This window comes from Microtus pennsylvanicus, chromosome 20 (genome assembly GCF_037038515.1).
Source record: "Microtus pennsylvanicus isolate mMicPen1 chromosome 20, mMicPen1.hap1, whole genome shotgun sequence".
NCBI classification, from domain to species: domain Eukaryota; kingdom Metazoa; phylum Chordata; class Mammalia; order Rodentia; family Cricetidae; genus Microtus; species Microtus pennsylvanicus.
The window spans coordinates 14,066,871-14,643,586 of NC_134598.1; the positions used below are offsets into that span (position 1 = coordinate 14,066,871).

At 37.8% G+C, this 576,716-nt stretch overlaps 1 protein-coding gene and 1 pseudogene across 3 annotated transcripts; one reads left to right on the top strand and one right to left on the bottom strand.

The window, feature by feature from the left end:
* Positions 1–113,847: 113,847 nt before the first annotated feature.
* Positions 113,848–475,350, top strand: Trhde (thyrotropin releasing hormone degrading enzyme). 3 transcript variants are annotated; one of them, XM_075954299.1, is made up of 19 exons: positions 113,848–114,758; positions 126,703–126,976; positions 217,349–217,475; positions 306,823–306,977; positions 309,579–309,692; positions 330,228–330,365; positions 362,926–362,991; positions 376,427–376,492; positions 377,698–377,885; positions 381,851–381,939; positions 391,979–392,112; positions 392,224–392,279; positions 428,532–428,679; positions 430,656–430,753; positions 432,144–432,251; positions 460,276–460,443; positions 460,986–461,126; positions 464,942–465,023; positions 472,890–475,350. In XM_075954299.1, exons 1-19 carry the CDS (start codon positions 113,848–113,850, stop codon positions 473,031–473,033), a joined length of 3,207 nt encoding a protein of 1,068 aa, XP_075810414.1. In that variant the 3' UTR covers positions 473,034–475,350. The 3 variants fall into 3 exon arrangements, 2 of the variants coding, with proteins under 2 accessions (XP_075810414.1, XP_075810415.1); XM_075954300.1 differs by lacking the exon at positions 464,942–465,023 and having other exon boundaries at positions 472,890–473,022; XR_012908617.1 differs by lacking the exons at positions 460,986–461,126; positions 464,942–465,023; positions 472,890–475,350 and adding an exon at positions 446,730–446,903 and having other exon boundaries at positions 460,276–460,387.
* On the bottom strand, positions 352,375–352,471 carry LOC142839077 (U2 spliceosomal RNA; annotated as a pseudogene).
* Positions 475,351–576,716: the final 101,366 nt, after the last annotated feature.

Genomic DNA, 576,716 nt, shown 5'->3' on the forward strand with positions numbered 1-576,716 from the left:
CATCTTTCTTTATGTTCTTGCTTCAGTGCTCCCGTTATTTATGTAACCCATATATTAGCTCTATTCTGAACTCAGTGAGACCTGAAAAACATCTGTTTCCATGTCATGGGAGTCTTTCTTAAAGGTCTAAGCAAACTTCTGGTGGTTGACATCCTGTAACACTTTCTGCATTCCCACCACCCTCAACTTGACTTCAAGCACATCTGATATTCTCTATCTTGTCTTTTTGTTCTATGCCAGCTTGTTTCCATCATTTGGCCCCCTCAGAAGCCACTCCTGTGAGAGATTGGATGCTGGGTACCTTTCGTGTATTTTACAGCTATTTTAATATGTTCAGAACTCTTGTATATTCCTTGGCCTAATATTAGATCATGCTGCTTTTTCTATGCAAGTCTAATATGTGGCCTTAATTACAAGCACTGTATCTCTATTAATTTATTCAGCATTTATAGACTGTGTGTGTCAATCATCACGGAAGAGTCAGCAAGGCAAAATGATTCCTCCGAGCATCTTAACCTCTAGTGGGACATTATAGATTGAAGTTACAACAGAATGTGATTTTGACAGTTAAAGAACTTTCGCTTTCATAAAGCAACCACAGTTTCCAGAGGGCAATTAACTGGAATGCAGTGGTGGTGATTCTGAAGGTCTCCAAGCTTTCTCAGAATTTGGCCTCAGACCTGAAAACGGAAGGATGGAAATGACTCATGTGGATGACTTTGACTTCATAGCCATGATTTTGCATTTAGTTGTGCTCATTCTCCCTTTTCTCTCTCGTGTGTGATTTTCCAACTCTGTCCTTCATGTTATTATTTTGGTTTTTCTCTTCTCACGGCTTAAAATATGTGTTAAGTCCTCCAATGATGTTTCATTTCTAACACAACTTGTCTCTCCTTTGACAATCAACCTTTACCTTGTTCAACGATCTCCTTACATACCTTACTTTTTTATTTTTTCAAAGGAAAGCAGTTTTGATTTATGGCGCTTGATTTCTCTAATTTCCACGCACGAATTCCGTTCCGTGGAAAACACTAGAGGAAAAAACTGAGGTCTATAAAAGTTAACCATACCGAAGCACATAAAAAAGAAACATTATGAAAAGAGGTCTAAACACAACAAAACATGAAACCACCATGGCAAAACAACAGGAAATAATACACTTTGTAAATAATCATGCCCAATATTAATTGTCTTTTAATAAATAGGCAAGTTTGAACGGATTAGAAAAGAGGATCCATCTTTCTGTTGCCTCCAATAAACACATCTCACCATCCAGGTCAGCCACCACCTTAGGCAAAAGGATGGGAAAAACAAAACAAAACAAAACACTGAAAGTAAATGAAATGGAAAAATATGCAGGCGTAGCTATTTTAAGATCTGATAAAAAATAGGCTTCAAATCAAAATCAATCAGAAGATATAAGGAAGAATACTAGATGCTCATTAAAGGAAGAATCAGTCAAGAGGATATTGCACAATTCTAAACATTCATTCTCCACATGTAAGGACACCCAACTTAATAGAATAAATCAAAGCCACGACAGTTATTTTCTTAAGTATTTTCTTGTCTGAATTATCTTTTTCTGTGTTCTATTAATTTATATAATACTTAATGTTTTTATTCCTTAAGAGATAATTTTTTTTTACATAAGATTCATGCTTTTGTCCCGTTTGCTTTTCTTTGTTGTTTACTCTGTGATTGAAAGTTCTCCCTGGCTGTATCTCATGTCTAGATTATTAAAAGAAGGCTGGCTGGCTGCTTCCTTCTGCTTTGATGTCTCCCTTTTGAGTGTTCTTTCTCTGGAAGCGTCTGTTTTTCACCGAGATCCACATGTTATCTGGAAACATATTGGAAATGCAATTTCCCACCCCTAACCTGGTTGCTCTACCTAAATATCTTGATTCAAAATCTTGGAGGTGGTCATCAGTGTTCTGTATCTTAAGTTTTCCAGGTAATTCTGAAGCACACGAAGTTTGAGAACCACTGGTTAAATGTGTTCTCTTCCCCAGCAGTTTTCCTGTTTATGTTTATGTCACATTTCTGAACACTAGAGTTCTGGGGCAATGCATTTGATACTTATTGCTCTTGTCCCTATCCCTTGGTAGTGTTTAGTGTTATCATGCTGTCTGAACAGAACTATCTACTGTCCTGGTATCTTTCTCTTATACATAATATAGAAAATATTCTCGTTTGTTTTACTGGACACAAAATCCTTTTTAGTTTCTCTCCCCTCAATTTGCGGTCCCTTTCCCATCTCATTGGCTGCAAATTGCACCTATATTATATGACTTGCTCATCTCAATTGCTGATTGGTATAAACACAAATAGTACGTGTTATCAGTTGTAGCAAATGAAGTTGTTTCATATTGATTTGCATTTTCTGGGACATATGTGGTGTTAGCTATACACGAAGATGCTGTTATACACATTTAAGTGCCAAAGTTTTATACTGTGTGTCTAGTCATATTGATTTTTGTGGTCAGTGGGACGAGAACTACGGGTCTGCACCACCATGAGTGAGACTTTCTAGGTATGGATGACTTGGCGTTTTTGTACTAAATATAAATAAGTTGATAATTTTGGGGGCTGGGGCATAGGAAGAGGGAAGTTTAGTTTGAGAAGGAGTTGCTAATATGAAATGATGTCAAATTAAAAAGAACACCTATTAGGTTTATTGCAAAGGAATTTTGGAAAAATTTCGCTTTTTTTTGTGGATTAGCATGCAAAAAAAGAGCTTCAGTGGGGGCACGTTTAAATTTTACATACCACTATATTTTGTTCTTATTAATTCTCAGCCTCACTGTCCCTCCTGTTCCTTCTTTTCTCAATTTTCCTCAGAGGCTAAGGACTAAGTTTACTATCTTCATGCGAAATTCATTGTTTTGCATATCTCCTTTAAATTTATGCATTCAACAGTGTATCAATATTGTTTCCATGGCAAATTCTTGGGCTTCCTTGCTAAACATCTTGATTTAGACTCTCTGGAGTAATTCTCGTTTCTGTAAGTGTGTCAATGCAGTTTGTTTATGGCAAGATTTGTGGGTATGAATTCATAGTTCCCATGATAGCTTTTTGTAAAGTTGACTGCCTTCCTGCGATCCATAGCACCATGTGGAGGCTTTTCTAGGCCTATCACTTAGAAGTATGTCTCACAAACAAGAAAAGGGGGGCTATGGTTAATGTGGATTCAGTTAATAACCATCTCGGGTAGGCTAATTGTGGAAAACTAAAATACTTTCTTAGACGCGAGATATTTTCAGATATGTTTTAGCCTTCATCAATAGGATATGTTGCATTAGAGTTTGATTACATAAAAGATCCTTGGGGAGAGAGACGAAGTGTCAGTGCACAGGTTTTGGGGCAGGTGTTGTAGGTCTGGAGCCAGTATGTGAAATGCTGAGATTGAAGCATGGTGATGTCTTTCTGATCCACAGCTTCCTGTCTCAGTGAAGGTGGTGCTCTAGATAGGCCAGAGTTTCTATGACTTTGTACTCGGCAGTTACGGCGATACCTGTGTGACTGCTTCTCTTTCTGCCGTAGCGATGGCTGCTTTCTCAGTCACAGCGGTTTGAATGTGTCTGAGGCCTGAGAGTTGGTCTGGTCTGGAAATTTAGCCTGGAGCCTGCTTCTTCAACTTCTGGAATTTATGAAAGAAGATGGTTTTCTACATAAAATCCTTTCTGTTTAAACTAGCTAAAGTGGGTTCTGTTATGTGAAACTGAGCTCTGAGTAATAAAAATAATTAGTACCAGACGTGTTTTCTGTTAATGGAATATAAAAATGATAAAACTATGGTATTTTAGGATTCTTATGACATGGAGGAAGCAATAACTTAAAATTTTGTCTCTGACCACCAGAAATATTACACCTATTGGGACAAGAGTTTGGAAAAGAAAATGACTAAGATAGACCCCTCCTGGAGAAGGAAGAAGAGGATGCCAAATTGGGTTGCACTTTTAGTAAGAAAGAAAAATCAATAATTTTAGTTTCAGTTGTAGGAACTGCCTGAGAACCAATAATTTCTCCTGCAATCCTTGAGGAGTCTCCTCTCTTTTGTAGCTTCAAGAATCATTTTAGATGGAAGTCAGTAGCAAAGTATGATGCTGCAGAATGCTGAATTTATAGTTTTGTCATTTTTTTTTAAAAAAAATCAAAAGTATTGCTTTGCAAAGAGCTAGACCTTCATCATGGACAGTGCTACTAAGCAGGATTCGGATAAAGGTGACATACCATGCACTTCCAAACCTAGCCAAGGCTCCCTCTCCAGCTGAAGCAGTTTCATGTATCTGATGTAGTTGAAGGCACAAAAGCAACTTAGTGTGCCTGAAACATATACTTGCAAATGTGCTCCTCTTACTGCTCCCATACCATAGTCCTTGGTCCTTGCATATGTCAGGAAGCTTTCATAATGTCAAAGCTCGGAGGAGAAGGTCTCTAATGAAAGGAGCTAAAGATGCCTTTGTTAACAAATTTATCATAGGAGAAAGTGGGAAATTAAACATGAGAAATGAGTTCGAAGATACTAGAACAAAGGTAGGGCCGGAGTCACAGAGATAGCAATGATTTGGCAGCCCAAGTACAGTTTTAACACCCGAGTTTGGTTTGCTGGCTGGTTGGTTGCCAGACATAATGTTGGCTTGAGCTAGAAGAAGTTGGTATACTAGAAATTCTGTAGTGTTTTGCAAAATGAGAATCACCAGTTTTAGGGAATTAAAAATGCCAGAAAGAGGTTTGGCATGCAGATCCACTCAGCTGTCCTTTATTTATGTCTCACGAGAGCACTCAAAGCCTTTGGTGAGCACATTGGCTAAGGTGCTTATTTTGGCGGGCATGCATGGGTGTCTGGTCCAGACTGGAAGAGAAAGCAGAATGTGATGCTCTCAAGGTAACACTAAAGCTTCCGTGGGAATGATGAAACTATGTAGTAAGGCCAAGGGGGGGGCACTAATATCAGCACAAAGACTGCACAGTTGTTTCTGGGGAAAAACAACAGCAAGAATGCTTAGTGGCGGCTTATGGATCATGAGGCTCGTGGGGTGGCACAGATGAACCTTTACTAACACCCCAAGGCCTACAGATCATCCTGACTTTACTACCAGCTCCAAGCTTACAGCGATGCACAGCTCAGGGCCTCTAAGAATCGTTGCTCCCTCTCTCCGTGATAATGAGTTCTTTCTTCATTACACCCATTAACTTTTCATTCAATTAGTGATTCTTGAAGAAAGACTCCACCAAATATCACACATGCGGACTGCGCTTGCATTTCTAACAAGAAGAGAATGCATGGGGTTACAAAACATATTTAGGCTTCTTCATTAATTACTGATAATGGTTCTGAAGTTAACACTAATCCATGGAGACTGAGTTGCTACTGTGGTCTAGCCTATATTTGTGTGTGTGTGTGTGTGTGTGTGTGTGTGTGTGTGTGTGTGTGTGTTATTAGAGCTATGGTGATACATGCGGTTTAGGACCTTGAATATCTACTATATATTTGATTTTATTGAGCTATACATTTTTCTCTGCTCCTCTGCTTTCCCCTCCCCTCCCCTTCAAACCTTTCCCATGGTCCCCATGGTCCCAATTTACTCAGGAGATCTTGTCTTTTTCTACTTCCCATGTAAATTAGATCCATGTATGTCTCTCTTAGTGTCCTCATTGTTGCCTAGGTTCTCTGAGATTGTGATTTGTTGGCTGGTTTTCTTTGTTTTATGTTTAAAAACCACTTATGGGTGAGTACTCTCAGTATCTTTTTAAGGACACACACACACACACACACACACCTTACAATTCCTGCAATTCTTGAGTATCAGGGACTAACAGAATGTACACATGCCTTGTTCTGTCATCTATAATGATATAATGATTTTCCCTTTGAAATCCTGCTTTGAGTGGGCTGCTCTAGACCCTGGAAGACACATAAGTAGTTCTAGACCCTTGAAGACACTAAGTAGTACTAAGTAGTTAATAACAGAACCCCCAGCAATCTGACCTATTTCACATGGAGCAGGTGGTGTCTGTTTCATCGGGACATATATTCAGGGATTTCCATAGCACTTCATTCTTAAGTAGAACTAGAGCACACATCATAAGGCTCATTATGTTCCAGTGCGCTGAACTCGTTCCTTAGCTTACCCCAGGAAAAGATGGGAAGTTGCATATAACATGAAAAACAAACAAATAAAATACATATCTATGTATTGATGGCTCTGCTTGATACATGATGCAAACTGGAGGTGTATCTGCCGCCAACGCTTTGTAGGTCCGCTCAAGGGTATTGGTTAAAAGGGAAAAGGAAAAGCCCCTTGTTGAGTAGAACAAACAATACTGTGCTTAATAGCCTCCTTTTAATAGACTCAAAGACAGATTAGTACATACACACATATACATATATATTTCACATGCATATATCTATATATACATAGATACCAGCAACAGCTGGTAGTTAGTGGGTTGGAATATATGAATTCTGAGGAATGACGACAGACAGGTTTGAGGACGAGGCTTTTTGATGGGTTCTGAGGCTGAGTCATGTATCTTTTCCCACTGTTACTCAAAAAGTCCTATTCTGAGATGGGTGTCTCAAAATCCAATGAACATAACTTGGTGGACAAAGAAGAAAACTGACTCTGTATGTCTTTTCATTGTTAATGGACACAGTGCATACCATAGAACACCGTGCATGCAGTAGAACACCATGCATGTGGTAGAACACCACACACGTGGTGTAACACCGAGTATGGAGTAGAACACCATGTATCTGGGAGGATAACATGCATGCAGTATAACACCATGCATGTGGCGTAACATCATGCATGCAGTAGAATACCATGCATGCAGCAAAACACCATGCATGCAGTAGAACACCATGCATGTGGTAGAACACCACGCACGTGGTGTAACACCGAGTATGGAGTAGAACACCATGTATCTGGGAGGATAACATCATGTGTGCGGTAGACCACCAGGGGTACGGTAGAACACCATGCATACAGTAGAACATCTTGCATGCGGTGGACACCGTGCATGTAGTATAACACCTTGCATGTGGAGGACAACATGCATGCAGTAGAACACCATGCATATGGTAGAACACACATGTGGTATGACACTATTCATTTGGTAGAACAGGTGGAGAGTTTAGGCTGATTTAATAACGTGGATTTTTCTCCTATCGTATTCAATATAGTCACATATCAGTCTGAAATGATACGAAATGGCTGAGTGGCAGATAGAGTTTATGAACTCACTTCTATCATGGAGAATACAGCCATCTTCCTTACTAGAAATGGCTCACCCGATCTAGTTTTGGATTTGCTTACCCTGCATGCAGTGCCTTTGCCAGAGAACATCTGAGGACTTCTAAAACAGTATCCCACACAATACTTTTTTTTTGACCAGAGAAGCTGATTTTATAGCAGAAGAAACGAGGCATTAGGTTGGTACTTACGGGATTCACTGGTAATATCTTTCTAGAAGCAATTGCCCATGCCCAATGATGGAACGGCCTATTGAAGACTCAGACAGAGCAGCACATAAGAAACACCTTGTGCGACTGGGGTCCTGGCTTGCAGATATGGTATTTACTCGGAACCATTTTCCAACATATTTTTCCCATAGCTGGAATTCATGGAGCCTGAAACCAAAGTGAGCGGCTTGGGAGTGGCATCTCATTATCATGGCAAATAGTCTACTTACAAAATCTTGCCTCCTCTTGCTGAAATTACAGGCTCTGCTGCTTCCAGGGTTTAAGATTCTAAGAGAAGATTCCATTCTCCAGGGGATAAAAACTTTAGTAGGAAGGAGAGCAATACAGTACTTGCTAACACAAGTGAGGTCCAGACTCAGTATCACATATTCATACAACACCAATATAAGACTACCCGATGGTCATGTTAGGCAAAGAAGATCAGTCCTGTATTGATGGGAAAATTAATCCTAAATATGACAAGAAAATGAAATAAGGATGCTCTTGAGCCACTGTTAACTCTGGATGTTTCAGACTGCCTGCCAGTAGAGGAATGAAACAGATTTGTTCATCTTGGAGACTGTTTTGTTTCGTGGAAAACTGTGGATGGATTTCAATAGATAGAAGAGAATTTTTTTTTTATCTTTTCTAGAATGAAAGGCTGAAACAAACAAACAAAAACCAGTTTAGACCACAGCTTCCAGATTCCCCTGTAGCTAGGGGTCTGGACATGGTGGAGAGTACACCAATTGGAAAGGTTTTGTTATTCTTTGATTAGTAATTAAGTCACACGGGTAGTTTTAAGGGAGTGAGCCAACCAGCAAGCTTATCAAGGCTGTGTGGTGCTGGGTGTATCTGCTGTGTGTTTAGAATGTGGCTCCACAGTTCAGCAGATGCATGTAGAACTGGCTTCCCTAGTGCTAGAAAAGGCTATGGGTCTCCCGGCGCTTTTCAGCTTCTATTCTGCCCTTTGTGGCTTAGAAGAGGCTACGCGTCTCCGGGAGCTGTTCCGATTCTATCCTGCCCTTCCTAGCCTTCCGCAATTTTGTGAGCACGTAATTTCCTACATTAGATCTTGTTCTGCTTTGACTAACACCTGGGTGGATCTTATTTTCTGCAATTGATCCCTGTCCAATACACCTTTCATCCAATTTGGGGATATTAGTGGCATGCTTTCTCCACAAAATTCCCACTTACTTCTAACTACTCTGCGCTTTTTCCTTGAGATGCTGAATTACACAGCCCATTTCCAACTCCTTTTAATTTTGCCTAAATTTAGACATAATATCTCAAATGTACTCTAAGGTTTGGACTTTGTCTTATTTTATAATCATAGGACTGATAATACTTTCTTCAATAGCATTGTTTCTTTCTTAGAAAGTTACTTTTTTTTCACAGAAAAATAAAGAGGTCTTTAATAAAGCATTACCTTAAAATGTGGAACTGATTTATCCTTGGGTTATTTTAATTTAAAGTGCAGTTTATATTCTGTTGCTCAAGTTGGCAAGCCATAATCATGTCTTCTTTATCTATTTGGGGATTCCTTGGAATAGGAAAATAGATTGGTCTAAATTTAAAGATTCTCTCTGAAGATATACCAGCGAATAGAAAGCAGGTCTAAGGACTGAATCTTCCAAATCAGAAACAGTTGCCCAGCTTCCAACCCTTGGCTCCACACAGATTAATCCAAAGAGCTTCGGTTAAGTGTTAATGGAAGAGCCATACCTCAGGCGAAGTGAATCATCCGAGAGGCTGGTATTTTTAAAAAAAGCTTCCCTAAGGATTCCGGGTCAAAAGGATGCAGCAGTCTTTTCAGGTTGCCGTGACAAAATGTCACAGATGGGGTGTCCTAAGGAACCGTGAATCACCACTGCTCACAGTTCTAGAGGGAGAAATCTAAGCCCACCGTGCTGTGGGGGTTGGCTTCAACTTCTCATCAGGGCTTGTCAATTGTTCCCCTCACCTGACTCTATTCTCATGAGGCCTTCCTTCTGCGGTAGTGTAGACAGAAAGAACGTTTGGGTAACTCTTCTTTCTTTGTGAATTCTGTCCAGGTCCAAATAGGTCTTCCTCTAATGGCCTAATTTAACCTCAATTATTTATTAGAAGGCACTATATGAGGTTTTCTTGGGTGGAGGCACCATTAATTCCGTAATAATGGTTCTTGATAATCTTTGCTTTAATAGACTTCTATTTGGATTTGTATCTGGATTTTTAGAAAGGCAGACCAGTCGCCACATTTAGAGTATGTGGCAACCTGCCAGGTGGAATGGAGTGAACTGATATTAAATAGGGGGAGGGTATGCAGTGGGGGAAGGGGAGGAGAGCGGGATGCAGTCAGAGAGAGTACCGCATCTGGGTAGAATTCAGACCCAATTCATTTCAAGCTGGCATACCATGTTGGAGGCATCATGTTAAAGCCTGGCACTCTTAAAGCCACATACCCCGAAGTACATAATGGGAGTATAAGATTCAAGGTCAAACTTCAGAGCCAGGCCCAGCAGGAAATGGATGTGATGTGTGCCCTGAAATATCTTTTAGGAAACCATTGTTGACTTTATGTGCAAACCAAAAACGTCGGTCTTGAGGTTTCAAGAGCATACTGAGCCATTCACGGAGATTTCGAGACTGAGCAGAACCTGAAAATTATCTCCATAGGTCATGAAAGTGGTACTATCTGACTGCCCAGTCTCATCAGAGCTGGAGGGGAGGATTAGTTTTTACTTGGCTTACCCTGGTCTACAATTTAGAATTACCATTTTATCTCTAATGAATGTCAGGGTCACCTAGAGTCACTCAGCAGGAATTGATTGTTTGACCCTTCTTCAAACATTCCTGACTGCAGAGTGGTTCAAGTGTTTATACCAGCAACAGGTTTACCCATAATGCTGCTGGTGACTATAATTGTGAATCCTCTGCACCGACAGTAGCCAGTTTATGTGTGGATGCCTTACAATGGAAGATTGAGGACTGTGTGTGTGTGTGTGTTTCTGTAACTTTCTCTCTCAACAAGAATTTCAGTAAAAAAACTAACAAAGGGTGGGAAAACACCTTAGCAAATGGAAGTATAGGGTGCTATGCAGCCACCCCAGAAGCTAATCTACTCTGAAGTCCTCTGGGAAAAGTGAACGCAATAATCCTTCCTATAACACTTAACTGAGAAGTTATTACTTCTCCCTGAAGCTAGAGAGGGCAAAAGAAGCCTGTCTGCCACAACAGCGCAGCCTTTGGGAGAGTTCACAGGCACTTCTCAGAGTGCATGCTAGCAGGATTGTTTAGTGGAAATTAATGTATGACTGCTCCCATCTCCCTGTCTACTTCTAAATCACCAAGGACAGATTCTTTTTTAAAGAAAAGACCAGGTATCAAAGGGAGGAATCTTGAGGTGAGAAAAAAGACCCAAGTGTCCATTAATATATACATCGATATATACACATTGATAAATGTTTACACACATATATACATTGATATATATGCATATTGATATATATATGTATTAATATATACACACATCTATCTATCTATCTATCTATCTATCTATCTATCTATCTATCTATCTATCTATCATCTATCATCAATGGAATGAGGGCTATTTGACATTAATGAAGGGATAAAGCCTAAGGCATTGTCTTGTAAATGTATCAGTTCAGCTTTGTACAAAAGCAAATGGATACACTTTTTTCTTTCATTTTTTTCTTTATTGTACATTCCAACCACAATTCTATCTCCCACCCTTCCTCCTGGCCCCTCCCCTTCCCCCCAGCCCACCCCACCTTTTTTTCCCTAACAGGCAAGGGCTCCCATGGGGCGTCAACAATGTCTGACACATTAAGTTGGGGCAGGACCACGCCCTTCCTCCCTGCATTAAGGTTGAGCATGACATCCCACCACAGGGAATAGACTCCAACAAGCTAAGTCACACACCAGGGACAGATCCTGGTCCTACTGCCAGGGGCCCCTCAGATAGTCCAGGCTTCACCACTGTCTCCCATATATGGAAAGCCTAGTTTGGTCCCATGGAGGCTCCACAGTTGTCAGTCTAGAGTTCATGAGTTTCCACAAGCTTGGTTCAGCTGGCTTCGTAGATTTCTCCATCATGATTTTGACCTCCCTTGCTTATATATTCTCTCCTCTCTCTCTTCGATTGGATTCCTGGAGCTTCTATGCCTTGATTTCGGCTAATTCTGTTGCATGGTATTTTGTAGTTTTCTCCCGGTGTAGTTAGCTTGTTTTATTTAGCATGACATTCTCAGGTTCATCCATGTTGTCTCATATTTCAGGATTTCCTTTGCTCAGTGGGAAAGTTTTTCGTATAATGTTTGCCAAAGTTTTCGTATAGCGCATGCAGTAGCCAGTGACTCTCTGGGTTATGCATGAATCTGTTAGCCGAGATATCAGTGAGAGCATGTAGCGAAACTGCTGGACAGACCACTCTCCTCGGGACGGCAGTCAGCAGTGAGGAAGGACAGAACCACTGTGTCTTTAAGTCTCAGCTCATTCCTGCCCTTCCTGCCGTGAGCTCTCAGTTATGCTATAGGGATGGGTTTCTGTTATTTATTTAGAAAAGAATTCAAATTCTATTCCCAGTACACAACCTATAGTTGACAAGAAGACACATATCACCATATCAACCTAATTATCACTAATGTGTACTATTATGGAATATTATTTTAAGATATGTTACATTTGTTTATGCTGTGGAATACTTGTTTAATGATGCAACGATGTGTTGCATTCTTTTATGTTGCATTTGTTTAACTCTGTGAAGCTGTGTTACTTTGCCTGTCTAAAACACCTGGTTGGTCTAATAAAGAGCTGAACGGCCAACAGAAAGGCAGGGGAAAGGAAGGCACGGCTGGCAGGCAGAAAAAATAAATAAGAGGAGAAATATGGGAGGAAAAATAGAGGAGCAAGAAAAAAAGAAGAGGTTGATATTACAGACAGCCACCTCGCTGCACAGCAAGCCATGGAGTAAGAAACAAACAAAGGGATACAGAGCTAGAGAAAGATAAAAGCCCAGATGCAAAAGATGGATGTGATAATTTAAGAAAAGCTGGCTAGAAATAATTCAAGCTAAGGCCGGGTTTCATCAATAAGAAAAAGACTCTGTGTATGTATTTATCCGGGAGCTGGGTGGCGGGCCTCTCAAAGAGCCAAGAGAGTAAAAAACCAAAACCAAAACCACAACAGTGTGCAAGATTATGAATGGTTTGCAATGACGAGGATGAGCATGGCATGCTCATTTGATATTGTAAACAGCTTCAACCTGAACAAGCAATTGTAGAGTCTTAATATGATGAAGGACCACTTTGGGTCTGAAGGCAGAGTTTTATTTATTTAACTATTTATTTGTTTTTGTATGTATGTATTTATTTATTTTATGTGCATTAGTGATTTGCCTGCATGCATGTCTGTGTGAAGGTGTCAGATCCCCCGGAACTGGAGTTACAGACAGTTGTGAGCTTCCATGTGGGTGCTGGGAATTGAACCGTGGTCCTCTGGAAAAGCAGCCAGTGCTGTTAACTGCTGAGCCATCTCTTTAGCCCCAAAGGCAGAGCTTTTTAGAAGCAAGTGGTGATTTTAAGTTTGGAGTTCCAGATGGATGCTTAGTAGGGATTAATGCCTATGAGAGGAAAAGAGAAGAATCGAGCCGAGGGAAAAATCTGAAGCAGGCCTACCAAAGCCACCTTGCCAGGCAGTGTCTTGTGTCCAGATAGGTAATCTGCTCAGTCTAGAGATGTTTGGTTTGCGATCAGTTTGGGTTGTGACATTTCGTTTGTGTTCTGACAAAGTTTGCTGGGGGATCAGAGGGTGGAGCTAGCCAATAGTTAACCATAGAAGTCTGGAGGTCTATACAGACAGAGAAGAAGGGGCAAGGTGGGGCGGAGACAGGAGCTCAGCCCTCCTCGTTCTGAGAAGTCAGAGAGGTAAGAGGTGATTGTGGCTGGCTCCTTTACTTCTCCGATCTTTCAGATTTTAGCCCAATATCTGACTCTGGGTTTTAATTTTTCAGACCAACTAGAATCACGCTTCAGGTGTGAGACCAGACAAAGTGGCTCTCTGCCTCTGAGGCAGATCCCTGGTGTAGCTGACAGCAAATTGAAGTCTGTTGATGCTCTCTGTGTCTCGGCGGTCCGTGTTTGTGTCCACCAATATGCCCAGTGTAAGTGATAAATATATATTTCTGTGAGCAAACCTGCTTAGTGAATTCTGTTCTCCATTAGCTAAAACAAAGTGTGTGTGTGTGTGTGTGGTGTATATAGTGGTCTTTTCAAAAAAAGCTGTTATTGCATTTATGATGCTTGTATAGCTGATGGATGTCATTTTAAGACAAAAAGAAGCAAGGGAGAGTGAGTTGTTAAACAAAAGTGGTCCTTAACTTGCATGAAAATTCCTTTCTCCTTGCATCACTTCCTGGGTTAACAAGTTACTTATTGAAGTTTCAGACTTCTGAAAGAGTTAGCTGTTTAATATAAATACTCGTACTAAACCCGCAATGGTCACTTTGATATTTTGATTCTAAGGTTGTATGGACTTACCTGGAAGAATGGGCTGGATAATATCTTATAGCAAGGCAGGATGCGTGCAAGAAGAATAAGATAAATAACGGGAAATAAAAAGATTTCTCCCCCCAATGGTAAGGGAGCTGGGGTGGCCTAATAGATCACAGCGACAAGTGAGTGGTAGTAACTATAAAAGATATTCTTGGAATGGCTATGCCCACAATTCAAACGACTGGCCTGAGTCCAGGTCTTTATTTCTAGGTCTTAAAAATGATATGTGCCCGAGCATCACCAGAGGTTTTTTTTTTATTTGAAATTGCTATAACTAAGGACAGATATGATTGGAATTTGGAAGGCAGCATTTATCATTGCTAAATTGGATTGCTTATATTTATAGTTCTTTCAAAAGTACCGAACACGGAAGGCTTCCGTTTGCAACAGATCTACAATATTGTGTGTTAGCTCAAAAAATAGGAGAATGAGGTGCTTTTCAGAGTTGATTTTATAAATAGAGTTTGGCAAATGTACATTATACTTTGAAAACTTATCCCCCAAAGCCTAATCAATTCAGGCCACTCAGTAGTATTTATCTAGGAATGTACACGAAGCACATCCCGAGGTGGAAATAAATAGGTATATTGAGAACACCCCAAAGCAGAGTCTAGGACAAGATGGCCAATAAGCTCCAAATTACAAACCTTTATGGATAGCACCTTCTGTGTGCATTATTTACACGACAAATTCTGCACATGGTATTTTACCCCAGGAAAACTGGGTTTACAGGATGTTATGTGATGTGGACAATAGTTTTTTTCTTGCTCAAAAAAAATAATTCTAAACTTTAGATAGTGACTGAACTGTCCCAAAAGGGTATAAAATGAGATTCTGTCATAAGAGCCTATATATTGATATTAGCCAACAATATTACTTACAAATGTAATGATCCAGCCTAGGAAGAAGATAAAATAAATCTGAGTGCTTGCAACCATGTTCTCACCTAAGTTTATATTATATTTCACTATAGGGAACTAAAGTATGTCCCATATTGCTTCAGGGGAGTGTGGTCCCGCAGCCTTGTTTTGAGAGGACAGCGCAAAGATGCCATTGACAGACAAATCTGGGGCTATAATTGAGAAACACATAAATGAAAGGGGATTGAAAGTATTTCTTTTGCAGATCATTTTTAGAAAATGAGCGATTTGTATGATGTCAAGCACCATTAATTGAAATTGTGGGTCCTTTTGCTTTGATAAATTTCCCTCACTGCCTTGATCCACAAGCTCTTCTGATTAAACCAGCTCTGTTTCTAAGTTGACAAGCACATAGGTGGGCGTGTGTGCTCTGACTTAGTTTATCAGCATGGTGCTGCAAGTACCATATTGTGCTGGGGATTAGGAAAATCGGGTCCAGCTACTGAATCAACAGACACTACATCACAGCCATAAATAATGATACTCATAATAACAATGATGATAACAGCATCAGCAATATTAGGACTAAAATTTAAAATTCTTATAGAAAGAATGGCGATAAATAGAATGGTTTAGAACTATAAAATCAGATTAAAAATTTTGCCTCATAGACCAGACGTTTTATTCCCAAACTATTAAGATAAAGGAGCAGAAGCCGGTAAGTATCCCACTAAATAGAAATATCTCAATAACAGAGGGGAACAAAATTAGTGTAGCCCGTGGGTTTGATATAAACTTGATGAGAGATGGAAGTGGAGGAATATCAAAGTAGGAGTCATTCCAGAGCTGAATAAAGTAGTTTCAGAATGGCTAATGGGGATGTTACAGAGTCGGAGAATCCATCACACTTGACATCAGTTAAAAAGTTACTGCCTTCTGCTGCTTCCCATACATCAGGACGTTTCTAACTCTGATGAAAACTGTAATGTCTCTGGCCGGCACTGTTAAATTGACTCGAGAACAAATTTATCTGAACTTGTGAAAACAAATAAAAATTAAAGTCCCTGGCAAGAGATATCAAAATATTTATGTAAAGTCAACAAAGAAATAATTGTGGGACTGCGTCTCCTAAGAAATTGGCTGCAGAAGTAAATTCTGTCGTTGAAGGAGTAAGGAAGCAACAATTCCAAAGGTTCTCAAATGTCACTGCAGCAATATGGTCTTACGAAGAGACAAATCAGACAGATGGCACCAGGCATATGTCATCTAGCGGAAGTCTGAACAGGAGGTGACTGATGTAATAGAGGCGGCCTGCAGCCAGGAAGCTTAGACTCCGACTTACTCAGACCTGGTGACTGCAGGACCGCTTGCAATAAATCAGAAGGCTAGCCAACCTAATAGCACGTGAAAACAAGTAGCAACCCTAATTAACAATATTTTGAAGTCACTAAATTTTGTACCGGTCACATTTTACCCACGGTCTATAAACTGTTGGCAACATTATTAGAAGATTTGCGCTACAAAATATCTCCACTAAATATTTGCCAGGGTTTTTCAAGTTACTGAAGGAAGCAGGTTGTTCTTACTTCCATCGGCCTTCTCTGTTCTCCAGGAAGCTGTTTCTGACCATCTCATTCGGAGAGCATCTTTTGCTTTGCTGATCTCTGTGGTAGTAACTCACTGTGGCCCTTTTGTGTTGCTCTCCCCTGCCCCAACTTACTATGTACTTACATTTTTTGGTAATAAAATAATTTTCTCAAGGGAAAGATTTAATCAAAGTCAAACAACTAACACAGTCTTGTACATACAGTAAGCATTGGCTAAAGGAGTCAAAGAATTGCAGCTTCATTTCCAAATAGTTAATAAACTAGGAAATATGATTGAGATTACTTCAAGATTCCTTTAGTTATTCACAGGGTGTAAAAAGACATAATCAGTCCCTGACCTTTGTAGCTTTATCACAGTTGTGAGTTCCACGTATCACATGGTAGCTAATGAGTACAACTCAGTTATTAATTGCTATTATGCTTAATTAGGTAATATTAATAAAAGATGCTAATTAATACCCATGCTTCTAGTCTGAAGTTTATCTCTCTATTAGCTCAGTCTTTGTACATGAGTATTTGGGCACTAAGCTGTGTCCTTTAAAATATAAACTAATTGTGTTTTTAGTGCCTAGTTAAGGTTTTAAAGCACTCCGTACTTTAAATAATTTGAGCCAAATGAAGCCTGAAGAAATATTTGTCTGGCCTGTGTGTTGTTGTTTTAAAATATTAAACAATTAGTAGCACTTTAATATTGAGAATATTCAGAGTAAAAACAAAACTTGGTTTCTCGATTCTCTTAAAAATCAGATCTGATAATGACCATATTTTTCTTTCTCAGAATGACTATCTGTCGTCTTGGAATAGCACGGGGTCCTTAAAACATAGCTTTCTCTGGATTTGAATGGTCCTACTAGGCCCTTTCCATTCATTTGCATTCTTTAGCTGGTCATTTTAAGCTGTTAAAATTATCCGTATTTTAAAGCTCTCTCTGAAATGAGATGTGGCAGCAACTCAGCCCATTCATTAAGCTCATTTACTTTGTCCTGAGTATAGAATGTGACTGTTATTTCTCGCCTTTCCAAGAAGCAGAGAGTAGCTGATCCTGAGTACATTGGAAGTAATATGTACTTCTTAGTTTCTCCTCTGCCCACGCTATCCGTATAGCCCTTCTCTGTTGTCTTCTCCTCCTTGGGACCTGCGGATAAGCCTCACAGCCACAAAGCAGAAGGGAACATTGTGAGTCCTTAGAGGATCCCGATTTTCTGAGAGCTGCTTTGCCAACTGTTGTCTCCCAGGAATTGTTGTGTGAACTAGAAACTCATAGCTGTGGTAGAACTCTCTATTTGAGTTTACTTATTGTGACAGTTATCTAACCCTTATTAAATAGGAGTGTCCATGACCTGGCAAATATTAGGGACAGTCCCACATGAAGGGACATGAAGGAACATGTGACATTGTTAACAAATGCCAAGCAGGCAGAGGAAGGGCAGGAATGAATGGCTTCTCTCCTGGTGGTCCTGCACAATGTGCTTCCTCTCAGGATCTGAATTCAGTGAAGTGCATAATTATAGTTTGTGGCATGCAGGTCCTTCTTATTAAAGGGCAGAGGAGAAAGGGGTGGAGGAGAGAGATGTTGGGTCACCGACTATAAAAAAAGGGCTCTATTGAGAGAAGTCCAGTCATTGGCAGCAACAATGATGCCTTAAAAAGCACCAGCTTGCCGGGTGGTGGTGGCGTTCACCTTTAGTCCCAGCACTCGGGAGGCAGAGGCAGGCAGATCTCTGTGAGTTCGAGGCCAGCCTGGTCTAGAAGAACTAGTTCTAGAACAGGAACCAAAAAAGAGCTACGGAGAAACCCTGTCTCCAAAATAAAAAAAAAAAAAAGGCACCAGCTTTAAGACTTTGAGTTCATCTCTTAGGTCAGTGGAAAGATGATGAATCCCTCCTCTCGTTTTATTGACATTTGTTGATTTGTTGAGAGAAAAAGCAAACCTAATCTATGTGTGTAGAAACACGAACATAGAGGGCTTTGGATATTGTGTGCATTTAGCAGAAATAATAGTAGGCTAGGCCCCTGGGACCTGTGTGCATCCCGACTATGGGTTCTTGGCTAGACTGACAGTAATGGGTATGCATTTTCTCCTGTGGGGTGAGCCTTAAATCTGAAAGCGGTTGGTTACTCCCATAGCAGGAGTGGTACTATTGCACGCATGGGCGTTTCTTGGCCTATCAGTCACTGTTATAATTTACAGGGTTCACAGCTGGGTGAGACTGTTGGTGTCACGGTGCCTTTCAGTGCTAGGGATGTCAGTTAGCAGGGGGCAAGTTCTCTAGTCAGTACCAAGTTGATTTCTCCAAGTCCTATGACCAAGTGTTTGCCGCCTGCGGCAAAACCTGTGAAGTTTTGGTGACAACCAAGAGCAGTGGCAATCATGTAGGTGACTTTTCTTAAGTTCCTTCCTTTTCAAGTAGGACTTCCTACCCCAAATCCTTGGTGTGCCATGAGGGTCTCATGGTTAAATCCAATCTGGAGCTACCCAGGCTGGATGGTTTATCCTGTGCACAGGGGAGAAAGTAAGATTTTCCCTTTCTGGTCTGGTTTACTCAAATCTAGCAGGTGTTGTAGTAGATCTACTTATTAATTTTATCTAAGAACTGAGGTAAGAATTAAAATTTTACAAGCAGTGAGTATTTATCTCCAATGAGTAAAAGATTTTACTTGACCTTGGCCATTGTAACAATAGCAAAATTAGGGGAAGAATTATTTCACTAAAAATATGTTGGCTGTTCTCCGGCTTCTGAAAGTATACATATCACTATTGAGGTGATAAGTGACTGTCCTTTCCACCCAGAACCAGCTCCAATTAGATCCCACTAGATTCTAAATCTTCTGGCAGATAGAAGTAGGCTAGAGAGTGGTGTTTTCAGTTTATCTGACCAATTAAGTGGCAGAAACGGTACTAGGCATGGTGATAAAAAAGAGAAACAAGGCATAGGACCAACTCTCAGAAAGCTCAGTATCTTGGTGGATTAATCCCTTTCCAGATGTCTGTGCTGTCTGCCATAAGTCACCCACTAGCTGGAAAACAGAATTCTCTTATTCAGTATGAGACGTTTTAAAAGTCACGTAGGACTAATTCATAATGCTTTGCAATGTGTTTTGCTTTTTGTTATCTTCCTTGACTTTTGTGCTCACAGTGTGAGGCAGACGCTGTTATGCCCATGTGCAGACAATTAGAGCTTAGAAATAAGTTGGTCGAGTCACACAATTAGTGTGGAGTCTTCAGAGGGACAGCAGAAACAACAGAATAGAACTCCTTTCTGTCTCCCCCTTCCCTTCCCCACCCCTGCAGGTTCTCTCTACCTCGCAATATGTTCTAGGAATTGGCTTATGAGATGGTAAATTGAAGAAGCAAGAAAGCCAATGGTGTGATTCACTCTAAGGGAAGCTTGAGAAGGTGAGGAGTATGTGTAAGAGTGTAAACAGCTACCTACATTTGGACCCCAAGAATTAGGGTGCAAAAAGATGAGGAGAGGACAAGGTGGTGGCGCACGCCTTTAATACCAGCACTCGGGAGGCAGAGGCAGGCGGATCTCTGTGAGTTCGAGACCAGCCTGGTCTACAAGAGCTAGTGCCAGGACAGGCTCCAAAACCACAGAGAAACCCTGTCTCAAACCCCCCCCCCCCCAAAAAAAAGATGGACAAAATCTAGTAAAGAGATAGTGGGAGGGAAGCAGGGGTGAGAAACAGCAGAAGGGAAGAATGAGTAAGATTTCCCCTTCCGCTGTCCATTTCTTCCTGGTTTACTGTATTAAATACTAATATCTTCTGGAAACATCTTCACAGATACAAACAGAAATGATATTTCCCAAGCTATCCCTTAGTTCAGACAATGGCTCCACAAACTAGCCATCACAGGCAGCTTATGAAATGTGGAACTAGCATTTATGTCAAAATTAACTGTGTAAAATGCTCCTATCTGCTATGGACTGTTTTACTATTCGAAATGTAGTTAATATTGTCTATAAGAACTTATTCTCAAATTTGAATAGTACAACTTAAAATATTAAAAGGTAAAAATATAGGGATATACCATCCATAGAAAATTAAGGAAATTAAGGTTGTAATAGAAAGTAAATAATACAAAACGGAGGGATAATGAAGACCAACAGAATGAAACTGTGGCAAAAGGAACAGATGTCCTAAATTATGTTTGACAAACTTGATTAACAGTGATGCCTCCTGACACTGCTCTTCCAGAAAGCAAGAATATGAAGAAATTAGGCAGCGACGACTTACATTGTTGCATATGGGAGTCAGAAGAACTGCCAGAACAAATGCGGAGATTGTGCAAATTAGAGCTATTATGATTTGGAGAAAAAGGGTTCAGTAGTTGGTAGTTCACTGTCTAGAGCAAATGGACCCATTATAGTTGCATATAAACTCATTCTGTTGTACTGACATTTAAATAAAACTGGACGGCTTTCAACTCTTAAGAATCCAAAACCATAGTGAGAATGGATCCCTAAAACTACTGGTACCAAATTGGAAAGATGGGATTTCTTCATCTCAGCCCCACAAAATGTCTTAGAATGAACTACTTATCCCCTATTCTCTTCTTTCCCCCATTGTAAGCTAAGTAGAGCTGGGGTAATAATAGTAACTTCATATGATTTCAAGAGCACTGTAGACTCCTTAAGTGGGGAAGATGGGCCAGAAATAGTGACTGCTAGGCACTGTGGAGTTAGAGTGAACCCATGCAAACTAGCAGCTGGTGACGTTATCCTGTGACGTTGTCCTGTGACAATGTGGGCTCAGCGCTGCAGCATCATTTGATATCTCAAGAATTAGAAAGAATATCAAATCTTTACTTAAATTTTTTAAGAAAGATGTATTTATTATTTATTATGTAGACAGTGTTCTGTCTGTGTGTTTGTCTGCATGCCAGAAGAGGGCATTGGATCTCATTATAGATGGTTATGAGCTGGCAATTGAACTCAGGACCTCTGGAAGGGCAGTCAATGCTCTTAACTTCTGAGCTAGTCTAGACCCCGGATCTTTGCTTCTTAAACTGGAGAAAAATAATTTGGGAGGAGGATGCTCGCGGATGACTTTAGCTTACAAACTGACAGTTGGAGCTAGCGAACTTCATCCTCTTTCCCCATATCCTTGGTATCAATCCATCCAACTCACACAGAGTCAGCTTCCTTTGGCTGTGCCACTAGCTGCAGAGTTCTTCTCTATTTAGACGCTCATCCCATGAAGGTCAAGAAAAAGACCTACTCACAACAGCAGTTGTATTGCTACTCATTTCCTCTCTTCAATGTTATGAGGGCTATGAAACCTTAACTTTGTTAAAACTCAGTATGTAGAGATAAAGGATACGTATATATAAATATACGTATCCTTTATATATATATAATCTGTATGTATATATATTATCTATTATCTATCTATCATCTATCTATCTATCTATCTATCTATCTATCTATCTATCTATCTATCTATCTATCTATAATCTGTATGTGTATGGAATATCAAGGAAATTCTTTACTTCAGTGCAGTGATTCTTCTTTAGTGCAAATGATTTCCAATAACTACTATAAAGAGATGTAACCAGCTGCATTATACATAGGTATAAATAGCCCCTTAATGCTATACTCATTTCTAGGCTAGCCAACAATCACATTCAAGTATGCACTTGAGTTTTAAGAGTATTTTGCATTTTAAAAGAAAATACATATTTTTTTATGTTCCAACTAAAGTTTCTCCTTCCTCCCCTCTGCCCAGCATCCTTTCACCCCACCCGCTCCTCCTTCACTGTGTCCCTTCGGATACTGGTAGTCTTTTCATGGATTTAAATCAGCCATGGTATATCAAGTTGCCATGAAACTAGGAACCTCCTCTATTAAGGCTGGTTGAGGCAATTTGGTAGGAAGAATGGGTCCCTAAAGCAGGCAACACAGTCAGAGACGGTCTCTATCCTCACTGTTAGGAATCTCAAGTGAAGACCAAGTTACACAACTATAACATATATGCAGAGGACCTAGGTCAGTCCCATGTAGGCTGCCTGAGTGTTGGTTCATTCTCTCTGGGCCAGGTTAGTTGATTCTGTGGAGTTGCTTTTATTGCCCCTGACCCTACTGGGTCCTACCGTCCTTCCTGCCCCTCTTCAGCAGGATTCTCCATGCTCCGCCCAATGTTTGGCTGCAAGTTTCTGCTTCTGTTTCCATCAGTTGTTGGGTGAAGACTCTCTGATGACAGGTGGGTGAGGCATCAATCTATGAGTATAGCAGAATAATTTCATTGACATTTTTTCCTCATTCATATTTGATTCTATCATCCACCCAGGCACAGCCCCTTCAGCCTACAATTGTTCTTCCTCCAAAATGTCCTGGGGTAAAGATGACATAGCAATTGTGGGAGTGACCAACTAGTGACTGGCCTAGTTGGAGACTCATACTCTGAGAGGGAGCTCATTCCTGAGGGTCAGGACCCAGAGGTGGGATATCCCAGAGACCTAGAAGATGTCTATCGTGAATGAAGAATGGTTGAAAATGAATCTTTTCTATTCTAAGACAGCTTCCTCAGTGTGACGGTATAGTAACATGATACAGGATCTCCAGCGTGTTCACAGTCCGAGTTACTCACCATTCCAGAGGAAAATGTGATCACCAATTTCAGCGTATGGCAGGATTTGGTAAACAGGTGGTGCAGATATCTGAGATACTCTGCTAAAAAAACAAAATAAAGGGATGGAGAGATGGCTCAGAGGTTAAGAGCATTGACTGCTCCTCCAGAGGTCCTGAGTTCAATTCCCAGCAACCACATGGTGGCTCACAACCATCTGTAATGAGATCTGGCACCCTATTCTGGCCTGCAGGTGTACATGCAAGCAGAACACTGTATATGTAATACATAAATAAATAAATCTTAAAAAAACAATACAAAACAAAAAAACAAAAACAAAAAACCCACATTGATTTAAGAATAGAAGAAAAAAAAATCTCATATAAGTCCAGGGCTAGCCACTCTGCTAAAGTTTCTAGAAGACCAGTAAATACAGAATGAAAGGATTATCTTCCCAAATTGTTCATTGGGGGGGGGGGCACACTGTGGAGAGGGTCTTTTGGGGGAATCTGCTCTGAGTCATTTACTGAGGGAAGTCATGGAGTTTCTAGGGCTTAGCAGGACCAAGTATAAAGGAAGGCACGGTGACTCTTCCACAATGTATGGAGGGCTTTGGAATTTTGTCCCTGTGACTCAACAGGCCCACTTGTGCTGGAGACAGTCACTTCAATTTATGATGATGTAAGTAGCCTCCAGAAGACTTCTGTAGAAAACACACACATGCATGCACACACACGCTTGCACAGAACAAAGAAAACTGTGAGGAGCATCAGAACAAGGTTGTGCACTTTGGAATTAAGAAACATACTATTGGAAAATGGCTCTTAAATTGCTACTGTGCCCTGTTAGACATTGAGTGTCTGACATGTGAACCCAGACTTCCATGATGACCTGGAAATTTTCTGCCCCACTAGGCAATGATGTCATTTTATTTTCATGCTGTTCAACAACTAATATAGTTGCTGAATTATTTGGCAGTCCATCATATAGGAATGGCATGTATGAGATCAGGCCTAAGTAGGTGTCATGTGTAACAATAAGTTATAAGAATGGGTGATTCATATTTCCCAGATATTTACTCCTGCTCTAGTACTGCCTTACCATTGCCCTGGGTGTGGCCCTGATATAATGATTCTCTGGCCAGCTGGAGAAGAAAAATGCCCCAGTTTAGTTTGCCTGACTCTAGCCAGGAGCACGACGTTATACAAGTTCCATGCTGGAGCATTTTGACTCCATTGAGAGGTGGACCAGGAGGCCAATAGCAAAGGAGACTTCCAGTGGGCATAAGTTTGAATGGTATAAATGGGTTTTCTGTTTCTAAGTTTCTAGGAAAGATAGTGGCAAATGTGGATTTGTATAAATTTGTAGTAGAAGCTAATGGCTTGGCGATATTGATCCAGGAATTTGGGGAAAGTCATGATTCGGGGGTTGGTGTTGATTTTGTGTGGAGAGTCTGCTAAGGAAAAGGCTGGACTGCAGAACTGTTTAAGTTCTATGTGAATCTGAAAACCACCCCCTTTACAGGAGATTTTCAACAACTATGAGAACAAAATTACTGTCCCTGGAGCCGCTGTCACTTATACCTTTTTCTCTAGCCAGACTAAGAGCTTAACGTACAACAGACCATGGTGTCAGGGATGGAAATGACGTGTGGACTCTGTTTCCCTCCGGCCAGCGTGCTGACAGTTGATCAACCTGTATTTTCCTTAATTGAATTCTGAAAGTCACCTAGCGGCAGGTTCATTAGATAGGTCCTTCTCGCGACAGAGAAGCAGCACAACCTGTTCCTACTGGAATATTTACTTGGTCTGAATTTCACTTTGCTTCCCCAGTTGGCCATATTTCTCAAAGCATTGTAACCTATGGGCTGTTTGCACGCCTTCACTTTTGCTGCGCTATCTGCATTCATCAGTAGAATCAGAGTCAGTAGTTTATTTTGTGGTATAAAAAGTCAGTGATTGGGATTGCATAGAACACACTGTTAGTCCAAGAAAGGTACGTGGCTTAATGGGATACTTGCTGAGACTGGTTGATGACTGACTTGTGTGAATCTCAGTAGGCCTGTCGTCGGGATTCATGTGGCTGTAGTCGTAGGGCTTCTGGCTCAAGCGCTTCTTCACTCAATAGTTTCCTGACTGCCTTGTGTCTACCTTGTATATAAGTTCTGGGATGTGGCCTTGGGAGACATTTCATGCTTCTCTTCCCTCCTAAAGAAGTCATCTATTGCCTGATTGTGATTTCCAAGCTGTGTCAGTCAGAGACTGGAAAAAAAAATCTATGTTAAATTTCTAAAATGATAGTAGTGATTGTTTACTTCACAAATGGATAAAGGGAATTCAAATCTGTGCCTTTAAAGGATTTATCATTGAAATATGTTTCTGTATGTATGTATGTATGTGTGTGTGTGTGTGTGGTGGGGTTATGCACATGAGTGCAGATGTTCACAATGCCAGAGGGGCTATCACATCCTATCTCACGATTTCTCTTCGTATCTCCATGACATTGTTCACTCTCCTTCTTCTTCCCTTTGACACTCACACAACGTCCTGTGGATGGCTGGACAGATGTGGTCGTCCGTCTGGTAGTTACATATGAGTTGGTGTTTCGGTCCACTTACAGGAAGGAGAGGGCAAAGTACGTGGACTGCATTACAGCCATGGGCTCCCCTTTACCAGCTGGAGTTACAGGTGGTTGTAAGCTCCTAGACCCGAGCTGTGGAAACTGAACTCAGTTCCTTTGCAGCGTGGCCTTAACCACTGAGCAGCTTTCCCAGCACAGATTCTGTGCCTTCTCACATGCAGACATTTAAAAACACTTGGGAAGTCTCTGGTTCTACCCTGAAATATTTCTTTGTTGTATTAATATTGAGAGACGTGAAAGGAGAACTATAAAAATATTTGCTGATTATGTAACGATGTAGACACGTCATTGAATAGTTTGTGAACTTAGAATAACAATCTGTTCTCTAAAACGTGTTAATAAAAGTATTGAAAATATCTATGTAGTGTTTGGTGACTCATGAAAGTGTTCTGCTGAAGTATACATGTTTCTTAAATAGGATGTCAAAATCATATCTTTTTATTATCTTTCTCTAATCAGTGACTGAAATACTCTCTAAGAACAGTGTCCTCCCACTGAAGTGGGAAGCTAGTATAAACAGTAGTAAAGTTCTTGGCTGCACAGTCTCTAAATCAAAGCTTTTCTGGATTTTTCTTTAAAAGTATGTTTTTAATTGAAAAAGAATTACATCATTTTCACCCTCCCTTTCTTCCCTTCAGCCCCTCCCAGCTACTCTTTCTTGAACCACCTTCTACGCCTCTCATAAATTGATAGCCTATTTTTCTTTGATATAAGTGACATACATACTTGCAATCCATTGAGTTTATTTATGTTGTTTGTGGGTCTATGTCTTCAGGGATGACCACTCTGAACTGGACAACTGGGAGAAGCTAATTGTCATCTTACAACAGTTATTCGTTGCCTGAAGTTCTCTGTCTAGGAGTGGGACCCCATGAAATCGTCCCCCTTGCATGTTAACTTAGATATTTGGGATGAACAAAGTCAATACTTTCTAGCTCTCATATTTTTTCTCTTCTGAATATCACAGACTTGGCTGCTGTGAAGTTAACAGGGACAATAAGGATCAAGGGTTTGTTAAAGCCCTGGTGCTTTGTAGTGTCATATTCTACCTTTCTTATTGGTCATTAACTTCAACAAGCAAATGTATATAGATCTATTGGATTGTGACTCTTATTAGTCTAAGAAGCTAATTATTAGCCATAACAATTTAATAACGTGGCTTTGTGCAAATGACTCTGACACCAACTCTTTCATTATACCATTATTAATTAAGAAACTAATAATTGAATGTTCAAAGTACCTTGCCTGAAAAATTGAGAATATCAAAATCGAGTAAATTTTGTTTTCAGGTGCTTAAAATTGAGAACCACCTCATTTGAAACTTGTTTTTAGTATGAATATACTTATTTTGGCATTTTTAGGGATATGTAGAAAATACAGTGTACATTTTGACTTTGTGGATATTTTGTGGTACAGTTTCTCAACAGCCTTGCAATAAATTCCATGACCATTCAGATTAATATACAATGCACCAAAGTTCTGTATTTATCCAGCCTGTTAGACACTTCCATTTCAACCACAGATTTTTTTTTTAATTGAGGAAGCTTTTGTTCACATCTGTAAAATCCCTAACACTGTATTTATGTAAAATTACACTTCAGTATAATTGCCTATGTAATTAACATTCAGGAAGAAATTATTTATTCAGGAGCACATTTTACAATTCAATTTCAGTCTGTGACAAAGAGGCTTTTAAATGTTAATCTTATAAAAGAAAATTGAGCAAATAGTAAAGGCTGTGGATTAATAAAGGAGACAGCTATTTACTGCATAGCATTTTCCCTCAGTGGGAATTACCTATTTTCTACCAAAGAGCCTAGCTGTGTTTCAAATCTCACCAGGGAGTGTGGGGCTGAATTCTGTATTGTGTGTATATTAGATTTTTACATCCGGTGACCAAATAAAAAAGCAAAATGCTACCAATACGTTTGCTGTTGAAGCTCTGAAGCATAAATGCATACTATGGCCCAGTGAAAAAAAATGTTTAATACATACGAGGTATATTTTCCAGGTTTCAACTGTATGGAAATTATCTATTTTGTATAACTTATTTTAAGACTTGTGAATAGGTTCCGTAATTCTCTCATCAATTAACTAGCTATTTTAGCAACACACAGTCAGAGCTCTTGAGAAGCACAGGAACTATTTATACCCCAATCCAATTATTGTGGAGATTGACGAACAAATGAGAGAAGAAAATGAGAAATCGTGTCCCCTACACTGTATTTTTTTATGATTTCAGAATATTGTTTTGAAATCTGTTAAGTTGCTAAACCCTAAAGAATATAAAAGCTATTTTCTAGTTACATATCTGATAGAAACAAAATTTACTTCATAACTATTCCAAGACATACATTCAAAATCCATGATGAAAGTTCATAGGTATTGCTGCACACATGGGACACTAACATAGATGCTTTTTATTTGCCTTTATCACCATCTTGATCTGGGACACCAGGACCACTCACCCGCACCATTGTTACTGGGGTATTGTGTTCCTTCTGCCTTCCTTTCTCCTTCCTTCCTTCCTTCCTTCCTTCCTTCCTTCCTTCCTTCCCTTTTCTTTCTTTCTTTCTTTCTTTCTTTCTTTCTTTCTTTCTTTCTTTCTTTCTTTCTTTCTTCCTTTCTTCCTTTCTTCCTTTCTTCCTTTCTTCCTTTCTTCCTTTCTTCCTTTCTTCCTTTCTTCCTTTCTTTCTTGCTGGTTGACCTTGAAACTGACAGAAATAACCCCTTAATTCTATTCTAGCACTAAGGTTAGCTGCTCTATAGTGGGTGATGGGCCATCTCCTGCTTCCCAATGGATACCACACTCTAGGCATTATTTTGCACTTTTTGGAAGCATCATTTTGTCTCCCTCTCCATTAAATTTTGTGCCCAAACCTTCCCCTGATACCACCCCTTTTTTCCCCCCTCTCACAGAAATTTGATACAAATAGCATTTTTAACAGTGTTATTCGGGTCTCCTATTCTGGACCAACCTCAGTCAGGCCATGAGCCACTTCCTATTTTATCAAAGTTGGCCAGTGACCTCCACATTGCAAAATTCAATGACCAGTTCTTTTCCCTCCTTAATACTGAGCTGCTGCTAGCACTGGTACAACGAAGGAGTCTATGTTTCTGGAATGCTCTCTTTAGCTCTCTTTAGGAGGCTTCTGGGCCATAACGACTTCCTGGGTTTCCACACTGGCAGCCCTGCCAGGATTTCCTCATTGTCACTCATGCCTTGCCTCCTCACTTCTTCCCAGTTTTTGCTCAAATGCATAATTCAAGGAATTATAGTTCCTTGAAGTTTTCTATTCTATCATACTTAAAATGGCCACGAACAGTGGCACACCATTTATTTATTTATTTATTTATTTATTTATTTATTTATTTATTTATTTCTCCACACCACCCAAAACTGTCCTTTCTATTGGAATAACAGCTGAAGATGTTTGTGGTCGTGTCTTTTATTCTAGGGCAGTGACTGGGACATAGGACTATAAACAAATTCATATCTGGTCACTCATTTCTTGGAACATTTTAGTGACTCACCAGTGAATTTACGACAATAAAAAATGCTCACCAGAGTCTGTAAATCCTGTGGGAACAGCTCATTCTTTTCTCTTTAATGTCTTGTACTCTTTTCTTTTTTGTTTCCTCTAGTTTTGCCCTAGTCCAGGAACACTGTTCCCACTCCTTGCATATCTAGATCACACTCATATATTAAGTATAGAATTTACTATTTCCTGAGTCTCAGTGAAACATCTTTTTAACCTCTGTATTTTTCTTTATTTCTGTTATTCTGTGTCACTGTGCCTCATTGCTCATTTATGTCTATGGGTTCTTATTATATTTTGTTCTTTTAAAAGTCAAATGTGGCTCACAAAACCACAAATTCATGTTTTTAAAGAATCCAACCTTGAGCTAAATATACGTATTTATATATAAATATACATTCATACAAATAGTCAGTGGTTGCTAATGTCCACGAAGTTGTGCAATCTTCCCCACTAATTCTAAAATATTTTAAGTCCCCTAAAGAAGCTCCTTATCTGTTACCATTTCATATAAATGGAATCCAATATATAACATTTCCTGTCTGACTGTTTCTAAAGGGAAAGGATATGGTCATGGAATATTATATACCTCTAGCCGTACTGTTAGTTATATATTCCTGGAGATTCCTTTGATATCTCCAGATGATCAGAGAGGAAACAGGGAAGACTAGAAATAAATATTGTTGGAACTTAGATTGGAAACACATTGTGAGGCTGTCATAAAGCATATTGAAAGGTTTGCTGGTTTTGTCACTGAAATGGCAATAACTAAAGAGAAGAAAGAAGTGATATATCTCAAGACAACAACACAAAATAGTTGAAAATCCAAATCAGTTTAACCGCTTGTACTCATAAGTTAAGTGCTTTTAGAAAACAGTTCTATGCGGCCAGTAGGCAGCTGGTTCATCAGGTAAAGATGATTGACACCAAGTTCTATGCCAGGATCCCCATGACAGAAAGAATTGAGCCCCCCTACAAGGTCCCTGCTACATGTGTGCTGAAGCATTCCTTTATAGAGATAGAGGGAGAGTGGAAGGGAGCAGGAGAGAGACTGGGCCAGGGCGGTGTGTGTTTAAAGTAAACAGTTTTAAGGTAAGAGGGAAGGATAAAAACGATAGTCGGTCTTGGGCTAAAATGTTGAAGCTACATTTCCTCCTAATGAGATAGACTCTGCTAGACTTACAACTAATTCCATGCACTACTTCTAATGGTAGAAGACTTGGAGACACAAGAAAAGCTCTAGGATCCCCAAAGGCTCGCCAGCCCTTTGAGATGCGTTCCAGACAGATTACAGCTTGTGAGAGGGAGGGAGGTAGCTTTGTTGGTGCAGTGAAGCATGCTGGGGAAGGAGCAAAGCATGCTGGGAGGGCAGTGATACAAGCAAGCTGTGCGGAGATGAAACATATTGATGCTCCCTTAGGGGAGGCAGCAACTTCGCAGCTCTGGCTGGGCTTTGTCAGGCAACCTTGCCTTGGTCTATCAAATCTGCCTTTTCAAATACTGGAAACTGGTGAGCATTTCCTCTGGTCTTGACTTTTGCTGATATCGTAGCTACCTCCTCTTATTTATAGAATTGGAGTCATAAAACTATGAAAGCTATTATCAATTTCTCACTAAAATAATAACCACTAGTTTATAAAGATTCCATTTTTAACAACTCCAGAATATTATCTTACTAATTTTCAGTGAGAATGGAAAATGCTAATTGCACCAGATATTTTCCCTGACTTCAGCAGTATGTTCTCTTTCCATAAGTCGCTAATCTATATAGGAAGCTGTTTATTCGTGATGGCTTGGTGGAATGCCTGAAATCGGATGTTTATTTTATTTTGCTTCTTACTTCATGGTAAACCTAGGTCTTGGGTGTAGCTATGTTCTTCTTGGTTGGGTACAATGACTCTCCTGTTCTCTTAATGTGATGATCCGTCTTCTGGTTTTCTGATTCCAGTCTAGAGAGCCAAGAGTCCTGAGACAAGGGGGGAAGATCGTGCCATTTATTCAATGGATTCCTCAGGGATTCTAATCAGGGAATTATTCGGATGTCTGAATACTAAAACTTTAGCACAGTCTTGGCATATGTAAGTTCTCAACAAATTCTCTTTTGATTTTTTTGTTTGTTTTTAGGAAAATAATTCACACAGTTTATGAGGTTAAATAGTATTTCCCCATGTTACTATGAAAGGCTGGTTTTGCCATGTGGATAAATTTGATTTTAGCTTCCCTGCTTCTAGTTAGAAGTTTTTACATCTTCGTCTACTTGTCTCCGAGTCACTGTGTCCACTCTAATTGTTAAAAAGATTTCCTCTGTGAACAGTCTTAGAATTGTTCTGCTGTAGACATGCCATCTGCTTCCTTGAGGCTATTCGATACTTGAAACCAATGGCATCTGTTTTTGAACTGCTGTTGTTTGAACCTGTACGTGCAGTTCTTTTTTTTTTTTAAGATTTATTATTAATTGTGTGTGTGTGAATGTGTGTGTGCATTCATGCTCACACATGAATTCAGGTGCTCATAGAGTCCAGAAGAAGGCGCTACAGCCATATGAACTGAGTTTACAGACAGTTTTGAGTCACTCAGTATTAGCACTGGAAACTGATCTTGGGTCCTCTGCAAGAGCAGTGTGTGCCCTTACCTGCTGGGCCATTTCTCCAGCTCTGTGTTCAGTTTGCTTACAGTTTGTGTGAGTCTATTAGATTGGATTTACCAGTTTGATCTTCTAGAAAATATTATTATGATAAAATAATAATATTTATACACTATTTCTGTAACTGAATTCTGTAACTGAATTTCTGAATTGCTATGCCATTTGTTTCTTTTTGATGTTTCTGTTTTTTACAGTGTTCAACCTTTTATCTTGAATTTCTTTCTTTAATAACTTAAACAAGGTGGGTATGCTTTCATAGTTAACTTCTTTTAAAGTTCTTAAAAGTCTTTTAAAGTTCTAATGATACAGTTTAAAATACTTCTATACCTTAACCATTTTATTGTCACATAATGTTTTGTTATGAGTTCATCTTTAATTGTGTGAGAGAACGAAAGAGAGAGAAGGGAAGGGAGCTAGAAAGAGAGGAGTCCTGTGAAAACTGCAGGAGAATCTCTGTAGTCATATATTTCAGGAGTTGAGGAAAATGTTGATTTGGAGATAACTTGATGCTGACTTGTAGCATTTGAGACTATATGCAGTCTGTTTTAATATTTCTAAAGGCTGACCAGGCATTTTACTTCGTGTTCCGCTGCAGTCAAACAAATTATCACCTCATGCCTGTGTTGGTGGGTGGAATTTATCTAGTCCACCGTGTGGTTAGTAGGGTTTGAAGCTACTGGAGGGCTCAGCAGAGGATCTGTTACAACTTCCATCTTTAACAAGCTAGACACATTTCTCTTCTGTCTCCTGCTCTTTCCCTCCTCTCCCCTTCTCGTTCCTCCTCTCCCTTCCTCTCCTTCTTTCTCTACTTCCCCTCCTCTCATCCAAAACTACTTTAAAAATATTCACTGTTCTCATTCTCAACCCCTCCTTCTCAATCAAAGCAAACATTGTTGTGATTACATGAGGGTTTGGAAATGTCACATTTGTCATTTTACTGGAATGTTTAATATTTTACTGGAAACTTTTTTATGTTTCACAATGCATCTGAAGAAAGGTAAATCATAGCCATTTATTTATTTACTTATTTATTCTACAATTTGTGGTGGGAGGATTTCAGGTTATATATGTGTGTGTAGATATGCATATATAAGTATAAATATAATTATATTATACATATCATTATACGTTTAGAACCATTGCTCACTCTGGAATCTATTATCCCTTGTGCTCAAACTTGTCCGGTAGATTAACCACATCATAGTCATGTTTTAATTTTTCTTCTGCCTATTCTACCTAGCTTGCTGTGGCATTTAGTACTCTATTATGGTTATCATCATTATTATTATTAATTAGCTTAGACCCTACCTCTGCTTTGTCTCTCACTCTGGATTCGGTTTAGCCTCACACGTTCTTTGTATCTTCTATCTAATTCCCAATTGCTGTGCTTCCCAGAACCATTTTTCTCTCTTCCTTTACATAATCTCCTTGGGTGATTACATCAGCCCATGATGCCTCCCAGCCACCGTAAGTTAACTTTCCTGAGTTCCACTATTCTAATTGAATGCTCACCATTCCCTGCTGACAGCTTGTAGGCACCTCAAGTATGTCCAAGTCTAAATTCATTACTTTGCTCCCAGCTCCTCCTCATTCTGAAAACTTTATTCTCAGAAGCGTCATTGTCAAGTTAGACAGGAATAAGATTTGGCCTTTAATGTTGGAAGCTGTCTTAGAAAATAAAAGACCTTGACAACACCAGAATGTACCCTTTGATGCATCAGAATTATCAACAGAATAATGAGCTTGTGTATCTGTGTGTTTCCCACCCCCACCCCCATCAGCATTTTCAATGCTTGCCTTTCTTGAGCGTAGTTGAATTGCCTGGATCCATGTCAGATCATGAAAAAGACTTGTTTAAAATTTAAAGGTAAAAAACGGTAGCACCAAGTGCAATCCCAAGCTGCATTCATCTCGTACATTTTAGGTGGGAGGCTGCATAAGCGGATGGCCAGAAGTTTACAATGAAACCATGAAATAACATTTGATCCTGGCGAAATGGCTACAAACTGTTACAGGTAATAGAGGGAACGCTATTGTCCTTTAAAGGGACTGGCTTGATAAATGATCTGAGCCAGCACCTCTCTAGTTTCAGCTACCCAGTTTGTTTGGGCCTTTCACTCCCACTTTTGACTCCTTTGGGTTTTGGTTCATGCTTTTTCATAACCTGTTGTATACCAAAATTTTACTCACATTCAAAACTCAGGTCAAATGCTGCCACCCTTCTGAAGCTATCATCCTGAATTATAATTAATTACCCTTTTTGTACTACGAAAGCATTGTCTTTTCACTTAGGATTATTTTCTGTTACGGTAAAAAAATATATAACATAATTTGCTATTTTTAATGTTCTCCAGTGCACCCTACAGTGTTAAGATAGTCACACAAGGAAAGATTCCTCATGTTTGACTTGCATGTCTGAACCTCTCCATCCACTAGACAGCAACTCTTCATTTCTTTTTCCTCTTGGGCCCTGACAGGCGCTGTTCTACTGTCTGCTTTGATTAGTGTCGTTGCCTTAGCTACCGTACAAAGATGAAATTGAACAGTGTTTGTCATTGTGTGGTTGGCTTATATATTATTTCATTTAGAGGGAGGTCTCAAATTCCTTATGTGTGATGGGAAAGCATGATGGGCTTTCCTTTTCAAAAGGCTGGGTGCTTCGTGGAATTAAACATAGTAAAGCCATCCATCCCCCCCCCCCCCCAGTGGGATGTTCTATAACCTTCACAACTTAACCTCTGAGAGTTGTACTGTGGTACACATGGTGGGTAAATATCTCTTCCGGGCTATTTTCAAGGGTTTGGAACTATATTTAGAAAAGAAGTTGCTGAGTCAATCATGGGGTCATTCTAATTTTTGGAGTAAATCTTTTTTGTTAGTTTTTAATAGTGGCTGCATTATCTATAATTCTACCAATAATACATGGTTTCTTATTTTCCCATATCTTTGCTAGAAACTATAACTTCCTAATTATTGATATGAGTATGACTTATCTATCAATATGCCAAAAATGTTAACTCTGACTTGCATTTTAGCTAGTTGTTTGTGTCTCTGGTTTTTATTTTCTTTCTTTTGCTAAATAACTATGGTACAGGAACTGTCCAGTACCTAGTTTGTAGTAGGAGCCCCTATAGTTCTTTGTGATGTGTGATGGCTATTCTCGGTTGTCAACTTGACTGTATCTAGAATGAACTACAATTCTGAACTGGAGGGCATACCTGTGAGAGGTTTTCTGCTTGAAGTGAGTGAATTCACTTTTAGTCTGAACCTTTGAGGTAGGTAGCCTTTGATCCGGTTCTTGAAGCTGGAAGACACACCTTTAATCTGGGGCACACCTGCTGGAAGTCTGGATAAGGAAGGAAGCTTTCTCTCTTTGCTGCTTGTCCTCACCTTGCTAGCACATTGGTTCCTTCACTGTCATTGGAGCCTACTTCTTTGGGATCCCAGTGTATACCGAAGACCAGCTGAGACATGGACTCTTGTGGAATTGAGCAACTTCTAGAATCTTGGACCTTCTAATTATATTCAGCCATTGAACTGAATATTAGCTGAACTGCAGCCTGTAAGTCAGTCCAATAAAAGCATTCCTTAGGCCCTGGGTTCAATTCCCACAACCACAAAAAGGTATTACAGACTATAACTCAATATGTCAATGTTTACCTAGTATGTTTACATAGAGCAAATATATCTATAAGAAGCTATTTTATATGTGATAGACTGATCTTGATAACGAACAGCTCATGGCAGGTGAGGAAACTTGCTGAAGGCAGTTGGAGCTACTTGATTTATTGAGCACAACGGAATAGAAATAGGACTTCTTCCCCTGTCTCTTTCAGTGATGTACTCTCAGGTTCTCTGCATTTGCTATTACAGCTTGCTAAAGCACGTCAGTACATCTCTGCATTTTACTTGTGGTGATATTTTATCTCTCTCTTGGACATTTGCTTATAGTTGATCCTTTTGAGAATGTCTTAAAGGCTGTCTCCCTCATAAGATTGCCCGTGATAGCCAAAGACCGTGTGCACAGCAGAGAAGAATGGGAAAAGGACAGGCGCATTAGCTCAGATCCAAAGTGCTCATTCTGGTTTTCAGTCCCGTGTCACCTGATACTTGAATATGACTTCAGGCAGACTGAATAAACACAAAGCTCTCACAGGCACGCAAAAGGCTACACTTGGTTAGGACTTGAATTGAACTAGGTCTAGAGGGTCAAGCTTAGAGACCAATTGGCAATACTAGTGGGAGAAATTCATAACAACTTCTAAATGCATGGGGCTGACTTCTGTAGCAAAAAGAACAATCATATCTTTCTATACATATCTACCAATCTATCAATCTACCATGTATAATATAGTATAGTATAGTATAGTATACTATAGTATTTGATAGAAAAGATCCATATTTACTATTTCTTACAAACCCCTTCTCTTATTTTTAAACAGCATTTCCCCCCCAAATTCTCTATCCTATTTTGGAGTAAGAAACTACAATAGGCATACCTGTTCAGTAATAGTTGCCTTCATATACCTGAGTTAGGCCCTGAGTACAAGGAGCTAATTATTCCGTTTATTTCATTAGAGTGGTTTAAGGTAAGTCTACTTTCCTAGGGATGGGTCCTAGGCCAGGAGACTGACCTGTCTCCATTGAAAGATGAGTTCTGCTCCCAGGGCAGAGACTATAATCTCTTATCAGGAGGAGCTTTCATTTCTCTGAACAAGCCCTTATTACTACTCCAACACTTTGCCTTCCTAAAGATTCTAGAATCATTTAGGAACCAGATCAGAGATCTGAGTTCCCAAAGCACTTTTGGAATATTTGGCCTCAAGAAAAGATGGAGATGCTGAGAGTCTCAAGGAATCTCTGACTATTGGTCAAGAAAGAAATTGGTGGTTTTTAATGTTTTTATTATTATTATTATTATTGATCAGTCTTTACCGTAAATTGCCCAGTGAATTTCTGTCTCCTGTTCTTATCATCCTATCTCTCTCTGGAGACATAACCCCCAACTTCCTGAGTGAGTTTGGGGTGATCCCTGGCCTGACTTCTTCTGTCTGGATTTAAGGTATTGAGTGTGGCAATTTGGGGACATTCAATTTAGAGAGTGAGTCAATCCAAGACCCCGACTATAGCTATAGGGATGAAAGGAAGAAGAACAACCATTTTAATAGATAGTAAAGATTCAACATTTCTGAAAGTGATTATGACGGTAAACCACAATATAAAGGTGACAACAGAGACTAATTTATTCTGGTAAAATGTTTACGATACCCTTGTGAACAAAAATTCCTGAAAAGAAGTTATGCCTGGTGTGAACTAAAGCTCCTGGAAGGGGTTTGGGTGCCAGAGTCTGATGCACCGAGTACAATATCAGATTGGAATTCTGCAGTTTCACCTCAATGCCAAAACCCATGTTCTGCTACTTAAAGTGCTCACCTCCACAATAGCAGGGCCTCAACTATCCCTGCTTCCCCTTCAGATCCTATCTGGGGAGGGTCTCCTGAGATCTTGGGACAGCCATTAATTTTTGACTCTTTGCTGTCCGCTCCTCAGGAGGCGTGGAGGACAATCACCTCTCAGCAGGCACTGGTATCGATGCTGGCATGACCCCAAGATCCCTTCTGCTGTCCTTTCTGTTGATCTACATTTTGTCCCATGGGTCACAAATAAGCTTCTCGGCCTAGATACTGCAGCCCTGACCTTGTTTACAACCTCTGCTCTTGTGGTTGTTCTGAGTTTCTGCCGTCTGAATAAAACCCGCCTTCTTGCTTTTCCCAGCCAGCAACCTCTACCTCCCTGACAACCCCAGATTGACCTCTTCATCTGTTCGCTGCTCATAATAAGCTGTCTTCTATAGCGTTCTGTAGAGCAGGCTCACGATCTCAGCCCCACCGAGTCAGTCTTCTGCGCATAAAGCTGTGTTTTGATGCGAAAGGATCAGCTTTCTGCAGATGAGGGATAGATTCCTGGGGGGATGTGACATAACAGTATTCTGCCCTCACTTACCTTGGTAACAGGTGGCCCAGTCAGCTGGGGTCTTCTTGAGGACACTCTCCCAGGCCTCCCTCTGACCATATGCACTCCAGTCCAGATGGCGACATGATTCCCCAGACTCCTGAATCAACTAACAGGAGATGGCAGGACTATGCTAATTTTGCCCAAGGTCTGATACAAGCATGGGATTTTTTTTTTTATTATTTTACGTTCTAATTTTAGAGAAAGGCACAAACCTTATGTGAAAATCATGTTCATAATGTGGCTTTGAATTCTCTCACAGGAAGTCTAAATTTTTGTGATTAAATTAGAATTCATAAATGCCAAGGTGAGAGAGAAAATTAATTTGTCTTTTACTGTTGGAAAAAAAAAAACAAAGATGACTTTGGGTCATCGGATGTATTAGGTTATTCACTTCTATCTGATTTTCCTTTGCATTTTGCTATATTTTTTTAAAGGGCCAAACATATCTATTCTGCTAAGACATATTGGGCAGAGATTCACCTTGGTGAGACAAGGAGGCAAGTTACTTTTTTCAAAGGTTAAAGCAACTACTCTCCACTGTATTTTGAAACTAGCTGACATTCCAATTAATTCTGGATTATAAGGACAGTGCATATTTGCTGAAAATTATCTCACCTTGTACATTGTGATGTCTGGTGCTCTTATACGAGCATGGATGAAATCCTCAGTGTGGCTTGAATGTTCATTGCCACTGAATTGTTGAAGAAATTCAGAAAAGAAAATGTACAAGACCATGGCACAGGCATGGTGAAGTCCTTTCTACTTACTTCCCCTCCCTCCCTCCCTCCCTCCCTCCCTTCCTCCCTCCCTCCCTCCCTTTCTCCCTCCCTCCCCCTTTCTTCTTTTCTCCTCTCTTGAGACAGGGTCTAACTATGCAACCCTTGCTATCCTGGAACTCACTGTATAAACCAGGCAGCCCTGAAATTCACAGAGCTCCATGTCCCAAATGCTTAGATTAAAGGCAGGTAACATCACGCCTAGCAACATGTCTGAATCTTTTAAAACAAAATAATATGAATTTTAAAAAGACATTTATAATGTGTACAAAGGGTGTTTTTTCAATCAATTGAACAATTTTTTAATTATATAAAATTTTAACTAAAAATTTTAATATAAATTCAGTAAAATCTGCAACAATATGGATTATAAATTTGGAGGGTACATGTATCCTTAGTCTCTGGTAAAGATTTTTGAAGCATTCTTCTTATTAATACAGTTTCTGGTAGTTGTGACATAAAATGACCTAATTCTGCAGTGGTCCTCTTTGTTTGTCATGGGTATCAACTCTGCAAAGTGTGTTCTAATGTTTTGTTTTTAACTCTAGAGATTAAGTAGAGTGGAAAGATAAGAAAGAGCAGGGGAGGGAGTGAGAGATAAAAAGAGAAATAATATTGTTCAAATAATATTCAGCATTTGTTTTAAAGGACAATGTTTTTTTGTTTGAGACATGCTTTCACTATATAAATGTGTAGGTCTGGCCTCTAACTCAGAATCCTGATGCCTTCGCCTCCCACTGTGGCGTGGACCATCAGATTTAATTAGGATTTTTTATTTTAGGGTGATTCTGGGAATTGAACCTATAGCCTTGTGCATTCAGGAAAATGCTGTGAAAGTGAGCTATGTACACAGGCCAAGGATAATATTTTTTTAAAGAGGAAAATCATGACCCTTCTATAAATGTAAAGCTAACACATGTCCTTTAACTTAACAGTTAACAGGGGTGCCAGAATGGAATTCTACTTGCTGGAAGAGAGCTAAACTTCCAGAGATTTCCTCACTGGGGGGAGGAACTATTTTTGCTTGTATGCTCAGGTATCATTTGTACCACCGTGGGCAACAAACTTTTCCATTACTGAATGTCTTCTGTCTAGTGTAGAAAAAGACAAAGAAAGGTAGAAATCACTCTAATGGAGGCTTGGGGTCAACTTACTTCCCTCTCCTCCCTCTTTTTTCTTTCCTTTTTTTTTGCCATTTTAAATTCACTCACATTTTTTCTGACCCATATATGCACAATCTGTAAATCCTACTGTGATATGCGTATTACATATATTACAAAATATCCCCCCCTCCTTTTTCATGTCTAGGACATAGTGGTTTCAGTGAATACAATGGATGATGAAATCTTTTCTCTTTCCTGATTGAAGAGACAACTTTGCTTGGCAGCCCAAGATCAGCTTCTTCTATTTTCTTCCGATTTCTCCTTCACCTTCCAGCCTATTGTCCTTCCAAAAGCTTATCCTGTCCCTCTGTGTATTTTATCACAGCAGTCTCTTGTCCTGACTTTTGCTGTAAGAAAAAAAAAAAAAGAAAGGCAGCAATCAGAAGCTTGTTGGTGTCATGCAACTCACCATCCCTTGAAGCCTGAAAATTCACTTCAGAACCAAATCTGAGCTTGGTCTTCTCTCAGGAAACCGTTCATCACAAATCCTGAGAATTTAGTATCAGTATAATCCACAACTCATCTCCTTAACCTGACTTTGGATGTCTGTCCTAAAGCATCAGCATCCTTAGGCATTTGCCTCCAGGTTTTTTCTTTGTCTTTTCAGCTCCTTTCTCTATAAAACAAGGATCCCAGAATTGTATGAGGAAATGTTTTTGAGTTTATAATAATATTTACCCTGAATGCTTTGACTGACACATATTTCAGTAGTTCTTAAAAGAATAATCAGATGGAATAGAAGAGTCGGGAGATGAAGAGACCTAAGATAATTGAACTGTTGAAATTTGTGCTCCCTTATTATGTCCAGTGTCTTGAATCCATACACCCACAAACAACAAAAACAGGCTCAGCACGTTATGTTTATATATAAACATATATGTATGTATAAACAAATACATAGATACATATATGTAATATATAATAATAATCGATAAAGAAGAAGCTATCAACTCTTCTTGAGGAGGGGGCATGGGCGGGGTTTGAGGTAGGGTAGCTGGAAGGGATTGTAGGGAGGAAAGGGAGTGGGGGAAGTGGTACAATTCTATTTCAATTGAAAATGTATTCAAAAAACCAAAACCCTGAAAAACAGCTAGTCCCTAGAAATTGTCCTGAGGACATAACAAATGGAGAAATAAATATTTAAGAAGTGTGAAATGTGTGTGTGTGTGTGTGTGTGTGTGTGTGTGAGAGAGAGAGAGAGAGAGAGAGAGAGAGAGAGAGAGAGGGAGAGAGAGAGAGAGAGAGAGCCAAGAACATGGACACTTCATCTAGATTCAGCAATACTTATTTTCAGAGCATAAGACAATCTACTGCTAAAATATTTAGAGTTTGATGCTAAATATTAATCTTACATGTAGAGAAAATTCTTATGGGCTGGGTTGTGGTCTCCCATGAAATCTGAAAGATACAGATTACTACTTTTGAAGAAAGCTACATATTTCTCTCAAACGTCACAATAATTTTTGTTGCAATTCCATAATAATAGATGTTGCTTTCAACCATTTTATCTTTTTTAGAGATGCAACTGAGGTTCAAAGAGAGACAGAGACTTGCTCAAGGTACACTAGCGAGCTCCTCCGATGGTAATGCCCTTTGAGCTGAAGTCTCATTCACTTTACATTGCCTCTCTTAAACACCTATGTTGTTACACTTGCCTCGTTGATGTGCACTGTGTGTGTGGGTCCCATAAATTCTTAAAAGCCCAAAGTGAGTTGCTTGACATTAGATCCACGCCACAATATGTAATAGAGTTTGTTCAAATTTTGCAAGCCAACTGAAAAAACAAACAAACAAACAAACAAAAAATGGCATGAACTATGTTCCTATGATATAACCTAAACTGCAAGGAATATCTAACTGGGAATTAGGATAAATATGCTTGGTGTAACTAATAGTATAAATTGCCTTTCCTTCTCCATGTTTATAGTATGCTAAAATTCTAAATTCATGTTGTTCTCTGAGCCTTGAGGGACGTTTTAGCTATCCATTTATAGCTAAGCAAGTCATAGTCACTATTGTCTGCACCATCTTATTGCTAGGTTTACAGAACAGTGAGGAAGAGGGATCAGAAAGACTGAAGAGCCAGAGGTTGGGGAGGATTTCTGTCCAACAGTGTCTTCCAGATCTGACATGACCATTATACATTCGAGCTCACAGTAGCTGTAGCTCATTAGACTCAGTGTGTTACAAACAACAAAATAACAGGACATGGAGCTGGGAGGAGGATATGGTGGTAGGGACTGGGAAAGGTTCAAAGAGTAGATAAAGGGTAGAGATGACCAATATATATTGTATACACATGCACATTTTTAAAGAATAGGTAAAGAAAAGCATATTAAAAATTCCAAATTCAAAGAATAACAATGAAAAAGAATGAGAGGAGTAACTGATCTTTAAATTATCAGTCCTTAGTGTATATATCCAGGAATTTGTATTTTTAGATCAAGAACAAACAAACATCCTGAGAGTTTTGTTGGTAGAAGGTGCTGGAGACATAGCGAAGTGTTAATGCGCATATGAATCTGGCGACGGTGTTTTGGAGGGGGCACACAGGCTTCCTCTCTTTATAGAACACTTTATTCTGATCACTGAAACACAGCACTTTCTGGAATGTAAAGTAAAACCATTAGTTCTCTTTGACCCTCTTCCAGGATAATTTGCCTAGAAATTAATAGCTGTCAAGCAGACATATTCTGCCGGCGCCGAGGTGAACGGCTGCTCCGTGCTTTCTCCTTTCTCCTTGTGCTGGCTTTGCACAACCCATTTGCATCTCAAGATTAAGTTACTGGCTGGAGTGAGAAAAAGGATTTTCATTTACAATACAATTATTGCTTTTTTTCCCCCTGAGGTCATGAATTCGGTTTTCTAGATGTTTTGAAGTGCTGTCTTCCTCAATTGCTTAGTAACAAGCAGAGCTAATGATACAGTTTCGGTGACTTCATAATAAAGTACTTTGGGCTTTACTCTTTAGCTGGGTCTTCAGACAGTACTTGACAAGAAATTATCCCACATCTATAATATAGAACAACCTCCCCAAAGAAAACAAACAAAATAAAACAAAAAATGACATAGTATTTGCCTAGTGCCAAACATGATTTTATTACATCTTACTTATTTTTAAATAATTATTTGTATTTTATGTATATTGGTGTTCTGCTTGCATGTATGTATGATGAAGCAGGAGATGGAACTGTCTCCTGGAGTAGGAGACAGTTGTGTGAGGGGCTATGTGGGTGCTGGGAATTGAACCTATGTCCTCTGGAAAGCAGCCAGTGTTCTTAACCACTGAGCAATCTCTCTAGACTTACATCTTAATTATTTTGAGGGAGGGGATGTCTTAGCATACTTGTGGAGGTCAGAGGGCAATTCCTTCCTTCCACTGTGGGGGCACCTAAGTTCCAATGCAGGCTGTCAAGCTCCACAGAAATCACTGGTACCCAGTAAGTCATCTCAGAGGCTTCTGGACTTTTCTTTTCCAAAGAACATTATCTAGGCCTTAAATTTCGTGATTGAGGTTTATATTTAACTGTATGATTTTCTCCTCTTCATCCTAGCCAAGCCCAAAGAGAACACACACACACACACACACACACACACACACACACACACACACACACAGAGAGAGAGAGAGAGAGAGAGAGAGAGAGAGAGAGAGAGAATTTGCAATCTTTTGAGAAAAATGATGTTTTTAATTCCACTCACACAATAACTGAGTACCTTCCCTGTGTGAGGTGTATGTCTAAAAACCACTTATGAGTGAGTAAAAAATGATATTTGTCTTTCTGGGTCTGGGTTACCTCACTCAATATGATGTTTTCTAGCTCCATCCATTTGCCCACAAATTTCAAGATGTCGTTATTTTTCTCTGCTGTGTAGTACTCTATTGTGTAAATGTACCACATCTTCTTTATCCATTCTTTAGTTGAGGGGCATTTAGATTGTTTCCAGGTTCTGACTATGACAAATAATGCTGCCATGAACACAGTTGAACACATGTCCTTGTGGTACAATTGAGCATCCTTTGGGTATATACCCAAAAGTGGTATTGCTAGGTCTTGAGGAAGGTTGTCTCCTAATTTTCTGAGAAATCACCATACTGAAACCTAAAGCAGCTGTAGCACTTTGCACTTCCACCAGCAATGGAGGAGTGTTTCTTTGACCCCACAACCTCTCCAGCATAAGTTGTCATCAGTGTTTTTGACCTTGACCATTCTGACAGATGTATGATGGAATCTCAGAGTTGTTTTGATTTGCATTTCTCTGATGGCCAAGGATGCTGAACATTTCCTTAGGTGTCTTTCAGCCATTTTAGATTCCTCTGTTGAGAGTTCTCTGTTTAGGTTTATATTCCAGTTTTTAATTGGATTATTTGTTCTCTTGATGACCATTTTCTTGAGTTCTCTGATTATTTTGGAGATCAGACGTCTATCTGATGTGGGGTTGGTGAAGATATTTCACCTTTTGTAGAATTCTTAAAAGGTAATAGTATACTAAAAGTATTATTTAGATGATAAATTATTGCATTTGAATATTATTATACAGACAATAAATAATTTTAGAAAATCTGCTAGTGTGATATATGTGTATATATTATATATTATTTTATATATGTATATCTATACATATACGCAAAGCTTCACATATGCATACACACATGGAGCTTTAAAGATACGTTTTAAAAAATGAAGGCTCAGGAAGACATTCATATATACAGCATCTCCACCATTTTCTGCCAGGGAAATCAGGCCTAGCAATGATCTTTGATTGTTGTAGTTAGTTTCAGCTAGAACCATCATATATCAGTTCCTCTCTAACCCCACTGGTACAAAGTAGCTCTCTTTCTAGCCTTTGGTTGTCTAAATTAGTATCTATGCAGAACTTGGCCTGAGACTTTTCCTAACTAAAGGACGGCAGCATTTCCCACTGGCTTCTAACAAAGCCCCAAATCATTTACTCTATTTGGAAAAAGCCAATGGACGTCTGACCAGAAACACAACTTCTTTACGTCTGTCAATCTTTTATTTGGTCATCAATGTGTAAGATGTCAGCAGATGGTCTCTGTAGGAGGAAGAAAACCTCCGTAATCTCTATGAAACCTAGAAATTGCTGCTCCCACCATTCCAACTTGAAAGGCTGAATTTTATGCTAGAAGAACAGAACACATACATTTGAAGTAGTAAGATCTCTGCAGATTCAACAGAATACTAAGTGAGACAGAAATGCTTTCCATGCACAACATAATGAATTAGAAACATGAGAAACATAAAAATTTTTTAAAAGCATAAGCCTAAAATGTCAGATTGCCGAAGAGCAGCAAGCCAACATTTTACTATGTTTGATGGAAAATGTTAAAGCAAAATATTGGGATTTTCTTGTTGAAACTCAAAGTTAGACACACACTTGTTTCCCCCATGCATATTATTAAAATAAACTTTAAAATCAGTTTCAAATTTCAGTTCTTTTCTCTCCAACGAAGAATGTGTGTGTGAGTATGAACCACTAGATGCTCAGCGCATGTAGCAATGGGGGGAAATATGTAGCTACATCAGTATCTCTCAATTTTATTTTCACACATAGGTCATTTAAGTAGATTTATAATGTTATTACAAAGCCCCTCAAATGAACAAACTAACGTGAATTATTGATGATCTAGGGACAGGAAAAACTGGGAGCCATTTTGTATAAGATCATGGTTTTATATCAATAAGATCTGAAAAGCAAGCAATAAACATTTTTATCGCTGAGGCTTTGGGATCAGGGATAAATCTGGTTAAACGAGCTTGATTAAAATATTGCTTATGGCTATATACGATTGCTGGAGCTCAGCTACAGGAAATAGAAGGTTGGAATCATTATAACTGATACTCTTTTAGTACGGAATATATTGTGTCATGGTTTTTCCTCGGAATATAGATTTTTAACTTTTACATTGTTATGCTATTTTGGGGGGAAGGTCAGTTTTTAGGGTGAATACCCCCACCTCTTGAGTAAGTTTCTTGGCAACTGTCATAAAGAAATGTTATTAACTGGATGGATCAATAGAAATGTAACTGCAAAGCAAGGCACAGGCATGGTTGGGCTCCTCTGGATGCTCTTAAGAGGATATTGCATCCGACCCTCTCTTCTGCTTTCTGGCAGCTTTCTGGCAATCTTTGGTGTTCCTTGGCTTATGGCTGCATAACTCTCATCCTGCTTCTGTCCTCTCAGGACCCCTCACTTGTGCAAGCCAGCTTCACAGTGCTGTAACCTAAACACCTCACAGCGGGGAGAGCTTATTTTGGCTTATTGCTTTGCAGGTTCCAGTCCGTGGTAATCTAGCTCCTTTGGTTTTAGGTCCATGGCAAGGCAGAACGTGATGGCAGAAAGCCTTGGTGGAGGAAATCTGCTGAATACATGACAGGCAGGAAACAGGAAGCCAGAGCTAGAAGCCGGGGATAGGAGCTTACGTATAATGAGCAAGTCCTTTTGTACTTCCTACAAATGGGTTCTTCCTCATTAGAGTCCATTTAGCTATGAGTTCATTGATGGAATAATTGCATATATGCACTTTTGAGGGGGGCTCCTCACATCCAAACCAAAACAAATCGCTTCTGTTCCTCAAGAGCTCGTATCTATCCAGCCATGACAGTGCCAGCATTGTTCAAAAGTCCAAGTTCAAAATCTCTGAGACACAACTAGTCCCGTAGCTGTGCCCTTTGAAAGGCAAGGTAGAGACTTTGAGTAGGCTAAGGCACAGGATAAACACTTCAATTCTAAATAGAACAACCAAGGTCTTTAACAGAAGGCTAGGATCAAAACCCAGTAGAGCAAACATTATGTCCTGTGTTTCTATGTTCAGTGACTGGGGATGGGGTATGTTGTGAGCTCTGTAGGGCTTGGGAAATCCTCCCCTTGTTGCTATGCTAGCTGCATTCCACATGGCTCTGCTTGCTGGCTCTAGCTTTTCTGGACAAATATTCCTTGTTCTTGGTATCATTAACTTCCTCTATCTCCTCTGTAACTTCAGCTTCATTCTCCAGGTTCTTGCATTGCCTTGTCAGGACTTCCCACAGGGTCTCTGACTTATCACACACTTTCTGATCTCCCAGATGTGGACAACGCTACGTTCTGCCTGAGTCACTTAAATCATAGCTGTTTTGCCCTTTGCATTTGTATCTTGATGGCTGGCTAAACATCGGGAAGCCATATTACTAGGCATCCCTGGGCAAACAGGGTATCTTAGAGCTCTCTTCTCAAAGGGAAGCTTTTCAAATAAGTTAAGCAATTTACAACCCTGGACTTGCTGTGGGTGAGATCCAGCCAATTCCTGAGATGCCCTCCAGGAACTTTTCCTATTGATTTTGTGTGAAGTATCTGGTATTATGACAGCACCAAATAACGTCAGCAACTCTGTTTTCCTTTGCCCTAATGTTAATCATAAGTTTATGCTCGCAAAAATGCACGTTTGTCCTGCTTTTTTATTTGTGCTTCTCCCAATAAAACAGATGAAAAGTAGTTATTAATTTTGTACTGCAGCTCGGATGCTGGGCTGTCTTGAAATTTTTCCCACTGTATCAATTAGTTTGCTGCTTTGAAACTCAGCCTCACACAGTTTCGGGGCATGGAAGAAGTCCCTGCAAAGGCAAGTTATTTGCTAGACTACAACACGAATTGCCCTGAGTCGAGTTCTCAAGAGAGTGCTCATTCCCATATGAAACTCCCGGAGCCTAGTGTTTAGTGTCCACTTTTCTATCCGCATTCTGTTCTCTGAGCTTGCACCTAAATGTCTATTAAGCTCTGTTTACTGGTCTCTAGGCTCTCTCTACCCTGTTTCTCTAGACTCTTTCCAAATTCCTCCCATACGCCACTTCCAAGGCTTCTGAATCACATGGTTGAGAGGAATAGCAAGTAGAATAACAGTCAAGTAGAATAACAGCAATGATTCTCTAGTAGTAACATCTGTATTCGTCAGGGTTCTATATGCATGTGCATATATTAGGGAAGGGGAGTTATTAATGGGATTACAGTATCTTGGAGGCTATATCCTCACATAATAGATATCTGTAGGCTGAAGAGCCAGGTTAGTCTATAATTCCTCAATTGCTCAGAATAAGAAGATAGAAGCCTCAAAATAAGAGGGACCAATGACCCAAGGGGTCCAATAGAAGGTTGTAGGCTTAGATGTACTCAGGAGAGTTTCTGGTGTTGGTCCACACAGTAAAGCCAAAGAAACTGGAGCCTGACATTGTTTCTGTTCTTGCTTTTTTTGTGCCAAGTTGCTAATGCCATTGCATCTTAGCAAGGAAAAGTTAAGAAAAATTAATCTCAAAAGAGATCATTTCTCTATTATTTAATTCTTCTGACCATACAAAGACTTTCTCTGTTACCCATGAATAACAAAGGTTGGACCTGAAACCGTCCATGCAATTAGATCATGCAGGAGTGGTCCTATGCTGTGGACCCCAAAGCTGAGCATGTGGCAGAAGTCATTGGTGACGATTACCAGAAGATATAAACTCAATCCAAGAGCAGTTGGATGTTAACATGCTGAGGCCTTCACCCTTTGCTTTTGTCCATGAGGACTAGGAGTCTATTGGATAGTGTTTCTTATACTTAGGAATGATTTTTTCCCACCTCAATTGCTGTTCAATATTTTAATAATCTCTGGCAACACCCTCCAGGACATGTGGAAGTGTGCTTTATGAGTCTCATAATTATTTCCTTATCCAGCAAGTTGATAATTAGGTTTCACACTGGTCAAAAAAAAATCTCCCTCTTTATTTTCTTGAATGAATACCTGGTACACCTAAAATATAGATTTTGTTTTGAGATCTTTAGCATAATTATATATGCAATATAATTTTTCCAAGTAAGCTTATGTTCACAAACACTGAGACTGGGGCATATTGTCTTGTGGACCCAGTATTCAACCCAAAACACTGTTGCATGTCCTACTTGCATGAAATATTTCTCATAGGTAGCAAAGGAAGTCTTTGTATAGCCAGAAGAACTAAATATTAGAAAAATGACCTTTTCTTTTTGAGATGAATCCATCTTACTTTTTACCAGTTGAGATCAAATGGCATTAGAAAATGTAGCATTGTTTTTATATGTTTTAATTTTTCTCAGGTTATTTTGGTAAAATCTGTACAAATGTAATGAAGTCTTCAATTAGATTTCCTTATCAATTGATTATATCTCCCATTTACTAGTGACTTAAACCCCAGCTGTAGCTCAAACATAACTACTGAGACCTATGGACATATCTGTATTACAATATTTTTATCAGTTTTTATTTTGCACCCATCATTGTTCCACTATAAATAAAATTATAAATACCTTCGTTTTCTTGAAGCTCAGATATAGTGATTAATTTTTTTTCAACCTTACTACCAAGTGAAACAGAATCTTTTCCATAGCCACAAGGAGAATCATTTTTAGGGAAGGCTTTCTGTGGGCACAGCCTGGGTGACATGTCTTGTGCCCTAGAAAGGACTACCTTTCTAACAGGTCGCATGGCCAGTTATGAGGCCCATACATTATTACTAGACAGACCTATTGCTATGGAGGGGCACAGATAAACAAACCAAACAAAAACAGAAACAAGGCAAACAAGACAAGCTCTGCCAAGACCACCAACCGTAGATGATTTCATGTGGCTGAGCACTGATGGAGGTTGTCTCAGTCAGCGCTGTCTCTCCTTGCGTTTCATGGATTTCAGTCTCAGGGTTTCCCTGTTAGACCATGGTCCTTTTCCCATCTTGATATTGAGCTCATATGTTCATTGTGGGCCTGTTGAGATGCTCTGCCCGATGTTGAAAAGATAAATAGCACACAAGCTCTACCCACAAATATCTTATAAGTTTCAGGAACTAACAACTTTAAACATTTAATTTAAATAGGACACGATAGCTATGCTCATTGAAGTCTGAGAAAAAGTGTTGTTGAGATGAAATAACTAATCAGGCCTGGAATAGGTTAAGATTCATAAACTCTAGAAGTGCTGAGTGACTCTTGTAGGCACCAGTAAAAATGACATAGGAGTTTGAAGGGGCACTATAATTTCCAGATTGCTTTAAGGTAGTTTGATCAATTTAAGATGTGTAATAGGGAGCATATTCCTTGAGGCAGGCAGAAGGCTGCAGTGTGGAAGCCTTACATACCATGGATTATATTTTCCAGCAAGCCTTTCCCAAACTTCTGTAGTTTCTGGGTATTTCTTTCTCAGTTTTGAATGTTGTTATCAAGGTTTTCTTCTTAAAGGTTTTGCTTGAGCATGTCATCTTCCTGTTGAAAATCAGACATAGATTTCCATAACACAAACTTATTGTTTGTGCTTATTGCTGTTATCCCTTGTGAATGCTACAAAAAAGGTCCTGAAGACAGAGTAGGGTATGGGTGTGGTAGTTTGAATGTGTGCTCAAGCCATGCCCAGTGCCTCAACATACTCACTGTTCCCTTTGATCAAGGTATAAAATTCTCAGCTCCTTCTTCAATACCATGTCTGTCTGAATGCCACCGTGTCCTGCCTTGAAGTTAATGGACTGAACCTCTGAACTGGAGGCCACCCCAATTATATGTTTTCTTTTATAAGATTTGATCTGGTTATGGTGTCTCTTCACATCAATAGAAACCTAACTAAGTCAACAGGGAAAGTTCTTTTTCATCCTAATTTCTCTTGTTGTCTGTGCGTAGTACATCATCCATGCTTTTTCCGCTTTCTGCACTGTAACTCAACTTCCTGACTTACAGTATTTCATTGATTGCAATTCTGCCCACACTTCAAACTCTCACTGTAAGGTTACCCCTAGCTCTCCTGAGCTTACTTATGAATTCTTCTCATGACATTTTGCTCAAACTCGTTTGATACTGTCTACTATGGACTCATATACTATAGTTAATTATTGCACGCCACCCCCTAAGTTGTTCTGTCAGCTCTATCATTGATATGCTGGTGGTGGTGCTGAGTACTGAGTACTGAGGGGTGGTGCTGAGTACTGAGTACTGAGGGGTGGTGCTGAGTATTGGACACAGAGCCTTGTAAAGGCTGAGCAAGTATGCTATCACTGAGCTACACGCCACTCTGAGCTTCACACTAACTATCTGCTCTGTGTTGTCTTTTAGTCTGACTTCCTCTCCAGTAAGAGTGCTATTGGATGCTCCTTACACACGAACGCAACAAGGATAGCTTATTACAGCTTGCTAAATATATTAAAACTCTGCTTGAAATGAAAACGCTTATCTTTTTAATCTTTGATGTTTATGACAGTTGTGTTTTCATAAAAAAGTTTATTGGTCTTTGGTATAACATGAGAAAATTAGAAGTAACTGGTAGAGTTGAAATGTAGGTAACATAGATACCAGCAGTAAAATTTTCTAAGTAAGAGGTTTATATATATATATATATATATATATATATATATATATATATATATATATCTTATTGGTAGATTTTGTGGTTTGTAACTGGATGCTCGTTTAATCTACTCTGTTTCAAATTAGTTCTGACTGGCTTGCTTATACAGAACAGGCAGCTATTCCTCACGATTCTGAAGGGTGGGAATCCAAAGTCAGGGTGTTGGCTTCTGGCTCACGGGGGTCTCCTTGTTTGTCCTTCCTCAGCAGAATATTGAAGTCAGTTCCTGAACTCTGTGTGAAAGCCTTTCCCAAGGGTCCCAATAACAAAGAGGGAACCCTGTTGGCCTAATCACTTCTTGAAGTTTTTAGCTTTGTTTTTTGGAAGTTATTAGTGCATATTAGCTATACAAAATAATGACTTTCACTGCGATATCTTAAAACAGAAAAGTAACATGCTTTAGTCAAATTAACCTCCATGGCTCACTTTGCTCCTTGCCCCATTTCCTTTTCCCCAACAGTCCCCATTTTTTATGTCTTTAAAAAAAATCTAAATTCCCTATGTAAGAGAAAAATATGAAATACTTTTATTTCCGAGTAAGGTTTTATTTTGCTTCAAACAATGATCTCTAGTGCTATTCATTTTGCTGGTATATGACATGCTTTCATTTTTTAGTCCTCTTTTGTGTGTACCTTTCCTATATTCTTCATTCATCAGTTGATGGGACTTGGGCTGGTCCTGTAACACGGGTATTGTGAGCAGCGACATTGGGTGTGGGTATGTAGGACTCACCATTGGACACCAGTTTTGGTTCCTTCTTGGTGGATGCTCAGGAGTGAAACAGCTGGATCTCTATCTGTGGGATATTTTTTTGGTGTGGGTCTCCTAGAAACTTTATTGTAAAAGTTGCTGATGGGTAAGGTCATCTCTACAAATGTCTTATAGGAGTATGGCTGCTCCTGTATTTTATTTTTAAAATATAAAACCATGGATTAATTTTTTCTGAAACCTTGAACCAATATAGCGAAACAGGACAGTGAAAGGAAGTATAAATATGGCACAGTGGGCAACAAATTGTAATTATTTGCAGAAGATATTATTGTTTACTTGGAAACAAAAAATCTATCTGTAGTTTATTTGTGAAAACAAACTGAAGAACTATTACAACTGGAGAATCTTCTAAGTTCATGATAAGTAGACAATACTTCTACAATATTTTCTAATATGCCTCTTAGAGAAAGAAAGCAGTGTGTGTGTGTGTGTGTGTGTTTGGGGAAAGGATAATGAAATTTAATAACACTAGCAACAGAAATAGAAAATGCTTGAGAATAAATCTGCCAAGGAATTCCCAGAGTTATATAAAGAAATAAACTAGAAAATTACCTAAAAATTGTGACAGAAAGCTTAAATATGTGGAAAAACATGTATCAAGCCTCCTGAGATAGCTTAATATTTTTAAATATGGTAATTTTAGGAGAACTGCAAATAAAAGTTTGGTGCTTACTTTTCTCATTTTAAACCTTAAAAGCAGATCTGAATTTCCTAGAGGAGACAAGAGGCACACTGATAAAAATATTATTCAGGGTGGGGAAAGCCCTGATCACTGCAGCAATGCATTGCTCGGCCCTCTTTACAATGATGCAGTTAAGGGGTAGGGATAGGGGACCACATCTGTATTGAGGTAGACCAAGTGAAATGAAAGAGGGGAGTGTGGAGAAAGAGACCAGAAAACAGAAAAATTATTTAACAGAGCCTCACGGTTGAAAGGGCAAAGCAAGGGTTGATTATTTCTCAAATGGTAGTAGGATGAGGATTTTTTTTTAAAGATGGTTACCAGAACACCATATGTTTTTGTTGTGTTTTCTACTGTTCACGGCAAAACCTGCAGTTCCCATTTTATTATCTCTCCATCTCTGTGAGGAATTTGTGAGGGGCCCAGATGGTTGGGTCTGGCTCACTCTCCCTCACACAGTTGCAATCAAATGCTGGTGGCTATAGCAGAGAATACAGGACACCAGAGCAGCTGGCTCTGATCTGCGGGATCCCTTGGCATCTTTAGCGGGTTCCACCCATGGCCTCATCAGGGCTCCCTCCTATTGTGGGGTCCTCAGTGTCTCACATTTCTTATATGAAGACTGAGAGCTTTAAAAGCCAGTATTTCAGCCAGCAAAACAGAAGCTAAATTCCTTCCATGCCTCAGCTTTGGGCATAGGATCACTTCTGCCATGTGCAGAAATACATGACTGTCTAGATACAAAGGCAAGGGACACAGACCCATTTTCCTTATGCCCGGTCATCATTAACGTCGTAAGATGAACATGGGATGAGAGAAGCTATTTGGCTTAGTTTGCTTTCTGCCGCTTAACAATAGCAGAGAGTAGGTAACTTACAAAATACTGTGCTTTGACTGATGGTTATGAAAGCTGAAAAGTTCAAGGTTGGGTAGCCACGTCTGACAAAGGCCTAACATGCAGAAAATGGAAGGGCAAAGAGGGATATGCAAATAGTGAGAGGTATAAAGGAGGGTGGGAGCTTTCTAATGGCTCAGACTCAGGAAAGAAGGGCAGAGCCCTCATAACCCAAAAGCTCTTAAAGGACCCACGACCTTTTAATACCTTTACATTGGCAATTAAATCTCCACATACGTTTTGGTAAAAATAAACCACACCTAGACAGATTGCAGCAACATTTCAGCCATCTTTGGTAATGGGTTTACTGACAGTTGAGGTAGATCTTCCCACATGAATGAATGTAATCAAGATATCCAGATTGGCATACTCAAGTCATTTCCAGTATGATTCTAGATTTTGTCAGATTAGACGCCCATTGGCCCCTCTCTCCTGCCATTAATTTCACTCTGTCTACCTCATCACAGATGTAGAACCACTAACATGCTATGTAAGTGTATATCTACTGAGAAAAAGGAGAAACTGGCTCATTTTCTTCATAAAGTGCTCCTATCCATATGAATGGCCTTTGGCTCTGTTATTGTCACCATCCTTGTCTGATGATACATAATTGTATTTGCCTCCTTCTTTAGGAAGTGCAAACACAGAGATAATAAAAAAAATCATACAAGAACCAGTGTTAATCTCCTAATCCACATGATTTTAAAATAAATGTTAGAAGTATAAAAAAAACAATGACTTTCACAATAAAGGGTTACATAATAAACTTGAATATGCATGTGCTCATCAATGATTAATTAGATAACAGAGAAATAGGTGCTTATGGTTACCTAGATTTGGGGTAAGTGAGCTAGACACTCTCCTATACATAGGACAGGAAATTAAAGGCAAGGTACAAATAGACTGTACCTTAAATGAGAGCAATGGTAAATTTTATTTCCTTGGAGTATGTATAGTGATCAGAAGCCTGCATATGTCAGGAAAACATACCACTAACAAACACAAATTGTCAATATGGAAAATTTGATGCATTAGTAAATAAGCTTGTTTCTCCCGTCAGCATAATATGAAAATAGTGTCTGAAGTCACGGGCTGGGCAAGTGATGTAAACATATCTGTTTGGAAATAAAGCATAGAATGTCAAAGCATGGACCCAGTATTTGAAGTCTTGCAAAGGTGTAAGTCACAGGGCTGTAGCAACTCTTCATGAGCAGGACACTTGTGTACCGATGGATAACAGGCTTCTGGGCTCATTTCCACCCAATGCCTATCATACCCAGTGTATGTATTCAGTGTCCACATAGAGAGAAACAATACCCCCCAGAATTTCTAAAACACTATGCGTGGTGGCTCGTCCCTTGTGGACAGCAGCACATTCTAATTTTGACTTTTTTTAAAGTTATTAAGTCAGACTGTGTATTCCAGGGAGAAGAGCTTCTGCTAAATTAGCATATCGTTAGCTTTTCTGGAAACTTAATACTGCCTTTTCTACAAATGTAATATGGAAGACACTGTTCACACATCGTTTAATATAAACTCATAGGATATATTTATTTCAGAGTTGATATTGGAAGCTCTAGTTTCTCCGAGTGCTACCATTAGCCATGTCTCTCCTCATGTTGCCTTCTTTGTGATAGGCTCACAAAGTGTCATTGAAGTTCTGACCTCTGTCCAGCAAGTCGATGAAGTGGCAGAGAAAGCTTTGCATGCATTAACACCATGATCCATAGGTGCTAGCCTTTCTCCTCATTGGTTTTCTATTTGTAAATGTATAAACGCAAAGTGTTTTTTAAAATATTTTTTTCCCTGATGGTACTAAATAGGTTGCTATTTACCAGTTAGATGTTATCACAAAATGCGTGGTATAATTTTCTCTAAAAATGTAAACCTTCCACTGAGTTAATTGAGACTAAAAAGGATCCTTTCGTGAGGCTAGAAACTGTAAAGAGGCAAAGACACTGGCAAGCCCTAAATGTTTTCAGATGGATTTAACCAAGAGTGGATCATGGGAAATGGAACCAAAAATAACAATCATGCTATGATCGGAAGCCTAGCGGGTCAGGTTGATCTCACATGACATGGTATCTCATCCTATGATCATCTCAACTCATCTCTGTAGTACTTTGCTCCACATCACCAACTGGCTGGGTTTTGGTAACTTCAGAATGTTGGTTATTGCATGGAATTTGACCGTGAGAGAATTGCCTATATTATTCTCAATGATGTGAAAAAGATTGCTCTGTGGGTACAGTTAATGTGTGCTAAGTCTTTAGAAAATGGATCCTTATAAAAATATAGTATCTTTCTAATTTTTATAATTTGCTATCATGAGCTTGACAAGATACAAATAATTAATATAAATTATTAATATATAAACAAATAAACAATTAATATAAGTAAAAACTACTTGAATGAATTTATAGGATATGGATTTATACTCAGAGTACTTGAAGTATACGTATACCTATAATTCATCTAAAATATTAGAGTCTTGAACATTATCAGTGGTTTTATTACCTTGTCCCATATTCTAGTAGATTAATCATATATTATGAATTTTAACCATTGTTCTTTCTCTTGAAAATCCTTATCACATTCAACATTTTTTATTTTACTTTCAAGCCTTATAAAATACCTTATTATAATTGTCTTATTTATTATAACTGGTACAAGTAACTTTTGAATGGTGTTGATATGCATAGTACAACTTTGTTTGATCTGAACTGAAGTCACTCTCTTACAGGCAAAGCTCTCGTAAACCCAGTAGCATGTTCTGCAGAGAAACAGCTTCGTGGCAAATTATAGTATAAATAGCATGCTGTCTATCAGACAGAAATGATGCAATTGACCAACTGTCCAGAAACAGTCGCTGGAAATTTTTCTGGTGATCAAGCTGAATTACTCTGTTGACTATCATTAGAGATACAGTTTTGTAGAGTTATTTTTCTCTCTGTGAAGTCAATTGGCCCAGATAAAGAATGCTCTTGCAACATAGCCTCAGAGAGATTAAAATTGAAACGTATTGTTTTCCACAAGGGAGGGGCCACCCTGGAGTGTTTTTTTTTTTTAATAAAATCTGAGAGGTTTTTTTGCTCTTTGTGTGGGGGACTGGACATGGCAGGCATCTGATGGGGCAGAGTCTCTGGAGCAGCATAAGCAAGTGAGTTCTTACATACGAGAGTCTATTGTTCATTCAAAGTCTGATGCCATCTGTTTTCTGCATATCATTAATTCATGTCAACTGTTCTGGAGTTAGACAAAATTGAGAGAAAAGAGAAGACAGGAAAGGAAGAGAAATGGGTAATGAGACAGCTCAACTTTAACACAGACTCTGAAATTCATCCAAAAAGGTTTATTTATTTATTTTTATTTACCTTTTAGGCTAGTTTGGAAAACAAACAGACTTGTGTAAAATGTGAGTTGTTAACAAACTTAACTGTATTGTTTATTTTCTTCTATTTATAACAAATACCATTCTTCATGGAAAATGGAAGATTCTTAAAGAATCCTAGAGAAGGTGAAGTCCCTAAAGAAACAAGAGACTGTTCGAGAGCAATAATGGCACAGAGCTTGTGGAAGTAACCAGCCAATGTCTGGTTTGACTAAAGGCCCCCTCCTCAAGACAGAATCTGTACTTCACTGCTTGGTGGACCAAGAACCAGAGACTAGATAGCCCAGAACTCTAGAGTAAAACCAAACACTGCTGGTCTAAAAAAAAGAAAGTATTGATAAAAATGACTCCTACTGATAGTCTTCTCTCCTCATAGATCAGAGCTTTATTCATTCACTGTCAGAGAAGCTTCCTGTGGCATCTGACAGCAACCACTGCCAGACATTCAAGGAAAGAGAGTCTAAACTCCTTCACACAGAAGAGAAGGTGGAAAGAGTGTAAGAGACAGAGGAGATGGAGGACACCAAGAGAACAAGGCCCTCTGCATCAGCTAAGCAAGATGCATATGAGCTTGCAGAGATGGAAGTATTTTTATGGGACTCCTGAGTGAGAGACCAAGTAGGTCCCTGACTCTTGGGCCTGCTCTTAGGACCCTTTTCCTCCTCTTGGTTTGCAGTGTCCAACTTTGACATGATGGATTTTTTTTGTTATTATATTTTATTTTGTCATGTTTGGTTGTTATCTCTTAGAAACCCTGTGAGTTTTTTTTTTCCTAATGAGAGACAGAAAGGGAGTAAATATGGTGGGGAACAGTAATCAAGATACCTTGTATGAGAGAAGAATTTATTTTCAATAAAGGGAAAAATCATTTTATATTGTGGCCCTGACCACAGATGAAATGACCATGATATGGATCTATGAAGTGGGTGCTGGCTGTGATGAACATCACAACTGTGGTCAGCATCACTCCTTGACGTCTTTAGGATTTTTTGAGCTTCAGGGTCTTCCTAAGCTCTAAGAATAGGAAGGAGCCATTGAAAACACTGACCTGGCTGAACACAGTTAGTGGGAAGTGCAGAGGTGGACTTAATTTGAAGCAATAAGGAAAGGTAGCATTCCTGAGATGGTTTTCTTTCTTTCTTTCTTTCTTTCTTTCTTTCTTTCTTTCTTTCTTTCTTTCTTTCTTTCTTGTGTTCTTTCTTTCTTGTGTTCTTTCTTTCTTTCTTTCTTTCTTTCTTTCTTTCTTTCTTTCTTTCTTTCTTTCTTTCTTCTGAATAGAAACTGAACACAGCAGCAAGCACACCTTCCCAGTTTCCTTCCTGCAGATTCTAAAGGAATTAGTCTCACTGTTTCTCTGCTTACAGCCTCACTCCCTTTCAACTCCTCTAGTTCTAAAAATGAGGACTTAACTCTTTATTTTGTGGAAACTCATTAAAATAGGGCCAATTAATATTAACTGCAGTATACCTGAGTTGACAAATAATTATCTTAGTAAGTATGTTTTATCAATACAACAAAATTTACTTTTGATTAGTCCAAATTCAAGTCATGGTCTTTAGCTCATCATATAAAATAAACAAATTGTGACACTCAGTGCTGACTTGGGAGTTTCCAGAGGTTGACTAGTAATTATTTGACTTCCTGTCATGGGGTGTTCTAAAGTGGCAAACAGAATCATCGCTTAAATATGCTAAAGCTAGCATAATTGAATATGTCCTGGAGTTAATATAAAGTATTTAAAAGTACTCAACAATGGATGACAGACAAACCTAACCTCAGATCGAACTGGCGTGACTCAGAATTGCAGATTTTTCTTATGATTCTATCAGAGAGTAATTAACGGGAAAGATGAGAATAGTACCTAAGATTAATGACAATGTCAATAAACTATTTGAACTTCGGCTAAAAATGAATGCATGGAGCGCAGCAATTAAGCACATTTGGTTTAAATAAAGTACCTTCAGTTACTGGGGAAATTACCCACTGAGTTTATGTTCCTACTGGGAAATATTTCTTGGGATTGGAATAACCAAGGCATCTCAAAAACAATGGGAACAATAAAGTTAAAAATACTTTATAAAGAGGCAGCCCTCCTGCCCATTATCATCTTATGTTCTTAGTCAAATAACAGAGTGGAAAAGAAGAGAAAAGGTATTATGTGTGCATCAAGGGCACAGGAGAGCCTGGCAATGAACCGTGTGAGTTTATAAAGAACAAATCATGTTAGGCACATGCTCTTGCATTCCTCTGACCACAGTACCAAGTGGGTGGAGGGAATCTGGTAGACATAATATATATGGACTTTACAAAATAATTTCCTTTATGCCTTTCGGAAGCTTACTTAATATTTTAATTAAATCGGGCTTAACTATTTACACCAGCACCTAGGCTGAAATAAGCTTAAAAAATTAAAAAAAGGCAAAGACAAGGTTTAGTCACAACGTATGAGCTGAGTGAGTGAAAGGGAAGAGAAAAACTGAGTGGGTGCTGGGGGCATAGCTGTCCTCTGAGGGGGTTACTGCTAAAGGACTGTGTTGAGATATTAGGACACGTTGTAGAATACAATCCACTCTTTAATATTAAGGCTCAGTATTCCTTTTAAGAGCCATGGAAAAGAAATTATATTGCAACATTCTTGTCAATTTGTAGCTGTGCTAACAAAGTCTGGTCTGTAGCCAAAGGCTAACTTTACTGGTTGCAAAAACACTGATAGAGTACCAGAGAAAATCCTTAAGTTATTTGGAGATGTTTTAAAAAAAAAAGGGACTTTGGTATCTGTGAGCTTTATTTAAAAACAGCAGCAATGAACATCAAGTTAAAAATTGTGGAAATAAAATTCTACTTCGGTAGAAAGTATCGTCTAAGATCCTATTTCCATTTTAGTCATTAATACTGATCTTTGTTTTCTCATCGCCATTGACTCTGCCATTAGCCTAGTGCTTTCGTGGCTTCTTCTCATCCTTATTACCTCGGTTATGATAAGGAAAGCAGCTGTTGCAACAGTTGCTTCCATTCATTTCCTACATGAGTGCATTGGCAACTAGACCTGATCCTGATATAACCAATAATCCGTGTTTTGCAAAACATATTTTCTAATTTATCATTCCCATCATATCCAGTTTGCAATATGGAAATTCATGCTGTTAAATAAAAGCCGTAGATGGGACTGAATTGTTTAGCTGCATGCTCAAAATATATCTCATTCAGGGAAAATAGCTACAGAGTCTGTAAATGGTGTGATCTTACGATGCTGTGGCATGTCAATACTAACACAAATCCAGAGCCTCTCTCCTTAGATGTCTAAGAGCCTTTTAGAGTGGCTGCTTGCCATGTATCTCAGGATTTCCTCAAAGGAAGGACGCACCGATACATTTTCTCTTTATTCTCCATATTGTGAAATTCTACATCTTCACTTAACATGCTCATAAAACTTGGCTGTATCTTATAAAATGCCAAATTTTGTAAACCAGAAAATATGGTAGTAGACTAACCACTCTGTAGTCTTTCCCCTCTGGTAGCACAAAATTCTTTTGCTGTTCCTGTGTAACTCTGAGAAGAAAAAAGGGAGGCTATAAATATGATGGGATAAAAGGTAGATTATTAAATCTAATCTGAAAAAAAGGAGGCTATAGATATGATGAGATCAGTTGCATATAGCTTCTTGGATAGGTGTGGGAGCCTGTGCCTCCTTCCCTTTGTCAGTGTTGGCACCCTGTCTGCTTGATTCCATGTAGGCCTCGTACATGCTGCCAGTCTCTGTGAGTTCATGTGTGCATCGTACTGTGTACCTGGAAGACAAGATTTTCTTGGATCATCTGTCACCATTGGCTCTTACCGTCTTTTCATCTCTTCTGAGCAGATGAGCCTCAAGGCTCTCAAGGGGAGAGGTTGGAAGGAGAAATCCCACCTAGGATTGAGCGCTAACTCTCTCCCTCTGCACACTGTACAGCAGAGGGTCTCCGTGTGAATCTCCATCTACTGCAAGAAAAAACTTCTCTGATGAGGGTGAAGCAAGGCAGTGATCTATGTGCCTAGTCACGTGTCATTAAGAGTCAGTTCATTGCTAAGTTCCATTAGCAGAATAATAGTAGCAAATTTCTTGTTGGCCAATAACCTATCTAGTCTCAGGTTCTTGACCAGTTTAGCAGGGTCACATATGAATCCCATATCACAAAGTAAGGCCTTAAATACAGTAAAAAAGTGGTTGGTTACCTGCTTTTCTTGTTGCCTTTCTAACATAATTGGATTGTAAGCACTATGAAGAGAAAGATGCTTATTCTATCTTGTCCACTACTGTATTATTTTGCTCTTGAGCAACTTCTGCACATGGAAAGTGCATCAGGTATCTGTGGAATGCATGAATGAGTAAAGAAGTTGACCTAGGGTTCTATTGCTGCGGAGAGACATCATGACCAGGGCAACTCCCATAAAGGAAACCATTCAACTAGGGCTGGCTTACAGTTGTAGAGGTTGAGTCCATTATCTTCATGGCGGCATGCAGGCAGGCATGATGTTGAAGAAGGAGCGAAGAGTTCTACATTTTGATTCACAGGCAGCAGAAGCAACTATGTCCTGGGGATACCTTGGGCATATATGAGACCTCAAGGCTCGTCCCCACAGTGACACACTCCCCCCAACAAGGCCATGCCTACCCCAATAAGACCATGCCTCTTCATAGTGCCACTTCCTGTTAGGCAAGCATTAATAGGTCCATGGAAACCAGACCTATTAAAACTACCACAGAAGTGATATTCGATTTTCAGCCTAAAGCCACTTTCGGTTTTCCATGACTCTGCTGTTTACAAAACCTTTGACAGCGACTCTTGGTGGCAACGAACCATTTGTGGCGCACAATTGGGAATGAAATGGTGCTGAGAGAAGGTGATAGCTGGAAGGAAAAACTCCTGTTTGGGTTCAAGAATTAGGCCAGAACAGGAAGTCTGAGTAAAACTAAAAAATGAGAGGGCTTCAGGATAGGAGACAACTCTTTACTACTTTTCAAAAGAACATAGAGGGGTTTGGATTTTCCTCTATTATGGGGCGTGGGGAAGCAAATCATTTTGGCTGAGCATTCAAAGAAAAAGTAGCTTGAAATGTTAAGGGACCAGGGCAATATGGGGGTGCAGTGATATTGTAGACTAGCTTCACATAAGTGACAGGATCATTTAAAGAGGAAAATTTGAATAACAAGAACAAAATCTGGCTGTCTATTTCTAAGGTTAAAAGACTTCACAGGAGGAAGGAAACAGGTTCAATTTTGTTGAAGAGCAGAGACAAGGCTACTATTTGGCCCTGTTCTTGGTATTTAATTGATGACTCTGTCTATTTTCCTGATAAATAAGAAACACATAACCTAAGCATAATGCAGTATAGTCTGTGAGTCAGCAGTGCAAAAATATGCATGACAACATACCAGCTTTGCATAAATAAAAGCACTGCTAGAGTTTTAACGTACCAGCAAACTTAACTTATTTTGCACATCTTCAAGATTCTACTTTAGAGGTAGCTTTTATTTTCTTTCTAGTTAATGCAGTATTTGCTTTGTTTGCCACCTGATTTTTTTTCAATAACTTACTTGTAACTGATAATAAAAGAAATGAATAGTATCCTTAGTGTTTGTGTATCCAAGTGTCTGTGTGTTATGAATGGTGAGAACTCCTGGTGCATAATAATGTCGACCATTGCTCTAGAGTGAGGCTAATTCATTGGTTCTGTTTGTGTTGTGACAAGCTTACTGTGGCCCTTTGATGCAAGAAAACACAAATTTTATGTAAAACTTGCTGATTAGATACTATATATTTCAAACACAGTTTAGCAAAACTAGGCAACAGAAATATTTCTTTCTGTAAGTGATACAGAGAAAATAGTTAAATGTTGAGTAAGCCCTGTAATTTTTATGTTCACAGCTTTGTCCAAAGATGTTAATCCCAGCAATATCATGTTATCAGGGATGTGAACCTTAAATCAGCAGCTGCTATACCTCCAGCGAGTTATAATTTTTTTTCTTGATTTATAGCAATCATCCTTTTTATTTCTTTCCTGGTCAAGTAGAGAAATTAAGGGTATTTTTATGTAAGAGATATACACATGGTGGCTTAACAATTCGCATCATCTTTATCTCTTGCCTTTTAAATTAAATTGATGCTGAACATGATCTGAGGGCTCATTCTGATTAATAACAGAAATATTGTTAGTAAATGGAAAGGAGAGGCAAAATCATTTACATAAAATAGAAGTAGAAAACACAGGCATAAGAAGGGAATCATTCGTATGGGTTTTATGACTTGTGTTACAAAGATAAGGTAAGAACAAAAGCTCAAGAGATTCATGAGAACAGAGGAGAGAAATGGTACTAGAAGGTGCCACGCAAGTCCCTCCAAGGGAAGAGGGTAACTCATAGTCCTACCCAACAACAAAATCCAGTATAGTACATTAGCTCTAAGGATGAAGGCACATATAGTGTTGGCTGTAACCCACAGCTCAATAACTGTAGGCTCTTCTCAATACAAGGGAAACCATGCCTGGTACTGGAAACCTAGCCAACTAGCCAGGGCTACTGAAGTCTTGATAACCTACAACTATCACTTTACTAAGCCTGCTTTATTTCTACTGCATTCCAAATACTTTCTTTATGCCAACAGAGAAGTGTAGCTCTCACCCCTTATCAAAGAAATTGCTTTTTGCAACAGATGGAGACTACTGCAGAAAACTACAACTGATAAAAATGCAGAGAACAAGTGATGGAGTGGTACCCAACACCAGCTGATACACATACACACACACACACACACACACACACACACACACACACACACACACACACACACAATTTTACCACAACTGTACTTAAGCTCAGGGAGCATTATAGAAGAAAAGCAGAAAGACTCTAAGAGACCTGGGACCAGGAAGACTGCAGTTTGATTGTATTTTCTAGAAATGTAAGCAGAACTACTCTCATGGAGTCTCATCAACATGGCTGCCTAAACAACGTCTGAACAAAGAAGACAGGACCAATAGACACACTAAGATGGAAGGGGGAATACCAACAGGGCCCCAACTTTAGACAAAGAACTACAGGCAGCTAAGAACTGCTGAGAGAAGGAGAAATAGTCTACCACAGAGAATGGACCCCCAATTTGTTATCCAATAGCAAGTAGTCAGTCCTGAAATTATATATATACAAGTAATATTATTTGTATTCAGCAATCAAACTGCAGTCTTCCTGGTCCCAGGTCTCTTAGAGTCTTTCTGCTTTTCTTCTATAATGCTCCCTGAGCTTAAGTACAGTTGTTGTAAAATTGTGTGTGTATGTGTGTGTGTGTGTATATCAGTTGGTGTTGGGTACCACTCCATCACTTGTTCTCTGCATTTTTATCAGTTGTAGTTTATATATTTAAAAACACAACAATAATAGCATAAATAACAATGAAATAGAGTCAAGAATTTGAAAGAGAGCAAGAAGGTAAGTGGGAGAGGCATTTGGAAGCAAGAAAGGAAAGACATAAATAATGCAATTGTATTTTAATGATAAAAAATAAGAACTACTTAAAAATTTACCTGGATTTGCTCCACGAGAGGAGAAAACAGCAGGAGGCTCCATTTGAAGGCAAAGTCTTAAAGACAATTCTTACATTTTCCTTGAAATAACATATTATAATAAAATCAAGTTAAAGATATATTAAAGTGCTCCTGCAACCTCACAGCTTGCTCCAATAATGAGGGGACTTAAGAGGTGAGTGGACAAGGTATGATGCCCCACTCTCTGGGACCTCCACAGTGGGATAAAACCCCAGGCCTCTTCCCCAGCTCCCTCGGCTTTTCTAGCCAGCCAGCAGGGACTTTTTTGTGACTAGGATCCCCCCCAAACCCAAACCCATCCACTAGACCCTCCAAACTACTAACCACACACTGTCTAAGTGCTGAGAGCTTGCTGTAATACTGAAGGGGTCAAGAGCTTGCAACAACACTAAGGGGATTAAGAGAGAGCCCCAAGAGAGCAAACGAGGAGAGAAGACTAGGAGAGCAGGCTTATAGATACCTCAGAGGCTTTCTGAGACAGACATTGACAGTACAGAGCAGTCAAGAAAAACTTCCAAACACTTAGAAAGCCCCTGCAAAGATTGGACGAAGATGCAAAGATAATGCTGGCCTCATTTGAAGGAAGAGATGTGTAGGTGCCAATTAAAGAATTCCTCTAATGGCCTAAAAAGCAACATGGTAACATCAGAACCCAGTGGTCACACAACAGGATGACTTGATCATCCTAATCCAGAAGAAGTAGAAGAAAACGACTTTAAACGTAACTTTATGAAAATGACAGAGACCTTTAAAAAGGAAATAAAAACTCCCTTAAAGAAATGAAGAAGACAACCAAAAAAATTGGAAGAAATTAATAAACCCCTCAAAGAAACCTAAGAAAAAAACAATCAAATAGTTATAAAACAAATTGGCTCATTAGCTCAGGCTACTTATTAGCTCTTTTGCTTATATTAACCCATTATTTTTAATCTATGTTAGCCACATGGCTTAGTACCTTTCACAGCAGGGTAGGTCACATGTTGCTTCTTTAGTGGTCTGGGCTGGACTGCGGAGCAACTTCCTGCTTCTTAGAATACTCCTGTTCTCATTGCCCTGCCTCTACTTCCTGTCTGGTTGACCCACTTATACTTCCTGCCTGGACAATCAGCATTTATTTAAAGCATGATTCACAGAATACAGACAATTCTCCCACACCAAGCATTTGTTCAACTATGTTCCTAGTAGCATTATTTGTGATAGCCGGAACCTGGAAACAACCTATATGCCCCTCGACCAAAGAATGGATTAAAAAAAAATGTGGCACATTTACACATTAGAATACTATTCAGCAGTAAAAAACAATGACATCTTGAACTTTGCATGTAAATGGATGAAATTAGAAAACACTTTCCTGAGTGAGGTAACCCAGACCCAAAAAGATGAATATGATAGGTACTCACTCATAAGTGGATACTAGCTATAAACAAGGACATTGAACCTACAGTTCATGATCCTAGAGAAGCTAAGTAATAAGGTAAACCCAAAGAAAAACATATACAGACCCACCTGGAAATTGAAAACAGACAAGATCACTTGAAAAAATTGGGAGCAGGGGGGTTGGGGAAGAAGGGAGGGGAAAAGAGGAAAAGGAGGGCAGAAGAGGAGGGTCGAGGAGAACTTGAGGGAATGGGATAGTCGAAATGGAAGAAGGACAGAGATGAAAGCAAGGAAAAAGATATCTTAACTGATGGAGCCACTATAATGTTAGCAGAAACCTGGCTCTAGAGAAATTCCCAGGAATCCACAAAGATGACCCTGCCTAAGACCTAACCAATAGAGGAAAGAGGGTCTGATCTTAACTTGCCCTGTCTGTAATCAGACTAATGATTATCTTCAATATCACCATAGAACCTTCATCCAGCAACTGATGGAAACAGAGGCAGAGACCCACATCAGAGCACTGGACTGAGCTCCCAAAGTCCAGTTGAAGAGTGGAAGGAATGAGAATATGAGCAAAGAGGTCAAGACCCTGATGGGTTCACCCACTGAAACAGTTTACCTGAGCTAATAAAAGCTTACCAACTCCAGCAGGACTGGGAAGGAACAAGCATAGGACCAAACTAGTCCTTCTGAATGGGGTTGACAGTTGCATGGTTGGGACAGACTGAGGGGCCACTGGCAGTGGCACCAGGATTCATTTCTACTGCATGTACTGGCTTTTGGGGATCCTAGTCTCTTTGAATGTATACCTTGCTCAGCCTAGATATTGTAGGGAGGGCCTTGGACCTTCCACAAGGAATGTGCCTTACCCTCTCTGAGGATTAGACGAGGTTGGGGTGGGAGAATGTGTGGAGGGAATGGGAAAAGGGAAGGGAGTGGAAACTTGAATTGGTAATTTTTAAAAAATCTAATAAATTTTTTAAAACAAAATAAAAGGGAAACCAAACTGGGATAAAAAGATATGTTAAACATAGCCCCTTACTACAAGCTAACAACCAAAACTGGTGTTTATTAGTTATCATATTTAGTTAGCCTCAAAAACTCTTCAAAACTACTATGTGATATCTTTCTTCCCTGTACAACCAAAACCAGTTCAACCCATTCAGGTAGTTAGTAGATGATAGATAAGAAGTAGATATTTGAACCCAGGCAGTGTGTGTTTAGAGTCCTCTCTTGACTGTGTCTGCATAGCTATAAAAAACCTTACCTACATATGGGGCCATCGGGGCTGTACTTATTGTTAGAAATGCAATGTAATCAAGTTCAATAAAGATCTCTGCCTTAAAAAAAAGAACTAAACATCAAAACCAAACACAGACGTATAACACTGGCTCTCATTTCACAGGTGATTGTCTCTGGAGTCAAACAATGATGTTCTTAATATAGGCTTTTAAATGACCTACCATTGGACAAAGCAAGCTGGACCCTATATGTTATACGCAGTTGTCCTTAACCTTCTTGCCTTTCAGAGCTTGGTCCTTAGTGTGTTGTTGTTGAGAAGTGAGACTTTTAAGAGGTGGGTCCTGATGAGACGTCCCCCGTGTCCTTTGGAGAGCGACACTGACATCCTATGGGAATGAGTTGCTAGAAGAGTGAGCATGGTCTCTGACTCCTTATGATGAGCTGTGATCTCTCCATTCTTTGTTGGTCTGCTCTTATGATGCTTCATGCTATGAGGTCCTTCCCACAGCTGAGCTGTGCTGGCACATTCTGGAATCTTCAGAAACGCTCATTTGATCTTCAAATGGTTTGTAAAAGAAAACAGACTAATGTACAACATCAGTTGGTATGGTCTCCTCGTGGTTGTAGGAAGAAGTTAGGCAATGTCTCCCGAACAGTCATTCAAACTGTCATTTTTAAATCCCTGGCAATCATCACAAAATAAAATAAAAATAAGATAAAGAAATAAGACAAAGACAAATTATGAGAATTCTCCAAGCAGACAAAACTAGCTAGTTTCCATAAAGGAAAATCACCTAGGTTTGTTTGGAATGCAGGTTTCTTTTATTGGTGTATATTTATTGGACGGAGTACCGAGTCTCAGGGGGCAGTTTCACACAGTACATAATGGACATTGATCCCACCCACTTCCCTTTTTTTACCCCCCCCACTCCCTTAGAGCCCTCGGTCTCCTAGGCAATTTAACTTCTACTTTCATGTTGTACACAGAATTTTATGAAAAAGCTAGGATCTGGAAAGAAGAGAAAACATGCAATATTTGTCTTTCTAAGTGTGACTTATTTTGCTTAATATGATAATCTCTGATCGCATCCATTTTCTTGCAAAGAACACAATTTCGCTCTTCTTTACGGCTGAATAGTGGAATATAAGTGATTTTAGGTGATTTCTTATAAATGCCTCTCATATCCACGAGAAAAAACAATCATAAAATTTAAGCTATTTCTCTGAAATGGCTTAAGACAATCACTTTTAACCAATCTCCTGCTGTTTAGAAACCCCGACTGTAATAGTTAATCATTGCAAAAACAGATATCCTCATTTCTGCTCTACAAACCATGTGCCTATAAACCAAGTGAGTCTCTCATTACTTTCATTTGGAGGTCTCCAATATTGCGATACATAATTTTTTTCAAGTATATTTGTGTATGAGGTACATGCATGTGTATATGCATGTTCATGTGTGTATGTGTGCACGCACATGCTTGAAAAGGCCCAAGGTTAGTATGGGATGCTTCTTTGATGATTCCACCTTTTTCATTAAGACAGAATCTCTCTATTGGACCTGTAACTCACTGACTGGTTAGTCTAGTGAACCTGCTTGATCTCAGCATCCCTTCTCTCTGCCTCCCTAGTGTTGGAATTACAGGCAGTTCACCGCTCATACTTGGGCACTTACATGAGTTCTGGTGATCTAATTCGATCCTGATGTTTGCTGCACTCAGTGAAATCACTTTAAGCAGGGAGCCATCTCTCCATCCCAACTTGTAATTTTTTACATGACAACAAGCTTCATGTTTTTCCCAACTTTATCTGACTTTGGTTTTGACACTATCAAATGAGATTTAGGAGCAGGGAACATGTATTATGGAAGGTAACTCTAGCTGCTGGAGTGGAGAAATCCTCAATTCTCAACAGTTTTGCATGATAAGAATTTATTAGCATTACTTATAGTCATGGAATCTGGGCATCACTTTTATATATCCATTCATGGACTCAACTAGATCCTAGTATCCTTCAACTTACTTTAGGCCTTACTGCTCCATCCTAGCCACAGATGCAAAATGAGGGTGGGAGGTGAAAAAGGAGCGTTCTATGGGCCAAGTCAGGAAATGACATTCATTACTCCTATTGCCTGTCACTCTCACAAGGCCACTTCAAATTAAGAGGGATGGGAAAGATGCAAGCAAGATTCAATGAGAGCATATTGCCTATCCTTAAAATGGGTAGCAGAAGTACTTTAGAAAAAAAGTAAGGCATTCAAATAGATACAAAACAACATGTGTTTTGCTGACAGAAGGATAGCCCAAACTAGGAAGATGATAGTTTTAGTTTATCTCTGAAATGAAGATTAAAATAAAAAAAAAACTAATCTTGGCATGAAGTCACAAGCTTACCGTACTTGACCCTCTAAACCGTTAGCTCTGGAGATGCTTTGAGGTCTGTGGTCAGCCATTGGGTGCAAGAAACCATCCATACGGATTCTGCCACAGATTTCAACCTGCAGAAATAAACTTGGAGTGGGAAAGACCATAATTTGCACTAGAGCCAGGCAGTTAATTGCACAGATAAGAACATGTTAAGTTCCAAATCGAAGGGCATCTTCTGAAAATGATTTTGTGCTGCTTTGGTTTTCTAGGGGTAGTGGTAGTGGTGGTGTTTAGAATAGACATTTCTAATCATTTTGTGTGAAAGTATACTGTTTGTCTTCATGCTTTCAGAAAATTCACATCTTCCAAAATTAGTGTTCACCATTCCCATGGGCCATAACCAGCTAAAATTTTCCACCATCCATTACCTCATGTTCTCTTCCTTTTCTCTTTGTCCATTTAAAATATACAATTACTCATAAAAGACAGAAGATGGAAGAGTAAATCTATTCTCCTCTAGTGTCAAATCGAACCCAATTTAGAGGCAGAGTTGCAGCTATACTAGGAAAATAAGTACTCAAATAAAGGTGTTAATCATGACATGACTCACCAATTACTAATACAATTATTATAAGGTTTGTTGCAGTGAATACAAGTTGAATTACATTACATAAAAATTTCTATTAAATGCAAAATTGATACCTCTTGCCTTTTTATTTGTTGGATCCTGAAGCATCTATATCACACCATGTAGTTGTCAGTTTTCAATCATTATTTATGTCAGATTTTATGACATTATTTATGTCAAATATGTAATTGACTAATGAGAGCCAGGTATTCCTCATTCTCTTTAGAACACTCAGAAGAGCTGCTTTTGTAGCTAGCATTTTGACAAGTAATTTTTGTGTCAAAAGCATATTATATCGCAGCATAAATCACTGCTTCAGGCTTAGCATGCATTTTTTTAAGGGAGATAAAATCTTGGTCCCTTTAAAGTGAAGCACCCACAAAACAGAACAAAACAAAACACCGCCCCCAAACGATTCTATCATCCTCCACCCAAAACATTTTAGTTCAATTTATGTTTTCTTTATGCAAGCTATCCAAATTTGAGAATGTGGGTGAACCATTTTTTTGTGTCAATAACATAATTGTAATGACAATTCCATGAGAATTCTTGCTTTAACTGATGTAATTTCGTGAGAGTGCCCGTGTCTTGCACCTTAACAAAAACCAGCTGTTTTGCAATGGCTTCACACCTAACGTTGTATTCAGGAATTATAGCTCTTTTTTTTATTTGACTTTAATGGCTCTGAGAAATTTATTTATTTATCTTCTACTTTGTTATCTTTTGAGTAAAACTACTGGTTGATGGGGCAGAACGTTGTCTGGAGTTAAAGCAGCTGTGGTCTCAATATTCATATTTTCCAGCTGAGATAGTGTAAGTGACATCACTGTGGGTAGAAAGAAGGGAAGAAATCAGCTTGTGAGACATTATCATTCACCTCCGACGTGCACAACAAATCCAGCTGTTCCAGCCTAACCCTCGCCGTAGATAAAGGGAAGATATAGGGCATTACGTCACATAGCAAAGGAGAAGAGAGTAGCATTTATGGTTAAGGGGTTTATAGTATTTTAGTAATAGGTCTTATTAAAGCAAGGCAAATCGATTACCAGGTGGGAAGATTGCAAAGAGCTTCTCAACGTGTTGAATCAGAGTTTCAACGTGTAGAAAATTGGACATTTGCAGTGAACAGTGTATTGGGGTAAAAATGCTTTCGGTAAATGACAGCATGGTGTAACATTTTATTTATGTTTGCTTTTATATATTTATATATGCATTATATATACATACACTATCTATATTTACAACCATATATATATAGATACATGTATATATATGGTTGGAAATTTTTTCTCCTTTCTTTTTTTCCTAGCACCTCTTATTTTAGGAGAAGAACTTGGCTTATTTTGAAGACTACGTCACTCTTCCCTGTGGTGATATTTTGTTTGATATGCTGTAACAAATGAAGTTTGCCTGAAGATAAAATTTTGTAGCTAGCCACAGTAGTTAGCCATAGAAGCCAGGCAGTGGTGGCAAACACTCAGGAGACAGAAGCAGATGGATCTCTGTGAGTTCAAGGCCATCCTGGGCTACACGAGATTGAATCAATCTAAAAGAAACAGAGCCAAGCAGTGGCGACTCACACCTGTAGTCCCAGGACTAAGGTGGTGGAAATGGGAAATGATATGGCTCTGTGGGGAGAGGAATATAAGGTGGAAGGAGACAGGCACTCAGATTCAGTCTGAGGTTTTGTAGAGAAGGCATTCATTCTGAGGATTCCTAGAGACAGGGTTACCCACTTGGTAGGAGGATTCTGTAGAGGTGAGAACTAGTGGCTGACTTCTCTGCTTCTCTGATCTTTCAGCATTTACTCCTATATCTGCCTTGGGGCTTTCATTATTAAGACCAAGTAGAATTCATGCTATACCTCCTCTCTTCATGTGGGCACGAACCAGAATTCTAACCAGAGTGGTTGCTAGGTACAGGTCAGGAGAGATGGTCTTCCCCATGCTAGGTACTGTTCCAGGTGCTGGGATACAGTACTGAGAACGAAATATGCAAAGCATCTATCTTTGGGGCATTTATGTTTTTGTGACAGACTATGGGAAGTAAAATGCAATGAAAATACAGAAATGGAGCTTAAACGGAGATGGGAAATATGACTTGGACAGAAAATGTGACATGGGGAAGGAAGATGGTGGTGCTGGCTCGGTCTGTTTTTACAACTTTTGGGGATGGTGAGACTGGGCAGACTTGATAGAGACAAGGCAGTGAAACGTGAGTAGGCTGGTCATCTAATAACATCTCACGTGGGGCGCTTAACGGACTGTGCTTGGTATTTGGGGAAAACACATGTATCAGGTAAACGAAGATGTCTTATGGTCAGTCTCGATATGAAGGGTCTGGAAGACCTGCTCTAGGCAGAGGACAGAGAACAGGCCACGGGCAGCAGTGTACCTCACTGGCACAAGCAGGCAAAGCCGCTGTGCTAGAATCAGTGAGCTAGTGTGCCTGGAGACTGAAAAGAATGTCAGACCTCTCATGACCTGAAGGCTGAGCTAAGGACTCTGAGTCTGAAAGAATGAGGGTCATTGGGGGGTTTTTATCAGAGGAGGGACATTATTTGAAAGGATCATGAGGGTGGGTGGCCTAGACAAGAAGCAGGGATTTCCTGCAGAGGCTTTTTGTAGAAAGTCGGATGAGAAAAGCCTGGAGTGGGTTAGAGCAACACCCATGGAAAGAAGGGCCAGATAAAGGGCAACTAGACGTTTGTTGATGGATTCTCACAGGTGTGTGAGAGAGGAGGATGGAGAATGAGTCAGGATGCTTGAGCGGAACAACACAAGGATGCAACTGCCATTTCCTGTGATGATAAAGATACTAGTCTGAGCAGGTCTTTCTCTGAAGCATTGAATTAACTACAGGATGTGCAAAGATGTGTTTATAGGTACAAGGAGTCTATAAAGTAATCAATATATACTTCCAAGTAAAATTGATGTTCTGTGAGCACTGAGAGAGGAGATGTTGAAGATGGGATGTCCGAGAGCACAGCAGCCATGGCTCACAACTCTACAAAAGGAAACGAGGTTTACCAATCAAGACCAATTTTTGGTTTAGACCACCTCTTCTTATCTTGACTATACCAGAAGCCCAAGCTTGGGCCCTAATGCTTCATCTTTCCTGTGCTCTCCAAATGCATTCTTTAAGTAATTAAGCATAGATTTCTGCTATATCTTTCAGCATCTGACTTGATGTCATTTTTGAAGATTGAAGTTGCCGATGCATGTGATCCATCCTCCCAGAGTTTCTTCAGTGCTCTGGGGGCGTATCTAGTTGCAACCCATAAAACTCTAGATGTTCTGCTAAAGTTGCTCCATTTAGACTTTCTTGTTTCTTAACATTTTCTTACCTTTTTCGTCATTTAAAAGTTGACTTATTTGTTCTCTTTTATTTCAAAAATAATATGTGTGAATTGCAGCCTATTCAGGGAGTACATATGTACTGCAAGATGAGAATCTTTCAGCAAAATATAAACTGCTTATATTTTGGGGTATGCGAAGCTCATAGCACATATACACAGTTCTCACTTAAGTGAAATTATGTTGCACATTTTATTTTGGTGACTCACCATTTTCGCTCATTTAAGGTCATCTGGACAGATTAACGGAAGCATAATAACAGTGAGATTGTTCCACGTTCCGTCTGTCGTCTGTTAACCTTATACCATCTGCCCTTAGCAGAGGGCTTATTTCTTCTTTGTGTCTGCTCCAAGTAACTAAAAAAAAAATCCATTTGGGGGGAACATTATTTTTGGTACATCTCAATTCAATCTAGAAGTTCAGCCATTGCCACGATTGCTGGCAGGTCTAAGTGATTCGCTGACCTTCATTTGTACTTTATTTCATGCTCATAGTGGTCATTTCTGGCTGTATACTGTATACCCAGTCTCCCTTCCTCATTGAAGGATTCATTTTTGTTTAATAATTGCTGTCTGCTCCCCATAGACCACCATCCATGTGCCTAAGCAATTCTGCTTATGTTCACTTTTTTCCCCTTCTTTCCTTCCTTTCTTTTAAACTGTGTGGGTAGTATGCGTATATATATGGAAGCACATGCGTTTAGAGTGTGCGTGCATGAAGATGCCCAATGCTGATGGCCAGCAGTTCTCTCTCTCTCTCTCTCTCTCTCTCTCCCTCCCTCCCTCCCTCCCTCCCTCCCTCCCTCCCTCCCTCCCTCCCTCCCTCTCCCTCCCTCCCTCCCTCCCTCTCTATCTCTCCCTCTCTCTCCCTTATTCACTGGGCAAGGTCTCTCAGATGAACCTGTGGTTTGCTAGTAAGTCTAGTCTGACAAGTTCTAGGGATCCCCTTACCTCCTGGGTAAGTTGGCATTATAGACAGGGAGTTGCATCCACCTGGCATTTATGTGGGTTCCGGAGATCAGACTCTAGTTCGTATGCCTGTGTGGTGGGCACTTTGAACACTGACCACTTTCCCAGCCCTAGTGTGCTTTTTACATTTTTTTAAATTTAAAATATAACTGCATTATTTTCTTCCACTCCCTTTCCTTCTTCCAATTCCTCCTATCCCTCCACCCACCTCTTCCTTGGCTCCCCGTTTAAATTTCTAGCCTTCTCTTTCTTGTTTTTGTTGTATCATCTCATCTATCCGTCTGTCTGTAACCTGCCTACCTGTCTATAAATATATAAACACAACCTGATGATTCTATTCACTGTTGCTTGCATGCACATAATTTGGTGCCAACACCTGTTTTGGTATAACCAGTTAGCATTCTCATCCCTGGGAAAGAATCTCCCACTCTGAGCATATTTTGGTAGCCTGAAGGTTTTTTTTTTTTTTGGTTTGTTTAGAGGTGGAGCCATTCCATGATAGCATGTATAATGCTATAATCCTCGTTCAAGTCTTGTTTAGGCAGTCAAATTGTTGTAACCTCATAGTTAAAGTTTCTCAGTCATTTATAGGAGACATTTAAGAATCACCAAGTAGACACTTGAGTTTAGTTTAATAAAGTTTTTCCAAATTTTAATACTGCATCAGGGAGAGAGACAGGACTCCGTGTGCCATTTTGGTATCACCCAATTCTAAGATACCAGATCATGTCTTGCTGATCAGGCTCAGCATTAATCTCTGTTCTGGCCAGTGAGCTAGGAAAGGAGTCCTGTAGGGGGCCATCGCTGAAGAGTTTTCTCACGGGAAGAGGCACAAGCTGTGATGCTTTATTTCTTCTCCTTTGGATTGCTCTGGCATCAAAGTGTGACAGCTGGGACTGCTGCTGCCCAGACGTTCGTCTTGGGATAAAGGCAACAGACAGATGGCAAGAGGGAAAACATGAAAGCAACCTGTTCTTTGATGGCGTGAGTGAGTCTGCTCTATTTCAACGACGGTACCTGCTTGCTCCTTTAAACCTGTTTGCAGTTGGGTGTTTGAGGCTTTCGATGGCTGTGTCTTAAAGTGCAGCCCTCTTCTTTTTACGTTTTCCACAAGTTTTTTTCTTTGACTCTGAACTTCAGAGTGTTCTTTCTATGGGAATCTCTTTACTTTACACCTGTGCTATCCACCCCCAAGTAAGTAGGATGGCTTACTGTACACTTAAAATGTACACTTAAAATGTACACTTAAAATGTACTTAAAATTCAGAACGGAAATGTGTACAATGTGAAAACTGTATACTGGGCTCGGAAGGTTGACTTAAAACAGAGGTAATTTTTTGTTATTATTTTTATATTTATTCCATGCTAAGATGAAATTTTAGAAACATTGGTTAATAATTATTCTATTAAATAAAACTTGTTTCTTATAACTTTAAAATACAGTTGTGAAACTTTCAGTGACATATGAAGCTACCAATGAACTTTCACTGAACAGTGCTGGTTTTTATTACTTGCCCTTTTCATGTTCATTGGAATTGCATTATTGAATTTAGTTCAGTAATTTCTTGATCATCCTCATCTTATGCTCAGCTTTAAAGCTCCGTGATAAAGTTTTCCTTTGGACTTATAGAGATCTCTTTTCTAAGTGCTGGGTGATTTACAACACAGGAGAGTGAATGCTCAACCATGGGGAAAGCCCTGAGAACATACATACAAGTAACATGCAGACAGAGCTGGATGCATTTAGTAATACATATGTATATCACATGCATTCATTTGTGTAGCAACAATTAGGAGAAAAGAGGCCATGGAAATGATAGAGAGCAAGAAGAGGTAGGTAGAGGTTTAGGGGAGGAAAGCAAAGGGAGAAATGATATAATAATAATCTCAAAAGTAAATTAAAAATTAAAAACATGAAAGTCCATAAGTTTGGAATCAGTATGAACGTTTTTCAAGCCCATCCTCAGAGAATCTGACTAGGTAGGTGGTCAGTGGAATGCAGGGGTCTGTGGTTTTATCAGTCACTCTGTGACCAGGTACGTAGGACATGTGTGGCAGATGTCCCTACTCTTCGTTATCTCAAATAGCTCTCTCCATTGAAAGATTCAGCTTTCTGTTATCTCATTTTGTTAGACATGCTGTTCTGTTCAAAGCTATGCAAATCACCTATGATTTTGGATCTGTTGTTATTCATTATGTGCACAATGGTATATAGCTACTAAGGCTATAATCTTACTCACCTCCTTCTCATGATTTACTCATGTGGCCCACTGGACACCCACCGTTGTTTTAGGTCATCCTGGTATTCCATAATAGTGATCTTCAAACTGGGGCACAAATAGCCCTGGAAGCATGGTCCTTTTTAGTTTCAATAAGAAATGAATTCCAAACGAAAATTTTAGTTTTGGCCCCTAATTATAATACTTTTTAACCATATTTATATTTTGATTATTTTAATGACAACTCAGTTCGGAAGGATCTTGCTATACTTAACTGTGTCATATATTAAAAATTAAATTTGTATGCATATTTATTAAAATCAACATGAATACTGATCAATAAACTTCATGAATAAAAATGTATGACATTAAGATCAAATTCTTTGAAGACTGAAAAATAAAGCTATGAGTTTGGATAGGAAAAGGAACTTGTGAAACACCAGCTTCCAATAAGAGCTTATATATGCCTTCTTCGAATTTCTATGGCATTTGGATTCATTTTTCTCACATTAAACACATTAGAATTTTATATAAAAGTATTATTTAAAATATATAAAAACAAGATCACTTGTGACATTAATACTGATATTAAAATATGTATCTGTTAATCCAAGAATATGAAAGAAGTATCAATAATTTTCAAATGTTTTTAGGCGATAGAAAATTATTTGCCTTAGAATAAAAATTGCCTAATTTTATTTTCTATCTAGCACATTTAATTCAATGTAAGTTTTATTTTAAGGAAGCCAGATATGAGCTAGCAGGAGAGCCAGTCCTAGAACCTACAGAACACTGGAAAGAGAGAAACAACCCCACACAAGGTGTCTTGACCTCCGTGATATGCCATGACAAGTGCCCCCTCTATCACACACACACACACACACACATATACCATAATAATAGATGCATATATTTTAAAAAGAAGACAGATTTTTTGCAGGTTAATGGAATAGGTGTGTGATAAAAATACATTCCTACTTTACCACATTCATGGTTTAGAAGTCCAAATTTCATCCATTGGCATCCTCCCCCTCCTTCCCCTTTGCCCTCCTTTCTGTTGTTCCTGTCTTCCTTCTGTTCTCCAACCACCTACTTCATGCATATTACTTTTCTCTTCGAAATGTCAACCATCGCCGTTCAGAGGGAAAACAAATGAACAAATAAATTAAAGCCCTTCACTATCCCGCAGTCCTACAAGGCCCCAGTCTTTCAATTATCTGCCTGCGATTTCACTTCTGCTGGAACTTTCCCAGGTCCCGACTTTAGTCACATTCAAGTCTTTGATTCCAACTAGCTATAACAGTATATTGATTTTTCAAAAGGTCTAATTTGATTCATGGGGATGTCAAACGTGAGTGTATAATTGAATTTTCAAATTTATAAATGTTCTCGATATAGGCACATGTAGAGGGATTGAAGAGGCATGCATATGAATACGTGTATGAATGGATGTATGACTGTACATATTCTATCTCTTAATCCATTTCATCTTCTTCTACTGAAGAAATGATTACAAAATGTTCTCTATGTATTTAAATAGATACACAAAATATCTATTTGGTTGATGTCTTTTTGTATAACTGAGAACAAGGTATATATTCTGTTGTTTCATGCCATTAAAATTAACTGCCACAAAGGACAAAGTACCATGGCATAGTTAACGTTACCTATGTTGGTGGCCACGGCAGAGTTAATCTTACTTATGCCATATTTAACCATTTTAATATCATGGCCACAGAGGTTTCCAGTGTTTTGTGTCATTGTTTTCAGCCATTATAGGTATGGCATACTTGCAATTATATTTTTCTGCTCGTGGTTTATTATTTCTTAAGGATAGATCATGTAGGTGATACCTCTCAATCATCAAATACACACTTCTACTTTTCATTGATAATATCTACCAATATGCATTTTACGTTCCAATAAAGATAGAAGAAATGCATGTTTCCTTGTGCCTCCATAAAGAAAGGCGAATAATTAATTTTGTCTATCAAGTAGGTTGTTTCTTGTGACCTTTGCAGCCTCTGACCTCTGGGACGTTGTGGCACACACGTAGCTGAGTTGTCCCATTGCTATACTACTTTCTTCACCTTTAGGCTATCTTCTATTCTTAGTATTGTTGGGATATGCTTTGATTCCTCTTCGACTCCTATTTTATGTTCCTATTTTCGATTCCATGTTTTCGGTTTTCCTCTGGATCATTCCCCCTTTTCTATTTTTGTCTTTGTATTTCTTGAGAAACTGAAGAGTGAGGTCTCGAGGCTTGCCTCCTCACCTTCAGTTGTTGATCCGTTTAATGTAAGTAGCTGGATATTGCTTCTGGCAAGAACACAAGCTGGAGACACTCCCTGAAGGCTGAAGGAATAATAATCACCTCACCTTCGATTCCACTTGCTTTGGCTGAATTTCTGGCACTCTGTTATCGTGTGTTGAAAAGTTGTTTTCTTCTCTATATGAAGGTTGTCCTTTTAAAACTTTTCTCATCAAATTGCCAAGCAGAGGAGAGTGAATTTGTGAATAATGATCTGTTTTCCCCCTTCCAAACCTTTGAGTAAAATTAAAGGTGCGGGAATATTTGTTTTCTTCAGTCAGGTTCTTTTATTCTCTGGCACAGGGTATCCTGTTGAAGAGCTCTCCCTTGAATTAGATGAAAATGAGATCAGGCTGAACTTAATTCAAGTTTATAAAGCACAAAAGTTCTCGTTTAAAATTCCATCTACAATTATGTGGGAATTGTAAGTTGAGTTTTGTCAATGTACATTCCAGTAACATTTTCAGGGACCTCTGATGATCAATGAACCACACCTTGAAGACTGCTAACTTAGAAATTTGTTTTCATCTGTTTGAACAGAAGAATCATGGGATTCCCCAGTTTCAGAGAGGCTGATTAAACAACTTTGAGGAAGATGGGTCTGTTTTGGGATTGCGCTGAACTGATGTGAAAACAAAGCATTTAAAATGTAATAGAATCATGTTTCATAATATTAGGCTGCACTGTATACATTGGAGTTATTTTTATATGAAAACCGAGCCAGAAAGACCAGTTTCAAGAATTTATTTATCATAATTATAGACGTGAGAATGATGTTTTAGAACTTCATTTTCATTATGTTTAGAACACCATTTAAGCTATTATCTATGTATCTATCTTTCTTTCATGTATTGTCTGTCTATCTACTTATCATCTGTCTGTGTATATAGACATATATACATATATATAGAAATGTCTATATATGTATAGATATATCTGTATGTATATATACACATCTGTGTATCCTATTAATAGAACCAAATATTAAAACCAAACACTAATATACTTATTCATGTGCTTTCACTACATAAAAAATCAACCTCATGCAGCTATCAGATATGAATGTATGAGTCTATACAAATGCGCATACATGGGGGTTCAGAGTAATTTATTAGTTTTTGGTGTGCACACAACCCTTTGATCACATGAGGAAGTAGGAGGTTGATGCGGAATTTGTTCCTGAATTGCTCTCAAACTTAGTTTTGAGACAGAGTCTCTCACAAAGTATTGATTCACTGGCCAGCATGCTGCCATAATCCTTCTTCTTCCACCTCCCAAGGCTGAGAGTTTTTTTAATTTTATTTTTAAAAAGTTTTTATACTGGGTCTTACTGGGTATCCCTGACTGGTATGGAACTTACTATGAGTGTAGACTGGTCTTGAGTTTATAGAGATCAACTTGCCTCCTGAGTGTTTGTCACCATTCCCAGACAGACCCAATTTCTTTTTAGAAAAGATTCTATCTATCTATCTATCTATCTATCTATCTATCTATCTATCTATCATCTATCTATCTCATGTGCATTGGTCTTTTGCCTGCATGTATGTCCATGTGAAGGTGTTGGATCCCCTGGAACTGGAATTTGAGGTAGTTGTGAGCTGCCATGTGGTTGCTGGGAATTGAACCTGGGTCTTCTGGAAGAGCGTCCAGTGTTCTTAATGATGAAGTCATCTCTCCTTTGGGTTTTAAGGATCCAAACTCAGGCCATGGTGATTGTATAGTTAACCACTGAGCCATCTACCACAACCCCCATGGTAGCTTCTTTGATATTTTCAAACTGCCAAATTTATTTAATGAGGTAAAATGGCTTCATAATCTAAATAATGACTAATAAAACTGCATGGATGAATTTAAAAAGCAGTATGCTGAATCAAAGAACCTATACCGCAAAGAATATTCCTTTCATGTTTCCATTAAAATGGAATTATAGAACATTCAGAATCAGCAGTGATAAAAAAAACAAAAAACAACAAACATTGGCTTCCTCAGGCTGGGAGCTAGGGAATTGTGACCCAGGGGAATTTCTTGGCAGTGATAGCGTTCCCCAGTTCCCAGCCTGAGGAAACCAATGTTTGTTTTATATCACTATTGATGATGGCCACACAGAGGTGAATTTATTGTCAACATGTATTAAACTTACCTTTAAAATGAATACTTTTTATTGCATAAGAATGCATCAACTTGAACACATTATTACAGGTTGTAGGGATTTAGAGCCAAGAAAGTGCATTAAAAGCAGGCAGTTGAAAATATACAATGTCAGTTCTGGCAGAATGTTATGAAAAGCAGTTGAGAACGTGTGATGATCCCACTGTTCTGAGAGGTCAGATAATCCAGCTTTGAGAAAACTCGTCTCATTAAAATTTTATTATAGATTGTAAGACACTAAAAGATGTTTCTCTGTCATGCTAAAGGTCAGAGAGTGGTTAGAAATTGGATAAAAAGAGAATTTTCTGCGTGTTATCGGAAAACAACTTATAAAGACAAAAAAATCTTTCTATGAAGCTGCGAAGACTCCAGTGGGTGCTTGAGAAATGTCTGGAAGGGAACTCTATTGAAAAGCCATCAGAGACTCCTCATCTGAAACTCCAGAATGGGTCTGAAGACTATTTTCCTCTTGGTCAGAAAAAGGGCTGGAGGCAGTCTAAAAGATGCATGTTAAAATCCAAAGCAGGAACTAATGCTTGTACTTCTTTGACTTTTGCCAAAAGATGATGTATAGCTCTGATGTGGGATTTCCCTCTATATGCTGCGACTACTATTAATGAATAAAGAAAACTGGCTTGACCTGATAGGGTAGAACAGAGCTAGGCAGGGAAGACTAAACTGAATGTTGGGAGAAAGAAGGGCAGAGTAAAGGAGAAGCCATGGAGCAGCCGCTGGAGATAGGCGCTCTAAAACTTTGCTAGTAGGCCACGGCCTCATGGTGATACACAGATAATGGAGGTGGGTTAAATTAAGATGTAAGAGTTAGCAAATAATAAGCTAGAGCTAATTGGCCAAGCAGTGATTTAAATAATATAGTTTCTGTGTGATTATTTTGGGGCTGAGCAGCCGGGAACCAACAAGTGGCCTCCTTACAACATAGCTCTTAATATAATTCAGATGTTTAATTTTATACAATCACACATTTGAGGTATTATCTGGTTTTTATCCTATAACTTCCATGTTCAAAGCTAGGATTGCTCAAATTATTTGAGATCTCCCACAGGAAAGCACTTGCTTCATTTTTTGCTCTCTCTTAGGTACTCAGCCTTTTATTTGGAGACAATTGAGACTCAGATACAGTTTTAAGAAATAATATAGAAAGGTCTTGTATAAATAATCATAGCTGGGTTTCCCAACAATGTTTTCATTCTACATAAACCGGGAAATGAATTTATTATGTTTATTTAGATTTCTGCAGTTTTGGATGCAGTTATTTGAGTGTATTTGAGTGTTAGCTAGTAATAGATAATTTAATCTTATTACATACATAATTATATGATCAACAACAGGCTCAAGATACAGGTTGTTTCCACAAGGTCTTCTTTTTTTAATTTTTATTTTTTTATTTATTTTATTTTATTTATTTATTTATTTATTTATTTATTTATTAAAGATTTCTGCCTCTTCCCCGCCACCGCCTCCCATTTCCCTCCCCCTCCCCCAATTAAGTCTCCCCCCAGCCCGAAAAGCAATCAGGGTTCCCTGTCCTGTGGGAAGTCCAAGGAACCCCCACCTCCATCCAGGTCTAGTAAGTTGAGCATCCAACCTGCCTAGGCTCCCACAGAGCCAGTGCGTGCAGTAGGATCAGAAACCCATTGCCATTGTTCTTGAGTTCTCAGTAGTCCTCATTGTCCGCTATGTTCAGAGAGTCCGGTTTTATCCCAGGCTTTTCCAGACCCAGGCCAGCTTGTGCAACCACTTTTTTTAATTTTTAAAAATTTTTTAAAAACAATCTTTTTAAAAAAATTTACATACCAATTTCAGTTCCTTCTCCCTTCCCTCTTCCTGCTCTCCTAGTCCCCAACCCCACTCCCCATCCATTCCTCAAAGAGGGTGAGGCCATGACTCCATGGAGAGTCAACAAAGTCTGTCACAACACTTGAGGCAGAACCAAGGTCCTCCTTCCTATATTTAGGCTGAACAAGTTGTCTCTCTATAGGCTCAAAAAACCAGTTCATGCACTAGGGAAAAATATTGGCTACATGGCCAGTGACCCTACGAATTGCCTAATCCACATTTAGAGGACCTACTTCAGTCCTATGAGGTTTTTTAGTTGTCATTCCAGAGTCAGTGAGCTCCTACTAGCTCAGGTCAGCTGTTTCTGTGGGTATCCCCCAACATGATCTTGGCCCCTTTGCTCATATTATTGCTCCACCTTTTCTAGGACTGGACTCCAGGAGCTTGACCCAGTGCTTAGCTGTGGATCTCTATCTCTGTATCTGCTTCCCTCAGTTGTTGAGTGAAGATGCTCTGATGATAATTGGAGTAGTCATCAGTCTACTTATAGATAAAAAATTGTTGTGTTACTGTCTCCACTATGGCTTAGATTCTTAGCTGGAGTCATCTTTGTGGATTTCTGGGAATTTCCCTAGTGCCAGTTTTCTCACTAACCCCATAACACTTTTGATTTTAATTAAAATTTTAGGTTAGCGTACAAACCAATGGCTTTCATCATGGCACTTTCATGAACATCTGTCCCTCTCTATTTTTTATTCATCCCCTTCTTTTATACCACCCTCCCATGTAGCCCTTCCTCTCTTTGATTTCTCAGTCCATTCTTTTGCTTCCTTATCATGTGTGCTGGTACTCCCTCTCTAATGCCCACTCCCTTTATGATTTTTTTCTCCTTTTTGTAATTCCTCTTCAAGTTTCAATACACACATACACACATATATATACACACAGACACATACACACATATATATACACACAGACACATACACACACACACACACACACACACACATATATATATATATATATATACAGACACATGCACACATACACACATATATATACACACAGGCACATACACACATACACACATATATATACACACAGACACATACACACATATATATACACACAGGCACATACACACATACACACATATATATACACACAGACACATACACACATACACACAGACACATACACACACATACACACATATATATACATACAAACACATACACATGCATATATACATATACACACATATATATACACATACATACATACACACAGATACATACACATACACACATATACACAGATGACACACACATTCACACACATACACATATATGCATAGACATATACATGCGTACATACACATATACACATATACATGCATACACACAAATACACACACAGACACATACACACAGATGCATACACATACACACACATACATATACAAACACACATATACACACATAAATACACATATACACGCACATACACACAGTTTTTATACCTAAGTATCTCATTTATGAGAAATTATGCATAATTTGTCTTTGTAAGTTTGATTTATTCTGCTTAACAGTGTGGTTTGATATGAAGTGCAAAAATTCTTTGTTTAGTACTAGATCTAAAGGCATTTTCTAAAAGTCATGCTTTTATGTTTCCATTTATGATTATGACTACTGTAATTTTTTCTATAAAATATTAGATTAATATTTTCTTTGGTTTTCCTTTTGCTTATGAATATCCACCAGTCTATCATTATTTGTTGAAAAAGCTATTCTCTGCTTCATGTAATTAGTTATTCAAAAACTCAACTAGAAAGCAATCAGATGTAAACATTTATGTGGGTCTATTTCTAGGTTTTCTGTTCTATTTGACTGATCTTTGAGTCTCTTCCTCCATCAATATCATTCTACTAAGTGCTGTTGATATAGATATAGATATAGCATATATACTTTAAAGGTATCTTGTCTTCAAAATTTGGGTCTAAGGATATGTTGCTTTGGAAAAGAAGTCCTTCTTTTGTTTTCACAGAGGATTATAACCTGTGGAATCCTTCCACACTAATGTAATTTGATGAACCAAGACCCCTGATAGGTTGTCATGAACACCCAACAAAAATCAGGAAGCAGTTTGGAGAGAATTGTACCCAAATTCCCTAAATGATTGTTTATAAATGTTTGTTTACATTCAAATGGAGATATACTATAGAGATTTGCATTGGTATGACTCTTGGTTTATTGATACAAATTTAAGGTCAATTTTGTTATACTGTGTATTTGTATTTCTGATTTTGATTAATATTGTGTTTGTCTAGCTCATTTAAAATGTAATGTATAATTAATAAATATAGGTCAATAGATAATCATCTATAATAGTTAAGCTTGTAGTTATATTAGTTAGATTTTTTAGAAGTACAGAGATATATTTCAGATGGATAGGCATTCCTCAAACCTTTCAAAGACTACAGAATATGGCATTTAAAATGTTTAGGAACTTAGGATTTTTCATGACAGTGAGACACATCAGCTCCTGGCAGCACCAAGCTACTACAAGAAGATGATGGGCAACAAAGAGTCTCCTTATGGTGTTGGTTAGCTATTTGGGCAAGAAGCTGCTCTAGTCTGGACAGCTTGATGAACTGGACATGCAGTACCCACAGAAAAATGACTGCTGAACTTCTCTAAAGGTGAAAATGTCCTTCGTGGTTCCTGCTTCGTGAAAGAATCTGCCAGATATTCTGCAGGACACAGAAGAAAGTGATCAACAAACTGCCAATATAGGTAGAACTGTCTTTGAAATTACCTGCTTCATGGAAAAGTCTGCCAGATATTATGGGCCAGTAGGCTGAAGATGGGTGCCCCAATAATACAGAAGAACTTTGGGTGACTGTCCAGGCAGTGAGATGGCTCTGTCAATTCTAGAATTTTGGAAGTTGCTTACAATGCACTTTCTGTTTACTTAGGTAGTATTATATCTTTCTGGATTTTTTGATAGAGTTGAAGAATATATAGTTATAGTTTTCCTTAGTTATGATAAAAGATAAAGTTATAAATATTGTAACTATAATTCTTAATATTATATGCTTCTGGATTTTTTGATGGAGTTGAAGAATATATAGTTGTAGTTTTCCTTAGTTATGGTAAAAGATAAAGATATAAATATTGTAACTATAATTCTTACTTGATACCTATTTTGTTATATGTAATTTTGCTATGTGAAAGTTAAAACCTTCCTTTTTATTAAAATAGAAAAGTGGAGGTGATGTGGGATTCCCCTCTGTATGCTATGAATACCATTGGTTAATAAAGAAACTGCCTTGGCCTGTTGACAGGGCAGAGAAGAGCTAGGTGGGGAAAACTAAACTGAATGCTAGGAGAAAGAAGGCCGAGATAGAGAAGCTGTATAACCCCACTGGAGTCAGATGCCAGAACTTTACCCAATAAGCCATAGCCTCGTGGTGATACGCAGATTAATGGGGATAGGTTATTTTAAAATATGAGTTAGCCAGAAATATGCTTATGCTATTGGCCAAAAATATTGCGAATAATATGGTTTCTGTTTGATTATTTTGGGGATGAGCAGCTGGAAACTAACTAGCAGTCCTCCTACAACAACCAGGGACACTGAAAATAACCTTTAATATTAGAGGTCTATGGGACCTGATTGGCCAGTGTGGTAGTATAGATGCAAATGGCTCCCATAAGCTCATAGGAAGTGGCACTATTATGAGGTGTATTCTTGTTAGAGTAGGTGTGGCCTGGTTGAAGGAAGTAATCAATGTGAGGGCATGCTTTGAGGTCTCCTGTGCTCAAGTTACACCCAGTCTTGTCACAGACTCTTTCTGTTGCCTGTGGATCAAGATGTAGAACTCTCAGCTCCTTCTCTAGCACCATGTCTACCTACATGCCGCCAAGTCCCACCATGGTGATAATGGACTGAACCTCTGAACTGTAAGGCACCCTGATTAAATGTTTTGTTTTATAAGCATTGCTGTGGTTGTGGTGTCTCTTCATAGCAATAGAAACTGTAACTAATTCAGCCAACAATTCAACAAAGGATAACATGTTCCTGGTGCTAGGGTTTTGCAAAAGATGCAACATACACACAACTTACATCATAGAATATGAAAAAATTCCCTAGTATCAGATTTCTCCCTAACCCCATAATGGCTTTCTAATACCATAATGTCTCCCTCAATCTTTTTCATAGCTCTCCCAGGAATTCACAAGAATAAGCCCACCTAAAATTCCTAGCAATAATGGAGAAGGTGCCTGAGCTGGTTTTCCCCTGTAATCAGATTAGTGAATACCCCGTCATCACAGAACCTTCATCCAGTAACTGATGGAAGCAGATGCAGAGATCTACAGCCAAGCACCAGGTCGAGCTCCTGAATTCAGTTGAAGAGAGGGAGAAGGGATTCTATGAGTGTGGGGGGCAGGGGGTTTATGTCCAGATCATGATAGTAAAATCCACAGAGATAGCTGACTTGAACTCATGGGAGTTCACAGACTATAGACAGAAAGCTGGGGCACCTACATGAGACCTAACTGGGACCTCTGTAGGTGGGCGACATTTGTATAGCTTGGTCTGTTCCAGGGGACCCTGGCAGTGGGACCAGAATCTATCCCTGGTATATGAGCTGGCATTATGGAGCCAATTCTATATGGTCGACACCTTGCTCAACCTTGATTTGGGGTGGGGGTGGAGTTTGCCTCAACTTAATGTGCCAGGTTTTGTTGACTCCCCATGGGAGACCTTATCCTTTCTGAAGAGTGGCTGAAAGGCTGGGTGGAAGGAGAAGTGGGAGGGAGCGGGAGGGAGGGAGGGAGGAGGAACTGTGATTGGTATGTAAAGCGAATAAAAAAATTTAAAAAATAAAAAGAGAAAAAAAAAGAACATGAAAAAACTAAAGTTGGTACTCACCTGGAAGCTCATTTCTACTGACTAGCTTCCACAGTGCTGAGAGGTGCCATACATTACTAGGAAGAAAAAGGAATCGAAAGTCTCATCCAGCTGTGAACCCCGTGAACTACAGTAAGGACTGGCCTGACAAGACATGCCCAGTGGTACAATGTTGCCATAAACATTACAAGAATAACCAACTACTTTCTGACTGGGTCTAAAGCCAACTCTGTGAACCAGAACCCATACAGACTGTTCAGAGGGACACAGAGCGTAACACTACCGTGCTGCTAAGTGGATACCACACTAACATGACTTCTAATGACTTATTTCTTCACTCATAAATAAGATTATCTCTCTGCTGCTCTCAGAGAAGCTTCTTTGCGGTAAAGAGCAATCAATACAGAGACCCTCTGTTGGTCAAACTGCCAGAAAGACTGTAAAGTGCTCATCCCTAAGTGGGATGTACAGATCACAGTTCTGTGTCAGGCTCAAGGATATGTGGGAGAGGGGTTAGAAAGATCGTCCGAGCCAGAGGTGATGGATAACTTCGAGGACATAGTGTTTTCTGGACAGAGTCGAGTGGATTATGACAGCATCCACAGGTGTAAGCTCCAACCAGACAAAAATCTCAGGATGAAGTTGGGTGTGGGGTGGTAATAAATTTCATAACTAACTAAAGAGCTATTGGCATTAGCAGCTGAGAGAAAGCTATTGGCAAAGCTGCTGTTTTCTTTAGTGGGGGGATCCTGGTAGGTGAATCACACTTGAGTGCAGGCCTCGCTCCCAAGAGCAGCATAAACAGGACTTGTGTTTAAAAATAAAAAGGAGAGAACTCCAAGTTGGACTTGGATAGTGAGATGAAGGTAGAGAGGGTGCATTGGCTCTAGGAGGAATCGGCGAGTTAATATGATCAAACTGTGTTGTATGAAATTCTCCAAGAATTAATACAATATTAATGTTATAAAGTGATTTATGTTAGGACAAAAAATGAGGAGGAATTAATATCACCATAGCAATCTCCCTTACTTTGTATTTCTGTTTGGATTTTCTTAATTGTTCTAGTTTGTGCTTTTGATGTATCTTTGGGACTAAGCTTGCCAATGCTTTAAAAAAAAATCATGCTTCAGCTTTGATAGGAATTGCTTTAAGCCAGTAAATCAATTTGTGGAGAATTGAAATCTTAGCTCCATGGAGTTTTCAAACCTATAAACGTGCTACTTCTGCTTATTTTTTGGTCACCATTGACGTCTTTCAGCAGAATTTGTAATTCTCAGCATTCAGGCGGTGTATAAATAAGCTTTGTAAACACATACCCAAGCACCTTGCTTTCCTTGGATGGATTTTAAATGTGTTTTAATTTTGATTTCTTTGAGTTCAGTGTTAATATATAGAAATGCCATAGTATTTCGAAAGCACTGGATCCAATCCCCAGTACGCAAAAAACTGAGCATGGTATCTTATACCTGTAGTTAACAGCACTAAGGAGGTAGAGTCAAGAGGAGCTGAACTTCAAGGTGACCCTGGGACAGGTCAAAATATCTATCTATCTATCTATCTATCTATCTATCTATCTATCTATCTATCTATCTATCTACCTACCTATCTATCTATCTATCTATCTATCTATCTATCTATCTATCTATCTATCATCTGTCTACCTTCTATGACATTGATTTTTTTGTGCTTATCTTGTATTTTGTGACCTTACTAAAATCACTTTTTAGGTTCTATATATTCAGAATCTGACATTCTCTAATTAGAGTTCTATCACTTAAAAAAGGGGGCAGTTTTTATATTTTCCTCTGGAGCGATATATGTATCAACATATGTATTACTTTTTCTTCCCTTATTTCAGTGGTTAGAAATTTGAGTACAATGTTGGAGTAGGCACGGAGAAGCATATCACTTATTATCTGAGATTCTGAGATTTCTCATTAGTATAATCTCAAAATTATATATTTATATAAAAAGATATATAACCTGTTATACATCTTTTCTTCTAAATTATGTAATATCAAAAGCTAGAACATTATATTCTATAGTAATATGCATATTTCTTAGATGATTAATTTAAAAGCATACACTGTATAAATGTACACAATTACCAAAGAATAAATAAAAAAAACAAAAACAGGGAAAAAGAATGGTAACTGTGGTCTGTTACACAATGGCCTTTGTGGTAGAACAGTTTTAGCCTCACAGAAAAATAAAGTGGAAAACACGTTTTCCCATATAACAGCTTTTCCCACAAATGCATCTTCTCTCCAGCAATCAGCAACTCCTGCCAGAGTGACAGACTTGCTATAAATGATTAATATAATTTGGAGTTTTACGAGTACCATTTATAAAACCGAGATAGTTCTTGCCTATTTCTGACTCGCTGAGAGGCTTAATTATGCATGAGTATTAAACTTTATTAAATGTTTTGTATAGGTTAATTGATATGTCCATTTTCTTTAGCCTGAGAGTCTTCCTTCCTTTGGCTGGAATCTGGGGGTCTAGTATGAGAAAGTCTGCCGTGCAAATAGACCGGGTTCTAGTGGAAAGCCCAGTGTCTGTCATAGAGGATTTTGAGAAAATAAAGTTCAAAGGAGTGGGAGTCGGTAGTATCAAATATGAATTCTTAATTATAAAGACTAGCACAGAAGAGATTACCTGTACACTTAGGTGACAGAACAAAGATTGTTTATGGAGATACAAAAACCTCTGCTTTTTTAGGTCTCACTGTACTTTGTGTGTCCTGATCCCATTTTCAAACTAACAGTAGGCACTGATACTTCATCACCTTTACTAGGACATACAATCAGTTCGTTACTCTTTATTTTCACTGTTTTTTTTTAAATTACTTTTTTTTAAAGGTTATGCTTTAATTACCTTTCTCCCCCTTTGCTCCTTCCGAGCTCTCACATATACCTCTTTGCTCTTTTGAAAGTTTATGATCTCTTTTTAAATTGTTGTTACATGCATATATGTATATGAATACATGCACACATATGTATATCCCTAAACACATATATACCACCTGCTCAGGCCATAAGTTCTTGGGTGTATGTTTTCAGGGCTGACCATTCGGTATTGCACAACCACTTGGTGTACTCTTCCCTGGGGAGACTATTTTTCACACTCATTTTTTTCCTACTCCACTCTTTCACATCCTTATTTGCTTATCTATCATTTTTTTTTACTTTGGTTCAATTAAATAATTGATACCTTCCCCGAATCCTGTATCTCCTTTGCCATATTCTTCTACTCTTACAATTACTTAAATCCCATTAAATCTATTTCCGGTTACTCTAGGCCTACACTCACCCGGGAGATGGTGGTGCCAGAGTAAAGCTAATTCTTAGCTCCTAATATTGAAAGGACACACACCTAGGCTTAATGATCCTATGGTCCAATATTTTTGTTTTCTATCTATTGATCTAATTAGGCCATAATAGCTTGTCTTTCCCCCTTTTCCTCAAATCTTCAAACATTTCCCCAGCTTTTACTCAGTAGATGACCTTGCTTCTTAGTTCACTGAAAAAGTGCAAGAGTATTCACATTACCCACTAACAAGAGTGCTCATGGACAGGTTGTTTGTCTTCAGACCAAGACCCACTTGCCTGTCTTGGCACCCGCTCTTGTAGACCAGGCTGGCCTTGAACTCACAGAGATCACCTGCCTCTATCTCCCAAGTGCTGGGATTAAAGGCGTGTGCCACTACCACCGGGCATCCAAAACCCACTCTTTAGATCCAGTTCCTATCGCCTTCCACCTATTCTAGGCTGAAGCATCACCAGGACTTGAGTGCTATGGCACAAATTATGCTCACGTGTTACAGAAATTGAGTTTATTATTTACTGATAGGCAGCAAAGAACAAAAGAAGCTTAGGATTCATTGTAGCTGGGCTACCAAAGGTCAAGAAAGTAGCCTCGGGCTAATGAAATCTCAGTCACAGGTCTCACTTCTGCCACAGCTGTAGGGCCTGGGAAGGCAGTTTGTGCTGGGTTAGAAACCCAAGTGCAATGTGGCTCCATGGGTGGTCCTTTGAAGGCCATAAGAGACTGGAATGAAGCCCAGGCTATGCTAGGAAGTCTCTCCCCATCGGAAGATGTTACATTCCCTAGAAGGGAAAGGTTCAAAGCTGACCCTCTGCACGCAGCTGCTCCTAAAGCACTGTTGCATTTCCGGTACATACCACAGAAAAGTGTTCAATATTTCATTGATAAGTTGATAGATCAAACAAAATTGTGTTGATTATTTTGATCTAAAATGTTTAAAGAATTATTTTTATTTTAAGTATTCTGTTTACATGTATATCTGTGCACCACAGGCATGCCTGATATTCATGGAGGCCAGAAGAGGGCATCAAATGTCACATCCCCTGATAGTGGAGATAAGGATGGTTTTGAGCCGCATGTGGGTGCTGGGAATCAAATCCAGGTGTTCTGACAGAGCAACCAGTACTCTTAAGTGTTGAGACATCTCTCGTGAACCAAAAGCTTTCTGTTCATAAGATAATAAACAAAATACAGTAAAAGAAAACTTGCATGTCTCTTGCATTTTAAGTGTCTTTGTGACATCCCAAATTATTTAACTCAAAGTCAGTTATTCTTGAAGATGCACGTACTTTTAGAAAACAGCATCCCAGACACTGAATAAATGCCATTTAAAAGGTGAAAGATGATTTCAATAATCCATATAGGAGATTTTTGAAATAACATGGTAGCCAAGGAGGTGATAAGAAGTGATCTTGTTTTGCTGAAGGATTAAACATGGCTATGTTGGAAAAGTCTCAGGATTAATACCAGGATGTTAGCACTGAGTAGCTACAAGGATGGAATTGACATTGGGATAGGGACAATGGATGCTGTGACAGGGGTAGACCAGAAGACAGCTTGCAAGAGCTGAGTCTCACCCTCCACTGTGTGACTCCCTGAGAAGTGAACTGTAGTATCAGCTTTGACAACAGGCTCTTTGACCCACTGAGCCATCGAACGGTCCCTCCCATCCGCCATTTTCTTTCTAGATTTTATCTTTTAATACATCCTCATCAAAATCATCAGAAGACCTGAAACTCAACATATTACAATGTTCCTCAGCCTAAAATGTTCCAATGGCTTTCTACCATGCTAAATAAGTAATTTAAAAAAAGTTTTAGAAAAGCCTATCAAGAGGCTACAAAACTATCCCCCACATTTAGCTACCTATCATTTTTCTACTCCCCTTCATTGTCTCCCTCCCCAGCTTACCCTAGCCACACAGATCTATTTCTGTTTCTCAGACATCATGCACATGTCTAGATCAGGGCTGTTGCTCTGTGCTCTCCTTTTAAGGTATCTACACACTATTCATGCAGTTCTTTGTTCAAATGTGACTCCTTACCATCATCCAGTTATTATGTTTAATATGGTAACCCCTGATCCCTCGCTCAGGACTCCCTGGTTCCGATTTCTTTTCTTTATTTAAATCTGTTATTGGTTCTATTTGACCAATAAGTTCCATAGGTCAGGTGCTTTAATGTTTTGTTCACGATGCCAGTGGCAATATCTTGCACTAGCTGTTGCTTAATGAGTGATAAAATGTTGAGGTGACCACTGCAGGGCACATATCAGGCAGGCCACTGTGTACGCAAATGTTTGCGTTTGTATATCTGCTGGAAAGAGATCATATGAGTTAGGAAACACATCCCAGCTCCTTTTGGGGGAAACTGAGGTCTTTTGAAAGTTATGGAGCAGATTCAGGGGCAGAGCATTTTGGAGCTCTTGTCAACACAGAGGCATGAATTACGGGGAGCAGCTTCACTTCATGAACTGATCTCATCACTCATATCACTGGCGTTTAATACGGTGCCACGTGAAATGATCAATAACTGTGGTGTGCAGTTTAGGCTGCAGCAACTCCTGAACATGGTAGTCTAGAAGGAAACGTCAACCAATGGGGGTTCTCTTGAAACCACATACAGCATTGGCTAGTTGCTTTGTCCCCCTACCGTATCTTTGCCACTGTCATCGTTGTCCTTGTCATGTTCGTCATCTTCATTGGAGTGATATGCAGGAGGTAAGCAAAGACTATTTTGTATATTTACCAAGTTTTAAAGAGCCACATTCAAGCAAAAGGGGGAAACTGCATTTTCAGGTACAAGGCAGGGCCATTACTTCTCAGCCATTTCTATGGGGATTATTTCTGAGGATTTTAGACAATCGTTTGATGTTTTCCCATTTCACTTGTCATTCCTCAGCAAAGGTGGCTATTTTAACTGGAGCAATGGTAATCTGAATTTAGATCTTTTTGAAGCTTCTATTTCTTTAACAATGTCTCACATCCCTGTTTAGAGTGGCAGACTGTTCATCGTCCCGACTTCACGTAGAGGAAGACAGTTTAGAAAATAGAAACATTTTTAAAGTGAGAATCTTACCTCCTGCTTCCCTTACTTTTCATGCGTGAAGTAGGGTTTTCCATCTTGAGATTAGGAGAGGAGGTCCCTTAGACCTTCGTTTCAAGAGCAGGGTTTACATTTCAAGTCCAGAGAACAGAAGACAGGCATGATCAAGAGGAAGAGAGAGGAGAGACTGCTGGATGGATGATAAAGGACGGTAAGCAGGTAATTATTCTCCCTGTCTCTGTCTCATCGGACATTGCTTTAATTACCTGTCATGGGGATAAGCAGAACATTGGGAGATAGTTTATGTTCTGAATAAGTTCTCACGTTAGGGCAGATGGCATTTCCAAAAATGAGCCATGGAAAAGAAGAGAGAAAGAAAAGAAATGTAAATCAAAAATAAATGTGTTTGCTGTATAAAATCTCATTCATTGGTTATAGTCTGTGTAAAATGGGCACATGGGTCTCATGAGAGGCGAAGAGCTAATGGCTACTCGCTGGGTATCGAGTATCAGGAGAGCACAACTATTCTCCACCCCTGCCACCATCATGCATTTTTATTGGTTCTCTGAGAATTTCGTACCAGGTGTTTTGATCACACTCTTTCCTCCCCTCTCCTCCCAGGACTACTCCACCCCATGAATGATTGACATCATTTAATTAGTTCATTTTATCTTCCACTGTTGATGCCGCTATTATTAATTTCAGTGAATGTTCCTTTTCCTGCTTGATTAACCTTGGACATCGGCAGCTTAAAAAAGTAATAACGAGCATAAAATTGATATTTTTTCCAAGTTTCATTTTCACATAATTTCAAACATAGAGAAGAACCGTCTGAGTGGGATGGTGAGCTGCCGAGTGCCCTTCTCCCAGATTCACGATTCAAGTTTTGCCTGTTGTTCTAGTGACATTCCGTATGGCGAAAAGGCCCACGACTGTCCTCAGTGCCATTCTTAGTGATGCAGAACTTACTACAACCTTGAAGAAGTGCAGTGGGAACCACAGCAGGGCTTGGTTCTAAAGTAAAGAACCATTGGCTTGTATCCCATGGCCCTGTTCCGATCCACCGCAAAGGGTGATCTTTCTTCTCAAATACTGTGCAGTCTGGGGAAGTCAGCTGAGTACATATGCTTCTTATTCATCCTATAATTAATTTTTGTAAGGGGAAAAAAAGCTGATTCAGAACCACACATTGCCAAGGTTTCCTATCCTCCTTTACTCTGGTAGAGATCATCATATTTTACTTAGCTTCATAACCTTTATGATCTGGAAGGTCACTCATTTCACTGAAGTTTCCTAAATTTCTGTTACCTGATTCTTTCTCCTAATTGTAATCAAGCTTTAAATTTTAATCTGGCTAATGGAGAACTGATGTGGAATTCTCTTCTCCATCAGGTGGTCTATAATACTGATTGCTCTTCACTCACTAGAAGTGGTATCAGTGATCTTTTGATTCAGATGGTATCCATTAGGTGTCTCCATTATAACTTTAAATTTTCTTTGGCTTCATAATTAATGAAAATATTTGTAGGATAACTTGAGAGTATAAAGTCCTAATCTCTGTCTTCCACTAAGCGAGTGATTTTAGAATCCTTGATGTCTTACCTGAATTTATTGTCATTATTTAAGAATGTACATTTTCTGCTGTCTATTTATCTACTTATTTATCACCAGTAGTTCATAGTAGTTCCTATTTATTAGGTGGTTTATCAACCATTATTCTCATTATTTCTTTTCCATTTTGTGCATATGTGCAGGTGTGCATGTACATTTGGATGTACTGGTGCAGGTTAACAGGTGTGTGCATATATGTGGAGGTCAGAAGACCACTTTAGGTATTGTCTATTTTCAGAACCAGTCACCAGTTTTTTTTGTTTGTTTTTTTGAGACAGGACAGTCCTAGGCTTCGCAAATTAGGTTAGATGCGCTGGCCAGCAACCCACAGGGATCCCCATGTCTGCTTCTTCCCCATGCTGAAATTACAAGCAGGTACCAGCATATGCGGCATTTGCTATGGGTTCTGGGGATTGAACTCAAGTCTTCACACCTGTGCAACAAGTGTTTCCCGGACGAGCCATTTCCCTGACCCCTCACTTGGGAACAGTGATGCTCACACTGCTTCCGGGTTGATTAGCTGGAGGCTTTTCAAGATACTTTCCTGTGCCCTCTTTCAGGTTCTCATTATCTTTTGAGAACGTTCTTATTCTTTTGTCAGATGAATACATTTAAAGCTCATTTTGTCCTTTTCCTGCTCATCTTTGAAATCTTTGTAGGGCTCTGGTTTCTTCTGGTGGGGAGATATACTTAAGTAGAGAACAAGACTTGGACAGTAAATTGGATCATTGCTGCTTATGTATCATCGTTGCTGGTTGTCCCAAATCTACGTATACTTGTACATACCTGCTTACTGATATACTTGTACATACCTTCAGACTTATTCGCATGTTATATATTTGTGTATGCATAGGAAGAAATAAACATACAAATGTGCTACTCAATTTACAGTAGGGGTATTTCTTCAGAAATTTACTGTAAGTGGAAAATAAATTAAAAATGCACTTCCTAAACTTAAACTACCAAAACTCCTTGGTATGACTCTCTGATAGGGTGTCAGTTGTCTTATGAGTGCGTGGTTGACGGGAGCTTCAACTCATTGCTGCTGTTGAGTATCACAAGAGAGTCTTGTAACACATAGTGCTAGTCTGAGAAAAGATCAGAACTAGAAAAACAGTTTCTACTAAATAGATCCTGCTTTTGTAGCATTATAAAATTGAAAAAATCTGATGTTTGATCATAGTAAGTGGGGGCCTATCTGTCACCTATCTACTAATGACATCTATCTATCTATCTATCTATCTATCTATCTATCTATAATCTATCTCCACCATTATCATTTATTTCATATATTATTAATGTCTATCTGCCAATCATCTATCATCTTTTATCTGCTATCCATCATGTCTATACAGCATCTTTCTATTTATCATAGATCTAGCAATAGTTCTATACTTATTCTTCCAATTCCATACAGTTCATATGAACCCATCCCTTCCCATAGTTCTACTTTTTCCAGCACAAAATACTGGGTTCCCCCCCCCCAACTGCCAACTTTCTCAGCTTCTTACTTGATTGGGAGCTCTCCCTCCATCAGCCCTGTCTCCATAGACTATTATAGAGAATAAGGCAGGAATTGCCATCATTTTAAAACTGCACCACGAATGCTGACTGTCTACGTAGGCTTCACAGAGACATAGAAATTCGAGGCAGTGTTATTAAAACAGCCAAGTCATAATGCATGAGGATTTTATTTATTCAACTTCAGCTTAGAATACTGAAAATATTGTCTTTGCTGTACCCACTTTATACCTATGTCGGCATATACACATCGCTGTGTGGAAAGGAATACACAAAGCTGTGACTTACTGCATTCTGTGAGCGCGCTTGGGTATATTTTAGGGCGGATTTGACCATATGTGCTGCTGCTTTTACACGCGCACGTCAGAATCCAACCTTTCTGGGAAATATGGCTCTAAGGAATGTCTAAATTGATTCAACATCTAGTCAAATTATCCTTCCAGAAGAACACGTTATTTTGGTTTCCAGAATTGAAATTGAAAGGATCAGACCCTGATTCTAAAACTTACCGGTGTATTCAAGGACAAATGAGGTAATTAAAAAAAATCTGTATCTTTTACAGGGGCAAACATGCTTTCAGTTAACACTGTGGTGCGAAGTTTTTAGGCCAGGATCCAGAGCGATAAAGCCTGGTTTGGGACACGTAAAAATAAATGTTTTACTAACAATTTGCAGGAGCCAAGGCAACGAATATGCTTACAAGGAATATAGACCCAACATGCTGGGCTGAGAGGAAGATAGGGTCTTAGATCAGAGAAGGGAAAGAGTTGTGGAATATTACCTCAACAATGTAGAGATGTGTTGCATTTGTTTGTGGCAGAATATTACTTCAATTATGTAAAGATGTGTTACATTTGTTTATGCTCCATTTGTTTAACTATGTAAAGATGTATTACATTTGTTTCATCTTATCTGCCTAAGGCATCTGATTGGTCTAATAAAAAGCTGAATGGCTAATAGCTAGGCATAGAGGCATAGGCAGGACTTGCAGGCAGAGAAAGTATGTAGGAGAAGGAATCTACACTTGAGGAGGAATCTAGGCTCGAGAAAGAGGAGAGGAGAGACTAGAGAATGAGGAAGAAATAGAGGAAGATGTCTTGGACCAGCTAGCTAGGCAGCTGCCAGCCATCCAGACATATAGATTAAAAGAAAGGAAGGAAAAATCCCTGATGCAAAAGGTAGATGAAAAGAAACAGGTTAAGTTATAAGAGCGAGTGGGAGAAGCATAAGATAAAGTTGAACATTCATAATTAATAATAAGTCTCTGTGTCATGATTTGGGAGCTGGTTGGTGGCCCAAAAGAAAACCTGCTACAGGAAAGCCAACAAAGCTATTGAATAGAGCATTCATTCATTTCATTCAAAGTATCCTCAGAAAAGACTTGATGCAGACATCCCTGTGTATCTGTGGGGGACTGTTTTCAATTCTAGGACCCACAATATAAACAGTCTACATAAATGTTGACTCAATGCTCCACATAAAAGGATCAAAATATAATGTTTATTTAAAATGTAGTATTTGCATAGAATCTATGAATATCCTTCACATATTTGAAGTCATCTGCAGTTTGCTTATGATTCGTACTGGGATAAGTCCCTATGCAAATAGTTGCCAACACTGTATTTCATAGGAAATAATGACATGAGGAAGCCTATATATATTCAGTATAGACAGATGCATTTTGCTTTGTATCGTTTGAGCCATTGAGGTTGAATCTGTCCATGAGGACCTATGTGTATAGTCAGGACTTGCATCTTCTGCAGACACATAAATGAATCCACATGTTCCTGTTCTAAAGTGGCTTTTATTGTAAACAAAAGAGCCATACCAACAGTGACAGCCCAGACTGACTCAAAAGTCTCCCTATAGCCCGTGCTAACTTACATACTATTAGGTTTATATCAGTTTATAGAATCGAGAAGCATGCTATTTTAAGACTCCCTTCCCAATAATATATTACATATTTGAAAGGCACAATTTAAGAATTATTTATATAAGAATTGGATTTACTTAGGATATTTTTCATCATTTTTGCGCCTCATTTGATTGTTAACTAACAAGGAAGTGGACACTAATTCTTTGAGAAAAATCTAAGTGCCTACTATTTAGATTTTTCTAGATATTGATGCACTCTAAGGGCATGGCAAACAGTGAAGTGTAATTCATTAGCTCTTCTGTTTAGGTCTCATTAATTGTAGAAGTTTGTGAGGCAAATGACAATTCTTTAGAATCATAGACAATCATCTGAACTTCACATAGTCAGACACTCACTTCATAACAAACTTCTCACCATATTACCTGGCTACCAGGAAGATACTTTGAGAATTTGAAAGAAATGATCAATTATTCTCAAGTAGTGAAGTCCCCCCCCCCCCAGCTCAGAAGCTATTGGCAACTGTTAGCCACTGGGAGAAACATCAATTTTCCCTAATTTTGTGAGGGAGCAAGATGGATGTGGTCAGAGCATGCAGTATGACATTTTTAAAGAAGTAATAAAAATATAAAAAACAAGTAAAAAGTTCTGGTAATTGTTTATAATGGGAACGAGATAAGCAATGAAACCTGTAATACTTACATTTTGTAGTATATTGCCTTTGGGGAGAGAGCTGTCTTCTCTTTATATTTAGATACCTTAGTTTTTATTGGTGAGCCCGTAATTAGTAAGGGTCCCATTTCATGGACCTTCATAGCCATTGCCATACTTTTGGTTCTGTACAGTTCTTGGCCAATGAGTGCTAGGAGAACAGGAAGCCCTTCAGATGATCTATATGTTCCCTTCACAAGTAATTCCTTGGTAAGAACTCTAGACTATTAATAAGAACCATGCGATGAATACAGAGTAGTATTCTTTTTCACTGCTGATTACTTGTGTCTTGAAAATGTCAATGTGCGTTTTCCTGGTGCTATTGTTGGGACTACTTTTTTTTTTTTTGTAAATTTTCATTTCTCTTAGACTTGGTATTGTGTGCCTCTTTAACTTGGACTCCTGAGAAAGAAATGATGGAGATGACACTTCTGGAAAAAAATGGACTGAAGTCAGTTCACCACTGGGCACCCAGGCCTGGTCCTCTTTGAAAGTCTGGAAATAGACAGGAGGTGAGGATCAGCAATGCTGAAGCTCCCTTACAGGCAGGCAAAGCAGGCAGAGACTGATGGAGTGTGACTGAGGTCCAGACCACAATTCATTCTCTAGTTTTAATGTAATTTCATTCAACTAGCTGATACATACAAGGTATATCGGCAGCATTAGCGTTTGAGCCTTAGGCAATCAGATCTGAGGGCTCCTTCTCTTCAATTCATAATGTGGATTAGGTTTTATAATATTGCTAAGACTTGATTATTTGTACACCCTGGAAGGCATAGCTCCTGCATGGAACATTTAAAAGAGAATAGCTACAGAACATTGAACATTAAACAGGGAACTACTATAGGTAAATCTCACCAAAATAAAGAAACGATCCTATAATTGCAGTATTAGAGCTATCTATTTGGGTGATTATCATATCAGCAGCATCATTGGACCATCCTGGCAAGCACTGGAAATGAAAGAGCAGCACAAAGAGCTCCGTGTGCATTTTATTACAGTCCAGAGTAGACAGGGACTGGTAAAGCACTTATGTCAAACATAGGAAGTACACATGCCTCCCCCTGTCATCTACTTATGTCTGCATCGTCAATAGATAGATACAGACAGTAAGACACATACATCCCCAAATGTAACATCTTTGCTACCACGTGTTCTACGGTTCTGTAGTGCCCGTATTATGCATACTATGGCACTACGCCTGTAGCGTACTGCCTACACTACAGACTGTTCTCGAGCTGGGCATGGGGCTGTAGATTGAAACATACACACACACACACACACACACACACACACACAGAGAGAGAGAGAGAGAGAGAGAGAGAGAGAGAGAGAGAGAGAGAGAGAGAGAGAGAGACGGGTCATCCTTGAAACAAGAATACTCCCTTTACTGTGTTCCAGGGCAGCTTATATAGGGATCCTTAACTGATAGCGACACCCAAGCCAAACCCACCAGAAACCACCTCCCTGCCATCAGGAACTAAGATCAGCTGCCAACAGGAAAACAAGTTGTTTTGCTCAGAACAGCTGCAACATAAAAAGTTGTTTACAGGAAATTCAGGGTCTGGGGGTCCACAGCCCCCAACCGCTCCCTCTTTTCTATATAATTAGACCAAGGTTCTGGACTTGCATGGGAGTAGCACAAATATGGTAGCAATAAGTTGGAAAATTCCCCAGTGAACATACTTATTCTACATTCCACATGAATGATATTAAATGCTAGTCCCTGCCAGCTACAAGACAGTCACAGCAGCCCTCTGGCTGATCACAATTCCGGCTGGCTGCCGTGAAGGAGGCCACAGCAGGGACAACAGCGGCCACCAATGCTGATCCGGAAGTCCCCGCTGGGATGACTCAGCAGTCTTCCTAGAACTCCAGATCCTCCTGCCTCTGACTCCTTCAGCAAATCCTACCAGCATGTGCCACCACAACCAGCCAGGGCGGTAGGTAGGCTCAGAGACCTTCCGCAGCTATTGCGTGGGTTACTCAGGTAAGCCTGCAGCTCACACCACAAACTCTGGGGTGTGCACAGCCAGAAACAGCCACTGCCTTCTCCTTGCCCAGGCCTCCGCCTTTTCCATATGCTGCACACAGGTGGGCAGGGCAGCCCAGCAGGGTCTGAGCAGCTCCGGTTTGCCTTGGCTACAGCACTTGCTGCCATGGTTGCCAATGCTCCTGGCACTGCGTCCCCATCAGCCTCACAACTTCTAGTAAACAATTTTGGGAATTTGGTGGTCATTCTTGATATTACTTCCTGCTGTTTACTGCCAAAGTTTCTTTGGGGGTATTCACAGTGACATTTCAGGGGGTCTTGGTGCATAAATGTCTCTCTAGTCAAAAAACAAAAAACAAAAACAAAAAAAAAAACCAAAAGAAAACGCAACAGTACACATCTGAACACATTCTATCTTTTCGAGGTCCTCAATTCACCCTCTCACCTCCTTTTATTGCTTTCCTCTTATTACTTTCCTGCTGGCCAGTTTTCCAGAGCGTGCCCCTCAGAGGGCCTCTAGTTTTCCATCTCGGTGATCCTCCTGCTATGGTGCCTGCATCACCGTGAACTACTATCAGGCAAGAATCTGGGGATGAAAAAAACACAGAGACAGATAGATACCCATCTTCAATCCACCCTCATCATACCCGAGGGTGTTCCCTCGGTGAATCCCTGATTACTGATCTCACTGAAGCCTCCACTTGTTGTGTCCACACTACTACGTGTACTATGGTCCTGGAGCGCCTGTACTATGCATACTATGGTACTAAGCCTGTAGCGTACTGGGTCCTTTTGTGAGCTCGGAAAGGGGCTGGAGATTGGAACACACAAATACACATAGAGACAGACAGACAGAGGCATAGGTCATCCTTGAAACAAGAATACCCCCTTTATTGTGTTCCAGGGCAGCTTATATAGGGATCCTTAACTGATACTCATGCCCCAGCCAAAACCACCAGAAACCATTCTGAGATTCTTGTGCTCAGAGCAGCTGCAAACACAGGAAAACAAGTTGTTTTGCTCAGAGAAGCTACAAGCATAACAAATTGTTTACAAGAAATTCAGGTTCTGGGGGTCCACAGCTCCCAACACCCAAACATGACACAATTATCATAAAAAGGGGTTGTCTTCAGCATTCAGTGGACACACACTGACTTAAAACACATCATTTGTTTAAATAGGTTTGATTTTGTGTCTAGAAGACAAAATAGATCATGAATAGCCATCTAAGTTTACCTAGCTGAATGTTAGTACTTCTAAATATGGATCGATATTCATTACTTCCCTACATTGGAAGATTAAAGGAGTAAATGACCCTTCAAAACCAAAAATGGAATCCTCAAGAAATGTCAAGAAAAATATTTGATGCAGTCTCATTTTAAGAAGGACTGAAAGGGGGATCATATGAGCCTTTGACATTAAAGGAAATGGCTGTTGGCGTCTAACATAAGCCAATTAATTTGGATCTGCTTAATCTGGGATCTGTAATGGAGTAAGATGTAATGTAGCTTTGCCTCCTGCAATTTATTTTAAAGGCTTCATGTATAATAAGAACGTTATAAAAGTATAAAGGGGATGAATTTGTTATTGGAATAAGGCAGCATAGTAGATGGAGGTGTCTTATTTGTGTTCACTCTGCCTGTTCTTCCTCCAACAACTGTGCTTAGGACCAAGGAATGTTCTAGAGGTGACTATATGGGAGTTCCTTCAGTTTATGCTGAAGGCAGACATATTTTTATTAGTCATGCTCATGAGAGGAAAATGGGCAGCATTATCTGTATGGCCCCGAGCATCCCTCCGCTGGTGTATTTGTTCAGATAAAACTCCAAGTAAAAGCACAGTGGAAGTCATTCAAAGATTAGGTGTTCAAATGTTAGGTGGAAGACAGATTAGCCGCATTCTAAGGCATCTTTTGAGTTGTTTTTGAACCAAATCCACTGGAAACAAATTTGAGTGGCAGGGATAGATTCGATTATCAAAAGACTTAAAGATTAATAATTGAAACATACCTTTCCCGAGTTGTAAATAACACGACATCACTTACAAAGATGGAACTTGAAAGTTCTCTGTGGTAAAAATAAACAGCGAGTTAAAATCTTAGGGTCTGGCAATATTACTGGTAGAATTTGACTACTCTACTTTGATTATTGGATTTTAGTAAGTCTATAGTAATTCTTAGTTTTTTGTTGTTACTTATGTGTCTCTGGCATATTTTATGACAGTTATAGGTCAAATCTGAGGCCTTATAGTCATATCAAGGGAAAATTACTTTTTGTAAATCACTTTACAATCTTCAACTCTTAGAAAAGGCATGACTTTAAATACAATATTTACTATTTATAGTGGAATTTCACTTGTATTTTGATAAATAAAGCTTACCTGAAAATCAGAGAAGTAAAATAGCCCTACTGGCCAGCCTTACAGACCAGGCAGTAGTGACACACACATTTAATCCCAGTAGCCACAATGACACACATCTATAATTCCAGTAGCCACACTATCTTGCCAAAGAAACCAGGCAGTAGCAGTGCACTCTCTTAATCCCAGAGCTAGAGAGGATTATAAAATGGGAGGAGACAGCTCTCAGTCTCATCTCATTCTGAGGTTTCCTGGAGTCAAAATCGCCATTTTTGTACTGAGGTCGAGATAAGAGTCAGTGACTGGCTGCTTTGCTTATCTGGTTTTCAGGTTGAACCCCAATATCTGTTTCTGAATTTTTATTAATCGTGCTTCACCTATTCAAAGTGTCAAGGTGACTAGATTACATACTAGGCTCCCTTGTTCTGAAATGACTTCATAAAAGGACTTTCAAAATGTGTTTCTCTACCACACTGCACACACACACACACACACACACACACACACACACACACAAATACACACACACGTTGTTAGCAATAAAAGGAGTGTGTTCAGGTGGAACCATACCTGTTTGTCTGGCCAGATAAAAGATTATTATGATATCTCTAATACATAAGGGATGTTAGTGAACATAACACATTCTCCGTGTTTCTCAATTAAAAAAAAAGACATTGCAATGTACTATATAACGCCTTTTTTTCCTTATTCCCTTTATAGCTGCAGCATAATTTTAAAAGAAATTGAGTAGGGTAACTCAATGAAAATTCATCCAGTCTGATGCCAGAAGTAAGTGCATATTGCCTGAGTCAGATATGGGAGGTTTTAAAAAACAGGATTAAGCAGCATTTCAAATCACCTAGAATCAATCCCCATAGGACACCGTTGTAGAAACGATGATACTGGGTTAAGAAAAACATTCTTTTTTCTTACAGGGGAAAAAAAAGCCCACAAGTTAGGTCTTGCCACTTATGCTATCCTAGATAAGTTTGGTGATTATCCTGTAAATGAACATCGATTTTTGTGTAGATTCCAATATTTTCAATCTCTGAGAAATTATTCTGGTGTCCTCAATGGACAATTGCAGAATTATGGAAAATATCTTTTGGTGAAATAGCTGTTTCTTTTAGAAAAAAAAAGAGAAAGAAATTGTTTCACATCATTTACTATGCTATTTTCTAACACCAGCTTTAACGCCTCAAAGAGGAGAGAGAGAGAGAGAGAGAGAGAGAGAGAGAGAGAGAGAGAGAGAGAGAGAGAGAGAGAAAAGCCAACCCCAAACTCACACCTCTATAGTAAATATGTTACTATCTAACCCACAAGGTGGCAGTAAAGAAAAAAGTGACAAAAATGAATATCCCAGGCAAGTTACTAAATCCATTCTATTCTGTTAAGAGAATTAATCCTATTTGATAAAACAATCATCCACATTTTAGTATGGTAGTAACTCTAAGTGTCTATCCTCAGGTGGTTGTCTCTCATAAGGTATCCTCTGAACCTCTGGCTCTTACAGTCTTTTGCCTCCGCTTCGGAGGAGTTCTTCAAGCCCTGAGAAAAAGGATTTGATGGAGACATCCCATAAGGGCTGAGTGTTCTAAGGTCAGAACTTGTCATTTTCAAAAGCAGCAGTTCTCAAACTGTGGGTGGCAATTCCCTTGGCAAATCTCTCTCTCCAAAAATATTTACATTATGATTCATAACCCTAGGGAAATTACAGTTATGAAGTTGAATTGAAAATAAATTTATGGCTGGACTCACCACAAAGTGAGGAACTGTTTTTTAAGGTTGAGAACTCCTGTCAAACACTAATTTGTTTGGTGCTTTGTATATAGTTATTCTGTGGAAATTTTTATTCTATTCACCCCTACCCCAGGCAGAGATTCCAAGTTTCCACAAGTGTTGTTTGGTCCTAAACCATGCCTAGTTCTCCAGCTCTCTTCTCTCTCTCTCTCTCTCTCTCTCTCTCTCTCTCTCTCTCTCTCTCTCTCTCTCTCTCTCTTTCTCTCCCCCCTTCCCAATCTTGTATAGTACCTAGCATTTAATGTTCTTGCTATTAAGTTTTAAAAAATTCAACATGTTAACCTTAAAGAATTTCTAGTAGAATGCTGTATTTGGGCTTTTAAGGTGTTTTTAATTTATGTATATATTGTGTGTGTGTGTGTTGTGTGTGTGCATGGTGTATATATGCCATGGCATGTTCACAAAGGTCAGAGGACAACTTTTACAGAATCAGCCTAAACTTCCACCTCTATAAGAGTCCCAGGGATCACATTCAGATTACCATGCTTTCATGGCAAGCACCTTTACTTAAAAGGCCACACTCTTTGCCCTAAATAACTTCTTTTTAAAGACCAAGAAAAAAGGTATTCTAGTCAAAGTGCAGTTGTTTGAAGTTCAAGAGTAAGTTCTAGACTTAGGATCTATAGGTACAGATACATCCTTCCTTTCACTTCAGGGCACCGTGAGAGCATCCCTGAGCCTCTGTGGGGGTTTAGACTAGGTGCTCTGGGAACAACCTGCACAGAGAGAGAGAGAGAGAGAGAGAGAGAGAGAGAGAGAGAGAGAGAGAGAGAGAGAGAGAGAGAGAGAGAAAGAAGGCATTACACTGGCATAGTCTTCATATGTAATGGTAAAGTTAAAGAATTGAGAATCCATGTAGTGTGATTGCCATCTGTGGGATGGGCAAGACTGGGTGTTTTCTAGCTTGTTATCTTTGAATTCATGGGAAAATATTGGGCCAGGAAAGTGTGCTGTCTTTACTTCATGATAAAAAGATGCACAGGATAACAACCATATATGTCATGATACATCTTTCCTCCTAATTTCAAAGAAGTTCCGGGAGGTTTGAAAATTAAGCGATGTTAATTTTCATCACTATTATATATGTACACACACACACACACACACACACACACACACACACACACGACCTTTGGCCAGAACTTTGATTCAACAAACCTATATACTATAGTTTAGGCTATTTAATGTAGGAAATCACTGTAGTTAAGAGTTAAGAGTTAGCTTAAAAAACTCAAACACAGGTATATGACTCAAATACCAGTGATATTTACATATGGAGATTGCATATGGAGAAAACCATGATCACATTCTGAGTCCTCTTTATCATCTCCTTTACAGTGAAGACTTGCTACTCAGTTTGAAAAGACAAGCTGTTCACCTTGCTTAAAGAGCTATACAGATAAAGAGTTAAATACCCGGTGAGGGTCAGTCTGTGATCAGGGAAGGATTTAAACAGATATATAAGATGTCTGATTAAATTAAAGAAGAGGGAATAAATCATTTAAAGAACTGCATGTGTGACATAGAAGGTGCAGGCGGGAGAGATGAATCAGGCCATTTGATATCTTTATGTGACTTTGCGTTATTACCTATGGAAGCGTGTCTTGTGACTTTGCGTTATTACCTATGGAAGCATGTCTTTAAAGCAGATACTGTGGGTTTGAAAGAAGTTAGACATCATTTAAGTCACACGATTTTGAGCTGGACTGTAAATCTAGGTTAAGCCTATATATATTTGATACATTCAAATGTCAAGATTTCGAAGATATAAACCACTTGCTTGTTGCGAAAACAAATTCTAGTCAACACCTCCACCGCTTTGTCTTCCCGCCCCCATGCCCCTTTCTCTCGTTAAGTCATAAAATGACTAAGTTGGTCAGGGTAACGTTGTATTATAATTTATCTATTTCATTTCATTTAGCAAGCACTCTAATAACATAAGTCATAAGCAGAAACAGTCTGCTTCCATAGGCCTAGAGACCAAGATTGACTGTCCTGTTCTAAGGTCTCTACTATGGGGCCTAACACTGACCTCATAATTTATGTAACAAACTAACAAATATCAGTTATACACCTGGATAGTTTACATTGGCTTACCTTACCGAAACAGAATGCCACCCTGTTAAACGTGCAGGTAATGGTGGAACACTGCTTGGTTTTGAATTCCAACTCTGACATTTACTAATTAAATGCTTCTGTCCTCAGATGTTTAGTCGGTCTGAGCCTCAGTTTCCTTATTTTCCAAATGGAAGAAGCAACAACATTGTCTCTGTGGTGTCTGTTTTCATGATTACATGAGCTAGGATAAAGCGCTTTAACAGGTAACAAGGAACAAAGCTATTAATAGCTATATTACTGTGATTGTTATTATTATTATTACTTTGCCTCCCATATGTACCGAAAAGCAAGCATTTGAGAAACTTATATCCTGAGTGTCTACTGCATTTGTCAATTTGCTAGTCTATTTCTTCATCCACTGGGCAAATTGAGTAGCTCAACGGAAAAAAATCTCTAGAAAGTTAACCAATTTCTATTCTGTTTGTAGACTTGGGTATATATTATCTTTGCAGCTCTCATGAATACACTATAAACATTTCCATGATACATACTTTGGTTTTTATGGAGCTTTCTTATAGAGATCATAAACCAAAAAGCCCGGAGTGAACACTGAAGAGTTTAAACCTAGCAGTAGAAACCCCCAAAGAAAAATAGAACTTCTTTGAATTCTTCGTACTCTCGCCTCTGCATATAACACTGAATTCTGGAACTGGGAATTTCATCATAGATTACAGCCATCCTTTTTCTTATATTTGCCATTGAGAGGGGTTCCTTTTGTGCTGAGAGTTATTCTGTTTTCCCTTCAGCATAAGTGGAAGACTTCCCTAGGACTTATAATGTGTGCTAATATATTGGTACTTTAGGTATTTGTTTTTGTTTTTGTTTTTTTTTTAAGGCTTCAGCAATTCTCAGGTGGTTAAAATACCATATGCAGACTCGGATGCCATTTTCATTCTGGCTAATCCCTTTAAATATCAAAGTCAAACCACTGGCAGTTAAATTAAGGTTTTAATTTTAGTTGGCAAACTGTATGCTTCGTGAAATATCGCTATGTTTTTGAAAAGTTCTAGCTTTTATCTTCAAGATCTTGAGGAATGTTCAATTAGAAAAGGTGACTTTTTTGGTATGAAACTCTCTAGAAAAGACTGAGGTCAGATGTTATGAAAATTTTAAATTGTGTGATGTAAAATTGTGAACAGCTTTGATACAGTATGGATTTGCACACTTTTAATTTTTCATCAAATTATCACATTTTGGATTTCAAAAATGCTGTTTTTCTGTTGCCACATGGAGGCACCACTTCAGCTGATCCGCAGAGATTTCTGACTTCCATTGTCAGCAAGGGTCTTCAACTGTGTAAAGCCTCCAGAAACTTCTTTTGTCCTAAGCCCACCAGTCCTTTTATTTGCCTGAATAACCGTTTGGTTTGTGTACTGTCTCCTACATTTTAGCAAGTACGGTGTTTTTATAAAGTCATTTTACTCCCTAAGGTTTTGGATATAATTTTGTGTTGTTTTCTTGTGTGTGTGTGTGTGTATGTGTGTGTATGTGTGTGTGTATGTGTGTGTGTGTATGTGTGTGTATGTGTGTGTGTTTGTGTGTATGTGTGTGTGTGTATGTGTGTGTGTGTATGTGTGTGTGTGCATGTGTGTGTGTGTATGTGTGTGTGTGTATGTGTGTGTATGTGTGTGTATGTGTGTGTGTATGTGTGTGTGTGTGTATGTGTGTGTGTATGTGTGTGTGTGTATGTGTGTGTGTGTGTATGTGTGTGTATGTGTGTGTGTATGTGTGTGTGTCGACCAGAGGTTAACTTCCGGTGTTGTTCTTCAGACTGAGTTCATCTGTCGGTATGCTCTTTTTTATTTGTTTGCTTTGTTTTGTAAGACAGTGTCTCTCATTACCCCAAAAACTTGCCAAGTAGGCCAGAGACGCCCTGGATGCCCTCATCTCTGCTGTCTGTTTTAGCATTTTAATTACAAGTAGGCACTTCTATATGCCCAGCTAACATAGTCCTGGGAGCCCACCTCAGGTCTTCATAATTGCAAAGTAGGCACTTTATTGACTGAGCTTGTCTCCCCAGCTCAATTTTTTTTTAATGGAGGATACTCAAAACCTCTAGACAGTTTGAGAGCCATGAGATGTCCAAGGCCACCTCCTCACACTCTGTGGTGTTATTAACACATCAAGATACGGAGTTGATGAAGTAAGTGGGCTAGGATAATACAAAGTGGGGAAGGTTGAGTAGGGACTTAGATGTTTCTTCTGAGCCAAGCAGTGTTGGGATATGAAGGCACTAACCACCCTTTCAGGAGCTGAGTGTACAAGGTTATAGCATGTGGGATTCAAACCTTTCTCTAATCAAGGGACTTAAACACTAAGGGCAACTTCTAAACCAAGTATTAGTGGTTGATTCCTTCAATGTTCCTCATAAGTACGCAGCCTGAAACTTGTCCTCTTCCTTTTTGTTTTTGGTGTGAATTAGAAGGAACATTTTCCATGGAAATAATCCAAGAATGTAACCTGTCAATCCTTATTTCTCAGATTCCATAACCTTTCATAAATTACAAAAGAAAAACAATTGCCATTGCTTTAACAAAAGAGGAAGAAGTATTTACTTGTTCGATCTTTGATACCAAGTTTATTGACTAAAAAAAACTGCATTAAACAGGAATCAATGAGCTAATAAGTTGTGCCCACTTTATGTTAATAAACTTGAATTTGCTTCACTTGTATCTCAGAAACAATCCATTTGCTAATTTAATCAGTCAGAAGAAACTTTTTCTAATTGGTAAGCAATTTCTTTTAATTGCAAAGTGTTTGAGAGTTACCTTGCAGTAATTTTTCACAAGTACATAGACATTGATAAGGTACATGAATAGTAATAACCTTTTTGGAGTATTCAAGACTAACATCATATTAGGGAGACCCCTTGGACAGTTGACTCTTTCTGAGGCGGTGGTTCTTAGACTCCCAGGGGACATTCTAGAAACTGCTTGTGATCTCTGTCCCTTAGGCAGGTAATCCTGAGTCACTAGATTAGATTCCCGAAGGGCAGAGGAATATGGTGACCTCTTTGAGGGTCAGGTGCTTTTTTGACTTGCTAAACTGTATTTCCTACTTCTGGGGAAACAATCTAACCCCTAAAGCCCCAACTCCTAAACTGCACAATAGCCAGATACAAATGAAAAAAGCAAGTACAAAGATGCTTAGAAACAGCAGAAAAAAGAAACTGGAACAGAATGTGGCATTTCCCTTGGTCTGTTACTGACGGCCCACATACAACATGCTTAAAAATACCCACCCTGGCACCTATTTCCACCATCAGTTATGATGATGCAAGTGGACACTTAGAATACGGGGGTATTCAGCAAGCACTCCATCTAGGGATAGAGGGAAAAGAGCTTCCTCAAGCAAGGCTGTACTCTCTGTGGCTGCCAGATTAAAGTTCATTGTTGTATAATTGGGCTCCTTTTACTGAATATGTTTTGAAATAGTATTTTAACTTTTTTCCAGTACCCAAAGCCAATAACATTTCTCTCTCTCTCTCTCTCTCTCTCTCTCTCTCTCTCTCTCTCTCTATATATATATATATATATATATATATATATATATATATATATATGTGTGTGTGTGTGTGTGTGTGTGTGTGTGTGTAAAATAATGGGTTTAAAGAGACAAAAGAAACGTTTAAAGAGCTTCATTTTCTATTGACTGAGCCATATACTTTGTTAAAAATCAGAGAGGACTAACTCTGTCACCTTTGAGGTGGCGGTCTTCTGAGCATTGTTCGTGTTACAACTTTTTAGACACATTTTGAAGTTTGCATAGCACACTTCTCCACTATAATGCAGAACTCCAACAAACTCACGAGAGTCTGAAGCCAGTCAGCAAGCTACGAACTTTGACGATAATGCTTGTTGTCAGTACACACCGGGATTCATAACTGCCTTAATGAAGTTTAAACAATTTTCACGATAATACAGGGGAGTTGCATAAAGTAATCGTGGCGAGGTGAAGTGACAAACTGACCCATCATGGAAATACATTTGCCCACTGTTCTAGTAAAATCCAGTCATGGAGCCTCCACCCCCAGTTTTCCTTGCACTTGTTTTTTGAATGTTGTATTGTAGGCATTAATTTTTTAAAAAAAAATCCTTTTCCCAATCTAAAAATAAAATGTATCCCACGGGGACTCTGTATCCTTTCTTTGGTCCTTTACTTAGGTAGGACTTTTCATCGCTAGCGATTATGTCAGTACTTCACACCTGGCCACACTACACCATTATAATATATGCAGCCAGGCTTTGGAGAATTTATTTCAATTTACATACAATCCCCCAAATCCTCTGGCGAGCTTGATGTGTGATCTGACACTGCCTAGTCTCTCCAGCAGGCTCTTGATGCTAATAGCCCAAGGCTCCAGTGGTACCTCTGGGGAGCCACAGTGGGGCTAAGGAGTCGGAAGAGGGGTGACTGCCGGGCTTGTTGCGCTGAAGATTTACAATGTACTCTTGCAGGCAGCTCAGCAGCCCTGTCTGTGGCTGTGGGTGTCTGGTGTGACAGAGCGGAGAAAAGCTCTCTAATCTCCCAGCGCCTGCCTCTGCCGCTCAACCTCTCCCCTCCCTCCCGCTTTCCCAGCCTTCTCGCTTGTTCCCTCAGTCGCTCTCTCCTTTCTCAGGGAGTTTCAGTCCCTGAATGCAGCTGGAGTAGCCTTGGCAATCTAGACCCGGAACCCGTGTACACACACATACACGTACACGCGCGCACACACGCGCGCACACATGCACACGCGCTGGCACACACGCACTTCGGTTCTCCCCCCGGGGACGCAGCCGAGACCTTTATCTACCTGAAGTGGATGCCCCGGCGGGACACTTCTTCACTTGTCTTCTCCAGAGGGCACAGGCATATCGGAACGCGGGAGGCTCTCTGTCCAGTCTGCAACCTCACGCCGTTTACCGCCGCCGCCGCTTAAAGTGTCCAGGGTGGAGAAGGCTTCTCCAGGACGGATGCTCCGCGGCCGTGGGACTTCCTCCAGCTGGCTCACTCCAGTCTTTCCCTCGGTCCTCTATTCCATCCTTTCCTCTCCCACTGCGGGGTGGAAGGCTCAGGCTCCTCCTGGGTTGCAACCGCCGCAACTGTCTTTGCGAGCACATCCCACCCAGAAGACCGAACACTGCCGGAGTGCCCGGAGCTGGGCGAAACCCTAACTTGCCTGCCTGCTCGGCCGCTCTCCCTAAGACTCTCCGTCCTCCGGGCCGAGGACGGGTGCGAGAGCTGCCGCAACCAGCCTGGGAGAGTGCGGCGCCCGGGAGGACGCACGAGCCGCAGGCGCACAGGGGCGGGGGCAGCCTGTGCCCGAGCGCCCAGTGCCAGCCCGACGAGTAGCGCGCACCCTGCGAGCGACAAGCTCCCCAAGTTGGGCGCATCCCAGAGCTGGTTGCCCCGCCGTTCGCAGCTGGTGTCCGGAGAAAGGCGGGGCTGCTGGGGGTCGTCGGCCGTCGCCAGCCACCAGAGCTTGTCTCTAGAGAACCCGGGCTGGCCTCCCTAGGGTCCCAGCCGGCGTTGCGCCCTCCGCCCGCGTGCGCTCTCCGATGACTGCGCTGGCGGTGGCCCGGGTGGCCCGCCCGCTGGGGGTGTCGGAGGGGGCGGGGGAAGAGGAGGAGGCGGTGTGATGATGGCCCTGGACGGCGAGAGGGGGGAGCAAGAGGAGGAGAAGAAAAAGAAGAAGAAGAAAAAGAAGAGGAAGAAGAAGGAGGAGGAGGGGGCCGAGAAGAGCAGCTCACCCTTTGCAGCTACCATGGGAGAAGACGACGCTGCGCTCCGGGCAAGCGGCAGGGGGCTCTCGGACCCGTGGGCTGACTCGGTGGGAGTGAGACCCCGCACCACGGAGCGCCACATCGCGGTACACAAGCGGCTCGTGCTGGCTTTTGCCGTGTCCATCGTGGCACTACTGGCGGTCACCATGCTGGCGGTGCTGCTCAGCCTGCGCTTCGACGAGTGTGGAGCCAGCGCGGCGGTGCCGGGCTCCGACGGTGGCCCCGGGGGCTTCCCAGAGCGCGGCGGCGGCAACGGCAGCCACCCAGGATCCGCCCGGCGCAACCACCACTCTGGTGGGGAATCCTCGCAGCGCGAGACCGGCGAGGTGGACACCCCAGGGACCCCGTCTGCCCTGCCGCCGTCGGAGGAAGAGTCCGAGCAGTGGCAGCCTTGGACACAGTTGCGCCTATCCGGCCACCTCAAACCACTGCACTACAATTTGATGCTCACCGCCTTTATGGAGAACTTCACCTTCTCCGGGGAGGTCAACGTGGAGATCGCGTGCCGGAACGCCACCCGCTACGTGGTGCTGCACGCCTCCCGGGTAGCGGTGGAGAAGGTGCAAGTAGCGGAGGACCGGGCGTTCGGAGCTGTCCCGGTAGCAGGGTTTTTCCTCTACCCACCAACCCAGGTCTTGGTGGTGGTGCTGAATAGAACCCTGGACGCGCAGAGGAATTACAACCTAAAGATTATCTACAATGCCCTGATAGAGAACGAGCTCCTGGGCTTCTTCCGTAGCTCCTACGTGCTCCACGGGGAGAGAAGGTATGGAGGGAGGCGGTGCCCCGCGCTGCCCCACCCCGCCGGGCTGCTCGCACTGCTGAGCGAGCGCAGGCGACCTGGGGTCCCCGTTGGCTTCCAATATCCAAAAACCCCGGGGTTGGGGGAAGGGAGCCAAGGTTAGATGGGATGTTCCTTTGGAACCATAGGGGTCTGTTGCCAAGTTCACAAACTCAGCAATACCGAAAGGTGATGATTGCTGCCCTTTCCTCTAGTTCGGACCTTGCGCCTCCAGACTGGTTATCTAAGTGACAAGCTAACAAAACAAAACAAAAAACCACCACCACTACCACCAAAACAAACAAATAAAACAATGACTTCGAGCAGGTAGCAGCTCAACCCAGCTATCAGGTCAGGGCAGACACGCCCCCTCCCCTTGCGCACCTGCCTTGGTTATGAATAGTACCTCGGTACCCCTGGAAGACTCAGAACATAGCCTAAGTTTTGGCTTTGTAAAGTTTTTCCAAATTGAAAGTTGAGATTTGATCACAAAGAGAAGTTCAAGGGAAAGGCCAGACTGGGGCTGGCCTGTGGGACTGCAGTTGTCATGGTCAAAATCAGAGAGAGTGGGACCTCTAAGGCACTGTGGTGTCCCCAGGGGCTTCTGCCTCCATTTGGTTCCTCAGCTGCTGCCAATGGAAATGACTCCACCCAGAAAGGGAGGGAAAGCCAGCAGCCAGTCTCCAGTGCCTTTGCTGACTTTAGATCTGGATTACATTTTCTTAGTTTTTGTGAGGTGTGTGTGTGTGTGTGTGTGGGGGGGGATTTCGCTAGAACCAACAGCTTCTGTGTCCAGATCTTCATAGTTCTATTAGCTGTGGTGAAAGTCTGGGGAAAGAATCGAAGTTGACGGTGCTTGGCAGTCATTGACAGCTGCACCAAACTCTTCCGGTGAACTGTTTTATGAGATCCTTACCGGGTGCACGCTGCTGTCCCCGCTCTCTGTGTTACAGGTGGGCAAACGGAGGCTCAGCGAAGTGCTAGTGTGACTTAGATCACAAAATGAGACCCAGAGAATTCGGCCCCAGAGCCCCCATTTTAAATCCTAACTTGGTGATAATAATAGTCCCACTCTCCACGACAGGATTGGTCAATATGGCCTTGAAAAGCGCTTCACCCAAGGTCAGGCCTGCCATATATAGGCCTTCAGAGTTCAAATGAGTGTCCTGAGGTAGTCAGCTTTCACATATCCTGTTGCATGAATGTATGAATGGCTCTTGTTTTCATTGTGTTTAAAATAACTTCAATTAGTTAAATGACTATAGGGCAGATGAACAATCAGAGTGAACTAATAAATGAAATCATTACCTCTAGTAGACCCATCATTAGTAAGCAATGAGGCAGAGCTTCCTCTTTCCCCCAGTGAGTCTCCTAACATCGGGACCCCCTGGACTCAGAGCAGCACAGGGCACCAGAGGTCAAACAGGCTGTCATCAGAGAACCCTAACTTGAACTTTGGTTTGCCCAGCCCCGAACTAAGGTGTTTGAGAACTATCAGAAACAGTTAAGGTGGGAGAGGCTGGGAAACTTTCCTTGCAGTGTGGAAGTGCACAAAAGTTTTATCATTTATAGAGTGCTGTGAAGTAAGTCCACATAAAATATTCCACGTGTTAGCAGGCGTGTGATGGTTACAACTTCCGATAAGTCAATACATCATCATTATTGTTAATCAGTTTCTAACACCCAAGATCTGGCATGGGTAGTTCAAACCCTTTCACCACCACGTCCTCTAGAACAGATTCCAGATTAAAAATATGTCTAAGCCCACAATGATATGAAATATGCAATAAAGTCATAGAAGGCAGATGTTCCAAACATACGTTTGGAAACACGCTCATCATGTCACTAGAGTTGCACATCCTCACGAATGCATCTTACTGTGGTGAAAAAAAAATTGCTCCCTCTTAAATTCTGTATTTTTTTTTCTTAAGCCATTCCAAGATGTATTTGGCAGAACTCGGCTTGTTTTGGTCAGTGCTTTCAAATTAAGAGGACTCCCAAAACGACCAGATGTTTCCACTTGCCCTGCACCGGATTTCTTGTACCCACAGTCCATGTTTGTATTCAGACTCCCTCCTTCGGTTTCCCCTGGAGCTGTAAATACTTTGGCTGGAAGTTTAACCTGGTACCACATGTTTTCCAATAGAAATGTGGGATTTAATGTTTGGGAAACCCCAGCATGGATTTATTTCTAGATACGATCTTAGAGAAGGTTTTTGCTTTCCACCTCCAACAGCAAAGTGAATATTATAATTTCCTGGCACTTACGTCTGGAGTAGATAAGGCAAAAGTAATTTAATAATTTCATGAGTATACCGACATTCCATACATTAGTTTTTGTTGTTCTTGTTACTATAGCTACCTAGAGGATTTAAAGCTGACCAATATTAGGAACTCAGCCAAGGTTGGCCTTTTATTGATAATGATTTTGTACTAAAAAAAAGTGATGTAAATTGGTAATTAAAAGCCCAGTTTCTAAAAGGACACAGATGCAAACTTAGAATTTTTATTTGATTAATGATTGTATATCTTGATCTTTAGTTAATCATCATTTTTGCCCATTTAATGATAGGATAATTTCTGTAATGAAAACAAATAGTTAATCTGTCAACAGGAGTTACACTGAGTAACTCGAAATACTTAGGAGAACCACCCCACAGCTTCCTTACTTCGCTTAGCCTGGTGGAAGCAGTAGCCCATAACTATCTGATCAGTCTTACATGTTGCCTCCTTTCTCAGAGACCCAGGAGAAGGAAATTCCTTCTCATTGGTTTTCTTAAGGAAGAGTCTCAAGTCAAAGGCAAGACTGGCTTGCAGCTCCTGGTCCTCCCGCCTTACACTCCTAAGTGATGAGTCTGACCCAGCTGTAAGAAAGATCTTCGGCAGGGAAGGATTAGCCTGTGTGCTGTGCTGTGTACCTTTGACCCAGAAAATTTTATCCTCCACTACATGTTGAAAAGCACTGCAGTCTGTTCTACAGGGAAGACTGAGTTACCCACACAGTAGACAAACTTCTCAATGAAACCCAAGATTCCTTAATCATGGGTATATCTTCCATTCTTACTTATAAAGTCAGCTAGGAGAAAGCCTGTCACTTGTTGAATACTGAAAAATAGCAAGTTACCCTAAAATTAAGGTGTTTTCACACATACAATAAATTATCACCTTTAGTCAGAACATATACTTACTCTTTTCCAAGTAGATTTGCAGCGTGCAGATAAAAAAGGGCGTGTATTTATGTCAGCATCTCCTATAGGAGAACACACTTGCTTAGAATTAGGCGAAATGTTCATTTACCTGAAGTAATTGCCGCTTTTGGGTAGCCAGATGGCGTGCACACCCATGTTCAAAGTAGGGTACCTTAATTTAGATCCAGATGGTCGGATTGAAGGCGGAAATTTACCCAAAGTAAATGAACATTTTATTCACTTTTGAGAAGGAGACTATTTTTCTTTGACAAACTTTGATTGGGTCTGTAACATGCCAAAGTGACAGAAGACGGAATAAAAACAGACATTCTTTTTCCTATAAAGGATTGTTCAGGGAGAAGTCATGATCTCGGAAAAGATGAGGAAACAACTCCAGTGGTAATCAGAGGGAATCGGGGGCCGTTCTTTTTGCCAAAATCTGTGGAATATGATGGGTTTTCTTTCTTGGTGGCATATACTCCTTTGTGGTTGTACTGTACCCGGTTTGATGCTTGGTAGTTTTTGAATTAATAATCAATTATGATAATTAGCAAATGCCAGAAATCCCAGGACATTATTTTGATGTTGAAGAAGCCTTATTTCTCTCTTACGTTAGCGAGTTTCACGTGAATGAATGGAAGTATATATGATCCTTTCTTCCTCTCTAGAAGGCTGTGAGCTAAAAAATCCAGAGAATGTTTATTTATTTGCTGAGAAAACACTTTTATATACTTTCTTAATAGATTTGGCTCAATGTTTTCCTATCAAACACACATAGCTATTTGGTTAAACTGAGCCCAATACTGGATTTTGTTCATCATTCAAAGTACTGCCCATTAGGCAATAACAATAATAACAAAAGTCCTGGTCATTAAATAATGATTCATTCTAGCAGAAAAATTCTCATGATGGGTGCGCATCTTGTGGCATTTACTTTCACTTATTTATTGTCTTATAGTACCATCTCATTTGATCCCCTCGGACAGTGAGAGGTTACCCAGTTCCTTTGAAAAGGTTACATTAATTGGAGTGTGTCTTTATGGATTCAATGCAACTTGGGTCAGATCCTATAGACTATGGATGTCTCTCAAATGAAAAGGAATCTGTTATTGACTTTCCCAGTATAGACTAGGTTTGTACGATGGATTGTTTCCTTAAACTAACTTTTCCTAATGTATATGTGGATGGGCTTGAGGCAATGGTACATGCAATGGTCTAGTTTTACTGAGGATTGCTCAATATGGCTATAAGAACAGGGCTCACCACTTCCAGTATGGTTTCAAAGAATAATGCAAAACAATAATGAACAAATACTCACTTTTAAATGTTAATGCTCCACAGTCTGTAAGGAAGACCATCCCTCCTTGTCCCTGTGTTTATGCCACCCCCAGAAACAATTATCCTCATTGCTATCAATATACCCATTACTGCTATTCTCTTGCCACTACCATATAGTTATTCATCCTTTGATTTCTTATATGTTCTTTAATATTTCCAGATCTACAGCAATGCCCGCTTTTATTTTATTTTATTTTATTTTTGTTAGTTCTTCAGAGCTCTCTGCCATCTTTTCATCTCTGGAGAGTAGATGCTTCCTTCCGCTGACAGAGTTTTGCTAGGCATAAATGGGTGAAAATTACCCTTCTTGCTATTCCAGACAGTCTTAGAAGATTCCTGAACCAGCACAGATAAATGATGGTAGGGTGTTGAAAGGGCCCGGGTGGGGTACAGGGCCCAGGCTTCTTGCTCTCTCCTTCTCCAGGCCTTGGCATGCCTGGGAAGTTCCGACTTACAGGGTGCTCTGTTCTCAGTGTGCAGGAAGGGTGTGAGTGAGTCCTCTCTGTGTATATATATATATATATATATATATATATATATATATCCAGGGTAATGTTTTATTGTAATAGTATAGACCTTTTCTCATGAAAAGTGAATGAGTAAATAAATAAATAAATGAGCACCAATCAGAAGAAGTTAAAAATATCATTAGTTACCTTTTCTTTATATTATTATAGTATTGTTAAATTTTGTTGTTCTGCTGGAGAGAAGTATGTATGTATGTATGTATGTTTGCTCATATGTATATTTAGTGTGGTTATTCTCCTCAGGTAGGGGACTCTTTAACTTGCTTACCTGACTCTGTGTCTTAATTCTGCTACTGACTGCTTTGGTGATCTTGGTCAGTTTCCCACTGTTTCTTGTTTGGGGTCCCCCTCTGGAAAACAGGGATAATGGCACTGTTTTTTTTAGGGTTGTTGTGATGACTTCGTGAACAACGAGAATCATGTCTGATAGTTTGTAAGAACGCCCATGGCTATTAAATGTTCTTGAACCTTTTCATGGTGAGCGATCTGCTGTGCAGGCTGGTACAGGTGATCTACAACTGATGCTTCTGCTTTGGTGGTTTTCCATGCTGTGGGTATTGGGGGAAAGGTCACAGTAAAGGAATAGTCACAGCGTTCCTTCCTCTGGCCGCTGGTTTGTTCTGCTTCCCAAGCAGAGGTCAAGGAAGCAAGAGGAAGGAGAAGCAAAGCCGTGCCACCATGAGAGAAAAGAATCAAGAAAAGCTGTGGTGTTTTCCAACCACAGAAACTCAGGCTGAGATCAAATGTTATGAACTAGAGGAGACTGAGGTGACTCAACAGAAGAAAAGCAAAATGCTTTTATTATGGCACTACAGCCCGCCAGCAGCCACCGAGCATACAAGGCTCCTTACGGTGCCCTTACACCAGGCAGAAAAAAAACGCTGTGTTTCCAAGGAATGGGTCTCACTTCGTTTTACAGATTGCTTCCAACACATCATGTGGATTTTGACAGTAGTAGTTCTCTATGATACTCACATAATGCTTTGCCTGTTTCCAATCTAAAACAAATGAATCTCAGACACTAACTTTATTTATTCTTATAAAAAACGATAATTATGACCTGGGAAAGTAATTTTAGTGCATTATAGTACGCTTTATCAAGGGTGATCCATTACTCAGCACACACTTTTGATAAGAGTATTTAGTGCTACACAAATGAAAAGCAATTATGAGTATTCTGCTTTGTTTTTATAACGCGATTATTCGCATATGCACCACTTCCTACATACATATTGCTGGCATTATTGCATTATGTTTTTAGTTTACTAAAATGGTTATTTAAAAAATAGACTACACACTTGCTTCGAGCGTTGAATATTCAGCAGGAGTGCTTCTCCTCTGAAATGGCAGAGGTTTAATGACTCATTGAAGTACATAAAAACACACAGTCTAAACAAAGACCCATTTTGGCTTAAAATGTTTTGTCATTGAGTAACAATTTGCATTTTGATTAACAACCTAAACTTGAAATGGGATGTGTGTAACTTCTATGACCTTGTCACTTGGTGGACTTTAAAAGTGCATGTGGCTTCTAGGACTTTGTAACAAGCTAACCACCGCAGTTAGAGGTACAGAACCTTCTTTGGGTTGGTGGCACTTAAGACTGACCTTGAGCTATTGTGACACTGAAACAGCCTTAACAGTAGTAAGGCCATAGAATTAAGTTTAAAAGTTACTTTTTTCACTGTGCGCATAGAGGAGGCCCAAAGGAAAGCCTGGTAAATGTGTCCTGCCATGTGTGAGGGTCTTTGTGTTTTGCTGGACTCCAACTGAAAAGGCATGGATCAATCTTCATGCTAAGTGTTATGCAAATGCTTCCTTCCTCTGCATAGTTTACCTTCCTGAAAAGGCAAAACTGAAAATAATGGAGCAGAAATTTTATATCACACACATACTGTAATGTGTTGGCAATATCAGCCAACATTAATGGATTACTTCTGCTAAATGTTAGCATAATGACTTTGACACAAGGAACTTGCCTGGTGAACTTCCGCAGAAATAAGAAGAAATCAATTCTTTGTACCCTTCAGAGGCAACACAGAGATCCGAGCCCTCCCTCTTAGCTCAACCAAAATGTCAAGCAGACAAATTGTTAGGAAAATCAAATAATTTGATTTCGATAGAAGAGAATTAAAATGTATGCATGTTGCTCACATTTTTTTCTAGTTATGCTAAAGTGACATTCTTGGAATGACACTTCCAGAATATCACTATGGAGAGTGGATTTTTTATGCTAATCAGCAGATTCTTTTAAAGATGACATTATTTTTTTTTAAAGAAAGCAGGAGAAGAATAGACAATGAGACACTTGACCCTGTTACCTTCTGTTTTGCATTTCTTTTTGCTGTTTTTCTGCACATGAGCATTTGTGTGTGTGAGTGAGTAGGTGTGTGTATGTATGTGTGTGTGTGACTGTGTGTATGTTTGTGTTTATGTGTGTATTGTGTGTATCTGTGCCTTTGTTTGTGTGTGATGTGTGTATGTGTCTGTGGTGTGTCTTCTATTTATGCTGTACTTTAAACTGGTTTCATCTGTTAATTAATTTCTTGTGATTCTCATACTTGGCATCCTGCCACTACCTCAAACTCACCTCAAATTAACTCAGGCATCGAAATCATTATTTTCTTCTTTAAACTACTCTTTCTAGAAGCTTCTTTGATGTTTTAAATAACAGGAAGCAGGGAAGAAGTCTTTTTTTCTCTCAACTGGAGAAGATCACGAAATATATGCAGTGGTGATTGAATTATGTTTCTAAACTCTTACAGGTACTGCTCTCTGTGGAGGGCATCAGCCTGAAGCTGGTCCTGTCTTTGGAGAATAGAGTTATCAGGGTGAAGGAGGTGAGAGAGAGAGAGAGAGAGACACTGAAACTGGATAGGGCCAGAACCTACAAAACAGCTGCAGTGTAGTAGCTTCACATGTGTGTATAAGCTATTTCCAGAAGGGCTTTTCTGTGTTCCAGAGAGTTGATTCCCACTCTACTCACTTGTGAGCTTTTAACTTTCATCCAAATTCTCAGACCAGTTCTTATGCTTCCTGTTCGGAAAGTCTTTGAGTTATTTGGGCTATAGGTTCCCAGTTGAGCCACCTTGATTCCAGGAGAAAAGTTACAATGTTCAGAGAGAGGTTTGAACTGGGGAGGAAAGATTCTGCTGACTCCATTGGCTAGTCAGACTGCTTCACATCTCACAGGATGGATGAATGATTATCCAGCCTAAAATGCCAATAATGTCAAGGTTGAGAAGCCCCGCCTAAGCAAATTCAGTTTCTTTATACATTTTCCTTGGTTTTTGTGGCTTCTGGAATAATACGTGTTTAAGCTTGTATTTATTGAACTCCTTATAGGAAGGAAGCATATATATATATATATATATATATATATATATATATATATATATATATATATATTCATGTTTTTATCCCAAACTTAGAACACTCAAAACTGAATTGATCAAGAGAAGTAAATATATTGAAGAACACGAGACATTTATTTATTGCTAGAGTAACTTAATGCTTTTTCAAAGGAAATGCACCAGATTGGAGGAAAATTTCATTTTTAATTGTCTAGTTATGAGATCTTGAACTTGGAAAGAGACTTTAAATGTGATCCAGTCTGGCTGTCTTTCTTTACCAAGGGACCTCTTTTGATTTTTTGAAATACTGAATTGAAATTCAATTGCAATCATTCTCAGGTGCCAGACTGTGAAATTGGTATTTCCTCATTTAGACATTATCAGAATATATGGTAGCCCTCTTCGCATAGATATAAACTGTGTGTATGAATTCATTAAGAATGTTAATTGCAGAAGAAGTCACGGGATGATCTTGATAGCTCTTTCCAACCCCGAATTAAACTGCTACCTTTCCTGTCATATTTATTCACCACATAGGGTAAAAAGACACTGCACAGTGTATTTCCTATGTATAAACATTCAGTTTATTAACTTCTCATGGACCCAAACATATTTAGTCTTTACTTCTAATAAATTCCTACCCCTTATTTACTAAATGTCAAAGACACCTTTTATTTTTATACTTAAAAATGAAAACATTTTAATTACAATGCCTTTGATGATAAATGCTTACAGAACTGTTTTTTTTCTGTTTTTAGTTGTTTCTCTCTCTCTCTCTCTCTCTCTCTCTCTCTCTCTCTCTCTCTCTCTCTCTCTCTTTCTCCACACACACACATGCACACATGTGTAATTTGATTATGAAGATTTTAGGAGCAATTGCTGTACCTTTTTAAAAATAATTCAAGTACCTAATACAGTAAGACGCTTCTGTTTGTTCAAAGACTGGAACTGGAGGGCTCAGGTACTTGGATGCTAAGAAGAAATTCTTTTCCTCATATGTACAATTCATGGTATCTTTTAAATAGTCCTGAGAGAGGAATACCAAGCTCTGTAGTTTTTTTTAATTACAAAGTTGAAAGATAAGATTTTCACGCATTATGTGATACAAAGGTGTAGGAAAAGAAAGCAGTAAGTGTAAGTGCATGCATTTTGGCATAAAGGTAGTGACATTTCATTATGCAAAACTGTATTGCTATCAGCAAAAAATAGTCAGAGGAATATCGTGATTCCCATAAAAATGGAAAGACTATTCATTATTACCTAGAGTTGAGTTAAACCATGTTCATGTTTTTACTAAAAATTAATTTTATTGCTTTTGCATTGTATTTATCTTTTATTTGGATCAAGAACATGTGAGTTCTATGCCAAGCTTTGGGCCAAAGGCTTGCGTGTCTATGGACAGACCTTCCTGGGTATACATTTTTATTTTAGAAATTTATAGGAGTGGGATAATTCATTTTTAATACTTCTTATACCTTTATGAAGATTTATTACTAAAACTTCTTTACAAGATATTATTATATTTTATCATCTTGGCAGTTTTGTGAGAAAGGTCAAGTAAACAATATTTTCTTTTTACAAATAAAAAAAAGCAAGTTCAGGCAGCTAAGTGACTTAAACAGGTCTGGTTTGTAAGAGCCTAGAACTGCCTCTAAGATATTCTCCGCCCTGCCTGAACAATCAATTTGTAAAAGCTTTTTTCCCCTTTATTTCAAAAATGAAACTTTAAAATTTACACCCCTAGTGATAAATATAAACTCCATACTTTAAAAAAAGTGGTGTAAATAGTCACACCGCATTTACCTAGAGAGAGCCAATGAGATCCGGTACACACCACAACCTATAGGGATAGGCTAGCAAAGCAAAATTCAAGATGCATGCCTACTTGTTGTGATTGGTAGCATTTTCCTGTGTCCTAGGCTGAAAATAACTATGAAGTCAAGTTGAGGTTCTCTATGGAATTGTATTCTGTGGTATTGGCCACGTATACCCTGAACAATAGAGAGTGGCGTGGAAGAGAGCTGCTCATGGATGAAGCAGCCTTTGAAGCAATGACATGAGAATTTATTAATATCCTTTGAAGGGTCTGATATTGACTTGCCTTACAGAAGATTTTGTAGCTGAAATCTTCAGCTTTTATTATAAACTATTTCTTAATTATAAGAGTGTCCTTAAAGGGCTTGAGTGTCTTCATTTGTAACTATAGACTATGAAGATGTGTAGTAACTTCTGATTAATTTTAACAAAATTTATCAGAAAGTATCTATATGTATCAACTATATATGTATTTTATATATATACATGTTTATTTTATATATTGTACAGATAGTCTGTATATTTATGTGTGTGTATGTGTGCATATGTATGTATGTATGTATGTGTGTGTGTAATCATAGCAGTTCCAATTTTATATGGAAAACACATTTTAGACCTTCAATGAATGTCTGAAGTCATGAGCACTATAAATATACAATATTTGTTCCAGTGTGTACATACAGATGATAAAATTTAATTTATAAGTTAGAAATACCAAGAGGTTAACAGCTAGTAATAAAATAAAACACTCTAATACTATGCTGTAATAAAGCTATATAAATATGGTCTTACCTCACCATACATTTCAAGTTCCATCACACTATAGAAATATTTCTGGACCTCAGCTGACTGTGGGTAACTTAAGCACACACAAAAAATGAAGCCGTGTATAGGGTGAACCATTTTCCTAAAAATCAGGGCTCTTTGGACTGTGCAGTATAAATGTCAATTCTAGTGATAAGAAAAGATAAAGCTCTTATGAACCAGGCATGACTGGTCTTTGCTTGCCTGCTGCAGCTATTCATAATGTTGGGGACTTTATAACCCTCCCTTGCTTTCCTCCATCTGAGCTTTACAATAATTTTGGGATTAGAATTGTGTAGTTTCTCATTTGAGAGAGGTTTTAGAATTATCAAAGTTGCTGTGGCTAAAGGAAGTTTGAGAGGCAGAATTCAGACCAAGATTTAATAGATATTAAAGTCATTTATTTTAACATAAGTAGATTGCATGCTTTCAAATTTGAGGCTATAGATATTTCCCAGTGAAGATCTATGAGTCCCCCCTCCCCCCATTTAATGACCATTTTTGGATTTCCATCTTATTATCTCTATATACTAGATGCCCTAGCTTCAGGAAGAACGTGATATGCACAATAAAAGAGCCATTATTTCCCAGTGTTTGCCAATGTGCCCATGAGTTGTTTCTCTGTAGAGTGTAGTGTTTCATCCAGCAAGCATTGCTCTGGGTTTAGAGAGTTTACTTTAATCGAGACAAAAACTTCCCTGAAGAACTCTTATTGTTGGGGCAGTATGTTATACATGAACTGTACTTTTATGTTATTTATGGATATAAGCATAGTTTAGAAAAAATGTGTATTTTCAGATTTATCGAAATATGCTATCTGAGGTATGCAATGGAGTCATTACTTTAATTGAAGCAATACATGCAATCAGCGTTTCATTTTCTTCTCCTTCTTCTTCTCCCCCAGATTCCTTGGTGTTACTCAGTTCTCACCTACGCATGCCAGGAAGGCGTTCCCATGTTTCGATGAGCCAATCTACAAGGCCACTTTCAAAATCAGTATCAAGCATCAAGCCACCTACTTGTCTCTATCCAATATGCCCCTGGAGACGTCTGTGTTCGAGGAAGATGGATGGGTAACAGACCACTTTTCACAGACCCCTCTCATGTCCACGTATTATTTAGCCTGGGCGATTTGCAACTTCACTTATCGAGAAACTACTACCAAGAGTGGGGTTGTCGTAAGTATTATCAGCCTAATGTTGCTTTGGATACTGTGTAGTCTCTAATGGAATCTGATTTCTAGGTTCACAGGTGTCACTTGTAATGCCTTCACATCTGACACTAAAGCCAAAGTCTTTAGTTATTGGAGGTTAAACATAATCCTTGTTTCAAAGTGAGACAGAAACTTTTCTCCTGCTACACCCAATTTTCTATTCTTTCAACCATCTCCGTCCCCTGTTTTCATGGGCCCTGGCTTTCCTCCTCTCTGCCCCAAGCCTGGGCATGCTTAGAACAACACTTGACTTTTCTGAAAAACTTCTTGGTTCCTGGTGCATCTTTCTATTATGATTTTTTTCAAATGTATAGAAAATGTACCAAATGATACAATGACCTCCACTTACCTACTAGCCAGCTCTGAGAAGTAAACCATATTGCATAGAATCAAAGCTCTCTAGCAGAACTCGCTCCCTGATATCCTCTCCACTGGGAACCGTAACTTCAAATTTGCATTTCTCCTTTCCATGCATTTTATTGTACATTTACAATATATGTTTATATGCACTTATAATACTCAGTATACTCCAAAATCCAAGATACTTTATAGAAGAGATATCACCCTCCATTGTATAATTATTCCATCTACTTTTCGTAGGTAGTGTGAGGTCATGCAGGCATTGTCTGCATTAAATTCATGGTAAAGACCAAGTGGCTTATCTTTGATAGCCCTTCTTAGTGACATTAAGGTGTTCTAGACACTTTTCTATTGCATTGTATCATGCTAGGCTAAGCCATGATGAATGAGCAATTTCTTCATCATTTCAATTTCTTCCACAATAACTAAGCATTTATTTTAGGTTTCATATTAATTATAAAGGCTATTATGGTTCTCCTTTCCCCACATGAGTAATTGGGGTTTAAGTAGATTAAGTAGCCTTCTAAGAGTCAAAAATCACAAGTCAAATCTGTTTGTTTGTCTCCAAGGTTTGGCCTTTCTCTCCTGTGCCCAGGGACTCTCTTTTTGCCACTTCACCTGCATGCTTTTGAGGGAATTTATCTTGTGATCTTTCCCACTACATAGCTCCTATATTCCATTTTCCTTGCTCATAACAGAATAATTGATTAGAAAGTTATGTTTTTAATCGGTTGGGATTCACAGCTCTATAATAACGTGCATTTTGAAAAATAGTGTTGGCAAAAGATCTTTTTCTCACTTAATTTTAATTTTAACCCCTGTGAAACCTGCTTTTTAAAAAACTGCATGCAAGATTAATGCCATTATTGAAAAACTCCAGAGTGAGTTCATCTGTGTAATCATTAAAGTAATACCCTAAATGCTGAGTGTAGAGGGCCAGCAGCTATTTTACCCTTTGAACTTACAATAAGTTGAAATGTTGAATTCCTCATATGCTCGTCGATGTCTTCTGTGGACATTTCAAGTCTGCACTCACTGGACCATACGCAGAAAAGGAACATGAAGATATCTCATTTCCTTTTGTGTCTTCCAAAGTTGATGACTGACTTACAGCGGCTCAGCTAGCATGAAGTATACTGGAAGTGCTTGAGCCTGGTGTATTTTCTTTAAAGGACCGTGAAAGTGTCCTCAGTTCTACATAATTATGCTTGCTGCTAAGACCTGCTTGTAAAACCACTCTAGTTCTTTCGATGTGACTTTTTATTGTTAGAGATCTTTAAGTAATCAGGAAGCATTTTATCATTTATGCTTAGTAATTTTAGTGTAGAAAAGCTAAAAACATAGTAGTAAAAAAATTGAAAGGTCAGCTGAAAGAAAACTTCAGATTGTATAATCTAAAAATCCCCAAGTCAGTTAAAAAAAAAAGCAGATTGGCCATTGGGAGCTCCTGTTTATCAGCTGTGGAAACATAGCTTGAAACTCCACTCTCTTTCTCTGTCACCCCTTTGAGATGTATCTATTTTCTTCTCACTGGCTTTCCCCTTTATTACTGGGGGCACCTGGGAATGACATTTCTCAGTCCTTAGCAGATGGGAGGAGAAGAGAGTCAGCGTCAGAGTCCTGGCTGTGGGATTGTCGTGTGAGGTCCAGGTGGTCATTTTAGAGCCCAAGTTGCAGCAATGGTGTTTGAGCTTTGAGGCAGGAGCTTGAGTAGCATATTAATAATATGGAGCTGAATCTCACAGTGCCCTAGGTGTGAGTACTAGGGCCATCATCATGACCATCGTCATCTGCTTTGCAAACTACCTATACTTTGCAAAACACTCTCCAAAATAATTACAAAGGTGAAGAGTCTAAGATACCCCTGGTACTGGGTTGCAAATGCAAATTAGGTATTTAATCCTAATCTGCAATACATTGAGTTTATCCATCCCTTAAAAAACTTGTCATTTTTTCTTAAATGGTGTTAATATTTACAGATCGACAGATTGCATATAAAACAATTTCTGCCTTCTCCTAAGAAACCCAAAAATGTAAATGGAAGTTTCTCTGTCCTACCCCATCCTGGAGCTGCTTCATGATCACTCAGAGCCTTAACAGTAATTGCAAACAGCTTGACCTATAGTTCATGCTTTTTACTAACTAGCTCTCACATCTAAATTAGCCCATTTCTATTCATCTATATATTGCCATGCGGACAGGCTTTACCGGTCTCCTGGCATCTTTCTTTTGGGGCGGCTGGCTCATCTCTCCATTGACTCCTGTATTTTTCCTCTGTCTTTCTCCCTGTATTGAGCTATCCCACCTAGCTATATTCTGCCTTGCTATAGGCTAAAGGAACTTTTATTATCAACCAATGGCAGCAACATATATTCACGGTTATCCCACAGCAAGGTCTTATATCATATGACTCACATCTGTATTCTGTAATATTTCCTCATTCATTGATTCGTTCAACGGACATTTGTCGATTGGATGCTACCACAGATACTGGATAGACTCTGGGAATATGGCCGCAAACAGCGAAGCTTCGTTTCTTCTGGAGATCTAGTGTTCCAATGAAAGGAAATAATCATTCATGTATGTAACATGCAAGGGTGTGATTTATGCTTTGAAGAAAGCCAGTGGGCTGAAGTTAGGTGGTGACCGGTTTGTTTACATTTGACATCTACTTCTCACGGCAACATTCTCCAGATCCGCTTTATCCTTTTGTGCTCAGTTCATCTCACAGTTATACATTACCTGCTGCAATACTGCATAAAATTAGATTTTAGCCTTATTCTAGGAACACAGCTCAGGAGGACAATTGGGGACTGCACACAAGGAAAACAACAGATTCACCATTTATGAATTAGCATCACTAGTATTCATCAATTGTCCAGTTGGAGGATACAATCCCAAGACCACTAGAAGATGGAGAAATTGCTAACAGTTGCTATGCAGGCATGCATTTCATGGAGGAGAGTGGAGTTAGTTAGACCTTGAATGATGATTTGGTCCCAGGGAAGCAGATGCTGTGTGCACAGTGTGCACAGTGTACTTGGTTGGGGAAATATTATCAGGAAGAGACAGAGCTGTGGGAAAGTCCGCATGGAGACTGGTGTGGAAGGATGTCTACAGATGAGGTTTTGTCATCAGACACATCTGGTTCCGAGTTCGTGCCTTGCTTTTCTGTGACCTTGGTTCATTACTTAGCCTCTTCCTTTTCTAGTTTTCTTGTTTGAAAACCGAAAGTATGACTTCTCTTACTTTTCTCTTCTGGTTCCTGTCCTTGCAAAACAAACTACTCTAAAAAGGATGTGCATGATGCATCCCGTGTATTATGTCTAGAGCCTCTGCGGTATGGAATTGAACCGCGCAGTGGAAATAACTTGTCTCTGCTTGGTATTGTCTGCATCTCAGATGGGGTGATGTGATGACTGGCCTCTTACAAGCAGGGCCAGAATCACCTGGAATATATTTGTTTGGTGGTTTATTTTTAGTGTCCTGAGATATCAGCTGGGGCTGTGTGCCATAGCATTTGTGTGTAGTGTTTGCATGACCCAGGCTTTCTTAAAATATGGTAACACCAGGGAGATTTGCTTTCTTTGGTTTATTACATGGTAGTTTAGAAGAATAGTGTCTTAGTCAGGGTTTCTATCGCTGTGATGAAACACCATGACCAAAGCAACTTGGGGAGGTTTACTTGGCTTATGTATCCTTTATGTTTATTTTGCTTATGTATTAGTTGCAATCCATTGAGGGAAGGCAAGGCAGGAACTCAAATTGGGAAGAAACCCACAGGCAGGAACTGAGGCAGAGGTCATGGTGGCCTATTGCCTACTGACTTACACCTCATATTTGCTCCTCATATCCTGCTTTCTCACAGAACTCTGGATCACCATCCCAGGGATGATAGCATTTGCAATAGGTTGGGCCTTTCCATAACAATCACTAATTAAAATAATGTTCTACGGGCTTGCTTATAGCTTGATCTGATGGAGAGATTTTCTCACCTGGGGTTCCCCTATCTCAGATGACTCTAGCCCGTTTCAAGTTGACATAAAATTAACCAGCATAAACAGCAAAGGTAAGTGCCCTAAAAAGCTATAAGATAGCTCTCTGGGACTGTTTCTGATATCACACTTTATTATTTCTATGACATTGGTTTTTTTTCCCCTTAGTTAGTTACCAACAATAGTCTAGACTCAACAGAAGAATACATCCTCGCCAAATCTTAATAAAAAGATTGCCAAAGAATTTGTGTTCTTGTTTTAAAATTAACAGTCTGTTCTCTGTTCACAAACTACTTACATTCAATCCACATAGAATATATACTCTTTAATGGGAATCAGCCTGTTAATAACATATGCTGACATTTGAGGTCTGCAGTCTTACAAGCCAGAGGAAACCAGGTGTAGACGAGGTGACTCCGTTTTGGTTTGATGGTCATATCTCCTAATCACTCAGAAGACCCGTTATAAGGACCACCAAGCAAATGACTTTCTTCCACAGCCCCACCATGCAGAGGCAATGGCGAAGTTCGAATGTGTTTGTGACAGTCATCTGTATTCCAGAATAGAAAGTAATGTGACGATCCAATAGTCAATGGCCTGTAGCAGTTCTAAAATCCAACTGGTCGGTCTTGCCAGTTCCTTAGCCATGGTCCATTGCTGTTCCCTGTGGGTGGTTTTCTTGGCACTTGAACTCATTCTTCAGCCTTTTAATTTTGCCTCTGAAGAAATTCTTTTCCAAATGCAAAATAGTTTGTGTCTACAAGTGGGTAACTTCAGTTCCATTCTTATATGTGCCAAGTTGGATTCCACAGGCTCTGTAACTTTACAGTTAAACAAGTATACTTAATAAAAATCAAGATTTTTAAGCTATGAGGCTATAGCCACTCTCTCAGACAACACTAGACCCATAGATGTCTTTTGGATAAATCTTTGTCTATGTTGAGGCTTTGTGGAATAAAGGTTCTCATATACTCATTGTTTAACAGAGAGACTTCATGAGACAGCTTTTTAAAATTTTTGGAAAGATACTTCTCTTTTGAAAAAGCCTTGGGGTGCTACTTCAATAGAATCTGAGGGTTTAAAGAACAGGGGCTCTTGCTTTTAGCTTCAGGCTGTGTTTCATGATGGTGATCTGTGCTATTATTATTTTCTTGAAGCTGTTCTTTAATAACCTTCCTCCATCTAATGAGGCTAAAAGGGAGAAAGCATTCATATTTCAAATTCAAAGAATCTTAACTATTTTACACTCCTTGTAAAGTTTGGTTGTGAGTAGAGATTTCATTCTTTAGCTCATATCTTCTCTTTGTAAAAAAATCTACAGTCGATGAGAAGAATCAGCTGTCATTTTCAAATTTTGGCCTAGAAATCTCTTTGGCTACGCAAATTTAGTTCTGTAGTTACATTCCTTATTTTTCTTGGTACCTAAGGTAATCAAGTGGGAACCCTTTGTTATATTATATAACAAAAACTTCCTCTTATTCTGCTTAGTTTTTTCTGTATGCTGTGTGCATGTATGTGTAAGTGGATGTACAGCCTTGCTCATCCACACACGCCAGTGTGGAGGGCAGAGATTGTTGTATGTATTCCTCTAGCGTTCTTCATCTTTTGAGACAAGGACTCTCCCAGCACTTTGAGATTAGCATGTCACCTAGAATGCTTGGCCAGTGAGCCTTTGGGATTTAGTTGTCTCTGCTAACCAGACATGTATGATACATGTAGGTGGTGGCTATTGGGGATGTGAACTAAGGTCTTCATGCTAGAATAGAAAGCATCTTACCCAATGAACTATCTCCCAGCTTCTCACTCAGCTTTTAATAATATTTACAATATTATCTTTCAAGTCCTCACTACCTACCTCTTAAGGCCTTCAAGTTTCTGCTAACTCCTGCTATCCTCATGGCTTTTCCAGTTGTTGCACACAGTCTGGTCCCAAAGCTAAAGCTACACATTGCTAGACTTTCTTTATGACAAGGCTTTACTTCCAACATTTGATTCAAGTTTATACTGCTGAATTAGATGTCATTCTAAGTGTTAGCAGTAAAGCAATTATGCTTATGGATTGTGGACGTCAAGAGTTTGAAAAATGTTGATCCCATAATGACTTAGCGTCACAGTATCTAGGATCTTAGCTTGAGAAGCTGACTTTCTGGGTATAGTTGAATAGATGGGACAAGAATGAGAGCATCTTTACTAAGTGTATCTACTTAATATTGGCTGTTACATGGGATCTCAATTAGCGCTCACATATGAGCCACCAACAATTAGTTTCTCCAAGACACTAGAGCCCCTGTGCAGCAGGTGGTCTCATATTGGTGAACTTGTTAATAGTGATTCCACCTTCCCAAAGAGGTTACATGATCTGTTTGTTCCATTATTAATGATTATATTGATCACATGCACCACTGCCTATTTTTTTTTAAATCTTCCTCCCCTTTTGCAAGACAGGGGCTGAGTGCTCTTTCTGATTCATTCTGAGAATTTGAACAGTGTTGCTTTTGGTGAATTATGTGAGCTATTAATCATTTGTTTTATTTTTTAGGCCCTAGAAATCTGGGAACACTAACACATAAACAGTATCTTTCAATGGGAATGGTGTCATAGAATTTGAAGCTCCCTTTAAAAACTATCACAGTTATTAATATTATAAAAGAATAGGTATATAAAATATAAAATCATAATTTTGAGTGCTTAACATAGTACTCATTCTTGTAATCCCATTTAAGTAGATGACATTCCGATATTCTACAAGGGAGAAGTGATTCTTAAGTTTAAACAGCATATTGCTACTAGATTGCAGAATGATTTGATGCTGGTTAAACTTTAATATTTCACTTAGTCTACAGTAAGAACCATTAGAAAGTTAAAAGTTTGGGACATGATATATATTATTTGATCATCTATTTGTACACAGCATGTAATATATGTAACTAGGAGGAGCTTGCAATTGGAAGTTCATTAAACTAAGACAAATTGGAGTAGAGCAGCAGTTACAGTTGAAATGGATAAGACAATATAGATGTGGAAGACATTTGAAGGGAGAAAATGGTAGGATTTTGGTGAGGTATATGAAATAGCAAAATGAGACCTTGGAGAAGGCATAGATTAAATAATCAAGAATGATTCTAATGATAGGGTAGAAGACCTGTACAGTTCTGTGATGCAGTTTCACTGTGTACTTTTATTTTTGAGATTATAATACAATTATAATATTTTTCCATTTCCTTTCCTTCATACAGACTCTTTAATATTCCTCTTCCTTCTCCCATTCAAAGTAATGGCCTCTTTTTCATTAGTTTTTATTTCATGTACAGGTGTATGTATACATACATATATAATCATAAATGTAACATATTCAGTGTGTATTATGTTGCTTGTTTAGATGTTTTCAGGGGTGACTATTTGGTACTGGAGAACCAATTGGCATGCTCTTCCATTGGGGAAGAGCACCACTGTAGACAATGAGAGTTTTCATTTCCCAAAACTAACCTTTTAGAAGCATGCCATATATGGCTAAAGTGATCCATTTATTGTATTAAAAATGACTATGTAGAAGTTTTGTGTGTGTGTGTGTGTGTGTGTGTTATCAGCAAGCAATAAAACAATTAAGATCAAGTAAGAAGGGAAATATATCAGAAGTAGATTGGAGAATACTCTCTCACTCTATGCACCTGTCTCCCTCTCTCTGTGTGTCTCTGTCTCTGCCTCTGCCTCTCTTGTTTTGAGGTAGGGTGTCAAGTGTTGCCCAGCCTGGACTAGAATATGATATATATCTGAATTTAACCTTGAACTCTCTCTATTCCTGAGAGCTAGGATTACAAGCCTGCACACTCTGACCTGCTATTTTTATCTTTTTCAGGGAATGGGCTCCCTTGAATCTTGAGTTCATTTGCTCCATAATAGTGTGTTTTGCATATTGCTATGTTATTACAGTGACCCTTATCAAGTCTAAAGCTCACGGGAGTACATCACATGCCTTTGCCTGCATCAGATAACCAACTGCAGATGCCAAGCCTAAAGTGCCCATGGGGCAAATAGGAACATTGCTATCCTCTGCTGCAAGAAAGGGATTTTCTGGAGGAGGGGTGTTGGGCAACCAATGTATTATACTTACCCAAAATATAAATTTAATTTTTTTTAGATTGTCAACAGCAGGAAGTATATACAACATGTTTGCATACATGTGTACATCCATAAAGAGATATGCATGTACAAAAATGCACCTTTCTGATACTCATTTTTCTGCAGATGGGATTCAATGTATATACCTCAAATATGGCCTATCATTCTGTGTAGTTTTCTAGTGAAAACAAAATTGGATTTCATGTTCATAAGTGAATTAGAGATATGTAAGTTAATGCAGTGTAAGCATGTATTGTAGTTTACTTAAAATATGATAATAATAGAAGCTCCTCTGTCACTAGACATTTTGGTTATATTGTATTACAAATGTAGCAATGGTCCATAGAGAAAGAGAAGGAAATTGTAACAAAGGAATTGAAATACAACCTATTCAGGAATATAAGGCAAAGCCTTCTGCACACCCCAGGAGAGCTAATCCTCCTCTTCTTCTGTACTCTTAGAATAATTTGTTTGCTCGCGTCTTATAGCCACTGTTCTGACATTCATTGTTTTATCTTGCTTGTTGTGTTGTTTCTCTAGAAGGTATTTCACTCACCTTTGTAGATCAGCAGTTCCTATTATATGTGGAAAACGGCATGTGCTCGGTAGAATTCTACTGGACACCTAAATGATGAATTTCTTGAGAGATGTCACAAGGCCAAGGGGTTCCAAAATCTTTCTATTAGGTTAATGTGTAGGAACTGAAAACGCACAAGGAGTAATTGTTATAAATATTGAAATGTAAAGAGCAAACGATGAGTGGCAGGTGTGTCACCTGCAGGGAACTCTGCAGGGAAATGTCAGCCAAGAGTGTGAGCAGAGACAATTGAGTGGCAAAAAAGGCAGGGAATCAAGTACAGACTCTCGATTCTGAAGAAACTGGTATGAGGCATAAGGAATGAGGCAGATCATAACAAACAGAAAGTCAGAAATCATTGCTGCATTACTGGGGAAGCTAAGTCAAAGTGTTGGTCAGCCGGTGAGAGCTGGGAGGTAACTGAGTGAGCATGGGCTGACTGAGTGGTGCAAGGTCATGTGAGTATTTGTTTTAGGACTAGATGGGAGAGAAGCTTGATCCAGGTTTGGGACACCCAGTCAGTTCTGCAGGGCCATGAGCAGGATTTATAGCTAGTTTAGGATTTTGAACACTTAAGAGGTAAAAAGACTGCACTGGTGAACTTGCAGAAATTTCATCGGTGTGGAAGAAGCACAGCCAGGAGCACCTATTAAGAAATGAACATACAGTGAAAAAAGTGGATGTAGTGTGCACATAGAACACTATCCCACCCTAGTTGAAATGACTGCCAGAAAGAAAACAAGCAAGTAATATTGATAAAGAGAAACCCTATTCACAGTTGGTGGAAATGCACCCTGGACATCAGTATGGAGGTTTCTCCCAAAACTAAAAGTAACTTACTATATGACCCAGCTATACCAATCCTGAGTATGGATCTGAAGGATTCCAGGTCTTGTTACAGAAATACTTGCATATTCTTGGTTATTGCTATACTAGTCACAATACCTCAGAAATTAAACAAGCCTAGATGCCCATCAACATATGAATGGAAAAAGAAAATGTATGTATACATAATGTGAATTAACTTAACTATAAAGAATGAAATCTTGACATTTGCAGGACAACACATAACAGAGAGAATCATCAGGGTAAGCATTGTCAGCTAGGCTCAGAAAGACAGTCACTGTGTTTTCTCTCTATAAGTGTTCTATATTCTGTGTGTGTGTGTGTGTGTGTGTGTGTGTGTGTTGAAACTAGAAGGGAGCCATAGCAAGTGAAGAAGAGACTTAAGGTAGGGGTGGGATAAACACAGAAGGTAATAAGATGTATATGACATAAGAGCAGAAGGAAGAATATTGTGTGGAGGAAGGGTGCCAGCAAGAGAGGTCAAGGGGAACTTAGAGGGGAGATGGAAAAGCGAATGAATAAGAAAAAAAACAAATAGAACAAATTATGTATGAATGCCTCGATGAAATACATTACCTTGTATGATAACTTAAAAAAAATTTAAAACTTTTTCAATATTTCCATGACAGTAAAGGAAATATGGAACAGACCAGAGATTTGCTCAAAGAAATGTGAGCTGTTGAAATATAAGGTAAATTTGCGTGGCAGACAGTATGGCAGGCTGGAGGGATGTATTAGTAAAAGAACAGGAAGACCATACAAGCCAAGTCTAGTTAATGGAGAGGTTTTTAGGACTCTCCAGCCCCAAGGTTTATACTGGATCTCAGCGTAATGGAGTGTGCCTCAGCAAAGCTCCATTCCCTGGTGACTGGCTTGGGCTGATGGTGAATTCAGTGATGGATGTTAATGGGTTTTGTTATACAATCCACTATTTATCAAATGCCCTGAGGCTTAAGAATCTATATATTAAGGAGGCCAGTAGAAGCGAAGGGAAAGCCAAGGAAAGAGCTCACTAACGCTGGCACAGATAATGTGGGTGGGGTTGCAACAGAGTCATGCCTGATAAAGTGTGTGATAGGGCATCTGGTGCTCAACCAGGTCTGTTTCTCTCTCTGTAGAGAGATAGGGGAGGATTCTGGTTGGCGTTCTTCTTCCTGCACTTTTTTCTAGAAAGACTTAGAGTGACTGCACCTGGTTAACACCCACGGGGAAATCTGATAGAGGCAATTCTTCCACCAAGGTTCTCCCTCCCCAGGTGTGTCTAGTTGACAACCACAATGAGCTATTACAGTAACCTTGATCTTTCACAAATGATGAGGAATGCAATCATACTTGAAGGTTGTTGTCAGGCAAATCCAAATGACTCTTATAGGACTTATTGTTAAATTTTAGAAATACCACAATTACTGTTGAGATACATTGATATGTCAGGGACTGAACTTACGGCTAACAAATAGAAACATTCTCCTCTGAAGACTGCTGGGCAGCCCTTGTATTCAGATGGATCATGCTCAATATTCAGAGTGGAAGGAGGCGATATCAAATGTACTATTAGTACTATCTGTCCTTAGCCACCGCCACCTACTAATGTTTGACTTCCTTATCAGACCAGATGGCAGGAGAGAAACTCACTAGGTCTGTTCCATGCTGCTGTTTTCCTGATTAGGTTTAATTTCTGGAGGAACTGGCGAATGTCGGAAACCAATCACCACGCATATGCACAGAAGATTGTCCTGCTATGTCTCTTAAAACTATAGAAAACCACTCTTTTCTTCATTTTAAAGACAACACTGCTCTATTAAATAGGGAAGGGCTACATTTAAAAAAATCTGTCATAATTAAGAAGATCAAAGAGAAATCAACAGTTCATGCAGATGCCTGAGAGGCTTATGCAGATTTAGGGCTTTGAGTGATAGGTCGGGCAGTATCCTTAAATTTTTCTTTTGACTCTGGCCAGGTAGTTAATATGCAGGGTCTTTGGTAGGTAAGGCTTTGCTTTCTTTTTAAAAGAGGTCTAGTATCCCATAGCAGATAAAAAACCCTGCTACGCGCTTGAAGGTACAAGGCAGAATTTCAAAACGGGAAGCCATCTGGTCTGATAAAGAGTCGAGAAACATTGGTAGGTGGCAGTGATTGAGCCCAGACGGTACTGTTAGTACTTCTGATGTACCTTCTTCCCCTGAATGTTCAGCCTGATCCATCTGAATATAAAGGTACACCACAGTGTTGCATAAAGGACAGGAAAATCAGTGGCAAGGGAGATCCTGGAGCAGAACAGGAGAGGATAACAGCAAGAAGATGGATAATAGCTCAGAAAGCATTGAAGGGTGGGAGGTAACAGGCAAATAGAAGGTAATTAAAGAGACTTCTTTGTGAGAGGTGGGGTGCTGGGGGGAAAGGAACAGACTAGGGTTTTCTTTAGAATAAAGTGATTGGTATATAAACTAGTTCATTGCAAATATTTGATAGCAACTTGAGCAAAATTAAGCAGAAGAGAAATTCAGTGGTAGAATCTGGAGAAGCTCACATACATGAAGAATTAGACCATCAAGTCTTAGGGAAGAGTGCTTTGAGAATCCCAAGAGCGGGTACCAATTCATGTCTTCACAGGCAACATCACCAGATGCTTTGAACTGCAATCTTGAGGTTCTAGGGAGGGAGAATGAATGCTTTCATGTAAATATTGAATTTTTTTTATTATCACCTAACAGTGCAGACAGACTTTAGGAGAGATAGCTTCCCTGACAGAAAAATAACAGAATATTATTAAGACAGGGGAAAACATGTCTTGTAAAAAAATATTCTCTAATACACACAGGTATCATTTATTTATCACTCATTAGTTGCAAGGCATCATTCTAAGCATCTCTTTGTTTATTACTTAATTTGACAGTTTGGGGCATCGACTCATTAATCCATGTGATGGCTAATCTTATTAACTTCATTAGTTTAGGAAACACCTAAGAGATAAGTGAAACACACCTATGTTGAATCTATTAATTATTTCTGGATCTGAACAGATTATGAAGGCTCTGACAAAGTGAATGGATTAATCCTTTAATAGGTTCATAATATGATAGGTAAGTAGGAGGAGGGACCCTTTGGAGGAAGTAGGTCCCTGGGAGCCTGTTCTTGGGGGGCCATGTGCTGCTCAAGTTCCTTTTTGTATTCTCTTTCCACTTTTCCTTTCTGAAACCCCAGCTCTACCAGCCCAACCTCTGAGACATTCTCTCCAGGTGTACAGGATCAAGCAACGGTGAACTAAACCCTCCGAAGCTCTGGCACTATGGGCCCGAATCAGTAATCCCTCTTCTATGTTCATCTGTCTAGAATTTTGTCGCAGTACTGATGAGAATGGTAATGACTGTATCTGGATTTCAAATGAGAGGAAAATGAGGTAAAAAATATCTGTCTTTGCCATGGTTCTGTAGCTCACTAGTGGCAGAGCTAGCATTTATCTCTAGGCAAATGCCTGCTCTATTGCTCATCTGCTTAAGCACATGGGACCCAGAAGAAGATGCTGGGTGAAATGGCAAGAAACGAGGCAGATTCAACAGAGAAGGCTTAGATGATAAGTGTAGATAAGAAAGAAAAAGCAATGACCCTAACAGGAAATGAAATAACTAGAGTGAGGTTCACATGTTACAAAGAAGTATGCCAAATAATTTGGAAGAATACTGGGGTCTTGGAACCCCACCAGAGGGTCATGGATGAACATGAAAAGTGAAAATTTCAATCCTGCAATGGCAATTCCATAACTGCCCATTTGACTTTCTCACACATAGCTGTCACAGAAGTCGTGATTAGATTACTGAATTTAAATGTGAAAGAATATTTGTACTACGAGGATGAAATATCCTCTCCTCCAAGCATATTGTTCTTCGAGGCAGTTTTAGGTTTCGTCTTCTCCACCAAACCTTTGTGAATTGTACTAGGCCTTCCGTTGTGATTGTCTAATAAGCTTACGTTGTATTGTGTACATCTGTTCTGTTACTAGACTGCAGGACTTTGAGGGGGAGAACTGTCTCTAGTTAAGTAAACATATATGCACTATATATGTGTATGTAGCTTATGGAATCACACACATACACACATGACACCATGGTACATAGCATAGTTGCTTGCCCATGGCAGTAATTTAGTGAATGTTGAAAGCATGGTGATTTAAGACGTGTTTTGAAGGAAATCAATAGGCATTTATGAGTGCATTGACATAGGACAAAAGAATACAAGGAAGTCAAAGGGAAACTTTCCAGTTCCCGGTTGCTTACCTGAATGATGGTTGTTACCAGCAGTTTGCTCTGACTTCCTCTCTCCCATTCTCCCTTACTGTCCTCTGCAGAGCTCCTGGTCCAGGCGGAAGAAGAGAATGAGCCATTTCACTTCCTTTTTCTTCTGTGCCTTTTTCTTCTGAAACTTAATGCTCCACAATCTTGTCATGCCAGTGAGAGAAAATGAGGAAATAAGGAGCTCTTTTTTTTTAATACAGGAGATTTATTATATGTGTCTCTTGGATGAAATGTAGATTTTTAAAATGGGAAGTCAGGCTGAAGGGTAGGTTATCTCCACACATGCCCGGAATTAATGCAGAAGTGTCTCGCAGCACTTCAGATAAGGGAGAATAATTAAATGAAACATGCTCCCTTTGTCTGAGTGAGAATTTGGGCTTCTCTCTTCTTTTTCAGTACTTCATTACACAGTGAGAAATTCTATCAGAATCGCCTCAGTGGGGTTTTAAGAGGTGATCATCGTGGAGGGAATCCTTTCACTCAAGGCAATGAGAGCATGGAAGAGGGAAAGATCAGCTGAGGGCATAGGGCTCCTATCAAGTGCTTTGTTTTGTCAGGTGCTATAGAGGTGTCAAGCAAAGGCTGGGCAGGGAGCATTAGTAGAAGTGGGATGACTCTTCAGCAGACAGAGCTAGGGCTTTGGATTCCATCTTTTAGTAAGGGTGAGTAAGTCTCTTGACTGGAGCCACGGTCTCGTTTATGAAATGGGGCTAACCATGTGTGTTGCCAAGGACTTAAGAGACAATGAAAGTGAAGTGCCCATCAAAGGGCCAGTCTCATAAGGACTCTCAGTGCTTGGCAGCATACAGATAAAAAGTAGCCAATTTATGTGTTGGAGGTAGGCAGGCAGGACTGAAGAATGGCTGAAGGAGAATGGGCATAGATGCTTAAAATGGGAACATTCATGTGAATGGCTTTACAAAGTTAGTTTGCAGAGAAAGCAAGGAAGCATAGCTTAGGATGAGGAGCCAGGAGCCACTGGCATTTTATCTAACCCTTCCAGCACCGTGTCACCGCGCAGAGCCTTACAGAAATTTGCAGCATTTATTTTTCTTGGGATTACGAACATTGTGCAAACTAATAATGTAATTATTAGAGGAAGTGAGGTATGCTTCTCTATGGTTCTGTGCTATGTGAAAAAATGGAGCGTTTGGATGCTCATGGAAAAACTGCTCCCAGGGAAAAATACCAGGGTAGGTGAGCTCTTTGAAGAACAATAGGGATTAAGCCCGTGACACACAGGTGCCTCTGACAGTTGTTATCTGCGTCCACAGATTAAAAACAGTAGCGCCCTGTCAGCTGTCACAGTGATTAAAAGTGGGGTGAAAGAAAAGGGCTTAACAAGTGAAAATGTGGACAAGAAGAGATCTTTTATAATGGCTGAATGCCATAAAACATTCAACCACTGAATTTTTATAAAAATACCATTATTGCCTTATTAGTTACTTATTATGTATCAGGTTGTGTCCTGCGACTATACGGATTCGCTTCTTTAGTATTTGTAGCTGTATTAGGAATCTCTCTACAACCCTAATCTCTACAGTGTGCAGACAAGGAAACGTCGGTAGAAGTGGCCCAGCCTGCCTGTTGTCAATGCTGAATCAGTGGCTCTGGCTCAAGGAATCTGACTGCAGAGTTCTGTTCCCGCTTCACCGCGCTGGCTCACAGAAGTGAAGGGTGAATGCCTAAAGACAGGTTTAGGAGTAGAATTGAGAAACAGGTACTCTGTCATCAGAGACCTTGTTTTCTGCTAGATGTGAGATGCTTCTTAGAGAATGTATATTTAGGGAACTATCAATAGCTAGGCCTCCTGAGAATTCTCTGGAACCAAGCGACTCAGTTTCTATATGGTCATATTTTGCGCTAGGTGACACTTTTATTGGGGGTCGTCTGCCTTGTATGTTACAGGCTATTTATTAGCAATAGCACACACAGCTATGACTCCTGAAAATATCCAGGCATTCCAGATGTGTATTGACAGAAACATCTCAGAGGAGAAGCACCTCGGTGGAGAACCTCTGCTCAGAGGATTATCTTCAGTCTTTGGTGTCTATGCAATGATGGCATAGAGTTTGCACCATCTGGATATGAGTCACAAATACGGAGATTTCCAAGAAACTACAGCGGTCTTGTTAAGGGTCCTGTTATTTACAGATGCCTTCTTGCTGCTGCTGATAACTGTGGTACTTAGGCAATTAGGAATAATCTAGAATTTACCCAGAGAGAGTTTAAGAATGGGAAACAGAAGAAGAGACAACATATATCTGTGATAATTATTGTAAATGGAAAAATAGCTCATCATGCAGGAAGGAAAGAAAACAGAGATCTTTTTATATTCATCTCATGTCTAACAGAAAATAAGTTCTTTGTGTTATATGGTCAAAGATTGCTTGGGTGTTTTAGGGATAGCCTGAGGGCTGTTCATTTTGCAGTTCTTCCAATGTAGTATTTAATGTTGATTTACCCTTTATATTCTAGATGAATGAGACTTGGTACAGTGGCTCTAAATTATATTGCGTTTTAGAAACACTGAGTATGTGTATGTGTTTTAATAATTCACGTTTAAGATTCTATACTAGACTCATTGCATCTGAACCTTCAGATATGGGCAGAGATCTGAGACAGTACTGACACTCTTTAAGTATATCTCTGGATGTGAAACCTAGGTAGAAGCCATTCATCCCATGCTTCCTAGAAGAGGTGATTTCCTTAATCCTGCCTTCTCCTTTGAAGTCCATGTCTTGGAGGTCACATACAAAGCATTTCGTTTGAGTTTCCATTTGCTATAACTCTCATACATGCTCTACTTCGATGCAAGGGATGTTGGTAAATATAGTCTTTATTTTGTAAGGTCAAGACAGAAGCTAAAGGTGAGGGGAACAGGAGAATGATTTGGATAGTGATTAGTGGCAGTCTTTGTTGGGGGCAGCTTTAAAAACACAATGTCAGTATCAGCTCTGTACTGAACACCAAGTATGTGTCACAGTAGAACATAAGCAAAGCTGTGTTGTTACTGTTCTTATTATTTCTATTTCATAGAAGGAGAATGGAATATTGTCTCATATTTGATGCTAGAATAAAGGGTTGATGGATTTTATACATTGCTACTGTACCTTCCATGAGGCACTCAGTTGAGTACCTTGGTTTCCTCAAGTGGCTTACTAGCTGTAAATATTTTATGAGATTTTAGAATTATATAGAAAATATATGACTCTCTTATTGATAATGGGAATGTCAAGCAGTACTTTACACTTCAGACTTTATTAGAATTTTAATCTTCTGTACTTTAAACTTAAAAGATTCTTTGTTTTCTTAGATTTAAGTGGGTTAAAAAAGAGGCGATCAAAAGCTCAGGCAGTTGGAGAAAGTAATTTTGCCAGCATTTTGAGTTTACAGTGACCAACAATCCAGAGTCTTACACACATACTAAGGAAGTTTTTGAGCTACACTGATCTCGTTAGACCACAATTCACAGAAAATCTGTTTGCCTTTCTGTGAATATACAGGCCTTTCTCCATGGTAGCTCCTTTATGAAACAAGAAGAAATGTATGCAGTTAAACTTATTTATCATCTTGAAATGACAGAGTCAAATGACAGCGTCTCGGAAGTTGTTGAGCCACACATTTCTAATCAAGAGGAATGTTAGTAACAAGATTTTTATGGTTTGGTGCTTCAGAGGGGATCACGCTCATCTAAGTCTTTCTATAAGCTTGACTCCCAGAGTCACTGAGTCAGAGTCTATACAAATGAACAGGAAGTGTGATGGAATCCATTTCTCTAAGGCTTTTCTATAATAAGCAATCAACAGTACACTCATCTCTTTAGGGAGGTATTTTTTTTTCTGAATAGATTGTATGAGATTGAAGATGATAAGCATAAAATCAGTCATATTGTCCCATGTGTCTGTCATTTTGTCTTGTGTTTGGATGACGATTGGGAGAGAAAGGAACAGAGAAGGGAGCGTGGTGGAGAGAGGGAAAGGAGGAGGGAAAGAGAGGTGGGAGTGGATTGACTTTTTGGTTAGAATACTTTGCCTTCAATCTAAAGAATACCACAAAGAGCCACGTAAATTCCAACAACTGTAAACGCTCTTTATTCTGGATAATAGCTACACGAATATTAGATCATTCAGTGTTCATATACACAGACACACACAGATCAGCACACTACTGAATAATATTATTATCATAGCAATGTCAACCAAACAACTATGACAAAGAAGAGGATATGTCATATGCTCAGTAGAAAATAATAAACGCTTAATAAACGCTAGTCTGTAATTGGGTTCAATTGTTTTAATTATTTATCTTTCGTGACCGAATGCCTTCGGAGGTCTCTGGACTGGGTAGTAATGGACAACGAAGACGGAACATTGCTGCTGCTCCTGGTTTGATTTCCACAAATAAACTGTACGGCCATATATCAGCATTAATGACAACTCCAATAACTACTTACCTAATGCTGAGTATGAATCTAGAAGAACTCTTGGCTACAAGAATTATATGCCTACTCTGTGATAGCCCCTCACATATTCAGTGGGATTCAGTGTAATTCTGTGAGGACAGTTGTATCAGGAATTGTCAGTAGCTAGAGAAAGTGCATTTTTCTTTCTATGTAATATATAGGAGAAAGGCATTTTCAAGGCAGCTAAAAAAAAGAAGCCCTAACAGCTACTGCTCAAGATGAAAGATTTATCTAAATAAGTAGGTATAATCAGACAAAAGTAGATCTTTTTTTTCCCAAGTAATTTTATTGATTTCACTTACACTGTGCCTAATGCTCTTTTCTTCTTCCATGCCTGTATTACACGCCTTCCCCAAGGACACTCCAAATCTTAGGGGACTCTCCAGCATTTCTCTCTTTGTAGTCTATCTTCTTATGTCTTTGCTAATATTGGCATTTCATTCATTTGACTTGCACCCCACCTTGTAGGATTTATAATTAGGGACATAAACTAGCTGACAGGCAGGTTTCATATAGCTTGAATTATCTGTCATCTCCCTTTCGCCCTTCTTGCTTCATGGCTGAGATTGTATTCTGTTGGTGGGCATCCAGCTGAGACTTTTTAAGTTTTTTTCCCTTTTAATTTGAAATTAGAAAACTTAATGGACTATTTTATGGGAGAAGGAAAGATTTAAGCTCATCTTATTCTTTGTGAATATTTCCCATATTTGTGGTTTTCAGCGAAAACAAGCTTGAGAATAATGTTCATTAATTTTTCCATCAGTGTTTGATTCCATGTCAAAAAGTAATTACAGACTATGTATAATCTCTCTGTGCATCACAGGCTATTAAGTGCCGTTTGAAAACTTGCATAATATAAATACTGTTAAGTCAAAGATGGCAGGAATAATTTTATGACATACATATCTCACTACCCAACTACTTTGAGCTTTGGTTTAATTTATTGTTTATTTTGTCATTACACTAAACAACTGATCAACAGTACCAAAGGACACATATCTAAATCCTTCACCTGTGTGAGGTGTTTACATATATAGGTGAAAGATAGATGGAAGATACTCATTCTTGTGTGCATTGAAGTCATTTCTCTCTTTTAGTCATGTAATGACGTTCACTCAGCAAATACTTTAACCTTCATGTTCCAGGAACTTTCTCAAAAGTAGCTGTCGAGCCCAGCTGGAATGGAATGGGTGAGTCATGGGATATGTTGAACAAGTAGTTTCCAGGTAGAGGAAACAGGCAGTACCAAGGGTTCCAAGCAGGAGAGTGGAGTATTATAAGCATTACAAGTATATTACAAGGGGAGAGAAGGAGGATGGTAGATGATGCATTCAGATATGTTTACATACATATGTACACGTGCATAGGAGGTCTTAGTGGTGATTAGGAGGTCTTTTGTTTTACATCTGAGACCTATGAGAAGACTTGAAATGGTTCAGATTTGTATTTCAGTGAAGGTAAGGGTGAAGGCAGAGAGACAAGTTAAGAAATTACTACTAACTGTAGACAGGGTGCAGTTTGGAGAAGAAATAGGGTTTGCAATACAATTTGAAGGTAGAGATGCTAGAATCCAGGAAATATATGGTTGTGAGAAAATGAGAAAATTCAAGGAACCCTCTAATTTTGTTTTACGCTAATATGATATCTACAATTTTGAGGTTATATAGGGAATAGCTGAGGTAGTTGCTCCTTGCTGTCAGAGAACAGTTCTAAATTGGCTTAGCTAAAGCTAAAATGGAAATCTTTCTATTGTTTAAATAGGTAATACTAAGTAACTACATTCAGCAAAGAATTGAGCTTTTGAGAGTGTATTTTGCAGCAACACATATTCTGTATACCTATAAAGTTAGTTTTTATTAATTCAGGTAATTTTGGTTAAGAAATGTTGTCATTCATATAATAGAATCTACACTAATGTCTTCTTGTAGTCTTTCTTCTGATTTGGACCATTAGAGATGGGAGCAGAAGAGAATCCAAGTTGCCTACAGAACCTCCTGTGTAGCTCGATATCAAAAGTGGATTTATTTCCCCATAGTATTACAGACTATTGGTTCTCCATGTACACACTGGAGACTGTAAGTACAGATTGCCTGTGACCCAGCATTTGCCAAAGACTTCTTCAGATAATTGGCATCTGTGAGAAATCATTTGATAGGCTTTGAGACAATATGCTCCTCAACATCAGTGGCATAGTGGATAGATGTTAAAGATTGACAGATCCTGGAGCTTGTTCTGGTCCCATTATGTATTAGCTGTGTTAAGTAACCACTTTACACAAGTAATCTCATTTCATCTAAGAAGCTTTTATTATGCATGTTAGACGAAATGAGATTACATAGATAAAGTACCTGGCCTGTGGAAGACCATTTTTCGTTAGCACTAATCTATTCCTGCAGTGTGTTATATTGTCAGAAAGTAATAAGCCCAATCCAGGGTAAAGCAGCGACTGTAGAAATGCTTTTGTTGAGTAATAACCATTACACATTCATTTTAAATAGAAGATGATATATGAAATAGCCAATCAAATACTATTTCTGCATTCTTCAAAGATGCCCATTACCTAAAAATCTTATCTGTAAAGACTAGGTGATACATTCTTTATTGAACTCCTGTACCAAGAAAATTTTTCTCTAATCCACTATGATTTCCCTTTTGACTTGGTTGAGGAGAAACTCACAGTTCACTTCAGCATCCAGAAGTGTAATTAATCATATTTCACCTTTAAATAACTCCAGTGTCCTTTCTTTTACTTACTTTCTTTGTTCTTTTACAACTGTTAGAACTCTTGTCGTATTGACTTTATTTTTTAATCAACTTTATTGAGGTGTAATTTATGTGCAGTAATTGGTGCCCTTTTAAAATGTTCAATTCACTGGGTTTTGACAGATAGGAAATCACCACTATAATTAAGACAGAGACTATTTCCATCACCCCAAAGTTTCCTATGCCCCTCCCTTTATCTTTAGTCCCAGGCAACTACTGCACTGAGTGTAATTTTGCATGCTTTTACAAAGTCTTTTTTTTTTGATAGAAGACAAATGTTTCTGTTTGAAAGGAAGGGGAGACAGTGAACCTCTACTCTGCAAGAATATATGTGCATAATAGAGCTAGTCAAATAAGTTATAGTAGTAGTATTTTGGAAACTGACAGGAGATTTTAGCACGTGCATACGTGTCCAGAAAAGTAGCATAGAAGGAGAATTTAAAGTGGCTAGAAAGAGGATTGGTAATCAATGGTGAAAGGGTATGAGGAGAGGAGGGGCAAAGAAGCACTGCAGGAATACACCGGAAGCAGAAGGACAAACCACAGCACTCGTTCAAGATGATGTGATGACAGGCAGGTTACTGTGCTTGGAGACAGCTAAAGAGTTCCTTTCCGATGGTTCACTTTCCTCACTCAAGTGCAAGAAAAGTTCATCTGTTGAGAGTTATGATTGAGTGCTTAAAGAAAACCAGCAGGCTTTATGATAGCAGCCATGGGGAAATGGGAGCAGGTGTTGAGCTTCTGACAAGAATTATTAAACAGTATTAATGCCTTGATTGATGCTGGGAGTCTAGAATTTGTGAAGGGATCAATGACATGGTGGGTCCCACCCACCCACAAACCTCCCTGCCAGTTGTATCTTTTGTGTCCAGGATATAGTTGCAAAGAAACATAAAGTTGGGTAAAACTTGCAATCCAGAGTATATAATGAAGATCAGAAGAAGTAGGAGTTTGAATGCTTCCTAACATAGGTGGGCACCCTGACATCTAAACTAAGTAAGAGACCAGTTAGACTCAGTGAAGAATGGTGCATTTGCACAACTAAATCTGCAGCCCTATTAGAAAAGGTAAAACAGACCATTCTAAATTGTTAATTATCTACACAGTGATTTCATTCGAAATAGATGAGGGGTATACATTGATTCCAGTCAGTCTTATGCCAGTCAAGGGATAACGGAGGGTACCCTGATGTAGGGAACCTCCTAATTGCCTGCATTGGCTCTCTGGGATTCTTATTTTATTTCCTTGCTATGTGTCCTTGGATAAATCACTCCATTTCTGTTTCCTTACTCAATTTCTGTTAAATGATGACAATAATACTGTTCACCTCATGGTGTGTGGTAGGAATGAAGTACTTTACTAGATGCTCCTAGTTAAGTCTAGCCACAATTTATAATAGTCTTACGGCCTTAATTTGAGACCTAGGCTTGGCCACTCTGCCCAAACTAGTTAGCCTTTACCGATTGCTTTTCATTTACCCTACGTGTAAAACAGGTTTAATGACTTTGGCTGCACATTTTGTAACAGCAATTGAAGGAGACAGTGTACATAAAAGTGCTCTGTCACTCTGAGTGCATGTGTTACCATACACACGATACTGTATTATTACATACTCCTTACACAGATGTTACAGAAAGTCATGAATGTGGATAGAAACACGCCGACATTCGAAATGTTGCCACAAACTGGGATCAGTGCTGAGCCCGGGAAATATTTATTTCTTCTAATGGAATAATTTTGATCACATATTCATATAACTATGTTGTTAACCTGAAGCTGTAAAGGAAAGCATTATTTTCAGGAAGTCTGCAATTTTAAATCATAATTAAAATGAATTTTTTGCTTTCCTTGTGACCCCATTTCCTTTCTTTGCCTTAGCATGCAGGGTTAATATTGGATAGTTTGTAGTCAATACCAATTTCTGACCTCTAATGCTGTTGAGCCCAAGAACAGATTCACGTACAGAATGTTGCAAATTCTTTTTAAAGATTTGTGACAAGTATATATTTTAGCTTCATGAAACATTTTTTGTAGGAATAATTATAGCATTCGTTATTCACAATGAGACTCTCTACTTTCTTTGTACTCTTTCCCAATTACACAGTTTTTTAAAATCAATATCTAACCATAGATATGTAAATTTTATACATGTTATTCATTTTGTGTAGGTGTGTAGTTGCATAGGTGTTGTATGTTGTGGTTTAAATAGGTACGGCCCCCATAGACTCACATGTCTGAATGTTTGACCTATAGGGAGTGGCACTATTAATAGGTGTGACCTTGTTGGAGTAGCAGTGGCCTTATTGGAGAAAGTGTGTCACTGTCGAAGTGGGCTCTGAGGTCTCATATGCTCTAGCTAATGCCCAGTGTGGGGCACAGTTGAAGATGTTGAACTCTTAGCTCCTCCAGCACCATGTCTGCCTGTATGCTGTCATGCTTTCCACAATGGTGGGAAGAAGCATGGTGCATCTCCATGGAAGGTAAGCCAGCCCCAAATAAAAGTTTTTATTATTATAAAAGTTACTGTGGTCATGGTGTCTCTTCTCAGCAATAGAAACCCCAAGTCTAAGACCAAAATTGGTATCAGGGACTATGGTATTGTTATGATAGACCTGACCATGCTTTTTTTTTTTTGGAGGAATTTAGACTTTGGGAATTTGGGTTAGGAAAGCAGTGGAATGATTTGAGTGTTGCTTAATGGGCCATTCTAGAAGGAACATGGAAGACAGCGGTGCTGACGGGGATTTGAACTGTGGGGGCCTGGTTCAAGATGTTTCAGAGAAGAAAAATATTAATGTGTGGCCTGGACCTTGTTCTTGTGATATTTTGGTGAAGAATGTGTCATTAAAAGAGTCTGCCTGCGCCAAGGACATTGGCACGCGGTTTTGATCCTACGCAATGTGCTGGCTTGGTGGGAGCCTAGCCAGTCTGGATGTTCACCTTCCTAGATATGGATGGAGGGGGGAGGACCTAGGACTTACCACAGGGCAGGGAACCCTGACAGCTCTTTGGACTGGAAAGGGAGGGGGAGAGGAGTGGGGGGAAGGGGAGAGGGGTGGGAGGAGGGGGAGAAGAGTGGGAGGAGGGGGAGAAGAGTGGGAGGAGGGGGAGGGAAATGGGAGGCTGGTGGGAGGAGGTGGAAATTTGTTTTTTTTTCTTTTCTTTATCCTCCTTTTATCAATAAAAAAAATTAAAAAAAAAAAGAGTCTGCCTGAAGCTAAAGTGAAAAGATTTTTATTTATTCGTTTGGCAAAGAAAAGCACCAAGCAGCCTAGTATTGACAGTTGTATGGTTAACATTCACTCTTAAGAAGATCTACCATGAAAATGAACAAGCTGAGCAAGGAAAAATATAAAATTGAGCTACTTGAGGAGGAAAGTGACACCAGATAGTGGAATGGAGCTGAGTCCTGTGATCAAGGAGATGAACTGATTAAGAATTGGAATAAAGGGACTGATGGTCTCAGGGTAATACTCCACCAAGCTAAACTTCTATCTTGCGAAAAAGAATTAAAGAACAGTTTAAGTCTAGGTGTGTTAGTGCATGTCTTTAATCCCAGCACTCAGGAAACAGAAGCATGCAGATCTCTGAGTACAAGGGAAGCCTGGTTTACAGAGAAGGTTCCAGTACAGCCAAGTTTAGGCAGTGAAGGAAACCATCCCAAACAGAAAGCGTGTGAAGATATGATTGAACAAAGAGACCATGTTACAGCCCTAGCAAGCAACAGAACTTGACAGCTTAAGTCATGTGGTTCTGGCTTTAGAATCAGGGATAGAAGATAGGGGTTATGGAATCTCCTCTCTCCATGATCAACAATATTCCCTGAGGCCAGGTATGTGGCAGGGATGTCCCTGCATGGAGGTCTAGAGAGGCCATTGTGAAGTTGAAGCTTGGATTTCTTGGAGATCCCAAGATGTTGGAGATGCCAGAGTCATGGAATCTTGGTCATGGAAATCTGCTAACAGGGAGCGGAACCAGCCCCAAAGAAAGAAGTGTGTTGCATTCATCAAAGCTGAAAGAAGTTGGAGATATAAAGAACAATTTGACATCAGACATGGGATGCAGAGTTTGGAGTTTTCCCACCTGGCTTTGGTCTTGCTTTGGTCCTGTATTCCCTTGCTATCCTTCTTTTCCTCCATTTTGGAACAACAGTAATATATCTTGTGCCATTATATGTTAGAAGTATGCAATGTTTTGTTTTTTTTTTTTAAATTTTGATGTTATAGGGATTACAGCTAAGAGACTGCGTGAATCTCAGAAGAGACTATGAACTTTGGACTTTTAAACATTGTTGACACTGTGATAGACTGTGGGGACCTTTGAAGTTGGACTAAATGCATTTTTCATTATGTTATGGCTATAAGCCTATGGGTGTCAATAAGTTGAATGTGGTGGTTTGAATAGGTACAGCCCCCATAGACTCTTGTGTTTGAATGCTTGACCTATAGGGAGTGTCACTATTAGGAGGTGTGACCTTGTTGGAGGAACAGTGTCAGACTCAATTAAATGTTTTCCTTTTTAAGAGTTGCCGTGGTCATGTGTCTCTTCACAACAATAGAGACCCTAACTAATATATAAATATATATATTTACAAACTACTGCAGTTAAGTTAGTGAACATTTTCTTTATTCCCACATGATCCTTCATGCTTTTATTCTCCTTCTGATTCCCAAGCCTGGACAGCTATTAATATATATCCCTTCCTCAAATGCTGTTATTATGCCCAAGAGAGATTTTTCTTAAAAAAAAAGATGTTCTGAAAATTAATTACTTGATCTCATCATTAATGACATTAAATTTATTCATCCATGTGTGAATATGTGAACTCATGAATGCATCTGCACTTGTGGATGGCTTTGGGCCACTAATGAGCTCACAAACGCAGGCTCCATTCATAACTTAAGACACCTAAGGCTAGTGCTGTGGTCTTCCTAGATGGAATCGGCATACGAATATAGTTGAAAATCTGGCAAAAATAAAAGACCATCTTTCTCCATTGCCACTTGGTAAATATTGCTGACTGTCAAAGAGGTGATGCTTTCATGGAGTCGTAACTAAATAGCTTCACCTACAGCCAGAGGGAAGCTCAGTTAGTTCACATGATAAAAATGGCGATAATAAGACTAGCAATCCCATTTCATCCATCACACCGCCCAGTTTGGAGTGCCAAGGATGGGTTAGTATATTCAAGTAGATGTTGAGTAATACAGAAACCAGAGTAAACCAAATTGTCTGCAAATGAGAAATTGAGGAAGAAGGCGAATTCTTCCCACAACTTATGAAAGCAAATGAAACTCATTTCACTATCATCTGTGATCGCTCAATCACATGGCTACTTCCTTTCAGAAAGGTTTCTTTCCCTAAATTATTTTCCCCTTCCTTTCCTATTCAGGGCTTTTTATAGATCTCAATCTTTGGACCTTAGCATTAGCATGGATAAGGGTGCATGTGTGACTCAGTGGACCAACACTTGTTGGGTTTCTGCCATATCTGAGACTCAGATGTTCAGCACATCTGGCTTAATCCTTACAAGCCTTATGAAAAGCAAATATTGCTCTTTCCATTTCAGAGCACCGGCCTGTGCAGGAACATGTAGCTGAGGATAGTCAAAGCTACAGCCACTGTTCCTCACCTGACTTACCATTTATACTGCTGTTTATTTTGCTGAGTGACAAGTTTCCAGGGTCATTATTAATGCTCCATTTGGCTTCTGGGTAAATGTATTGACATGGCTCACGGTATATCAGTGTTGTGATTATGTACAGTTGTCTAGCAAATAACAGGAATTGCTATTCATTTTCTATATTTAGGAGGTTAGAACAATTTATAATAAATATGGTGACCTTTAGGTCAGACATTTCCTGTAAAGTAATGGCCGGCCCTTCTCCAGCCTGCTATTAATTACGGTTCAAGAGCACTCAGCCATTGTTTTAAAAATAATAAAAAATAATAAATAACACAGCAAATGATGCTTTGGTTATTATGTAACGCTGTGGTGGGTGTTAAAAAGGCAATATTGGTGGCCTACAAGGGTTTCCCGTTACTCCACTCACAGAGAAGATGAACACATTTTCCGGTAGGCCGCATTTACCAGATTTCATTATTATTCTTTCAAACACAAACAAAAAAGTCCCGAAGGTCAGGATTCTGTGAACTTTTTAAGGTTATGCCACTTTTTAAAAAATGTGACAAAGATCAGCTTATAGACAATGGAAAAAATAGTTGGTTCAAGATTGTATAAACGATAAAGCATTTAAATCTCCATTCTTCCTCCTCCTCTCTATTTCCTCCTGATCTGTCAGCATGTGGAAGAAACACCATCTGGATTTTGAGGGTCTTAAGCAAAAGTTTTCTTTAGTAGTTTTCATTTGTTATGATCTCTCTGGCCTCTTCTGCCTCCCCCTGAGATCCCATGCCTTTTCATCCATCTCACCCCTTGCTTCCACCGTAATTTGACCTTTCAATATAAGCTCTTAGGCCAGCTGTTTTCAACCTGTGGGTTGCAATTTGGGGTGGAGCCACCCTTTCCCAGGGGTCACCTAAGTCCACCAGAAAACACAGAGATTTACATTATGATTCATGACAGTAGCAAAATTACAGTTATGCAGTAGGAACAAAATATTTTTTTTTTGGTTGGGGTCACCACAGCATGAGGGACTATATTAAAGGGTCACAGCTTTAGGAAGGCTGAGAACCACTGCTTTAGAATATCTATGATTCAGTTAGGAATATGAAAATTTCTTCTAGCTTATTATTCCGTCATTATAGTTTCAAGCAACTGGGATAGAGTTTCTGTGTTCCTTTCTAAAATTTGATACATTTGTCTATGTTTTAATAAAGTATGGCTAGATTTTAATGAAGAATAGAATATACCATACCTTCTATTTACTGTTAACATTTTTCATAGATTTTATTGGCATTATTGAGCTGGGAATGCACCATGTTTTGGCTGATGCTTTGGACTGGAGCCAGAGCCTTGAACATGTTGTGCAAACAGAACATACCAAATACTATCTTTTTTCTGTGTTGTGTGTGCTTAATTGAGCTACATCTTCAGACCCCAATCAATAAAAAAAAACCTTGATAAATCCTCAAGTGAATGTTTATTATTAAAGGCTGTTTTACGAATTTAATGTAATATGCTTATTGTATTTAAAGTAGTTATTTCTTCAAGATTTATTTGTTTGTCAACAGTTTTATTATCGAAAAAGTATCCGCCTTGAACTAGGTATGCCTTTAGTTTTGGTAAAGCATAGACATATTTAGGAGCAATGGTTTGAATGAAATACAAAGGTATGGCGCAAAGCTTTTGTGGGAACCAGTTTCTGTCAGTTCTTTGACAGTATCTGTCCAGGAATATCGACCTACCCAACAGACTGGAAGATGGAAGGAGTTTCTTACTTTGGAGAAGAGGGCAGATTTGTATCCTTAGGTTAGGAGAATTTGTTTCTAGGTCTCTATGAATGTGAGGATTTCCCAGCTTGGGATTTCTCAGCCCCATTCAGTAGCACCCAGTGGGGAGGGCAGCACAAGGGACCCTGTGCACAGCAAGTTCTTACTGCTTCATTGTCCAGGTGGGTAATGTTTTTCTCTAATTGGGACTTTGCTATCTTGCCCCTGGAGGAACTGTGTCAGGCTAAGCTGTCCACTGGAAAGCAAAAAAAAAAAAAAAGTATCCAGGTTCTTTGTAGTTCTTGGCAAAAGCTGTGTTATTACATACATGCTAAAGAGTATTCACCCAAGCACCAGACCTTCCTTTCCTTTTAAAGGAGAAATAAAAACACCTAATTAACTGGATACTTGTACTCTGTTACTCTGTGTTTCTGGCAGATTTTGCCAAATACAATGAAAAATAACCATATGTAATACTTGTCTTATAAACCAGTATCCACTGTAGGAGAATTTACTCCAGATCAGCGATTCTCAACCTGTGGGTTGCAGTCCCTTTGGGAGTGGAATGACCCTTTCACGAGGGTCACATAACAGGTATTCTGCAAATGCTGATTTGTTCGAAGGCCTTGCCATTTTGAAGGCCTTTCATTTGCATGGCTTATATGAGCAAGACAAATGTTTACCTTAGACTTCGGTGATATTAGAAAGTATCTCAAAGTCTAGGTTGAGTTGCTTTCTATTAATTTTTTATTTTTTCGCGGTTAAAAAAAGAACAAACAGGTGTTATGTAAGTTCCTCGAGATGGTGATATTTTATGGAACAAGAAGCTTTAATTTTTGTAAAGTCCGTACCTACTTAAGATTTTTTTCTCCCAAGCAGCCATCTGTGCCATAACTCATGATTTCTTGTGCATTTTAATCAGAACCTAGTTTTGCGTAGCTGCAGCCCCTTCCTGCAGTCTAAACACTGAAGACAGTGAAGTGCTGCGGCAGATTAAAACACCCAAAGTTATGGCGTGCAGTTTCTCCCTGTACCGTGCTGATTCGTAAATCAAAGACGCCCAGTAGCACATCTGTACTGGAAATGCGTGCGGCTGGCACCAGGAGTCCAGGACTACTCTTGGAGCCTGCCAGGGGGCCTCACTTCCTTTTGGTTCAGCCCTGCATCCTCTCCCTAAGGAAGGCAGCTTGCCGCCCCGTCTACCCTACCTTGCTTTGACAGCCCCGGAGTCTGGAGATAAAAAGAGAGTTGGCAGCGTGGCATTATTGCCATGTCGCCTGATTTTTCTGCGGTATTTTAATTGTGTTGCATGGCCCCGGAATGATGGTTACATTAAATGGATATTCAACAATTTTACCCCCTTTATGTGTAATTTCATGGGGAGGGGGGAGACGTGCAACTAAATTTCATTTCAAACAGAAATATGTTGCTCCAGCTGCAGATTGAGGCTTGGCCTTGATTTGCAAATTTTTGCAAATTCAAAGGATGTTCTGCCAACAGCAGTGTAATAGCTGGGATGCGGCCAAAGAGCAGCTTTTCATTGAATATATTCCATTCCGGCTTCCGAGTGCACAAATCCAGGGAACTCTCTTCCTTGAGAAGACACTGATGTATTTACTTGGAATAGCATTATATACACATAGATCAGGAGCTCTGGCACAGAGATCAGCACTTGCAGGTTTTAGTTCTGAGTCATGGATTTGTTATATGACTTTGGGGTAGTTACTTATGCGGCCGCATCCTTCTCATTTTAAAAGTGAGCATATTACCCATGAGCAGATACCACTGGAGCCTAGCAGCTTCTATGCATATGGATAATGTTTGCGGGTGTCATTTTTTTTTGTAATAAGAAATGTTTATACTAAAATATACACCCAGAAAAGTGCTCAACGCATACACTTATTTTCTCAGGGAATTTTTGCAAGGCCGAATTGCCCAAAAAAAAAAGCTGCTACTCAAAACAAACAAACAAAAAACCAACAAAAAACTGAACATCACTGACACCCACCCAAGTCCTCCTCCAGTCACTGAACTCATATCCTTCCCTAAAAGAAATTCTCTCTACCTTTTAACACCTTAAACTTTCCTGTGTTTTTTTATTTGTTGTTGTTTGTTTGTTTTGTTTTTTGAGACAGGGTTTTTCTGTGTAGCTTTGGAGCGTGTTCTGGAACTAGCTCTTGTAGACTAGGTTGACCTCGAACTCACAGAGATCTGCCTGCCTCTGCCTCCCGAGTGGTGGGATTAAAGGTGTGCGCCACCACTGTATTTTGCTCTTGTGCCAATGCTTCTGACATATCTCCCTCACTCACCTGTGTGTAAAGTTCATTCATGTTGGTGGGTGTGAAAGCAATTCCACCTTCTATGATGGTCTCTTGATTTACCTACTTAACTATTTAAGAGTCCTTGTAGTCCAGGGGTTCTCAACCTGTGGGCCACGACCCCTTTGGGCTCATACGATCCTGTCACAGGGGTCACCCGAAGACCATTGGAAATATCTGATGGTTACATTATGATTCGCAACAGTAGCAAAATCACAGTTAGGAAGTAGCACTGAAAATAATTTTGTGGTTGGTGGTCACCAAAACGTGAGGAATTCCATTCAAGGGTTGCAGCCTCAGGAAGGTTAAGAACCACATTTTTGGTCTATTCTTGGCCAGACTGATTAGCGAAACGAGCTTTGATGTATCAGTTACCAATCTTGTGGTAGCTCATGTTTAGTAGCATCTTGAATTATGGAGGAAGTAGGTTGTAGCAGCCTTTTAATATGAAGATGGGTTTCTGAAGGCGCATTGTGTGTACCTTGCCATGCCCTGAAATATCACAGTTATTAAGCATATTCTAAGCAACAGATGCTGTCTTGACCACTTCTAGTTCTCTTGACAACTTGAGGTGCTACAAAAAAAATCACTATTTTTTTCTCAACTGGGGAGACAGAGAAGTAAACTTAGTTGCCTATTTTTATAAAACTTCGAAGTGGTGCAATCAATTAAAATTCAAAGTTTCCCACTTGCTGATGATTAAGTTTCATTGCCGATAATCTGGGGCTTGAAGGCTGGTGGGGTCTGGAGATATGAATAGGCCAAGCAGGCAAATTCAATGAGAATTTTGGGATGGTGAATAGAAGTTTCACTGTGGGCATCTTGCTGTGCTTCTCCCACTGTAACAAGACACTAGACTGGAGAGTTTATAAATGGAAATAATTGCTGTCTCAGGAGTTGCAGGCTTGAAGTCAAAGCTGTAGGTACAGGGCAGATTCAGTGTCTGGTGAGGGCCCACTTTCCTCTTCCAACATGGCAGCTTGCTGCTTTTACCTCACATTGCAGAAAGGCCAAATGCTGTGTTAAATGTGGTGGAAGTGGTAAAAGAGCTAAAGCGACTTTTTCAAACTCTCTTATGAGGTCACTAAACTGATTCATGAGGGCTGCTGCCCTTGCCCCCTGCTAAATGGCTTTTTTCTTAATGCTCTTGCAGTAGTATTAACATTCAATACAAATGCGGGAAGGTTACAGCCAATCAAATGGTAGCAAAATGTAGGAGGATTGAAGGTGTATTATAGAGATGGATATCAGTGCCAGAATACAGAGTATGGAAGAGTACTAACTAGATAGAACAGGTAGAGCAGGCTCAAGGAAGAACAATAGGAAGAATAAGGTGTGTACCAGGGGCACACTGCCAAAGTGAAATATTTGAGGTGGGCGGCATGATGCAGTAGTCGAAGGAAGAAGGTGTCATCACTTAGAGTGAGGTAACCCAGACCCAGAAAGACAATTATCACATGTACTCACATGTTCTTTAAAACACAAAGAAGAGAAAACCAGCCAACAAATCTCAATCTCAGAGAACCTAGACAATAATGAGGACCCTAAGAGAGACATACATAGATCTAATTTACATGAGTACTAGAAAAAGACAAAATCTCCTGAGTAAATTAGATATGGGGACCTTGGGAGAGAGTTGAAGGGGGAGGAGAGAAGCAGGGAGGGGAGAAAAAAAACTGTAAAGGAAAAAAAAAAACCAATGAAGTATTTTTTTTTTCTTTTTTTCTTTTTTTTTTTTAATTTTTTTATTGATAAAAGGAGGATAAAGAAAAGAAAAAAAAAAAAACAAATTTCCACCTCCTCCCACCAGCCTCCCATTTCCCTCCCCCTCCTCCCACTCTTCTCCCCCTCCTCCCACCCCTCTCCCCTTCCCCCCACTCCTCTCCCCCTCCCTTTCCAGTCCAAAGAGCTGTCAGGGTTCCCTGCCCTGTGGTAAGTCCTAGGTCCTCCCCCCTCCGTCCATATCTAGGAAGGTGAACATCCAAACTGGCTAGGCTCCCACCAAGCCAGCAGATTGCGTAGGATCAAAACCGCGTGCCATTGTCCTTGGCGTCTCATCAGCCCTCATTGTTCGCCATGTTCCGAGAGTCCAGTTTTATCCCATGCTTTTTCTGGTAACAGTCCAGCTGGCCTTGGTGAGCTCGCAGTAGATCATCTCCACTGTCTCAGTGGGTGGGTGCACTCCTCGTGGTCCCGACATCTATGCTCATGTTCTCACTCCTTCTGCTCCTCATTGGGACCTTGGGAGCTCAGTCCAGTGCTCCAGTGTGGGTCTCTGCCTCTATCTCCATCCATCGCCAGATGCAAGTTCTAGGATGGTATGCAATATATTCGTCAGTATTGCTCTAGGGTAGGGTCATTTCAGGTTCCCTATCCTCAGCTGCCCAGGGAACTAACTGGGGACCTCAGCTTGGGCACCTGGGAGCCCCTCTAGGGTCAAGTCTCCTGCCCACCCTAAAGTGGGTCCCTTAACTAAGAATTGTGGTTCCGTGCTCCCCTATCCAACCTTCCTTTATCCCGATCCTCCTGTTTCCCCTAGTCCACCCTCCTTCCCTTCTACCTTTTCTCTCCCCATCTCCCCTAACCCCCATCCCACCCCACCCCCAAGATCCCACTTTTCCCCCCGGCAATTTTGTCTACTTCCCTTATCCAAGAGGATAACTATATGTTTTTCCTTGGGTTCACCTTCTTACTTAGCTTCTTTAGATTCGCCTATTGTAGATTCCATGAACCCTATTTATGGCTAGAAACCAATTATGAGTGAGTACATCCCATGTTCGTCTTTTTGGGCCTGGGATACCTCACTCAGGATAGTGTTTTCTATTTCCATCCATTTGCATGCAAAATTCGAGAAGTCATTGTTTTTTACCGCAGCGTAGTACTCTAGTGTGTATATATTCCATACTTTCTTCATCCATTCTTCCATTGAAGGGCATCTAGGTTGTTTCCAGGTTCTGGCTATTACAAATAGTACTGCTATGAACATAGTTGAACAAATGCTTTTGACATGTGATAGAGCATCTCTTGGGTAAATTCCCAAGAGTGGTATTGCTGGGTCCAGGGGTAGGTTGATCCCGAATTTCCGGAGAAACCGAAACACTGACTTCCACAGTGGTTGCACAAGATTGCATTCCCACCAGCAATGGATGAGGGTACCCCTTCCTCCACAGCCTCTCCAGCAAAGGCTATCCTTGGTGTTTTTGACTTTAGCCAATCTTACAGGTGTAAGATGATATCTCAAAGTTGTTTTGATTTGCATTTCCCTGATCGCTAAGGAGGTTGAGCATGACCTTAAGTGTCTTTTGGTCATTTGAACTTCTTCTGTTGAGAATTCTCTGTTCAGTTCAGCGCCCCATTTTTTAATTGGGTTAATTAGCCTTTTAAAGTCTAGTTTCTTGAGTTCTCTATATATTTTGGAGATCAGACCTTTGTCTGTTGTGGGGTTGGTGAAGATCTTCTCCCAGTCGGTAGGTTGCCTTTGTGTCTTAGTGACAGTGTCCTTTGCTTTACAGAAGCTTCTCAGTTTTAGTAGGTCCCATTTATTCAATGTTGCCCTTAATGTCTGTGCTTCTGGGGTTGTACCTAAGAAGCGATCGCCTGTGCCCATCTGTTGTAGGGTATTGCCCACTTTCTCTTCTATCAGGTTCAGTGTTTTCGGGCTGATATTGAGGTCTTTAATCCATTTGGACTTGAGTTTTGTGCACGGTGATAGATATGGGTCTATTTTCATTCTTCTACAGGTTGACATCCAGTTGTGCCAGCACCATTTGTTGAAGATGCTTTCTTTCTTCCAATGTAAACTTTTAGCTCCTTTATCGAAAATGAGGTGTTCATAGGTTTGTGGGATAAAGTCCGGGTCTTCTATACGATTCCATTGGTCGACTTCTCTGTTTTTATGCCAGTACCACCCTGTTTTCATTACTGTAGCTCTGTAATAGAGTTTGAAGTCAGGGATGGTAATGCCTCCAGAAGATCCTTTATTGTATAGGATTGTTTTGGCTATCCTGGGTTTTTTGTTTTTCCATATAAAGTTGATTATTGTCCTCTCCAGATCTGTGAAGAATTTTGATGGGATCTTGATGGGGATTGCATTGAATCTATAAATTGCCTTTGGTAGAATTGCCATTTTTACTATGTTGATCCTCCCAATCCAAGAGCAAGGGATGTCCATCCATTTTTTGGTGAAGAAGACTTGAGAAGGACTCACGGGCAAGAACATCAGAGTTCTTGGCTTTCCAGTCAATGAGTTGGGCACTTTTTAAGTAGATATTTGCAGCAGTCAACATTTTCTTTATGAACAAATTGTGTTGGTGGTAATCCGAAATAGTATTGTGAATATCCTTCAAACAAAAGCCACCAGCCACACATCTTTAATGGCTTGAGTTGGAGCGAGTGCTTGAGTCAATGAAGGAAGTATCCAAAGCTGTGGGCGGTGAGGGGGTATCTTGGTCAGAGGGTAAGAGGAAGGACTTACTATATGGAGGCTTACTCTACATTAAGATGTATCAAGGAATAGGGCTAATTCCATCATCTGAAGATGAGTGAAGATAATTTCATTCCTTGAAGGAAGAAGGACCAAAGCGAATGCTAGCCTTTAACTGTTAAAGTAGAGATGAACAAGGATAAGGGACGGTGAGATATTTGGTATTTCTATCATTTGCATGTTAAGCAATGAATTTGTTTGAATGCTTAGACCAAATGAGGAAGATGTCTTGGTATTGACTTTGCTTTGTCACTGCCTCAGTGACCTTGGATAATGCAGATATTCACTGAGATTGTTTCTCCCAATAAGAGAATAGCACTGCCCAGCCATGTGTGACATTCCAGCTCACTGATATCAGAGGTTGTTGCTCTCTTTGATAGTGGTTAGATGTGCCACGTAGGAGTCTTTCCATAGACTGTTTCCATTATATCATACCTCAGTGGTACTTGAAAATTGTCTTCTGTGCCTTAATTTTCTTATTGGAATTAGGAGTATTCCAAAGGGTTGTGAGGACAATATGAGAAAAAATGAAAGACATACAACAGAATAGAGTTGGTAGATGTTCAATCCATAGGTGCTATTACTATTATTGCCATTCTTTCAGGGTATTTATTAGAATGAAGGAGTAGGTATATAGAAGAAAAGGCAGATCAGTTTTTGGAAGGGTGATTCTGTAAAGCAGACAAGAGGTGGGACCAGGCATGGAGAGAAAGCAGTCTCGGAGAGCTAAGGCAAGGACAGGCAGCAGGATGTTCTGCCTTATGTCCTGGGTAGGACACATCACTGAGGACTGGGAATATAGGAATAGAGAAACGCAGTTAATGACAGATGTGGCCAGATGGAAATGTTGAGCATCCTGCTGATAACACAAGCATGTGGCTCCTGGGAGTGGTCAAGTGTTGTAACCTCGGTCACTTTCCTACTCCTCCGAGAGGGCCCTACTGTCTAGGTGAGGAAGGAATGCCACTGATATTGTCCTCTGGTCCTCTCTTGGACCCACTCTTTAGGACTACACAAGAGCATCCACTCTTTCTTAGGAACTGTCACATCAGGAGAAAAAAGTGAATAATTCAAGTGTTATAATTTGAATATAGGGTTTGGCTAGATTTAAAAATATATCTCATTTAATTTCCCTGTTAATTTATATCTTTTCCTTACCAGCTTTGGGGAAAGTGGGAGGGAAAGAACATAAACAAACATCTTATCATGTATTTTTAAACAAATGATTAAGCAACCAAGCTCATAAAAAAGAAAACCCAAAACAAAAAAACCTAGGTCTACCTCAGCTCACTGTCAGAAGTTAAATTTGCTTTAACGATCAACATAAAAGATTTTCATGCTAAGATATTGTCGGGGATTTTTAACCTTGCAGTCTTTTATATACAGGTATTAATCTGTACTTGGATGGAAAAAATGGTATGTATAAAATGTCTGAAAATTGTGCCGCTTAGAGATTTTCTTAGATGATGATACTACATTTTTATTTATCATCTATCATCAGTCTATTGTGTATCTATGTAGCTATCATCTGTCAATCAAATATTTACACAATGATGATCTATCAGTTGTCTAGTCTACTGATCATCTATCAATCTACTATGTATCCATCATTTATAATTGTCTTTCAGTAACTATCATCTCTATTGATTGGTTATCTGTAATTTCTATAATTTTCTATCTATCTATCTATCTATCTATCTATCTATCTATCATCTATATTAGTCAATTTACCTATCATCTGCTATCTCTGTATCTATGTATTTACCATCTACATTTATATCTGTCTTCTGTTAGTCTATTACTCTCATCTATCAATTTTGCTAATCGCACTATCAGATCTGCTAAGTAGCTGGATTATACTCTGTTGGATTTCAGTAGAATGCTTTTCCTGAGTCATGATCTGACATTATTCTGTCAGTTCTCATTGAGGTATGTAAGAATCATGGTATATTATTTGATTTAATATTTTGATACTATGAAAATCTGTTTTTATATGACACAACGGTTGCTTTATGAGGACACTTAGAATATTTTTTTCTCAGATATTGATGGCTTTTTTTTTTTGGTCTGGACATGCTGAACTGAATGGTTGATATTCTTTTTTTGCACAGATGACTAGGAGGCATGGGAAGTACACATGGCTTTTGTTGAAGCAACTAATGACTGAAGCATACAATTATGGTACAGATGATGTCTCTAGCTTTATATTATCTTCTCTGCTTTTATTTCCCTGTGCATTTAATTCAATCAATTATTTTAGTCTTGTCATTGTTAACTTGTTTCACTTTTTATTGTATGAGAAGTACCTATATATAAACCTGCATGAGGGTGCACACTCACACAGAGGGATCGGAATATCCATTTTATATTATTTAAAAATTCAAATTATATTTACTTAAAATATTTTGATAAATTCTTTGAGAATTTCATACAATGTGCATGGTGGTTTGGATATGCATGATCCCCATAGGGTCATATATTTGCAAGCTTAGTTCTTACTTGACAAACAATTTGGAAAAGATTAGGAAGTGTGTCCTTGTTGGAGGATGTGTGTCATGGAAAATGGCTTTGAAATTTCAAAAGCCTATACCAGGTGCAGTCTCTCTCTCTGCTTGCTTGCAAGTGGATAATGGCATAAACATTCAGCTCCATGCCTGCCTGACTACCACCACCTACCGCCATTATGAACTAATCTTCTGAAACTATAAGCAAGTCTTCGATTAAATTCTTTCATAATAAGAGTTTCCTTGGTCATGGTGTCTCTTTGCAGCAACAGAATAGTAACAAAGATAAGAAATTCATATTTGTTGCTTATTGGAGGAATATGGAAAAGCTTGGAACATTGAACCAGGAAAGTAGTTGAACATTTTAAGTAGGGCTTAATGAACCGTCCTGGTAAGAACAAGGTCGACATTGGTGCTGAGAGCAATTGGATTGTAGGATCCCAGCTGAAGAGGTTTCAGAGAGTAAGAATATTAGCAAGTGTCCTAAAGACAATTATTGTGATATTTTGGCAAAGACTGTGACTCTTTTCTGCCCTTATCCTAAAAAAGTCTGCTGGAGGCTAAACTGAAAAGTTTTGTTATTAATAGTCCTGGCAGAGGAGATTTCAAGATGGCCTAGTATTGACTGTGTCACACTATTAGTAGTGATCAGTCTCATGAAGGTCTTTAATGAAAAAGAGCAAACTGAGCAAAAAGAAACACAAAGCACACAGTTTGAGGCGAAAAGCAGCATCAGCAGGTATAATGTTGAGGACAAGTCCTGTGTTTTATGAGATAAAAACTTTGAGGAAGACCTGTATTGAATGGAATAAAGGACGTGATATTCTCAGAGCAAGATACCGCCCAGCTAAGCTTGCAGCCTGCGAAATGAATAAGACAGAGGTATTTCCTTGGTCTAGAAATTATCAACAAGTTAAAGCCTATGCAATTGCAAGTCATCTAAGGAACCTGGTATCAGCCCAAGCAGATAGCAGAACTTGGCAGCTCTAACCACATGGTTGTAATTTTGGCTTAAGAGTCAAGGACCATAGGAAACAGGTTATAAAATCATCCTCTGTGGTTAAGGAAAACAGCTGAGGCCAAGCATTTGGAAGGGCAATTCCATCATGGAGGCTTGGAGACGCTGTTGTATGATGTTGCATAGGTGAAGTCTGAATTGCCTTGGAGATCCCAAGATGTTGTAGATGCCAGAGCCTTAGGATACCTAGCAAGGAGAGCTGAAGACAGGGTGTGGAACCAGACCAAGAGAACAGTAACAAAGATAGAAATTCATATTGTTGCTTATTGGAGGAATATGGAAAAGCTTGGAACATTGAACCAGGAAAGTAGTTGAACATTTTAAGTAGGGCTTAATGAACCGTCCTGGTAGGAACAAGATCGACATTGGTGCTGAGAGCAATTGGATTGTAGAGTCCCAGCTGAAGAGGTTCCAGAGAGTAAGAATATTAGCAAGTGTCCTAAAGACAATTACTGTGATATTTTGGCAAAGACTGTGACGGTATTGCAATCCACAGAGATGATAGGAGTTGGATGTCTGAAGAACACTTGGATATCAGATGTGGAGATGCAAATTTGGAGTTTTCTCTCCTGGGTTTCTGACTTGCTTTGGCTCAGAATTTCCTCACTATGCTATCTTTCCTCTTGTTTGTGATGATCATAAACATTCTGTGTCATTGTATGTAGGAAACATGTGATCTGCTTTTTTTAAACTTTGATTTTATAGTGGGTATTACCCACTATATTACCTTAAGTTATATTACCTTAAGTATCAGAAAACACTTTGGGCTTTGAACTTTTAAACATAGCATTTAAGTCTTGGAAATACTTTAGGAACTATTGAAGTTGTAAATGCATTTTACATTATGATATGGCTACAAGCTTACGGGGACCAGCGAGTGAAAGGTGATGGTTTAAATGAAAATGGCTTCTCTATTTGTGTGCTTAGTCTTCAGTTGATGAACTATTTGGAAAGGATTAGGAGGCATGGCCTAGTTGGAAGAGGTGTATCCTTGTTGAAGAAGATGAGTATCTGGGAGTGGGCTTCACGGTTTCATAATTCCATGCCAGGCTGCGTATGCCTCTTTCTATGCCTGCCTGTGAATCATGATATAAGCTTTCAGCCTCATGCCCACCTGCCTGCTGCTATTCTTCCTGCCATGATGATAATGGACTTATTCTCCATAATTGTGAGCAAGCCCCCAACTAAATGATATTTTACAAGAGTTGCCTTGCTCATGGTACCTCTTCACAGCAAGAGAACAGTGACTAAGACAATATATTTTGGGCATATTTATCTACCTCAGCCTGTATTACCACACTCTCAACCATTCCATTCCTTTCTACCCAACACTGTAATTGCTTCCTTTTTCCCATCTTTTTTCGATTTGATCCAGTTTGTGTTGCTTAGTTATTACTGGGCCCTGCTCTGTCGTGTCGTCAGCCTATATGAGGTCATATCATCAACACAATCCGACCCTCTTTCTCCCAATAGCTATCCAATGCTAACAGCTCCCCAGCTAGTATCCCTCTGGTTGGGAGTTTGTCTAGCTGGAGATTTTGCAGACTTGTGTATTCTGTCACAATCACTATACGTCCATGTCTGTATCTGTCCCATTAAGTCTGGAAAACATTCTTTCAATGAACCTATCTCCCTCCTCTGGCTCTTAGAGGTTTTCTGTCTCCTCATATGCAAGATGTGTCTTAGTCCTACATTGTATTTATCATTAGTGGAAGCCAAGATATAAAAATGATATACATTTGTGGGTTAGCAAGTGAAAACTTGATACGTGTACCATGGTTGAAACTAACTGAAGTTAGCTGTGGTGCAGTAAATACCCTCTTCCCGTGCCCCTGTTAACTACACTGTAGTAGATAACCCCTGTCCCATACTCTTGCTAACCATGCTGTAGTAGATATAGATATGAGCCCTCCCATGCTTATGTTAGTTATGCTGTAGATAACCTCCTTCCATGTTCATGCTAACCACGCTGCAGTAAACAATCCCCTTCCCATTAAATTCACCAGGTCACATGTAGGAAGGAGACACAAAAGGTGGAGTGGAGCTTGGGTGCGGGAAGTGTGGCAGTGGGAGAAGGAGTAAGACAAAAGGGCAACAGAGACTGACAGTGACTAAAATTTGTACCTTATGTAGGTCAAAGAACTTAAAAAATAGGTTTAAGTTAATTATTATGTGTTGAGCTTCATTCACGCTGTTCTCAGCACATATGACTCATGGGCTTGACGGACATGATAGAGAGTGAGATAAAATTGTTTAGGTTAAGTTGAACAGGATTTTCGACCTATGGTGTCTTTATTCATCCTCTGTTTTCAAAACTCTGTGTTTGATGTAATTTTAGATCTAAGGAAAATGCATTTTAAAGCTGTGTTAGAGTGTAAATGTGCATCTATTTTACCAAGTGTGAGGAAGTCACATTTCTGGGTATCATTAAATGTTTGCATTGTGTTCTAAATAGATTCAGTTTTCTTTAGAAAAGGAACCCTTTACTATGAATGCATTGAGCAAGTATGTCTTTAAAATAATAGGTTAATGTAAGTATAAAGTAAAAAGTATCCAATTTATAAATAAAGATTTGTAAATAATGTACAATTTTACTGACTGTTGCTGTACTCTGCCTGACAGCAGATAACATAATGATATAAAAATCAAAAACAAAAGATAAAATCCTCATAGTTTTTTGGACAGAATTCCACTAAGATCAACGAATGTCTTGAGTGTTCATTTTGTCATTGTGGTTCTTATGGGTAGGAGATCCCCAAATAGGAAAAAATTTAATCATCCAGACTTTATGTTAATCTTCTTTGTTACTAATGAATCTTCATTATTTACAAATTCCCAATTTTTGAAATACTACTGCTTGCTAAAGTTTGTTGGTATTTCCAAAATCAATACTTGCAACATTTTTTGGTCACTTCTAGATACGCATGAAAAAAAAACAATGAAAAACCTGAGTCACCTGATGTGAATGTACCCAGTTTAGGTCATAGAAGAGAAGACTCTGCCTCCTTGCTTGAATGTCTATATTGTAAAGAGTTTCCACTGTGGTATAGTAGGTGCTGCATTTTCTTGTATTTGGGGCTTTCTGTTAAGGATTTCATATTTAGCGTGGCACTTAGTGTAGTACTGAATTTTTGTCTAGTATTTTAAGTGTAAGAAAGCTATCTATTATATGTTTTAGTGTGCATGTGAGTACGTGTGTGTGTGTGTGTGCTTGTAGGTAAACTTTGTTTAGCCATAAGTTGCAATGCTGTTGATTATACTTCAGTGTTCATTCTTGGGTAATATGTCTTAAATTTAGTGGACTCACATAAACAGGGTGAGAGGCTGCCCAGTGTCTTGACTGTAGAAAGGCTTAATAGAGGAATTGAGAGAATGAGAAATCAGGGTTGGGAGTAGTAGATAAAAAATGAAACATGACCTATTATTAAATTTGAAGTAGAGGAATTACTATAAAAAGAATGAGGATTTAGGGTGGGAAACTCAGACAACAGTGGATACAAGAAACCAACTTGGTATCTGTGACATCATTAGATGTCGATAGAAACGGATGAAGAAACACACAGCTAAATATTAGGCAGAGCTTGGGAATCATGCTGAAGAGAAGGATGAAAGCTTACAGGAGCTGAAGGGGTTAAGAGCATCACAAAAAAGCTGACAGAAACAACTAACCTGGCTCAGAGGACCTTACTCATAGGCTGCATGGGACCAACTTGGGCCCTCTACATGTATGTGACAGCTGTATAGCAGGACTCTCCTAACAAAGGGAGTAGCAACTGTCCCTAATGCTTTGTCTGGCTCTTGGGATACTAGTCCTCATCCTGAACTGCTTTGCTCAGTCTAAATACAAGGGGAGGTGCTTAGTCTTCCTGCAACTTGATTTTCCATGCTTTGTTGACATCCACGGGAGGTAGAGAGTCAGTCACCAACTAGATGCAGGGGAAGCAAGATGAGAATGCTTTACTGAGAAAAGGCACTAAGTCCCATGACTAAATATAGTCAAAACTTAACGAGTTAATTTAAATTGTAAGAGTTAGTTAATAATAAGCCTGAGCTAATATGCCAAACAGTTAGTGATTAATGTAGGCCTCTGTGTATTTCTTTGGAACTTAACGAGTATAAGACTGGGTGGGACAGAAACTTCTGTCTACGGAGACTGGAGGATTTATAACAAAAAGAAAGCTTTTACAGTTATGAAGGCTATTAGTTTATGATCAAGGTGTAGATGTTTGGGGAGAGCTTCGTTCCTGTGCTGGATCATGGTGAAAAGTGTAAGTCAATGAAGTAGGAGTTAATAATCCTTTATCTCTTTTTTTTCTAGTAAAACCACTGATTTTATCATGGGGGGGGGCATCCTCATGGCATCTTCTGACCCTAATCATGTCCAAAAGGTACCACCTTCAACTACCATCATGTACGAATTGAGAGACCAAGTTCTAGCTCCTGAGCTCTTACTGAGGCACATTCAAAGTGATAGGTGAATGTTCTTAAATGTTATTCCCTCTTTTGTCACGGAAGTTGCTCTGGTCTTTGAGTACAGTGTTGATAAAAATTGTGACTGTACAGCAAGTTGTATTTCTGAGGAGCTGATTTCCAGTTGGGAGATTTTGAGTTGAATTGTTTCTCTCAAGGATAACACAAGAAATGAACAAATTGGAACAAAATGAAAATTAATTCAAAAAAGAAAACAAAACTCTCAGTGAACTCTTTTGACATAAAACACTGGCTGTAGCTATTTCCTCCATTTTTGAAACCCCAAAACCCTTATGTATTTCATATGTAGATATAGTATTTTTATTTATATATTTCATAGGTAGATGTGGTAATTTTGTCCAAAAAGATTTAATTCTAAATTAAGTCCAATTTTCTTCATTTTAAGCCTGCATTCTCCAGTTTCAATCTGTGTCATGATTCTACATGTTTCATGCATTCTACAATGCTACCCACTATAGAGGTTGTATTCCATTCTTAAATATTTATATATTTTATGTGTACATTCAATCTATGATGGGTAAAAATTCTAGGGAAAGAAATTCAGCAAAACAAATGAACAATGCTGGACACCAAATAGCATCATATGAAGAAAAATTACAGAAGTGATTAATTTGATGCTTTGTAAGTAAGAAAAAAAAGCTGTGCAATTAGGAAAAAATAAGAATAACAATGAAATAAAAGATTGTTTTATTATCTAGAAAAAAGTAGAGTCAGGAAAAACAAGAGCATTGTCTGTGATCAGAAGTATTTTCAAAATATATTCATAATTTTTGTGTACATCAATTATTTTCAGCCTATTGAAAATCTTTTTTAATGTTCTCTTAATCGATACACATTTCAGTGCTGAGTATGATGTCTTTATATATGATACATATATATATGATATATATATATATATATGATTAAACTAGGGTTTTAGCATTTATGCTTCACTTCATTTATCTTTTCTTTCAAATAGCAAAAACATATGCAATACAATCCTGTTCACAGCAATCATTTCACTGTACAACAGAATACTGGACATTGCATCTCCTACGTTAGGATACCTCTGTACTGTTTTCCCTGTCTCTACAACACACCTCACCTTTCTCTCCCTCACCCTAGTCTCTCGTATACTCCCAGACTCTATGTCTGTGAGATCAGCTTCTTTAGAGTCTCCAAGTGAGTGACATCATAAGGGGCTTGTCTTATTTAACTTATTTTGCTGAGCATCACGTTGTTGCAAATGGCAGCATTCCATTCTGTTTAAATTTTTTTTTCTTAGCTGACGAGTATTCTGTGGTCTATGATAGCACATTTTCTTCATAGCTCAACCATGGCTGTACATTTTCCACCCAAAATTATTAGGCACAGTCTATCTATGTGGAGAAACATGGGAAACACCCCCATTACAAGTTTAATTCCTTTAAAATGTGGAACTATTTGGTGAAGTTGACAGAGTAAAGCCGGTTTTCTTGTAAGTAATAGATTTAAGATGTTTGTTGAAATTATCAGCCAGATGTTTATTTGTTCAATTTACTTGTCTATAAAATTTAATTCTTGGTATACGGAATGGTAAAGCAAACCTTTAGTGCATCAAATCCAGTCAAATAACTAGCCAGTTTGTTGGAGGAATGAAATGTAGACCACTCAAAAAGTTGTCAATGTCATTCTTGATGTAGGTGACATTTATTAATAAACTGCATACAGACCACTAGAACAGTCAGACATTGTAGGGGCTGCAATTAACCTCTGGCTGCTCTATGTTCATAAACTACTAGCCTAACATTAATTTTTAAAGAATGCTTATATGAAGCAAACCCAGAATACATTGAGTTGTTAACAATAAAGTAAAAAAAATGTTTAGATTGAATAGAATTTCCAAGTTTCGAAAATTTATACAAAAAAACACAGAATTATTGTAAAACAGATTTGATAACTTAATTTGTTGAGATGAGAAATAATTTCCCTCATCATACCACTACCATCATTGCCTTCACCAAATTCCCCCAAAAAGGTGTACTTTGATAGTAAAAATTAGCAAGTGCATTCTCAGAATGCAGGTAATTCCTCACAGTGACCAAAGTGAGCTCTGCCAGAATTCACTTCTTTGTCCTGAAGTTTCTCATTTTGGTTCAAATGATGAGGACGTTGAGAACCAGTGGCAGCCATCTTCCGATGGCTGTTCAGGAGCTTCGAGGTTGGATGATTATACAACCATTTCTGTATCTATTTATAACTATCTTTTTAAGTTCTAAAGTTCCTAAATTGCAAGATTCTAAGTTTCTCTTCTTGCATTAAGGGACATCTTACGTGGCCGAGAAAGAAATTATATGTATTATTAAAATACTTTAAAAGTCCTTGTGGGGTATTTTTTACTTTTAGGATATCTTTATTTCACAAAAATCACACATTTTCAGAAAATGTTTTGCACTGACATATCCTGAAAGAACAGAGGCACAAAGGTTGGAATCGCAGACTAGGATCTGCAGTCAGTGGGAATGAAGCCCAGTTAAATCAGTCTTCCTTACTTTTCCCTTACTAAACATCAGGACTTCCAAGAAAGGTGGAAGAGAGAGCCCTGAGGTTTGGTTTTTCGAGACAGGATTTCTCCTGAAACTAGTTCTTGTAGACCAGACTGGCCTCGAACTCACAAAGATCCACCTGCCTCTGCCTCTCGAGTGCTGGCATTATATTAGAGTGCCTAGGTTAGATTTGTCACAAACCCATTGCCCTCGAGGGTCATCTAGCAGAACACACTGACTCACCCACATATCCATAGAGATTTCTATTCAGAGGTCAATAGTGTATTCATAATGACCTTACCAATAGATAAAACTGCTCTGAGATCGCAATGAAAAGAGGTCACATGTCATTTCAGGGAAATGTTTTTCTGCTTTAACATTAAAAAAAAAATTCTTTGACACACCTTAAATCCCGGATGAAACTAGTTCTGAGCAGTTGCTCTCTTTTGAGGGATTGCTTCTGAAAGCAGAAAACAGAGATGCGGCGTGAAGTTATCACCTGAGCTGTTTGATTACATATCTGGTTGTCAATGAAAGAGAACACAGCTTTGATGTTCAAAGACCGTTGCGGGGATTTGTTCTTCTCAGGCTTCTTTTGGTCATTGGCCTCTCACACGTTTTATCCTCAATTATCTTGCTAGAAACCTGTTCAGGGCAGGTGGCCCGGTTTTACTAATTGTCCTTTGCTTGGCCCTTGTCTAATCAGCGTCCGTCACTCAGAACTGTGCACATTGGCAGGCTTCGTACAACTCCCCAGTGCGAGAACCCTGGGGTAGGAGGTTTAAGCCATGTTAGGGTATGAATTACATTGACCTAAGTTAAAGCACACAAATCGGAGACCCCAAGAATCCTTTACCAATTTGATACTAGTTTGTTGGGCCTGCCTATTGCTATGTATCGACACATGCTGAAATTATATTCTGCAAAGGTTGTCATGGAGAGGGCAGACTGGGCATTCAAGGTCGGTTAAATTAGATGTCCCAGACACCTTCTAAGTAGTCGCCTAATTTGGACTCCAAATCTTTCTCTAGTGAGTCACTTGACAAAAACTCAGTGGTTCGAATGTGTGAGTTGCACAGGATTTACACAAACAGCATGCACCTTACAATTGTCCTGTTTACACTTGATCTGAGCCAGGAGACAGAGAAGTGTGGTCTGTTGCCCTTTGAGATAGTGTTGCTAAGCCTATGCCAGTGATTCAATTCTCCATGAACCCAGGAAAATAAAATAGGAGAGCAATGAGTGTGTGCAGGGTTTGAGAGCCCAGTGGAAGCACAGGGCATTGTTATTCAAGACAATGTTGATATTCTAGTACATTTCCACAATGGTTTGTTTTAGAGGATAAAAAATACTCTAATGTACATGCATCCCAAGTGGGTTGAGCCCCAAAGTTTTGCTGAGATGCTTTAATTTTTTGTTTTGTGAAGTAATTATGGAGAAGAAAAGTTTCTTTTCTCTTAACTTTCTTGCTGTAGTGTTGGTTTTCAGCTCACACAATTTTGAAGGCAAAATTGGTATAATCAAATTCAAGTAAATAGTTGATTCATTGTTTATACATCTCATCGGCCTTACTTTAGCAGGTAAATCAGACAAACTTCTGTCTAATAGCGCTCCTCTGTGTGGTCTAAGGATAATAATTCACCTGTCTCTGGTTCCTCTGATGTACACATCTGCATAAAAGGCAAGAATAACATTAAAGTTTTATAACGCTGTTATTAATTCTATCACAAAACATTTGCATATAAACAGCTCTATTTATGTCTCTGGCTCTGAATTTGGGGTTTCAGTTAGCGTTTTCCAGCTTCTAGGAGGATGCATGAGAGGAAGGTAAGAAAATGAATGATTCTTGGGTTGGGGATATAGCTCAGTGGATAGTGTGTTTGCCTGATGTGCACCAAGCCCTCATTTCAACCCTCAGCACTGCAGAGGCCTGGTAGGCTAACACATGTACAGGTGATTGAAGCAGGAGGAACAGGAGTTCAAGGCCATCCTTGGCTACCTAGTAAGTTTGAGGCTAACCTGGGCTCTCAAACAAAGAAATCGGTGCTTATTACTTATTTATTTACTATAAAATGGAGGGAATTTATGTCAGAGTTAGAAGTACTTTTACTTTTTAAATACAGAGTAGTTGGTATAGAGTTCATCCCCTTTACTTCAAACAAACCAGTTCTTAAATATTTACATAACCAAAATCCTGTTCAGCAATTAAAAAAAATAGGCTGCAAGAAGATCTCAGTGACTTTTGGAAATCAGAGCAATAATATAATGATATCAAATGAACCAATTCGCCCTTTATGTTAGTAAAGTAATACTTTTTCCTACCAAGTGTATGAAGTTGGTGGTAGGTAGCATTTTAAAAGCCAGAAACAGATCTTATTAAAAACATTGATATCTTTGGTTCAGGGGTGAAATTTATATTTCCAATGTTGTTTGATGACTTCATGGTTGCTTTTGACATAAGGCAGAGTTGTTGTCTGTGTGCCATAAGGAGGCTCAGCACAGAGTGGACTTGCTCTTTGATTGTTTCCTGTTACGTTTGTACGGAAAAAGAAGCTCTCTGGTTTTGGCCATGAATTCACGGCAGAATCATCCTGTACCAGCTCCCCAGAGAAAACATGGAGGTCCTGGCTCCTGAGACCCCAAAGAACCATTTGTCCTGTCTTCCAACAGTTTATTCTATGAATCCAAGCACACTGAGATGACAGGAGGTGGGGAGGGGAGGAGGAGGGACCAAGAGGAACATAAGGGAGGCTGAGAGATGAGAGATGAAAGCTGAATGCCCAGGAAGATAAATGGCTCTGTTGTCAATTCGAAGTAATGAACATGAAACCAGCATAGGTTGTGTCCATTTCCCTCATCATACCCAGACCAAACGCTGCTTTAAATAAAACATATTTCTTGTATTTCCCATTTCTTGCTTGCTAACTTAAAGATAAATTACTTGCTTGCGAGTGCAGTGAAAAGGAAATAAAATCAGTAACAGGCAGTGCCCAAAATGCCCCAGCTGCTTAACGGTCTGGCCTTGAGCAATACACGGTTTTTATGGAAAAGTTTTACTGGTCCTGTCGTTAAGGAAACAAAAGCAACTCTTCCCCACCCCCCACTTTCCAGCCTCAAAAAATAAAAGCGAAGAAAAATCAAAAGCCCAAAATCAAAGCTCAGGAAAGCCAAAGCAATTTGGAATGAGGGTGTGTAGCTGTCTGGAGTGACTGCGGTGGAGTTAACTGTGCTCAGAATAGTCAGTATTGGAGCCCCATAGCTGTGCTCAGTCTAGGATGCTGCTCTCGGGGACAGTGAAGGGCTTCAAGGTCAGGCTTCTGCTGCCAGGGGTCAGTGGCTCATAATTAGACTTCTGGGTTCTTTTAGTTAGGTCATTGGATAAGCAATTAAATACTTTCTGAGACCAGTTTGGGGCATCCTCAGAGGCTGACATTAGGCAGTTTTGTGACTGAAGAAATTAGAATGTTCAATACCCACAGCCAGGGATTTTAGTGTTCAGACCTAGGAAGGAAACACTTTTAGAATAAAAATATATGGCATTTAATTTAAGAACTGCTCAGTAGATGTGCCCTTCTGTGCTGGACACAAAGATCACAGGACTTACATGCGCTGACCCTTTAATAACTAGAACCACACTCTTCAAAGGTTAGCACACATCAGAGTTCATGGGAAGGCGGGTGTAAACATAGATCTTCAGGATACACTGGAGAAGTTTGGGATGAGGCCTGGAATGCAGGTTTCTAGCAAACTTCTAGGTGATGTTGCCGCTGTCACTTCGAAGACAGTAGATTGAGAAGCACAGCTCACCCTGAACTATCTCCAGTAATCCTAGGGATGCAGGCTCTCTGAACATCAGATGCACACCAGGCACTGATAAATAGCTCACATCTCTGATCTCCTTTATTCTTTACACAGTTCTATTGAGAATGTCACGGATTCTCTTTAGGGCAGAGATCTGGGTTCCTGCAAGGTAAATAAATGACCCACCCAAAGCCATAGATAAGACAAGGGATAGAACCAGGGGTAGAACTTAAATGTTAATCTCTCAAAGCCATGTTCTGACCGCAGAACCGCACTGTTTCCCGATGCCAGTGTTTTCATAAAACTTGACTCCTGGGTTTGACCTGTCCTTGTGAAAATATCAAGGAATGAGTGGGTGAAGCTTTGATATAGGTTTGGTTATTTCAGTAGCAAAGAGAGTACAAATACAAGACAATGAACCCTCCCGGTGAATTCTACCTTGACAGAAAGATGTTTCATTATCAAGCCACTGGTGAGCTAATTATCTTCACTAGACAGCTCCTCACTTGTCATTTTCCTTTATTTCAAATACTCAGAAATGAGTGTGAGACCGAGACTTCAAAGAAAAAGTAGTATCAAGGATAGACGATAAAACTAGACAGGACTTCATGGATGAGTTGGGACTTCAACCAAGATGATAGGTAAAATCTTGACCTACGACAGCCAAGGAAGGATCTGTAGGATGTTCTTCTGGGAGTTAGCATATATGCATTGAGGAAAACGGCCCAACCTGAGAGGAAGGGACATGTGGATGAGCAGCGGTATGAGGCTGTTGTCTGGTATATTGATCAGATTGATAGAGTGGGAAGTTAGGGTTAGATATTTCTTGGTTAGGGAGTGAAGGTGAACACATTTCTTCTCTGTGCTTTTTTACTTCTTTGAAAATGACTTCACACCTCTATTGCAGATTTAAAAGTGTGTGTGTACATGTGTGTGTGCATGCATGCATGCGTGTGTGTGTGTGTGCACACAGGCATGTGTGTGTGTAGCTTTGGTGGAGTTGGTTCTATCTATCCGCTTTTACGTGACTTCCACGATCAAACTCAGGTCGGCAAACAGCCAGCCCGTGCCTTCCTCACTAAGCTATCTCGTTGACTCCATTACAAACATTTATTGAACATTTACTACTAACTAAGTAGTGCAGATGCCAACTCCAGTGGCTCAGCACAAGGAAGAAATACAAAAGACCAGAGACTTTACAAACTATTTCTGTTCATTCAGTGGTCAGCAGTATCAGTTTTATGCATTATCTGGAAGCTTGTTAGAAATATAGAAATATAGAATCTCAGGCACACCCAAGACCACCTGCAGTAGGATCTGCATGTAAGCGACATTCCAAAGTAATCTGTAAGTCCACTTACATTTGAGAACCAATAGATAATTCCATTTTTACTATGCTACCCTCTGAAATTATCATTGTCTGTAAAGAATATTCTGAAATAAATTTCTCAAAATTACCAAATAAATCGGAACTTGTGAGGATGAAGTGGAAATAAAAATACATACTGGCTGTCAGGTTCTTGACTGAATACCTCCAGTAATGGGGAGTCTGCTTATTTTTCGATTTCACCTCCTTTCTCTAGCTTCTAAATCATGGCAAGGTATTTCGGTGGTGTTCAGTGAAGACTGATAAGGACAAATTAAATCAGTCAATATAGTTTCTGATAGTTTACTGCAACATGCTGATGTTTTAATATAAGATTTATAGCTTGGTTGGAAGTGCTTAAGGAAACATACTGAGGAGACTTGGAACATGAGGTGTGTTGAAAGATAGGCCTTTGGAGGCGGAGTGGTGCTTTTGGCAAAGATTGACAGAAGTCAAGTTTTACAAAAGAGGGCTTCAAGGAGCTATGAAGGAGGTGGCCATAAGGGGGTTAAGCGAGGCTTCTCTGTGCTTTACACAACTTCTTGTTCTGTGTAATGAAAGTGGATGGATGTGTACTGGAGGGGCGTAGCGGATGTCAGCTCACACATCGCATCGGTTAAGTGGATAGACAGGAATCTGTCTAGTCTGTGCTGGTAGGAAATATGTTTTATCTTATGGAGTCTGAACATGCTCTGAAGGAGCAACAGGAGACAGCATCTCCATACATCCAGACTAAATCAGTGGTCAGCCCTGGCCCTGAGTGGAGGCGTTTCTCCCCACACTTACCAACCTGCTCTTTTGCTTTCTGAATCCCCAGGTATTCAAGGTCAGCTATAGTCTGAAAGTCTAAATGAAAAGCAAACAAAAGAGGCTAGGAATTTTAAATTGCATGCTGTACTAAGGAGTGTGATAAAGTGTTTTGTCCTCGTTCTGTCCTGTTAGACACACAAGTAACCCCTTTATGCACATAATACATGTGATGTATCTTATACCTTCTCAGTGACAGCTATCTGCTCAGTGACCAGATCAACTGCTGCAGAACCATAGAGCTGTGTTTAGTTAACTATTATTTACTAAATATTGACCCCAGAATGCAAGGCAAGAGGTAATTGCAATTCAGATTTACTAAAGAGAATTTGTAGTGGACATTGATCGTACACACCTTTAATCCCAGCACTTGGTAGGCAGAAGCAGGAGGATCTCTGTTAGTTTGAGGCCAGCCTGGTCTACAAGAGCTAGTCCCAGGACAGGGTCCAAAGCCTACAGAGCTCAAAAAATAAACAAAAATTAGAGAGAATTTGTAAAATATCTATGATGAATAAAAACAGAAAAGGAAGAAAATTATTGGCTTTGTAAGGAAAAAAATTCATGTTGAAATTACTAAGATCTATAGTGTGTTACTTTTGTGAATTTCATTTATAAACTAATTTTATCATAGCTGTGACTATAACCATCCACCACAGATATTGAAACAATGTGGGGATAATCAATTTGAGCATTGATCATCTTATAATCAACATCAATACTATTTTCTTTCTAAGGGTATGCAGACATCCCACTGAAAATCGTGCTACTTAAGAAACAGGTTTTTTTTTTTTAAGAAAAGTGTTATTACAATAGATAATTCAAGTTTAAGTGATATTGCATGGAGAGAAATGATGTTTGATGGTTCAATTGTTTGGGAATTAAGTCATCTTTTGACTTTCTCTTCCTTGCAGAATGGGTATCACTTTAGGTTTGCTGAGGATCTTCTGAATGGCCTTCCTAATTACTCTCTTCTTCAAAATCATTTTGAAGTGGAGAGAGAAGCGAAAGTGTGGTTTCCACTACCAGGGCCGCATTTCAAAGGGGACTGCATAAAGTAATAACATAACTGCGCTCACGGAGAGTCCAAATCTCTGTGTAATACATTGTTCAGCAAATCATTCATCATTGTAATTGCCATGGTTGACACTTTACTCATTTGTAGATTTTTCCCTTTCTTGCCAGAATTTTCCTTCAGTAAAAATGATTTAAAGAGTAGCTATGGGGTTCAATTCTATCCTTCACAACAGAACAGGGACAAGAACAGCATTATTTTCCAAATCCTCTCCCACTCTAGGCCTAGCTTATGGTGAGTGCATTTTCCTGACCAGTCATATAGCATTTTCTTTATGTTCTCTTGCAGGGGTGAGTGCTACATTCTAGAGGGACACCTCAGGGTGCATAGCCCATTACACTTTGGAGCCTAAAACTGCCATTTCGTATCTAGTTTAGGACAATTCAGTTTTTGTGCTATAGACATTGAGATCAAATGAGTCGGTGAGCACACATATGTGATATTACAAATTTCTTTAGCATTCAGGCGTCTTGTATTTCTGTTTTCCCTGTCATGGGCTACAGACATATGGAAGATAGGACTTAAAACAAAAGATTTGGCACCCAATACTATAGAGGGTGGTTAAAGACCCTCTCCTAATGTCTACCAATCGCCTCTTTCATCACACATAACCACCTGCTAAAACAAGAGGTCCAGAGAAGGGCAACATCATAGTCATGTGAGCTTGCCCCATGACCAGGGTTTTTAAAAGTAAACAATTGAATTTATTGAGTAAAAGATTTAGCGAAACATCTTTGGCAACTTTGAATGTTCTAATTTATTCCTTGGGTGACCATATTTTTCAGCCAAAGATTGGAGACAGTTGTTTGATGAGTGGGCAGAATATTTGAAATCAGAACTGTCTTGGAAAAGCTCTGGGTGTCTGTTTCCCATCGTCGTGTTTGTTAAGAATAGGTTTGTGAGTCGCTATTTTTAAGATGCTCCGTGAGCAAGTGGGATAATAGTTTTAACACATTATCAGAAGAGAAGCTAAGTTTGTAATTTCATTGTGATTTTCCTTAGACATAAGCACAACGAAGTAGTCAGGGATGGTTGTGGATGCACACAAGAGAAAGAAAAGCATTTACTGTGGGAAGGGAGAGGCACTTGTTTTGGCTCAGGAAAAGACTTGCAATATTTGTCTAAAATGTATATTTTTTGTTCCTACCCCAGTTGTAGCATATATATATATATGTATGTATGTATAAAAATTTATTTTATTTTAAAAGACTATCCTTTCTCATTTTACATGCCAAATCCAGTTTAAAGAATGATATCCCATTACAACTAGAAACTGAAGGAGTTCAGAGGTTCATTTCAAAGTTCATTTTATGCTATTTTGCCCCCCCCCCCATTATTTTGTTGTTGTTATTTGTTGAGTTTTGGTTATTGGTCTGAGGAACGTTTTGTGGCACTGGCTGGCCTAGTACTTGCTTCTTAGGTATCTTTCAAAACAGTTCTGAAACAATAGACCAATTGAAGGAAATCGTTAGAGTGCAGGATCTCATGCACTCTTGAAGTCATCCATATCAAGTGTCTGTAGTGAAAACACTGAAGGAGTATCCCGAGACTTCCTCCTGGTATTCGGTTGTCTTTTTCCAGCTCAAGAACTGGTCTCTTGAAGGAGCTAGCTTTCTCTGTGTCCATCAGCCTGGACAGAGCATGCCAAGGTGGTATAGGCTAGTCATCTTTCCCTTCAACTCTCTCTTCCCAGCACTGCTTCCTTGCTCTTCAAAGTGTGGTCTGAAGGTTGGCATCCTCAGGACCATCTGTGTGCATGTTGAAGCTGTAGAATCTGAGTTTTCCCCCCCTAGTACCTCAAGCTATTGAATCGGAGTCTACGGGTTTAGGAAGTTCTTAGGCGATTTCCATTCACACGCATCAAGAAGCACTGTCCTAACGTGTACTAGCCATGTGCTTGAGGAAAGAGACACAACAGTAAATAAGAGCATGTAGCCCAATTCCCTGTTTGTGTGGTAGAAGCCAGGGGATGCTCTGGCTTCTGGGATTGGCAGAGCCTGGTCATAGGAGAGTCCTTAGACGAGGTCTCACCCTTCTGTCACAGCGATGTTCTATTCAGGCCACTCTGAGCTGCGAGGCTGGGAGGAGAGAGGAGTTTATTATAGTGTTCTCCATTGAGGACAGAGTAACTACAGGAACTACCCATCTGGGGCTCTGGCACAATAGATTCCAAGCAGGAGCAAAGGACTCTCAATACAAACATGCTTTGATGCCAAAACGAAAGGAAGGGAGAAGTAAATCTCAAGCTCCATTTTTACACCTAGTTCAGAGACAGCAAATAGTTCCTTTCCTTAATTATTTATGGTGTTACCTTGGCAGTATTTATAGATTATGATCAGGTTCCCTCCTTGAAGTTCATTCTCCCGACTGTATAAATTTAGTTGCCCTGAGTGTGTCTCATATGTCTTTCCCTCTGAGGCGGCCTGAAATGCATTATATTCCCCTTTGCTGGCTCTGTGATTTATCTGCCTCACTCCTTAACTGCTGGAGTTAGAAGAGCCCCTGCGTTTGGCCTTTGGCTGGTTTAGATTCACTGCTGTTTCCCTGGCCGTACATGCTGTTTCTAATATGCATATCTGAAAGATGCACCGAGATTATATTTATTTGTATTGTCAGTCCAGTGCAAATGTTTAAACTCGGTAGAGTGGATAAATCCTTCGCTTTCCTGCTGTATGAACGTGGCTGTCGTCAGGCATGATCCAGGTGACCCTTTTAGGCAGACCATTTTAGACCTTGGGGGTCTGTGAAAAAACTGACTAACAGAATCCAGCTAATCCTCAAGAAGATCCAGGAAGATAAGTACCTTGCTTTTAAAAAAATAGCTTTTGTAGCAATTTTCTGCTAATCGGAACTTAAAAATATGTTTCGGATGACTTTTTGAGCAAATGTCTTTCTGCCTGTGTTATGTTTTCACACAGAATGTTGGAAAGAGATGAGTTTTCTTCTTCTTGGCTATGTTTATTTATTAGATGGGTGCCAAGAATTTCATGCGAAGCTTTTTATTACCAGATGAGTGCATAATTCTACTATCCTACCTCGGGCAAAAATTCAGTTGTTTTCTAAGGAGGGGATGGTGGTAGTGATTGTTTTTCTCTGGTTGGCAGTTGTTAGGACAATGGTCTGGGTTGGTCACAGCCATGCAGTGTACCCCTTTCATTTGTGTGTTTCCTAATCACAGCACTTACTTGGTAGATATTAAGTAATTCAAGGAAGATGAAGAAACATAATTTAATTGATAGCAATGAAGAGAATGTACTTAGTATTAGCCTGAGAGCTGAAAGGGACTCCTGGTCAGAAGAGCTAGAGTATATAGGTTCTACTTCTCAATCTAAAGTGTTGTTATCTTATGGTCTTTCCTGACACTTGCTAATTCCGGGGGTTTCTCCTCTTTCACAAGGGTAGAGGGAGAGTCCAGGTTGATCTATGTAATGTCCGTGTGTGCAACGATGAGCTGAAAATATATCAAATAGAAGGTGATGATGAAGATGCTAATATTGTTGCTTATGGTGATGTAGCATCTGTCCTATGAGGAAAACATATTCTTTTGAATCCTGCATGCCTACAACGTGTTTTTAGAAAGAGAACTAACAAAAGCTGACTTAATATATGGTACCTTCCCTAAGAATTCCAAGATCTCATGATCCAAGTGGTTTGCTTTTTTTAATTTACTTTATGTAGGATGAAAGGATCATAATAAAGTCAACAAATTTATTGTCTGTATTTTTCCCAATCGTGGATCTTTGTAGTAGCCTCTGTCTCCTGTAAAATGAAGCTTCTTTGATGAGTGTGAGAATTTATTCTTATATGTGGGCATAAGGATAAGTGTTTAGAATACAGTTAAGATGTAAATTTATTAAGGAAAAAAGCTGGTAGTAGTAGTTCTCCTCTAGGGTCTATGACAAGGTTTACAGGACCAGGCTTGAGTTATCTTGTATTGAGTAGTCCTTAAGAACCATTAGACAACTGTTGATTACCCCAAGATATAAATACCAGAAGTACACCACTGGATATCAGGCTGTTTGGTCATTGTGGTTCATTCTGTGGCTTTACAGGAAGTAGGTGTCCTGTTTATTCTATCTATCTATCTATCTATCTATCTATCTATCTATCTATCTATCTATCATTTATTTAATCTACTCTATCATCTATCTATCAATCATCTATCTATCTGTCTGTCTATCTACCTACCTACTTATTCCATCTTTTTTTTCAACCTGTCACAAACTTACATTATCTAAGAGGAAACCAGAGCTGAGTAAATATCTATAATATTGGTTTATAGGCAAGTTTATGGGGCACGTTCTTAGCTAGAATAGAAATTGGTCCATTTTTATTAGGATTATGGGGAATCACTGTGACAGACATGAGTGTTCAGTTTTGGGGGAGGATTGCAGGAGGAAATGAGAACTTTTGGGCTAGAAAAGCCACTGAGTGTCCAGAGCTTGATAGGTTGTGGTGTGAACTTGGAAAATAATGCGGAGAGCAGTGTGAATGGGGGAGGCCTGGACCTCAAAATTTCAGACGGAAGCAAAGACTTTGTGGGGTGTTTATGTGATATAGTGAATTAAGACTTTGTCCTGTTCAAAAAGTCTGAAGAATTGCCTGTGATTATCAAGAGACCAGAGTGACCAAAGTGAAAACTCTGCTTTGATGGCTATCTGGAGCTCAAAATAAGCACTTTCTGATACTCTGCAAATTATACCTCTGGGTGGAGGCTGCCGGGTCAGTTCCATCTAGATTCTTCCAATAGCTGAGTCTGAAGTATATGGTAACTTCAGCCACAGAGTATTACTTTTATTTATTGGAGGAGGGAACAGAGGGTAATTACAATAGCCTATATTATTTGGAGTCTCTTGGACTCTGTTGATCAACAACTTGAAGTGAGGTTTCCCTTGACTGACACTAGAGAATTGGTCAAATGGTCTATGGCTCTTGGGGTGAGCATACTACCCCATGTGGCATTATTCAAATTAATTGCTCCTCTTCTTTGTACACACACACACACACACACACAACACACACACACACATTATTTATGTATTTTAAGTCAGCTTGTAAAACAATTTTTACCTATATCTTTTTAAAGAACCCCTAGTGTTATTTAGTTCTCTTTACTTACTTTCCCTCCTTATTAGTCTTCCTTCCCACCCTCGCTTAAGCAACCCCTCCATCTCCCCTTTTTTCTTTCTCATACCGCTTGTGTATTGCTCCCTTCCTCTCTAGAACTCTTTCTCTCCCACCTCCCACACCTTACCTTTCTACTTTCGTAACTTTTGTGGTTGTTTTCGGTCACATCCTCAAGTTTAAGGATTCCGTTACAGAGATACACAACTGGCCATGGGGTGTCCCGCCCTATCAGTACTTCTAAACATGACCTCTGCCTACAAGGTTCCGGAGACATTGTGGATGAAGTGATGGCAACATCGAAAGAGACAGAGTAGCAGGACATCTGCTACAGGATAGCGTCATCCAGACAAGATAGAGAAGCAAGTCTACACGCAAAATCTCAAAGCATTGTTGTCTAAACAAAGCCTGCACAATGCCAGTCAAATACAAAGGAGGATGGAAGAAAGTTCCCAAAGTCCCACCCCTAGATGAAAACATTTGAGCAGTTGAGGGAGGAAGAAACAGCCTTCCAACTGAAGACATTCCTGTTATTTCACTATAATCCATTATTTTTCAATATATGATCTAATATTGATGTGGGATTCCCGTTTGTATGCTGTGAATATGTTTTATTACTATTGGTTAATAAAAGAAGCTGCTTCAGCCTATAGCAGGGAAGAATATAGCCAGGCTGGAAGAGATATATAGAGAGAGTAGGTGGAGTCAAGGAGACACCATGTAGCCACTGGAGGAGAAAGACATGAGCCGTCAACCAGAACCTTACTGGTAAACCATGAGCCTCGTGGAAAAATATAAAATAATAGAAATAGGTTAATTTAAGATGTAAGAACTAGCTAGAAATATGCTTAAGCTATTGGCCAAACAGTATTGCAATTGATATGGTTTCTGTGTGACTATTTAAGATCTGGGCAGCCAGGAAAGAACAAGGAGCCTCTGTCAACATAATATAATAACAGATTTTGTATATATATTTTCATATATATTCACAGAAGACGTTATGAATCTGAGAGGAAATGAGAAAAGAAGGAGGAGTTGGAGGAGGGGAGAGCAGGAAGGATGGAAGGAATGATAGATAAACAGTATAACTTATATAGGAAGTTCTCCAAAATATATTAAAATGTGAAGTAAATGAGTTTAGTCTATGTTGCTTTGGTACGAGAATAATTTTAAGATGAAAATTCTAGAAGTAAGTTTGTGTTTTAAACTTGGAATTTTGTGACCAAGTGTATGATAAATAACTGTGATTTCCCCTCATCTGAAGTTCTATCATATTTGAGCAATCTAAAAGTCTATATGCTCCTTGCTTCAATTCTTAGAATGTTCCTATTATATTTATATATATTCATGATATAATATGTTTATATATATTACATATATATGCATGCACTACATATTTTACTCTCCAAAAGTTTTAATGCACTTCAGCTTAACTCTTGATAATATTTCTGACTCTTTAAATGTTGACACGTCTATATTCATATCCCTCCTTCTCTTCTCAACATATTTTCCCCTGAATCAACATGAGCATCATTTCATCATCTACAATTGTCTCAACACTTGGTGAGTCATTGCCCCAGGACCATTTTCCTTTGCATGTGTCTCAGCTCTTATATCTACTGACTTACTGGCTGTACTTTTTCTTAATTGGAGTGGACATGTATGATGAAGCTATTTGACCTTTTGGGGATGGTTTTCATTGGCCCATCTCTATGGGATGCTAGTGAAGTGCTGACTTGGTACTTCAGCCTCCCCTTTCTTTTCCTGGTATCACTTTGTTTCTACACCTCTCCTTCCCACGGTTGTTTTCCATTTCTCACCTATGTCTAAAAGCAGATATTGTTATCCATTGGTTTTGTTGTGTTTTATCCCAGTCACTAAGACACAACAGTTTCTTTTTAAAGAGGTATTATATATTTTGAAACGAACAAGATTTTCCCTGTGACTGTCCTGTATATTGTGATACGCCCCACTCCATGCCTCCCCAGTATGCTGGGTGTGTTTGCTATTAAAGGCTCACATTCAAGTCCCGCCTTAGTAACTGTCCTTAGTCACAGGGACATTTCTCGTGATGTAGGAGGTAGAGAAAGAATAAATGGCTGTCTGATACAAAGAGATCCAGGAAAGACAACTCTGATAAAACACTCTACTCCTCCAACAAGCTTTGGATTGGCTGAAGCGTCAGTTGTAGCTTCAAGGAAAGAAGGATTTTTTTTCCCACCTACTCCTCCCTGCCCTGCTCTGAGAGTGCATGCTGGGAGAAATTTTTGTGCAGTTCTCCTGAACGTTGATTTTCAGATGCTGACATGCAGCTTTTCGGGAACTCATGCCTTGCTGTGAGCTATAAGAAAGCAGAATGTTAAACACTTGGTATGGTAGGCCCCTTAGTAGAACCCTTAGGTTATTTGAGAGCCTGAAGAGAGAGAAAGAGAAAAACTCATTTTGGAGCCAGGAGCTCAGAGGGGAGGTTAGGGTCAGGATGAAATGATGGAACTGTGTGAACAGCTAGGTGTCTCTGTTGCAGGGGCTGTCACTTCCCCTTGGATGTTGTTTCGTCAGAGCTGGGTGGAATGGTGACTTTAACCCAGCCACACCTATTTTCTGTTCATGGTATTTGTATATCTTCTTGTGGTTTAAAAGCCGAATGACCCAAACATAGACTTGCTTTGCATTCTGAAATGATCCAATGTATACTCTTATACCTCAAACCTCATTATTTGAACCTATTTCATCTGTCTTAAAAAAAAATCTTATGTCTCTTCATGACTTTTCTCTTAAGTTTAAAGTTTCTATTGCTTGCAAACCATTTCCTGAGTGTGCTATGGTTACCATGTAAGAGGATGTGATATTACTCTGTTCATTGTTATGTGCTAAACAGGAGAAGAATGTTGCAAGCTGCTTGTTTAAGAATTCTTTTATTTATTATTTGGTAATTTCACATATACAATATATTTGAATCATATCCACTTTTTTTGCTAATCCTAATCTTTAAAGTTGAGAACTGGATGAAAGTGATCTTGAAAGTAGTAAGAGTTTTGAAATTATATGTAGTACATAATTAAATTATATAGTAGTGCTAAGAGTAGAAGTGAAGGGCAGTATTTGAAAGATATTTAGGAGAGTCAACAGGTTTAACAATTTGTACATTTATGGACTAATAATATTTAATAAGAAAAACTAAACTGATGTATATAAAGACACATCTAAAAGACTTTGAATTTTTGATACAGCATCTTGTATGTAGCTCAGGCTGGTCTCAGACTCACTATGTAGCTGAGGTTGACCCTCAGCTTCTGATCCTCCTCCTTTCACCAACCAAATGCTGGGACCATAGTTGTGTACCACCATGTCCAGTTTTATGTAGTGTTGAGGATCAAATCCAGAGCTTCAGACATGATGGACAAGAACCCTACCATAAAAGGATTTAAAAAACTGAATGGGGGCACTAGAGAGACAGTCCAGTTTCCAAGGGTACTTGCTGTTCTTATGGAAGACAGGTATTCAGTTCCTGGCACCAACATCAGGCAGTTCATAGCTGTCCACTACTCCATGTCCAGGGGATCGTATATACTTTTCTGATTTCCACAGGCACCCACATGCATGTGTCTGCAAACGCAAAAATAAAAAAAATTACTTGTATGTACATTTTCAGAGGTGACCATTTGGTACTGGTTAAACAATTGGTGTGATCTTCTTTGGGGAAGACTATTGACTATTTCTCCTGCTCTCAGTGTGCCTTAGTTGATTGTAGTTCTTTGTGATTGTAGGCCCGAGGCCTCCTGGGATAGATTGACCAACTTGTAATTTTATATATATATATATATACAACACACATCCATATACATATATACATACGTATATGTTTATGTGTGTAATAATCAAAATAATTAGTGAAAAAAGGGAGACCATGGATTTGAATGATTAAAGAGGAGAAATGGAAAGGTTTGGAGAGAGGAAAGGAAAGGAAGAAATAATGTAATTATGTTATCTCAGAAACAAAATAATTTTTAAAAAGTTAAATTTAAAATGAATGACAATCAATACCTGTTAAAATTTTGGACTGATAAGCTATGGGGATGTATTCAGATGAAGAAGATACGTAAAGAATGATTTTGAAAAAATTTCTACAAAAGCAACATGTTACAAAGGAACAGAAGTGGGTGCTCTATAGGGTAGGAACACAATTCAAGATTTGTGCTAAAAATGCAAATATAAGGACAAAGAAAAGACCTTAAAGCCTCTCAGATTTCTGTGGGGCAATTTGAACTCAACTCACAGCTCATATAGAAAATGAATTGCTTATACAAACATCTCTCTTCTCATATTGTTAATATATATTATTGTTATATTTTGATTCTATTCACTTATTTTATCACTGTATAATAATTTAAAGAAAACTATAGCCACCAGCCTTTTCTTAGATGAACAGGTACCTGGAATGTGTGGTGTACGAAAACCAGCTAGAGCTACCTTATCTAAAGATTTGATTTTATTCTTAACTAATCATTCCTTTTCAGATGCACATAACGTTCAATGTCTTGAACTCTTGAAGTACAAGAGTTCTTGAGAACTCAAGAGGAAGGAGACTCTCTGTATATATTCATTTTCAAATAGTATCTCTGAATATACTTTGTTTCTGAAGGAAAATAACATGATAAAAATGTAGTTAACCTCAGTAACTGAGATGCAAACTTGAATGAATTACTTCTTTAAAAAAATTCACAGACTAATTGGGCAAACAATGAATGCATAAGTAGTAAGCCAGCAGAGAAGAATTTATTTATTTACACACCAGAGTCAACAGCATCTCCAAGGAATAATTATTCCTATTATCCTTTTTTATTTTTTCCTATTATCTTTCTTAATGTTAAAAAAAGGTGAAGTTTGCATATAGGAACTGGAGAGCAGTCATTATTTTCTGCCTTCTTTATGCTACAGGTAATATAAATTTATACACGCAATTCTCAGATAGAGTTTTTGTTTCTTTCAGTTTTTGGACCTTAGCCATTTTAAGTCTAGGCTTTGTAATATTAATGAATTTCCATGACAATGCCAATAATCAGAGCCAATATATAGCATTACTATGGCCAAGTATTATGAATATAATAACTCTAACAACCTGGGGGTAGGATGTTCCAATACCCCATATCAAAGCAAGACTAAGGAAACAAAGATGTTACACAACTTGCCCAAAGTTACTGATCTGTGGAATTAGGATTCCAATCCAGGCAGTTAAACATCAAAGTCTATGCTCTTAATTGTTATGCTTTATAGATTATATGGGAGCTGTCAAGTTGAGGAAGAAGAAACCAGAGAAAGCACTTCTTACAAATATTGAGTTAAAAAGTTAAATGTCAATAAACTTTCATGTTTCCTAGTATGGTCCACAGTGGTCTGCATCAAAAAAAAAAAATCCTGGGTCAGGTGTAATTATTAACCTTATGATCTGCTCCTCTAAGAGTACTTTTATGAATTGCATTCTAATTATGGTGACAAGCTTGATCCACCAGAGATATTTTCTGTTTGTAATAATAATGTGCACTCTTCTTTATGGATATTCTATGTGTTTTACAGGACAAGAAATGATGGCATATGAATATAAAAAAGGTACTGAGAGATATAAAAATATGAAAAATGGGTTGAAAATTCATCATCTTTTAGTACATCGATTGTGAAACGTCGATTCTTGTTGTGGGCATAGGAACTCAGAGCAAGAGTGCCCAGGATTCATGAGATCCTAGTTCAGTCCTTAGTGACAGGAGGTGGAGGAAGAAAGAGAGAGAGGAGCAGGGTGTGGAAAAAGACTTACCTTGTGACTGATATTCTAGTCTGTGAAGATAAGCTTTACAGAACAATCATATTAAAATCCATCTATTTACTTCTAATTATTCTAATAATTGTAAATTAATTATTTATAATTAATTTTTGGGGGGTCACTAATTATTAAGAGACACACAGACAAGCTAGTAATAAGCTGTTTATTTACCTATTAACTAATATTTCAACAGTTACCCTATTAGAATTGATTTTCAAATTACACACAGAGAAAAAGATATTATTTCTGGTCGGGGCAGAGGAAGAATTATTCTTGTTCTCATGCTGGATTTCATGGATGTGCATTTTTAGAGCCTCGGCTTCATCATTCCTGGAATGAACTGAACGGGAGTGACTGTGTTCAAGAGCTAGTGCAGATTAAATGAGATACGATACTCTTCATGAGCAAGCCTAGTGTCCTGCAAGTGAGTGCCTAATAGAGGAAGCTACCATAATGATCACATGTACTACTCATTTCTGCAACGATGATGACACATTTATCCTCATTTATTACCAAATGATAAAAAATGCCGGAGGGCTTAAATTTCTTGTCTAAGGCCATGTTGTTGTCAGTGGACCAATTCCAAAATTCATAAAATCTGTTTGTTTGCAAATGAACTAAAGCTGCCACAACTCGCTGTGTGCCAGCTTCCAGACTGGGTTCTAGGACCAGGGAGATGGAAATACAATGGGATGTCAGGAACATGGGTGACAAGAGCAAGGCATTTTGGGAACAGTGTGGTGTGGAGAGTGGGGAAATTCAACAGGGTCTGGCGCCATTAGTGTGAAAAGGCAAAAGGCGAGGCGAGCAGAGAGAGGTGTAGAGTCTGAAGTGGTCCTCATGCTTGCACGACCATGTGGGAAACAAGAGCAGGGTATTTCTAGCTTCTCATCCCTGAGAGCTAGTTCGCTACCCACACACTTTATCTTCCTATTTTGGCTTGCCCAAGCATCATGTGGCACACTTTGTGGGTAGGTAAATATCTATGGCCATCATCTATCCCATACCAGTAACATTCTGGGTAATATGGTTCACTCTTAGGAAAGGCTTAAAGAAGAGGCCCTTATTGGCCCTAAGAGTGGCCTCGGGGGCTCCTCATATTCTTTGATCAGTACTCGGTCTCTGAGTACAGTGTCTCCACACATAGAGACAAACACTTTCCTTTATATTTTTATTATTTATTTATTTATTTATTTATTTATTTATTTATTTATTTATTTATGCCTCTTCCCTGCCACCGCCTCCCATTTCCCTCCCCCTCCCCCAATCAACTCCCCCTCCCTCATCAGCCCGAAGAGCAGTCAGGGTTCCCTGCCCTGTGGGAAGTCCAAGGACCTCCCACTTCCTTCCAGGTCTAGTAAGGTGAGCATTCAAACAGCCTAGGCTCCCACAAAACCAGTACGTGCAGTAGGATCAAAACCCAGTGCCATTATTCTTGACTTCTCAGCAGTCCTCATTATGACTAAGGGAAACTAAACAGACCTTCACGTGTTTGCCAATGGTGTGAGCATCTTCTTTGCCAAACTATATAATGGTTTCTGAATATTAATGGAATTTATTCTTATTTTTTTGAGTACATGCAATGACTATAGACAGGATGTGTTTCAAAATTTAAGCGGTATTATTAGAATATTTTACCTCATGCTCTCCTTCCTGGGTAGTCAGAAGTTAATGAATAAAGCTTCAACGTATAAAATTGGCTATGAGTAAAGATTATTTCACAGTGGCTATGATAAGGTTACTAACGCAATACCACTGGATATGAGTTGGGCAGAAATGTTTTAGATGATACAGATGTAATCCATGGATGGCAAGCACACAAATTTCAGGGCAATAATTATGCAGTGATTACTGCTGTTTGAATGTAACTTAGTTTATGTAATTGAATTTTAATAAAGACCACGTTTAACCTCCAGCTTCCAAAGTTCCTGGAATACGAATGGTGGACTCTTGCAAGTTAGTAGTGATCCCTCTGTCTGGGCCATTTTCTCATAACATTCAGGCTCCTGGGTGTCGAGAGCAGTGTCTAAGAGGGTGAAAAAAAAAGTATGACCTGCAGGGATATATTTTCTTGGCTATCACTGTTCTTTACTCCTGGGGTTTGGGTGCAGCTGGAGAACGAACCAGAGAAGTACTACAAGGTGCAAGGTCAGGACAGGGTTTCTGGTCTGAGGCCCAATCACAGTGTATCTTTTCAAACATTCGTTAGATGAGAGGATCAATATGACTAATTGGCCCAGTTAGCTTTTATTGTCAGTTTGACACAGCAAAGGTGGTCTTCCCGAACACTCTGGAAAAGTCTGTCATTCTTGCTTGTCACGATGGAGCATTCAGTGGCCATCAAGACTTTCTGTGTGGTCTGCTGGAGCCAATCACTGCCCTTGTCTTTGAACAAAGGGTTCTCAGATTTTCAGCATTTTCAACAAAATGTTAATGGGAGCTGAGGAAGAAATTAAGTGTCAAGGGACCCATGGGGACCTTTCTCAGATCATTATTAGCTTTGTGTGTTGTCTTCCCCCTAAACATCTGTGGTGGAAATACAGGTTTGTTTTCATCAACTTTGCTTGGCCAGAACCATGAGGTTTGCCGGCTCATGTAAGTTGGTTTTTTTTAAAGTTAATTTATTTATTTATTAAAGATTTCTTCCTCCTCCACGCCACCGTCTCCCATTTCCCTCCCCCTCCCCCAGGCAAGTCCCCCTCCCACGTCGGCCTGAAGAGCAATCAGGGTTCCCTGCCCTGTGGGAAGTCCAAGGACCACCCACCTCCATCCAGGTCTAGTAAGGTGAGCATCCAAACTGCCTAGGCTCCCACAAAGCCAGTACGTGCAGTAGGATCAAAACCCAGTGCCATTGTTCCTGAGTTCTCAGTAGTCCTCATTGTCCACTATGTTCAGCGAGTCCGGTTTTATCCCAGGCTTTTTCAGACCCAGGCCAGCTGGCCTTGGTTAGTTCCCGATAGAACATCCCCATTGTCTCAGTGTGTGGGTACACCAGAGACAGAGACCCACATTGGAGCACCGGACTGAATTCCCAAGGTCCAAATCAGGAGCGAGAGCACGAGCAATATAAGTTGGTTTTATGCAATTGTTCCTTTCAGAGGAGTATCTCTTTTGATCATTCATCTCCCACAAGGGGGCGCCATTTTATAATTTGTCTACTTAGAGATGGCCCTCTTAACTCCAGCACAAAGTCATACTATGCGCTGGTGTGCTGTGGCCTTCTGTTGCGTCTCATGTTTTCCGCTGAGTGCCTAGTGCTAAGCTTAGTGTCTGATATGTAAAGGATTTTCATTTGTTGAATTGATATGTACACTGGCAAAAGATTCCTACTTCGACTAGAACTCTTACAGCCAGTAGTAGATGATGTATTGGTTTGCACAGCTGCTGTAACGAAATGCTATCGTCCACGTTTTAAACAGCAGGATCTGATTGTCTAGCAGATTTGAAGGTTAGGAGTTCTAGACCCAGATGTTGGGAACACCGTATACACTGTGAAGATGCCAGGGAAGGATCTGATCCAGATATCCTGCCTGTCTTTTAGTGGTATTTTGGTATATGCTCTTATAACTACAGTCTCAATGGATATTCTTCTTACACATAACCCAGTGCCACAAGGATGTTTTAATAGGGATATCAGTTAAACTGAAAAGGGTCCATCCATTTTCAGGAGGATTTCGTTTTAAAGAATTACCCCTGGGCTGGGGATTAGGACTTGATTGTATAACTTTTCAGCAGACCTATTCCTATCACAAATAGTCTTAGAAGAGGAAAAAGTAGAAGTTAAAGAGCTGAGATAGGAGGCTATGCAATTACATAATTAGTATTGGGATAAAGATAAGGATTTTCTATTTTAAATAATGATATATTTTATTCATGGATGGGATCCTTAACTAGGCTATTTTTTATTGTGTATTGTTATTATTGTAAGTTACTTCAAAATCTAGTGGGTCTAAACAACACTTACTATCTGGCACTTTAATACACATAGGTCAGCTTTCTGAACACTGATTAGCCGGGCCTCGGAGTTGCTTATGGAGCTGTTATTAAGGCATTGATAACGAATGAAGTCATCTCACACTCCGCTGGGAGGTGGGTGATGTTACGAAAACTCCTGAGGCTGTCGGTAGGGATTCATTTTCTCGAGAGCATAGCGCTGAGAACATTAGCTGCTTGCATTAGTGACTCTCCATTCTTTGTCTCCATAGAACAGTTTCCAATAGGACAGCTGGATTCGTGAGGATGAGCAAGCAGGAAGCATATAGAATGCAGGCTAGAAAGTAAACTCTAAGGTATCAGATTGAGAACTGACTTCCCACATTAGCGACGTTCAGTCCATGAAAAGAAGAAGGTCACCTGATGTAGCCAGCATCCAGAGGCAGGAAGCATGAACAACAGCAAGCACAGAACCTTTGGAGTGCTCCTAGAAAAGTGTCTGCAGGTACTTCCAGTGTAGGCAAAACGTTACACTCCTATAGACACTCAGTTTTGAAAAGGGATTTTACTTGACAAATTCAAGCTGTATATGTGCATTGTGTTCTTCGTGTTCTGATAAAAAAAAATTCAGTTATTCAATTGGTGTCTTACCTAATGAACTTTATTGTGGAAACAAATTTACTCTATCAGCAATTGTAAAATACATTTATAGGTGCACGTCAATCATCTTGGGACGTGTTTCATTAATCCTGCTAAGGCAGCAGAAAATCTCAGTGTGCTGGTTTCGTTCTTGGGGTGGTGGGGTTGGATGGAGTCTACACCCCATCTCTTTGTGTCAAGCTGAACCACCAGTGAGTTAATTGCTTTATTCCCTGACAGTGGCATTGAGCTTTCTCATCTTGGAGTCTTGCTATTTGGGGGCTTTCTACTTGACTCAGGTCATAGGACTGTCATCTTTTCCACCCCACAAGTGTGTGTGTGTGTGTGTATCTATGTATGTGCTTATGAAATTTTAAAGGAAGATTATTCTAGTTGTCTGTATAAGTCTTCACATGATTTAAATATGGCAAGGCAGGTCAAATCTCTCTTATCTGCTCTATTTTTTTTTTTTTACCACTACAGGGACTGGGATATCAGGTTAACTGTTGCTAGGATTAATTTCATAGTGGAAACAAAATCTTGGGATGATTCCTACCAAATTTGGAGTAGTTGATATGATGCTGCCTTAAACCCGAAACTAGGATGGATTTTTATATTCTCCAGTCTACAGCATTCTTTTGATATTTGCTCATGGAGTCACTGTGTCTGCGTTTTGATGGCTACATTCAGCCAAAATAACAGCTATGTGAATTATCTGGAATTTTTCTTGACTTTAAGTATATATATATTACACACACACACACATATATGAGAGAGAGAGAGAGAGAGAGAGAGAGAGAGAGAGAGAGAGAGAGAGAGAGAGAGGACATTTTATTTAGAAGTCTTTTTTACTAATAGATTTTTTTCCCAGTAAGATATGGTATATGGAAAGTTTGATTTTTTTGTTTCCCTATTTCATGGTTAATGGATTTTTCTTTCTCGAGCTGAAATGTATGTCTTTCCCCTCTGACATGTTTCTAGCTTCAGGGAACATAGTCCCCTCTGGTCCATTAATATTAGCAATTGCCTGTGATGTAATCCCGTTTCATTTCTGCTATGGATTTTATACCACAGTTATAACTTCTCACATATTAAGCTGGAGTTTAGCTACCATTTTCGCCTATGAATATCTTTACATTTCTAAAAACACGAACTACATCAAAATTTATTTGCTTGTACAAGTATTCTGGAATATAATGGAAATGCATAGTTTGGTTTAAATCTGACTGACTTTTTCATATTGCCAATCTTAGACAAATATGTGTTCTTTACGCTTCTAAAATTTTGAAGCATTGTGTGGCTGACTTAGAAAGGAATATCACCAGCTGTGGTTGGAGTGACTTTGATGCCTGGAAATGGGGAATGCAAACATGTCTCAAATTTTTTTTCTGATTTGCTTTTAATAAGAAAATTTCCTTAAAAGGTAATTGGCAAGCTTTTTAGTCCTGTTGCCTCTTTTTGGCTTATAGAAAAATATGCGCAATTGTTCTGAGAGGCAGATACTACTATGTCTAGCATCTATTAATGCCAGCAATGGCCAGAAGGTCAAGCCTGGGCAAACTTTGGTACAGTAAATGAGCATGAACTTTGAAGTAAGAAAATCTGATTAAATTTTGCTGGATAACTTCGAAAATATATGTCAGTTATTGAGACTAACTTCAGGCTTAAATTTCTCATCTGTGAAATGGGGTTTTCTACCTATGTTTCTCATGCAGGGCTACTAGTTATGATCCAGAACAGGCCCATTCTCACATAACTCTTAAAAAGAGCAAAGAAACTGGAATCAGGTCTGCGGGATCATTCTTGTTCGTCACTGGAGGAATGAATAATTCAGTCTACTGATTTACACATTCCTTCTACCCTTTCCTTTTGAATTCTACCTTCTCCCATTTGGCCCAGTCCCCTGGCAAATATCACTTTATTCCTCCCTATCTTCTTATACTTGCTGAAATTCAATTGTTTAACTTTAGTGTAAATCACTCCAAGATCGATCCAGTCTTGACTATTGCGATACATCAAGAGCCGGAAGACGACTGATACAACCTTCCCTGCTTAGCGTAGCCCTCCCTTTGTGTATGGTTGTGTCTGCGGAATGCTGACAGCAGTGATTGTGGTCATAGCTTCTGCATGTCTCTGTTGCTAACCCTGTATGCACCGCATGGCTCGATGTACGTCATAGAATGTGCTACATTTCAATTTTTCCCATAGAAAACTGAGGTGGGCGTAGGTTACATGACAAGTGCAAAGACATATCTAGCGGGTAAATGGTGAATGAGATCAGATTCAACATTTTGCCTGGTTGTAGTGATGCACAGTCCCAGGATTCCAGAGGGTGTTTTGGATGCCTCCTGCTTCACTAGGCTATAGTCTTCCAAGCGCCGACCTCCTTTACAGGGGATTGCCTTCATGAAATGACGTTTGATGGTGAACAAATGCGAGTGTGACTGTATCGTAAAGAATCCAAGTGGGGATATTTTTTATAATCCATAAATGAATAACAATAAACAAATCTGTTAGTGCCACTGAGCAATAAACATGGCAACAATTCCAACTTTCCCGGTGGTTTTAAATTAAGAGGCAATAAACGTTCTTTGTAAAAACCCCATGAAGATGCGTTGTGGCTGCACCTCAGTGGATAAGTATTACCTTGTGCCAAGTCCCGAGTTCAAATCTGTAATGCCACCCCTCAGAAAAAAATCACACAGAGATGAAATTGTTCTGAAAGTCAGGGTCTCGTGGTCAAGGCAGTTTATTAAAAAGAATCCAACCATCTCTTCTGAAGGGGTTATTCATTTGCGGGTGGTTGACTGTAAACTTGAAGGGGGGACCACCACACGTCCTTGCATCTCGGTCAAGTACACTATGGTCAGCTAGTGGACGATCCAGAGGAAGAAGTTAGTATTTTTCTCTAAATTTCTACAAGTTGTACAGATAAAATGCCTCAAGGAATGTAACAAATCCACAGAATAGGATGAGACCTCGGGAAGCAGGCATCCTGTGTGTGATAATCAGATGTGCTGAAAAAGCAAATGAGGTGAACAATAGAAATAACCCACGTCCCACAGGGCTAACGAGGATCCCACGTTTGTCTTCAAAATTAGTTCTGCTCTTTCCGAAGTGTCCATTACGGAATATCTACAACTAACTACTGGCATTCTTTATTGTAAATTGTCCTAAAGCTATTTCCTTTATAGGTGTATACAAAAATTGAGCCCAAGTGTCCAAACAGTTACAAAGAGAGCAGCTCCTTTTAAACCTGCAGGGATATGACCACCCGGAGGTCTTTATATAGAAAGTGGTACAATACCTAGAAAGCTTCATAGAGAAATTATAAAGAGGCTATTGTGGCATTTTTCTTCTCCTGTTCGGTCCTATTGATTTTGCCTCTTTAGTATCTCTAGAGGCTGCACCTCTCTTGATCCCTGTCTGTCCCACCTCGGTCCAAGCTAGTGTTGGGCATCTCCAGACTGAACTATTGCGGCATCTTTATAATTGGTTTCTATTCTTGCTGCCTTTCCAATTCATTCTCTAAATTGGGCCTTTCCTTCTTAAGTCCATCAATAGCTCTCCATTGCGTGTAAAGAACAAACATCGAAGGCAGCTAAATAGCCAGGCACATCTGGACACCAGTCTTTCTCCGGGGTTTTATCTTGCTTCCTTTTTATTCTTCACTATCCCCATACGTGTGGATTTACTTGCAGTTTTGAGTCCTGAACACACTGTTCTCTTGTTTTATTTGTTTGGTATTTGAGCTCATTCTTTTCCTATAGATACTTGCTCAGGAAGCTTCCTCTGACTGTACTAGGTCAGCACACACACACACACACACACACACACACACACACACACACACACATATGTATTTATGTATGTATGTATTTAACCTTCATAAAGATATTGACCATAAATCTATTCTTTTGAGTAGGTTTACTTCTGCGTGATTTCATTTGTTAACATTGCTAAGTCATAATCACTAACATTGTTATAAAATTTGGCCCACTGTTGTTACTCCAGAATTCAGTAGTTTTCTAACTATACATAGTTGACAGGTTGAATGAATCTGCTTATTAGCTTTAGAATTTGCTGGAAAAGAATCTGTGTATTTTTACCTGTTGTTGCTGCTAGGGACACCTTATTTTTCACCTCGCCATGTTCTCTGCTAATGAAAAGGGTCAAACAACCCCACATATCACAGTCATGTTGGGCATGAGCACTGAGTGAAAGGGGTGGTGGCCATTGATTCATGCCAACCAAACACGAAGTAACAAGTTACATGAGACTAGGCACATTCCCTAATATTAAGGCTGTATGAGGAAACCCACTAGGAGGAAAAGGGTCTCAAGAGCAGGCAAAAGAGTCAGCAACACCCCTCACTCCCACTGTCAGGAGTCCCATAAGAATACCAAGATACACAACCATAAGATATATGCAGAGGATCTAGCTCAGACCCATGTATGCTTTTGATGGTCACTGCAGTCTGTGAGCACCTGTGAGTTCTGCTTTGTTGATTCTGTGGGCCATGTTCTTGGGGGCATCCTTCACCTCTCTGGCTCCTACAGCCTGTCCTTCCCCCTATTGACGGGATACACCAAATTATCTGTGGTGGATTTCCTTCAGTTTTTATGTATTGATTTGCTTCCAAGATAGAGATAATTTCTCCTTTCCTGCATGTGATTAAAATATAATCCAGTAACCATATTCTTCTTAAATAGACTGTGCCAAGAAATTTACACATTCCCGTCTTATCTATTTCTATGTTGGCACTAGGAAACTATTCAGAAGCTCTAGAGTCTTCTATGTAGACTCCCTTTGAAAGAAGTGTATTAAATTTCATCTTTTAATGGTAATAAGTACTTCCTGTGATAATCTTGTGGGGAATTTTATTGTGGGGGCAGCCCATTCCAGGGACTGGTCTAGTTGAACAATGAGCTTAAAATTTAGCCAAATTCCTTGTTTTAGGTTTGATATGATTTATATCTCTGTTTACTAACTTTCTACAATAAAGAATACTTAATAATATTTTAAAATATAATTGTTTATTTTTTTCAGTATGGAGCTAAGATTTATCTCCTATGACTATGGATGTTATAAGTTATTGGCATAGGAAATGGAACATTAATTCAATTTTATTTGACATATATTGGCCACATTAAAAATACATTGAGATTCAACTTTTGTTCATCAGAATGAGCTAGAAAGACAATGAGAAGAACTAGTTAACATTTGATGTCAAATGTTGATGTTGTACTTGATGTCAAAACTGTCATATTTAAACTCAACATTCAATCATTTAAAAACACTGTAAGTGGCTGGTAGCAGGAATATTCAAGAAAGTCATTCTAAATCAAAGAAATGGAAGGACATGTGGAAGGACATGGTTGATATTAAAAAGGAGCAACTTATACAAGAAAGTAATTGATCAAAAGAATAATAGTTATAATAAATGATAGTGGATAGTCTAAAGGAACAAAACCAATAGATATTTTCTCTCTCTCCTTCTCTAAGACTCTAAGAGAGAGAGAAAAGGAGAGAGAAAAATAGTAAAAGAATTAAAATTGGGCATTGAACAGAAAGTAGATTCATTTATCTGACTGGAGATTGGCTATTCCAACTGTAGTCATCTTTGGGCTGAGGAGCCAGAGAACCTGGTGACAAGCTGCCCAGTCCAAGAAGATAAAAGATTTAGAACAAGGAAGACAGAAGATCCAGGCCCAGGCTCAGGCTGAAGGCTGTAAGATCCCTGGAGTGTTGCTGATGAGAATCCATATTTGGAGGCTGAAGAAGCTGGAGCCTGATGCCCGTGGATGATGGCAGCACACACCAAAGCAAATACTAAAAACTAATATTAAATCATTTGCCTGGAATTTAATTAGATAGTGATAATACAAAGATAAATTAATAACCACATTACTAGGAACCTAAAAGTCTTTTTCAACATAACCTACTGGTCAGGTAGAGGGTTATGAAATGGGTAGAAATTAATGAAAGGGTAAGATTAGTCTCTTTAGAATTTGTGAAATGCAACTAAATTAGTACCTAGAACTTATAGCTGTGACATAAGATAAAAATGTAAAGATACAATTGAATTAAAAATGATCATATGATCATTTTATTGAAGAGTTTAGAGAAACAACTGGCTATAATAAGTGAAAAAAGAAGAAAGGCATGATAGTATTAATGAAATAAAAATAAATGATAGACCCAACCAAACCCAAAGAAAGTTCTTTTAAAGGAAGAGCCCACACTGGAAGGTTCAGAGGGAAGAAAGGGAAGAGGAAATGATGCAATTAAATCATAAAAATACAAAAAAGTTTAAAGGCCAAGCAGATTTTTACCATTTTAATAAAAATAAAGGTAAATGGCCAATTAATAATTAATATATATAGGAAGGGAAATGAAAAAGATAGGAATTTATGATCATACTTTTAAGACAACAAGAGGAATAATATTTTTGGATGAAATTATCAATAGCCTTAAAGCTATTAAAAAGTAGTCAAAATTGGAAACCTCTAAACCATCAGGCTCACAGTTTTAGAGTCATGCTTTTCCAAGTCTCTGGAAAGATTAAATTATACCTTAAGCAAAAGAAAAAAAATCTGTATAGATGAGTGGATTCACCACCACTTTGCCCCCAGGTGAATACAGTTAATGATTTATCTCTAGAGAACATTTTATTGTAATTGATTACTTCCTAGATCGCAGGGTAAAAGGGAGACCTATAGTATTTAAATTGTGAAGGATGCTTTAGAGAGGACCAGTGCCATGCATGCTATCCTTCTTGACAGAGTGAGTGGGAAAATGCATTTTACTTTGTGGCAAGAATCCTCAGTGATGGGGACTGGAAAGATGGCTCGCAGTTTAAAAGCACTGGCTGCTCTTCCAGAGGACCCAGGTAAAATCCCCAGCACCCATATGGCTATCCACACCTGTCTGTAATTTCAGTTCCAGGGACCTGACACCCATGGTCGAACACCAATGCACATTTAAAAAGTCATCATTGATTGTGAGACAGTAGCAGCATTGCGGATACAGCCAGAAACAAGACAAGGTGCTTCCCTTCATCTTTCCGTTGTACCATTGCTTAGGACTCCCACGTGAGACAAGTGGGTTCAAGACCACACTGGGAAATGGAATTAAATCAGAAAAAAAATGTACTTGTTTCAAAGTCAGGTACAATAGGTACCTGAGATCAGAAACTGATATCAGACTACAAATATGATTTTTCTTAATCCCATACCCAGGACCAAAACCCCACAAGATATCCGGAAGTAGATCTAATCAAAGATGTCCAAGGCTCCGATGGAAGAAATTGTAAAGCTTAGAAATGGGGCCAAACCTCTGTGCCTTCATACTCACATTAACTGATACTTTGGCTGGGTATAAAATAAAAACCAATGATTAGTTTTCTTCCTAGAACTTTGGTACTATACAAGTAATATTTAGAGCATAAAAGGACAGATAAAATTAAGATAACTTTGCTTTCTTGATACATAGCCATTCACTTCCTGTTTCTTGTCAATATTTTAAGCCCGTCTCTCTGGAATTTTGAAATTCCAAAACTTATATGACAAAGATTTTACTTAATTCATGCATCTTTGTCTTTAAAGATTCATGCCTTTGACTTTTACAATTCTTGCATTAATTTTATGATGGCTTTATTTGTAGTTCCTTTCAGTTTCAGAACTTTTATTATCAGATTTTGTAATTAATAGATAACTTTTTACTTTTGCTTTCTACTTTCATTTCTAATTTTTCCATTTGAATGCTTATTTGAAAATGTATATTATTACCAACTATTTTAGCAATCATATTTATTATCAAAGAATGCTTTCTTAGATTCTAATTTCAAACATTTTGTGGTTTGAGTATTTTCATATATTAGATATTAGTAACGTTTCAAAGACAAAGTTTGGCAAGGATGGAAATAACTGTATGTTCATCAGTGTTAAAATTCAATTATTTTGAAGGTATTGAATTAGAATAAAGAAATCCTAGTGACATTCCAGAAAAATCCACAGTAACATTTCATGTGTAAGTATGGAAAGTAATACTAAAATTTATACAGAAGTTCTAAAGAGCATAAGAAGAAGGTACTGGTATCACTAGTCTTTAGGATTTATTATTTAGTTTTAAAGATTACAGAATGAGTTATTGAAACATTGTCACCTAAAGGACCAAGAGAAATCGCCCAGGATCCAAGCCTAGAGGAGAACCTGGCATGTGAAGAAGGGCATTGAAGGTCATATGGAGGTGAAACTCTATTATAAGCAGTACCATCCCCTATTCAGGGATGAACTAGTAGAACAAGGCCCCTACTCACTCTACATAGTCCATGTTCCAGGTAACAGACTCTTCCTTCAAAAAGAAAAAAATAAGACTTTCAGGGGAAAGAAAATAAGACTTTCAGGGGAAAATATGGAAAATACCTTTGTGAACTCATGGATACTGAAAGAAAAGAATTTCTTCTAAAAAAGAAACAGAAAGCACACACCATAAAAAGAACATTTGGGATTTGACTGCATTCAAAGTAAAGCATTCTATTTGGTCAAGGACATACCATATGAAATCAGCACAGATTGGGAGATTCTTGCCCATTACGCACGGATAAATGTTGCCCTCTGGCATATATGGGAACCATAGCAAATAATGTGAAGACAGTAAGCGATCCAGTGGAAGAGTGGGAAGGGCCAAGGGCGGTTTGCAGAAGGGGAAAAAGTTAAGAGCTAATGACTTAAAGCTGCCACATTCATTTTCACTGTGTGTGAGTAGGAATATACAAATCACCTCTAACAAAGAAGTCAGTTTTAGAGCCACTACGACAGCTAGACATTTCATGGAGCGAGAGTCTAAATGGGAGGTCTCCATAAAATCCCTCCCCCAGAGCTCAGGGAATTAATTGGATATTGTAAGAGCCAGAGGGGATGGAGGATGTCAGGAGAATAAGGACTTCTGCATCATCTAATCAAGAACAGTTGAGCTCACAGAGGCTGAAGCAGCAAGCACAGGGCCCACATAGATCTGCACCATTCCCTCTAGGAATATATTGCAGCTTTTAGGCTGGTATTTTTTATGTGACTCTTGACTGAGAATGAGTGGGTCTCTGACACTTGTATCTGTTGTTGGGACTCTTTTTGTCCTATTGGATTGCTGTGTCCAACTTTGATATGAAAGTGGTTGCTTTCTCTTACATTTTATTTTGTCACTTTTGGATGTTAACGCTTAGAAACCTGTTATTTTCTAATGAGAGACAGAAAGAGAGTAGATCTGGAGGAGAGGGGAAGTGGGAAGGAACTGGCAGTAGTAGACAGAGCAGAAACTGTAACCAGGATATATTTTATGAGACAAGAATCTATTTTCAATAAAAATATAAATATACAAAAATGAGACAGAAATAAAATAAGAAAATTTCTAAACTCAAAATTTGGCAGGGGAAGAATAACTGTCACAGGGTGGTAGTTTGTAGGTTGGACAAGCTGTTGTCTATTATAATGAGTAAAATACTAAGCAATAATGAAGAACAGATATACCATGAATGGAAATATGCAAATCAATCATGTCAATTAATGCTCTAAGGTCAGAACTTGTTTCAGAGCTCAGGAGGTAAGAATCAGGCAAGCGAGAAATGTCACCTCCAAGATCTGTGATGCATTCCACATTCCCTAGAAAACCTGAAAGAAATGTGGCCGATAGCATTTGAAAGAACTACTTGCGTCATAATGACAATATTGTATGTGTCTCTGAGTTTTCTATGTGTTTGGAATCTATATATTTGGAAGTCTTTAATGCTTTATTTTTTTTAAGAGAGAAGAATGGAGAATCATGGGGCTAGAAGTGATGAAAGTTTTTCAGGACTTTGATATGTGACTATCCCTGGAATTCATTGCCCTCAGAATTCATTGTCCACTTGGTTCACTTTTACTTCATGTTCTCTCTCTCTCTCAAAAAAAAATCACTTCCTTAATGTAGCTTGCTCTAGTTTTTGACATTTCTAATCCACTCCCTGAACTGGATTTCTGCTGAGAGCAACTTACCACTGTTTCTGGGTGCCTGCATTATCTTTCTGTGTTATCTATTTTCCCCTATTAGAACACAAACTCTTCATGACAGAAATTCTGTTTGGTTCATCCTGTCTGTGTCCACATCACCTAGAGGAAAGCCTGACACTGAGTAGCCTTTCTGTAAGTATTTGTTTAATACATTAGTGAAATATTTCTGAAGTTAGGATCCTGAGAGGAAAAAGGAGGCCAGCATCTCAAGAAGATGCAGAGGAGATGGTGGAGCAGACAGGGCACACAGTTCTCACTAGATGCAGAGAGCTAGAGGAGAAGACAGTATGCCTAAGAGGCACCAGCAGGAGACTGGGATTGGGGATGAATGGACATATGGACTAGACTAAAGAGAAAATGAAGTCTTACATTCACAAATAGATTTATTTGGCTGTTGTTCCTACTCAAGAAGTTTGAGAAGGTTATAGAACTTAATAAAGAAATTTCCTAAGTCTTTTCTCTCCATGCTTTAAAAACAAAACAAAAGCAAAACATCCAATTCAGTATACGACAAACATACCCTGTCTCAGGGAGGGATTAAACACTTCTGTGCTATCTATGGAATGTGACAGAAGCAAATGACTTTTTCTGATTCCCAGACATTGGATCTAACTCTTGTTGGTGTTTGTTTACTGCTTAGGGGAAAGAAAGACCAGCGCCGCCAAAAGCTAAAAATAAAAACAGTCTAGTTGAATGTATCTTCATTGCAGACTGACGTTGGAAGAGATTTAAGAAATAACTGTATCAATCAGAGATTTTTCTAGTGTCTCAGACTTTTATTACAGTGTTATCACATGATACATAATACATATCAAAATGTGTAAGAACTAGTAGTACTACACATAAACATATATGTGTATCTTTGATACTTTATTTTTATTATATATGTATGCATATATTCATACATACATGCACACACACACGTCTTTCAGAGCCAGAAATAGTGTATATGTGCTTAGAAGGGCTCTAAATTTCAGCAAATATCCCAAACAGTTCTGGGTCATATATGGTGAAACAACACTTCGGGTAAAAGCCGTGCAGATAACATTCTCTTCTCTTCACTTATCTTTCCGTTCATGTGTGTACCCGTTTTTTGGAACAATATGCTTGGAAGCCACAGAGCTGCATAATGCAGGTGTGCCAAAGTTAGCAGATTGAAAGCTGTGAAGAATTATGTCCATGGGACAGAAGCACATAAACATAAAGTGTACTCCCAGAAGATGCAGAAAATTCAATACATGGTGGCGTATTAACTGCCAGGAAGACACAACGTTATAATAGATTAGTGTGCTATTGCAGCTGTCATAAATTGCCACAAATTCAGTGGCTTCCATGTAACACCAATGGATTCTCTCCCTCTTCTGTATGCTAGTGATCCCAAAGTAATCCAAAGGGCTGGTTTCTTTGGAGGTTTTGAGGGTGATCTGATCTCCTGTCTTCCCAGCTGCATTCCTGGCCCACAATGTTCATGACTCTTTTGTCTGTCTTTAAATCTTTACATTTCTTTTCTACTTTGTTGCCTGTTACCTGCTCAGCATCCTTTGACTCCCTCTTAGGAACCTGCATGGGTAACCTAGATCATAATTCATTTTATGGATTCATAAATTAATCACATCTGCAAGGCCTTTCTCGCATAAGGTATTTCTCTAAAGTTCCATAGGATGTTGCTAGCTCTGGGAGTTGTTTTCAGTCTACCACATATATTTAGAAGTGAATGCCAAGAGAAGTATAACTATTAAAAGGAAAACACTGCTCTTTCCTTGAAGTACCCATAAGTGACTTAAGTTCCACAGTCAACTGGAAGATACTATCCTTAGTCGATAAATGCAAAGTGAGTTACAAGCAGAGACTAGAGCTCACCACAGTACAGTGCTAATCTTCTTGCCTGAAGCAAAGTGTAGTTGGGAAGTGCAATGACTTTGTTATAGCTGTGTTTTAGCACAAAAATGGACAAGGACCTGCGGAGCTTTTGGCCATACCGTGTCAATCAGCAATAGGCCTCCACTCCCTACGCGGGGTACAGTATTGTGGCAGACGCAGAAAGGAGTCTTATAAAGCTTAACGTCTGACAGAAGGACAAAGTGACATGCATTATATATAGATAGCCTATTCACCTATATTCACCTACAGTCTATAGGGCCACTGGACCGAAAAGGAGCCCCACGGTGGGTAACGAGCCAGTGTCGGGATTCTCAGCAAGTGTTTTCCTCTCGAATCTTTAATAAAATTCTACAAAAGAGAAAACTAAGAAATATAGGTAGGAATAAGTTACTAGAACCATATGATCAGCTATAATACCCTTGGTTCTTTTTAAAACTACATTTTGTCTGTGGTGCAATTTAGTATGAGGATGCTCTTCAATTTTATCAAAGATGTTTTTGTGATTATTTTTGTACTCTATGACTCTGTGGCATGGATGACAGACACTCATTGAGAGATTCTTGTTTTTTTTTTCTAATTTTCCCTCTCAATTAATAGGCTTAAGGCAGTTGTGATTTTGATGGTAGTATGTATCTCTTTCTAAATATTGTGGTTTTACTCCTTATCAATCCTGATTTCCAAATTCTCCCTGTTCTCAGAATATGTTCCATGCCTAGGGAGGGGACTCAGCGATGGAGGCAGGATGCTTCCAGCTCTGTCCTTCTCACTATAAATGCCGCAGAATAAAATTTCTCCTGTAATATTAAAATCTCTGTTCAATGGCCTCTGCATCTGAGGAACCCGAATTATTCCATCGGTGGAATAATCTCCTCTAGTGGTTTCCCATCACGGTGCCAGCTAAGATTCTAAAGTAACTTTCAGCTTCCCAAAGCAGGCCAGTTCTGACGCTATACTTCATGTCATGGATGGACTCAGTTTTCTATCCTCAGAGCCTCAAGGACCTTCTGCACTCCCGTGGGTTCTTATTCTCTTCTTCACACCCCCAACTTCATGTTTGCTGGCTTTCACATCTTTGCACTGGTTTTCCACTTTTGGCAGAGTTCTGTGTGTATTTTTTCCCTTTCCCTAGAAATAAACATTATCTTTTGAATTTTAAGTAGCACTAAGGTTACAGACATCTAATTTTTTTTGTTCTCTGCATCTCTTTGTATCTATCTATCCATCCATCTATCTATCTATCTATCTATCTATCTATCTATCTATCTATCTATCTATCTATCTATCTATCTATCTTCTTAGAGCCCAATTACTGACATTTCCCTGGGGTTGGCTCTATTTTACTGATTCATAGGAAGAACCACTGTGTGAAACTGAATTCATATACATAAATACATTCAGCTTTATTGGCTAGGAATTTAGCAACAACATATCATTGTTTTGTAATTACTAGTGAAAGGTACTGTTTCTTTAGTTAAGTGAAAGAAAGTAAATTTATTTTTTATTATCATGCTGCTTTAAGGCTGTGAAATAATTGCCAGGCCTTGCAAAATTCCCAGTGTACTCTTGCAGTACACATATGTATTGCAAATAAATGTGGTGAGCCAGAAGCTTTATTTAACTTAAAATACCAAATTACAAATGTCAAATCAGAGAAAATGCTATTTAGTTCTTAAACAGGTGCACTACTATTGAGAATGGGATTTCTTTCTCTTGGCTGTTGGATGTAATGATACAGGCATCTTCCTAATTATACAGCAAGTACCACGATTCAACTTTTTAATACAACAAATAATTAAACAGGCTAAAAAAACAATCCGTAGACAGAGATTTAGTTTCACTGTCTTCTAAAACAACTCAGCAACACAGAACCCTTCCAAATTCTTTACCTGCAAAGTCGGAATTTATTGCTAACACTGTACTCCTTCCACAGGTGAACTTTGTGAAGATAAATTTTAAAAAAGTCAGGAAAGTTTCGTAAATTATCAGGAGACAGTGTCTAAATTTATTTTGTGGAAGATGTCAGAGTGTTTCTGACAACTATGTGTGCTTTCTTACATTTTTTTGCTGTATATTTCTGTTGTGGGCATATATTTACTTTCTTAGGACCTCTCTAATATAATAAAATGTGGAATTTTTATGTAAGTGTCTAAATAATTGATTGCCCATCTTCACTTCTGTGCTACGTAGTCTGGGGTTAACTGAATCACCTGTTCTTTGAAGAGGGTTTCTCTGATGAGACGGTGTAAATCAGAAGCCCATTGTGACCTGATGCCATCAGACCTCATTGCCATATCTCCGCACTGTGACACAAGTTCCCCGAGAGGAGAGGCCTTGTCTTCTTTACTTCCATATTGGCACTCATCACCTGAAGAGTTGCCTGACAGTCAATGGGGGCTTATTAAATATTATTCAAATATTTGAGTAACATTTGAATAGCCCTACCATGATGTCCTTAAGCAGTCTCCATTGCTTATTCCAAACTGCACAGCTAGCAGGGACACGGTTTGAACACTATGTCTGAAGCACTAACCATGTGGTTCTGCTCCAAAGAAGAGCCACCCTCATATTGTTATCTGTCTGTTGCCTGTACCATTCTTAACTAGATAACATTCTTTCCTGTCAAATCCACATGTCACGGCAGCATCCTCCCCAACATGCTTTCTAAGCAGACAATCTAGTTTTCAGGATAGCTGGTATTTCATTACCACTCCTTTTTATATGTTTGTTTGTATGTATGAGATCATAACGCATGAAAGAGATTTAAGAGATTTGCCTATAGATTTTTTGTTGTTTCTGATGATTAAAATATTTAAACTATTATAAAGAGCCCGAAAAAAGACCCCGAACGAGCATTTTAAATACTGATAGTCCATAAACCTATGTGAAGGCCACTGGGTCCATTGGGCATCATGGTTTTATTTTTAATGACAAAATGTATGTTTGCGCATCGCTTCCTTTTTATTCCGGAATATGGTCATAAGGGCGGGGCTATCAGAATAAATTTCTGGAATCAGTGTATTTTTCTTCTTTGTCCTGGTAACCCCAGTGATTTTTGTAAATCACTACTAAGTTCACAGACAGTTTAGAGAGTAATAGAGCAGTGTTCAAGAGTAAATCATAGAGGAACGTTACTGAACAGTTAGGATGTATTTTCCAAGGACAAGAAAAATGTAAAGGAATAAGATTGTACAGAGAAAATCACTCTTTCATTTTTCACAAATTAAATGAGGACTAGATGTGACATATTCAGGCAAATTAATATGACACAACAATCTCTCAGGCATACTATAATAAACAGGTTATGATAAACTGTTCCCTCGGCCAGGTTCTTTGAACAGAGACCCACTGACTCTCCCAAGTTGGCAGAAGTTGACAGTGATAAACCAGAAGCTCTAACTCTCCTGTGTCAATCTTAGCATCATGTCCTTCCTTGGGATCTTAAATTTGTTGTGGGTAGAAGCTCTAGAGTGGACAGATAAAGCCTGGAAAGCAATTTATATTTCCAGAGCCGGACTCTTATCAGAGAATGTCAGAAAATGCAAATATGCAGGTGCAATCAAATCATATTTCATTGCTTTTACGTGATAACTGTGTTTTCATGAAGATTTCGTTTCCATGTCATGGTTAAGTTGAACCTAGTCACTTTTAAAGAGGCAAACAAATATGATCTTCTCTCCCCACCACAAAGGGAATTATCTCCAAATTCACTTCATTAACGACACAGGAATCACTCAGTTTATGAACTACTTTGGCTGTTTCCCCTGATCCCTCAGCTGGATCTCACTGGTTTCTGCAGGGCCCTGGAGTGAGCAACCAGAATACAGATTAGGTGAATAATTGCTTTTAAGTGAGAAAGTGACAACAATTGGCCTTACTTGGTAACTAAAGGACTTGTTCAACGGCATTAGGATCAATTGAATGCATCCATCCATCTCTTTGCACCACCCCTGCCTCTTTTCACTTCTAACTTCTACCGTCTTTCTCCTGGACTGTACAGTACTGTAACATATTTTCTTACACTTCCATTCTCTTCGGATCTATCGCCTTCGCTGATGTCGATGCAGTTACTCTCAAAGCTAATTCTGGTCATGGCATTCCAGAGCTCAAATCTTGAAATGACTGGCCTGCGTCCACAGTATTGCATTCTTAGTTTGCAATATGGCTTACGGGCACTTCTGTAACAAGGCTTGCAATTTCTCTTGTCCAATTTATCCTTGTACATCTCTTCACTTTTTAAATCTGCCTCTCTACACGCAGTTTTAAGTAGTCTGCTATCTTTCTTTAGGTTGGGAAAGTTTTCTTAAGTAGTCTGCTATATGATAACTCAGTCTATTCGCCTTGTGATCTTTTTCAGAACTAGATTTTTCACTTCTTTGCTTCTTTGTGTATCTCCTTGTCTGGTATAACAAAACAACTGTATTTAGAAGTCCCTTTGAGATCACTGTTATTGTCTTATGATGCTTTGGTCTGGTGGGTTCACAAGATGGCCCAGTGGATGAAAGAGGTTGCCCCTAGGTCTGATGACTTGAACTCGGTCCCCAGGACCTGTATAGTGGAAAGAGAGAACAGACTCTCAGAAGAAATCCTCTCAAATCCACACACAAACTGTGACCAGGTGCTGTCCCAACAAATAAGTAAGTAAACAGAAAAATAAGCAATACTTCGGTCTGGGATATTACACACAAACCCATTTTGTAGCTTACTACATCTCGCTTTTTTTTCATCCTCAAATCCATGTGTTAATAAATTACACCTGCAAAGTCAGTTTTGCAGGCAAGGATTAGGACTCAAACACTGTTACCTGGGGAATTATCCTGCCTGCTACAGAAGATCAAATAGAACCAAAGATGATCAAATAGAGGCACACTTATGGAATGATATATCAGCCCCAGGAGAGCATGGTTGCCTGAGCTTGTGTTCATATTCTTAACATGACTCAGTGGGTAAGAGCTCTCACTGCATCTCGTTTTAATGTTTTTTCTTTTTTAAATGAAAGATTTATTTGCTTTACTTTGAGTGTATGAATGTTTATGGATACATGTGTACCATGTCTGTTCCTGATACCTAGGAAGGGCAGAAGAAGGCATTGAATTTCCTGGGAGCGGAGTTATAGATGATTGTAAGTTTCCATATAGATCCTGGAAAACAAACCTGGGTCCTCTGTATGAACAGCATCTGTTTATTCATCTCTCTAATATCTGTCCCAGATTTATGTTTTTAAGATTCAGTTAAAACATTTGCTCTTCTGAGACATAGGTCCTATTTCCTAGAATCTGTATATACCTATAAAATTAAATTCTTTGGTTCACTCATTTATCAAAGCTTACATATCTTACACTTCATATGCAAGATTTTTATCTAAAAACATAACACTTTCACATGATTAGATATAGTAGACCAAATTCTTTGCCCCATTCAAGTTATATTCATAAAAAGAAAGCAGGAAGAGAAGTAAAATGGATAATCCAAACACATGCTCTGTTGAATGGTAGTATCTCAGGATTAATAAATCTTAGAAAGGGTTAGACAGTCCTAGGGCAGCAGGGTTTCTCGGAGAGTGAAATACTGGGGTAGCTATCTGAAGATGGCAAAGGGATGAGTTGTGGCAATAAGAAGGGAGAACTCAAAAGCCTGGAGTTTGGTGTGAGCAGCATCAAAGCAGAAGAAATAAAAGCCAGAGAGCTAAAAAAAAAAAATCAAATGTGTGTAGGGTTTTTAGATCTTAAAAAAGCAAAACAAAACAAAACAAAACAAAGCAAACAAAGGAAAAACCGACCCATTGGGATTACCGTGAATAAGATGGAAAGTTGGTGAAAGGCAGATGGATAACATGATTTGATTATCCAAGAGATTTTGATTATTGTGTGGAGAGCGAGAAGAAAGAAATAACTGGGACCAGTGTGGTAGCAGTGGAGTGGCGAGAACAGCTGGGTTCTGCGCATCCTTTTAAGTCAGGGGCAAGAGGGTGTGCTGGGAGGTGAGCGAGAGGGGAAAACGAGGATGACCCTACATGCCAGGCAGCTGGGTAGAAGTGCGATTAGCCGAGATGAGGAAGGTTTTGGGAGAAGCACCCGTGGGCTTGGATCAGCAGGAGTTTCCTTAGAGAATCTGAAGTCTGAGATTCCAAGTGGAGACGTCAGATGGATAGCTGGTTAATGATTCTGGAAGTCATCGATTTGGAAGTCATACTTAAAACCACACAGCAAAATGTTATAATTGAAAGACTGAGTGTAAACGGAGAAGAAAAGAGCTCTGTGGTTCCAAGAAGGAACCCTTCCACACTGAGAAGTTACTGGTCCATAGGAAGAAACTGTTTGACATTAAATAATCAGTTAAACCTGAATCCTGCTGGTGGGTTGGAGCACTGTGTTGGAGGTTCGACATGCCACCATGTGTTATTACTGATCTTATTGAGATTAGTTCTAGATTAGAAAAAAACATGGACAAAAACTGTTTTTTTCCCCCGTGTGTGAGGAAGAAAAGAAACAGGGAATGTAGAAAGCGAATGCCTTGCTTAAACCCATTGTATCTTGGGCAGCGGTGTGCTCCTTATTCTTGAAAGTGTTATGACTTGGGTGTTAACTCACCTATCCTTTCTATGAGAATTCTATCTGGAAGATATATCCAAAATTCAAAACCAAGCAAGTAAGCATGGTGGCACATATATTCGATCCCACCACTTCGGAGACTTGGGCAGGAGAGACCAGGCGCTAGAGCCTGCCTTTCTCAAATAGAGTCCTTGTCTGAAAAACAATAAAGCCAAACAAATAACAGCCACAAATATCATGAGAAAGACTACAGAGTATTTTGTTTGCACTGTGCAAGCAAAAGTTGATGATATGGAAATAAAAGGGGTATTTGGGAATGATGTCTTTGAAAAGATGAAGGGAGAAGATACAGAGGAGTTAGCTTTGTGTATCTGTGGGGTGGAAAGGCAGAATGTGCAGGGCTCTGTTTCTTGGGTGGTATTTTTGTGGGTGATTTATTTGTTTGTTTTCCACACACTGTGAACCTCTTAAGAGCAGTAAGTATAAATGTCTTGTTCATTTTGTAGTAGGGGTTTTATTGTTCTCTTTCTATTCCCTTGTACAATGTCTGACACACAGCAGGCATGCAATACATGTCTGAACTAGAAAATGAAGACATTGTGTTAAGCATGTGTCCGTTTTGTCATCTCATTCAAGGCGGATTATTGCCATCAAATCTTGACAACCAGATTGATTTAATTGTGTTTTTCTTGCTTGACTCTACAGAATGCTCGAGTAACTGGAAAAGTTGATTGACAGGCATGATTGTGTTCCTACCCAAATCAGCTGTGCTGCCTAAATGTTAAGTCAGTGACCCCTGTTATGTCACATTGCAGTTGCGCTGGTATCAATTTACCACTTACGTGCCAGGGACCTTCTGAAAACCTCATCTTTCCTCGGGGTCCCTCCGCTGTTCGCAGTTTATTGTTCATACAGCACATATCACTAGCTGTCATTCACCTCACCAAATTCCTGAGAAGTTCTTTGAGGATGGTCATTACACATGCATTGCTTTTTATCTTATATTTTATGGCTCTGGGAAGGTAGACAGCATGTGTTCTAAAGTATGAAATGAAAAATGCTCGATCTTAGATCTGGTGCTTAAAAAGTACCAAATAAACAGATCTGTAGTTGAATTATTGCAGGCTATTTGATTACCAGTGGTCTCTGGTGGTCGTGGCCAGTGCGCAGGCTGCATCTTCTTCCTCATTGGGTGTGTTCAGTGCCCACCTCTTTCCTTGCTTCCCTTTTAGCTTCTTATCCTGTCTCCCTTGCATCTCTGCCCATGTGTGCCTTTAAAGTTAGGATGCATTTATTTACTTAGTTTTCAAATTTATTGTTGCCTAGTAGTTTTTGGGAGTTCCTTATAACATATTTTGATTGTATTCACCCAAACTCCTTCCTGAAATTCCCCATGACCTAACCCCATTTCTATATCCCTGCAACTTCATGTCCTCTTTTTTTCTCAATTTAACAACCCATCTGTCCATAGCTCCTCATGAACCCCTTCACATTCCATGCTGGAGTGTTGCTTGGTTTAATCTTGTATAAGCAACCATAACTTCTGCGAAGTCATAAGGACATTGATTCTCTTTAGGAGGAAGGGACTTTATTTCTAAATCAAATGCTTACTCATTCTCTTTGAAGACTTTTTTTTTTTGAGAACTTTATTTAAGGAATTGCTTGGTAAAATTATTGCCTCTCAGAGTGGCTGGTTCTACTGCCACTGTTTGTAGATGGTCTGTCCTGATAGCTTTTGGTTTTATACCATTCAGGTCAAGGCTGTTTATGATGATCAATTAAATTTTTCATTTGATTTTGCTGTCAGCGAGGAAGTAGTTTACAGTTTGGGTAAACAGCTGTTATGGAATTTAGCAGATATCTTATTGAATAACATGTCTTTCTAACATTAAGCCGGGATGTATTTTCTTTGTATCAACCCTATACTTTCTAACTATACATCTCTCTTCCCTCTTAGGCAGGAATAAGAAAGAATTAATTGTCTAATCAATTTTTACACTTTAACCGAATACAGCTTTTTTTGTTTTGTTTTCATGTTGAAAACAAATATCCACTTTGGTATATTGAGTAAACCACTTACTTTTTGTAGTGATTTAAAAGGGACACAGACTCCCTTATTTGTAAAATGGAATTGGGAGTGATGTGTTTTAGAACTGAAAAGCACACCAGGAAGTAGCTGGTGGCCGGCACCATCACTTTCTAAATTAGACCCAAAGAGGTTCAATGATTTGTTCAGTGTCCCCCCAGCTTGGTTAGAGGCAGAGCAACACTAAAATTCACCTCCCCTGCTGCCGTCCTTTCTACTTCCGAATGAAATGCATGCTTCTTATTCACAGAATTGATGTGAGGATTAGGGACCACATCTGTGAGAAATAGATTTAGCCTTTGGAAGGAAAGATGCTGGGGAGCTTTATGAAAACTAACCTCATTTGAACCTTTTCTGTGCGATTGTTAGCTTTGTTCAGTTTTATGTTTCTCACTCTGGGACTCTTTTTTTTTTTTGTTTTGGCCACAGACTAGATAATTTATGATGCTTGTTTTAAGAATCAATAATAAATGCCTAGATAGTCTTAAAACTATGAATCGCATCAGCTAGTTTTGAATCTAGGTGCAGGTGCAGACAGCTTTTCAGAACGGTGGTTGCTTATGTACAAGAAAAGTTTTCCGTTCTTATGCTGTATATTTGGAATAACCAGTTGATTTCAAAAGAACAAAAAATGAGAAAAAGGAAGCATAAGTAAGATATAAGTACACACACACACACACACACACACACACACACTTTTCCAATCTGGTAATTCTTTCAAAGATTGATGCAGCATGTCTTAACAGACCACGAGTTTTCCTTCTTGCTGTGCAAAGGATCCATTATACTAATCCACCATGCCTTCCTATCTCTGGCAGGCACATGTAAGTGATAACTTAGAATATTTATTTTGACACAAGGTGTATAAATCCTCTCTATGTCATCCTGGATAGTGAGGAAATTGTGACTTGCTTAACTTGGCTACTTCATCTGTTTAAATTTGGCTTTCTCTCCACAGTGTGTTTGGATATGTAAACAAGAACCTTTTTTAATTTCTCTACTATCAAAAGTGATTTGTGCAGATTCATATGTGCAGAGAAAATAAAACTCAAGTACCAAAAGGCTAAAGTAACTTTTATATATATTTTTAATTAGGTCCGATTATATGCAAGACCCGATGCTATCAGAAGAGGATCCGGGGACTATGCTCTCCACATTACAAAGAGATTAATAGAATTTTATGAAGACTACTTTAAAGTGCCCTATTCTTTGCCAAAACTAGGTAAGATTTCTTGGTTATTTTATTGGAAGGACTCCTGGAAGATGGAATTTCTTCATCATTAGTTAAAGCATCCAGCAGCATAAGAATTCAATCGTTTATATTTTTAGAGATGGGGAACACAAAAATAATTTCTTTTGAAGAGGTAAAATATGATTAATGTCCTGGAGTCTTGCCAGTAAGTGCACATGGGAATTAGGAAGGCATTATGTGAGTCGGAATCTCAAAAAATCACCGAAATAGCTACAGTTTGTTAAATACATCCTGTGGAAGGTAGCTTGCCAAAATTCAAGCTTAATCACTACAACGATCATACAGATAGATGCAATTTGGGCATCTTCCATATAAGGGAACTGAGGGTGTTTCTTAGTATCGAGCCAGGCAAGTCGTTTTGACTCTCCATAATAGTCAATATTGCACACAGACCTGACATAGATAGCCGCACTCTCTCCAAATTGCTCTATGTCAGATCTTAATGGATTGACTTTCCTCCAGATGATTTTGTAAGACTGTATTTGTAGTACACAGTTAAGCTAATAAAGAAGTGACAGAAGAGAAACTTGGTAATAATGGAAATTGTTATAATAATGGAATGTTCTTGTACGTATTCCTTTTACAGAGCGAATGTGTTCCGTAATTGTGGGTCCTGTGAATAACTGCATTAATGTATTATTCTAATTTGAATGAGGCTGTGCTTTTGGCAGGAAGTGAGCTCGAATATTCCAGGATATTCTAAAGGGCGCATATATGCGTTGGAAATGTAGAAGTTACTTTCCCTTTACAGAGTTGTTGTTTTAGACGCGACATCGCCACAGTCCTTTGTTTCCTGCTCACCCCTCTCTCGTCAATTTTCTTCCTAAGTGTATTTTCCTTTTGTCAGAAGTCACATACGATGCATTTTTTTCGGTTGGGAAGAATAAAGTGTTTATTTGATCAAAAATGTTAGTTTGAACCACAGGTTCACCTCGCTGGAGAACTGGGCCTATTTTATTAACGTACCTGCCCGCTGTGTAGCTTTATTGTTCATACAATGAGTTATTGAGAAAGTAGATAGAATAGCTGACATTGTCATCTATGGGCATGACGTTCCATTTTAATGAATTGTATTCCAAAACCGTAAGGTCTTTTGGAAATATTCACCCAACATTTATAAACAAAATTTTATTTCACATCGGCTCTGTACCCTTCCTTGTTAAATCTACTTCATTTTAAGAGTCCATTTCATTGAAATCTCCCTGGTGGTCACCCAAGGCCGAAAAGACTGCCTGACCTTATTTGCCTGGGTGCCGCTGCTGTTATTTATACCAGGTACCTGGGAACTTCCCAGCTTGACCCGAATGTAAAATTCACAAGTGCTTATGTTGCATGTTCAGCTAGAGAAGTAAAATGTGGATCTTTTTTCCTGTCCCCTTCACACCAGTAATTAGCAGAAGAACTCAATTTCTAACTTCAGGGGGTTCCATGTAACTGTCAGCTTGCAACAGGATTCATTCCCGTTCCTCTGTTTCACTCACAATTGAACCATGCAGGCTTTCATCTGCTGGAAGAAAAGCTTCATTCACTGTTACTATGACTTGTTAAGCTACCTTATGGTGTATATAATTGTATGATTTGACTTCCCCCAGCACACTCCTCTTTCTATATCTAGGGAAGTTACCAGAGCTCAGGGGGCTTTCTGAAATTTCTTGTAAAGGTCTACTTATTCCATATGACTATAGATGTGTATGCTAATGGATTTGTAAGTATGCTCTCTAAATATACCTTGCATAAAAATCCCTAATTGCAGAATCATTTTTTGATAAATCCTCACCTTCCATCATATATTATGAATTACACTTTAAATAAACTTTATATTCAGGAGCTTAGCCTTTGTTAATGATGCCTGTAGATCTAGTCTAGATTTAAACCGAGAAGGCTTTGATCCTTCAGGTTTAACAAAAATTGTTTCCAAGGCTCATTCTACCCTTCTTTTCTTCCCCTATCCATTCTACGAGCATTTATTAAGAGTTTGCCATGTCATTTTTTTTTAATATGAGGAAAAGAGTTTCGTGACCAAAATAGGGAAAAATCCTTTTTTTCCTAGAGATTTCATTCTACCAGGTGAAAACAGACAGTAAGCCAATTAGTAACACGTACAGTTTTATTAGTTGGAGTTCATTATTCAAATAGTTGTGGCAGTGATCCTACCACTAAACAGGTTGAAGAGGAGGATGGCAAGTTTGAGGTCAGCTGGGCTCTGTTGTGAGACCTGATTTAGTTAACCAATCAATCAATATTTACAAGTAACTATAATAGCGGGCTAGGAAGTATGTGAGGGCTAGATGTGGCGTGTGTGAGAGGATGAAACATTTTTTAATTAATTAGTTCATTAATTAGAGTTTTTAACATGGAAGTGTTTATCTGGAAGAGTTTAGATATCAACTCAAGAAAATGAAAAAAGTGAGCCCAGTTGAAAGCATGGGGCGTGAGTTATTACCAAAGAGATCAAAGTGCCTGGAGTTTGAACACAGATCTTCATGGTGTGTTTGAAGAATGGCAAAGAGGCAAACATGCCTGGAAGAGAAGGAGTAAAGGGGTGGGCACTCTGGGATGGGTGTAAGGGGGACAAATATAATATGCAGAACCAGAAGGCCACACCCCCTGCTCTCTGAGCGTCCAAGCAGACCGAGAACACACCATGTCCCCAGGAGAGTAGTCCCCAAACTCATAGCTATCCTCTTCCTCAATATCCCAAGCCCTAGGGATGCAGGCATAGGTCACCACAGCAGGTTTGGATCTTCTTTGATAAGAAGCCATTTTTCTCTGTTTGACTTCCCTGAATATATTACTTCTGAACTTTCCTCTTAAGTTTCATTTTATTTATAGTGATGAACAGCTTAGCTTCAATGACTGTGGCTCGCCTCATGCTAGCTTATAGCTAAGTTTCCACGCCACATAGCTTATGGCAAGAGTTTTTTTGAGAGGAATTCTAGTGATTCTTATTCGGTTAGGTGACAAATTTCCTATCTTTGATCAACACAGCTATTTCTTTATCATTTTAAGTCTACATAAGCTGAAAGCGTACACAGTATGATTTATTTTAAGACCTCTAAGTTGGGTAATAAAACCATTTGTATAATGTGCAGAGTTTCTACTTCTTGGTATTAAACGATACAATAGAGTATGCTGTGATAATACAAGACATTCTATGTCAAAGCATCGTAGTTCCATGAGCGCTTGCAGTACTGTGCTGTATGTTCTATAGAGCACATTGTAGACATATATAAAATTGAGTTACCTTTCATATTAAAAACAAAACACATTAACAGAAGCAAAATGGCAACCATGTTTGTTAATGAAATGTAAGTGATTCTTACAACTTTGTACATCTTTACCCATTTATTCATCACCACAGTCTTTTGAAGTAGGATCCACCACTTTCTAATTTTCCAGATGAAGAATTCTAGGGATTTGGGAAGCAAATAATATGAATAGATCATAGATATATAAATAATGAGTTAGGGATTCAAATTCAGAGTTTTGTTAAAAACCATTTTAAAAATTTTGACAACTCATCTACGAAAGTATGTGTCACTTTAATAAAGATGATTCTCTGACTTAGTGGAATAACAGATTAGCTATTTTTTTGTTAGTTTCTTACTAGTTAAAAGTAATAATACTTTTAGGGCCATTGTAGAACAAGTGGAAAGGAAAGTTACAAAGAAACAAATTTGAGAAATCATAAGGGCATCATTGTGAAAACATACCTAACTCTTGCCCATGTGTTCTCACTATAACTGTTTGTAAGTTAATGAGGTGACAGATAAAATGATGGACACAACACTTCGCTACTCATCCCTTTTAGGTTTCAATTAATTATGGCAGATAGTTTTCAGTTTCTTTTTCCTGCTGCACTGTAATTTGTAAATCGATGTTTTGTAAAAGAGTTTGCTTGATTGCTTCTTTTCAAGACTCAGCGCGTTTGCTTTTATGGGGAATTCATTACCCGCCTGGCATAGTACTGTGATCGTAGAAGGGGCACAGGTGTTATGTCACAGGAATTTCTGTCCTCAAGGAGATTGTGGGTATGTTGAGGAAAGAATACAGTATTTACAGGGATGAATGAATTTGACACCCACAAGCTATAAAAGCCAGATACTTTAGTCTTATAGGGTAATGTTGGATACCACATTAAACGGAGTGTGAGTTCTGCAGTATAGACATGAGACGTACTTTCAGAGAACCCTCATCTTTTCCTGAATCCCAAAAAGAGTGGCAGGAAAGAAGGGGGAGAGCGCATCCTGAGGATTGCATAAGGCAGGAACCCATGCATACCTGGGACTCTATGAACCACATGAACGAGTCTGTATTTTTATAGAGTGGAATAGATAAGTAGAAGGATAAATTTTCATATTAGAAGTTGGGAATAAAAGATGTTGGTCTGGATGATAGATTTTGTTTAAGCAATAACGGACATATCTGGCTTTTCTATGTATGTGTATGAGTATGTATGTGTGCATGTGTGTGCTTGCGTGTGTGTGTGTGTGTGTGTGTGTGCACGCACACTGTGGTAATACACAGAGATCAAGCTCAAATATTATTTCTCAGTAACTGTGCACTTTGATTTTAAGACACAGGGCTAACGTAATTGTTAATTCCTATTAAAACTTTCTTTTTATCAATTTATATCATCCCTAGTGTTTTGTTCACTCAGGAGCTTGAGGCTCACCAGTTCAGCTAGGCCATTCAGTGAGCTCCAGGTATCTCCACCTCTCCAGCACTCTGAGCACAAAGTCATTACCAGAGTTGGCTTTCAAGGCTTCTAGGTTTCTTGTTTAGATCTTGGTGTTTGACAACAGCCGTTATTTTACCCACTGAGTCACCTCTCCAGTCCTGACATATCTTTTTTTATTACAGTGTGGATGAGTGCTTCAATAATGATTTGTTTCTTGCAAGGAATAAAACCTCATGAAATATTTCATGATATACTGAAACACATATATACACTTAGATAATGTGAAATATGTTAACAGTATATGTTATTAAATTTTCATTAGTTGTACAGGCTACCAAGCATTTTACCTCATGTGCCATTTGTAAGTGATGAATATAGTTGTGTTTAATTTGATATTAAAACACTATAATACCATTTCACGCTAACTATAAGTCAAATAGTTAAATAAGATTTATGTTTGATTTTTTTTAAAGCATGACTTTTCTTTCCTTACCTTTTAAGAAAGTAAATAATTAGTAGGACTGTATATTTGGTTGAAGTCCTTATGTAATATTGCTTTTTAAGATGAAACCTTAGGCTTCTTTGTGTGAAACATGAATTTACTCTAAAAAAGCTTCCTTCAGTCACAGTTTCTCAAAGAATTCTGTCAAAAGAGATAGGAGTTTAATTAAAGGTGGGAAAGAGAGATTATTTTGAGAATTGTGTAGGAAAGGAGCTCTACATATACCTAAGTCTCTATGCATTACACTGATGGAATCAATAGATTTTCTACATTGGGATAGATGGTGTATATTAACTGCTCAGTTCTGTTATCTGGGTGGGATCTATTGTGGGTTGTGCCCTCACCCACTAATCACTATGGTGATTAGTGCCCTCTTAGGGACTGTGGTATAACAGAGCCTTGATTTTTACTCTTCCAGCAGCCACCCTCTTTTAAAAATAAGAAATATAGTCTATATTTTATAAAGGTAGTTTATTTTGGAAAAGCCCTTGATCTAATGATTTTTTTCTTATAAACCAAAAGGATAGTTATAACTTCTTTCATTAAGAAATGTTTTATAGGTTCATAAGCCCCTTTCTGACAACCATTTGTGTGAGAGCACACCAAATCCTATTAAAACAGACACAGTTATTCTAACATTTAACAGTTACTTTAGCACAATTTAACAAGGCATTTTATTCCTTCATTAATTATTCTATAATATGGCCGTTTAACTGCTCTTGTTAAGCTATTTTGTAGCTATTACATGCTGTACTTTCAGGGCTACACTAACAAACAGAACTTATATGTGATATTCACTATTTATGATATTTAGCCACCAATAAAAAATAAATGAAATACTGAAGATGAAAGAAATCAATGAATTTCGGTGGGAATGATGCATAAGACCGTTACACTATAAACAAGCAAACCATAATAGTAGTAGGAGGATTTAATGCAATGCAAACTAACTGTAGGACTGGATTAACTAATTAATTCAGCAGGCATTTACTGAGTAGTTACTATAAGCATTGTTCTCCATAATGGTAACAAGTTGGCACATCTTCCACTAAACACAACAAGTCTAGATTTTCAAAGTTCTCAACATTATTTTGCTGAATATACATATTTGCTCGATATCTTCTCCACTTCTTCCTTAGTTTTAAGAATTTCAGACATTCACAACATTGAGATTTTTTTCTAAGCATGTTTTTACTAATTCAACCAGAGTCTAACTTAAGGTGTATCTATGACAAGGCCTCCAACACATTGTTTTACTTATCTGAGCAGAGCTGTTGGGCTCTTAGGTTAGGAGATGACTATCCAGTGGTTACACATTTGATTATTACATGAGACTTCTGCCTTATACTCTACTCTCCCACCCTGATGACCAAGAGTACCAAGCATTGGTCTGGAAGAGATGGGCCCTCCTTTTGTGTATCTGTATCATTCTGTATTCTCAAAGACACCTGCTCAAAGACATCAGTTCTTTGGTTCTTCCTAAAGTTCAGCTGGCCCTCTTTCCTGGTTCCTTATCTATCAGCACTAAAAGTATGTTGCAGTTTTCTCAAGTCCACTAACTACATGTCCACTTACTCCGGCTCAGATCCATTTCTTTCTTTCATTTTACAGCTAAACTGCGTTGAAAGGATTGTCTATGAGCCCAGGCTCCGTTTCTCTTTTTCTTGTCTTTCTTGAATGTTCTCTGCATCAGTTTTTGCCCTCACTCTTGTGCTAACACTTCCCAAGTTCACTAATGTTTCCACACTGTAAATTCCACCATCAGTTTTTATCTTCATCGGATTCTGACACAATTGTTCTTTCCAACTCCTTGAGATGCAACTTCACTTTTTCATTTTTGTCTCACTTTTAGGACAGCACATTTTTCTTTATTCTTTTCTCTTTCTACTCCTTTCCCCTTTAATTTTTTTTAGTTCTTTAATGCTTATGTGCTTCAGGAATCAGTTTTGATATCTCTTTTCTTTATTACTGACACCGGGGGAATATCTTTTGTGCTCCCATCCAGTCTTCTACACACCAAATATGATCTGCTGATGTTGATGACTTGTAGATTTACATCTCAGACTTGCTCTTAAGTTTAACTTTACTTTCTACCTGGCATTTGCACCAAAAGACACAGGGAAGAAACCTGAGCCAAGGTAAAGTCTTGTTCTCCTTCTGCTTTCACAGATGATCAACACAGGTAACTTTGTTCCCACTTCCCCAACCTGTTTGATATTCTTTTTGTTTTATTTTGATTTTTTTATTGATTTTTATTGAGCTCTACATTTTTCTTTGCTCCCCTCCCTTCCTCTCCCATCCCCCCTTCAACCCTCCCCAAAGGTCCTCATGCTCCCAATGTACTCAGGAGATCTTGTCTTTTTCTACTTTCCATGTAGTTTAGATCTATGTAAGTCCCTCTTAATGTCCTCGTTGTTGTCTAAGTTCTCTGGGATTGTAGTTTGTAGGCTGGTTTTCTTTGCTTTATGTTTAAAAATCACCTATGAGAGAGTAAATGTGATAATTGTCTTTCTGTGTCTGTGTTAGTTACCTCACTCAAAATGATATTTTCTAGCTCCATCCATTTCCTTAAAAATCCGAGATGTCGTTATTGTTTGTTTTTTGAGACAAGGTTTCTCTGTGTAACTTTGGAACCTGACCTGGAACTCACTCTGTAGACAAGGCTGGCCTTGAACTCACAGAAATCTGCCTGCCCCTGCCTCCCAAGCAATGATATTAAAGGCATGCACTACCACCCAGTTGATTTGATTTCTTGACTGTCTGGAAAGCAGCTTTGAGACACAGCCCGGTCAGCCGTGTAATCATGAGAGCAAACAGCTGCTGTTCCCATGTTTTGTAGGTTAGCAGTATTAAATGCCCCTTCCACCTATGATAGGCTAACTGGGCTATTTTGCCACCTTAAACAAGAGAGCATCTGTGCAGACTTCCTACAATGAGTGTTAGAGTTTTCTGGTAATGCCACTTGACTGATCAACATCCTAATGACTCGCCTTGCTCAAAGAGTAGAACCCAGGGCTCCTATGGCCTGGAATAGACTCTTTACTCTCGTCCCTCCCTGATGCTCAAGCTTCATCTCCTCTTTCTTTGTAGCTTACTGTCTCTGTTTTTACTACTCTATCCTTGTTTTTTCTCCAACCAAAGGTTTTTGTCCTTGTTCTTCTTTTGGATTTTAAAATCTGTCTTGCAGATATGTTCACAGCTAAAGTACCTTCTCTTGCCATGAGATCTGATCCTCTGCTTAAATATAACCGTGGTGACCCCTTCCCATTTCCTTTCTACTCTTTACTCTTTTCACTAACACATCCTAACTTCACCTAGCATGTATTTTATTTGTGTATAATTTATTTATTTTACTTATTGCATCTAATCTCTTCCTTCCCTTTCTCCTGGAATAAAGTATTTATGAGGACAGACTTTTTTTTAGTGTATTGTTCATTTGCCTAGAACTATACTTTGTTTAAAGTAGGCAACAAATCAAGGCTTATAATTGAATGTGTGGATGCCAACTTCTTTCCATTTTAACCATCCTTCCCATGGAGAACAGGAAGAAAGAAAAGGGAATTCTTTGTCTCATAATGTAAATGTCATTATGACTTTTAGCTTATTAAACAAAAATATAAGTAATATACCCTATAAATATCCCAATTTCATAAATAAAAATAGAAAGGATGCAATATGGCTTAGTTATAGTTGTTGCCATGTTTCCTAAATTAAGGAACTATACTAATAAATTAATTGTTATCCCCAAATGGGCGAGTTCATTCCTGAAGGAGTAATTACCATTTGCTTTTATGATGATATTCTGATGGAGAGATTATTAAAAAGCTGAGCTTTGAGTTGAGAATGTTTTGTCATCTAAAATAGCATAACCATGTATTTATCCATCAACTTTTCCTCATTGTTCTTTCAAATGGAAATAGTACTTATCCATGAATTTGATTGAGTGCCTATTATATCATAAACACCATTCTACTTGGTACAAGAAAGTTACTATTAGTAGTTAATGTGGGAGAGAGCAGTTTTTAATTGGATACATATTAGTGGGATAAAAGCAGATGTGTACACACTTATTTTTATAGTTATGACTAGAATTTAATAACTCACAGAGGAAAAAACAAGAAAAGAAAGTAATGTTTTTGTAGAAGTGTTTTCAGTTTTATGTAAGAGGATGACAAGGGAAATCTTGATGAAATAATAATGCTTGTGTAAGGATATGAAAGAGAGACAACTTAAGAAGAGTGGAGTATGGCTTACTTGAGAAGAAGCAAGAAGATAAGTGTGAGTGAATCACAGTGGCTAAAGCTAACATAGGATGAAATCTTTGAGATAACCATCAAGAAGATGAAGGATCTTGTTGAACGACCATTGGAAGATGTGCACTTTCATGTTGAGCAAATGTATTGTCCTTGGGAGGTCATAACAAAATACCATAGATTAGATGGCTCAATTAGTAGAAACATACTTTCAAGTATTTTTATAAAATGAAAATTTCAAAACAGGTAGCCTGTGTGGTTATGCAGTGCTTGGGGCTTCCTTTCTGACTTACTGATGCGCTGCTTCTTTTTGATGCTTTTACATGGCCAAGAGAAAGCAAATATTCTGACTGTCATTATGTGGGTCCTACTTTCAAGATCTCATCTAAGTGTTATATTCTCCTCAGACCCTCTGCCTAATACCATCACATGTGCCCAGGAATTCAACATTGGGTTGTGATAGGGGCTCATGTACACACACCCAGGATAGGGCAGTCTGTTAGGTATAATCCAGTGTAACATTGCTTGCCAGTTCCCTTGACTTCCCCATGTAGAAAAGACTGTCATAAGAACAACAGAAACCCAGGCCAGAGTGAATCTGATGTATTCAACCAAGAAAAAACCCTGTTTGAATCATACTAGCAGCTATGTAAGTAATAAGAAGGAGCAAATTCTCTATATATTTTGAAAGGAGAACCAACACAAGTTTCTGTATTACAATGGGACTTCTAATGAGATCGTGACATTGGTTCCTCCCAAACTATCGTTCTGTAGACTTTGATAAGCTACTTGAACAACAATGATGTGTAGATATATGTGGATATATAACTTCCATGATGTTACAGGAAGGGCTATGTCTTTTTCTGCTTTACTTTCTCTTCCTTGGCTCTGTAAAATAAGTATAGTGTGATAAATAACTTATATTTTCTTTCAGTTTTTAGAAAGATTGATTTTATCTTTAAAATTATGTGTATGTGAGTGTGGGTGCCTGCAGAGGTGGAGGTGTCAAATCCCTGAGAACTGGAATGCCAGTTGATTGTAGACCACTGGACTAAGGCGCTAGGAATCCCACAGCATCTTCCACGAGAGCAGCACGTGCTCTTAGCTGCTGAGCCATCTCTTCAGCCCCTATAATCTGTATTTTCTAAATAGAAACACTTGGAACAAAATAATGGCTGTAATAATCCTCTTCTTGAAGTGAATTGCTTCCTTCACTGCCCATTGGTCAATCTGGAGTCAATTATAGTCAAACTGGAATGGGAAGCCCTGGAGAAAGGCAGAAGCATTTCATTAAAGTCTCGATGGGGATTATTGCTGACAGTGGCACTGACAGCCAGGCGATTTTCAAAGGAAGTTGACCATTCCCATAAACTTTAGAGCCAAAACAGCTTATATTGAGATCGGGAGGTTTTTCTAATTAGTTTCATTTCAAGGGACTGAGACTGGGAGGTTGTTATGTAAATTAGGGTTAAATGTCAAAAAGTCAATCACAGCAAGATGCTCTGTTAGAGAAACACAGTCAAAATACATTTTTTTTTCCAGTTCCTTTCCTCACTGTTGTTGTGGCAGGACCATAACAACAGATGTTCGCATTGTAAACAAACACAGGGATTGCTGATTTTCCAGGTTTAGGGGCTGCGGGGCTTATCGCAGTCAGGACACCATCCCTTTAGTTTTTGCATTAAGGTCTTATGATCTTATTAAAGGTTGATGGGAAATTAACTAACTAATTTGTTTGTTTCTTTACCTTCTCCTGTTAGGGATCAAATGAGGACATTTTGTGTATTAAAATAATACTGCCTTTATCCCAATCCTCCTTTCTCTCCCCATCTCCCCTTACCCCCATCCCACCCCACCCCCAAGATCCCAATTTTCTCCCCGGCAATTTTGTCTACTTCCCATAGCCAAGAGGATAACTATATGTTTTTCCTTTGGTTCACCTTCTTAGGGTAGGGAACCCTGACTGCTCTTTGGACTGGAGAGGGAGGGGGGAGGGGGGAGAGGAGTGGGAGGAGGGGGAGAAGGTGGAGAAGGGTGGGAGGAGGGGGAGGGAAATGGGAGGCTGGGAGGAGGTGGAAACTTGTTTTTTTTTTTTCCTTTTCTCAATAAAAAAAAAAATACTGTAACTCTATGCTATAAGCCCAGTAAGGTTTTGTTTTATTTTTGTTTGTTTAGTTGTATTTTTTTGTTGCTGTTATTTTTGAGACAGGAGCTCACTATGTAGTTTAAGCTGTCCTGGAACCTACAATCCTCCAGTTTTAGTCATGTGAGGGCCAGGACTACTGATACACACTGCTGTGCCCAGTTTATATGATAGAATTTATGCTTAAAATCATAGAGGGGAGGAACTTTTGTATCCTGAATGACAACTGCTTATATTATCCTTTGTTTACTGAAGAAGATGAATCCTCATCAAACTATGTATATTCAACTTGGCTATAGGTTTGTGACTGCCAGAAATAAGAAGAAAGACCTCATATCTGGAAGAATTCCAGCTGAAAAATGATATCATTTTCTGATATTTTGTGATCATTTGGAGTATGAATTTTTGAAAAAATATAATCTGCTGCTTTTAAAAGTTTTGAACTTGCGACTCAATTCACCATGGCAGCAGAAGATCCATGAGTTCTGCAGAAAGTTTCTGAGAGAGTTCAAGTGGAAATGTCCTAATCTTGATCGATGTTTTAGTAATAAGAAATGTTTATTGCTGTCTTTGGTAACTTTCATGTGTTGCTTACATACTTTTAAATGTAAAACATACCGAAGAATAAAACAAACGTTAGCTTGTCAGAGAAGTTCTAACATACAGGCAGAAGATATCCAACTTGGTGGCTATAAATGAAGCCTTCAGGGCATCCCAGAAGTGTTTCGAAGGGTAATTTTGAGTGCGAGGGAGAGTCCCAAATGCCATTTTTCAGTTGGAAGAATTTTAATGGTTTATTACTGAGATTCACTCTTTATTGCCTTTATTTTTTCTCTTGTAGGTTCTGTCTTCATACAAGGGACTATTCATGAGTGACCTAGAGTGTGTCCTAAATAGTACAGAATGCTTTTTTAGATTTTAAATTGTCTAGTGACTCTTTCTATTTTACAGACTGAAAAGTGTTCACCGAAGTGTGAAATAATTGGTAGTTGGTAATGTTTAGGATCATTTGGCCTAAGATACACCCTGTCAATTTTTATTAATATTAATAAAGCTACCTGGTAACTGGCATGAGACTTGATGAGACAAATTCTGTTAGTGGGCAAAACCAATACTATAGCAAACATATATAATTTCTTATTTCCCACCCAATGTCTCCCACAAAGTTAGTGTTCTGGAGTTCTAACTCTCAGGGCAACCATGGTCAGCACACACAGTGATTAAAGGCAATTGGCTTAATTAGGTTAAATAAGGTAATCTTAGTGTGCTTTCAGTCTGATAGGATTAGTAGATTTGTAAAAACAGTGAGGGAGAGAGGAGCTAATAAGGGGCCATTCTTTCCCTCTCTGACATGTGAAGACGCTAGGGAATGGTCATCATAAACCAGGAAAAGATGTCACCATGCTGTCCACAGCATGGACTTGAAGCTTCCAGAACTGTGAGAAAATACAGTCTGGTTAACCGACCCCATCTTCAGTGCTTTGTTCTCGCAGCTCAAGCCACTGCACACGTATTTGAGCTTGGGTCATTTTTCTGTACTGTTTGTTTGGTTTCAATGAGAACAAGGCCAAAGTACTGGAGCAACCACATGAATTATTCAGGCCTTTGTGACGTAATTCTATTTTATCCCAATTACTTTGATCCTTTAAAGAAAAAAATTGACATACCTTCTTAAGTATAGGTTACTCTGTACCAACCTTCTTCGCAAGTCATTAACATGTAACTAGAGAGGTTTTTAATCATCAAAAGAATACTCCATAGGTAATAGTGTAGCAGTCATCATATGTCCTTTGTAAAGGGTCAGATAGGAAAGAGTCTCAGCTTTGGGGACTGTACTAACTCAGTTCCAGCTCTTGAACTGCTTATTGTAACAAGGAAACTGCCTCAGATAACGCATAAATGAACCAGTGTGGCTGCATTCCAATAAAATTTTATTTACAAAAGCAGACAGCTGGCTGGATCTGGCCCATGGGCTGTAGTTCACTGAACCCTGAATTACTCCATAAGTTCAGTTCAGTACAAAAATTAGAATCCCTCAAAGGCCTCATTATTGACTTATTTTCTATCCGGTTCAGAAGTAAACTGAAGTGGGTGTCATACGTAACTGCTGCATTTTCCTCTTTATTGGAGCTACTCATTTACACATGGCAAACATAGAGTTTGCACAATATGAAATTAATATTTTTAGTAGCAACATATTTTACATACTATGTATGAATATGTCAAGTTATTAATACCTATAGTTTATAATAATGTATTGTATTTTTACATGGAAACATTTGCATATGATAGCACATATTTATTTTTTTATATTACATGCTTACCTCCCGTATTACACAGCCACACGAAGACTTATATTTTGATTGTCTCATATAATTTGTTCTACATTTTCACCTTCCTTGAATAATGTCTGAAACCTTAATTTTTTTTCTGATATAATGAACACATCCATTTTATCTACAGCCTCTAATGGTGTATAAAGCTAAGAAGGAAGGAAGTAGAGAATAATGACTTCTCATAAAGACATTTAATCAGGCAACCGGACTCACTCCTCAGATCAATATCTAGTAATAATAGATATTATTTTTATTTATTCATTGTTCTTCCCCTCCATATTCTGAGTTCCCAAGGCCATGTATAGGCCACATCAGAACTGGGCCCTGGGAAAGTGGTCTATACAACTGATAGCACTCTGAGGAGAAGCTGTGGGGGAGACAGTTTAAGGGAGGGGAGACAAAAATGTAAGCAGTCTCAGAGAACACACAGCTTACGTCAAACCCTGTCATAGTCTTAAGCCTCACAAATGGCAAAATTACAGGGCTGTTTCTACTGTGTCAGATTTTGCGTTTCTTTTGTCAAACATACCAGTCACCCAAGAACTGAGATGAAGAAAACCCACAAATAAATGATCACATGAGAGAAAATCCGCTGACTCTCATTCTTGGATGGAGGTTGATGCTCTTTGATCGATTCAGAGCTGTGTTAGAGTTGACACGTTGTTTTGTACCGAGTGAAGCGAGGGAACTTGAACATGCTGAGCTCAGATGTGAAGTGTGCTAAAAACACCACAAAGTCGTTATTGTGTCTCCTGGTCATGCTAAAGCTTGCCATTAACATGTCTTTTATTCTTTTTGCTGGAATAATGGCTATGTATCTATATAATTATTTGCTTATGAAAATGTCATGTCAAGAGAGAAAAAAATCAATTTATAATTAGCAAGGGTGCAAACCTAGCTCAGGTATTTCTTCCTTCACTGGGCTCAGCAAATAGCTTAAGAAATGTAGTTTAGACAATGAATTGCATTTATTTGTAGACCCTAAAATACATTATCATCAGGATTACTTTAATGTGCTTGATTTAAATCTGATAATAGTCAACAGGGTCTCATAAATTGAACAAGGTGAATTTTCCTGACTTCCCAAATTATAAATGCAGAGAAACGTGATTAGTAGTCTAGATAACAGATTCAGAATATTCCAGTTTCAGTGGGATTTAAAGGAAATACAGAAAACAGCAAGTATTCTTGGCATGGCTTGCACTGTCTTCACCTCCCCACACAGTAAAAAATTGCCTAAGAGATTAGCACAGAGATGAAAGTCATAATTATACTTATTAGTGTTCTCCCAAGAGATGATAAACTTTGTTCAGTTCTATCAGCTCAGCATTGCAACCCCAAGCTTTGAAAGGCATCTCTCATTAACTAAGAGTCTTTTATGCACATGTGAACATAGATGTATTACGTAGATGCACACATACATGTACACACACTCATTTTTACTATATGCAGTAATGTATATATCTACATATAATGAAACGTATACATTTATGTACACACATCATCTTGATGAACGATTAATAAAAACTCAGAGACAGATATTGGGGTACAAACTGCATGCCAGAAAAGCAAAGCAACTTGCTACTGGCTTCTACCTCAACCTCAGTACGAAAGTGGTGATTCTGCCTCCAGAAAACCTCAGAATGAGACATAGATTAAGAGCTGTCTCCTCCCATTTTGTAATTCTCTCTAGTTCTGGGATTAAGAGCGTGCACCACTCTCACCTGGTTTCTATGGCAAGCTAGTGTGGCTACTGGGATTAAAGGTGTGTGTCATTGTGTCTACTTGGATTAAAGGTGTATTTAATTGCTATTTGGTCTATAAGGCTGGCCTGTGTGGCTGTTTTACTTTTCTGATCTTCAGGCAAGCTTTATTTATTAAAATACAAATGAAATGTCACTACATAATCCATAGTCTAATGCAAGCTCATTCATTGATTCTACCTTTTGTGATTCTCTTTGTATTAATAGCAAATACTACGATGCCCTTAGTTTCCTTCCTAAATATTGTGCTTTGTTTTCAACTGTGAGAAAACCTAGATATTCCTTGAAAACACTTCTTTTTGCATAGTTGCCTCAATGGGGCCCCACTCCAGACCCATAAGCCTAGAAGTAGATGGAATGCTATCCTTGTTTAAAACTCTCTCCGTTTCCTCTGAAACCCTCCCTACCTGAGTGGATGCAAATAGATGAGGCTCCTGTTTACTCATTGTGGTTGAATTGATCTGCTATTGCTTCCCAAGTATTACATGCCATCACATAATATTTCAGAAAGGTTTTTTTTTGTTTGTGTATGTATATATGGTATGCACATGTATACACACACATACACAGATGTAAGTGCACAGAGGCATGTGTATATATGACCATGTATTTGGAGGTCAGAGATTAATATTGGGTATCTTGTCTTTCTTGATTGCTTTTCTTTTTCTTTACGGAGGCAATGCATCTTTCTGAATTTTAGAGCTTGCTGATTCACTTAGTCTCACTAGCCAGTATCCTGGAGATCCCATCTCTGCCTCCTGAGGTCTGGATTGCAGGTAGACCACAAGACCTCCCTCACTTTATGTGAATATTGAGGACCTGGAACTCTGGTCTTCACATTGCTTGGCAAGTACATTTCCTCAACCTTTAAAGTTCAGTTGGCAAATGTATATATTAATCATGTACATAACACTATTTTGAAGTATGTATGGAATAACCAAATTGAGCCAATTTACATACATACACTTTTGGCCATGTTCTTAGCTTTTGGGATAAGAGCACAAAACTACTCTCAGTGACTTTCTTTCTTTCTTTCTTTCTTTCTTTCTTTCTTTCTTTCTTTCTTTCTTTCTCTCTCTCTCTCTCTCTCTCTCTCTCTCTCTCTCTCTTTCTTTTAATTATGGCTCATTATTGCTGTTTTTATTGCACTATACATTTTTCTCTGCTCTCTTCCCTTCTCCCTTCTACCCTTTCCTGTGACCCCCATGCTCCCAATTTTCTCAGGAAATCTTGTCTTTATCTCCTTCCTATTTAGATTCATGTATTTCTCTCTTAGAGTCATCTTTGTTGTCTATGTTCTCTGGGGTTGTAGATTGTAGGCTTTTTTTTTTTGCTTTATGTTTAAAATCCACTTATAATTGAGTACATTTATCACATATAAGTGACTATATTTGTCTTGCTGGGTCTCGGTTACCTCACTCAATATGTTTTTTTCTAGATCTATCCATTTGCCTACAAATTTCAAAATATCATTATTTTTAACACTGAGTAGTACTCCATTGCATACATGTACCATATTTTCTTCATCCATTCTTTGGTTGATGGACATCTAGGTTGTTTCCAAGTTCTGGCTGTTACGAATAATGCTGCTATGAACGTAGTTGAGCACATGTCCTTGTGGTATGATTGACCTTCCTTTGGTTATATACCCAAAAGTGGTATTACTGGGTCTTGAGGTAGATTGCTTCCTACTTTTCTGAGAAATTGCCATACTGATTTCCAAAGTGGCTGTGTAAGTTTTCATTCCCATTAACAATGCAGAAGTGTTCTCTTTATCCCACATCCTCTCCAGCATAAGCTGTCATCAGTGTTTTTGATCTTAGCCATTCTGACAAGTATAAGATGGACTCTCAGAATTGTTTTGACTTGCATTTCTCTGATGACTAAGGATGTTGGACATTTCCTTAAGCATCTTTCATGCATTTTAGATGCATCTGTTGGGAGTTCTCTATTTAGGTCTGTACCCCATTTTTATTGGATTATTTGTTTTTTTGATGACCAATTTTTTGAGTTCTTTGTATATTTTTGAGATTAATCCTCTGTCCAATGTGGGTTGGTGAAAATCTTTTCCCATTCTGTAGGCTGTCATTTTTTCTTGTTGACTGTGTCCTTTGATTTACAGAAGCTTGTAAGTTTTAGGGGGTCCCATTTATTAATTGTTGCTCTCAGTGTCTATGCTACTGGGGTTATATTTAGGAAGTAGTCAACTGTACCAATTTGTTCAAGTGTGCTTCCAATTTTCTCTTCTATGATATTCAGTGTGTGAAGAATTTTGCTAGGCATTGCATTGAATCTGTAGACTGTTTTTTGGTGAGATTGCCAGTTTTACTGTTTATTCTACATACCCAAGAGAATGGGATTTCTTTTGATTTTCTGGTATCTTCTTCAATTTCTTTCTTCAAAGACTTAAAGTTCTTGTCATACAAATCTTTTACGTGCTAGAATTAAACCAAGATATTTTATGTTATTTGTGGCTATTGTGAAGGGTGATATCTCTCTTATTTCTTTTTTAGTCAGTTTATTATCTGTGTAAGGGAGGGGTACTGACTTTTTTTTTAGTTAATCTTGTATTCTGCTACATTACTGAAGGTGTTTATGAGTTGTAGGAGTTCCCTGATAGAACTTTTGGGGTCACTTATGTAAACTATCATGTCATCAGCAAATAGTGAAAGTTTGACTTCTTTTTTTTTTTGAATTGTATCCCCTTGATCTCCTTTTGTTGTCTTATTTCTCTTGCTAGAACTTCAAGTACTATTTTAAATAGATATGGAGAGAGTGGACAACCTTGGATTTTTCCTGATTTCAGTGGGATTATTTTGAGTTTCTGTCCGTTTAGTTTGGTGTTGTCTGTGGCTTGCTCTGTATTGCCTTTATTATGTTTTTGTATCCCTGCTGTCTCCAAAACCTTTGTCATAAAGGGATATTGTATTTTGTTGAAAGCTTTTTCAGCATCTAAGGAGATGATCATGTGTTTTTTTTTCTTTCAGTTTGTTTATATGGTGGATTACATATGACACATTTTCGTATGTTGAACCATCCCTGCATCTCTGGAATGAAATCAACTTGATCATGGTGGATGAACATGGTGTTCATTTTACCATTATGACCACACAATTTTGTGAGGTCCTTAATAAGCAATCATTAGACATATCTGTAATCAATCATTTTGCCTTCTCATTCTCCAAAACTGTAATCTCACATCTTTGCTCTTCTCAAACAGTGGATCATTATTGCATATTTATGTGAGCAATACTGAATTTCCTTCTTTCTCTCCCGTGCACTGTACTCACATGCTTCATGCCTCACACTGATACATTGCGTCAGTGTATCAATGATGCACGATAAAGCTTTTGTTCAGCTGTATGAGCCCAGCGCCTCCAGAACTGCTTTTGATCTACTTCCTCTGGCTGCTTTTGGGCTTCATTTGAAAAATTATGCCACGTTGCAAATCACCAGTTTCTTTTTTTTTTCTTTCTTTCTTTCTTTCTTTCTTTCTTTCTTTCTTTCTTTCTTTCTTCTTCTTCTTTTTTTTTTTTTGATTTTTTGAGACAGGGTTTCTCCGTAGCTTTTTGGTTCCTGTCCTGGAACTAGCTCTGTAGACTAGGCTGGCCTCGAACTCACAGAGATCCGCCTGCCTCTGCCTCCTGAGTGCTGGGATTAAAGGCGTGTGCCACCACTGCCCGGCAAATCACCAGTTTCTAATCCCATAAATTACACATTTTAAACAAAGCAGTCTTAACATATTTTATCTCAAGCAGACGATACTTTATAATTTCCATGGGCCCTGTAGTAATTCAGAGTTCTCCATTTCTGTTTATTTTAAATTTCTTTATAGTGTTCTTTACCATTTGATTCATTGCCTTTCACTACATGCTTCATCATCTGGTGTTTCTTTCAGGTGACACACTCATCTTCCACCTTTATTGGGTGTTCTTTTCTCCTGGTCTAGTAATACTACGGTGGTAGGTTCACCTCTCTGGTCCATGAGTTCACTAGTCCACACAAATTTAAATTCACAGCATGCAACATTTTAGCAAGTGGCAACTCCAGAATCCAGGTGTCGCAAGTTAAACTAGAACCAGCTTTGATTATTTCCATCTTTACCCCATTTTTTTATTTTGTAGTGCATGAATAAATCCTAAAGGATCTCCTTCCAAAATGCATTTTTTGGGTACTTTTTTCTATTGCCTATAATTAGCTGTGACAGCTGCAATGAACTATTGTAGACAAGGTTGTTTAAACAGCAGCAATACCTCATAGGTCTGGAGACCAGATTCAATACCACATTTTGGTAGGCTTTGCTCTATCTATCTATCTATCTATCTATCTATCTATCTATCTATCTATCTATCTATTTTGGTGATTGTGAGGGAGAATTTGCTCTATACTTTTTTATGGTTTCTAAAATTTTTGCTGTCTCTTGGGTTGAAGAACACTCTAGTTTCTGCTATTATCTCTATATGATACTCCTTATGCACATGTCTTAATTCAAAGTTGGTGTTGGGCTCCCATTTCCCCTTTTCATAAGCACACATACATATATAATCTAATATGCTTAAATGCTGTGTATGGGAAAAGTCACATTGATAGGTACTAGAGGATAGAACTTCATCATCTGTTTTATAGCCCACAATTCAATTCATAGGAACATTCCATTTTAGTCTCACTGATGCCGTGATGTTTAGATAATAATCTTATAAATATTTTCCACCATGCCTACTTCACAGCATCTGTATCCTGTACATCTTAAGGTAAAAGTTCAGTCATGGTAAGGAAGTGGTTTGACTCTGCCTTCAGGGTGCGGGTGGGATGGTTTAACTCTCTTGCGGATTAGAACCAGTTATAAGCTAAATAAATACTTTGTCACTTATCTCCATATGCCTTATCCAGGTTCGTTAAATAAGCACTTGTCACTCTCTCATTAGGTGGTTTTGTGAAAAGATCATATACCATTCCTCCAGAAACATCTAGTTCATGATAGGCACTGGGGAGACCGAAGTGAATATCATCTAGTGTCCTCCGTCTCACTGTGTACATGCGTGCACACACCAGTCTTTTCAGGAAGCAGGCAGTCTGATGATGTGGAATGTGGCCTGACCAGCCTGTTAGATTGTTGGGAGTGAACAAAGGAAAATTCCAAGAAGAGATGATGATTGAGCATTGTCTCGCAGGATACAGGTGAAATTAAGAATGCAGAGGGCACTGAGGGAGACAAAACATTAGCAGACTGAATTATCCTTTTTTATCTTTTCAGCATCTATAATATCCTGCAGTTTTGTTATGTACCAAGCACTATTTTCTGAATTTTACCCTTATCATTTTATTTTCGTCTCATGGCAACCCATTGAGGCAACTTGTAATGTTTTCCATGTATTTTCAAAGAGGAAACACGATCTGAAAAATTAAAATTTATCCGGGGTTTCTGGTTTACAATCTAGTTGGACTGACCATCAACATACATACATCCCCTGGGTGACAGAGGGACTCCAAAATAAGGGTCTAGAGTTGCTAACCAAGGACCCTGATTAGATACAAGGGTAACCTTAGACCAAAGCAGCAGAATTTGAACCTAAAGGTTAACCCAATATCTGAAATGAAGCTGGCATTAAAATGCAGTTAGGGATCCAGTCAAACTCCTACATGATGAAGAAAGGAAGAAAAGCCAGGTTCATCAGAGTAGAAAATAGTTTTCAGACAGGATCTGAGTGCTTGGTATGGGGCATGTCAGGTAAGTCACAGTTCAATATTATTCCAGCAGGTGTTTCCGATTCCAACTATGGAAAGAAAGGAAAATCCAAAGGAAAGGAATTTGACTTGGATTGATCTTGACTCTTCATAAGTAACCAGAAACCACACAAGATATTTGTGTATGTATGTGTGTTGCTATTCTCTACCCAGCTGGTTATAGTTTGAAGATACTAACTGATTAAAAGTCTTAGGTTTGCCACTTCCTAGTTATGTGACCATCAGAATCTTTGGTTTTCCAATGCCTCTACGTCCTTGTGTTTAAAATGAAAAGTCCAACAGGGCCTACAAATAAAACTACACACTAGCAATCAGTCTGCATCAGTAGCTTTCTTCCTGCTATGAGCATACCTGACAGAAACAATAGAAGGCAGGAGGCATTTATTTCTATCCAGTTATGGAGGGTTTATTTCACAGTAGCAAGGTCATGGCAAAGTGACTCTGGTCATTTCTGGTGAGCCAGGAATCAGACAGGAAGGGGAAGCCAACACTTCCTTTTTTTTTTCTTTCCCCATTTTTATTCATTCCCCAGTGCCAGGCCTTGGGGTGGTACAGTTCACTTTTAAGGTGAATTTCTGCCCTGACAGACACACCTGAGGTGTACCTTAATCTTCTTCAAGGTGATCAGTGATTCTATAATCAGCTAACATCTGATTTTAACCACCATGCTAGTGAATAGGAACTTTTCAATTCAGAGTAGTTAATAGTTTTGATTGGTGATGACAAATTCTTCAAGGAGATTCTAATGAAGGATATAGGTGCAAGTGAAAAATATAGAATAATCATAATAAACATTTAGTACTCATTATGCCTAATACATGTGAAAGGGGCTTTTAGCAGCACGCTCATTTAATCACTACATTAGTACTAGCTCTATTTTCAAAACATAAGAAGGGCTGACAAGATGTTATGCCACACAAGCTTGGTGAAACGAGTCCCATCTCTGAAACCCATATAATAATAGAGAGAGAAACAACCTCACAAGGTTATCTTCAGACCTACACAAGTGATGATGGCCCATACAGCCACACGTATGTCATACATAAACAGTAATAATAAATAGATGTAAGAGTTAGCTAGCAATATGCTTAAGTAATTGGCCAAGCAGTGATTTAATTAATACAGTTTCTGGGTGGTTATTTTGGGAGTCTGGGCAGCTGGGAAATGAACAAGCGGCCTCTTTACTACTGTGATAGGGAAAATGATTTACGTGTATAGCTTGTAAAGAACCATCCAAAGAAAATAAAAACATTTCGTTCCAGTAGGTGTGGTTTAGATTGTAAAAGTCTTCAAGGAGGGGATAATAGTTATATTTATCTATTATGTTATAGAATATTATCCATGTACATCATGATTGTTACCTTACATTGATCTGTCCTTAGAGAACTAGTATAGTGACTACATATGACATGCCTCAAGGCTCTCCAGTGGTTCTACACTGTGATTTGAATAAATTCGTTTGGTGTACTTTACAGTCTCTGGTCTTCAATACTTGGCTAATGCCTAATTATACTTTTTGGCAAAGCTGTCACTTATGTTAAATATATCTCATTGCCAGCCTCTTAACCTCTCCCCTTCTCTCCAAAGCCCCTTTAATGCCTGCTCCCGAAGTGCTTTGATCACAGAAGTGAAATTGGAAACAAATAAATTACCACTTGGATCATTCAAAAATGATTTTTAGGGAGATCAGTTTAACAGCCCACATAAAGTTTTCTGTGATGGTTTGGGAAGGGTGAATGCTTGGTTGGTGTAAAGGAAAACACAGCATTTTGTGTGGATTAGATTCACAAGCAAGCTGGCATCATTACATGTCCAGAGCCGTCCCAGAGCACAAGGTTCCAGGGTGCGAGCATCGACTAGATGGCCAGTGTCTGTTTCAGTTCATGCCACTCTTCCCTGGCTTTGTAGGACTTGTGAATTAAAAGGGCTCTTTCTCTGAGTCACTAATGCCTTTTAATATGAACTAACCCTTTGCCACTGACCTCCTGTACACCCCCAACCAGGCTTCACCGAAAAGCAACAGCTGAAACAGCAGCTTAAATAACTTGGCTGTTATACTAGAACGCGCTCAGGGATGCAGGACCCTGGGGCTTTTATATAAAATAATGTGTTATTACTTCAAATACCGTGTTTACAGAGCTCATACTGCTAAGGATTAAGGGAATGTGCCGTGACAAATCTGATTCTGGGCAGGATTGGGCTTCTCTAAAATAGATCAACTGCACTCAAGTAGAACTTTTGATTTATGAGAATTAGGGTCTCTGCGCATGTTGTATAGCCCTCTGCGTAATATCAGTAGATTATTCTTTCCCTTGAGACTCCCCGTGGCAGTTCAGCAAGGTCTAGTGAGAAATCTTTGGGCTTGATGTATCATTGCTTCTAAAAAGAGGTCAAAGAAGACATTTGGCCTTCTCCCCATGTAAAAGGAGCAAAGCTTTTAGAGGAATAGGGCTTTTCTCGTAGATGGTAGTTACCTGACTAGGGATTGGTTGAAGGTATAATTATATGGTTCTTGGTGAGGGTATTTCCTGTTTCTCATAGAAACCTCTTGTTGCCTCGTTGAGATACATATTAATCTTTGAGGAAGCTTTATAAATCTCCTCCTACCTGCATTTCTTTGCAAGCAACATAATTATTGTCTTTATTTTACTTCTAGAATTTGGATGTTGTAAAGGCTGGCATTTATAACATATAATTTTGCCTGCATCTTTAAATACTTCCTGTTAATGCAATTGTGTAAGAAGGTTAAAACTTTCTTGCCATATACATATTAATTATAAAGGAGAGATTATGGTTTAACAAAACTTTCCTAATTTGTTTAAATATGACAAGTGCCATCAAAGGGTACAGAATAAACTTTTCCTTGAATAAGGCATCTAACAATCAGTCAAAGGGCAGGATAGGACAGATGTGTCTCAGAAGTTACAGAATTCCAAGCTATCCCGTGGCTTTTGGACCCTTCGTCATGATCAAGGCCTTGGGAAGAAGTGGGAGGATAAGTTGCAGGGCAGTTGCTCTTCAGAGAGATTTTGACGAGTTGTGAGTCTTCATTTAAGATTTTTGGGAGAGAGATGTTCTCTTATCTCCCCTCAAATCCAGGTAGAAATGATTTCAGCGAGACATCTTACATTTTAAACTGTGTTTTCTATAGTGGGAAGCCAGAAAGGACTCATGTGTGAGAAAGTCAAGGCAGGCATGAGACTGAAATCTGATGCCTGGCTGGTGATGCTGAAGCTGGGAAAAGCCTAGGGATGGGGAGCCTTTTCCAACTATTGGGCATGGCCTACACAGGCGAGAACAGATGGAGACTCCTCTGGGGATTTGTTGAATCATCACTCTTAGAGATTGCATATTGTTATTCTTACTCAGATCAACTTTCACATTGGAGCAAAGCATCTAGAAATATTACATAACAGGTAAATATACTTTTTAAATTATACTTTTTATTTTTTAAATTATAATGTAATTATATCACTTTCCCTTCTCTCTCTCTCTAAAACCTCTCCTATGTACTCTGTCCTCTCTTAAATTCCTGACCTCTCTATATATTCATTATATACTCTTAGATATATATAAATATATATTTATGTAGTTAAGAAAACACACACATACATATACATACATACTTCCCTCTCCCAAAATGGCAAACACTCACAACTCGTTAAAATGTATGTATGTGTGAATGTATATGTGTATGTATGTATGTATTGTGTGTGTTCCTAACTACATAAATATAGTATTCCAAAGTATATAAATATAATCTGTTCAGTACACATAGCATCATTTTTTTTTTATGATCTCAAGTTCACCCACTCAGTACTGTGTAACCAATCTGAGGAGCCCTTTCTTCCCTCTGAGGTCACATCAATTGCCTGTAGTTCTGTGTCTATTATTGAGGATACATTTACAAAACAACTCACATGCTTAAGGTTTATAAAACACTGTCAAGGAGGAAACAGAATGATTGTAAGAGCCATTGTAAGATCAAGGAGTTTGCTGTGAGATTGTGTTTCCTAGTAGCTTTAGAAGTGACACCCATAAAGTCTCACCTACAAGCCTGCCTAAATACGAACTGAATAACAATAATATTAGACACTGCAAAGTTCATGGAGGAAAGTACAGGAGGCCTCAACCCTAATGTTATTTTTACATGCCTAATTGGAATTTCAAAACAATAAGAGAGAGAAGTTAGGTAAACATTGCAGAACACACCAGGATGAAAAACTTTAGGTTCACGAAGCAAAGCAGTATGGATTCAAGGTGCCCAACAAATCCTGGTTAGAACCAAGAAGCTATCTGAATTTATTATAGTTAAACCACAATGCAAATTATGAAGTTAAAAGATGCTTGCGGATAAAAAAAAATCTTTGTAGTCACAATAGAGTCCAAAGATGATGTCAATATTGTGGTGAAAGAAAAAAAATACCCAGAATACATTAGTTCTTTAAAGCTATGTGGAAATTAATAAGCAGTAAATAGTATGATAATTCCCACATGGAGGAAGACAGTTGAGATGAAGCATTAGAAAGTCCTAGAATTTTAGAGAAAGAGTCTTAAGAACTATATGGCAGCCAAAAATAGCCACAAAGCTGAAAGCTGGTTTTCAGGAAAAAGCAATAAAATTCATCAATATCAGTTGAAATAATAACAAGGAAACAATAACGGATTTTTTAAAAGTCACTGCATTTCCAATGTGAGATGAGTGTGGGAACTTCATCAATATTTTATGCCAGTTCTTTAGACATGTTAGCAGAGTGCACACATTTCTAAAATACAATTGCATAATGTTGACAAAGCCAAAATTATATGAATTTATGAAATTCTCAAATAATAGAGATTATAAGACAACTCACAGATTTATAGAGAAAGAAATTCTTTACCTGGTTTATATCTATCAAAAATTTGAATACATCAGTTATTTTTACAAGGGAAACTATAAATGTAGCTTCATTGTTAATTCTATTATATCTACCAAACTTTGAAGGACATTAGCACACATTTTTGAATGAGAATAAAAAAGAAGGGGAATTTTCCAATTTTTCTACATGTCAGAATAACTTTTAAATTCTTATATGGAAACTAGAAAAGGTGAAAATTCAATAGTCATGAACTTGGATGTGAGGAAACTAATTTTGCAAATGCAGAATTTATAAAATACACTGAAAAATTGTTCATGACAAAGTTGTGAGATTAGTTAGGTATTGAAGATCAGTCAAACCACCACTAATATGCAAACGAGACAAGGGAAAACATCCTTTCAATATGTGTAAGAAATATTTGGTGGAAACTAACATCCAGTTCATATAGATATCTTAATAAATATAAACATCTTTAATAGGAAAAATTATTTCCAGCTGTGCACGAGGACTCCGTCTTAAGGTTAAACATTGAACGATTCTCTTTTGATTGAGAATCCATGATGTAGTGATACTGACTGGTGTCTGCCACAGCCATTCAACATCTCAGACAGCTTAGATAGAGCAATAAAGCAGGCAAGGAGACAAAGTTATGAAAATTGAAAACAAGATGCAATGTTGCTGCTGCTCGGAGGTGACATGATTCTGTCTGGATCATCAAAATCTTTCAAGTTGCTGTAGGTAGACCTGGGGTGGCAGAAAGAAAGTGTGATATTTTTTAAAGTGTTTGGCGCAAAATTCAAAATCCATAGTATAAAATATGTGTATTTGGAACTCAGAAGACAATGATTTTGTTCACGACCTGGTTGAATGGGGCAGCAACCTTTGAAAAAGATAGTGAGAGGTTGTTCAAGCTGTATGACCTGGGGAGGAACTCTGTTCTTTCACATGTGATGTGGGATTCCCTTCTGTATGCTGTGAATACCATTGGTTAATAAAGAAAACTGTCTTGGCCTGTTACAGGGCAAAAGAGTAGAGTTAGAAGGGGAAAACTAAACTGAACGCTGGGCAAAGGAAGGCGAAGTTTAGAGACACCATTTAGTCTCCCCACCTCATGCCAGACAGTCGCTCAGGACAGAACTTTACTGGTTAGCCACAGCCATGTGGCGATACGCAGATTAAAAGAGATGGGCTAGTTTAGGATATAAGAGTTAGCCAGAAATATGCTTAAGCTATTGGTCAAACAGTATTGTAAATAATATAATTTCTGTGTGGTTATTTTGGGGATGAGCATCCGGGAACAAACAAACAATTTATTATAACACACATGATTATGCTGCTTGGTGTGGTAATTTTTACATTGTGGTGTGTTGCTTTACGTGGTTTGTACAGGAAGACATGAATGATGATATAGTTTCTATTAGGATTGTAAAAAATCAGAACTAACACGCAAACTCAGGATTTTCTTTTAATGTAGTTAGTAATAAAACTGGCCAGACGCACTTCTTGATAAGTTTGAAAGACTAATATAGGAAGACAATAGTATCCATGTGCATTAGTAATAATCCAGTATTAGTTATTGGCTACTGATGTGCTCTTTCTGCATAGACCTTGGACTTCCCACAGGGCAGGGAACTCTGACTGCTCTTCGGACTGGAGAGGGAGGGGGAGTGGAGTGGGGGAGGGGGAGGGAAAAGGGAGGCGGGGAGGAGGCGGAAATTTTTAATAAAAAAAAAGAAAAAATGGAAACAAGAATTAGAAGGAAATAGATATAAAGGTTAAAAAGATATACATAGATTTTAGTTTTAAGCAATACATTTTAAAAAGCAAAGAGTTTCTCAATAATCATTCTGTCTTGAAGCCTACAATTAAGAGAGGGGTATGGTAATTTGTTGAGGTCACAAATAAAGTGACTTAATTTGCAGTTATGTAAACAATAGGGACCGGCATCTAGGCAATAAGTCAGTTAATCAGTATGCTAACCTACTAGGAATGGCTAGGTGTTCAACTGCTCTCCCTTGAGCCTTAATATATAGTGGTTCATTTTGGTAGGGAAATAAGAATGTATTTCTTAATCTCCATCTAGCATCTTCTGGGATAAAGGTTGGGGGAGGGAGCACATAATTTATTCATGTACTACTTTCTACTGATCTCTTTACATACATTAAAACACTTAATCATTATAACAGCCTGTGAAGGCAGAATTCATATACATTTGTTTTTAATGTAGAGACAGACTAGTGCAATTCACATCAGTTGTCTGAAGTCACACAATTGGAAAGGTTGTGAATAAAGATTTGAATTTACTTGCGTTTCTCTGGTCTAAGGGTGTGCAGCTGCCTCTGTTGCAGGACTCATGTTGCTTGCTATTTCTGAGCTGTGTTTTAGTATTTTCATGGTGGAGATATTCATTCTTTCGTAGCACAGTATACAAACAAGATCCCTATATGCGATCCGGTCCTGCCTCACCATGCCCATCTTGTTACTTGTGAACACATTGCTATAGCTCATTAACTTACTATGTAGTTGTTAATTTGTTTTAATTTTGCCACTAACCTGTAACTGACAGATGGGGGTAACCACAATGAAGCTGGAAAATGATTTTGATAGTCCTTGAGTTTCAAGTGTGTTTTCTCAACAGTCATGTAGTGGGAATTGGTGGGAGTTCAGCCTTGCTGAAGACAAATGATTTGATTGTATATAATTTCACATTAACTTTGGTATATTCGATCTCTCTGGTTTTCTTTTATGTTCTGTGCATCTAGGACAAATTAAGATATTTCTGAATCTCTGCAAAGAAGCTGTGCCTTGCATGTTGGGGTTATTGTGAGAAACTAATTCTATAAATTTCCTATATAATAATGATTATTTTGTATTGGAGCGGAGGACTTCAGCCATGTTCATCACTGTATTATATTTATATTGGGTTTCTGTGATAGATTTTCATATTTGTTTCCTAAAACGCACTGTGATGTAGCTTCTTTTTAATTTAGCATGTATGGTTTATATGGTTTTCCTGCTTTGATTCCCAAATTCATTAGATAACCCAAATTGTCCGGGCTATAATCACCTAATTTAGGCTGGTATACCTTTAGATCATTGGAAATGGTTAGGTAGACCTAGAGACAGAACCCATAAATATTAATGATATATTTTATTTCTTTTAAGCTTATTGGGGAGGCATTAATAATTTTCAACTCCAAATTCAAATTATATTCATATGTTAATTACTTATCAAATTTAGAAGGAAAGTATGCATTTTATATGTACAAATTGCCTGGAAGTGATGCTGCCTATCACGTGGGCAAAACCTAGGAATTGAATTTTTTAGCTGTGCTCTAGTCAGAGATTCAGGAATCCAAGAAGACAGTAGACATAGCTTCCTAAAGTTTGTCTTACGTATTACTTTTTAGACGGCAGAAAACATATATAGGGAAAGGCAGTCAATCATTTCAAAGTTTAGCCTTATGGTGCTGATGTTTTTATCCCTACATTGTCTTCTCTCTGAACTGGCATCAGCAGGGATAGTGGTGATGGAGGCCTTTATGCACTCAAGGTCACTGATTCTTGCGTTCCTCCTCAGTCAGTCATTTGAATGACATCCAGACTAAAGGCTAACTCAAGAGGACACAGTTAGTATTGTGTGCATATAGATTACTTTCTATCGAACAAAGTACAAAGGTATTCATATATAATATTTACTACCCCTATCAGAGGTAGAAACATAAACTCAACTAGGATGTTATGTCTTCAGATATATTAAGCATTATTATTATAGATATTTCAGGACTTATTCTAAAGCGTAAGTCTCAGATCATTCTTCTTTGAGAGCTGTAGATTACCTAATAACTACTCCAATGTCAGACATAAGAAAAACATTTAGCTGTTTGTAAGAGGAGTCTAATAGACTTCCCAAACAACATAGGCTATTGTGTGTTGACTTGCTTGACTCCAAGAACTTGAAGGTAAGACCCTATTGATGAATATGCCATACACTTCAGACAGAGGACTTGGAGGAAACTTTTTCCTTGAGGAAAAAGTATCTGGAAGTGCTATGCAAGCTGCCAGGGCAGAAATGTAATTAATTGCTCTATCTGGATGTAAAACAGGTGAATTACAAAAGTGGCCAACATGGCAAGATATCCCCAAAGTTACAGTAGTGGAACTTTTATATTGGCAATAATTAACAGTTAATTGTACTTAAGATGTGCTCAATACAAGGTAACTCATGCCCATTACTGTTCACATAACTAAATACCTATGAATGGATTATGGTCAACTACCAATGCATGGCTATGGTTCCTAGACGAGAATCTAGAACTGTTCCATCCTAAACCAGTATAATGTCTAACTGCATTTTCAATACTTGTCCTTATGCAAAGAAGCTTCCTTTCACCTCAGAGAGAGAGAAAAAAAACTGATCAAAACCCAGAGAACAGCAAATATGGAGTAATCAGCTCCAAATGATATATCTACAAAAAGGCACATACAAATTATGTTTGGGAGCATTGTGGGAGAGGGATTGGAAATACTGTAAGAAACAGAGGACCTGGGTGTTGAAATAGCATCTGTCTATGACAGGGAAGCTACATGCATGAAATCTCAACAGTGCAGTTGCTTAAACCAGATTAGTATAGTGACATCAGTAAACATGTCAGCATGGACAGGGAACTCCTATAAGGATTTAACCCCAGATGATTAGCTACAAGTAATTAATAACTGTTGAGAGAAAAAGAAACAGTTTTCTACAGAGATGAGCTTTCTGATGGGGTTATCCATTCTCAAGTGGTCAGTTTTAAACACACAGAGATAAGAACAACCCACAATGGGCTTAGCAGATTATATTTCTATACAAATAGAAGAAGGTATGTATAATAATAACAAAGAAGTCATGGATTAGAAAAGGAGTTGAGGGAGACATAGAAGGAGTTGAATGGAAGAGAGATAAATAGAAATGTAAATCTTGTACCCCTATATAAATTTCTTTAACAAAATATGATAAAATAAAGGGTTGGAACAATGGTTCAGTGGTCAAGAGCACTGGATGCTCTTCTAGAGGACCCGTGTTCCATCCCCAGCACCAGCATGGCAGCTCACTCTGTAATTCCAGTCCCAAGGGACCCCGTGCCCTCTTTCATTCTCTTAAGGCACTGCACAAGAAGCACAGGCATACATGCAGGTAATACTCATGTGCAAATACCACTACTATTATTATTAATAATAATAATAAATATATTTAAATAAAATAATTCTCGTTTGTTCTGAGTCATACTTTCAAAAACGATTCTCAGTATTTTGTTCAATTTTTGAATTATACAAATACAAGTTAGGAATGGTTTTCAGTTGTAATTTTTAATTTCCATATTTATTTGGTCATAACTCAAAGTCTCCATTACTTTAAGGTTTCTCTTTCTAAATTGCATTTTAGTGGCAGAATAGAAGGTAAATATTTTCATGGATCATTGAGGAACACGTGATGCACGGGAGAATAATGCATATTTGCTTTGCAACATAAATGCATGCCTAAAATATTTAGAAGTTACCATTTTTTATACAGATACATTTAATATGATTTCATTTCCGATGACAAAAAACACTATAAAATAACTGAACCTGTTTCCTATATCAATTTCTTTGTCCTCAGTCATAAAAAGTTAGTAAAATGGATTTTCAAAAGACATTCCATTGAGAATGATGAATTGATTTCTCTATCTTTTGAGGCCAAATGAAGGCGGTAATCGAGCAACTTTCATCTCAGGTGCTTCACACGCACCGTCTCATTAATCCTCACACCCATAATTGGAAAACATTATTGTTGCAGTATTTCAGAGGCTTCATTGTTCAAACCCTGTGCTAAGTCAGAGATCAAGTCGATAATAGAACTTTGTCTTTTGTTTTTGCCACTGAAAAGCATTGCTGTGCCCTGTGAATGTTGATGCTAAAGAAGAGAAGCCTATAGAGAAACCTTTTAAAAAGTTATCAAGGAAACTTACAGATAATAATAATAATAATAATAATAATAATAATAGACAGTTCATTTTTGAGAGATAGACCATGTAGAAGTCTTACTATTTTGACAAATCTGACCAGAAATATAGGAGTGGGGGGAGGGGTTGATGTATGGGAGGAGGAGGAGGGAAATGGGAAACGGGAAACGGGGAGGAGACAGAAACCATTGCAGATGCCTAAGTCAATTGTTCTAATAAATTGAATTAATCAGTTAAAAAAAGAAATATGCCAAATCATGAAATGAAAAAAAGGGATATAAACCTAGGACGAAACAGACATGTCACCTAAGAGCTCCTCAGAGAGGATCTGTGTAAGCACATCACAATTCAAATTTCTTAAAGAAAAAATATTGTTTTGGTTTGAGACTAAGGAGGAGTATACAGATACAGAAAAATATAAAATGACTCCTTGTTAGACTTTAACCTTCTAATATATGTTTAAAGAAATCAGGATGTCTCTTTAGGAAGTTCATGTATGAGCCTTTAAAGATGTGAAGGATGTGGACACGAGGGTGGTGAGAGAGATGGAGGGCTTGGGGTGACCATGGAAGCAGCGTATGATATTTGCTAAGAAGTTTGGAGAGTCAAATCATGAGCTATATTCCAGCCCCAGATACTCTTCTTTTTTTCCCATCATGGAGACAAGACAATATAACTTCATATTAGGCAAGCATGCTGCCCAAGGCCATACACTGTTGTAGAAGAGGGTTATTTATCTACTGTATAAACTGGGTTGTAAATACAAGACACAGAATTAGGTGAAGATTATTTTGAAGGATAAAAATGATAGTAATCTATTTTTTACCAGTAAAAGAAAGGGTATAGGTGTATCATTTAAAATAGATAGAAAGGAACTCTTACAGCCACAAAGAGAAATATTTATAAGTAAAAAGAACAGATTCAGGTTTTGGGAGGCGACAGGAGGCAATTACTTATTCCAGATAGAATTAAACTTGATGGCCATTGGTCATGATAGAAAGTACCCGAGCTTTGTAAATAGCCACATGGAGGTTGAAATCTGGGCTTTGGCATTTCTTGCTTTCGACTTTGTGTGAGACATTAAACCTTTCTGTGTCTCTGTGTCCTCACCTGGTGGATTAGGTTTATCTCCAGAGAGATGAGAAACTTGTAATAATTCTGTTTCTGAAAAAAAAATGTATTGACTTATGAGATTGGAGAGCCTGAGAAGTCTTTTTGTCTGCCCCTTGTAAGATGGTGTTGTAGTTGGTCTTCTGCTGCTGTGTTGAGATGCTGTAAAAGGGAACATTTAATTGGGGGCTTGTGTTGAGTTCCAGGGGCTTAGTCCATGACCATTACGGAGGGGAGTGTTGCTGTAGGAAGGCATGGTACTGGCAAAAAGCTGAGAACTTACATCTTACTAGAAAGATGGTGTGACTGGGCCTGGTGTAGATTTTTGAAACCTCAAAGCCCACACCCAGTGATGCATAAAAGATACATCTTAATCCACCTCCTAGTCTACCTGATGGGCACTAAGCATGCCAAAATATGAGCCTATAAGGGGTCATTCTCATTCAGACTTCCATAGATGGCAACTGAGGATGGCTAGGCGTATATTGACAAAGCTTCTTAACTAATGTCGCCAGTACCAGTCTAACAGTGTGAAGGTCTGAAAATTCAGAAGACAGGGTATAAAAGTTTATTTATATGCTAGCTTTTGTGGTCATAGTGGGGTAGAGAAAAAGACAGAAGAGAGGGGGACAGAAAGAGACAGATGATGCCAATTTCCACTATAAATGCTAATACCTTCTAGAAACACCTAAACACACAGAGAAATAATGCTTAGCCAGACCTCTGGACATTCATGAGCACATAAAATTAACCAGTACCCTTAGTGATTAGGAAAAATAAATAAATCTACCTCCTAGAAGTTAGCAGACTAGAGGAGAGAGGTGGCATGTGTTATCTAGTAAACTGTGGCCACTCTAACAAATACATGCTATCTCATGTACCCACCCTATGAACTGTACGTATCTCAGTGAGATGCAAAGGGATCTGTTGAATTTTTATGCGTGATCTTTGAATAATCCTGGAAAATAGGAAAATTGAAAAGTATCTCATTTCTCAATGTCCAAGAAATATATGGGGACAGATACAATTCTACCACACTGTTGTTTCTGAGAGTGACGCCATGAAGTTTATAGGGGGCAATCACCTCTAGTAAGCAGTGCCTTTTCCTCCTCCACCCTCTAGCTGGTACAGCTTGTCCCCATCTCTCGATGCAGACCTCACCTTATATCTCTAGGGTTAGCCCTGACATTAAGTTGAATGTAGTTAACGACTGCTCACTTAGAGCTTTGACAGTCTAGCCTGCTCATGTCTGTGTTCTTGGTCCTGCATCTTGGCAGTGATTCCTGTTTTAATGGGACAAATGCAAGGAACCAAGAAAGCAATCTCGGGGAAAGAAAGACTGCCTCGGTGTTAAGTGTAAGCTGTTTACATCGGCAACTTCAAGGGGATTTAGGGCTTTTCTGATCTGAGTCAGTATCACTCAGTGTGTCTGTATGATAGGATTATAAGATAGCATCCATGATTCTTTGCTCTAGAAGTGATATTAAGTTACATAGATAGAGAAGTGTGGATAACTCCCTGGAAGCTGCACTAATTCTCTTAGGCAAATCTGTAGTGCCATGTTTTTTTTTAAAAAAAAAAACTGGATTCATTTCCTTCAGAGATGAGGACATAGAATCAGTTACTCAGGCTGGCCTCAGAGAAGGTACAGAGGAATCCTGAAGGTCATTTAACACATACTGAGATTTCTATTGCCTTCGTAATATCAAATGTGGCAAATGGACCTCAGTCTTTAGTGGGAAAATCTGCCCTATGCTTATCCTAGGTGATTAAGTTTGATCTAAAGCCTGGCTATGATTCAGAGCCTGTAGGGGATAGAGTTTCAGTTATTCTAGCATGATGCTGCCGTCCAAGAGTAGTTCCTGTGGACTGGATTCATCTTTTTATTAGCTAACATTAGAATTAGACTAGTTGCTGTCAATAAGAACCAAGGTGACTTTCCAGTTATTTGATACAGCATGAGGCATCAACTATGAGTTAATGGTATCATAATCAACTCTCTCTCTCTCTCTCTTTCTCTCTCTCTCTCTCTCTCTCTTTCTCTCTCTCTCTCTCTCTCTCTATCTGTGTGTGTGTGTGTGTGTGTGTGTGTTACATACACATGAATGTATGCCTATGTGAGCCTGTGAGTTCGTGTGGAGACCAATGTCAGTCAGCAATTTCTTCTAACGCTTTGCACCCTATTAGTTTGAGATAGGATCTCTCACTGAACTGGCTGAGTGGGTATCTCTCTGTTTCCACTAGGCTTGCAGACTGACTAGTGGGTTCATGTGACCCCAATATTGGCTGGCTTCCCAATATTAGGGTAACAAGCAAGTGCAGCTATGGCCTAATTTTTACAAGGCTTCATAGGATTCAAACTTAGGTTCCATGCTTGCAGACATGCACACTTCTCTGTTCAGCCATCTTTCTGACCCCCTGAAACTGTTTTTAAAAAATGTTCATTTTTTTTTTGTGAGACTTGTATCTGGTCTGAGGCTTTGGGAAATCTTCAGTGTGGAAATGACTCTCAGATGGACGAGTCATCACTTAAAGGTTCCGTATTCATATAGCCGGAAGCTTGGTCACTAGGAACTGTGACTGATGACGAAGAAGGCCTTGTCATATGCCTCAGACTATGGTGACTGATGATGAGCTGTAGTGGCCTGAGACAGGATTGTGCTAGTTTTTGTCAACTTGACCCAAATCAGAAACTTCTGGAAGAAAGGAACCTTGATTGAGGAATTACCACCATCATATTGGTTTGTGGATGACGAATGATCATTTTCTTGATTGTCCAGTGATGTAGAGGGATTACCTACCATGTGCTGTGCCATCCTTTAGAGGATAGTTCTTGGTTGTATAAGAAAGGAGCTGAACAAGAGCCTTAAAACAAGTTGGTAAGCATCGCTGCTCCATGGTCTCTGCTTCCGTTCCTGCCTTGAGTTCTTGGTTGTGATGCAGAGAAATGTAGGTCAATCCCCACCCCCACAAACAAGTTTTGGTCACTATTTTAGCATAGCACCAGAAAAGCAAACTAAAAAGGTGAAGAGGAAGGATTTTAGATGAGACTAAGGCAGGTCTACATGTTCCTAGCGGATAGGTCTCTGTTGTACACTGCATTAGTTTGACTTCATTCTGCTGGGGACCATGCCTCTGCAGCTAATTCAGGTTTGTGGAGGAGAGAAACAGGAAAATCATGGTGTGCAAGATGTCGGGCAATGAGAAAGATTGCTGTGGGCAGTTTTAGAACATGCAATCTGCCACACTGTGATATTTTTTGGTCACTTAGTTTGATTGATTAACTTCTGCTGTTTCTGGACAATGAGGAAAGTAGAAAAATTTCAGAAAACCTATAAGTTATTTCTTGTTATATACTTGAGTTTTCTTCGACTCATTTATGGCAGTAATGGCACTTCGATTATGAGTTTTAAAATCTCCATTGCTTTAGGATATTTTTGTAAAAGCTGTGATGCGTATACACTGAAGTACTCTATTAAATAGAAATGTTGTGTAAACCAGAATGCCAAATATTTTATGGTCCAGAGGAGATAGATATGTATGTCCACCTTTATTCCCTAATATTGACATAGATTTATTGTTATAAAGAGGCTAGTGTCTTTTTCAGAGCGCCAATGATTCATTGTCTCTCATCCTGAAACAATTGTTTTTAAATTTTCTGAAGCTGTTGTTCATCTCTCATATTATATTAAATTTTATCAGTGGAAATAGTTTCTTTTCAGTGGGGGATTTTCTAGCTCCTAGAAACAGTTACAAGAATATGAAAATTTTCTCAATTTTAGAGTTAACCTTTAAACAACAGTGAGAGCTTAAAGCTTGTTAACTAGTATTTAACATCATGTTGAAAGAAAGGGGCAACATTTATTACAACTCTCCCATTTAATCTTTGCATTCCCCATGCAGTTCTCCAAGTCTATGTTCATTAGCAGTGAGAGAAAAGATACTGTGCTCTAGTTACATTCCATGTCAAGCGACTGAAACATTTTGATTAACAATCTATCTTTTCAGTTCTAGAGAGTGATTTATTCTTGAACAGAAAAAGATTAAGATAGGAATAGCAATTTTTCATGGCCGTATAACTGAGTAATACAAAGTTGTATTATTTCAATATGATATCTTCAAAGACTACAGCACATTTTTTTTTTTTTACTTCTGGCACACATTTCTTTGTGAGAGAAAGTGAGTGTGACTCCATTTCTCTAGTGTGTTTGGTTTCCTGACCTTCTGAGTGATGCTAATTTTATTGAGATTGGGAAACCTTTATAAGGAGCCCACTCCACTCCCAAGGTGATAAAGCCAGTACCACAAGAATGACACTGGCCCCTTCATGATGTCACAGCCCTTATGACCTATTAACCTTTAAACGTCTCTTTTCAGCATGAGTTGGGAGGGACAAGCATATAAACTGTGTCATGAGTATAAAAATGGCTTAACCTGGAGGTTTGTTTTCCTGCACTATGGCTCTTATCCTTTCTCAGCCCCAGATATATGAGCCAATAAACTTTTATTCTTCTCAGCTAACTACATCTTAGGTACTCTAACACCACAACAGAGACGAAGAAGCCCAGTTCTTTGGGATCTGACCCTGCTCTCATGTCCAAATCAATTTATATTTGCAACTCTTCCCAGATGTTAAACTACTTAATTTCCATCGCTATGGTTACATCATTTAGTCCCATTCTACATGTGCATTCTAACTGTTCCTTCTTGTAAAGGTATTCTTCCTTTCGAGAACACCAGTCAAAAATGATCTTCAACTTTTAATAAAATGTGGATTCTCTGTTTAGAACATAGAAAAGTGAGTTCTAGGCATTCAACTTTTAAATTGAGTCAGTAATTCTGATATAAAATCTTTGTCACCCTTATATTGAGATCTTCTCTTTTATAGATGATAGTCCACAGAAGAATGTTCTCCCAAATATTTCCTTTTCCAACCTTATTTTCGAATCTTATGGCTGTGCTGTTTAAGTAGTAAAAAGATGTGATGGTTTCTAGTGATATAAAGTTTGCAATAAATTAACCTATAAATGGTGGAGATTATCCAGCGTCAACTGAGTGTGTCATTTAGAGTCACTAGACTTTTCGAAAGTAAAAACACCAATAAAAATAAAATAGACTAGGCTTCGAGTACCAGGGATGACATTCCTCTTGCTGACTGAGTCTTACGTACAATTAGAAAACAGTTGGTTACTGCCAAGATATTCATGCCACTACTGCACACTTAGGGTATTTTGCCAGGGTGGTTATTGTTGTGGTGCATAAGTATCATAGCATATAAGATGTTGGTTGCTTTTCTCCTTTGGAAATTTTCATGGTATGTTCTGAAACCATGAAAGCTAATCCTCGGGGATACTTTTAGGTCAGTTCTAGCTCAGAGACCTCTGGGCCTTGGAATGTCTGAAATGCATGGTGTCTTCAACAATAGATACTTACCTTGTTCCCTCTGGGAGCAACCAAAGGCAGTAGCAATTACTGTAATGTTTGGGGAGTTGCTGAAGGAAGTCTTACAGTGGTTACCCGCCTACTGGGGTGTGGTCTCTTATACTATATAAACCCATGTAGAGCATGCATCATGCTTTTTCTGGTTGATGGATTTGGTTTCTGTTTTCCATTCAAGCAGAGGATTCTGATTTGTGTGTTTACCCTTAAATAAATAACCATCTATTTCTCAATTCTGAGCTAGTGTGGGATTTCTTCTAAGTGTCCTTCCATATTTGACGTCCATGTGGATTCGGATTCCATGCCTACTGGGTGGATGGCCTAATAGCCTAGCGGTCCACGGCCCAGAGAGTCTCCCAACCCTGCCTGCTTTGCTTGTTTTTACCTAAGTGTTTTTTTTGTAGAATCCCTGGCACAAGTTATATTACATTAAATATTGTATGTATGCATGCTTAAAACATTTTTATATATTGATATATAATTATCATATTGCGATGTACATTTCTACCTCTGATCAAAATAGTTATACATTGTTTGTAGTTTGAGGTTATTGTCCTCACTTGTTACACATTTGTTTATTGCATAATATTCTAATATGAAGTCTTAGTCTTTAAGTTACATAGGTATTAAGAATTATAGAACTATGTTTGTCATACTTATAGTTAGACTAATCAGGTTCTTTTGGTACCTAGATATTGTATTCTGTATTGATAGGTAATCTTCAACCACTTCAAAGAGCTGTAAAATGTGGCATTTAAATAACCTAGGGTTCTGTTGAAGTGAGACACAGTTGCTCCTGGCAGCACCCATCTATCCCCCAGAGAATGTTGAGCACCAAAGACACTCCACTTGGAGCTTGTTTTCTTCTTGGCAAAATTGGCCTTTGGGAAAAGAAATGCCCATGCCTCAACCACTGACAAGATACATAGTATCCAAAAATGGATAAGCAGGACTGTCAAATCTTGCCAAGACAGGGTAAGACCGTTTTAAAAAATTTCCTGGCTCTAAATATGGTCTGTTAGTTATTCTAGGCCTTAGCCAAAGTTCATCACTTCAATGTTGCAAATGAGACTTTGGGTGATTGCCCAGGCAGCCAGTTGTCTCTCATTTATTGCACATTTTTGAAGTTGCTTGATTGCACTTCCTGCTTACTCAAGTAATATTATTTCCCTTCTCGTATCTTCAATGGGGTTGAAGACTAGATAGTTGTAGTTACTTTCCTCTCTTGACTTGGCCAAGTTATTTATTATACTAGTTAGGATAGGATAATTATTAAATATATTTGTTCTTATTGTATATAATTTTGTATTAGGCTTAGAACTCTCTTATTTAAACAAGACGGGGAGGTGCTTTAGGAAGTCTTACAGCCAGTGGTTACCCACCTACTGTGGTGTGGCCTCTTATACTATATACGTGGATGCAAAGCCTGCATCTGGCCCCTTTTCCCCTCCTTTTCGCCGGCTGCTAGTTTGGATTGTTGGATTGCTGGATTTGATCTATGTCCACCATTCAAGTGGAGAATTCTGATTTGTGAGCTTACCCCTAAATAAATAACTATCTATTTCTCATTTCTGAGCTAGTGTGGAATTTCTTTCAAGCGTCCGTTCATCACTTGATTCGATCATCAGATGATAATGGATTAAACCTCTGAAACTGTAAGCTAGCCTCAATTAAATGCTTTCCTTTGCAAGAATTATTGTTGTCATGCTGTCTCTTCATAACAATAGAACACTAAGACAAGTTATTTTAATTTATTTTTTATTAAGTAATTAATATTTTTCTCAGCCTGATCACAGTTTTCCCTCCCTGCCCTCCTTCAAGTTCCTCCCCCCAACTTTCCCTCTTCCCCCCAATCCATTATCCCCCCCCTCTCCTCAGAAAAGGGCAAGCCTCCCATATATACCAGCCAGACATGACACATCAAGTTGCAACAAAACTAGGCACCTACCTCCCCTCCTATCAAGGCTGCACAAGGCAACCTAGCAGGAGAAAATGAACCCAAAAGCAGACAACAGAGTCCGAGACAGCCCCAGTTCCCATGGTCAGGACTCCCACTAGAAGATTAAGCCACACAACTGCAACATACAACATACGAGCAGAGGGCCCACATCAGTCCCACGCAAGCTCTATGGTTGACAGTTCACTCTCTCATAGCCCTCTAAGAGCCCAGGATAGTTGATTATGTGAGTTTTCCCATGGTATCTTTGGCCTCTCTCAGTAGCTGGATAGCTCAAGAACAGACATGGTTTCTATTGACGATGTGGAGGCTATTAGTTAAAAACCCTGACATGGCAAGTATTGCCCTTGCTCTGAGACTCTGCAGAGATTCTGTGTCTGCTTCTACCCAGCTTTGGGTGGTGGCTACAGTCCGTGGTCCTTCATTTGCTAGTGCATCTCTCCAGTTGCTGTGTCTGTAATAGTCTCTCTCCCTGTGTGTGTCTGTCTTTATGTGTCTCATCCCTCTCTAAACACAGTTAAAAATCATATTGAATTAGGTCACACCTTAGTCGCCTCATCTTAAGTAGGTTGTTTCTACAAAGATCACATATGATCTCACTCACAGGTATTATGGGTTCAGACTTTTGTTTTCTTTTTAAAGTACACAGCTCAATTCCCTATACCTCTTCATTCAGCACAGATCACAGTACGTCCAATGCTTGCTTTCAGTCTTAGGAAATCCATGTTGGCTCGAGTCTGTAGAAATTTTGGCATTATTTGTGTTGCTTTAATGCACTAAATTTGGGGTACAATATGCAGGATGGAAGGTTTGTTATAACATTCATAAAAATCAATATATGGCTAGACACAATGGCTGGCTCATCTCTGAAGACTTTTCTACCTTTGCTTAATTCCATTTCTTCTAACATAAATTTTCTTATACTCATTTAATTAAATATTTATCACCAATCATTCCCAGTTATTTTGTTATGTTTGTATACCTAAACACTAAGATTTATCATCCTTGTGTCTTTTCCTTGAGTAAGTAGTACCTAATAGACATTCAATTAGCATTTCTTAGAAGTGTTAGATTCTCATTCTAAAGAGAATTCCTTTATCATGGTGTCAAGTAATCCTCCTAGAATAAATACCTAAAAATTAAAATAAAACATAAGCTGAAGAAAGAAAGAAAAGTCTTTATAAAAATATACTGTGAGATAATTTACCCTGGTAAGAAAAATATAACCAGGATTAGTCATATGTTTTTGTCATTACTTTAGGATATACTGACGGTTGTAGACACTGCATTTTTGTCATTAGAATGGCTTAGAGCCTGTGTGTGATTTGCAATCATAGCAACAACAAAAATCATTTTTTTCTTTTTGTTATTTCAAAAGAAAAGGTCTCTCTGTTTTATAGTTTGCTGTCCTGGAACTAGCTCTTGTAGACCAGGTTGGCCTCAAACTCACAGAGATCACCTGTTCCTGCCTCCCCAGTGCTGGGATTAAAGACATGTGCTACCACTGCCTGGTTTACCAACAAAAATCATAACGCTTTTCTTTAAGAGCTCTAGTGGCTTTGTTTTATTTTTTTTTACTTGATTCAATTTCAACAGCTAATGCAATATGCTTAGTACCAATTAAATATGTCTACAAGATGTAGTTACTACTAATTTTTATTTTTGTTTTATGCTTGGTGACTATTCTGTAGAACATTCAGAGTTTAAAAATTCTTACAAATAGGCGAGTCTGAAAGATACTGCCAGGCAGAGCATCTGGGCCATGTATGCTGGCTCCATTTAGCTTAGCAATTTCATTTCAAGTTATCCAATCAATCGCATTTCCGTAATTTGTCTTCAGTTAAAATCCTCATTTCATGACAACTAACAGAAAACCCTTGAGAGAATTTTTCATTATAAGAAAGATGGGAAATAAATAGAAAAACTATATTTTTCCTTGTTCTAAACCCTAACAATTTCTTTAATAATTTGAAGTTTTTTCCCTTCTTTCTCTTTCCAACATGTGTTCAAAGGAAAACCTTTACTGCCTCATATCACTGATGAAAGGATATCAATCAATAGATTTAATATTTTAGTACTTGCTATTAAATAATATGTCTGTGACAAATATATCATTGTCAGTGCTGTGGTTAAGCTCAGCTGTGGTAGAACAGCAACAATAAAATAGCAAATTTCTGCTGAGGAAAGTAAAGCACCCTTGAACTGTCAGGCCTTCTCACAAGATACGAGATCATAGAACGCAAAGGAAAAACAAGGCGTCAACTGTCCATGCCTGTAAACACTGGGCACCCATGATGAACAGCTCAATGGTGGCAGGGTAATGCTAATTAATTAAAGGCATATGTGCTTGTGTATGCTGTTAGGGACTACACGCTTCAGAATGTCAGTCACTGGGGCTACTCAGTTGGTAGACTTCTTAAGTTACAGTGCACTCAAGTAATTGAATGCTTAGGAACCGAAGGCAGGAAGATCCAGAGTTCGAGGTCATCCTTCACTTCATAATGTATTCAAGTACAGCCTAGGCTACAGGAGTCTTACAGTCTCAAAACAGAAACCAAACCCATATGCATCATAATATACAAGATAAGACAGATTTGTATATGCAAATATTTGTTTATACAAAATAATTTACAAGAATTACAAAATAATACAGAATCTCTCTTATTCAAGGCATATTTTGGCTTTAAAGAACATGAAGACGTTATTAGAAATATCCTAAACAAATATATATTTTCTTAAATGAGAAAGCAATCATTTTGGTGTACATGTTTTACATCATTTGATAGGATAATAAAATTTTATAGGATGGTATTGGGTCAAAATGATTTCCCAAGGATGACTAATATGTCTTGTTATCTAGTCTAAAGGCATATAACTTGTACAGCTTACTCCCTATAAAAACAACCTAAGGTGAAACTTTCAAGATTTCTAATAACATTTAATGTTTTTGTGTGTAGTGTAATTGAAAAATTAAGAAGTAATAACAGTAGATTTTTACATTATTCCAGACACTTCTTGAAACAATCTACAAATACCAACCTAGTTAATTTAACAGTAGCCTTTGGGACAGTAGCTTTACTGTTCTCAATTTCCAGATCTTCAGAATTTGCAGTAAGTGTAGAGATGAGCTCTACAGTTCATCACCCACTTAGTGTCATGATATGGTCAACGGTGTTTTGTTTCAGATGCTGGAAATACAGCAGCAACAAAACAGTAATTTCAAAGGCACATTTCTTATGAATCTTACATTCTTGAGGTTTCTTTTTCCTCAGGAAGGGGATTAACTGTCAGGAGGTAGAAATTTCCCTTTAGTAAACCTCAGAGAAAATTATTGCTAATATCTAAGGTGATGTTTTTGTTTTTACTCCCATATTTTATTACTATCAGATCTCTTTAGCCGCAAAAAGGAAATTAATTCTACTTTGTCTTAATAATTTTCACTTGGTGGCCAGATGCCGTAAGTATATTGTTCCGCTTCTCTGATAGCTCAGAACATGAGAAGCGAGTCTTTAGTCATTCTGGATCATTCTATCATCAAGAACAGTGCTGTTTTAAGGCTTTGAGAACTGAGTGACATCTGTGACAGTGACTCAGGCCTGTTTTTGTAGCTGTTATAGCCACAGACTATCAATGAATGCATGTTGTCAGGTTTACTTCCGAACAGCCTGTAACTTGCCAGCTCCTAAGCTAGAGAATAAAGGTGTCACCTGGAGGAAAGAAACTTTGTCTCTCTCCTAATCTCTGTGTGTCTCTCCATCTCTCTCTCTTTCTCGTGTGTGTGAGGGTGTGTGTGTGTCTGTGTCTGTGTGCCTGTGTGTGCGTGTACTATGGTGCCTTAACTAGAAGTGGCCATGAACAAGAACTCTATGTTCTTCTCTGCTTATGTTATTTCTAGACCCCTCTCCCCCAACATTGCCTTAGACCAAAGCCTAAGCAGCCTGTCCTTTAAGTCTTCTGCATAAGAAGTAAGGCATTCATCGTTTCGTGTCATGCTGTGTAGAATGATTTCCTGTTAGTACAACCCATGGGACATGCCATGCTGAAAGATTACTACCTACCACTCCTCTCAATGCCTGTTCTTTCCATCTGTATATTGGCACATATGTATGATCATGTATTGTTGGTACTGGTGTGTATGTGTGTGTGTGTGTGTGTGTGTTGATAGTAGTAGGAATTATCACAAAAGTGCCTTTCCACAGGATATTTCACACTCTCTCTTACACGCCTCTTTTGGCTCTTAACATTCTTCCTGAGCCCTCTTCCAAATGCTTCTTGAGCCTTGCAGGGGGCAAGCAACATAGAAGACTGACTCTTCTCTTCTATCCCCAGTGGGGTACTAGATCCTGGGGTCTTGCCACTTATTGCCTACTCTCTAGATAACGCTGTGCCCCTTTAATACAGTTCTTCATGTCGCAGTGACCCCAGACCATAAATTATTTTCTTTGCTACTTTATAAGTGTAATCTTGCTGTTGCTATGAAAAAAGTAGTAAGTTCCTATACTACTTTTGTGTTGCAAATAAGTCATTAAGAACACAGAGCTAGCATCAAAGCAATAGCTTTTCATAGATGTGGATAAATAAAGGGAACAGGGTGACAGATGGTACTCCCTAATAATGCCATAGTATATAGTCTGAGCTTGGAGCGCTCCTTCAGTGTCTACTCCTAGGCTGAACTGTCATACATTTGAGATGCTGTGGAGATAATTTTCTAATTAGATCATAAATTATATTTAATAAAATAATAAATACCACAGCTGTGCCAGACTAGCTGTGTCAGAACCACATAGATGACTTGAAAAGAACGAATATTTTTAGATCATAGCTCCAGTAGGTTTAGGGTAGATTGAATGACCTGTTTTATAAAGATCCACCTCATCATTAAACCTCAGATCACATAGAAAGCTTATGGAAAAGTAAATCATAGCTGTGATCTCGATAGTCAGACATAATAAATCCTGTTGATATTTTGTTTATATTATTATCACCCCCTACACTTAGGAAGATTGAATCCATCTGCATTGTGTTGTTCTGTTACATTTTGAGACATGTATGTGTGTGGCAATGTGACCAAACGTCTATTTACTGTAGATAAAGAATAAAGGACAGTCAGCAGTAGGTACTCTACCAAACTCCATCTTGGTGAACCAATGGCTTTTATTGGGGATCCTTGCAGCCTTGCAGGAGTGTGGGAGAGGACCTCTCTCTGTCTCTCTCTCTCTGTCTCTCTCTCTCTGTGTGTCTCTGTCCCTCTCTCTCTGTCCCTCTCTCTCTGTCTCTCTCTGTCTCTCTCTCTCTGTCTCTCTCTCTCTGTCTCTCTCTCTGTCTCTGTCTCTGTCTCTGTCTCTCTCTCTCTCTCTCTCTCTCTCTCTCTCTCTGTCTCTCTCTCTCTCACTCACTCTTTCTCCTTCTTCTTGAGACAGGGTTTCTCTATGTTGCTTTGGAGCTTGTCCTGGAACTAGCTTTTGTAGACCAGGCTGACCTCAAACTCAAAGAGATCCACCTGCCTCTGCTTCCCAAGTGCTGGGATTAAAGGCTTGTGCCAACACTGCCCAGCAGGAGAGGGCCCTTTTACAGAAGCAGAAATGGCTGAAAGACAGAGGTATCACCAAAGCCTACCTCACTATGGTTGAGGCTCCCAAAAGCTTGATACAGTTTCTTTTCCAGGCAGTGTGGCTTAGCATCTTTCAGACAATTTTACCGATCTCTGCTTCCTCTAGGAGAGTTGGTACATTTCTGTCTCTACCAAACAGCTTGTCTCATCTGAGAGTGTTTCTCAGCTGTCCCTACTGCCTATATATGCTGAAAGAGGGAGGGCCCCCATGTATCTTGTCAGTTTTAGGAACTTCCTGAAGCTGTTTACTTCCTAGGCATAAGAACCTTCACCACAGAATGGAACATCTCACCTCTCCTTAGAACATCCTGTGTCTTAAGTGCTTCCCTCCAAAATGAAATTTGGTTCACAAAATTCCACCTCTTCTGGTTCTTAACATTCTTTCTGATCTTCTTCCAAATGCTCCTTGAGCTTTGCAGAGGGCAACATAAAAGTCTGACTCTTCTCTTCTAACCTCAGTGGGATACAAGATCCTGGTATCTTACCACTTCTTACTCACTCTGTAGATTAGTGGTTCTCATCTTCCATAACGCTATGCCCCCTTTAATACAGTTCTTCATGTTGCAGTGACCCCTACCATAAGTTATTTTCTTTGCTACTTTGTAAGTGTAATCTTGCTGTTGCTATGGATCATAATGGAAATATTTTTGGAGATAGAAGTTTGCCGAAGGGGTCATGACCCCGAGGCTGAGAAACACTGGTGACCTTGTATTCAGATACTCCACTTACTAAAGAGGCATTCCACCTCACAGAGGAATATATCCTCATCTGGATTTCTTTATTGAATCTCCATCCAGACTTTCTTTCTGCATAGAGAAATGTTGATCAACATATCTCAACATCCATGCAATCACTGACATACCAAAAATACACACTATGCCCTAATAAAGAAGGTAACCATACTAGGATTCCTCTGATGACTGTTCTGTCCTCAGAATGCCTGGGCTCAGCTGCATGCCTTCTACTCAGAGCCAGGGCCATTAAACCAGTGCTTTCACGTTCACCTTTGCCTCTGTTGATCCTTGCTCAGTGCAATTATGTTGTATGTCACTTTACCTTATGAGAAGTGAGCCAACTATCTATTCAGTCCAGTTAGGAGACCAACGACAGACAAAGAAAGAATGCCACCAAAGTCCAACCCAGGGCACCGATGGCATTATTTGGGTTACCTGCAAGAGTTTGGGTGAGGGGTTATTTACAGGGGTAGAAATGACTCATGGGCAGCGCATCACTAATGCCCAGTGCAGTATGGTTGGCAGTTTATGAAAACTGGCAACCTGCAGTGCACTGCACAACTTTCAGGGAGCTCGATGTTCTGGAGTGTTTGTGTGTGACTGTGTTTCTAGGCAACTAGATTGTCTCTGTTCCTTCCAGACAGCTTGACTTCTCTGACAGTGTCTCTCAGCAGTCCTTACAACTTATGTATGCTTGCAGTGGGAGAGTCTAGTACATATGGTCAGTTTCAGGGACTTTCTGAATTTGTTGAATTGTTTACTTTCTGAGCATAACAAGCTTCCCTGTAAGATGGAATCTTTTATATAGGAATAAATTGCCATACAAATATTTTGTATCTTATATTGTGTATTATATTAGTAGCTCATAAATGAATATAAACCTTCTTTATATGTCTATATATTACACACATATGTAATACAATCACATATTATACATGAATATATATGTACCTTAATAGTGTTTGTTATAGGTAGTGTATTTTATATTATTGCCATGTATATACACTTTTATGAACTCTTTGAAATTAAGGATACATTTTCAATGCTGGGGATTGAGCTCAAGTTGTAGCGTGATATGCAAGTGTTCTACAACTGAAGTATAAGCCAGACCAAGGAGATATTTCCAATTAATACATATGAACACATGTGTTTACTTTGTAGTTTTGATACAAATAAAATATACTTTAGCTTTGAGTATATTCAAATATCTCATGAATTTTATATTTTTTCATCACATAGAAATCATTATGGACATAAGTGTATGTTGTATAAGTATTCTATGTATTCTGTATTTATGTTTATACCATGTATATCTCTCTGTCTACATGTACATGGATGTGTGTGCATTTACATATTTGCTGAAATTCTTTTGTGCTCTAGGATACAGCACTAAAGGGGCTCACGAGTCTAGCATTTTATTGATAAAGCTAAAATTAGTTTTAATAGAATAACCTATATAACTTTAAAATTCAACAGCTCTATTTTTAATTCTTTTCTCTTAGAAGGGAGGAGTAGATGCTACAAGAGACAATTACAAACTTACATATAATACATATATTATGCTGGTCATCCACTTAATGTATACAATGCTTTTTTATTAATTAAATTTATTTATTTATTTTTACATCCCCTCCCTCCTCTCCTCACATTTCCTCCCCCTACTTCTGCTCTAATCTCACTCCAAACCCACTCCTCTATTTCTGTTCAGAAAGGGACAGGCCTCCCATGGGTGTCAACAAAGCATGGAATATCAAGTTGAGGTGGGACTAAGGCTTGGTAAGGCAACCCAATATGTGGAATAGGTCTCCCAAACCTGCTAAAGCATCAGGGACAGGCCCTGCCCCCACTGCTAGGAGTCCCACAAGTAGACCAAGCTATGCATAGTCCACTTAGACCACCGCAACAATTGCCAACACAGTTATTTTCAGAATATTTTTGCAATCTGAAAAATGATATCAGTCTTCCTCAAGTGCCCTGTATATACAGCGAGGCAGTTGTTAATTTACTCTCTGTATGAACTCACCTGTTCTGGCCAGTTGGCATAGAGTACAATACGTGATTTTTGTGCCTTCTACTTACCCTTTGTTTTCAGGGTTCATCCACTTGTTACATGTATCAGTACCTCATTCACTTCTCTTGCTGCATGAAATTCCACTCTATGAATTCACCACATTTGACTTATTCATTCATCGTGTGAGCAACATTTGGGTGCTTCTATTCTTTGACGGTGATGAATAAGTCTCTGCTGAATATTCATGTTTACATTCTTGGTATACATACATTTTCATTCCTCTTGGCGAAGTCTCACCATGGAGTTACTAGGTCATATGCTAACTCAGTATTTAACTTTCTCAAATTTTGCCTGATTTCCAAAGTGGCCTGGCCACTCCACATCCCAACCTGTAGTTTTTAAATGGTCCACATTTCCTGCCACTTTACAAGCACTTGTTACTATCTATTCTCTTGTTTACTGTCTGCTTGCTATGAGGTGGAATGTCTTTGTGGTTTGATTTGCATTTCCCTGATGACTAACTATGCAGAGCATCTTTTCATGTACTCATTGGTTATTTCTATGTTCGGAGAAGTGTCTGCATATCTTTGACCAGTTTTAAATTGAGTTTCTTTTTATTATTGAATCATTAGACTATTTTGTGAAAACTACCTATGGAAAATATCCTTACAAGATTTACAAATACATTCTTGGTTGCTTCCTTGTCTTCTTGTTAGCATGTTTTCAAAAATATCTTATTTTATTTTGGAAAACGCTAATTTACACTTTGTGGGTTTGCCACTTTTTATGTATTCAGTAGGAATATTTTATCTAATCTGAGGGAACTATATCCGCTTTCCAAGAGCTGCCACTTATATTTATAACTATGTCTCGTTTTAGTTTGTTGTAACAAATGGTTGGGAGTATAAGCAATGAATCAATTTCGTTTTTTTCCCATGTGGATGTCATTCATTCCCACATCAATGAACCTGTGGTTGAAAAGACTAGTACACACTGGATAGCCATGGTCGTCTTGTCAAAATGAATTGGCACTGTGATTTCTTTTCTAGCTTTCCTATTTTGTCCAGTTCTTCTGCCAGTTTATTCTTGTTCAAGTCTCAAAACGGACTTGATGTCTTTAACTATGAAGTATTAGGATTCCAAATTTGTTATTTTCAAGGGTTGTTTTGATTAGTTTGGATCTCTTGAATTAACATAGATTTTAAAATGTCCTGTTAATTTCTATTAAAAAAATATCTGAGATTTTGACAAAGAATGCTTTGAATCCTAAGATAAATCAGGAAAACAGTGTCATCTTAATGTTAAATCTTTTGATTAATGCATATGGACCTCCTGTTGATTTATGTCTCTAATGTTCACAACAGTGTTTTGTAGTTCTCTGTGTATATGTCTTTTACCTCTTCTGCTAAATTAATCCATAAACATTTTAACTTATATGCCACTGTAGATACAATGGGTTTCTTAATTTGATGCTTGGGTTATTCATTTCTAATGTATAGACAGGCTTGATTTTTATGTGTTGAATTTATATTGGGTAACCTTGCTTAACTCACTTACTTTTAGTCTTAATTCCTTATTCATGAACTACTTTGATATTTAATTTTGACTGACAGCATGATTGGATTGAGAAGCACCTTGAAAATTGTTACTGCACACTGTTGGGTGTTTTCAGTGGTGTTTCCAGAGGGAATTAAGCCAGGGTTAAAGATCACACTGGAATGTGGGCAACATCATCCTTAGGCTGGGGTGGATGAAATAAAAGGGAGAAAAGGATAATGCTTGAAGCATAGGCATCCACTCCATCTGCTTCTATAATGCTATAGGCAGCAGCTTCTATCACAAGCTCCTACAACCATGATATTCAGCCTTTCACCAGACCCAAAGTAATAGATTGAGATAACCATGGACTGAAGATCCTTAAATCATGAGTCAAAACACACAGGTTTCATTTTGTTTCGTTTTAATTGTTCTGCCAGATATATTAATCATTGCCATAGAAAGCTAACTAAGCAATCTTTAGGGTTTTCCTTTTTGAGTGTTGTTTTTAATGTTGACTGATGATGTTAAAAGTAAACCCATGCACTTGCATGCAGGACTTCTCAGGCGGTTGCCGTGACTGGAAGGCATCTGCTGTGCAGTGAAAGTACTGTTAACAGGGCTGGGATTTTGACTCTGGGCAAGTGTCCAGTGTGTTCAAGGTTTTGGGTCTGAGCCTCAGCATTGCAAGAACACCAAACTAAACCAGACACTACAGGCACCACTTAAGGCTGTCAATAAGAAACTTACCCATCTTGAGCTATCTGATGCCTGGTGTTGTCTAGAGGAAGTTAACAGGCTTATTTCTCAGTGTGAGAAAGATCCACCGCTGAAATACTGTAATTTCAATGACTGCTTATGCCCCACATTAATCCTGAAAATCTACACAAATAAAAATGGTAAAAACCTGATAACAACAATTTTATCCTTTATTTTTCTTCTTGAAGCCATATATTTATGTGTCTTTGGAAACCATGTGAATGACATCTAGTGTTTAGAAATGCTGATTAGAAGGGAGTTTTACAAGGCATGGTGATACAGGTCTGACATCCCAGCGCTCAACAGGCTGAGGCAGAAGGAGCACAAATTCAAGGCCAGCCTTGGTAATGGACACATGTGTCAAGGATACATAATAAGAGCCTTTACAAAAAGGGGCAAAGAAATGTATTATTATTACCATTATTATTATTAATTTAATTTTTGCTATAGTGAGGTTTTTGTGAAGTTTTCTATATACATATCTTTAGGCATCATTTGGTTATCACTTAGGCTAATATCTTTCAAAGGCTAACTATATAAGTCTTCCCTGCCTCCCATAAAGAGCAATAACTCTCATAAGCCCAGAACTAATTTTAAGTCTTGCTAAATCTCTCATATCACACTCTTGAAAGCAAGTTTGTGAAACTAGAACTTTATTGATGATGTAATTATTTGTCTATCTTTCATCTATCTATCTATCTATCTATCTATCTATCTATCTATCTATCTTTCTATATCATCTCTCTATCATTTATATACCTATCTATGGGTCATTTATCTATCTCTCTATCATCTATCTATCTATCTATCTATCTATCTATCATCTATCTATCTATCTATCTATCTATCTATCTATCATCTATCTATCTGTCTGTCTATATCATCTATCTATCATTTATATATCCATCTATGGGTCATCTATCTATCTATCTATCTATCTATCTATCTATCTATCTATCTATCATCTATTAATCATCCATCCATATATCTATCCATCCATCCACCTACCTATCTTTGGGTTTTAAATACAGGATCCTACTCTATAGCCTAGGTTGGCGTGATATGTACCATCTTGCCAAGCCTAGCTTCAATCTTGTGACAATTCTCTAACTTCAAGTTCTGGAATTACTGGTGTGTGCCACCACATTCAGCTGGAAATGGAATGCAGCAAGGGGTAGGTACACTTATTAACATCATCTCTTGATCCATTTTTTCCCCAATCCCATGTTGCCTGGAAATTGCTCTTCATGGAGTAGTTAACAGGTATTTCTTTCAGAGTTCTTTGGGGGAATGCAATGTAAGACTCTCTTCTTACGAACATTACAAGAGAAACATATAACTGTAAACTAATGACCTGGTAGGTAAAGGAATAAATAGCAGCAATATAAAACCAGTTCCCAAGGATATAGTTATGTTATTACTGGCAGACAAGAGTTTCTGGTTCATTAAGTAGGAAAGGCCAAAAAGAGAATAAATAATAAAGGTGAAAACATTTTCCCTACTTACTCACATATTCACTCTCCCATCAATAAAACAAGAGGGAGTTTTCTTATTTTATTTTCACACTAAATGAAAATATAAATGATGAAGGCTTTCTTCAATCCAAGGCCATGCATCTATCCTCAAGTGATCTATTATGTGAAGTCTGACCTTTCTTTAAAGAGCATCTCTGCTCCGTGATAATTGATGGGCTCTGGATGAGAGCTTGGGACACTACCTCCACTTATGAAAATTATTTTCCTTAAGGTGAGGACGCATCTTTTTAACTCTTGTCCTAGCTTAACCTTTGGAAATACCATGCCAGTTTAGTTGCATTTATACATTTAATTAATACATTATGGGCTTTTCTTGGGTCATTAATAAGGATGTGGGGTATGACCAGACTTATTTGTAATCCTGATATTCACTTGCTTGTTTAACTTATTTAATCATACATTTCCTCCATTTTTGTCTTAATAGATTTTAGTCTGGCTTGATGATCATAATTCAAGTATATTACAATTTTAAAGTGTTCTTTGTAGAAAGCTTTACACTAATTAATACACAGGGATTAATTTATAATGCTACTAGAAAATATTATGGTTTCTGTTCAGTTCACTAAATCTTGCCCTTTCTGTTGGCCATCACAAGGTTCTTATGAGGTCAGACCTAAGCAGGGGGGGTGTGGTCCCTTGGGTGCAAGTGTAAATGCTCCCACTAATAATGTTCCAGAAGAATAAGCCCCATATGCCCTCTAGAATTTAGTCTATTGTCAAGTTCAGCTAACTTGAACCTGTGAAGGACGAGGTGTAATTTCCTTTACCTCTCCTCCTCTCTGACTTCAGAAGTCTATTCTCTTTTAAGTGTCATGGCCATGAAATGTTGTGAGTCTCATCTATCTTACAACATTAAGCCAATATTTTAACATGCAACCACCAACCATCTCCATTTTAACTCACTACTAATATTGGACTGAATCAGGGCTGGAGAGATGGCTCAGCAGTTAAGAGCTCTGGTTGCACTTCCAGAGGACCTGGGTTCAATTCCCAGCAACTGCATGGCATTTCATAACCACATATACTAGAACCTGATGCCCTCTTTTGGCATGCAGGCATTCATGTAGGCAGATCCTCCATATACATAAAATAAATAAATGAATAAATCTTTAACAAATTGGGTTGAATAAATACAAGTCAAAAATTTCATTATGACATTTAAATATTTGAAATATCTGTTTAAAAATGACTTAGTCAGTTAACTCACAACATTTTATATTTGACAGATACACTATAGTGTATCTCTTACTTTTCCAGATTGTTCGAATGTGATTCTTTTTTATGCTTCTTACTGGCTATCTATATCACATTATTAATTAACCTCTATATATAACACTGTAGCAGTTTGACAAATTGCCTTCTCATTGGGCTTGTTGTGAGGATTAAATTATTATGAGTCAAGTCCTAGAACACTTCTTGACAGAGGATGCACACTCTACCAAATTGAGTATGGTGTTTCTACCTAACCTCTCATTCTTCCTGTGTCAATTGCTTGTTCACCCAGTTTCTAGCTTCCTAGTTCTCCCCCCTCAGTCACAAGTCTGCTAGTCCAGCTGCTGTGTATGCAGTGTTTTATATGGGTAAGAGTACTGTTGCCTTCTGTCTGTTCTTTTCAAGATCTCTGTAGGCTTTATCTAGGAATTCCAAATGGAATAACTCATTAGAAGCTAGTCCAATAAATGGAAAACTAATATTGTCACTTCCAGTTTGTTACCTGATTTATTATGGAATTGTGTCGTGATAGGAATCTTGGAAGATTCATTTCAATAAATGGTCAGATATTATAAGTATACATATTTTACAATATATCTCTGTTTGATTTTACAAACAAATTACTTTTATACTTGTGCTATTCTAACTAAACAAAAGTTTTTAATTTTTTTGGAAAATGCATGCATATAGCATGTCTTGGTGTATTCATCCTCTACTTCTTCCAATTCCCTTATCCTCTCCTACATATTCTCATTTGCCTCCTGACTTCCTGACTTTTGTTTTGTTTTGATTTGAAATAATCTACTCAGTCCAATGAGTGCTGCCCTAGCACATGTATGTGAGGTTGTCCTCTGGGGCTTGGGCAGCATATCTGTGCCTGCTCTTCCTTCTTTCAGCAGGCTTCAACTGCCCTTTTCCACTCAGTCAGGGTTAGGGCATCTGGAGCTCTTATGGAAGTCCTGTGTATGTGACCACAGTGCTGTGAGTTCATGTATATAATAGCCACATCATGTTCAGAGACAAGACTTAACAATACTCTTTCCCATCTCTGCCTCTTCCCTTCTCTCTGTCTGCTCTTCTGTGATGATCCATGAGCCTTTGGTGTGTGTGTGTGTGTGTGTGTGTGTGTGTGTGTGTGTGTGTGTGTAATTTGGAAAGACATTCCATCTATGGCTCAGTACTCATGATTTCTTATTCTTACCATTTTAACCAGACTAGTGTTTCTGCGTTAACTACTATCTTTTATAATATAACACTTCTCTGACCAAGGTTGGGAATAGCACAAGTCTAACGAATGTAAACATAAGTATTTAGAAATGAGTTTGACAACATGACAATTTAGCAAAGCAACATCAATTAATTTTTTTTATATCCTATGGCTTCCTTAACCATATATTTTTGTATTTTCCATGCAATATATTTTTATCACAGTTTAACTTCTCTCAGATTCTTGCCACCCACCAAACTTCAGACCCTCCCCCCTCTTTTTTTAGAAAACAAGCAAACAAATACATAATAAACCAAAATGAAAATAAACAAAGGAGCTCACGAAACACACACACACACACACACAAATAGAAAATCAAAAAACTGTAATATGCAAGCAAAAGACTAACAAGACAAAATATACCCAAATAAAAGCAACATGAGACAAAACATCTACAAAAATGGTATTCATTTTATGTGGCTATCAACCGCTGGACATGTGGTCTACCCTTAAGTGTGATTAATATACCCAATGAGACTCCACTGGAGAAAACTGATTGTACCTTTGCAGGGAGTTGTCAATTGCAGAGAGCTTTTTGATTAGGGATGGGAACCCATGTTCACTTCCTGTTCCCAGCACTGGAACCCTGTTTGGTTTGAACCTGTGCAGGCCCTATGTGTGTTGTCACAGTCTCTATGAATCCATATGTACATCAGTCCTATTTTGTCTGCAAGACCCTGTTTCCTGGGAGTTATCCATCCCCTCAGTTCTTACAGCTTTTCCTTCTCCTTTTTAATGTAGCACCTCACCTTCTAGGGGAGAGGTACAATGAAGTCATCTCATTCATTGGTTATCATCATAGTTATGGTATTAGACACGAGCTTCTTCCTGTGGAACAGGCCCCAATTCCAATCAAAAGAGCTGTTGGTTACCCTCATAAACGGTATTGCCACTATTGCACCACAGGGCACACCTTGTCTAGCAGGTCAGTAGCATGCAAGGTCCAGTACTGGGTAAGACTCTTGGTGTCTTATTACCTCAACAGCCTGCATAGCACCTTCCACCATTACAAAAGCTAGCCAACAGACAGAGAGATTTCCTGGCCAACTCAAGATTGGATTTTTACATCCTTCAATAAAGTGTGTGATGCATTCAGCAAGAAGATCTTACCGTCTAGTTATGATGGGTGATCCAAAGCTCTGACAGTAGCCTGTATTGTTTGGTTTGCCTCTGGGACCTTTCTGATAAGTAAGTTATATGGAGGTGATCTATGTATTGCACTGAGATTTTCCTTGAAAATCCCATGCCTTTTGGGAGCAGCATTATTCATCCGTGCAAGGTCTCTCTTTTAATACCTTTATAAAATATGCTTTAATTAGGTTACAAATCACTGGGGTTTCCTAAAACTTCTTCATTTTCCCTATAGTCCTGCCCCGACTAAAGCCTTCAGGCTGTAGGTTTTTGTTTGTTATTTTTTATCTTTATTTTTTGCTCTTTTGTTGTTGTTTTTTTGCTTCACACACATTCTATTCCCTTTTATTTTAGTTTTTACTTGGGTTACAAGGTAATTGGCTTTCATGTGTCTTCTTCAAGCACACTTCGTTTTGCTTAGTCATCTTCCTACGTCTTTCCTCATTTCTGCTGTTCTACTGCCCGCGAGACCGTTTCTTACCTGTCTCCACTTTCCTGTCACCTATAGCCTACTATCCCTCAATAAAATGTGTGATGTCTTCCCTTTTATTCTCCCCCCTCCCTAAGTACCAACCAGTCTGATGCTATTTTCCTGATTTCTCTGTGAACGCCAGGCTAAGAACACAAAACTCGAGTGTTGAAGCAATCACCACATATGTTAGATAGTATATAGCATTTGTCTTTTGGGGACTAGGGAACCTCACCAAAAGATGTAGATGTGCAAGCATCTCTAGATAAAAATTTTGGGGTGTATGCTTAGGAGCAGGGTATTTGGGTCATACAATAATTCTATTTTCAGATTTCATTTAGAATCCTTCATACTGATTTCCAAAGTGGCTCTATAAATTTACACCTCAAAAAATGTAACTACAATTAAAACAGGCTATGTTATGATAGGTCTTTGTATTTTGTTTTTATGGTTAATGCTTTTGAAATGACACGTGGCTCTCCTCTGGGACTAAATTCTTCCTGCTTGCAATGAAAGTTGAGTAAGTCATTTTGCAAGGAAAAATGACAACTCACTTAGCTAAACCAAATACATTAGTCTAAGAAAATCTTCAAGTAACCCTTCACTCTTTCTGATTCCTCTCTGCCCCAGGTGACTGACTTGCTCTTTCCACAGAAGCCTGAATAAGTGATCATTCTGGATGAGGCTGCCCATCAGTGTCACAGAAGTCGGGTGTCAGGCTTACGGATAAGAACGGGACAGGGAGAGGATGTGCTCTTACAAGTCTGATTAGAGTACAGCTTCTTCTCAGTTCTCCTGGAGAGGACTCTCAAAATCCCTCTAACTGTCTTACTGAAGCAGGAAGAATCCTATAAGGAATATCAGATGTGAGATTGCTGAGGAGCACTGTTACAGCAAGCATTCTCATTCCTAGAGATCCAGAAGCTTGTCCATTCCTGCTGAGTTTGTTAGATCAAACTTATCACATGCCTGCTCTGTCTTATCCCTAGCAACCTTGAATCCAGGTGATAATGCAGTTAATACTCCAATGAAAAAGAACAGGACAATAATAACTCAGTGGGAGTCCTTGCAATGTATAAAAATAAATAAGTGAATTTGGATGAAAATGGCCACTCCTGTTTTGATATGAAAAGAAGACCCTGTAGCAAAAACAACCTAAGTGATTTCAATTTCTTTTAAGATCATTAATCCCTTCCCCTTCTTCCCCCAAACCCTCCCATACGCCCTTTCTTGCTCTTTTTCAAATTCGTGGCTTTTCTTTTTAATGATTATTGTCACATGTAAATCCTTATGTCTACATACATATATATTTTGAAATACAATCTTCTTAGTCTATTTTTTTTTATTTTATTTTTGGTTTTTCGAGACAGGGTTTCTCTGTGGCTTTGGAGCCTGTCCTGGAACTAGCTCTGTAGACCAGGCTGGTCTTGAACTCACAGAGATCCACCTGCCTCTGCCTCCCAATTGCTGGGATTAAAGGCGTGCGCCACCATTGCCTGGCTAATCTTCTTAGTCTATATAATGCTACTTGTATCTATATTTTGAAGCTGATCATCTTGTCTGGGATAAGCAGTTGGTGTGCTCTTCTTTGACTATTTCTTCTACTCTCTGTATCCTTTGTTGCCTATAGTTCTTTGTATATTGTTGAGACCCTCTGGTCTCCCCTGCTTCCAACCTGTTCACTTTGGCATGTATATTTTTGCTGTCCTTGGTCAGCTCATTCTTAGGCAGTCATATTGCTGAGACTTTATAGATACAGTTTCTTACATTACTAGGAGACATGCTCTCACAGTAAATCTCTGATCCTTTGGCTTTTATGATCTTTCTGTCCCCTCTTCTGCCATGTTCTTAGATATTGGATTTGTTTCTCATAGATGTATCCATTGGAACTGGGCTCCTCAACTCTGAATTTTGATTGGTTGTAGTTTTCTGTCCTTGGAGAGGGATGAAGACTGCACTTCTCTGTGGGTACAAGGGCAGACACTTATAATGTTCTCGGGGATTATGCTGCTTTAGTAGAATGGCAATTGTAAGTTCTTCTGCAAGATCCATGACTTCACTGACCCTCGTAGTTGGCTAGGTTTTTAGTACCAGGCATGGTTTCCCTCTTGTTGAGCAGGTCTAACTAGGGAGCTATTGGTTTCCACCAGGGTATGTATGCTTATAGGGTTATTGTACCATGGTGGTTGTTGTGGTTCATAGGCATCACAGCTGGCAAGGCTTTTCTCCTTTGGAAGCCTGCATGATGCCTTCTGGTACCATGTAGTCCTCAGGGACGAAATTTTCAGGACAGTTTCAGTTCAGAGCCTTTGGATCCTCTGTCTAAAGTGCATGCTGGCTTCAGAAACACAAACTTACCCTTCTTCCCCTGCAGGGCAATTGAAGGCAATAGTAATATTGAGAATCTCTTGAACAACTCCTACTAACAACTCAGAAGAAGGCTTTTTATGCCATCTTGGTTAACCAGTTTTCTTGACACTCTCCCCCTTTGAGTAAGTGTTGGGATAGCACAGAAAACTCCCTAGAACAAAAATTCTCTGAACCTTCTTAATGCTGTGACCCTTTAACACCTCATCTTGTGATGACCCCCAACCATAAAATTATTTTTGTTGCTACTTCATAACTATAATTCTTCTATTGTTATACATTATAAAACAAATATTTATATCCTCCAATGGTCTTAGATGACCCCTGTTAAGAAGGTCATAACTCACAGAACCTCTGTTCAGGACATTCCTTCTAAACACTAAGCAAAAGGTTCTGGTGTTAAATTGAAGTCATAAGTCCCTCTATTGTTTAGAATGCTTGAAGTATATTTAGGATAATATTTTACATTGCATTCTCTAAGTGTTCTCTCCTCATCCTTCCACTCTACGGGGGACATATTAAGGTGCTTGATAGCTATTATTCTCAAAGAGTGCTAAATGTGATTAAGGCTTCCACTCAGTTTGAAGAAAAACGATTCTAATTTTTCAAGACGTCTTAATAGATTTCCTCAGCGATGAGTGATTAAATACAAAGGGGTTTTCTGTTCCATGTAGAGCAAAGATCCTTGGGCAACTCTCACTGTCGTGTGGGCTTGCGATGTCTGGAAAATTTGTTGCAGTCGTTTCTCTCCCGCTTAGACACTGCTCAGCCTGAAGCAGTGTGGCACTCTTCCTTAATAGTCCAGTAAAACTACCTAATGGAGTCACAGTCACCAAATCCAATACTCACTGTTTTGTTATCTACCCAACTGTGTTCCACTGCCGCATATAACATTATTGAACCTTTTTGGGTCTTTATTGCCAACCAAAACGCAGCTTTCCTACATTGCCTGCCAGGCAGCCCAACTCCTCCCGTAGGCCTCCATTTTGGTTGTGCTTAGGCCCCCACCACTTGACAGCCTTCCTGTCACTCTTTGTATATTCTGATTTTAAATATTCTGTCTACTCTCCCATAGACCTTAACCACCCAAGGACTCTATTTCTCTCCCAATTGTTATAATTTCCACCTTAGATTCATCTTTCAAACTTAAAACTGTAAGTCAGGCTGTAATTCTCCTGTAGATTTTATTGGCATCTTATTACTCATCAAATAAAACCCAAGCTCTTTGCATATAGCTTCCTCCACTGTGTAGCCATTGACTATTGTTACTGTTTCAACTTCATTTTTTTCATGTTCTTTTCTCCCATGTCTATACTACAGTATTTTTCTTTACTCCAATAGTATAAGGTATTACTATGGCACGCTACAGTCTGTTTTCCACGCACACAGTGTTATTTATTGTATCCCATTCTCATGCTTCTGGCCTTTTTTGTTGTTGTTGTTTATACTCGTGATTTGCCTTTAGAAGCTTCATTTAAGTGGCACGATTCTAGAACATACATATTGGATACTATGACCGAGTTAGATTTTTCTTTTTTGAGTCTGGGTCTCACCAGGTAGTCTATGCTAGCCCCACACTCAGTATACAGCTTAGTCTGGCCTTGAATTCACAGTTTATATATTATATTTTTGTGTTTTAAAGCAACCTAAGTGTATTTAACTTTCTATTTACATAAACTCCTTGTTTTGTGCTATTTTGAAGTAGAGAAAAAATGGTGTTTGGTTATGTATTTCTTTGTTTTTATTTTATTAGTAAAATATAATAATAATAATAATGATAAAGAAGCCAATGAATAGTAATGGAATTTTCTTTTTCTCGCTCTCTTTCTATCTTTGTTTTAGTATATCATATAAATAAAAATCATCCACTGACTGGAGCAATTTGCATTACACTTACTTTTTACTATATGTATTCAAAATGACAGTATAATATGGTTAACTCTGGGGAGAAAGTTATCTTACTTGGGTCTTCCCACATACCTGTCTATAGTTCTGAGCTTATGGTTAACAAGGAGATAAAGCAGGTGCCCTTTTAAAATATATGAAGCTGATGTCAAAAGAGAATGGATCGTTCAGTCACAATGGCTTGTGTAGGACTTGTGTTCATTATGATTCATGTGTGATGTGCATATCAGCTTACATTAAATATTCTATAGAAATAAGATAAGTTCTCAATGAAATGATCCATAAAATTCAGTAATTCATCATCCTATCTGACCAGGCTTTTGCAAAACACAGAATGTGACAGTTATTAGACAAGTATCTAATAATAAATTTAAGGCTTTCCTTTCTTTTCATATAAGGAAAATAAAATGATGATATCAATTTGAAGTAAAACGCAAAAGTATTTGGCCTTAGATAGTGTAGTTGCTTGCAAACAAAAATGTAAACACATCAATTAATGGTTCCGTGTGACTTATTCATGTTACTGTCATATCTGACAATCTTTAATGGGTTGATCGTAGAATCAAGGAAGGATTAGGAAGCTCAACAGTTTCTTGTTGTCAACAGATTTTTATTCCATGCCATCCCATGCCCTTTATGAAACTTTGCTTGTTTCCTGTCTTCCATCAGAGTAATAAGTAGTTTTCATAACTTTTCTGTTCTCTACTCTCACACTCAGATATATAATTTAACTTTCATGGCTCTTCTCTGACTTTGTCACTGCTTGCTGTGTGTTTTTCTGTTTCACTGTGATTTTCCTGAGATCTTTTCATAACCCAAACAGCTTCTCAAATGTCTTTAACAAGCAATTTTGTGAGGTTTTAAAGAAAACTACCCAGTGGTCAAGAAATCATGAGATGTCATACTTTGCTTACCCAGTATGCCTCAATTAGATTTTTACTTTCAAGTTACTCCTTAAAGAAAATACTGGGACTTGGTGTTATTAAACATAGATGAAGAAAGACCTAATAGAGTTGCCTTTTTACATCTTCCCTAAGTGAAAATAATTCTACATATGTCATACTACTGTTTTATTTTATTCAGAAAAGCTTGTAGCCAGGAATTTTGCAATGTCTACAGGGGTCTCTATCAGAAAATACCATAAAGCCTTATCATTTATTATCTTGAAACTGCTTGTTGGCATATCTCAGGGCCCTCGGAGGCAACCTATGCTATTTCAGCAAGCTTTGTCTGCTAGCTGAATATTAATTTTATCATAACTGGAGTTTCAAGATTTTACTTTTCATTATCTCTGCTGTTTTGTTGAGTTCATCTCAGGTAAGATGTGCTCTATGAAAAATAATTAACTATTACCAAATATATCGTTTAGCCTAAGCTGTTACAGGAAGTATTCTGAGGGGATTTCCAGTGACTTATTTCCATCTCTAACTCAATTAATGACTGATGTTTTGTAGATCAGAGGTCACTTGAGGGCACTCGGTGGTCCAAATATGACACAGAGATGCACAGATACCTTTTATATTTTTAAACTTTAATTTTATATATTTATTTTCTGGCTTTGAACATCTTTGGAAGCCTTTTGAAGTGACTGATGTAATTTTCAGTTGAGAAATTTCAGACAGAAGTCTGGATCACGTGAGGATTCAGGTGCTCTCTTCCTTAATCTCGTTCTTTTGAAACATTAAATTGTCTACTCACATGGGACTTGAATTCCTATGTGGACACTTTTAAGTTGGGTCTTGAGGTTTTAAAATTTACGTTCCCCAATTCTAGTAGTCTCCTCTTCACTATGGTAGACACATGCTAGGAGAGCTGTGAGTATCGTACTCTACACATGTCTCTGAAACATATATACACTATCTTTTGTCATATACAATATCCATATGACAAATATTGATTTATAAATTGCTCACAGTGTTTTATAAAGACACAACAATATTATTTTCTGATAGATACCTCATTACGCAGGACAAAATTTGCAGCCTCAAGCTTCTCTGAAAGGAAAAAAAAATCTTCTCAATTGATTCTATCGTTCAGAGAGCCAGGAATCATGCTCAGGAAAGAAGTTTGTCGGCATATTAATGTTCAATAGCTCTCTTGTTAGAAAAATCTCATACCGAACTCCCAACTTCAGTCCATTTGTTTTGCTGTTATCTGCTGAAATGGTGAGAGCAGCTGGTTCCCCATCGTATTCCTAATGATCACCGAATACTTTGATCAAACACAGTGTTTTGTGAGTCATGTCTTCATTTGTGTATCTGCTCTTTGAAAGCTTGTCTCGCTATCTCATTGCAGGGTGCAGTAGACTTTGGTGCTGTGTGCATTAGGAAATGCCTCTTGTTAACTCTGCTAAAATAACCTGGGAGAGTAAGTTGTACATCACAGAACCCTAGAAGGACACTGCTCACGCCTGTTGCCGGTATAGATTTGCCAAAATTATGAGGCTTAGAATAAGAGGCAACTACTTCTGAATTATATAACAGTTTCATTTGCGCTTCCACTTAGGCTGAATTTAGTTTAATAAAACCACTACACATTTATGACAAAAACAGATTTGTCTCAACTGAAAAACACACGAAGTGTTCAGTTGTTTGGAAAATAAACATTGTTTCTGTTGAGTATCAGAGTCAAGCAGTCAATCGATTTCAGGCAGGTAAATGTAGCTAACTTCTAAATAAGCTCACAGTAATAACGACTGAGGAAATCTGGGTTAAGGCAAGATAATAATAACAAATTTGGTTGACTATTTTAGGAATTTTTTAAAACAAATACTCTCATTTTACACTTTGTTTTGAATTGTTGTATAATTAAGAAATACCATTCCCTGTCTCCAAAGCAGTTTTTGAGTAAGCTACCTGCTATTATAGGTCAGCCCAAAGATTTGAACCACAACATTGCAGAAAGCAATTTGAAAAGGAAAAGAAAAAAAAAAAGGAAAAGAAAGCAAAGAGTCATCTTGTTTGGTCTTGGAGGTAATGGAAATTTCTTCTTTGTTCTCGTATATGTAGAAGAGGTAACAGCACAGCTTAAGCTAAATGCAAATAGAATGGATCCGTTGCCTTTGGGCGGGAAGTGCAAGCGACTGGCTTGGAATGCCACTTTACCCCACGCTGCTCTGCGCTGTCAGAGTGGAAATGAAACATTGGCATTTTGCAGTCAGTGCTGGGCCATATATATTTTCTTAATTTGAGAATGTCAACGGAGCATGCTTTGTGTTTGATCCAGCTTCCTCTTTTCTCTCAAAGGTTTAAAAACTAGCTAGTCCCCACTCCTGCATGTTTCCTGTTGCACAGCTGAAGTTTCTCCATTAACGCCCTGTAATACCCCTTATGAAGAACTCAAACCTTCAGCAGCCAGCTGAAAATGGAGACATTGTTAAAAATTTTGCAAGAACTCATTGGCACTGAAAGGAAGAAACTTAGAGGGAGCTCACTAAGACTCTTGGATTTTCTGTAAGAGGGGATTGGACATTGTGAGAATTACCAGTTAATCCACAATAAATCCCCCAAACACTGTTGGCTTTATGTCTTTGTACACACTTGCAGAAATCCACATGACCTGAAATTTCAACATTTTCCCCCCAGAATGCAGATGCGCTGCATCTCTTATTTTCCTCTCCAGCCTCCCAATTTTGGAAAGCTTTTTAGAGAGTCCAATCAGGTTGCAACGGATAGACAAAGGCAGCCGGGATCTCTTTGGTGTCTTATAGCTCTGATAACTAATCCATGCTATTTTTGACTTATTGTTTGCTTCTTAATTGAGTTCCTTTGTTGTCGGCATAAAAATAGAATGGGATGCACCACAGAATAGAGATTACTAATGCAGACTCCAAAGCTAAGCAGCTGAGGTGGTAACTATTTGAGAGGATTTAAAGACACACATGGTATTAGGGACAGAAACGTGTTATCGCTTTTCCATTGGTAGCAAAAATAGACGTTTTGAAGTTAACAATATGAAATTTTCATTCTAGTTATAACCCAAGGCTTGTTTCCTCTTCTCCTTACCCATCTTTCCTTCTCTCCTTTGTTGATGGAATACCAGTCTTATTCCTTTCCCATTCATTCAACTAAGTAATTGCTATGTATTTCTTTGCTGGAGGTTTTTGTCCTTAGCATTTTATTAATTGACACTAAACTCACTCTCGCTGTCCCGTCATCATCTATGTGTTACTTGTATTTCTATTGTCTTTTACCTGGACCGTCTTGCAGCCGGTCATTCTGCTTCTCTTCTCCCTCCATCTACAACAGTGATTTTTTTCTTTCATTCTTTTTTCTCTCTCCCTCCTTCCATCCTTGCCTTGTATGCATATCCGTGTGTGTGTGTGTGTGTGTGTGCAAGAGACAGAGAGAGTCAGACTGATGGAGACAGACAGAAAGAGAGAGAGAGGTGGAGTCCAAAGGTTGCTATCTGTATCTTCCTTAATTGTTCCCACCTCCATTTATTTTCTTAAGGCAGCACCTTTTCCTGAACCTGGCTCTCATTGGTTCACTTACACTGACAGGTCCTCAGTCTCTAAGATTCCCCATCACTGCTGCTTTGATGTTGCCATTGCAGGCACTTGCTGCTGCCACCATGGCTGGCTTTTACGTGGGAGCAAGAGATCACACCCAGTCTTCATTCTCACGTGGTTAGTAAGTTACCCACTATGCCGTCTTTCCACTGCCCACAGCTGTGATTGTCAGCCCTCGCTGTCCTTCAGACATGGCTAAAGACGGTTACCCAGTTCACATTTTCAAACTAAGACTCTCTGGGGGATAAACACTAAACAAATGAAGTTTTGTTAATTGCTGAATCACATATAGCTTTCCTATTGCAGTTTTCTAGAAGCTTCATCATGCACGTTTTTCTCACAATACCTATATTAATTCACATCACCAGGGATAATAGTCAGATGTTTCCTTTTTTCTATGTCCTTGCCATGGCTTTCAACCTATTGTATTTTAAACAATACCCATTTTAGCAAGTGAAAGCTAATGTCTACCTGTAATTTTAGTTTTCTTAATTGTCATCACAAACATTTTTTCTCAGATATTTGTTGATCACTTGTATATCTTTTTAGAGAAATGTCTATTTAGGCCTTTGCACATTAAATAATTAGATCATGTGCTGTGCAGGCTTTTGGGCTTTCTTTTGTCCCGTGGTCTATTTTTGCTTTTATTGTTTGTGCTTTTGGGATCGTGTCTAAAAATTCCAAACATTTATCACACAGGGCAAAATTATTGAGTGTTCCCATTTTCCTCTAGTATTGCAGACCTCCTGGGTTTTAGGTTAGATCTCTCATATATTTTGGTTTTTGTACGTGTCAGGTGAGAGTTTAGTTTCATTCTTTTTAGGGGTACCCAGGTCTCCCACAGCATTGAAGAAGTAGTTCTTTCTCTGTTGTGTGTTCTTGACAACTGTGTCAAAAAGTCAATTGACAAAAAAAGTATGAATCTCTTGTTTTAACAAAATTTTAAAATTACTATGATATCGTAATAGTTATTCACATAAGTAGTATGATCCTTCCATTGTTATCATCATCATCATCATCATTGTCATTAGCATTTTGAAATACGGCCTTCAATATGTAGCCCTGGCTGGCCTTGAACTCACTTGCCTTTGCCTCCCTTGCCCTGGGATTAAGGGCTAAAAGCACTGTGCTGCCATTCCAGAGCCTATTATTTCTATTCACTTATTTTTCTATTTACATTTTTCATACAGTATATATTAGTATATTTTGACCACATTTTCCCCTTCTTATATGCTCTCTACTTATTCAACTGCACATTCTCTCACTCTTACAAAAAAAAACCAAACTAACAAATGAACAAATCAAGAAAAACAACAACAAAACACCAAATGAAACTCAAAACAATCAAGCAAACTAAAAATAAGAAATCAGTTAGACAAAGATACCCAAACAAAACAATTTTTTTTTAAAAAAATGTATGAAATATAAAGCATGGAGTCTATTTTGACTTGGCCAAGATTCTCCTGGGTATGGCATATTCCCTAGAGTGTGGTTTACATACATAGAAACAGCTCATTAGAGAAAACAGAAACTCCCTTTCCAAACAGACTGTCAATTGCAATAGCCTCTTCGTTAGGGAAGGGACTTTGTATCTATCTCCCTTCTCAGTGCTGAGATTGTTGTTGTTTGAACCTGTGCAAGCTGTGTGCACGTTGTCACAGTCTGTGAGTTGATATATGTATTAGTCCTGTTGTGTCTGGACAGTGCTATCACCATGGATTCATCCACTACCTCTGGCTCTTCTGATTATTCACATCCTCTTCTGCATAGATCCATGGGCCTTGGAGGGAGGGAGTTTGTAAACATTTTATTTAGGGTTGAGTGGCTGGTCTTTCTATCTTTGCCTGTTGTCCAATTACGAGTCTCTGTCTTAGCTTCCATCCACTGCAAGAAGAAATGTATCCCATGTCAGACTCTATTCTCTCTACCTTTTCTTTAATTTTTAGAATTTTCTATATGTGTACCATGAAATATGATTTTATCTATTCCCATTTTCCCCTCCAGTTCCCTTCATGTCTCTCGTCATGGTCACTTGTCACCAGCATGTCCCATCCCAACTTATCTCCCACCCTTTTTGGATGACTTACAAAGTCCAGTTAGTGATGCTCATGTGAGCACCGATGAGGGGTGTCCACTGAAGCAATGGGAAATCTGCCATATGATCAATAGAGATTGATCCTTTCTCTCCCATCAATTGTCTATTGCTCTGGAGAGTTAGACTCTTTTGCCGTGCCGTGTGATTTTAGAATTGTTTTTCCCACGTTTTGGCAGGATCACTAGAATGTTGATAGGTGTTTTCTCAAATCGTTAGATGGCTTTGGAGACTATGGATATTTTAAAAATATTAATTCTTATAATTCATGAATACAATTTATATTCCCATTTATTTTTTCTATTAATTTTCTTCATTTTATTGTGTACCTTTTAAATCACATCTGTTTTTTTTCTTTTTGTGTGTTTTACAAAGTTTTCTTTTTTTCTCTCTCTCTTTTTTTTACTCTTATCTAGCTGTTTTTGGGAGTCTACCACCCAGCTCCCAAGTAAATACACAGAGTCTTATTCTTATTTAATTAGACTTAAATAATGGACTTAGCTTGGCTCGTTTATAGCCAGCTTTTCTTAAAATATCCTGTCTGTCTTTGTCCCTGGGCTTTTACATTTCTATACACCTTTCTTTATCTCTTACTCTTTGAACTTGCTGTGTATTTGTATGGCCCCCAATGTCTTTCTGTTCTCCTCTTAATTGGTCCTTTATCTTCTCTCTCCAGATTTCTCCTTCAATTTTTTCTCTCTGCCTGCTAGTCCTTCTTGTCCTTTCTCTTGTTTTGCTATTGGCTGTTCAGCTCTTTACTAGACCATCCGGTGTTTTAGACAAGCAAAGTAACACAGTTTCACAGAGTTAAACATATTCAACATAAAAGAATGCAACACATCTTTTTATCATTAAACAAATACTTTACAAAATAAACAAATATAACACTTCTTAAGCTAATAGTCTACAACATCCTTGAAAAGATTGGTTCAGATTCTTCAGATAATTCATAAATCTTCATTTCTGTGGGGTTGATTACTGGTTCTGTGTTCTGTTTCTTTGGTGATATTTGGCTTCCAGACTATTCTTTTTTTAATTGTTTTTATTGTGCTATTTCAGATTATTCTTGAGCCAATCTCTGCACTGCTGTCAACAAATTTGTCAAAGTAAGAACTTAATTGCTTTTGCAAACTGGACACTTTGGGGGAAGGTTCTTTCTAAAGATTCTAGACAGCCCATCATGCAGGATGACAGATAGGCTTGAGTTCTCTCATTAGCTGAACTGTTTCCTAGGTCAACACATGTACAGACTTGGTACCCAAGGCTATGGAATTTGCATTGGAGCCGGATTCCTGATAAAGTTCAGAGGGATAAGCTTATATCTGATCCTATGGGGGTGGGGCTTCTGTAGCCAGTATCCACAGACTGGGCTGAAATCGGGCCCACATTGCTGACCTAGAACCTGTTGCTGGCTTTGTTCTCATTTGTAGGTTCGGCCAGGGATTGAGGTAGGTGTACAGTCTGAATCCAGAAGGTCATGTCTAGTTCCAAGTTCTCAGAGGATGCTGGCATGGGCCTTGAAACTGAACATGCCTGCAGCATAGGCCTGAACTCTGAGGCTATGATGGTGAACCTAATAATGGAGAACCCTTAAAACCTGGGGAAACTATAGTTCTTGTTGATGAAGTTAAAGTCTCTCTTTGCACTATGCAGTGAAAATATTTGTTTTTAATCTTATAATGCTATAAAAATAGAGTTTATGACTAAAGTAGTGAAGTCAGATTGCCAAAATTTGGATTCCCATCTCTGTCAGTAATATGGTGGTCTGAGTCATTTATTTAATGCCTCTATTCCTTATTTTAATAGGAAACCCAAGACTAGGCTAATAGAAATCTAAATCAGGGGATGTCTAGTGCCAGGGTGGGGCTTGACAACGATGCTGCAAGGTGGTCACAATATAACTGGGATACAATTCTAATAATTAGAAAATTTCTGGTCCATATATACTTCACAAAGCTGCTTATTCTTACTAAGAATCAATGCACTATCATCTATGCTCTTTTCTTGCCGTGTGTGTGTGTGTGTATGTGTGTGCATGTGTTTGTATATGTGTGGGTATATGTGTATATATGTGTTTGTGTGTGTGCTAATGTCTGTGTATCTTTGTATGGGGGGCTATATTTTGCATTATTACTATTAGCCTCAAACTATTATTTTCCCCAAATAAAACTAAATCCATCTTACTCAGATACGGCCACATGCTCTAGTTTTTTGAAAGTGCACTAATGAGGAAGTCAGTACGGTAATCCCTCTGTAGAGCTGTTGCTCCAGGTTCTAGGTCCCTGCTGCAGACATTAAGAGGAAGTTCTTGTATCAGCTTTTATAGTGAATACTGGAAAAACTTAAATCTATTTCTCACTGGATCACATGAAAGTAGACACCCCCCCACACACACACAACATGCACATATGCACACAGGCATGCAGGCACAGATGCAGAAAGTTCCAGGTAATTTTTCTCTTTCCCTGAGTAGTCCTGGTACCCTAGCGGAAAGCACCCAGCATGAAGCTCTGCACTAGGTCAGCGCCTCTCAGACAGGGATTGCTCAAGGAGGATCTTGTCAAAAAGCAATCTCTGAGTCAGTAGATGTGGAGCTGGTTCTGGGAGTCTGCATTCCTAACAAATCCACCAGTCATGTTGAAGCTGCTGCCTCCTCATCCACACCTGGGGCCAAGGCAACTGCTGTGACAATTTCCTCCCTAAATGCAAATTGTTCCTGGGTTTCCACCACCGGAGTTAAGAACTCCTAAAGAGATGAGGTATCCTTCAATATTTATTCGCTCCCATCCTAATTTGCCTCCTGCTATTTTCCCTCATGCATCTCCAGCTTCAGAATACAGAACTCCTTCTCACTCACTGAACAACTTCCTTTTTTCTACCTCTATCCCACAGCCCACAAAGAGTGAGATGGTTGGAAGAGGCTGAGGGGAGACATGATTGTTTAACAGAGATCTAAAAGATAACATGATCTCAAGTTTAGAAACTTTAGGGTTTTGATAATTGTGTGCTAGCCTTGGTTCTGAAATTGCCTTGTGCTAAATTTTCCCATTAGGTAATTAGAATAGAAAAAGGTATAAAAACTTTCTGGATAATTATGGACATTTGGAAAATGTCTTATGGAATCTTGTATTTTGGTATGTCTTTGTGATGTAATGATAACAATAATGAACATGTATATGATGCAAAATAACTAGATATTTTATATTGTTTAGTAGCTGATACTTTAAAATATTTGTGTTAATCAAGTCTGAAGTTTTTGAAGAATAGATTTTTTTGCAGGTAGTTGTAGATATTACCAATTTTCCTGAAATTCAGTTCCTCAACTTTAATGAATAAATTTGTAATTCTAGTACCAAGTGAAAGCATTTGGGATAGCAATCACAATAGATATTAGAACATACCTAGTCATTAATAACTGATAAAAAATAGGATTATTAGAAATCAGTAGGTCACATGCAAAATCAAATTAGGCTGATATACTAGAAATATCGAAAATAAAAATCAAACATATCTTATTTATATGGCTAATTTGAATGCCATGTGACCTATTTTTAACCTTTCCATATGCATTGAGTTTTATAAAGCTACATATACATACATGAGCTTGGAATTATAGGCTCAAAACTGTACTGTGTTTAAATCTTACATAAATAGCTGTTCTCTCTATGTATAATCTTCATATTCTAGATTTTAATATGCATGTATGTAATAGTATGTATCATGTTTATATACACAAAATATGTTATGTATTATATTATGTAAGCGTGACATACATGGACATATGTGATATATATGACAGATATAGATAGTCATATGCTATTTAACAACAGTTACAGTCTGAGACATAAGGGATTGCTTATCATACATCACCATTGGGACTGTGTGTGTGTGTTTGCATGTATAACACTCAACCACAGAGAGGTGATGCCAACCCAACCTTCTGGGCTATCTCAGCCATTTTGCCGCATTCACTGTCTAGGCTGGAAGGATGCTATTGCTTCCTTTTCTGGGAATTAACTATCCCAAACGCTGATGCAGAATGCAAGCAGATGTCTTTATCTCTCGGACTTCTGCATTTTAGTGCAGTTCTTGTGAAACGAGGACTGATGGAGCTGCTATTAAAAGGAAGAGGAGACTCCTTGATCTGAACAATGAAGGGTAGCGGTTGCAGTGAGAGAGTGGAGACGGTGCCAGTGTGCACGGGATATGAGCACTTTCTGCGGCAGAAAGTTGTTGGGATGGAAGACTCCATCTCCAGACGTCTCTTCCTTTGTAGCCTCAAGATGGTGGGTGTTAATAGATGTTGGTGTGTTGACCTCATCTGAAGCTGCCCAATCTTTTTTTTTTCCTTTTAAAACAATCTTATTTTACATACCAATTCCAGTTCTTTCTCTTTGCAACCTCCCGTTCCCGCAACTTCTCCCCACCTCACCCACCATCCACTTCTCTGAGAGGGTGAGGCCTCCCATGGGGAGTCAGCAAAGTCACTTGAGGCAGGACCAAGGCCCTCCCCCTGTATCTAGACTGAAAACCGCCCATTCTTAACACCCACAGGCATTATGAGGCATTATGGGAAGGCAACTTCTTAGCTCACTTGAGGCCTTTAAGTTTATTAACCTCAGAGCTTCATAGTGAGTTTCACCAGAATACTGGAGTTTATCTAGATAACTATCCTAACGTATTGCTGTGTATAAGTTCCAGCAAAGACTTGCAGAGTGTGTTAGAAAAAGAAAATGTGCGTAATAAGAGGGTTTTCATTTTCCTCCTGCTTGTCTCCCTGCCAAAAGTCCTCTGTGGTCAGTTGCGTGTCGTCCTGAGCTATAGAACCCTCATGCTCTATTAACTGCGGTGTCAGGAAAATGACTGCAAGAGATTTTCCATCGGGTCTGCTCCCTGATGATGAGATGAAAACTTCTCTATTTCTGCCATTTCCCCCTTATGGGTATGAAACATTTTCCTTCTCAGAGAATATGCTTTGAGAGTGGAAGTTGGTATGGCACATTAGATACTGGAACAGAGAGGGTAAAGTGTTCACTTCAATCTCTGACTCTTTCTTAGATATTTCTGTATTTCTTTTCTTTATCTAATGTGAATTTAACTAGGGAATATGTGGCGCTATAATAATGGGTTTTGAAGAATTAAAGCATTGGGCAGATGCTCTTAGAAACTCTTTTGTGGAGAAATTTGGAAAAGGCTAGCTTCTTTATACTTGCGAGAAGATACTTATCACAAAGTAACAGTAACAAAAGATGCTGCTCATATTTTGATCAATACCCCACAGATGTGACACTCATTTTTCCTCATAGCACTGAAAGACATGTACTGTTTCAAAATTTAAATCTACATCTCCGGGTTACAAAAATATCTTTTAGTCTGAGGCAGTGTAAGAACTAAATTGAAAGAACGCTCTATTTTAGCTCATTTCAGGCAAATTATGTTTGCCTTAGTGTCAAGACACTAAAGTAACACTATCAAACAGGCGTTTTCTTCTTATAATTGTATTGTTTTATAAAATAGCATTCCCTGTCCCCTTCAGAGATTTCCCTTGGAAACCTTAAAATTCATAAAGTGTTTCTATATGTTTTTTTTCATGTTACTTGAACTCCAAAAACCCTGTGTATTACTAGATGCCAGTTAATATCAATTTATACTTTGTATTCCAAAAAGAAGTGATAAAAGAAAAATCAACAAGTAGCCACATGATGTCAGTTATTTCTCCCTTGGCACATCAAAAGTATTTGATTTAGGGTAAAACTAATGGTAAACCTCTATAGACTAAAAACTCAACTTTGGTTCCTTTGAATTATGCTCACTCTTTATCGAATGCTGTGTGTACTGCTAGTGTGGTTCATACTGAAAACTGGCCCTCAGGCATCATGAATCCTTGTTTACATTTCCCTAAACCTACATAAATAGTTGCTTTCAGTTATTTCAGTACAAATAACTTTGTACTTTAGCTGAAACACATAGAAATTTGGAAACGTACATGAAAGTAAATTTTAGGAATTAAGAATGCTCCTTTACAAAGTAAACCGTTTTCACAATTTCTTTGGCTGGAAATGTGAATATGTTAACTAAACGCTGTGGATGATCTATCCCATTCTCTCAAACCACTTCCAGTGACCTCAGACTTGAGCATCTGAAGTTCCGCGCTACAGGATAATCCCACTCTGGCAAATGGCACCCTCCAAGGGCCTGAGTAATATCCCTTAATGGATATAATAGTTCAGCCTTTACTTTTTTTTTCACATTCTGAGGTTTCATTGATGTGAAGTCAGTCATGGTTCAAAAATATGAAATGGAGAATGCCAGATAAGAATAATTCACAAATTTTAAATGATAAGCTGTTTTGAGTAGTGGGATGAATTGAGATACGAACAAGAGGTTATCTAGTGAATTCATATTGTATATATCACAACCTCACGTCATACTTGTACCTGACTAGGAAATAAGATCTGCTGCTATAGTATACAGGTGCCTAAGTGACTCTTCCATAATAGCCTATACTATTCAATACGACGCCACAGTGCCCTTTCCATGTTATTCCAATACAGATATTGTTATCATCTCAAGATTCAATATATTATCATCTCAATATAGTATACTTTCACAAGAAGAAGGATAAATCTAATATGAGAAGACAATTTAGATGAGATTACAATCACTTAAATTTATTATGTATTTTAATACTTGCTTTTGGAATGATTTTAATGTTTAATTCATAAATGACATCATATGTATGTACATTCAGGAAAAACACAATGTGTATAGGGCTCAGTCTTATTCTCAGTTTTATACCTCTACTAGGTATCTGGGAACTTCTCTGTAGATAAGGGGACCATTGCATTGCTTTCCCATTTAGGTGACATTAGTTATACACATGGTTACATTGGCATTATATTTGTGAGAATAATTTTAAATAAAATTTAGAAATGAATATGCATGTTGAATCAGTCCTCTTAGGAAGCACTAACTGTAATTCAATCGATTCGTTATATATGGGCAACGATATTTATAGAGTGTCAAGTTTTTCTTCATGTTAGGGTGTATCACTACTCTTGACTGATGGGACTGCATGCTCTGTCATCTCTCTTTTCCTCTCTTGTGACACTTTCATGTCAATATTTTTTGTGGACCTGTCTCATTTACCACATTCCTGGCTGTTTACTCTCAGGACTCCTTGATGTCTGGCTCCCTCTCCACTTACTTTGGGCCATAGTATCTCCTTCATCAAGCTATTTATAATGACTTAAATTTCCTTCTTCATCCAAGCCTGTCCCCTGTGCATCAACCATTTAGCTCTAGTTCATTAAGAAGTTTCTGGAACAACTAAACTTAATTGTCCAAAGAAGTGTTTGTTCTAATATGCTTGGCCCTTTGACCCGAATTCTTCTCGGTGGTGGTACTCTGTTCTCTTGCTGTTTTGTGAGAACTGCCTTCTAAGGGTAAGCACACTTTCCCGAGGTCATGACTAGAGCTCATCACTGACTTTCCCTAGGATGTGTTTCTTTATTCTTTTTTTTTTTTCAGTCTTGGCAGAGTCTATATGTTTCTTTACTCTTACATGAATATAAAGAATTTATTTTATATAGCAATGGCAATAATGATGATAATAATGATGATGGTAACAATGCTTCGATTTCTTTTGATCCTATGACAACTTAGCCCACACTCAGTGGCTTATTTTATTACAATATGTATGTTACAAGTCTGACCCTGATCTCACTGGAGCTCTTAGAGAAGAATCTCCATCCTTTAGACTTCATGTATCCCTTGGCTCATGGTTTTCTTCTTCCTTCAAAGCAAGCAGAGTCTTGTATGACATTTTCCATGTTACATCACACTGACACGAATTCCTCTTTTCTCTTTTCGGCTTTTAATGTTCAAAGCTCTTTCCACTGTTCAGTATATTTAGATCATCCAGTGTATTTCTCCCATCTCAGTGCTATATGGCCTGCAGTTTTAATTTTATTTGCAACCTTAATTATTCTTTGCAAATGACCTTAAAAGAAAGGATATATAGATATATAGATGATAGATAGATTTATAGATAGATAGACAGAAGCTGTGATAATGAAGGTATCAGCATCCCTGAAGGATTATATTTCTGTCTCCCATAGTAGCTGACAACTATTCACAACTAATCACTTACTGGGCACTGAAATGTATATATGAATTCACATAGCAAGGAATTACAGACATTCTGAAATTTTATCACCGTATTTGTATTTGAACAAGGCATCCTGACATTCTTTCTTGCATGGATTCAGAAGACATGAAGCTTATGAACTTGAAATAAATACTTTGTTATTACTCCTGAAATATAAGTCAGAGCCCCCCCCCCTCTCTCTCTCTCTCTCTCTCTCTCTCGTGTGTGTGTGTGTACTCCCGAGTATCAGTTCTTTGAACCTCAACTACCTAGAGTGACCTGAAGAGGGCCAAGAGAGACCTGTGCATAGAGTAGTTTAGTTTATATCATAGATGAGTGGCTCTGACCTTGAGACCTGGTCCTTTAAAATGATGAGGTACGTACCTACCCTTTGCTTTGGAGGGAACTTACATCCAATGCCATATGAACATCTTTATTAAAAAGAGTGTGGAGAAAAAGGCACCATATGTGCTCAAAAAGTATGGAGAAGTGGGCGGGACCTTTGAAAACTGTGTTCTAGCAACTGTTCCAACAGTAATCCTGTGAAGTTATTACAAATGTGTGATCATTATTTTTTGGGTATGGAAACTAAAGGCAGAAAAACATGAGTAATGTCTCATTGGAGTAGCAGAACTGAGATCATATTAATAGTTTCTGCTTGGTGCTGTCCACTTGTTATATCTGTTGCTCAACATAGCTGCTCTGCTACAGTGTAATTGTTTTCATGTGTACTTATAGTATATGTGATTTTTTTACATGACTATTAAACCCATTTGTTTTTAGGCTTTGTGAGAGTTTAAAAAGACTATGACTTTGTTGTTCTAGTTTCTATGTGTAGAGTCCAGACCATGTTGACCTAAAGTAATATATTTATTTATTTATGAAAGAAGGATAGTTTTTCTTTTTATTTTATTTATTTATTATGTATACAATATTCTGTCTGCATATATGCCTGCAGGCCAGAAGAGGGCACCAAACCTCATTACAGATGGTTGTGCTGGGAATTGAACTCAGGACCTTTGGAAGAGCAGGCAATACTCTTAACTGCTGAGCCATCTCTCCAGCCCCAAGTAATTTATTTAGAAAACAGTTGGATACTATGTCAGGTTAACAAAATGGTAGCCATAGGTTCTCCTCCAGGTTTTAGAAACTTTTCAGCAGTGGGGTCTTAGATAGATTTACAGTAGCAGGCATGGCTTTCCTCCTATTGAGCAGACCTTAAATCCAATCAGACAGCTGTAAGACATCAGTAAGACAATACTGACCCTGTTGCTCTGTTGGACATACGTTATTGGCCAGTCATTATTGTAGTTCACAGGATTGAAAACTGGGTATGATTATTTATAAATGCCAATAGCAGCAGCCTGGATGGTAGTGCCCTCCACCATTATGAATGTTATTATTTTAGGAAGGAGGCTTCCAGGTCAGGAGCATCTTGAGTTCTCCAAGACCTGTGATAAAGTGTGTTGTGTTATCAGCAATAGAATCTTACCCTGAAGCTGTGTCAGGTGCTCAAGAACAAGGGCAATTAGCATGTATTGCTTTTGGTGGTTTCACAGAGACCGTCTGCCACATGCACTGACCATGACTACTCAAGAGAAATCCTCCACTCCCGATGTTCTCGTTTCAATCTAGTCTTCGTCAGCTGTATGCTTCCACCCCTTTCTCACTTAACTCCCTCCCCAATTTCTCCTTTCCCCCTCATAGCATGTGCATTCTGCTGACTTCTTCTCTAAAGTCACTTCTTGACCCCTAGCCCCCTGTAGACTTTCATTTTCTTGGCTTTTATAGTCACTCTGGGTTATACTTCAAAACCTAAAGATTCAGACCTAGGATCTATACATGAGAGATCATGTGTTGGTTTGTTTTTGTAGGTGGATTGCCTCTCTCAGTATAGCAGTTTCCAGTTCTACCTATTTACCTGCAAAGGAACTAACTATAGGCAGTTGATGCCTGTGAAGGGAAGAGAGTTCGTTGTTTTTCAGGGACAAGCAGCTGATAGACAACCCATGCTCAAGCGGTCACCACTACATCCAGGTGGATATGTGTAACACTAATTGGACTCAGTAGGTTATATAATTTTATGATAGTATATAAAATTATATACTTTTTATTTTTTTATAAAAATGATTATATGTTTTTATAAAAATGATGATTAGAGAAGAAGACATGAATTTCAGAGGGGAATGCAAAGCCAAGGAAGGAGTCTGGGGTAAGTGGGGTGATTAAATGATTAAAATTCATTATAGTGATGTTTGAAATTCTAAAATATATCACTAAAAATAAATTTAGACATTTTATTAGACTGGGACCTTAGTCAAGTACATAGATCTATTCCAAAATGAGACAGAAAGTCTAGAACAATAACCATTTGATGCAATCTTACAACATCCATGTTTTTATCATTGCTTAGTTAAATGAAATTATGGGCAGTAATTATTGAATAAGAGTAATAAAACTCTTGAAATAGAAAATAGATGTGGAATATTTTCTCAGAGAGAAAGAAGGAAATGATTTTCCCAGAAAATGTGTAAATTCAGCCATTGTTTTGGAGAGCAAGTAGGCTTACAGAAAATGTGATAGGTAATGTTATGTTTCAGAAGAGAAAATATAAAAAAAATAAGAGTCTTTACATTCAATTTGTATTCTCTTGCATAATAGATACTCTTTGTTATATATAAAAGCTATTGTGCTATTGTACTTGGCTTGTCACCAGCTCATACAGATGGGGTCACTTAGTGTATTCTCTATGTTCATGTGTAATCATAGCCCTCAAAGCAAAGACAATGAGTTATGACCGAGCTAGAGGCGCAGCGATGAAAATGCATAATACAACGAGGGAAGATAAAGTCAGAATAATTTTAAAAATTAAATGGTGAGAGGCTGACATGAATGTGGTCTGTGTGTTCAGAAAAAAGTCCTTTGCCATATAAATTCTTTCTCGGGGGTAAAAGAAAATCAAGCAGCAGATGAAAAACTTTGCTCCTTCGCAATTGATACTAATCAGTAAGGGTTGAGGAAAAGTGATTGCAGAAATGGCAAAAACAACAACCCAAAAAATCCCTTAACAACCTTCGCTTGAGCATCTGGCAGGAGGAGCGGCAGAAATATTGACTATGTATTATGGGCTAATGTTAATTCAGGAGACTGCTCACACTTGGGAAGTGGAAAGCAAAGCTTGTGAACACAAGTGGGGTTGATGAAAATTCTGTCCCAGGTCACAATATGGAGCCGAGATTGGTCTGTTGTGCGTGAAGGATATGCAAATAGAAGGTCCGTCAGGAGAAAAGTGGATTTTGCTTCAAAACTCCGAAGGACTGATTCACTTCTAGATTTTGGAGACTGCATCATGGAATAGTTAACTGAAGAATCCCCTTTATAAGCCAAACTGAAACAGCACCTTTGGCAAGTTAGCCTGTTTGTAAAAACTTCTTCAAAATATGTACTTAGCAGAAAGCAAAAGCATGTCTGGTCTTAAGTTATAAATAGCAAGTCGATAGCTCTTATAAGTTTTATTTCATTAATATTACTATTTAAAATTCAATTTTTATCTTTATGAATGCTAACCTTCCAAACAAGGAATTCTGTGTTCATGGATAAAGACACGTATTTCGAGTCTTGCATGCATACATGATGTCTTTTAAAAGTTCCAGTCGTGACATAGACAAAATCCAACTCCTTGGTTTTTGACCTGATATGCGTTTAGGTTTTCCTCTGTGCCCCTAAATGATAATGCCATGTCACAATAGTGCTTTTAGATGTGCCACATACTGATTTAAAATTTCTAAGTTTAATTCAGGAACCAAAATCTCCAATGTGACAGACTGACCAGAAACTTTTCTTTAGATTCTTCTTTATTGTCCAGCTAACATCTGTGTTGCCAATGATTCCCCAAGATGGGAAAAAAATGAAAAACTCACAAATAGTGAATTGTTGATTTAGCATGCATTCTACCTAGAACTAACGCTTTACACGACCTACCAATTAATCTTCACAACTTGAAATTCAGGCACTCTTACCTCCCATTAATCAATGACAAAATGAAAGCTAAAAGAGATTGAGCAATTTGTTCAAGGTCCCATAGCTCATAAATGATAGGTCTGGGTTTGGATCTCAGGCACCGTGAGATCTGAAACTTGAACCTGGTACCATTATGTATACCATCCTTCATCACCAAGGCCTAGGTAGGATAGCTGAAAAAATAAAGGCTTGCCTTGCGAATGAGATGCTGCTAGGATGCAATGTGAAAGAAAGTACTGAAGATAAGGTTTAATGATAAAGTGAGGTGAAAAAATAGAGTAAGAGTTGGAATAATAAAGGTTTGAGAATAACAGAGATTTGAGTTGGAAGGACCAAGGCGAAGAGTTCAGACTCTTTCTGAGACCCTGAAGAGAATACAGCTAAGTGGAAATTTGACGAGGAATAAAGAAATCACTAAGGGCATAAGGGCAGCAGAGCCCTTCCTGTGGCAAAACCCTTCCATGGAACTGATGGTTGGGCCTGGAAAAGTAAAGTCCCTTTCTCAAATGATTGTTTTAATTGTTATATACCTGTGCATCTTGGGAATAAAGACTGAGCCTGTAGCTATCAAAACTGAACATGACTTGTCATCCAAAGAAAAGCCATTTTTCTGTTTGAAGATTATTTTTGTGAACATCAGTCATGGGTAAATTTCTCTCTCTCTCTCTCTCTCTCTCTCTCTCTCTCTCTCTCTCTCTCTCTCTCTCTCTCCTCCCTTCCTTCCATTTTTCATTCATTCATTCACCTTTTCTTCCCATCCCTCTCTCCCTCCTTCCCTCCCTCCCTCCCTTCCTCCCTCCTTTCCTCCCTCGCTCCTTCTCTCTCTGTGTCTCTCTTTTTATTCATTTGGTTTATGTGCAAATGTATATTTGTAGGTGCAAGTGTGTAGTAGCACACCTGAGGTCAGTAACAACTTTTCTGAGTCTCTTCCTTTACTATGTGGGTTCTAAGGAGTGGAACTGAAGTTCATCAGGCATGGTGGCACATGTCTTTACCTACTGAGATGCCTTTCAGGTCCCAATATTTCTTTCTTTGAAATTAAACCTTCTATCTTCTAAGGACTTCATATACTTTTTTTTTTAAAAAAAATAAGACTTATTGCTTTTATTTATATGTATTTATGCGTGCATATGCATGCGTATGTGCACATACATGAGGGCAGATGTCCAAGGAGGCTAGAACCATCTTAGCTTCCCCGTAGTTAGGATAAAAAGTGGTTGTCAATCACATCACATGTGTTCTTGGAACTGAACGTGGGTCCTTGGTACATGTTCTCAATTGCTGATCCATTTCTCCTGCCCCTCTCTCCTTTTCTTCTTAAACGTTGACATCTGGAATAGTGGAAAACTGAATTTGTTAGGGATTATCTTAGTCTCTTAAACCTGCATAAAATTTTGATGCAAAATCACAATGAATTAGTGATTTTGGGGTGTGTCTGACTAGAAGCAGGACATTGGCAGACAAAGAAATAATGACTGTGAATGTCAAGGCTTTGGAGACTATTGCTTAGACAAGAGGGCACCTGTTGTGAAAGAGAAGGATAATTGTTAAATATCTGATGTCATGCATCAGTCAACATCTGTCACCCTTAGACAGAGTGGGGAGTGAGCACCTAAAAACACAACAGAGTTTCTGAAATGTTGGGCCATAGGCTCTTATTCTGGAGTGAGGACTTGAGGAGCTACAGTCTAGGCATCTTATTCTCTACTATTTATTGATGGTAATCTAACAGTTCAGAGTGTAGTTGTGGGAGTGGAGTGGGATCTGATGATGCAAGCATTTCCTTTTGCTATTGCTTATTTAATAACATAGAGAACACTAGAGTCTATTTCTAACTAACATAGTAATGTATCAGAAAGGTACTCAATAATGCTGCCACTAATGCTGGAGACTGATTTGCTATTTATGTTCATTTGGCAGACTTTGTTTTCTAGTTCTGTATGGTTGCAGGCTCCCACCTAGGTGGTCTTCTCAGGCTAAGAGAACAATGTTTCAAGGTCACTGACTTTTTCAGGAGTTTAAAAGAAATATCTAAGCTTTCTTAAAGTTTTAACAAGAGTTTAAAAAGTGGAGTGAGACCATTTAAAAAAACCATAGGTGTGCTTGGGAGCTAACAAGCAACAGCCCATTTAGAACACTTAGACATTTTCATCTAGACATCAGAACAGTTGTTTGTTCATGTGGGTGTTAATGGTAAAGGGTGGATGAGAAGAGTCAAATAAAAAAGTGATTGTTTAAGTGTCTTCCTCTGTGTTGTTGTAGCATAATTCCTGTCTCTCACAGTTCTAAAGGCTAGAATATACAAGTTAAGGTCCTGCTGTGTTTGATGAGGGCTGTGCTCTGATTCTAAGACAATGCCTTGATTCAGCAATCTTCCAGAGCAGGCAAAGTGTCATCGCAGAACAAAAGGCATAGAAAAGAGAACACTTAACCACTCAAGCTCCTTAAAAGAAAGAGCCAGGTCTCCAGGCTGTGGCTCATGGGATGTAGGCACGCTGGGATGGCTATGGATATAGTCTAAGACAGAGTCATATTTAAAACATGAATGTCCGTTTTCAATTTCCTGTTTTAAATTGGTCTGGAGCCTGAACTTTGTAGATGGCAATGCTGTGTGCTGCAATATCAAACAACATGGACACACTTGTGACTAATTTATTCATGAGGGTACAGTCTTCCTGAGTTAATCACTCTTAAATTACTCTCCTCCCAATGCCATGACAGGAGAGATTTTTTTCTCTTTATTTATTCTTCTCTCACATAATATATCCTAATGGCAGTTTCTTCTCCCTCTATTCCTCTAAATTCCATTAAACCTGCCCTCTCATCCAGATCTGCTTCTCTCCCTTCAGAAAATGGTGTAGGAGGCCCTTCTGTATTTGTGTTGCTTTCATTGGTTATTAAAGAAACTGCCTTGGCCTAGTTGATAGGGCGGATCTTAGGTAGGCAGGGAAGACAGAACAGAATGCTGGGAAGAAGAGCAGAGTCAGGCAGACGCCATGAATCTCTGGCCTGAGATGGACGTAGGTTAGAATCTTGCCAGTAAACCACAATCATGTGGTGACACACAGATTTAATAGAAATGGGTTAATCAAGATGTGAGAGTTAGCCAAAAAGAGGATAGAGCTAATGGGCCAGGAAGTAATTTAATTAATACAATTTCTATGTGGTTATTTTGGGTATAAGCTAGCCGGGCGGCTGGACACGGCCTGCTCCTCCTACAACAAGAAAAGAGCAGGTCTTCCAGGTATATCAACTGGACAGAGAATAACAAAATGCATTAAGACCGTGAGCAAACACTGTATCAAGGCTGAACTAGGCAACCTGTTAGGAGGAAAAGAATCCCAAGAGCAGTCAAAAGAATCAAAGATACTCCACCCCCACTGTTAGGAGTCCCACAAGAACTCCAAGCTAAACAATCATAAGTATATGCAACATATGCAGATGTAGCTCAGACCCAGGCAGGCCTGGTGATTGTCTCTCCAATCACTGTGACTCCCTGTGAGCCCTCATTTGTTGACGATGTGAGCCGTTTTCTCCTATATCCTTCTCCCCACTGGCTCCTATAATCCTTCCTCCAATTCTCTCCTGGGGTCCTGGAGTTCCACCTAATGTTTGGCTGTGAGTCTCTATATTGCTTCTGTTAGCTGTGGGAGGAAGTCTCCCTGATAATGATTGGGCTAGGCACCAATCTATAGAAGAGTATCATTAGCAATCATATCATTGACTTTTCTTTGGCCAGTTGTGTTTGCTTCTATCCTAAGTCTCTGATATATACAGCTTCTTGTTTCTGGCCATCGAAGTAGTTTCAGGCATGGGCTACGTCCCTGTAGCCTTGACCTCAAGTTACATCAGTCACTGGCTGGCAGTTCTCATAAATTCTGTACCACCATTGCCCCGGCACATCTTACAGGCAGAATGGGTTATAGGTTGAAGGTTTCGTGGCTAGTTTGGTGTCTCACCCCCACTACTGGAAAACTTGCCTAGTCACTGATGAGTTTTGGATGAAGTATAATGAAATTTAAAATGAGCAGGTTTGAGTGAGGCCACAGTGAAATTCAACCACACAAACATCTTGCATAGGAAACAAGTGGAGATTCTAAGAACTTTGTTTTTCCAAAGCCACAATGACAAGAAAGTATTTTCAGGGTTTCTTTCCTGCCCAGTTCCCACAGTCGTTAAGTCCCAAAGAAATCACACAAAGGTCTACATTCACTATAAACTGATTGTCCCATTAGCTCAGGTTTCTTACTAACTCTTATAACTTATATAGCCCATTATTCTTATCTGTGTTAGCCATATGGCTCAGTACCTTATTCAGCAGGGCACATCTTGTTTCTTCTGTGGTCAGGTCACAACTGCAGACTAGACTTCCTCTTCCCAGAATTCTCCTGTTCTCATTGACCCACCTCTACTTCCTATCTGGCTGTCCCTCCTACACCTCCTGCCTGACTACTGGCTAATCAGCATTTATTTAAAATATAATTGACAGAATAAAAATAATTGTCCCACATCACTGTACACAAACAGACAAAAAACCCAAAGCAAAGTGACAACAAAAAGTCAATCTGAGGATTGAGAGGAAAACATGGACTCCCTGCTATTATCTACAGACCAATCATGCAGGTCTCAGAAATGCCAGAATAAAACAAAAGTTGGGGAGCATGTCTGAGATTTTGCAGCTTCTGTCTGAGCCATTTCAGCCATGTGCGGGGATGGTAGAAGCACTGTAATTTACCAGAGTCAGGAGGAGTGGAATGAGCAGAGATAGACTTTTATGTTAATGTAGGTCATAACATTCATTAGCATTATGTGATTTTTCCCCTTTTGTCTAGCTATAGTTTTCTGAATGATAGTTATGACTTTGAAGAACAAAATGTGTAATTTTATCTAGGGCTTTCTTTAAATTTTTAAGTCAATTATATTCTGAAATTTGAGTTTTCTTGTTTTCAAGGTACATTAAAAAGTTATGAATGCATATTTTAATGGATATAGTCACATTATTTTGCAAAATTAAAAGAACTTAATTCAATGGGTAAGCATTATATGCCTCAAAGAAGCAGAATACTGCTTCAGTTACTCTCACCCTTTACAAAGGAGCTTCACTGAGGTATAACACAGGGTATATTTTGTGTACAACTGATGCTTTAATGTATACATGCCCATCACCATAAAGAACATTCTGATTCCACCATGTTTCCTAGTAATAGGCTGAAGCAGCTCTATATTAGTTCCTAGCAATTCACTGATACAGATATTCTTCAGATATAGGACTATGTTCTGAGATTCCTCAATTTCTGAATGGTTATAACAACCGTCCTTTCCAAAGTTGTTTGACCAATTTGCCAACATGTTGAAACAAAGCTTATTGTATGTGTGGTCAGTACCAAATCTGACCACTTTGACTTTCTGTTTCTTTTACCTCTCCTGTTATCCATAAATGTATTTTCCCATAGTTTATGATTTTCTATGTCTATACTTAAGAAGCTGCCCATTATTGCTAACCCCACCATGTTAAATCCTGTCCATCAGTCACTTTATATGAATTTGCTCTATTTCTTAAGAGTCCTTGTTTGGTAACCCACGATACTGTTGTTCAGATTTCTCTGCCTCCATACTTCTGTTGAAATCATACACCATCAGTGTCTAAAATCTTTGGTACCAGCCAGTAAATGCCCCCTCATCATACCTCCTGTTCATATACTATTTATTTATTTGTGTATGTTTATGTGTGTATGTATGTATAAAAGAACACACATGTTAGTATATGCCAGGGTATGTGGAGGTCAGAGGTTTACTACTTTAGGCATCACTTCTCAGAAATCATTCAGTTTGTTTTCGGAGGTAGTTTCTCGATGGTGATCTGGCAGTCACTTACTGGGTTGGGCTGGCTGGCCAGCAGGCATCAGGAACTCACTTGTCTCTGTTTACCAGTGCTAGGTTAAAAGCACACACCACCGTAAGGGGCGGGAATGGAGTGCAGGTCCTTGTGTTTGCGCGACACGTGCTTTCCCTAGCTGGATCTGTGTTTATACTGCTTATTAGTAATTTGCAAACTATGAACTGTGCTTTCCCTTTGATCACAGACTTCGAGGTGGCATACTTAGATCATATGTTTGCCGTTTTCTCTCCATGTCGTTCGGCCCATCCAGATCAGTGTGATCTGCTCACTCAGCTGTGAGGACCGGCCTGCTCCTCCTCCTCCTTGCTCATGAGGGTCTACAGAATTCAGATTTGGTTCTTCACTGCAACAGGATCTGTCTGGGAAAATTTCATATAGGTCCATGTCTTTCTAGAAGTAAATGATGCTTGGCCAGCTACTACTGTCGCCATGTCCCATTGACAGGCAAAGTTGACACATTGTGAGCCTGATATCGACTTTATTCATACTTAGGCAATGTACTCAATTATGTAAAGTGAGTGAGTTCGTCTGTTAGATACTTTCCCTATGTTCTAGTCCTGTGCTCTATAGCTCCACTTTTTTTGTGCAGACACAAAAACCTTCTTTCTGTTTGTCCAAGGTATTTGGCACTTCCCCACATGAACGCTGCTGTGCTTTCTATCTTCCTTCAGGATACACTTGTACAGGTCTTCAAATAAGCTAGCTTCTAATATTGCTCACATGACAGGCAAAGGTGATTATATCACAGAGACCTGCTTTGTCCATGTCTTCCATACTTATTCACCCTGTAACATTCATACCAGAACATATTTCCTAGCACTTCTTTTTTGTTTTGTTTGTTTTTGTTTGTTTGTTTGAGATAGGGTTTCTCTGTAGCTTTGAAGCCTGTCTTGGAACTAGCACTTGTAGACAAGGCTGGCCTCAAACTCACAGAGATCTGCCTGCCTCTGCCTCCTGAGTGCTGGGATTAAAGGCGTGTGCCACCACCGCCCAAAATCCTAGCACTTCTTAATTACTACATTTCTTTCTTTCAGTTATTAGTCACTAGCTGAACTTCTCCTCCATGCATAAACATCTCTCTGCAGATAGTAAGGGACTTACCAGGACAATAATATAATAAATAATAATAAGATACAATCAATAATAATAAAGCAATACATTCATAAAGGCGATGATCAGTAAGGTTTTCCTGTATACATAGGCGCACAGGTGACTTATTTTTGTTAACTAAAATCCTAGGAATGAACAGGCTATCCTCCATGCCTCCTGAAATCCAAGTCACAGTTTGAAGCCTGATAAACAACACATTTTCCAAGAATCTTCCAAATGGATAATTTTATCTTCTCTCATAGAATTTTAAATGTTCTGTTTGTCTGTGTAATAGTTGTCACACCTTCATTGTGAGTTTAAGATGGAGAAGAATCAGGGCATATATTTGGCTTCCTTTAATACATATTTCAGATTTCAGAGCAGTACCTATACTGAAAAGACGGAAATAAATAAAAATCAATAGTGTGCTAAGACTGTTGACTATTCTATTCAATTATTTGTTGTGAAATATTTAAAGCACACATAAAAGGACGAATACTATTATGCTAATATTGACGTGCTCACCACCAGCTTTAAAACATTGATATGAAGACATTAATTCCTCATGTGGCTGTCCTCTGTTCTTTTTCTTTTCTTCTCAATAGCAATCGTGATTCTGAAGTTAGAGTTGGTGTCTTTTACCATTGCTTACTGTGTTTGTTGGCATAGATATTTTCCATTACTCTCTGCGTGACCTGCATGTGTGAAACACATTTACACTATGCAGTTTTGTTTTAATTATTTCTGATGAGTACAGGGGTCATTTCATAACTTCTTTCTTCGTTATTGTGTTTCTCAGATTGTCTATGCTGGTGCCTTTAGTGGCAGAACCCAGTGGTGAGATCATTTATTTTAATTGCTATGTGCTATTCCTTTATGGAATGCTTTCTTCGCTTCTTTGTGTATTATCTTGGCAGAAAGGCATTTAATTTCCCCTTTTCCCTCTTAGAAACAATATTACAACGAACATTCTCATACAGTTTCTTGATAGCCTTGGAGTACATTACTCCAAGGATTATACTGAGACCGATTTCCATTTTGGAATGAGGGTGTTCATTATGATGAGGAACAAATGCATAGGAGCCAGGGTTCAAACACTAATTGGACCTTACTAGCACTTCCAGGAAGCAGTGGGCATCAGCTATTTTCTGCTCTTCTCCTGAGTGGGCATGCCTTACCTCAGCCCTTGGCATCAAACAGTCAACCTGGCAATGGTATTTTTGGCTCTAGTGTGTCCTGCCAGAGCCAATTCCCAGCTGCTACTGCCTGCTTTTGGAGCCAGAGACCAGCAGGTCCGGAGCTTCATACAATAACCACTTTGCATTTGGGTTCTATTTCAGTTCCACTGAGAGGTTTATTTACTTTCCGAGCCTGGGGATTAGTCCTCGTTCTAAATATTTTATTTACCATTGCTATGAGTCTGGAGCAGGGAGAGTAAGTGAAACATGTATTTCTTTCGCTCGCTATAATCAAAACTTGATAATAGCTGCACCACCTTTTAAAATAAGCACACATTCTTAGACTCATCTAATCATGGGTTTTTCGAGCTGGAAGGCATTTTAAAGAAAAAGCCAATAACCTTACTTTATAGGTGAGGGAATTGTGGTTCTGAGAAACTAAGTGATTTAGTGATGTCACATCTGTATTTGATGGTGGCAAGCCCAGACCGAAGCCCATGGGTCCACTCTATTCTCCCTCTGCCACTGCCTCCGCTGTCATAGTTTTCTCTATAAGCTAAGATTAAATGTATCATTTTATTTTTAACAGGACAAAAAGAATGTACTAGAATTTAAGAAATTAGAAAAAAAATGACAGCACATTTACAAACTAATATGAAGTGTTTTCTCCGAGATAGATTTGAGATAAAAGTGATAATATACTCAGCCCCACAGTGAGCTGAGTAAATTTTCATTAGAAGGCACAAAGCCTTTGACTCTGGCTTCCTGGTGCATTTGGCTTCCTTGACTTTCTGAAACTTATTAGGATGGGCCCATCAATAATGTTGCGGATACTTCCAGCCACCTGGAGTGCTGAGCCCGAAAATGAACCGTGATGAATGAATATGACGAGCACCGGTAGTGACAGCCTATATTTCTACTGTCATGTAGACATGGCTGAGTGTTTAATTAAAAAAAAGTAATAAAGAGCAAGTGTTCCCCCTTATTAGGACTTTTGAACTTGTTAGCTTAAGAAATTTAGAACCTGGTGTCACCGCTGAAACCTTTGCAACTGTTTTATTCTATTTCTAGATCTTTTAGCTGTGCCTAAGCATCCGTACGCTGCTATGGAGAACTGGGGACTAAGTATTTTTGTGGAACAAAGGATACTGCTGGACCCCAGCGTTTCATCTATTTCATATTTGCTGGATGTCACCATGGTCATTGTTCACGAAATATGTCACCAGGTACGAGAAAAGGACCAGGTGTAAGTATAATGGGAAACCGTCTGGCATGTGGGGTGGCTTCGCCCATCCAGATGAGGAGCTTGGTTTGTGTCCCCCGAGCTGTGTTTTATACAAACCACTGTGCAGTTCCTCGGCATGGCATGCCATTTTTTCTCAGACAATAAGGTAAGCACACACACACATTAACTGATGGTATCAGGTAAACAACTGTCACCGTGCTTAGCCAAGGTGTGTGATGGAGTGGCCGCCCTTTCTGAGCCCCTGGGTAGCTGCTGATCAGCCATGCCTCTATTTCTTTGATTATTCGTGTGTACATATGGTAAGTGCAGTGAGAAACTGATTTATTTCCTTGTGGAGAGATGCCGCTGAGTTTTGTGTCTGTGTCAAAATCTGCTTTTGCCAAAATCGGATTGTTATTCTTTCCCTGTCATGCAGACACATAGGAAGTCTCACTAACTCAGCAATAGACGCTTTGTTCTCAAAAGAGTGATTTTTTTTACTTGTAAATTGGACAACTTCATCGTAAAACTAAGATAAAATTAATTTTTTTTGATTTTATAAACTTTCTTAATAGTGGAAGCTTGTTGATTGATACTGTACAACACCTGCTAATTAGGGGTTTTTGTGAAAAAAAAAAGTCACGGAAAACCGACGTTGTTTACAGATAGCAGTGCTGACTCTATTGGCTAGGATATCATTCATGCTTCAAAAACCGGAAGTCTCAGTGTGGTGCTGTATGACTTTATATACTACAAACTCCAAACCCATTTAAAATGTAGAAAACTGAAAAAGAGAGAAAATGCTGATAGTTGAAGAAAGATGAGCAGTTAAATGCTTATGAATGAACTTTTTGATGAGGTCTATGCTGGGTGCCTATTGGCCTGGCTATTTTCTGCCTCTTGCAGGTCTTTCTACCAAGACCGACATGTTTCTGTCCTCAGGTTACAGAGGAGCCACCGTGGGTGTGCCTGGGGTCCTTCAGTGCCTTGACTTACAGTCCTGAGGCAAATTTAATTTTTTTTTTTTTTTTGCGGGAAGGGGATATTCCTGTAAGATGAAAGAGATCTGTGTGTCTGTTGAGACAGGGCACAGCGATAGTACTGTCATTGGTCAGGGCTCTGCCTGTCCCACGTTTCCTGTTGTGCATCAGTTTCCTGTAGTAGCTCAGTGGTAGTTGGCCCCTTACCAATAAGAGAAGGGAGACAGGCGAAGGGAAACACCTGCCATGATTTCATTCTGATTTTCACATTTGATTTCTCTATTATCCTCCTCACCTGCTTGCTGACACAATTCTGAAGACAGGTTGTCAATTGGAAAGAGTATTTTGGATATAGTAAAAAATGCCAAATAAAGGCTGCACAGACAGTACCCTGTTTGGAACTATATTTTTTTTTTATATTTCAATAAGAGATTCCTTAAAGGAAATGATACTTTATTATTAACATTGGAACATGTGGTTAAGTCCCTGAACTATGCCTATGATGACGCTAGAAGTTGTGCATGACCTGATATGTCTTTAATTGTCGAGAATGTTTCAGCCTTCCTTTTACTTGGTCTGCCAGAACCCAGCTTTCCCTATCTTCTGCTTCTAAAAGAACATATTTTCACAGAGACTCTTTAACTGTTGTCTTCCTGGAATGTTCCATGGCTGGCTCCTAACTGTAAAAGTTTCAGCCCAAGTTTCATCTGCTCATAGAAGGATTCTGTTTGTGTCACCACAAGCTGTCCCATCTCCATTCCTCTGTTACTTTGTGAAGATTCAAATTTACGCAGCTTGTTATTATTTTTTAATTATGTACCATACATAATTGTCCCCTGTGTGGGAATAGACACTATCAAGGTTCTCTTCACTGAGTTTTTAATCTTTTTTGAATGTTTGTGACTTGTGATATATTTTTGTTAACAAATTTAGAAAAAGTGAAGGTTTCAGAGTAGTGTATTGTTATTTTCTAATGTTATTTAGTCAAAATATCAGTTAAAACTTTTTCATGAGTCATATCAGATTTTATTGGCTCAGTTGCTCATTCGCAGGAGAATCTAATATGGAGGAGCTTCAAAGCCTTTGGTGGGATTCATTAGTCAATGTGGGCTGTGATTTCCTTCTGCTTCAGAGGGAGATGCTTCATGACCACAATGACTGCTCACTACCACTCTTGTGGCACTTCTGGGCCACCGTTCAGAGTCCTCTGCAAACTTCAGCAGACACTGCTTCTCATTTCCATTCGTTCATCGCAGTCTGTCCTGTAGTGTCAAATAACTAAATATTTTCTTCTATACAATGGGTCTTCCAATCTCTGAAGACAGTTGTCACCAGCTTTGATTCATGGCTCCTTTCTTTGTCAACTTAAGTATTCCTATTGGGATCCATGATTCTGATTTTTGTTCTTCACTGAGCATATTCGTAAAATACTAGTAGTCGTATTAATCACGACAGTCTTGCCACAACATATTTTAAGATTACAACATCAATTTCAGAGTGATTTCCAGTTATGATCATCACAGATTAGCCCATCTGATATCAGGTAAAATCCTTCTGAGAAGGATGCTATTTTTTGTTTTTTGTTTTTTTTTTTTGTATGCTCATTCACTCTGTTCTTGCAGTGGTTCGGCGACCTTGTGACTCCAGTGTGGTGGGAAGATGTCTGGTTGAAGGAAGGCTTTGCCCACTACTTTGAATTTGTGGGCACAGATTACCTTTATCCTGGATGGAACATGGTAAGTGTCCCTCTTCTCCAATAATATGGTATTCCTAGGGGAAGGTTGAGCTGTGTACAGTGAGCTTATGCCACCATGAGAGATATTTGAAAACACCAACCACTGCTTGAAAGTGCCCTGCCAGTGAAGGACAACTAGCCAGAATTCAAATTTTACAATTCCAGAACTTACCATTTATCTTTTTCTCGAGAATTTAAATATAACCAGACTTGTTATATATTGCCTTCAATATGTCACAATTTGTCTAAATGGAAACATTTTAGACTGAAGAGTTTTATAATATGAATTACCATATTAGTAATATTAAAGGAAATATCCTTTGAAATAGAGAGGTTTACTATAATTAATAAGTGATATTTTAGGTATATGAAGTATTTAAAAACAGAAAAATGAGAATGCAATATTGCTTTCAAGAGATGAAGCATACTGAATAAATAATGTATTATGTTGTGCTGTTTCTACCAATAGGAATATTTGAGGATTGGGTGACTTTATAACATGTCAGTAACTTTGCTTATGGCATTGTGCACATTAGGGCCATGCTCTAGTGTTATCCTGAACTATGAGCCCTAAGCAGGCACTATTGGCCACAGCTGTGATGCTTTAAGTCTCTCTGAAATCAAAAGTGCACAATGTTCTTTCTAGGTCTTTTTAAGCAAGTTTTTCATTTTGTATAAACTTCCATTTACCTATACTTGACTATATTAGTATTGGATAGAATCAACAACTTACACTGTTTTAGAGCTCAAAATTAAGATAAAATTGAAATTTATTGTAATCGATTTTAATGCTATAAGTAAAAAATTCAGTATACCAACATTTAAATTTCAGAGGCACAATTTTTGCTTATAATCTATCTGTGTGTCTCTATGTCTGTTTAGTTGCCTATTTATCTATCTATAATCACTGATTGCCTTTCTGATATCTGTACACATTCAATGTGAACAATGCTGTGATTTGGAGTTTATTTAACAGGTAGCTCAGAGGTAGCAAGACCTTCTGTTTGATCTCCACAACTAAAACATAAAGAGTAAATAAAGAAAAAAATGTTCTTACAGAAACTTGAATTAAAGCTACTCTTACTCTACTATATTATTGGAAGTATTCATTAGCACATGTGAAGTTTTAATACTTAAATATTTAAGATTATCAAAACATCTCAAAAGGTATCTTTTGGTTTTTAGAGGACTTTGAGCCAGCTTTAACATTTTCATTATTCTGTGGATTATTGCCGATTTCTAATTTCATTACATCTCAATATTAAACTATGTTCTTATTACAAAAGACATGTCACCCGCATAGGTAAGGCTTTTTTTAAAGCTCATTCAACTGCATGTAATAAAATCCTCTCTATTCATCATTATGAAATGTACATCTTAGATTAAAAAGTAATCAGCAGAATAGTACGTGGGGTGAAAATGGATAGGTTTTGATGATTTTAAGCGTGGCTGGACAGCCTTGGTTTCAGTGCCCTTACATTTTGTCTTGAAATGTTTCGTGTATTTTATTAGCTAAGTTATAAGACTAGGTCTTATGGAGAAGATATTAAGGAGAAGAGGTGTTCAAATTGAACTTAAAGTATAAGTGGCATATCTTTGTACTTTTATAGAATATGTATTGGAAGCATAAAAACCTTGAGGTGTTAAGATATAAGACTTTATTTATTATGAGTCAAAACATAATAATTACTTGAAAATTGATAATGACATAATTATAGTGACTTAGAAAGTTTACCTTATCAAATTAAGAAATGAAAGAAAGCCCCATTAACATTAATTTGCCAAGTAATTGTGAGTAGAAGCAAATGCTCTTCATTTTCAGTTTTAAAATGTGCAAATCCTTTCTGATCTTTGGCAGCCTTTTGTTTTGTGGGAATTGTATTTTTAAATTAATGAAGTACTTCAGTATACTAAATTCACAAACCCCACCATGAGAAACTCTGTGTATAGATTGCCCCCTTCATGAAACATTAATATCTTCCTTGAAAATAAAATTTCAAGAATAAGTTAGCCACATAAATAAGAAAGGTTGTCAAGTGGCTGTTTGGCTGTTGCCAGCGCTATTTTTCATAATGGCATCGGCAGAAGAGTGAGAGAAATACTCGAGGAAACAAGAGTGATGGCCGCATCAGCAGCAGCTCACTGCTGTGGTGTGTGCAGAAGCTCCTCTGTGAGTATCTTAGGCTGCACTGGAGCTGAGCTGAAAATAGAAAAACCAGAAGCCAGACTCATGCCAGGAGTAAAGATATTCAGAAAGTTGACCTCATTTGTGGCTATCCCAACAAAAAGTGCTTTCTTGGGGAAAAAAAAATCATTTTTAGACACCAGCACCCAAACACTGATATAGAGTTCTGATTTGATGGGAATATTACTATAACAATATACCTACAACACTAAAGAAGTCCAGAATTATATGGTATATATGGTTCAGGAGCTCTTGTTCTGATTTGGGCTGATATCCCCGATTAGCTAACAGTTGCTCAGCGGAACTATAGGTTGTGATTCTGTGAGTGGTCATTAAATCTTTTTTTTTTTTCATTTTTTTTATTGAGAAAAGGAAGAAAAAAAAACAAGTTTCCACCTCCTCACAGCCTCCCATTTCCCTCCCCCTCCTCCCACCCTTCTCCCCCTCCTCCCACTCCTCTCCCCCTCCCTCTCCAGTCCAAAGAGCAGTCAGGGTTCCCTGCCCTAATCTTAAGAGTGGTTTGTATCTCCAGTGAGACTCCATTGGAGAAAACTAATGTTTCCTTTGGGAATGGCTCTGTGTCTTTTTGGCCCTGTTCAGAGACAGGACATTTGCATTGAAAGCCTAGAGGAGAACCGGACTGTCTGCTTGAGGGTCTTGGGGTCTTGATCTTGAAAATAGAACTCTTTTGTGTATGTCCGTTACTGTCCCCTCACCTATCTGTAAATGTGTTTCCCAACTAAAAGCAGAAGCCTTAAAAAAAAAATAGAACAATATCTCCTCAAGCCCCTCTATTGTAAGACCTGGGAACCATGTGTCCCTATTTTGAGAGAGTCGGTTTTACCTTTTCCCTAAGCATTTGTGCTAGCAATGTTTGCCATTTGTGGCTAATGGGCTTGTTGCCAAGAGGAGTTGAGAGAGGCTGTGGGAATAGCACCAAATGCACTAGAATCTTGCAGGTGTCATATCAGAATCAGCATTAGTGCAAGAGCAATCCTAAAGTGCACCGACGCACCTGCTGTCCCACAGACTAGATTCTAAACAAGGCTCAAATGAGGATGCTCCAGGAACAATGCCAGTGTTAAGAGCAAATCTGCCACTTGGAGTCTAAGCCACAGTGGATACAGCGAAATTAAGAATTTCTACTGAGTACCGATTAAAATAGCAACTGTGCTCATCACTTTAACCCTTTGAAATAGTGCTCATTGTGACTACTATAATAAGAAGATGTGCTCATATGCCCATTTTAGGCCTACCTCTTTCTTTTTATAGGAACATCGTCTGTTAGTAGACCTCCTTGACATGTCTTACAAGTGTCAGGAAGACCGCTCATCTGTGAATGCTTGAAGTACGCTAACAGCTTTAGCTTTACGGCCTTAACTCATTTTTCAGCTTGAAACTGTAACTCGAGACTAGTTGATAGTTTTTACTTTTGTTTTCAGTTATTTCAGTTGTTTATAGTTTTAAAAATTAAAATCAGAACTTTGACTTTGTTTGGGAGATTGAGGTTTTAGAGGAAATTCAGGGTTACAGCTTTCACTCATTAACACAGTTGTAGAAAGAAGAGCATAAAGAAGCTCAGTTTGTCAGTAAGGCCATATGCACACATACACACACATACACACACACACACACACACACACACACACACACACACACACGCTCACTCACTCACACACAAGCCTGTGTGTTAGAGTGTATTTGAAAAGTCTTTCAAGAGTCGCCTCATGTTTTCTTAAGTGGATGATATAATTTAAGACAAAACTACAAATGAAGAATTTCATGCATGTTCTTAATGGATGATTTTTGTAAAAAGCGAAGGCATTTTTTCCCCTCAGAAAGAAATTGTTTCGGGTTTTTATAATTTAAGCCTCGAGATCAAAGATGAATGAGCATTACCTGGGGAATAACGCGTGTCTTCTGAAGAAGTTGTTCAGATTTGCATGGTGCCGAGGGCTTTGAACCTTTCCTTAGGAATTTCAAAACCAATAAAACTTGTACAGGGTTAGACACGGTGTAGGACGAAACCACCAACTTTGTCTGAACTCTGGTATAAAGAAGCTTGTTCCTCCTTATGCCTGGCAGCATTGCAGAGTTACTTTATTCTTTAAAGGAAGATTCAGCTGTAAGCAGACTATTCCAGCTTGCTTAGAGAAATACCAATGAAAGCATAATGCAAAAACGTATGATGAGATATCCTTTCACGTATTGGTATTCTGAAATGCATGCTACTGACCATAGCAGTATAGCAGCGTATACCGCTATTTTCGCTGCCACTTTCCTTGCTTCTGGCAAAAATTTGTTAACTTTCAATAGCATTAAAATGACATAAGATATGTTGGTATTCATAATTTTCTAGTTAAAAAGCATTTTCTTGTCCCAGCTTTTAGCCTGAACACAGGTAAAGCTGAGGTCTCAGTGGACAGCTAAAGAAGAAACACAACATAGTTCATTTTGGAACAAGGAGAGACTGGACCGACTCCTTACAAGTTTGAGGCTTCTCCCATCTTTCGTCAAGGTTACTCTAAATAGGGTCCAGCTGTTGCTAGACAAGGATTTCAGAAACAACAAAGTAGCACATGCAAGTATTCAAATTTTTTAAAAAAGATGCATAGAAGAGTATTTTGTGAAAGAAAAATATTGAGTAATTGATATCAGTCAATATACTGTCCACCTTGCAATTCTCATGGCTGAAATATATGATTATAACAAGTACTGTATGTACCAAAAATATTTAGTGGTCTATGAGCTAGAGTAAGACATTGTGCAAGACTGAGAGTGTCCATCTTCTCCTATATAAATATTGATGACACTATCACTCTTCCGTCTGGTGGGCAGAGGGCTCTACTAAGTAGGGATAGCAAACAAAATTTGGTAGGACACTATTCTGAGAACCTTTCCTGGTTCTACCATTCATAAATTTAAGTAGTCCCCTTGGAAAAATTGTATGTCCTTACCTTTTTATCTCTTCTGAGGACTAATGATAGAAAATTCTACCAATTAGATGCCTATTTTGGTCAGTTTGTGTCATAATTGTAGAGAACCTGAAGATACTACAGCATGTATCTCTTCCCTTTGCTTCAAGAACACCTGTGTCCAATTAATTCCTTTGATCATTTTATTTTCTTCTCTGCACATTTTGTTTATAGTTCAATGGCTTCTTCAGGATGGCTAATGTAAACTAGCCAATTTCACATGAAATGGTTGGTTGTATTGATACCCGTTCTTCCCTTCCTATCCAGTCAAGCATTTCATTAATTCTGTTTATTTCAGCTTAAGATTTAACAAGTTTTATTTAGCAACCTAAATGGAGCCATCTAACGTGGAAATTCTATGGAGTAAAGCTCATGTGAATGTTAGTTTAGAACTGCCATGTAACAGTATTTTGCATACATGTTCACTGTGTTTATCCTCTGTATGACAGTTTCAGTATGCATAATTTCCCCTCTGTCTGACTGACCACATACCTGTTAGCAGTGCTTTTCTTTGTAGAGTAGCTCTCATTACAGAGTCATAATATTTCTCAGACTACTCAAATTCATACATATCTTCTGAAAATAAAAATATGCTGCATATGCCGCTAAGATTTAACCAAATCACAGAGGACATTTAATTATTCATAATCGTTTTTATTTTTAATGTCTGACGTGTCTTCTTCAATGGTTGACTGCTTCATGGTGATGTTGAATTGCTGTCTGCTCTGATAGATTCTACTTTTGCATCTCGAGTTTCTCTAAAGTTGTCGACTTTGCCTAGAAGAATGGCATATGTTTTAAAATAAATTTCTCTTCAAAAGCAAACAATTGCTTTTGTTTTCTTTTTGTTGTGTGGTAGTTTTGAAGGTGATAAACATTGATTTAAATATTATATATTCTTTCAATTTATATATTTAAAAATTATATATTCTTTTAATTTTCAGATTAAATCCAAATTAAATGTGTTGTCCCTCCTAGCACAATGTTCTCATGCATACTCTCTACTCATCCAGCTTTCAGGGCTTGGGATGCGATGTACTTCAGATAATGATTAATTGAAAATCTAAAACTCTTTCTATGTCAAGTTTATTGCCTTCCCTTCAAAACAATAAGCGATTTTCATGTAAACTTTTGATTTCTTTTGTGAGCTGACAGGCCAAATTAGTTATCATAACTGAAAATAATTGGACTTCACATAAGATAATACATTTTGTTTTCTTGCCAATTATTAAGCTTACCTTGTGTTTACCGAAAGATGAACGATGTCCAAGAATTAGCCTAGAATGCCTTGATCGCCTTTCACTACACTAAAGCTTTATTGGATGATATTTTTTGCTCATTTCTTTGTTAGAGTGAGGGAGTGTTCAAGTGAGGATTAAGTAATGATGTCCTCTTGGCGTTATAAAACTCTTCCAATAGCTAAGCCAGATTATTATTATTGTTTGCCACAGTAATGTTATACTTAGAGTTTTTAAGAATGAGATTGAATGATTTTTCTACCCATTCCCATTTCTTTGCTACTTGTATTTTGTGTGATCATATTTCTCTGTTTTCAAATCACCCATGAAATCCATGCTTAAGTGTGTAAAGATAGTATGAAGAATCAAGGAATTATGATTTATGCTGTCATTCATTTTATCTGTTTTTCTCTTCATAATAGACACTTAAGTAGAATGATATTATTTTAGCATCCAGAACTGGCTTTTTGATGTGATCTGTTGTCAATCACATATCAAAATATTAGCAAAAGTAGGAGATTATTTCATATGCATGTGAATATATACATTCCATTCCTGATTGACTTTGGGACACAAATACTTCAGTATTTTTGCTCATTTAAAATGTATTTCAAATCTAGGTTTCCATTTTGAAGAAGGAAACTTTGCCAACTACAAAATGGGTTTATTGTAAATTGCTTGCAGTAGTCTCAGACTCAGTAATTTATCTGATTTGACTAAGTATATCGGCTTCCAGAACATTGTTTTCTGAAATTGTTTGATACCCCTTATTAAGCTTTTAAATTTAGTAAACTTTTTATCTTTACTGGAAAAAGAATTTTTCCTATTGTCAGAATAGTGTAGTATTTCTGAGGTTAAGTTACTCAACGGACTGACCATGTGTATCCCTAAATACTGGACCCAAAGACAAAAGACTTCCATTTAAAATACATTACTATAATCAGTAAGAAATTTATTACAGACTTAGGATGATTTGGATCATTATTTATTCCACAAATTAAAAGAACAAAACAAATTAGTCACTTGGTAATCATGCTATTAATGTCTGGGAGTTGATTAGTTCTTCTTTAAAGTTACTCCAGACTAGAAACTTTCCATTAGAATTCAAACAGAAATGTAAAAGAAAATAGGTACCATATATATATGGTATAAATATACCTATATTACCTATATTACATTTTGTCAATAAAATATTAAAGCATCTCAATGCACCTGCTATTTACATCTAAAAATATTGGTGGATCTTCATAACAAATCTGAGTAACAGTTATTCTTTTTTTAATTTGATTGACAAATTTCAATTTTATTGACATGTCTTTTCAGCTGGTCAAAAATTAAGCATAAAGGAAAATATTTTTTATGGCCAAAGTACAGACAGGATTGTTAAAACATGATAGAAAAATTACCTTTCAGAGATGTGTAATTTATGTGAAGCGTTCCAAAGGATGTGACACTCTAGAAGACAAGGAATGAGTTGATGCCAACTCGCGAAGGACAGGAAGTAAATCTCCTTTACTAGACGGTATGCTTCTTCAGGGTAGAGATCTTATTTTGTTGTCGTTTTCAGCATTTAAATTTAACTCTAAGTGTCACATACATGAGGTGTTCAATAATAAAAGCATGCCCCAAACTTAACAGGCAACTGTAAACTAAAAGTCCACAGAGAATTAATGAAATACTGTAACAGCTTCTCTAATTGTATTGTGAGCTATTTTATTGAGCTATGAGATGATGCTGAAATTAGAAATGGATTAATTTTGAAAGAGTACACTGCCTTCCTGTCTGACAGAATACAGGGAAAGATGTCAGCATTCATGTTTAGAGAGGGTTAGATTATATCATAAGGCATATGGAGACTATTTACAATGAATCAGACAGACTGTTAGGATAAAAAATATTAGGCAACATGTTCATACTTTGTTACCATGATTGACACTGGAAACATCCTTAGAAATTATCTGTAAGAGTTTGGATTACAATAATTAATGAAAATATGAGTGATGGTAACATATGTTGGGTGAATTAGAAAAGGTTTTTATATAATATGTATTTTTTAACTTTTCAAATACAGTAACGTTATTAAATTTTTAAACTTTAGTTTTGGGATTATAATATCACTACTTTTCGCCCTTCTGTTTTCTCATTCTAAGCCCTCCATCATAGTCCTTCAAGATTATGGCCTCTTCAACACCAACAATACATGCTTGACTCTGGCACATTATCAAAATCAGCTGCCTATATAAGATGTTCAGAGTTGGGTCCTCCTCAGATAAAACTTATTGTTTGATGGCACTGAGAAAACACTTCTCAGAGGTGGACTCAAAAATGGTGGCCTCATCCTTTTCCTCCTCCTCCTCTTCCTCCTCCTCTTCCTCTTCCTCCTCCTCCTCTTTCTCCTCCTCCTCTTCCTCCTTCTCCTCCTCCTCTTTCTCCTTTTCCTCCTCAACCTTTTTATTATTATTGTTATTATTAAGTTTTTACATCTTGACTACAGTTTCCCCTCCCTTCTCTCTTCTAATCCCTCTCTCACCTCCCCTTTGTGTCCCCACCACCTTCCACCTCTACATCTCTATTCAAGAAAGTGCAGGCCTTCCATGGATATCAACCAAACATGGCATATTAAGCTGTGGTCCTCATTAAGGCTGGACAAGGTGACACAGTATGAGAAAAAGAGTCCCAAAAGCAGACAAAAGACTCTGTCCCCACTGTTAGGAATCCACAAGGAGACCAAATATACAACTGTAACATATATGCAGAGGGCTCCCTGGTTGTCCTTTTAGTTTCTGCCAGACCTCTGAGCCCCGGTTAGTTGATTCTGTGGGATTTCTATTTTTTTATTCATTCTTTAAATTATATATACCAACCCCAGTTCCCCCTTCCTCCCTTTCTCCTGCTCCCCTCCTACCCCCATTCCACTTCCTATCCACCCCTCAGAGGGTGTAAGTCCTCCCTTGGGGAGTCAAAAAGTCATGCATGCCAACTTAAAGCAGGACCAAGCTCCTCTCCCCTGCTTAAAGAACGAGCAAGGTGTCCCACCATAGCAAATGGACTCCTAAATGCCAGTTCACACACCCAGGATAAGTTCTGGTCCATTGTCAGGGCCACTCCCAACAGAACAAGCCACATGACTCTAACCCATATTAATAGGGCCTAGTTTGGTCCCATGTAAGTTCCCCAGCTGTCAGCCCAGTCAGTGAGCTTCCACTAGCTTGGGTTAGCTGTCTCTGTGGTTTTCCCTATCATGATCTTGACCCCCTTAATCATATGATCCTTCCTCTCTCTAATTGAACTGCAGGAGCTCATCCCAGTGCTTGGATGTGGATCACTGCATCTGCTTCCATCAGTTACTGAATGTAGATTCTATAATGACAGTTAGGTTAGTCACTAATCTGATCAAGGAAGAAGACCAGCTCAGGGACCCTCTCCACTATTGCTAGGAGTCTTAGCTGGGGTCATCCTTGTAGACTCCTGAGAGTTTTCCTAGTACCACTGATGGAGGAAGGTCATTGGTTAAATAAAGAAACTGCTTGGCTGGCCCTCATAGGTTAAAACATAGGTGGGAGGAGTAAACAGAACAGAATTCTGGGAGGAAGAGGAGGTGAGCTCAGAGACTCGACGGCTCTCCTCTCGGGAGCAGACACCTCAGAGAGACACCATGCTCCCGGCTCCTGGGCAGACACATGCGATGAAGCTCCGACCCAGGATGGACGTAGGCTAGAATCTCCCTGGTAAGCCACCTCATGGGCTACAGCAGATTATTAGAAATGGGCTAGTCCAGGTGCGAGAGTTAGCCTAGAAGAGGCTAGATAGAAATGGGCCAAGCAGTGATTAAAAGAATACAATTTGTGTGTTGTTGTTTCGGGGCATAAGCTAGCCAGGCAGCCCCGCCGCTCTTATTACTACATACCACATTTCTCTCTACTCCACACTGGCTCCCTCTATCAAGATATCTCTTTCATTACTCTCCCTCTCCGTCCCTACCCAACCCGGTCATCTTGATCCCTCAAATTCCCATCCCCACCCCCTGCTTTCTATCCCCCTTGCCAGTTTATCCAGAAAATCTCAACTATTTCCCATTCCTGGGGTCATTCCATGTGGGTTCCTCTTAGTGTCCTTCTTTTTACCCAGATTCCCTCGGGTTGTGGAATACAGCCTGGTTATCCTGTGCTTTAAGCCTAATATCCACTTATGAGTGACTACATACCGTATTTGTCTTCCTGGGTCTGGGATACCTCACTTAGGATGTTTTTTTCTAGTTCCATCCTTTTGCCTGTAAATATCAAATTTCAAGATGTTGGTTTTATATTTTTTGTTTGTTTTGTTCATTTATTTCTTCTGAATATTATTCCATTGTGTAAATGTACCACATTGTCTTTATCCATTCTTTGGTTAAGGGGCATCTAGGTTGTTGCCAGTTTCTGGCTATTAAAAATAATGCTGCTTTGAACATAGTTGAGCAAATGTCCTTGCGATATGGTTACTTATGTATATTATCATATCATCTGCAAAAGTATAAGTTTGAATTCTTTCTTTCCAATTTACATCCTCTTGATCCCCTTTACTTGTCTTATTGCTCTAGCTGGAACTTCGAATACTATATTGAAAAAATATGGAGAGAGTGGATATTTTTTTCTTGTCCTTTATTGTAGTAGAATGACTTTGAGTGTCTCTCTATTTAATGTGATGTTGGCTGTATGCTTGCTGTATATTGCCTTTATTATGTTTAGGTATATCCCTTGTATTCCTGTTCTCTCCAGAACCTTTATTATGAAGGGGTGTTAGATTTTGTTAAAGGCTTCCTCAGCATCTAATTAGATGATCATGTCCTTGATCCCTCTGACTCCTTCAACACCCCCCCCCACTTCAACAGGATTCTGAGAGCTCTGAAAAATGCTTAGCTGTGGGTCTCTGCGTCTGTTTTAGTCATGAACGGTTCCTCGAGAGCAGCTAAGGTTTGACTCTTCTTGCATGGCGGGGACTACAACACATGAAGAGAGGCCAAGGGGAGGCAATTGTTGAAGGTTTAGCCTCAGTTGCAATGGGGAAATCAGGATATCAGAGAAACAACTATCATGAGAAGATCCCCAAGGACAGAGACAGGCATTTGATGGAGCTGACTGGGCTTAGATATAAAATGTGTGTGTTGTGGACAGCAAAGCAGGAGAAATGGAGCTGACTAGACCATTTGGAGACCAGAAGATACTGAATTTCAGATGTTACACTATATGTTATTTATATGATTCTATTTCCGTTTGGTTGGTCTGCTTGTGATGGTGACATTTCTTCCCTTTTGAAGTAAGAATGTAGGTAATTTATTTTTTTTTTAATTTATTGGAGTGAAACTTGAGTGACTCTGACTTATAGTAGGGCATTGGATTTTTAAAAATAACTTAGACTTTTAAACTTAGACTTATAACTCAATGTTATAGTGTTTGTATTGTGAATTAACTATCAACATGAGATGTAGGGGATGAAAGAGAAACGGAAGGTTGTGGTTTATGTTTTAATAAAAATATTTGTGTTTCATATTGAAAAAGAAAAGATCATGGTCTCTAATCCTACTAACTGTTAATCTGTAGTTTTCAACTCACTATGTAGCCTTAAAATCTTGAGCAGTCTGACAGTACTTCCCAAGTGCCTGGATTTCTGAATGTTCTCCGCAATATTGCTATATCTTAGTAGTTCATGGGCACCTCTGCAGATGATTCACGGTTTGGTTATATACAATTCAGCACATTTTTGTGTTACATCTTGCCTTTTTCCCTTTGCCATATCAAGCCTTGGATAATATAAAACATGACACATCAGCCTGGATGTTAAAACAAGATATCAGGCAGTTGAGGATGTGATCTCTGGAGAGTAACTATTTAACTCACTTCCTCTGAGTTAGTGATGTTTGAGAGTATCATAGCTCATAAAGACATGTGCTAACATTTATCTAGGATTTTGAGAGGTTTATAAAATCTTCAAAGGTACTTTTATGGAAAAATAACTTCACTTTTAGTATATTCATTCGTTAAGATTTCTTAGGGAGTGTGTGGTTTCTCAATGGAGAAAATGTGGTTGGTTGATAGTCAAAAATACACTGAACATATAATTTCCATTATTTGTTGAAAGGTTTATGGGAAATCACAGAATAATATTACATCAATAGAGAACTACCTGGGTCCTCGTAAGCATGCAGTGCTTTCCACAGAAGGCTATGTAAACAATTGTGGAACCAAACGTTTTTGCTGAGTGCTTGTATCGTTGTAGGCATTGATGGTGATTAGTTTTTAAATTATTAGTTAATGCCTGCTACCTATGTGTGTGTTTGTGCAAGTTTGACTCTGATGCAAATGAGCTACGTTAACAAGCTGCCCATGGAAATGATCATTAACATCTTGGGTGTGTATTTTAAACAGCAGCCTTTGAAATGTTAATTTTGAAGCACATTACTGCATGAGAGCGACATTTGTTTCCAGTAGTTCTTTATTTCTATTCTGCCTATCAGATGATTGGGCTGTGGGTAAATATTAACTACTCAATACTTAAATGCGATATACTTTTTACAAATAAGTCTAATCTAGGTCTTTCCAACAGAAAGCTTAGAATACTCTTAGATCTATGCAAAACAGAATAACAATATGAAAATATAAAGTTATTTCAATGTTATAAGATCTCAAGTACAAGTAATTTCTAATTTTCACAATGAGTACTTTGTGTTATAAATTTGCAAAATATGACAACTACAATGTTAGCCATTTTATGTACATAAAATGATATTTTCCTCCAGCATATTTATTTTTATCGTTGGAATTACTGATCTTATTCCTCTGCTTTTAACTTCTTGTTGTGATTTGAGGAGGCATGAAAACCAAGAGTAAAATGTTTGACTCTGTAATGCTAGGTATGCTAGTAGTCCTCATTAAATCTTTTTATAAAGTAATGGCTTCAAGTTAATGTTGACTCCTGGGATTTTCTTTAAGCTGTGGAATGTTCGAAGTCTTTATCATCTGGAAGCTCAGATTCCATACTTGTAAAAACATGATTTATCATATTTCTTCTTTTCATGGTAGTTAGAGTTTAGTCAGCATGGTTACAGATATTAAAAGTAGTTTTACTTATCCCTTTCATTCTGTTCTCTATTCTTATAGCACTCTATCCCATGAACACTGTATCATGGTAGGATATCAGCCATTTATACTCATTTCTGTTTTCTGTGCTGTGCACTGCATAGCTGGTAGGTGGGAATTGTGTCTGTGTTGTATTTCCCCAGGGCATAGCACAGAACCTTACATATGGCAGACAGTAAATATATGGAATTTCACTGTTCTGCTTTTATCAAATGAACAGAGATTCTCACTGAGTTGAACTCAAAGGTTAGACAACTGTACCTTTCTTATGAAGATGAGGACTGTGAACATTAAAAACTGGGAAAAGTAACTCTTTATATAAATGCATAAATTAGCATAAAGTGAAATATTTGAACTCACTTGGATATTTTTATTTTATATATGCATCTGTACCCATAGTTTTGTTTATGTCTACAGCTAATTCATATATGGGTTTTCAAAATAAATATTTTATTTTGAAATAAAATATCCTTGCTTGCCAGGGAATGAGGCTAAATTTTATGGAAATGACTGACAATACTATTTTGTGATTAAAAAGACAAGGTCCGTATTGTGCGATCTTTCTCCTCAGTTGTGCAATGCTTTTCTGCTTCTCTTTCTCGTTGTTCATGACTCTAGTCTAGCAACTCGCTACTCTCCAGACTACTTTTCAGAAGGCAGGTCCCACAGAGTCACATAACTGCAGCTTCTAAGAGTCCTTGGAAATTATGATCTTGTGTGTCTCTCTGTTATCACTTGAGATTTGCTCTGTAACCTGCGCCACAAAAACCTCTCTGTGTAGGACCCTCCAAGAATAAAACCATTCCTTGGCTTTTTTCTAATTCCCTTTTGCCCCAAATGTCCTTTCCTGTCACTTATTCCTCGAATACTTAAATAATTTGTAAAAATTCAGTTTAAACTCTTGCTTAGAAGCTTCTCCCGCCTCCCTCAGGCATAACAAGTCACACCCTTCTCACGACTGTCTTTCTGTGGCCTGAGCCCACTTCCATATTCACATAGAACAGGTTGTGTTTTAATATCTGCTTTCATCTTTGCCTCTCTTTCTACTACTGTGAAGTCTTTGAATACAGAATCCATTGCTCTTTCTGTCCTTAGAACCAAGCATGCCATCTGGGATCCGGCAGGTGCTTAACGAATCTATGTCGAGCTAATTCACTTATTTAATCTTCACAGCTGCACATGTGAACGCTAAGGGCTCAAAAGTTTGTGTGGGCTCCCAAGGTTGTATGGCCAGCGAAAGGCAAATGTTCACTTTCACTGTGGGACTCTTGTGTCAACTTTGCACACTCATCAGCCAGCCTTTTCTCCTAAGTATATCAAAAGAATCAATCATGTTCAGATCCAACTTCTAGGGATAATTGAGTCTTTGTGACTGGTTGGACACCACTCATGTCTGCCTTGAGATTTTTTTTTTGCTCTTTTTTATGCCTATGAATATTTCACCACTACTTGATTTGTGTCAGCCTTGTCCCTCGCCTTCCTTGTCTTTGGTTTCATTCTCTGATCTCAGAGATTTCTCTATGTTTTTTTTCCCCCTTTATCTGTTTTCTTCTGGTGACAGATTCAGAGCATGTGACTAATATTTCTCCTTATTACTCTTCCTTAGACTTCCTGTAGAAAGTTGCCGATAGCTTTAACTTTGCTTCTTTTTTGACAGTCACATCCAGTAACTGTGTTTGGAGCATCCATCTTCACATCTAGCCCCTTAGACTTGACATGTCCAGTCAGAAGCCACTTTGGAACACTGAGGACTATAATTTCCTAGATATTTAATGATGTCTTAAGAATTCTTAACTTTCTTCACATACACACAGCCAAAAACCAATCTACGAGCTGCTGGTGTGATTAAAATTGATTTTAGAAGTGAATTTCGGGCTCTGTTCATGTTCTTTAGCAACTACTATGTATTGTCAGAAGATAATTTCCCCCCTTCTCTTAGACCCAGGTCCTTACCTGCAATTGTTTATGAGACTCTCTTGCGTGCTCATAGGCATGTGTAAAACTGATTTTTTAAAGCATATTCTCCAAACCACATATTTCCAACGTTTCTGTCAATTGTCTTCATCTTTTCTTTTGAAGTCCTGTTGATGCTAAAAGCCATATAGTAATTTCAAAGCATGGAAAATACTTAAGATATCTCTCAAATCCACCTCTGCTTCAGCAGCTAACTGCCCTAATCCATTGTTCCTGCTTCTACCCGTAGAATAGTGATTACTTCCTGTCTCTAGGCTCTATTAGCCATCTTGTATACCACAGCTACAGCACTATTTTTATTATGTCATGACACCTATTACTGTCCATGTATTAACATCAAACTCCTCAGCCTGATAATTGAGGATTCGAGTGCTGTGGATTTTTTCTAATTGCATGATTACTCTGGCATGGATTTGTCCCCCTTTAGCTGCTTCCCCTTCCATCTCTCAAGCACCTACTTGGATGCTGTTTCCTCTGTTAAATCTTCCTGAACTAATTCATCATTTTATCCCCTGAGTTTTCCAGCACCCATTCTGTTATAATCATTTTGCTGTGCATTTGTCTATTGCAGTCTATTCTTTTCTCTTCTTGAGTTCAGGAGTAGGAAGTTCAGGATTTAGTCCTTCATTCATTCCACAAATGCAGTATTATATCTGGCATAGAGTGGGAATTCAATAGATATTTATTGAAGAAATCAGTGGGCAAGTGAAATAATGGCTGTGTGGTTTTCATGAACAATTCTGCAGTTACCTAGTTTTTATTTTTCTGAAATGTCTTTATAAATTTCTCAAGTTCATCTCTCTCACACACACACAATCTAATAGTGGAAAAATGACATTTTTTATATTACTGTAACTGTTGCAATAAAGACATGCATGATTCAATTCTGACTAATATCTACGTTAAAGCTGTAGAATTCGTGGTTAATGTTAATACCAAACTTCTTTTTAAAAGATTTTAAAGTGCCCCATCTCCCTTTATGTGCTGCCTTTTAAAAGTGGTAGATTACAAATGATACCAGCCTTAAATATGGGAATAAAATAAAAACGAGGTACTACATATTCACTGAGTATACGATACAGACACCCCAGAACACACACATACACATACATTCTAAATTAAATAATTATAAGGTTTTATTTTCTTACTCTTTAAAGAAAGTCACCAAAGATAAGTAAGCTATTGTATAGCTTTCCTAAAAATCGGTTGGCAGCTTTAATCTATATAATAAAACTATTATTTCATTCCCTATGGCCAACTATTTTATTTTATCTCTTATTGAATATTGTAAAAATGGATACTTTTTCTTCAGTTTTTAACATTCATTGCTCCAGATAAAAGATTTGAAAGTAACTAACACAGGCTAAGATGGCTGTTTTTACTATAGGGGCTATTGGTTTTAATAATATAGGCCTTAGCCAGGTAGTTTCTTACTTTGTAGTGATGTTGGTATTTTAAAAAGGTACAGTTCCCTTTCTCCTGTGAGTTATCTGTAGTACTGTCAAATTGAATTTGCCTCTGGCTAAATTTTCTTTCATTTTTTCCCTCATCAGGTTCACATATGCTGTGTTCTTTGCTTAATATGTGCTCCCCTACTAGGAACACAGGCTCCAATGTATTTTGGGGCTCAAGTCTTTTTTTCTGTTATTTAATATCATTTTGTTTCAACAGGGTAGAAGATAAATCATTGACCAATGACTTACCCATACAGAAGTTAAATAATGGTAATTGAAATGACTTTAAGTGACAAAGATTTAGTTTTACTTTCCTCCGGAAGCATGAAGTAATGTTTATGTATAATTGGTACATACTTCCTTTAATGTTAATAATTCTTTGCAATTAAGTTTAGATTTCAGTCTTAAAGTCTGTTTTAACAGACTTTAACCTTCACAGCTCTAACAAACAAGGACTATTCATTAAATTTTAATGTTGATCAATGCACATTTATTGTTGTTAAAGATTAAAATTATCATTCAGATAAGCATCATTTAAAATTCATTTTAGATGTCTTTCACAGTCAATCCGTCTTTGAAGAATTTAATGTTACTTTGTCTTCTGAATGACATCACATCTTTGATTAAAACTTTTTGAAAAATCAAAGCATTCATTGGTCAAGTTTCAATAGCAATATACATTTTATAATTTTTACTTAGAGTCTAATAACAGATATTGTAACATGTATTTTATTTTATTGATCTCTATATTTTTCTCTGCTCCCCTCTATGCCTCTCCCGTTCCCTTCAACCTTCTCCCATGGTCCCCATGCTCCCAATTCATTCAGGTGAGCTTGTCTTTTTCTACTTCCTGTGTAGATTAGATCCATGTATGTCTCTCTTAGGGTCCTCATTGTTGTCTAGGTTCTCTGGGATTGTGATTTGTAGGCTGGTTTTCTTTGATTTATGTTTAAAAACCTCTTATGAGTGAGTACTTATGATAATTGCCTTTTTGGGTCTGGGTTACCTGACTCAAAATGATGTTTTCTAGATCCATCTATTTGCCTGTAAATTTCAAGATGTCATTTTTTTTGTTGTGTAGTACTCCTTTGTATAAATATACCACATTTTCCTTATTCATTCTTCAGTTGAGGGCCATTGAGGTTGTTTCCAGGTTCTGGGTATGACAAACAATGCTGCTATGAACATAGTTGAGCATATATCTTTCTGGCATGATTGAGCATCCTTTGAATATATACCCAAAAGTGGTATTGCTAGGTCTTGGGGAAGGTTTTTTCCTAATTTTCTGAGAAATTGCCATACTGATATACAAATGGGCGGTACCAGCTTGCACTCCCACCAGCAATGAAGAAGTGTTCCCTTTACCCCACAACTTCTCCAGCATAAGTTGTCATCAGTGTTTTTGATCTTGGTCATTCTTACAGGTGTAAGATGAAATCTTAGAGTTGTTTTGATTTTCATTTCTCTGATGACTAAGGATGTTGAACATTTTTTTTTCAGTATCTTTCAGTCATTTTATATTACTCTGTTTAGGTCTTTACTCCACTTTTTTATTGGATTATTTGTTCTTTTGATCACCAATTTCTTGAGTTTTTTGCATATTTTGGAGCTTAGACTTCTGTCTGATGTTGGATTGGTGAAGATCTTTTCCCATTCTGTAGGCTGTCATTTCATCTTGTCAACCACGTTCTTTGCTTTACAGAAGCTTTTCAGTTTCAGGAGGTCATATTTATTAATTGTTTCTCTCAGTGTCTGTGCAACTGGGGTTATATTTAGGAAGTGGTCTCCTATGCCAATACATTCAAGTAAACTTCCCACTTTCTCTTCTATGAGGTTCAGTGTGCCTGGCTTTATGTTGAAGTCTTTGATCAGTAACATGTATTTTAAATATGAATGACTTAAATCTAAATCTTAATCACAAAATTTATAGTTTTGTTTTAGAACTGCCAAATGAGTTATGAGTTTCTTTGTCTTGGTCATTTCTTTAGGGTGTCATTATTAATTTTAATGGACTATCTTCTGTTCCAACAATAAAACCAACAGGTTCAATGATGTCTATGTTGTGAAGTGGAAGTTAATTTGAAAGAAAATAGGCAATTGATTTATGTCACATTCATCACTTAGTTCATGGGGGAGTTTGATATATCTACCTGTGGTCTTATGGGGCCAGGATCGGCCTTCTGGGACTGAGAACAATGTTATTCTAGTCTTTACTGTGTAATGTTTTTAATGGGTAGTAGGTAATCATTGTGAAAATCTTAAAATACAAGATAACTAAACACACTAGATGTATGAACTATAGACAATTTAAACAACATTAAAAAATTACCTTGTAAATATAGCTTATTAATTAAAGTACTGATTCACCGGACTAAGACTAAATCATTGATTAAGTGGAGATGAACATAACCATTTTTTTTCAAAAATAGATTTTAGTGAACAACATATATATGCCCAGTTAACTTTTCTTCCTAAGGCATATTCCTTCTTTGTTTCCATTTCCTTAATCTGAGGATTGCTGTACTCTCTGCTGGAAAATACAACTCAATCCAAAATGACACAGTGTTTATCTGATTTCTCAAAATGAACAGACTATAGGACCGAGTTCAGAATTAAGCAGGACAATTTAAGCATTGGAGTCTTTAATCTCAGTTATGATACTCCTCAGTTCTTAGCAATCTAGGGGGTTATTTCGGCTTGTTATCTTTTGTGACTTATTTTTCCTTCCCTTCCTCCATCAACTAAGGCAGGTGGCTGAGAGGACTAATAGTTGGCAGCATTTTTGTTGTTGTTAACAGAATCCAAGCTTTTTCTTTAAAACATACTTTCTTAAAAGAAAAAAAAAGAACAAAAAGTACTGTTCTTTATAGTTCATTTTAAAAGCATACAGGTTTGCTTTCATTAGAGAAATACTACATGTAATAAATAGAAGCTTCATGATTCTGATTGTTGACAGTAATTCATGATAACAAATTATTAAGACTGGGTGATCTCTGCTTTATGGCCTTTATTCTAAACTTGTGTATATATCTATATGCACTATAGCTGGATGAAAGCAATGATTTTAGTATGTGTTGTGTCATTTCCTTTTCTTTTTTCTTTCTTTTTTGGAAAAGTAAGTGTGTGGTGGGATGGAGGAGTGAGGATACTGGGGTTAACTTGTTCTAACGAGAGTAGGTATAGTGACTTAAATAGATAGGATTCTTGCATTGACATGACATGAAAATGTTATTTGAGACTGGAACTGAGGTCCGCATCCTGTAGAAGCCACAAACAACCCTGAATCTTATCATTGTCATATGTGTCCACTCTTCAGATTTGCTTCATGCACTGATAAAACAGCCGGCTGTTCTTATTACTTAGGGCTTACAGTAGCCTATTGATTTTGTTTCATGTTATGTTTAAATCAACTGTCTTTATTTGATACCATCCTAAGGGGCTGTTTTATTTACTGAGTTTCCTTTAAATCTGGGTCTCACTCTGTAAGACTGATGAGCACCATCAGTGAAGTGACACCCACGCTGTTCATGTTATCTGGCAGTTTCTGCCATAACCATGAATCACCTGTAATATTGTCCCATCTACTGTATTACAGGAAAAGCAGAGATTTCTGACAGATGTTCTGCATGAAGTGATGCTTCTTGACGGTTTGGCCAGTTCCCATCCAGTGTCACAGGAAGTACTCCGGGCAACAGATATCGACAGAGTGTTCGACTGGATAGCGTACAAAAAGGTGGGATAAAAGAGCGCCACATGCCAATGAGCTGCTTCACTATTGGGATAGCTAGCCTATTTCGTGCTAGGTGTCTTATATTTTTCTATTTTTTCTCGCAAATGAAAATTAATCGCAAGTAGGAAATAGGTTATTAGGTTCACATCATCCCACAAATAGGACTTGGCTTTATAAATGAGTAGAATGGAAATGAATGTTTGCCAAATACTGTATGGAAATATTCAAAGTATTAATGAATAAATGTTTGGGAACTTCGTTTGAAATTGCTGTACAAACAGTGTAGGCAAATGTCAGTTTTTAGTACAAAGAATGGTGACTTAACTAGTGACAAATTCCTTCTGCTAGTGCCCCTTAAATACTTGACTGACTGATACAAATGGGTCTATGTGGTGACAGAACACATGCATGTCATACATAACTTTTTAAGGGAGTTTTGGGGAACTGGGTATGTTTCCTGGATGATATGGCAAAGTAAACAGACATTAGAAGCTTCTGAATGAGAGAAAAACTTTGAATCAGTGACAAGTCATAACTTTAAGGCACATTTCAGGTTTTTTTATTGTTTCAAGGATTATGATTTATCCTTATAGCTCTACCCCTTCATTTAATTTTTACGTGAAGATGTATGTCTTAGCCTTGACATATAGTAGTCATTTAATATGTAGGTGAAAACTCACCTCATTTTTAGTATATAATGAACTACACTTATTGGAATTTCTATGTAGTTTTTATTCAGTTGTCTCATAATGTCATAAGCTTTAAAAAATTACTAAGGTTACCTTGTCTACAAATATATTTATTTTTGATAACTAGAAATGAAAATAATCAGAACTTCTAGGTATGCTGACTATGATAATGTAGATACTTGATTTTGTGCTAAGTATTGTCTCTCTAAGTGATTACTAATTAGGAATGTAGGCAATAGTATTTAAAGATGCTTTGTTAGTAGAAAATGTCATTGCATTTGATCAAGTAGAGATCTTTTGATATTTTTAGGAGTAATATCATTTAGGTTCATTATATATTTATCATGCTCTATTAATTTGTATGTGATGAGTTTTGGCTATGTGTAGTTGCTATGTATTTAATTTATTTAATGATAGTAATATTTTTGATATAATCTTTAAAGCACTTTATTAAGACATTGCAGACTGACAGTAATGTATTTAGTTATTTCCCCCACTCTTGACTCTAAACGGCTGTTTGTAAACATTAGTTCTATGTTAACTTGATGAAAATTATGCCAATATGATTTTGATCAGGTGTAATACCAGTGTCCCTTTAGAGAGAACACCCTATCTGTATTCTATAGAATTGCAGAGTGTCAAGATGATTAAAGTGGCCTAAGAATAGAAACAGTAGTAAGTCTGAATATATGGCCATTTTCATTATATTCACTTTATATTTTGGCAAAGAAGCATGCTAGTTTACCGAGATGAAAAATCAGCCACCTATGTTGAGGTTCTCTGGGCCACCACGGAGAGAGTTTCTGATGAACGTTTTACCAGCTGAATATATAATTATGTTTCAATCATCAGTAATAATGTAGCCTTTGCTCTAATATTTGGAGTGCCATTGCTGTATAATACGCTGTATATATTTAGAAGGTACAGTCCGATAGGTGCTAACAAGTAAAGGCAGTGTGAATACCATCGCAATCAAGTGAAGAATACATACATCACTCTAAGAGCTTCAGAAGTCCATTTTAAATCCTGCCTTCTCCACGCTGATCATCTTTCCCGTGAATTAATTTGCATTTTTGATAGACTTATAGAAACACTACACACACACACACATACACGCACACATACACACACACACACATATACACACATACTTTTTCTTTCTTTCATTCATTATACTTATCTTAAGGAACATACACATTATAGGTATGCAAACAATTTGTTTATTTCTGGGCTTGGCTATTGAAAATATTACTGCCCATGACTTTGGCACAACCTCAGGAATCTTTGCTAGCCGCAGAGTCTCCATGCCCCATCTTCTTGCCGCTTATGTAACTCAGGGTGGGTCTTTGTAAGTGCTGGAACTTTTCTAGTTTCGAGCCTTTGCTAAGTTGTGTGAGTTTCCCCAACCATATAAATTGCATTCGCCTTCCTCCACCCTGCTAGAGAGAATGTTTCAGTTAAGATGAAATGCCTAGTCAGCAAATTCAGTCTTTTCTTCCCTGCGTTGCCTTTGCACAGAGCTGAGGAACCCTGAACCATACACATTAGGATTGGTTTCTGGACCGCTTTGTCTGTTGCTCTCGTATATGCACTTATTTGGCCCCAGCACTGTTCTTTCTTCCTAACTGAATCATGAAATAAGATCACATCAGCCCTTCAGCTTGCTGTATTTTAACGTTCTTCAGTCCTTCACGGTGTTTTGCATTTTACAGAAAGGAGTTTGCTAATTCCTATAAAATTTACACTGGAGTTGTTAGGATTGTGTTGTATTGGTAAAACCATCTGGGAAGTTGACATTTTAACAATACTGCTTTAACAGACCAAGTGTACTCTGATTCAATTCTGTCAGGACACTCAATTCTGTCAGGTCCCTGACCTGGTCTCTCAGCTATGGAGTTTATAATGATCTTTCATACCATTTTACAGGTTTATTCGTAGATATTTCACGTTGTGAGCCATTAGACGTGGTATTTTAAATTTGTGATTCGAGTTAACACTGACCTTGGACAACAATCAGCCCCCATTGCATTTCTGTTTCCTTGCCTTATTTATCATGCTATGTAATTATTCCTTTAACAATATCCTAGTTATTTCTACCTCTACTCTTATTCTTCTTGAATTACAATTTCATTGTACTTCAAATAACTTGCAGAGAATTACATATCAGAAGAAAAGAAAGTTATAGAGACATAAGGGGAATAAATAGTGGGTCACACACAGACTTTTATGGAGTTGGGTTTGAAAACCAAAGACCTTCAAAGAAATACTTAGAGACATTGGCTATGAGTAGTCCCAAGGTTAGGATTCAAAGAAACAAAAAGGCTTCCTAAAAATTACAGTTTTGGGACAGAAAAAGTCTGATAACTACCATGTCATAAAGATATAGATCTAAGGAAATAACAAGTTAGTTTATAATTGGAAAATGAAGACACTTTCATTGAAAAAATGTAATAAAACATTGCGTGATACTGTGCACGGACAAGAAAGGCTATAAAGATGCACCGAGACAGCCTCTTTGCTCCCAAAGCACACAGGGAAATAAGAATCAATGACCCAGTGACCTGGATGATGAAAGTGAGTGAATGCTCATTAAATTTACATATGATACCAAGGTGGAGGGGACTGCCGCAAGCTTCAAGAGAAGAACAAATTGGGCGATGACCTCAGCATTTTAAATAGGATGCTTTAAAAGCAGGAACATTTTTCAGAAACTCATATAAACGGGTTTATTTTAAAGATTAAACATCTACGGCATAGAATAAAAAGAAAGGGATTTGTCCAACAGAGAAAAATCCGCCACAGTCATGATGACCCCAATTTTTGTAAAGGGAACGGTAATAGAAATTCAACTTGGGAGATTTTGCTAGTATATTCTACAGCTAGAATTTGACAAAATATTTTTTTATGGTTCTGGCCACCTCCGACATATAAAAGACCAACCATCCATTTTTTATGCATCGTCTTTTGATATCTAAGAACGTCACCCCCTGTGCCATCTTAGTCAAGCCATGATGAATACACAGAGAGAAAATATAGCCAGGACCAGTTCTGTAAGAGGAAATCTATGCCTTCTTTTAAATCTGTAATTTAGTAGATACAGAGTACAGGAAACTAAGCTAATGGTACTAATAAGCATAATTGCACTGGGAAGTCATGCATGTCCTTTAATGAGCTTCTCCATCCACAAAACTTTTGTGAACTGCTTCCCATGTGCCACATCATTTATATCCAATGAAAATCTTGGAACGCATGCACCTTTACTCATGTTGCCCACTGAACATAGTTAATTGACCACCAAGGGTTAAGCTTCTAGGAAGTGGGTGAGACAATATTTGAAATACCTGTAAGGTCCAATTCTGGGTTCTCATCTACAAGATGCTCTACAAACAACTGCATCTCCATAAGAGCGCTGGTGTGAACAATTTCCACATGATGACAAGTTAAGTCTCTTAGGTCACTCTCCACACTCTTGTTCTGATTATCTGAAGTCTCACTTCTGATGTCAACTCTCTCCAAAAATCTGACTTCCTAGCACATACTTGTCTGATTCATTGTCACATTTAGGCAGACATGTCCTTTGATGGCACTCACAGAGAGATCTTTTTAGAACCAAGTCAGTTTGAGCGGCTTCGTTGCTGGAAATCCTACAAAGACTCAACAAAAATAAGAATGAAAGACAATTTCCTTATAATGGTGCATGAGGTCCTTCCTGTCCCTACTCACTCCATACTCTTTGAGCCCCACAGAACTCTTCTCTTTTGCCTCTGAATGTTCATTTCTGTCCCTACCTTGGTTATGTCCCTGCGCTATTAATCTCCCCCCACAGTGGGGCTCTGAGCTGCTAATTCCTTCTGTAGATAATATTGTTCGTCCTAACAGTGTCCTCATTGCTCTCCTGGGAAGCGTTGCTTACATTTCACTTTCTAAAAGAGACCTCCTCAAAATGCCGCCCTCGTACTTTATTGTAATTCGCTTGTTTTGCCCCATAATGTTGATTATTTTCCAACATATTATACACTTGTCCAAGATTATGTGTTTGTCTCACCCATTTGAACATTAACTTTACAAAGCGAGATATCTATGTCTGAATATTCCCCTAACAGATTTTACTAATTAGTACACTGTTTTCACATAGTAGGCACTGGATAAGTATCTGTTGAGCTGAATTAAAAAAAAATGTCAGAGAAGTCACAGTGAACCATGTCTGCAATCTCAGCCCTGGGGGAAGTGGAGACAGGAGGAATACTGGATCCTACATGGTCTAAATGGCAAGTTTCAGGCCATTTAAAGTTAGACAGTGAGGCCTTTTCTTAAGAATAAAACGAAATTGTAGAAATATTGTGGTATTTCAAAGACAAAGCTATCTTTTTATTGGAATTGAGAAGATGGAAGCCTCTGTTAGAGAATTTCAAGCATAATAGCATATGGATTTCAGAGGAGGAGGGCAGGTTGTGCTGGCCAGCCGTTCTGTTCTCTGGTGGGTTCTGTCTTATGTTGTCTGACTGGACTATGGCTCATGAGACCCCTCTGCCAGCTTGGCTCCTTTTCCTTCTCCTCATTTACAGTCATCCTCCTGTTGAACAGATCTTTCCGCTTCTCACTTTTCCAAATAGATTCTCCCTCCTAACTTTATTTTCTTTATTCATAGTCAACTAATATTACTGCACGTGAACTTATCAAATAAGCCACTCTGTTGACATCTTTGCTCTAAGTAGCTGACTGACTGCAGCTCCTGTGTCATTTGGGGAAAACAGTTGGACCTTTTGTTACACAGAGTTCAATAACAGCTAATGGGGCCATCAGCTCTTCTTTCAGGGACTGACAGGAACCGCCCACTATCTTCCTTGATCTCTCACTCCTGAAGGGAAATGGTATTACCTTTAGCTCACAGAAGAGTAAGCGTAAGCCTAGAGAATTCAGTGGTATGTTCAGGCTCCTGGGTGTCAGGGCGGAAATTCACATTTCAATTCCAATTTGGGCTCTTTTTGTTCTAATAGGGCCCTTTTCTATTGTGATATTGCTTCCTTAGGAAACGCAACTGCTCACAATCTTTTCAGACACTGCAAAGCAGGTAAGAGATCGTCTGTGAATCAAACGCTAATATTTTAACAAAAGCAGCATATTTATTTTTTTAACATACACATAAAATGAGGTTATAAAATCTGAGAAACCATGGTCAGTGGTTAGGATCTCTTTGAAAATGTGAAAAAGTTCAAGAGATGATGAGAATTAAGCGAAGTGGGGCGGGGCGAGAGTGAGAGAGAGGGAACGAGGCAGGGATAGATTGAGTTAGAAGCATTTGAAGATAGAATCTGTCAGCGCAGGCTATAGAGCGTACATATGAATCCCCTGGAGGCTAAGGGGTTAGATGATGACCGTGTAATTTGCTCTAACGTATAAATGGCCATTATAGTTAGCCTGGCCACCACTTCTCTGCCAACATCAAGGTCAAAGTAAGACAAATGGCCTCAAATTACAGGAAGCCATCTCAGTTAATATCAGAAAGAACTTCTTGACATTAAAGGGAATTAAGTATTTCAATATGAGTCATAGGAAATAAACTTCATTCTTTGATAGTATTTAAGGATAAAATAGAAAGTCTGCTCTCAAATTAGCTAACTAAATTGAAGAACTACTCAGAAAATTCCCTCTGATCTCACTTCCTAGTGCATAATAGGCCATGGGATAAAATTCTGTAGTTTTTGAAAATTCATTTTGCATTCACACATTTATGTGGGAAAAAAATCATTTCTCATCTTCCCTTAAACACAGAAGCATGAATGGCCAAGAAAGCAGAATGCCTGCTTCTTAGGTAAGACTAGAAAATCTAAAGCTAATTGCCATCTATCTCTGAAGGGTCTGCTGCTCATCTGCGACAATTCATTGAAAAAATTTCTCCACAGAAGATACTTGATTCTCTCAGGGCCCCATATTTGCCTGTGTGCTCGGCCAGGGATGGTTTTAACACATCTTTCTTTGATGACTTTGGAAAGAAATTGTGCATAATATGAAGGGATACTTTTATTGACTTTTTGGTGATAAAATGCCCTTACCACTCCCCGGTAAATAATTAATTTGTGCATTTGGCTGATGGAAGAGAAGTTTCCTTCACACAGGTGTTTGACTGATTCATCACTGCTTGAATGCATTATTTTCTCTCTCTCTTTTTTTTCTCATAAAATACCCAAATACTTAGGACATACTATTTCTGTATTTCACTTAAAATTCTGCCTATTAGATGTTCCTTTCTTTACAGATGGTTGTGAGCCACCATGTGGTTGCCAGGAATTGAACTCAGGACCTTTGGAAGAGCAGGCAATGCTCTTAACCACTGAGCCATCTCTCCAGCCCCCTAGATGTTCCTTTCTTATGTGTCATTTGAACGATGAAGCTGAAACAAAAAGAACTTGATGAAAGCAGGCAGCAGGTTATGCAATGGTGCCACCATCAGATTAATGCCACTCAGAGGACTCTTACTTCTTACCTTCTGTGTCACTTGGCTTTGTTGTTGCTTAAGATTTCTGTTGCTGCTTTTGAATCCACCTGCTGCACCACTTCTTCACCCTGCTGAAATGATTTGGAAGGGGCACTGTTGGCTTGTGCCTTCGTCTCTGTGAAAGGGGCAAGCTCAGGTTTAAGAAGCTTAGGGTCCGTGCAGGGTGAGTCTTCGCAGATATTCACTGAGTGAGCTAGCTCTGCTGATTTTGGTATCAACTACGGTTCTTCGGTGCGCTGCTTCTGAGAAAAGCCCAGTTTGAATGACTCTTGCAATGGCTCATCGATGCTAGCTTCTACTAGCACTTATAATTAAGGGTAGAAAACATTTCAATTAGTATAAATGGAGCTATAAAAGATTATTTCCTTTCTGTAATGTGCTCACCCTGCGACCATAGGTGGGCTATAATCCCATTAAGCAAGGTGGTGGCTATAGTGCATCTCAGTAAGCAATGGGGCTTCAGGTAAAAGCCCAAGGTTATTCAGTCAGGTGCTTTGTGAATCTCAAGTTTTCTCATAGAGAATATTGTAGTAATAAGGGCGGCGGGGCTGCGTTCCCAGCACCCCGGCCGCCTGCTCGGCTAGCTTATGCCCCGAAATAATTACACGGACACTGTATTCTTTTAATCACTGCTTGGCCCTTTAGCTCTAGCCCTTACAGGCTAATTCTCACTTCCCGGTCAACCCATCTCTAATAATCTGTGAGCACCGGTCTTACAGGGAAAGATTCAGCATGTCTAACCTGGCGGCTTGCTTCATCGCGTGTGTCTGCCTGGGAGTGAGGCATGGTGTCTCTCTCTGAGGCGTCTGCTCCTGAGAGGAGAGCTGTCGAGTATGAGCTCACTTCCTCTTCCTCCCAGTGTTCTGTTCTGTTTACTCCTCCCACCTATCTTCTAACCAATGAGGGCCAAGCAGTTTCTTTTTATTTAACCAATGACCTTCCTCCATCAGAATATTGAGAAAGAAATTCCAAAAGATGAATACTAAAAATAAACAGAAAGAAGACAGTGTGTGTTTATCTAGACTAGAGTTAGAACAGAAAAGGTATTCTTGTGTCTAGATTTTTTTTTTCAGGATGATGAGATTCTAGTATAGTTTGAAAAGGGAAAACAAAGTTTAATGAGTAAAGAAGGTTGGTCCTATGGACTTAAAGTTTTTCTACTACCAAAAGAAACAAAAAGAAAAAAGAGAAAAACAAGGCTGGATAAAGATCCCATATTACAAAAGAGGATTTGCAGAAAATTCAGAATAAAGACCTACACCTAGCTAGCAGTTTGTGGGCTTACAACATGTGAAGAGAATGAGGTTGACCCTATTTTCCTGTGGAATATTTGTGAAGTGATTATGTCTTTGTATTGGTATATTTCTTTGAGATGGGGTCTCAAACTGGCCTTAACTGCCTGTCAAGTCAAAATTGGCCTTGAATTTGAGATTCCCCAAGCCTCTGCCTTTGGAGTCCTGGGATTATAGGCTTATAATACCATATTCACATCAGAAAGATTTTTTTTAGAAATTTAGATTTATTCATTTTACTTTAGGAGTGCTTTGCCTGCATGTATGTAAGTATACTGTGTACATGCCAGATAGAGGATTTTATTCCACAAAGCTACATGTCTGATTTTAATCAACCACACATGACTTACTGATATTATACTGTAGGGCATCTTTAAAGCACCAGATTACCAAATATCTTTGTTAGGGTTTCTATTGCTGTGAAGAGACACCATAAGCACAGAAATTCTTAATAAGGAAAGCATTTTATTGAGACTGTCTTTCAGTGTTAAAGATTCAGTACATTATTATCATGGTGTTAAACATGGCATATGCAGGCAGACATGGTGCTGGAGAAGGAGCCAAGAGTTCTACATCTGGATTGGTAGGCAGTATGGAGAAAGTGAGGCTGGTCCTCGCTTGAACTGCTGAAACCCAAAAGCCTGCCCCCAGTGACACACTTCCTCCAACAAGGCCACATCTACTTCAATTGGGCCATATCTCGTAATAGTACTACTTTATATGGGTATATGGGAGCCATTTACTTTTCTTTTTTTATTAATTAAATTTTTGTTTATTTTAAATATCAACCACAGTTTGTCCTCCCTCCTCCCCTCCCCCTAACCCTTCCAAACTATCCCCCTCCCCATCCACTATCAACTCCCATGGGCTTTGACAAAGCATGACACATCAATTTGAGGCAGTACTAGGCCTCTCCCTTGCATCAAGGCTGGGCCAGGTAACCCAGTATGAGGAATAGGTGCTCCAAACCAGCTCAAGTACCAGAGAGAGGTACTGAGCTCATTGCTAGGAGCCCAACAAAGAGACCAAGCTATACAACTGTCACCCACATGCAGCGGGTCTAGGTTGGTTCCTTGCAGGCTTCCTAGCTATTGGACCAAAGTTTTTGAGCTCCCACAAATTCAGTTCAACTATCCCTGTGGATTCTCCCATCAAGAAATTGACCCCTCCATTATTTTAAGCCCCCTGACTGGTATAATCCATTCTCCAACTCTTTAACAGCACTCCAGGAGCTTGGGCCGGTGCTTGGCTATAGATCTCTTCATCTGCTTCCATCAGTTACTGGAAGAAGGCTCTCTGATGACAATTAGGGTAGTCACCAATCTAAATACAAGAGATAGCCAGTTCAGACACCCTCTGCACTATTGCTGGAAGTCTTAGCTGGGGTCTTCCTTGGGGGCTCCTGGGAGTTTCCCTGGCACTAGGTTTCTTCCTAACCCTAAAATGTCCTATGGCAAGCATTTTCATTCAAACTACCACACCACGTTTATATGTTACATTTAAAATTCAAAAAGGCTAAACACTCCTGTCTTATTACCTGGGGTATCTTTTCTTGGAATCTGTCAAAATGTGAATTGAAAGTTTATCTACTTCTGTTCTTAATAATTGTATACAAAGGACACCCCCCCCCAAAAAAAAAAAACCTCTATAAATAAAGACATAAGACTCAGAGTTGCTTCAAACAGGTACCATGTATCCTGGTATAATAAAATTCGAGTCATGTAGCAACATCACCATCCTTTTACCAAGTACTTATTTGTTGTTGTTTTAATGGAAATACATAATCTCCCTTAAAATGTTCAAAGCAAATCGTGGACACACTTTTGCAGATTCTTTTTCATGGATTTTTTTCAGGAGAGACTGATGGCCATTTGATAACCCACTGAGAATGTTACTTCGGGTCTACATGTTCTCTATCCTGTACTGTTATGACTCTGCTTAGTTCCTGATGGTACAGAATCAACTTGCCTTTTTTTCTGCTTCTAAAACACAGAATATCTAGAATCTTTCTTTTCTCCCCCCAATTCTTCACAGAAGAACTAGAAGGCTTGACTGTGACTTTTATCCATTTTATTTTTGAATTTAAGGAAGAGATATATTGTTTTTTAAGTCACCGAATCTGACTTTTGTCTTAAGGTCATTTTTCTCAAGCAGGAGAATTTGAGAACAGCTTTCAGTGTTTCACATAGGCAGAAAAAGAAGATGAAGCCCAAGGTGAGAAGTTTAACAGGAGGAACTCCTGCAAAGCCAGGGCCTTAAAGACCTGAACCTTAGCACAAGATGACCCAGAAATAAACCTTCATCCTTAAGAGACCTCAAAGAAACTCTGTTGTAAACTTTAGAAGCAGGTAAGGAAGGAAAGAAAAAAATACTTCTGGAAAATTTCAACTCTATAAGCAAGTTTCTTCTGGTGTTGGAGCGCAAATGTAGCCTGCCTTAGTGCATTGCGAACCCCAGGCCAAGATTTAATTTAAAATGCTTGTTATTTCTCAAGATGCCCCTATCTACCATTCCAAACTAATATAAATCCTTTCCAGAAAAACTTACCTTCATACTTCCTATGACATCTCAGGTTTCCAATACTAAACCATGATAAAAAGAAAAAATAAAAAATAAAAAGAAAAAATAAAAAATAAAAAATTAAAAAATAAAAACCCACCCATTGTACAAAGAAACACATTCCTAAATCATTCTCTAGAAATGGTTGACAACAGAATAAATCATACATATGTAAGGAAATGCATATGCTGTGTAGACAGTAGAGATAGAGCACTAATAAGCTGAGAAAATGAGCAATGTGTGAGAAGATTTACAAACCGACTAGGATTCCTAGAAATGAAGTGTAGTACACGCTGTAAAATGAAAATATAATTACTGGTTCTGCCATAGATTCAAAAGCTGTGTTCTAGACACGATTTGTATACATGTGTGAATTGCCAAATGTGTCAGAATTGTCAAAAGCAACTCTAATTGACACAGAAAAGCTAGATAGATAATTATAAACTAGGGGATAGAGTACCATATATTACATGAGTATATTACATGGAGGTAAAGATGAGATCCATTCATATACAGATAGACGTACAGAAGATTGCGTGGGACGGGGCAATATGTAAACTCAAGGCTGAATTTTACTTAATTTTTCCGTTTTTTCTTTCTTTGTTAAATGATTCTGAGCTCCAGAGATGAATGGTTTTCTACACAAAATTGTGGCATCATTAGAAACGGAACTTTGAGTTTGAACTCTTAAGACATTCATCTTAGAGCGAAGAATTTTACCCATAAACAAATACGAGAGAGAGAGAGAGAGAGAGAGAGAGAGAGAGAGAGAGAGAGCGCACATGTTGTGGCCAGAAGAGCATTTTCAGGAAGTTTAGGCTCACAAACCATTGCCTTCACCTGCTGAGCCATCACGGCAGAATCTACTTTATCACTTTTATTCTCTTTTGTTTCATTTTCAAAGGTTGAGTAAGATAAAAACTGTGATAGTAACTTCCAAGGCTGCATTTTTTCATGTTATTAGGTATTATTTATTGGGGTTCCTGGTCCCTGGTATTCTACCCCACACAATCCTTTTGAAGAATTACAACAAGCTAAAGCCTGAGATATATTTTTTGTCGCGTTCATATAGCTTGATAAGCAGTCCAAGCAAGATTTAACCCTGTCGTGCATGATCCATGTTCTACTGTGTGTGTGTGATTACTGGGAGCACAGTCAAATATTACTGACTTTTTGCCATGGAGATTAATCATTTATTCCAAAAGTTTTTTTTTCCCTTCATTCAACCATTTATTTCTTCTTCTTCTTTTTTTTTTTAATGAATCTTGGGCACTTCGTTTTTGCTTAATAAAACCAGTCTTTTCATTGGTAGTTCCAGAAGACTCTGCCTTGATCAGAGAGATATTTTAGGGTGCTGTTTGTCCCCTCTCATCAGTCTTTATATTACCTCTTGCAGCTTTGTCCTCTATGGTCCCTTGAATGGAAATGGACTCCATAGGCTCAATGGAAGTGCCACTATTAGGAAGTGTGAACTTGAAAGCCACATCTCAAAGTAGGTGTGGCTTGGAAGCCAGGCCAGTGGCTGACAGGTTTTTCTTCCTGTTGCCTGCCTCCTATTTGTAGAACACTCAGTTCTCTAGCACCAAGCTTCCTGCCATGATGATAATGTATTAAACCTTTGAAACTTTAAACCAGCCCCAATTTAATGTTTTCCTTTTAAGAGTTGCCACGGTCATGATGATGTCTCTTCACAGAAATAGAAATCCTGACTAAGACACCTGGCTTGCCTTTTCTACGCTTGAAACAAGATCCTGAGGATGCTTAGAGGGAATCTATGCCATGAGTTCTCAAACCCAGATACCCTGAGTAGAGACAATCATTGCCTGAGACTACCTGCATCTGCGTGTGAGAAGCCATGCAGCCTTCTGCAGAAGGGAAAAGGCCGAAGTGCAAGCCTGCCTTGCATTTCTGTTGTGATGGCCTCTGTATTTTATTTTATATGACTGGCCTGAGGTTAAGAATTTTTGGCATGTCTCCCTGTGTACAGCACAATAAACCTAAGCCAAATAATAGCCAAATATGTATTCTCCAAATTGTTTTTCAACCCCTTTATTTTAAGAATAATATGTGAATATTTATTGATACATAATTTTCCTTCTGGAAGGTCATAGAACACAGTAGAAAACAGGACTGATTTAGAGTGGTTGAAATTACTTTTGGCATCCTGTTTGTTTAAGTTTGTGTTGAGGTGGATCAGTATATTTAAATATTGTAACATCTGGAATAATAAGAACAGTTGGTATTTATGATTATCTACCTGGTCTTTTGAATAATTTTTTATATAACTGAATCATTTAACCCTTACAGTGTTCTATGTATGTTATTACCTCCCCCTACTCCCCCACCACTTTATGTTACCTGAATGGAGGCAGGAAATTATACAATGGTTCAGAGTCAGGAAATGGTAAAAGTTAGATTCTGAAGTTGGCAGGTATATCTTCAGTTAACTACAATCTGAGGGTCATCCTTTGAAATTTTTTCTTAAATGTATGGAAAGCACACTATACATTAATATGATTCATCAACGTGATGTAGTCTAGATATCACTTAGAGGGGTGATTCACTGGTAGTTAGCAAACCTGAATGCCTATAGTCAGAAGGGAGTCACTGGAAGTGAAGTCTAGCTCTCCAGTCCTCTGAGACTTTAAGTTAATGTTCAAATTTAATTTTTCGTTGCTTCAGATAGCAACAGCAGTTAATTTAGAGAATTTTAAAAGTTTTTAATCTTAAATCTTTAGCATGAATAATAAAAATAAATAGACATGGATTTTTACTGTTAACCAGTGATACTGTATTAAAGGCTTGCATTTATTTTCTAGTATAGAATCTCAATATATAGACCAGTCAGACCTTGAACTCACAGAGATCCAATTACCTCTGCCACTCAAGTGTTGGGATTAAAGGCATACATCACCAATCCGAGCACTTCCTTCTCTCTCTCTTTCTCTCTGTCTCTGTCTCTCCTTGTCTTTGAATTTCTCAGATCTTTTAAAAGATTATTTAAAATTTTTATTCTTTGACTAAAAATAAAGGTTTTTGTCCCTAAAAAATATAAAACAAGAAGTGTGTGGGACAATTCTCATAAATGGTCTTTTTTTCGGGATAGCATTATAATTATGACAGCATGTCTCCCCTTCCTTTCCTTTCTTTCAAATTCTTCCTTATACCCTTCTTCCTTCCTTTCAGATTCATGGCCTCTCTTTCTTTCAGTTGTTACATGCATGTGTATATCACTTTTAAACAGAGTTCTTTGGTTTGAATTGACAGCTTTCCTGTTGGAAATCATGGACTAAGACCCTCTCCTGTGTGTCCCAAGTTACTCTCTTCAAGCTGATGTGTGTATCCCTTCCTTGGTTCCTGCTTATTCCTTAGACAATACTGATGGAGAGATTAGCAATATTCCAAGAACACTCCTCTTTGAGATGAAAGCCTCATGCATATCTGTCCCTCCACATCCCAGAAAGCCTGTAGTCACAGAACTCACAGTCTAACAGGCCAAGCCTTTGATATGTCCCTTTTTTAACAATTTTGTTCCTAAAGTTACACTTGTGGTAATATATCTCTGATTTTTCACTTTTGTTTTAGAAAGCATTTTTTTCAATCTACTTTATTTTACACTCAGGCTACAGTTTCCTCTCCCTTTTCTCCTCTTGCTCCCCCGGTCCCTTCTTTACTCCTCCACCCTCTTCCCTCTCTATTCAGAAAGGGGTAGGCCTCCCATGGGTGTCAACAAAGTAAGGCATATCAAATTGAAGTAAATATAATCACCTTCCCTTGTATTTAGACTGGTGAAGGCAATCCACTATGAGGAATAGGTTCCCAAGAGCCAACCAAAGCCTTAGAGACAGTCCCTGCCCCCATTGTAGGAGTCCCACAAATAGACCAAGCTACACAACTGTCATATATATATATATATATATATATATATATATATATATATATATATATATATATGAATGACTTGGTCAGTCTCGTGTGGCCTCCCTGGTTGTTGGTTCAGACTCCGTGAGAGTCTATGAGCCAGGTAGGTTCTGTGGGTCTTCTTGTGTTGTCCTTGACTCCTCTGGTTTTTACAATCCTTCCTCTCTCTCTTCAGCAGGGTTCACAGAGCTCAAACCTAATGCTTGACTGTGGGTCTCTGCATCTGTTTCCATCAGTTACTGAATGTAGGCTCTTTGTTGACAATTAGGACAGTCACCAATCTGATCACAGGAGACAGTCAGTTCAGGCTATGCATCCACTATTGCTAGGAGTCTTAGCAAGGGTCATCCTTGTAGATCCATGGAAGTTTTCCCTTGCATTAGGTTTCTATCTGACTTCAAAAAGCATCCCCGACTTTCCTGCTATCTCTCAGTACTCTCTGACTCCTTTCATCCCCTAATCTGACCCCTCACATTCCCATCCCTACCCACCCACAGTCCACTCAGGAGATCTATTTTATTTCCCCTTCCCAGCGAAATCCATGTGTCCTCCTCTATACCCTCCTCGTTACCCAGCCTTCTGTAGCATGGTTATTTTTAACTTTATAGCTAACTTCTACTTATGAGTGAGAACACACCATGTTTGTCTTTCTGAGTCTGGATTACCTCACTCAGGATGATTTATTTTCTAATTCCAGCCATTTGCCTTCAATTTATGATTTCATTGTTTTTAACAGCTGAGTAATACTCCATCGTGTACATTTTCAATATCCATTCTTTGGTTGAGGGGCATCTTGCTTGTTTTCAGGTTCTGGTTATTACAAATAATGCTGCTATGAGCGTGACTGATCAAGTGTCCTTGTGGTATGACTGATTATTCTTTAGGTATGTGCATAAGTGTGGTGTAGCTGTGTCTTGAGGCAGGTTCATTGCCAGTCTTATGAGAAACTGCTGTATTGATTTCCAAAGTTATTACACAAGTGTGCATTCTCACTAGCAATGGAGGAATGTTCCCCTTGCTTCTCACCCTCTCCAGCATAAGCTGTCATTGGTGCTTTTGATCTTACCCATTCTGACAGGTGTATGATTGAATATCAAAGTCATTTTGATTCAAATTTCTCTGATGGCTTATCATGTTCAAAATTTCTTTTTTTCCCATTTTACATATAATCCCCAGTTTCTCCTTACTTCTCTTCTCCTACTCCCCTGCCTACCCTCCTCCTAACCCCTATTCTGTCCTCAGAGGGAGTGAGGTCTTCCTTGGGGAATCAACAGTCTGGCATTTCAAGTTGAGGCAGGACCAAGCCTCATCCCCCTGTATCAAGGCTGAGCAAGGTATTGCACCATAGGGAATAGGTTCCAAAAAGCCAGTTCAAGCACCTGGGATAAGTCCTGGTCCGATTGTCAGGGACTTCCCAACAGATCAAGACACATAACTGTCACCCACATTCTGAGAACCTAGTTTGGTCCCATGCAGTTCAGTCCAGATCTGTGAGCTCTGACTAGTGCATGTTGAACATTTAAGGTTTCTCTGCCATTTGATATCCCTCTGTTGGTAATTTTCTGTTTAGGACTGTACCCCATTTTTTAATTGGATTATTTACTTTTTTTAAAAAAAGATTTATCCATCCATTATGCATACAATGCTCTGTTAACATATATACACCAGAAGAGGGCACCAGATCCCACTATAGATGGCCGTGAGCCACCACGTGGTTGCTGGGAATTGAACTCAGGACCTCTGGAAGAGCAGCCAGTGCTCTTAACCTCTGAGCCATCTCTCCAGCCCGATTATTTACTTTTTTAATTAAAAATTTCCACCTCCTCCCCTCCTCCCATTTTCCTCCTCCTTCCCCTCCTTCTCCAGTCCTCAGAGCAGTCAGGGTTCCCTGCCCTGTGGGAAGTCCAAGGACCTCTCCCCTCCATCCAGGTCTAGGAAGGTGAGCATCCAAACAGACTAGTCTCCCACAAAGCCAGTTCATGCAGTAGAATCAAAATCCAGTGCCATTTTCCTAGGCTTCTCAGTAAGCCCTCATTGTCAGCCACATTCAGAGAGTCCAGTTTGATCATATAAATAAAGGACATTGAGCCTATAATTTGTGATCCTAGAGAAGCTAAATAAGAAGGTGAACCCAAAGAAAAACATATAGTTATCCTCCTGGATATTGGAAGTAGACAAGATTGCCAGGCAAAAGTTGGGAGCATGGGGGTGGGGTGGGGTGAGGGTAAGGGGAGATGGGGAGAGAGAAAGAAGGAGAGGATTGGGGAGAGCTTGGGGGAATGGAATGGTTGAGATGGAGGAAGGGTGGATATTGGAGCAGGGAAGTAGATATTTTAATTAAGGGAGCCATTTTAGGGTTGGCAAGAGACTTGACTCTAGAGGAGTTTCCAGGTGTCCAAGGAGATGTCCCTAGTTTGTTCCTTGGGCAGCAGAGGAGAGGGTGCCTGAACTGGTCTTATCCCATAGGCACACTGACTAATATCTTGCATATCACCATAGAACCTTCATTTGGCGATGGATGGAGATAGAGACAGAGTCCAACATTTGAGCACTGAACTGAGCTCTTAAGGTCCAAATGAAGAGCAGAAGGAGGGAGAACATGAGCAAGGAAGTCAGAACCGCGAGGGGTGTGTCCACCCACGGAGATGGTGGAACTTATCTAATGGGAGCACACCAAGCCCAGCCAGCTGGACAGGGATTATTTATTTTTTGATGCCTTGTTTCTTGAGTTCTTCATATGTTTTGGAAATCGTTGTTGAAGAACTTTTCCCATTTCCAGAGAAAATATTCTTATAGCATTGAGATCCAGTGTTTTCCCCTCCATCTCATTTCAGTGTTGTTTTGTTTTGTTTTGTGATGCTGCTGAAGGCTGGAGCCATGATGTGGATGGAGTGGAAAATTTTGTATGAGTGAAATATAATACTTAATTTTTAATTTCTATAAGAAATAAACACAAAGAGTGACCTGTTTCTTTCCCCTTTATATGTATTATATCACAACAAGGTAATTTTGCCTTGTAGGGTTTCAAAACAAGGGGATGGTTGATTATTTTAGGCTTCTAGAATAACTACAACCAATTTTTCTTCTATTAGCAGCTGGAAATAAAGATAGGGGAAAGACAGATATATTCAAGAAGCCATGGTTTAGAGCAGTGATAAATAGACCCATCACGTGCTTGCTTGCGAGGAGAGTGTTAATAATTCCTTGTGGGTCTCAAGGGGCAAAGACCACAGCATATTTTTATGAATGTGGGGGTGTGTGTTTCACAGAGCTGTTGTTTTCGAACTGATTTGTGGATGCCATTTATATGATGTGTGTTTGGTTTTTGAGAGAGAGCATCACTATGGTAGTTCAGGCGATCCTTCTACCTCAACATCATGAGTACTTAGCTTGCACGGAGCACAACTATAATCATTCCTAGGAGTGATTTTCTCCCCTTTAACTCTGACACAGAAGCTTCAGGTTTCACTGAATTAACTTGACAGCAGTAAGTGTTAAATGCAAAGACTAAACAATGAATTTCTCATATACAATTGCTGAATTTATTCCGGTAAGATTGTCTTGCTATAAAAACTCCAGCATTTTCTTTCTTTTTTGTTCCTGAACCACCTCTTCCAGGAGAATTTACCTTGTGATAAATGGCTGGCTGCTTTGTTCTCCTGGATGATACGTTTTTGAGTTTTGAATGTCTCTAGGGACAGGATACATCTGTGCTTTGCCACACTCAAAACAAAACCCAGAAGCTGGAGGCAAAAGCAGTCCTTCTGTTTTACAAGCAGGGGTGGCTGTGGGATTTTCCTCATTGACTGCCTTCTAGATTTTATCTAACCCACTTGCTATTGTCCTCTGCAGCATAAAAGCACCTGAACTGAACTTATGACTTGTCTTTTTCTGGAGGAAAAGCAAAGGAAGAGATAATCCATTTATCAATGAAATACATGAAGGGGATAATTTATTTTCTTGAAAACAAGTGAAAGAGGTTTGATCAAACTTTAATCTTGGCATTTCGTCCCTTTTGTAAACTTGCCCTCAAGACAGAATAGCAGAGGAAAAGATAAAGAAAACCTTACTCAAGGCATTATTTCTCTTATTTTTAAGCATTAATGCAGTGAGATAATTTCTTTACCTTTTGGAAGATCAGTCATATCATGTATTAAATACAACAGCAAAGATTCAAAAATGCTATCCAGTTTTCTTGTCCTTGCCATAAAGCAATCATGTTTTTTCTTTGCCCTTTTACATACATTCATGGGCGATAAAATGAAGTGCAGACCCTATTGGTTTATGTCCTGTCTGGATTAATTGCAATGATCGAAACATCAGTTTGCTGGTATTCTCTTATAAGGCATGTTTTATTTATTATGGATTGAGTAGGATGGTAAATTCAGTTTTATAGCATAGTGGAGTTAAGAAGCATGGCTTTATTCAATATTGTTCTTGAACTCAATGGTGGTCCTTTCTGTGTAAATAATCTCATCAGCCTTTCGTGTGAGTCCATCCTTGAAGAAGTCCTCATATGGACGCTTAATGAAAAAATATACTACAATTTTGTCCTTGTCAGTAGTGCCAGGACTATGAGAGGACCATAGCAACAGCTAGGTAAAGCTTCACTGCATGGGGCTAGTCTGAGACATTTTGTCTGAATGAGTAAGTGGCTCGCACATCTCCATTTTCATAGGGAAAAAAAATCCCCGCAAATGACAGCCTCAAGTCTACATGAAGGACAGGGTTATTTATGCTTCTGTCTAGTAAACCTCATTCATGTGGAACATATGCCCATGGTTATAGAGCACTGACCTCCAAGTCTCAAGTCTTCTTGACTTGAGCCTTATTTTAAAATTGCTGGACAATGATGCATTTATCCACCAAAGCCAAAACCTATAGTGAAGCCTATTTGATCCTAAAATTCCTTAATTGAACTAATAAGCCATGAATGATTCCACAAAGCATATGAATACAGTGTACGATGCTTCCTCCCCTTAGATGTCATTTTTCTATTCATATGCAACCGTGGGCATTTTCCCAGAATGCTATTGTAGCATGCAGAGATTATGATGGGAAACACTGCTGATAACTTTTCTTGGTCAGCAACCTACATAGCACCTTCTAGCAATATGAAAGATAGCCCGAAAGTAAGAAACTCTCTGATCACTACCGGCTTGACTTCTGAATGTCCTATGTCCATAGCATACTTTTTATTTTCAATCCATATCCTCTGGAAGAACTAACATTCCCTTTATAAGGTTATACCGTTTAAAATCTTTTATAGAGAAAGCTCATGAAATAGTAGATTTCCATTTGGCTTTTTCAAGCATCCTTACTGCTCTTATTCCTCTTCCCACTTTATCGTCTTTCCTCCTCTCCCATCCTCTACCCCACTTAAATCTCCCAATTTTTCTTCACCCCTTCATATCACCTGTGCTTCACTATTTTATACTTAGGATCTTTATTCTGCCTTTGTGAAAATCTCTTTCTTATTTAAATAAAAGCCATAAAATGACATGCATCCAAAAACTCAGATGCCACAAACATTGCCCCCTGGGTGCTCAAGCTAAAACACGGCCAAGTGTAATGCCACTCACAGTGGACTGGAGAAAAGTGAACCATGGCAGAGCAGAGACACATTGATGGAAAACTCAAAGAAATTTGTTTGAAAGTTATATGAGCTTATTTTAAGGTTTTTGAGGAATATCTTTGTGATTGTATTGCTAAATGAGTAATTTTAATTATTAGATATCCTCAATAGAACATCTAAATATAATTGTCCCAACAACACAACATATTACAGGACAGAGAACCCTGATTGCTCTTTGGGCTGACGAGGGAGGGGGACTTGATTGGGGGAGGGGGAGGGAAATGGGAGGCTGTGGTGGGGAAGAGACAGAAATCCTTAATAAATAAATAAATAAATAAATAAAAAAGAAAAAAAATTCTATCCTTAGTGATCAACCAAAAGGAATGTTGAAACTTGAAGTAAATTTTCTACATTTTCTACTAATAAGTAATGAAAGTTAAGAATTGGCCATCGTATGAGCTGCTAAAAAGACAAGTTTTAGAGCACCGATGAGTGGGTATTTTAAAGATCAATCCCATCAGAGCTACAGTGCATGCCTCTACCTGATCTTGAATCTTCAGTGCCTGGGATACTTGCAAAATGGTCACAATGGTATATGACAAGGATAAGGGAAAAGCATTATTTTCATGAATTATAAAGTCATCAGATTCAGAGGTAAAATGTAGAGGAACATCAGAGGAAAAAAACAGGAATTGAATCATCATCATCATAATAATAATATACTCTAGACTTTAACATAATATTCATCAATATCTATCTTTGTATTTCCATTCATGTCTTATAAAACTTAAGAAGGAATCATGTAAATGAATCTTTTGTTCAACTTTGTAATGAATTGGTTTTTATAAAGTTGTTTATGAGTAGTTTTCAAATATTTGACTACCTGACATTTGTCTACCAGTGGAAAAATGAATGTCTGAGTTATTTACAAAATATACACTTCAATAAAAATATTATTCAATGTTAGTGTTCTACTTTTAGATAACTGTCCAACTATAGTTCCTTTTACAGTATAGTTGAGTAATAAACTATATATTATTTCTTGCATATTAAGCTCTTTCATTTACTGTTCAACTCTAGTCCTAATACTTAAAAATAGCCATGCTTTATTTTATATAAAATTAAGATAGCATTTTATATTTGAATGCATCTAAAACCCAATTGGTAATGGTTATATCAAACATTTAATTTGTGACATTTGTTAGTGTATATGTAAGCATGTTTTAATAACAGTATTTCCAGAACAAGTTTGACATGATACATGTTAGATTAATGAACATTAATTCCCTCTGTAATTTCTAAAAATGTACTAAATTTCACATAGATTTCCAGCTGTGATAGTCTAACCATGACAAAGATAAATTATTCCACAATATATAGGGACACTGTCTGTTGGCTGATATTCAAAAGTACAAATGATATTGACATCTTTGAAGATTTTCTCGGTCTGGCATATTTAACCAATGACATTATGACACAAAAGAATTTAGATTTTTCTTTTATTAATTAATATTAATTAATTCAACTGATAAGAACAGATACTACACTTGATCTTAGCCAAGAGGCCAAGAAACAATATAAAAAGCAAATTTAAAAAATTAGCCAGAAATAGGCTTGAGCTGTTGGCCAAACAGTATTGCAAATTACAGCCCAGCTACACAGTTTTCCCTCCCTCCTCTTCACCAAGTTTTTTCCCCATTCCCTTTCTGACCACTCCCAATCCACTCCTCCTCCATTTCTGTTCAGAAAATGACAGGATACCGTGGATATCAACAAGCATTGCATATCAAGTTGCAGTAAGATTAAGTCCTCCCAGTGTATTAAGGCAGACAAGGCAACCTGGTAAGGGGAAAAGAGTCCTAAAAGCTTGCAAAGGAGGCAGAGACAGCACCTGCTCCCATTGTTAGGAGTCCCACAAGAAGATCAAGTTATATAGAACATAGGTAGAGGGCCTATGCCAGTTCTATTCAGATTCGTTAGTTGTCAATTCAGACTCTGTGTGCCCCTGTTAGCCCAGGCTAGTTGATTCTGTGAGTTTTCTTGTGATATCCTTGACCCTTCTGACTCCTACAATCCTTCCTCTCTCTCTTCAGTGGGATTACCCGAGGTCAGCCTAATGTTTGGTTGTGGGTGTCTGTGTCAGTTTTCATCAGTTGCTCGCTGAAGTCTCTTCGATAACAATTGGGCTAGGCACTAATCTATGAGTATAGCGTATTTTCGTTAGGCATCATTATATTGACTTTTTTTCTCCAGTCATGTTTGGCTCTCTCCTAGGTATCTAGCCCGTGGGTCCTGGCACTCCAGGTAGTGTCAGGAGTGGGCTTACTCTCATAACATCCATCTTAAGCTAGATCAGTCATTGGTTGGGTCAGTCATCCCTCAGTCTCTAGGCCATGCTTACCCTAGTACATCACATAGGCAGGGCAGCCTGTAGGTCAAGGCTATGTGGCTGGGTTGTTGTCAAAAACCCTCCATTGGAAGTCTAGCCTGGTCACAGAAGATGGCCAGTTCAGAATCCTCTCCACTATTGCTAGGAGCCATACCTAAGAGCCCTAGCTGGGTTCTTCCTTGTAGAATCTTGGGAGATTCCCTTGTGCCAGGTTTCTACCTGATGTACAAATGTACCCCTGCTTTTCCGGTTGCCTCTTTCAGTACTCTCTCTCTCTACTCCCACAACCTGATCACTCATGTTTACATCCCCACCCGCTCTCAGTCCGCTTAAGGAATCTCCTCTATTTCCTCTTGCCAGGGAGATCCTTGTGTCCCTCTTGAACCCTCCTTGTTACTTAGTCTCTCTTTTTTTGTGACTTGCACATAGTTTTTCCATTATTTACAGCTAATATCCACTTATGAGTGAGTACCACGTTTTAGCAAATTATGTTGCCTTAACTTCTAAAACCAAAATTAAATCTCTTATCCAGTCAACACTGGTTTGTGGCATTTTAGGATTTTAAAAAACGAAACTAAATATTTTATCAGTATTCTGTCGTTAATCCCTTCATATTTTTGCATAAGTTACCATAGATTAACTACTAGGTTGATTTTTGTAATGTTTTTATTAATTCTTTAAGGATTTCATACAATATGTTTAGATCACATCCAGCCCTCTCCCCTTACTTCCATAGCCATGTAATTTTATTCCTTCCTCTGTCCACTCCTCACGTCTTGCTGTGTTGACTAGCTACTCCTGGATGTTGATTCTTCTTTGAAGTGTGATCATTAGCATGTGTCAGTCCACTGACTGATATCTCTATCTCAGCAGTAATCAATTACTGAAGTTCCTCAGCTAGGCATGCGACTGCATGCAAACCTTCCCTGCTCTATGCTGGGATTTGCTCAACTTGAACTACTTGTGTTCACTGCCACAAGCGCTGTGACTTCATATGGGCATCTACCCTGTGGTGTAAGGGCAATACCGTTTCCTTGAAGGCATTCACCTCCTCTTCTGCAAAGATCCTTGAGCCTCGAGGAGAGGTGTGTGGTATGGACCTCATCTACTTCCCATTCTCAGGGCAAATCATGTGTCTTTCTTAGGGTTTTCCTTGTTACCTAGCTTCTCTGGAATTGTGGATTGTGGTCTAGAAATCCTTTGGTTTACATCAAATATCCATGTACAAGTAAGCACATACCGTGTTTGTCTTTCTGAGTATGAGTTACCTCTCTCAGTCATCCATTTCTCATTCTCTTCTCAATCACTCTGGTCTGTACAAACTATTATGATTTTTTCATCTCACTCAGAAAGCTCCTTGACTTATATTTACTCAATATTATGCTCTTTTAGGGGGAAAACAACACTGTAATTTCACAATTCTCTTTCTTTTAAAATTACTGTGAGCTTCTATTCTTGCCAATTGACCAAATCTCTTCCATCAAGTCAAATATTAATTTCACATTGAAAAATTTCAATAGTCTTTATCTCAGTTCACTATCTGAAGGAGATTTTGAATATTCTCCATAGACATACTTTGTAGGTTGTTACCTACTCATTCTACCAAATTTTCCTATGACCTCCACATCCACACTCTGGTCCAACCATGCCTCCAAATATATATTAAAAAACTTTAAAATTTATAAAAAGAAAGTGGAGCTTTTATTGCACTTAGAGTACATATCATGGCAAAAATGTGAGTGTGGAAGATATGGTCACATGAGAAAATGAGTTTAGCTAGAAGGGAGGCTGACTATTTGCTTATATGGGAAGATAAGGCGTATCAAATATTCTTACCATGGCCTTGATTATGACCTGAGGAAGGTGCTTAGAAGTAAAAATTTTGGGAGGCAAGGAAGTTAGATGATCACAATCCCATATAACTTTCCTGAAGCTTGTTATATGGCAAACACTATTCCAACTGTTTTGTGGGTAATTTTAATAAATTGTCAGAAAAATGCAGGTGGACTTTCTTCTTGTTCTTAATTAAAACAGTACAGTTGTCGCTGTCATTACTACTATCTCTTAAGTCTAATAGTAGATATTTAAATGATGTGATGAGCTTGGAGTTGACAGCAGAACTAGAGCGCTTAGCAGACATTAAGTGTCTGTAGTAATTATTAAAATTAGTTTGATGTGGCCCACAGGATGGATTTGGGAGGGTGAGAATGAATCTGGGGCTGCCATTAAGAGGTTGTGAAATAATTCAGCTGCACAGAGGTAGAGGCCTGGCCTCAGGAAGTAATAAGTCAAAGAGGACTCCAAGGTTCTAAGCCTGGGTGATGGAGCAAGTGGGCATTAATTTCGCTTTCATGATTAGAATTGATTGTATTTCCATTTTCATCCTCTGTATACTGTTATTTTTATCTTTTTTATATTATGATATAATTACAGGCAACTAAAGAATGTTGAGAACAGGAGAAAGTTTGTTTTCAGGAAAGATCATACCAATTGATTACCCAATACTAAAGGATCAGCCATGAAAACATATATGAATATTTTATATACTGAGCAGCTTATATTTATGTATTGAGCTATACACAGACATATGTATGTAACAACAAGTGATGGATAAAACAGGATATGAATTTCAAAGACAACAAGGAGGGGAGCTTGGCAGGGAGTTTGATCAGTTTGTGAGCCAAGAACATTCAAGATTAGGTATTTTTCTTCCCCACCCTGTTTTTCAAATGCTAAAGTAGCATATAATACCTTAAAAAGAAGTTAGCGTCTCTCTCTCTCTCTCTCTCTCTCTCTCTCTCTCTCTCTCTCTCTCTCTCTCTCTCTCCTTTTTTTATTTATTTTTTACAAAAGCTCTGGGAATATTCAATATATTCTTTCCCTTCAGACCAAAGACTTTCTATATTAACAGATTTTGGCAGAATGGTGTACTCTCTCTATTTGTCTATGCTTAGTGAACAGACATCTTTCTGAAAGCTGCATCTGAAAAGCACTTTGATTTTGAAGTCAATATGCTAACCCTTTCAACAACACAGACTATAGCAGGGATGTCTCACTGCACAGGTTTCTCTGTTTGTTAAAGAACTATAATTAAAAACAACAGAGTGGATGGAAGCCAATTCAGGGACGTGTTGCAGGTCTGACCATGCTGGCGGATATCGAGCAAATGATCTTTTACTTCAGTTTCTCCCATCTGTAAAGTGGAGGCAGTGATGTGGGGTTACTCCCTTCCTTCCAGCCCAATAATGGAATGAACCACGAAGCACATGCACACACCATAGAAGGTGTAGTAGTTAGAGACTTGAAAAGAAACTTCCAGTTTTGTTGATAGTCTTGTGACTATAGTACACTGATCACCAACTAATGTCTGTGACAAGCCAAAAGTAGATTGTACTTGTGGGGATCTCCATACTGCAAACTGCCCTATCGAATTAATCCTGATATTCTAAAGCATAGACACCACGATACATAGAGCATCACTGGGCAAGGGAACCGGATCGGTTTGGATAATGCACTACAAAGGACAACCCAAGCAAGTGGAGGGTGTTTGAAGCCCTTGGATGGGAAGAACTCCAGGTGGGTAGCTTGTTACAGAAATATCTCCCAGACCAGAGATGTCCTCCAATCATATCCCCACTGGAGGGGCTTCCTGTTTTCCTGGAATAGGTGCCCTGTGGTTTTTCCTACTTAGTCCTTGACTTGGAGTAAGTTGAGGACTGCGGCTTTCATGGGGGAGACTACAGAAGCAGCTGGCAATCGGAGCAGTGTGTTTTCACACACTTTCAACTTCTGTTGCGTTTGGTTTGCACTGAACTTGTGCTAAGGCGGCCTGGTGTTTCTTAGCACGATAAGCACGGCCCACCCTTCCATCCAAATATTTCATTCATTTCCAGCCCGAGAGAACAGGAAAGCCATTTCAATCTTATTAATTTCCTTTCGTCCTCTGCTGCCAGAGTGCCACTGAACAATTAGAACAATTTCCTTTTTTCTTTTCCTTTTCTTTCTCTAGCAGCCTTTTTCTTTTGAACCACCAACCAGCTCCCAAATCATCACACAGACGCATATTAGTTTTGAATACTTGGTTTAGGTTAAGCTCATTTCTGGCTAGCTCTTTTAACTTAAATTAACCTGCTTCCTCTTTATCTACCTTTCTGCCTCTGGGCTTATTTCTTTTCTTTCTTCATGCGTTTCTTACTTTCATTGCTTTTTGTGTCGGACTGACTGGCAGCTTGGCTTGTGCTCCTCCTCCTTCCCTTTCTAGTCTCTCTTCTTCTCCTCATTCTTCCTTAACTTAGATTTCCCCTCCTATGTATTCTCTCTGCCTGGCAGCTCCATCTGTCCTTTATTCTGCCCAGCTATTGACTGTTCAGCAGTGAGGTGCTGCTGGAAGGCAATGTGAAACAAATGCAACACATCTTTCCATAATTAGACAGTTATCCTTACATCGTTAAATAGATGCATAAAGAAAAGGAACACACCTTTACACAGGTAAAGTAATATTTTGCAGTATAAACAAATATAACACATCTTAGCCTAGCTAAGACAATATCCCAGAACATTTTTTCTCTCTAGGTTCTCATTTCTCCAGTGATTTTAAAGGGTGTCTAGGTTCCGTCTTGATTGCAAATCCTAAGACAGTAACCTCCATCAGTTAAAGGGGACGATTTGGAGCTGGATATAAGTGGGTCTCTAATCATAGTTCTTTTACTTAATTTGGGTCAATGTCAGTAAGTTATACAACCTTTTCAGCCTCATACTTGTGATTGGGCAAAATAATGATACCTTCTTTGTAACACTGTGACTGTATCACACCATGAGCCGTTAGTGATTGCTACCTTTCAAGTGATTTCTATTCACAGGACTTTTCTACCACTTCCCGTGTTTCACTCCTTTCTACCCAACATAGTTACTTTGAATCTAGTTCTACTCTCAGGATGATATAATCTAAAGACTGCCTTTGCATTGTGGAAAAGAGAAAGACCAGTTGCTTATCTGAAAATCCTTTGTACTATGAAGTGTTGTGGGTGATGGGTCTACCCTAGTGAGACAGACAGGTCATGCCTCCTTGTGCAGCCCAAGTCTGCTGTGCTGAGACTGATTCCAGCTGTGCTTTGGGCCCTAGAATCTTAGTGACTTATCCCGTCATTTCCCTTTTCAGTTTTGTCTCAGGAAGCCTATGCACATACTCCCTGAGATAACTGAGATTCTCCTCTTCTTCTTCCTGGAAGTTTGTTCTAACACCCATCTCTCAATCTGCATGTCTACAATCACCATCTCCGTTCAATCATTATTTCTTAGAACAACATTTTTTCTCTGTATCTGTATATACTTTTTAAAGGCCAAGGGGTTGGTTGGTGTGCACCCCTTTAGTCCCAGTACTCAGGAAGCAGAGGCAGGTAGATCTCTGTGAGTTCGAGGCCACCCTGGTCTACAGAGTGAGTTCCAGGATAGCTAGGGCTATACAAAGAAACCCTGTCTCAAAAAGCCAAAAATAAGCATAACACGAATGCCTCATGTTCACGTGATTTTGGCTTCATTCATACCCACGGGATAGTAAAATAGTTCCTTCCTAATTGTTACTGACTAAATTCCTCTGTTAAATATTATTTTCCTTGAAACTGGAAGCACAGCTCCCAACCGTGTCTTCCATGACTCTACTCTTACCCACGTTGCTTTCAGCCGTTTGTTATACTCTGGTGTCCACCTTTGCTTTTAATTTAAATTCCTGAGTGTTTATCCTGAGCACTACAGAGAAGACCATGTGATCTTCAGAAAGCCCTATGGGTTCCATTTTCTGTTGCCTTCACTGAAATAAGAGCACATTTCTCTGGTGTTCTTACCTACTCCTAACCATGTTCGTGTCTCCAGCTATGTCTTCTCCTGTAGCTTGTTTCTTTCATTTCCTCTCTAGTCCTGTGCTTCTAGACCTATTTTTAAAACTTCACATTTTCCAAGTGATTTCTGTAGTTTAGTTAACTTTTTCTAAATTTTTTTTTTGACTTTTCGAGACACGGTTTCTCTGCAGCTTGTGGTTCCTGTCCTGGAACTAGCTCTTGTAGACCAGGGTGGCCTTGAACTCACAGAGGTCCTCCTGCCTACGCCTCCCGAATGCTGGGATTAAAGGCGTGTGCCACCACAGCCGGCACCTAAAGCAATTCATCTTCTATCTTAGACTAAAATTCAAATTTACCTCTGTCACATTTGTTAAACTGCCTAGCTACCACTCATTCATCTTGCTTGTTTCTGGGTGTCTTGTATCTGGTTATCTGGGGTATCATCCTTAACCTCTCCCCTTTCCAAATACTTTAGCTCTGCAATCCAAACTTTTAAATTCTGCTTCAAACTTACTTCCCGCTCAATCCCCCAATATGTGGCTTCATGCCTTCCTATCTGTATGACCTCTCCTTCAGGTTTCTCCTCTCCTCGCCTGTCCCACTTTGTAAATATGATTCTTGTTACATTGTGTCGATGGGGGCTGAATATGTTGTCCACCTTTGATGCAGAACCCAGATGGTCACTCTTTAGATCCTTTAGCCCCATAGGGATGAGCTGTACTTACATGGTTCCTATTTGTATTCTGTGGGATATTATAGAAGAAACTACCAACTCACTAAACATATGCTAAGGAAATAATTGAGTCTGGAAGATTACCTTCTCTTAAAAAGTGATTACACATTGTGAAAACATACCAGTGAAACAATAAAGACTATCTCCTTGATGGATAGCTGGTGCTTAAGAACACAACGTAACTGCCGTGTGTGCAGACAATTTCTCTCTTTGTCAACTACTATTGAATTAAGGGAGCTTATCTTAGCTACCTGCAGGAGAGAGATGTGCTAAGTCTGAGGCAAGGAGGAGGTCTTTTTCTCTGTACATAGTCAGTGCCTCTGAAATCATTAGGTACTAGGATTATTACAAGGTAAACCAAAATAAAAAAATAAAGGACAGAAGAAAACCTACTAAATGGTGGTTGAGTTTTTAAACCTCTTACTGTGACATATCGCTTATGATATTCTAAGCAAATCAGTCAGTTTCTATAGTGTCTCTCATGGACCTTGTTTTAGAAAGTTATGCTGACTTTTCCTAAGAAATAGTACGATTCCTTTCCATAAATCTCTTCAAGGTACTTAAGAGTCCAATTCACTTTCTCACGGCTGGAATTTTCAACCACAAGTGATTCTAGGTTGCCACATTATAAATGAGGTTAGCTTGACGAGTGAATATTTTCAAATTCAGGGAAATGTGATTCAGCATTTCCTTTAAATCAGAAGCATGTGGGGTGACTTTTAGTGTGGCCTTTGTTGCACCCATGTGTAGTAAGTGTCCTGTACACTGACTAAAGAACACTTGGTCAACTCACCTGACACCTCTTTGCAAACTTCATTAAAATAGGTGTTTAAAAAAATTAGCAATCTGCAGAAAAGGTCAGTTAAATATAGAAGATTGTAGACTGCTCCAGGCAACATCAAAATATCCAGGCAATAAGTTTTCTGAAATGTAATTGAGTTATAGGATATAACAATAATGAAGAGTTGCGTTATTATGTCTTTTGCATATTGGTTATATTTCTACATCTTATTTCTGAGGCCCCTGCTCCAGCCTCCCTAAGACAGGAAAACAGGCCCATTCTTTATGATTACAGAATACTCTTTTATCACTAGTTCATGCCAACTGATAGTTTTTATAGCCTGACAAGGGACCAAGTCATCATTACCTGGAGGGAACCACTTAAATCATTTGAAGATGGCTCTTCTGCTCCGAAGGGAACCTGGAGCTGACTGTCTCACAGTCTCTCTCTCCCCAGGTGGCAAGGGTTAGTGTTGTTGAAGAACTGACAGATTTTTCCCTCAGGGTGGGTAGACTAGATTGGAAAATACATAGGAGGAGAGTTTGTCAAGAAAATTCAGGGGGCAGAGCTGATGCGTTCTAAAGGGGATTCTCACCTGCTCCCTAGATTGAATCAGGAATGCTTATGTTTTATGGACTTGTACAAGTGTGTGGAAGACAAAGAGCAAGAAGCAAAACAATATACATAGGAAAAGAAAGGAGTGGAAGATGTGAGAGGGAGAGATATCCGGAGGGGCATAAAACTTCATGGTTTGCCAGCTCATTTGTTGAGATGATAATAACATTCTCATTTGAGGAACAAGTTCTTCAGGGAATTGAGATTTTCTTTTTTTAAGGCAGTTCTTTAGGGATGATTGACTAATGGAGTGAGAATATTAGATTGCATCAAGGTTCCAAAATTAAAGGGAATAGTTTTAGTGTTAAAAAGTGGAAAATCACGGATGAGTTGCTGGACTGACTGCTGCAGGATGAGCAAGTTGGATGAGGGCTGTAGGGTTCTCTCCTTGAAGAGGATACCCCTGGTGCATGCTTTGAGACGTCACAGCCAATCTCATCAGCTGTGAGATATACCATTGATGTGCATTAATAAAAGTTAAAGAGACACTTTGGAGAAGGTGCTATTGCAGTATGTGCATTTGTAAGAGTGGCGGAGGTTATGTAGGTGCAAGGGAGTTTCCACTAAACCTAGACTATCATTTATACTTAACCAGTCTCTGCTTGCGAACCCTGGAGCAGCTCAGTGTGAACTGGTGACTTCTAGAAGCTAACTTAAAGTTTCCATACAGGTTTGTGATCATCCTGGCTTACCGCTCATTACTTGGATTGCTTCAGGTTGATTACTTTAGGAACATTTTGCACGGATTGCATCCTATATTTATTATGATGGTAGTTCTCAGGTTTTCTAATTTAATATTTTATTACTCAAAAAATATTAACCACATATCCTTTCTTACATATAGGTACATATAACTACATCTGGTCTCTCTCAGAAATGGATATGACAAAAATATTGAGCCAAACTAAAACAACATTGATGGCTCACAATGTCTTTCAGGCCCATTTTAAACTCTTCTACACACACACACACACACACACACACACACACACACACACCACACTTTTTAAGATATGTAATACGCACACATATATACTACACTTTATGTACACATAAACATACATATGTACACACTAATTATTTCAGTCTCAAAACTGTCTCGTCTCACTGAATGGAATTGTGGGTAACTCTTTGTTGCAAGAGAAGAAAATAAGAAATGAGAGGTCTAAACCTTTGCTCTGGTAAAAGTGTTTAAAAAGTGACAGAGATAAGTTTTGAACCCAGAAAACTCGATGGCTTCACACTTCCTTCTTCACTTTGGCTGTGGAGCATTCTCACTTGATTTAGTTCAGTAACCACCTATGGTACCTGCAGATTCTATTTTTACTTGAATATTTCTTAGCGTGGGTGTCCTTGTGTTACCAGATCATGTTTTTTGAGTATAAGTTTCATGCTTTATTAAGTTTATCGTGTGCCATGTTCGCAAAAGTATTTATTATTCCTAATTACAGACTGTTCTGTTGTGTCTGAGGGATTTGCACCTTGAAGTAGTGGGTTTTGATCCAGAAAACATGTAGATATATAAAACATGGAATTTTCAACTGTTTAAGTGAGATATGATTTTATGTTTTTCTCCTTGAATGTTTTCCAAGAAGAATAGACTGAACAAAGTATTGTCACATGACACTGTGAGAATCACACTTGTTGAAATTCTTCCCTTTTCATTACCTTTCCCACAGGGTGCTGCTTTAATTAGAATGCTGGCTAATTTTATGGGCCATTCGGTTTTTCAGAGGGGTTTGCAAGTAAGTAACATTCTATTTCCTTCGACCAATGTTTTCTTGTCATTATATTTATTTTCTGGTTATGTCACACTTTGGAAAATTACTAATATCAAATTGCTTCTTTGATGAGAAATTTAAGAAATGCTAGGCAGGCTTGGTCCTTCAGTAAGTCACAGGACACTCAGTGTAAGGTCTGTCCATTCTCAAACAGGTAGACAGTTAATTTAGAGGTGTTTAATTGGCATTGGCGCACTGAACTAAGTTTTACCAAACTTCAGAAAACCTTCTATTACTTACTGTCATTGAGATGCTTACGTAATATGAAAACAAATTGTTGGCTTTACATAATTACATAATTGAGAAAACTTTGTGCCTGCTCAGTTACGTACGGTCTGTTTTGTTTTATTATTGGTGTACAGAGTTGCTGTTTGTCTCAGTGAAGATAAAATGCTTTTATTTGAAAGAGATGAGAATCATTTTAAAGGAAAGGAGATAATCATGTGTTTTTCATTTTTTTGTTATCTCTTAGAAGCCCGTTCTTTTCTAATGTGAGCAAGAAATGAAGTGGATCGGAACAGAAGGGGGAAGTGGGAAGGAACTAGGAGGAGTAGAGGGAGGGGGAACTAATCAGGATATATTGCATGAGGAAAAAAAATGTGTTTTCAATCAAAGGGGAAAAAAGAGAAAGAACAGTGGCATATAACTGCATTTAAGGTAATGAGTATGAAAATGTAAGAATGGATTTGATTAAAACAAAATTATTAAAAATGTAGAGCAGATAAAACAATAAAAAAATTAGAACGTTGATTCCATTAAATCTGCTGGAGTAAATCACTCTCTTAGTCACTGTGATTGATGAATTATTTATGATGCATTCTGCTACTTAGAAGTGTCCTTTAAAGTAAATTGATGTTCACCTGAAATACAATTATGCTAAGACAGAGGGAGCAATCAATCTTATCTGTTCTTAGTAAGCTTTTCATTTTGAAATTTAAATAAACCGCAACTGGGATTGGGTCATATTTTCGTAGTAGAATTCTATCTTTATCAGAAATAAACTGAATGATAAAATACAAAGGCGAGAGTAAAATTTGACACGAAAAACTCTAAATTTAATGCAACAAATGAAAGGAGCCTATACATTTGTTGGAAAACAATTTTCCTTATAAACTACTTTTGCAGATTAGTTTTAGCAGGCTTCGAAATTTATTGTAATCAGCCTTTTTCATTACAGACTCCCTCAGAATACCTAAATCCATTGAACGTATTTGCTCAAGTTGTAGGTTCTATTTGCTGAGGGATGAAGACTCCATTCTGATCACATCGTCGAGAAACCCTTTTCTTTTTTTTCTCCCTTCTCTTTTTTCTTTTTGCTTCACCTCAAAGAATGCCCTCCATGAATATAAACCGTCTGGAGAAATGGTTTTCCTTATCCCTACTGCTTTGTTTTCCCCACCGAATTTGTAACAAGACAGTTTCAGAAAATATCTAAGTTTTCATGAGGTCAATATAAATTGAATTTGGACTCCTGTTGGCAAACTGATATGAAATCATTTTCTGCATACAGTTGTTATTATTTCTCTTCAACTATGTACATGTATATGCTCATCAGATTGAGTGACTTTAGTAAGTTATGGGCAGAGTGTTTTTGCAGCCTTTTCCCATATCCTGTCATGTTTTCTATGGTATACAAAACATATTAGTTTGAGTATATCTTAAAATCTGTTTTGCTGACTCTGCCTCTTCAGTGTTATCTGAAATTGCCCAAAAAATTGAAATAAACTTTTATTTGAAGCTAATGATAATACACAATTTTGGACTTCAACACTTGATTTTGTTAATTTTCAAGCAAAGGAGTCTATGTTTGTCAACACTGCATTCCATTTGCCTCGTGACATCTCATTGATCAGGTGGATCTGTATCCTTCAGTGCTTGGTCTGCAGCTTCCTTTATTTATACTTATCACTCAAACTGATTTAGTGTATCATCAGCAGTTTGGATTAGTTGACACTAGATCCTTCTGTCTGGGTGATAAATTATCATCTCTTGTGCATGAAGATGTATGCGGTACATTTTGGAGATGACCTCCTGAACAGACACTTCATGTCATGGTGCTGAGTGTTGGGAGAGTTCATATTAATAAGCCTGCCATTCACAAGGCTCTGGAGAGTTTTACTTTACAAGTTGGGGAAAGGGCTATTCTGGAATGTCAGCATTTACCTCTGAGGAAAATCTATTCATTGTTTTTGCATTAACCATGGCTATTTCTATGTTGACAAATGAAAGTTTATTGTTTGCAAGTAGATTATGTTCATATTTACTGGCTCAGGTAACCCCAAACTGCAAATGAGGTGCGTTTTCATATGCTGTTATTCCTTCTTTCCTTTCTTTCTCTTTCATTCTTTTTGCATTAAATTTTTTCACTGTGTACTCAAGTGATTCCCTTAACTATGTTATGATAGCAAGCTATGATATCAGCTTCTTTTTATTATCTAACAAAATCTGTTTTTTTATGTCTGTATGGGTTATTCTAAGGCAAAAATATTTACAAAAATGCTATGTGTAATTTTTCTGGTAGATTTCTAGGTCAGTTTATATATTCATATTTTCTTAGATAATATTTGAATAGAGTTTCAACAATATTTTACATATCATAGAGTACTTTGTGTGGCAATATGTATTTTAAATTTCAAACTGATGATATAACACAGCAGACAGGGATTCTGAAACTTTTGGAGAAAAAAAACACTTGTTCTGGGATATTTGATTGCACTGTGAAACTCTGAGACTGAGTTAATAAAATGAACCTTGAATCAGGGGGTGGAGCCAGTGAGTAGTTGACAGGAATTAGTCCTAGAGAGGATGGAGGAGCTAGGAATACAGATAGACTCACAGGGAGGAGAGGGACTTAGAGATTCCTGAGCCTTTTTGGCATGGGATGGAAAGAAGAGATGCTCTCTTTCTGAGTCTCTAGTCAAGAAGGAAGGTCACCTGGTTGCTTCTTGCCTGTTCTGGTCTAGGAGGTTTTCATACCCTCATCTGACTGCTGACTCTTTATTGGCAAATAGAATAATAGAGTTTAAGCCTACAGTTGGCATCTGCAGCCAAGCTGCCGTGATGGCTGGTGAAACGCCTGCAGGCCACAGCGGGTCTTTATGTATCAGTAGGTTCGGGAGCAGTTGCTAAGCTGACAGAAAAAGGACAGAAAACTTTTGTTTTTATTCATTATATAACCTATAAATAAGCTATCAGACAGCAAGGAGAAAAAATAACTGAGTAAAAATGTCCAATTGCAAGGAAAGTCCTAATGTTTTTGGACATCTTATTTCTTTTGAGTTTACTTAAATGTTTAAATTGTTTAGTTTTTCATGATTTTTATCAAGAAATGATCTCAAACCTCTTCCTTGTAAACAAATTGTATTCATAAGTTTAGATTAGTTGATAATTTTGCTAATTATGTTTGAATTGAAAGTGGAATATGCCAAATGAACCTAATTTAAACTTTTTTTTGTTTTTGATTATATGTACCATTCATAAATAATATATTTCAAGACACAGAAATGATTATATTTTTGCAAGCTCTACATATCTACTGTTAAATATAATCCATTACACAAAATGATAGCAGGCAGTTTGTGGGAAGCTTGAGGCAATAGAATAAGTGCTGAGAAATAATTCTCATTTCTCTTAATTAATATTCAACCTCCTCCAAGCCATGACATCTCTCTTGGCCTCCCGCCTTATTGCGAAACCGAATTTTCCAGACCTTTTCCATCTTTCATGCTTCCTAAATATAGGATTTATTTAGGACGGTTGATCAGTTAGGCAATTTTATTTGATATTTCGTAATTTGGGGCAGCTTTTTTTAATTTGATGGAAGCATACCATTAACTGCACGTACAAAAATGGCTTTCTGTCCTTGAGCTTCCTGGGGTCTGCTGAATGTTGTACGGTGTGGCCGTCACTGTGTGCAGTAATGCAGCTGTACCAAACCAGATGGGTGCTGCTCTGTTGCAGCTTTTGCTAATAATGTGTTTTAATTTCTGGTATGAAAATCAACCTATGTTTTCTTGGGGTTTAAACCACTTATTTACTTTCCTGCTTTGCTCCAGATATTTAGTATTTTTTGTAATAATCTATGATTGTCTTACACGATATTTGCTAATGACTTTTTGAAACTTGTTGATGATTTCTATAGCGTATGATATGTCAGAATTTCTAGTTGTTCCCCTTTACTGTGGAATTGACTCTATTTACAGTGTCCTGGAGGTAGTCTTTGAGGAGAATTAGCATTTGCCTTGTTGAGTGTTACTATAGGAAATTCAGAGAAGGGAGGGACTTATCTTCTCAAGTAGGGGAGCTGTTTTTAACACTAGGCAGAACTCAGGGGATTTAGAACTTTGAAGCCTGTGTTCTAATCCTGATTGTCATTTGGCTTTCTTTCTGTACTCACACAAATGCAATGAACACATGTATTGCTATCATGCTTCTATCCCTTATCAATGCTGCCTCCTTTAAAAATCTAACAGATAGGCAAACCCTTGTCGATAGCTTTCTTTAAAGAGGTAGATCCATTTCTTAAAGGGCTAGCACGTATCATAGATAAACCAGCTTCAGTTTTAACGTTCATATTGAAAATGGATCATGGAGAAAATCAAATACAAACTTTTCTGTTGTCAGATTATGTCTTTCAGTTACAAATAATAGATGTTGAAGATGTTAAGTTCCCACACCTAGCACTGTTCTACCCTATCAGGCCAAACCAGTTTCTTTATTGACCAATGATATTCACACCACACAGAGGGGAATCCCACATCAACTATCACTTTTTTAAAAAAAACAAAATAATTGTATCCTAAGGATCTGAACCCGAAAGTATCATTCTTCATGTTATTATGAATTGACATCAGGTAATTAAATATATATATATATATATTAAATACACACACACACACACACACACACACACACACGAAAGATCATTGTTATGCCTGATGCAAACTCAAACCCTAAAATCCCTGTCAGAGTGAGTCACCTTCCGGCTCAGCCAGTGAGAATAAATCAATAACTTCTAAAATATGTTTGAATAGAGAAAGATTTCTCTTAATTAGTATTTAACTGCTCTCTTCCATAAGGTAACCTACAACATGTTTGGCTCCAATTATCAGGTTGAAAATTGCTTATGCAAATCAATGTAAGCAATGAGGTGTGGAGAAAAACAAAAAGGAAATGTCATTATTATTGGTTCGTGCTCATAAAATTATGATAGCCCGAGGGTATGACAGGCACAAAACCATGGTGATTATTAGTAGCAACAACACCCTTAATGACATGTTCCCGTGAAGTGTTATATGTAAGTATGTGTATTTGAGATTTTTATTTGAGAATCATGGGCTTATGTATAGGTGTATTTCCTCTCTTGCATGTGGATTTTTAGACAAACTGAAAGTTAACCATCAGAGCTGAGATGGTACACTGAAGTTAACTCCCTCCTAAAGAGACTATATGCATACATATCATGATGAAAGTTGAATTACTCTTAATGTAAAATTACCATTGACACTTCACCCAAATGTGTCTAACTCCACTTACAGGCTTGTAAAGGTTTAGATACTCCGTAAGCATAAAGCTGAATATTTCATAATGATTACTAGTGATCAATCAATATCATATAATACTGATACCATTACAAGTTTTTTAGACATTGGGTCTGCCTTAATCAACATTTAATTTGTCAAATAATTAGCTCCAAAGCTAAAATGAGTAAGTACATTATCAAATATATGTATGTGTATTTGTAATGCATGGAAGTCAGAATTTTGGTTTCTTAAATGAAACAATATAACTTTTAAAAAGAAATGAAAATCACTACTCATATTTCTGAAATAAGAGGAAAAAATGTTGTAGTCATCAATTTCACTTAAAAGAGACAAATCAGTTTACAATAAAAGGTGCCTCCAGCATTTTCTTCTCATTTCCACAATTATACTTATAATCCATAATGCATGGTCACATAACTTCAGTAGAGCTGTAGGAAAATCAGTGTGGTCTACCTCAGGACTGGAGGACCCTGTCCTTTCTGATTGGATGGCCTCTTCTGCCCTCCCCCTCTCCTTTCCTTTTTTGTCTTCTCTTCCCTTTCCCTTAACTTCCTCTCTTTGCTGTCTCCAGACATTTTTCTTACTTAGGTTAGAGCATAGAGTTCTTTTATTTGACTCGAGGACACTTTGACTTCTTTTGGAGGAAGGATCAAAAAAATACATTAACTCTTCGCTTTTTATTTTTTAAAAAAGCATTATATTTATTTGCTATCAATTTTACTATTAAAATAAACAGAATTTCTTTATGTAATAGATATTTTCTAAAATTTTTGTATGTTACATTCTTTATGGACATTTATCAGGTAGTTTGTTATGTATGGTTTTCGGCTGAAGAAATCAATGTTTAGAGAAAATAGATAACTCCTTTGATAATTTCTAAAAGCCACATGTCAGGTAAGGATTAGCATGGATTCTTAACTAGATTTTTCAGTGTATAAACAATGTTTTTCCTAGTTGATTGAATTACATATTCTTCTTTGTTGGTTGCTTGCTAGTGCCATGGATGTGTGACGAAAGAGTTGGAGAGTCAAGACACACTATGCTCATGCCTGCAACCACTAGGCATCTTATGAAGACACAATGCCTACTTTTGTAAACTGTGGGCATCTTGATTTACAAAAGGCAGTGCACTTTTTTATCTGCCAGGATACACTTTATCTATTTTTGTGAGCTAGTGATGGTCAGAACCCTTTATCTGGGCATTTAGAAAAAAAAAAGCATTTTACAAGCTTGAGTTGTGCCAACAGATTCATTTTATGTCTTGGTAATATTTCAAGCTAGCAGCAACAGCGAGAAGTGGGTATATTTTAGTACCTGGAAACACCCCTGTAGACTATTATATTTACACAATTTTTGCTGACAGGCGTAGAATCCCTTCAGGTTGTTCTGCAATGGAGTACAAGTATAGTAATGACAATATTGTAACTCATAGGACTTCTGCTTGTAGGCATTGGTTCTGCGATCCATAATTGCTACATAAGAGATATTTGGAAACCAAAGTGGTGTGGGTATAGCTATTGTCTATAATTTAAAGTGGCGAAACAAACAAAATCCCTTTTCAAATGCTGGCAGGTTGTTTTGATTTAAAATACTCTGTGGCGTACTATATTTGACAACCTATTTAAAAAAAATACTAATTTTTCCAAAATTTGCATTCATTAAACAAGGTGATGGATTTTTAAAATATGTAAAACACATTTTTGGTTCCTGAAAGAAAAATAGCTGAATATGTGTCTAGGCAAGCTGCTTCTGAAGTAAATTTAGGGTAAACACACATTTTAATTTCTGACTCAGAATGGCATGCAAACAATTATACTCAACTATTGTTCTTATATTTCCTCAAATAGCTTTATTTTCTAAACACCTAACTTTTTCCCCTATATTTTAAGCTTTATGTGGATGCTTGAAATTCTTATATGGGACACGATCTGTAATGGTTTCTCTCATTCTAGAATTCAGCAACAGAGAAAATTTGAATTATTTCTTTCCATCCTTGGCTCTTGTCCATAAGAATTAAACTACAGACATTCCTTTTGTTTTTGTATAATACTTTCTCCCTCAATTTTCTGCTACATCTGCTCATTTTGTCTCATAATATCCAGGAAAGTCTGCAAATATTAACTAAAATTAATACCTCAGTCTATAGTGCAGTTTTCTCTGTTTCGTTTGACTGTCTATGATAGTTCTAAAGGTTCTGTTTTTCTCAAGGTCAAGGTTTTGAATATATGTTCTGAAATACATGAGCCAGACTCAAATGAGACTGCCCAGCTCTTGCTGTCATTGCTATGATGGGAACATTTGATCACCTTTGTTGTTCAAGATCACTTGAAAATCACCCTATGGTATCTGCTTAAAGTAGTTAAGTTCATAGGACAGTTGTTCCTAATTTAAAAACCTCCACTCTAGGTGCTTAATTTAAGTCAAAAGCTTTAAAAAAGTTTTGGTTGTCAATTTGTGTACACACCATTTGTGAAACTTTCTGCCTTTTCTTATATTCATTTGTTTATCTTTAGACTACTTGTCCGCCAATTTTTTTAAGTGCACACCTCATTCCCTATATTGCCTATCCAAAACACAGTGAAAACCTACCACATTTACAAAATAGTCTTGCCCTTTGAATAAATTTTAAAATATAGTATTTATTTACTGTTTAGTGATCCCCAAAATGATCATTGAAACTCTGCATTTGCTTTTTGAAATCATCTATATTTGTTGATAAATTAGACATAATTTTAGGTTTCAAACAATATAATAAACTATGGCAGATTTAAGATGACATAAATTTACTAAAAGGACCAAAAGTGATCCATCACATTATGAGAAGGATGGACAAACAAAACTCACCAAAAGGTTATAATGAAACATAGAAATCATGATAACTTCTAGTTGGTGTCATTAGCACGGTGGTTACTCCGTGCTCAGTGCTGGCTTCTCAACACAGGCTATGATCTCTCTGCTTCTCAGGCATTTCACATTGCTTCTTTAGGATTTACAGTTCTGTGCTGAAGCCTCCACTTGTTGGAGGCCAGGACACATGCTTAAACTTTAGGTGCCAGGGGAAGTGAGAGGGAATATTTAGCATTTTGTCCTTTCCATTTCAACACCGAGAGGGAGTTCTTGCCTTCCGCCCACATTCCACATTGAGTTATTGCCCCTATGGAGTTCAAATGAGTTCAAATGCTGAAAAGCTAAAATGTGACAAATGCTTGTGAAATTTTTTTTTTTACTGGTGTAATTTTTTTCTGATAGAAAGTAACAATATCCAAAACTTTTGCTTCGGCATCCTTGTCAAGTCTTCAGAAAAGCCAGGGCTCGAGATTGCCTGACGTTCTAGAGAATATTCTGCCCCTTGTTGTCACCCAGGTCGAAACTTGAGTGGCTTTCTTCATCATAGAAATGTACACAAATGTGCCTGCTCTATCCAGAGATAGCCCACTGTGTTTTCTTATCATCTGCATCCTGCCTTAAGTTCTCATCCCCTTTGCCAGCCATTTGCTTTAGAAGACCATGATTTCCCTGGGCATGAAACCAAATGTTGCTACCTTAAGCTGTATTATCAGTATTTTGCCAAAACCCACAGCACGATTTGGTTAATTGATTAATGTTGGAAATGAGTTTGCTGCAGGGTTTGAGGGGGACACTTTATGAGTTTTGGAAAGAGTCCCATTATGGGATGCTGTCTTTCTCCTTTGTACAAGTTCTGTCTAAAGGTGATGCTTCGGATTGTTGTTGCCATCCAGCTACATAACTGAGGACGAGGCTAAGACATGTATAAAAGCAAGAGGCCTCAGATCTGCTCTATCCATAATACAAAGGAAGGAGTTTCCCTATTTTTAAAAGTCATCATGCTCTGGACAGTTTGCTACTTAAAGCTCCAACCGGAGAAAAGAACCACAAAGATTTTATTGGACCATTATCTATATCCCCAGGAATAAGTCACTTAAAATTGCTAATTCGCCATCCAGTCTTGTAAAGGGACTTACTAAGAGGACAGCAAGTTTTCTGAAATTATTTTCACGTCTTAGATGATAAAAAAAAAGAGTACTTGTGCTTTACTTCCTGAGCTCCATCTCTTTCCTTTAAGTCTTGTCATTTTTGTCTAATTGTCTTTCATATATGACATGCCATGAATCATGTCACATGTTAAAAAAGAAAGTAGAAAGTTGTTTCAGATATAGCAATTCAATATTTTGATGAAGTTAAGCTTATGACATATATTTGAGAAGTATTCACTGAAATAATGAGGCATGCCCCATATCACTATCTTAAGAGAAATAGACCCAATAGATGCAAATTAATAGCTGCATTATCAGTATTAACAGAGGACCATTCTGCACATTGAGTGCTGTATCATAGACATTCATGATGTGGGTACCAGGCTAAGAACAGTTTGTTGGTTAAACAGTAATAAAATGGTTTTGACAAGTTCCTTAAATCTTTGCAATTTGCATAGATAATGTGGGCAGCCAACAGTAAACAATGCAACATGCTATGGAAAATGATCTTAAATAGCACGATGAATATCAATCAAAGAAGGATAGCTCAAAATCAAAAAAGACATTGAAGTGGGCAGGGAAAGATTCCTGGGAGGTATTTATCAAAAGTTAGTTCTGGAGTATAAGCTGAATTTAAGCAGTCAAAAGAGAAGCTAATATATAAGAAACTACATGAACAGAGAAAAAAGATGCATTCGGCATATTCTAAAACATCAAAGTGTCTCAGATGAGGCACTAGAGCAACAAGAAAACAGATGGGTTTGAAGGGGTATATTTTTAAGTTACATAAAGGAGTTTGGATAGTATTTAGAGCATATCAGCAGTTCTTGGTAGAGATTATAACTCAAGGTGAGTGAAAAGAGACCTTGTTAGTGGAATTCTTCCAAGCAACATTCAGGGGAGTGATTGTCAAAGAAGTGAAGAAGTGGAATGGGAGGGTCTTCTACCACAAACCATCATGTGGATGTGGGGGAAAGAGAGGCACCAATCTGACTTTCTAGTTGAGGGGATAGAAAATTGTCATTGGAAAAGGTTACCCAAAAGAGCTGCTGTTGAATGGCTAAAAGCTCCCAGACACATGTGATTCTCATTGTGTCTGCAGCACACCGTGATTGCTGGCTGTCGGTAGGCAGTTGTTTGCATAGCTTGTTTGTGATTTGGGTATGGGTGACAGTCATTGATGTCCAGCCTTTGATTTGTTATATGATGATGTGGGGTTAATCAAATAGGATAAAGTATAAAGAACTCATACTGTGCCAAAATCGTGGTAAACTTATTTTACATGTGTTTCACCCTTCCTTATTACTACTATACTTTTCCTTATTTTGTCCACTTTTCCAACCTACATATAGCCTGAAGATATTTAAAAAATTATAGAAAAATGTACACCTCAATAAAATCAATTTAAAAGGTTATAAGTGATAATACATACAGAATTCTTCAGTACTCTAGCATTGTTTTATAACCACATGTGGTATGCTTTTCATTATCTTTATCTTATACATGTGAAAACAGACAAAAAAAGAACTTAAATATGGTGGCTTGTTCATAACATATATTTTATATAGATAGTGTTGGACCTTAGATTTGATTCCAGACTTGTCAGGTTCCCATTTTACTTTAAACTTCTGTACCACGATGCCTCTCTTCCTCAGTAGATCTATCAAAACTTATGCTTATTGACTACATTTTAGATTTTAATCCATCCACATTATATGCCATTGCTTGTTGTTTCCAATAACTCTATTTCTGAAATAACTAGTGTGCAGTACCCATAATTTTTTAGATGTTAACACTAAACATTCAGTGTTATATAATAATGCCAAATGATTGTCTTACATAGACCTGAAGAAAAACAAAGATTTTGATTTTGGATTCATATGTCTGAGATTTCTATATACATTGCCTTAAAATTATGAAGTAAAATTAAAGTTTTATTAATTACATACATATATTTGAATGTATCTTGCAAAATGATAGTTCTGCCATGACATCTTCAGGGTCATTCATAGAAGTAAGTCCTGTACAAACACAATTTACATCCAGGTTTTGTGAATATTCTTAGTAAACTTTCTCCTGCCAACCTCTCCTCAGCACCTACAAAGCCTCTTGGCATGTCTTGGGCTTTATACTTTTGGTGTTCTATGAGATGAAAAATTAATTGTTGGATCACATAGTATTCTTTGCTTCTCCTTGTAAGTGTTCTAGAAGCATGGCCCACAATCGAACCAAATCTGAGTGAATTTAGCTTAATATGTTCAGTAAGATCTTAAAAATCATATAAGATACTTTTTTAGTTCTTTGAGAGTTTCATGTGTGAGCTCATTATATGTATATTATTTCCACTATTCCCCTCAAGCTCTTGCCTTTCCTGTAAAGTAATAGTAAGTGCTATTATATACCATGACCTATATATCCCCGAGAGCCATTTAATGTTGCTCATATACACATGGATTTAATGTTGACCACCTGGGACTGGATAACTTATCAGACATGCTGCCTGTATCTCTTCATCTAATGGTGTAGTTAATTCTGCATTCTTCCCAAGTTCTTTCATTTAAATGCTGAAAGAAATGAAGAAAAGGAAGAAACTGAAAGCTGAACTCATTGTTTAAAACCTATCTCCCCATACCTCTACCTCCCTTGACCCCCTAAAAGCAAACAAATATATCTCCTGCGTATATGTAGAACCAAATCCTGAAGCTTGGTTAAATCTGCATTGGCATTCACATTGGCTATAATTAATTGTATGTCTGTACTGTGTTTAATAATGTTATTCATAGCACCTGATGATGAAGTTGAATTTGTGGTTGCTAAGTTGGGGGTTGGACATCACCTCTCTGGGCTTATGATTAAGTGAGAACTGTCATTTGTTCTGCTGTGAATTGCCAAGAAAATCTGAATCTGTCACTGGGTCTTCCATTTATACTGAAATTTCCTTCTCTGGTGTTAATTATCTTCAAAGTGCCAAATTTTTCATACATTATTGAAAAGTCAGCAACTTTTTTTCATTTCAAGAACTTTGGTAAAAATATTAGAAATTGTATCTTCTTTCTTACATATTGTTAGGAAAATATAATTTTAAATGTAAGGATTTCTTCATTTTTAAAGTACAAATCAGTCCTTTTTCTTCATTTTTGTAGTTTGAAATCAGAAAAAAAAATCAGATGCTAATTATCTTGATAGCTGTCACCTTGATAATGAGACAGACCACACTTCTTAGAAAGGAGTAAGGTGTGAATCAAAGTGTGTAGATTTAATCACTAAAGGAACATAATGAGAAATGGAAGACCTTAAGCCTGAAGTTGAGAAACAAACTTAGGAGGACATTATTATTATTATTAGCAATGTGTGCTTCCAACTACAGAAATAAGTATCCCTTTTCAATTGTCAGTATTTCCTCTGCATAGAGCAACTAAAGAGAGATTGGAGAGTGGGTAGTTCCCTCTCAGTATCAGCATATGTCACCTAAAGAATTTTTTTTGAAAGAGTATTTCTCTTTGAACAATTGAGTGGGGTGATTTTGTTCTGCATATTTCATTGCAGAGATCATTTTGCCCTAATGAGCTGATGTTGACCAACTCAGTCAGAGTATATCCTTGACCTTGGGAATCCATAACGTGTGATTATAACTGTGACATCATTGTTAAGCAATTAGGATTGTTGGGCGATTTAGGATATATGCCCTAGTTAAACATTTTGAGAATATTTTAAAATGTTATTCTCAATCATTTTGCTTGTCTTCCTCTTTTCCTTAATGCAATTCCACATGATGAAATGGTTAATTGAATTGAGAAATAAATGTGTTTACTGGTAATTGCTTAACCTTTGAGTGGTAATTACAATTTTATATTCTTATAGGATTATTTAACTCTTCACAAGTATGGCAATGCAGCCAGAAATGATCTCTGGGATACATTATCAGAGGTAAAGTAGAAAAAGCAGAAATATCAAAGTGTCTGCTTGAGCAACTGAACTTCATTTATAAGACACTAACTTTTATGGACATGGACATTTTATATTTGCTTTCTATAATTCCTCTTTTTTCATGTTGTGGGGTACTTCATTTTTATATAAGATAAAGAAGAGATTTAACATTATTTGACTTAAAAATATTGGTTAAAACACTTTGTCTGTGCCATTGTCCTTGGTGATATGCAAGATGGACTGGCCTTGTGGGAGCCTAGTCTATTTGGATGTTCACCTTCCTAGACCTGGATGGAGGGGAGAGAACCTTGGACTTCCCACAGGGCAGGAAACCCTGACTGCTCTTAGGACTGGAGAGGGAGTAGGGGGAGTGGGAGGGAAATGGGAGGAGGTGGAAATTTTTAATAAATAAATAAATAAATAAAGCAAAAAAATACCTTGTCTGTTTTGAAAATTGACACTGTTTTTAATGAATTGATAATTTCACAGATGTTCATATTCTAGTTGGATCAGCGAATCTACCTCCATCCTCTCCTCAAATGCCTTCCCTGTTTTCCCCGTCATGATTCCATCCCAAGTTCAAGGGTTCATTTTAACATCTCAGAGTCCACTTACTGCAGTCAGTATGTGACCTGGTGAGGATCATCTCTGTGATGTAGACAGGCTGCATAGCACCCTGGGGGCCACGTACTTTAAAAATATTTGACTCTCCTTCTCTCACTAGTCACCAATTGCCAATAGTGCCTCAGCTAAAAGTGAGGCTTTGTGATCTCCCTCTGCTGGCTACATTGGCTGGCATGATCTTGCACAGCTCTTAAATACTTTTGAATGATGTTTTATTGTGGTATTATAGGTTCATGTTCAAATGAGAGATAGTGAATGTTTTAAAAAAAATTTACTATATGATAGTAGAACCTATCAGGAATGCAAAATGATGTAAAAATACTTGTAATAATAACTTGCATCTTATATTCTCCTATGTAAAAATTTTAATATTAATAAAATTCAGCTGTACATATATATATATATATATGGAACAAAATAATATAAGAAGATTAATTTTACTAGCAAATAATGCTAGTTTTGCTGATTTTAAATGTTTTCATATTGGGGTAAATTGCAATGGTAAAAATAAGAACAGATTAATGTTAATTATGCTTGCAAGAAGTGTTAATAGATTAATTTGTACAATTTTGGTTGCAAAGGCTTTAAAAAGGAATGGCAAATACGTGAACATACAAGAAGTAATGGACCAGTGGACACTCCAGATGGGATACCCTGTTATCACCATCCTGGGAAACATGACAACAGAAAATAGAATAATTATCACCCAACAGCATTTCATTTATGATACCAGTGCTAAAACCAAAGCACTCCAACTTCAGAATAACAGGTACGATACTTTTATCCTCTTAGGAGATTGTGATTTTTAATAATTCCCTTTACATCTTAACATTTACAAATTTTGAAAAATGTTTAATTTACTGTTGAGAAAATTCTGAAGTATAAGTGGAATATAGTTTTAAGCTATTTATTTGCTATTTCATTGTGGTTCTTCTTTTGCTCTTCTTTCCTCAAAATTTTAAAAACTATTTTTAATATATTTAATGAATATGGTGTTTCACCTGTATGTTTGTCTGTGCACCATGTCAGTGCCTGGGGTCCAGTTAGGCCAGAAGGTCATTGGATCCCCTGGAACTGGAATTATAGACAGCTGTTAGATGTCATGCGGACACTGGAATTGAAACCAGGATTGTCTGGAAGAACAGCCAGTGATATTAACCATTGAACTTCCTATCTAGCCCTCCCTCAACATTCTAACTTTTAACATATCAGCATTTATTTCAGAAGGCAGAACTTTTGAATTAGCATGGCGACTTTCAAAGATATTATTTGCATCTTCCCTTCTTTATGACTAGTTCTTGAATTAAATTCAATAGTTAAAACATGTTGCTCTGAATTAAGTAGAATTGAGCCAAATGTGCTTTGCAAGACAAATGAGAACCGAAACTAACAATCCAGAAAAACTCATTAAACCAAAGTTCTGTACTTAATAATGTCTGAGCTAAAGGAACATAATATAGATCTTAAAATAATCCAAGCTTCAGTGGGGCCATGTCGGATCAACATATGTTCTTCTCCTCTGAATTACAGTGCTTGAGCTCATTGACTAGATACAACACATAGAGAATTGTTCCTTGTTTGGTTGAGTTTTTTTTTTTCTTTCAAAACTGGATCTAAGAAAACTAGGGTGTCTGACTTTATCAACCATGGATATCCACGAGATCTGGCACATACATTTTATTGTCATCTAAGAGATCTGGAAACCATTGCCAAGTCAATTTGGTCCAGGCATAGATGTACAGAGCCATGGTTGAGAAATTCACTGGTGCTCTCTGATGAATGCATTTGGCATTTGGTTTAGGAAAGTGGGTTCACTATTTTTTTAGCCTCTGTGTATATATCTTTATGTGCTCATGAGCATATTTTGTGCGCCAAATTGCACATGTGGAGGTTAAAAAACTGCCTCGGGTATCAGGTACCTCACCTTTCATCTTGTTTTAGACAGGATCTCTTGTTCATCATTGTGCATGCCAGGCTGGATTTCTGGATTCCGCGGGCCCGGTTTTGCCTCTCATACCTCCATAGGAACAATGAGATAATATAAGTGTGTACTACAACTTTATGTGGGTGCTGGGTATTTGAAGTCAAGTCTTCTGTTGAGGAAACCTGTTACTTACTGATATTTCCCTCCAGCTATAAAACAGAGCCCTACATCCCTTATTCCACATATACTTTTGCGTCTATCTCAGCCAACTCTTTGAGTTCCTGCAGTACACACCACTCTACCACAGTCACACTGTGGTCAGGGAGAATGTCGGTCCTTCTCTACCATTTCTGATCCGTGCTGTACCAACTGCTTCCTGTTATTTCCTTCCTGTCTGGATCCAGGGTCAACATTATCAAACTTGGCTTTACCAGAAAGCCCTTTACTTTGGCAGAGTTAGAGAGAAATCAGGTCAGATCTCAGAGCACTGTAGTCTGACACAGTGTCACTGACGTAGTAAAAATATCAAGGACACATAAAGGGTTACAGGACAAATTTGCACAAGAATACCTTGTCAGTCTATCACAAACATTGTTATACTAGCTGTGAACCTGATCTTTGGGGTTTTGATCCTACTGCACATACTGGCTTTGGGGGAGCCTAGGCAGTTTGGATGCTCACCTTACTAGACCTGGAGGGAGGTGGGTGGTCCTTGGACTTCCCAGAGGTCAGGGAACCCTGATTGCTCTTCGAGCTGAAGAGGGAGGGGGACTTGATCGGGGGAGGGGGAGGGAAATGGGAGGCGGTGGCGGGGAGGAGGCAGAAATCTTTAATAAATAAATAAATTAAAAAAATAAATTAAAAAAATGTATCGTCTGGGCTATGTGAACTTATGCAATTCGAGCTTCTAGAATTACAGAAACATGTGGAGGATCCCAACCTTCAACACTTGCCACGCACTATATAAAGCTTATGCAAAGCTTCATATTGGTCCCAGGAATGACTTTCTTATTTTAAAAATAATAAAATCTATACTTTGGAATGTAGCATTCTAATTTTATATTATTGATCATCTAATTTCCTGTGACATTTTGGCCAAAGATTCAATACCAATTCTATTTGGTCTTTGCAGAGATCCTTCCTAACTCTAATACACAATGGGTTCCATTGATGTAATAGAACTTGCTCACCTATGCCAAAATTTCTAGTAAGTTGTATGTATTTTCTAAGATGAGTTAATTTTTTGTTTACATTTTCTTCCGAGTACATAGGAATATTACGACAATAGCCCAAAACATTTTAATGGATCTGGTAGTTATATTTTTCATGCATAGCCCTTGTATTATAGCATAGAAAGATCCTTATATAACTAAAATTTCCTGAAGTTAGCTGATGTCTGACATATTGTGACATTTGTGCTAGAATCTTGTTCCTTAGAAAGTTGGACATTTTTGTGGCATTTTTAAGGAAATGAAATCACTGCTTTGCAGTGTTGCATAAAGTCTCCTCATAGCCTTAGTTGTTCTTGAAGGTCTCATCTACACAGAGTCATATGCACCAACCCAGTAAGGCTTTCCTTCTCTTCTGGGTTGGCACCAGAAGTTTATGCTGATCTCTCTTTAGCATTGATACTATTTCTTTATAAGTTCTCTCGTCCCAACTCAAACATTCACACATGTTTTCTGCCTTTCTCTAATAATTAGAATTTAATGTTGATTTGCTGTAAAATGAAACCATTGATGGAAACATGCAGTGGCCGAGGGCTGGGCATGCTTATTATACAGTTTATTACCTCAGGCATTCTCCCCCGAAACTTTTCAATACACTTTTCACTCACACCGTGATAGAGTGTGCACAAAATTTCCGGTTGGATTTCAGGAATTTATCTTTCTATAATGTATTTGTTGGCTACTACTTTTACTAGAGTTACAATGCAAGGTTAAAATAGTTCGTATACCATTCTAGAAAGGTATAGACCACAGTTGATGGATTTATTGTAAAAAGCATTCCACATATGTCTGGCTACTTACTCATTTGAGATGGCATGGACTTACTTCATCTATGAGACTAGACCTCAATTTTTTATCCTCCGAAGAGGTAAATGAAACAGAAAGCTTCTTTTTAATAGCCAAGACTCATGCCTGACCCCTCATGTTTGTGGTTTCATTGTAACATCTACTTAGAAATTCTTCTCAGAAAACAGAGCTCGCAGTGTGCCCACGTTATTCTTTATATAGATCTGAATTTTAATGAAAACTGATTATTTTTGTTCTTACTTTATTATTTGCTGAGTTACTTTGGTGTTCCATATTAATCTCTCTGTAAAATATGTGGTTAGTGTCCCTCACACTTGCTAGCCAATAAATAAGGACAATGTTAACATGCAAATGTAGAAAACTACGGAATTATCTATTAGTTTAATCCAGAAAAAAAGTAGAAGAGAATTATTTTTAGACTTTAATCAATAAACAGCGCAGCTCAGATTTATAGATTTATAGATTTTGGTTGCATTTATTTCTAAAGTACAAATCGATTTTTGCAAAATAAATTGTTTTATAGAAGTTCTTTTGCACAGAGGTTAAAACTATTAGATACCAAGTATATCTTTAATGTCATTGGGAAGGCGTGTTTGCCTTCTACATACATTCTTTAGGCCTGGGACTTCTTTGGTAATTCATTGATTGATTCCTTTATTGATGAATTCATTATTTTTTTCCAAAAATGTAATGAAATTTGCACAGATGGAACATAGGCAATGCTTGCTTTTGTTTTGATGTAACTTTTATTGTTAAAGCTTTCTTATTTTCCAGTTACCTGTGGCAGATTCCATTAACCATTGTGGTAGGAAATAGAAGCCATGTGTCTTCCGAAGCAATTATTTGGGTGTCTAACAAATCAGGTAAAATATAAATTCTCTCCCTGGGAACTGTTGTGCTCAGATAATTGTTTAGATCTTAGCCTTTCTTTTCAGCTGCTTTACAATGTGAATGAAGATAAATTATCATGAGAAAACACAGTAGCGCTAATCATGTCTGCAAAATTAGGCACAATGTAGTTTCTAAATAGCCTAATTTTAGACTGATATGGAAATATTAAGTTTATTTGTTTCTTTTGGAGTCAAGGGAAAGTAATTAAGTAAGTACAGTATCAATCTTCTTAGAGCTGTATGAATTTATAATCCAAAACATAATTGAAGTATGCTCACAATTAGTCACAGAATAGGAAGACTCCTGAAACAGAGACCTCTTTTTTTATTTTTTTTTGTCTTCCTTGATTTTATTTTTACACTTTTAAAAAAATGGTCCTTTCAAAGTTGTAGGGAAGTACAAGAAATGCAGAATAGAATCTTCCTGTAAGTTTATCAGAGAACCCTTCTTCCAGCCTTTTTATTATAAGCATTTTTGTATGTATAGAAAACTGAGAAATAACATTTGTTGAATGCTAGCATACACCTAGGACTTTGCTAATGAGTCAAGTGGGTTATTTCTTTTATCAATCTATCATCTATCTATCTATCTGTCTATCTATCTATCTATCTATCTATCTATCTATCTATCTATCTATCTATCTATCATCTATCTATCCATCCATAATTCCATCCATCCATCCATCCATCCATCCATCCATCCATCCATCCATCTATCCATCTATTCTATCTATTTTATTTATCTATTTATTTTGCATCCTGGACCCAGCCTCCTCCCATCCTCTACCCCCCTCCCCAATCTCCTCCTCTTCTGTTTCCATCCAGGAAAGGGCAGATCTCCCATTAGTATCAATAAAACATGGCATTTCAAGCTGCAGTAAGACTAAGCACCTCCCCATGTATTAAGGCTGGGCAAAGTGACCCAATATGAGAAAGAGGGTCTCAAGAGCCAGTAAAAGAGTCAAAAACTAGCCTTTGCTCTCATTGTTAAAAATGGGACCAAGCTACATATCCGCTACATATATGCAGAGTGCTTAGGATAGTTCTATGCAGAAACCTAATTGTCTTTTCAGTCATTGTAAGCCTCTTTGAGCCTAGGTTAGTTGATTGTGTGATCCTACCTGTCGTGTTGCTGATCCCTCTGGCTCCTACACTTTTTTCTATACCTCTTTGATAGGATTCTCAAACTCCATCTGTTTGACTATGGGTCTCTGCATCTGCTTCCACCAGTTGCTGGATGATGCCTTTCTGAGGACAATTGATCTAGACAGCAATCACAGAGATGGCCAGTTCAGGCTACTTATTTACTATTGCTAGTAGTCTAACTCGGAGTCCTCCCAATAGTCTCCTGGGAGATTCTCCTGTGCCAGGCTTCCACCAGATCCCAAAATGGTCCTCACCATCACTCCCTCATTGCTCTCCTCCTCCTTCCACAACCTGATCTCTCATGTTCCCATCCCTACCAGCCCTCAAAGTCTCTTCTATTGCCCCTTCCTAGGGATAGCTGCATGTCCCCCAATGAACCCTTCTTGTTACCTAGTCTCTCTGGTCCTGTGGATTGTAGCATAGTTATCTTTTTTTTTTCTTTTACAATTGATATTCACTTATGAGTAAGAACACAGCATGTTTGTCTTTCTCTGTCTGGGTTCCCTTACTCAAGATGATTTTTCTAGTTCCATCTATTTGCCTTCAGTTTTTCTGGTGTCCTTTTTTTTTTTTAACAGCTGAATCCATTGTATAAATGCCACTTTTTTTTTGCCCATTTCTCAGTTAAGGGACATCTAGTTTTTCTTTTTTTCATTTCTTGCTATTACAAATAAAGCTGGTATGAACACAGTTAAGCAAATGTCCTTCTGTAATGTTTGAGCCCCCTAAACTAAATTCAAGAACACATCAAGATCATACACGATGAATAGAATTTAAGATCCAGATATAAATCCACACATCTATGGACACCAGATTTTTGATAAGGAAGCCAAAGTCATACATGGAATAAATAAAGCATCTTCAACAAGTGGTGCTGGTCTATTTGAATGTTGGCATGTAGAAGAATGCAAATAGGTCCATATATATTACCTTGCACAAAAATCGATTCCAACATAAACAGAGATGCACTGAACCTGATAGAAAAAAAAAGTAGGAAATAATCTCCAATGCATTGGCACAAAAGACAGCTTCCTGAAAACACCACTAATAGAATAGGCACCAAGGCTGAGATTTAATAAGTGGGACATTATAAAATTGAAATTTCTGTAAGGCAAGGAACAGCATCAATAGGACAAAACAGCATCCTACTGAATGGGAAAAGAACTCCACTAACCCCACATCTGAGAGGGATGATTTCCAAAATGTATAAAGAACTTAAGAAACTAGTCACCGCGAATCAAAGGGAAAAATCTAAAAGCAAAGAGGAGCACTCATTACTAAATAAATTGAACTGGTCCCAGCCATTGTGGGCAGATGAACCTTGTAGCCTGTACTCATCTCATTTGTAAAATTAGGATGAAGCCTGCTTGCTGAGGGGGTAAGAAGCTAGAATAGATTATCTTCAGATTGTTTCTTAATTTATTAAAATTTTTAATGCCTTTTTTTGGATAGAACACTATCTTCTGATTATCAAATACTAAGTTGATTATGTGGAACAGAAGAAAATTGATGAATATGATTAAAACACCTTCCAAGAAAAAAAAAGAAAGTAGATGCCAACAAATCAAATAGTCCAATTTAAAACGGGGTACAGATTTAAACAGAGAATTCTCAACAGAAGAATCTCAAATGGCCAAGAAACTCTTAATGTTCAACAACCTTAGCCACTAGGGAAATGCAAATCAAAATGACACCGAGATGCCATCTTCCACTTGTCAGAATGGCTAAGATACAAAACATAATGGAGATCTGGAGCAAGGGGACCAGTCCTCCATTGCTGGTGGGAGTGCAAACTTGTACAGCCATTTTGGAAGTCAGTGTGGCGGTTTCTCAGAAAACTGGGAACCAGTCTATGACAAGACTTAGCTATATTGTTCTCGGGTGGAGGCCTCATTTTTAATCTCACTCTGTGGCTTCCTTTTCTCTATCAGGATGTCCCTTTGGGTGAGAGAAACACATATTTCTCATGATATTAAGTAATTGTAAAGCCAGTTGGGGGGTACTTAGGCAAGCCATCAAACATCCTTGTAGGAAAAAAAATCAAGCCTCAGGGAGCTAAAAGAGATAAGATTCCATTTTCTTTCTAAATATTTTCAAATAAGATAGTGAACTATTTCAATTCACTGTCAGAAAGAAAACTATTTCTTGAATCAAATCTATATCCTTCATGCCAGAGTGTGAAACTGGTTCTTCCTATTTCTGTGTTTCATTGACTTGTAGAAAAAGAAAAAGACAATTATCCTTTATGTAATATTTCACTTAAATCTAGATGGTCAAGTGTGCTCATATTTTACTTTCTTACTCCTTTCTCCGGAGCTAGTAATTGATAGTATTTTACTAATTTGTAGAAAGCATTTTAATGTCACATATCTTTGGAGTAAAACCAGGTCAAAATACACAAGCATTGATTTTTCTTGTACGTATTGCTATACTATATATATATATATATATATATATATATATATATATATATATATATATATATATATAATTTTAATGTATTCTTATAACATATATACATATGTGTTGTTAAAATTTTTACTTTAACACATTTGATGTTTTTCATTTGAAATAAAATACTTATACTTTCTCAATTCAGTTCCTCAGAATTAACATTTATACCATGGTTCTGAGTCAACACTTATATATCTTTACAAATGTCTTTTCCACTCATAGAGCTGTTTTATTTATTCATATACTTTGTTACAAAATGATGAGAAAGAACACTGAGTTGTCATGATAATGTGATTGTTGGCATTATATATATGACAGAATAATCTCAGATACAAAACAAAGTATCTTTGGATGGTGGTATGGGAATAGGGAAATCAGAAAAATACATGAATTTAAACTATGGTCGGGTGTAGTGATTGGCAAATTCCCATAGTACACATTTCATTCGTCCATTTCTATCAGCTCTTGTTATAATATTCCCTTAATCATATGAGTATGAAAAATAATGCAAAACTCTGCTTGTCCCATTGATGGATATGTCTGATGATTGTCTTTTAAAGATCTGTGCATTGATTTTTTTATTAAAATTAACCATTCTGCTTAAGCCAAGTGTTGACCTAAAATATTGATGATGTTGAATTCCATGTTCATTATATGTAGATGTGCAATTTGCAAACACAAAGTTCTAGGAGGGTACTATATGTACAGACTATTGAGCCTTTGCAACCTATATAGTACAGCGTATGTCATTTCCCATTAAGCCATAGTGAGTTGTGTTTGTTGTATGTGTGGTCAAGTTAAGCTGTTGTGGCTTGCTAGAGATGCTGTATGAAATAAATATGTCTTAAAACCCTATAATGCAGAAACAGGAAAGAAAGAGGGTTATACATAAAGATCAATTTTTTTTGTGCTCCCTCTTCAGTCCCATTCTGAATGTGTTCCACTTTGTTTTGAAGTCTTTCATTCTGATGACTAAAGTAAAATAAAATAGAGTTCAGGGTGAAAGACTGGATTTTATATCCTTTCTTTTACCTGCTATTTTGTCTCATTTAACTCAAAATATAAACAAGTAATAACAAAGACAACATTATAAAACATTAAAAATAATGTTTTTCTCTTATCACTGTAAGTTAAAATAAAATATAATTTTATTATATTGGCCAGACAGTTTTTTTATAATTTTAGTATCAGTACTGCATATTTCATATTATAATGTTAAGGTAAGTCACTAGTATGCAATATCTATCAATCTGATCAAATTAATCATGTGTTTTTTATAGTTCATTTTAAAGACACATTGGCTGGATAATCAACTGACAGATAAAGTACAAATCATTATAGTCTAAAAATAGTATTTATACCAATTTTTATGTTTTTAAAAGCAGGTTGAAATGTTTTTTTCAATTTTTACTATGAAATGCAAATAATTCAAACATTTATGAATATAATAACTTGTGTGCTAAATGACTATTCCTTGATTATGAAAGGAAGGAGATAAATTTAATGCCAAACATCAGGGAAGAAAAGATACAATACTGAAGATAATTTGATCCCCAATATTAAACATGGCAGTATTTATAGCTTTGCTATAAAGTGATTGACTTGCAACCTACAATCCTTGAAAATCAGTATTATCTTTTTTATCCTCATTTTAAAAATGTGAAGATCAAGTCTTGATAAATGTTCGCCCAATGTTCCAAATGTTTGGCTAAGTTAAAAGCTTGTAGGAGCTTCCTTTTGTTTTTTTCTGCAGTTGAACACACACACATGCACATACACACACACACACTTATATTTTTAATAAGTTGGCTTGCAGCTCTGTCAGTTTCTCAAGAGTGTTTTGGAAACTTGTATATTGGTATTTATGGGGTTCACCAGATATTATGTCATTGAATTTTCACAAGTATCCAGTGAAAAAGATCAATATATGCTATAATTTCTGTATGATTTTGCATGCTATTCTAGCTGGGTTTTCTACTTATATTATTTTTAATTATCATTTTCTACAAGTAGCATATTTTGCTAGAAATGCTTAACTATCATTTCCACTGTCATTCCCATAGTTACTATAAAATAAAATAGGTTATAAAATACCAACTCCTCTGTGCCTTGATATAGCCTGAGTCTTGTGCCATTTTGGATATAAATAAGGTTTTCAATTATTATTATGAACATTGGAATTATAACTTCCATACTTTTTGCTACAGAACTCATCAAACATCATACCTCATTAGGCCATCAGAAGAGAACTTTTTAAAATTCATTGCCTGCTATTAGTTAATTTGCAGAACATTTTGAGAATATAATTAACCAGTACTGTGAAGAGATTTTAAAATCTATTACAAAATCTTTCTGGGAATTGTTTCCCAAAGATCTCATTTGTAATAAAGCCGTACAAATATTCATGAATAGTAATAACTTTAGGTTTGGTTATAAGTTTAATAATAGAAAGCTTAAAACAATTGATGCCTGTCTTTCTTATTTTAGTCAGGTAATGGAGAAAATATAGAGATTATTTTCATGTTTTAATATACACACTCACTGGCCTATAATCTAGCTATGAGGTTTTTAATAGAATAAATAAAATAATAACAAATTGGATTGCTTGGGATTTATGCTTTGGTATCCAATTTGTAAATAAGAAACAACTTTAAAAATGAATTTAATACTGTAAGATTATTACAGTATTACATTATCATTTGATGTTTGCAAACTGTATGTCATTTGCTCATATATTAAGATCGATTCTACAGCTTAACCAGAAAAATCACTAATGAAAATTATCTAAATAAATGGGTCTGAAAATGTCTTGGGGGTTAAAAGTACAGAAGATCTAATAAGTCTGGTTTTCAGAACCTATTTTGGGTGGCTCACAACATCCCATAACTGCACATTCATGGGCTCCAATGTCTTCTGGTGTTTAGATGTGCCTGTAATAATGTGAACAAACCTTTGCACGTGCGTGCATGTGCGCGCACACACACACACTGTGTTAAAAATAAACAAACCTTAAAAATAATATTACCCAATTTATTTATTTTAATGTAAGGGTCATTTCTTCATTTAGAATGCATGTTAGAGCACAAAAGATATATATCTATATGTATTCATATATGTAGATATAATATATTCTTATACGTAATAATATATATACTTTTTAATGTAGACACTTAGTGATATAAATTACCTCTTAGAGGTTTTTTCAATGTCTCCCATAAATTTGGGTATGTGTGGTTTCATTTTATTCACAGTAGTTATACACAATATAATATATAATATAATTTTATAATCTATATCTAAGGAAAAATCCATCAAGATGACAATTCAATTTTTAACATCTATGCACCAAACACAAGGGCACCAAAGTTCTTAAAAAAACAAGCCTACAATTCAAATCACACATTGACCCTCACTTAATGATAGTGGGTGAGTTCAGAACCCTTGCCAATAGACAGGTCAGCTAAACAGAGAAATGTTGAAGCTAACTGAAATCATAAACCAAATGGACCTAACATATATTTAATAGAACATTTCATCCCAAAGTCAAAAAATATACCCTTTCTAGCAGTTCATGGAACTTTTTTCCAAAATTGGCCACACACTTTTACAAAAAGCAATTCTCCACAGATACAAGGAAATTGAAAAACTCCCTGCATCCTATCAACCACCAGGGATTAAAGCTGGATATAAACAACAGAAACAAGAAACTTACAAACCTTTGGATCTTGGACAAGTCTCTACTGAATGAAAAATAGGTCAAGACAGAAATTAGGAAAGAAGTAAAGACTTTCTTTAATTGAATGAATATGAAACCACAACATACACAAACTGATGAGAGACAATAAAGCAGGTTCCAAGAGGCAATGTATAACACTAAGTGTCTACATAAATAACAATAACTACCTATTATAAGTAACCTAACATCAAACCTGAATGATGTAGAACAAAAAAGGAAGGAAAAAAATCTAGAAAAAAAAGGAAAGAAATCACACACAAATGGAATATATGGCAAGAAATAATGAAACTCAGAGCTGAAATCAGTAAAATAAAAATAAACAAATAATACAAAGGATTAATGAAACAAAGAATTTGCTCTTTGAGAAAAATCACTAAGCTTGGCAAATCCTTATCCCAGTTAAAAAGCATAGAGAGAAAATCCAAATTATTCAAATTACCAAAATTAGAGATATAAAGAAGGTTATAGCAACAGACAGCGAGGAAATGAAGAAAATCATAAGAACACACTTTAAAATCTATATTTCACCAGTTGGAAAGTCTAAAAGAAATTTGAATAATTTTCTCAATTCACGCCACCTACCAAAATTAAATCAAGATTAGATAAACAGACCTTTACCTCCTAATAAAATAGAAGCATTGATTAAAATCTTCAAAAAAGCAGATGACCAGATGGTTTCAGTGCAGAATTCTACCAGACTTTCAAAGAAGAGTTAATGCTAATAATATTCAAATTATTCCACAAAGCAGAAACAGAAGGAACATAGCCCTATTTCATTTTATGAAGCCACAGTTCCCCTGATACCTAAACCATATAAAGACCCAATAAAGAGAATTACACACCAATTTTCCTATGAATATATATGAAAAATTCTTAATGAAATACTTGTTTGTTAAACTAAATCCAAAAAAAAAAATCAAAAAGATCATTCACCTTGATCAAGTTGGCTTCATCACAGACATGCAGGGAAGGTTCAACATACTTAAACTGGTATATGTAATCTCCCACAAAAAAAGACTGAAAGACAAAGAACATGATCATCTCATTAAATGCAGAAAAGGCCTTTGACAAAAGTCCAGCACCCCTTCGTGATAAAAGTCCTGGAGAGACTAGGGCTGTGAGGAGCAAAGAACCACAGACAACTACAAAATGCTGAGTAGGGGAAATAGTCTTCCTCAGAGAAGAAATCACCAACTATATTTCTATTAACAAATTATCAGCCCTGAAATCATACACAGAAGTGACATTATACAGACTGAGCTGTTTATAACTGTGTATTTCCGAATACGTATGTATGCACATTTGCATGTATGTAACAGCATTTAATATAAAGGAGACATTGGATTTTAAAGATAGCAAAGAGTGATGTGTGAAAGGTTTAAGGTAAAGAAAAAGATGGGGGGAAATTACATAATTGTACTGTAATACCAAAAAATAAAAGAAATAATTGTTAAAAGTTTGGTATATTTGAATGCAATCAGGATTACTTAGGAAAACTTTTATCTTCATCACTTAAGATTTAATCTTTCCCCAATTCAGACACAATTATTTAAGAATTATCTTTATCAAATTACTTCTGTTTGTCAATATCCTCTATTAAAATAAACTTTCTGAAGAAAGGTGAGATCAGAAAAATTCCTGGGCATAAGAATGAGTATTTAGAGGGCTTTTGACAGCATGTTTGTTAGCCAGAAACCTGGAGGTTCTCCTTAGGTCCTGGAACCACAGCAGATTTAGCATGTAAGTACATTATAAAGTATGAATTTGACATTTCATTTTGTGGCTGATTTTTGAAAATTGCTATCCTGTTATATGCATTGCTTTAGTCTACCTCATACAACATTTTCCTATTCATTCTTTACTTGAGAGTATGTCTATGTCCCTTCTCTTAAAGGATGACAAGCGCATTTTGTTTATTATAAGTGATTCTAATTTGAAAAAGCTTGATGCAAATTCTATGCTTTTGAGTCTTAGAAGTTAAAGCACACCTGTTTGTTTTATTTTCTGTTGTTTGTTTTCCATCTGAGGTCACATTGTGTCCATGCAAATTTTAATTCATATTCCCTGTGAAAATTCCATAAAGAATGAGCCTAGAGCTCGACAGAAAAGTTATTACAATTGTGGATGATGATTGCTTCGTGACGTCTATGATGGTTAAGTCAGCACATGTGAAAGTAACTCTGCCGTATTTGAAAGAGCTAAATGTGGAAGAAGTTACAACATTTCTCTTGGCCTTTGTTAATTGAATCACTTGATGAGCACACATTTTACCTAAGTAATTCCTTTAGGAAGGATGTGTTCTCATTGTTTCTAATTCTGTGCGGATCCTTTAGAGTCTTGAACAAATGAGGTTCCCTTGTTCTATCATTATGGGTGGTTTTGGAAAGTCTTATTTATTTGCTCTCCTGGGAAAACATGAAAAAAAACTGCTCTGCCAAGAACAAAAGTGTTAATTATAAAAATAATTAATTGATGTAATACTGAGTAACAAAATGAAAACTTTCTATCCGATTTTAGATGGAAGGGATTAATTAAAGTTGAGATTTCAATTACATTTTAGCGTGACATTTTCTTTAAATTATTGGTATTACTATTTCTGGTATTTAAGAGACTTATTTTGTTCCATTTTAACTCTAAAAATTTAAAAATCGACTTACTCTTGAATGCTACTTTCAGAACATCACAGAATAGCATCCTTGGACAAAGGAAGCTGGATCCTCGGAAACATCAATCAAACGGGCTACTTTAGAGTTAACTATGACCTAAGGAACTGGAGATTACTGATTGATCAATTAATCAGGAACCACGAGGTACATCCATGATCTACATATCCGTGATCTGTTTTGCCGTGTGAATGCCTGTCATTATAATGATCAGAATTACTACCTCCATCTTCTCTTTTTTCCTAACTGGCCTCATAGGTGCTTTCCGTCAGTAACCGTGCGGGCTTGATCGATGATTCCTTCAGCCTGGCCAGGTAGGTTTTACTCTGGATCTCCATAATAAAAATACATGTCAGTAAGATTTTCACATTAATTTAAATTATATATTATATATTTGTATTTATTCATTATTCTTTTCTTATGATATTTTTGTTTGTTTTTGAACTATACTCAGTGCTCCAAACTCTAAATCAATAATAGCCATAGGGTATTTCCTATACAGAAGCTTTCTCAATCACACGGCTAGTTCAATTAACACTCTACAGGTTTGTGTAATCTCTTTATTAATGAACTCGACACTGTGACCATTGTGCCAGTCTAACTTTTGCTAGAAAACACCTTCAAGCATTAGCAACGTTATTCCTCACAAATGCTAGGGTATTTTTAATTTTAAAACTACATTTGAATATTATTCACTATGAAAAGTCTATGCTGCAAGAGAGAAACAAGCATTTTACAACATACCTACCATTTTCCAAAGGTTTTTATTGATTTAATTATAATAATATTCAGTGACTTCCATAATTAGATTTATAGTCTTAAAAAATGAGTTATTTCCCTGTCATCAAATGAAAGAATGTTCATTGACATATTTGCAATATTTGGATAAAGCATGATTGATAAAATAACCCTATCCTCTAATACTTTGTTATATTTATGCAGTTTTTTAATTTAATAATCTTTTTTTGAAAGATTCAGATTGGAATATGGCGATCTGTCATTATTTTAATTTATCATAGTTTGCTACATTTTCCCTAATTGACTGAATCTAGTTACTTCTGCTTGTGCATATGTGAACACAAGACTTGACTTAGTAATAGATATTTATTCATTCATGAGATCAGAAACTGCTTTTATAGTTTATGTGCTCAATCAAATTTCAGTTCTCTTACATATGTTAAAAATAATCCATTCTTGGTGGCATTCTAATCCATCAGATCTGATGATCTTTCAAGTAGAGCATTTGATAATTATAAAATTGAAGGTCTGCAACCAACTTAACTAGATTGTTGCTGCTGCTGCTGTTGTTGTTGTTGGTGTGTGTGTGTGTGTTTGTGTGTGTGTGTGTGTGTAAACAAGCAATGTCCAAAAGGAAGTTTTTACAAGAACAAATAAAAGGCACTGTCCTATTGACACAGAGTACAAAAACCAACCAACTCTGAACTTTGCTTTCATTATTACCTTGAAAAATCATAGGGCCACCGCTAATTCTCCCCCCCCCCCACTTTTTTTGGCATGCCATGAGGGGCCAAACTCTGCTGCAGACACAACTTTGTCTGTCCTTCACTGAGAATATACCCCAAAATGATTGTCTACAGGGAAGTTTCTATAAAGATCATTAAGGCTCATTGGGGAAAAAAAATAAAAAAGCTTACCACGGAAGCCTGGTTACCTGAGTTTGATTCTCAAAACTTACAGTAGAAGAAAGCTGAATCGTCAAATTGTCCTCTGACCTCCACACATGAGTGCCATGATCTGTGTGCACCTGAACTCACCATACACTGCATATCACACATACACACTTAACAATAATGAATAAAAAATTCAAAAACATACTGAATAATCTGAGCCATGAGTTAAGTAAAGATGTATAACAGCCCAGCTATGCTGCTACACCATTTTAGTATGGAAAAACACAGAGCAGCAGAGACGAACAAAGGCATGTCAAGAGACTGATATATGAAGATAATGGTTAAGGTATATAGTTTGCTCTGCAGAAAACCTTGAAGAAAATATGAGGTCTACAAAAATTATTTTTACACAGGTTTAGAGAGTTCAGTAAATCATAAGTTCAGTAAATCATGAGAGTATGCTTATGATTACAGCAATACTTCATTGAGATAGAAGCAGAAAAAGAGGAACATGTTGAACACAAAGAATGAAGGATTAGTAGCAAAAACAACAACGAAAACCCTACTAGCAGCAACTAACTATTAATTATACAATATGTGCAGAAATCTCCCTGTTTTCATAAAGTATAGGCATCTCTCCTTTTAATGTCAGAGTGATTCCAGGACCCTCCCCAGACACCAGAATGGGTAGATGTCCACAGTCTTTTATAAAATGACATACTACTTACATATAACCTGTGCACATCATTAAATGTTCTCTACATTTTTCTTACTACCTAGTCTAATACAAATACTATATAAACTGTTGCGTAGAAAATAATGACCAGAAAGAATATGTATGAAGACCCTAAAGCTTTGATATGTATAATCTTGTTATTATTTATGCAAAAGATGAAAAAACACTTAAGTATCATTGACTTTATATTTACACTCTGTTCTACTGTCCATGAATTGTTTCATTACGAGAATGAAAGTAAATAAATAGAAAATAATATATTTCCGCAAATACATTCTATCTACTTGGACTTAAGTATTACTTATATTTTATGTACTCAAATACATATTCCATTGTTTAAAAATGCTGTTTACATAAATCTCTTTCAAGCACAAGGATAAATCAGGTATTCCTTGGCCTCTGAAAATAACAAGGGGAAAAGACACAAGCAAATTAAAAACAAAGCTGAGGCTTTGGGTTAGTGACCTCTTTGGATCTTAGCAAATGCATCCAAGCAGTGTGCTTGCCATGACTATTCCATAGTAGGGACTTGGGGTTAAGAGGGATTAAGTCACATAGTTGTAGTTATATAGATTCTGAGTGCATGCATATTGGGAAGGTGGGTGCTGGTTACCCAACAATACCACAGCAGAGTTCATCAACTCTGTGAGGTTTTGTGCTTTATGGAATTCTCATCTATAACGTCCTCCTTATCTCTTTGGATTATTATTTACTTAAGCAGAAAACAAACAAGTGGAAATATTTAGTTTCTGCCCTTGAGTATAAGCTTGTATCTCCTTCCATGGAAACTAAAGATGTCTCTTTATTACACAGTATGCTTCTGGCTTCTTGGTAGTTCTTGCATGAATCCAAGGAGAGTGCTGTGTGTCATCTTTGTGGTTGCTGTCACTTCATTTAACGTCTGGTACAAAATTACGCTATTTATGTAATTATAAATTTAGCAAGCTAGAAACTTTCATGTCACTATTTTGGTGAAATTAGCTAAAATCCTTCATTAAGTTTTGCTAGTTTTTAGCTGTTTAAATACAGAGCCAGTGTAGTTGTGTATAGCTGCAATCCCAGAACTTGAGACTTGAGGCAGGAGGATTGCTATGAGTGTGAGATCTGCCTGGAATACACAGTGAGTTCCAGACCAACCTGTGATTCAGAGTAACTATGTCCCCCCAAATAAAACGAGCAACAAACAAAGCAAAAGAGATTTACTTGTACCCTATAGTAGTAAATGGTTTAGAGCAACAACGAGACAGTGCTAAGACTTAATTTCACTATATCTACACCTACCATTGCTTTATCTTCCTCGGAGGTAAGATTTGGAAAATTTAGTATATATTATACTAGACATTTTCCCCCTCCAAACCTTTATACTGCTAAATTTTAAAATCATGAAGAGAGATTTATTCTCTCCTCTGACTCATTTGTAAAAATAAACCTTGGAAGCTTTTCCATCACTTATGAAAGTCTTCTTATGATGCAGCCTATGGCAAGTACCCTGTACTAGTTTTCTGCTGTGGCATCTGAGGATGGAAAAGCATAATATCTTTGAAAACAGTCAAGGAAGTGCATTTTGGGGTGTTTCTCGGTCAGTTTGCCCTGTCAACCACACGGAAGGTCCAATTCCCTCAAATTCTCCATTATAGCAAAAGTATAATTATTTAAAATTTTATATTTTGCTAGCTCAAACTATTGCTTATAAGTCATCAATTCCCAGTCAAAAGATGTTGTGTTTTATCTTGCATGTTTACTATCTGTATCTTTCTTTCTATAAAACATCACTTAGTTAAACACAGAAAGTACAAACTTAATTGAAAGCAAACAGAAGTCTTTTTGCTTCTGTGCTTTGTTTTGTTTGGAGTTATTATTCCATTCAGTTGCATCTGACTGCAATATTTTCTCTGTCATTACACTGAACTTTCATACTTCATGGTATTTCATCATACATCAAGCAAAATATACTGGTTTTCTATAAATTTTATTTTGTTTTCTATTCATCTTTTCTATTCATCTCCCCGGTTCTCTTTCCGTAATCAATTTGTATATATTGGATGAAAGAGGATTCATTTTTTTTTAAAGATTGCTTAATTTGTTACTAATTATTTTATTCATATTTGCTTAAAGATAATTTCTTTTTAATGTTTGAAATATCTTTATCTTCATATAAAAGATCATGTTAGTGAATTAGTTTGATTTTTGTTACATTGTCACTATGCTTTTTTATTTATTGGTAACACAACTTTTTTGTCATTTTAGATTTATAATTATTGTATGTGATAAAATATCTTTTCTTATTCAATTTTTACATTTTATATAAATCATGGCATCATCTTGGTTAAATTCCATAGAGTCCTGCAAGATATATACATTGGGCTATAAGTGAATAGATAGAGAATCATTACATTATGTTATCTTTCTATTGGCAGTGTATTATTAATTGCTATTTGTTCGGGTCTGTTGCTGAAGTACTATGCTTTGAGAAACATAAGTTGCCTTATTTCTTTTTTATTATTAAAGATACATGCTGCTGCAAACAATGACACAATTTCTGTACCCAAACATCTTTGTTTCATTTCTTTCTATTTAAGGGAACTTCTTGCAACATGTTTTTTTTGTTACGGCTTTTACGTCTTCTGCATGACTCATTTGTTCCTTGTTTAAGGGTTCTCTTATAGCACAGGTGTTAGACATTTCTTCATTTAATGCAGAAAATAGTAGCATGATTTGAAAGAGCGTCACTGCTCTAAGAATCCGCAGGATGGGAATGGCTTTCCTGCTTTCATAGATGGTTGTTTAGAAACAACATTCTGCCCTTTCCTAAGGCAATAGGCATAGAATCTGCTGGAAATACCTTGGCTGATAGGCCTTTTGTCATGGCCTTTTTAGTCAGATTTGGAGATGAGAGGATTCCATGGGGTTTGAAAAGACTGATCAAGGGTCTATTGCTTTGTGGATTTTGATTGCATGAGGGTGTTTAAACTTAGAATTCTTTCTTCCAGTCCAGTCCTATCTATTTTTAAAGAGTTGTTGTTTTGTCATAAACATCTTTTTAAATTATGTTAAGAGCTAATTCAGAATAGGATTGAGAGCTACAGCAAAACCCTGTCTTGAAAAACCAAAAAAAAAAAAGTTAATATGTGGTGGTTAGGATTATTTTATTAATTTTAAATTTATTATCTATCTATCATCTATTTTTTCATTTATTTTGGTTTTTGGAGTTGGGGTTTCTCTGTGTAAAAGCCCTCGCTGTCCTGGAACTTCTTTTGTAGACAAGGTTAGCCTCAAGCTCACAAAGATCCACCCGCCTCTACCTCCCAAGGGCTGAAACCAAGGGAATGTGCTACCATGCCCAGCTGGGGTTATTAATAATAACAGAACACTGATTCCTACATGCAGTTTCTTGTACTCGCTGGACACAGAGAGAAGTGTGATTCCCTAGCTATTTCGTTAGATTCTCTTGAAGGAAGTATTCATGTATGTTTATGCTTTTACTTATTTTTGATTAAGCCACTGGATTGCATGTGCAAAAGAATTAAATTTAATATTTATAAATCCTAAAAGTGATAAAATTGTTTATTACAAAAGGAGATTAATTGTTGGCTCTATGCTTCCAGTCCTCTTCCCTGAATAAAAGTCATTATAATGGTTTCCCAGTATCCTCCCAACCTTTCTTCCCAGTGGAGGCGTTTCCATCCTATGTGTCTGTAACTCGGAGTGAATCTTTTCATGAGATTCATGTCCATCCCCAAAAGAGCACACCTCTCACATCCCTAGGCTGTGGGCTCTAATTATCTATTTGTCATCCGCTGCAAATGCACATCTTGAGACACACAAGAGAGTCACCTTGAAGCCTGCTTTGGTTCAGACCTTTCTGCATGCAATTATTTAAAAATCCATATCCAAAGGGTCTCTAAATTGGGCTTAGTTTTTTACAACGCATTGCCACAGATACATGTTAAAAATAGTCTGAGAGCATTTTCAGGACATTTTATTGTAATGAGCTGGGAGTCTTAAGTTTTCTTTCTTTTATAACCTGGTAAAAACTCAGACTTTATTTCTGGATTTCTCTTGCTATGGCTGTTCTATTCCTCTAGGCAATTGTTGGTTTGCTCAAGGTTAGACAATGGGTTAACATATTCCTTTGAGCTGTCTTTAGAAACCTGTTGAGGGCGGAGTCACAGCTGTTGTCCTTGGGAAAGGGATTTAAGTGTGGCTTTGTACCCTCTACTTCTGAGACATAGCCATCTCTTGAGGTATTAAGGTTGGCCCTGTGGCTCTTGAGAATGGCAATTTCCTTAGAGATTTTTAAATCACGCTGCATTAAATCAGAAGCAAATTTGTAACCTTCCCATGCCAAAATTTGTATTTCAGCTCTGTAAGGAGGAAGGTTTTAATATTAATGTCTAATGCCTGCAAGTGCTGAGTGGAAAGCAGAAAAGAGAAATTTTGACATCACTTCATAGGTTTGATCCATTTTCATTGCAAACATCTTGTTCTCTTTAGTTATGAACTTGGGTGGATGTCTGTAGGTTACATGATTTTTTTTTTATTTAAGCAGTTTTTTGTGATAATCGGTAGTTTAGGTTACCAAACTGTAGTACAATTATATTTGAATAAGTATGTGTATTTGTGTTCTTCAGTAGCTCATGAATTAAAAGCTATCTTATAATTTTATATCACATGCTTTCTGCTATATATTCCCAGTGTATTTGTACTCTCTGAACGTACATGACAAAAACTCCCTGATTTCTATTTTCTTTTTGCACCCTCTTCTTTAATCATCCTTGAGCCTTAGGTGCAGGAATTGTGTGGTAGATGTATCACTTGGGACTAGATTTTACAACTCTGCATTTTGGTTGGTTGTGGTTTTCAGTAATGGCCTCTGCCTGGTGCAAAAGGTTTCTTCATGGGAGGTGACGACTACACTTATCTGTGGGTGTCGAGGCAAATATTTGGAATGTAGTTAGGAATTCTGGTTTAGTAAAGTGGTGGTTGTAGGTTCTCTTTCCATGACTTCATGGAAGATCTATGACTTCATGAGCCCTGGGTGCTCCCAATACCAGGAATTATCTTTTCCCTTGTTGAGTTCAATTAAACAACTACTTGTTATTGCCAAGGCATCTGTGCCACTATTGCATGGTTACAATTATTGTGCCATGCTGCTAATTATTTTCGTTCTTGGCTATCATAGTAAGGCTGCTCATAGTTTACCTCCTTTGGAAGACTGAATGAAAGTTTTATAGTTCTATGCCATCTAGTCTGCAGGGAGGAGATTTGCAGTTCAGTTCCAGCTTAGGGGCCTTTGGGCCCTGGGTCAAAGTACATGCTGTCTTCAGGAACAGGGGCTTACCTATAACTTTGGTAATAGCAATAGCAACAACTTAGAAAGTTTTGGAAGTTTGGACAATGCAACTCAAAAGAGGGATTTTCATGTCTGATGCTGGAGATTTTGGTAGATGTTCTATGATATTGTCATCCCAGAAGGAAATATTTTGTTTATACTATGTATGTATATTTCTTTATACAATGAGTTACAAGAATTGTAGGAATTTTAGACAGATAATCTCCTGGTCTTGTTTTGCAGCTTGGGTTGTCTGAGAATCTTCTTTGAAGCATTGCTTCACTTCTCTGGAAAGCACTCTCAATTTTTGTTACATTGCTCTAAGAGGGAGGAGCCTAGTGAATCTGGTCGGTTTCAGGGGCTTCCTGAGCATAAGGAGTTTTACTGCTAGATGGAATGCTTCAGTCTTGGGAAAAACTGTTATACAACATCTCTTTAGGAAACCAGTGCCTCTGCATGGTGCTTGCTTTCCAACCAGCTACAGTCATCTGCACAAACATGGACATAGCCAGTAAACATCCTGGGCTTTAGGGTCTCGATTATTGCTTGTGACTGTTTACTTGGTTAAGATTACAGTGTTTAAAGGTTACTTTCTATTCTTTTCATATAAATACAAACACAGATTTCTCAGTCTATGCATTCTAGAAATTCACTGTTGCCTGTCTTTTTTTTATTTTGTCATATACGTTGAATACTCAGCCTTGTCTTTTAATTTGATTTCTCTTCCTAATTAGTAAGAACTGTGGCTATCAAGATAGACGAAATTGGAATTCTCACTCTATGAATTACTGACAGTTTGATTAAGAGTTTTATGATGATTAAAGTAGATCACATATGTAGTGGCATAGCATAACCAATTAGCAGACCTTAGAAAGGCTATTTCTGTTCTGTGCCCTCCTACCTTCAGGGTGCTCACAGCATTCCAGAATAAGAATGTACCTCGTCTTTCTTTGCTGCATTTCGTCTTCCTTTTCTCATATCCATTGATTTCATTCTTTAAGTTCATTTTCCCCAGAATGTCCCAAACACCGCAGATTCATCCTGCCACTGACTCTGAAAGGAAATAAAACAGGTGAAGGATAGTTGTTTCTCCTTTGGCTGAAGATCGTGGAACCTGTGTACATTCAGAAAAAAAAGTGAGAAGTTAAATAGGAATCCATTCAAAACATGACTCTGGTTTCCCAGAGTAGAAAGTGAAAATATTTTGGTGGACCTCATCTATTCAAAAACTAAGCTCACTCTTTATTTTTGGTGGGGATCATGACAGGGTTTCTCTGTTACAGTTCCAGCTGTCCTGGAATTTGCTTTGTAGACCATGCTAGTATCAAACTCACAAAGAACTGCCTACCTCTGCCTCCCAAATGCTGGGATTAAAGGTGTGTACAACCACCACCCAGTTTAAACTGATTTTTTGATGTTTGACCTAGCAATGTAAGTTTTTACTTCCTTACTGTTTTTTAATTAAAAAATGAATTTCTATACAATATATTTTGATCACGTATTTTTCCTCCCTAAAAATCCATCTCCCTACCCATCGAATTTTACTCTCTCTCTCTCTCTCTCTCTCTCTCTCTCTCTCTCTCTCTCTCTCCCAACAATAAAGCTGACAACTATATACTGGTTTAGCAAAATAGCAGTAGTAAAGTTTCCTTTAAAAACCATGACAATGTGAGCCATGGGTGATTTACAGTACCAGACATATATTCCTTCCCATTGTGTGGGACTTAAATTCAACCTGCAGAATATTAATAACCACAGATATAAGTACCACCACACTACAGATGCTTGCTCAGCCTTGCTCATTGCTTTGCTATTCATAATAGCTAGGAAATAGAAACAGCTTAAACATCCTTCATTTGATGAATGGATAATGGAAATGTACTACATATACATTAGGGGATACCATCCATCTGTACAGAAAAATAAAATCATGAAATTTGCATGTAAGTACTAGAAATAGGAAATATACGATAGAGTAGATAAACCAGACTCAGAGAGACCAATGTAACATGTCCTCTCTTATTTATAGATCCTACCTCTGAATCTTTACATATGGATATATATCATGGATATATATATATATATATATATATATATATATATATATATATATATATATATAAAACTGCAGAATCTAAGGAACTTCAAAAGGGTCACTGGGTGGCAGAGCTCAAGAGAGTGGGCCATAAGGTATATAAATATTTACAAAGGTTATATTTTCTCAGTGAGTTCTTCCCCTTATTAGCACATAATTATCTTCCTTACTTGGAACGATTTCATTTGGCTTACTTAATCAGATAGCAAAATACCCACATCAAGTGGTTAGAGCTTTCATATGTCTGGCATATTGAACTCTCCTTTGATAGCTACTCCCTCTGTGGATGAGTCTTTGCCAGTGAAGTTTGTTTTCTAGAGACAACAGATCTAGGTTTTTACCCGATCAGATAGTCTATCTCTTTTAAATCATTACTCGAGGCTACATTTGCAGTTAAGGTTTTTTTTTAATTTAAATTTTTAAAATCATTTTACATACCTAATACGGTTCCCCTAATCCCTCTCCTCCAACTTCAACTACCCTCCGAACCCAACCTTACCCCCAAACTACCCCCTCATCCCTCCTCAGAAAGGGTGAGGTCTCCAAAGTGGAGTCAACAAAGCCTGGCATTTTAAGTTGAGGCATTTGATACCAAATTTTTCTGCTTGACTGGAATATTGTTGGTTCTTTTTATTTTCTTCTCCCCTATTAGTATTAGAGACTCAGTTTTAGTCTGGTGGACTTGCTGGACCCCTGCCTGTCTCTCATTTGTTTATTTGTGTTTTCAATGAAATTTCTTTACTCATGTGGTCTCATGATTAAGACTCTCTTTCTTCTTACTTTTCTGTCCACAGTATTTCTCTATGATTTTTTCTGTAGTGCCAGCTTGAAGGTCATGAATTCCCTTAGTTCATGCATATCTTGAAAAGGGGTTATTTTCTCCATCAATTTTACAAATGGTTACTATGAGATTAAAATTAAGGTAACCAGACACTGCTCTGAATTGTGTTGTATACTATATCTAGATGTGTATAGAGATCTTTTGTATAATTATCTTTCTTAGGAAGCATGCCAAACTGCAAAAAATAACATCAAAACTGTTTATAGTATTTCTCTATAACTCATCATACCAAATTACCATCAGCTGGATGTTTATCATAATGTAGAAAGGCTTCCATAATAGATAATTAAAAATAAATGTTTCACATTGTCTTTTTTATGAAAAGGTGATAATGGGTGAAGAGGAAAAGGAAAAAAAAACAGTTTCAAGGTTTTGTGGCGTGAAAGACACAGGCACACACCTTTGCATATGGGCCAATTTTCAAATCCCTGGAGGATGTTTTGCAATCCATGATGATCTTCTTTAATTGCGTGTGATTTGAGCTCTTCTGTATGAAATGTTTTGGATGTCTTTACATGAAGTAAAGTACTAGTGAAGAAGCCCTTGTGGATTTGGATGTCAGAAAACATTAGATTAGTCAAACCTAAATCAGGTATGCCAAAGATATTTAGTATACTTTAAGACTATAAGATCAGCCAATCCAGAATTTAAGAACTCGTGCTGAGCTGTTTTGAATTAGAACACTAGGGAGTCACAGACTGCAGTCTTCCTGCACGTCTTATAATGCTTGATCCCTATCAATTCATGTCTCTCAGGATGAGAGCTAGAAGCTTCAGACTGGGCAGCTCTTTGCTTCATTAGGGTCAGAATTAAACAGAAGTTCAGTCTCAACTCCTCAAGTCAACAGGTAGTAGAGTTAACAGGAAAGGGAAAAAAAATAGAATGTACGGTAAGAAAGAAAATTCTAGTCTAGAAATCGACATTTGACAAAGGCCCAAAGAGAGCTACAGTTGACTGTCAGAGAGTTCATCAGCAGATCCTAATGAGCGCACTTCCAATTAGGGCAAAGTTCATTGGGATGGGACACAAATCACAAAGTAGAATTCAAGATGAAAATTGCTTGGTTTTATATTCTCGGTGCTGAAGCATAGTTGTGCAAGCTAATGTGAAGCCATGAATGCTCTCTCCAGCACTCCGCCAAAACTATCCTTTACTGTCTCTCAACAGACAATGCAACTAAAATTAGTATAAATATAATTATAACGCAGAATGTTCTTAGTTACTTGGTTTACTGCACTTTTAATGTTCTGCCTTTTTAGAGTTCTTTTTTTACTTTCCCTATTTCCATTCCTTTATAAATTGTACTCTGTTGAGTATTGGTATTGATGGATTATCATGGATGTTTGGGAGATTGTGAAATCTGTATAAATATTATATTTCATTGCATATGAAAATGATATATAGGGCATTTCGATGAATCTTATGAACACTAATAAGTTGGTTGGCAGGTAGATGGTATCGTTAGATGATGGACAGATGATGCATACATGTGTCTGAAGGTAAGTGGGTGGAGGATATAGAGCTATCATATTCATTTAATGTTAAGATTAAATCACTATATTTGGCCTCATAAAGATTGTTTTGTCATTTTTAAAATATGGAGGATCATAACTTGATATTTCATTGAAATAAATTCAATTTTCTTCCTACAAGGAAGATACTGAGAGGCAAGAATTATACCCTTGAATTATATAAATCACATGTAACAATATACAATTCAAGTGCTCTAAGCATTCTCAACCATTCACTTATTTCAACAATATGTCAAGTTTCAAGTGAGAAAGAGGGAAGTGCATATTTCTTCTTTGTTGGCTTGAATTTTTATCACTGTAACAAAATACAGATCCTAGTGAGACAATCTCTCAATATTATTCACTTGGTTTGTAAATGCTATCATCATGTGGCAACCATTTTTCACCGTCGATAAGCTAATCGGTTTTTAAAGTATGTGCATGATAGTAAAACAAATGGCCCTCTCCTTATCCTCTACAGCTAAGTGATTTGAGAGCATCTTTAACAAATGGGCCCTGGTTAAGTGGTAAGCAGTAAGATGTATGAGGAATACACCTTGGTGTCTTTAATGGGCTGGGGGCTTTTTTAAACTTTGGTACTCATTAGTAAGAATAATTCAGAAATGGCAAATTCTGTAATACAAAATTAGCAGACATCAGCTTTTTGCACATGACAGCTTGGGACAGCTATTGAATGCATAGGCATTCAAATATAAAGTTGTAAAGGACAGAAATCGGCATCTCAAATGACCTAGTCACAAGGACATTTAATCAGAAAGACATTGACTTTGTACCATGTGCTGGTGTGGTCACTAGGATAAGTTGCAATAATATCTCACAGTTTAGTTGGGAGAGTGGTTAAGTAAATTTATCAAGCAAATAAGTACAGGTCAAATGGTGCCATTTGTAGAGAAAAATCATAAAGCCAGAAAAATAAAGATTACATGCAGAACCCCAGCTTATTGCAAATATGACAGTTAAAGGATCTTTCATTTTCTGGTGGATGCTTCGTAGTAGTAGCAAGACAAAATTTTGGACACTGAAATCCTTTTCAAAGCAATTATATGTTCTATCATCCCCTTGTTATTGTATCTTCTCGGCCCATGTGATAGGTATTTATATAATCATTTTATTTTTACTTTTTTTGTTTTCAGAATTTCGTCATTTTAGTAATTATTTTTTTAAAATTGAATTGGGAATTTAACACACATGTGAAGTGGATTCTAGTTACTGCAACTTCCCATTCCCTGGTCCTTTCTACCAATGCTGTCAACCTCAGTTATTTCCCTACAAGTTCACACCGTTTTGCAAACTTCGGAGTTTAACTAGGATTAATGATAATAGCTATGGAACTGTCCCTTGTATCTCAGTGGCCCTCGCAGTGGGTCACAATAGAAGACAACGATGACCTCCTCCTCAAAATACACTCATGGTTCATTAGGGAAGGGTTAGGATCCAGGAACCCTTCCTCAGTCTATGACTCAATAATCACACGCTTGGTCTTGTGGCAGAGAAGGTGCCCTTCTCTGCTATAATATCCTGCTTACAATGACCTAAGTCTTGCCCAGAAAATACTGTTTCACAGCCCTTTGTCCTATCTTCTGACTCTTCCATTCCTTCTGTTCCATTTTCTACCATATTTCTCGAGTCTTGGCCAGGGTGGTATAAATGTGTATGTCCTGAGGAACACTCAACCATCACTTATTCTCAACGGCCATGACTCTCTGTAATCACTGCCATTCCCTGAAAATAGAAGTTTCTCTAATTTAGAATGAGTATAGCACCTATTTAGGGATATAAACATAAATATTAGAAGTCAATTTGGGGTCATTTCTGCTTATCTAGGCAACAATTGTAAATTGCAATTTAGAGTTTAAGACCTTTAGGGCCGTTTTTTTTTTGTTTGTTTGTTTTTGTTGTTGTTGTTTTTCCTGTGTTCCTTTTTTTGGGAGAAGTCTCAAATCTAACTGGAAAGTAGCTTGGGACTCCCATAACTGTCCCGCTGCTCTTGCGCCAGTGGCCACCTCTTGCCTGACAAGCAGATCTTGCAGTGAATAACATTCGCAGATGCTTCTACTTCTCCAGAATTGCCTATCTTCTATGATAGCTAGTCAACAGGGACAGAGCATCCAACTTAGTTCCAGCTTGCTTTTCTTGTCTCAGGCAATCTAGATGTTGCTCCTTCAATAGGTTCTTATCCTAAAGGTTGGGTGGGCAAAGAAGAAGCAGAGCAAGAGCCTGTATTGTTTGAGGAGTCTCTGTATGGCTTGCCTGAACAACATTAGGCATGGATAATGCTGTTCTGGAAACCCAAGAATCATTACATTAAAATGCCAACATTTTTTTTAGTCTTGACAAAATGATTATAATTTAATTATATCACTTCCCTCGTTTTTTTCTTTACTCAACTCCATCTCATGTTCTCCTCTTGTTCTCTCTTATATTCATATCTGTTTTTCTTTATTTGTTGTTACATTTGAAAGCAATCTTTAGAGGCTGGAATGATGGAGAAGGGTGCTTGTTGCTCTTGCAGAGGACATGGATTTGATTCCCAGCACACAATCATCCACAACTCCAGTTCCAGGGATCTGATGTCCTCTTTTAATCTTAATAGGTACTAGGCCTGCATATGGTGCACAGATATATATGCAAGCAAAACACTTATGAACAAAAATAAACCTAAATTTAACTTTAAAACTTTAATTTTTCATTATATATAAGTCAATAGATATAAATAATTGTATATGTATATGTAGTAATGTAATTGATACATATCAATTGTATATAAGCTATACATTGCATATATTATATATATGCAAAAGATATATGCATAACTGTCTCCAAAGTTTAAATATAAAATATTTCCTTTACCCTAACATAGTTTCTGTTTATTCCCATTTTCCAATATTCTTTCTTCATCTAACCTTAGACAATAATTAATTCAATTGCTATTATTGATTTTTTTCTTGCTAGATTCATAGTGCTTATAATAAATAAACTGATGTTTGACTTCTATTCACTATCATATTTGTCAAATTTATCCAAATTGCTACATTATGGACAGTTTGTTTTTTGAAAGGATTACTTTTATTATCTCATGAGTATATCATGGTTTTAATTTTTCACTATCTGGTGCACACCAGTTTGCTTCCGTTCTGTAGTATTGCAAATAACGGTGCTATGAAAATTTGCACATACATTTTGATGTGGATGCATATTTCTTTTCTGTAACCACCTAGGGGATCATATATTACTGAATTTTCTAGTAAATATGTGATCATGCTGCTTTATAAATGATTCAACCTTTTGCATTCCAACATTCAAGCTCAGCAATTCTGGTTGTTTTCTGTCTTTGCCAACACTTCTAACTGTCAATCTTTTCAACAGGCATTATTTTATTGAGTATCAAATATATCTCATGACTGATTAAATTAGCATTCTCTGATGATCATGATGTTGAGACTCTCATAATTTGTTATCCATCTCCTTTTGTAGAGAAAATTTATCTGCTATAATCTTTGGCAATATTATGATACTTTTCAAGCCTAAGATTCCTTTAAATTCATGGAAACATGACCAGTTGTGAGATATATTCTTTGAGAAATTGTTTTCTAGTTTGAAAATGTGTTCTTTTTGTTTTCTTCTTTCTCAATCTCAAATGTGTTCAATGTTGATGATGCCACATTTATGTTTTTGCTTTATGGTTTGTGTTTGTTATATCCTCCTCAAACCCAGGATTGAAAGGTTTCTCATCTGCTTTTCTTCCAGGAGCTTGATTTTACGGTTGCTCCTGTGTAAGACTATGATGCTTATTTAGCTAATTTTGTCTTGGTTATAGGGTAAAAGTTAGGGCTCTTCTTTTCCATGTAAATTTTCTCCATGTAATTTTCAGGAATAAAACTTTCTTTTTCCATTGACTTTCCATGGCAACTTTGTAAAAATCAATGGATCATATAAATTGTGAATCTATTTTTGACTCTATAAACTGCTGTGTTGTATGCATCTATCATTATGCCAATATCACAGAATCTTAAAGTCTTTTAGAATTTTGGTTGAGATTGCTTTGCAACTGTAAATCAATTTGAAAAAATATTGTCATTTTAGTAACTTCCATGATTGTGGAAAATGTATCATTACTTGCTTAAGTGTTTTGACTTACAGTTCCAATTACTGTGCTTATACTTTTATCATAATGTCTTGCCAACCTCTTCTAATTTTGTACCATTAAAAAAAATGAAATAACTTCTTATGAATGTGGTTCCATTTAAATTATTTATGTAGCACTGATGATTGAAACCAGAGCTTTGTAGAGGCTAGTATACGGACCAAGATACTGTCATTGAAATGCATCTCAACCGTTTCTTTTCCTTTGATTCACTTTGCTTTTGAAACACTTTACAGTTTAGCCTAGACTGGTCTTGAAATCATGATCTTCCACTTGTCTCCAAAGTTCTTGGATTACAAATATATATAAATTGGCCCAGTATTCATTTCAAAATAAATAGCTAATTTGTGTAATTTGTGACTAAAATATGAGATTGAAAACAAGGAATATCAATTTTTATAAAGTTGATTTTGGGAAAACACCCATGATCATTAATATCTATATTGGTTCTGATGACATTTATGCAGCAGAGTAGGAAGTGGTTACAATAGGATCCTTTTTTTCTTTAGACCTGAAATAGTCGATGTCCTGTTAGGGTAATATAGGCTCCCATCTATTATATAGAAATTCATGATCTTTAGTCACTTTTCCCAGTTCACTAACTTCTTATTTTATAATCTTTAGGGTGTTCTTTTAACTTCCTAATATTGTCTGAAGTAAGCATAATTTTATTTATTGCTTTCTAACAACAGCCATTTTATTTCATTTTCTTTTCTACTCAACTGAATAGAATCTTTAAGGTAAAATTCGGGAAGTAGGAATTACTGACATTTAACCATAACTGAGATCCTGAATAGAAAATACTAAACTTCCAGCAATTGAGAATGACATTAAATTTATTTGAACACTCTATGATATTAGGGAAATTACTTCCTGTTTTTAATTTGGTGAAATGTTATAACCACAAAAAGATTCTGAGTATTACTAAATTATTTTTATGTATCTATTAAAATAATGATATAATTAACCTGGGAAATTATATTTACTGATCTTTGTGCATTAAGTCAACATTGCATTTCCATTATAATGACATACTAAATTTAGAAGGGTGTGGTATATGCTTACAATGCCAGCGTTTGAAAGATAGAGGCAGTAGAACAGAAAGCTGTAAAGTAAAACTTTAAAAAAATGCGAAATAAATAAGAATAAAGTAATAAATGCAGTTGAATTAGATGTGTTAATATATTTTAATTTCCAGTAGATTATTAAATAATACTGTCTTTTATTTTGTATTTCTTTGTATATTTTGTTGATGTTAAAATGAAACTTCTTAAGATTAAATGACAAATGCTTTCCCTTGAGTTTACAAATGAATTTTTATAACTGGTGTCATATCTTTCCTATGCATTTGATAGATTTAACAGTAAACTCCTTTGAAATTAAAATGTGCTAGATGGTAAACATTTTGTGAAGTAATTGCATTTTGGTCATATACATGAAGCCGCTTATATTTAGTGTTTCTTTTTAGGTCTTTTTTTCTGGTAAGTTATTCAATCTGTTTGTTAATTTTATTCAAAATAATTTTTATACATCATATTTTGATCAAAATTTCATTTCCCTCATCTCCTCCTATATTCTCTCCAACCCTCCATTCAATCCAATAACTTCTTTCTCTGTTTTTAGAAAATAAAGTAATAATGATAAGGATAGTAGTAATAACACTTAGAAAAAAATGATGAGAAAAACACATACACACAGCACTGAAAAATATCAGAAATCAAAATAAAAATGCAAAAAATTAAGGCAAAAAAATTCCATACAAAGAAAAATGAGGCCAAAAAGCCACAATAAGTTACTACTGAGTTTGTTTTGTATTAGTCATATATAGATGAGTATGGAACCTGATTCATGTGTATTTGTATAACCCCAAAGGCATTGCAAAATGGTTGTGTGTGACAATCCATTATTTTCCTTTACATAAGGACTTTAGGTAGTCATTTGAGGTCTATGTTATAGCAATGCTCATAATTATCTTCTATCTATCTATCTATCTATCTATCTATCTATCTATCTATCTATCTATTTATCTATCTATGATCTATCTATCTATCTATCTATCTATCTATCTATCTATCTATCTATCTTCTATTTATTTTGTACCTTCCTGGGAAGTGCCACTTCTAAATTGCATTATGAATAGAGAATGTACTCTATATCTTTCCAAGCCCAAATCTTCACCTTGTTTTTTTGCCTCAAACCCAGCCAGAATCTTTTCATTTGAGAATGTGTGTTCTATTCTTGTTAGATGCATTAAGTTGAGGGAGTTTAAATGTGGCACAATTAATAAAAACCCAGAGACAGAAATTGGGATTCAACCTGAAAACCAGAAAAGCAAGGGAGTCAAACCAGTAGAGAAATCTTCATCAACCAAGGGTGGGCAACCACACACTAATTAGACTAAGAGGACTAAGTTTTGCTCTCTTCCCATTTTATATTTGGTCTAGTGCTAGGATTAAAGGCATGACTTTCTAGGACTGGGATTAAAGATGTGAGCCACTACCACCTGGATTTGTTTCAGTTTTGATCTTGTGTAGCCCAGGTTTGCCTTGAATTCATAGAGAGCCATCTATTTCTATCTCCCAAATCCTTAGATTGAAGGTGTGCACCACCACTACCTGACATCTAGTGATTTAGCTTTGCCCTTCTGATCTTTAGGCAAGCTTTATTTATTAGAACATAAATAAAATACCACTATATTTCCCCTTTTTGTCTAAAATAAAAAAGAAGGCTATAACTAATATAAGAAAAATTTTATACAGTAAGTACAATAATTATATAATTTATATAATTTATATATATAATTTATATATATAATTTATATAGGCCATAAGTATATAAATGATGTCTAGTCTATTTGCATTTTGGTTATTTGTCAAGTCCTGGGAGAGGTAGATGTATCATTTTTTTGTCCTGTTTATCTTTCCTGATTTTGATTAGTGTTTTAATCTCATGAGACAATGGTTATAATTGTTATAAAACTATTCATTTGATTATACCAATTTTTCCTTTAGCCGTTTTAATTTGGAGGCAAATAAAATGTTTACTTGATAGTTCTCCCTAATTAATACATATTATTGTAAGTCATCCATCTTTATCACTGATGCTGTGAACTCTATTTTATTGAACAATTAATATAGCCACTCCAATCTTCTTATTCTTTCCCTATTCATGACACGTCATCTAATTATATCATCTGTGAATATTTCACTGTCCGTATACTAAAACTTCCTCATTTTGTGATATGGAAACTTCATATATTTATTCTGAATAATGTCTGCCTTTTAATTATTATTTAGCCTATTAATATTTAGTGTAATTCTTGCTTCAGATAAATTTAGTTCTACAATTTCTGTTAATGTTTTGTCATTTTATTGATGCTATTTTCCTTTGAGTTTACTTCCTTATTTCTGCCTTATTAATTATTACTTAAAATCTTATTACTACTTTAATTCACCACATAAGTGTTATAGAGAGGGATCAGTCATAGAATATACACTTCACAAAAGGGATGCTACTTCTCTCTTTCCCTTTTGTGTTTATCTTACGCTTCTGTGCATATGGTATCAAAGCTTGGGGTTTGGTTTCCAGGAGAGAAAAAACTGCAGATTTCCCACATGTACGTCTCTGCTACCATACCCGTTATCAGGATGAAGAAAATGCAATTAGCTCCAATCTGAAAGTGCAACATTATCCCCTTTTCAAGATATTATTGTCATTATTAAAGATCATTATTATCATTATTGGTGCAATTAAACTTCTCAGATTACAGGTGTAGAAGCAACCACAAAGAAATATGACCTTTGGAGTCACTTAGCTAGGGATTGGTTTAAATTCATCTCATATTTTATAATTGATGGGCATCATGATATAATTTTATCCCTTCACAAATTTGGTAATATTTAAGAATATGGATAAAAGCATTTCTATGCTCAGTTTTATTATTTTAATTGTTTAATAAGACATTTACTAGAAATTTGATTACTGTACTTATAAATATAAATATGGTTCTAAATTTTGAAGTAAATTGTGAAGTTGATCTTCGAGATAAGTAAATTTATCAGTCAGAATATGTGGTTTCTAGAATAATTAATTTATAGAACTGAAGCCATTCATTTCACTTTTGTGTTATTTTAGACTTCAGATAAAAAGAAGTTTAAGAAGTATATTTTTAAATGTTATTTAATTAATTATTGTTTTTATTATATTTTTAGCTTGAAAAAATATAGCGATTCAGGTCACTCAGTCTGATATTAGATACAAATGTTTAACTACAAAAAATGACCTGAAACAAATTAATAATATCTCTTCTTCTCACCCTAACCATTTACGAAGAGTGATAAAATAGCATTTGCAAAAGGATACCTATTTTAAATAGGAAACAAAATAAAGGAAATTGAAGTCTTCAGGATGACCCCAGGACCAAGGCTTTCCTTATATTTCCTGTTATCATGTGACAGTCATCACAGACCATAGTCTTAGTCATGATATTAAAGACATATAGAACATTGAACTCAGGCCTGGAAAACACACAATAAAATAATTCCCTCTTTACATTAACTTCACTTCATTTTAAAGCAAATGACCGAGGATGGACTTTATTGGAAGTACATAATCAAACTTTAATGTGAGTTCATTTTCATGTCCTAGTTTACTCCCAGGTTTAAACTTTATGCTTATTTCTTTATAACAAGTTCTCTTTAGCTTTCCTTTGATTGGAAATGTCATCATAACCTACTAGTGCTTTAAAATATAACATGAAATCTTAAACATATAAAAGTTACATGCTAACTTTGTGTTTACACCTCCTGGCAAGGGGCTGACAGAGGCGCACATATCTCTGAGGAAAGGCATTTTTTTGTGATTAGAGAGCGGTCTATCCTACCTTCAAATCAAACTGTTACCTTCATGTTTTTTTTTAAATCTTAACTGGAAGAGACATTTGTATTTCATCAAGTTGATGGTTATGTGAATCTTCTATTCGTTTTCTTACTTGTATTAAAAAATTTTATAGAATATACTAAAATATCTTACATCTGAAAAACATAGTTTCACAAGATTTTCTAGTAGAATAGTAGAATATGTTAAATATAGTCTGTATTTTTTTTAATATGAATCTTAGGTGATTCAAAACCAAATGTGTGGGCTGGTGAAATGGCTCAGTAGGTAAAATTGCTTGCTTCAAAGCCTCATGACTTTTGAGTTGTGGCTTGAATGTTTGAATATACAACACACACACACACACACACACACACATACACACACACACACAGAGAGAGAAAGAGAGAGAGAGAGAGAGAGAGAGAGAGAGAGAGAGAGAGAGAGAGAGAGAGAGAAACCAACAAAATGAAGAAAACACGCAAATATTAATAAGGAAGGAGTGTGCATTTTTAACAGAATATTGACAGGTTCCCTGATGACTATGAAAAAGAAGATGGCAAATCAGTCTTTAAGATGGTTGAAAAAAAAATGGTTGTAGGGAAAAATAATATACCTTGTATATGTTGTGGTACCATTCACACCGAGTGTTGGGTCATGTTAATAGTTGCTAAAACAGCTTAGCAGAACTTAGTATCGAGGGAATAATTTTCAAAGATTTCCTAAGATAATGTAGCTATAATAGAGAAGCATAGCAAAGATAAAAACCTCAAAAGAATCAACATGAAAAATTGTTAAATTTACATTATCAGGAATTGTATCTATTTGTTATAAAATTTAAACTAAGATACATAGATGCTCTGATTTTAAATGTGTCGAGCAGTGGTTCTCAACCTTCCTAATGCTGCGATGCCTTAGTACAGTTCCTCGGCTTGTGCCAACCCAAACCATAAAATTATTTCCATGTTACTTCATAACTGATTTTGCTACTATTAAAAATCATTATACAAGTGTCTGATATGCAGGTCATATAATATGTGACCCCCCTCCCCAAAGGGGTTGAGACCCCACACAGGGTCTAGACCCCGCTGGTCTAGATAGAGGGAAAATGTACAGACTCCAGCTTCAGAGTCACTTACCAAAATAGAAAGGCCATTTTCAAAAGTTCTCTTTTCCAACCAACTTCACCTTTCTATGTGATCTTCCTTGAAAACATTTCTCTCTGAATTATTCCACTAATGAGACTGCACCGTAAGAAAGAAATGAGCAGTCCCTCTGAAAATCGTGCCATAGGAAAGAAAAGCTCTGTCCCGCTGAAGACTGTGACCTGCTTTGTGATGAGCTCACAAGCAGTGTGGACATGCAGACATCCTTCCATTAAGACTCCTTTACCTGCAAGTCCTTGGAGTCTTTCAGTGTTGAAGCCAAGCTTAGAATATTGCATCATTTTCTTTTTCCTTGTGAATAACTATTAGCAATTTTATGGAATTTTTGTATTACATTGTTAGTCAAATGCAACTTATAGTTTGCTTAGGAAATGTTAAGATAAAGTTATACATTATATGTCTACATTTATCTTCCAAAATAGAAATAACATGAGACTTTTTAAAATGTCTAAAATAGAAATTTTATGTGGGGCTTCTTCAAAGCCACATATGTTCCAGGATATTTTTCCTTATATAATGCCATAACGGGGGAGGGAAAAGGAAAGGAACCTTGTAATCTCTCCTTTTTTCCCCTTAAGATACAGTGTTCTTAAAAATACTATTTAGCTCAGACAGTTATTAAATAGGTATTTAACCAAATAAAATTTAACTAACCTTAAACACTCTTTCACCGTTATTTATCATATCTAGCATCATAGCAAGAAAGGGAAGACAAAAATAAATATCTTGTCTAATGCTGTATATTTATTAACAATGTTTTTCTTCATGCACACACACACACACACACATACACACACAAATGTGTGTCTAAATATGTCCAAAATTACCTATGACTTTTAAAAGGTTTTCTTAAGACAGGGTCTCACTGTGTGGCCCAGACTAGCCTTAAACTAGCAACCTCCTGTCTCAGCTTTCTGTGTGGTGAGATCACAGATGTGAGCCTTTGTGCCTGAATCCAGACTAGTATTCTGAATATGTAGCCCTTTGGACAAACTGGAATTGTTTCAGTTACAGAAAGACAGAGTTAAGGTATGGGAAAACTTACAAGCAATTTTAATATGCCAGTCTGAAAAAGATTTGCTTCATATCAGCCTACTTTCCTAAGAAGTACATCGCTGACAACAGCGGTGCCTAATTTCAAGGACACACAGAGACAGAAAACATCAACGTGCTGAAGCCTAAGCAGACTAATCTATGGCTAACAACCGAATGTGCCCTGAGCGATGTGATGCAGGAGGGTGCCAGTACCAACAGCCCTCTCAAAATCATGTTAGCAGGACCAATTATTTTTGCTTTGTTCCTTTACAGATATTTATTTGAATAAAGTGGAGCATAAATATTTATTTTCCTCTAATTCCCCAAAATCAACTGTGAATAGCAGCGGCACTCTCCCAGCTCCGTAAAAAAGAAGACAATAGAGAGTAAAAACTAACAACTCGGTATGTGTGTAAATGCAATCTAAAGATAGACACGATGCCAAGTCACAAAAATCACACAATGGCAAATCCAGTCAGTTATGAATCAAAACACAGGCATATTCTGAGAGTAGAGATGAACGCAATTGCAGATCTACTGTAGGGCATAGTACCCTACAATATTTTAAGCCACACCACCAAGGGGACTGCCTCACTTAGAATATTGACATCAGGAGGCATGCTGGGTAACACTGCTGAATCTTTCTCCACGTGGAACATCAAGAAAAAAATTCAAACCTGTTACTGAAGACTTGTAAACCTTCATTATTTTTGTGGGATGCAGAGGGCACGGGTGGTGGGCTGGAAGATACATATGTGGCAATTGGCTTGGCAGCCATAGGTTGAGGCAGCTGGAAGACACAATTAAATGCGAAATCACCGTGATGAGAACCTGCAATACACAGGGTTCAACTGTGAATCACACCACTCCGTTGCCTGGCTGAAATGGGAGTATGGAGAAGAAATATGGCCCTAACCAGATGGAACCACTGATGTGATCAGAGCCACGTCTGAAATGACAACCCGAAATGGAAACTGCTCCTGCTCCAATCTGTCCACCACAATTGCTCTCTAGCCGGGGCTTATAGCACCCCCCCGTTTCAGATATGAATGGTAAAGCAAGCAACCAGGAAGGAAAGCCTTGAGAAAACTGCCACAAGAGAAAAAGGAGTTAGAAGTCACAATTGTGGCAGAGTTTTACGCAATGCAAAAAATTAAAAATTTACCCATCAGGGCAATTTACATGTCAAGGATTTAAAATAAAGAAATGTGGCTCCTATGAAGGACCAATTTGGAGAGAGCATGCAGAAGAACTTGGAATAGAGGAATCCTTAGGAAACAGTCTAAGGACACTCTGATGTAATTGCAATGACCTCTTTTAATGAAGGATTAAGGTATACGTTCTTCAAGCCCATTTAAAGCCGCGTGGAGTACACCCATATTCTTTAGCTTCTTTTGTCAACACTGTCCATCTTAAAGGTACATTTCCGTGATGGAGTTTCGAAGGGCCCAAGCTTGCACAGGTCTGACTATGAGTTCAAGAAAGGGCTTTGCGTGTCCAGAAGATGGTGTTTCACAACACTGTTCCCATCCTCCAGCCCTAGCATTCCTTCTGCCTCCTCTCCGCCATTACTCCCATGCCTTGGCAGAGGTGATGTCAGTGACCGTTTAGAGTTGAGAACTCGATTTTCTCTTCTTCTCAGTACTTTGACACATGGCTAGTTTTGGCACTGACAGCGTAAAAAGGCCGAGGACACCAATGTGCTGGGATTGAGGAACCCCCATGTCCATTGTGGTTAAAGATGCTAGAAAGTCATTTTCTTCAGTGGTGTAGCACTGGTTAGTTTCCCATGCCTCAGTAAATAATCCACATCCAGGGTCCTGAAAGAAACCCTAATTGAATTCAGTGGAATTTAAAAAAAAAACATTTTTTGAAAGTCGTAAAATTAGAAGGTGAAATGACTGAAGGAAATCCAGGAGGAGGAGATGAGAGAGAGTTACAGAATGGAAAGGCTGTACGATTTAACAAATCATCTACACATATGAAGCCATCAAAAAATAACATTAGACATACTTTCTTATTTGGCTATATTTTATTCTAAATTTCTGCTGCCCAGTATGTAATGTTATTTCCTGAAAATGGCTGCTCTACTAGTATTACACATTGAACAGTAACAATGGCTTTATTGGGGTTCTAGAATTGACATATAACTATTGATCTTTTACTGGAGAGAAGTATATGTTTTATATCCATATTAAAATATTATTGAACTTATGTGTGATAATTTTAACATGATATAATTCTTAAGCTAATACAATTTTAATAAAACAGATGAACATGTGGGTTTGGAGCCCTATTTTGGAATAATATGAATATATAGTTTTTTTTTAAAGTTGCCTGCACAGTTTTTTGTTGACTTGTATTTTCATGATTGCTTCAACTTTAGAAAATTACTTCTTTAAGTGGTAATGAGGGGTAAACTTTCAGGCAGTAAAATAGGCTCAACTATGGGGCTGTTATTAAAATTAATGAGTGTCACTGTTGGAGCACAGTAAATCTATACTGTTAATGTCCTCTAATTATTAATCATCATTAAGCAGTTAGGACATCATTATCATTATTTTTTCCTAAGTTTTATGTGAACATTGTCGACATTAAAGAAAATTAAGGAAAAGTTAATGTCTCCTATTTTGAGGCTTAGAGTCCAGGATTAATTAAATATTTCTACACAACTAATATATGTTGGATTGCTAGCCCTGGGAGTTGCTGTTGAAACAGAAAGTTGAGCACTGACTTTCCACATATCCCCCGCTTAGTGAAGTTTCAAGCAAAATATTTTGGAGTGTAGAGAATAAAAATATCAATTATTATAATATTATGCATAAGCCAGCTGCAATTCCAAATAATTTCACAGTATTTTAATTCTATGAACTGGAACTTCTCGAGTCCATCTCAAACTCTATGTATGTGGCAATACTTACATAACTTATCATCATTTTGATGCTAACATTTATCCTACAATACTTGTGGCTCTATTGATATGGTTAGTTATGTCCTTTATTCCTTCAGGTTATTGATTGGTGCTGTTATAAGGACATAGAACTCAAAACATAACTGCAATATCTGCTTATCTCAAGTGGGCGCATGCATCTTATTCCTAGACATATCATTTCCTATATAGTGAATTATAAATTGGAAGTCCCATTTCAGTTTCACTGGTAATCAAATAGTATTTTCCTCCTTTCTACATTTCATCTGTAATGGCTCTGGGTAGCTTTAACCTCTAATTTGGAATAGAGCATAATATTCTGAGAGGTGGGAAAATATCACTTTAAGTCATAAAGCATTAGATTAGCTATTTCATTTTTCTATAAGTACAGAATATTTTACTACGATTAAGAAGGAGAAAATGCATGGCACACACAGGAGGTGGATCCTCTTTTGTCCTTTTTCCATCCTTTTCTCTTGCTTGAAACTGTTTCTTGGATATGCTTTACTATACCTAATGGCAACTATCTAGTTTAAGAGGATTGAGGATGATAGGCCATTAGTTGTTATTAAATGAAAAGCTGCATCATTTTTTATGCAAGTGATAGACTAAAATGTTCAAGACCAAACATAAAATAGTACTTCCTATGTGGCATGCAATGTACATGAGACAGATGATAAAACATTTCAGAATTTTTTGCTTACTGATAACCAAGTACAACTCATTTTCTTTGCTCCCTTAGTGTTGACCAACACATTGCCAGCCTGGCTTCCTGCTCCTGATTTAAACACATGACTCAAAATGACTTTGGAGGGTTGTGATGCTCAGGAATTTATGGGACATTTGTGTGTAGGATTCCTACGGCTGTACAGCAACCCTGTCGTTTTTCTGACAGAGCCTGTTTGACTGGCCTGGGATTTATGAAGGAAATAATTCAGAATAGCGTAATAATTTTCCCCCGGCAATTACACTATCATTTGGTGCTTTGTCTCTACAGGGAAAATGGATGTGCTGGGGTCTGTACAAGGGTTTAGTTGCTGGATGTAAGGAACAAATCAAGGTCAGAATACAGATGTCAGACAAGTGGCTGCTGAATTCCAGCTCTCGGTTTCAGTTCTTAAAGCTGTCCACATTTGTGCAGCTCTTCGCAGTTTACAAAACACTCCCGAATTTCTTGTCCTTGGCTTTCAGATGATTCTGGAAGTTAAAGTTCAAATGCATCAATACTGATACTTCTATAGATGTACTACTGGTGGACTTAATTTTGTGATTTTATTCTGAGAGTTTTCGGTGAGATGGGCGATCCTTGGTATATTTTTCTTAGAGTTTTAGGTAGGATTGGCTATCCTTGGTATATCTTCTGAGAGTTTTAGGTGGGATTGGCTATTTTTGGTATCTCTTCTGAGAGTTTTAGGTAAGATTGGCTATGTTTGTTATCTCTTCTGAGAGTTTTTGGTGAGATGGGCTATCCTTGGTATCTCTTCTGAGAGTTTCAGGTGATAAGGACTACCCTTGGTATCTCTCCAAGATCTGAGCCTTCTTAAAGTAGTGTTAAGGATATCATGGTCTTAGGAAAAGAATATCTTAGGAAAACACTAACACTACATTCATTTAAAATATGGCCCCAGGGCATAAGGAAATCTTTCAGAGACCTTTTTCAATGGTAGATTGGATATACGTATAATGTTTTAGCTTTTAATTACGTAATTCATGTACAGAACTAGTTAGTAAATGAATAAACACAGAATGGTGTATCCACATTGGCCATCACTGATGGTCTGGTGTGTGTGTATGTGTGTTTGTTACTTTTTCCTTTGTTTGGAACAAGTTGTGATTTGACAAAGACTTAAACTTATACTCATAGATTTACAGAGGATACTTGATATTGGCTATATGTTAGCATCTACCTTTTTAATATGAATTTAGGTAATATGTCTATTCAAAACATGCAAAGCATTGTACACAGAGCATTCATGGCCTTTTTATTCAGGACTTAAAAGATGCAGTTACCCAAAATACACTACAATAGTGAATTAAACGTATTTTATTGACATAATAAATAGTATTAGAACAAATCTTGGGACCTTCTGAGAAATTATGATGGCAGGAAAAAATAGAATTTAAATATGTAAATTTTCATGTGCATATACACATATATATATGTGTATATATATATATATATATATATATATATATATATATATATATATTACACAGACATGCACACACAAACATATATTAAAAACTTTTGACAGTTTTTAGGATGAAGGAGATATGTATGGTTATTTTGAAGTTATTAGGGTTGAGGGATGTTTGCTTTCTTTTCTTATTTTCTCTTATTCACACATTACTCTCAAAGCAGTCATATAGGAAGTTAGCAGACTCCTTGATGTATGGGCATTTAGGTAAATGATTTGATATCCTTGTGGAAGTAAACCTTCCTTGTGGAATAAATTCTGCTTTATTATTATTATTATTTTATTCCCAAGTGTATCCTGAGATATTAGAAAACTTCACAACTGAATACACAGAGCTAAAATATCGCTGTAGGAATTCAATTTTCCCTGGAAATCGTAAACTGTCTTGATGAATTTTCTGTATTCAATCAATTTATTTTCTACATTTAAATTTGCTATTAATTTCACTAATTAACCCAGATTTAAATATATAGTATTTTGGATATAAAGGATATTTTATTTTAAAACATACCCACTTGTTGACTAAAGGATGCTTTCTTGGTGTCCCCTCCATTTTTAGAGCTGTTTATACAACTAAACTGTGTGTGGAGAAGATTGAGGAAGCTTTGTTTCTCATACTTTGAAAAGCAAACTTTTGCTTAGCAAATCCCAGAAAGTCAGTGGTTCTGTCTTCACTTCATTCATTTCACTTGCTAAATATAAAATTTCCAAGTATTCATAGAGTGAGAGGATCAACTAGGGAATCATAATTGGCTTCTTTCTTTTCTGGAAAGATCTTGTGACACATTTGAGTTTGTCCTCCACAGATGCCAGAGTCAGGCTTTCAAAGCATAAGTCAGAGTATGCCATTTCTCAGCTCAGAAAATTACAGAGCTTTTCGTCATACATGAGAAATATCCCAGATCCTGCTGTGCAGTGCAAGTGTAGACACACGCATGACAGTGTGCACTCTGGTGGGCCTGGAGTTCTGGAGAGTCTGCCCTAGGGATCCTGCTTCATATCAAAACCCACTGACATAACAGAAGGCTCCTGAAGAAGTAGACACAAGTTCAGGAAGGATGGATTTCACCCTGGCACTATAGGACAGTACTAACAGACATGCAATAGACCATAGCTGCTCTGTTTTGGCCTTTCCGGTATATTCTGGCTCTCAGGTGAAGTAGAAGGTACTTACAAAGGCCAGATGAAAAACACCTGAACAACAAGCTGAACTCTTCCCATATTAATTGCAGACCTGAGTCTAGTTCTCCTGGTAGGATAATAAAATACTTACAGATAAAGCAACTGAAGGAAAACACTGGAGAGAGACTTCAACAGGATGATGTGATTTTAATGGACACTTAAGAAAGGGAAGTCTTTTCTACTTTTCTGTATTCTCAATTCAACTTCTGCTGAACACAAGCATCTTTTTCTGCCAGCCCGTTTTCTCATTTGATGAACCTTCACTTTGAAAGGTCTTTCCATTTAAACAGTATTAACTTGCAATGCTAATAAGACAAAAGGAGAAGAAATTGACTTCTTTCCCCCGTTTATGATTGTCAAGTGAAAGGTGGCAGAATGGAAGCCCGAGCTGTAGAAACTTCTCTGTCATGAATCCTCACATATCTCCTACACATTCAGTGATAAATAGAGTCTGATTACAAGTGTTAGTCTTGTCTCTGTGGCAGAAATACTCATCGTAAATGACTTAAGGGGGAAGGATTCACTTTGACTTCTGGTTTCAGAGGTTGTCTCTCCCTCATGATAGGGGAGTCGTGGTGATAGCATCAGCATCTCAATTGATGGGATAGGAACTGGTGATTGCCTATTCACATGGCTGAGACCAGGAGACAGAAAACAGAGGCTGCCTCCAGAAACATGGAGAGAACATTAAGAGGCCCACCATTCGTGCCTCACCACTCCCATTCTGGAAATACTATGGAAAAATGGCATGACCTCTCAAACAGTGCCACCAATTGATAACCAAGAGTTCAAACACGTGCGCAAGTTGGGGCAGTTTGGACTGAAGCCCCTAACACGAGCCTGCTCATATTCTATGTCACATTTTTATACTAAATCAAACAAGGCATAATTAAGGAGTATTTATCGAGTGCCTGCTTTGTGCCAGTTTTTGCAATGAAGATACGGGCTAAAAAGACACATAAACACACTTTCATTTCTTCAGGACCTGCACCCAGGATATGAAAAGAATATGATAAAGCGATGACAAAATCTATTCTAATTATTTATGGTTATTGTAATAGACATTGGTGTAAGTGCTACAGAAGCCCAGAAAGGAGGTTCCTAAGTGAGACCTGGGATCAACTATCTTGAGGAGTAAGATTAGGAGGAGGAACAGAACTGTTTGCTTTGCCACTTTTCTTCAGAATTCAAGGAAGCTCCACATGTTACTTCCTTTTCCATCTCTGAGGACAGTAACTCAGCAAAGCACAGATTTTATAATTCTTTCTCCTCAAAAACTGTGCAATTGGCTGAATGAAATACTTCCCCCATGATTTCTCTCCTTTATTCTATGCTCCGAGTGCTATTGGGGATTCTATCTGAGCTATAGGATCTTCCTACAAAGAGCATATATAAGTCATTTAATAATGAATAATAAAGGATAGCAAATCAAAGCCAGTAAATCTTTTCAATTAAGCATTTCAGCCATGCTTTAATATTCTGTGCCTAAAGGACATGAGCAGTGTCTTTTGTCTTTTTCATATATTATTAAATATGTAGTAGGCTATTTCTTGGTTTTAAATGATTTTTCAACTAAGCAGTAAGCGTGTGTGTGTGTTGTCTGAATATTCTGAGGATATTGCCTTCCAACACTTAGATTCAAAGCATGAATGAATCAATGATTTTTATAGGAAAATCCACAATGAAAAATAAGGTTTTTTTTTTTCTTATAAAAGCTCCCCATCATTGAAGGCTCAAGAGGTAACAATCCCAGGGACTCAGAATGGTTTGTAAAATCAGGTTCTGTATCCTAAATGAAAATAACTAGTTAAGATCAGAGCATTTTAAGATCAGTTAATATAGTCTGGTTTTAATCTCCTTCTTATAAAAATGCTGTCTTGTATGCCTAAAGAAATATTTCATTGCAAGCTCTAGAAAATTGGAAAAGGAGGAGGGAAATGGGGGGAAAGATGTCGGGCCCATGGAGGGTGGGAGAAGCAGCTCTATGGTGCCTGTGGACAAGCTTTATGGTTAATGTTCCCCATTGCCTTGCCTCTGATTACTCATGTCCACCCTCACCACAGTAGTCGAGGGGCTAGATAGCAGATATGACATTTTCTTAAGACATTAGTGAACACAATTGCTTGTGAAATATTCTAAAAATGTGTGATTCTTCCATATTGCTAGCAACTTTTGTCCTGATAACGTGATTTAAAAAAAAATTGCATTTCAGCATCAGGACCCTTGCACAGGCTAATGTGATGCTCCACTCACTGGAATCCACAATCTTCCCATATTGATTTTATTATCACTACTAGTAATCACCAGCATCATTACCAGCCCATTACCCAAACACATCTAAACTAGGTAACCAACATTATCTCTTAACTATCTGTCATTTTGCAACGAAGCGGATCATCCCCTTGGCCAATTAAGGGTAGCTCCATATTTTGGTCTAGTAGACTTAAATGCAAGTATACTAAATTATGTAGGAGGTAATTACTCACATATGTTGGTAGTGAGGCAGAATGAGGGTAATTTGAGCGTAATCTGTTTTGTATATCCTCTTTGAAAACTGCATTAGAGAAGGTTAACTGTTTAAAACAATGAATCCAGACATGTTTGTGGATTGAATAAAATGGCAGTTACTTTCTACTGGCGTAATAGGTGGGATAGGCTAGCGGATTTGCCGTGCCGTTCTCCAGGTTCCAGGTGGATTATTTTGTATATATAAAATCACATTAACTGGCAGTCACTCACATTCATATTCTGTTGTTAGATCTCAGTCACATGGCTATGCTAACCTGGGGGAATTAGATTTGTGACGTGTCTAAGGAAGAAGCAGAAAGCCCAGGCTTTGGTACGTGGTAGCAGCTTCTGCCACAGGCCTCGAAACAGAGCGTGCTCTATCTCTGTATGTAATGATTGCTTTCCTTGCCTTAGTGTTATGTGGGACTTAAACCACCCTAGCCTCACTTTTCTTCCTCTGTTGCAGAATGCCAGATGTCTTTTAAATACCTAGATCTGAGTCTTGCTTCTTAGACTTGCATATGTTTGCAATTGAAGAATGAAATATGTGAACGTTTTTGAAAACCTTTTTTTTTTCAAGTTTTCAAACTTACAATTGTTTTTAGAAGTTTAAATTGTAGATATATAGATTAGAATTAAATTCTCACACCAAAAATGTTTCTTGGTTTAACGTTTTTATAGACAAAAATATGGGAATTATTTACTTAATTTTACAGGGAGCATTCATAGTAGAATCAGATATAAGCCCTTTCTCCCTTGCATGTTTATTTCTGTAATGTCATTTGTTATAATTTTTATAAGAATCATATTGTTCATAAGACATGTCATGTCTGCGTCATCTATGCAGGAGGCTGGCTCAGTGTAGCAGTACCAGTCATGAGTTACCTCCTACTGAGTGGGATGTCAGTCCAATTAGGCAAATATTGGTTACCCTCCAAGCTAAAAGTATGTCTATTGCACCGTTGTGGATTTTTTGACAGCTCAGTCATTATTTTAGTTCATAGAATTTACAGCTGGATAGACCCACTGGTTACCCCTCTCTATTAAAAACTTGTGTACCTAATTCTGATACTGTGAGGTCAAGTCCTTGGTCAGCTCCAGCTTGAATCCTTTAAATCCTATACCAGAAATGTATGTTGTCTTCACTGAAGACCTTACCTTCAAGTTAAGAAAACCAGGACAATAGTAACATCCTGTATTATTTGGGGGGGGGGGGATGCCTATAGTCCTCTGTCTGAGAACAAGAGAGGAAATTTCTTTTAAAAATGATAATTAATTAATTTATTTTTATAGAAAGTTTCCCCCTGCTCTCCTCTTTTCAAAAATGGATTTTATTGAGCTCCACATTTTTCTCTACTCCCTTCCCTTCCTCTTCCCTCCCCTTCTTCCCTTTCTCATGGTACCCATGCTCCTAATTTACTTAGGAGAGCTTGTCTTTTTCTACTTCCCATGTAGAATAGATCCATGTATGTCTCTCTCAGAGTCCTCATTATTGTCTAGTTTTTCTGGGATTGTGAATTATAGGCTAGTTTTCTTTGCTTTATATAAAAACCACTTATGAGTGAGTACATATGACATTTGTCTTTCTGGGTCTTAATATGATGTTTCCTAGATCCATCCATTTGCCTTCAAGTTTTAAGATGTCATTTTTTCTGCTATGTAGTACTACATTGTGTAAATGTACCACATATTCCTTATCCATTCTTCAGTCAATGGGCATATAAGTTGTTTCCAGGTTCTGGTTATGACAATATTTAATTTAAATCATACAATGTTATTAAAAATAATATTCTTCTTTAATGGTAACAAACTTAGGAAAGCAAAATTTAACTATTATATGAAAGAGAATCCTAGCTAAATAATAAAGTTGCTTATTGATACCATCCCAGGTAAATTGATGTTATTTATATGAGAAAAATATAAATGCGAACAGTGTCATTTATATGTGTTCAAAACCATCATTACTAATAGAAAAAAAAACTGGAAATTAGGGATAGTTACATGAGGTATGACTGATCGTGTATTGTAGCTACATCAAAATCTTTAGAATGACACACAGTGTTTTAATACTTTTTGAGAAAAATTGAAGTGCTATATTCAGGATTAGTTTTTGTTAGCAACAATATAAACACAGCAGTATGACAATATTCACCTATATTTACTTATAACCTAATTTTAGTAAATCTCAGTCAGGACTAAATATTATTTAAACATGTATAAATAAAAATGATAAATTTGTTTCCACCATGACCACTTTCTATTATGCACAAATAAAAAGATTTTTTTTACAACAACAACAACAACAACAAAATAACAAACAAACAGAAAGCAATCAAATACCAAAACAAAAAATAAGAAACCAGAACAATGAGGGGGCTACAAAGATAGCTCAGGGGTAAAAAGCACTGCTTGCTCTTCCACGGGATCCATGTTTAGCCTCCAGCATCCAAATGGCAGCTTACACCATCTGTAACTCCAGTTCCAGGGGATTCAATTCCCTATTCTTTCCTCTGTTAGTACAAAGCTCATAATATGTGGTACACAGACACACATGGAGAGAAAATACACACACACAGACACAAACGCACAAAGTAGCAACATTAAAAAATTTTAAGAACATTGTGAAATTTAAATAAGAGAATGAATAGGACGTGATTTTTCTTACATTTATTTTATTATATTTTAATATTAAAAAGTCTGTATGTATACAGTGTTGTATCCATGTAACCCACGAGAGTTACACTCTCATAAATTACTTAAACACCCCCCACCTTTGAGACCACACATTAAATATTTGTTCCTAACATAAGAACTTGAAAAGACATCAGTATTCAGACCATAATATAATTAAGTTTTTTTTTTTTAAAAAAAGTCTAGTCAAATGAATGGCGCTGCTAATATAGTTGAGACATCGAGGCCAAGATCATCTTCTAATGTACCATAATAGACACTGCTTCAGTTTCTCATTTGTATGTGATCTATGGGAGAGTCAACATACACAAATCTTTTTGGTTCTCCTTTTCCATCGAACACCCTTTAATTATAGATAAAATGTGCTCAGAACTTCTTAATATTTCATTTCAGCATGTACTAAATAATTTTTATATTTGGACTGGTAAGATGGCACATTGAGTAAAGAGTTTGGAATAAAACTGGCAGATCTGAGTTCAGATCCCCAGCCTCTCCCTTTTCAACTAGAAAGCTTGATTGTGCAGCCCGTGTTTATTATCCCATCATGCACCTCTGAGAGGAAAGGAGGCAGAGACATGCTTGCTGCAAACTTGTGTGCCACCTGGCCTGGCATTTGCAGAGATGAGCAAGACAGACCTGGTTGCAAACAAAGAAGATGAGGACGGAGGCTTGAAGATGTCCCCTGGCCCCCACATGTACATTGTGGCATGCAGATACTTGCAGTAACACCCCACATTCCAATATGTACAAACACAGTACATAAGTCCCTGCTTTTGTGTGTCAACTTGACACAAGCTGGGGTCATCAGAGGAAGGAGCCTCAGCTGAGGAAATGCCTCCATGAGATGCAGTTGTAAGGCATTTTTTATTTAGTGATCAATGGAGGAGCACCCAGTCCATGGTGGGGGTGGGTGGTGCCATTCCTGAGCTGGTAGTTCTGGGTTCTATAAGAAGTGGGCCGAGCATACCATGGGAAGCAAGCCAGTAAGCAACACCCCTCCAAAACATGCATCAGCTCCTGCCTCCGGGTTCCTGCCCTGTTTGAGTTCCTGTCCTGGTTTCCTTCAGTGGTGAACAGCAATGTTGATGTGTAAGCCAAATAAACCCTTTCTTCCCCACCTTGCTTTTTGGTCATGGTAGTTCATTGCAGCAATAGAAACCCCCACTAAGACACACACATACACAATGCATCCAATCAAAAATGTTTATATTGTTATATAGCACGCACATTTAAAACATGAATTGATGCTTATTTAGTCATACTTTAGATAACCATGTGAGCTAAAAGTCATTACACAGAACTACAAAAACCACAAGACAGTGTTCAATTACTTTCAATTACTTGTTATTCCTGGAGTTTCTGTCAAAGAAATACCTATTGGCTCAGTTCAAACTTCGTGATTCTCTCCTTTACAAAAACACTTTCTGATGTGTTTGTTTTCTTGTAAAATTTTAACTCTCTGCCTCCGTATATGTTAAGTGGCTCTGGCATCCTTACGAGCGCTGTTTTTAAAAGTGGGTAATTTTATTTTCATATCACCGCGTGTCCATTTTTCAGACTGTGATGAATCTCGCTTTCTGTCTTTTATTTGCATAAATAAAATCTTCATTTTTGCATCATTGTGCAGCTCTTCTGCATCTAATTAACATTAAGTTTCTTTTGACTGTGCAGGGCAGGCTATTTGCCTCAGAATATCCCCCTGGAGATTATCAGATACCTGTCTGAGGAAAAGGATTTTCTTCCTTGGCATGCTGCCAGCCGAGCTCTTTATCCTCTGGATAAATTACTGGACCGCATGGAGAACTACAATGTCTTCAACGTAAAAATTATATAATTTCTTCTTTCTAGTTTTCGGGAGATAAACTATTTTTTCATTAAGCACTCTTTGCAACCGAGTCTGAATTATTTCATTTCCTCCTGCAAGTTTAGGCTGTTATTTTTGTCCTGATTTCCTATGCAATACTGACGGCAGTTATTTGGGAAAAAAAAGAAATTTAACACAAGGTACCTTTTATTCGGCCTAAAAGTGTCAATGAAGCTTAAGTGTTCGAGAATTTAAGGAAGAACGTACATGGCAAATCCATAAAGTTCAAACTTACTTCCTGAGAGTTAAAAGCCTCTGTGTTCGCCAAGGACTTAACCTGAGTAGAGGAATCCCAGAAAACTTAACAGAATATAGATAGTTTCCGTAAAGAATCTTAGTCATTATTTTTATCCAGAAAGGCATGGTGAATCCAATGCACCTCCTTAATTAAAAAGGATAAGAGCAACATCGAGGCCAAAGCCCATATATAATTGGGTCCAAGGGGATGCGGGGCAGCAAACAACAGATAATCCAGGCAGACGTGGAGGCATGACACTCATTCCAAAATGGTACCTGACTAGATTTCTTAAGATCAAATCCCAGGAAACCAAAATTGTACGGCCAACAGCACCTAATCGGATTCCATGATCATTTTGAATAATACCAGGATTAAGTACAGCTAATGATATTTTGATTCCTCCATTTCTTGTCTTGGTTGCTTGCAAGCACAATACGGTTTTCTTTAGCTATTTTAAGAACCTGCACTATGTTTTTATGAAATCATTCTGTGCCTGATGACATAATGACTCTGCAAATTAACATACACAATGGAAGTTATTCAAGGATGGATTGTCGGTGGTTTGATGTTTTTAGAGCCGTCTAGGTTGTCTGATGTTCATCACGGTTGTCTCCTTTTTCCTTACCCCAAGGCTTCCTGAAAGTGACTGTCAATTTACTTTTTTAAAATGAGAATAATCATGGCTTGCCTAGCCATTGTTGTTAGTTTTGCATAAGCCCTTAGCAACAGACAAGCAAGGAAATGTGTCATTTGAGTTAGGGGATAATGTTTGTCTGCTAGAGAAAGTCTTATATTTCCCTTTCTCCCTAACAAAGAGATGCTGAACTATAAAACTCCTAAAAAGGCAAAATACATTCTTGTGTATGTTTATACTTTTGAATAGTATATCACGTTAGATTCCTCTTACCGTGAAAGTTAAGAGACATCCTTGTTGTTGTAATTTTAGCACTTTCATTCCTTAGACAAATATCTAAGATTACGTTAAAGTGGGGAAGCTTATCTTACAGCAGTATTGATATTTAAATGCATCGTTAGCTGAGTACATTTTTGAATTTGTGATACTATATCACAGTGAGGAAGTGTTATGCACATCTTCTCTCCCATGATAGTAGCCTATTGGCTGGGCCAGGATCATACCTTTTCATTGACTATACTCTATTGATGCAAAATGCCCAAATATTAGATATTTCAGTTGAAGAGAATGGCTCAGTAGGAGAGAATGCTTGCTGATCTTCCAGAGGACCCCCCCGTTCAATCACCAGCTTCTGTGTTTGGCAGCTCACAATCAACTATAACTCTAGCTACAGCAGATCAGTTACCCTTTTCTGGCCCATCCAGGTGCCTGTACACATCTGATCACACAGGCATACACACCTATACACAGATGAAAGTAAAACCTTAAAAAGTGCATTAGGTCTTATTAATGTGTAGCTGCATACGGTTACATATATGTATGCATGAATCTCACCCTGAACCATCCCAATATCCTTTACTGTATTAAAATTTGTCATGTGAAATATTTAGCGCTGCAAATTATTCAATTGGAAGGAATGAGTACAGTCTTCTATGTCTTAAACAGGAAACTGAATAAACTCATAAGAGAACACTATTGTGGGTTACCCAGATTTAATTTTCAAGTCACCAAATTTGGGAAGATGAAACTAATATTATCTTCTTTTCTTTCTCCATGTAGGAATATGTTTTAAAACAAGTTGCAACAACGTATATCAAGCTTGGATGGCCAAAAAATAACTTCAATGGATCTCTTGTTCAAGCATCTTACCAGCATGAGTACTGTTTTATTCTCTTGTTCTCTTTCCCCAGAGCTGTGCAAACATGCCCTTCTAGTAACACTCTGCCCACAGCAGCATGGGACTGCCTTTCTCTCTTTCTGCATTCTGCATTTCCCTTTCCTTGGAGGACAGCAGCTGAGCAACAGAGATTTTGCTGCCTGATCTTGAGAACAAAGCAGTTCATGACTGTGTTTTAATTTAAGATCTGGCTGTGTTGTGATCTTGGGATCAGAACCCATGCCCTTGACTAAAGGACTATCTCCAGGAAAGACTTAAGTCTGCATAACTCCCGTTCAGTCTAATTTATTTTCTTTACTCAGCAATGTAGGATTTCTGTATCTAAACCTATTTTGTGTTATATTTTACTTATCTACCATCTTATTTACGTTTCCCAGTGCTTTAACAAAATTCCTGATAAAGAAAATGAAGTTTATTTTCACATATTTTGATCATCTTTTCTCCTCCCCCAATTCCTCCCTGATTCTCCCCCACTTCACTACCCACCCAACTTCAAGTTCTTTCTCTTCTGTCTTTAAAAAGCTGAAATAAAACAAAATGAAAAACAGGCAAACAAAAGCCAATAAGACAAAAAAGAAAAAAAGGAAAGTAAAAAGCTACAAATATAACAACAACAAAAAGCCATAAAACAAAAAAACATGGAATCAGTTTGGTGAAGTCCACTATACCTGGGCATGGGGGCTATCCTGGAGTATGCGGTATATACACAGTGACACTGGACTGTAGATAATTGATTTTTGCTTCCCTTGAGGTAGCAATAATAAAAGCTCTATGGTTGGGGTAAAATTTGGTGTTCACTTTTCCTTCTCAGGGCTGTGATTGCCTATGTGTTGAACCTGTGCAGGTCTTATAAACATTAAAACAGCCCCTGTGAGTTCGCTTGTGTATCAGTTCTCTTCAAAACTAGAGTTTGTTTTGATCCTCGGTTTATCAGGATACATTCCGTATGACACATGTGTGATGGATGAAGAGAAAGGTGGCTGATCATATTGTGTCCACAATCCAGAAGCAAAGAGAGATAGATAAATTCTATGGGCGTCTTCCTTTTCCCTGAATAAGGACTAGAACCCAGCTAATGGGACGGTGCCATGTATAGTCACAAAGGGTCTTGCTTCTTCAGCAAAGTATCTCTGGTGCAGCAGATATATTCACAGCTATATCTCCATGGTAATTCTAAATGCAGTCAGGTTGACAGTGGCGATTACCGATCATATCTAAGATAGCACTCTGTTTATCTGTCTCTCTCTTGTTTCTGTCATCTGTCTGTCTGCAACTATCTAATCACCCGTCCATCTACCCTGATATGAATTTCTCTGACTCTCTTCAGATTGACATTTCCTTTAATCTGTCCCCCTCCCGACAACGTGTAGGGAACTTCGGAGAGAAGTGATCATGCTGGCATGCAGCTTCGGGAACAAACACTGTCACCAGCAGGCGTCCACACTGATTTCCGACTGGATTTCCAGCAACCGGAACAGGTGAGTCAGAGTGCATCCTGTACTTCCTGTTGCATCGAATTCACATCCTGTACTTGCAGGAGCATTCAATGAGGTCTCAGAGCTAGGTGGGCACACTCCTCTCATCATCTTGAGAAAAGCAAGACAAGAGAAATGTACCCTTAGATCTTTGTCTCAGCTTCCCTGTGTGCAAGGTGGCAGCCTGGAAGTCAACCTTCACTCATCCCAGGAAAGGCTAACTTACCTTGTCTAGGTCCTCATTCCTCATTTATGTGAGGTGTTGCCTTGAAATAAGTCTAGTAACTTTCTTATATGAAAAACAATTAAATAAAATTTAAAGTCTTCAAGGTTTTCATAAAGGTTGAAACATTTATTCAAAGTAACTAGCATATGTTATCAACAAAGTCACAGAACCAATTTTCAAATGAAAAACTGAAAACAAAAAGGTTATAAGCAAGTCCTTTGCTCTTTGTGTGCCTCTTGACAGTGACCTTGCACTTGTATCTTATCTTAGAATATTATGATGCATAATTTGAGTATAAAAATGGATAACTAAAATCATTTAATCATTTAAAAAAACAGCATTCTACTAAATGCCGTATTTTAATGAGAGCGACAGATATATCTATATATTTTTTATAGATTACACACACATCTTACAGATGTAAAGACACTTTTTTGTATTTATAGGAGTCTTAATTATTCCGTTTTATACACACACACACACACACACACGGATATATACTTTGACTGGTTTCAATTTTCTCTGCTTTCTGGCTTCCATGATTACCCACAATCTAATGGGAAGAGAAAAGGAGCTACAAGGCAATTTACATATGATGTTTTACATTTACAGAATGTAATTACATCATTTACAGAATGATGTTTTGTGTGTCACTAGAGGCTTGTCTCTGATATAGGTGCTGACCTCACAGATAATCATATAGAACTATGGGCACTATTACTTGCTTTGGGGAAAAAATGATAATCATCCTAATAAAAATTTCACATTTAAATTTGATATCTTGCTGAGTCCAAATCAAAGAATAGCAAATCTATCTGAAGGAAAGGTCTCTGGAAAAAAATTTACACTGTAATGTTTAGTAATTTTTTAATATTTCTCACTTTCTACAACAGTTTCCCATTTGCCCTTTAAAGGATTCTTGCTGTCCTGTTCTGAGTTAAGGAGGGAAGTATTTTATCACTGTCAGCTGTCAACTGATCCATCATGTAGTTAAGTCAATAGTTAAATGTCATCTGTGTTTTCTAGGACTAATGTGTTGTCTTTTTTTTTTTTTGCATTTTACTGATGTTGGGGCAAATTGCCCTTTGTGCTAAGTGTTCTGAAAATGAAAACTATATTATAGAACTGGACACACTGTAAGTCCTCTTCCCTGCTGTCACCAGCTCTCTCAATTCTACCACTTTGCAAATACAACACAAAATTGCCTACCCATAATATAAAATGTAAAGTGAGGACATGTGTATATATATATCCAGAGAGGTGAAAAAACAGTTGTATATATATGAGAAAAAAGATGAACTATAGTAATATTTACAAAGGATAATCTCTTCTCCCTTATCCTTTAATTTTCCATTTTGATACATTTATTTTTTGACTATAAACATATGCCCTTTCTTAGAGCTGCTAATTGTTCTTAGTCATTCAAAGAACTTACTCATGCAAGCATATTTTCTTACTATTTTATTAATATTTGGCTCATAATTTTCCAAAGAGTATACAGACTTAGCATCTACGTTTAAAAAGCATAATTATTAAAAGGCCCTAATTTTAAAATAATTCATTTTCTTCACAAACTTTTATTAGGTAAGTCTTTGTATCAGCTTGTAGCTGGAAAGCAAATAGAAGAGGTGATCCCAAAATTAATAATGCCTAGTTCTTATAACAATATAGTGTGACCGTGGTGTTAAATGAGATTATAGTTTAATTTTTTTTTGAGAAAAAAAAATGTGTCCAGAAGAATCAGGGAGTCCATGGCAAAGAAAGAGATTCCTGTTTGGAAGAAGTTCACTGCTTCCCCCCAGCCCAGCCCTGGGAATGAGTAAGACTATGGTAGACTGGTCTGTACTAGGGGAGTAGTAGGAGGATGGGATTCTAAGAAGCACCCACATGGAGGATGCTAACTAGTTTAATAAATACAGTGTTTTTCACTCACAAGATTTTGTAATCTATTACTCCCATAATTCCCTTATAAATAAAAGTTTACGCATAATTAGCCAGCTCATTTTGGTTTTGATAGTTCTGCTTTTATTCAAGGGCATAAAGTGATTCAATTCATGCCAAACATTTTATGATTCTTTCGTTCCTTTCTTCCTTGCTTTATTGGACTCTGCTTTGCTTAAGGCTGTATTGGGACATGCAGTTTTGCTAAGTAGAACCTACTCTGTTTGCTTGGATTTGCTTAACCAACTCCTTGGTATGCACACCAGTAGTCTACTGAAGAAAGGATTCATGATGCCCACTGAGCTATGTGAAAATCAGAGGTTTCATCTCAGTTTTTCATACGACAGTGTAATAGTAGAACAAGACTACAAAGGATAGTTGGTGCTAAATTTAACTTTCTTAAATTAACAATAAAGGAACTAGCAAGCTTGCTTTGCTTAGTCAGCTTCCTCTGTTCTACCCCCACCCCTCCCTCTGTTTGATTTTCTCACTGAAACCTTAAAAAGAATGATTTACAAGAAATTATCCAAGCTCAAAGCACTGGAAGCCACATAAATAATATGTGAAACACGTTGGAAGATGCATATTTATGCCGAAAACAGGAAGAACAATGAGTCGAGAAGTAGGGGGGTTCACAGATCTTAGGAGCTGCTGCAGCGCTGTTCAGCTTCTTGACACATTGGGCAGATGGGCAAATCAGATACATTAGAATCAGGAAAATGGAACAGATGCGAACGTCAGTGCACGAGGAGGGATAATGGAAACAAAAACTGCAGTCAGGAGCTAGAGATGATGGCAGCAGAGAGAAAAATGCAGGAGTTACAGTGGGTGATAAATTGAATGAGTCGACATCCTGATCCCTTTTAAAATATTCAAATGCTACAATGTGTTGAATTGTAATGGTGATGTCATGCATAAAAATGGATGGAGCTACAGTCAGATCTTGTTAGGTTGCAATTTGCAGGCTAAGTTCAGCTGAGTGCCACAGTTCAGAAAGGAGACAAATTGCCCAGCCTTCAGTAGAGAACAATGCAAATGATAATAAGATCTGGAAAATATGAACTAGGAGAGAGCTTGTGAGACCAGAAATCTCACTCCTAAAAATAAAATAAAGAAAAAAATAGAAAAGATCAGTTTTATATTAATATATAAAAAGCATAACCTGGGGCAGAAAGTAGTTTCTCTTATTTGCTGATAGACAAGAAATAGAAGTTTCACTGAGTCAAGTATAGACCATACCCTGCTACTAAAGGTTAATTTCTATTTGACAATCAAGTCTCTGAAGTGGCACACAGTCAAGTATATACAGTTGGTCACATAGAGATCATAATTTTTTCTAAGTAATAAATTTAAACTGAAATTAAATATGTTTCCACAGTATTGTATTTTTCAAATAGCATTAGAAGACACAGCAGAAACCTTAAGCCCCTAATGACTGTAATGACTGTTAACATTGATATTATGGGCCTGACTACATGGCCTATATAATGTAAGCCAAACTAGTAAAACCTGTCTGTAAGACAAATTCTCTGTGATGTCTCCTTTCCAGTAGAGAATTCTGAGACATCACAGATTAATTTAGTATGTTACGTAATAGATAACTGTATCCTTTTCCAACATATAAACCAAAGACTGACATTTTCACTCTGCTTAAAAGCAAAACGAAACAAACAAACAAAAAAAAAACTATTAAAATGTTGGGAGGTAGCTCAGTTGATAGAAGACTTTCCAGACACATGAATTCCATTTGTAGAACCTTCGTATGTAATGACATGCTCCTATAATCCCTCTCCTATAATCTGGAGAGGCAGAGGCAGGTGACTGGCTAGCACTTGCTAGTCAACCACTCTAGCCTACTTTGCGAACTCCAGGCTTAGTAAAAGAAACCCAGTCTTTAAAAAAAAAAAATGAGATGGAAAATTCCTGACAAAACAACACCTCATATTATCCTGTGATTTTCATCCAAACACACACACACACCACACACTCACACATGTGCATCTATACATACATACATGTACAAACATACTCTCACACACATACAAAACAGAACCCTCTACCTAGTGAAGGTCAATTGAACTTTAATTATTTTAAAATTCCTTTTGAGACCAAAAAGTCAAATAGAAGACCCGATCTGTAGTTTTATAAGTCACAAACTTCCCTGCTCATATAATTATTCGTAATGTCACTAATATGTTATTAATGCCAGTTATAAATCTATACTTACCTTACTTTTAATATTTGTTGAGTTTCAGAGACTGCTAGTTTTGTGTATTATCTTACTATTTTTGCTTTTAATTTTGCCCAAGGAAAATGCAGGTCTTGCGGAGGTCCTGTAAGTTGCCAAGATAATCAGTGGTTGGATAGGGCCACCTATTCCTTCCAGCCTGATGCTTAACCACCCCACATAAATCTGTTTCATTGCAGATCAAATTGACATATATAATTTTTCAGGAATGGCTTTAAATATTGAAAATTAAAGCTGTGTAATGTATATTAAGAACTCTCAATAGACGTTATAAATAACTGAAGAAGTGGTACTCTATGGGCATAAGCCAGTGGCTCTGAAGTTTCAACAAGCATTGGCAACTCCCAGGGACTTCACTTTACTGGGCACCACATCTAAATTTTGGGGTTAAGTTGGTAGAGTGCAGTCTAACAATTTGAATTTGTATCATGATCCCAGTGCTCTGGGAGATACACTTTGGGAAGTGCTGATGTAAAAGAGATAACTCTCTAAAGTAAAGGAGATTCATAAGTAAACTGAGACCATTCATCTAGAAAACCTTGACAAACTTCCTTAGCTTTCTTGTCAGAAAAATGGTGATCATTTATCTGATTAACCATTTCAGTTAGGAAAGATCAATAAAAGAATGTCTATCTGCCTTCAGATACCCAAACTTCAGATGGAAAAACAAACCAATACAAAGCACAGCCTTGATTCCAATGTGTCTCTATGTGATGGTTAATGTGAATTTTAAATGGTGACATTAACATGTATTAAATGCGTTCAACATTAACTTTACATTCTCTACGTTTTGGGTTTGCAAAAGGTGATTGAGAAAAGGACACTACTATTAACGCTATTCTAAATTAGGAATAAGAGGAGATTTATTCTCCCCTTCCTTAAAAAATATTGTCCACCTAGGGTTCCAATCAAATATTATTTTCCTTTATGCTTTTGATTATCCGTTTCCATTTATGGCACATGGACCTTCAGCAGTTTATACCTTACTTCATCTCATACAGTAGACATGGGAATTTATGCCATTTATCCTTGTATTTCATCCTTTTTCATCAATTCTTGCTTTTTATGAGACTATAATATGGAAGGACAAAAGGCTTTCTGCACCAAGGTCTCAATGAATCTGTTTTAAGAGAAGTTTATATTATCTTCCTCTAAAACATAGACTCTAAGTTACAGTTCACACATGTTAGGTATTCTGGTCCTCTTCTTTCAAAAATTTTTTCTATTCTATTTATCATATATTATACCAAACTTTGCATTCATAGACTTGAAGTATTATGCAGCCAGAACTGCCTTTCAGTGTTAACTTAAGAACATTACCGTCCAGCTCTTTTCCATCTTCCTCTCGGAGAGGCAGCTTCGCTTCTGCCTCTTTCCTCACTTCTCCACTTCCCCCCTTCTCTGTCTTTTTCTCCGCCGCCTCCTCTCTCTCTCTGTCCCCCCTTCACCCTTCCTCCTCCATAACCCCCTGAATAAATATTCAACGTTAAAAAACAAGAACATTACCCTCCATAGAGGAGTGAACAGTGCAGGAAGTTTTTATACGGTATGAACAGCACAGGGCTGCCCAGACCACCAGTGAATTGAGTTAAGGAATTACGTTTTCATCCTGATTTTATACTAAACAACTGTGAGTTTTAGAGAACTTCTCAGCATCTCGACTATGCTTCTGTGTGCTTACCCAAAGCCTCCAGTGCTGACGTCAAATTCTCATGCCTGGTGTCTGTGAATATAAAGCAAACACGTTTCTAACACTAGTTCGGTTGTGATACTCTTTTGATCATTTAGTGCAAGAGCAGATGTTGACACATCAGTAAATATAGATCAAGCAGCTTCTATTTGGTGGGTACTGTGTTAAAGACTTGGAATGTAGCACTTTTCATTGGTTTGATGCTAAGCTAAACACTCCCTCACTTAGCATGTTGTCCTATGTTATAAACTATGAAACCTAATAGAATGGTGTCTTACTTTCCAGTTGCTGAAAGCAAACTCTATGACTAAGGAAACTTGCAAAAGAAAGTGTTCAATTCGAGGCTCACTGTTCTAGAGGGTTGGAGTGCATGAACATCACAGTGCATGAAGCACAGTAGGAAGGCAGGCATTGGGGCAGTTGCTGAGAACTTACTTCTTGCATTTTTGAATAGAAGAAATATTCAGGCACTTTCATTAAAATAATTCCATAGCACCAGCTCTGTGCCCATATGTCCTCTAAAATATGTTTAAGATGATGTCTCACAATTTCTTTCGAGCAAACATTTAAATAATTTCAAGCATTAAACTCACAGTATACTGTGATCAGGCATTTAAAATATGATCCAGGCCCTCCAAATGCAACCAGTAGAATCTAAAAAGCATATTGTGGTTGTGCTTAGTATTAAACATTTAACAATATGATTGCTTTATTTTGGCATAATATATTTATTCTTTGGACATTTTACTAAATGTATTTTGATCATACTAAGACTCGCATTCTTCCCAGATCCGTCCCACCCCTCTACATTCCCTCCCCCCACGTCATGTCCTCTTTATTTCCTTTCTAATCAGCACTCTAGATCCAGATTGTGCTTCTCATACACTAATGGGTGGGAGGTCATATTTTTTGTGGTAGTAGACCTAGTAAGGGCCATAACCTTAAATAAAACTGACTCTCTTTCCTTCAGAAATCACCAACAGTCAATAGACCATCAGTTAGTGATGGGGAGTCAAGTACTTTTTTCCCATTCCTTGCTAGAATGTTGACACCCTTGTTTAGGCAACCACAGATACTGTGAGTTCGTGACAAAAATATTCATGTCATGTCCAGGTGACACTGTTTCATTCTCTCTCAGATATCTGGATCTTAAAAATATTTCTGCATCCTTCAAGATTATCCCTGAGTCATCAATCAATCAATAAATTAATAAACCAATCAGTCTCTCTCTTTGTCCCCCATTTAGTGTGTGTATGTGTGTGTGTGTCTGTGTGTGTGCAATAGATGCCTTATTTGTGACTGAGTCATCTCTGCACTTTCACTTAGTTCTGAGTTTCTGTGTTAACCATTGTCCACTGTCCAAATCAATTTCTCTATGAGATTTGAGATAAGCATTAATCTATGGGCATGGAGATACAAATTTAGAGACTAGTTTTATACAATATTTATTTAGCAAAACAATGTGCTGGGGCTTAAGAGTTCCCAATTCATGGGTTCTTTGACAGATTAATAGTACCACATAAGTGTATCCTCCTCTAGAGTTGGCTTGATGTGCTGGTTGCCCCTTAATATTTATGTCACTATGGCACTCATGGGAATATCCCAGTCCAGTAACTACTTTAGTTTTCATATATGGATAAGGCATTTCCCCACAGTAGCCTGTATAACTCCTCCAGATACTATTAAAGCTGGCCAGTGGGGAGAAAGCTTCCTGGTCACTCTTGCTCTCCCCACGTACGATGACCAAAATTTGGGGTGTCTTCAGCAATAGGGTCTTGCTGTCAAGTATTGACAGAGCAATGGCCAGGGTTTGAATTGTTTGGGGAGTCTTCCGGACACCTCTGACCAACAGCTTAACTGATAGGCTGGATATGTACTGGCCTCTTAAGTAGTCAAGGTTTTGATAATTTTTTCATTCACTCCAGGCTTTTGTAATAATATAATACTACTCAGAGATCTCTCTATGAGTTACCCTATTATGCTTTCCTGAATGTATGTGTATATGTTTATATATATATATGAACACATATATTTAATTGCATACACAAAACATTTTAAATAATAAAAATATGAAAATACTGTTTTATTAGGCACTCTAAAGGAATTTTTATTGTATTCTCAGGTGTTATGCCAAATATCATAATAATCAATTATCAAAATTTAATCATCTGATAATGTGGCCATTCCTTTATATGTTATGAACACAAATAATTTAAGATCCTAAAACCATATTTCACAAATACCATCACCAATATTTAAGATTCTCTTTGCCATTGCAGTGCCATGCACCTTTGGAAGATAAAATATAGGTGAGAATTATTTTTTCTTTAGATGGTGGAAGAAATAGAAACACTTTTATGAAAGAAAAATATAGTATTTTAGATCTCGGTTCATGTGACATAATTCACAGGTTCCCTTATTCCTTAGGTATGAGTATATCACTTTGAAGACTGCTGAATTATTGTATAGTAGAGACTCAAAGAATGAGAAATGGAAAATGTCTGAACAGAAAGCACAGAAAACAAAGAGGTGATCAAGAGTAATAATTGGTCTGTCATAACACTGAGTAGCTAGGTTTGACTGTGGTTTAAACATGATTATCAAAACAATGTTCAATGGGCTCTCTAAATTAGCTTTAGTTTTTTTTTACATGTGTCCATGTACTTTTCATGTTATGATTTCATTTCACTAAAAATCTAAAGCCATACCTACTTATTTAACATACCGCTTTATATTAGATAATCATATATATTTATATAGTAACACATAGTCTAAAAGTTGATCCCCCGTAGCTACACATACTGACATCCATGAGATCCCCATATGATTCTTAATTTTGTTTTTATCTATCTCATAGAGAGCTGTGTGCTTGTATACTATGGGACACAACTCATGTGAAGTTGTGTGCTTATATACTATGGGTCACATCTCATGCAGAGCTGCGTGCATGCCTCCTGACTTACCCTGATAATGAAAATTACACTTGAACCATGGTTATTTGCAAATGTCTTGATTCAAATCAAGGAAATATGGGAAATATGCTGAAGAACATACTGACATGTTTGGGATCCAAACTTAAAAACACTTTCCATTCACATTTCCAAAGGAAACCTTTGGTATACATATGTTTTTCCATTTGACTGTATTATTAATGAAAATTAAAGAGTGATTTCTGTTCCCTTGTTCTTCACCCTTCATGCATAGGATTTGCTACCTCCATAGCAGTGGCTAGTTACGCTGTGGAAGGGTGCCTGCAAAATGGAGATAGGATGTCTTAGAATTTGGCCATTGTTGCCATAAGGAAGGATGTGTTAGGAATCCTTCGGCAGTCACAGTCGTAAGAATTCTGCTCTTTATTGATACTTCATTATCAATCCTTCCATTGTTTTAAAGGCTAAGAAGCACAATTATTATCATACTTCATTCTTCTTGGTGACGACTGTGAAATTTTAAAGCAGGGGTTCTCAACCTGTGGGTCATGACCCCTTTGGAAGCAGATCAAGCCTTTCATGGGGGTCACTTAAGACCATCAGAAAACACAGATATTTACAATAAGGTTCATAATAGTACCAAAATTATAGTCATAAAGTAGCAAAAAATAATTTTACAGATGGAGGGGTACCACAACATTAGGAACTGTATCTAAGAGTTAAATGTATTAGGAAAATTGAGAACCAGTATCATAGGACCAGGTTCCCAGGTCTACATTTGTGTAATGGGAATATGGTTAATAGTTTATTCTTAGGTTTTCATTTGTGTTTCTAAAAATATATTTTGTGCTTATTTTCCATAGTTATGGGTATACCCATTTAACAAGGGTTAATTAAAATTATTGTAGTTATTGATTCAGGTATAAAACTGATTCTCTGCCATGTTCTAACCATCATGCTTAAAAGGCACTAGGGATCAAAGGTGAAGAGAGTACCATGGTTCCAACCTTATCATACAAAGGTCTGATGAACATGTTAATCACATGTCACACAAATAATGACTTATTTTTCAAGGGAAGATTTGGAATGAAGAACAAGGGAAGTGTTGGTGAAGGTGACTTCATATCCACAGAAAAGATTCAATGTTAGTGAACCTATGGAGAAAAAGTTAACTGTAAACCACGGAGTTTTTTTTTTTTTAAAGTTTTTCAGCAAGAATCCTTTCTCAAGATTGGATTCTTGGATATCTCTAAAAGTTTAGCTGATTGAGCAGAATCAGCTGGCCTGAGAACATCTTTTAAAAGTTTTACGAGATATTTTTTTTCTCCCCATTTAATCTGCTTGTTTTGGTTTTATTTGCTGAGTGTGCAGAAGTCTTAGGAAGCTGATTATGCACCTTCATCAAGGCTTTAGGGGACCGTGCTCTAAGATCAGAGAACATTACCACATAAGGACTTTGCAGCTATGTAGGTAGAAGAGAAATAATATAGAGAATGTAGCAAGACTGCTGCAATTAACTCTTTTAGTTGGGCTGGGAATCTTTGCCAGTAGCAATAATCATCTTCAGACAGAGCATTTGTAGACACATAGGTCTTCATGTAATGAGAGTTCATAAAACTGGAAAGAGAGATTTGTAAGTCTCCCTTTCTGTGTCTGGCATCACGATGAAATGCCACTTTTGCTTCCAAGATGGGGAATTTAATAAATTTATTAATTATTAATTTATTAATTATTGCTAACTACATTAAGTTCATATTTGTATTCATTTTTATAGCCACTGTTAAATTTATTCTGGATGTGTTAATTACTAGTTTTATATTCTATCTTGAATGTAGAAATAATTATGCATATGTTTTCTTCTAACACTCGGGGCTTTCTCTTGACATTTCACTTTAAAAAATATATTACTAACCATGTATCAAGGCAAATACTGAATACTATTTCTTCAAGGTATTTTAATTTTTACAGAAGTATGCTTTTTGAAGGTGGCTATTTAATTTAATCTTTCCCTTACACTGTAATTGGCTTTTTCCAACATTTCTGCCAATAGTAATTTTCTTATTGTGCTAGTACTGTTTGCCTAATATTATACCGATGTCAGGTACAATACTATTGAATTCTCACGTTATTTATCAAAAAATTTACCTATTGATTAATTATAGAATAGACTTATTTAAGCAGCCTGTTTATAACAGAGCAAATGCAAAATGAATATAGATCTGTACAAACAATAAAGCAAGTATCCTGATTGACCTTATAATAGAAGTCATTATTGTTTACCAAGTCAAACCTGAATAGCCAATGCAAATTTGTATAATTTCCTAAGCATTCTGCCTCACGTAAGTAGATTATACTTATAGGTACAGATAAGGGCATTGATTAGGATCATTGCAATAACTGTCTACCATAATCAAGGTTTCATACATATTTTACAAACAATACAAGCATTTCTATAATCCATTAGGATAGTTCTTCAGTAATACCACTCTTTTGTAACTTTTCACCTTGTGAATAAATCCTGTAACTGATTGAAGATATAATATTCAATGTATATCAAAAGAAATAAATGAAAGTAATTCACATTATCCTCTTAATACAGTGTAGCATTTGTGCGACATCAAAATTATGACCAAATTAGATATTGAAAATTGTTTTAAGCATATCTTGAAATGTGTGAAAAGTACAAAAGAACTTTCATGGCTCCTTGATTCCTGGTAATAACATAAGAATTAAAAGCCAGCACACATACAGCCAGGTATTAATTGAAAAATTACTTCTAAAGAAAGATGGTCTTCCAAATTCCAAACCTTATTTATGCATATATTCTTATTAGAAATAAGGTCTTTGCTGAGACAATAAAGCTAAAGATGGCATAATCCTGGAATCAGAGAGAACCTTAATTTAATGATGAGCATTCTTAAAAGACACAGAGAAGAAGGCATCGGACACAGGGGTTGAGTTGTACAAAACTAGAGTTAGATGCCAATGTAACTCTATACTAAAGGTATATGGGCTTTGGGGTATCATCAAGGCAGGAGGGAAATATAGGGTAGATTTAACCTGAAAATCTTCAGAGAGACCCAGCCATGTTCTTTTAGTCCACCATGAAGCTAATGTACAAAAGTTCCCAGAAAACTAACACACGCACACACTCGGTTTCTAGTTTGTGATTATCATATGCTTTACATCCAGCGTGCTGTAGTGTCTTTTCCTTTGGTAATATACAAAGGAGATATTGTGAATCAAAGTTTTAGCTTTATTTTTATTCTTCTTACAATTTTTGAGAATATGCAGAACAAAATAGAAAAGGCCATCTCTTGGTGTCAGTCACAGAGGCCATGTAACTGTTTGGAATCACCAGCTAGAAGGTCATGTTTTATTGTCTGTATTTAAAAGAAACCACAGGAATGCTGTAGTAGTGAGCATAGAATAATGTGTAGAAATTTCCATAAAATTATTGCAATGTTCCAAGATTCATTTTCAGAATTCTCCAACATGTGTGTGTTTAGATATAAAACCAAGTAGGAAAATGTTGGTTAGTGCTACTTAGGTTTCAAATACCTTTTTATTTTGTCCTGAAATATGGAGCATAACCACACAATATACTCCCTAACTGGCATCTGACAAGGACATCTGTACATGGAGAAATTTATTTTTCAGTTACTCCACAAAACAATGATCTTGTATGTTTTTCTCAGTTATAGAATTCCAAAGTACAGTGTGCTTTTTAACGTGCAGTATTTTTATACATTTATACTGGTCTGCTTTTAACTAAGAATTGTTTGTTTTTGGTTATTTTGGATCCTTTAATTTGAACTAGACTTTATGACTATTTTAAATGAGTACCCTTTATCAGATATGATGACATAAATTATATTCCCTTGAATACACACACATATGAGATTTAACAAAATTATTTCAGATATATATGCATATATGTGTCATTTAATTTAAGATTTAGTTGATAATTTTAGATGTGCTATATATAAAATTATTTTCTAATTTCAAAACATATGTAATTTTCTTGTGTACTACACATATTAGGTAAAATTTTAAAATTATATTAGGGTAAAATACACACACCGCACACAACACACACACAATGCAAGAATACTAGCATTTGTTTGTAGGACGAATAATAGGTGTTATGTGTATATTTTAGCTTTCCAAATTCTACAAAATGGATCACATCTATTTGCCAGATTTTGTTCCTTTGAGTGCCCTTTAGGTTATTTTTTGCAGGTAGTAGTGTCTGTTATATAAATAACAAGTAAGACATTTCCTTATAATTTCCTTGGTTTATTGCCACATGATAGAAAAGTCTTTTTAAGCCTTTGCTATTGACATGATGGTTTTTATGAAATTCTGAGGCCTTCAGCACATTGCCAATCACTAATTGATCAATTTCTGTATTATCTTATGCTAGAAGACCTGGCAGACCCATAGGGGATTGGATCAGATTTGTATTTTGTATATGGGATGATTTCTATTCTTGATTGTATCTTGTTCTGAGTAAATAACAAAGTCAATTCTGTATCTTCTGGTATAAATACAGCAGTTTCAAAATGCAAAATAATCCTTTCTACATATTACAAATTGGTAACTATGTTGAGAAGTTCTTTAAAATCCCATAGTACCATGAGAATAGTATATAATTCTGACTTTAGACAGTCATAAGAGCTTTGAGCCACTTTACTTAAAATTTCTCATCTGTAACCTGCCTTTTCTGATTTATTTGCATCAGTATAGAATGTAGGAGCTCCAGTTATTAGTGTGCCCCATACAATGCAGAGAAGAATCCAGGTAGTTCTCTTTATAAGTTGAATTCTCTTGCTTTGTTAATATTGCCCCCATATTTAGTGGCAGCTCCTTTCCAGTGTTAACTTTCCTCCTATAATTTGTCAATTTTATCATTTTAAAAGGTATTATGATGTCTGTTGGATCTATTCCTTCTAATAGACAAAGTCTCAATTTTCCTTTTAGAATTAACTCAAAGACATTTTCCACATAAGTTTTTAATTTTTTGCTTGTTCATTTGGTAAAAAGATCCCTTTTAGATAATGTCTTCCCTCTGCATTAAAATTCCTGCAGGGGAATGCTTGGAGCATAATATGACTAGAATGCAGTTAAGATTCAGATACACATGATACATATGTGCCTTCTGCAATTTCTCTTTAATCAAAGCCAATTCTCTGTCAGCTTCAGCTGATAATTGCCCGAGACTATTTAAATCATTATCACCATCTATGGTTTTGTTTAAATTAATCAGGTAATCAGGACCTACCACAATAGTACACTGTAGATGGGAAATGTCTCCTAGCAATCTTTGGAAGTCATTAATAGGCCACAATCAGTCTCTCTTAATTTCACATTTTGAGGTCTTATTTTTTGAAAACCTATTTTATATCCTAAATAATTAATAGAATTTCCTCTTTGTATTTTTCAGGAACAATTTGCCATAACCAACAAGACAAAATTTTCTTTACTTCTTCAACCGTTCTTTCTAACGTATCTACATTTGAATCGTTGCAAAATGTCATCCATGTAACAGAAAACTATAGCCTCTGGAAATTGCTGACACATCATTTTTAATGGTTGACTTGCAAAATATTGGCATAGGGTGAGACTGTTTAAAACTCTCTGTGAGAGAATCTTCTGTTGATATCTCTTAGCATGTATCAATTATTATTACAAGTAGGTTCTGTGAAAAAAAATTTTCTCTGTCCTCTTCTTGTAAAGGTATAGTGAAGAAACAATCTTTTAAATCCATAACTCTAAGAGACCACCTATTAGGTAATAGGGAGCCCATTAGCTGAATCACCTTATTAAGAGTTCTTAGATCTGTTACCATTCTCCATTTTCCATTTTTTTAACAACAAATACAGGATAATTCAGAGGTCTGGTCGATTCCTCAATATGCTGAGCATCTAGTTGCTCCAGTACCAGCTGCTCTAAAGCCTGAAGTTTCTGTATTGTTCAAGGACATTGGTTAACCCACACGTGTTTGTCTGTCAGCCATTTAAGGGTAGGGGTGTTGGTGCTTTTTAAATATTAGCAGCTGTTGTGTCCTGCTTTCTACAAACTGGATGGTCAGTGACTGTTCTTTACAATGTCTTGTGATATTTTTTTCACAAACATATCTTAATTTATGGTTTGTTTCTAAGATTATGGGAATGAGAATCTGAGTGTTCCATTGCTTTAACAAATCGCACCACCACAAACTCATTGCTATGTTAGCCATATGTTGTTTTACTATTCCTCTCTATCCTCCTGGCCTTATATATTCAACCTATTCGTTTTTTTTCCAAAGTCAGATCTATTTTGGAAAGGGGACATTTTAAGTGAGAAAAAGGCATTAGTCATCCTCTTCTCAGGACAGCTTTGTTGTTATGCCAAAAAATTAACTTAAGACAGTCAGTTCTTCCCAGGTTGGAAAATCAGCTACTTAACCTCTCTGACATTAGCATGCATTAACAATATGAAGAGAAATGATATTTGCACTGATCACTCCCATTTATAGAAGGTGTACTATGATGGCAATAATAAATCTGTGTAATTTCTCAGCCTTTGTATAACTGCAGAAGGTGATGGCTACTGCTCTAAATTATTCCTAGATAACAAATGCTATTCAGTGAGGAGGAGCTGAATATATTGCTAAGAATTTTCAAAATGTTCATACCTGCATTTGTGATTTGAGCAGCACTGTTCATGTACCTGCTATTGTAATGGAAGTGGGCTTATCATTGAATTCCTACCTTAACAGTTAAGCCAGAGTACTGATCCCTAATTATTGTGATTCAGACAACCTCACTAATAATGTTGATATATTTAGACTTCATGTCATTGAACACAGATAATAGTAACTTGGCAGAGATGACAAAAGCATTCACATGCTTAACTGGGACATGCAGATGAGCAGAATAAGCAGGTGATGCTCAGGAAACACTTTGCCTCATTTTTAATCCAAAATTCTATAAATAAGGTGATTTATCAGCCCCTTCACAACTTCGGCTACAACTGTATAAATGTTATGTTTTAAATTATGCTGTTATTATGCTGTGTTCTTACAGCTATTTATATTAACAGCCTGATGCTCCCTGTTTTGTGAGTCATCAGAGAACACTTAATTTTTCTACTTTTGTTATGGGGCATTTGTGATCTTAAATGGAAGAAAGTTGATTCTGATTGTATGACAAGACAGGCCTAGGGGCTCTAAGATGTGACATGCTAACCTTCATTGCTCTCAGATTTCTGGTGGTGTGGGGTAAGTTTAAGTCCAGTAGAAGGGAAACAGAACATCTTTAAATCCTTGATGACATAAGTCATAAAATAATCCCACACCAGTTCAGAATTATGAATAATAAAAGGGTTATTTATTTAAAGGGGAAACTTACAACAGTCCTCTGAGTGAACAGGAACAGAGCCTAGCAACCAGAAGCAGGAGCCAGAAGCAAAAGCAGGCATAGGTTACCGGTGCTTTTACAGTATAAGAGACAACACCCAAGTGGGTTGGTATCTTAAAGGCTATTGGATGAAGGAGCAAAATGTGTTCCCACAGCACCTTCTTCTTTTGTTTAAATAATAGAGTTCCAAACCCAATATAAAACTATATACACTAGGAACATGTATCAAGTATAATTAGAATTACAACCAGCATAAACAATATTAAACAAGGGACATATGCTAAATGTTTTAATAAACATTCTAGCCTATGGAGTCTAAGTCTCATATAGGAAATAGCTTGGCTAGTTCATAAGAATACAGTCATTATGACTATTTAATCTTCAACCCCATCGAAGGCCTGAGAAGGGAGATAATATTACTTGAGCAGGCAGGAAGTATAATCAAGTAGCTTCCAAAGTGAGCACTATATGCCAGAGACAATTAGCTACATGAGCAATCTTCCAAAGTATCTTTTTGCAATGTCAAAGCAATCAACTTCGGCTAAGGCCTAACATAACTGACAGATCACTTTTAGAGGCCGGAAAGTTTTCCATACTACCTTACCCTGTCTTGGCAAGATTTGACAGTCCTGCTTATCCATTTCTGGACATCATGGAACTTGTCAGTAGTTGAGGCATTGTCAGTTCCTTGTCCAAAGGCCAATTTTGCCAAGAAATCAAACTCCAAGTGGAGTGTGTCTTTGGTGCTCAACATTCTCTCAGGAATAGATTGGTACTGTCAGATGCCATCATGTCTCATGTCAACAGAACCCTAAGTTATTTAAATTCTATCTCCATAGATCTTTGAAGTGGTTGAAGATTACCTATTTAGACATAATATAATCTCTATATAACTAAAGAACCTAATTGATCTGACTGTATGTACAATAAACATGAACAGCTATTGACCTATAACAATTAATACCTGTATAACTTAAAGACTAAAACTTTGTCAGAATATTAAATAATTTGTAAACAAATGTACAAAAAATGAGGACAAAGACCTCAAAATGTAAACAATCTATAAGTATCTTGATTAGAGATGACGTTTTATAAAATGTTAACATACTTAGCTTTCATCACCCTTCTCCCTGCGAGAAAGAGAAAAAAAAATCCCACATTATATATAGCATAAACATTTAAAATATTTTTGTATGTTTTATTTGAACTTAAAGTAAATGACGTTTTCAAAGTAAGCTTTCCTTTAATTTTTAAGTCCTCTCAGAAGGAGTATGGTTATATTAAAGCATGGTCACTCTGTGAAGAATTCAAAACCTTGCCACCAGTCACAACTCTTTTATCTTTTCATCTAGAAAGATCAGCCCAAACCACTTTGAGACATGCAAAATTGAAATTTCAAGAAGTCTTGAACATCAGCTGAGTACACATTCAGATCTCTTAAACATATTTGTTCTCCTCACCCCCAGGATTTCTCACAATTGTTCTTCTGGGTAAAAGGGCACTGCAGACTATTTGTGGACTGATTTGTCTTTGTTCCATTTTTTTTGTATTCCTCTTGTTATACTCATGCTTCACTGGGAATAATCATGTCCTGAACACAGGACATGATTCTAGAGAATTTTCAAGAGCTGTGTCTCTCTGTGTCTGACGTGAAGGTGCTTCACTAATGGTCTTGCTACCTAATGTCCTTTACACTGTCACTGACTGAACATTACAGGCAGGATTTTGTCCCTCTGCTGGGGTCATTTAAGAGATACTTAAATCCAGCACCCTTCTCGGGTGCCAGAGCTCTTACACAAATTCCCAAGGGCATCATAATTGATTAGCTAATGTCCAGAAAGGAGGAGCTCATTATAAAATGCATCTTATGTGACTGCCTTAAACTTGACACTTAAAAAATAAACTATTAACTTTTGCTTTAATCATTTAAAAATATTTATGCTTGCTTTTAAAAAGTCCCATTAATCACTTGGCAAAGATAGGCATATTTGTTGGCTACTAGTTATCCTAAAAATTGGGATTATGTTTAGAAATAAGTAGGTAAAATGCTTGCAGTGTATGACCAAGGACACTAATTTGATCCTCAGTACTTATATTTAAAAAAAGCCTGGCATAGTGGTTCATTTCTTGTCATCTAGTGCTAGGGAGATGGATGAGGCAGATTCCAGACAGAATAACCTAGTTGGTGAGTACAAGGAAAAAAGGCTGCTATCTCCCAAACAAGTCATCAAAGAGCAAGCTGAATGACATCTATTTGAGGTTGTCCTTTGACCTACACATGTATGTGGACACAAGGACACGCACATACACACACACACACACACACACACACACACACACACACACACCAATATTAGAAATAAAGAGGAAGAAGCAAGTCCACATATTTTGTGAGTTTCTTTATTGTTCTCAGTACTGCACCATGCACACCACAGAAATCAAATCCACACCAATATCATACTATGCACTGGTACTGTGCTAAGTACTGGATGGAGAATATTTCACTTCCCCGACATAAGAGCCCTCTCAGGTATCCTTATCTCCATTTCCCAGATGAGTGCATTGACACTTAGGTGCAAATTCACAGATTCCTTCTGAGCAGCTGTAAGATTATTCAGAGTGGATGTTCACAATAGTAGAGAAGAGACTGAGAAATTATGACAGAGAAGGAAGGCATCAGAGGACACCATGCAAAAGGTCAACCTGTACAGAAGCAAGCCGTTTTTTAACAGGGTGCTCTAACTTCATGAACTGGCAGTCCTGGAAAACAAAAGAGAAGACACACTTTCTAAGGCACAAATTTTGGAATATTGACAATGAGGCTTCAACCAAATCTGTTCTTTTGTAGAGTGCATAGACACTCTTTCAAAAGAATGAATTCAATGCTCATTAATTAAAATTAATTAAATGTTGGGTCCCACTCCTTATCGATGGCATGTGAACCTCCGCTGAGAGGCAGTGGTGTTCTCAGATGGGCTCTCTTGAGCGATATTTCTCATTGTCTTTGAAAATAATTAAATCCACATTTCAATGTTAATATGATCACTAATGAAAAGATTCTTGTTCTAACAGAGCCAGAAGAGACTTTAGAACCCTTGGACTTTAGCCCTGTCCAATTAGGATGAAAAACGAAGCCCTAAGCATTGACCTTGACTCACCCCAACTGGAAACAAACAGCCGGCCAAATTAGTTCTAGGAAACCCACGCAAAGATAGATGAATAGCTTTATTAATTATAAAAAGTTTTATTTTTTCAAGTTTTATTTTTTTTCTTCAATCAATATAAGTTTCTTGGTAGATGGCTTAAGTTTTAGCATTTAAAATATTAATATTATGTCTGAATATAGAAGCCTTATGGCATATATTTTATTCTCATAATAAGAGTAGACTTGTCTTTGCAAATGTAGTTAAATGTTTGCTTATTTCCCACATAGCAGCAAAATTATTTAATTACCAGACTTGAAATTATGATTATCAAAAATACTACCTGCCTATGATACTTAGACCTTGAAGAAGAATGTTGTTAATATTTTCCTGTGTATTCCTTCAGTATTTTCCCCCACAGATAAACATGTTGTATTATTTAAAATATTATATTAAATTTCTTCCTTGACAATATCATCCATATACATAACCCATTGTGATTATTCTCATCCCACCTTTGATCTCTTTCCTACCCCTACAATCTGCCATCCTCTCTACAGCTCTTTTCCCCACGTTCTTCATTATTTATGTCTTTATTCTGCTTCATGACCACTGAATTTAACCAGGGTTGTGTGCAATATTTATGTCTCTGTTCTGCTCATGACCACTGAGTTTAGTCAGGGTAGTGTGTATGAGAAAGAATGTGCAAGTGCTCACTGGACTTTTGTGGGCTTACCTGGAATAACCCAACTGAAAACAATAACTTCTATTTCCCCAGTATCCATCAGTGCCAATGTTTGCCAAAGAGAGGAAAGGACCTATGAGGCTGTCTGGCTAGTAAACCTTTGGCCATTTATTTATTTGCACATTTCAATTCTAATAAAATAATTAAAGTATCAAATTACTGTGACTTAATCTCATTATTATTATTATTATGGACTGAATCTTCATATATACTGAACTCTTCACTACCAAAATGACTGTATTAGAAGGTGTGGCCTTTGAAAATTAATTATATAATGAACTAGAGATTACACGGTGTAAACTCTTTAAAGACAAGATCAAAGAGCTCTCCAGCCCCCGTTCTGCCAGGTCAAGATCACAGGAGAAGGCAGCATTGTATGTACTTGAAGAAGGATCTCACCTGAACCTGATGGTTGGTGGTCATAAACTTAAGTATTCAGTGTTATAAGAAAGAAATCTCTTCTTAATAAGCAACCTAGTTTATAATACTTTGTTATGGCAGGTCCATCAAAGTCATACTACCATTATTATTTTTAAACTTAGTTTTAAAAAATTAACCTGAAAGAAATATCTTTATCTCTCTCCTACTTAATTTTTAACGTCTACCTCCAAAGCATTTCAAGCACTTGCCGTTAAGCATATCATGGAAATGTGAAAATAAATGGTCCCATAATGATATTCTGAACTTCCAGGCGTTCACAAACTTTTATCACGCAAATGAACTCTGACATAATCCTATTTAAAATGAGAATGAAATGAAAACCAGAGCACCAGTTACACTAATTAGGCGATCATTTCCATACTGTTTCTACTCTGAGAAAGCTAATAGCATTTTCATTTTGGCTAAGCCTTACCCCATTCATCTTCCATCAGGTAACTAGGTGAGGCTTGCTTGCTGTGCATGCTTGTATACCATAAGAAAGAAAGAAAGAAAGAAAGAAAGAAAGAAAGAAAGAAAGAAAGAAAGAAAAAAAGAAGGAAAAAAAGAAAGAAAAAAAGAAAACCAAACACAGCTTTACTCCCAGCAGATAAAATCCCATTAAAAGATTTACTTCTGATGCAGCAGTTAAAAAGAAATGACTGTGGGGATATTCACATCTTCATAAACAATTTTCATGTTCACTAGGAAGGGCCTCCCGATCCCTGTAATCTTGATATCCACTGTCTCCCAGGACTCACTTCTACCATTCATAACTATGGGTTCTGTGGTCTCTTAGATAATGCTTTACAAACAAAAGAGCGTTTTCATTTATTCCTAATGACTTTGGTTTATACAAAGAGATCTTAAACTGTCCCCAGAGCAATCATTTTGTGAAAATGTTATTAGAACATCTTTACAAATTTAGAAACAAAGGGGGGTTTCATTAACAATAGAAGTCATCGGGAATTGAAGGCCCCCTGGCATAACCAGTTCTTACCAATCTTGTTTTATTCAGTAATGAGTAAGACTGATCTTGTGAACTATACGTTGATTTTTTTTTTTTAATCTGGTGAATGGCTAAAAAAGTGAAAAACTGATGGGTTGGGGAGAGTTGCTAGAAAAATCAGCGTGCTTAGGCTAATTAGCTCTGTCTTTACTCTTGGAGGAGATATATGCAATGATACCTCCTGGTATCTGCTAATTAAACCATTTTCTTCCTGAGACTTGGGGTGTTTGTTCCTGAGACTGAAGATTATTTTTCAGGCTTTTAGATTATCTATTCAAACATACGTGTGTTTCATTTTCTTCTTCATCAAATCTGATATGTGTACTATGTGCAGAGAGACTGGCAACTTGTGACAGGACTGAAGGCAGACCCAAAACCCATCCATATTTTGAGCATTTATCTTGATGTACAGATGCAGTTTTCTACATAGACCCTTCTCTCATTCTATGTAGCTTTTATTTGAAAGGTCTGCCCAGGAAACTTAAGTAATGCCTATCTATCATCTTACCTGAACTTTTATTGCTGGATTTTTCTCAAGGCTTCTTTTCATTGTTCTGTGTATGACATTTTTTTCTATGTGGTAGGTCCTTAGATTTCCTATTCAGACACTGTGAGTGCCCAGATATGACAGTGCTGGTAACCACAAGGTTTATTGTTAGAAATCCAGTCTTGCCAACACTAAGTATTTCTGAAAAATGACATGCTGAACACTGCTTAAAAACAAAATTTCAGAAGACATTAGAGATGACATCCATGCCCACCTGAACACTCAGAGAATTACACGTTTGTCATACTGGCATAGAAATTTCTCTTTGGTTAGGCTTATGGATTCACAATGGTGCACTCTTAAAAGATGCACTGGTCTTGCATGATCTGTTTCACCAGTCTTAAGGGTTCTGATACATCTGAGAGAGGTTAACCACCCACAGAGTTCAGAGCCAGCTGTGGACTAGAAAGCACAGAGTACCTGCACAATCCAAAATGTCATTTTTTTTTTTAACACTGAGTAGTACTCCATTGTGTAAATGTACCACATTTTCTTTATCCATTCTTGGGATCAGGGGCATCTAGGTTTTTCCAGGTTCTGGCTATTACAAATAATGCTGCTATGAACATAGTTGAGCACATGACCTTGTGGTATGATTGAGCATCCTTTGGCTATATACCCAACAGCAGTTTTGCTGGGTCTTGAGGTAGATTGTTTCCTAATTTTCTGAGAAATCGCCATATTGATTTCCAAAGCAGCTATACAAGTTTACACTCCCATCAGCAATGGAGGAGCTTTCCTTTACCCCACATCCTCTCTAGCATAAGCTGCCATCAATTTTTGATCTGATGGATCTAGTAAAAAACATATTAAGGGAGGTAACTCAGACCTAGTAAGTCAAATATAATATGTACACACTCATAAGTGACTTCTAGATATAAAGCAAAGAAAAACCAGCCTCTAGTCCATAACCACATATAACCTAGACAACTAAGGGAACCCTAAGAGAGACATACATGGATCTACATAGGAAGGAGAAAAAGACAAGATCTCCTGAATAAATTGGGAACATGGGGGTTATGGGAGATGGTAGAGGTGGAGGGGAAGGAAGGGAGGAGGGCAAAAAAATGTATAATGTAATAAAAATAACCATAAAAATGAAAGTGCCAAGTACCTTCCCCACTGGTCAATAGAGATCCAAAGTAGGTGGGGATTCCAACCATTAGCTTCCCTCTGGGAGAAGCATTAGTCTGTGCACACAATGCCTCAGATTCTCTGATTCTATCTCCAAAGAGAGCATCAGGCTTTTCAGAAATGGACTCCTGAGGCATTTAACATGATCCAGACACCTACGGGAAAATGGAGACAGTGGATTGGACTGTTAGACATCAGTTTCTCTCCTAGTTCAGCATAGAGTAAGCAGACAAAAGCCACAGCGATCTGCTACTTTCCTGAGAAAGATCTGCCTGGTAGAGACCTTCCAGAATCTCCAGCCAGTTTATATAGGTCTTTTCCTGTATGAAGCTTCTCTAGGGACTCGTGCAATGAGGGGTGGGGTGTGAAAAACCCATATAAATCATGGAGCCAGAAAATGAAGAACTAAGCAGAGACATCTAGAAAAATCCTCCTTAATGAAACAGATCTGATTGTTTACTTGTCAGTGCAAAATCACCGTCATAAATGCGCTTGCTCACTCGAGCTAAGAGAAATTGAAATTAGAGCCAGAATTTCAAGAAAGACTAAAATACTTCAAAGCACCAATAGGGCATGGAAACGAACAGCTGAACTGCAATTCACTTGAAGGCGTCACCGGCAGATGGAGGCAATCAGAAGAATCAGCAAACCAAAGGCAGATCCTGAGAAGTAACTATCGTTGAGAAGATTCACAGGGAAGAGAAAGTGTGAAGAAAGATGAAGGGACATTGAGAAAGCCACCAAGCAGACCAACATGAACTCTGCTCTAGACCAAGAGGGAAAAACAGAGAATAGGGACCAGGACTTTGTCTGAAATATACAGTGGCTGATTTTCCCTTAGTCGGTAGGAGGAAATGAGCATGCAGGCCCAAGGAGTTTAAGGACCAAGAATGCAATGAATCCCAAGGAATTTATACACAGATACATCAAAACTATTACATCATTCATTTCTAAGGTAGAACCGACTCGCATATACAAAGTTAACAAATATCTGTATTTTATTTATTTTTATTAAATGTTTCCATTTAATTTACATGCCAACCACAGTTTACCCAACCTCCTCTCCTCCTGTTATATCTTCCCACCTCCCTTCTATGCCCCTCCATCCACTCCTCCTCTGTAGTCTCCATTCAGAAAGGGGCAGGGCCCCCCATAGATGTCTCCTGGGTAAACTGGGGGTGGGCAGCAGGTGGCGGTCTGGGAACATGAGGGATCAGGTGGGGCAGATTGTGATGGGAATGGACAGAAAGAATAACGCAAGAGATATCTTGACCGGTGTCCATTCTGGGGTTAGGAAGAAACCTGGTGCCAAGGAAACTCCCAGGAATTCAGAAAGATGATCCCAGCTAAGACTTCTAGCAATAGTGGAAAATAACTATACTTTTATGGTAGAAAATATTCCTTCTCTGCCCAGAGTCCTTTCTGCTATAAAAAGTAGTTGATGACACGGATATAATGCAGACATTAGATATTGGCAAAAATAATTCAGACACAGACTACAAAAGGAATAACTCAGAACATGGCATTCCACAAAATGTTATATTTGGCATCTGATGACTCTTTAGAACGTCTGTAAGATGTTGTCATGGTCAAAGCATGTGTTCACTTTGTGTGAGTATGTCTTACACAGTTTCACTGACTTAGCCAGTAGACGCCTCTAGAAGATAATGAAACAGGCTTTGCAAGTGGCTGTAGTGTAATATTCGTGAAATTTCTAGGGAATATAGTTAAACATTTACTGCTTAATTTTATTTCTTTTCTCCAATTTTTGTAGTTTTATTTAGGGAATGCTTAATATTGCTAGTTCTGTAGCAATGGAAATTCCAACTTACTGTGCTCTGTTCTCATCTTATCTTTGGACTTTCAATATCGTAATGAATTTCTCTTGGTAAATAAACTGTTTCTAACATCTAATATTGATTGGTGATTAGTGGTTTCAGTAGACATGCTAGAGGTTTTTTTGGGTTTTACTTGCAAAGTTCTGTACCAATGTCTTGGTCAAAGTCATGCAGTCATACAATGTTAGCTTCTACTTCTCATTGTATTTGGAAAGAAGACCCATCCTGGTTTATAAGAGCTGATTCATTGAAGACATTCAGCTGATCTTAAATTATACCTATTAAGAATAATTACTTTCGCTGGGCAGTGATGATGCATGTCTTTAATCCCAGCACTTGGGAGGCAGAGGCAGGTGGATCTCTGTAAGTTTGAGGCCAGCCTGGTCTACAAGAGCTACTTCCAGGATGGTACCAAAGCTACATAGAAAAAGACTGTCTCAAAAAATCATAAATAGATAGATAAATAAATAGATAGATAATATATGATTTCCCTAAAAAGTAGTACTCTTCTTCATAAATTTAAGTATACATTGTGGCAAGCTGACCATAAACAGAAAGGAAGGAATCTTTTGTCACCAACTCATGACCGGAAAGCTCTGGTTGACAGTTTCTATTTGGGATCCAGACTGAGCTAGAAAGCAAAATTAAGCTGTGAAGCCAACCTCCTCCTCCTTTTCACCTTTTAAAAAATCAGATGAATAAAACTTTGCCTGCAAACACTATGGAGGGAAAGGGTTCTCTTCTTTGAGAAGCCCTTCAGAACCACTGGGAAGAAGTCCTATCCCGTTATTAGTAGATATTCAGACGTTCATCAGCTTTCCCATACTGCTTTAACCATACCAGTGTTTAAACAGAAGTTCTGACTCTTTAAAAAAAATGTTTCTTCTCGTGACTTGGAGAAGACAATCCATGTAGTCACATTCAAATTATTAATGGGAATTGTAACTAATAGACTAATGAATGTTACAGAAAGAGATGCACACTTTTCAGCTTTTAAAAAGTCTTTGAATATTTCTTAGAAGAAATATTTTAAAAAGCCAGGAAATGTGGTGTATCGTGAAGCACCACTGTGAGCAAGCTGACTTCCAAGTTTATAATTCATGAGTTGCCAAGCCTAACTAAATTCATGCTCATTTTTCTTACTCTAAGTTTTTATTTTGTAGTCAATGTTATAGTTTACTATCATTTTATAATAACTACATAAAATAGTGGAAAGGTCTTTGTTAGTTATGCCTTATTGTTTATCATTAAATTTATGATTCTGCATTTATAATGATTGAGGAAATTACTTCTAGATAATAATATAAAAATGTAAGGGCATCCAGTTAGCTCAGTTTAGAGTGTGGTGCTAATAATACCAAGGTCATAGGTTCTAACCCTTCTACTAGTCACATGAAAGTTTCTTAGTGCTGGAGGAACGGTTCCATGGTTAAAAGAACTTTCTGTTCTTTTTGAAGAATTGATTTGGGTTCAATTTTTGGAAATCAGCTCAGGTGACTCTCAACCTGTAATTTCAGTTCCAAGGGACCGGATGTCCTCTTCCTATCTCTCCAGGTTTTTGCACAAGTCTAATGCAGTTATATACACTCATACCCTTACGCATACACATTATTTTTAATAGATATTTTATGACAATTTAAAATTAAATGGTTGTCTTTTATTCCAATAAATTAGCCATCTACTACCTTTTTTTTTTACCTTTTAAAAAACAGATGAACATAAACTTGCCTGTTAACACTGTGGAGGGAAAGGGTTTTCTCCTTTGAGAAGTGCTTCAGAACCACTGGGAAGGAGTCCTATCTCCTCTCTAGTAGACACTCAGACTTTCATCTGCTTTCCCATACTGCTTTAACCGTACTAGTGTTTAACTAACGTTTTGAGTGTATCTATTATGAAAGAAAATTTTCAGATAGGTATTCAATGAATGCCATTTAAAATATAAAGGACTTCATTTTTTGTCAGGAGCCAATTTCCTCCTAAAATCATTGCAGGAACAATCACCCTGGGAAGTCTGCAGGGAACCCCACACCCCTAATTGTGTTAGGAATCGTTCTATTGACAGAGCCTACCCCACACCCAAATTGGCTGTTGATGGAGAGCTATCTGTTAGCGGAACCCACCCCACATTCCAAACTATCTAGGGAACTAGGTGTGTCAACTCATGACTTCTTGGCCTACAGTGACCTGACCGAAGATAACCTCCTGCCTACGTGACCAACTCGGACCATGTGACCAACGTGAACCACACGGCAAGAGCCCAGGCCACTGTGCCCATCCCCCAACTCTTTACCCTATATAAGCTATACCCCATCTCTAATAAACGGAGGCTCTGACAAACCTAGCATGGCCTCCTTCCTCTCTCTTAGCTCATATCTTACAGATAGTGCCTCTCCAGGACCCTGGAATAACTGACTGCCAGGTGGGTTACTAACCCTAGACTAAGTAACCCACCAAAGGCAATCAACAATTTTTGGTTCTTTAACAAGGCTTTTGTTGTTAGTTTGTTTAAATGATGACTTTTTTGGCTGCAAACAAAAATTATATCCAAACCTTCTGTGGAATAAAAGACTTGATTTTATTTTCTAGTCACCAATATATTCAGATATTATTACTCTATAGTATTGCATTGTTTTCGGAGATATGTAATTAGCAAATCATCTTTTAGATAGCTGGTTGTAGGAAAGCAACTTTGGTCTTTATTTTGAAAACCTTGAAGCTTTTGATTAACAGAAAACCACCATGGGTTGCTTCCTCAGAATACCACTGAATGTTCGAGACATCGTTTACTGCACAGGAGTGTCGCTGCTGGATGAGGATGTTTGGGAGTTCATCTGGATGAAATTCCACTCCACCACTGCAGTTTCGGAGAAGAAGATACTACTGGAGGCTCTAACTTGCAGCGATGACAGGAATTTATTAAATAGGCGAGTCCATTCAATTTCTCAGGTTGTATTTGTAATGAACGTTATCATCTACAACTAAAATGCTCTGGAATTGATTTTATTTCTTTGAATATACAGTATTGTAAAAGTCAGTGTTATAGAACACATCTTTCTTGAGAGAAAAAAACCTACATGGTGAAATGACTAAAGTAACTTGACTTGAAAGATAACATGATTTATAACTAATTATTTTATAAAGCATTATATGTGTTTGAAAAAATATTCCACTGTAAAAGAAAATATTTAATGTGATGAATTTGAGAGTGGAGTTGCATCAACAAATAAGCTTTTTGATTTTTCCCATTCCATAGATTTTATTGGAGTTTAATTGGTGTATTTCATGAAAGTGCTATGAATTTTATCGGTGTTTTCTAAACAGAAATTTTTCTGTAATTATTCACTGGGAAAGTTTTAACTCAAGTATTTTTGAAGAATATAACTAAATTGTAAATTTTTAATTTAAGATTATAAAGTGTTTACATTTTTAGACTAAAAGTTTTTTATCCACACTTTTATCGTTATAGGCTTCTAAATCTATCTTTGAATTCTGAGGTGGTGTTGGATCAAGATGCAATTGATGTCATAATCCATGTAGCCAGAAATCCACATGGTCGAGATCTCGCCTGGAAGTTTTTCAGAGACAAATGGAAAATACTAAATACCAGGTAGAGATTATAATCTATTCAAGCCTGAATGAATAAATGAAAGCCTACGTTTGAGGAATAGATACCCAAGGTTTTTGTTAGAGCTGTGAACTAAATGATAAAATTAGACTTTATAATATTCAGCAAAGATAGTTGTTGCCATTCCTTGAAATTTATGATGATTTTATATCATGTCTCTAAAATTTCTCATTTAATAAAGATTGATAACCTTAATTAATGGGAAAGCATGGAAAGACTAAGAATTATTTAGCAGAGCAACTTGACTTGGAAATTCATCAAATTCTATGTAGTTGAAATCCTTTCATAAAACTTGTATATTCTGTATATATTATAGAAAAAACATAAATCACATATAAATGCAATTCCAACAAAGAACTTTACTCTTGTAGAATGGTTTAAATTCTCTTTAAATGTAAATATCATAAAACACCTCAATAAAATAGTGATACGGAGAAGTCTCATTAATCATTTGGATCATTGTATTATTCCAGCTGCTGTAGAATTAATTCTCAGGATATCTTGTTTCGTGGTGAGAATTCTTCAGCTTCAATTTTAGAAAATATTTCATTATACATTTAAATATATTATAATAAATGTTAATTTATGCCTCTGATAATCTCTATGGTATTTTAAAATTAAATCTATTATGGAGCGAGTAAATGCTGCATGTTACTCCTCAACATGAATTTTTTTTTCCCAGATAGTAAGCAGACCTAACATTTGGTCTCTTGAAAGCTGATGTAAAAACTATTGTGTGTTTTTTCAGTCCTTTACCAGTTACCCTTGCATAACAAGTTCATCAGAATGTGCTCTTACAGTTACACACATTGCTGTCTATAGCTGCTTCATTGTCCCGAAACTGCTGGTATACCTACAAGTCACAGTGACATTTTGTGTTTGCAGTTCGTATCGTAGAATGATAGGAAGATTAGAGCTTGCATTGCCACTGTGTGTATAATGTGTCATGTAGCAGGCAGGAAGGTGAAATGAATACATATGAGTTTTCACACACACACACACACACACACACACACACACACACACACACACACACACACACACCAACCTTTCATTGGTTCATAGACCAGAGCTCAGTGTTATCCGCACATCTACTATTTCTTTCCTCTGTTTCTCAGCATGCTTATTTTGTCTCTCAGAACCATGACCATTGTTCAAAAGGTAGAAAGACTGAGAGTTCAGTCCAAATTTATAGTTCTGTTTCTCTTCACAAGGAGTGCTTTTATCAGTTCCGATTTTCCTATTAGTTCTTGAACATCGGAGCGCATGGGAAGGGTTGTCTAGGATATTGTATTCTACTTTACAGGCTCCTTCTGGTTTTAGGTGTCATATGCTCCCTCCCATTGCTTCTCTTGCTCCCAGAATCACTTCTGTTAACTCACACCTTTCACCTGACGTTACCATGTAGTAGAACTATTCACATTGTGGTCCCCTGTGGAGTGTGCTTGAAAACCAAACCTATAATGTTGGAGCCTATAATTTCACACATGTCTTCCTCTTCTTGGTAAGTCAGATAAGTATTCACCAATTGCTCAAGTCACACAACTGGAAGGGTATAGACATCCTCCTTCCTTGGCCATATATAATAACAGATTCAAGGTCCTCTTAAGTATCCTAAATGTTTCTTGAAGACTTCCTTGCTATTTCTGACACCACTTCTTTACCTCTTTACCACATGCTTGTTTGTTTTTCTTTATTTCCCCACCAGCAGTCTTAAAGCAAAGTCTTCCATCTTTCTCAATCTTAGACCACACTTTTCCATCTATCTATCTATCTATCTATCTATCTATCTATCTATCTATCTATCTATCATCTATCTATCATCTATCTATCTATCTATCTATCTTATCTATCTATCATTTATCTATCTATCTATCTTTCATCTATCTATCTATCTATCTATCTATCTATCTATCTATCTATCTATCTTTCATCTATCTATCTTTCATCTATCTATCTATCTATCTATCTATCTATCTATCTATCATCTATCTATCTATCTATCTATCTATCTATCTATCTATCTCTCTCTCTCTCTCTATCTCCCTATCTATCTATCTATCTATCTATCTATCTATCTATCTATCTATCTATCTATCTATCTATCTATCTATCTATCTATCCATGTTCCAGAACCTTCTAAAATATGTTGCTATCTCCCTTCTATGAAATCACCCATGATTCTCTGCCACACTAAGCATAGGAGCTTCATGGGGTGTGTTCCGTTTACCTCTCAAGACTTTACCTCTGACCCAGTCTCACAGCTCAGGCCCTTCTGATGCCCATTGATTTCAGCTGTCTTCACTTACCAGGCAGTTTCACACTCACTTGCCTTTGATTATGCCACGCTTCCACTTGGCATTTCATTCTCAGAACAACGTTGTACTCATGTATATGCAGTTGCTACAATGAAGAGCTCTAGGCCGTCTCTGAATTCTGTGTATCATTTCATCAATGCTATATCTAGTTACATTAAATGAGAATAATCTCTTTCCATGTCTAGGTCTTCAACTACATAAAGTATGAGAGAGAGATTGTGTTCTACTCTTCCTTACCTGGGAGTGTAAAGGCAAACGATTGGATCTCCCTTAGAAGGGAGTGACTTTTCTTCTTGTATGGTCAGCCACTTTTCTGACCATATGACCTTCACAATAATTACTTGTATTAGTATTGAAGCGACTGGTAGCTTACTTCTTTGTGCTGGTATTGCCATGTAATCTTAGTCATCCTGGAACTCACTAAGTAGACCAGTCTATCCTCACACTTGCATCATTCACCTTGCCTCTGTTTCCTGAATGCTGAGACTGAGGGAACGCACCATGGCACCCAGCAGTTTATAATACCAGTTTCCATCTATTTGCTTTGACTAAGATGTCCTTTTCTCATCATGGCAATCCTCCCATTTGATCCCCTCTTTAACTGATAAGACTAAGTCCTTCAGCAACTCAAGTACTGAAGAGCCAGCAAATTGGGGAAGCAAAAGAAAGCATCTAATAGTCATGGCAGCATCTTTGCTTCCAAAAACTCAGTCTTCTTGTTGGTTATTTTTGGTGCTAAGAGCATGAAACCTGTGATAGATGACCTTAACAAAGTAGAGGCAAATTGACAAAGTGAGAACTTGCCATTCACAGATATACATCGTACAGGAATCGTAAGTCAAGAAATTGCATTCATAGTACAAGCATTACAGAATATAATAAATAACTAGATATTTTAATAACTAAATATTTAGGTAACTAGAAAATTTAATAAGTGTAACTGATGCTCTTTTATGAAAGTATTTTTTTTTGTAAACTTTGCCTCAGTTTTTGAAGTTTAATTAGAATTCCAAGATCTTTTATGACTAGCCAGATCACAGAATCCTGGTGACATACTGGTTCTGATTGAATAAGTTTTGCTTTCATTCCTTTCTTGGGAGACTTTCTAACCTACAATGATCTAGGTTGTGGTACACTAGATCATTTATAGATGCCTCTCTCTCCTTTCTTGGCTTGTAAATAGAACAACAATGCCTGAATCCAATTCTAAAGGCCTGGACTTTGACAGACTCAGTGACACTCGGAGGTCTGTGAAACAGTTCAGCAGGCTAGGTGGACGTGGTAGAACCCCACTGCAATGAGTCCTTCCTTGCCCCCCCCCCCCCACGAGAGGAGCAGCCAGTACTTCCCAGAGAGCTGGTGATTACTGATGGTCATGGTAAATGCAACCTTTGAGAACGACTGCAAAAATTATTCTAGCCAGTTTGCTTAAATTACTACCTAGATAGACATTAAGACGATTTTCTTTTATCTTTGTAGGTATGGAGAAGCATTATTTATGAATTCCAAACTTATCAGCGGAGTTACAGAATTTCTTAACACAGAAGGGGAGCTTAAAGAGGTAAAGGTCTTGTTACAATCTTCTTATATAAACACATTAAATTACATATTTATTTCAACTACTTCTAGGCATTAGATTCACTCAAGTTCCTGCCCCTCGTACACTCCCAATACTCACATGCACACATGCACATGAAGATACATGTATGGCATGCATGTGTGTACACATGTGCAAATGCATGACACATACATACACACACACTAATTTTCTTCATCCATTACCTACAAAGAAATATGTAACATATTCAGAATTGAATGACTATGAAAAATTATGTAGATTGCTCAAAGAAAATTAATTTTGTAGTTGGGAACCACATATCCCAGAGCTCTTAGATCCAGCTGCTGCTCTTCAAGTGATTATGTGAACTCAGTTTATAAACCATTCACTAACGACCATGCCAATGACGACATGTCCATTAGGGACTGTGCTTGATGCTGAGGCACACAGTAAAAGTCTGAGTGATTATGTGGGCACAGTAGCCTGCTATCAGCTATCCAGTCTTTTAAGTGAAATAAATTCATATTTGAGGAAGGTACACCACTGCTGATAACACCCACTGAAAGTAACAGTTTGCCTAAGATAGATTGCTTGGCTCCATTACAAATTAATTTTATTAATGAAAATAAGCTTGAGTTTTTAATGAACTTGTGCCCAGATTCTGAAATATCTATTTTATCCATTCCCAATTGTATCTCTCACTATGTAAGCCATCTAGGTGTCTCCCTTTTCCCCCTGTTAACTCCTCTCAGTACTAGAAAAGGACCTGAAGTGAGACTATCAATCACACCGGAAAACAATAACCAAATAAAGCTTCTTTTATTCAGTTATGATAATTGATGCTGCCTTTTTCTCCTCTGCTATCCACAGCATACAGCTTATATTTAGCACAGAAATTCCTAGTTTCATTAGTTTTCACAGGAGACTGGCTGGAAGCTGTGACCCACAGATGATCCCATGGACTGGCATTCCTTTAGAGGCATTGGACCTGGCTCGTCGGTCACATCTTCTAATATTTCTCAGTTTCCTGAGAGCATGTCTTCCACTAACTTAGGATCTGTCATAAGGAATACTGTGCTGAGCTAAAGCTCAGATTCCAGTGATGTGAATGTCAGCCTTTCCCCAGCTATGTGTGTTCTCAACCCTGAAGGATTTAGTTTTGAAATCCCAGAATATTTTTCTTACTTTTCTTTTTTTAATGAAAAAAGCTAAATGAAGAGAATTTTTTTTCTTGGAAAAAAAATTTCCGCCTCCTCCCATCCTCCCATTTCCCTCCCCTTCCTCCCTCTCCACTCCCCCTCCCCACACTCCATTCCCCCTCCCTCTCCAGACAGAAGAGCAGTCAGGTGGAAAGTCCAAGGTCCTCCCCCCTCCATCTAGGTCTAGGAAGGTGAACATCCAAACTGGCTAGGCTCCCACAAAGCCAGAACATGAAGTAGGCTCAAACCTCAGTGCCATTGTCTTTGGCTTCTCATCAGTCCTCATTGTTCAGAGAGTCGGTTTTATCCCATGCTTTTTCAGTTCCAGTCCAGCTGGCCTTGGTGAGCTCCCAATAGATCAGTCCCTCTGTCTCAGTGGGTGGGTGCACCCCTCATGGTCCTGACTTCCTTGCTCATGTTCTCCCTCCGTCTGCTCCTCATTGGGACCTTGAAATTTTATGTGCCCGGAGGAAACAGAAGGCATGGGCAAATCATAATTGCTTTCATTATTTTTTTACATTTAAACCGAGTGCTTTTAATATCTAGATTTAATATTTAATAATCAAAAAATAAAGTATTGATGTAGCCACAACCCCCACAAACATTGAAGGAAGGCCAAAATTTCTCTTTTTTTCACCCTGTTCCTCATGTTTCCCTCTTATCTCCTGGTTTTCTTTCACCTTTATCCCTCCTTTCAATGTCCACCATTTATATAGTTCCTGTTTCGATCATACAAATGTCACAAAAATCGTGTTTTAAGTTGAGATTTAGTTAAATTCATCACATGCAAACCTCTTTCTGCATTTCACTTACACATTTTGTCTTTATCCTTTAATTAATTGCCCTTTTAATGTTGCAAGCTACCCCATCATGAAAGTTGTGATTTCAAAAATGAAGCTAAATTGTGGCTTTTAGTCCATTATCTTCAAAGCGATAACTGAACAATGCAGGCTCTCCATGGAATGAGCAATGAGTCATTTCACTGTGGACTGGCTTGCTCTCACTTTGCAGTTTCGCTGTTCTGCCAGAAGCCTTCTACCACCTAGCCATTTTCTGCAGATGGAGGGAATGCTATTTTACGGTGACATAGGGCTTACTTTCTGTTCTCACTCACTCCTTTCTTAAGCAGAAAGTGTTAAGCAAGATCAACGTCTTCCCTTGGAGGTTATACCTTACGGTTGCTAAGCCTGTAGATCTGAAGGGGCTCAGCACCTTTGTGAATTATGACATTGCTTTTAATATTTTTATTGGTAATTATGCGATTTGTATATGTTAGTATGTGGGTATCTAGTGTGAGTGCAGGAGGCCAGAATAAGCTTTCAGAGGCTCTTAAACCAGAGCTGACTGAGGACGGTGATGGGAACCTCTCTGGAGTCCACTACAAGAACAATAGAGCCATATGCTTTCCATAGCTGAGCCATCTCTCCAGCCCCCTGAAAATAAAACTATTTAATATTTTAATGACCATTATTAGCTTCAATATTTTGGTGACTATTAAGTAGAAAAACAAATTCTCTGTTTTATGGTCCCTTCCCTCAAACCGTCCTGACACCTAAGACTAGATTAATTCTTAATTATAAGGAATTAGCAATTTGACTTATATTCCTGCATGAGGCAATTCATCCTTTCCTTAATTTTTAAGACTAGCAGAAACATAACCTTATAGAACCACAGAGACCTTTGTGATTTTTTCACTAATGTCTATTTCTTTCTTCTATGAACCTAACACAGCCCTGTTGTAAAAGAATATGCATCTTCTTCATCATAGAGACTCCATTTACAACTTAAAGGGTGAAGTCTTTTACTTCATAATAGGCGAATAGCTAATTCTATTTAGTTCTATAACTATCAAGATTATATTGTGCTTCACAATTCTCTCTTAAAGTCCTTTGTGATGCCAGAGTCTAGGATACGTTTAGATAAGATTTTTTTCGATGTTAAACAAATTTTAGAAGATAGATTAATAGACACACCTAGAAATTGTGCTACGAAAATCAGAGGATGTGAAAAACACTAAAATTTTATTAAATTTTATTGTACAAAAGTGTCTACACTTATTCAAAGTAAAAGTATCACAGATAAATATCTCAAAGCCCAATTATGAGAAAACCTAATGGAGGTAGAAAAATAGCAAAGAGCCTGAGAAATAAGCGGAGTGGGAGGCTAAGTGCCTTTGTCGCTGAACCTGCACAGACAAAGAGAAGCTTGGCCAGACACCACAGGGCCCTCAGGGACCCGTGAGAAGGCTGTGAGCACACATTCTCTGTCAGCAGCACTGAGGGATACTGGCCACAAGATCAATTTATGGCAACTGTAAAAAGTGCTACCGATATGCTCTGATGACTGAGCTCCTCTTCTAATGCATAAGTCCCCTCAGGATCCCTGAGCTTACAAGGAAAGTGAGTCCACATCAATCATAATTTATAAAATGAAACTCTGGAGATCCACCTGTCACATTGTCTACAGAGTTCTCTTCCATGACAATCTGACTTTGGATCCAGTCATGGTCAAGCCAATGGGTTGGAGTTTTCTTCAAGCGTTCAGCTTGTTTCAGGAAGAGACCTGAGCATCTTCATGTGTAGGTGGAGACAGCTTGCTTTTTTCCCAGACGCCACACCTGAATAATGCCACTAAAACTATATTAATTACAACACTGTTGGCCAATAGCTTAGGCATATTTTCAGCTAATTCTTACATCTTAAATTAACTTATTTCTATTAATCCATGTATCAACATGAGGCTGTGACCTACTAGTCAGATTCTGGCTGGTGTCTGGTGTCTTTCTCCTTCGGCAGCTACATAGCGTCGCCTTGACTCTGCCGACTCTCTCTTTATATCTCTTCTAGACTGGCTATATTTTGCCCTGCTATAGGCTGAAGCAGCTTCTTTATTAACCCAATAGTAATAAAAACATATTCATAACATACAGAGGGGAATCCCACATTATTTATGTAAGTGAAATTTGCCAAAGAACTATTGATAATTATTGGGAATCTTCAACGAATGCCTAGAAACAATATTGAAAAACACACTTTTAGAAGTGAGTGTATTTTTCCTTGACATGTAATATTAATTTAATGTACTATGGTGTCATATTCTACAATAAACACACAATTTAAAATTGAATAAAATGCATTATTGGTCGCTGAATGGTCATAGAATCTGTCTAAATGAAAATGTACCACTGCATTACTAAATTTCAAACGATAATCCTAATATTTCATGTGCTTGTGTTTGTGCGTACAATCAGTATATGCAGTGTCTTGTACATATTTGTACAGAGCAGTGCCTAAAAGGTTTGAAATTGCAAAAAATACATACTCTCAATCAATTCTTCCTTCCTCTTTTTAAAATTATTATTTATTGAGTTATTTATTTTATCCGTTTCCTCCCTCTCTCCCCTTCTACCTTCTCTCCTGACCCCCACACTCCCAATTTACAGGCAAATAGTTAGATCTAAAAAAAAAAAAAACATATTGAATGAGGCAACCCAGACCCAGAAAGACAAATATAACATGTATTCACTCATAAGTGGCTTTTAGACATAAAACAAAGAAAAAACAGCCTATAGTCCACTACACCAGAGAACCTAGCCAACAAGGAGAAAAAGACAAGACCTCTTTTTCTTAATATCTATAATTTTAGTCAAACAGTACATTAATTTTATGATACTAAAATAATTCTCAGTTATGTATTCAATATCTTATGCTTGCTTTAGCATACAGTGATTTTGATGTCATGTCAAGTATATAATTCCGTGATATGGTTTTCCATTGCCAAAGTTTTCAGATCAACTTTCAGAAAGTCCATGGGTATTGAGTAATCAAGCAACACCATCATAATCAAATCAAGCTGTCCATGAACTAAAATCCAAATTAATTTGGAGATGTAGAATTAACTGCATTTTCGACAGCTCCACACTTCACTTTTCCTGCTTGGATCTTATCTTGAAGCCCTGTGTTTTCCTTCCTGGCAGAGCCTTCATGTGGCACCCCCAGGTGATGAATCACACCCCACACTAATTACATCACATAGTGTTTCCTTGCCACAAAGTTGATTTTTCACGTTTGTCTGTTAGCACTGTAATTGTTGGTTGCTTGCCAGTCTCTTAAGACACACAGAACAAAAAGCGAAACTGCTAATGCTTAATCTTCAAATAATTCCTTGAGTCTTCTCAGAGTGTATGAACTCTCTAAGTAAGAACTTCTATCTGTAATAATGATAACAAAGCACTAAAAAGTTTCAACTCTTCCTTATCTTTTCTAGATCTGTTTGGTTGGTTGCAATGTCATTAATCACCGAGTTTTCATAGCTCAGCTTCTTTGTTCTCTAATCCAGTTACTTTGGTAATCTTTTGACACTGAAGATAATTTTAAGTCCTAGTCTACTTATTTTTAGAACATGACTAAGCATTTTCTCTATTTAAAGAAAAAAAATGAACCTTTAGCATTGCAGTCAGTTTCTGATGCTCTTTGCTGTGTTGAACCTGCCTTGTCACTAGACCTGGTCTTTGAAACCATACCATCAACCTATTTTTAATAGGTAAATTAAATTGATATTTTATTATCTGCTGTGTTCTGTGTGACTTGGTTCCAGGAACTCTAGCCATGGACAGTGAGGTAATGCTGTATAGGGAAGCTGGGATCAGGAGGTGTTCTCTTCTGCTACCTACCACTTCCACCACAAATTGGAATCTCAGCTGGTTTACTAGATACAGCACAGGGGAGGGGTTAGTTGGTCAGTAGAAGGTCTTTACATGCAACCAGTCTCAGATTCTAAATATTCAAGAGGAAAACACTACAGTTCATAGTATTTGCACATACTAATCAATGATTTATAAACATTCACACTCAAACTCCCAATAAAAACTTGTAGCATCTCATTATTCATATGGGTAATGGCTTGGACAATTGACCATGGGACAATTTGTTTCGGGGTCTGCACCCACATCAAATTACACTTCTGCTCAGTACTTTACTCCCTCAGTTCTCTCTACTCTCTACAGCTATCTATCAATATATCAAGAAACTACACTTGGAGTTAATGGAGTTGTAATGCCCACATACTCGTTTTTCTTTGCATTTCGAAGTCATGTCACCCATAGATAAAACCTAGTTTTTAGATGTGTTTTTATCAATTAAATTTGTTCCTCACAAATTTGTTCCTCTTCCTTCTGACCCTCTTCTCTCTTTCCAACCTCTGTCTATCCTTGTTTTCTACAAATCTCTTTCCTACACCCATGACTTTTTTGTTGTATTTGGTGACTCACTAAGTTTAACCAAGGTCATCTGTGTGATCCTAGATTTATAGCTTTTTATTGGAGCTTGGAGTACTTGCTGGGGCAGGGGAGGGGGAGGTTAGCCTAACTAAAGACAGTGCTTATTTCATTTCATAGCTCTAATAGTAGCCAATTAGTTCAGCAGTAAGGTGTAGGGTCTTAGGAGATCCCTTCCACCTCTGAATGACTGATGAAGGGGCCAATATCTCACAGGTCAATTGCCAGTAACTGCAACTCTGTGCGTTCATGATTGAAATGGCTGTGTCTTGTCTGGAGTATACCTCTTTGCAGTCCTACCTTTTAACTCTTGCATACTTTGCACCTCCTGCAGTGTTTATTCTCATTTCAAACACGTTCCACTAGAGTTTATTTATTTTTTCTCATGAATATGTTACCGATCCAATCCATTTCATGAAGGAGTACTATGTCAATCAATGAAATGTAAGCTTTGGTTTTATAAAGAAAACAGAAATCTTTCACATATTGGCCACACGTGGAGAAATGGGTGAACGAGCCTCAAATCTACAAATCTGAGAATAGAGTTTGGAAGTACAAAGGCAGGGTGATTTAAATTAAGAACAGCAATTAGAGGTGATGTGATCAGTGTGTTGTTCATTCAGAATTACTCTTCATTGCTTTCATAGGATCCCCATTCAAATGGGAAGAGATATTGTAGATGGAAATTTCTGTCCTGCCTGGTCCCACTTCCATTCAGCCTCAAATAAACACACAGATGCTTATATTAATTATAAAGTGTATGGCCTATTAGCTCAGGTTTATTATTGACTAGCTCTTACAAAGTATATTAACACATAAATCTTACCTATGTTTAAACACATGCCTTGGTAACTTTTCTCAATGCAGCATTGTGTCTGACTATTGACTACATCTCTGCCTTTCCTCTTCCTAGAATTCTCTTAGTCTGGTTGCTCCACCTATACTTCCTGCCTGGATACTGGCCAATCAACATCTTATTAAACCAATATGAGTGAAAAATCTTTACAGTGTACAAAAGCATTATCCCATAGCATGATATTGGTCCTAAAATATTAAAATGTCATCCTAGAGAACATCTGCTTAGGCTTGAGTTAACCCAGTAGGCTAAGCAAATGTGGCCTTCAAGTGAAAAGTAAGATAGTCAAGTCCTGTCATCACAACCACATGCCAGATATGTTAGCACTACACAGAAAAGGCAGTGGGAGATTTGGAGTGCAGTATTTCCGAGTATGACCTTTAAATATAACTCAGAACAAGTGGAGCTAGAGCGTTCATTCAAGTTTGTCCTAGGTTTCTGTGTAAAACTTCATCCCCAAATACATTTTCATTCGTGTATGTTCCATGTGAGTTCATATTAGTACACACAGATTCACCATGCTCAACTTCCATTTCCAGCTAAAGAACTTCATGAAGACCTACGACGGCGTGGCCTCTGCCTCATTCTCACGAGCTGTGGAAACCGTGGAAGCCAATGTGCGCTGGAAAAGGCTTTATCAAGATGAGCTCTTCCAATGGCTGGGAAAAGCCATGAGGCACTAATATATATCACCTATTAGAACTCAACTCAGAATTTTGAGAGGACCTGCTTTCTGTGGAATGAAGAGGATAGCCAGAATTTCAGTGATAAACATATGGGAGGACGTTTTGTTGTTGTCGTTGGTTTGGGTGGTGGTTCTTTTTCTTTGTCCCATTCTCTCTACATTTGTTTCTCCGGTGGATGTTCCTCTGTATAGAAACTCTTGCAAGCATCAGCTTTCCCTGGCTGTACATTCCTTGCTCTTCAGGACCAAATATGATAGTGGTGCATGTTGATGTTACAGTCCGTTTGGAAAACCAGAATATTTTGTGCATGGATTTATGGTTCCGCCCTGTGTTCCAGCATGCTTATTTATCATGTCCCATGTTGTATGTGAATATATGTATATCCAGGATGGGCATTATGCGAAAGCACAAAGATTATCTATGACAATCAGTGTTGCGATGAAAGTGAAAGCTTCAGAAGGGAATGCTACTCTCAGTCATGGACAACAGAGAGTAAAGCAGCTCTCTAAACAGTCCGTGTCATTTGTTTCAACACTTGGATTGTCTGACAATGATGATTGTGTTGCTAACTCATTTTCTTTGAGTGACAGCTGTGTATACACTTGCAAAGATGTATAGATAGTATGTACATATGCATATGTACATAAGGAAGCTCCATGTGTATATAATATGTTGTACATGCACCTGTGTGAAGAATATCTTCAGATCAAAGGAAATTTAACTCTTTTTTATAAATGTGTGGAAAAGGTTTCATATAATTTATCCCAATACTACCCTTCCTACTTTATAACTCACTTTCTTAACTCCTTTTTCATCTATGTCCTGAAGAATGATCTAGTCAACTACATGAAGATGAATCCTAACAAAATATATATGTCAACTAACCACTCTATAAATTCTCTTAATCGGTGGCAGCCGTTCACCAATTTTTGTCATTATTTTGATCAACATTCCTATTGCATAAGCCAATTTTGTGTAAATTCAGAACGATTGGTACTAAGAAAGTGTTTATTTATAGCTTCCTTGTCTTTCTTATCTTAGGTAGTGCAGAGTTAAATTCTCTCTCTGTGTTGATCTTTTTGTGTATATTGCTCCTATCCTCCATTAAGCAACCATACCTCAACAGGTCTGTTAGCATTAAGGACCTTTTCTGCCAGTTGTGCCCTCCCTGAAGACACAAAGTTGCTTTTATGCTGTGTTAATATACAAATTTGGGGGAATTAATGATCCTGTTCTACCAGGAAATTTTGAAGAGCCATTTCCATGGCTGTGTATAATGCAATTATATTTCAGTGTTTTTCTTACCCAGTAGGCCAGTTACTTGCTTCAAATTTTACATACTTTAAATTGAGCATTGTAAAATACTGTTTACAATCACTATAATTGAGTCAACCATTGTGAAACCACTTTCTACTTTCTTGTGATGTTCAGCTCTTCCAAATATTGAAAATCACTGAAATGATGGTTTCAGAGGCCATCACTCACTGCTGGGGAAAATTATTTATAAAACAGGAGTCCTAGAATTATTTTGTTCATAGAAATGAATAGCAATTTCCCAATCCATAGACTAAATTACAACTAAATTTGAGTCTTATAAAATAAGGAATTAATGGCTAAATCTTACATGTACAATTTTCAACGCTTCATTCAATTAAAATACATGAATTTTAAGTACTATGTGGTGTTAAAGAGTCATGGTCATGCTTAATGTGGAATCTGAAACTTAGGTTACCTCTTGGAAGTGAGCAAGTTCTAAAACATAATGCTCATAAATAGTATACAGTCATGAAGGCCCCAAATATCCCATTATACCACTGATAAATTCATCCATGGAACAGAGCTGACCCAGGTAGGTGTGTACGATATTCTTTGTTTCCCGAAGCAATGAAAATTCAGAGTAATGACATTTTTACTTTAAGTTAATCATCATTTCAAACTTTGAGTTTTGTGGCTTTCTTAATTCGTTTTCCTCCCCACTGTTAGTAGTCATAATCCTCTTTCAGTATTTTAGTGGCCTTGAACACAACTGGTTTAGCTATAATCTAAATCCTCAGTGTATACTTATGTGCAATGTTTATACCTCATACAATACTTGTTCAACAGTATAGTGGTACCAATGGCATTGAGATTGCATTTTTGCTCTACACATTTTTTTCTTCAGTTATTTAACCTTTTCAATGTTGGAATTATATTGGGCTTTAAAGGTTTTTTTAGTTGTTTAAATAAGTAATATTTTCAAAATAATAAAATAACCAATGATATCTCTTGGAATATTATGTAAAATGTAGCTATAAAATTATATTTTCTACTTAGAGTTTTTATCTTTCTCTCTTGTGTGTTTTACAAATCAATTATCTACATGAAATAACAACATATAGAAAATTTTCGTCATCTTGTCTCAAAAATTTCCTGTGCCAATATATGTATAACAGTAAAACTTTGTTTTAATTAGAGAATACTAGGTTATATGCCACTTTGGGTATTCATTATTGCCAAGTAACTTATAAATAAAATGTTTTCCCCAGTTTTACACATTCTTTTTCATAATTTTTCTTGTAGTATTCAAAGTTTAAAAACTGCACAATTTCAAACTCAGAAGACTGATATCTATAACACTGGCTTTACTTCTTAAAATTCAGTAGCATGCACTTCTGCTGGGCTTTGATCCCCTTTGTTTGAAATGATTTAAAGATAAATATATTACATTTGGATTTTCGGGTATTTCATTATATACACACACACACATATATAGTACAAGGCAATTAATGTTATGCCATGAATTTGTAAAACTCATTCCATTACCAATAACTTTAACATATGCTGATTTGATTCTTCCCCAAACACAATGCATGTTTGACTTCTTCTTGAAGATGAAGTGATGTTGTGAACAGCCATTCACACCTCTAAAACCTTAGTTATGATATAACCTAAATCTCTCAACATAGATGGGCTACAACGAACATAACAGCCGTGTCTTTAATTAACTTCTTTCTATCTCATTATCTTGAGACTTAACAAATTCTAGACCAGCATTAGAATATATGATTGAACACATCCACAATGGCTCTATTATATTTAAAATTTATATTCCAAATTTGTCTGATTTCAAACTACTGGATTCACATGTTAATGACCATGTTTTTAGTCAGTGTACATAGTCAAATATCAGGACACAGAATTTAGTCCATTGTTCACACTTCCCATTGCAAATCTGTTATTGAACGTACTTTAAATTAAACCTTAAGACTCTGATACTTTGATTTATTTTCAACACATATTTCTGATAGTGGGAAGAGATAACCATTACAGATGGTCAGAACACACACAGAAGGCTTTCTTGTCTAAATAATTGGAAACAATATTCAGTAATATGTGTGTAAATCTTTGGGAACTAACCTGTGAACAAATAATGTTGCAGAACGGTGGTCCCGAATCAGATGCAACAGTTAAGTTATGACAAAGTATGCAATACCATACTTACTTCAAATTCACTGCTAATTAAATATTTCAAGATTTGTCTTCTAGGGGGTTGAAGAATGTAGCTCAAATATTTTCGTGAATGCTCAGGTTACTTATTCATAAATGTCATATACAGTAATCAAAGCACAGATGATGAGAAGCCAAGACTTCCATAGCATATTTCCCTTCATCAGAAAGCATGGCTGAATTATCATTTGATATTGACAGTTATGTGCTGTTCAGAACTCAACTGAGGCAAAAAAAAAAAAGGTTGATTGAATCGGTTGGGTTTAACTGATCATGTGGTGAGAGAAGATGGTGGAAAATAGGTCTAAATATATCCACATGAAAAAATGTAAAATACTCATGAACCAATTGGAATTAAGGCAACGTGAGACAGAATCCCATGCGACAGAAGAGCGATTTGATCATTTTTAGGTATGAAGGCCAACTATTTTCTGTACTAATCCCCAAACATGTGGATCATTTTCACTGCCTGATTTCACAATACTTGTAATTTTAGAAATATGTACCATTTCAAAATTATAACAATGCCATAAAACATAAACAATAATAGTTAGAATCAAAATCGGGACAGAAACTATCCTTGTAAAAGCTGTTTGTGCAATTTAGTGATTGCTAACCTTCAGAAATGTTGTTTAATCCACTTGTAAAAGTCTCTCAAATTTGCCAAAATAGTGTTAGCTTTATTCGTTGATTTTAAAATCATTTTTTCAATCAGGCTCAGCAATTCCTATTTTAGGCAGTAATTTATTTCTTCAAATTAGTCCATGTGAACCTGAGTACAAAAATATTCTCATGAACGATGCTAAAATTTCAACTTTTTTAATTATATAACATTAGCCCTTAGTCTCACTGCCTTGAACTAATTAGCAGGTTTTAAAATCAAATACTTTATTTCATTTCGGGATGGATTCAATAAAAGTCTAACAAACATGGACTCTACCAGTTTTTATTTTCAATTTCATGCCATGAAATTCTGTTTTAAAGTTTTGATAAGAAACGTTACAACGCTTTAGAAAATTTTGAAAGGAGTCATTAAAAAAGATCTTCAGGTTAGGGTGCTCATATACTTCATTGCATACTTTTATTACTTCAATTTCTTGAAGTTATTCAACTACTCTAATGTGAGTTTTACATATATTTCACAACCCACACTTTAAAGACTTTTTCTGTTGAATACAAAGCTGTTTGAGGAGTTTGTCTTTCGGTTCTTCCTAGTTCATACGCTGATGCAGTAACAAAAAGAAAATAGTGGGTTTCATTTTGTTCAGATTTTTCCTAAACGGAGAATTTATAGAGAAGGATAAAAAATGTGAGCCTGTGCATATCAATTAAACGCCAGGCACTCTGTGTGTATTGTCTCACGTGAAAACCCTGTGAAGTATTATGAGATGCAATTGATCTTCAAGAGGACGGAGGCTAAAAGACGTTGGTTTCTAAAAGGAATTGCTAATATTAGCGGGGCCTCAAAACTGTAAACGTAAGCTTCACATGATGCAAATTCATCACTTCTGTGCATCTGTCAAGCCTGAGACACTATCTGTCCATACAGACTCGGTAGGAGATTCTGACAGCCTTCATGTGTTTCACGTTCTCATTATTACGGAAGTCTTTGAAATAAGTGTTAATTGGTGCCCCTTTGACTTATCACTGATTTATTACCAAGATTACTTCATTTGCTAAAATTATTTTGGTCACAAGAATTCTACATTTTGTTCGTGAAGGCTTTAAACTTTCAAGCAATTGACAGCACTCAGCCAATGTGCCATGAAAAATATCGGGGGACGGGTGGGGGGGGTGGAAAGGATGGCTTGCAAATTGTTTCCCCAATGTCTCACAAAGATGAGGTTAAACTTGCCTCTGCATGTGGAAAAGATCGATTAGGCTACCCAGAACTTTTCTATTGCTTAGCAAAGAGATCCGAAAATTTTCTCTCGTTCTGCATAGGGCAATAGATAGACCGCAGCGCTTAATTGAATTGATGTTATGTTTCCAACGGCCCTGCTGTGTGGAGATGCAGTCTAACCTAACTGCTTTGACTCTCTTCTTCACAGGTCAACTTGCTTCTAATGGCGCCCACTTTTCTCGTGTCATGTAAGTAAATGAAAGAGCCAAGTGTTTTGTAGGAAATATAATAGGGGAATTAAGAACACCTGCGCGCATTTCTTTGACGTTAATCGTCCATGCAAGACTTGAGGGACAGCACTCACTCGTACATACAGACCTGTCCCCACCTTCTCGTAGTGTGTCACCTACTGAGTGGGGAAGTCATTAGAAATTCTTCGTTCCTTGTTTCATCTCAGACAGGTTTTTTTTTTTTAACCGTCGTTTCTCAAGTGCAAACTATTTTTCAAATGAATTGCCTCTCAGATGTTTGGTTCTAGATTTTACAGTATTGTGCAGAGGTAATCTCACCTCCGCTCTTAAGTGAGAGCTGTATATTGGCATATATTAGTATGTGTGCTGTCTTTCATGGCTGCAGTTCATTGTCTTTTTTATAATTTTAATAAACTTTGACAACAGGTAAGTACTATAAATTCAAAACACATTATCATTATGACTTTACACATCTTTTCATTACTTAAACAGTAAAAATAAATGTTACCTTTGTGATTTTATCTTTGGCTGTTTGGCCAAGTCTGAATTTATCAAGTAATTATGGCATTGGGTTTTGATTCTACTGCACGTACTGGCTTTGTGGGTGCCTAGTCTGTTTGGATGCTCACTTTCCTAGACCTGGATGGAGGGGGGGGAGGAGGACCTTGGACTTCCCACAGGGCAGGGAACCCTGACTGCTCTTAGTACTGGAGAGGGAGGGGGAGAAGGGAGTAAGAGGGAAATGGGAGGAGGGGAGGAGGTGGAAAATTTTAATAAATGAATAAATTAATTAAAATTACATTGTAGGACTATTCCTAATAAAGAACCTTGCTCAGTCACAAAACTTACCTAAAACCATCACACCAGACCTACTTAGCATATACCAGACAGAAGCTTATTTTTCTCCTCTCTATTATTTTATGGTTTGAGAATAAAAAAGGTTACTGGTCTTTTAGTAAACACACGTTCTCAAGCATTTTCCAAATAAATAACCTTATGTTAGTTTAGCAGATAAATGTTTTCTATGCTATGATTTTAAGATGATTCAGTAATAATTGAATCTGTGTATTCAACATGAAATTTTTATTCTTTCCTGAACAAATGCTAAAATGAAATGAATTTTTCTAAGTGGGAAAATTGGCCCACTTACCTGAAGCAGAGAAAAATCTGATTTTTCCTCTGATAATAAAGTTTTGTACAGTAATGTGGGATTCATCACTGTCTTAATTGTGTGACTTGTGCAGACAAGGCTAACAGGATTATCACCTTCCATGTCTTTTATTGTGCTTTTGCTTCCTGTGAGAGCCCATTTGGAGAGCTGTGTGTATACAGAGTGCAGAGGTTCATGGAAGGAGAACCACTCTTTCCCACTTGGGTTTTGTTGTTTTTGTTTTGTTTTGTTTTGTTTTTTTGAAGGAAACACACATACTGATGCTAGAATACGGAAGTCTATATTTTTAATATATTGTATAAAGAGAAAAGCCAATTCAGTCTCCGTCCTAATTATATCTTTAGGATAAATGAAGTCATCTGCACTTTGGTAAAAGTGATTTCACCTGAAATGCATTTCAGATTGCTTTTTAATAGGTTTCCCTGCGTTTGTCAGACTGTCAAGCTCCCAGGGTCTCAAGAACAGTTTCCAATAACAACAGAACATAAAATATACATAATCACGGCTCATGAGCAGTACTCCAGCCACACTTTACAATGCCTCTGGATTTTTCTTTTTCTAAGAATTGGTCTGGAATTTTAGAACTGACTCTGCTTGGCCAGTCATTTGAACCTAATGTACAGTGTTTTCTATAGCCATACATCACCCTTTGCGGTCATGACCATGGCATAAGAAAACAAGTAACCAAGGTCTGCAGAGGAGTAGCCTTAGTAGAGATAATCAGTGTTTACATATATTTCCATATTTACAATGTGTTTAATAGCTCATGAATTTTACATGTATGATCAAGTGCATCTCCAGCACCGCATATCCCTAACACACACACACACACACACACACACATGCATACACACATGTATATCTGTTCAACAGCTACTTGTGGTACAGAACTATCCCTCGCTTGTCTGAAAATAGCTAAAATAAAGTATCAGAAATAAAGAATAAGCATGGCTGTATTTGTTTTTCACTCTCTGCTCCTTGATGGCCTGCCATCCCGCTCACAAATGAATACATGAAGAGTTAGTCTTACTTACCAATGCCCAGCCTTAGCTTGGGTTGTTTCTAGTCAGTTTTTCCTAACTCAAATTACCCCATCTACCTTTTGCTTCCAGGATTTTACCTTTCTCTATTCTATATGTCTTTTTTTTTTTTTTAGTTCTAACTTCATTGCTGACTGTGAGGCTAGGCAGCTGGTTCCTGGCGTCTTCCTCTCCTCCTTTCCTTGTCCTCTTTTTTTCTCTTCTTCTCTTATTTATTCTCTCAGCCTGCCAGCCTTGCCTATATCTCTCTCCTGCCTAGCGATTGGCCATTCATTTCTCTATTAGACCTTTCGGGTATTTTAGACAGGCAAAGTAACAGTGTCACGGGGTAAAACAAATGCACCATAATAGAATGCAACACATCTTTGTATCATTAAACAAATGCTCCAAAGCATAAGCAAATGTAACACACCTTAAACTAATATTCCACAACACACGGCTGTTATATTTACTAAAAGGGGTCCCTAGTGGTTTGCCTAAGTGAGTATCCACTTAGATAGTATCATCTGCCTTTTGACAGTCTATAGGGCATTCTGTTCAAATAGACCACATAGAATGCACTTTGCTTTCTATAAGAACAGTGATTACCTTCCTGATTCTCACACATTCATGGGACTGGTTTCCATTACATACCGGTTTCTGGATCATAGATTACACTGCCAACCAGCCGACAAGCCTCTGGTATGAGGTCTGAGCTACAGTATTGGTAAAGCACAGAGCGCATTCCAACATACAGTTAGTGAGTCCCTGGGCCAAAGGCACCTAATACCACTGTGGATTTAGTTATAGAATTTCACCTGCAGCACTGCTTTTTAAAAACGCTAAGCAGTTGTTGTTGTTCAACATTTGCCACCAAATATAGAATAAAAAAAATGTTCTCTCAATTATCACAAGAGTAAAAAGCATGTCATTTGATCAACTGACCTGCCTACCCTGATAGGTCACTACTCTGAAAAACGCTCACAGTAGTTTGGTGACACCCATGTAAATAAGTGTCTTACTTTCCTTGTGTTCTAAGAGCAGTATTCTTACATCTCTATTGTGTTCCATTCACATTTACTATCTCCATTAGAAGGTTTACAACCTTTATTGAGTTATGATATAAATGGTGGGCAATCAGGAAAAGCTTTTCATTCAATGGCATTTGCTCAATGGAACAAAGCGCCTGCTGGACATGGGTGAAGCTCCTATCCAAAGTGTTGGAAATTGGAGATCAGGTATAATGCGTTACCGTAGCTAGATAAGCACTCCCCAAACTATCACACGCATCCATGTTATTGTCACCTCAGATGGCTCTTTTCCCTAGTTCTTCATCTTTTTCCTTGGCGTTCTCCCCCTCCTTTTTGTTTTTTCTTTTACAAGACTTCCCAGCTGGGCATGATCATTCTCTGAAACAGTTACTATATTTTCACTTGATATTATGCAAAGAACAGTGAGGAGTTTGAACTGTTTTGGTGTCAGTGCACACAGTGGAAGATGCCATGGGTTCTTGGAACTGTGAATCAAGACTCAAAGGACACCTGGGCACAGTGAAGATGCTTCCTTGTGCTCTCAAGTCTTCCCGCTCATGCATCAATTCTTTAGTTCTTCCTCCTCCGGATTGTTAAGTTTGCTTTCCTTCCCTAAATTCATTAACTAATCGGAGCTTTCATGACACAAATCAGTCATTTAATTCAGCTCAAAGGTGGTTACAGATACTGTTAATTTCAGAACATTTTGGTGCACTAGAAAAATGCTAATGATCTATTGGATAACTCTTGAGTCGTGTCTAATAACAAGAACTCATATCTCTATCATATGTTTGCTAGTTTCCCATATGTACAACTTCCCCATTTAATTATTTGTCTTCATTGGATTTAGTGCTTTACTTCCTTTCATAAGAGAAAGGGAAGTTTTCTGTATAATAAGACCTCCCTAGCTAACACATTTTATTAAGCTATCACAGTTCTTATGATGACTCAACTTATTGAGACATATATGACCGATTCAGGTCTACCCAAGAATTTGGGTAACTGACAAGCAAAGCATGGAATGGCTTAATGACCCAGATCTGTGAGAAAGCCTAAAATCTAAACCTTAACAGGAATGGGTCCATTGCAACATTAGTATCAAATACACACACTCAGAATTTAGCACAGATAGGCTTTCCATATTTAAGAAGTTGTTGGATTTCTGCCTACAGGATATGCAGAAGTGCTTTGGGAATGACTAAAAGCAATATTTGAAGCAAATCATGAATAAATTTCACAGGCATGCACAAGTTGGGTGTTTGGTTGACCCAGATAGATCCAGTGTCATTTGAATGAAGCAACTGAGTGAAGTAAATGGAGTATTTCCAGTGATAAACACAAACTCTGCTGCAGATACTTATTCCAATCCTGTTCAACTTGTGTGCAATGAGCAAACACAGTGCCTAAAGTATGGGTAATGTCATGTGAGGATGGATTTGTGTGCCCGTGTGTCTGTACTTCTGTTAGAAGCCAGTGGCAGAAAAAAGTACTGGAAAAAGATAACACAGGTTTTAAAAAAGGTTACTTCCACACGGAAAAAAATAAATCTTATGCTACATGTTACAATATTTTCAGTCTCTTCAAATTAACTCCTTTCTCTAGATGGTTTGAAACCTCTTGGTTTTCACGCAGGAATGTGGTAACACAAATAGCTGGTAATTGAAATGGGAACTAGACTGAAGCTATATTTTCATTTTTGTCCAATAAAAAGTGACAAGGGATTCTAGAACTGTCAAAGATTCAGTAGCTATCTCTCTACATAGTACAATAGCAGCATATCAAAAATCTCTTTGAACTAAATCGAAAACAAAAGAACACCCCAATCATCTTTTCTGCTTAGTAGAGGTGATTTTGAGCATCGGCCCGTTCTGTCGCAAACAGTTTGCAATTGAAATCCCTGTGTGTTAAGCTTAGAATCCTTCTCAGTCACTTGGCTTAAGTCAAGGACTTAATATTCCTTTCGTGTAAAATCTTTTTTCATATGGAAATTTATTTTGAAATTTGATTTTGCAGTCCATCATAATAATTGTTCTCTTATTCAAATCTCAATGACTATCCCAACTGTCCTCATTTAAACCACGAGACAAAGTGGAATGGTGGTGGTATGTGTCTTTAATCCCAGCCCTTGGGAGTCAAAGTCAGGTGGATCTCTGTGAGTTCCTAACCATTCTGGTCTATAGAGCAAGTTCCGGGACATCCAGGTTGTTACACAAAGAAACCCTGTCTTGCAAATCAATCAAACAAACAAAACAAAGAAACAAAAACCATGAGACACATTCATTTCTTTTCTAGAAGTGGTCATCTAGTATCTGATGCCTAACAGTGACTTCTCGCTTGGTTAGATAGGTATACGTAGTGGTTAGCTATGCTTGCATGAGATTAATTGAGGAGGTGGTCTCTGTTTAAACTGTGTGCTGTACATTTCATTGCTCAACAGGGGAACTGAAGTAACATGGTGACAAGTACTGAATGTATGTTTCTGATCCCTTCAGTCTAGCTAAGTCAGAAATACAACATACATGTAGTTCCCCAATAAGTCATTGCAATCTAATTTTTACTCTAATATATTCCCTATAATCTTAATGTGAGAATAAAAAGTATCTCCTCTCATGCTTTCAAATTCATTTAAATAAACTTAGGTCTTTAGGAATCATATAATTTATGTTAGATATTAACATAAATTGACATAAATAAAATGACAAACTGCTTCCCTGTCCATTAGATGCACTTTTTAACTGTACCCATTTCCAGTGTGCAGAAATCTTACTTGACATTTGTTTGGTATGTTATATAAATGTACTTTGTCTCCCAGCTAGAATATAAATTTCTCAAGGGTCAAGGTGGAATCTGCTTTCCCCATTGACAGCTCCTTCTCCCTGATTGAGAAGCATTTACCTGCCAGTAGGGAAACCAACAACTTTTCACTGTAAGCAAAACCCACATAGAGCAAGAAGTGTGTTTGAGCTTTAGAGGCATAGCCAGAAGTAAGTGTTAATCATTTTAAAGTATTACAAACCTAAAGCTTTAAAGCTCACTCCATCCCTTTAATTTGTCCAGAAATATGACGGTAAAGCAACACTTATTATCAGCATTGACCTGCTTGGTGAAGAACGTATAAGAGGAAGGGGTGATAAGATGCTATTTCACGACACACCTATTACAGAATTCATTTACAGTGCGGAACCTTTTGCCAGTGATAAATGAGGCCTACTGTGGCCCAATTTGAATGTTCCTTGGCTTTTGTAAAAGCAAACCTGCCAAAAGGTTGTGAAATGCACAAGGGAGAGAGAGATTTGAGTTGAGCCACTAAACTAACTAAGAAGCATAATTTTAGATAAAGTATCTACGGTTTCTGTGAAGGAATTTTTGTTCACAGTGGATGGAGATTCTATCATTAAGGATAAAAAAAAAGAGAGCACACTTTCCATTTAATATTCCACCAGCTTCTCATGTGCTTGATTTTGCCTATGCACCACCTTCTAAAATTATCTCCATATATAAAAACACAGTATCTTTCTTATTGCCTCAAATCTAAATCTGGTAGAGAAATGATGCCATTTGTGCCATTGGAATTTATTGTAAGCTTGTTGGCTGGCTGTAGAAAATTGTGGTTGCTTGTATTCTTTGATGCTTTAATATGAGAAAGCGCTCAGGTGAAAGGATGGCCATCTGGTCCCCATGCCACTACTCTGATTTTCTCAGTATCCATTAAATGTTACAAGTCTTGGCTCCAATCACTGAGGGACTAATGAATAGCAGTGCTTATTGATATTAGCATATGTAAGCCTGCCTAAGACACTTCTGACATTACAAAGGTATCCGGCAGGTAGTTAGCCAGAAAGTTTTTCTGCTTTGGCAAACAAGCAGCCATAAAACAAGGCAGAAAGTCCTCCCATACTTAGTGTGTCCACTGTTGTGAAAAGGCAAATTGTGTGAAGGCTCAATTCCACAGGACGGTTGTAGAGGAAATTGAGCTGTAGAGAATAAGTGTCAGTTCTACAGTTTGGGTGAGAGGCAAAGTGTGAAGTTGAGGCAAGAAAAATAGTAGAATGGGCTCACAGAACTAAACACATAGGAATAAGCTAAGTAAGAGCTTGAGACTCTGGTTCATTTGGTTTACATACTCAAGTTAGAGAAAAGCTTTTGCTAGGTTTATTTAATTCTTTATCATCTTAGAACACTTGGTGAGCTTTTCTTTCTCTTTTCCCTCATTTGTATATGGTTGTATTTATTATTTTTTTTTCCGAAGGCAAAAGCTAGGTTTCGTTTATTAAGTACAGGCTAGCACGGGTCCTCTGCCTCACAGTCTGACACAGAAGATGGAGGGAGAAGGACCCCATCTATTTTTGTAAGGGGTTTATAAAGACAAGAACCACAAAGCAGTCATAAGGTTACAGTCTCAAAATACAAAAGTACTTATCCTATATCACAATTGGCTAAATGTATTTTTTACATAGAATTACATTACTTCCCCTCTTATTTTCCACCCTCCATCCACTCTGTTTCTTTCCTTGAACGTTTCCATGCCCCCCCATCTTACTGGTAGCCTTTTTAATCTTGAATATCATTACGTTATTGTTGTTGTATAACTATATGAGTGTGTATGTATGTATGTCTGTATGTATGCATGTGTATTCATAAGTATATCTATGACAATTTTTCTCTTTCCACATTAATACATCCATAGATATAGCTCTTGTCCTGATCTTGTTAATTCAGAGGGCTATTTTTAGGAAGTAGTAGTTATAGTGGAAAGATGGCATTCATGGAAATATATGTCAGGAAAGAAAAATATAGTTATAATAATTCATGCATGGTGATAGATATGGGTCTATTTTCATTCTTCTACAGGTTGACATCCAGTTATGCTAGCACCATTTGTTGAAGATGCTTTCTTTCTTCCATTGTATACTTTTAGCTCCTTTATCGAAAATGAGGTGTTCATAGGTTTGTGGGTTAAAATCCAGGTCTTCTATACGATTCCGTTGGTCAACTTCTCTGTTTTTATGCCAGTACCACACTGTTTTCATCACTGTAGCTCTGTAATAGAGTTTGAAGTCAGGGATGGTAATGCCTCCAGAAGATCCTTTATTGTATAGGATTGTTTTGGCTATCCTGGGTTTTTTTGTTTTTCCATATAAAGTTGATTATTGTCCTCTCAAGATCTGTGAAGAATTTTGATGGGACCTTGATGGGGATTGCATTGAATCTATAAATTGCCTTTGGTAGAATTGCCATTTTTACTATGTTGATCCTCCCAATCCAAGAGCAAGGGAGGTCTTTCCATTTTCTGGTATCCTCAATTTCATTCTTCAATGTCTTAAAGTTCTTGTCAAATAGATCTTTCACTTCCTTGGTTAGAGTTACCCCAAGATATTTTATGCTGTTTGTGGCTATCGTGAAAGGTGAAGCTTCTCTGATTTCCCTCTCTGCTTCCATATCCTTTGTGTATAAGAGGGCGACTGATTTTTTGGAATTGATCTTGTATCCTGCCACATTACTAAAGCTGTTTATCAGCTGGAAACGTTCTTTGGTGGAGTTTTGGGGGTCGCTTATGTACACTATCATATCATCTGCAAATAATGAAAGTTTAACTTTTTCCTTTCCAATTCGAATCCCCTTGATCCCCTTATGTTGTCTTATTGCTATTGCTAGAACTTCAAGCACTATATTGAAGAGGTATGGCGAGAGTGGACAGCCTTGTCGTGTTCCTGAGTTTAGTGGGATGGCTTTGAGTTTCTCTCTGTTTATTTTGATGTTAGCTGTCGGCTTGCTGTATATAGCTTTTATTATATTTAGGTATGACCCTTGTATCCCTAATTTCTCCAATACTTTTATCATAAAGGAATGCTGAATTTTGTCAAATGCTTTTTCAGCATCTAGTGAAATGATCATATGGTTTTTTACTTTCAGTTTATTTATATGTTGGATTACATTGATAGATTTTCGTATGTTGAACCAGCCCTGCATCTCTGGGATGAAGCCTACTTGATCATAATGGATAATTTTTCTAATGTGTTCTTGGATTCGATTTGCCAGTATTTTGTTGAAGATTTTTGCGTCGATGTTCATGAGTGATATCGGCCTATAATTCTCTTTCATGGTTGAGTCTTTGTGCGGTTTTGGCATCAGAGTAATTGTAGCTTCTTAAAAGGAATTTGGCAATGCCTCTTTTGTTTCTATATTGTGAAATACATTAAGGAGTATAGGTATTAGGTCTTCTTGGAAGTTCTGGTAGAATTCCGCATTGAAACCATCTGGTCCTGGGCTTTTTTGGTAGGGAGGTTTTTGATAACCGCTTCTAATTCTTCACGACTAACAGGTCTATTTAGATTGTTCACCTGGTCCTGGTTTAACTTTGGTATATGGTATTTATCTAAAAAAGTGTCCATTTCCTTTACATTTTCCAGTTTTGTGGCAAGTTTTCATTATTTTACAAGTATTTGTAAAACTTAAGCAGTTAAATTAATATTTATAATAACACCTATGAGAATCTTTGAATATTCACAAAAATTTCTTTAGCATGTTAACATGACATGGCCTAAGGGAAGCACTGTATGAGTAGTCCGTGTCTCCTACTACACAGTTTCTAAGCCTTCCTGCCTTAATCAGGTTCTCTTATTCTTGTAGCCCAGATAGTCTGGGCTCTTGCACCTCATTTTGGATGAGATTTAATGCTACCTTCTGGGCCGTTATGGAATTGTCCTTTGCTGTAGCAGTCAAGATCCTTCACTTTCTGCCTCTGATTCTTGGGTTCATTCTTTGGTTTTCAGCGCCTTCCCTGCACCACACCTTGGCTATAGCATTCTTGCAAGCTTTTTGTGGTGATGGGAATTGACAAATTCTCATTCCTGGAGATGAGCTTTGGTCTGCTGTCCTACTGAGCAACCATACAGAGTTTTCTCCTGCTTCCTACCCCTAGTCAGCTGACTTAGTCATGTGGTGACACAAATGTGCATGGTGAGGTGTCTTTCCTGGATTAAATGCTAAGTCAAGGCAGATACTCTGTAAAGTAGGGATGTAAGGGATAATGCAATATAAATGAGGGGATCTTAGTTTATATCTAATCAAACATTGACTTCGCAGGACACCACCAATTACGTTTAATTGGATATAAGAAACATTGACACCTGTTGTCCGAGAGTAGTGTCTACTGGCTGCAGAAAAGGGAGATGAGATGAACCTTTTTGTCATTAACAAAACAGCAGAACTGAAGGCCCATATATGGCCTTGTACTGCTTGAAACTAGGTGTGCACTTGTCTGTTCTCCTCTGAAGCATAACCGTGAAGATGTTTTCCCTCCTGGAGTACTGCAGCTGTTTAGGAGAGCCAGCAATCTTGAGACCACTTGCTGATACTTAATATAACTTTCATCGATGAGGGGCAATCTTTGGATAGTTTGTGTGTAAGATATACTTGTTCTGTAGCTGAGATCCTAGTCGGAAATCTGTGGAACTACTCACCAGGAAAGCACTGCTATTTAAGTTGGTTGATAGAAAAGGGAGAAGGAAGCCAGGTGGTGGTTGTACACACCTTTAACCCCAGCACTCAGGAGGCAGAGGCGGAGGCAGTCGGATCTCTGTGAGTTCGAGGCCAGCCTGGTCTATAAGAGCTAGTTCCAGGACAGGTACCAAAGCTGCAGAGAAACCTTGTCTCCGGGGAAGAAAAGGGGGTGGGGAGAGAAGATTATGATGACCCACAGATGTCAAAAGAAATTCCTACCTTCCTGTCTTCCTGTTTTGTTCTACCAGTCCTTTCATACAAACACAGATCTGTTTACCACTGTCAGTTCAATGGCATTAATTTGTAAAGGGCTAGCATATAACCTAAAGTGTGACTTAGTTTTTAGAGCACTATCTGTTAGCTGAGATTCTGATTAGATATGATGGTCTTTTAAGTATGAGTCTCTTGAGATGCTCTCGAAATTTCAATTTCAACAAGCTTACCAGGCACCTTTTATGTATACAGAAGGTTGAGAAATACCCTTGTATTCCAATGTCAGTAAGTCTTCCTCGTTTCCTTGAAAAACAACATACTCTAGCTGTCGTTTTAGTCTTTAAAAATATTTACATTTGTCCCTGTTCCTGAAGTATTTATAATATTCCATCTCATGTGATAATGTGATAACACCATGATCGATGTACTTGGTTTTATTCCCTCTATAACAGGCCTGTGCATTGCAGTGCATCCACACAGAACTTGACTTCTAGGGGTTGCTCAATTCTTATCTCCAAGAATGCGTGAAATGTTACCTCCAGGCTTTTCTCCTCCCCTTCTGTCAAAGCCCTAAGAACAGAAGCTACAGTGAAACTCCAAAGCGCTTGTACCATATTAAAATAAATGAACTGCTTAGAAAACCTCTTGCTCGAACTAAGCTTAGTGCACAGAATTTGGTCCCAGATAAATAGTTGACTCAGGAGTTTTTGTTCTCTGTAAATCTCCTTATCAGCAGAAGGTTTATTTTTGAAACTCGTGGCTCAGTGTAGTGAAAAGCAGTCACTTGAATCAAGAACTAAAGCGCTATTCATGGTTCAGGTCATAAAAATTACCTTTATGTCTGTCATTGGTGAATCATTTATGATGTCCTCAGTATGGTGTAAATTTTCAAAAGGTTAACTTTGGATGTGCATTTTTAGAGTGTGGGTGTATTTGCTTATAATATGTCAAGCTACATAAGGGGCATTTTAAAAAAATGACTGTTTAATTTTTACAAAATCAAAGTGGATAGAGGAAGTAAATTAAATCAAAGACCAGAAACATGACTTGAACTTCAATTGTTCAGATTCAATTACATTGAAACATTTCCTTGTTTTTTTTTGTCTTGCTGAAAATCAATATATAAAAACCAACTATTGCAAACATATATGTCTGTGGACTAAATGATTTAAATGACCTCAATGATTTACTTTATTTTCAACCTTGAGCAAACATGATGCTTTTTGATTTAAAAAAGTTAAAAGCTAGTAAACCATAAGCATCTGTGTGTGTGTGTTTGTGTGTGTGTGCGTGCGCATGTGCAGGACCTACACACATGTAATTGAACTAGGGATGAACAAATTACAAAGAGGTGAATTTCTCAAGTATTGCCACAAATATTGAAGGAGCTTTAATTAGCATTCAGTGCTGCATTTAAATAAGACTTTACATACATACTAGTGTAATTATATTAACGAGTTACTCTACAGTTGATAAATAAACAGCATATATCATAGAAAGAATAACATGAACACATGTAGAGATGGGGTAGGTGAAAACATTTGGATATTTTGTAGACATATGTCCTCATCAAGTGAAAGGGGAGAAAAACATTTTGAAAAGAAAGCCTTTTAGTTAAGAAAGCTGTCCAAAGTCTAAGATTCAAAGAAAACATAACCATAAGTTTTTGAGTTCAAAAGTTACCTATTAGGTTCCTATAAATAAAGTGATAAATGCAAAAAAGGGAAAAGAAGTTGTCAGATTTTACCAAGCGCACTGATAGCAATATAAAATCTATCCACAATTAGGTAAAACTGTCACGACACTTGACTCTTTTATAAAGCACCTCAGTTACTTTACTACAAAGAATAATGTTCTTTAGACAGTCTTCCCTAGATCATTTATCATTTTTATCTCATATACCCAAACCAGGTTTGAAGTCCTCCCCTCTCTCATCATGGTTGTACATGTGTGAGTTAATGTATCTGCACACGAGTGCCTGTCCATGTAGATAGATGCCTGTGGAGGCCAGAGGTTGACATTGAGGGTTAAGTGACCTCCAGGAGCTGTTCCACTTGTTTGTCAGCCAGGGCCTCTCAGCTCATCAGTTAGCCAAGATAAGCTGGCAAGTGAGCCCAGGGATCCAACCAAATCTTCACTTCCAATGCTGGGTTTACAAGTCTAAGGCTCCATGCAAGACTTTTAGTATTAGGAATCTAATTCAGGTTTCTTAGCTTCCGTGGCAAATGTTTACTGACTGAACTCTTTCCCTGGAATCCTACGCAATTTTTCTAGATGTATCTTGTTGCCTGTTTTCTTCTAACTTTTCCAACTTTAAGAACTAATCCTACACTTTTCCACTAAAATGATTTTTTTCATTTCTTCCACTGATGAAGAAGGATGCTTAAAAGAATCCCACACTAGCTCAGAATTGAGTATAATAGAGGGTTATTTATTTAAGGGTAGACTCACAGATTATAATCCTCTGCTGAAATGGGGAACAGAAACCAAATCCTACAGCCGGAAAAAAGACTATATGCATGCTTTACATCGGCATATGTACTATAAGCGGCCACGCACAAGTGGGTGGGTAACTTAAAGGTTACTGGTGGTAGGAATTCCTACAGCACCCCCTTTTGTTTAAATAGTAAATTTCTAACCTTAATATAAAGTTATACACAATAACAACAGATATCAGTTATAAAAATTAGAATTGCAGCCAGCATAAACAATATCAAGCAAGAAACATGTAATAAATGTTTCAATAATTATCCCATCCTAATGACTTTAAAGTCTTGTATAACAAATAACTTGACAAAGTCATGAGAGCAAAGTAACTATAACTATCTAGTCTTCAACCCCAAAGAAGAACCAAGAAGGGAAATAATATTACTTGAGTAAGCAGGAAGATCAATGAAGCAACTTACAAAATGTGCAACAAATGACAGAGACAACTGGCTACGAGGGCAATCACCCAAAGTATCAGTTGCAACATTGGAGCAACCAACTTTGGTTAAGGCCTAGAATAACTGACAGACCATTTTCAGAGGCAGGAAAGTTTTCAAAACTGTCTTACCCTGTCTTGGCAATGTTTGACAGTCTTTTTGCTTGTATCCTGCTTGTCCTGTCCGGATATCATGCATTTTGTCAGTGGCCAATGCATGGGAAGTTCCTTGCCCAAAGGCCAGTTTTGCCAAGAAGAAAACAAGCTCCAGGTGGAGTGTCTTTGGTGCTCAACATTCTCTCAGGAATAGATCAATGCTGCCAGAAGCAATCATGTTTAATCACTGTAACAGAACCCTAAGGTATTTAAATGCCATAGTCTACAGTTTTTTTTAAGTGGTTGAATATTACCCATCAATGCAGAATACAATTTCTATGTATCTAAAGAACTTTATTGGTCTAACTCTAAGTATAACGAACATGGATGACTATGACCTATGAATCGTAATACCTATATAACTTAAAGACTAAGACTTCATATTAGAATATTAAACAATCTTTAAACAACTATGCAACAACTGAGGACAATGATCTTAAAATGTAAACAATGCTTAAGTATCTTGATCAGAGGTAGAAATGTATATTGCAGTATGATAAATATATTCTAAAATTATATCAATATACAAAATGTCTTCAGTAGAGGTAGATGCATGCATGCATACAATATGACAAAATAATCTTGCCTAGGTATACAAATATTGTAGATAAAAATAGGAACATAGTCAATATAATTTAAGCTTGTATAAATATACAAGAATATATACTAATGTAAATTGCCTATAAATAATAGCTCATAAGTATCCACTCTAGTACTCACTATTATTATTAGTATGAGTAAGCTCACACTAATCTATTATCCCATCCAATTTCCCTTTTATTTTCAAACAGATCTCTGATCCTATGTAACTTCCCCCACAACTCCCAACCCTATACCAAGGTACTTCAAGAGGGTGATAGGCATTGAAGAGGCTCCTTGTGGAGTTGGTTAACCATTTGCAAAGAAACTGTTCTTGCCTGGACTGCTTGATGAACAGGACATGAAGGACCCACAGAGAAATGACTGCTAAACTTGTCTAAAGGTGAGATGGTCCTTTGGGGTTTTTGCTTCACAAAAGAGCCTGCCAGACATTCTGCTGGACACAGAAGAAAGTGACTGACAAACTGCCAATATAGGTAGAACTGTCTTTGAAATTTCCTGCTTTATGCAAAAGTCTGCTTGATACTATGAGCCTGTAGGTTAAAGATCAATGCCCCAACGGTACAGAAGGACTTTGGGTGACTGTCCAGGCAGTGAGATGTCTCTGTCAGTTCTAGAGTTTTGGAAGTTGCTTACAGTGCACTTCCTGTTTACTTATGTAATATATCCTTCTAGAATCTATGATGGAGTTGAAGAGTCAATAGTAATATGATAAGAGATAAAATAGATATAAATATTATAAATGTAACTCTTGCTTGATACCTGTCTTGCTCTATGTAATTTTACTATGTTAAAGTTAAAACCATCCTTTTTTTTTTTATTTAAACAGAAAAGGGAGAAAATGTGGGATTCCCCTTTATATGCTGTGAATACCATTGGTTAATGAATAAAGAAAACTGATGTGGCCTAATAGGGTAGAACAGAGGTAGGCAGGGAAAACTAAGGTGAATTCTGGGAGAAAGAAGGGTAGAGTCAGGGAGAAGCCATGTAGCCCCACCAGAGCCAGAAGGAATTATTTCGGGGCTAAGCAGCTGGGAACCAACAAGCGGCTCTCTCCTCCTACACACTGTCATTCCGTGAGCATTTACAGTGCTCTTCCACAACTTGTTACATAAATAATTAACTTACCTTTCATTAAATTGACTACCCTTTCATACAGCCAATCATTATTACAAGAAGTATTTTACCCACTAAATCTCATGATTCAAATTTTTAGATTTTCGAAAAAGATTACTGATGCCGATTTTCATGGAATGTTGCATATTCTCGAGAGTGTTTTCCAGGGGTTCGATTATGGTTTGTGCAACTTGAATTGCACTTGGCAGCTGTGCTCTACATCTTTCTAGAGATAGACATTAACTTCTGGAAGGGTGTTAGCAATGCAGATGTTTCCTCCTTCCTCAAAGATGCAAATTGTTGAAATTGTTGCTCTTCCTGGCAGTCTGAAGACCTGAGATGGTCTTGAGAAGATGGGATGATATGTTTTCTTATCTCTTCCTCACTCCCTCATTAGTTAGAAAATTAAAAACTCCTTTTGAGCCATGCTTTTACTCTTCTGAAAATTATAATGAAAAAAATTGAATAGCATCCCTGTAACACCTTCGTTTTCTAAAGCTCCATACTTTCTGTTCATAACTACACTGTGTGTGTGTGTGTGTGTGTGTGTGTGTGTGTGTGTGTGTGTGTTAGGGGGATGGTCTTCAACGTAAAGCAACTAAATGGATAAAATGATGTTTTGGCATGTCTATTGAGAAAATATTAAACCACAGAGAAGATATTGTCACTGAGTAATAATCTGAAAGTAAAGCTGAGTGAAGTGGACTGCTAATTTCTTCTGCAGTATAAGGAACACCAGTCTGCTAAGGGGTATTTAAACATTTAAGAAATAGAGCAAATCATTCATCTGGAGAGGTTACAAGGAACCAGCATCCCACTTTACTGGAACACAGAGTCTAAATGCCCCACGGTGTGCACTTCAGAAAAAGGGGGCTCAGTGTAGGTGAAGCTGAATGAGTCCCTTGGATGTTAGTTCTGAGTTTGGCCCTGGGTGAGTAGAGCATGCTGGCACTGGGAAATCATGATGAATTTTTCATCCTTTTCAGGATTCGATTCTTTTCAAGAGAAATGGAGCATTACTGGAGAGATTGAGTTCCATTATTTCTATTTTACATGGGAAATAATTATATTCTGGTTGGATATTAGGTGAATAACTGATGTGAGAAATTTTAACCTGCCAGGGAGCAAGGCAATGTCTGCCCCCAACTACTTATAAGGCCCCAATAACAAGCCAATGTTAGAGTTCACCAAATTTTATTCTGGGAATGACGAGTTTTAGGATTACTTAGAACAGGTGAGGGATTTCTAACCAAAGCCTGGATGACGCTAAAGCAACCAGTTTGGAAGGTCTGCATCTTGTATGGGTGATGCCTGCTGTGTGAGTGTAGAGGTGGGATGACCTTCCTAGTCTAACCTAGTTTATTCGTTCTATTCCCTCCTCAAGACCAGATCTGTGGCCATATGCAATTAGAGTAGAATTACAGGCAACTGGTCTCTTGGCACTCTCTACGCCCTTGTGTGAGCAAATGGTAACAGTCAACAATCCCAGCTGCGGTAAGCTTTCTCAAATAGGTCAGGCTCAACTTTTGAAGATGGTGCCAGTTTCGCCTGGACGTTTGTCTTATTCAACAATTGTTCACGGAGACACGGTATGAAGTTGTAGAAGTTGAACTGTGTCTTTAAAAACAGAGCAGGAGCAGGGCAGAGGGCAAGAAAGATATGTTGAAATTCTAACTCTCTGAGATTTATGAAAATCACCTAATGTAGAAGTAGAGTCTGCAACAATTAATCTTCAGTGTCAACTTGATTGGATGGAGAGTCACCTAGGAGAAATACCTTTGACATATCTGTGAAGGTATATTGAGAGCACTTTCCAGAAATGAAAGACCCTCCTGCATGTAAGTAGACTTATCCCATGGTCTTGGATCTTAAGCTGATTTTTTTAAAAAAAAAAAAAAAGGAAAAAAGAGAAAACCAACTGATCAATGATATTCTTTATCTCTGCTTCCTGATCAATGCCATGGACCAAGATCATTTGACTGTATGCTTTCCACGATCATAATGGAGTGGGTGTATTTTTATTAAGTGTGAGCCTAAATACATCCTTCCTGAATGTTTTTAATCAACACACCAATACAAAGTCTTTACAGACATGGCCACTATTATTAATTAACATGGTGCCTATGCTAATGATTGATGTCACAGAAGAGCGAGAAGTGGGCAAGACAAGCAGAGTGGGTCTTTCCTCGTCCAAACAGAGACTAACTGAAGCGTGCTGAGAACCACCAGAACCAAAGTATAACCTAAGTGAGCCTTTCCTTAAGGTTCAAAGTGTGCCTTTATGGATAGTTCGAGTTTAGACTTCTGAATTTTTGAATAAAAGAAAATTAATTTATCAATTCTAACCTACCAAATTGTTTTAACCTACCAAATTTATAACTTTGTTTTTCATGGAAAATCAAGCAATCTACCAAATAAAGGCTATTGTGAAAATTTGTTTTAGAGATAAAGATAATGTTGACAGATGGTTACTGGTAGTGGTCATGAGAGAAACGGTATCCACGGCATTTTATATAGGTACAATCGGAGGTTGCAGAGATGGGTCAGTGGGTAAGAGCCTTACTCTGAAAATATTAGATTATGTGTTTGTATCTTTAGGACAAACATAATAAAACAGGCACGAATGCATGTGCCTAGCACCTCAACATTGGGAGCACAGACATTCAGGCTGTTAACCGAAGAAGTGAGTCTCCGGTTTAGTAGATATTGTATCTCAAGATAATAATATAGAAAGCAATAGAGGAAAATATCCAAAGTTCTGTTCTGGCCTCAGTATGTACATACATGGGCTCACACACCTACATACACATATGCATGAAAAGCACATGTAAATGCCCATGTACACATGATAAACAATAGACATTTCTGATACATGAGAGGTATCATAGACAAAAGTTAAGAAAAATTCATGATCAAATGCGATGTTTAAATTCTGGGAAATTTTATATTTAATAATTTTGAACTATAGTGAGTAATATCTAGGTAATTTTTCCTGAAAATTTTCACGATAGATTCAGTCTTGAAGATTCAGTTATCAAGTGTTACTTACTTGACTCTATGTACAAGGTTCTTATTATATAGGCTTCATCTCTTCCCATGACTTTTACAATATGGTAACAATATCTTTATTTTATTCAGAGGAAAGCTTTACCCAACTATGATTTATTTTAACACAAGGAACTTGGAGTAAAGATCAAATCTTGAATTTTTATAACATCTTCAGTGACATTTTTTCAAGAAGTAACTAATTCTTTAGGAAACTGGGGAATATGGATGCCAGAAAAAATGTTTCCTTCAATTTGTTATTTAACTTTATAATGCTTTTAATATAAATATAGAATTATAATTCTTTATGATTTTATCATGTTTATCACATCATACCATATGCTCAGGGAATATACCTGCTTACTAACTATGAATAGCAATGCAATAAATACCCTTTGGATTTAAGTGAATTCAACAACTGGTCCTAGCATTGAATGCATGGATTTCTGAGGTCTTGCACCATCTTGTATATAAACACAGTTTTATATATAATTTATATAGGCTAATTGATATTTCTTTATATTTGTATTTCAATATACTAAGCTCAGTTACACTTGTCTCCATAAGATCAATAAGGCCGGAAAGATTTCTATTGTAAATGGTTATATAATAACCATTTAAAAATTGAAAGACTTAAACTAATGTTTCTTTTATTTCCTTTTCTTTTCTTAATCAGACAGATTTCTCATTCATTCAGTGCTGACTTTGCTCTCGTTATACAATTGAAGGATGACCTTGAATTTCTAACCTTCCTGCCTCCACCTTACTAGTGGTGGAAATATAGTTGAACAGACCGACACCTAGTTTGCATAGTACTGAAATCAAACCTCAAACCATCTGCATGTGCTTTAAGTCAACATATGTAAAGGATTTAAGAATAAAGTTCCATTGTGGAAGATTACTTTAACTGTGTAAAGGTGTGTTACTTTTGTTTATACTGCATTTATTTAATGATGTAAAGATGTCTTGCATCTGTTCCACCTTGCCTGCCTAAGGTACCTGATTGGTCTAATAAAAAGCTTAGCTGCCAATAGCTAGGCAGGAGAGAGAATATAGAGGAGGAGAAAAACCTGGGCTCAAGAGAGGAGAAGAAAAGAATGAGAGAAAATGCAAAGGTGGAGGCGAGAACGAGGGACATGCCTGAAGCAAGAAGCTAGACAACCACTGGCAGCCAGAAAGTAAGTTATACAGAGAGAAAGAATGTAAAAAACCCCGAGGCAAAACATCAATAAAGAGAAACAGGTTAATTTACGTTAAAAGAGCTAGCCAGGCTGAGCATTCAAAACTAATAAGTCTCTGTCATGATTTGGAAGCTGGTTGGAGAGCTCAAAGAAAAAGCCTGGTATAAAGTTCAAATGGGTTGAATTGATATGGTGACGTAAAGAGGGCTCTAGCAAGGGGCTAGAAACCACGCTTCCATTCCTCATTTCAGGGAATCATATCCCAGCCATTCTGCTTTTCCACAATATGAAACAATATGCTTATATCTCTCTCCACCAGAGATGGAAGATGAATTAGTTCACTTTTCTCATAGTTGTGTCTGACAAGGGTTTATGTTGCTTCATTATTTGAGCAGCAGGAATTTGAAGTGAAATGCTACATTGCTTCATCCGTCGGAAAGCAGAGATTCAGAAATACTCTTGGCCAGCTTGCGTTCTCCTTTTCATTCAGTCTGGGACTACAGCCCGTGGCATAGCACTACCCATATTTAAAATTGGTCTTTTCCACTGTTGTTCGTCCAACCTATAAACTCCTTCGTAAGCAGACTACAGTTTGTCTGCTGGGTGATTCCAGATTCTGTCTAGTTGAATATGACTCATTACAAGTGTACCACTTATGAACATTACATCCAATGGTAATATATATATATATATATATATATGTGTGTGTGTGTGTGTGTGTGTGTGTGTGTGTGTGTGTGTGTGTGTGTGTGTGTTTCCAATATAGGGATTCTCTGTACCTTTGGAGCCTGTCCCGGAACTCCCTCTGTAGAACAGGCTGGCCATGAACTCACAGAGATCTGCCTGCCTCTGCCTCCCGAGTGCTGGTTTAAAGCCTTGCACCACCACTGCCCAGCTTAGAAATGATTTATTTTTAAGATTATAATACAGTTATATCTTTTCCCTTTTCATCCCTCCAAATCCTTCCATGTACCACCCTTTCAAATTCATAGCCTTTTTTCATTAGTTGTTGTTATACACATATAACTGTATGAATAAACACATATATTCCTAAATATATAAATAAGGGTGAAGTGAAAGCCCACAAAAGTCAATTTAATAATTTATGAAGGAGTTCAATGGGAAAAAACAAACTCACATACATGTGCAGAGCAATGTAGATACAGCTACCGATCCAGCTGCCGAGGCCCTGTTTTGCCATTCTACCATTGTGCCCAAGGATAAAAAGTATTAACCGCAAGCCACTATTCCAGCTCTGACCACTCAAGAGAAAGAGACCTCCTCTTCTGTATTATCTGGTCACATATTCAGAGGAAACCATGCCCGTAGGGATAGTCACCCCAAATGCCATTGCCTAAATGAACCAGGGCCCACAACATTAACCTGCTAAGTCTGTATGTTACTTGGTTATATGTTTTCAGGGATGACCATTTAGTAGACAACTAAGGCATTGCTTTTAAGTAATTTCCCCCATCCCAGCCCCTATAGGATCATGGACAATGTAAAATGTATTCAGTCTAACTATAAAAGTCCCAAGACTTTAAATGTTCCAACACCTCTCAAGAGTGTATGTCTGATCTCGTATCTCGGCGTCCCTATAACATCAGAGATCAGTGGCCTTGTTCCAATATAGAATGGAACAGAACATTTGTTCTTATTGCAAATGGGAGAAATGGGAGTTAAGCAAGGAACTGTTGACCCAAAGTAAGAATAAAACATAGCAAAGAAAACACAAGATCTTGCAGGTGTCAAAAGATTTTGGTAGCCTGATCCTTTATGCTGTCTGGAGCACACATTCCCCTTCTCTTGAACTGGATCCATTTTCTGCATGCAGTTTTTCCTAACTGGACATATTACTGTCCTGACATTTTCACATGTTTGGGTCTCCACTTCAATTTTAGCTTCATATATAAAGCTTTCACACTGTGATCACCTGTGGCTTTATTTAAGGGGATCTGAACTTGTCTCACAGTAACTGACCCCAGTGGACTTCTGGAACTTCAACACAAGACTCTTTACTCTTCCCATTGTTCCATAATGTTCTACATGGACAATACCGCTAAGTTCTGCAGCCAGTTGAAGATGTGTGTTGCTTGGCTTATGACACAGTTGCTTCAGCCTCTGTGCCTTCCTGTATGACCTCCGGGAAGTACTTCTTAGGCAGCTGCTTTTCAGAAGTAAAATGCTTCAATATATTTAGTTTAGTCTGTTTTTCTAAAGAAATATAAATTTTCATAAGAAGAAGCCTTCTGTGGGGAGCAGCTTTCATTTGTGTGCCTTTTCTATTGTTGCAGTGCAGAGAAAGAGGTTCCTTCTAATGGTGTTAGCCTCTGAGAATTACAGTTTGTTTTCTGGAAGACTTTCTTTTCTACTTTAAAGTGCCTCCTGTCTTTACCAAATAACATGATTTTTATGTTTTTCTGCTGCAGTTTTTCTCTTTCTCTCACTTTAGCCTTGTTTAAGAGCAGGGCATAGTGACCATGTTAAACTCTGAATGCTATCCTGTTTTAAGATTTCCTCCACCAAACAAATTATTGCACTGCTATTGAATTTAGGCTTACATTCTCAGGACATGGGCAGAATGCTGTGTTTTTGTTGTTGCTGCAGCATGAATTGACTTTACATCAGTTCCTGATGAAATTCTTATTCTAGGTGCAACATTCTGGTCTTAGAAACTCCTACCAAACTAACTCAGTAGTCTCTGATTACAGCATGTAAGTGTTTTTCTAGTCCCAAATCCCAAAATCTTCCATAGTCTTCTTGCAAGCCAGTTTCAAACACCTAAGAACTACCGGTTAGTTTTATCATAGCAATGGCCCTATTTATTATTACCACTCCTTTTCTCATTTTTATGGCCCAGTGCCTAGCCAGAAACTGTTTAGAAAGAAACGGTTTCCTTGGCTTACAGCTTTGGGGGATAAGTTTATTGTGGCAGGGAAGTCATTATAGCAAGAGTTGGAGGCAGCTGATCTTATTTTATCTATAGTCAGAAAGGATGGGCGTGGGTACAGGTGCTGGTTCTCGTATATTTGGCTTCTTTTTATTCACTGTAGGACCTCTCACATTGGAAAAGGACGTCCCAGACTTAGAGTGGGCCTTCCACCTGAATTAACTCACTCACCAAGAAACAACCTCACAGACTTGCCTAGACATTTATCTCCTCGATACTTGTAGATCCTCTCAAATTGACAACAGAGAAGACAAGAACTTACTATTGACCCTTAGATGTTAAATAGCTGCATAGAATATCATATGTATTAGGTGTTTAATACAGACATTAGATAACACACATAACACTTAAATTCACTGGGCAGAAACAGAAATTATGGATGGGTGCCCCATTCTGTTGTTTTTGGACTTGTGAGCTTATTATTTTTCCCTGCAAATTTATAAGAAGGGACATGTGAGAGACATTCCCATTGGGGTCATAACCAAATAATTCAATTACTTCCAAGTTGACTTTGATTGACTCATTCACTAGAGCATGAACATTTTCCTTTTCTCTTTAGAACACAGCACTGACTTTCAATTGTTTTTAGAGATACGTTGTCATGTTTAAAACAATCTAGATACTCTAGATTGACCAGGGCTCAATTGTACTTTCACGCCCAAGGGAAAATATCTTGGGTTTTCAATTAATTGTCAAACACAATAAACATGAAAAGCTAAAGTTATGATTCAAATAACAAAGAAAACCAATGAATGATCCTGCTCTACAATTGGTGATTTAAATATATTTTCAAAATTTGTATATTATTTTCATTTATTGTGACGTAGATCACCCCTTGAGACATAGTAAGGTTGTTTGGAATTCTAATGCTTGCTGTCAGTATAGGAAATGATCTTAAAGCAAACTTCAAAATTCCCCAGGATGAGTGGAGTTTTAATGCAAAGGGCTTGTTGATGCACTTCAGTGCGGCCCTTCTTGAAATGGAAGAAAGAGTTCTGCCTTTTGAATATTACATAAGAGAGCCATTAAATGTAGATTATCTTTCAAAGGTGAGTCAGCGATTAATGGGTAAAACTATAGTGATACATTCAATGAGCCTGAAGATACAGTTGACAAACACACCCAGCACTAATATCCACGAAACAAGAATTATTAGAAACTGATTAATGAATGTTCAATTTGAGGGTAAAAAAAGCTTACCTAAGGAAATAGACACTGTAGTGAAGATATATTTTTATCGTACATAAAGCATTGTGTTTCAATATTTTTCTTTGGAATATAAATACTGAAAAATTTTGCATATTATTTTCTTAATAATTTTTGTGTGTGTGTGTTCATCACCTTTACTACGAATGGTAATGTTTTGATCACCGTGGATTAGTTTAGAGAAGAACAGTAGGAATTTATCCGCACTTGTGGTTCTTTTATCAACTCCTTCCCAGCTGACCAAGATTGAAAATATAAGGAAAGCTCCCGCTAAGGAAAGAAAAGTTCTTGCCTTGGTTCAGTGTAGAAATTTTTCTTCTGTAAGTAAATACTTGGATTCTCTAGAGGTTTAAAATCTCTCAAGAAAAATTACTCAACCAGTGAATCAGTTAAAGTTATTAAGAAGAGGGCACTGGCCAGCTGTTCTCGTCCTCAGGGGACGTGACTGACAGAAATAAAGTTACACAGGAAATGGAAAGCTATAAGGAAGAAAGGTCCCTGATGACAAAGCTGATAGAAGCCTAAAGGGTTCAAGCTTCACCAAGTGTTAAGAGTGATCCACTGGACGCGAGCAAGTCTGTAACTAGAGACAGACCCTGACTCAGCACCTCCTTGGCCAAGTTTGTGCCCTTGGAGAATTCCAACATTCCTAGCCTCTCTTGTATCAGTCATCAAATAGAATGCACAATATTTTAAGTTACTATTTAGAGATGTTTTGAAGAGTGCAAATAACCTCTATGAAGTTCGTGACATATAGTTGACATTGCTAATTACTTGTCACGATCATTATCTCTACATCTGCTTTAGGAATATTTGAGTGCTCATCAATTCAGGGATACATTAATGACTAGAATATCACCAGCTTTTACTTGAAAGGAAGAACACATTGGTACTGCAATGTGTAAAGCAGTTCCTAGAAAACATAAAGAGCAATGCTTCTTTCATCTTTAATAATAGGAGCTAGAGAATTTTTAATATTTCCTGGAGAAAGAAATCCATTTTTCTCTCATGGCACTTCATAATGTGCTTCTGCCCATAACTTTGCATCCTAATTTACAATCATAACATGCTAATTTTATGCTTGTAATCTTAGATTAGATTAAGTGTCAGAATTTTAGAAATATAAATGACAAAATATATTTCTTTGGTAGAGTATTTTTATATAGGCGTAAATACTTGCAGTGATCTTAAATTATATTCAGTATGCATATCTAAAACTTAATCACATCTTGCTAAGTTTGGTCTTTTCATAGTAATATGTGAATGTTTCAAAGAGGATTTTTTATTTTTTCATCTTGATATTAATTATAGAATTTGGGAAAGAACTATATTTTCATTCCTTAAAATTCCCATATTTTTGCTTGTTTGTACTAGAATGAGAAATACTTCCACTCTCTGTGTTTTGTTTTGTATGCTTCCCATGCAATTAAATATACAAACTATATCAGCATATATTATGTGTGGAGCCCAGAAGTGTATGCTGAAAATTATGTGGATACAATATGTATTTGCAAGCCACGGAAATACAAAACATGGATTGATCCAGGAAAAGATCTAATGCAACCTGATACTTTTTCCTAAAAGATGAAAACTTCTTTGATTTTTGTATTGTGGATATGTTTATCTTAGATCGAATATTCGGTACATTTCACAATTTGTCTGAGATTGGTTACGCAGTATTTCTGAGGGACAATGAAAAGCAGTGAATCGTCTGTCTAGTGAGTAAACACTGGTTTTTCCATTTCCTTGTACAGTTCTCTTTAGCTTTCCATCAAATTTCAAAGAGTATATCTTTTACATTATGCTTGTTAGTAATGTTGATATCATTATTTCACTGTGCCATGTGCTTTGATAAAAGTCAAGACAATAATAGAAAAGAAAAAGGCACAGTATTAGCAATGATGTAATGTAATACTTCTAGAAAGCATAAGATTTTTATCCACATGAAGTACCTTCTAATCAACCATTTCTTTATATCTTGTTTCATTTCTACCACTGTTCTTCCACCAAAATTTGTCAAGGTTTAACATCATTTCACTTTGAAGAACCTGCTTTTAAAAAAAAAAATGGTCCCAAAATTATCAAATACTTGTGGCCCTCAAAGCAGAGAATCACCTGAGCCATGAGGGGCCTGGACTTGTGCCCCATAGAAAACTTGAGATAGCAAAATGGGATTTGGAGCTACTAAGTGTTTGGTAATTTATTATGGCATTAAAAAATGTGCTACTACACAAGTGACTGTGCCAACCCATTCATTTGTTTTGCGAAGTGACATCTCGGGCTTCAGCTGCATTTTAATGGAATTAATTAAGGTCTCTGGGCCCCAGAGGGCAAGTAAAGCACCAAGAATTCTAGACCTAAGGTTGACTGGGAGACTAAGATAATACAATAAAGAAAGCAAAACAAAACTATGTTTTCTCTCTGTGTACTGACTGTATACTGAATCGGAGGAACATTTGATACATGGCGTTCCTCTCTCTTTACTCATTTCATTTTTTTCAGTTGTCACGGAGTATTTGCTGTTGTTGTTCCCAGATGATGAAAATTTTGGGAGATCGCAAACAAGTTGTATCGCCACATCACTTCAGAGTCGAATCCTAGACTTTTGGATTCTAGGCAAAAACGGGACAGCAATGAAGTTTTCACCTTTGAGACATTAGGAAGCTGAGCTGGAGACAGAGCAGCTTCAGTTCGGATCTGATGCCTTTTGACCACCTGTGTATATAACCCTTTTACTGTTTTCATAAGGAGGTGATCTCACCCAAGTGTCCTTAATTAGATTTCTTACTGTGAATTGAAAATCTGGAGCAAGAGAACAATTGGCTAATTTCTACAGGGAATTTGTTATTTTATTCAGGTTGCTGTAATTCAAAAACCATGTTCTAATCTTATATGGAGTGAAATGTTTTGACATAGTTTCATAAAATATCTATGAGACAAGCGTGTTGAGTTAGCTGAGTGAACTGGTACTGTATTCCCAGTCCCAATTTCTAATATCCCATGTGTCCAAGAAGCAATTGTTGTTACATTTATGTAGGAATAATTACTGATGTGGGATCCTTGGCTTCTTGTGGTATTATAATATTCAGAAAAAGCAAAGATCATACATCCTCCGGATTACCTCCTAGAGCATATACATTTGGAACTAGGTAAATATTTGTAGTAGTAAATGACAAGAGCTCATCATTAAAACAACAGAATAATACATCTAGAAAGGCAATGTGGGAAGAGGAAGGCTGGAGACCGGTCAATAGGCACAGGGCAAATGGAAGCATAGCTTCTAGTTATCCCGAACATCAGGGAATTATGACTGGCAAAAATCAATTTGATATCTCAAAATATCGAGCACAATGTATTTGAATGTTCTCAACACAAAGAACTGACATACGTCTGAGAGAATAGATAAATCAATTTTATTATTACATATTGTTTGTTGGGACTGAAACGCTACACCGTACCCTATAAATATTTATTGCTTCAAGTAGAATCTATTTAAGAAATTTTAAAATACTATAATAACAGCACTTCATTATTTTAGTGGAAGTCTTACTCTGAACATAGCTTAGACAAAGAGAACGAGATTGAGAGACATAAGATAGCACAGTAGAAGTTAGTCTACATAATCCGAATCTAGAGTTCTCTGGTCTATGTGGACTCTTTGTATGAATTAAAAATAAGAACTTCTCTTGTGCAAATGATACTCCTCATACTTTGTCTATCTTTTATATGCACTTTAAAAATTACCCAGACTACACAATGACCCTGAGTGGTTGAATTTAATTATAGATAACACCTTAACACACACTCCGTTCAGCTAAATTAAGTATCATTTGGATTTTAAAAGCTTAGTTTTTGTTGTCTTATATTTACTTCCAAGCCCAGAACTGCTTCTGATCACCACTTTTAGAGTGGGATGGGTATCACATTCACGTTTTTATTTTGGGATATTTCCCTTTGATTTTGGCTCTGTTCTCTTCTTTGGTTCTTATGACCCTGATCTTTAAGAGTACATTTCTTAGTTTGACTTTTAGCTAGCCCTGTAGAATCAACTTGGTCTACTTGCTTAAAGCCCCACATTCACCGCCCACAAAACAAACCATAGGGAAGGATAAAGAATTAAGCCAAGACTGGTACTTTTAAATGACCTAAATAAATGGATCAAAACTCAGTTTGAAATGCATCCAAATCAGAAACATTATGCAAAATCAAATTCACCCTGAATTTTCAAATCACATGAATACAACTGCATAAAATATGGGACAAATTTGATTATTTTTTGAGAAAACATGACAAAACTAACTAAAATATAAAAAATTACACTATTTAAAATTTCATTCTGTGGAATAAAAATTTCTCTTATGCAAAATAAAATACATGAATATACATATATTCATATATAAATCCTGAAATTTCACATTATCAACTATTCTTTCTGAACACAAAGTAGATGAACAGATGGACCATGTCATCTACTACACTTAAGTGCTTTTATTAAAGTAATCTAGGGAATACTTTATTATTTAATTAATATCTCTTATTCCTAGAGGACTAGTATTTCTAAAAAATTAATGTGATAATTAGTTTTAAAAATATAAACGTTTTTTGGGAAGAAAGGCTAAGACTTTGTTACAGTCCTGGCTATAATTACTGTAGTTTATTTCAAGCATATGAATTTCTTTTCCCCAACATTAATGCTTAAGAAATTCTCTTTGCACAATTCACCATTATCATGATATTGTCTTTAGGTGATCCTCATGATTTTTGTTACTGCTTCAGACTTGAAATTCAGAAGATGAACGAACTGAGGGAAGAATGGATGACTGCATGCCAGTTTGGAACTGTGTTCTGAGTGGCCTGAATTCAGTAAGACAGCACTGATGGGGGATATGGGAATGCTGAATGTTCTTTTTTGCCCTTATCAATGGAACTCTGTCAAGTCATGATCTGGTGATTCCACTAGCTGGTGGGAAAGAAGCAGTAGCAATGACCTCCGAGGAAGTTTAGAAAGTTCATGGTTTCACCTGCTCAATTAGACTGTGTAGCTAAGTGTATTTAACTTTTTAGTCCAATGAGCTTATTTTGTCTTTAAATATATTCTTTAGATATACGTGAAAACAGCATAATGAAGTAAAATACTTAAAAAATCCAAATCCTTTTTCTAATCCATACTTTTGACCAGGAGTTTCAGTCTTTGAAGATAATCAGTATTAACAGCCTTTTCTTTTTAAAAATAATTGTAATATAAAATAGCATCTTTGTGTATTATTCTTTTTACTTGCACTGATAGGATTGGATTAAATGCAGTTATGATTTCACATATGAATATATGTTATAAATCATTTCATATTATCAAATCAAGTTCTACAGTATTCTTGGTATTATCAAAATATAACTAAGGAATGGTGAGATCTAAATTTTAATTGTACTCTGCTGATATTTGAAAGTATTTTTGAAGTTACATATCTTAAGTATTATTCACTGTTTCTTTAAAAATGAGTTTTTAGTAGAAATAGATTTATTTCATTCTCCCTATTCCTTCCAGCCACTCCCAGATACTGTCCTCAAATGTTTCTCATACCCTCACTCTCTATCAAACTGATAACCTCTTTCTTTGATTGCTATGTGTTACACACATATACACATATGTTCATATGTACATATATATTATACATACATGTATAATAATCATGAATAAAAACTGTTGAGGTTTTTATTGTCTGTTTATATATGGTTTCAGGGCTTACCACTCTGCTCTGGACCACCAAGAAGGGGCTATTCCTTGGGACAGGCTAATTCTTCTCCCATCAGTCACTGTTTGCCTATAGTTCTTTGTCAGTGGTAAGACCCTAGGAATTGTTCCCCAGGCACATTAACATGCCCATCAATACTGCCATTGGTCTTGTTTATGCAGCCATTTCTAGGAGAAAATGTCTCTCATCAGACTTTCTGGTACCCTGGATCTTCCACTCTTTCCAAGCCCTCTTCTCTGATGTTCCCTGAACAGATATTTTTGTCTAATGTATATTGTTTGTCTTTTTGTCAATTACCAGATTGCTGTAATTATGAGTATTGATGTTTGGGCCTTGTATTTTATTCCATTGGTCTGTTTTTTGCTACAGTGCCACATTGCTTTTAATACTATAACTCTAAAATATACCTTAAAGCTCAGAATAGCTGTCTCTCAATGTTTTTCTTATGGCTCAGTATTGCTTTGGCTATCTGGTGTCTTTTCTTGTTTCATTGGAATTTTATTTTATTCCATTCAAAATTTATAATTCCTCCTCTCTTCCCATTCCCCTCCAGCTCCCCCACTTATCCTCCTCCCTCCACCTTTAGAGAGGGCAGGGAACCTGTCCCTGTGGGAAGTCCAAGGCCCTTCCCCCTACATCCAGGACTAGGAAGCTTTGAATTCAAATAGACTAGGGTCCCAAAAAGCCAGTACATGCAGTAGAAACAAGTCCCAGTACCTTCATCAATGGCTTCTCAGTCAGCCCGCCATTGTCAGCCACATTCAGAGAGTTCCGTTTGATCACATGCTCATTCAGTCCCGGTCCAGCTGGATTTGGTGAGCTCCCATTAGAATAGGCACACTGTCTCAGTGGGTGGACCAACCCCTTGTGGTCCAGACTTCCTTGTTCATCTTCTCCCTCGTTTTGCCATTCAACTGGAATTTTTAGATTGTTCTTCTATGTCTGTGAAGAATTTTTTGAGTGTTTTGATGAGGACTGAACTTGATCTGTAAATTGGTAGGATGATTATTTTCACAATATTAACTCCAGCAATCAATGAACATGAATGTCTTTCTGTTTTCTAGGTCTTTAGCTCTTTCTTCAGAGATTTGAAATTTTCATCCAGAGGTTTTCTCATGTCCTCAATTGGGTTAATTAAAAGCTATTTTTTGTCTTTGATGCCATTAGAGATGGGAGTGGGCTTATGGTCTTTTAATATTTTTTGCTTTTTTCTTTGATACAGTCAACTTTCAGTAATAAGTTGTTTTATTTCTATGACTTTATATACTTTTGTTGTCTATTGATTTTGTTTTATTGCACAATAGTCCGCTATGATACATGGAATTATATCATTTTTCTGTATTTGTTAACATTTAATTTCTTTCCTCATTACACACACACACACACACACACACACACACAAACACACTCGCATGCTTTTGGGTGGAATATACTATAGATATAGGTTTATCTGTTATAAGATGCCATTAGCTTCTGAGTTTTCTCTGTTTATATTCAGACATCTTAATAATGAAGAAAGTGGGACATTGAAATTGCCTATTAATATCTGTTAATCTGTGTCTTTATTTCGATTAGTATGCCTTTATGAAACTGGGTATAGCAGAATTTAGTAGATGCATGTTTAGTATTGTGATATTTTCTTATTTGTTAATCTCTTGCTTAGAATGAACTTTTTTTGTCTCTTCTGCTTATTTTAGCTTGAAGTCCATTTTGTCAGATCCTTGCTTCTTGATCTCATGTGTTTGGAATATTTTTCCATCCTTTTCCTTTAATATTTAGCTCTTTCAAGCTAAGTTTACTGTAGACCACAGATTGGTAGATTATTTTTCTTAATTCATTCAGCCTGTCTGTGTCTTTTGATTGCAGAGTTAAGGAATTAATACTTTGGTATATTGATGACAGTTGTGTGTACAAGGAAGACATGCTGTTTTGACCACTCATATTGTTTTTGTTCTTCAATTTGATATAGGCATGTAGACTTCTTTGTGTGTCTGATATGATCTAGAGCCCCTTAGACTGTACCAGAGATATGTGGCATGTGATAGTCCAGGTAAAACTGGTGGATGGGCTGTTTAATTGGACCAGAAAAAGCCTGTTTCAAGCCGGGAGTCTCAGTCTAACTAAATAGGGTTCACAGATGAAGAAATTCATGGCCACAGGTCTGTAACTAGGCTTTGTGTTTGCAGATGGAGGTAAGAACATACACTAGAGAGAAAAGGAAGAAGTGGCCTAATCAGTGAATGTGGCTTTCACACAAAGAGAGTTTATAGATCTCTAGTATAGAGCGAGGTTTGTAGGTTTGCAGATGTAAGGCTACACAGTTTTGTTTTCAATCACATTGATGGGTAGTTTGATAGTTGCTCAATATCGCTTTAGGGCCGTGGTAGTTACAACCCTTGATTATTGCCTTTTGAGAATCTCTATTGATTATCTTTCATAAGACATCATCATTTGGCTTACTTCTCTTTTTAACTTTTTGATAGTTGTAATGACTAACTTTTCTGTTTTCAGTAGGATGTTTGTAACTGCTTCTTGTCACATGATCTTTTGTATCTAGGAGATCCTAAAGCAGAGCTACACTAAATTCTATCCTACTTTTTAGTTCCAGTGATTGGAGCACAGCTGGTCAGCTGAAGGTGACAGAGCAAAGAGAGTCTTGTGATCACGTGATAAAAAACCTGCTTACATAACAGGATTGTAAACGATGTCTGTTAGCATCAACGTCCTTCATTAAAACAAAATGAGGACCTCAGATTTCTTTCCTTCCACTATGGATAAAAAGCCTGGGACTGGAAGGCCACGTATTGAATGCTGCAGAGTTGCCATAGCCTTGGAGTCTGACAAAGTGTGTGGAAGAGAGACATTTTATGACCAGAAATTTAGGTTTAACCTGACACAAAAATAACCTTCTGATCCCTTTCATCTGTAGTAGTTGTCATAAGCTTTTGATAACTTTCAGTTCTGAAAAATTAAAATATCCTGTAGTTCAGCTTGACTGTTTTCTTATCCTCCATCTGTTCTATCATGCGTGGCATATATGCTTGACATCCTGCCGAGTCCCTCTAGAAAACACAGGCCACAGTGTTCTGGGGCCATTTCCTGCCACTTTCACGTTGAATACTTTCAACTTACATCTCAAACTACAAGGGACTTAATATCTTAGATGTAGCCCGTTGTGAGTGGTGGATTGAAGATAAATACCTTAGCTGTCTTGAAACTCAGCAAAGATAATGGTGCAGTCTGTTTTACAAGGTATCCTAGAGGCCTACAATAATATTGAACTTTCCTTTCCCATGCAGTATTTTCATAGCACACTCTCTTAATTTGACTCCATTTTTAAAATTTTTTAATGTCCTCTCTCTTAACTTCTGCACAATTGTCAGATAGAATAAATATCCTGTATTCTTCCCTTCTCCCTTATTCAGTCCGTTTTTCCTTTTTTCTTCTCCCCCTTTCCTTAATTCCTTCCTTCTTCCTTCCTTGTTGCGCCTCTTCCTTCTCTTTTTTTATTTCTTCTCTCTTTCTTTCTTTGTCCCTTTCTCATTCACTCCTTCCTTTCCTTCACTGATTTCTTTCTTTCTCCATCGCTTTTTTTTCTTCCTTCTCCCTTCTTTGATTTTTGTGTGAAGAGCGATTCAACTGAGATGGGATAAAAAAGGAAGATGATTTGATTTTACATATGAAATCATGGAACCGGAGATCTTTCTGTTTAGACTATAATAAGACACAGTCTCCAACTATCTCTAAGCTCTGTGATATCCTCCTGGGGTAAGCTCTGAGAGGACTGGATGGAGGCAGACCAGGCTCTCCTAGTAGCCTGACGGTAACAAGCCCTTATTTTGGTTCACGACATTGGGACAGAGCTAAATAGACAGTTCTCAGAAAAATCATTATTTAAGAACAACCAATCGGCAGGAGCCCCACAGCCTTTTAATAGCACAGCAGGTACTCCAAGGCCCCTTCTGCTGGCTCAGCTGGCCCCCAAAGCCCTCTTTGTTGGTTCAGCAGATGCTCCCTGTCTCCAGATAACTAAAGATAGTTTTCCCTACCCTGCTACTAGGTCCTCCCATCAATCAACACCCAGACTAATCCTTCCTCCGCCTATCAGCCCCAGGTTAATTCCTGCTCCGTGGAATTCCCATTACTCCTCTAAAAAGAGTGTGAATCCTTCTTAGGTTGTCACCATGTGCCACTCTAACGTTAGAAATAATAAAGTGTTCTCATTGCATACGTGGTTGTTGGTTTTTCCTTGGGGGTTTCTCTCAGACACTAACAATCTCTAAAGGATGTTAATAAACAAGTAAATCAAACCATCCTGCATCATGGAAAGCTTTCATCATATGTTGTTAAAACAACAACAAACAAAAAAACCAGGACAAAAATTTATAATTACCAGAAAACATGGGAGAAAATCCTTATTATTACAGTGATTTTATTCAGTACATCTTGTCATAAACTACATCAAGGAAGAAATTCTCTGAGACCAATAACCCCAGGAGTAGTATATGTAGCCTTTTATATACTTTTGATATTCACAACTTCACAATTGCTATGATACCCTGTGATGGGACAATAGTAAATGGGATACATAGACACACCCTATAGCTCCAGCCCTTGAGAGGTTTGGGGAAATTACTACTGCATGAATTTTAGAGATTAGTGGTTATCATTAACTGCCATGGAAGTCCTAAAGCGAGGACTTTATACACACAAGTTTCAGTCCAGCTACCAATTAATGAAGGGATCACGCAAAATCCATGTTGTTTATGCTGTCATAATAAAGAGAATCACAAACCACATAGGTCATAGTAACTGCTGAAAATAGTAAGTTCTTGATTTCAGGTGCAGTGTGTTTTCACAGGATATTGAAATCATACCTCTTATATAAACACAACACAGTCGATAAGTGATGTCTCCAAAGCTAGTTGAAGATGTTTAGGTGAATGAAATTGAGAAGCCTGAATTCTCACACCTTCCAGGTGTTCTAGGTCAGTACAGATATTCTGCAAAGAGCAGCTTATCTTTCCTTTGTTTGTATGCTTTCCTGCTTAAGGTCTTTCTCTGCATCTCTTTGGTACCTTTAAATCAGAAATAGAATTGTCTCTGTATGCCTCAAGTCCCCACATCCAAAACAGGAGGAAAGTGGTAACTGACCAAAGGAAATATCAGGATTTGGTTAAAATACGACAGCAATAGCTGAGAGAACATCGCCCAGAGTGAATCTTGACGTGCTCTGTGGAGACAGGGAATAAAGAGACCTAGAGAGTGGATAGTATGGTTATAGAGGTAGTTTTCTCTAAGTTAATGTTATAGAAATATGCTCATGAGTGAGTCCTGGCATGACATGACATGACTTCTCCAAGCTTAGAGTGGCAGCTTAATATACTTAAGGGCTTGGTAGAGCTATCTTAGCAGAGCATTATGGGTGAAGCAAAGACTCACAGAAAAGTGCCCAGCTGAATTTCTTGCAGAAGTCTGGTAAAGCTATCATCTTATTGCTGTACAAATAATAAAAACCCAGAGACAGATATTGGGACTCAAGCTGAAGATCAGAAAAGCAAAGCAGTCAAGCCACTAGAGAGTTCTTTCTTCTGCCAAGGCTCAGAAAAACAAAGGGGACACCCTATCCTCACAGTGACTGTAGACTGCAATGCTCTCCACCAAACCTCAGACTGCAGACTTCTGTCTCTTCCCATCCTATATTCCTCTCTAGTGCTGGGATTCAAGGCGTGCACCACCACCACCCAGCCTCTCTGGCTAACTAGTGTGGCCGCTGGGACTAAAGGTGTGTTCCACCACGGTCTGGCCTGTATGGCTGACTAGTGTGCCTAGCTGTGCACTCTGATCTTCAGGCAAGCTTTATTTATTAAAATACAAATAAAATGTCACTATATCATTCTTTGTTAACTAAAGACACTCAGAGGTTGTTTCCTTTTTTTTAAAGCATAAGGAATTCAACAGTAATAAAGGTGTTGGCTAAAGCAGTAGTGGTGGCTGTGTCTGTAGTCCTGGATTGATGAGAGGAGGATGCTCATATGGAACCTGACTTTATGGTGTCAGTATGGATAAAGATGATATATTTACCATCAAGCAGTGATGCCTAAACTCCAGCAGCAATAAGGCTATGACCATTACTAGGGGGGACTTACTTTTGGAGATTTATCTTACTTAATAGGCCATAGAACTGGCCATGAGATAGATTGGCAGATACGAAGTGTCTTAGTTGACATGTACTGGGGTCAGTAAACTATAGTCCATGGGCCAAATGTAATCTTTTGTCTGTGGAACACAGTCAAATCTATTTATTTACCCATTGTTTATGGCTGTTTTGTGCCACTATGATAAAGTTAAGGAAGGGCAACAAAAACTGTATGACCTAAAAAAAAAAAAATGAAGTATTTACTATCTAGACCTTTAGAGAAGTTTGCTGACTCCTAACCCAAATAATCAAGAAAGGTCAAAAACTGTGAGGAGAAGATTGATGTCAGGGTCTATAATAGAAAAACACAATCCTTTTTCTCAAACCTTAGCCTGCTTTAAACTCAGTTATTGATTGAAAAAAAAAAAGAATGTACCCTACAGAAGAAATATAGAAAAACACATGTTCAGAGGCAATCCTGACCCCATTCCTCTATTACTCCATTACTCTTCCGTTAGTAGAATATTATTTGATAGGGAAAGATGAAATATCTGGATCTTTTGAGATCACTTATATATACAGTCTGAACTCACAAACGCCAGAAGAGTTCCTCATCATTGTGCCCTGATTTTCTTGGAGACATACTAAGGTCAGGTAATAAAGGAGATACTAGACCATGCTCACTTCTTAGGGCTGATTTGCCATCCATCTATTGTGTGATCCCTGTGGACATGCACAGGTTGGATACATTCTTTGAGTGGGAGGTACCTTGTAATGGTGCCTTTTGGAAATGTAATCATGAGCTCATCCTGTCCTGTTAGAGGGTTGGCTCCATAAAACTTGGATTGGGTAGTGTGTAGTGATTAAAGTGAGCTTGGGAGCACTGGTTTCGCAGAGCATTACAGAGGGAGATAAAGACGTGGAGAACAGAGCATGTTACAATGAACTTAGCATGCAAGTCTGGAAACAACTGGCATTTGTGTTTCCTTGGAGGACCTAGTGAAAACTGTGCCCTTCTTTAAATGAAGGCGATTTTACTATTAACAAGGCACTCACATGAATGGGAACCACAGTGGTGTTTGTCCCTATAGTGTGGGGTTTATGATATCATGTTATTTGGGATTAGGTTAAAAAAGACATTAGTCCTCAGAACTTGGAAAGGCATAGAAGGTCCATGTAGAATGTTTAAAGTGTTATAAGTGCGATGACGACATGATCGCAATAACTTTTTATAGATTACTATAATTAAGGGGTAGAGAATATATTGGAGACAATCAAGAATTAAATGAAGGTTAATTAAAGTAGTTCAAGAGAAAAGAAGAAAATTGAAACATTTGCACATATTACAATAGTGTTAATATTACCTGGGCTTAATTAATAAATATTATAATTAATAAATAGTATTAATATCAGTTCAAGGGTGCTGGGTTATGAAACTGAGGCCGATACCAAGAAAAACTCCTAGAATTTAATCTATAAACATTGCATGAATACTCAGATGTGGTGGTGCATGCCTATAATTCCATCTTTGGGAACAGAGGAAGGAGAATCAGTGTAGATTTGAGGACAGCCTGGTCCTAAGCATGTTCTAGGTAAGTCACAGACACACAGCAAGACCTTCATTCAAATAAACAAAGGCAACAACAAAAGATACACAAAAGTTGTTGTTAAATAAAATTCAAACTTCATAAAATGCAATATTAATATTATATTTTAACCTCTAGTTTTATTTATTTATTGATTGATTGATTGATATTGAGGCTCAACCATAATTATCTAGTAAAGACGGATGCTTAAAAGAAATCCCACATTTCCTCAGAATTGAGTGTAATAAAGACCTACTTATTTAGGGGTAGACACACATATCCCAATCCTCTGCATTAATGGGGAACAGAACCGAATCTAGCAGCAGGAAGAGAGAGCAAGCAAATGTGGGCTTTACATTGGCATCTATAGTATAAGAGGCCACGCCCAAGTGGGCGGGTAACTTAAAGGCTACTGCTCTAGGATTTTCTACAGCAATCTGGTATTCAGTATAAAATATCAAGAAATTAAAGAGAATAGTGAGAGTAGACAATATCACAAAAACATCTACTGAAGAAACCTGAGAAATATTATGTTGATCAGCAACACCCACAGTATTGACAGTCCCTTGCAAGACGGTCTGGTGTAAGGGGCAGGACAACACCAGAAGAGGTGTTGATACAGAACCCCAGAGAGGAACATGTCAGGCAAGATAAAGAATAGCAGTATCAAATATCTCAGAGAAATTAAATTAGATAACACATGGGCACATTTTAGCTAGTAGAACCTAGAAATTTTAGGAAAGCCATTCATGGCTGGGTGATTGACGTTTGAGTGGTTTGAAATAAAAAAGTGTCTTACAGGCTTTAGTACTGCCTCAGAAGAAAGGCAGAATGTGCTGATGCCAGCAAATCATATAGGAGCTAAGTTGTGTTGCTCTTCCAGAGAGTTTAGTTGCCAGCACCCACTTCAGGCAGCTCACACCCTGCTTCCAACTCCAGATCCAACGGATCCTACATCCTCTTTTGGCCTCTATGACACAAGCTCATATATGCGCAAACACTGACAGCCATACATATTCTGCATATATAAGTAAATATACAATATTGTTTCTTTCCTTTTGGAAAATGTTTTATTTTTTTAGGTGTGTGACTGTTTTGTCATCTACATTCATGTCTGTGTAGCACCTGCACACCTGGTGTATATGAGCTTGTAGGATAGATACCCTGGGATCAGTGTTACCCATAATTTTGAACAGACATACATGTGCTATGAATTTACTCAGGTCCTGGGAAAGAGCAACAAGTGCTCTCAAGCACTGAGCAAGTTCTCCATTCCCCTTTATTTTCAATAAAATGTTAATAATACTCAAAGTCCAAAGAAATAGGCAAATAAATTATTACTTTAAGTTACCTTTTCATTTACATCTTTAATATTATATTGAAACTTATGTATTTGTTAAATTACTTTCTAATTTTTTTGTATTTTTTTGTTTGCATCTTAACACTTGCCAGAGAAAATGTTTGGAAAGAATACATTTGAATGGTTTAAGTGTGCTTTTTTTCAGATGGTCATTGCCTTTAATACATTACACATAGAAAAAATGGTGAAAATGTGGACTTCAAACTGTAGCCTTTTCTAATGCTTCTTAGATTTATGTAGACTGCTTCAATGGAATCTGGTTGGAGAATCCCCACAATCAGCCTGAAAAGTGCAAACTTAGGCAATTCTTTTCTTTTATAAGAGCAATTATAAGGATGAAGAAAACTCCAATGGGTAGTTTATCACTCTATATGGACTTAATATAAAATGATCTGCAGGTTTGTTAAAGCAAAAGTACAAAAAGAAAGTATCTTTTCAGTTCACCATGTGTAGAGGATTTTGTCCATTACTAAAACAAAAAATATCACTACATGCTGCCATATTCTTAGAAGGCTGAGGGCAGAGAGTGAGGCCAGTGCCCTTCCCTTCTCCCAGCAAACAAACAGCAAGCAAAACAAAACATTCTTTTATATGATTTACTATTTTAATTGTTTCTGGTTTTGCTTTAAGACAGGGTCTCAAGTGTCTCAGGCAAACCTCAAACTCTCACGGTACTCTGGAGACAGGATGACTTTGGACTGCATATCCCTGCCTCTCTTTTCAAATACAGGACTTTCAGGCAAGATTTCAACCAGCTAAACTGTGTTTTAACACTAGCATTATATTGAGTATTTAAAAACATAATTAGGAAGATGAACCAGGTTACTATATGTTCTAAAATATTTAAAATTATATTGCCATATTGATAAGTTTTTTCTCTTAACCTCATGCATGCACACACACACGTGCACGTTGTGTGTGTGTGTGTGTGTGTGTGTGTGTGTGTGTGTGTTTGCTTCCTGGATATATAACACATTAAATAGCAGAAAAAGAAAATTTTACCAAGACATACAACTACTGGGAAATACAGTGACTATAAGAACAGGTTGTCATTTAAGTTAGTTATTTTCTTTATTTAGTCTCATTCTTAGCTGTAAAATTCAGACCAAACTTTGATCTTAATTTGATTTTAAATGAGATAACCTTGGAGTTTTGCTCACTCCTAAGTAGGTAATGTTTGTCATGATTAATTTTGAAAGGTACCTTAATGGGGTTTTGAATCATATGAGAGCAAGTTTCTTGTAAGGTCTTTATATAGATTGGTAAATTAAGGTGGGAAGAGCCAACCTAAATGTAGGCAGTACTATTCCGTGTTCTGGCATTCCAGCTGAAGGAGGAAGGTGTAGAGATAAAGAGAGAGGGATAGGGAGGGGAGGAGGAGGGAGAAGGAAATGGAGAAGTGGGTGGAGCCTAATCCACTGTGACTACAGCTCTCTCCTGCCAGGCTGTGGATTATTGCATCTGCCTCCTGGAACTGTACCGTCCCTGATTTGATGATGATCTGCACCCCAGAAACTGTGAGCTAAAACAAAATTGTTCCTCATTAAGTTGCCTTTGTCAGGTGTTTCTTCTCAACGGCCAGAAAAAGTAAATAATGCACACAACTGATGCTAGCAACTGGGGTTGTTGTGATAAACCTGACATGATTGGGGAGCTTGTAAGCCTTTAGAGACAGCCTGTCAGAGGAATGTGGACAATTATAGAACTATGAGCTATAAAACTTAATGCGCCACTCTAGTGAATGCTTAGAAGGCAAGAATGCAGAGAGAAACCGACGGGATAACATTTACAGTATATCATAGTTACTGTTCACTCATCTCATGTAAGTCTTCTAGGAGATAGAACAAAAAATGGGGCAGAAAGAGAAAGCCTAAAATTTATAAAGGAAAAGCATATGAGCAAGTTTAAGGTTTCAGACAAGGAGAGTGCAGAAGACACAGCATCTGTAACTGATAAAGAGATTAGCATCATTGAAGAGAAGCCAGGTGCTTTTGCCTAGGATGACGAACAAGATGCCCTAAAAACAAGACCCATTGAGATATCCCTGAAAGTAAAGACAGAAACTTGACCTCCATAGGGTTCATCACATGTCAAAAAACACTGTGCAACTGTTTCTTCAGGGCTTGCACACCCAAGCTAATTTGACTATGGAACAAGAGATCTGACTCTATTCTGAGCTGGCAGCATTTTCCAAATGGCACCAGCTTGATGGACTTGAAAGATACAAGAGCGAGGGAGCCATGAACTTTTCCATTATATTTCTATAGAGCCACTGAGGTCAGCTACTGTGTAGTATTGGAGTCTCTGAAAGGAGGCTTCAAGGAGGACTCTAAATCTATGAAGAAAAAGCCTAACTTGTCAAGGAGAACACAGTTGTTAGAGATGTCTTAACCATGGCTGGCACATCACCTACTGATGTAACGAAGTCTATCCAATATTTAGGGGATAATACTATTACAAGTTAACCATGAATTTAACATCTGTTTCACAAATGGTGAATGCATGTCATATGATATTGCTGCTTCCTTGAATCTCCTTAAATCTAACATTGGCACAGGAGTCGGATCACCTCTGACAGAGCTTCTATCATTTGGCAGTTCCTGAAAGGTTACTCTATATATTAAGTTTGGTTGTTTGAAAACCTTAGGTTATTCCTTTCTAACCTTATAATGCAATGTTGAAATTGGTTCTCCTTTAAATTCCTCTGTTCAGATTTGAATATCTCTGTGATGTTTTATTAAGTTTTTCTAAGACTTATATCCTGGCATTCATACTAAGTAACTTTTTTAGAGATAACCAAGAATTACCAAAATGGCAACAAAGAATATCAAAATGATAACAGTATGTTGATTCCATTTAAAGTGACTATCTCTTTATTTGATTAATTTTAAAAAAAACTTACTTATTCCAATTTTAAGTCACGCATAATCATACAGAGACCTAACTTCCTCTATCGTAATTGTGTTTCCCATTTTTTTTAATATGGGAAAAACTCTCCCTTTTAACTAATTTCTCCCTTTAAGAATTCCCAATTTTCTTACAAATCTGCCAACAATGATGATGAAAACGTGAGACTGATTGCTGCTGAGTAGAACAGTGAAACCCTGACCGGAATTTAAGACAGCTACCTACTATGGCCTGAGAAGGGGTTCCAGGGAAGGTCATAGCCCACCAGGAGAGAAGAAAGGAAAACCTAGCCCCGGGGCCGTGTGTAGCTCTGGCCTATACCTGTGGCTGGAAAGTCACTGGTAAACAGCTTTTTCATTAATTTGTACCCAAAAAGTTAAGTGTCAAATGTTACATGAATTCTAATTGCTGTTAATAATAAAAGCCCAGAGTCAGATATAGGGGTTAATTCTGAAGATCAGAGAAGGAAAGTGGCCAGCCGCCAGAGAGTTCTTACCTCTACCAATGCTCAGACTAAAAGAGCAATTCTGTCCTCAGGTTATCTTCTCAGACTGCAAATATCTCCACCACACCTCAGACTTTCCTGAGATCCTTTCTCTTTCTGCCTTATATTCCTCTCTACACTCAGCCATATTCCTCCTGTCTCCACTTCCCTAAGGCTGGGATTAAAGGCCTGTGGTTTCAAGTGCTGGGTTCATCATTTTGTGAGCTCTGTTTCTCTTCTAGACACATTCAATTTGTAAAGCTCAGGATGACCTTGAACTAACAGAGATCTCTCTGCTTCTGTCTCTCACGTCCAGGGATTAAAGGTGTGTACCATCACTCCTGGCCTCCAGTGGCTTAGCTTTGCACTCTGATTTTCAGGCAAACTTTATTTGCTAAAACACAAACAAATTATCACTACATAGGGCAACTCAAACCAAAACGTAACTGAAAATAGAAATACCATACAATCTATCTATACCACTTTTGTGTATACACTTAAGTGAACTGAAGTCAGCCAAAGATAGCTTCATATCCATGTTTATTGTGACACCTTATACCAGCCATATATGAAACCAGCCCTGGATATCTATCAACATAATTGTAGATAAAATAAATGTGATACCTATTCACAATCTTCAGCCTCAACATATGAACACAATGTCATTTAGAGAAAAATGGATGAAACTTTACAGGATATGTTACAGAATATGTTAAGAAAGCCAGATTTGAAGGACAATGTCATGTGCTTTCTCTTGATGTAGGTGGGTCTTCGGTTTATGTGTTACTTTCATTGGTTAATAAAGAAACTGCCTTGGCCTTTAGATAGGCCAACCCTTAGGTGGGTGGAGTAGACAGAACAGAATTCTGGGAGAAAGAAAGCAGAGTCAGGCAGATGCCATGCTTCTCCTACCCAAGATGGACAGGCGGACAGTGGTTAGACTCATGCAGGTAAGCCACAGTCAAGTGGCGATACACATTAATAGAAATGAGTTAATCAAGTTGTGAGAGTTCGCCAGTAAGAAGCTAGAGCTAATGGGCCAGGCAGTGTTTAAATGAATACAGTTTGTGTGTTGTTATTTCGGGTGTAAAGCTAGCTGTGCGGAAGCCAGGTGGGATGAAAAGCAGGCCTGCACGCCTCATCACTACATTCTCTCAAATGCAATATTTAGATTTAATTCATAGTTATGCACATTGAACATAAAACTGGAATGGAAATAATGTGAGAGATGCAAATATTCTGTCATGCGGGGAAGGAACAAGAGACAGTCATTGGGGCATGAGTATGATCAGACTAGATTATTGTACTGGCTGGTTTTATACAGCAACTTGTCACAAGCTAGTCTTCAGGGAAGCACCCTCAGTTGAGGAAATACCCCCATGAGATCCAGATGTAAAGCATTTTCTCAATTAGTGATCAATGGAGGATGACCCAGCTTGTGGTGGGTGGTGCCGCCCCTAGGCTGCAGGCCATGGATTCTATAAGAAAGAAGGTAGGCTGAGTAAGTCAGGGGATGGACATCAATAAGCATCTCCTGTTCGTGACCTCTGTATCAGCTCCTGCCTTCCAGGATCCTACCCTGTTTAAGTTCCTCTTCAGACTTCCTTCATTGATGAACAGCAATGCTGAAGTGCAAACCAAATGAACCCTTTCTTCCCCACCTTGCATTTGGTCATGGTGTTTCATTGCAGCAATAGAATCCCTAACTAAGATAGTGACATGTGTCTATGGCAATACCATAATAAAACTCATTTTGATCTCTATAGTGCTTTTCTGTCTGTGAGTTAAAAAAAAAATCTCTCATTAGGGTTAACAGACATCATCACTGTCATGGTTTGACTCTTAAATATGTTTAACCATGTGTTCTCTAGCTGGTGGTACTGTTTTGTAAGTTTGTGTAGACTTCAGAAGTCAGGGTATGTGTAGCAAAAATGACTCAGAGATACTGGGCATTCAGATTTTAAGATTACACATAGTTCTGGCTTCAATGTGTATTCTAAATGTCCTATCCATTGCTTTGTGAAGACTAGAATCATAGATTCTTGTATCCACAGATGGTGCTACATCTGCTTTGAGGGCTCCCTTGCCATAGCAGACTACAGTCTGTCTGAAACTGTGAGCCAAAATCAATCTCTTTACCCTTATGTTATCCTTTGAGACATTTGGTTTTTAAAATGTGATAAATAACTAGTACAAAAAATGATATCACAATTGAGTCTTCTTTCTGGTGATGAACATGAAGATTCAGGATTTAATGTTGGTCCTCCTGGGTTCTGATCTTCTGTCAGTTGTCTCGTTATCCTTTAATCCCTTCTTTTCGGATAATTCTTGCTCTAGGTCATTGTACACTGGAAGCATGCAGCTTGGATCTTATTTAAAAGGCCTCATAGAAAATGGTTTGCCTTGAGTCTCAGAAATGACTTTGACATTAGTACCTTCAAACAGTGTTGAAACTTAGTCCTTTTGAACTCTGACTGAATGGATTCTGCCCTCTGAAATGATCATGGGTCTTTAAGATTGAGAGACGCAATGCTATAGTTTGAGTTTGAAATGTCTCCCACAGGCTTACAGTTTGAATACATTTTCTCAGCTGGTGGCATTATTTGGGGAAGTTGTATAATCTACAACCTGAAACTGGGCTGGCAGAACTAAATCACTCTTTTTAGAATTATTCTTGCTTCTAATTTTGCTCTTTATTTTCTGTGTCCTGACCATTATCACTCTTATTTTGTATTTGTCATGAATTACCATTGCCATGGATATGACCCCATTCTGTCATGCCTTACTTCTGTGATGAACTAAATCCCTCTGACACAATGATCCAAAAGTAAATACTTTCTCTAATAAGTCATTCTCTTAGACATTGGTTATAGGAACAAGAAAGTAAGTTATGCAGCCCTATTGTCATATTTAGTTGCTATTGCTTGTATTAATAGAAATTCATCTGAATTAATTTGATTTGATTACTCCCTGGTAATCATTTGCATTTTCCCGTGTACTACTTTTTTGTTAGCCATCTTCTTTTCAATTCTTTGTTAGTTTCTAACTCATCAGCTGTCAAATGCTGGAATGCTTTAGAGTCAAAATTTAGTGAAAATTTACTGACAGACTTTAAGTCTATTACTGAACTTCAGACTCTTCTGGTAAACTTTATATTTAAAATCTTTAATCAATTTTAATATATCATTCCCTAAACTTCTTGGCTCCGTCAAAACAATCTTTCTTTAATCACTTTCATTATATAGTTTACCCCATTTTTTTCAGTTTCTTAGGTGAAATACTTTCTCATTCTTTTCTACTGCCCAAACAATGATACATTAGTAAATTAACATAGAACTTCTACTTTAATTTATAGGTAGACTCTGTTCACTCTTCATAATGTGCACTAGGCTACTGCACTTGTTGATATACAAGTATTTTCATCCACTCCCTTTTCTCTCTCCCTGTTTCTCTATTAAAGTTCTTTGAAGCATAACTTTCAATCAGGGCTATTTAATAAACTATAAATCAATTCAATGTCAGTGCTCTAAAAGCTCTAAACAAAATCATCCAGTGGCTACATACTTCTATTAGAGGTTTTTTTTTTGTTGTTGTTCTTTTTTTCCATTCTTTATATTTTTTATTTATTTTTTTTATCTTTTTAAAAATTGATTTTTATTGAGCTCTACATTTTTCTCTGCTCCCCTCCCTGCCTCTCCTCTCCCCTTCAACCCTCTCCCAAGGTTCCCATGCTCCCAATTTACTAAGGAGATCGTGTCTGTTTCTACTTCCCATGTAGATTAGATCCATGTATGTCTCTCTTAGGGTCCTCATTGTTGTCTAGGTTCTCTGGGATTGTGGTTTGTAGGCTGATTTTCTTTGCTTTATGTTTAAAAGCCACTTATGAGTGATTACATATGTAATAGCTAGAACCTAGAAATAACCTAAATGCCCCTTGACTGAAGAATGGATAAGGAAAATATGGTATAGTTACACAATGGAGTACTACACAGCAGAAAAAACTTATGACATCTTGAAATTTGCAGGCAAATAGATGGAGCTAGAAAACATCATTTTGAGTGAGGTAACCCAGACCCAGAAAGACAAAACTCTGCCCCAACCCTAGTTCTGGAGAGTTTCCCTTTTTGGTAGGTTATAACTGATCGAATGAAAAGCATTTGCCAGCTTTACAAGTTAGCTTTGGATTAAATGATCAAACTGATCAATGAATTACCATCTCTCCTAATCAAGAGGTTTCTCCTGTTCAAATCTAATCTTTATCAATCTGGATTGTATCCATAATTTTTCTTCTCTTGTGAAAATCAAAGCAAATATTCTTTCCCAAAGTAACATATATCCTGGTTTCCATTCTGAGGTCAACATATCCTTGAAGTACACAGGCCAATTTAATTCAGCAGTTTTTTCTTTTTTTTGTTTTTTTTTTTTCCAATCACCAATTGTGTATTTATTTATTTTTTCTCTGTGGCTTGGAAATTTTATTGCAAATATTTCTTGAGAGAAATATTAACTAAAAATAAAGTCACACATAAAAATAGTCACTGGCCAAACTAGAAACCTATATAAATTTCTATTTTAATTCTTCTCATTCCATCTTCTTGTGAGATCTTAGCATCATTTCTAAAATATTAATACTTTAATTGCTTAATTACTTAATTTAAAAATTTAATTATTAAATTCTTGCTTGCTGACTTTGTATTAGTCTATGTCACTTTGCTCACTTAACCTCCAGACAAATTATATATTTATTTCCATTCCTTATATGAAGTCTATGAAGATGGATAAAACTTTATAATCCTGATGCCCACACCAGTCAATGGTATCTGTGGGACAGAGGCCAACATTATACTTCCTCATTGATTATTCTCAGAGACTTTTAATCCCTTACTTTATGAGTAGTCGAGCGATTTAAAGACAGTGGTAATTTTAACTCCAGAGCCCATGTTTCATTCAGTGTGCTGAATGTTCACAGACACTATTAACCCTCCATCTAGTTCTCTAAAACTATCCACTACAATTTAGTGGTTTGCATTTTTCCTTCATATCTCTGATGATTGTCATTTCACATTAATTTATTTATATAGACACATTCTTGACAACAAGGAGAATAGCGACATACTCTTCTGTTTCTACAACAACTCCAGCCACCTTCAAGCATAATTGCCTTGTCTTTTTGGAAGTCTGACTACTATAACAACAATGAAAAGTTGAAAAATTCCGATCAACAACTGAAACGGTTAATTTTGCACTGTAAAGTATAAAGAGTAATTATATTACTGGAAACAACTATAATGTGTAATAGTATTGGGGCCTTCAGTGAAAATAAATATAATAAAGTGAATGCAAACTCTAAAAACTGATAAAATCCTCTTGACACTGTAGCTACAATTTTCACAAGAAGAAAATGGCTCACAAAAATAGATTCAATTATCTATTTAATTTTCACTGTAATTTTGCTTAGCTAGACTTCTTATTTTTATATAAAAATCATCCCAAAAGGCTACATTCCAAAAATACTTAACACATTTTATGTATCAGCTTTCTTAGAGAATTAAATGGTTGTAAGAAAATGCCAGTGTAATGAACTTTAATAAATAGTAAACAGTAGCTTCTGCATATATATTTCTATATGCAAATAAATTACCAAGGTAAGCATTCCCATAATCTAATCACTATATTCCCTCAAATCAACATTTTTCAAGAAAAAGAAAGTTACTTAAATGCCAGGTCTTTGTTGGTGAAACTGTGGTACTGAAACTAAAGAGTGTTGGATAAAACAACAACAAAAATTGTTGCTTCTGTTAAAATATGGTGACTTACAGATCAACTTTATTTAATTTACGAAAATATTGTATCTTAACATGATGAACATAACAATTCACGATTTTCTAGAGGAACAGAACTGATCATGTGTGTGTGTGTGTGTGTGTGTGTGTGTGCATGTGCGCGCACATGTCTAAAGAATTTGCTAAATCAGGGTATGCAAAAATACTAACAAGAATTGTCTCACATTTGTGATAATTAGAACTCAGTGGTTACTCAGTCCTTGAAGACATCAGGGTGGTGCCATGGTGGCTTCCTTACACTGAAAACATCCAAGAACCTTGGAGATGTTTGGTTTGTAAAGTTGATGGCTCTTTGTAAAGTTGATACGTCCCCAAACATAAGGAGGTCCTGCAAAATAGATGGTCCGTAGTCAACAATGGAAGCCTGAGAATCCTGGTTCTCAAATCAGTGAAGATTTCAGCAGTAGTAATAACAGGGTAAATAAACTCTATCCCAGGAGAGGCCAACAGAGTGAAGGATTAGCAATCTTCGTTGGCCATGATCTTTGATTCAGTCTGTTATCAGAAGATGACACTCATACCCAGGGTAGACCTGTATTTATCAATTAAAGGCATCAGAACAAAACCTCAGTGCAATTCTCTACTCAAGTGATTCTAAATTGTTCCATGTTGACGTTAATACCAACTGCCACACAAAACATATTAATGTAGACTGGAAAAATTTGCAGCTACACTGCTGTATGATGTTCCTTTGTTCCAACATATATTTTGAAGACCTTATTCCTATAAAAATCAAATTAATAATGTCTCTGTAGTGTATATTCCACTCGGAATGCCTTTGACAATTTGCTCGATCATCTAAATAGCAAGCAAAATAAAAAACAAAAGCCTTCCAAACATTTTATTTGTGATCTACTTACTCTCTTCTTTGAATGTAGCTATTTTTCTTGCTTTCAGAAATAAAATAATATGACAAATTGTTTCCAAAAGTAAGTTTGGTTCATAGAGTTTTAGAGTGCTTTAAAAAGGCTCATAGAAAGTGTTTTCATATTTTTATTGACATTCATGAAACAAAGTTATCTTTCATGATTTTTATAGTTAGTTATTAATCTACTTTAAATTATTTGTAAATTATTTGTGAAAAATTTCAATGATTGGCGAAGGAATTTCTTAGAATGAGACTATTCCGCCTCCCTGTTCATCGATATGTGTGCAAACATAAAGATGAAAGTCACAGTAGAAAAGTTCGATTTCAACATGACCACTTCATTCCACTTGTGAATATAGTAGGATCTAAAGAACTATTGTCATCTGGATCAGTAGAATTATCTGTTCGGGTAATATGGAAGCCATGAAATAGAAGGTTCCTGAAAACACCTACTTTCGAAAAGCATTTCTATCTTACTGTATTCAATTCTGTATCCATTAGATTAGCCAGAAAATATATCCTTCCTGCTGCCTAAGAAGCATAAATTGTTCTGCCATCAAATATGCACTATTGAATTATAAGTGAATAAACAAACAAAAAAGACAAAGAAGGCCAATTTTACATGGCAGATTATAGGTAGAAAAAGCAGAAAGTTTCAAGTCATCTGTGAAAAGTGAATCTTAACTTTATCTGTGATTATTCCTTTCAGATAAGTACAAGTGATAGTCAAACTCAAAATCTATACACCAAAAAGTTTTTAAAGAATTTTAATATCAGGATTAAAGAAACATAGTTTTAAAATAATAGATATCTAGTATTTTAATATAAGTTACAACAGTATTACTTAATGAGATAAATTTGGTTTGTCTTAATTTTCTGTAACTATTCCTAAGTCTGTCTTGAAGATCTGAAGGTTGGAATTACATGTCTAATAATAGTTTTACAAACCTTTTTGAATTCTTGAAGATCCTCAGGTTGGAATTACATGTCTAATAATTTTACATACCTTTTTGAATTAAGAATTATGCAATGCCCTTATAAAAGTTCTCTGGCACCTATAAAATAATTATGTTTATATATTGCAAAATTTTCATAGTGTAGTGTAAATAGAGACTCTATGTGTTTGTTTCCCAGCAGCCCAGACCTGAGTAATTGCACAGAAACTATATTAATGACAACAGTCTTTGGCCAATGGTTCAGGTGTATTCCTAACTAACTATTACATCTTGAATTAACCCATTCCTATTATTTTATATTTTACCACTAGGCTTGTTGCTTTGTGGGTGGCTAAATGGTGCTTTTTGCCTTACCTTCTTTCCTCCTCTATCTCTGCTTAGATTTTCCACCTTGCTATGTTCTGCCCTGCCAAAGGCCAAAGCAGCTTTTTTTTAAAAAAATTATTATTAACCAAGGGTAATACAAAATATTCATAACATACAGAGGGGAATTACACATCAGTGTAGTATCCATTTGACTTCTGTTTTACCATCTTTGGACTTCTGACAAGAAAACAAGCTAAGAGAAAATTTATTTAAGCAAAAAGTAAAAAACAAAAACAAAACAAAAAAGCAATAATAAAAGCAAATATAGTTGAGGAAGCTGAATTGGTGCCCTCTGGGAATTTGGCAGCTGTTTGTGTGTGCTGACCTCAGCATGTGATGCCAGAGAAGGAAGGAGTTCCTTCTGGGAGCTGCCCTAGGGTAGTAATGAATGAAGAACACATGTAGTCACAAACCGTCATCTGTACCATTTAACTAAACCTACTTCTTCAATGCAAACCTCATTTAGTTATGTGCTACAACACGTTAGAAAAGTTCTAGTGAATTAGACACTAGTCAAAGGTATGGCCTCATCTAAACATCATTCAGTTGGAATGCCTTGGTGAAAAGACAAATCCACAAAACAGTGATTTCTGTTTAGTTATTCAGCTCTTCAGGTCTATTTCTTCTTTGATAGCTGTTGAAACTATGTTTCCCAGGTTTGCCAGCTTCTCTAAGAAATAGAAATATAAGAGTTAACTACAAAAATAACTCATCAACATGTGTGGAAATATAACAACAACTAGAGTTATATGAATTGCCTTCACATTCCTGAACTGGATAGGGTCAGGAAAAACTAGGTAGCAGCAAAGTAACTAGAATTTGTTCATTTGAAAGCCATATGAATGCAGCTTCCGACATTGGACAATGATGGTTAGATGGTAAAGCATAAATGTAGTGTAGACCACAGTGATAATTTTAAGAAATAAATGAAACCACGTTACCAACTTTCTGTTAAAATTATTCCAAACATTCATCGATCACTGAAAAGGGTGCTACTCTTTACAAAATTCTCAACAGTCTCAAATAAAATGACTCACTTTTCCTTTCTGACATTATCTTTTATAGATTGCTTCATGACTGATTCTATTTAAGCCTTTATATCTCGGTTCTAAATCCACCATGTCCAGATATTATATTCTTGCCAAACATTCCATATCAACTTGGTCTAGGTATCATGCCATAGTATTTTTGAATGTTTTCAGTCACATCTACTGGATTGTTCTTTCCTTTTTATACTAATATACTGCATATTAAATCTCACGCACTGCACCCCCGTGTCTGTGCTCTGTGCGCTGGCACCCAGTTCGTGAGCTTTGGGCAAGGGTGCTGGAGGTTAAAATACACAGACACACACAGACAGAGAGATAGTGTCACAGTCATCCTTGAATTCCCCAAGAATGCCCCCTTTATTGTGTTCAGAGGCAGATTACATAGAGATAGCCACGCCCCAGCCAAACCCACCAGAAACCACTCTCCTGCCATCAGGAACTCCTGAAGGTCTCGTGCTCAGAGCAGCTGTAGGCACTCAGAGCAGGGGATTACAAGAAATTCAGGATCTGGGTTCTCACTGCTCTCAACAATTAAAGATGCCAATAAAGTCAAACCATAGGGTTGTTGCATGGAATAATATACATAAAGTAATATAGCTTAAGGGATTGTCTTCACACTTCACAATGGGACGCATACCTATCGTTTACTTGTGGTACTATTACTGTGTCATCATGAATCCAAGAAGGCAATAAAGCAAAAAGTGGCCTCTGGAAAAAGAACTAGAAAACTCTAGGTATGAAGCAGACATTTCTGTTATAAAGGCTTGCTCATTTTCTTATTGCTATTGTTCAATACCAAAAGTCTTATTTAATTTGATATTCTATTTAATTCTCCTTTTCAGCTCATTGGTAAGCCCAAAGGAAGGCAAATTTTAGTGTTGCATTCCATACCATTCTTACAACTCTTTGAGTCATACTTTAGTTATTCTAGAATGATATAGAACTATTTAAATATGTTGGTGACTGATGGTAGACCAGTCAAAAGGGAACTCTCATAATAATAGAGCAGGTTTCTGTAGCCCTGTTGTTTTAATTATTAGCCCTTCAGTTGTAGAATGCTCATATATCCAAGAACAGTGAGATCCTAGAAATGAACAGAGGTGGCAGGGATGCTTAGCAGCATAGGCTGAAATCTCCAAACTGTAAAAACTGTGTTTTACTCACCACTGCAGCATACTTGTTAGAAATCACTGCAGGGTAGAATTTTGACAACTACTCTTGGATTAGTTGCTTTTCTTGTTGCTGTAACTAGGTACCAGATACAAAGTAATTTAAAGGAAGATTTTCATTTTGCCTGCAGTTTGAAGGGATATAGTCTATCATAGTGTAAAACACAATGACAGAAGCCGGGCGATGGTGGCACACGCCTTTAATCTCAGCACTCGGGAGGCAGAGGTGGGCAGATTTCTGTGAGTTCTAGACCAGCCTGGTCTACAGAGCTAGTTCCAGGACAGGCTCCAAAACCACAGAGAAACCCTGTCTTGAAAAACAAAAACAAACAAACAAACAAAAAAAACCCACAATGACAGGAACATGAGGAAGCTGGTCATATTGTATCTACAGTCATGGAGCAGAGAACAGACAGGAAATGGGGTCACTAGGAAACCAAATGGTCTCTACTCAGTGACCCACTTCCTCCATCAAGACTTCAAAGCTTTCTTTGTGTGATGACTACCTAATTCTAATACATAGGACTAGGTGAGATATTTCACGTTGAATATTGTGACCCTGGTTTAAAAAATGTTTGTGTTGATTCATAGATTCTGAGTTAGTTGTCCATACATATTACAACCTCCAAAGGCTGACATCAAAAGGCCAAGGGAAACCACATTCTGTTCTGGAGATCATTTCCAGCCTCAAATAGGTATTGACAGAATTCAGTTGTTTTGTAGGCAGGGGAACTGAAGTTCATGTTAACTTGATAGCTTTCTTGCAGGGGCAAATCTCAGTCCTCAGCTGTCTCTCACAGGTCTGTAATGTGTGAGTCTCACACATTCTCCTAGAACTGCTAAACCCTTTCAGTGTATGGAATCTCTCTAGTGTATTTAAACTCTCTTTAAAAAAGTTCACCTTCATCAGGCGATGAAAGGAGACAGAGACAGAGGAGCATGGGACAGAAATCTCAAGGTCCAAATCAGGAGCAGAAGGAGACGGAGCACGAGCAAGGAACTCGGGACCGCGAGGGGTGCACCCACACACTGAGACAATGGGGATGTTCTATCGGGAACTCACCAAGGCCAGCTGGCCTGGGTCTGAAAAAACATGGGATAAATCCGGACTAGCTGAACATAGAGGACAATGAGGAATACTGAGAACTCAAGAACAATCGCAGTGGGTTTTTGATCCTACTGCAAGTACTGGCTTTGGGGGAGCCTAGGCAGTTTGGATGCTCACCTTAGGAGACCTGGATAGAGGTGGGCGGTCCTTGGGCTTCCCACAGGTCAGGGAACCCTGATTGCTCTTCGAGCAGATGAGGGAGGGTGACTTGATCGGGGGAGGGGGAGGGAAATGGGAGGCGGTTGCGGGGAGGAGGCAGAAATCCTTAATAAATAAATAAATTTAAAAAAAAAGTTCAGTTCTGTCTACCATAGCTACTGGCAAGACTCTATTGCTGAAGACATCAAACACTTTGTTAGCAAGACATAGATCAATCTCAAACTGACTAGCGAAAGTCCTCCCTGCTGGCCTGTGCCAGAAGGAGCTATGCAGGCTGCTGAGTAGAAAAGAAATGGACCTTGGCTGCTAAAATACCTGCCAGGTAATATAAGTCCATTGGTACAAAAGTGGCATTACTATCATAGGAATAACCAACTGCTTTCTTATTGGATTTTAGACCTTCTCCATGTGAGGGAATTTCATTTTTGATAGTGCAATCCCATCCAAAAGCCCACAGGACCTAAGCAGAGACCTACTATTGTTTATTAAACTGCCATGTTGCTAAACTTCCTCCTAAGAGTTTATGTTTATAGTTATAGATTCATGTTGCTTTCAACTTTGGTCAGAGATGCTTCATTTTGCAATAGGCAGCAGCAGTTGATCGAAGAACTGAGAATCATTACCAATCAAAGAGCTGAGAATTAGTGACAGAATTCTCAGTCCTGAATGGGATATACAAAAACTCTAACGTTCAGGGAACACTGTAGAGGAGGGGTGGAAAAAAAAGCAAGGGAGTATGAAGTAGGACAGTAAAATACCATCTTATGGTCATGACAGCAACGTCATTCTTCTAAACACACAGCAACTGCATGTATCCACGTAAGACCTGCAGAAAATAGAACTAGAAAAAAATTCTGCATACATGTGGGATATATTCATGAGGCCCGTTTTTTAGCCACAGAGCTATAGAACGTTGATGACTACTGCAGAAGAGACTTATTTTCGGTTGGGTTTGTGGCCACTGGTAGGTTGTTCCATTGGAAACCTCCACAGCCCTGTGGATATGGGCACGCCAATAGACTCACTGGTTGGAAAATGAAAAGAAAATTTGAGGACAAAAAGTTGAGATGGAAATATGATGTTAGGGATCTGGGAGAGTTAATAGAAGTCTATAGACATGATAAAAAATATGATGCATATAATTCTGAAATGCTCATAGAATAAATGTACTTATTGAAAAAGGTGAAAAACAAAAATAATAGACAAATCTGATTAGGTCTGGCCCATACGATGTAATTTTTTTATTAACTCAAAATAAAATCAATTACCATTATAATTACATCTAGGTGATTCATTCACCACTTCTTACTCGTGTGAAATATAAAGTAATCTCAGGGGTGACATCAATCATATTTACAAGGCTGAAGTAGCATTCAAGGCAGCAGGCGACACTGGCCACATTCCAGCAGACAGGAGGAATTTGGGAAAACCATTATCTCTATGTTTCTTAGGTACCACAATAGCCTTGGCTACCACAATAGCCTCACTGGAAGGAAATGAGCAAGGCGTCTTCTCACTCAGTAACTTTTTCTCCTAGATTGTCAGGTGAAAATTACAGATACAATGCAATTTTTCTCTTTGAGCCAGAGATTTTGGCAGTTACAGAGACAATAAGAATGGTTTTGAGGTCAAGAAAAGCAAATGTAACAGCATGAAAGAGCCTTTTTAGATGTGCTTAGAGGTTTAATAGCCTCACTGTGAACATTTTACAGTAATTCAATTTGCATTCTTACATTATTTATGTAATTTTGGAATTTGAAAGATAGTTAAAAAGTACACATAAACAGACAAATATTTTTATAAATACTCCATGCACCATCGGCCTAAGCATAATCTCCAAAGTACACATCATGTCTTTGAGAGAAATTCATAAATATTTGTGTGCCATTTCGGTTGATGTTAAGTCACTTCAAGCAATTGACCAGCTGTGTATTTAGGCACTGATGTAGGAAACTTATGTTTTTTGATGAAAACAAGGGGACACTTTACATAAGCACATAAGGATATTGGGAATTCTAATGAGCTCTTTTTTGGCAGTGTACTTTGTGTCTGTGACAAAACTGCCATTTCTAACTGTGTAATATTTTAAGACAGCCACTTCTGTCTCCCTAGCAAAGAATATAGTATTTGACCGATCACTCTAAAGCACACACACACACACACACACACACACATTAAAAACAAAAACAAAACACTGTAGTATAAACAAATTCGAAGCAACGTCCTCAGTTAGCAGGTGACTTGAAGGGGAAGGTGATCACTGAGAACAGGAGAATGTGAAGTGAATCTTTCTCTGGCTTTCTGCCGGGAGCTGATTTCCAGACAGGAATGTACAGATGGAGAGGAGACTCTGATTGAGTCTTGTTTTGTTGAAAGATCAGAAATTCAAGATGTAGAAAAATCTCACATAGCACTATAGATAAGAGCTCCATGGATGAAGAACTGTAGACTGCACTGGGATCCCCCTGAGACTTTGTATGCACACAGGAGTTAACTGAAGTATTATGACAGTAGTCAACTCTGGAATTTCCAACATACCAGGTTTGCTATTGTCAAACAAAACAGAAAAAGCAATAGTAAAAGTAATATACAGGAAAGAAATTTAATTAAAATAGTCATTTTTACAATATGTAAAGTAAGCATTTTAGCCAATAGGCAAGATACTGACAGGTACTTTAAACTTAAACAGAGGAAGAACTGGGGCAAGGGAGGAGAGAGATATGAATAGTTAATGAATCTTAGCTACATGGTCTAGTTAACTAGTATCTCGGTTCTGTGTTTTGCAATATGGCCCTGGAGAAGCTCTTATTACTTGAGATGATTCAATTCCCATGGCCTGTTTGAGGGTCTGTTTCTGTAAGAATCCAAGGTGACTGCTTGTTTAAGACAGTGGACAGTGAGTGACTTGAGACTTTCAGGTACCTTTCTAGGATTCAGGAAAAGGAATGATATAATCTGATAGACATCATAGTTACTTTTACACGTTCATCCATTAGAGGCTTCTTTCCTTCTAGTGCTTGGCAAGTCTTCATGCAGAATAAATCAGATATCTGACCCAAATAAGAGAGATATATAAAACCAAGGCAATGAAGTTAGTCTTTTATTCTTTCCCTTATGTTGTAGACCAAGAGAAAGGGATCCACGGTTCCATGGCAAAAGCAGTTTCTGTTATACGTGGAGAATGGCCATGACTACAGAATGAATACCAAAGTGCTATAGGTCACATAATATCTATCATTCACACAAGCTTGAGAGAGGACCAATTTACAACCAGTTAGATTGGCCTAATCCCATTATACAAAACAAAAGCATTCCATGAAGATCACTGCAAAAAAATGGCATCTCCTAATTACAGGGTGAATGAAGCTTTGAGAGCAATGCAGTTTAAAAAGTACTCTAAGCTAACTCAAAAACACTCCACAAAAGCAAGAATCTGGTCATTCGATGTCTAAAGTAATATATATCAAATTTAGACATCAAATATATTTATATATATATATATTCTACCAGACTGTTTAAATGAGCATAGAAGTTCTTATTCAAATCTGTTGCAATAGAAGCAAAGATCCAACTCAACTTCACAGAAACAAGAAGTAGGACACACACATACACACAACTATAACCTACTGAGCCCGTTTAGTGTTTCTCAGATTATATGTCAATACTTAATAAATATCATGTATTTTAGTTTGGTATTTTAAGACATTACTTTTTATGCCTGTACATTTTATACTTAAAATTTACTTTTAAAGTAATAGCATTTGACTACTGGTTAATATCAGCAGAAAAAATTCTGAGTTATTGAGGGCTACAACTGACCAGTATGTGTGTGCGTGTGTGTGTGTGTGTGTGTGTGTGTGTGTGTGTATGTTTGAAAAAGTAAAAACTATATTTCATTAATATATGATCCATGGCAAAGAACTATTGTCCTGCCTTTCATAGCGTTTTTAATAAATCAAGTACTTTAATAAAATGAAAAGCCTCAAGAAAGTGAGTTGGGCATTGGGGAGCTAGTGAAAGAGTATTAGTGATATTGATGATTGATGCGATTATGCCATTTGTGTCTGTTAATTTCCATTTATGTAAGTGAGACACCTACTTTCCCAGAGATAAGATGAAGTGATTTTCTATTCTTTGAACTTATATATTACTATCATATGTGTGTGTGGGGGGGGGTGAAGATATATGTCACTGAGTATCTATGGCGATGAGAGAGCAACTTTGTGATGCTGGCTTCTTTACACACTTAGATGGGTTGTGGGGACCAAATCAAGGGTCCTGGCCTGAGAAGCATATGCTTTTTACTAACTGTGCCGTCTTGTTGGCTTTGGATCCCAATTTCTTGGTGATTACATTTCAATGGAATGGCTTTCACGTTCTTGAGCAAGACATTCTTGGGACTGTAAAATATCTGTATTTCAAGGGAACAGAGGAAGAATTAAGCTACCTTAAAAAGTGCTCTAATTAACAAGGATGTCAGTGGCCTGTAGTGGAGGAGAAAGGGGCGTATGAAGGCACTCATGGCTCGTGATCAAAATAAACTACCACACTTCATAAAGAAAACCTGGTATGCCTTATGGATTTCTGTCCTAACTTACCAGCTCCCAGGATCATTTAAGTCAATTTCTTGAACTAAATCTCACTCATGTGTTCACCCCCCTTTTTCCTATTGGCCACATTTCTCTGCTAATAATAATAATTTTGACTGAAACAGGATATTGGCTTCCCTGATGCTCATTGATGGGCTCATTTGTGTTTTCACGCCATTTTTATGGTTTCTTGAGTGTGTAATAAAAATAATTGAAATTTACTTTTGCCATCGTTTCCAACAAGACGTAGCTTATTTCTTTTTTTTAATTTTTTTATTGATAAAAGAAGAATAAAGAAAAAAAACAAATTTCCACCTCCTCCCAGCCTCCCATTTCCCTCCCCCTCCTCCCACTCTTCTCCCCCTCCTCCCACTCTTCTCCCCCTCCTCCCACTCTTCTCCCCCTCCTCCCACCCCTCTCCCCTTCCCCCTACTCCTCTCCCCCTCTCTCCCCAGTCCAAAGAGCAGTCAGGGTTCCCTGCCCTGTGGTAAGTCCTAGGTCCTCCCCCCTCCGTCCATATCTAGGAAGGTGAACATCCAAACTGGCTAGGCTCCCACCAAGCCAGCAGATTGCGTAGGATCAAAACTGCGTGCCATTGTCCTTGGCGTCTCATCAGCCCTCATTGTTCGTCATGTTCAGAGAGTCCAGTTTTATCCCATGCTGTTTTGGTAACAGTCCAGCTGGCCTTGGTGAGCTCCCAGTAGATCAGCTCCACTGTCTCAATGGGTGGGTGCACCCCTCGTGGTCCCGACTTCTTTGCTCATGATCTCCCTCCTTCTGCTCCTCATTGGGACCTTGGGAGCTCAGTCCATTGCTCCAGTGTGGGTCTCTGTCTCTATCTCCATCCATCGCCAGATGAAAGTTCTAGGATGATATGCAAGATATTCGTCAGTATTGCGCTAGGATAGGGTCATTTCAGGTTCCCTATCCTCAGCGGCCCAAGGAACTAACTGGGGACCTCAGCTTGGGCACCTGGGAGCCCCTCTAGGGTCAATTCTCCTGCCCACCCTAAAGTGGTTCCCTTAACTAAGAATTGTGGTTCCATGCTCCCCTATCCAACCTTCCTTTATCCCGATCCTCCTGTTTCCCCAAGTCCCCCCTCCTTCCCTTCTACCTTTTCTCTCCCCATCTCCCCTTACCCCCATCCCACCCCACCCCCAAGATCCCACTTTTCTCCCCGGCAATTTTGTCTACTTCCCTTATCCAAGAGGATAACTATATGTTTTTCCTTGTGTTCACCTTCTTACTTAGCTTCTTTAGGTTTGCCAATTGTAGACTCCGTGACTCCTATTTATGGCTAGAAACCAATTATGAGTGAGTACATCCCATGTTCTTCTTTTTGGGTCTGGGATACCTCACTCAGGATAGTGTTTTCTATTTCCATCCATTTGCATGCAAAATTTGAGAAGTCATTGTTTTTTACCGCAGCGTAGTACTCTAGTGTGTATATATTCCACACTTTCTTCATCCATTCTTCCATTGAAGGGCATCTAGGTTGTTTCCAGGTTCTGGCTATTACAAATAATACTGCTATGAACATAGTTGAACAAATGCTTTTGACATGTGATAGAGCATCTCTTGGGTAAATTCCCAAGAGTGGTATTGCTGGGTCCAGGGGTAGGTTGATCCCGAATTTCCTGAGAAACCGAAACACTGACTTCCACAGTGGTTGCACAAGATTGCATTCCCACCAGCAGTGGATGAGGGTACCCCTTCCTCCACAGCCTCTCCAGCAAAGGCTATCCTTGGTGTTTTTAACTTTAGCCATTCTGACAGGTGTAAGATGATATCTCAAAGTTGTTTTGATTTGCATTTCCCTGATTGCTAAGGAAATTGAGCACGACCTTAAGTATCTTTTGGCCATTTGAACTTCTTCTGTTGAGAATTCTCTGTTCAGTTCAGTGCCCCATTTTTTAATTGGGTTAATTAGCATTTTAAAGTCTAGTTTCTTGAGTTCTCTATATATTTTGGAGATCAGACCTTTGTCTGTTGCGGGGTTGGTGAAGATCTTCTCCCAGTCAGTAGGTTGCCTTTGTGTCTTAGTGACAGTGTTCTTTGCTTTACAGAAGCTTCTCAGTTTTAGTAGGTCCCATTTATTCAATGTTGCCCTTAATGCCTGTGCTGCTGGGGTTATACCTAAGAAGCGATCACCTGTGCCCATCTCCTGTAGGGTATTTCCCACTTTCTCTTCTATCAGGTTCAGTGTTTTCGGGCTGATATTGAGGTCTTTTATCCATTTGGACTTAAGTTTTATGCACGGTGATAGATATGGATCTATTTTCATTCTTCTACAGGTTGACATCCAGTTGTGCCAGCACCATTTGTTGAAGATGCTTTCTTTCTTCCATTGTATACTTTTAGCTCCTTTATCGAAAATGAGGTGTTCATAGGTTTGTGGGATAAAATCTGGGACTTCTATACGATTCCACTGGTCGACTTCTCTGTTTTTATGCCAGTACCACCCTGTTTTCATTACTGTAGCTCTGTAATAGAGTTTGAAGTCAGGGATGGTAATGCCTCCAGAAGTTCCTTTATTGTATAGGATTGTTTTGGCTATCCTGGGTTTTTTGTTTTTCCATATTTCTTTTCTTGACTTGGAACTGATCCTGTGACAGGTTAGCTGACAGAAGGTATTTAGAGTGAGATTTTGACAGTTCTAGCCTAGAATGCCTGGTATGAGCCATGACCTCTATAGGAGCAGCAAGCGGTCCTGACTGCTGATCCCTCAGTCCGCTACCCGGTTCAGTTGCCAAAACTTATACGTTGGCTTTCTCTAAAATCATATCCATTTCCTGTCACTCCGGGCCCAAGGCACACATGTGGCACACAGAAACACTCATACAAATAAAATAAAACTGAAATCTTAAAAGATTAAGAAGACTGATATTGAAAATTTACCAAAACCCACCAATCTCTCTGAGCTTGAAATCTCACCAATTTACACCTTGGAAAAATCCACCCCCCAAAAGCCCTATATACAGCTTCTCACCCAAGCACAGGCAAGCTACTCTGCTGGGTTTTTCCTTCTCAATAAGTCTCTTGTGTGAGGTTTGTTGTGCAGTGTCACTTTATGGTATTCCTTGGCTCCCGACTTCCAGGATGCCTTTTCCTTCTGAGCTGCAACACGTCCACTGGGGCTACCTTTCCGCACAGGGCTGCAATACTTTCACTGATTAACTCCTTCCCCTCACACCCGTAACTCTTACAATATTGCTATGGGTGTACTTCATCTGATGCCCAGTTAATATTTAGGAGCAACATGATGCCCAGAGAGAGGCCATATGGAAGTGATAAGGTGAACATTCATAGGGAGCAACTTATCAATCAATACAGTGAAGAAGTTACATTACTGCGGAAAGGATGTACTTAAACACACCGTGTAACTTTATTTGCTCTTAGTTTCCTTTAAAGCTGATGATTTGGGAGTCAGATAGCTGGGCATCAGATTATTAGTTTCCAAGGAGCTTTCCAGTGGATAACATCTTTACGGTTATGACAGCACTTGCCTGTTGGTTTCTACTGGTTATGACACAGTTACCTGTTGGTTTCAGGCATGTCAAGGCTGACTTTACTGACAACACTGTCTTCTCTTTGGTCTACAGATGTCCACCTGAGTATATTACCACCTTGATATGGAAAAGGTAAACACCTCTGACCTTATGTGGTATATGCATCCACTGTAGCTCTAATGTTTGAGATAAGGCTATCTAGAAGGTACCATGTCCTGAAAAGTTGGACCATAAAATAAACAAAAGTATGTGCAAGTGAGTTCCTGGAAAATGCACCAATATTTCTCGTTATTAGTCCATTTTTCCTTCGTTATTGTATTTTCCTTCATCATGCTGTCTCCATCATTGCCCAGCCCGCTAGAGTTGAGAGTTGATGTGGTAATAGAGGTTCCTGTTTCCCATTTGTTGGCCACTGAATAACGTTCTTCTATTGTTCCATACACTAAGTTAGTCACTCTATCACATCAAGACAAAATTAAACCACTGTCTGAGGGACAATGAGCTACAACCTGGGTCAATTGACCCTTTGTCTCCTGACCCTGCTTACAACACACTGTGTGGATATTCTAGTTAGAATATCAGAGTCTATAGCAAATCAAAGGAAGTAACCAAAATGATTGCTGGCTGCTGCCAAGTTTTGAGGCGTGCTTTCTTATTCAGCAGTTAATAACAAGATAAGCTGCATGCTGTGAGGTAGGATATCTGGCTGACTTCCTTTATGCTTTAGAAGTTAATTCATTGGTCACTCCAATTCAGTATTTCTACACCTCAAGAATGTAGTCTTCTAAATACAACTCTTTAATTATACTTCTAATAGTTGGAATGGAATGTAAATTCATTTTAGCTATGGAAAGAATATTGTGAAACTAGCTGAAATCCAGGGAAGATACTAGATGATGTGTCAAATATTCTGTTTGTCCTCTTTCTGTCTGTCTATATCTATCATCTCTCTCATCTATCTGTCATCTATCTGTCATCTATCTGTCATCTATCTATCTATCTATCTATCTATCTATCTATCTATCTATCTATCTATCTTCATCTATCTTCTATCTATCATGTATCAATCACCTGCCTACCTACAACCTATTACACACCTGTGAGTTTTTAGCTTATTAATGTTATGTCCACATCACCTGAATTCTTTCCTTTGGAAAACTTCTCCATCAGTAGAACTGTTAGAGAGCCAGGCATGTGGTACATTTTGGTCATTCACATCACCTCATTCCTCAGGAAAGACTTCATTTCACGATCAGATCCACTGATGTACTTTGGAACGTTTTCTGGAAATTCTGTATAATTGAGTAGGAAAAGCTTTCTTCAAAGAGTAGTGAGTGTGCAGTTAGAGGAAGCACACCCACATGGGAGGGATTGGTACCCTTTTTGCCTTAGCTAGTTTGACTCAGTTTCTGTCACTTTCAGCCCAGATTTTCCTAATGATTAAGTTTCTTTCACGTGTATCTCCACCATTGTGCAACCGCGTCAGGATTCTCACAGTTTGATAGTGTTTTTCTCCTCTCTGAGTCTCTAAGTTTTATTCTTATTCCCTTTCTCCAGTCTTAGCTAAGGTAAAGTTAACTTCCAACAGAAACAAGTCCTAAATGTCCATTAACGAAGCACAATAAAAGCCTTCGTTTAACACAAGCTACCTTCTGGGTAAGCAGACAGCTTAGGACTCTGGGAACTTGGATTTTGTGAGCCCAGGTTCTGTATTTGTAGCATCTGCCTTGACATTTCCTGTATCTAGACACTGCCAAGGAAATATAAATACATGTGTAAAGATTACATTTGACAAAGATATAAGTTGCACTTTTCAGTCACTTGTATTCCGCTAAGACTCACTGGTATGACCTACAAAGGAGGCTTGTGGATACAAACCAGCTGTTTGCTCTGGGATTTGGAAATATTAAAAAGACTATTGCAAACTAGGGCATTAATTTCATTTCTAAGAAAAAAAGTCAGTGCATATAGAATACACCCCCTGCTCCAAGTAGAATCAATTACTACTATTCTAAAGACATTGAGGAATGAAAAAATAACTTCTTTGTTTAGTCAATGACAGTTATTTTTAAACACTCAGTCTATGGTTATTGGGGAAAATAACTGATTTGTTTTGAAGTTAGTGTAATTTGTTATTTCAAATAGTTTATTACAAAATAATTTAGTTTTCTTTTAGGCAATTTTTTTTCGGGGTGTTAAGTACTGAAGACTATTCCTTTAGCTGAAGCTTGTTGAATGCTCAGAGATATGTGGGAATACACAGTCTGAAGACAACAAAAGTAATTTCATATTGGGTTGGGTTTCTATGACTACTGAGACAAACACATTTAACAGAGTAATTGCATCCCTGACAGTTTCTGGTGTTCATATGTAGCCTATGTCGTTTATATGTTCATATGATGAACCGATTATGAGTGTCTATTTTACCTTTGTACAGTCTTCTGTGGTGACTGTTTTTGCCTTATGTAGAACCTCAGCATCTACCATATTCTCTTTCCATGTGTTCACCATTCCGATAGTCTCTGCCATGACAGCAACACTTTGTTTATTCATAGTGTGTGCCACAATGGGCTACTGACTTCCGACCCATCCATATGGCATGGTTTTCTTGGTGTTAACACTGGGTTAGTTCTGGGGATATTTGGTTAATTGTTGAGCTGTTGACTTCCAGTGCTGATCAAATTTGAGGTTAGAACTATTATACTAATATGTCCCTCAAGGGTGCGCTTTCCATTTGCTTGTTTTATTTACTTAATTTTTATCTGAGGCAGCGCCTCACTACATAGCTCTGGCTAGGCTGAAATGCATTATATTGACCAGGCTGGCCTTGAACTCACAGAAATCCACCTGTTTCTCTCAAGACTGGGGTAAAAGCCCTGTGTCATTGAACTTGGCCTGATTAAGTTCTGATATCTTTAACCTCACAGATCTTCTGGTCCAACAAAGATAAAGGTTTGAAGAGAAGATAGTCACCATTATTTTGCTATTGTCTTCATCCAACTTCTGGCCATTGATTGAATTCACTAGAGTTAGTAGATGAAATACATTCTTACCTAGCCAGATTTTTGCAAGTATATTGCTAGTTAGGTTATTAATTGTATTTCATAGCACAATACCAATACGTAGTTCTCATTGTGATTGAATTCAGGATGAGAACTCTTTGATCCTATTTGCATATTTTATTAGTCATTTCATCTTGTAGTTGTTTTTAGGTTTTTTTTGTTGTTTTTTTTTTTTTTTTTTGCTGTCGTTTACATCTTGAATGTTTCCCAAGCCTTCCCTGTTGAAGGTTTGGTTTGAGCATGGATGCTATTAGGTGGTAGGACCTTTACGAGGCAGCCCTAATAGAAGGTATGCTCCTTAAGAAATTTTATATTTAATTGCTACCTATCTCTGTTTGTGCTTTCAACTGTTATGAAATGATCAACTGCCACTTCCATGAGTTCTCCATTTTGGTGAACTGACTCATATCTGGCCCAAAGGAAGTGACTGGAAGTTATTAACAAAACAGATGTTTCTTCCTTTATCACGGGATGACAAACACACTAACAAAGTTTTTTTCTTCTTAACAATATATTATGCCTTTAATTTCTCAAACAATGATATATCAATTTAAATAGCAATCTGCAGTTAAAAACTAGCTTTCTTAAACATTCAAACAACTTATTTTTACATTAATAAATAATTACATTGTTATGAAATAATAGTTATATAAATATGTATAATAATTTTATTATTTGGTAAAATCACTCATTTGTTCTTTTTTCTTTTTTTTGTCTTTTAAACTAAAACCAGAATAGCCTAACTTGCAAGCATCAAAAAGTACCAATCAAAAGCTTCAAATTTCGATACTTTATAACAAATTAAAGAAATCAGTATTTTCATGTTTGATCAATTTTAATAGCTTTCTTATATATCTTAATATGGTAGAAGCATTGGGCTTCTGTACAAATTGTTAGGATTGAAATTACTGGCAGCAGTTACAGTTGCAGCAATAGCATGTGTGTGTGTGTGTGTGTGTGTGTGTGTGTGTGTGTGTATGTATGTATGTGTGTGCTTGTGTATATGTGTGTTTATGATGCTAATCATAAACACTCAAATTCATAGGTTATTCCTTTATTACATGAAAACATAAATTCTTTTCAATGGCCTTAATAAGGGACATAATATATTAATATATAGGAAACCTACACATTTCCATAAAGCACAAATAAGTGTCTAAAAAACATATTTTTTCATAGTTGGATCTCACTTGTTTCTTTATACCCAATTTCACCTTGTTTCAGATCCCACAGCCAAATAACTGTAAAGAAATATAAATACTTTGTAATTATTTTAAGGTGGATATTATGTTATGGAATTTCTTCCCACTACCCTTTATTCTTAAAGTGTATCCCGACCTTCTGGGATTACCTTTTAAAGTCTGTGGACAGCAATGGTTTCCCATGCACTTAGCTAAGGAGACACACTAATCCTTGCCCCAGCAGTGGGATTTATTGCAGTGACACCTTTCCAAGAACAAGGTACTGTTCTTGTCTCAGGTGAGTCAAAGAGTACTGTCTTTGCTTAACTTTATATTGTGCCCCTAGCCTGAGGTCAAGTTTGACCATTTCTTTATCTTTCTCCAAGACTGAGGGGCCTCATCAGATTCTTTCTAAATATCTTTAAAATACCAGTCACCAACCAGTAAGATTTTGAATTCTTAAGTATCACCTGAGTATTTGATTTTCCCACTGTCCAGTAATAATTCTGTTTGGGATAAGTGTGGTTTCATATTGGACTTTAACCACATGCAGGTTAAGTAGGGATTGCACAGGGAAATTAAGAGCCTCTCCAGTATTCAGTTTTAATTTTTTCCCTTTGCACACATAATGAGAACCAAATGCTAACTGGTTGTAGCTGTAATAATGTTGTAGACTAAAAAACTGAAGATCTGTGCATGAAACTGTGTGTAAAACTGTATTTGTGACCCTATCTAAGTCATGTTACCAGAATTTTTGGATTATCATTACTATCTTATTTATGAGAAAACATAGTTAGGTCAAGTAATATATTCATCTAATGACAAGCAACAAAACAAGGCCCCAGCAACAGTATAAATGAACTTGCCAATAAGGTTGAGGGCAAGCAAACAAAGTTCAAAGCTCATGTTCTTATATGTGGGATGCTGTCAGGAGGGATGGCCTGATTTCAGGTGAATCTTTGCACCTTAAATGATAATATAGTCAATACCACAAGGCTTGCATTGTTTCTTAATTTTTAGTTCATTACAGGAATATTCAAGTTCACAACCAAGATCAGCCATCACATCAGCTAATGAAGAAAAATGGAGTTTTGATGTATATGTGTGTGTGTGAACACAATTGTGTATGTGAACACAAATGTGTATTGAACACAATAGTTCAAAATAAAATTTGAATAGAATTGTAGGGCCTTATTGTTATGGTTACTGGAAGCACAGATGTTCTGAATATCTTGTTATGGTGTTTACCATCAATGGTGTTTTTGGGTTTTCCACCTGCAAAAATCTCTTAGCATAAGTGGTTTTGTAGTTTTCTATATTGAAATTTCTGACGAGTTTGTTGCTTTGCTTTGAAGCTTTGCTTCTCCATTAAATGTCAGCCTCTAAACAAACCTCCTGTAACTTGATCAAAGTGTGTTCCATTGAGATGGTTGATCATTCATCTTGTCCCTTTGAATGAGACCACTGGAGTTTTAAGAATATCACAGCTTTTCCTGGCTACCTGTTAGTTTGAGAGAACTAGCTTTAGCTCTACAGCCCTAATTTATTCTCTGTTGTTTTTACTTTGTTTCTGCTTCAATGTTATTTGGCAAATGATGAGTGAAAAAAAATGAGTTTAATCTTAAAAGAGTTTCAACTTGGCACAGGTTTGTGAGGAAGCTTCCCAGATTGCAACATGGGACTCTAGGTAACATTTTTTTTTTCTTTATATTCACAACATTTAAAAAAAATAGAAGGAAAAAAAGAAAACCCTGAGATTAAAGGCAATTAAAACTAATAACACCGACCAGGAACTTTTAAAGAATTAATTATTTCCAGAAGCTTCAATGTTTGCTTGAAGGCAATGCAAATTCATGGTTAAGTATACATATTCATTCGCATGTATTCAATACCATTCTAAATGTGTTGGTCACAGAACCAAAACAAACAATGAACCATTCAAAGTATTTTATGTGTACTGGTACCAACTGTGTAATGTGAGAGCTCAATGGAGCTTTAGGATTGGAGGAATATGTTTAAGATACATTAATACAATATAATATAAAAATTAATTTAAAACTGAGATGAGCTGGATGATTACTCAGCCTCTAAAGTACCTGCTGGACAATCATGAGATCCCGAGCTTGAAGCTCCACAGTCCACTCCGGTTATGATTGCACACGTTTTTAAGGACATCCTTTGGGGAAAGACTTGTGTCAGATATAGCTGGGTCTTTCAAGATCACTGGTCAACCAGTCTAGCCTATCAGTGAGAGGTTCAGTGAGAGGTCCTATCTCAAAAGATAAATTGAAGAGTGATAGCGTAAGTCATCTGACATTAACCTCTGACCTTCACATGTATGTGGATACACCACACAGACATGCAATCACACACACACACACACACACACACACACACACGAATTGATGTATGTGATGTAATTTGTACATTATCTTTTTTTTTGCTATAATCTTGATACTTTCTTCTGATAAAAGGGGCTATAGCCAGTCACAGAGTATCCATATGATTGAGAGTGACTCTTCTAAACATATAAGTTGGGATACTTTAAATTTTGTTTATCTGGTGTTTTTGGCTTGGAAACTAGTCCTATCTGGATGGTCTGATCTTTTATATCTTTATGAAGGGTACTGAGGAGTTTTGAAAATCACTCAGAGTTTCATTCTGGTCCTGTTAAAAATGGCTTTTCCTTTCTTCAAAGAAACTGTTTCATAATTTGCACTGTGACATCATAGGATTCATTGTGAGCCCTGTGATGGCTGGTAATAGTCTTAGAATACTCATTAGGGCTTTGTCAATTGGTTGCTGTTTTGAAGCACTGAGTAGGGTTCTAATCAGGTAGTGACTTTTAATAAAGATATTCCTGGAAGGTGAGGGGGTGACAGTACACAAGAAGATTCACATTTTTTTTCTTTTTTTTTCCCTATGTGATTTTTTTTTATTGAGAAAAGGAAAAAAAAAGTTTCCGCCCCCTCCCAGCCTCCCATTTCCCTCCCCCTCCTCCCACCCTTCTCCCCCTCCCCCCACAACTCTTCCCCTCCTTCTCTAGTCCAAAGAGCAGTCAGGGTTCCCTGCCCTGTGGAAAGTCCAAGTTCCTCCCCACTCCGTCCATGTCTAGGAAGGTGAACATCCAAACTGGCTAGGCTCCCACCAAGCCAGAACATGAAGTAGGATCAAAACCCCGTTCCATTGTCCTTGGCTTCTCATCAGCCCTCATTGTTCGCCATGTTCAGAGAGTCCGGTTTTATCCCATGTTTTTTCAGTCACAGTCCAGCTGTCCTTGGTGAGATCTCCATAGATCAGCCCCACTGTCTCAGTGGGTGGGTACACCCCTCGTGGTCCTGACTTCCTTGCTCATGTTCTCCCTCCTTGTGCTCCTCATTGGGACCTTGGGAGCTCAGTCCAGTGCTCCAGTGTGGGTCTCTTTCTCTATCTCCATCCATCACCAGATGAAGGTTCTATGGTGATATGCAAGATATTCGTCAGTATTGCTATAGGATAGGGTCATTTCAGGTTCCCTATCCACAGCTGCCCAAGGAACTAACTGGGGACATCGCCTTGGGCTCCTGGGAGCCACTCTAGGTTCAAGTCTCTTGCCAACCCTAAGGTGGCTTCCTTAAAAAGAATTGTGCCCCTATCCAACCTTGCTTTATCCCAATCATCCTGTTTCCCCAAGTTCCCCCCATTCTCCCCTTCTCACTTTTCTCTTCCCATCTCCCCTTACCCCCATCCCACCCAACCCCCAAGATCCCAATTTTCTTCCCGGCAATTTTGTCTACTTCCCATAGCCAAGAGGATAATGATATATTTTTCCTTGGGTTCACCTTCTTATTTAGCTTCTTTAGGTTCACCGATTGTAGACTCCGTGACCCTTATTTATGGCTAGAAACCAATTATGAGTGAGTACATCCCATGTTCATCTTTTTGGGTCTGGGTTACCTCACTCAGGATAGTGTTTTCTATTTCCATCCATTTGCATGCAAAATTCGAGGAGTCATTGTTTTTTACTGCAGCGTAGTACTCACTTTCTTCATCCATTCTTCCATTGAAGGGCATCTAGGTTGTTTCCAGGTTCTGGCTATTACAAATAATACTGCTATGAACATAGTTGAACAAATGCTTTTGTCATATGATAGGGCATCTCTTGGGTATATTCCCAAGAGTGGTATTGCTGGGTCCAGGGGTAGGTTGATCCCAAATTTCCTGAGAAACCGAAACACTGACTTCCACAGTGGTTGCACAAGATTGCATTCCCACCAGCAATGGATGAGGGTACCCCTTCCTCCACAGCCTCTCCAGCAAAGGCTATCCTTGGTGTTTTTGACTTTAGCCATTCTGACAGGTGTAAGATGATATCTCAAAGTTCTTTTGATTTGCATTTCCCTGATTGCTAAGGAGGTTGAGCATGACCTTAAGTGTCTTTTGGCCATTTGAACTTCTTCTGTTGAGAATTCTCTGTTCAGTTCAGTGCCCCATTTTTTTAATTGAGTTAATTAGCATTTTAAAGTCTAGTTTCTTGAGTTCTCTATATATTTTGGAGATCAGACCTTTGTCTGTTGCTGGGTTGGTGAAGATATTCTCCCAGTCAGTAGGTTGCCTTTTTGTCTTAGTGACAGTGTCCTTAGCTTTACAGAAGCTTCTCAGTTTTAGTAGGTCCCATTTATTCAATGTTGCCAGTAATGTCTGTGCTGCTGGGGTTATACATAGGAAGCGATCTCCTGTGCCCATCTCCTGTAGGGTACTTCCCACTTTCTCTTCTATCAGGTTCAGTGTGTTTGGACTGATATTGAGGTCTTTAACTTGAGTTTTGTGCATGGTGATAGATATGGGTCTATTTTCATTCTTCTACAGGTTGACATCCAGTTGTGCCAGCACCATTTGTTGAAGATGCTTTCTTTCTTCCATTGTATACTTTTAGCTCCTTTATTGAAAATGAGGTGATCATAGGCTTGTGGGTTAAAATTCGGGTCTTCTATATGATTCCATTAGTCGACTTCTCTGTTTTTATGCCAGTACCACACTGTTTTCATTACTGTAGCTCTGTAATAGAGTTTGAAGTCAGGGATGGTAATGCCTCCAGAAGTTCCTTTATTGTATAGGATTGTTTTGGCTATCCTGGGTTTTTTGTTTTTCCATATAAAGTTGATTATTGTCCTCTCAAGATCTGTGAAGAATTTTGATGGGACCTTGATGTCTGCATTGAATCTATAAATTGCCTTTGGTAGAATTGCCATTTTTACTATGTTGATCCTCTCAATCCAAGAGCAAGGGAGATCTTTCCACTTTCTGGTATCCTCTTCAATTTCTTTCTTCAATGCCTTAAAGTTCTTGTCAAATAGATCTTTCACTTCCTTGGTTAGAGTTACCCCAAGATATTTTATGCTGTTTGTGGCTATCGTGAAAGGTGAAGCTTCTCTGATTTCCCTCTCTGCTTCCATATCCTTTGTGTATAAGAGGGCGACTGATTTTTGAGTTGATCTTGTATCCTGCCACATTACTAAAGCTGTTTATCAGCTGTAAAAGTTCTTTGGTGGAATTTTGGGGGTCGCTTATGTACACTATCATATCATCTGCAAATAATTAAAGTTTAACCTCTTCCTTTCCAATTTGAATCCCCTTGATCCCCTTATGTTGTCTTATTGCTATTGCTAAAACTTTAAGCACTATATTGAAGAGGTATGGAGAGAGTGGACAGCCTTGTCGTGTTCCTGAGTTTAGTGGGATGACTTTGAGTTTCTCTCCATTTAATTTGATGTTAGCTGTCAGCTTGCTATATATAGCTTTTATTATATTTAGGTATGACCCTTGTATCCCTAATTTCTCCAAGACCTTTATCATAAAGGGATGTTGAATTTTGTCAAATGCTTTTTCAGCATCTAATGAGATGATCATATGGTTTTTTTCTTTCAGTTTATTTATATGATGGATTACATTGATAGATTTTCATATGTTGAACCAGCCCTGCATCTCTGGGATGAAGCCTACTTGATCATAATGGATAATTTTTCTAATGTGTTCTTGGATACGGTTTGCCAGTATTTTGTTGAGGATTTTTGCGTCGATGTTCATTAGTAAGATTTGCCTGTATCCAAGAAGATTAATATTTTGATAGGTGTCAATTTATCCCATGGCCATTTAAGTGGACATCTATGCTTTGCTCCCAAAATATGATTCTGAGCCCCTAAGATCAGAATAACTTGAATTGTAGTTAACTTGGCATTGATTCTGCTCTATACACCTCATTAGTCATTGCTTTATTCTTTACTATCTTTTGGCCTGTATCACTTTCATTATGATTTGGAAATAATATTACTCTTATCACTGTTGGTTTGCTTAAATAAAGTAGTATATCTATCCCTAGCTACTCTAAAGTGAAGCATTCAGTAACTGTGAAATTTCTAGATGAGCAGAGATGGTCTTGGATATAAATTCTAGATGATTCTTTAATCATCCATGGATTTAGCCCTGATTACCTAGAAAGCAAATTATTTCTTCATAATTACTGGAATTTTCTCAGTGTGTCTTCAGCCAAACATACAGACCTTCCATATCATGTACTTGGTTGAATAATTTAGAGGCAGAACTCTCTGGGGCATGACGGGTTACATATGCCTGCCCTCTTTCTTTTACAAATAAGGTTCCTGAGTTTTAATCGGGAAGCTACTGCTCCATAAGCAGGAGTTCTTACTATCATGCTAGCCCACAATGAGCATTGAGATATTCCAGCAATATAAATGCCTACCACAATGTTTAGAACATACTAGACGCTGGGAAAATATATCGTAACTTCTTCCTGGTAATAGATTCTCAGAGTGTTTGGTCTGTACCCTGAGAAACGGTAAATTCCCATATGGCTTTTGTGACATTTGACATGGAAGAATGAAGTCTGTGACAAAACTTGCATTTACTTCCATGTTCTATTTAAATATGTGCATTTCCTTCATGGATCAATCAATCTTCTGTACCCTTAATGAAAGCCACGTTCCTAGGGGCTAAAAGACATGCATCTTTGGAGACAGATAAGAAAATAAAATGGCAAAATTTACAGAACAATATATTTCAACTGCATTTTCCACTGGGATAAAGTTGTAGGTAATTGTACAGTTCTAATTTCTCCAGGCACTAGGTTTGTAAGAACATGTTTAGAGCAACCAGAAACAAAAATCATATTTCAGCAACATTTCAAGGAAAAGTGCCTCTCCTGTTCAGAACATTGTAAAAAAAAGGACTACATTAAGAGAAAGGTTTGCAATGCCACTAGGGGCTTTTTGAAATAGTGGAGGCTTTGTGAAGGTTGTGTTACCATAGAGTCTTTAACATGGGTCTTCAGTGATGACTGCAGTATAGATGGAGAGATAAAGAATTAATTCATCGTACAGTGGAGCAGAAAACTCCCATCTGTTCTTCCTACAGCCCAGTACACCCCATTTATTAATGCTGTTCTCTGCACTGTCAGGTCTAAGCAATTAACTTGCACAGGCTGGTTTCTCTGGGCCTAGATAGACAGGGTGTTTATCAGCAGGAATATACCTTTTTAAGCACTTTTACCAGGAGGAAAAAAAAACTGCAGTGTTTCTACTACTCTGTCTGGGCTGAGGATACCATACACATCTAGCCATAGTTAATTTTCATGCCTGAGTAATATTCACCGATTTTAGTAATAGAAACTTAAAGTATTTTATTTAAGCTATCACAAGTAAATTGTTTTGAATGAAATATTATACAAGTATGTTAGCTTCTTGGTGAATGATTTGTTTCTAAATATATCGGTAACCCACATATCTGGGTACACAGAAGGGAGGAAATAAATGGATCGTTCTGCTGAATAGCAATAAAGAAAATATATATTTACACAGATGTTATTCCTTGGCACTCCAGTGATATTACGAATAAAACTCCATACTTATTGTGAAGCATGCCCCATAATTTTACAAATGGCTTGATCAATTCCTCATTTAGATTTATGAAAAGCATCCAATACACCTGGAATCGAATCTTTCCTTGAGTCTTTCTCTCTCTTCTTCCACCTGGTCATTATGGTCTTCCCTCCTTCCCCAAGTTCCCATATTCAGTGAATGGCCCAGCCATTCACTCTGGTTTCCTAGTTTCATAAAGACATTCAGGCCCTTCTTTCGCTTGCATCCAATCTATTCACAAAACATTCATGTTTTTAAGCTCAATTGCTACCATGTGTTACTTATTTTGTCCCCACACTAAATTTCCCCACTGGACCTATGTGAAACTGAAGAAAATGGTTGCTCCTTCATAATCTATTAATTATGTCTCTGTTGCTATGGTAAAGTACAATGAGCAACATAAACTTAAGGAGAAAATTGATTTTGACTTATAGCTCTCAGAAGAAGCAGTCATGGTGGAGAAGGCACTGCATGCTAGCAAAGTCAGGAAGCTGGATGGTCACAAAGAAGAACCAGTGAGAGACTAGGAACTATGCTAAGTGCACAAACACCCCCTTGACATACTTCCCCAAGAAAGATTCTACTTCCCAAGGGTCCCCTAACCTACCTGAAACACAATCACTAACTGGGGACCAACTATTTAAAACCTAAGTCTATGGGGGACATTTATTATTAAAAGCACTGTATTTTGCCCTTAGGCCCTATGGACCCAACATCATACTGTAGTGTAAAATGTGTTTAGTGTCTTGGTTAGTTTTTTTTTTTTCAACTCAACACAAGCAAGAGCTTTCTGAGATGAGGGAACCACATTTGAAAAAATGTCTCCAAAAGACTGGCCAATGGGCAACCCCGTGGGACCATTTTTTAAATTATTGATTAAAGTAAGAGGATCCGTGAGCAGGTAGTCCTTTAGTCTATAAGAAAGCAGGCTGTGTAAGCCATGAGGATAAAGCATCTACATCTATTCCTGCCTTTAGATCCCTGCTCTGTTTGAATTCCTGCCCCGACTCTTTGGTGAAGGACTGTGATGTTGAACTCTAAGCGGAAACAAACCCTTTTCTCCATAAGTTTCTTTTTGTCATGGCATTTAATTCACACCAAGAGGAATCATAATTACGGCAAAGTTAAAGTCGATCGTAGTAGGGAAAGCACAGCGTGGCAGTGTGAACAGGGAAACAGGAAGCTGGTGGAGACTTTTTCCTTCATCCAACCGTATAAAGCACAGAGAGAAAGAGCAGAAAGTGATGTGAGGTTAGAAACCTTCAAATTCCTCTCCCAGTGCTTCCCCTCCTTGTTGTAATAGGAGCAGCGGGCTGCGTCCCCGGCACCCGGCCACCCCCACGGCTAGCTTTACCCAAAATAATTACACGGACACTATATTCTTTTAAACACTGCTTGGCCCATTTCTATCTAGCCTCTTCTAGGCTAATTCCCACATATTAATTTAGCCCATCTCTAATCATCTGTGTTGCACCCCAAGGTGCACTTACCGGGAAGATTCTAGCCTACGTCCATCCTGGGTCAGAGCTGAATTGCCTCTGCCCAGGAGAGCGGAGTATGGCGTCTCTGTCTGAGGCATCTTACCTCACTTCCTCTTCCTCCCAGCATTATGTTCTGTTTACTCCACCCACCTATGTTCTAAGCTATGAGCCCAAGCAGTTTGTTTATTACTTAACCAATGAAATCAACAGATTGATATATGACACTCCCACATCACCTCCTAAAGGCTCTATAACTTCTCCAAAGAGCACCGTCATCTGGGAACCAAAACATACCTGTGGGGGACATTTCCCACACAAACCATCAAATCCAGGATCGAAAAGCCATTCTTCACGGAGATTTAAAGTTCCACAAGACTCTTCCTTCCTAGCCCATTACTTACTGTTGATGGGTCCAGTTTTCCAGGGTCCCATTGTAGGCAGTCACAGCTGTGGCAGGTCATGACATCATTGGATGTTCTCCTCTTGGGGGTATAGCATTTATAGTCCTTTCCCCCATCTTCTGCAGTTTACATTCATTTTGTTCTGCTTTTTGTGTTTATATCCACAGAACTTGTTTTCTTTTCTACCTCACAAACCAAGGGATCGTTTTAAAGACTGTATCCGTGAAATCATGCCCCTACTCTAAACACTTAGCCCCAACAGGTACCCCAACCTTCACATTACCCAGAGGTTAGCACTCTTCTCTTATAACTGCCCCCCCCTTTCCCCAGCATAACAATATGCTTTCCCTCTGAGATCCTGCCTCCGGGATTTTGCACCAACTTTTCATAAGAAATCTTATTGGGAGACCGTGTGGCTTACTCTCTTATTCATAGTTTGTTAAACAATTCTCTTCTTAGTGAATCTCTTTTCTGGTCATTCTCAAAAGCACTTCTCACACATGGGGAGAAGGATCAGTGTGTAAAGTGTTTGCAACACAAGTTCAGCAGAAAGGGAGGAATCAGGGTTCAGTGAAGAAACCTATCTTAAAAAATAAGGTGGCAAGAAATTCAGAAGGGTATCCAACTTTGAACTCTGGCTTCCATTCAAAAGGGTGTGCACACCTGCCCTCCACTACAAAAAAAAATGTAATTCATAGGAACACACACTAATAAGATAAACTTAATTTTATCACTTACACCTTTTAGCTTGATGGTTTCTTTTCAAATGTATTTGCATGAGAATATAAAAACAAATTATTTTATTGTAATGTTTTTCTAGTCTAAACTCCACAAATACATTAAGTGTGTAATAAAAGCACAGTTAAGCATTTTGGATGAATAAATATATAATAAACTCATCTCTACCCAAACTTTAATCAGGGTAAGTTCTCTTATAAATCTAATCTTGTCATATGGTATCATTAGCTGTCTACTCTCATGAATATTCACTACTAATTATAATCAATTAACCAAACAGACTCAGAAAATATTCTAAACAAAAAGAGGAAAAATAATTAGAAAAGATACTAGCAACATATTTATTTTTATCAGATGACATTTAAAAACCACATGCTCTAAGTGTCATATTTGGTAACTCAAATTACTTAGAGTACTGTGAATCTCTCTTTAATTTGGTGCAGTGTAGAAACAGCCTGATACTGATATTTACCAAGAGTTATGAAGCTTTATTGCTTGGGCAGATGGAGAACCAAACCCCTGGGAATACAACTCACCAGGTTGCCAAGGAAGTTTTTTTAAACAATAAGTAAAGTACTGTACGTATAGAAGAAAGGGACTTTATATTTGACGGAAGGTAGGAGGTGAGCTTTTGTTTTTGTTTTTTAGGTTAAAAGAGTTTGTGGGTTCCACAGTATTTATTTGCCCTTTTACTTCCTGGGTGTTTTCTTGATTCTCAGACTTGAGTACCTAATTGTTCTATAATTTTTTCTCTAAGCAAAGCTGTTTCTAGTCATGTTCTCCAAGCTAGAACCGGGGCTATGTATGGCATAGTCTGTTTGTGCAGACAGAATGTCTGAATGAAAGATAACACAGCCCAGAATGAACTTTCTCCAAAAACACCTTGATAAACACCATGGCTTCTTCCTCTGTCATTCATAATTTAGCGGGAATTAATTTGTAAAATGAATTACATCCTGACAAGGAAAATGTGTTTCTTTCTGGATGGATTTGACAGATTGCTGAACTCTATACTTATTTTTAAGAATTCTTTTTAAGGGAAATAACGGTCTTAAATTCTATTTCTGTATCTTCATTTTTGCAATTCTTTTATTTTAAATGTTGATGGGATTATTTTAGAAGATGAATGCCAGGAATAGTATCCTTGAAACGCATGAAGCAAAAACGGATGCCTGTGTCCTCCAGATGTCTATTCATCCTGAATGGAAAGATGGTCACCTTACCCCGAGGTCTCCAGAAGTTTCAAGCCATTCGGCACCATCTCAATACCAAAATCATTGAACATTTACCTCTTCATAAATCCTCGGTGTTGCCATCTAAATTGGATGGCATGGGATTCTGAAACTAATTTATCCTTTAGCAAAATTCCTCTCTATCTTTAAACTTGTGAAACTAGGAAGCAAGATACCAATTTCAAAAACAGGAAGCCAGGAAAGACATTCAACTATTCAACTGTAAGCCATAAAAAAAACACCTATTATCTCTCTATCTCTCTCTCCCTCTTTCTCTGTCTTTCTGTCTCTGTCTCTCTCTCCCGCTCTCTCTGTCACACACACACAGAGACAGAGAGGGAGAGAGAATCAAAAATGAAAACTATAAAAGGAGAAAAATAAAAAAAAACAACAAAGCAAGCAGTTGTCAGTCACAAGGAATTCTGAGCTCTCAGCAGAATGCGACTCAGATCTTGAAGGTGTCCTGGGCTGACCTGAGGCTGCTGAGGCTTTACCTTTATCCTGTGAGTTCCCTGCTCATCTGTTGAGGCCGTGCTTCCTTTATTTTGATGACTAGTAAATATTCTCAGATAAATTTTTTTTTATAAGTCTGTTTTCTGCCGATGTAAATTTGAGGTTCACCAGCCTTCGCTGCTTCTCTGTATTAATTTAATTCTCCTTTAGTCCTACATGTTAATGTTTTTAGTTATGTATTTTGGCATAGTATTAATAGAAAATTATGGATTCTTAAGTATGTATTAGGGAAATTTCCTGTGTTGAACTAAAATATCTTACATATATCTACTTGAAAATTGTAGTTCTTATTGTAGCTTCCTCTTATAATATTAAGTTGCGGTCATTATGGTGTTTCGTCCCAACAGTAGAAAAGTAACTAAAACACATGCCTTCAATAACTGACTTGAAAAGCTCCTCAGCTAAAGATTTGTTACCACGTGATTGATGACTGGGTCACTTTCCCTCCAGGTGCAAGAACTTATTCTTCATTCTTTTCTTAGAAGCAACCACCAACCCCTTTAAAAGGTGAGATCAGGACTTCTTCTTGGTGCTTAGCTGGCTTTTGTGAACCTATTACCCATGCTGGGTTACCTTGCTCAGCCTAGATGAAGCGGGAGGTGCTTGGTCCTGCCTGAATTTGACATATTGTCTTTTGTTCAAGTCTATGGGAGGCATGACCCTTTCTCAGTGCAGACAGGGAAGTGAATGGAGAAAGGGGGTAGATGGGAGACAGAGAGAATGAGGGTTTAGGGAAAGAGGGAACAGGAAGAGAGAAAGAAGGGGAAATTTGGTGAGTATGTAAAATAAATGAAAAAAAAGCTAATTCAAAAAGAACTGTTTGTTTCTTTTACCTTTCTATGACAGTGTACTTAATATCCCCCAAGAGCAGTATTTTAAACATCCGTATTTCTATTGGCAATCTGCTCAAAGATGCATAAGCAGATGTTAGAGAGGAGACTACTAATTCTGAAGGTAAATGAAGCAGCCACAAGCCAAAGGGGTGAGTCAAGTCGATTGGGAAAAGCCTATAGTTTGATTTACTCAGAACGGGACTGCTTCTCCGAAAGCTGAAGAAGGAAGATCACAGTATTAAAGCCTGCCTGGACTACAGAATGTGTTGAAGGCCTCAATGAGTAACCAGAGGAGACCATCACTTAAAATAAAAAGTAAAGAAATGAGGGCCCAGAAGATGACTCATCATCTTGTAAAAGTGTGTGTGTCTAAGCCTAGTCTGAGTTAACTCCCCAGAACCTATCTGGTAGAAGGAGAATTCCAACATCTGCAAGCTGTTTTGTGACCTCCATAGATACACACTCTAACAAACAAAGGAAGAAACAAATAAATAATTAAAAAATAATCAAGCACATAGCTGAGCTTAAGAATGTATGGTGCTTAAAGACAGAAGTATATTCCTCTTGCCATAGTAGTCATTGTCATGGTTCATAGGTGGTGTTGCTGTGTAGGAATGTTGAATCACATTCCTCCTTTGTCAGTTTGCATAGTCTTTTCTGGTACAATGGATACTGTCAGAAAGAGGTTTTTAGGCCAGACACAGCTTAAATTGTTAGAGTCTTGTGATCTATGTGTATAGCGTCTTTGTCAATACAGACCCAACCTTAATGCCTGCTAGGCAACTAAGAGATCCATCCATAATCTGTATTGTCACGAGAGTCAGTTGCACTATTCTGCTCAAGCATTTAAAAGTGAATTTCGCATGTCTGGTAGTGGGCTTTTATACCCACACGTAAGTGTAGATACCACCACCCCCATCAAAGAGATTTCCTTTAGAATGAATGGAGGCCTCTGCAGAAAACCACAACTGCAGAGAAGGCAGAGACCAAAGTAATTTGTGGTTGCCCAGTTGCTGGCACATCTGCATCAGAGAGCTCTTGCATCTACGGTTTACAGAACATCTCAGAAGAGGAATCCGAATGATTGAAAGAACCAGAGCATCCAAGAAGTCCAAGGCAAAATAATCTCTCCTAGAAATGAATGCATGGAAAAGACCAAAAAAATGGCAGCATCAAAGGACATACTAATATAGAATGAAGACAAATTGGCAGGGTCTGACCTCCTACAAAAAGTATTATTGGCAACTAATGACTGTTGGGAGAATTAACCTTTCCCAAGGATCAGCTTGAGATACCCAAAATAGAGTGTTTGGACCTAAAGTCAACACTACACACAAACAACAAAAACAGACCCAGTGGGTTGTATTTGTGTGTGTGTGTGTTACATACGTGTATGCAGGTAACAACAGAAACTAGAGAAATGAGACCACCAGTTTGAACAGGAGCATGGGAAGGGATGAGCCATAAAAGAAAGGGGTGAAGCTAATGTGAATTTGCTCCAATAAAAGATATTAAAACGTATTACAAATTTAAGAAAAAATGTATCTAATTGAGATTCAAATGATTAAAAAAAAGTTTGAAGCCAAGTGGCAGTGGCATACATCTTTAACCACAGTACTTGGGAAGCAGAAGCAGGAAAATCTCTGTGAGTATGAGGCCAATCTGGTCTACAAAGTAAGTTCCAGGACTGTTACACAGAGAAACACATCTCAATAAAAAAGTTTGATGGATATTCTAAACCTACTCCACTCTTGCTCTGGTTAAACACATAAAGCAAAGATGTTTTATGATTGCTAAGATGTGAGAGTGAACATTTATTAAATGTCAAATACTTCAAATTTTTTGATCTTAGCTGCCATTATGTCATTATAATATATATCCCCTAATAAGTATCCTTGGTTTGCCATGGCTACATATAAATATTTCACCATCTCTTTGGAAGCATTACTTTTTAATGATTAGTCATTTTTTCCCACACTTCTAAGAAATGTGGTCTAGTTTTTGAGATCATTGACTATAATAAAAGAACCTCACACAGTGTGGAAAATAACCATCATTAAAATATTCAGATATCCATTGAAAACATACATTTTAATTATGAAAAAAGTATTAAATTGAGGCATTTCTATTTTTAAATGCGTTTTAGATAACCAGAACCAAAAACCCATATTTGATAAGAGAATGCCTGAGAACCTGCTACTGGCTGTTTTCAAGTGTACTGAAGAACCCTTCAGTCTGTCTAATCCTCTCAACAGTGGCCACTTAACACCAGAAAAGAAAAATCGGAGGTAAAAGCTATTTCAAATAGAGGATGGATTAGTATCCCTCTTTATTTTGAATCAAAGAAACCAAGAAGCTATCAATGAAAAAGAAAAAAAAATATTTTTGCAGTGGGATAAAAATTGGAGTTATACCTGTGCGGGAAGATCAAAAGATTGAGAACATAAGAAGTAAACAAGCAGCAGGAATTGTTTCTTTAAAGTTTTTATTATTATTTTATATTGACGGATAATTTGACTGCTATTTTGTGTGTTAAGCACAGATATGTTTTGTTGACAGAGAACAGAAAGAAAATCAGATCCCCTAGAACTGAGTTATAGATAGTTGTGAGCTGCCATTTAGTTAACTGCAGGGTGATGTACATTTAAAATCCCAGCAATGAGGAGGTAGAGGCAGGAGGACCCCTGTGTATTCCTGGAGAGCAGGCCTATTTTAATTCCTAAGCTTCGTGTCAATGACAAACACATCCTCACAAAAAAAAAAAAAAAGATGTACAGCTCCTGATGAACAGGACCCAAAGCTTTCCTTCTCACACATGATCACAGGCCCAAGCATGCACACAGTTACACATAAACTAATACACACAAAAGAAAGTAGTTTTTTTTCAGTTACTGTATTTAGCCATACTTTTTTGTTACTAATTATACTTCTTTTATTTGGTTAAGTTCTGATAAAGTCAATTTTACATCAGTTTTTTCAGCTCCTCTCTCTCCTCCATCTTGACCCTAGCGGGTCAGTTGACATCCATCTCTGGTGCTCTCTTCAGGTCCTATCGTCTCACAGGCTGGATGGTTCTCAGGATAAGTCTGAAAAAGTCTGCTCCACAGTCAACAGACTAAAAAGGCTTTCTTTGGGCTAACCTCTGCTGATACTCCATGTTTTTCTCACTCTTCTGCTGCTGGCATCTTGATGTAGAGAAATCCGTTTTCTTCAATAAGTATTATGAATAAACTCACATGCCTGACACAGAAATCTTGCAACCCAAGGAAAGTGCTCTAGAACTATTATTGCAGTAATGAATAACATGTTTATAAACTGTATCCTCCTAATTCCTGTTTCCCCTGATAGAGAAATAATGAAAAATACTAACATTCTGTCTTTGCAACAGCTTCCCAAGTTTATAAATGGCCCCCAGGAGGAAAAAAGAAAACACTTTCTACTTGTGAAACAGTATAAAGATTTTCCTGTTCAGAGGCTGCATTTGAGAAATTAACAGTTGAGGGCACGTACACGTTGAGTATGATAGGAAGCTGACATTGGGAGAAGTGTAATGGAGAAAGAGGAAGATTTATTTTGAAGTCCAGTAGATCTTGGGTCAAATCCTTGGTACATACTTTCTGTGTTATGTTTACCATGTAACTGAACTTCCAAGACATTTCGTTCTTGCATATATATAATAAGATTTTTCTTCAATGAGTATTAACAAAGTGCATATTTCTGGAAAGGCATAGTCTCTCATGGCAAATATGGCCCCTTCATGTCTTCAATCTTTTTGCATGGATTTTCGGTATGTCTTTAGTCTAATATTTCCCTCTTTTTCTAAATTTCTCAAGGTAACTGTTAGAATATCTTATTCATTTTCCTAAATCTATTTTGCTAACCAAGACAATCTCTGCAGAGAACAGAGCATGTCAAACAATTAACTCTTAACTTCCTGTCTTCTCCCATAAAATATAAATGACTTCTTTGGATATTGTTCTTCCTTCTATTTCCAAAAGTGAATTCTATCTCAAAACCACTCAATATCTGTATATTTAATTGTTTACTTTTTCAACATATAAAGTTCTGCCTTCATTCGATCCTAAAAAATAATAATAAATTAAAATACAACAAAAAAACCCAAAATATCTTGAAGTTTTTAATTCTTTGATTAAGCCTAGAACTTGAAATTCTTTTTAGAGCAGTATGATAAAATAATTAATTTTATAAGATATCTTAAGATCTAATTTTCAATTGTTCTTTGCCTTCTAAATTTCTTATCATATTTAATGTGTTATTATCAGATCTGGGAAATACTCAGTATTACCAAAACTCTAATTCTCAAAATCCCTCTTATCCAATGAATATCTAATCTGTCAACACTTTTATTGGTGAATACCTCTCAAATCTACTTTTAATGCTCTTATCTTCTATATTTCAGATATTTTGTCAAGGTCTCTATGCTCCATCTATCCAAATTATCTAATATGTCTGCAATCTCCAGTATAAAGAATGTAGAGAAAAGGATACCTTGGGCTCAGTATCTGAGAGGTTCTAGTCATGCTTTATTGGTTCTTTTGTCTTGTGACCATGACAGGATAGTATATCATGACAGGGATATAGAGTAAAGCAAGGATACTCACCCCTAGGCCAAAAATTAAAATTAAAAAACAAAAAACTGAATCGGCATCCCAAACAAGGCAACACCAGTAAGTGACAACTTCTTATGTGTCTCACTTCTCACAGGCTCTACAGTCTCCCTTCTCCAACAGCACCTGCCTAGTGACCGGCCCTTTAGTGTATGGACCTTTGGAGGACAAGTCCATTTCAAACTACATTTCTCTTCCACATATTTTTTCCATGTCTTTTCTACTTATAAACTTGACTTTTCTCATAAGAAGTAACCAACTCAACTTGGTTGATGCATCTTCCTTTTTAGCCTACTCCGCAGTCACTAAAAATGAACTGTCTCTCTCTGAATATGAAATTCTCATGGGCATATATGATTTAGCACTATTCTTTTCCCCTTCAAGTGTGATTCTGAAGCCACTCACATGCAGAGTTTAAAAATTTATTTCTTCTGTGCTGAAATGAAGCATAGTCTTGTGATGTGCTTAGTTAGAGAAATGATAGATTTGCCAGGTCTACGTTTAGGCTTCCCGAAACCTTGCAAACTATCACTCCATATCTTGGATCCTTGCACATATACTTGGATAAACCTGGTTTAATCTGCAGGAGGAAGGGCTAATGCAAGGATAAAGATTCAGTAACCCACAGAGAAGCCCTTCAGAGCCAGATCGCTGACAATGCAGGTCAATGCTGTTATGTAGAGGAATGAGTCAGCTCTTCTTGTTCCAGATGCATAGGAATGGTTTCATTTGCTGGAAAATACACTTGTGAGCTGCACCAATGTTTTCTTACTGTTGTATGTTTTAATTGATTGAATTTTGCTTTGGCTTGTTAGTATGAGGACTAACTCATTCATATACCTGTCTGTCTAGATAGCCTGTAGAATTCTTGAAGGGTATGTCATAGTTACATTGATGCCAAAAGAGCTTGCACAGTACAAATTCCACCCTTGTTTACTTTAATACTAATAATATTTTGACAATAGTTTCCACTTCTAAATTCTTATTTTTTGTTACTACAAAACATGAATGTGAAGATCTTATTATTTTTCCTTTATATTCATATTATCTTATTATATATATTTCATAATGAGAATATGTTAAAATAATTTGCCCAGCACTAAGATAATCTCTTTGTGACAATTTGTGTGTTCCTTTTGATTATCATCATTCTTCTGATTTCTGTTGTAAAACCTGCCATTGGCTTTCTTTCCTAAACTGCATGTGCTAAAATTTAAAATGTATTCAATGTCTTAACTTATATTTCTTATTTGTCTACTTTGCATATTATTTCTGTTTACTTTCCTTCACCAATGCTCTGGTAAGTATGTCTATTCAATTTTTCTCATCTACTGATCTGTTTCTGTATAATCTCAGCCAATATTATTACATTTTTCTCTGATGGTTGCCTGTTTTAAAAAAAAATAGCAAAACATTTTCTTTTAATGTTACCATTTAAAAATGTGTCTTCAATGAAAATATTTATCTTAGATGATACTTAGGATCAGAATTTTAACTTTTAGACAAGTTAGTCCACTTGTGAATTTTGAATAAGTTTTATTGTCTAAGTACTTGCTTGCAGCTATAGAACTCTTACTTTATGGCTTCATCCATTTCATGACTGTGTTAATACACAAACTCAACCAATAAGAAGAAATCTAAACTATCTGGCTCCAGCTTTGTTTATGTAGAGTCAGGTTCATGAGAATTAAAGAGCGATATAGTATTGATAATGAACCGTATAAGATAGGAGGAAACTTGTGTGCACAATGGCTGATGTTGTCATTCCCTATCAAGCATTGTTTGTATATCTACATGCAATATTGAAGCATAGATGGACGTTTCTGTCCCACCCAATCCTGCAGCCATTCAGTCAGAAAGAATACGCAGAACTTTATATTAATTATAAACTGTCTGGCCTATTGCTCAGGCTAATTACTAACTAGCTCTTATGACTTAAATTCACCCATAATTCTTGTATATATTTAATCACATGGCTTGGTACCTTTTCTCAGTAAGGCATTCTCAGCTTGCTTCCTCTGTATCTTGCTGGTGACTGACTCTCTGCCTTTCCTCTTTCCAGAATTCTCGTAGTCTGGTTGCCCAACCTATACTTCCTGCCTGGCTACTGTCCAATCAACATTTTATCAAACCTATATTAGTGACAAATCTTTACAATGTACAAAAAAATTATCTCACAACATTTCCCCATTTTTCTTTTCAAAACAAAAACCCTGAATCTCCATTGTTTAGTTTTTTTTTACTGACCATTATTCATAACAACTTTTAACCAACGTGCTAAACAAAAACAAACATCAATATCCATTTTGGGGGAATGTAGGTTTAGTTCTCCAGGCTACTTCCTGCTAATAGGGGTTGCTGGTAATCTTATGGGGACCCAAAGAAAATGTATGGCCAAGTCCTGACTGGAGTATTGTGTGAGGATTTATCATCTCAGGCAGCATTCCTGAATTTGTTCTAGATGCAGAACACAGAAGAAACTGCAATAGAGGTGCTCTAAAACATTGTATCATTTGGGCCATCTGATTCTCATTAAAGATTTTTTTGTGGGGGGGGGAAACTTTCTTTATCAAACTTTATTTTTCTTAACTCAGAATTAATCCACAATCCCTTATTTCCTATGTAAATAAAAGCAGAAACTCTCTCCCAAAGTAATGTATCTTTTGACTTAAAATTTGAAGTCAAGATATTTTTAAATATATAGATTGGTTTAATGCAGCAGCAATTATAATCAAATGTCTTTTATCAGCTGTTACTTCTTCCCCAGCAGTCAAACAACTCAAAGACAACACAGCAAACAGTATCCAGAGTCTCTGTGTATTTTCCATCTTTACATGGCTTTTTAAAGACTTCTATTTATTTTATTTTTATTTTTTGATTTTTGTTTTTTGAGGCAAGATTTCTCTGTGTGTCTTTGACTGTCCTGGAACTCATTCTGTAGACCAGATTGACCTTGAACTCACAGAGATCTGTCTGCCTCTGCCTCCCAAGTGATATGTCTATATTTAGCCATGCAGATTGGTACCTTTTCTCAATGAGATATTCTCATCTTGCTCCTTCTGGATCTGGAAGGTAACTCACTCTCTGCCTTTCCTCTTCCCAAAATTCTCCTTGTCTGACTGCTCCAACTATGCTTCTTGTCTGGTTACTGCCCAATCAGCATCTTACTAAACCAATATGAGTGAAAACCCTTTACAGTGTACAAAGCATTATCCCATGGCTTTGAAGGTAGCATTAGATGCTGAATAGTTTTTATTCCTTTGTCAACACACCCAGAAATAGGAAACTCTCAGGCTATTGCTCTGATAGTATCCAGACAAATGGAACTGTACAGTCAACTGTTTGTCATGCAAGGCAGTATTGGTACAGTAAGCACTCAAGAGGATGGCTTGTGCACTGCATAATTTGTAAGGTCCTGTGGAAAAATGCTGAGAACCACATTCCATAGACAATTGCAGTGGATATTGTTACTTAGAAAATCTTGCGATAAGTGTTAGTGTAGCATCCTTTCAGAGGAGGGAATTATGTCTATGAGTTGGGTCCTAGTGGGTGAGGAAAAGATAACTCTTACCTCTGATTTAAAGGACAGTATGGTGAACGAGTCTATGTGGTTTTACTATGAAAAATGACTGCCAGGCACTTAAATACTTTTTAGCTGATGGGAATATCAACAAAGATCTTGTAGGTTAGTGTGCTTCATTTGTGTCCTGGAGTGTAGCTTAAGGATGGAACTCAAGACAGGTGGCTGACTGCTAGATGGACCTCTTAACTCAAATAAAATGGCTCTTGCAGGGCAGGGGTGGTGTAAGCCTTTAATCGCAGCACATGTAAGGCTGAGGCAGGCAGATCTCTCTGAATTTCATGTCAGTCTTATCTACAAAGTGAGTTCCATGACAACCAGGGCTACACAGAGAAACCCTGTCTTGACAAACGAAAAATAAAAGTGTCTCTTACTAATGCATGATGCTTTATGAAAAAAATTATTATAAATGAAATCAATTAGTCAAAGAATTCAAAAAGGTTGAACAATGGTTTGGGCTATCCTGCCTGCATTTCACTGGCATGTAAGTGTATAAAGAAAACCATTCACTAAACAGAATACATTAAAAATTCTGATGCAAAAAAAATAGTGAATTAAAATTAAGGTTTTAAATATAAATATCAACATCAGCATCAACTACTTTGCTGTCGTGACAATAACAAATCAAATTTCATGTAGACAGAAAATGATGAGAAATAAAGAGTTCGTTCTTTTTTGTTAATTTCGCAGTAAAAATATGACTGGGATCAGTGTTAATTTATAGAGGGAAAGGGCTTTATTATTTTTAAAACATAATGTGTTAACTCAAACTTTAGACTAAAAATACTCTAAAGGAAGTGAACTGAGGTACAGTGTTATTACTTTTAATTATATAATGAATATAATATCATATTAATTTACATCTAAGTAGAGAAAATAAGAATAAGTAATCAGTGCTTTGAGTGATAATTATAATTCCTACAATTGGCTCTCTCAAAGTGAAATGTGGAGTGAGGTGATGTAATTCTGAGGGAATGTAGAAAAATTGTTAAAAAAGAGAAAGAAATTATTTAGATGCGACATCTTTTTTTTATTGTATTTCAGTTGTTAATGTCTCTAAGTCCTAATTTTTTTTTCTATCCTCATTTCCTTCCTCTTTATCTCTTTACCCTGTCATAGGAATTACTTTTAATGAGCAAGAAACTTCTTATGTTGTTCTTTTATATGCATTCATATAACCTTTATATTTTTCAGTTACATTGCACTTTTCATTAACATGCAAAGTAATAGCTTTTATTGACATTTTAAAAAATGTTCTTGTTGATTCTCCTCTCCCTTGTCTTCCCGCTCCTCTCCTACAGTGGCATTTTATTCAATAATAAAGAAACCAATTTATCAGAGAATGCATAGATTTGGAAAGACATTAAATGAAGTGACCCAAATTCACACAAAAAAAATGTATCCTAGTACACATACAAAGTTTCAGTTTGCATGTATACATATAAATGGGTGTGATGCTCTGAATTATCTGTGAAACTAAATAGAAGGGCATGGGGGGGGGGGATGAGAGGCACTGAAGAAGATGTGTGGAGGGAAAGGGAGACATACGGCATGAAAGAAGAAGGATCCTGGCTGTGGCAGCAAGAATCTTCTAATGGAAAAAAAATGCTTCACACCCACAATCAAGTTGGTGAATAAGAAAACGGAAGGGTTTCAGACAGAGTCATACTGCAGTTCTGCTAGATCAGCACGGCTTCTTTCTTTCTCCTAAGAAAGCATTTCTGTGGAGAATATGTTTCTTAAATATATTTCTCTCATCATTGTGTCTCTATATGAGCTTGTCTTTATACAGAATTAGTCATATCAGTCATTGGAATTCAAGTAAACTATGGTCATGATAATGGCAAAAAATTGCATATAACAAGGTCTCTCTTAAAACCTAAATAACGACTTCAAACCAGACAAAATACGCATTTGGTATTTGGGAAGAACTGTGATTCAACCGGATGATTTAGGCTAGTCAAGTGATCTTTACAAACCTAGAACAACACCTATTATTTTGAAATATGATCTGTGTTGCCTTGCATTTATAAAGTGACCTGGAATCCAACAGAGTAGTTTGACTTGCAGCCATGTATATTTAGCTTAACATTTTAAAGTTATTATCATAGTCTAAGGCAGAGAATCCATAAAGAATAAAATAGTGATCATATATAGAGGTAGCACAGTCCAGAAATAAAATGCCACTACTTAGTTAATGTTGACGCATGGGCTTTCTTATTGAATTGTCTGTGAACCAGACCTACCAACACACCACACTTGTCGATTCTGTTTGTAATTTTTATAACATATATATATATATATATATGTATGTATATATGGTATTTGCAGTAGATGCACATATATAGATTCACATTGTTTGTATATATGTATATATATGTGTGTGTGTGTGTGTGTGTACCTTTGTAAATATTACCTGTGCATAATCTTCAGAAGTATAGAAATTTTTTTGCAATTTTATATATGTATATATTTAAATATATAATTATCATTCTTTACTCTCCTTCTAGAACCTACTTTTAAGTGTGTGTGTGTGTGTGTGTGTGTGTGTGTAGTTTGTATGCCTGTGCATGAGGGTATATGTCCATATATATCTATATGCATGTGGAGCTCAGTAGTTGATTTCAAGTATCTTTCTCACTCTCTGTTGGATAAGCTCTTATGGTAATAGCAGTTCATAGGCAATGTTTAGAATTCTGTTCTTGGATAGGGATGGCTGCTCTTCTAGGGTTCACTCTGTTAGAAAAACACTAATTCATCATGTGTTTTCATTTCCTTACTGGTAGACTTGATAGTGTACCTTGACAGTAAGCCCCGAGTTAAGACTTAAACTTAAAGAACCCAATTTACAGGGTAGTTGCGCACATATTCATAAAACACATGTTAAAATGGATTTATCACTTTGACTTCAAACAAAATTTATTGTTACTTTGGAGAGCTAATTAAATACTCTCTCATTATTCTAGCAGAAGTTCACATATAAAAGTCAGGTTACATCTGCAGGACACTTAAATTCTTAAGAGTGAGTAGGTGCTAATACTGTTGTTAAAGCAGGACTCAAGAAATTAACAACACTGTTAAAATGCACCAGTGATTAAGGCAGACATCTCAGTGGAAGTATTTATAGTATCTGGGATGAGTTTAACAATCCTTCAAATATTCTTGTTTAACATCTGTGATATTAACTGAGGTGTTCTAAATATGTCTTACACACTCACTCTTTTCAATCTCTCTGATCAACAGGGCTTCCTTTTGTGTCAATCAAAGTCGTTTAATTCTCATTTCTCCATGTTATTTTAGAGTGTATTCTGCTTTCAGAAGATTAATGTAACCATATATATTTCTGGAAAATTGTTCTCATTTTAGTAAGCTGTTTCATAAAAAGACCCAAGACCACATTCTTCAGAATAACTGGCTCCCTCAACACACCTAAATGCAAGTTTACACACACTACCAATTTACACAGAAGGCAGCATTGGAGAAAAAGGAAGAAATAATATAATAATGCTATGGATTGACTAATAGCTGAATACGATTCATATTTACTTGAAATACATGAGCTATATCAGTGATGAATATGTAAATGAATGTATAAATTTAAACCTATATATATGTTATGAGGTAAAATATGCCTTCATTTTTTTCTTTATAAATAATTTAGGATAGCCAGCAGAAATTTTTTCAGCCATCTTCAAATCAGGAAAAGAAGAGGTGATAATAATTTTCCTACTGAATAATTGTCAGCTCCATTATATTTGGACATATGAGCTGTTATAGATGCCCATGGCAACTTAATACGCCTCCAACCACAGGGCTGGGAACAGTGATCAATAGCACACAGTGGTTTAATCAACATGCAGATTAATGAACAGGGCCATATCCATGAGGGAACACCGGAACAAAAAACCAGTTGAGCATTTTAATTGCTAAGTTGCTGCTCAGTCTCAATTCCCCATCAATCTCCATCCATTACAACCATTGATGCAGAGCAGAAATTAAGAGGAAAACAATAACATAATGATTCATAAGTGTGAGGGTGCAAATGAACAGTTAGCTCTGGGAAAGTCACTGCTGTGATTATGTCGTGGTTCAGACTGCCTAAAACATCCGACACATTATTTCCAATTGTCATTATTTCCTGGACTTGACCTGCCTTGGATTTAATAAGTTAGTTTTCATGGAGCTAATAGCACAGCAAAAGGATATCTGAAGAATCTTTCCTTCAAAAATTTCAACATAAGTTTGAATGTGATAGGTTTGTGATTTTTTATTTAAACAGGAAGTCACAGCCAAAGAAATTAGAAGCCAGGCGTATTTATGAAGTCATCTAAAATAATATCGTATGGTAGGGGCAGAGTTTTCTCACAGTAGGATTCGTCTTTGTTTACTAGAATACTGACAATTCAGTTAACATATCTAGCTTCTTTGTCCCAGAAGATGACTTCCATGACATCTGTAAGTACGCCTCTTGCTGTTGACCCGGGTGCCTTAGAAACTAGAAAAGCAGTTTCATGTATTTGGATCGTATTACATAGTTTGCATGCTCCCCTCCAATACTTATATTTTACATGATAAAAAGCTCAAACTGTTGGGAGCAGTGAGACCCCAGATCCTGAATTTCTTGTAATCCCCTGAACTGAGTGCCTACAGCTGCTCTGAGAAGAGACCTTCAGGAGTTCCTGATAGCAGGAGAGTGGTTTCTGGTGGGTTTGGCTGGGGCGTGGCTATCTCTATATAATCTGTCCCTGAACACAATAAAGGGGGCATTCTTGGGGAAATCAAGGATGACCCGTGTCGCTGTCTCTCTGTCTGTGTGTGTCTGTGTATTTTAACCTCCAGCCCCTTTGCCCGAAGCTCGTGAACTGGGTGCCAGCGCAAGAGGGCAGACACGGGGGCGCAGTGCGCAGCATCAAACCAAATGACTTTCTCAAGTTTTGCATCCTGTGAAAAGTGAAACTAGAATTCAGAGCTGGGGTGTTCTGACTTGCAAGTGTGTGTCATTTCCTCTTTTTTTTTTTTTTTTTTGGCTAGATACTGAATATGAAATCTGGTCTTCTGTGTGGTTCTATCAATTAAAGATTTGGAAAACTTTTCATTATAGTATTGAGTATACACACAGCACATCAAACTCCTATTTCCCAGTCTATCTTAGTCTTAGACATCTTTTTTTTAGTGGAAACCAGTCCTTTAACATTGCATCTAAACTTGCAACCTTTCCTCTTTGCTAGATGGAATTTTTTACTGCTGCACGACCTCAATCTAATGTGATCTACTAAGAAATTAGATCATCCCCAAATGTCAGGTTTCTGGCAAGGTCATATCTTGATTTGTATGGACACTCACTTTCACCAAATTCCTCTAATAAATCCTACAAAAACCGGATCTGTTTCCTTCTCTTGGGATTCATACATTCCTTGGTCTTCATTTGGCACTTTAGAAATTGAAAATTATGCCGGGCAGTGGTGGTGCACGCCTTTAATCCCAGCACTTGGAGGCAGAGGAAGGCAAATCTCTGTGAGTTTGAGGTCAGACTGATCTACAAACTGAGTTCCAGGACAGGCTCCAAAACTACAGAGAAACCTGTATCGAGAAATAACAACAATAAAAAAAATTAAAAACTATAATAATAAAATAACTGTTCAAGTTTTCTAACTGAATTTATCCTTCTGTTTTATTTTTTCTCTATTTTTCTATGGCTAAAACCCAGGATTTGGTTTGTTCTTGGCAAGTACTTTATCATTAAGCTACATCCCCAGTCTCATTTGATGTAGACTATGGTATTCTGACTGTTTCTACAAGTTAACTTGGGACATATCACACTAAACGACTTTCTGAAGAGAACTGTTTTCTCAGTTCTACATCTATGGGGAAGACCTCTCTTTGTTTTTGCCTCTTCTCTAAGTAAGTGGTGTAGCATTTTAATATTGTTTATAGAAGCTTATACACTAGCAATTTTCTTAATGAGAATCAAGATAGGACTGGGGAAGTAGATCAATTGATAAAATACTATAAAATGCTATAAAATGAATTTAGTCCCTTTCAGTCCCTATCACCTATGTGAAAAGCCGAGTATGGCAGCATACACGTGATCCACTTCTGGGTGCGTGCGTGTGTGTGTGTGTGTGTGTGTAATTGGTGGATCATTAGAGTTCACAGTCAGTCAGTTTAGTCTAATTAAAGAGCTCCAGGTTCAGTGAGAGAGATTATCTAGAAAACTAAAATGGAGGGTTAGTGAGGAAGACACTCAAAACCAACCTTTGGCCTCAGCAAGCATATGTGCACATATTAATGTGTATAGATGCACACACAGAGAGCATACACATATAATAAACACATAAAACATGAATTCATTAGGAAAATCAGGCTAGTTTCAGAAGTATTATGATGATGTTTCAGGAGAATTTGGCAATGATGCAGGATTCACGCACATAAATGAGTAGACAGAGACTCCAACCTTTTGGAAGAGGCTGCTTCTTTGTTTCTCAGCCACCCGGAATCTTAGAACCAAAATAACCACACAGAAACTGTATTAATTAAATCAAACTGCTTGGCACATTAGCTATAGCTTCTAACTGGCTAGCTCTTACATATTAATTTAACCTGTCTCAATTAATCTGTGTATTACCAAGAAGCTGTGGCTTACCGGGTAAAGTTCTGGTATCTATTTCGGGCGGGACTACATGGCTTCTCCTTGACTCCACCCTCCTTCTTCCAGCATTCAGTTTAGTTTTCTCTGCCTACCTAAGTTATGCCTTGCTATAGGCCAAAGCAATTTCTTTATTAATCAATTGTATTCACAGCATACAGAGGGGAATTCCACATCAACAACCCAGGTTCTATCAATTACTTGTTCCGGGACCTTGGCCTATCCCTTTAAGACTTTTAGTGGTATCACTTTAAAACTTAAAGTTTAGGTTTTTGTGGTTTGCTGCACAGTATCAAGAAACTGCTTCCCTCTTTAAGTTCATGTAATTTGATGACGCTTCCCTCATAAGTTCAGAATAATTATGGAATGTTAAGAACTCTTATTCTTATAAGTTGTTAGTGCTCTCAGCCATTCTTTCTTGTTACATTTGAAAATGGATCCTCCATTACTCCACACATAAGGGGTAATTTGAATCTTAAAAGGTCTTTGTCTTTCTGGGGCTACTTCCTTCTCAACTGGATCTCTGACTTGTTAATAGCATATCGTGTCTCCTTCAGTTTGCGGGCCACAGAACTGTGACCATCAGCTTAAGAATCTCACTTAGGAAATTCTACCATTAGAAGATTTTCCTTTTTCAATGTCTGTTTCATTCCTACCATATTTAACCTCGGAGTCTATATCCTTTACTGGTGTGTGATACACCTTGCAATTATGAGACAACTGTGGATTTAATTAATGTGTTATTGACACTCATCCTTTCATAGGCTATTAATAATGAGGTGAAAGCAGAGCAGAGTGGTTTTTACCTGGGATCTCCGGAGAATCCAGGGAATATATTTTCTATAATACTTTTACCATTTTTGTTACTTTAAGAATTTATGCTGTGAACTGGCTTTTTGGAGCCCATTCACTTTGGAGGAGTACCTTGCTCAGCAGAGATAGCAGGGAAAGGCATGGTCCTGCCTCAGCTCCCCATAGGAGGCATTATCTTCCGGAGGAGTGGTTGGGAGTTGGGTAGGGGTAAGGTGGATGGGGCAGTGGGCTGAGGGGAGGGAGGGAAAACTGTGTTTTATATGTAAAATGGAAAAAAAAAACCCTTTAAATAAAAATTTGAAAGCAAACAGTTTATGCAGCATGGTAATAAATGTTTTTCAGAAGGACAACATTTGATAGGTTGAAGAAATATTTTAATTTTAATAGGTGGGTCCTGTTTTCTTCAGTCGTGGTGTGTGTGTGTGTGTGTGTGTGTGTGTGTGTGTGTGTGTGTGTGTGTATTTTTTCTTAGACACAATCTTCCAGTGGGGATTGCAATCCGTGGTTCATTGGCATACATATTCTAAAATAAGTCAATTATTTGGCCTCTGAGGTACACCAAGAAATAGTCAGTGGTATGACATCAAAGCATCTATAAAACCCAACTACATAGAAGGGGCATAGAAGGTGGGGTGGTCTGAGTCATAGTGGACTGTGGTAGGACTGAAGAAACAGATCATAAGTATACATAATTAGTACTGAACCATTTTACATTTTTGCTATTATTAATCTGTTATGTTGGCAGCACAGCTATACTATACAATCAAGAGTCTGTATTTCAGTACTTAATGTTTTATAATGATATAAACCAAATATAACCAAATATATATTTATTCAAATGGCAATGAAGGGGCTTAGGCATTTTATCCACAATTTTCCTAAAGGATCCAAAAATAAAGTACCTACTAAGAGTATTGGATTTCAAAATATAGCTTTACAAATCTTTTCTTTTGGTTACAAAATTCAAAGTTTTACCATGAAAATAATACCTATAAACCACAACATACAGTGTAATTACACAACTTCCATTTGAATTGCGTGAGGTACTGGTAAAATATACTATGACTTTCAACAAGAGAGGTAGGATCCACTAAGCACTATAGAGTTGCAAAAATACTACTTCTTATTCAGACTCCATGTAGAACAGTCTTCAAAAGCGTATTTGGCTCTTTCTGCTAATGAGAGGTTAAGGGATCCAGGGCTTGAGTAGACAAAGGAACTAAGGGAAGATTGGCCTTCCTTGAAGCTTTTTTCTCAAGAACATGTTGATGCCACAGTGATCCCTCAATGGAAGGATTTCCAGATAACATACATGCCGCAGGTTTTCCTTTGTTTTCAGTTTATTTTTCCTGCCTATTGTCTCTAATAAATGAAGAAATGATTCATATAAAAGGAGGGGTGGCATAAAAGGCTTTATAAATTTGGGGGGTTCCTACAGTGAATTATTGCAATTACATTGCCTTAAATAATAGAATGCACATTGTCTCACTTTTGATGCCACAAACCTTGCGATATCACTGCTGCTGTGATCTCTCTAGAGGCTGACAGGAAGAATCTTCTTTCTTTCTTTTTCTTTTCTTTTCTTTTTCTTTTTGCTTGATGTCTGCGCAAGCTTTTTGAACTGCTGCTGCCAAGCTTCAACCTATCTCCTTCTTCATAATGCCTTTTTCCTCTTCTCTGGACATCTCTGCTTAGATGTTTCCCAGTGGATTAAAGCCACCCTAGTAATCCAGGATGGCTTCCTCTTCCAAAGCATCAGTCAATTTATACTTTCAAAAACTTCCACTTCTTTCCAGCTAAGGCCGTGTTCACAGGTAAAATACGTTCACAGGACGTATTTTAGTATTTTTTGGAGAGCAATCCTTCATGGTAATATGTTAGAAAATATGAGAGTGAACAGGAATAAAATGATGCCATTTTTTATAATTGAAGATGGAAAATAGAACTTGCCAGTACCTGATTTTGCCCTATCATTTAAAGTAACCCATCTTTAAAAAACATTTATGTGACCAGTTTATTCCAAGGCAGAAGATAATATTCATAAGGTGCTGTAATTGTATGTTATGCTCCCAACTCAACAGATAAGGTAGTATTTTTGAGTGAATTGGAAAAGTTTAGGGAGAGGAAATGCAGATATAAAATTCTGCAATTCTGTTTGCAGATATAAAACTCTATAATTCTGCTTGCCAGTGGTCTTAAGATTTCCCCTGTTTTCAGGCCGTTGAACAGGGAAATAAGCCATCCAACTCCAGGGTGAAGGAGAAGAGTTGAGTAATGTTCAGGCAGAAGAGATCACAGATGCAAGTAAACTGCACCTACTCTATTTGAGCCAAGAGACCGAAGATATTTGTGTGCTCAGCTGCATAGGAAGATAAAGACAAATTTGAAACAGTTGAATCAAGGATACCGAAACACAGGGGAAAACAACAATGTCTCTTAGAAGGAAACACAGTTCTCATTGGCGAACATGTACCTTTGCAAGCTTTTATATTAAATTCATTCATTCCTCTCAATTTAACACACATGCCTCATCCCATTTGTTTGAAGCACCAGTGAATGGAATGATAGCATTGAACTGAAACAGACAAAAAAATATCTTTCTAAATTAAAATAGGGAAGATAGAAAACAAGAAAAAGAAATAGTTGATTGGATAAAGTGCTAAGAAAATAGTAAAACAGAATAGAAAGACATGTTATAGTTTTAAATAGAACACTTAAAGCTGATATCAAGAGGCTCACATTGTCCCCATGGGACAAAAAATAAAAGTTTGGGTGATATGACTACAGAGTAAATAGACCTGAAGAAAAAGGCAAAGGGCAATTAAATATGCTGAAAGTCATTCAAAATGCATTAGGTATTAGAAAGTACTGAATATTAATATGAACAACTACATAAGAAAAATAGGGAGAAGGCTTTAAAAATAACCAGAGCAAAAGCTGTACTGAAAGTAAAGTCAAGGCTAGCACAGACACTGAGGTATGTAGTATGCTTTTAGCCAGCACATACTCATTGGCCTGTAACTTATTTCTAGGTATCCAAGTCAGGCTGTGACGACAGAATAATTAAGGCTAGCCTTAAGCAACAAATTTTCAATTCTCAGTGCTTAAGACACTAAAAACTAT

Coding starts and splice junctions, on each gene's coding strand:
- Trhde (XM_075954299.1), top strand. CDS start 113,848: ATGATGGCCCTGGACGGCGAGAGGGGGGAGCAAGAGGAGGAGAAGAAA. Junction 362,992..376,426: donor TTTTTCAGAGGGGTTTGCAA/GTAAGTAACATT, acceptor ATATTCTTATAG/GATTATTTAACTCTTCACAA. Junction 432,252..460,275: donor ATTTCCAGCAACCGGAACAG/GTGAGTCAGAGT, acceptor TTGCTTCCTCAG/AATACCACTGAATGTTCGAG.